Source organism: Meriones unguiculatus, chromosome 2 (genome assembly GCF_030254825.1).
Source record: "Meriones unguiculatus strain TT.TT164.6M chromosome 2, Bangor_MerUng_6.1, whole genome shotgun sequence".
Taxonomy (NCBI): Eukaryota; Metazoa; Chordata; class Mammalia; order Rodentia; family Muridae; genus Meriones; species Meriones unguiculatus.
In genome coordinates, this window is record NC_083350.1 from 101,833,566 (window position 1) to 102,410,281 (window position 576,716).

Below are 576,716 nucleotides of genomic sequence, written 5' to 3' on the forward strand. Positions count from 1 at the left end.
AAATTGGGTGTAGCCTCTTCCAAATAGGTTTTGGTAGATTTGTGACAGGGTTTAAGCAGCCAGCACTGGTGGGGTATGTGTTTTGAGCAATGTCTTTTGTGTTTATTATGTGTATTGTGTTTTTAAAGGTTGGATTCCTTGCATGAAATGGGAAATTCTGAACTTGAAGGAAGCCCTCAGTACAGCTGTGGAGAGACTGCAAATAGCCACAATGCAAATGTAGGGAGCCTTCTCGATCCTTATCACAATGTACTTGTATGAGGTATATGACACGGTCAGCAAGAGTAGGTGCAGAGCCTGTGACATTCTAGACAGGTCACCTGGTCACTGGATCCCTATCTATTATGCCTATAATGTGAAAAAAATATATATAAACACTTTCTTCTCTTCTCTCTCCTCTCTTGTCCTCCCCTTCCATTCTCACTTCCCTTCTCCTCTCTTTCCCTCCTCTCATCTCTCCTTTCCTCTTTTCCCTTCCCTTCTTTTCCCTCCTCCCCTCTTTCCCTCTCCTCCTCTTCTTTCCTCCTCTTCCCTCTCTTCCTCTCCCCTCTCCTCCCCTCCCCTCCCCTCCCCTCCCCTCTCCTCCTCTCCTCTCTTCTCTCTTCTGTTTTCCACTTCTCTTCCTGGTAATGCATGGGAAATTGATCATGAGGTGGTCAGCCTACCAGCTCTGTCAGGTGACTTACACAGGATCATGCGCCAAAATGTGGAGAAGAGAAAGGGAGGAAAAGAGGAAGTCGAGGAAATAAAAGACAGCTGAGGACATTATTTTACAATTTTTAAATGTAAAATTGGTGTTAATGGCACTTGTCCTCTACAAATGTTCAGGGTCCTGAACATTTCAGGCTGTTGATAAACAATAGAGGACAAATCAAATCTTTAGGAGGTTAGGATAATGGTAGGTGCAATCAAGGATTACTTTGTGCTAATGGCGGACCTGATGCTTTGCGTGAGCCACACACATATAAGAGGCTTATGACTGTCTCTCTCTCCCAGTGATGAGGAAGTAAATGAACATACCCTAAAGCAGCGCTTTTCAACCTATGGGTCAAAACCATTTCGATGTTGAATGACCCTTTCACAGGGGTCACCTAAGACCATGGAAAAACACAGATATTTACATTATGATTTGTAACGGTAGCAAAATTCCGGTTATGAAGTAGCAACAAAAATAATTTTGTGGCTGGGGGTCATCACAACATTAGGAGCAGTTTTAAAGGGTCACAGCCTTAGAAAGGTTGAGAACCACCACCCTAAGGTGTGGCTGTTCACAGTCTTACGCTATAAATAGGCAGAGCCAACCGTGAAATGTGGGGCCCTGGCCGACCACTTGCACTGTTTTTGTGTGTTTGTGTTCCTTGCCTGGTCTTTGTTATGAGAATGACATTGGAGGTAGATTGCAAATGTATTACAGTGTTTATTCTAGTTTTGTTTTGTTTTAAATTGAAAGTATAAGACAGGAGTTAAAAAATACAATCTTTCTACCAAGATAATACTATTTTAATGCTTTGGCATATTTCTGTGAGATCTTTTTAGCCCTATTTTACAGGTCAACAATGTAAGGCTTTGGACTGTTAGTATTTTGCCTCGTTAGGTTCAGTGCCACGTTAGGGCTCAAACTTAATTCTCATCATGCCCATCCTTCTGCCCCAGTGAGGTCTGGCGCTGTGTCGTCACCCTTCCTTTCCTCACAGCCTCTGGTATAACGCTCACTGTTTAAAAAGGGAAAGCGCTCTGGTTTGGCAGTGGTGGCTTGTGCCTTCAATTCCAGCACTGGGGAGGCAGAGGCAGGCGAATTTCTGTGAGTTCGAGGGCAGCCTGGTCTACAAAGTGAGTTCTAGGACAGCCAGGGCTACACAGTGAAACCCTGCTTCAGGGTAGGTGGGGTGTTTTGAAGGGAGCACTGAGTGAAGGCTTCTGGGCTTCCAAGTCCAGTTCTTTTGATTTAATGTAGCTAATCACCTTAGACACCAAGGGTGAGGCTACAGAGGCCTCTGAGTCATTAGACAGAGGAGACCATGAAGACAGCATGCCTTGCAATCTTTTCTTTTGCACAGAAAAACAGAGGAAGCTAAGCGGAAAAGAGAGGGCGTCAACAAGCCGCCTATCCTGCACTACTACAAAGACGAGGACGACAACGACGAGGTAGAGGAGGGGGCTGCAGAGCACCCCCAGGAACCGCAGGCTTTCTGGATGGAACTGCTAGTGGGGAAGGCTCAGATGCCAGCTATGGGAGAGGATAACCCAAAGATGAAGAAGTTCCATTACGCCCTGGTAGACGGCTCATCTCTGACCTAATATCCTCCTGAGGTTTTCCAGAGGAAAGGAGGGTGAGGGACTTGGCAGTTGCTGCTGACAGCTGGGGGTTCCCACTGAGCAGGAAAATCAGTCCAGGAAACACTGGGGGAAGAGGCCCGTGCTTTTCCCCTAGCATTTCTACAATTCTTTTCCCCCAAAACATTCACATCCTGTCACACCGGATCAGGGAAAGGAGCCCCAGAACAGAGTGGAGGTGAGCCCGCAATTTCCAAGCCTTCAGTCTTGTTCAGAGAACCATTGATATTTTTGTTGAGCACCCAAGGACCCAAGGGGTTCTGAGAAAATAATTCTGCTTGCTTCATTTTCTTTACAGAGAGGGAACCACATAGAGACTTAGCAAAGAGAGAACAGGGCTTCAAGAGAAGGACTTGGGGAATGGATTCCTACAAACCCAAAATGAGAAAAGGCTCAAGGGCCCATCATAGTCCATCTTGTAGAGGTTAGCGTAGACCAGTTTTGCAGAATGATTCATAGACCTAGTGTTAGCCGTCAGCAGCACTTAGCCTGCATCTGTCTGTAGGTGCTGATGGGGATTCCTGATCTCACTGCTCTTTGCCGGAACACATATCATCATTGGGTGATACTAGGTAACACTCAGCCACATTGGTGTCCAGAGACACTGCCACTATCAGGACCAGTCTGATCGGACTCTGTTAGAATCCACACATCGGTATAAAATGGTGGTTCTGTCTCTCAACCTGTAAGTCGTCACCCCAAAGATTGAGAAACAGATATTCCTGGGGATCAGATATGTACTTTATGATTCATAATAGTAGCAAAATTACAGTTATGAAGTCTCAACAAAAATATTTTTTTGGTTGAGATTCAGCACAACATGAGGAACTGTATTAAAGAGCCGCAGCATTTGAAAGGTTGAGAACCGCTGGGTTGAAAGAATGTGGAGCTGAATGAGAGTGCAGGAATCTGTGGGGAGAATGGAGAACATACATCTGGAAGTCAGGAAGCTTACATGTTGGTCTACCTGCTATCAACATGCTCTGTGATCATGGGAGTCACCCTGTTTAGATGCCCCTCCTCCAGCTGTCTTATTCAAAAATAGCCGATTTTTGTAAAAAATTGCAGAATGAGATATGGTGATATGTGCCTGTAATCCTGGCATTTGGGAGGCTGAGGCAAGAGGACCGTGAGTTTGAGGACAGTTTGGGCTATATAGCTAAACCTTGTCTCAGAAAATTAATAAATGAAAATTTAAAAAATAGAATGTGTCTGAGAAAGACGACATCTTGGCATGGAAGAACTCTTAGCATTCTTGTTCTTTGATCAGTGTTAGTTCCTTAACCTGGATTTCATCTATCCTTCTGGCCGCTTAGCTGTCTGCCGAAGTCCCTCTGATCTTCCTTGGGGTGGCCTGTACACCAACATATTCAGTGACCGGTCAGATCCAGCTGTCCTGGGAACCTTTACACCCTTTGGATGTGGCAGCATTTCTTTTCCTAATAGGTATGTCAGATTCCAGGTAAGCTAGAATTTGTGGGTAAGTAGAGTTGTGGAGAAGAGCTGAGGCTAACAACACCATCTTTTAGGTTGACAATCTGACTGGAAAAGAAGTTAAGGAGGATGAAATATTCGTGCATAAAATAAATATGTATACATGGGTCTATATGTTCAAAGCTTCTTTCTGCATATAGGCTTGCAAATTTACATAGGCTGAATTGCGTGGGTCTCAGTCTAGTGCCATCCATGTGGGGACGCTGTGGCTCTCGGGAGCATAGGGGCCTATGTGAGGTAAGATTCAGGATGGCACAGGCTGGTGGCTGAAGCAGGAGACTATGCTTGGGGGAGCCCTACATCATCTGGGCTTCCTTGAAAACCAGGAAACTGGCTGGAGGGATGGCTCAGTGGTTAAGAGCACTGATTGCTCTTCCAGACCTGGGTTCAATTCCCAGCACACACATGGTAGCTCACAATTGTTTGTAGCTCCTGTTCAGGGGATCCAACACCCTCACATAGACACACATGCAGTCAAACACCAATGTACATGAAATAAAAATAAATAAATTAAAAAAAAAAAAACAGAAAACACTGGCAGACTCCATCCTACTGCTGCAGAAAGTCTCATGTTTCCCTCAACCTTTCCAGTGTTCTTGGGAGTTCCTTTCTAGGCTCTGCCCACTGGCTATGTCATCTGCCATTTTGGAGTCTTATTCTCTGTTTTGTATCTAAAAGTTCTTAGTTTGAGCAAAATGAGGGATTTTCTTTCTTTCTTTCTCTCTCTCTCTCTCTCTCTCTCTCTCTCTCTCTCTCTCTCTCTCTCTCTTCTCCTCCTCCCCCTTTGAGACAGGGACTCTCTACATAGCTCTGACTGTCCTGGAACTCACTCTGTAGACCAGGCTAGCCTATGTCAGAGATCCTCCTGCCTCTGCCTCTGCCTCCTGAGTGCTGGGATTAAACTCAAGTGCCCCTATTCCCAGCACTGCTTCTTTTCTTGATTCCCCTCCCATACTTTATTTTTTATAAAAGTTGTTTTCATACAATATATTTTGATTATGGTTCTCTTCCCCCAACCTGCCCACCCTGTAGGTGTGAGGAATCTAGGTAGACACCAGTTTGACTTCTCCATGTTCAGTGAGCTGTGTAGGTGTTGTCGTCAGCAATAGAGCCTTCCCACCAGTTTGTGGAGAGGAGCAACAAACAGCCTTGGCAGCAGCCCAGGCTGTTTTTCGGGGGGTTCCCATGGGGCCCCTTTGGCCAACAGTTCGATTAGATGTAATCCATTCCTGGAACCAGAAGCTTCATTTGGTGATAAGGGACATCTAGTTGGGGTTCCATTTCCCTCGTTATTTGACTTGTGATACTACTGCATCATCTGCAAGTAAAGATACTTTGACTTCTTCCCTTCCTGTTTGTATCCTCTTGACCTCCTTCAGTTGTCTTAGTGTCTAGCTAAGACTTCAGCTACTGCATTGAGTAGGTATGGAGAGAATGGGATAAACTTGTCTTGTTCCTGGTTTTGGTGGGATTGCTTTGAGTTTCTCTCCATATCAGCTGATGTTGGATATGGGCTTGCTGTACACTGTCTTTATTATGTTGAGATGTATTATCTTAGGGTTACTTTTGCTATGATGAAACACCATGACCAAAGCAACTTTCTTTTGGAAAGAAGAGGGGTTTATTTGGCCTATCCTTTCTCAGTATGTTCTTCATCAAAGAAGTCAGGACAGAAACTCACACAGTGTGGGAACCTGGAGGCAGGGGCTGATGCAGAGCCATGAAGGGACGCTGCTTACTCATGGACTGCTCAGCCTTCTTTCTGACAGAACGCAGGGCCACCAGCTCAGGAGCGTCGCCATCTCTAATGGGCTGGACCCTCCTCCATAAATCACTGCTTAAGAAAATGTCCTACAGGCTGGCCTACAGCCTGATCTTATTCACGTTCCCAATTAATGCTCCTTCCCTTCCAATAACTGTAGCCTGTATTGAACTGACATAAAATTAGCCAGCACATATGTACACTGTATCTCTAGTCTCGCTAGCAGTTTGATCATAAAGGGGTGTAGGATTTCGTCAATGCCTTTTCTGCATCTAACAAAATTGTCATGTGGTTTTCGCCTTTCAGTTCGTTGATATGGTAGATTACATTTATTGCTTTTTGTATGCTGAATTATCCTTGCATTTCTGGCATGGTGCCTACTTGATTATGGTAGATGATCTTTTTGATATGTTCTTGGATTCAGTTTTCAAGTATTTTATTGAGAATTTTTGCATCTATGTTTATAAGAGAAATTGGTTTGTAATTCTCTTCTTTTTTGGGTATTTATGTGGTTTAGTTATCAGGGTATCTGTGGCCTTATAAAACAAATTGGGCAATGTTTCTTCTGTGTCTACTTTGTGGAATAATTTGGGGAATAATGGTGTTAATTATTTTTTGAAAGTCTGGCAGAATTCAGTGCTAAACCCACCTGGCCCTGGGCTTTTTGCTGTTGTTGTTGTTGGGAGACTTTTACAGACTGCTTCTATTTCTCTAAGGGTTATTGGTTTGTTTCAATTGCTTATCTGATCTTGATTTACTTTTATACATGGTATATATCAAGAAAAACATCCATTTCTTTTAGGTTTTTCAGTAGGTACAGTGTAGGTAGGTTTTTAAAGTATGTCCTTATGACTCTCTGATTTCTGCAGTGTCTGTTGCTATGACACCCTTCCTCATTTCTCATTTTGCTATTTTTTTCTCTCCTCCTTTTAGGTAATTTGGGTTTGTCAGTCGTACTGATTTTCTCCAGGAACCAACTGTTTGTTTCATTGATTCTTTGTTGTTATTGTTTCTATTTTATTTATTTCAGCCCTGAGCTTGATTATTTTTTGCCATCTACTCTGTGGGGGGAATTATTTCTTCTTTTTGTTCTAGAGACTTCAAGTGTGCAGTTGGGTTACTAATATCTCTCCTTCTTTCCTTCCTTTTTTCCTTCCTTTTTAATGGGCATCAGTTCACATTATAGATGGTTGTAAGCCACCATGTGGTTGCTGGGAATTAAACTCATGACCTTTGGAAGGGCAGATAGTGCTCTTAACCACTGAGCTATCTCTCCAGCCCCCTTTAATTTTCTTGTATCTGCTAAGACTTGCTTTGTGTCCATGTATGTGGCTAATTTTGAAGAAAGTTTCATGAGGTACTGAGAAGAAGGTATCAAAATTATAGAAGACAGCCAGGCGCGGTGGTGCCTGCCTGTAATCCCAGTACTCTGGGAGGCAGAGGCAGGTGGATCTCTGTGAGTTCGAGGCCAGCCTGGCCTAAAAAGTGAGTCCAGGACAGCCAAGGCTACACAGATAAACCCTGTCTTAAAAACCAAACAAAAAACAAAATCATAGAAGATAATTTCCCTAATCTAAAGAAGGAGATGCCTCTCAAGGTACAAGAAGCATACAGAACACTAAATAGACTGAACCAGAAAAGAAATTCCCCATGATACATAATAATCAGAACAGTAACTGTACAGAACAAACAAAAGAATACTAAAAACTGCGAGGGAAAAAAAAGTAACATTCAAAGGCATACCTATTAGAATAATGCCTGACTTCTTCACAGAGACTCTAAATGTCCGAAGGGCCTGGACAGATGTTCTACAAACTCCAAGAGCCCACAGATACTACCTTACACTACTATATACAGCAATACATTTTATTTCAACCACAGTAAATGAAGAAGGAAAGATGTTCAATGATAAACCCAAATTTAAGTAGCATTTATCTACAAATCCAGCTCTACAGAAGGTGCTAGAAGGAAAATTTCAACCTGAGGAGGTGAACCTTTCACTGACAAAAACACAAGGAATAAATAACCTCAGACAAGCTCCCCAAAGAGGGGAGAAAACCCACCACCTAATGGGGACCAACAATCACTGCTCGTTGGTGTCTCCCAGCTCAATAGTCTCTGTTCTCTAATAAAGGGACCAAAGCTGAGGGATTAGATTTGAAAACAGGTTCCATCCAGGAAACACACCTTAACATCAAAGATAGATATCACCTCAGCGTAAAAGGATGAAAAAAGATATTCTAATCAATGGATCCTCCTCTCTCCCAAGTAAAACAAGCCAGTGTAGCCATTTAAATACCTGACAAAATAGACTTCAAACTAAAACTAATCTGAAGAGATAAGAGAATGACACTATATACTCATCAAAGTAAAAATCCACCAAGAGAACACAATTCTAAACATTTATGAACACACAAGGACACCCAAGTTATAAAAGAAAAACTGCTATAGCTTGATACAGAAAATATGGTACTTTTACACAATGGAATACTACTCAGCAATTAAAAATGAGGAAATCATGAAATTTGCAGGCAAATGGTGGGACCTAGAAACAATCATCCTGAGTGAGGTATCCCAAAAGCAGAAAGACACACATGGTATATACTCACTTATATAGGCCTATAAGATATGATAAATATACTTAAATCTATCCACCTAAAGAAGATAAACAAGAAAGAGGACCCAGGGTACAATGATCAATCCTCACTTAGAAAGACAAATGGGATGGACATCGGATATAGGAGAAAACAAGTAACAGGACAGGAGCCTACCACAGAGGGCCTCTGAAAGACTCTACCTAGCAGTGTATTAAAGCAGACATTAAGACTCATAACCAAACCTCCGGCAGAATGCAGGGAATCAAAAAAAAGGGGGGGGGGAGTTAATATGACATGGAGAGGACAGGAGTTCCACAAGGACCAAATATGTCTAGGCACAGGGGGTTTTTATGAGACTGTTTCTCTAAACAAGGACCATGTATGGATGCAACCTAGAGCCCCTACTCAGATGTAGCCCTTGGTAGCTCAGTATCCAAGTGGGTACCCTAATAAGGGGAACAGGGACTGTTTCTGACATGAACTCTATGGCAGGCTCTTTGACCTCACTCCCCCACCCCCCCCCACCCCCACCCCCAGAGAGGAGCAGCCTTGCTAGGCCACAGAGGAGGACTTTGCAGCTAGTCCTGAAGACACCTGATAAACCAGTATCATATGTAAGGGGAGGAGGTTCTCCCTTATCAGTGGACTTGGAAAGGGGCAGGGAGGAGATGAGGGGGGAGGGTGGGATTGGGAGGGAAAGAGGGAGTGGGATACATCAGAGATACAAAGTTAACAAACTGTAACTATATTAAAAAAATAAAAATTAAAAAAAAACTGCTATAGCTTCGATCATGTATTGGCCCTCACACCCTGATAGTGGGAGACTTTAATGCCCCATTCTCCCCAATAGACAGGTCACCTAGACAAAAATTAAGCAGAGAACTATGTCACTGGAGCTCAGTGACACCATAAACCAAATTAACCTAACATATTTACAAAAGATTTCACCCAAACACAAAAGAATATACCTTCTTCCCTACAGCTCATGGAACGTTCTCTTTTCTTGATTTTCATACCTAAAAACATTCTCCTTTGGCCTTTGGGAAGGTAGTTAAGTTCTTGAAAGAAAAAGTTGCCTGTACAACTTTGTACATGTTTGTATGTATTAATTGAAATTTTTGCCAGGGCACCTACTAGCGTGGGCATGTGCAGGCACCAGGAGTACCAGTTACACTTTGGTGGAAGCACTGAAATACATACTCTAGGACAAGAGTGTTATAGAGGAAAGTGAGTCAGGACAGGGAGAAGCACAAGGTGTAAATGAAAGTTTCTGCTGTTGTGTATGAGATGTCTCTTTGGTAAGAGGCCATATGAGTGGAAACATCTAGAAGCTACTGTCTGGCCATCTACTGTTAGGGAAGTGATCCCCAGCCTGTCTGTTGTGACCCACTTTGGGTGGGGTCGCATATCAGATACCTGCCTATTAAATATTCACATTATGAGTCATAACAGTAATGACATTATAGTTATGGAGTAGCAATGGAAATAATTTTTTTTTTGGTTAGGGGTCATCACAACATGAGGAACTGAATTAAAGGGTCACATCATTGGGAAGGTTGAGAGCCACTACTGATGGCCGGTTCTAGGCAATAGGAAACCAGAATAGAGGTCTTCCGATAAGTGGATATTCCCCAAAGCCAAGCAGAGCTATGATCTGTAGGTATTTCTCTCTGCAAATGTCTCTGGTCTCTCCAGCTCCACACACTCCCTGCCTTTGGCCCTGGCATGACTATCCATGGAAATCCCTCAGAGTTGAGAAATTGCTCCTGACATGGCTTGTTATTTCACAGTTCAAACCTTTGAAGACAGTTTTATTTGTTGATCTCACGGTTTGTGAGTGATTTATAGAATAGAAATGCAAACATCTTCTATAGACAATAAAAGAGTCTGTCCTATTCTACCTCAAAAGCTAAGAATTTGTGCTCTCCAGTCTCACGATGCTTTGCCGAAGCCATAAATAATGCATAAGATCTAAGTGAGGGGGGAATAAGTCACGGGCAAAGACTAAATACAGAGATGAGAGCACGTTGAAGGCCCCCCTCACTGCTGTGTAGCATGGCCCTTCTGGGTGGTAAGAATGGGAACGATAGTACTGCTGCTTGGAACATGTGTGTGTGTAAACAGAGATAAAATACATTGCCTTATATGTGGGTTAAAGTGTAGGACCCACAGTCTACACTCAGCATTTCCAGTCGGGTGACAGAGTATGCAGGCATCAGTGACATTTTTCACCCTTGGGTTTCTATGAAACCAAATCAAGAACCTTGAGTACACTAGGCAAACACTCCATCACTGAGCCATGTCCCAACACTCTCTTTACTTTCTTGTTGTTGTTGTTATTATTATTGGTGTACAGAGGTCACGGTTCATGTGTGGAGATGAAAGGACAAGTCTGTGGAGTTTGTTCTCTCCTTCCCTCTTTACATGGGTTCTGGGGATCAAGTTCACGTTGCCAGATGGCATAGCAAGCGCCTTTATCCCTGAATCTTCCTACTGGCCCTGCTCTTTTTCCTTTTTGTTTTTGAGGTAGGTCCTCACTAAACCCACAATCTGACTTTGAGCTCACTCTGCAGCTTAAACAGGCCTTAAATTTGTGAATCCCCTGCTTCATCCTCCTGAGTAGGTGGGGATTACAGGTCTGTGCTACTAGACCTGTCTTAGTTTTTTAATAATGAGAAAAAAAAACCCTAAGTATTATTTTAAAACTCCATTGTACCAACCCAATAATATGATTCTGAGACTTAAGAAGACAGATTACAATAGAAGCTTTAGTATGTTCTAAGATAGGAAAAGACAGAACAGTAGCTCATGCGGGCGATGTGTCTAGGGCCCAGCCTATGGGCGTGGTTTTATGGGTATGAAGTGCTCTCCAAGCTCATCAAGTTGTATATAGCAATTACATACCTTTTTAAAAATGTTAGTCATACCTCAATAAAGCAGTTAATAAAAAAGACAAAAGCTGGGATTGGTGGGGCAGGCTTGTAATCCTCCAGGAGACTAAGACAAGAGACCACCAAGTTCAAAGCCAGGTTAAGCTATACAGGGAGACACTGCCTCAAAAAAAAAAGTGAGAACTAGATGGTGTATAGATAGACAGATGGATAATAGATGTTAGATAGATGATAGATAGATAGATAGATGATAGATAGATAGATAGATAGATAGATAGATAGATGGATGGATGATAGATGGTAGATAGACAATGGATGGATGGATGACAGATTATGGATGGATAGATAGATAGGTGATAGATAGGATAGATAGATGGATAGACAAATAGGATAGATAGATATCTGGGTCTGGAGCTGAGTGGGTAGGTAGAGAACACTTTGAAAGATCTCTGAAGCATTGATTCCAAGAGGCAGAGTTATGTGGAGTAGAAAGATTTGAGAATCCCCAAGCCCAGTGGAGACACCAAGGCTGCGATTGTGCATGCCTGACAATGTACAGGTTGGTACAGGACTGGCAGAAACTCTCTCACAGGGGCCATGAGAACTGGTGTTTAAAATGTGTTTACAGTTCTAGGAAAGGTGCCAAGGCCTAAAGATGTCTGTGCCAAGCTGGAGCTGGTCCAGTGCTTTAGATGGACTGTGCAGGAGGAAACCTATCCTTTCTCATTCTTGGGAGTTGCTCCTCAGCTCTGCCTGCAGATGAAGTCTGGAAAGCAGTAAGCAGCCCCCTCCACCGGGGAGATGCCAGCAGCCCCGGAGGAGAGGACAGTATATTACTTCCTTAGGACCGCTGTGACAGATTACCATGAATGTAGTGACAACACAGATCAATCCTATAGCTGTAGATATTAGAGGTCTCAAACAGGTCGAGAGTAAAAGCAAGCACAAAGTCACCTTTCTTTAGCATGCTGTAGGGAGAATCTGTCTTCTTGTCTTTCCAAGCTTCTGTGGATAACCTGCACTCCTGGGCTCATGGTCCCTTCCTTTACCTTCAAAGCTAGTATGATAATATCTTAATTCCCAGCTTGTCTTTTGACTGTTAGAATCTGGCTTCTAAACATATTACTGAGTGATGTTTGCTTAGGTTGGTTCATATAGTGCCTGGCCTTGGACCTTATCCTCATGCTATGATTATGACCCATGTTTGATCCTCCTGATTTATATCATGTCCCCCAACCTCATCCAACCCCATTTCCTCCTCATTGCCATATCTCCAAGGCTCAGAAAGAAAGCCTGGTTAACAATGGGATTAAATGTCAGTGAGAGCCGGTCGGTGGTAGCACACTTGGGAGACAGAGGCAGGTGCATCTTTGTGAGTTTGAGGCTGTCCTAATCTACAGAGAGAGAGAGTTCTAGGACAGCCAAGGCTACATGAAGAAACCCTGTCTTGGAAAAAAAAGATGTCAACGAGGGTTAGGATAAGGTAGGATGCAGGCTGGGGAGTCAAGAGGAATGTCAAAATGTGGCAGTCAACGGAAAGCAGGCAGCAGGAGCTACACGTCTCAAGGGTAGTGGTTGTGAATGTCTGCCGCCTTCATTTCCTAGATTATATTGAAAGCCACCATAAATTGGTTGTTCTAAAACAACAGGAATGTGTTGTTCCAGTGCAAGGGCCTGGAAGACAAAGACGGGAGCCCTGGGCTCCATCCCACATGGTTCTTGTTCTTTCCAGTGCCTTTGCCTTTGCTTCCCTCTTCCATTCCCCACCCCCCTTCTGTTTCTCTCTTTTTCTGTGCCCTCTCCTCTTCATCTGAGGACATTATTATTAGATTTAGCACTCACCTTAAACCCAGGATGATTTCATCTTCTCTTTCTTTCTTTCTTTCTTTCTTTCTTTCTTTCTTTCTTTCTTTCTTTCTTTTCTTTTCTTTTCTTTTCTCTCTTTCTTTCTTTCTTTTTTTTTTTTTTTTTTTTTGGTAAGGGGTTTCCAACAAAAGCCAGAACACCTGCTAGACAAACTCTAAAATTGCTGCAACACTTCTGAGATTTTGAACTAATTACATTTGCAAAGGCTCTACTTTACAAACAAGGCCCCGTTCTGAGGCTCAGGGAACTGGAGTTGGAGGGGGGTAGGGCTCAGCTCTCTCTGATCGCTTTGTTTCCCTGTGGAGTGTTATTTTTTCACATACTTCCTCCTGCTGATTTTCCACACACTTGAGGTCAGCCATTGACACAGTTAACCCACCTTCCACGGCAATGTGTAATACAGTGATGCAAATATATAAAAATGCAGCAATGTGGATTTAGGGGAGTATTTTAGGAAGAAGCCAACATCCCAGTTGACCCATAAGGTCACCTGCCAGTGAAGCAAGGCACCCTGGAAGATTGATTTCAGCTCCACATTCATTTCATATAAGCTTCAATCATAATACTTCTTCCCATCGCCTATATTTTAATTTCCTGGCTTCCAGATGATGGTAGGTTTGTCTCTTAAAAAGTCTGGAAGGATGCCGGGTGGTAGTGGTGCACATATTTAATCCCAGCACTCAGGAGGCAGAGGCAGGTGGATCTCTGAGTTTGAAGCCAGCCTGGTCTACTGATCTACGGAACAAGTTTCAGGACAGCTAAGGCTACACAGAAAAAGCCTGTCTCTAAAAACCAAAACAAAGAAGAAAAAAAGAAAAGAAAAAAGTTTGGAAGGAAAGATTAAAAAGCATAATGGGAGTTGATAATCAAGCCATGAAAGGAGCAAGAGATTTTTTTCCCCCTCTCTAGCAAGTTTGTAACTGTGCACTCCTCGGCTTCAGCTAAGTTCAGTACTTCCTGCGTGCTGACTGAGCTTCTGGTGTGGCCCCTTCACACTGCTTCCTTCCCTGCTTGTTTCTGTGAGCCAAGGCACCTGTCGAAATATGTCAGTGGCTCACCAGTGGCAGACCAGACGGGTCAGCGAAAAGCCAAAGGAAATAAAAGCCTAGTGCTTGATTCCTAAGACACCAGAGGGAGATGGATTACTGGGATTGCGGAGAGGCTCCTTGCGTCACACTGAATGCCTTCCCTCAGTGTGAAAGGAAGGGCCCGTCCCAACTTTGATGTTGAGATGAAATGAGGATGACAAGACCTGGAATCATTTCAAGGGCTGAGAAAGCACTTTCAAAAGGTCATTTAGCCTCTCAACAAGACTAGTTTAAAAGTTGGGAAGAAAAGATTGAAAAGCATGATGCAATCCTCTGGCATCTTAATTGAACATCTTATTCCAGGACACTGTAGACAGAATGGAAAAGTAATAATTGCTTCTGCATAGAGCAAGTGTATTTCGCTGTTGGTGGCGGTGGCAGTTTTTTGTTTTGTTGAGAAAGGGTCTCATTGTGTAACAGAGGCTGATCTCAAGCTCCCGGTATAGGCCACGTTGTCTCTGATCTTTGTGCTTCAACTTAAGTGCTAGAATTATTGGCTTGTACCTGGCCAGAATTTCCAAGGAGTCAGGGAGGGGAGTGTGAGGAAATTTAAGTGGAAAAAGCACTCCAGATTTTATTTGATTTTCCCAGGAACACTGGTTTTATCATAATTCTCATTAAGGAGAACTGAGGCTCATGGAAGTATCTTTTCCAAATCCATGTGGAACAGAAGAGTACTGGACGTTTTCAGCCTGTATTCCAGGACTTCCTCCGCTTTGCAACCCTTCATGGGTTGAGGGAAGGAAAGGCCAGAGCTGAGTACAGGCTAGAGGAGTAACTGTGAGTCATGGTACTGGTGATTCTGAGAGTATGAGCCTGGACTTGGAGGCCAGATGACTTAAGTATCTGGCTGTCTTCCAGAGCTGGGAGGCAACTAGGCCATGCATCTCGCAGGCCAGCTCAGGCTCCTTCATGTGGTGGCTGGGTGCAAAGCAGCAAGAATGAAGATGAAGAACCCTAGTGCATAAGTGCTTTTCAAGCTAGTTATTAAACAGGGTAAGTCATGTGGCCATAGCTAGATTTAGAGCATGGAGAAAATGACACACATTCTCTTGAAACACTGTACGACCTTGCCTTTTATTTTTTTCCCAGTCAGCTACAAAAGAAACAGCTGAATTCGAATTATTTAGTGTTTCTTTCTTTTGGGTCTTCTCACCTTTGGTTCTATTCTTATCAGTCATTTACCATTACCTTGAGATGTACAAGTACAGCTGGGCATGGTAGCACACTCCTGTAATCCCAGCACTCAGGAGGGAGAGGCAGGCGGGTCTCTGTGAGTTTGAGGCCAGCCTGGTCTACAAAGTGAATGTAGGCCAGCCAAGGCTACACAGAGAAACCCTATCTTGAAAAAAAAAAAAGAAACAGAAAAAAAAAAAGAGATCTATGAATACATAAAAGATAGATGAATAGGTGGCTATTAGTTTGTCATCTAAGGACATTAAGGAAAACTTGTAAGTATTTGTTATCTTCTCACTCCTGATTCTGGCCCAGATATTGCTATATTCTAATTTTAACTCTGTATCCTATGCTGATCCAGCCTGGGCTAGCCACCACCTCCTTTTATTTCAGATATCAGATCTACCACCTGTAACTATTTCAAAAGCTCAGATGTTTAGGTCTGTTAATGGTGCTGTTGTAATGCCAGGTTCACAGGACCCTCAGAGACCACCAGGAGACAACTCGATGCAATAGCAAGAGAGCTTAATTATGAGAGCGATTGAACTCGGGACCCAAGTCTCACTGACACAGCAGTAGAGTAGTGGGACCCCGAGCTCTGAGTGAACAGGATTTTTAAAGGGAAAGTCTGTGAGCAGAGGGTTTCCATGGCAGCAAGCAGGGGGGCACAAACCTTGGCGTTACAGAATTGGGTGAAATTTAGCAGGGCGGGGTGACTGTTTCTGAGGCATACAATCACAGTGGCTAAGGCATATAATTAATGACTATTTTTCTAAACCATATCTGAAACACTGGGGAGAATTTCCCCACCCGATTCCCATCCAGTTTCCATTGATTATTGCCAGGGAGTTTGTCTCTATTTTCTGTGAAGCATTTATTCTGTATTATTTCCTGGAGGCTGTTAACTTTGTTCTCTGCCAGGTGTACATTCTGTGATATTCCTAGTACCTGAATTCAGCTCCCAGTCAAGATGGCTCTTTATTTTAAAATGGAGTTATACTCAAGCTAACTATACTCAGGCTAACTTAAATGCTTCACGGTCTTCATGTATTTTCTGTCCTATACCAGAATAGCTGAGGCCATGGTCCTCGCTCCTTCCTATGAATCTTTAATGTTCGTTCATACTGCAAACTCTAGCTATAGAGGTTGCTACAGCTCTGAACATTTACTGTTGATCATTTCTCAGTGAAAAAAAAAACATGATGTGGGCACTGATAGTATATTGATGTTATTGATGTTTGTATATATGTATTATTATTACTATATTTAAAAGTTTTACTTATTATTTTGTGTGTGGATGATGGAGGGGTACATGCGCTGTTGTACACAGTGGTGGTCACTTGTATACTCTGTACACTTTGGTGGAGTTGGTTTTCCCTTTCCACCTTTATGTAGGTTTTGAGGATCTAATTCAGTTAATCAGGTTTATAAAACAAGTACTTTTACACTGTTTTTTTTTAAAGAAACAACATCCCAAATGTTCGATTTTTACCAATGAAGACTCAGGAGCCAGATGCTGGGGTGAAAGCCTACAAGCTCAGAGAGGCAGAAAAAGCACCTAACTGATCTTCCTACTTAGCTCATGTTAAAGAAAGAAAAAGCTTTCTCCTTCTCCACACTGTCTTAAATACTCTTCAACTCAATGTCCCTTCTTTCTGTTTATTTATGGTCACTCCTTTTCGACTTTATTTAGCTCTTGGATTAAAGGTGTGTGCTAGAGCTGAACCATACCAAAAGGACTTGTTTACAATAAACAGAAAGCTCTTGGGTTAAAGGAATTTGCTAGGGCTGAGCCACCCCACACAAGAAATAGTTTTTTTTTTTGTTTGTTTGTTTGGTTGGTTGGTTTTTTTTTTTAGTTCACAATCTCAAGGTTCACAATGGTATCAAATACCCTGCAACACTTTTATTTGCCGAGCCTTCTTATCAGACCTAGACCAATGGTTCTTAAGCTGTAGGCTGCAACTCCTTTTGTAGGAGTCACAGGGATCACCCAATACCCCCAGAAAACACAGATATTTACATTATGATTCATAACAGTAGCAAATTACAGTTATGAAGTAGCAATGATATAATTTTTATGATGGGGGGTCACCATAACATAAAAGTGTCACAGTAGTAAGAAGGTTGAGAACCACTGGTCTAGAGAGCTCTTGAATCCATGCCCATATCTCTCTTTCTCTCATTTAGGTCCTAGTCCAAGCTCTCATCTTCTCTCCTGAATCATTTAACCTTCTAAGTCTCTCTTTCAGCATAGTCTTGGTCCCTTACCCACCCATTTGATCATGTCACTTCCTCAATTTGTTGTTAAAATGCTTTGATGTCTCATTGTTCTTGAAGATAGAATTCATGACTTTTTTTAGGATTCCTGTATTTCTGGCCCAAGACTGCTAACCACTCCAGAATCCACTTTAGTTACACTAGGTTTTTTTTTTTTTTTTTTTTTTTTGTTCCCCACACCCACCCTTGAATGCACCATTCCTACATGTTTCTTTGTGGCTTTTTGTTGCATCCATTTGGATGGAGCGAATTCCTGGATCACATGTTCATGTCTGATTCAATCAACTATAGTCAAAGAAGCATGGTCATATGATATGATATCCTAGGCCAACAGAGTTAACTTTTGTTCCTTATAGGTGGGAGTGATGGATGGAAAGGGTCATCCTAAAAGGGTCATCTGGATCAGCTGATTACCCAAGAAGCATTGGGGCAGAAGTAGAGTGGCCATCCTCCAGCAATAGGATAGATGTGTTCTTTTTCTCTTTAAGGGTACAACTTGATGGATTCCATCACCTTAACTAAGTCAATACATCCATGATTTTTTTCCTTGTTTTAAATCGGCCCCATTTCTGTTTGTCATAGGAAATCCATAGCGATGATGTTTAATCAGGATGGAGGCATGTTGATCAGCAAAAATGGATGTCTCATCAGGGAATGGATGTGGCCCTCAAAGGGAAAACTTGAAGATCCAATTGAAATTGGGGTATTATTTACTCTTGTTGAACTCTTGTGTGTGTATGTGTGTTTATATGTGTGAGAGGGCACATTCATGAGTAGGTATGTGTAAATATGAATGTAGATGCCATGAGGAACACCATCCACCTCCTTTGAGATGAGATTTCTCATTGGCCTGCATCTTACAATTAGGATGGATTGGCTGGCCCGTAATGCTCATGGATCCTTCTGTATCTACCTCTCAATGCTGGGATTATAAGCATGTGCTACCATGCCTGATGTTTTCATGTGAGTTCTGTTGTGAACTGAAAGGGGGAGGGGCGGAACAAACTTGACTCCAGGCAGGAAGACTATTACCAAAGGAGAATGTGAGCCTAAAGTTACTATATTAATTTTACAATTAAAAAAGCAAGAAAGAAAAGCTGAGAAATTAAACCTTTGATGCAAATGCCGTCTATTTGAAAGTTAACAAATGATTTAAACCTTGAAAGCACTTGCCAAATGCTTCTAAGTGGCTATTCTGTGACTCTGGTACCAACTTTCTAGGTTCTTATATATGACTGTGTGGTGTTTACAAACTAGACTGGCTGCAATAAAATAGGTCCACCGTGTGTGGTTATTTAAGAGGTACCCTGAAGAGCTAACTTTTAGGGTACCACTTATAGAGAACTATGATGTCTAGGTAGCCACAAGCCACTTTTGATTATTGAACCACGGAATAGTTTGCAAGTATAAAATACACACTAAATTTCCAAGACTTTACAGAAAAAAAGGACATAAGATCGTAAGATAGCTTATTAATATTGTTTTGAGACAGGGTTTCTCAGTGTAGCCTTGGCTGTCCTGGACTTGATTTGTTGACCATGCTAGCCTTGGACTCACAGTGATCTGCCTGCCTCTGCCTTGCAGAGTGCTGGGATTACAGGTGTGTGCTGCCATGCCTGGCTGGCTTTTTAATTTTACTCACCAACCAGCGGAGTGTCTCAGTAGGTAAAGGCTCCCACTGCCTGATGACTTAGAGTTTAAAATGCAGGACCCACATGGTGGAAGGAAAAACAAACTCCTGAAAATTACCTTCTGACCACCACATATGGAGAAGTTTACTATAAAATATATGCTTAATATATGCTCTTAAAGAGATTTCTCTTGCCCTTTACTCTCTTTAACTTGTCTACTAGCAATTTAAAGAAATCACCTCATGTGGGTCAGGTCTGTGGCTTGCACCATCTCTCCTATGATAACATCATTGCCAGCGACTGCATGGAAATTAATGTTTCTGTCTTTCCACACAACTTACAAAATCACACATGCCAATCTCTCCTTCCCAGACGGTACATCTTACAGAAGTGATGTTCACTTCTGGAGGGCTAGGGAAGCAAAGAGTAGGTCAAGAAACTATCAGGCAAGATCCCATGTGTGCATTTCCCAATGTTCTGAAATCAGGATTTCCTTACCATGAAAGCAATCAGAGAGATTTTGGACAATCTCAGCTGGTAGCCTTCAGAGAGCAGAGCAGGGCTACTTGTAGCTAAGGTAAGAGTCCTTTCCAGCTTTGTTAGGATGCTCTATCCACAGGACCGTTATGTGGTTCTGAGGATTCTGCCTCCCAGCCCTTGCACATGCTGGCCAGCATGCTCTCCTGAGCTTCATCCTTAACCCTACAGGTCACCTTGTAATCTCCACCTTCCCATTGTTGTCAAAATCTCATAGTTTATAAAATCCTCTCTACTCGACCAGTCAGTCCCGTTAAGGCTTCTCAGATGTAAGTACTTGGAGTCATTATTGATGCTTCTCAGCACTGAAGGGAATTACAACGTCATGCCTATCATGCAGGAAGGGACTGGCTGTGCTCGAGCAGAAAGAGACCTCAGAAGGAGCCAACTGACTTACGATTCTCTCAACCTGAAATGGATCCGACCTTTTTTTTTTTTGTATTATTATAATTTTGTCTTAGATTTATTTTAATCATGTGAGCATTATACTGGTATGCATGTCTGTGCACTGCATGCATGTCTGGTGCCTGAGGAAGTAGACAGCCTACATGTGGGTGCTAGGACTCAATCCCAGGTCCTTTAGAAAGGACAACGAGTGCTCTTAACCACTGAGCCAACTCTCCAGCCCCCAGGATCCAACCTTCTTTGTAAGATGTGACTGCATGACTTCCAAAATAATTCCTACTTTTCTGTGAGTGAGCAGCACAAACCCCTCCAAATCTGTCTCTTAAGTTTCCCGCATCTAGGTGGCAGCTGCCTGTGAATGTGTGCTCCTCTTTTCCTCCTGCAGCATCCTTCAAACACCCATGTCCCCAAATGATCCTCCTTTCTGTTGCCTACAGATAAATAAATATACCACTGTGACTATTTCGGGGCGCTTTGCCATCACCTTGAGCTACAGATGTCTTGCCCAAAGCCTGAATCTGTCACTGGCGCCTATAAAAACTCCACAGTTACTTAATAAGGTGGGCCAGACTTTTCTTAGCCATCTTGGACCAGGGGTTCCCAACCTGTGGGTCTTGACCCGTTTGCAGGCCACCTATCAGACAGCCTGCACATCACACACTCATGTCACAACTCACAACAGCAAACTTACAGCTATGAAGTAGCAGCAAAATCATATGATGGTTGGGGTCACCACAACATGAGGTATTGTGTTAAAGGGTCACAGCATTTGGAAAGGTGAGGACCACTGTATTAGACATTTAGCCACATATTGTGGGGCATGCCTGTAAGCTTGGCACCCAGGAGGCTGAGGCAGAAAATTATGGGTTCCAGGCCAGCCTGGTCTACACAGTGAGTTCCAGACCAACCTCAGATGCATTAAACATCCCTTGTCTGAAAAAGGAAAAAGAATTTCTGTTGTCATGTAGCTAAGTAGTGAACTTGACTGATTTTTATCAAACTTCAGAAACTTGAAATGGTACAGTTATGTAAGAAAGCATATGAGCATGTATGTAAGGTAATTTTTACGTTGTAGAATTATGGCAAATATTTTGAATATCCTAAATTTGTATGAATTTCTTGACAATTATTAATGCCTTTATGCCAAGCTGTTTTGCTTTCCTGGGTTTCATTAGCCATGACTTCTGATCAGAGCATCAATCTCTTCCAGTTGTACCCTGATATCTACTTCTTTTCCCAAAACGCTAAGGAAAAGCTGGCTGCCTACAAAAAAGAGTGCAGGCTGCTGAAGTTGATGGCCCGGAACAAAAATGTAAGTGCCAAGTAGTCACTGTTTCCGTCTGGCAGCCCTTTCACTTTTCACTTTATTCTAGTTATTTTCAGTTCTAACATAGACTGGATTTGCTTGAGAGACGCGGGGAGCCTTGGTGGTCTCTGTCGCTGATGGGGAACAATCACTTCATGCTCTCTGCCTAGGTAGGCCTCCATAGCTCAGCTGCCCTCACCTACTGCTGGGTAACGTTCAACTCAAGTTGCCAAAGAAGCTTGGCACCGGTAGGCTCTATACTTCTGGCTAATATGAATCATGCCTGGGAGTGACGTTCATTTTATTTGTGAGTGAACAGAAACATGCTAATAGTTGCTTCTTTCTCATAGATGGGGCCTTCGGAGTCTAAGGCCCTTTCATGCTCATAGAATGTTGACCATGGAGGAAGCAGATGATAATGCACCACGGTCACATCCAAGAAAAGAATTCTTATGTATCTATTTTAAAGGATTGGAAGGACGCATGCCTAACATTTCATAATGAATATATTACTAACATTTCTGTAAGTGTTTTGCTTACACATGCACACACACACACACACACACACACACACACACACACACACACGCATGCACATGCACACTGCATATGCTTGGTGCCTGTGGAGGCAAGAAGAAGATACTGAATCCCTCAGAACTAGAGCTCTGAGGCTCCATGTGGGTGTGGGTGCTGGGAACAAAGCAGGTGTCCTCTGCAAGAGCAGCAAGTGTTCTTAACTGCCCAGCCACCTCGCCACCATCAAATGAATATATTACATTTATTTATTTGTTTTTGTTTATTGATGTTTTTCAAGACAGGCTTTCTCTGTGTAATGGTCCTATCTGTCCTGGAACTTGCTTTGTAGACCATGCTGCCCTCAAACTCACAGAGATCCATCTGCCTCTGCCTCCCAAGTGCTGGGATTAAAGGTGTGTGCCACCATGTCTGGCTAATATGTTACTTTTAAAATAAGAGCAAGAGCTATCTTTGTGAAGCCTGTAATGTTAGTAGAAAAAACAAATAAAAAATTAAAAATGGTATTATTAAAGGGGCTGAAGGTTTTTGGTTTTGGTTTTGCCTTTGTCTTTTGTGGGCCAGGGATTACACTCAAGGCCTAGCACAGGGTGGGCAAGGACCCCACTACTGAGCTACCTCCCAGGCAGCACTGCAGTTCTGAAGGCTTCACTGCTATTGCTTATGCTCTTTCCTGTTGTGAAGTCTGCCAGGCTCCAATAACTCCATGTAAGGATGCTCTATGCATAAAAGCCTTCCTGTGTTTTCTTAATCAAGACAAATACAAGTCATCTGACATGTTCATAAATGGTTCAAAGCAATCAGTGGCATCGCCTCTAACTTCTGACATAACTCTTGATGTCAGCAGTTTCCCAAGATGCTCCTGCCCTTAAGAAAAAAATTAAAAGTTCAAGGTTGACCCGGCAATAATAATGAATTAACTTCTCAGCTGTGACAATTCTCTTTTCATTTTTTGAGATACGACTTCTTTTAATTTTTCAAGTGTTTTACTTTGTCTTTGATGATATTTCTAAGAAAAATATTAAGACCAGACATTTTCAGAAAAGATTGGTTGATTTCTTTCCTTCCTAATAACTTGAGCTCTCAAGTGAATAGCTTATTGTATTTTGGAATGTCAGAGTCCAATGGCTATAAGAAATATGCCATTGAATTTTCTACTTCTGAAATCGTACAGATAATTCATAGCCAGGTGTCTTAAACTTAGGAAAGTATTTTTTCTGAACAGCATTTCTTGTGGTCTGCTTTCTTTAATGGCCTGACATGTAAACTATAATTCTATTCCTGGGCATTTATTTATTTATTTATTTATTTATTTATTGTTGATATCAAGCTGTGCCCTGCCCTAAGTTACTCCACATTGTGTAAAATGGTGTTTGTTTGTTTTTTTTTTAAGTCTTTCCCTGAGAGAGTCCGTTTCACAAGCAGCCCTGGATTCTATTTGAGGAAGGAGTCTGTGAGTCCACACCTTGATGGACTTACAGATACCATCATCTGTCCAGACCAATCACAAAGCACAGACTGAGAGTGCCACCCTATAAATATATCCAACTAATTGGGGGTTTAGGAGCACATGTGCATATTAAAATCCCGCTAGGGAGGGTTGAAGACTTGCTAAGATGACTAGCTGTTCATCCAGAAGACCTAGATTCTATCTCCATCCCTCATGGTGGCTCACTACAATCTGTAACTCCAGTCCCAGGGGAATCTGATGTCCCCTTCTGGCTTCTACAGCCACTGCAGGCACGTGCTACACAGACAAACATGCAGGCAAAACACCCAAACACACGAACACATTTTTAAAATTTGCATCTGGAAAGTGAGGCTCAAGAAATCCTCAGACACACTGGACTAAGGAAAGCTTCAATTCTCTGACCTGAACCCCACAAAGAGAAGGATATGTAACACTATGAGGGTTATGTCCTCACCAACTTGTCTCCTGACTAACCAATGTGTGCCTCAAAGGATCAGCAGGCCTTAGCTTGGCTCTCTCCCTGGTGTTGATTGCTCTTAGCTTGCTGTCTGTCCCTCTGCCCTGAGTCCTGCCTTTGACTGTAGGGTCTCCACAGTCCTCTACATTGCTTCTGCAGCTTCTCCCAACCCTAAAGTTTGCTCAAACCTGTGACCCTCCCTGAGCCTGACCGCATGGCAGCAGCCCCAATAGACCTCGGTGGGCTTTGCAGTCTTTTCTACCTCAGCGGAGACGCCTCTGCATCCATCTCAACTTGCTGCTTCTGCCTCAGGCTTCTCAAACTCCTTGAACTCTGTTGTGGTCTCCGTATCCCTTTGTAACCTATGTGTATACAGATATCTATGTTTCCTGTGAGACATATAGAATGTGATCTTAGCATTAATATTAGAAGTTAAGATTAGAGTAAAAGAATATGTATTTGCCTTGGCTGGCTATCAAGGAAATCATGGCTTCTCGGCAAATTGCTGCCAATATAACCAATATTTACTGTTCTTCACTCAGTGCTGATATCGTGGAAGGACACATGTGTTTCTAACTACCATGTTTGTGACACTTACTGAAGGAAAGATGTCTATTTTCACAGACTTAAATATGAATGTTTTTAACGAGTTTATTCATAATTTCTGTGCTGGAAATAACCTAAGTGTCCATTAGTTGGTGAACAGATAAAAAGACATTATCACTTACTGATGAGAAGAGATGAGCTTCTGAGGCACTAAAATGAATTCACCCAGGCATGGCGGCTTACTTCTGTAATCCCAGCGCCCGAGAGGCTAAAGCAGGAGGATGGCAAGTTTGAGGATGGGTTGGGCTGCATGGTGATAGTCACAAAAATGTCTATCCAAAAACGTTCAACTAAGCAAGAAAAGCTGGACATGAAAGAATATACAAGGTGGGACTCCAGTTGCATAGACTCTAGGAAAGACTGGAGAGCAGAATGGGAATGCTCACAAAGAGGAAGAATGAAACTTAGTGGGGTGATAGGAAGAGCCTACATCTTAGCTAGAGAGTGCTACTTATACAGGCTCAAAACCCATCAAATGATCACCTTACAGGATGCTGTGTTTTGAATAGAAATTATAACTCAAAAAAAATTGGCATGCCTAAAAGACATTCTGGTAAGAGCACAGATTCAATGAAGAGTCAAATGAGCAGAGGCGGGCTATATACATACTCGCTATATACGTCAGCACTAAAGGGAAGGATGGAAGCTTGCTGGATATGTGACAACGTGACCAAGAAACTGGGATGTGTCACCAATCAGCCAGTAGTTTCTCTCTGAAGTGATACAAGTAGAGGAATGGCAGATCTCTCTCTCTCTCTCTCTCATTCTTAAATATTTTTGAAGTGCTGCCCATCCAGAGCCTGGCACATGCTAGGCAAGTGTTCTACAACTGGATTAGATTCCCAGGCATCAAGCTACACTTTCCTGTTCAATGTGTCAACTATTCAAACTCACACAAACGGTTTCTACACAGTCTGTGCACCTGTGGAGAGACAGACAGGTGTCTGGGAATTTTTAGTGTTTATTCCTTACTTATTTCAGCTTTTTTGTCTACTAATCATTTGAAAAAAAAATAAAATGACACTTTCTCTTTTTGTCTCTCCCAAAATGTATTTCCTACAGATGGTGTTCAGCCCTGTGAGCTTCCACACATTCTCAACTCCATTTAGTGTCCTTTGCTAACAAATTGTGTTTCTAGCAAGTCTGAGAAAAATTTCATTTCGACTAACATATGCTATGGAAGTTTTGGAAGGAAGAAAGAGAAGGGAGAAATGTAACTATAATTTTAAAAAGTTTTTTAAAAAGCTTCAAAAAGAAAGAAAGGAAGGAGAGAACCAACAGAAGAATGGCTGGAGGAACAGAGAGAGAGATTTTTGAAGAAATTCATTGATATTATATTAACCTGCAGCTGACCTTTGCTACTTTGTTGGTTCTTTTTTTTTCACATCCTTTATCCCCCCCAATTAAACTTCTTATCACTAGATAGGAGTGAAAGAAGGATAGAAGGGAGACAGACAGAGAGAGACAGATAGAAAGAGAGATCTGAATCTAATTTCTTCTTTGAGCACGTCTACTGACAAACCACAACCAACCCTCCTGGATGATCAACAACCACTCACCCTTGCCTCTTGGGGGGCCCTAGCATTTAAATACCCTCTGAAAAGTTCTCAGAATTCCAAATGTCACACAGTCGCAGAAACAATCTGCAGCTGGCAAAACCCACACCTCTGCTGAAGCACGAGGCAAATCATAGTCAATTGCTGAGAAGTAGCCCCATATCCCCACGCCTGGGATTAAAACGAAAACACATTCATATAATATTTCTGTGTTTTTAAAGAAACCAAAATTATAGGATTCTCACTACATTAACCAATTCAGGACACAGTAGTGAGAAGAAGCAAGAAAAAGCTCGAAGCAGCAGGTGTGAGGTGTTTCGTTTTTTTGTGCTGTCTTTTTTTTTTTCTCTTATCCAAGAGTTTTGTGTCTAGACAAACAATCATGTAACTTGATGATAACTTGTTTAAAATTAATTTTTTTAGGGCTATCCATTAAAAAACTCAGTGTTTGCCAGGGGCTGCGGTGCATGGCTCTAAGTCTGTCACGTGAGAAGCAGAGGCTTTGTGAGTATAGGCTAGCCTCTAGCTGAGAGACGCAGTCTCAAAATGATGTCATAAAAAATTGTTGAAAATGTAAGGCCATTTAAATATACTTATTCCACCAATAATCTCAATTAAGATAACCATTGTTCTTTTTATCTCCTCATTGACTGACTCAACTGAGCTGATTATACTTGTTAATTAGACCCCTATACCATTTAAGGAACAAAATTTTGCATACTTTGAAGTATATATAATTTTAAAGTGTTTTATTCTTTAAGTACTTCAAATAACTATTTATAACCCTAACAAGCAAAATATTGTCAGGTTCTTAACTTTTACAGAGCACATAAATTAAATTAAGGGGATTTCCAAGTTCTCTTAAATATCCTGAAATTGTTTGAACTTAGTCACTTCATGAAAAACTTTTAAACCCAAGTCTATATTAATATGCTCAATGTAAATGGAAAATTCAAGCGAAACATCCCAGGTTTTCTTTGTTGTTGTTGTTGTTGTTGCATTTTTGAGACAGTCTCTTTACATAGCTGTGGCTGTTCTGGCCCCCCAAGTGCTGGGACTAAAGGTGTGCACCACCACAACTGGCTTCAGGTTTTCTTTTTTGTTTGTTTTGTTGTTGTTGCTTCTTTTTCTGAGACATGGCTTCTCTGTGTAGCCCTGGCTGTCCAAGAACTGACTCTGTAGACCAGGCTGGCCTCGAAATCAGAGATCCTCCTGCCTCTGCCTCTGCCTCTGCCTCTGCCTCTGTAGACCAGGCTGGCCTCGAAATCAGAGATCCTCCTACCTCTGCCTCTGCCTCTGCCTCTGCCTCTGCCTCTGCCTCTGCCTCTGCCTCTGCCTCTGCCTCTGCCTCTGCCTCTGCCTCTGCCTCTGCCTCTGCCTCTGCCTCTGCCTCTGCCTCTGCCTCTGCCTCTGCCTCTGCCTCTGCCTCTGCCTCTGCCTCTGCCTCTGCCTCTGCCTCTGCCTCTGCCTCTGCCTCTGCCTCTGCCTCTGCCTCTGCCTCTGCCTCTGCCTCTGCCTCTACCTCTGCCTCAAGTGCTGGGGTTAAAGGCATATGCCTTATCTGGTTTTAGGCTTTCTTAGCTTTCTTCATAGCTCCATGTTTGAGAGAGAATCAAGCTGTTAAGAGCAATCGTTGCTTTTGCAGAGAACCAGAGTTTGGTTCACAGTCTCACATGGTAGCTCTCAACCAGCCATAACTCTATTTCCAGGGGAATCAGACCCCCGTCACTTACCTCTGCAGGAACAAGGCATACATGCGGGAGACAAACACACAGCAAGACACTCTACACATAAAGTAATGAAATAAGTCTAAAAAAATCTTCAGATTTCCTGTATAAAATAATAAAAGATGATCCTATGACAGATGATATATTCATATATATTAAAGCTTCAGTATCGTGAAGTAAATTTGCTTCATCTTTATTTACCCAGTGCATTTATGAAGTTGAGATTAGGTTGTAAGACTCATCAAGGCCACTGATGTTTCTTTGAGACCTCTTAGGAATTATTATAACAAAGACGTTCCGGCCTGTGTCCTTCAGGTGGAGCTGATTTTTTGAACTGAAGTCTCAACTTTATAGCCTGATTTCCATAGAACTTCATTCTTCAGAGTACTCCCTATCTACTTCATCAGCCTTCACGTGGCTCACTGACCCCTGTGTCTCTCCATATTCCTCCTGCTTTGTGCCCATCTTGATAATGTACAAAAGCTAGAGAATACGTATATAATTATGTGTGCATTTATGTGTAAATGTATGATTACATATAGTTAACGGATATTTATAATCAAATTAACAAATTTCTTGGCCATTTAATTCATCTGACCTAAATAAGTCTACATGCACAACATGATATGAAAAGAGCTCATTTACTCATGTAACTATATATTTCAAAGGCTAATGAGGTCATCATGATATATTTCCTTGGCTTTTTCTGCCACTAAGTAGAAGCCAGTGCACTTAAACATTAAACTTTCTACTTATAACTCATGTTCTGACATGAGTCTCTGCTGTATTGTAATTATCAGCCTGTTGGGGTTTTCCACGGACCCTCTTGGAGGATAGGGAAATGGCCTTTTCTCTCTTAATTTCTTTATTATGATAGCATAACATTTGCAAGTATATATTTCAGTGGCATTAAGTATACTCACAAAGGAATATGGCTTCTGTATGTGACTTAACCCAGGTTTCTGGCACATTGCCACGTTTTAAGCAGAACTTAGTGAATACTCTGTTGGATGGTCTGATTAATGAGTGTGATTAATGTGTGCATGGGGGATGAGGGATTGTTGTTTGCTGACCGTGAAGCAAGCAGCCTCCCTTCCACACATGTATGGATACCACAGAATGTGGACATCTGTATTTATCTTCTTACTTAAAGGCTTTAAATTTACCAGACCCACTGGACACAGACAATGATGATCCCACAAAGGACATAAGCCTTTTGCATGAGCTTGTGGTATCCATCAAACTGAGAAGCGTGGAGAAGAAGGTGAAACACATAGTCCTTCACTGGCTGTATTACTACAGATGCATGTTGGGTAAGCCCTGGAGTACACTGTGCTGCTCTGTGCGACCAGCTTCCCTGTCCCAGTTTCTAGGAAACCAACATGAAGACTCCTGCTGCCATGAAGACTCCAAAGTGGCGAGTTTATAACTGTAAAGCCCCGTTATCCAACTTCTTATCATGGATGTGGGTGATGGGCTGCAGCAGGAAAGCATAACATGAGTTTTTATTTTGTTTCCTTCTTTTAGGGAGAAGAAAATCTACATGGCCATTGGGAAAGGAGTGTTAATATTTATTTATTTATTTATTATTAATCAATCAATCAATTAATTAATCACACACATAAGCCCAAGGAGGAAATCTCACACCTTCAAGCCCAATCACTTAGTCTCCGTAGTAAAACTTCAGTCTTTGTTTATATCACCATCTCACTGTGTTGAGAGGAGGTCTCATGTCCAAATGTTCTATTGGATGTGCATCAGCTAACAGCTGGTGTTAATAGCAGAGTCTATCACAATCTTAGTTCTTGGCTGCTGATGAAACATAGATTCTTCTCATTATTTGTGGAGGTTTCACAAAAACTTGGTTAGTGTGTTTGTTGCTTTTTTTTTTTAATCTCTGTGACCACATACCTAACAAATAATTACTTATTAATTGGCCTTGGCTTACATTTGAAGTCCCTGGTGGATGGGAAGGCATGGAAGAACTCATAGTGGCAAGAGGACATGGCGGGGACTCTTTATGTCTCAATGGAGAAGGAGAAAGTGGGGAATGTGAGCACTTAGCTGGCTCCCTCTGTTTTCCTTTTTATAGAATCACCTACATTCAGGACAGGCCTTCCCTCTTTAGCTAAACCTCTCTGGAAATGCCCTCAAAGACAAGTAATTTCTTAGCCCTTTGGCTAAGAGCAAGTATAAAGTCATGCCCCGGGGTGTGTTTTCTGGGGAACTCAAATCCAGTCACGTTAACAATGAAGATTAGTCATCAGAAGCCCATCCTTTGTCATCTTGACATCCAGACACATTCTGGTCCTGGCCCTCCAGGGCTCGTGGTAATTTCATAATGCAAAAGGCACTTAGTTCAATTTTAAAAGCCCCAAAGTCTTAACAATTTGAACACTGTTCTAGAAGCCAGTCTCTCTGAGATCCGAGATGATCTCTTAACTAGGAGTCCCTATAAAATTAAATACCACTTTGCACATTTCCATAAACAGCCATAGAGTATAGGTTTTCATTTCAAAAGGAAAGAATTGGAATGTGGCAAAGAAAGATCAGACTAAAGCAGTGGTTCTCAACCTTCCTGATGCTACAAATCCTTTAATCCGGCTCCTCATATTGTGGTGACCCACAACCATAAAATTATTTTTGTTGCTACCGTATAATTGTAATTTTGCTACTGTTATGAATTGTAATGTAAATATCTGTGTTTTTTGGTGGTCTTAGGTGACCCCTGTGAAAGGGTGATTCGACGCCCCCCCCCAAGAGGTGACCAGCCACAGGTTGAAAACCAGTGGACTAATAAAAACCCAACAGGACAAACACCAAATCCTGCAGCTCTGTGTACAGCATCCGAGGCTCTTGGTGGCATCATCTGGGCTTCAACAGTCTTGAGTGACTTCAAGCCTTCACTTCCCCTGCCTGAGCACACATACCCTCTGAGTGTAGATCACCAACCTTCCTTGACGACACTGGATGGTCTAGGCCCCTTCAGCCTAGAGCGGCATCCACTGAAACTTAGGCTTTCTTTTCATAGCTTCATGCCAGGCTTCGAGGGGCAGCCCCCACCACATGTTGCCAGGCCTTTGTGGATTTCTGAGACCTTAGCGCAAAGTGTAAAAGCTGTGATGTACATGCCCGTAAAGTTAGTACCATATAGATGATGATACCAGTAGATGCTGCAGTGCTATCTGGGTATCTGAGTGGATGAATCTGAGAAAACACATCCATACATAGCTATCTGTTAAGGGGACGTACCTTCAGTTTCACAATTTTCAAAGGAATTTGCATTTTGTAAGCCGAAGTCTTTGATGGGTGAAGTCAAGGCACTTTTCCTACTGTTTTGGTACAAAATCCGAATTTCTCTTTAGAGGCCCTGATTTCTTTTAAAATTATAGCTTCTTTATTTACACACATTTTGTCTGTAGCTTTAAACTTGTGTATTCCTTTCTCATCAAACCACACACTTTTGTATCTAAACCACAGGGTCAGGAACTCACAGCAATTCCTTCCCCGCTGTGGTACCAATTTTCTGTATTAACTACATTTCTTGTAACTATAACAAAATACCTGATGAAAAGAGATGTATGGGAGGAAGAATTAATTTGGGCTTGTAGTTTAAGAGAGTAGAATCCATCAAGGAGAACTCACTCGAGCTTCCTGAAATCTCTGGTCACAGTGTTATTTTCTTTCTTTCTTCTTTTTTTATTATTTTTGCATCCCAACTGCAGTTTCCCCTCTCTCCTCTCTTCCCACTTCCTCCCCTCCACCTCCTCTCTGTCTCTCACCCCTTTCCCCCATAACTCCTCCTCTGCTTCTCTTCAGAAAAGGGCAGGGCTCCCAAGGATATCAACTGAACATGGCGTATCATGCTACAGGAAGACGAGGTACCTCCCCTTGCATCAAGGCAGAATGATGCAACCCAGTAGCAGGAAAAGGGTTCCAAAAGCAGGACAGCCCCTATTCCCACTGTTAGGAGGCCCGCAAGAACACCAACCTGCACAACCAGAGCATATATGCAGAGGACATAGGTCAGATCCCTGCAGGCATGCTTCTGATTGTCACTTCAATCTCTGTGAGCCCCTGTGGGCCCAGGTTAATTGATTTGTGGGGTTTCTTATGGTGTCCTTGACCTCTCTAGCTCCTGCAGTCCTGCTGGATGAGGCCTCTCTATTGATAAGTGGGATAGGCACCAATCTAGGAGTATGGCAGAATATCATTAGGAATCATTTCATTTACATTTTTTTTTTGGTTATTCTAGGTTATTCTAGAACCTATCTATTCTAGAATCTATCTATTCTGGGTTATCTAGCCTCTGCTTCATGACCCTTTAGGTAGTGTCAGGGTGGGCTCTATCTCATGGCATAGGTCTCAAGCTGGACCACTCATTGGTTGGTCACTCCCACAATTTCTATGCCACATTTACCCCAGCACATCTTGTAGGCAGGGCAAATTGAAGGTCAAAGGTTTTGTGGCTGGGTTGGTGTTCCAGGCCCTCTACTGGAAGTCTCGCCTGGTTACAGGAGATGGCCAGTTTCAGGCTCTATAGCTCCCGTTGTCAGGACTATAACCTTATTTGATTTTTATTTCTAGCTGACAAGACCTTGTTCATTAGATGCTATTAGTCCTTTCACCATGTGCTCAAGGTCAGTAGGATGCCTGCTTGAAGCCTGCCCCACACATATGTTTTCTTTGTAATATACATCAAAGGCCAAATTATAAGGGTGCTATTTGAATAAGATTATATATTTTAAATACTTGGCACAAACTCCTATGGATTACAATTGTGGATGACCTTGGACATCTTCCTTGTTTATAACATTAGTGCCATGTTTCCTCAGAGGAGACCAAGAGGTACCCATGGCAGGAGTGGGGCTTGGGATGGGGAAGGTCAAAGAGAAGAGCATCTATATGTGGTGAAGCAGTATCCCAGCTACTGCACCCAATATAATCTATCCAGCTCAGCCTACAAATGTCTTTGTTCTATTACCAATGTTTTTATTTCAGGACTAGAGTCACAGTGTGTTTCCAAACTGCCCAGGTTTGAGGTTAGAAAACCAAATATTTCATTTGCAATACCTGCTCTGAGTCAAAATGCAAAGGAAGAAGATTGGTATAAGGAATATCTTCGATACAGAAACACCTTCCTAACACTGACGGACTTCTTCAAGCCTTTACCTTACCATTACATCCGCAGGAACTCAACCATCAAACAGTGTCCCCGGTAACCAGACTCCCTTATTTTAGCCATCTGAAATTCGACTCATGGTTGAGAGACATGACATCACTGTTCTCAACCATCCTAATACTGCAACAACTTAATACAGTTCCTCATTTTGTGGTGATCCCCAACCATAAAATTATTTCTGTTGCTATGTCACAACTGTAATTTTGCTACTGTTATGAATCGTATTGTAACTATCTGATACTCAGGATATCTGACTCCAAAGGGGTCACAACCCACAGGTTGAGAGCAGAGAGATTACATCTCCCTATCTACTGGTTTTGTTTGTTTTGTTTTGTTTTCAGTTGCACAAGGACTTACATTTAGAACTATGTCTGTCAATAGTAACAAGGAGGCTCTGGGAAGTTGGCTCAGTTGGTAAAGGGCCTTCCCCAAAAGCTTTCACACTTAAGTTTGGATTCCCAGCATCCATGTAAAAGCCAGGTACATGAATCTAGGCAGGAGCTGGAGCTCATTGGCTAGCCAGCCTAGCAGAATTCATGAGCTCCAAATTTAATGAGAGACCCTGTTTCAAATGAAATAGGGTAGACTTTAATCCCAACATGTGGGAAACAAAGACAGGCAGATCTCTGAGTCTGAGGTCAGACTGGTCAATCCTGGTCCATTCAGTGAGTCCCAGGATATCCAGGACTCTGTAGAGAGACTGTTGCAAACCTCCTTGTTACCCCCTTACCCCCCCCCACAAACACACAAAGGGGGAAAAAGGTAGAGAGCAACTGAGGAAAAAGAGCTGTGCCTCTTAAAAGAACATTAATCTTAATCAGGTCACATATGCCCCTTTATGACGTCATTTAACCTTAAGTAACTTCCAAAAAAGGACTCGTTTCCCGTGCAAGTGCATTGCTGGTTGGGACTTCAACATATGAATTTGATTGCTACTGTTTTGAGGCAGGGTCCTATGGAGCCCAGGCTGGCCTTGTATAGCTCAAGCTGGTCTCAGCCTCATTATCCTGCCTCTGCCACCTGAGTGCTAAGACTCACGGGTGTGTTCTGCCACCTTTGGTTTCTGTGGTGCTGGGGGTAGAATCAAGAAGATCACGTGTGCTAGGCAAGCACTCCACTGACTGAGCTACACCTCAGCTCCAACATACAAATTTTAAGGGAATACAAACATTGGGTCCACAACACTTGGCTTCCAAACCAAGAAACTGAAGCCAATGGTGAATACTTTAATGATAACAAATGTGCTGTCCTCATGAGTAAGAATTAGAATTGTTAATAACTAAAATACTGTGTTTTAAACAGATTGCAGCATCTCATAAAAAAAAAAAAACCTAATCCAGGTTCATGAAGGCTTTTTGATTGTTGCTCTGTTTTGTTATAAAGCTTCATTATCTCCCTTGAAATTTGGTGGAAACGTGAGTTTTCTCCATAAACATAGGAAAACCGAGGTACAAAGATGTCAGAGACTTAAGTTACATTTCAAGTGATAGATGACAGGCTGGGGTGTAGCTTTCTAACTTTCACTCTTTGAAGTTGCATGGCTTCTATAGTCTATGCCTCAGTCAGTGTTCTATGGCTATAAAGAGACACCACAACCAAGGGGACTTACAGAAGAAAGCATTTAATTGGGGGATTTCTCACAGTTCTAGAGGGTTAGCCCATGAGTGTCGTGGCAGGAAATAGACAGGCATGGCACTGGAGCAGTAGCTGAGAGCTCTTCACCCTCATCCATAGACACCACGAAGGGGCCCTGTCGTGAGCTTTCAAAACCTAGAAGCCTACCCCCATTAGCACAAGGCCACACTCCCTAATTCACTTAATTCTTCTCAAATAGTTCCACTCCCTGGTGACTGTTTATATTCAAATATGTGAGCCCCTGGGGGTCACCCTCATTCAAATCACCACAGTCTATTAATAGACAAAATAACCAACTCAGAAGATGCTATAGGAATGCCATCTTCAGGAGATGGTGGGAGTAGGCTGGGAAACAGACACATAGGTTCAGGGCAAAGTATTTACCTTTTAGGGCTTCACGTTTCCTAGTGTAAGGGTCTGCCCTCTGTGTCTAGCTGTAAGAGAATGAAAGCGTGTGTCTTGCACAGCAGCCTTAAATGCACTCTTCCTGCACATGTTACACTGCAGTCAGCACTGTCTTGCTGGCCACTACTTACAATGTTTGGCCCACAGAGCCTGACAGGCTTTTGTTTATTTGTTTGTTTGTGTAGCTTGTTGACAAACGCTGCCCTAAATTAGACTTGATGCAGATTACTAACGCACCCACCCATGGCTCAGGGGGCACCTTCTGTGCTTTTAGCACGCTAACCTGCCTCCTAACCATTCTGTTTCCAGGCTTCCTCTTCTCACTAAAAGGAAGGATGTGTGGTTTGCTTCCCAGCTGGCTTGTCCTGTGGTCCTGAGGAGGACAATGCGTGGGGAGGAAGGGGGCGAATGCAGATGCAGCAACCACATCATCCCCGAAGTGACAGACCTAGAGTATGACCACCTCATAAGGAGCCAGCTGTCCCACACAGATCAGACCATCGTGGTCTGCGTGTTCTCAGCTAAGGAAGAGGACAGCACTATAATAGAAGTGACCGACATATACAAGGAAATCAACAAATCTAGAAGCAGGCCTTGCATTCAGGTGAGTGTTAGGTGGACAGAGACAAAGTGTGGGGGTGTTTGCTCGTCTGACCCACTCTAGTATATTTCCTCAGCCACATGAAGGATCGTGGAAGGGCTTTGAGTTCCTTCTTTGCATTTTAGCATTATAATACATTCGTAGAATTGGGTCACAAATCTTAATGGCATCACTCTGGTTTTGATATGCTCTTTCCTCAAAGAGAATGCTAGAAGCTTGAAGAGAAAGGACCTGATTGGAGGCGATTGCATCCTGGGGGCACAGTCCCTAGAAAATTAGTGCTTTTCTTCTGGACTTTCTAGGGCTCACATGACCAGATTAGTTCTTGAGAAAAGAGCTGTTATGAAATTAGACCATCTCATGTGCTTGGTTCCTTCTGCATGCAGACATTTGCCTCTATGTTTTTCTACCTGGTTGTAAAGCAGCCAGGGAGAGAGCCCTCCTCAAAGAGCTCCCAAAATCAGGAACCAAATCAACAACCTTTAAAAAATAGATACGCTTTATGTAGCACCAGACATTTTGTTACACCAACACAAAATGGATGAAAACAGGTACCTGGTATGATGGATTTGGAATATGTGTAGCACTGTATATTACCACCCCGATGAAGATAGAGAATATTTCCAAGCTTGAGGAAAAAGTCTCTTCTTTTTGCTCTCTTCCCAGTAAATAATCTGTTAAATTAACAAGTCCAGGCAACCATATTCTGATTCCTTTGCGTGCATAGTTTTCTCCATTCTTGATGGTTGTTGTATACTTTAAAAAAACAAACAAACCACAAAGTATAACTTTCTCTGATATAGAATAGGGACAGTACAAACTATCTATCTGCCAATATCCTCCCATTCTGTGTCTATGGCAGACAGCACTAACTCATCTTTCTTTTCAACTGAGCCCAGTCTGGATCCTGAACTCTTTTCTGCTCTAAGCAGCCATACTAGTTGCTCTCTGGAGCCATGTGCAAAAACCTCATTAATTCTTGCTGGCCTTTTCACTCTAACTTTCACCTCTGCAAATGCCCCTTCTTTTCCATTCTACTACTTCTGCTCATTTGTCATCTGCCTTTGTCATCTTCAGTATCACCTCTAACTGGTTTTACTGCTTCTGGTCTTGGTCCCATTGATATTTCTTACTTACTACAGGCTATTCTTTAAACATATAACCATGTTGTTCTTTTGCTTATCCTCTAAGGCAGCGGTTCTTAACTTTCCTAATGCCTTGGCCCTTTAGTACAGTTCATGCTGTGGTGACTCCCAACCATAAAATTATCTTGTTGCTACTTTACAACTGTAATCTTGTTACTGTTATGAATCATAATGTAAAAAGATCTGATATACGACCCCAAAAGGGTCACAACGCACAGGTTGAGAGCCACTGCTCAAAGGCCTTCCTTTTGGGCCCAGTCCAAGTTCCTACTGCTTGGCTCCCTGTGCTAACCCCAGTACTATTCTTAGGGGGATGAATCAGCACACACAGTGCTTGCTCTTGAGTAGGCTGAGCCGGCAAAGGCCAAAGGCCTTGACTCTGTCAAAGCACTGGCTGCTTTTGGCGAGCTTTCTTTGGGGCACTGCATTCTGTGTGCCCTGAACAGCTTCTGGCGAGTGTGTCATTGTTTGCTACAGGTCTGGTGGCCCTGTCTGAAATCCAGTAGAAAAAAAAAAAAATCATCTCTCTGCTGAAACTAGAAAGCTTTACTTCCCCCGTGGATCTCCTGTTTCCCTTTCTAGTAACAGAACAGTTGGCATCTGTCTGGGCTTCTCTTTCCCTTTACTTACTCAAACAGAGCAAAGCTCAGGACCGTATGGGGAAAAATAGGCAAAAATCTTACTGAATGCTAGGTGTAGTCACATCTTCAGTCCACAGTGAGCGTCCAGCTGTCTCTGCTGGAGCTGAGCAGGAGGCTCTAGAATTTTAGGTTTGAGGACATGAATGCTGATGAGCAGAGCAAAAGCTTTTTTTTTTTTTTTTTGGGCTATGTTTCAGTATGGTGAAGTAATGCAGGCCTTTAATCCCAGAACTCAGGAGGTGGATGGAATTCCTTGAGTTGAAGGCCAGCCTGGTCTACATAGTGAGCCTGAGGATAGCTAGGGTGTTATTCTAAGACCCTGTCTAAAACAAATTAGCAAATAAAACCAAACAAACAGAAAAAGAGAAAAGCAACAAAACCCCCTGCCAAACCTCTTCTTTTTTTCTTTTTCTTTAGAGTCGTTTGGATTCCTTTCGATTGCTCAAATATGACACTGCTTCTGCAGCTAACTTTACGAAACCCGGTTGCCCACTCCTAGTCCAAAGACACAATATCACGCCAGGAATTTTCTTGGTATGTGTTTGAGTATATGTCTCTAAGACACGTGTTTGGTATGTTTATTGTCTGACTCAAAGATCATTCTGGATCAGTAGAAGGCTAAAGAGAAGGCAGGACATGTTGTCACTCGAGTCTTTGCAATGACCCTGAGTATAGTCCTTCTTGAGTACTGGATGATTCCTACTGCTACTCAAATTAAGTCAAAAATTAGGCCCTCTTGGGGCCAGAGGGAAGGCGCAGTGGTTAAGAGCACTGGTTGTTCTCCCGGAGGTCCTGAGTTCAACTCCCAGCACCCACAGGGTGGTGGCTCACCCGTCTGTAACTGTGGCCCTGTGAAATCTGATACCATCTTCTGGTGTGCAGATGTACATGCAGATGAAACACCCATATGGATGAAGTACAGAAATACATGTTAGAAAGCAATCAGGCCCTCTTAAAACTGAGGTGCAAATCATATGTGTTAACACAGAGATTACTGAAGTGACTAAAGTCAGGTCTCACCTTTAAGAAGCTTATGCACATAAGCTAGCTGAGGAGGAAATAAGGATATAAAAAATCCCAACCGAGTAGAAGAGCTCCATAGGTGAAACTGCCTATGAGGGTAAAGTATGAACTTTGAAACTAGACTGAGTTCAAACCTGGGTTCCACGTACTTGCCTGTGTGGCCTTAGGCAAATTACCCTGCTTCTCTTACTTACAAAAAAGGGAGTGACTGGTAAACATATTTTCATAGTGTTACCTAAGGTACTATTACATATTACTATTCCCATGTAATACAGGAAATGGAAACAAATATCTTGTGTTTTTTAAAAAGAGGATAATGAACTTGTAAAATTATTAGAAACCCTCAGCAAGGCAACTGAGCTTGTTTCAGCTCCTGGCACACCGAGAGCATTGAATAATCCCACAGCTGGGCTCTCTGCCACTGTGGAGGAGGTTTGCCCCCTCTACAAATCATCTAAATGAAGTGCAGTGGTACACCTTTGATCCCAGCACTCTGGAGGCAGAGGCAGGTGGAGCTCTATGAGTTTGAGCCCAGCCGGGGCTGCAGGTAAGACCCTGTCTCAAACAAATAGAAAATTTCAACCAAAAGCATTCACACAATAAGGATTTCTTTGGTCTGACTACATTAGGGAATCACAATGGAGCTTATGCACATGTGTGTGTGTGTGTGTGTGTGTGTGTATAGGTCAAAAGTCAATCTTAGGTGTCATTCCTCATGACCCCATTCCTCATTATTTTTTGACATGGTCTTTTACCGGGCCCCAGAGCTCTCTGACTAGGCTGGTTAGCCAGGGATCCCCGGGATCTATGTCCCTGTCCTTGCATCCTCAGAGCCCAGAAATTCACACAGGTCCTAGGGATTGAACTCAGAGCTTCATGCTTACACAGGAAAACACTTTACCAACAGAGGTATCTCATACATATGTATATAATATCACACACACACACACACACACACACACACACACACACACACACACACTCTTACATCCTTCTAGGCAGGCAGTGGTGGCACACACCTTTTATCCCAGCACCTAAGAGACAGAGGCAGAGGCAGAGGCAGAGGCAGAGGCAGAGGCAGGCTGATCTCTGTGAGTTCAAGGCCAGCCTGGTCTACAGAGTGAGTTCCAGGACAGCCAAGGCTACACAGAAGAACTCTGTCTTGAAAGACCAAAAAAAAAAAAAAAAAAAAAAAAAAGAAAAGAGCCTTCTAATTAAAATTAAAAAAAAAATTCTCTTGGTGATTTTAATGAGAAGCAACAGACTGAATGGTTTTTCAAGACCCTTCTAGCTTTTAACAAGCAAACAGACAAACCCATGATTTCAGTCTAGTTAGTACATGGAAACAGGGAAAACAACTTTATAAAAGTTGTGTTTTAGAACTAGTAAGGGGTCAGGCACAGTGGCGCACACCTTCAATCATAGCGCTCAGGAGACAGAAGCAGCAGGCAGGTCTCTGTGAGTTCAAGGCCAGACTGGTCTACACAGTGAGACTGTCTCAAAGAAGGAGGAGTAAGAGCAGGAGGAGAAGGAAGAGGAGGAAGTGGAAGAAGGAGAAGAAGGAAGGAGGAAAAGAAGGATGAGGATTGCCATTGTGTTGCTTATTTTTCTCCTTACTATGACAAAAGTAACTTGGGGAAGAAGGGCAACCTTGGCTCAGAGTTTGCGGGCTTACAGTCTGTCACTGTGAGGCAGTGAGAGCTTGAGCCAGCTGGTCAGTTAGGAAGCAGAGAGAGGCAAATGCTTCTACTTGGCTCCTTTCCCTGTTTTTTGTTTTGTTTTGTTTTTTGTTTTTCTTTTTATTTATAGGATGGTGTCACCCATATTCAAGGTGTTTTTTATTATCCCTCCTTCAGTTAAACCTCTTCAGAAATACCCTCACAGATGATTGTAAATACAGTTCTATAAAAAAGATGAACCATCATGGCTATCAACATTAATGAGTTTTAGTCTATATCCAGACACCGTGCTGAATAATTTCTGTGTGTTTAATTGTCTAAGTATTCAAAGTAAGCAGGGTATGGAGGTGCACACCTTTAACCCTAGCTCTCAGGAGGCTGTCTGAGGTACTGCAAGTTAAAGGTCAGTTTGTGCTATGTCAGCAAGACCCTGCCTTTCCCCTGCCAGAAGGAAGGAAGGAAAGCCTTCACAGTCACTCGGAGGATAGATGCAACCCTGAAGGTATGCCTGATGGAAAGAGGTAGGAATGGAGACTCAGATTAAGCAGTTTGTTCAAGATGGAGGAGCTAGCAAGTGACAGAATCAGAGATTCAGATCCTGTACAAAGAGCGCTTTTAATGAAAGACCCCTGCAAGAGTTCCCATAAGGTAATGTCCCAACACAAAGCAACACATGGTGTTTGTGCTCAGTGTGTGAGTGTGTGTGTGTGTGTGTGTGTGTGTGTGTGTGTGGTTGGCAGAGGAGATTGGTTGATCTGCAGCCTGAGTTTCCTGTAAATGTACTGATGAGGGAAACAGCCAAACAAACCAGCCCAGAGGAAATGCATGTCTTGGTTACTGTGCGTTCACCCATGGCATTTAGATCCAAGGCTTCCCAGCTGAAGTTGGCTTAGTTCCTGACAGAGAAAAGGAACAACTCACTCCTGATCCTCTGAAACAACCAGGTTCCCTAGCTGTCAAGTTGAAAGAAGGTTTAGGCTTCAGCCTGCTGAACTATCCATCTGTCCACTGGGTGACAGTGTTGATCCATTGGAAAGAAATGTGCCTTGTTCCTGAGCCAGAAAACTCCCAGCCCCTGAAAGGAAGGACTGCAGGCAGATTGTGTTTGTAGGGTAGCCCCACCAGCACAAGCTCTCCTTTGTTCTTAGAGTGAGGCTGAGTGGATTTACCTTTTATCCTTGAGTGGAAAATGTGTGGGAAGGAGTCCCATTGGGTTCCATTTCTTTGAGGATGGATGTGATTCCCACAGCAAATGAACCTACGTCGTTCTAAGAGTTTGATGAAGGCAGGACACTTGCAAAGAGCACTGTGGAAACTGAGCTGAAAATCCACGTTGGCTGTCAGTGTTGGTCAGTGAGGATTCGTCCTCCAGGCATGCAGGCATGCATGGTCTGCTGCGCCACTCATTACTCAGGGCTCCGAGGAGGAGTATGACTATCATTAGGGGGTGCTATTGCCAAACCACAGGTTTACATAAGTCTTGTCAGTTCTGAATTGATCCCTGTCTTCAAGGTGGAAAGACACAAAAGTGAGACAGAGGAAACTCAGTGTCACTGGTGGAAAGAATGGAAGTGTGTTGTGAATGACAACAAAGAGCTAGGCAGGTCCCATTTCAAAGGAATGAGAAAGAGACTTGGATGTTTGCTTCAGGAAACTTTTTTTCCTATAATTTATTCACTTTACATCTCCAGTGTAGCCCCCTCCCTCATCTCCTCCCAGTCCCACTTTTCCTCCGTCTTCCCCATCTTCCCCCACAATTCCTCACAAAGGGGGATTCCCTCCTACCCTACCATCTGACTCCAGACTATCAAGTCTCATCATGACTGCCTACATCCTCTTCCTCTGTAGCCTGGCAAGGCTGCCCCACCAGGGGGAAGTGATTAAAGAGCAGGTCTATGTCAGAGATAACCCCTGCTGCCCTTACTAGGGAACCCATATGGAGACTGAGCTGCATATTGGTCACATTTGAGCAGGTGCCTATGTCCTCTCCATGCATAATCCTTGTTGGTGCAAAAGTTTCTGCAGGACCCCCTGGGCCCAGATTTGTTGGCTTTCTTGGTCTTTTTATGGAGCTCCTGTCCCCTCCGGGTCCTTCTATTTCCCTCTGTTTCCTATGACTCCCTGCACTCTGTCCAAACTTTGGCTGTGAGTCTTAACATCTGCTTCCATCTCCTGCTGGGTGGAGTCTTTCAGAGGACATGTATGGTAGGCTCCCATCCTGTTCTCTCTCTTCAACTGCTTCCGGTGTCTATTCTGTTTGCCCTTCTGAATGAGAGTTAAACATCCTCTCTAAAGCTCTGTTCGTTAGTTAGCTTCTTTAGGTCTGTGGAATATAGTCTGGTTATCCTGTATTATATAGATAATATCCACTTATGAGTATATACCGCACGAGTCCTTTTGGTTCTGGGTTACCTTGCTCAGGATGATCTTTGTAGTCCTTTTGCCTGCAAATTTCATGATTTCCTAGTTTTTAATAGTTGAGTAGTATTCCATTGTGTAAATGTACTACAATTTCTGTATCTTCGGTTGAGGGACAGCTAGGTTGTGCAAACTTTTACAACCACTAGTGCACAATCTGGCACTTTCTCAGGCAATTGGGAATAGTGCAACCTCAGGATCCAGGTATACCACTCCTGGGCATGCCTGAAAGATGCTCCAACATACAACAAAGTCATTTGCTCAACCATGTTCATAGCAGCTTTATTTATAATAGCTAGAATCTGGAAACAACTTAAATGTCCTTCAGGAAGCTTTTAAAAGGAGCTAATAGGGACTGCTTTTTGTTTCTTCCACTGCTCCTTCCCGGCATGGGATGGAAAGAATAGTTCATAATACACGACTCATTGCAGTGCTTGGTGGGCTACAAAGGTTATTTCCATGCTGCAGCTTTTTCATCAGGCTGAGAGGCTAACACAGAATTCTCAATTTGAAAAAGCACATCCTCAGCTGGGCAGTAGTGGTGCACTCAGGGAGGCAGAGGCAGGTAGATCTCTGTGAGTTTGAGGATAGCCTGATCTACAAAGCGAGTCCAGGACAGTCAAGACTACACAGAGGAACCCTGTCTTGAAAAAACAAAAAACAAAAAAACAAAAAAAACAACAAAACAAAACCCAAAGCCCAAACCAGCCAACCAACCAAATAAATAAAAAGAAAGCACATCCTCAAACTATTTCATTACTGCAAAAATTCTCTTCTTTTATGTTGTTTGGTCCATCTATTTGTGCTAATTCATGTTTTATTATCATTTATTACAATTTATTCCTTTTGTATCCAGGCTGTGGACCTCTCCCTCATCTCTTCCAATCCCACCCTCCCTCTTTTCTTCTCCCTCTTTATCCCCTAGTCCACTGATAGGGAAGGTCCTCCTTCCCTTCTATTTGACCCTAGCCTATCAGGTCTCATCAGGACTGGTTGCATTTTCTTCCTCTGTGGCCTGGCAAGGCTGCATCCCCCAAGGGGAGGTGATCAAAGAGCCTGCAACTGAGTTCATGCCAGAGAAAGCCCATGCTCCCCTTAGTAGGAACTCCACTTGGAGACTGAGTCTATGGGCTACATCTGAGCTGGGGTTTTAGGTCCTCTCCATGCATTGTCCTTGGTTGGGGTATCATCCTCTTCAGGGCCCCCAGGGCTCAGGGTTTTTTGGCTCTGTTGGTCTCCTTTTGCAGCAGCTCCTGTCCACTCCTAATGTTTATATTTTAATACATTTAGTAAAGGTTTTTTTTTTAATAGCAAAAGTTTTTTTATACTGAAATTGCACTAAAGCTGCACGGCTGTTTTACACCGGGGTTCTGTTTGAGTTCTGAAGGAGAAGTAGTTTTGTGGTCAGAATCAGAGGCATGGACCAGAGCTCCAGTTCCACTCACCATTGAGTAACACTTCACACACTGAATAAACAAAACAAAGGGTCACAGAGGGCAGAAAACCATCTCTGCGGCTCAAATAACTTCCCCACCTCTGCTCCAGGGACATCTAAGGGCCTCTTCTGACGCATATGTGCTACACCCTGACACAATGAGCCTCCATAGGGCAAACTGTACCCACAAGCATTGTCTTCCCTTCGGTGTGTGGTAAGGACACTTTGCCCAGGCTTTGGTGGACTTACCCAGCAGGGACCAACTGCTCTATCTGTAGAGAGGGTGGGAGAATTTCTCAAGAATCCTCTGGTCTCAAAGGCTGAATACTTTGAAGAACTCACAAGAGCATGGTAATTTCTTCAAGGAAGCAGGCCCAACCTGACACTCAGATCTGTCTGCCCTTTCTCCCGTGAGTCACTGTGAAGCAAAACTAAGAAGACAATGAGGTAGAGATATGGACACCTTCACAAGCCGGGGACATCCTTATCTGTTTATCTTGGTTACAGACATGCCCATGATCCATTTATCTCTCCATTGTCCCTTCTTAAATTTCTAGTCATGAAGGCCTCTAGAGGCTTCTGTGATGGCTCTGTAAATCAAGCTGGGGTTGAACTACATGATCAAGGCATCCTCCAGTTCCAATAGTCAAATCTGAAAAATGCATGCTCTGAGGGCAAATATAGAGTCCTATTGAATTCCTGTTTGATGGTTGACTGCATCTACAAAAGATATATTTCAGGCAAATGTGGTGGTCGGGGAGTGACCTTTACCATATTTTTCATAATGTCAAGAGAGGGCATGATGACTCTGGCCTATGATCCATTCACTTGGGAAACTGAGGTAACAAGATTGTTCTGAGTTCCAGGCTGGTCTAGGCCAAAGAGGATGAGTTGATATTAAAAAAGGAAAAAAAAAAATGGGGAAGAATGAAAGGAAAAGAAGGAAAGAAAGAATAAAGAAAAAGGAAGTCAGTGGCTTAAGATACAGGGCTTCAGGGAGAAGTTCAAACAAAAAAAATCTGGACACGGTGACAAAAATATAATTTAGCCACCAGTTAGGATCTAGAGAAGCTACAGAATGAAACCTGAAATTTGTTTGGCATACTGGTGAATACCAGCATTCCAGCTACTCAGAGTGATGAGAAGATTGATTGAACCCAGGAGTTAAAGACCTGCTTGGGTAACACAGACAAATAAAGAAAGAGGAGGAAGAGGAAATCAGAAGGAGGAAGAAGAGGAAGAGGAGGAAGAATAAAGAATGAGAGAGAAAGGAGGAAGAAAAGGAAGAAGAGGGAGTGGCAGCTGCTGCTAAACTTATCTCAAGGTTGCTTGGTGGGGGATAAAATGAACATCATACCAATGTATTTTAACAAATACAATCTCTGGGTGATAATAGTTACAATACCAAAGATGTAAGTCAACAGCCTTTGGAACCATTTCAACAACCCTATAGCACTAGAAAGTTCCTTGCCATTTTTAGAAAACAGTCTGAAGAACTCAATACATAATGACAGTATGCCATTGTTCAGTGTTCTGCACTGATATTCTGTGAACTGTCCTTATTCTCACTCTAATGCATAGATTCTCTGGCTTCTCTTTTATATCAGTGACAGCCAACATTCTAGCTAGTCTAGACTTCTCATTTGTGATCAAGACCCATATTCCTAAGTGCCTACTGGACCTCTCCACTTGGAGGGGGATGCAAGTAAGTACTTGAGAAACAATATGTCTAAAACCTAAGTCCACCTGGATTATAAAATGTAAGGACAGGTGTAAAAGATGAGATGAAGCCAAGTTGTGCAAGGACTGTACATCAAGAGAAGGAAGAAGGGAGACATGGCGTTGAGCCGGGAGAATGGGGGAGAGGAGAAGCAATGAGGGACACTGAAGTGTTTGAAACAGAAGGTGTCCCAAGCCTAGACCTAGGGGTTATGAAGAGCACTATTGGTGCAATGCAGCTGGCTAGTGGATTAGAGAAACAGAAAACTCTGTAGGGAAAATTATCAGGCTGTGATGGGACATCATAGATAAGAAAGGATGGCTGTACATGGTATGTCGAAGGGATGGAGCTGGGGCCCGAACATTAAAGGGGAATTAAAGGGAAATGTAGGGCTTTAATGGAAGCCACTGAGATTGGCCATGGCCCTAGAAAACTTCTACAGAGCAGAGCTAAGGCTATTTTGTTACCCGCTCTACTGAAATAGTCTTTCACATTAAGCCTCCTTTATTCCTTCTCTCACAAAATACTTTTAGTGAGTGCCACTCATGGTTCATCAATACAGGGATGCTGCTAACAAGAGAGACAAAAATCCTCCTCTCTTCCTGGACCAGATATCCTCATAGCACAGAAGACAGTATGCAAGAAAATATGGCAGGTAGTGAGCAAACTCTTAATTAAAAATTGAATTAATTGAAGCAAAACCCCTTAATTAAAAAAAAAATCAAAGGAGTGATAAAGAAAGGCAGCAGGAAATGACCTGGGGTGCTGCTTGGAAGATTTTACATTTTCCTTCTTTTAGCAATGAGTTTTGGGGGGGCTGAGGAGGCACCCTGGTCAGTAAAGTGCTGTCTTTTCAGGTATGAGATCCTGAGTACAGTCCCCAGAATTTACATATAGAAAGCAGGGTGCAGGGTGCACTTGTGGGTCTAGTACTTTTAATGTCAGCCATCATTAATAAGTCTGTGCTTTCCACGAGCCCATAAGAGATAAAATTTGGTTGGCCTAGTGTAAGTATAGACCAGTGTGCAAAATGCTATAAAAAGCCAGATGTAGCCATATGTGCATATCCACATTCCATTGCAAGAAAAAGCATAGCTGCTGAATGGTCTGGAAGCTTGCTTACGTTCTACAGCAAGACAGAAATCTGGGTGACCTATAGGCCACTTACTAGGAAAGGTATTGAAAGGGAAATATGCTTCATTCTTTTAAGTAAATATTTTTCCACTGTTCCTTGAATGGTAATATTATAGGGCATGATTAAGAGAATTGAGGAAATGAGGGAAGGGATGGGAATAAACCTTGCAAATGTAATAAGCTTAAAAGCTAAACAGTAACTCTAACAGCTTATCCACTGAGAACCATGAAAGATGAATCATAGTGCTGGGGTGGGGCTCAGCAGAGAGGGCATGCTTAGCTTGCCTAAGATGCTGGGTTCAGTTGTCAGCACTACTTGAACAGAACAGGACTTAAAGCTTTTTATTTTGTCTTATTTATTATGTGCATGTGTTATACATGTGTGCAGTAGTGTGTGTGTGCACATGCATACAGAAGCCGGAAGACAGCCTACGGTGTTATCTCCTGGCCATTGTCTAGACTCTCACCATTTCAAATACAGGGTCTTCTACTGGCCTGGAACACACCAAGTAGGCTAGAATGGCTGGCCCGTGAACCTTAAGGATCTGCCCCTCGACCTCCTCAGTTCTGGGATTGTAAGTACACACCACCATGCCTGGCTTTTCAAATAGGGGCTCTGGCTTCAAACTAAGCATTAAAAACCCTAGAAGCTGCTGCCTTGACATATCTGGTTTGACCCCCAGGAATGTTGATGTGGGTTCTCCTTGATGAAGAGGCCTGTCCTACAAAGCTACCCTCAGAAATCCCTCTGACCACATGGGAAGTCAAAGTTGAACATGGCTATTATAACAAATTCAGGTGATAGTGGCCAAACTTACTGCCAAGAAATTGATCTGTGATGCTGAACTCAGAGGTCACACTGCTGAAAGGGCTGAATTGACACAGAAGGGAAATGTTAGTTTTGTCATTCCTGTGACAAAATACCTGACAGAAGCAATTTATGGGAGGCCAAATTTATTTTAATCTTGGTTTGGGTGGGTTTTGGTCCATCATGGCAGGAATGGCAGATGAGAACAGCGGTCATTAGTGGCAGGAACACGTGGTGGCGGCTTCTTTACATAGTGGTGGACTAAAAAGAAGTGGACTGGAAGTAGGGCTGGGCATAGCTTTCAAAGGCCCAACCTTAGTGACCTCTTTCCACTTCCTAAAGGCTCCAGGGCCTTCAATATAGTACCACAAGCTAGAGACACACACTTGAAGAATGAGCCAGTGGGACCATTCCAGATTCAAACCATAAGAGAGAATTTTTCTTTTTAAGTGTGTGAATAGGTATATGCACATGGGTACAGATGCCTATAGAGGACAGAAGAGGGTGCTGTATCCCCAGGAACTGGAATTACAGACAGTTGTGAGCACTGAACTGGAATTACAGACAGTTGTAAGCACTGGATTTGGGTGTTGGGAACCAAGCTCAAATCTTCTGCAAAAATAGCAAGTTGTTAAGCCATTTCTCTAGCCCAGATGCCGTGTTATATGGCTTGAAAAACTTCATACAGAAGACCTCAAGGGCCTAGGGCAAGCAATCCATGTGTATGTTTAGTGTGGTGAAGCATGGACTGCCCTATACAAGTATGAGTGGACCAAAGCCAGATCTAATGTTAAAAGACTGTGGGGATGCCAGGAGGATCTGTCCAGATTCCTTTTGGCTTGTCCTTATAGAATTCCTTTCTTCTGGCAGGAAGAAGGGTTTTATAATTAGTCAAGATAGGTCAGAGAATCTTCTTATGGACATAAATGCGAAGGAGATCAATCTTTAGGCTTTCTGGATTTCTTGGAGGGAAGTTAAGTTAAAAAAAAAAAATAGAAACCAGCAAGTGGATTACATTTCTGTGATCTGCCTTTGAGAAGGGGTATTCTTGCCTGTAAGTTTGAGAAACGGGGAGCAGGTAAGAGAACAAAATTAAGTCAGAGAGGCCTTTACTTGGAGCATTATTTTCTGTGCACCCCTCAAATAGTCAACATTTATGGAGTGTATCTCCCCCCCACATAAGTAATTTATTTTGAATATTCGATCGTTGTTTCATTAATCTGACATTCATGTAAACGCCACTGTCAAGAAAGTTGTATAGTTTCTAATGACTCCAAAGTAGTCATTAAGAGACTTACAGACTGGAGTGTGGCTCAGGCCCATCATCTCGGCACTCAAGAAGGTGATTCAATAAAACTTGTAAGTTTCAGACCTGACTGAGCCACACCATGAATTCCATGCCAGCCAGTGTGTATGCATGTATGCATATGTATATTTATGTGACATAATTATAAACGTATGTTCATAGGAGAGAACCAAAAATTTCCAGGTGTCTAGATAAAAGAACACTCCCCTTTTATTCTCCCACTGTTTTTTCTTGACAAAGCCTTACTATGTAGCCCACGTGGCTTTGAACTCATAATACTTGTGCCTAAAGCTCCCAACTCTTGGAATGCAGATGTAACATCATTCCACCTTCCTAGAAAGACTTTTTGTGAGTGAAGTATTTTGTACCTGTGAGCCAGGAATAAAATGCTTATTGACAGGCATGGGGAACAAACCTTTGATCCCAGCACTTCTGTGCTACAGACAGGCAAATCTTGGTGAGTTTGAGGCTAGCCTGGTCTACACAGAAAATTCTAGGCCAGCCAGGGCCACATAGTGAGGCCCTGTCTCAAAAGGTAGTGATGGGGGGGACCCCACAAAGATGCTTCTTTTGGGAGCTGACAAGTGAAGGTGATAAATCCTTGGTATACAAATTGGAATCTAAGTTCTTTGTTGTGCCACTTTTGGGCTAATTTAATGCAAGCGGTTGAAGAAAGGACTGAGGAGGATGAAGAAATACTTCACATGTGGTCTTGGTCTTACCCTCAAGGTTAGATATGGCTGTGGATGCAGTGAATCCTCACGTACCTCCATCCGAGCCTTGTACTGAACTGGAGGAAGAAAGGGCACTACAGGTGAAAGACCGATAAGCTGGAGTTACATGGCTTAGGGTGGAACCTGGAGCTGTCAGTTCCAGCCACAGATAATGGACACACTCCATCCTTACAGGTCAGGGTGCTGGGTGAGTCCCTTATGACTTCTGGCTAGGTAGGCTTCTGTGCTCGGATAGCTTATAGTAGAAATGACATGATCAGATCTGTTCAGAGCACAGACCTACCAGCCTGGACACTAAGAGAATGGCAGAGCACAAGGTCTTCCAAAATTTTCTTCCCTCTTTTGGGGAAGGCTGTGTCACAAATTAGATAATTTGAAAACCAGGACTGAGTTGGCTGCTACTCCGAGGTGTGATCACAGATCCCATGGCCCACATCTGATGTGCAGATCAGGCACTTCGTTACCGGAAGCCAGCTGGGAGCAGACGTTTCTTGGATACCATAATACGAGTTTCCACTGATAAGGCCTGGATTTTACCCAGCAGCTCCCTGATCTGAAGGCTACACTTGATATGTGGCAGAGTCAATGCTGAAGCCCAGGAAGCTCAGCAGTCTGTTGTTCTCCTTCTTCAGATAATGTTCTGTTTCTGGTCTGTTTCTTTCTGGAACACTAGACACAGTCTTGTCCATTAGTCTTCCGGATAGGTCAAAGCTCAGGTCTGTAAACTCCCTTTGTTTCTTCCTTGAAGTAACTTCCTTCTGCTTCATCTTTTCTACCATCTGCGGGAGTTTCTTCTGATACTCCCTCTGTTCAGTTAAACCAAGACAGAGCCAGCCTTCTCTGATTTTTTTAAAGGTGCTTCAACTGCCCTGTCTTATCTTGAACTCCCAGAACAAGCCCTTCCATTTCTTTCTCAAGTTGATAGCTGTGTCTGAAGCTGATCCGCTCTGACCCCTATCTTCTCATTTTCCAAGGGTATTGTCTGGTAGTGTTATTTCAGTTGAGGTAGCTCAGTCTCCCAGCAGTCCTTCTGCTCTTCTATCTTTTGTTCTGACTTCTATTGACGGATGCTTCACAGTTTCTAACTCCTCCTGCTTGTTTCGCAGCTCAGCCTTTGTGTTTGTGTTCTGCTCCTGGAGGCCCACATGGTTTTTTCAGTCATTTACTCAGCAAAGCTCCTCATGCTGTTGGATCTCTCCCACCTTTCCCTTACTGGCAAGAACCATTAAGCCTTTCTCATTTTCTGGACAGAACTGGAAAGGGATTCTTGCTCCCTGGACCACCATCTTGATCTACATACTCCTCATTCTTGGGCAGATAACAGGCTTTAAATTTGACTTCCTACTGCTTGGATGATTCCAGGATACTGGGCAAAGCAACCCACATGAAGGTATAATGCTCTTGGGTCATCTTTCACCACCCTAAAGATGCCAATCCCACCCTTGTGAAAGGGGATGGAATGTTTGGTGAAGTGCGATAGTGTGTGCCATCTAGTGTGGGTATAGAAGTTCTCCACACTGTTAAAAATGGCCTGAGAGAATGACTAAGATCTAGCAACCAATACAGAAAATCATTTAGTGTATTGTCCATGGTAGAGTTCAGGGACAGCACCCAGCAGCAATGCAATAGCAACAGGGCACCTCTATTGAGTGTACCTCAACTGCTGGCCAGACCTTCTCCTAATCCATTTTTATGTATTAATTTATTTAATCCCATAATAATCCTGTGATTATAAGGGGAGATTACCCATAAGATATAGGATAACCATACTAAAATCCACAGACCTAAAGAAACTAAATTACAAGGAGGACCCTTGGGAGGATGCCTAATTCTCATTCAGAAGGGCAAATAGAAGAGACACCAGAAGAGGCTGAAGAGAGGGAACAGGATGGGAACCTACCATAGATGTCCTCTGAAAGACTCCACCCAGCAGGGGATCAAAGCAGATGCAGAGAGTCACAGCCAAACTTTGGACAGAGCACAGGTAGTCTTATGGAAGAAGATGGATATAGAAGGAATTGGAGGGGACAGGAGCTCCTCAAGAGCAACAAAGCTGACATTGGTTCATTTAAAAGTGCAGGAATGAAAATTATAATTTTAAAATACAGATTTCTGTGGTAGGTAAGCCTTTCAAAAACTGGGGCCCACAGTTAAAATAGTACAAGGTGTACTTGGTTCTTAAAATGCTATTAGATCATTCCAGGTATTTTGTTTTTGTGTTGGGGACTGAACCCATGTTCAATACATGTTAAGCACATGTTCTAGTGGTAAGCTCAACCCATATTAGCTTTGTGGCTAACTGAAACTAAATCCAACATCAAAACAAAAATGTGGGGCTGAGCATGCTGGTACACAGGTGGAAGCCCAGCACTAGTGAGGTAGAGGCAGAGGCAGAGGCAGAGGCAGAGGCAGAGAGGCAGAAGGTGGAAGGCAGGAGAGGTAGGAGAGGGGCAGGAGGCAAGAGGCAGGAGGCAGGCAGAGGCTTGCCTCAAGTTCTAGGCCAGCCTGGGCCAACATAGAGACAAAAGGGGTGGGAGAGCAAGACTGAGAGCATGTGCAAGAGATTTTAAGCTTTGGTACTAGCTCTGTCAAACTCTAAAACCTTTAATTCTAGCACTTGGGAGGCAGAGGCAGGCTGATCTCTGGGAGTTTGAGACCAGCCTGGTCTGTCCAGGATAGACACGGCTACACAGGAAAACCCTGTCTCAAAAAAACAAAACCAAAAAAGGTCTCAATTCATCACTTTTTAGAAGTTACACTTTCCCTCCTTTTTGTTTGTTTGTTTTTCAGACAGGGTCTCATTATGTAGCTCTGGCTGCCCTGGAACTCTCTCTGTAGACCAGGCTGGCCTCAAACTTAACAGAGATATACTTTCCCTTCTTTATGGAAGCATTTTAGGTTCAAGGGGAGAAGTCCAGGCTAAACATCATTCTTATTTCACAACTGAGAAATAATGTTTGGTGTTTGACATCGTATATATATTCATATACATTATAACTTTGTTAATGGTTATAATAATGATATAATAATCTATTATTAGCCATCTGCCATAGTTTCACCTTCTAAGTTCAGGCAAGATAACACAGCTTCATGGTAATAGCTATGTATGAATGTTAACAAATAAGGCTAAAGATAAAGTATTTCAGGTCCAGGAACCACACAGAACTCCACTCATCCTGTACTGACCATGTAGACAGACCTAGGAAACAGATTCTTTTGTTTCAGAAATGATGAACCAGGAAATTATACTCCATAGAGGAAATCTTGTGTTAAAACACTAGATTTTATGATAAAAAAAGATCATAAAACCTACAGGGAAAGGATTAATGTGGAGCCATAGAAAACCATTGTTCCTTTTGAATTTACACATTTCTAAGAATTTCAGGTTCTCAGTGCTTGAAGATATGCAGCATACTTGGTTTTTAACACCACTCAATTCTGTGCTAGAACATGTTTTTAAGTTTTAATTACTTTCTTCTCTTGTCACCCTGAAAAGGAGCCCTTTACCCTCAATCTCTGAAAGTTGAAAAAGAACGTAAGTTGTGTGTTATGTCTTAAGACTCACATTCTCTTACACCTCAGTGCGGGATGACATGCTTGCTTGACCTCTTCATTAGTAGTTAGAGAAACAGGGCTGAAGAGATGGTGCAGTGGGCAAGAACACTTACAGCTCTTGAAGAGGACTCAGAGTCAGTTCCCAGCACATACATGGAGGCTCAAAACTGCTTGTAACTCCAGTCCCAGGGGTTAAAAATCCCAGTCTCTACCATCTCCTACACATACATGGTGTACATACATGCACTCTGGCACATTCCCATGAAAGACAAAACCAAACAACCAAACTTAACTTTGGAATAGAAGATGTTTTTAGAGGTCTATTTTAATTGATAAATAATAATTAATGAATCTTTTTCTTTTTTTGTTAAAGATTTATTTATCATTTATACAGTATTCTGCCTGTATGTGTGTCTATATACCAGAAGAGCGCACCAGATCTCATCATAGATGGTTATAAGCCACCATGTGGTTGCTGGGAATTGAATTCAGGATCCTTGGAAGAACAGCCAGTGCTCTTAACCTCTGAGCCATCTTTCCAGCCAATGAGCCTTTTTCTTAAATCCGAGTGACTCAATATGGTTACACAATTTAAGAGTTCTCATTGTTTTGTTAATAATTTGAATCTACTGGCTTCCAAATGCAAGGGCCTTGTACTGTCTTAGTGGTTAGCTGTAAAATAAAACAAGCACATTATAACGCTTAAGAACACATGGGGGCTGGAGAGATTGCTCAGCAGTTAAAGGCACTGACTGCTCTTCCAAAGGACCAGGGTTCAAATTGCAGCACCCACATGGGAGCTCACAACTGTCTGTAACTCTAAGATCGGACACCTTTACACAGATAATGCAGGCAGGCAAAACATCAATGCACATAAAATGGAAACATAAAAAGAATAAATGGTGGTATCTTTAAACTTAATTAGCATACCTTAATTAAGCATACTGATAGACTACTTTGTGTGATCGAGACTATTGGGTCTGTTTTTCTAGCTTTAAATCTCCAACTCAGACACTAGAAATATATATGCTGTTTTATATGTATAAGCACTAATACTTTTCGGTTGAAGATTTTCTTTCAAATTAATAGGACCTTCCTTAGAATTAAATTCTGAAAATGTTTTGTTAACTTTTTCCAGATGTACATTCGAGGAAAATTACTCTTTGCCAACTTTATCTTCAATGGTTATAGCACATCAGCTAATGACCTTCAAAAGCAAATCTTGAAGACAAAAAAGGATTATGACATGGGCTATTTCTTACCCAGCGACTTCCGAATCCAGTAGAGTAATTACACATATCCTATGTCATGTCACACTTTTAACCAGCAAATCTCAGACAAGGACATGTAAAACTTGCTTTTTGGGGACACTTTTTCTCCTTGACCAACTACTTTCTGGAGAAAGGTAGTTTATATTTTAAGTTCCAAGAAAGACTACTTTCTCTTTACCCAGCATTTTATTTACAGAGGCATTCTGAGACTCCCAGGGATATCCCAAGACAGAGTTTGAACCACTGGACACTAATCCCCTCTCTAATGCTGGTACGTCTTTTCTGTCAGAGGGCTAACTACAACCTGCTATGCAGAGGGAATAGTAAAAATGGACATTTTAAACTCAAGCCAGGCACTGTGGTGGTGCATACTTACAACCCTAGCAGTTAAAAGGATAAGGTAGGAGGATGGCTGGGCATTGATGCCAGAACTGGCTTACACAGTGACACAGTGTCTCAAAACAAAACAAAACCAACCAACCAAAAACACCCCAAGCAAACAAAAAACTGTAACAACAATAAAAACCTGGATAATTTAAAATTAAGCCACTATTCTCACTCTGGTAAGTTATCAAGTATTTAACAAGTTACCAGGTATTTCACAAGCAAAAGTTCTGATAATGATTCAAAGGATTGCCTAGGCAAAATATTTTTAAACCCTGCATCAAGTGCTGGGAAATAATATAAGGGAAGAGAAGTACTGACAGGAGGAAGTGAAAGGACTTCTTCCTTTTTGTCATTAGTTCATGTTGCAAACAGCACAGTAAAAAAAGGACACACAAAAATATAGAACGAAATTTCAGATTTTATTAGAGAGGCTTTAAGCTTAGGAGGAACAACTAGTTATACAGCACAAGCAAGGCTACAATTCTAAAAGCTTTTAAAATAGTTGATAACAGGTTGATGTGAGAGAACACAGAAAGTGATTAATAAAGTACCATGTTTAAAAGCAGGCACCTGCACAAATCCATAGCAGCATCATTTATAATGGCCAAGAGGGGGAGGCAGTCAGTGCCTGCCAGTGGATCAGTGATCAACAAGATGCAGTAAACATGTAGATTGTTCAGTCCTAAAAGGAAATTCCGTCACATGCTAATGAGATGAACTTGCGATCCTAACAGGAAATAGAATGGTGCCTGCCAAGGGTTATGGGAAAGGAGAGGGAAGAGGGGAACTCTTATCTCATTGATAGAAGCGTTTAAGACTTGCACAATGAAACATTCTGGGAATGCTTCATTAAAGGCATAGACATTTCCTGAATCAAACATAAAAATGGTGGCAATGGTAAATTTTTTTTATCCCAATTAAACAAAAAAGCACACCCCCTGTGGTTTTTTTAACCTCAAGTCTTCAATTAGGGTAGGGGATATAGAATTCTAACTTCTAATATCTAAAGCATAAGTAATGGTAAAAAAATGAAAAAGGACCTGAAAGACTACTTCCAAAGGCTGTGTTTTTACTGGTGGAGGGCCTCAGAGGTAGAGCTGAAGGCTGTACACATGGTGGGCCAGTGATCCTCCACTGCTCATACTTTAAAGAGGTCCTAAAGAGCCACACTTTGCTAAGGATGGCGGCGCACACTTGCCATCTCAGCACCTAGAGGTGGAGGCAGGAGGACTGCCAGAAGTTCAAGATCAGCCTGGTCTATACAGCAAGTTCTAGGCCAGTCATTGTTAGTTACATAATGCCTAAAAAATTAAAAAATAAAAAAGCAGAACCACTACCAACAAAAATCCAGAGCCAGGTGTACATAATTAAAATACCAGAACCTGGGAGGTAAAAGCAGGAAGATCAGGAGTTTAACGCCAACCTTAGCTATACAGGAAGTTTAAAGTTAGCTTAGGATATAAAATCCTACCTTAAAAAAAAAAACAAACTAATTAAACAGTTCATAATTTCCTATTTTCAGTGTCCACTGAATGATGTAAATGAGTATAACACCCTTCCTCCCACTGTGACAAAACATATTGTACATCAACCTAATATGTTTACATGCATTTTAGGCAAGGCCAAAAAATACAGCTAGTTGTGCTCTCAGATAATATCTCCATAAGGAAAACACTACAAGGAAGAAAACACCGAGAAGCACAAATCTTTGAGATAAAAACCCATGGTATAGAACTGATACCACGGTTGAGCTATTCAGATGAGCCTCAAGGTACCTGGCCCATTTTAAATTGTGACCTGGTGATCTAAATTTGCTGGTGTGATAAAGATTGGTGGAAAAGCACAATGTTGAGTTCTTTTATATAGAGTGCAATAGACTGTATGCATTTTCATTGCTTACCATAATGTCTGAGTTTTTAGCATCCAAGCCTTTTCAGAGTTCTTGTCTTCCAAATCAAAACAACATCAGTTGACCATGGCAATGCCGGCTCTGATATGAAGCCATATAATATATTTATTAGAGTAGAATGGTTTAAACATCCAGAGCAGCTAGGAAGAAAAGTGAAGTTCTTAAAATATTCTTCTGCAAAACACTGACGTAAGACCTGAAGGGGTAGCCCATCTATGTCACCCTACTTGTCAGGAGCCATGGAAAACTTTAAAGGGAGCTCTGATGTGCAGCAGACTCAATGGGAGGAAAAAGAGACTAGTTTCTGAAGCAAGAACTACTTAGCATTAGAACTAGAAGACAAGGACTGATGCCTTTGAGAAAGTGTGAATAAATCATCTACTTGAAGGAGACTGATAGGATGTCATGGGATGTAGTTAAGAAAACACAATTCATCCATTCTGGAAGAAGGCTGTTTTGAGGATGGTTTGGCTAAGTTGCTGCTTCTTAAAATAGACATTTATGTCTATTTTATCTGATGACAAAAATCACAAGACCAGTTCTCACTGGCAAATAATAACAACTCAAAGAATTTCTGTTATGAGAAGTACTGTGGTATCAGTCTGGGAGAATTTATGCGGTTACCCAAATGTTGCCACTGTGATTTCAGATAGATCAACCAGCCAATGCTTGCTAAACAACAGATACACAGATAAAAAGTGAGTCTTGGTGAGTACAGGACGTGTGGTCAGCCTCAGGTCTCTTCAGTCTTCACACTCTGGATGTTCCGGGAATGATGAGTGGGTTTAGGTTGGTTCTAGGATAGGCCCAGGGGCCTGGTTTGATCTGGGATCCCTGGGACCATACCTAGAACAAACCCAAACAAAACCAAACTCCTTGGGAGTGCTTTCAGCTTGAATGGCCTTCTGGGCTTCTCACCTGTGTGGGCCTCCAGAGCTGTATCAGGGCCACACAACAACCTTTAAGGGATAGGAGTGACATTCCTGTAGCCTTCTATACATTGTCACATGCTAGTACTATGCCTAAGCACAGTTTAAGTCACAGTATGACAGAAGGTACAGACTGGTATGAAAAAGATCAGAAAATTCTTGTACTCAGAAATGGCACCAATTTAGTCCTTTAACTTGGAAGGAAAAGAGGGCTAAGAGGTTGTGTAGATCATTACAAAAGAGTGAACTTACACATGACGTACTTTAGTTTTAGTTTTAGAAGAAATGTTAAACAATAAACTTATTTGCATGTAATCAACCATTAGGAAATGTTATAAAGCCTAAAATAATATTATCTATTTTTAAGAAATAAGTGAGAAAAATATATCTATCTAGCGTATCTACAGACAGTCCCATTTTTAGGCTTATATAATCAGAAATATACACATCCTAAAGACCATTTCCACTTCAACGAATTATAGGCTGAGTGAATCTCAGTACAGGGATAAACCAGAGTCACTGCTGATACACTGAAGTGGCTACTAACGTGCTACACTTTAAAGGGATCATGTGCATTGGAAGCTAGCACACAATTATCACTATAGAATCTTGGCTGGCCTGGAACTCACTCTGTAGACCAGGCTGGCCTTGAATCAGACATATGCCTGTTGCTGTCTCCAGAGTGCTGGGATTAAAGGTATGTACCACCACACCTGGATTTTGTCACACATTTAATGATACATGTAAAATCAGTATCTCCTGCTAAATTTCATACATGTGAACCCTGATATGAATTCTTTCTCTTTAGCTTATAGCAACTGCACTGAGTAGAATAGTATTCCTCTAACAGTGTATTCAAAGACAAGTGCCAACCATGCCTGGCACCACTCCCTCTGCTGTAGTGGTATTGACACTAGAAACTGGTTTGGACCATTCTTTTTACAATTGTTCTATCATAATTTCCTTCCTTATCATGGATAACTGCAGGCCAGCTGTAGGAAGCATGATTATGAAAGACGGATAAAGCATTCCTGCTGAATGTAATGGGAGTGAGTTCCATGGAGAATGGGCACAGCACTCAAACTGTAATGATGGAAGCATGAGTGCCATGGTTAGAGAGACACAATGATAAAGCAGATGCTAGGAGAGCTGCTTCTAGACAGACTAACATTATCTAAAAATGTTACATGTTTTCATTTGAGAGAGGAAAGCAATCTTGCTTATTTTATATATTAAAGGCTAATTTAGGCATGTCAACTACTGAATGAAATTCTGCCACTTAGTTTTAGGCCTTAGTTCTGACACTTGGGAATTTTTTTTATGGATACTTCCTTTAGTAGAATTAAGGAAAGCAAAGATACTATTTAAAAACCCAGCATATTAAAAAATAAATTATTTGTGGCCTAGAGTCTACTTCTCAGATATCTTTAATAATTACTGTTTTCTTATTTTCCAGGGCTTAATCAACTTTGTTTTGGAAATGAAGATGCATTTCTCTTAAAAAAGCCAAAGAAATTTATACCAGCATATGGTATCCAATTCAAACATGTGACATGACAATGCTAACCCCGATGAACTGGTTTTAATCACTGCAAAAGAATTACATTTTAGAACCAACTTTAAAGAAGACAAAATATTGGGAAAAATGGTTATTTTTGTATAATAGCAATTCTATTTTGAAAGCAGGCACTTAACCCCGTAATTTCACTGGATCAAAGATTGTAATCCAATAGGTCAAAAGAAATCCTACCAAAAAGTCGATAAGCGTAAGCAGCATGTCTTTTCACTCTGTATCTACTTGCTCTTCCTTTCCACACTTTAACCAGCACAGTCACCTTGTCTTCAGAGCAGATCAGAAGGCGTGTGTGAAAATGGAGAATGGCTGCTAATTCAAGCACACTTAAGTAAGCAGGAGTAACCATCACAACCAAACACATAACTAAAGCCAGTCCAATCAAATGGAACTTAATGAAGGGACAGTTTTCAGTGTTTAGTGTGTCACAGTAGAATAACCAGTGTTAACAATGATCAGTGAGCTGGGTGTGGTAGTGCATGTCTTTAATCCTAGCACTTGGCAGGCAGAGACAGGAAGATCTCAAGGCCAGCCTTGTCTACATAGTGAGTTCCGGGACAGCCAAAGTTATAGAGAGAGACTCTATCTCAAAAGCAACAACAACAATAATAATACTTTTACGCATTTGTGTATGTTTGTGTATACATATATACAAGAGGTTGTATGTATGTATGTACGTATATGTGTGTGTGTCTACATGTGCTTGCGTACATTAGGCCAGAGGTTGATCTTCAGTGTTTCCTTAGACCACTCTCACTGATTAGGTAGACTGGCAGGCCAGATGGTTTCACGGGTTTTCCTGACTCCAACCCCAATGCTGGGGTTATCAATGTAACCCATATGCCCAGCTTTTTTATGTAGGCTCTGGGAATTTGAATGAAGGTTTTCATTCTCATACTTGTGCAGTGAGCACTTTATCCACTGAGCCATCTCTCCAGCCCAGTAGTGATCGTTTTAATATAGAAAAATTAAAGTGTATTTTATATATTGTTAGAGAAGTGGGCTGTCGGAGTGATTCATTACCCTGTGAAGCTAGCCAGTTCTTACTAAATGAGGTAGGTTTAGTTTCAAACCAGTAACTCTTGGTAAGATTTGCTGTGCAGAATTCACAATGATGACATAAACTTTAAACCTGTGTACTGAATGAAGACTAATTAACAAAAGCAAATGACTAACATTTTTCTAAAATACACACAATGACATACAAAGATAACAGTCAATTTTTCTTTTACAGTTGAATTCATTAAGGAAGAGTCCTAGATATATCAGCACACAAAAACCAAATTAATATTCCATATATATATGGCATTCATGTTTTTAACCAAGTATTTTTAGCAGGTTCATAGTAAAACACACACAATGCTAAGCAGCAAAACAGGCAACACACACTTCATGCATATAACTGACAGAAAAGTGCTCAGCCTTTTCCAGTCTACTTACTCTTAGTTTAGACACAGTTTTAGCAAGCTTGGCAATCTGGTTTCTCAGTCCACTCCAGATTATAAGCAGCAAATTAGGGGCCTATTGCAGAAGCAGGCACACAACATGGCGGCAAAAGTGACAGCTGATTATGGGGGAAGTTAGTGAAACTGTGAAAAAAACAGACACAACTCAAAAAGCAAGCAATATGAAATTATGCAGCAAAGGAGTGCTTGACATTCTACATCTCAGTTGTCCCTGAGAGCAAATTTGTTTATTCTCCACTAGAGGAGAGGTTAAGCTATTTCCTGTACACGCTGGAATTAAGGGACAGAAGGAGAGAGTTTAAGCCGTATCAGTAGACTGTTAAATTCAAGGATCAAATGGGTTTGCTTTCATTCCCTGAAAGATGCAAGTCAGCCACACGCTGACGAGGATAACGGAGGTCATTGTACCACGCATTTTGCTGTCTCTAATCTCCTACAGTTCTTGCACTTTTGTTTTTCTAATCTAAACAAAAAGTACACAGACATGTTCCCATAAACAGATCTAAAAAAAGAAAAAAAAATCAACCCTAATGTTTTGCCTGTTCAAGCACTATATTTTTGGTCAACCAGGCTTAGCTGTATTGTACTTAAGTCTCCAGTATTTGGTTCTTGTATCCTTGCTCTATTTGGCTATAAAAACAATATGCTATGACTAAACCAACCAATGACAAGCCCTCTCCTCATATTATTTCTATTCATTTAGCAACATGATTCATGTTTTACTTGGGAAGAAAACAGTAGAGTGAAAATGAAATCTTGCATCATTTTTATTCAACGCTCTGTTAAGTTGTAGCTTTTTAAGTGTATCAGAGGTTGACTTTTCTTATGCTTAACATTCAAGTACCATGTCTTTTATTATATGAATCAGGATATTACTATCTATTTTAATAAGCTGAGTGATACATTTATAACCAGATCTTCCTCAGCCTTAAAGACATCATTTCTTTTTTAATTTCTAGGAAATAAAAAATACTGTTTAGCAATTTGAGTTTTCCTGAGAAAACTCTCGGAACATGACAAGGTCAGCAGTCTGAATACTTTCAGTAAAAGGCCTGGGATGCAGACTCTAGCCTCTTCATGCAGTAGAGCCTCAGACTTGCAGGGATCCTCTTGACTGTGCACCTGGGGTTTTGGCATTACAAACATGAGTCACACCATGTTCTAGAATCTATATTCTTCAACATCCTTATCAATCTGACTTAAGTGTGTCTTTTTCCTAACTCACTCATCATCAGCTCCTAATGACATAGATTCAGATGCTATGACTATAATTAGTTTTAACAAGAACTTTATAAAGTTAGATAACATTCATAGTTTAAAAAAAAAAAAAAGCAGAGGACTGCAAATGAAAGATCAGCCAAGAAAGAGTCTGGCCCTGGTCCTGCCAGAAAACAGAGGTACAGAAGCAGAGAAAGAGGCTTTGAGGCTTGATAGCTGTCTGCCCCAACTTTCTGCAGATACACAAAGAGTTAAAATTCTGTTTTCATGAATGACCCAAACAACATGCATGTTTCCTCTAAGTTCTAGATTAATCCTGGTAAAATAAACCTTGGCAATATCTCTATTAAAAGCTGCTAGAATACTATTTCCAACAAGATTAATCATACTACAAAACTTGGAAAATACAATTATAAGTTTTTTGACAAAAATGTTTCTCCCAGAAGCTCTCTTCTGGATAGGGAAGGCCAGCTATTAGATCCAGTCAGGAGGAAGTACGGTAGCCTTGGGAGAGCGAGTGTAGGACTGTCCTCTTGAATCCCATCAGCCTGTCCACATACAAATGTACTCATGGCACGAAGTACAAGATGCTCAGCAGAGGATCTGAGACTTATTGGGCACAAACAGTATGTAGGTCTTGTTCCAAAACAACTAAGAATTACAGAGAGCATGGCTTAAAGTCTGCATTTTAAAAAAAATAGGACTTCGAGTTTATTGTGAGTCAGGGATCCACTAAAACAGCCAGGGGACACCGACTTAGGATACTGTAAGAACAAATTAGTCAAGAAAATTTCACAGAGAAAATGGTGCTTTTATGTTGGAAATGTTTAAATGATGAAAGAAATATAAAAGCTGTATCTAAAAAAGAACATCACTTAAAGTCCTAGACTGCAAGATTGGGAATTCTGGATTAAACCTCGTTTTTCAGAATTTGAAAGTATCAGCTCAGAGAGTATAAAACTGATAAAATAGTATGAATAGATTTCTGTTAAAGTGATATGATCAAATCATATAGACTAAAAGAATTAAAAATGACTAGACTCTAATTTTTCCTGTGTTATAAATTAAGAGAACTCAACAAAATTTCCTTAATAACTTCTAAAGCAAGGGAGAAATGGAGTTGGCAAACAATTTAAGTCAGAATGGAAAATCGTGTCACCTAGGGTTACAGAAGTGGGTTACAACACTGCAAGTTCCCTTTCCCTCGAAATCTGGCTATTTCCATGCCCAGCTTAGGGTGCTGCTCCTGACATGTTAACACTGCTAAGCATCAGAAAAAGGCAAAATCCTAACAGTACAAAGTCTACTCACAAAAGGTAGATTTTCCTCAGGATAAAAAAGTTATTAAAATAACAAAAAAACTTGAGAATAAGTAAATTTCCTCACTAAAAGCATTAAGTTACAGAAATTCATATACTCTCCTCCTGGAACAGCAGCATAAATTGAGTTTTTTCTCACATTCCTCCCAAATAACGGGTATAAACTCTGTAAGTGCACAGTAGCAACAGGTTTTAGAAAACAACTATTCCTGAAAATATCACTGAAAACACAATTTGAGCACAGAGCAGATAAGACTGGTCTTTAGAAACTATCTTCACAACAAAATAGAAACGGACAAGGATACTTTGCAAGAAAGCTGACGTGTTTCCTGAGTCTTAGTGAGGTAGGCCAGGCTAGAAAATAGCACTGTAACCTACCTACAGCAAAGGCACAGTTGTCTTAACCTGATAGAACTTTCTGCATTGGGGATGGGGCCTTTGATGTTGTGATACTCAGACAGCATCTCTTTGTGTTACAAGAGGGGCAAACAAAAAACACAGAAGGGTGTTTCCTAGAATGATACACTATGCTCCTTTTAAAGTGTGTATGGCCCCTTAAATAAATACATGTATGAACAACGAAACATTCAAAACATGCCACAGCCCAAACACCCTTGAAACTACTTTTAAGTTCCAAACCCCAGCACACATCAATTGTAGTAATTAAATATTTTTATTTAGAACCTGTATCTCTGTCTTAAGAGTGGTATAAACAAAATAAAATACGAACAACGTATTAACATGACCGCTGCAGTTACATACTGCAAGGACACAGTAGAAAAGGCTCATTCTAAATGTTTATGCTCTGCAAGAGACTCGTCCCAGTTATCTTCCAGCAGCAAATTTTGGCAAAAAATGATAAATTCATTTCTTATTAAAAGTACTTAAAGAATTTCCAAGATTATCAGTTTTGCCACAAATGAAACAGCAGTTTATTTAAAAATGCCCTTACCTTTCTCTCCTGTTCCTAAAAGATCTACCTATACAGGTATCTAGGTTTTCAAGTCAGTATTCACCCTGTAAATTCACGTCTTAGCTTTAATAGAGTAAACACACACTCATTTCCCTTTCCAGTCTTGAAGCTAGAACACTTTTGCAAAAGGAACAATCAAAAAAGATTACTTCTTCTTGGCTTTTATTTTTCTTCTACCTCATTTTCACTCCCTTCAACTACTTGTTCTTCCTCGTCATCACCGAAAGTCTGTTCCTGCATGTTGGTGAAGGAGAGAGATCTGGCAGCCACCTCGGCAGCCAGGCCAGCGCTGAAGGTGAACTCTGGTGACAGCTGCAGTCGGGCCAGCCTCTGCTTAATGGAGAGCTGTGATGAGTCCCTAGGACTTGGAAGGGCAGGGGGCCCAGCAGCAGCAGCTTGGGGAGCCTCAGCCTCACTCTCACACTGGTAGCACATTCTTTCTTCAGCTCCTTGGAGGAAGACTTCATTTGCGGAAGTGTCTTTATGTTCACCCTCCGGAGGGCTATCACATACATACTCAGTCCTATTTCCTTCATTGTCACGTGTAGCAGTCTGACTATTTTCCTCTTCAGTATCATTACTACCGACTTTTTCTGTATCTGAATTCATGAGTGTTTCTGAATTACTTACAGATTCCACTGGGTCTACAGGAGACAAGGATTTCAACACAGCTTCAAAAAACAAAAAGAGGAAAAGAAAAGAAAAAAGAAAAAAAAATAACTAAGGACCCAATGACTTTTAAATTCCCAGTAGCTTTTCTTAAAAAGGAGCAACAAATAAATAAAAGCTCAATATAAACTTTCTAGTAAAATAAATGTAACTTTATAAATATGGGAAGTTTTAGGAGATAAAATACCTAAGAAATGAGACGGGGACTTGCTAAAGAGTATGAAGTTCAAAGGCAGTGCTTCTCAAAGCATGGGCCTTGAATCAGCAGAACCAGCTATCTGCTCCGAAGCTCCTGGAAACAGATCCTGGAGTCTGATCATAGACAGCGAACTGGACACTGGGGCTGGGGACAGCGATGTTTACAAGCTGTCCACTCATTTCTGATGATCGCTAAAGCTTGGGGACTGTTGTCATTAAAGGAATACGCTGTGGTTTTTACCACAAAGATAAAAGGCCTACTGTGAGCCAGATAATGACATCTTCATCATAATATAGATATGTATGTATATTTACAAGGTATGTAACATACAGTTCAACTTACTTGCCAATTACCTAACAGGACCTGAATGGAAGTAAAACACATGTCTACATTTTGTAGTGCTACAGATAACACAAATTAACTAAAATCTGCATTCAACTACCAAACAGTGTAACACATAAATAGAACATAGATAGATGCATACAGTAGAAGTTGTCCTTGCAAGAAAAATGCAGTTTTAGTTAGCCACTCTTGGTGTTAGTAGGCAGTGGGTTGCTTGCTAGGCAGTCTCTCCTCCCAGCATGAAGGGTTAGTATAATACAATCTATTATGAAGCATGACGGAAGGAAAAAAGTGCGTCTTGAAGGTCTGGCGTATAGTTAAAAAGCATTTTGGTAAAACGTGTCCATTTCCAAGAAACATCCCTATGCTGCAGTGACTCCACTAGGGAAGCAGCAACAACAGAAACATGGCCACAGCAGGTTCCAGTGTAGGCTTTCCCTCTCTAATTCCATTCGGACTTTACCCCTGTAGGCAGAGATGAAAACAACTCTGGAAGACGTACTGAAAAATTTCACGGGAATGCATTTTTTCTCTGGCATCAGTAGATTTTTACTTACTTACACAAACTACACAGCATTACTGCCTTTTCAAATGCAAATGGAATCAAAAGCATGTTCCTGAAAATGAGACCCATTTCTCTCATTTGCCCATAATGTCAATTGGTAATTTTACAGCTAAATAATCTGAAGAAAACACTACATAATAACAAGAGATACAAGCTTAGAGATAATGCTATTTTCAGCATTTCTGCATACTTTTGTTAGTAAATCTGGTAGGTCTTAACAAGTGTGCTATGGTACAAGTGTTCTCGATCATTGCTAATTGAATAAGGGAGTTGGAGTATTAGGAATATCAGCTGACAACAGTCTTATAATTGAACTCTGTAGGGAGTAGATTTTTTTTTGTCTGTTGATCTATGTGCTACATATAGCCGTAAATTGTGTCAGGTATCTAACAGGTATTTCATAACTACTTGTTGAGTCACAACTTGCTGAATGAATGCTGCTGGAGAATAAAAGCTAGAAAAAACAGGACAAATTTAGAGACAAAAACAAAACAAAATTACCTGCACATAGAAACTGACCCTATCTAAAAAATGACACTCCCCATCTTTAATTCATGACCAAGCTGTTTACAGAACTTCTCTGCTCTGCTGCTCAAGTCCTCCCTGACATACCGGCTACACATCTCTGTGGCAAGAGAGGTGGGACAGTCCAGGGCTCACAGGGGAGACACAGCTAGCGAGCACAGCTTGGTAGAAAAGACAGAGCTCTGGGTCAAAGACCAGCATACATTTTCTCTAAGAATATAAACAGCAAGTTTGTGGGACTAATCTAATTAGATAAATGTAAGTTGAGGAAGATATCTTTATTAGAAATACTGGAAAATACAAGTGGACATGCTGGATTCTTACACTGGAAAGGCTAATATAAAAAGAAAGATGGAACCTTTGTAGTTTTAAGACAGAAGGCCATCATTAATGAATGCACTGTTTGGGTTTGAACCAAATTTGGAATAGGTTCTAAGATAGCTTAGGGGGGAAAGGGTACTGAAATGGAAGTTAGCTAAGGGACTATTCTAGTGGACAAGCATTATCTAGTGGGGATCTGGGTTCTAAAGGTAGCCAACAGAAACAGCAGAGAAAGATGAAACCAACAAATAGATTGGAGAGAAAGGTGAGGGTTCATAAGAGAAGACAGGAGAGCCCCAAGGGGCTTTCCAGAATAGATGATCTATATACTTCTAACAAGAAAGGGAAAGGCAGGCAACTGCATTTGAGGGTCTATAAAGATACTCTAAGATGGGATGGAAGGCCCATGCTACCTTCTTATAAGTTTACACGAATTAATTCAACTGAGAATGAATTAAGTTGACATTGCCAACTACCAAGTTTCTCTTCATTCTTTCTCTTGCCTCCCATGAAGTATAACTGAAGGAAAAAAGTGAGGATAACATGGAGAAGTGTAAGGCTAGCCAATAACCCCAAACTTGACTATGGAGTCGGTGTACACAGTGAGTGTACACCTCCTCTGCTTCCATCTATTAAGTTACTTAGATGAAGTGGCCAAGTGGCCTACATCTTTATGCATTTTTCAGCATGTTTTAAACAGTTATTAATGGTAAGCTTTATTGACGTACTCTAAATAGAGAACAGAGCTTAGATTCTCAAATTTTTTTCCTTCTTGTCTGTCCTTCTACCCCAAAGGGTCATACTACGTAGCTAGGTAGCACAAACTTGCTGTGCAGCCTCAGCCTCAAACTCACTATCCTCCTTGCCTTAACCACCCTGCTGGGATTACATCGCCACCACGGCCAGCTCAATGTAATTCACTCTGAAACAATCTATCAAAGAATTAAATAACTGATGAAAAAATGAGACTTCACAGTCCCAGTGTGACTATATGGCACCGTTTCATTGATCAAATTGATTTTCCTTCTATATAAATGTACTATGCTGACTGGTGGATCCAGAGTTCTACAGTTAAAACAGCATTCATGGTTCAAAAAGAAAAGACCCCTGCCACTGAAACAACCTGGACTCTGAAGTTGGAGCTTACCATGGTCACTAAACAGGAGCTGCTTCCACTTTTGCCTTTCCGCCTCTGAAGCTTTAAATCCCAGCACAGATTTTAACTCCTGTAGCACCCTCTTGGATTCTTCCTGCTCACGCTTCTGTCTCTCTCTGTCTTCTTGAGACAAGTAATACAAATCATCTTTTCGGAACTCACTTTCTATGTCTATGTCATCCACATAAGCTTCTAATTCCTGAAAATGAGGCAAAGACAAAGAACTTCAAGCAGACAGCTCTTCAACAGTATTCACTACCTGCAGCTTCTCAAGAGGACTGTGTCTTGGCACAGTCATCATGATGGATGGGGAGGGAGGAAGGCAACAAATGTATCTGCTGACAAATGAAAATCTTCAAAAAGCTCAACAGTGGATACTAAAAAGAGTTCTAGATAAGAAAGTTTAACATCGATGGCTACATTCTACTCTGAGTCGATGAATCAAGTTCAAGACACTAAGAGCAAATACTTTGACATAGATATACATTGCATTGTAATCTTAACCTCACTAGAAGCAGAAATTAAGCAATTTGTCTGATGTGACCCATGTCCCCTAAAATAAAAGTAGACAAACTGTTTATGGACCTTTTGTTCAGGGGAAACCAGCACCTTCCACCCTTACCTGTTCCTCGGGGATGGGGTCTCTGTCCTCAATGTGTAGAGTAGGTCGCAGCAAGGGCGCTGCAATGCAGTGTGGGTTTTCACATGCTACTTCAGGCTTGCCTTTAAAAAGAGAATGGGTGGTAGGCCGGGATAAAGACAAGAAACAGGCCATCAGAGACAAAGGCGTGAACATGCATCCTTGGCACTAATGCCTTGTTAGTTTCATAGTCCAACTTTCTTTGTTTTGAGGCAGGGGTCTTTTTAGGAGCCCAGGTTAATCTTAAATAAGCTTCATGAGTGTTAGATTTTTGATGTGTACCTGGCCCCCAAAGTGTTCTGGTTAAACCTTTCTATTTGCAAAAATTAAAGACACCAAAGTTAACAGTAATAGCTGTATATTCACCACTCCTGAAGGAAGTGGTCGCAGTATCTGCCACATGATAGATGACAAATACCCCTCTCTCACAAAGTATTCTCTTCATAGCATTTGGAGGGTTTAAAAACAGATAATTATTCTATCTCCTAAAACAAACAAACATAAAAACCCAAAGATTGCTGGGCATGGTGGTGCATGCCTTTAATCTCAGCACTTGGGAGATAGAGGCAGGTGGATCTCTGAGTTTGAGGTTAGCCTAGTCTACAGAGTGAGTTCCTGGACAGCCAAGGCTATACAGAGAAACCCTGTCTCAGAAAACAAACAAAAATTAATAGAATTAAGAACAATTTTAACTATTTTTATTTTCCCATTACTTTAACTCAGAATTGAAAATGAGTTTTACATGTAAATATCTTCACATGCTCACCTGAGTTTGCCTTTTATTAACTGAATTTTCATTTCGTATTTAATCACATGATTACATATTATATCCCTTTATAATTTTCATCCTTGTCTCTACTTAAAAGAAGTGGCATATTCCTATAAAATCAGAGGTGGATGCAGAAGAATTAGAAGTTCAAGTCATCCTCAGCTACATAGTGAATTCAAGGATAGCCTGGGTTACATGATTTTGAAATAAAACAAAACACCCAAAAGATATAATACCAGCACTGAGGAGGCTGAAACAGAAGGACCACAAGTTCAAGACCACCCTGGATATATATGAAGATTCTGTCTCAAAACACCAACCAAGGCTTATCCATCCAGATTTTTACCTTTCAAAAGTAAAACTAGTCACATAATGAAAGATGCTATGAAATATTTAGGTAACGGTAACTGGAGAATTGTCTTCAAGCAAGACAGCTAATGACTAAAAGTAAGATAAATTACAGTAGTAGAGAGCACTAAAAAGAGACAGAATATCTTACTGATTAAAAACACTAGAGTTAGACATGCATAAATTATATCCCAGCTGCTTAAGCTTTCTAGCTCAAACAAATTATTGGTGAAAATAACAATACCTATCTTGTTGCAAAGATTAAGTAAGACATCAAAAGTACTTTGAGCAACGCCTACCACAGACCACACAGTCAAGTAAGTTCCATTGCTGCTATCAGAACAACAGTTTTTCCTTTATCAATGTGTAAAATTGTTTATCTTCTATAACAAAGTAAGAGCTTCGGATAAAAAAAATAAAAATTTCTGAACAAAATGATCAACAACAACAAAAAATCCAAATCCCAAGTACTGCTTGTTGCTTTTGAAGTACTGGGGATTGAACCTTGGGCCTTGGGCAGGAATAGCATGCAGATGACAACTGATGGACAGACACATCAGCCCTTGATGACAGTTCAGGAATACTGCTAAGTATAAAAGTATAAAACCACAAAAATGAAAGAATAAATCACAAACTTACAAAACACATTTGAAATATAGGTTTTCTTTATGACATAAAAATCCAGAAACCACACAAGGAAAAAATATGATTTTTTTTCTTTGCAAGAAAAAGCATGCCAAATTAATATATTCCATAAAATATTTAAAAACAAAGACATTTATTTTATGAGCATGTACATGAAATCTCTAGACTATACACAGCTAGAAAAAGGAGTTATATCCTAGGAAAGTAACCAGAGGCTGGGAGAGGGATTGATAAGGCTTTTTATCATACTCCTACTCTTTGATGGCTTTTAAATTTTTGAGCAGATGAATTCTCTAGTTCTTCATAAAATAAATATTAAAATAAAGCTTTAGAAATGAGAAGATCAACTGAAATGTCAACGAGAGGAAGAAAATTTGGGTTCCAATGGGACTTTTGCCTGGCTAGAGGCCTACTGCATAAATTACTCTGATACTGGGGTGAAACAGACAAGGGATCTTTTGGCCAGCCAGTGATGGCAAGATGCTGGGAATCATGGTTGGAGGACACTCCTGGTATGCATAGGCTTGTGTGGTCACAGCAAGATAGAGCAGGAAAGGAAAATCTCTCAGAGGATGAATCTACAGCCATCTACAGTGACAAATGATTAGTTACCTAAAAGTGACTGTGCTAAGTAAACATTTTGAAAATAGTGAGTCAAGTTTCCTATAGCCAGAGAAGGGAGGTTTGATATGGAAAGGGGGAAGGCCAATAAGTCACATGGTGTTGAAACTCTATTAGCATTATTGATATGACACAGCTTTTAACAAACATAGATAGACAGATACAAAAATGGATCTAAATATGTGTACGGCTACACAAGTACATTTTGTTGCTCTGGCTGTATAAATATGGAAGCAAGTACATCCCAGGGGTAATGAACATACAGAGTATCCATATCTTGTTTTCTAAACACTACTTTCCACAGAAAGGACTGAGTTTTTTTGCATTGTCATATTGGTATCAGGATGAAGCAAGGTGAAAAAAAGGAAGTGTTTAACAAAGATGTTGAATATGAAAACATCAAATGAAATAAATTCTTTTTTATTCTAATTAAAAAGATTAAAACAAAGAAGATGATAAGAGAAAATTAATGACCTTCATAAAAATTAGCCTGAGTGGTTCCCTCTGGCCAAATATAATTATAGTAACAATTTACAATTCCCTGAATAAGGTTATCACCCATAAAGCTTTACTGATATAAATAAGCAAATAAGTAGACAAATGGATGCTTTTACCTTAGAATAGAATGCCAAATAGTAAGTGTAAAAGAAAAAATGGGAATAGAAGATTACCAGTTGGCAATTATCATGGAAATATTTAGGGATAATGGAATTTTATGTCTGCCATTTATTCTTAAATAGTTCCAAATAGTACTACCACTAAAACCAGCTATATAAATACATATACACAAATTCAAGCAAAAACAAAACAGGTGAAAATAATTTAAGCTAATTAATTAATTTCAAAAAATCTCACACTTTGGCACTCAATTCTGTGGGGTTAGACAAAAACATAGCCATAAACTTCCACAACCAGAATATCAAACAGTTCCATCTGCCCAAATATTAATCTATGCTGCATATACTTTTTTTTTGGAGGGGGGCATGGTCTTGCTAAGCAGTCCAAGTTGACCTTGAACTTGCAGCTACCCTGTGTCAGCCTCTTAAGTTGCTGGGATGAGGTGTGAACCTCCATGCCTGGATATGCTGTTTCTTGGTAACTCATTTATCTATTTCTTCCCCTTCCACCTGACTCTAGCCTATCAGGTCTTATCAGGACTGTCTTTCATGGTCTTCCTCTTTGGCCTGGTATGGTTGCTCAGAGGGAGGTGATCAAAGAGCCAGTCACTAAGTTCATGTTAGAGACAGCTCCTGTTCCCCTTACTAGGAAGCCCATTTGGAGACTGAGCTGCCATGGGCTACATCTGTGCAGGAGTTCTAGGTTATTTCTATAAATGGTCCTTGTTTGGATTATCAGAATCAGAAAAGACCCCCAGGCCCAGATATTTTGGTTCTGTTGTTCTCCTTGTGGAGCTTTAGACCCTTCCAGGTCTTTCTATCTCCCCCTTCTTTCATATGATTCCCTGCACTCTGCCCAAAGTTTGGCTATGAGGCTCAGTATCCACTTTAAAACCCTGAAGAGTAGAGTCTTTCAGAAGCCCTCTGTAGTAGGCTCCTGTCTTGTTCCTTGTTTTCACCTTCTTCCGATATCTATCCCATTTGCCTTTCTGAATGAGGATTGAGCATCTTACCCAGGGTTCTCTTTTTTGCTTAGCTACTGAGCAACAAAAAACAAGGAAATCATGAAATTTGCAGGCAAATGGTGGGAACTAGAAAAGATCATCCTGAGTGAGGTATCCCAGAAGCAGAAAGACACACGTTATATACTCACTTATAAGTGGATATTAGAATTAATTATTTTTAACAATAAAAACTCAGTGTATAAGTCTAGTTAACCTTGTAATAAAGACCCATGGGAAGAATATGGTATTGGCTTGTAGCACAAGGTAAAAAACTTAATATACTAACCATTTCAAGTAAATTTAATGGTATAGAACCAAAAATGAGATCTGAGTTTAAAAATGGCAGGTTAGGGGGAAAAAAATCAGCATTGTATTGTAGCCTGTGAAACAAAACGATCTGATCTAAGACCATTAGACAGTGATGCTTATTATAAATTCACAGAGCCATTAACTATGTCCTTTGTATATTATGTCTTAATAACAGAAGTATTTTACCTTAAAAAGAAATCTCACTACCTATCTCATGACCATCATTTTTTTAGGGAGATCACTAGGGATTGAGCTATATTCCACTGAGCTATATTGACTATCAAACTTGTTGGGTTTTGTTACTGTTTATTTTGTCTTGAGACGAGTTTTGTTAGGTAGCCCAAGTTCTTTTCAACAAGGCAGTCCTTCTTTCTTAGCCTTCCAAATGCTAGAATTACAGGCACAAACTACTACAGATAGATACACCCATTCTTTTTATTTATTTATTTATTTATTTAGAGACAAGGTCTCCCTATTAGTCCTGGCTGTCCTGGAGCTCACTATATAGACCAGGATAGTCTCAAGCTCACAGAGCTCCTCCTGCCTCTGCTTCCCTAGATCTGCATCCCTAGTGCTGAGATTAAAGTTGTGCACCAACACATCCAACTTCAAAGAGTTCTTTTATTACTCAACCTGTGTTTCTGGAAGTTCTGGCAGTAGAAAATACTATCAACATTTCTCCCTTCATTTCAGTTTTTATAAAAGGAGAGAGGATACACATTCAAATCATTATGTATTTTATATTAAAACAGAGTCAAGATGTTGAATTCAGTGTCAATTTGTACATATATCCAACTCTTCTTTATAATAAACTAAGAACTTTTAGGAAACCAGTTCCATCCTGTCACCAGGCAGGCCACAGAACAGAATCCCAGCAGGACAGAATGAGCATATCTGATAAGTGTATGCTGAAAGTAAGCCAGAGGTACCTTTTTTATCTGTGTTCCTTCGTAGCAGTTTATCCACTTGAGAAATGGCTTCTTCCCAGCAACTGTTGCTGGCCTGAACGTGGGGCTCAATCAGTTTTAATTTCTGTTCTAGTATTGGATAAGCCTCTGATAGCTGCTCTTGTGTTTCTTTAGTACAAACGAGCTTTTCAAGTTCATCTTCAAGAATTATTACTCTGTGCAATACAGAAAATCAGAAACAGATTTTTAAAATATAAAATGGAAATTTTATTATTTAAGAGGAGTATTTTTAAGAAATTAAGCCTACAAAAATAAAACAATTCTACAGACAAGTGGTGGTAATAGCTGTTCAGCAGTGTGTATGTATTTGCTACCACTGAATTGTAGACTTAAAAATGATCAAGCAGGGCTGGAGATGGAGCTCAGTGACCGAGTACTTGCTTAAGCAACCTAATATACCCACTGAAACAAATAACAATTTATAAGGAGTATTATGTAATTTATTCAACAAGTATCAAGTATTACATACTACACAATTTCTTTCTTTTTTTTTTTTTTGGCTTTTGAAACAGATTTTCTTTCTGGCTGTCCTGGAACTTTCTCTCTGGACAAGGCTAGCTTTGCACTCAGAGATCTATCTCCCTGCCCCTGACTCCCAAGTGTTGGGATAAAAAGCATGTGCTACCACTGCCCAGCTACTAGACAATTTCTGACCTAAAAGAATAAATTAAGCCATTTCCTACTGTTAAGAAATTAACAACCAGGAAAATTATATATTTTTTCAATATTTTAAAAATATTTTAATTTTTCCCATGCATAGTCCTGTGGTGAGGCACTGAGAATGAGAACAACAAATGGCCAAGGCACAGAAACAAAAATCAAAAAGGTTTCAAAATAAGAAGCAGAACATCATAGGTAATGCTTTTAAAAGTGGAATCTTCCAATCCCAGCACTCGGGAGGCCTGAGCAACAGAGCATGAGTTCACAGATAACTTGGGATTCATAGCAGGGTCCTGCCTCAAACCAACCAACTCACCAATAACCAACCACTCCACCTACTCACACAGGAGGAAGGTGTCCTACAACAGCAGAATAGAAAAAAAAATTACACTGATTTGTACTCGTATACTTGCTAGATAAAATCCTAGAGTAAAAGAACCACATAGGGAACATTCTGTTTTAAAGGAGAACCACACGTTTCTCACGCACGATCCCCAATTGCTGCCTCTTGTGTGTAGCGATGTATCCACGCCCACTCAGCGTGGCATTCTTTCCTCCTTAATCGACCTTAATCTAAGGTATTCCAGTGTGCCTGGCATATTTCTGATTCTGGTACTCCAGATTTTTGGGAGACTTGATTTTGGCTAATATAACATTTCCACTAAAGTCTCATTTTCCTCTGTATGATAATGACTCTTGTCAACTTGATTAAAGCTAGAGTGAGTGAACTAAGAGGCAGATCCTCAGGTCTGTGAGGGCATTTACGGGAAGAATTAAATGAAGGGAGAAGCCTCGAGGAAAAGCAGTGTTTTGCTTGCTGCTTTTGCTCCTTGCTGACGATCTACCCTGTTGCTGCTGCTACTCTTTGCTGGCATGAGCCAGCTTGTGTGGCCTTGTGATGTGGACTCACAAGCAGCGGCTCTTCAGAAATAACTCAGACCTTCAGAACCAGGCTGGGACTGCTAAGACACCCAGCTTTGCAGACAGAGCAGCTACCAGGTTCTCAGCTTCCGGGACACAGACACTGCTGTCGCACCACCCAGGCCCTACTGCGTAAGCCGATCTACAAAAACTCTGCTTTTTCAAAAACAACTGTTTGTAGATTGATTGATCTTACATGTATCTTTTGCCTGCAGGTATGTCTCGGACCACATGTGCCTGGTGCCTGCAGAGGAGGGTGCTGGATCTCCTGAGCTGGAATTATTGATGAAAACTTCTCATAACTTATATTCATGGGGCTGGAGAGACGACTCGGTGGCTTCAGTATTAGTGCTCTTTTAGAGTATGGGGGCTTGGTTCTCAGTATCCATTTCTGGCAGTTCATAACCATTTGGAATTCCAGCTCTAGAGTATCCAACACCCTCTTCTGGCCTCTGTTGGCACCTGAATATAAGTGCATAGACACATACATAATTAATAAATCTTAATACATATTATGGATACCACAATATAACAAATTATATATATATATTATCCTGTCAGCCCTGTTGTTCTAGAGAACCTTCAGATAATCTAACCTTTGCTCCCCACACGCATAGACATGGCCTGTTGTCCATGTCGCTTGCCATGAATTGGTTAGTATTCATCTACTATCTTTGAATGGTACAGCAAGATCACCAGGATACCCTCACCTCAGCTTCTTCTCTTTTCCTATTCCTAGTAGATCTTGTCCTCCTTCATCTGACTTACATTAACCCTTTGACTTTACTGAGTAGTCCAGTCCTTTTGCACACTTTCTTATCTTACATCTCATTTATGAATTTCCCTTTCCACTTCTTGGCTGATACCCTGGGTTAGCTAAGTTTATCAAGTGCAATCTTATCAGTCCAGTAAATCCCAATGACCTTCTTGATTGCCAGCACAAGAACTTAGCCATTTGCTCCAGCCCTCCTACACTATGACTATTTCACATTAATTGAAAAAGAAAATTGAGTGGGAATGACTACATTCAGATGTTATACTTTGGCTCAACTCTCTCTTTCTGTCTTTTTAGAGTCAGAGTCTCTCTATGTAGCTCTGGTTGTACTGGGACTCTCTCTATAGACTAGACTGACTGTGAGCTCATAGAGAGCCACCTGCCTTTGTCTCCTCGGATCAAAGGCATCCACCACTAGGCCTGGCTTATTCAATTTTTAAATGTGAAAATTTCCATTTAGAAATAGATGAGAAAAATACAACTGATGAAAGCACAGCAAAGCAGAAGATATAAAATGTTGACACTACCTTATACTGAGGCCAAAAAGTTTATTCTGTGCTATAGAAATATTTCCAAACCTGATGTGATGTATTTAGAAAGTATCAAAGTATTGCCCTTTAGGCAGATACAGCAATGCCTCTCATAATGCTATAGAGTGTTGACAGGTATTTCTCTTAGACCGTGGCTTCCAGTTTTAACCTTAAGAGGGTTAAAAAGATGCTCATTTTTGATAACCCTCTCCATTTTATATCTCAAAGATCAGGAACATCAAGCCAGGGGGAAAAATGCAAATGATTTCCTTAAACTTACAGCGTTTACAAATTATTGTTTCTTTAATAGCTCACACCTAAAAACCATTCTTCATGCTCCATTTTGTTTCTTCTTTCTAATGAGGACACAAGAGACAGCCAAAATGGAAGGAGAATGGCGCTTGCTTGCCACTGTGCTTCCTTTCACAGTTCTACACTTACTCGTTGAGTAGCGCCTTCAGGTGGAGCTGTAAGCTGCGTACCGCCGTGTGCACGTTATTCAGCTCTCGCGACTTCTGCTGAGTTCTGGGTAAGCGCTGGGGTGCTGACTGGTGCTGAGTTTCAAAGTACCGGAAGAACTCATAGCTGCGCTTTAGCTCTTCCAAGCAGGCGGAATGAGCGTGAGGTAGACCTTGAGTCACATCGGACAGAATACGATGAGGCAAGAGTGCTGCAGTAAGCAAGGGCCCCGAGGGCGAATTGGCTGTGGAAAGCAACAGGGCCAAGCGTCTGAAGAACTCTGAACTCTGTGCCACCCAGAGTTGGAACAAAACCTGAGAGAGGGGGGAGAAGGAAGTGGGGAAGGAGAGCGGAAACATACTGATCAATTAAAATACTGTCAATGTTCAAAACAAACTACAAATTTATTTACATTCTGATTTTAACTTTTCACATTACCATAAATAATGATTAAACTGAACTTGAACTAACTCTAAAATTAGCCAAGGACACTCTACCAAATTATGCAGTCATAATCATATGATGATTTAGGATTCTAATACAGAAGCCAAACACATATATGTAATTTAGCACAGTTCTATCCTAGATAGAAATGGCCTAAGAATGGAGGAAGGGCTAAAGAGATGACCCAGTGTTCTTCCAAAGGACCTGGGTTCAATACCCACTACCCACAACTCACAACTAACTGCTTGTAACTCGAGCTCCAGAGGAACCCGATTTCAAGTGGTATACACAGACACATATAATTTAAAACAATAAAATAAAGCCAGGTATGGTGGCACATGCCTATAATCCCAATACTCAGGAGGCAGTGGCAGGCAGATCTGCTGAGTTTGAGGCCAGACTGTTTTATACACTGAGTTTCAAGACAGTCAGGGAAATACATAGAGGACGCTGTCTACAAATTTTCTTCAGGCTGATGAGATGGCTCAGCGGGTAAAGGCACTATGAATGACCGTTTGAATTTTATCTCCAATACTCAACATGGTGCAAGGAGAGAACTCCTACGAGTTGCCCTCTGACCTCCACAGAAACACTACGGGTATGTGTAGACTCATACACAAACATCAACAATTTGAGGCTGAAAGGAAATGAAGCAATAGATGCTCTAAACAAAAATTGGTGGTATATTGTGCCCATGATTACAGTGGATAGGAAGAAGGTCCCTAGAGATGCTGGACACTCCCTGTATCCCTTCACTCACACTGAAACTATATTTCTCAGCTTCCCTTTCAGCTCTCCTGCTAAGTATTGCCTGCTATATCTGAGAAAGAAGGAGCCAATAAAACTATTGGCGTGTTAAAAAAAAAAATTGAGGCTGCCAAGATGGCCCAGCAGTTACCAGCAGCTGTTGCTTGCACAGCACCCAGATTGGATTCCGCTCCCAGCACCCATATGACAGGCAGCTTACAACCATATAAAATTTCAGGTGACCCTGGAACAGAGGCACTGCACACATGTGGTACAAAGACATGCAGGCAAAACATCCACACAGATTTAAAAAAGTAAATTTGGGGTTCAAGCCTGCTGAGGTAGTTCACACCTTTAATTCCAACACACAGGAGACAGAGGCAAATGGATCTCTACAAGTTCCAGCCTAGTTAAGCCTACACATGAGACTCTATCTCAAGAAACAGAAAAGAAAAAAAAATGGGATTCAAAATGAGTCTACTACTTTGTCCTAAGAATTAGCAGGTCTGCTATGAAAATTGTAAACCTATTTTTTTTAAAAGATTAACTTAAAAAAATTATGTGTGTACATGTGCTTTTGCGTGTGGGTATTGCACATGAGAGTGTAAGTGGCTACAGAGTCCAGAAGAGGGTATCAGATCCCCTGGAGTTGGACTTGGGTCCTCAGCAAGAGCATTATGAGTTCTTAACTACTGAGCTACCTCTCCAGTCTCTGTGAACCTGAGAGACAGAACAGAGACAACTAAGAATCTCCCCAGACCCAGTCCTAATGGCAGGGGCAGCAGCCCAGAGCAAACACATAGGGAAGAACACTCCAGCACAACAAGAGCATACAGCAGACAGATCAGACTATTTCAGACAGTTTAGACTCCAATTATTTACATCCTTGAAAATGGACATTCTTGAGATTACTTTATTAAATAAATTTCAAATGATGATTTCATGTGGTGCTACACACACACACACACACACACACATAAATAAAGGGGAAAGAAAAGAAAGCAATAAAGGGGAAGGCCAGGAAGGGCTCTGAAAGTTTAATCTGGAAGTAGTGGTCCATGAAGGAAGAGGATGCTCTGAAGCAGTATTTGTAGGTACATGTAGCTACTGTGGCAGTAGCATCATGACACAAAGAACAGCAAGGGCAGTGTGGTTGGGACCAGCTTAAAAGGAGGGGGTATGTATATTATACAATTCTGGATTTTATTGAGCACAAGAGTAAAATGACTTATGCTTTATTTTAACAGGCTCCTTCCAGCTGCTGAGATTTCAAGAATGGGAGAGTAGATGTTAGACGTTAGCAAGATGACCCAAGTTCATGGTCCCTGAACCACAGAATTCAGTGGTAGTAAAGGTGGGTAGCAGCAATACTCTGAACAGATGGTTGACAGGAGAATAGTACCTATTACAATGAAATTCCCTGAAGGGTTAGTACTTGAGAGAAGGGCATTCACAGGGGTAATGTGAGTCAAGTGTTTTGAAAAAGAAGCAGCTGGCACCCAACTGATGCCTTAAGAAAGACTGACTTATGGCTGAATTTCCGTCACCTCATCTAGTTACCAAAGCTCAGAGACAGACTTTTTTCCTGTTTAATTCTTTGGAGAAGGTACACATTCTTTTCTGCTTGCTCTTTTAGATAAGCTGCTTTGGTCAACGGAATACCCAAAGTTAATGGCTGAGTAGTAAATTTTGATTTTAAATACTTCATGGCATCTGGATTAACTTCTTAAATCAGAAAATATAGCACTCTATGATAACAACAGCAATAACAATAGTTAAACACTTAAAGAATTCAGGTGTGGTGCCATATACTTGTTGTGCTGGTTACTCAGCAGACAAGAGTATTACTGAAGATCATGAGTTCAAAACTAGCAGAATATACTAAGACCCTGCCTCAAAAACAAGCAAGCAAGCAAACAAAATACCACAACAAAAACTTAAGAGGAAAAAAGGTCTTTTACTCCTTCTAGAGAGTAATACACTATACTAGGGATTATTTATGTTTGAGATATAAATCTATGTGTGTACATATACATATAGTTCAAATAAAGTCATCACCTTGGGCTGATAGTAAACTCCTTCAACCCTAGAGCCAGAGAGTTGCTGGCCAGGGAAGCTCAAGAACCTTCCAAAACAATATAGACTATTGTTGCTGCCCTTCATCACCTCCCCAAGGCTGAAGGCTAAGCACCTACAGCAGGAGGCACCATGCACTTTGAACGCAGGAACCAGAGACTCCTCACTGGATCTGACCTAAAAGCCTGCTCTCTGAAGGTCAGCTTTCATAGTAAAGGAAGATGCTATGCAAGCTTCTAAAGGAGGAAAACAACCAGTAGTCCTACTCAACTGTAATATCTGTGAACCACAACGACAGTCAGCATGGTATGGTAATCTTAAGATGCAATAATAGCACTTACATCTTGGTGGTAACCAATATCTCTCTCCTTGGAGTTAAGGTCCGCTCAAGAGGAGGGATATTATGCCTGGTACTGGAAACCTACCATCCATGCAGGGCTACTGAGGATCTGAGAGAAGGACCTACTCCTGTCACTTTACTAAACCAGCGTAATTTCTATCTTCATTCTAAATATCTACCCTTACACTCACAGCCAAGTGCAGCTCTTACCTCTCCTTGCCTCTCCTTGCCACAGAAGACCAGCACAGAAAGTTTCAGCTGGCCAAAATATAAAGAACAACTGCCCATGGGGTGCCAAGCCCCAGATGATGTATTTATAACATAACTCCTGTACCCAAAGTTCACTGAAGAGGGGACAGAAAGGTTCTAAGACTCAGAGTCCTAGAAAAGCTGCAATGAGATTATGTCTCCTAGAAATGACAGGGAAGCTTTCACCCATGTTACCTTAGCAATATGGCTGCTTAAACAAGACATGAAGAAGTATAACACTGGAAGACTTAGTAATATGAAAGGGGAAATCTCATGGGGCCCTACCCTTAGACAAAGAACTACAGGAATCTAAGAAATGCCAAGAGCAAGACCAGTAGTCTGCTCAGGGATGAGCCCCCTAGCTGGTTATATGGTACTCTGTGGTCTGCACTAAAGTCATATACATACAAGTAACACTAAATGGGCTGAGCAGGAGATAGTTATATATTTATCATTTACACACACACTACAATTAACAACTAAAGAAAAGATGCACATTACAATAACAATTAAAAAAAAGAGGCCATGATTTGGAGGTGAAGCAAGGAGGGTGTTAGGAAGGAGGAAAGGGAAGGAGAAAATTATGCAATTACATTTTAATTAAAAAAAACAGAAAACAAATAAAAAGCTACCTCAAAAAAGAAATTCAGTGAAACATCTTGATAACTAAATAAAAATATCAAAATTACTTCTCCTAGTCCTTAAAGAATAGCAATGAGGGACAAAGAAAAGGATGGCAATATGGCTCAGTGGTAGGAAACACTTGCCGTTCTTGTAGAAGACCTGGTTTTTATTTCCAGTACCACTTATAAGCCACCATGTGGTGCTGGGAATCAAAGTTAAGTCAGGTTCTGGGGGTCCTGACACCGTCTTCTGACTTCTGCGGACATAAATATGGTGTGCAGATACACATATGGACAAAAAATTCATATACATAAAGTAAAATTAAAAAGAAAGGAAGACATATAGCCTGTGAGCTTTAAATATCTACATCTAACAAACAAAAGCAATGACTGTTTTTAAGGACCCATTAAATGGCCAGCTCTGCTTTAGACATTCTGCAAGTCTTCTCATTTAATCTAACACTTTAAAGCAGTTGTGGTTTTAATAGTTTCCTTTTTTTTTTTTTTAAAAAAAAAATAAGTTTAAAGAATAGTTTATTGGAGGCCAAATTAAAGTTAGGGTTAAAATACAAATTATTCTTTCAAAAAAGACTTTTTTTTTTTTTTTTTTTTTTTTTTTTTTTTTTTAGTATAAAATAGAAGGATGATCATGAGAATTACTCTGGAAATTGGAAATTGCTTAAAGTCCCTTGAGCTCGGTGAGTACTATTAGTATTTTTTCCTATTCTTTTCCCCTTTCTATAAACAGACTGCCAGTTCTTTTTTTTGGAACCATACACCTGAGTATTGCAGAAGAAGCAGACATTGTTCCAAAGTCTTTGTAAGCAAAGTTATAGCTGCTGTACAAAGGTTTACTATGCTGGTCTACCATAACCTATGCAGCCATTCCTTTATTCCACCATAGTTCTCACCTGCAAAAAAAATCCTGTATTTGCCAGGTAGGTGCCTGGAGTAGAGCACACTTAGGCAGTGTTCACCCCTACACAAAGTCACTAAGTAACCTGGCACATAGGCTTGATAGACTTAGGATGCCTTAAGAAAGATTTGTGGAATTGGAAAAGCACAAATCACTTGTAAGCGGCTCTAAAGTATGTCAAACTGCATTGTCAAACAAATAACTTAAAAAAAAAATCAGGGAAAAATTGTTGCAATCACCCACATAAGATGCTAAGTGGGTAGAGTGGTGTGTGTCTACAATCCAGCTACTTGGAGGATGAGGAGGAACTTCCAGTTCAAGGCCAGCTTAGGCAACAGAGCTGTCAGAGAAAGAGAGAGGGTGGGGGAAAGAGGGAAAAGTGGGAATATGATGATAATGACAGTGGCTAAGGTAGGGCAAGGATAAGAGGAGGATAAGAACAGTACTCCATTTTCTAGAATCAGAAAATGTATATAGATTAGAAAATGTAAAAGTAAAAGATAAACATGCCAACACAAAATCTATCTTGGTAAGTAAGATGCCAACATCTAAACTGGTCTGCACGGTAATCAAGGGAAGTTTCAAAGAAGAGAAACAAGTATCGTCATACAGCTCGCTAAACTAAAGGGAATATAAGGCATTTGGACTGACTTCTTAAAAACCTTCTGGAACCTGACTCACGTGTGCCTTTGTTGTTGTTTAGAGTTTTTTGAAACAGAGCCACGCTATGTATGCAATCAGGCTGGCCTTCAACTGTGATCCTTCTGCATCAGCCTCTTGAGTGCTGGGCAACAGGTGGGTTGTTTATGGCTTTTATAACTTGTGTTAAATTATTTTTCACACTATTTATTTTCTTTAATATGCTTCTATGGCCACAGCCACGCTATCGTGGTGCATGTATTTAATCCTAACCCTCAGGAGGCAGAGGCGGGCATATCCCTGAGTTCGAGGCCAGCTTGCTCTACAGATCGCCAGGACAGCTAGGGCTATATAGCAGAGAAACTCAGTTTCAAAAAACCAAAACCCAAACCAACCAACCAACCAACCAACCAACCAACCAACCAACCAACCAACGAAATCCCTGCTATGGCCATCAAGAAAGAAGTTCACTAAGTGTTTTTAGTGTAAGTCACCACTGATGCTACAGTGCTAAGGTATAATTTGGTTTCAGCATACTATTGGTGTATCTAATTATATCCTCAGATTAGTAAGAGTGAGATTTCTGGGATAAAGGCTATACACCTTTGTGAAGACTTGAATTCACCAGTCAGGCTAATACTGTTATCACTTGTATATGAGCGTTCTTTGAATCTTCATTGATAATGATTACTATCAACTTTCTTTGTAAAATGTCTTAGTATTTCTATTTACTTTTCTTTCAATATTATGGTTAAAAATTCTATTGCACTGAATGAGTTTGTTCTCCTGTTCTGTGAATGACCAGTCCATGTATCTTGCCTAGCATCTGTATGTTCTTTTTGTTTGCTTGACTGTATTTGCAGTGCTGGGGATGGACCCCAGAGCCTCGTGTATACTAGGGCATGCGATCTATCACTGGCCTGAACTCCTACCCTTGCATGCTTTGGCTACCATAGTACTTTTCATTCGGAAAGAATTCAAGTTATTATAATTTTACTTTATGCTATTTAAAATATATGCTTTTTGAAGTTTGAAATCTCATTTTTATATTGGCAATTATATTCTTTCATGTGGCTGTTTCTTGTGAAGAAATTATTTCCTAAGGTATGAAGAAAAGTTGGGGGGATTCTATGAAGGAAAATGTACATATTAAGCACTTTACCCAGGTTTGTTGAGACAGACTCATGCAGGCTTCCTATCAAGCAATTCATATTTCTAAACGTACTTGATGTCATTCTTAAAGTAAGAGCACTGACACCAAAACACAGGCCCTCTTCACTTAATCTGTATGATCTCTCAGTCTGTCTCTCAAAGGCAGGGTCATAACATGTAAGGCACGGAAACAATGGCATGGAGCAACATGGAAGGCGAACAGGAGCAGTGCTGGTGCTGCACAGCCCGGGCACAGCCCGCGCGTGCTCCTCAGTCCCTCCTCTCAAATGGGCTGCATACCTTCAAGGCTGGCAGGCTGAAGCCATCTGTCAGGTTATGAGCTTCCTCTTCGGATATCTGTTCTTCACTGAGTCCAAGCCCCAGCTCCTTAAAAGGTACCACACAGATGTAGTTGGTGACATTGTCACTCTCAGAGTTCAGGGGGTAGGTTAAATTAGGTTAAGGCAATCAACAATACCTTTTCACTAACACATTTCAGATAGCCAAAAGCATCCAAAACTATGGTTGCTGACTTCATTCTGAACTTAGACTGAAGATTGTTCTAAAGCACACGAAGCAAAACTCTAGCATTTTTTTTTAGGTCAAGGATCCTGTGTCCAGCCACACTATTTGGCCTCGGCACTCTTACTGACTCTCCATTACACTGCTGGACGGTACACAGGAATGGCACACAGGGATTCCTTGAAGTGACATATTTCATACACCTGGTGGCTTTTCAGATAGGTATGCACATCCTTGATACCCTGGGCAGTTTCGTGGACATTCCTAAAGTGAACATCAAGTTCTGTACCTCTGATTTTTCTAATTTTGTGGGGTGTTCTGGGCTAAAAGGGTAGTGAACCATTTTCACAAATGCCTTACAGGAAGCTCCATACACTTAAAAAATCTTAAATAGAAGTATTTTTAGAATCACATTTATTTGGGTAGAAGCATGATATGGAGGTCAGAAGACAACTGTAGGAATTGATGATCTCCTTCTTCCATGTGGTCCCACAGAGCAAACTCAGGTCTTCAGGCTTGGTGGCAAGTGCCTGTACTCATTCAGCCATTCCACAGACCCAGCCAATTCAATTCTTGATGTGGACCCTATCTGCTCCCTTCTAGCATTTACACACTTGAACATATTTCAATAATCTTTGGACTTAGTCCTAGACTAAATTTATAACATTCTATTAAATATTTCTCTATAATATTGGCCTGTAGTTTGTTTTTTTATTCATTTTCACTTTATGTGTATTAGTGCTGTACCTACATGTATGTCTCTGCACCATGTGCCTACAAAGCCCTTGGAGGCTAGACAAGGGTGCCAGATCATCTGGACCTAGTGGCACAGATGGTTGTGGCCATGTGGGTGTTGGGAAGCAGAATGCTGGTCCTCTGGAAAAGCAGCCAGAGCTCTTAACTGCTAAGCCACCTTCCCAGGCCCTGAGCTGTAATTTTTATTCTTTGTAATATGTCATGTTTTGATGCCAAGATTATCACAAGTAAAATGATAGCAGAGGGGTTCCTACCCCTATGGTTTAGAGTTTTTACTCTTGAGACAGGATCTCATTGTGTAGCACAGGCTGGCCACAAACTCTTTATCTTCTTGTCTCTGTTTCTGGACTACATGCAATGCTGGGATTATAGTCATGACACACAAACACAATGGTCCTCCTCACTGTTGTTTTAAACTGTTGCATATTTTCCATTCTTTCTATGAAGCTAGGTATACTTTTTTTTTTTCAAATGAAATATTTTAAAATCACATTTCAATTTCTTCAAGCTTTTAATTCTTTTTTGGGGTCAGTTTTGGGGATCTGCATTTTGATAAGCAGTGAACAAATTTTTCCCTCTATTTCCAAAATTGCAATCATGGAATTGAACAAACTAGGTCTATTAAAGTTTCTTGGACACCCACGGTTACATTATGTTCTCATTAATAATATTGCATATTTTATCGCTTACTTTGGTCAGCTATACTGGGTTTTACTTGTCTGTTCTTCTCAAATAAATGAATGGTGTATTCTTTTTATTTTAACTTCCTGAAGTTTCTGGTCTAGAAAATACAATCTGGCCTCTGCCCACCTCTTACTCCAAACCCCAACATACCATTCACTAGTCTAGATGATCTTCTTTCTATACTTTAATCCCCCTCTACCACAAAGCCTTTCTACTTTCTGGTCCATCTAAATATACACTTCTCTTAGATCTTTTTCATCACTCAGGTGTTAGTTTCAGTGCCAGCTCCTCAAAGGGGTGTCCTACCACCCAGTGAATGTAATACCCAGTAACTGTTTTCTCTACCTTATATCCATGGACCTCCTCCTTTACGGTAATCATATCTGCAAATCTTAACTGTGCATTTTTATTATCTTATCTATTAGAAAGCAAGCTTCATTGGAACAAGGGTCACTTGTTTACTGCAAGGTCCTCAGTATTGAGAAAAGTTGACTGGTATGAGCAATTTGCCTCATTCTCCCTACTCTAAATTTATGCTCCATGGGGTAGAGACTGTATTTACACATAAAACAACATATAGCTAGTGACTAGCACAGTGTCTAAAATCATGTTTAAGAAATTCTCATGAATGACTAGCTACTTGGAGTTCACAAGCCACTATCAAATCTTCTTTCCATATTCTTTTGTTTGTTTTTTTCCCAGACAGAGTTCTCTGTGTAGCCCTGTCTGTCTTACTCTATAGACCAGTCTGACCCAGAACTCAGAGATCCACCTGCCTCTGCTGGGATTAAAGGCATGTGCCAGCATGCCCGACTCTTTCCCTGTACTTTTGCTTCCTGCTGTGTATAGTGCACTCATAGTCTCATGATCAACTCCTATTCATTCTTTGAGGGACAGTTCCCAGGAAAGTCTTCTTTAATCCATTAGGGCAGGTACACTGTCCTACTATGTTGGAAGATACACTGAGCATTTATATTGTATTATGAATGCTGGTTTCTTTATTGATTACACTCAAGAGCTCTCAGAAGTGGCAGCACATGTTTTTGCTCTCTTTAACACTGGAAGAGTGTTTGACACATAGCTGGCAGACATTGTAAGCAGTGAAGAAAGTAGATGGGCAAATTTTAATGAGAATTCAATTGTTTTCCCTTCATTTACAAAGAGATAATATAGTGTAGCTATATATAGTACATATTTACATATATATTACATGTTTTAAATTATAAGTTACTTAACTTTTTTTTTTGGTTTTCATAAAGTAGAGGTAAAAAGTTATCAAGGAAGGTTTGTGTAAAGCATTAAGTACTAGAACATAATACATATATAAACACAAAACATTATCTTGATCAGTATCCAGCAAACTGAAGGTAGAGAGTAGTTTTTTAGCCTTCTATTTACCCATGGTTTAATATATTTATGAATCTTAATTTATTAATCATGGAATTACTACCATTTTAAAGATGAGGAGAGTAATGCAAAGGGAAATTAAGAAACTAGTTTAAATTAACTAGAGTCACCTATTCAGTAAGAAAGTGATATAGCCAAATTTGAACTTGGGCAATCCAGCAATAGAGTCTTTTTGAAAGGGGAAGGATTCCCTGTTGCCACATTATTGACATGTCAGGACACAAATTTGTCACATTAGCTCATTTTCTTAAAGTGTCTCATGTAACAAAGTCAAGCTCTTTGACATCTTTCTTTGAATGTCAAGAGAGAGACTTTGAGAATATCCCCCCTGTAGCAATGATCCACACATAGGCAGAACTTCTTCTGTCTGTCACTGTCATCCCCCCTGCAATGCACTTCCAGATTTAAAACACAAGTGAAGAGAGAAATCAGATTTGGAATAGGCAATCTGAATTTACAGTTCACTCCCAGGATGCAAGTGTAACATATACTTTGGGCTTTGGGAACATCGTTAGCCTCACAGGAGACAAAAGGATATTTCTTCAGCATGTACAGGGTAGCTAGCCTTGTGGCTTGAACGTTGGCTCTTACAGTCCTGTAGACAGCTTTCCGCAGGCCGGTGAGATGCTGGCTGGGACACTGTGCAGCCTTATGAAATGAGCAAGCAGCACTGACCCTGTCAAGCAAACTTGAAAAGTAAAATGTGATACAACTGTACAGGTGTCCTAAAGTTTGCGTTTCCTAAAGCCACAATTCTATTAAAATTAAAAATAATTTCTTTCTTAAAATTATTATAAATATCTCAAATCAAGTGTCACCTCCTTTTTCTTGATGCATACAAAAACACTAAAATACACAAACAAAACATAAGGCAACAACTGAAAGTTTTAAAATCTCATGGAATATTTAGTCAAATATACATAAAATGAATTTTAATTGCGATAGAATAGAAATGAGGATTATTTAATTAAATTTATGGCTTTCTACATAAAGATACTCTACCTGGCAAAATATACTACAGAAGAACTACTTTACAGGTTTCAAAACCAGCATCTAGAAGGTTATTTGAAGGGTTTAATAATCCATACTTTCACATGCTTTTACATTATGTATGCATTTACATTATGTTCAGTACGCACTTATTTGGTGACATGTACAGAGCAATGAACTATGATATATAGATTTATTCTGTACGTTCATGAACGTGGGGGAACGTTACTTACCCACCTGCTGCCACTGGCACTTACCTACTCATAATGAAGTAGGGGACGCAGGAAGGTAACAGGACCAGTGGCCAGCAGGGGAATGCAAGTAGAAAGGCAAAGTAAGGATTACTGTGTGCCAGGCCAGATGCTCTCACATTTCATGGGCTTTCCTTAGGCCAATGGAAAGCGTTGGCAACAATGGCATGGAATGTGTTTCTTTATGGCTGAGGGTAAGCAGGGTTAAATGCTGCAGTTATTCTAACCAGTAACTTCCTCCAATAGCAAGACAAAAGCATTTGTAAACCTTCTTCATGAAACCACTAATCTATAAAACAGAAATTGAAATAGAATTTTCACAAAGTAAAACCAAACTAAAATATATGGATAAAAGATAGACAGACTCAGTTTTAAGTAATGGAACACACACACACACACACACACACACACACACACACACAAAACGGAAACATTGAGGCACACCATTACTGATTTCAGTGTGAAGCTGAAGGGTTTGTGCTCTGCTGAATCAACTTTACACACTGAAATATTTCTAAGATGTCATGAGGCAAGGTTTGTTATCCCTTGTGACTTTTCAGTCTACTGTCCAGTTAGATGGAGACCATGAAGTGATGTCTTCCAATACTTCTTTTTATCCACCTGCCACCTGGATGGTACAAAAGCGTAACCAGGGGGTGAATCATGCTTAATGGCCTAATTTACCTTTTCATGTTAATTCCATGGATATGGGTAAAAGTCAGAAAACTGACAAGAGTCATAGCATCTTGTATACATGTCTAAGCACTGGTTGGGCTCAGAGGCACTCATCACTCAGGCCTCTCAATAAAAGGCTGTGTAAGTCAACAATGAAAGGAGATATTACTTAATTTAAGTGTGACTTTTTAAAGTTTTAAAATTTGACAACCAACTTAAAATTTGCTAACTACTGGTAACAACTGGATCTAATTCAATGGAAGGACAAAATCATCACATACAGAATTGCTTTGCACCAAGCAGCAAATGCCATAAAATTCTTCAATATTATTGTGATGGTTTGAGTAAAAATGACTCCCATAGGCCCATAGGGAGCAGCCCTACTAGGAGGTGTGGCCTTGTTGGAATGGGTGTGGGTTTGTTGGAGGAGGTGTGTTCCTCGGGCAGACTTTCAAGTCTCAGAAGCTCAAGCTAGGCCTAGTATGGCATTCACTTCTGCTGCCTCTGGATCAACATGTAACCACGTCTGCCTGTGTGGTTCCATGTTTCCTGCCATGATGATAATGGACTAAACCTCTAGAAGTGTGAGCCAGCCCCAGTGCAATGTTTTCCTTTATAAGAGTTGCTCTGGTCATGGTGCCTCTTCACAGCAATAAAACCCTAACTAAGACAATCATCTGTACTGTCAGGATTGTTATAGGGAGCACACGGGCACGGTGACTGCTACAGATTGCTCCACTTCTCTACTCCATCATTTTCCAGACAGAGCTTTAGGGCAAGATGAAGTAGTAACCTAGAGCACAGCAAAGAGAACAGCAAAGGCTACAGGCAGGATCTCCCTCCTGATTCACTGTACTCCAGCCTCAAATAATTAAAAACAGTAATTGTTCACTGCATACTCATTTTTTGCCAATTAAAAATGCAACAGAAAAATGTTACATGGTGGAAAGGGGACAAGAGAGGTGACAAGAGGTCAATATGATTGAAATATATTATGTACATGCATGAAATTGCCAAAACAAAACTCATTATATAATTAATATGTGTTAATTAAGACATTTAAAAATTACATGAACTATTACATATAGCACAGTCTAACTGCCATCTGTGAACATTTAGTGGGTAGCTTCATGTACTGGAAATGGGCTTTGAAAGGCAGAAGCAATGGATATGAATAATTGCTCTATGAACACCTTCAGTTGTATGCAAAAATGATTAGCACAGCACACAGAACATAGCTTGTTCCTAATGAGTGCAACCCCTGCCCTCTGTGTGTGGTATGTGGTGTAAGCACACGAATATAGGTGCCATTGTATTCAGAAGACTAGGTGCCCTGCACTTTCATGAACTGCTTTATTCTCTTGAGACAGGGTTTGTCATTGAATCTAGAGCTAGGCTTGTGGCCAGTAAGGCTCAGCAATGCTCCAGTCCCTGCTCCTCTATAGCACTGGGGTTACATGTGGCCATATATGGCTTTTTACCTAGGTGCAGGGGACGTGAACAAGTCATCATGTTTGCACAAGTGTTCTTACCTGCTGCGCCACCACCCTAGTCCTGCAGCTCCCCTTCCAGTAAGTATCCAGTATATCCTGACGGCTAGACCGCTAACTATTTAGTTTCCCATGGGAATGTACAGCATTATTAGCATGATATCATGAAAGTTCTAGTGCAACAGCAGCTGCTAATAGTTACCCAGGAAGCATTATTATTATTTAGATTTTAAAGTGAACTCAGGGCAGATACATCTACCATCTAAACTGGGCAACGAGGTCTTCTGATAAGGAATAAAGGAGGCAAACATTTATTGGGCAGTTTGGCAAATGAAGTTTAGTGTTAAAACTATCATTATCTCATACAGTCACACAGTAATAGGCCAAAGCAACTATGATTTGCAAAACATTTTTTACAAAACATGAATCCAAGTAGAAAAGCAGAACCCTATTATACAGCCATCTAGCATATCCCTTCACTCATGAACTATGTGGATGTCTCCTGCCATAACTGTAACACAAAAATAAAAACAGATGACATTCTCCCTAAAGTAAACAGCAGAACAGAATCATTTAAAAAGTAAGGTGAGAAGTGAACTCACAGAGTAAATCCCCTGGAAATGACTTCAGTTTCTTGAATGAGACGTAGAGATTTTCTTACAAGGTTAGTGAAGGCTCGGCTATTTGCTGCCATATCTTCCAAACGGACCCTATATTTTTTCAGAGTCATTTGCAGTTTGGCTGTCCTCCATAATTTCAAAACTCGTATGATCAAGTAAATAAATAGAATTACTCCCCATACCAGCCAGGAAGATACAATCCACCAAGTGGGAAGCATGATGAGCAAACTAATGAAGGCAAATAGCATTGAGACATCCCTATGAACACAGAAATGAAGAAACATGGCCATCAGACAAGGAAAAAAAGAGGTCATTTACTTGAATTAATAAAGACAATGATATATTTCAGTTTATTAAAACAAAATGCTAGCTTCTTTGTGAAACAATACTTTTAAAATGTGACATGTGATAGGGTGATGTGGGATAGTTTTAAACATCTAGCATATTAGATAGTGTTGCCTAGGTTAAAATCTGAGCTGGTGAATTTAGGTAGAGGACTCTGGAAAGATATGTTTTCTACAACTGTTTGAGGAAGTATGATATCTAATTATAGATTTAAAAGTCTAACTTTATAGATTTAAAAGTAAAAATAGTATCTTAGGGGTATTTTGAGTTTGTTTTACCTAAAGTCATTTGCACAAAAACATGTTTTACATAGAAGCAATTCTATGCCTTACTTGCAGGCATGATGGTGCATACCTGCAATCCAAGCACTTAGGAGGCTGGATAGAATAAAGCCTTGTCTCAAAAAAGATCAAAGTCAAAACAACAACAATAAAACACAGTTGGTAACTGAATAGTCATCTAATTTAATAATCATCACTAACTTGAAAAAACATTCTTGCCACAGATCATGAAATAGACAAGCTTTGCACTTCTGCATTACATAAATGGAAATAAAGGTATACATGAAATTGTATTTGGGTTGATTGTAAATCTAACAGATTAAAATATTTCTCCTAAGCAGTGAAAACTTTGGCGAAATGTTTATACATAAAACAAGAAAACAGGGTAATCCATCTAAGGATATGTGAAGACAGCATCAGCTAGAATTGGGAGTAACAGTCATATCAAACAAAATCACGTGAGAGTGCTTCTTATGCATTGCATGTGGCTTTGTCCCTTCCTCACTTTATACCTTACTTTTTGAAACAGGGTCTTTTTACAGCTCATCATCTTGACTACACTGACTGGCCATCATGGCCTCAGGGTCTGCTCATCTCCTCCTACGCACTGCTAGGAGGTGCATACAACCACAGCTGGTTTTCAGACTGTCATGTGGGTGCCAGAAATCTGAGTTTAGGCACTAATGCTTGTGTGGCAAGCACTTTACCCTTTGAGCCATCTCCCAGTCTGAGGAGTACTTCTTAGTAAATGTTAGCTCTAACTTCTTTCAGAATCCACTGCTTTTAAAGACAATTAATTTACTATCCTAGTAAAATCGTAAATTAAAATCACATCATTTAGTTGCACATAGTTACAGCTGTGGTGGTTTAATGAGAATGGGCTCCATAGGCTCATATATTTGAGTGGTTAGTCAGCAGGGAGTGGAAATGTTGAGAAGAATTATTAGGAAGTGTGGCCTTGTTGAAGTGGGTGTGGCCTTGTTGAAGTAGGTGTGGCCTTGTTGAAGACTATGGCCTTGTTGAAGGAAGTATGTCACTGGGGGTGGGCTTTGAGGTTTCTCTTTTCTCTCTGCCTGTTGCCTGTGGATCAGGATGTAAAGCTCTCAGCTACTGCTCCAGCCCCATACCTGTTTCTGGCTATGATGATAATAGACTAACCCTCTAAAACTGTAAGCAAGGTCCCAACTACATGCATTCTTTTGTGAGTTGCCTTGGTCATGCTGTTTCCTCAGCAATAGAGCAGTAATTAAGACAACAGCAAACTTGAAAAGCATTTATGAAATCTCATCATTTCTCAGCCCATAACCTTTATGGATTAGACACCATTATGGCTTTTACTGAAAACCTGTGTATGCACATGTCTACGTGTATGCGTGGGATGGCAGAGGTCAACTTTAGTGTCATTCTTCAGGTGCCACCCACCTTGTTTGTTGTTGTTATTGTTTGTTTTTCAGAGACAGGGTCTCTCTATGTAGCCCTAGCTGGCATGGTACTTGCTCTATTGACCAGGCTGGCCTCAAACTCACAAAGATCCACCTGCCTCTGCCTCCTGAGTGCTTGGATTATAGGCATGCACCATCACAATCAGCCCATTTTGGTTTTTGTTTTTAATCCTTCCATATTTGTTAGGCTGGGCTATGCAGCGAGCCCCAGGGGGCTCCTGTCTTTGTCTCTCCAGCACTGGTATTATAAGCATACACTACCATAGCAACCTTTTTTAGAAAATGTGGTGGGTTCCGGAATTGAACTCAGGTCATCATGTTTGCATGGTGAACATTTAGCAAATGAGCTATCTCTCAAGCCCTATAAATGCTTAGCATTTAGAGTTCATTCTTTTCAGACTTTAAATTCATTTATTTATATAAATATTTATAAAATATGCATATTAGTATCTATTGTTGTAGGTCTTTTGGTTTTCACTGTGTTGTTCAGGACGGTCTTGAACTTTTCGGCTCAAGCAAGCATCTTAGTAGCCTAGACTATAACTACACTTGTGGGAATCCAGGTACATACCACCATGCCAGGCAAATTCTTCTACTTTGAATAGAAAAATGTTTATTTCCTTATGATGGTATTTCAGTGACTGCTGGCTTGGAAACACTTGGCTATCCAGTACAATGTAACAGGACAGATAAATTCAGATCACAGAACAGTGAATAGAGCTACTTCTGGACCTTGAACAGTTTGGGCAGTAACTACATTCTTTGATTCATTCTTCTCTGTCAAACATAATGAATGAATACAGGGCATCAACAATTCCTATACATATATGAACATTCATAAGATCTTTTAGTATTTATTATTTCTTTTTTGGAAAAAACTATTTCAAGACATATTATGACCTAGGACTTTTGCATTAGAGCTAAATATTTTCATCAGCTGAAATGTTGCAGGATTGTTCTTGTTTGACTGTTTCTTTTCTTTTGAGAAAGAGTCTTTGCTATATTGCCCAGGCTGGCCTCTAACTCCTGGGATCCTATGATCTTCCTGCCTCAGCTTTCCAAGTAAACTTTAGAATAGTTCAAGTCATTAGTTATGTTATCTGTTTTGATTTCTTCTCAGTCAATATATCAATAATTGATGCTTTATCTCCATGGTTCAACCTTTAGTATTTCTGGAACACAGCTATGATATTAACTGGCTAGAGCTGATATGTACACTGCATTGTTACACTGACATTTTGAGACATTTATCCCTGATAGTGAGCTGCTAAATAAAGAACTAATTTTACTTAGTTGGATAAATACACGATAACTTTTTTCTAGCACTGTTTAATTTTTGTTTTGTTTTTAGCTCTGGCATATCACTGTATCTGTTATAATTCTAAACATATAGGCTATTTCTAAGGCCTTTACAATAGAGAATATGATAGATTTCTTCTGCCAATACTCTATATGTATGTAGTCAAAAGAGAAAGGTTTTCTGGACAGTACCAAATATTAGGGATTGCCAGGGAGCAGAGTGTTGGAAGGTGTCCATTTTCTTGTTGAGGTTGCCCTGCAGACAGGATGCTGGGATCAAGCAGCTCAATTAGCTCCACATCCTCTTGTAGCAGGACTTCCTGTTGCAGGATGGTATACAGTGAGTCCAGTCGAAATCCGGTGTCCTTGCCATCAAAATACAGGAAGAGAGGTATTAATACATATGTAATGCTGCATTAAATCCTAAATTCAATATTAGTTCCAGTTACAGGTATTTATTTTCAAAGTAGAATCCAGGAAGAAACAACAATTCAATCTCTCCTTAGTGTGATACCTGTGGTTTTATTTTCACTGTAAATATAAAACATGAGGTGGGTAGCCAGTCATGGGGGCACATGCCTTTAATCCCAGCACTCTGGAGGCAGAGGTGGATCAGTGTGAGTTCAAGGCCAGCCTGGTCTACAAAGCAAGTCCAGGACAGCCAAGGCTACACAGAGAAACCCAGTCTCAAAAATAAATAAATAAAAAAATAAATAAGATTGAGGTGGACATTATTAAGCTACAGATGTGAAAAATAAATTTTTGGTAATGAGATGCAAAGTAATTACAGATTAATAAGCTTAGTCACTTGTGCCTTCTTAATTAAATTACTGGTATGCAATGTGAAAAATATAATACACATAGAAAATATAATACAAAAGATGCTGACTCTGGATACTGTAACAACTGAACCAGTGTGGTGATTTGAACGAGACTGGCTTCCATAAGCTCACATGTTTGAGTACGTGGTCTCTAGTTGGTGGGGTTGTTTGGGAAGGATTAAGATGTGTAACCTTGGGGGCTGGAAAGATGGCTCAGTGCCTAAGAACACTGCCTATTCTTCCAGAGGTCCTGAGTTCAATTCCCAGCAACCACATAATGACTCACAGCCATTTATTCTAGGATCTGTTGAGGCTCAAGGCTTGGAGCGACTTAGAGCTGGGACAACTTCCGCTGACATGACGGTGAAAGTAGTCAGGCAGATGGTGTGGGGGTTGCAGAGGGCGCATGGCCTGACGTTTGGGAGCCTGCCTGGAGACCAACAACCAATGGCAGGCTTGGAGATGGTGTGGAGGAACCGCACCTCTCAACCCCTCTGCCTGAACCCCTGTCCTCACCAACGGGTTAGACCCTTGGGAGGAGGACCAATAGGCCTCAGCATACCAGAATTTACTTTTAGCTAACTATAACGTAGCACTCAAGGTCATTTGTATAGCTGTGAGCTCTGTATTACTGCTGGATACTAGGTAAACTGGTCGTGTTTAATAAGCCTGAAAGCCAAGACTTAAGTACCCTGGCCTGGATCTTGGCTCTATAACTTAAGCAAGTTAGTAATATCCCAGTGCCAATTTCCTCATCTGCAAGGAGAGTAACAACAGTACATACTTTATAGGATTAAATAAGTTGACATTTGCAGGGCAATGGTGGTACACATCTTTATTCCCTGCACTCGGGAGACAGGGGCAGGTGGATCTTTGTGAATTTGAAGCCAGGCTCGTCTACAGAGTGAGTTCCTGGACAGCCATGGCTACACAGAGAAACCCTGCCCTAAAAAACCAACCAACCAACCAACCAACCAACCAACCAATCAACCAACCAAATACATGTTGACATTTGTAAAGCAAAAAGAAGAGTTTTTATAGAAAGTATAAAGTTACCACATATGAAATAATTCAAGAGCCAAAAAACCCACCCCAAACAAAAAACAACATGTTATGTTTAGGCAGCATAACATAAATTGTACCAACAAAAGCACAGATAATTGTTACTAAGCTGTTGAGTGAAATAAGATCCAATAGGCTGAAGTATTCAGCAAAGCTAGAATCACCTACTGAAAATATTGCCACAGATTGAGAGAAAATAGGAAAGAATTCCACCACAGAAGAACAGCACAAATAAAAACCCTAAGGATAAAGGATTTGAAAGGCTGGATTCATGGATAAAAATATCAATGGCAAAGCTGGCAAGGGAGGTTAGGGTTAAATTGTGCAGATTAAGTGCTGAAGTGATTGCTAAGTTGATGGGTAACAGAGTAATTTTAGTTTATAAAAAAGATCAATACTCAAGCTAGAGAAGTCATATGTTTTATTGGAAACAGGACTTTGGACCCAAAAAATCTGGGTTCAAATTCTCCCTCTATCATTTCCTTGCTGAACATTCTTTGACAATTCACTTAGTAAGTTACTAGGCCAAGCTATCTAAACCTTGGTTTTCACTTACTGGTATAATAGATCAAATCTTATATGTGTCACTTGAGTTTTTGACCTTAGCCATTCTGATGGGTGTAAGGTGAAATCTCAGGGTCATTTTGATTTGTATCTCTCTGATGGCTAAGGACATTGAGCATCTCCTTAAGTGTTTCTCTGCCATTCTATATTCCTCTACAGAGAATTCTCTGTTTAGCTCCATACCCCATTTTTTAACTGGATTGGTTGATTTATTGCTTTTTAACTTCTTTAGTTCTTTATATATTCTGGATATCAGCCCTCTGTCAGATAGAGGGTTGGTGAAGATCCTTTCCCAGTCTGTAAGCTGTTGTTTTGTTCTGATGACAGAGTCTTTTGCTTTACAGAAGCTTTTCAGTTTTATGAGGTCCCATTTATTGATTGTTGCTCTTAGAGCCCGTGCTGTTGGTGTTCTGTTAAGATAAAAAACTCAAGTGACAACACATACTAGAGAGGTTGTGGAGAAAGGGGAATCCTCCTCCATTGCTGGTGGGAATGTAAACTTATACAACCACTTTAGAAATCAATCTGGCGCTTTCTCAGACAATTAGGAATAGTGCTTCCTCAAGATCCAGCTCTACCACTCCTAGGCATATATTGAAAAGATGCTCAAGTATACAACAAGGACATTTGCTCAACTATGTTTGTAGCAGCTTTATTCGTAATAGCTAGAACCTGGAAACAACCCAGATATCCCTCTGTAAAGAAATGGATACAGAAATTGTGGTACATTTACACAATGGAATGCTACTCAGCAAGTAAAAAAAAAAAAAGGAAATCATGAAATTTGCATGCAAATGGTGAGATCTAGAAAAGATTCTGAGTGAGGTATCCCAGAAGGAGAAAGACATACATGGTATATGCTCACTTATAAGTGGGTACTAGACCTATAAGATAGGATAAACATACTGAAATCTGTACACCTAAAGAAGATAAACAAGAAAGAGGACCCTGGGTAAGATGATCAACCCTCACTTAGAAAGACAAATGGGATGGACATTGGATGTAGGAGAAAACAAGTAAGAGGACAGGAGCCTACCACAGAGGGCCTCTGAAAGACTCTACCTAGCAGTATATCAAAGTAGATACTGAGACTCATAACCAAACCTTTGGCAGAGTGCAGGAAATCATATGAAAGAAGGGGGAGTTAGTATGACCTGGAGAGGACAGGAACTCTACAAGGACCAAATACATCTGGGCACAGGGGTCTTTTATGAGACTATATCTCCAACCAAGGACCATGTATGGATATAACCTAGAAGCCCTGCTTAGCTGTAGTCAATGGTAGGTCAGTATCCAAGTAAGGGGAACAGGGACTATTTCTGACATGAACTCAATGGCTGGCTCTTTGACCATCGCAACCCCCTCCCCCCAAGGGAGAAGCAGCCCTGCTAGGCCACAGAGGAGGACTTTGCAGTCAGGCCTGTAGATACCTGATAAGCTAGGGTCAGATGAAAGGGGAGGAGGTCCTCCCCTATCAGTGGACTTGGAAAGGGACAGGAAGGAGATAAGGAAGGGTGGGTGGGAGTGGGAGGGAATGAGGGAGTGGGATACAGCTGGGATACAAGGTTAATAAACTGTAACTAATATTAAAAAATAAATAAAAAAACCCAAATCTTATATGTGATTTGGAGTATCCAGTCAAAATGTGAAAGCTTTGCAAATGACTGTTTTATAAAAGTCAATTAAAAAAAGAACAATACCTGTAAGTTAATCACATCTCCAATAACCAAGAGAACTCAGCAAGCTGAAGGTTTTGGGTATACTGCCCGGAATTTACTTTGGTTATGTTTGTAAGGCTGACTGCACCTCTTTAGGGGTTTGGCTACGCAACAGATATATTACAGCACAGACGGAGAGGGGAGGAAGGGAGTTTTACAGGAATCAGAAAAGCCATCAATACTGACTCTGGGAAAGTGTGATTTATCAGTCCCTGAGGAATGAACTGATTGTACCAAACGTTGTATTTATCCTTCCTGACAGGAATACCTCTCAATGAAGGAGATGGTAGTAAATTAGCAGTCTAACAAACAAGGCAGTAGCAGCTTCCAGAACACTCGGTACCTTTTATGAGAAACATGAACAATGCCAGCAAGCCCTGTTTAAAGGTCCCCAGTATTGTAGAATTTCTAATAGAGACAATCACATCAAAATCACCAGCAAAATGGATTTTGATCCCTCAGTTCTCTCACTATTACACAGGACCCTAGAGAGAGTAAAAAAATGGGATGAAGTGAATGAGCACTCACCAACTTGTGGAGTAAGTCATCCTTCTTATTGCACTGAGAGGAAAAAGTCCAACTCTTGATGGTTTCTGTCAGTCTCAACAGGATGCCCTGCTAAAGATTATGAATGACATTGTGTAGGATTATCAATTAAACACTCAAAAATAAAAACCACTAAACCACTTACCTCTAAGTAATTGGAATTTTTAATCAGAAAAAGAGAGGAAAAAAGATATACACTTTGTCTGTAATGTTATAGCCTCCTCACTTATTCCCACTTTTAGTTGTATAACACAAAGACCTAGAATACACAATTACATTCCTGGGTCTTTAAATGAGAGTTTAGTTGAATGTACTGAAATGAGCCCTGTAAATCTGATTTTTACGAAAGTCAGAAGCTACTATGATATAGCCCATTTATCATGGAAATACTAAAAGCTATCTGTGTCAACATGGTAATTATATTTATTTCAAAATGAAATTATAGCATAGTCCAAATTCTCAATATTAATATCGTTTTGTTATAAAATACTAAAGCAGAAAGATGTTTAACTTCTTTTTATAAAAACTGTCATGTATCAAAAGTTTTATTAATGAACTGATTAATATATTATTTACCTTAACCTGTGCATGCCAGTAAATGGAGCTTACAATCACTTAGTTATTTCTATGACCAGGTACTACAAATAGCCATGGAAACAAAGATGAATGAACAAAAACAGTAGAAACAGTTCACAGCAATGAAATGAAAAATCATTCAGTGATATTTTATAAAACTTACCAGCAACTCAATCAGCAATTTCTAAAATCAAAGATTCTGACTATATAATCCAAAGTTTTTTGCTACTTGCATACTTAAGAATGATGGTTATTTAAAAAAAAAAGACTTTATATATTTTCTTACAGTCACTCTTTGCTGTATCATTTGTTGTTGTTGTTTGGGATTAGGTTAGAATTTCTAAACTTTCTGAAATGGCCCTAACCACACGCCTGCCATTTTGTGTGTTTTTATGAAAAAAGACATTCTCAGCACTGACACTCATAGAATAAAAATATCAACAAATTCTGAAAAGGGTTGACTATGTTCTACATCCTGCACTATTAAATACTCATCGAAGATTTACTTCTTCATGTAAAAATAAACTAGCACATCAATTTCATTAGTATGTAAATTGGCTTTTCTCTTTCTCTTTCTTTCCTTTCTTCCTTTCCTTCTCTCTCTTTCCTTTCTTTCTTTCTTTCTTTCTTTCTTTCTTTCTTTCTTTCTTTCTTTCTCTTTCCTTCTCTCTCTCTCTTCTTTCTCTCTCTCTCTTTCTTTCTTTGAGACAGGGTCTTTCTATTATGTAGCCCTGACTGTCCTGGAACTCCCTATGTAGACTAGCCTGTCCTCTAATACCCACCTGCCTCTATCTCTCAAGTGCTAAAAGGTGTGTGCCCCATGTTTGGTAGCTTTTAATTTTTTTATTTTAATACATGGTAAACCATATGCATACAAACAATTATTTTAAAATAAAATTTGTTATATTTTATTATCAGAAAACATTTGATTTGTATATCTGTTTTATGCAAGCAATGGTGCACAAAAATTTTTTGGGCAAAAAAGGGGTCATGAGTAGAAAAGTTTAAGGAGCTCTGAGCTTGGGCAATTATGACTCAAGAAGAGATTTAAGGAAGCTTAGAAGATGTACTGACTCCAATAATATATTCATTTACTTCAGTGATTAAGAGTATATTTCTTGGGATTGGGGATTTAGCTCAGTAGTAGAGCGCTTGCCTAGCAAGCGCAAGGCCCTGGGTTGGGTCCCAGCTCTGCGGAAAAAAAAAAGACAAAATAACAACTAAAAAAAAAAAAAGTATATTTCTTTATACAAGGGTAGAGTCATCGTTGACAACACAAGATGTTAAATGTTCGATCCAACTTTCCTTCTTAGATTAGTCTCTCCCAATATGTTCTGAAAACACCCTATTCAATTCCAAACAACTTGTAAGAGGGAGCACTTGAGATAGGATTGGAAGTAGGGATAGATACTTGCTGATCTTGCATAGGTCTAACGAGTGGAGTCAAGACAGATGTGCCCTGGTATGCAGAGTCATTGAAGCAGGTACTTCCATTTAAGCCAGAATCTTCTGGTCAACCACATGGCTTGTGCCTTCTGAATTTCTGGAGCTTTTGTCATGTTCTCCTGGGATGAGGGTACTCGGGAGAGTGGCTAGGAACCAGGGTTTATACATCAGTAGCCACATCTTGGCACATTGCCACACAACGACACCTATCTATGTTAAATATTTACACATAACTTTACAAAAAACACCCTCCCCCAAAACTTCAGGAGAGCTGGGTATGTGTGCACAACATAGTGGCAGAGTGAATGTCCGCTGGGTATAAAGAAGTGCTATGTTTACGCCAAGCGCCAAAACGACAACAGACCCACAAAGCACGGCAGGGACTGCTGGGCAAGATGGCTCAGGCAGCAGAGCCTCTTGCTACCAAGCAGGACCGCCTAAGTTCCCAGAACCACCCCAGAACCCACAGCAGAAGGGAGAACTGACTCTTACAAGTTGCCAGTATATGTGTGTGTGTATATATATATATATATGTGTGTGTGTAATAATTAAGAAAACTATTTAATGAACATACCACTTAATAGAGAACTACCATGGGCAAAGTTCTAAATAAGGTTTTAGTACATTTCTTTGGTCCTCTTCAGATAATGTCAATATTTTAAAAAGTAATATATCTTATTTCCCAAATAATTTCATTTCTTCATTTATATAATTAGCCCCCCCACACACAAAATTCCAGAACAGCAGTAAGGACTGATGTTTATCTTTGACAGCTCTATTCTATCTGTGAAATAAAAGAGTCTCACCAGCGTGAGGAAAAAGTGAACTCAGGGCCTTGTGCATGCTAGGCAAGCACTATTACCACTGCACCACACCTCTGGCCCTAAAAGATAGTTTAAGTAATCATTAAGTTAAAGAGTAGAAGATTGAGCCATACAAGTTGAGCACGTTTCTTACTTTTGGTAGGACGCTTTTGGGAGGATTTTGAGGTCCCTCTGTTGTTAAGCATTTTTCTGTTTTTGGTGACAAAGAAGAACATATTTCAAAATCTGTGTGTCCCAAATCCTGTAAGTACTGGTAAAGTGGAGAATTCTGAAAGAAACAGGAAATGAAGCAAATTTCAAGATCACTAATGTTTCACAAGTTTTAGGATCAAGTTCAAAGTCACACCTGAGTATCAGCTTATGTCACATTTTTTATGGCTTCTCTTATGAGAACTGAAATGATCTGCTACAGTAAAATGCCAAACACCAATAAATCAACCAACATGCAACAAAAAGACCTAAAAAGGAAAAGCTCTAAACAGACATGCATTTTTGTGTGAGCACCAGCAAGAAAAATGAATTCAGAATTATAAATAGATTTAAGCAATTTTTAAATCCAATCTTTTGTTGTCTTTAAGTAGCCCATTCTAAAACACACCATGTTGGCTACTGGTAACTGCTAGGAGGATCTACAGTGAAACCGTTATTATTTAAAGCCAAGAAAAATTAAATATGTTCATTATAATTTTATGTGTAATGTTATATACAACATACATTATGTATTTAGCACTAATGTGCATATTACCCATCATGTTTGACACTACAAACAAAACTCAAGTTACTTTAAGAAAAGCTATCACTCACATATTAGGCAATGTAGATATGAAAGAGTACGTTTAATAAAAACAGCATGAAATCACATTGGTTAAAAACACAAGCATCTTAAGATCATGGTGATATAACAACCCTATACTCCCAGAATTAGGGAGGCTGGTCTCCGCTATTTGTTAAGACTCTGTCTCACAGTAGACAAATAAAAAATAAAATAAAGTAAAGTAAAACTAACTCTGGAAGCAAAGTTAAGGTTCAAATTCCAGCTCTGTTACTAGCTAAGTAATCTGGCAAATTACAAACCATGGGTACTTCTAATATCTTACCTATAAACAGGATACTTATATTTAATGCTGAGAGATCTCAACATAGTGGTGCACATCTTTAATCCCAGCGCTTGGGAGGGGCGGAGGGAGGGGCAGGGATCTCTTGAGTTTTAAGCCGGCCTGGTCTACAGAGTGAAACTATGTCTCAAAACCAAAAACCAACCAACCAACCAACCAACCAACCAACCAACCAACCAACCAACCAACCAACCAAACAACAAAAAAAAACAAACCAAAACCAAAACCAAAACCAAAACAAACAAACAAAAAAACCCAGGAAGCTCTTAGAACAGTTCCTGGCATATACCTTTTCGGAATTTATCTGAAAAGGCATCCGTTGACAGATCTGTCCCTTGACAGATCTCATCCCTGGCCCCAAGTGTTGTGTAGCAGTTTCCTCCAAGACTGGAACATTCTACCCTGTAGGGAAGCACTCTAAGCAGGGAGCTAAACTACTCAAAATATCCTAAAGACGTCTCTGAAACTTAACCAAATTCACTAGGTCCCTCCCTGCCAGAGAAAGCAATAAAAGCTAAGACTACCTCTCAGACAAACCTGGGCTGCAAAGAAGGCTCTCAGTCAAGCCAAGCTGCAAAGAACACCCTGAGACCAAACTACTGCAAGAAGCAGAAACCAGCCAACGTGTCTGGAAGAGGTTTAAGCCACCTGAGGCAGCTGGAAAGAACACTCTCCAACCTGTTGAGCTGCCTGCAGGCTGTGTAGTGTGCTCCAAGCTTCCAGCTTTGTGAGGTGTCTGCAGTGCTGTGGGTAGGCTTTGGTGAGGCGACTATCTTGGAGTCATTTCTGCTCCTCATCCATACTTCCATAAGTAACTCCAATAAAACTTGCTGCTTCACCAAGCTGGACTTTAGTGGTATCTGTACTTTGGTCTGTTGTGGATTCTCTACATGGGGTAGACACCTGTAGCTTCTCCCCAGAAAACGTTTGTCACACAACACTAAGTCACTCCAATTCCATTACACAGAAACATGCTGTTACTATTAGATGAAACTCTATTGAGAAACTTACCTTGGACCAGGAGCAAACATTAATTCTAACCTTCCAACTTTTCTAAAGAAAAGATTGGGTGACATGTTTTAAAAGAAACCTTGAGGGACTAGAGAGACGGCTCAGTGGTTAAGAGTACTACTGCTCCTGCAGAGAACCTGACTTTAATTCCTAGAATTTGGTATGGTGGCTAACAGCCATGTGGAACTCCAGTGTGAGGATTTCTACAACCTCATACATGAACGCATGCAGACATTCCTATTGAAGGGCCCAGAGAGTTTTCATGCAGTCCCCCAACCATCTGCTGGAAGCTCATGCTACCAGAAACCCTAGCAAACCGCTTCTCTTCCTGATCTCGCCCTGGCACAGCTCCCATTTCAGAGCACTCCTGAACTCACTGCTCAGTCCCTCACCTGCTGGAAGACCCCTACCCTGGGGCAAACCCCTGTTCCTGCACGCTCCACTTTGCCACTGCACGGCCTGCATGCACCTGTCTCATGCATTCCTTCTTTGTTCTCTGGAAGCTTATCCTTAGCAAGCCCAGTTCTCAAGGACATCTGCTTACAGATTTTGGCTCAGCATACTAGCACTGCAGTATCTGTTCTTCCAAAGGAACCAGGTTCAAAACCCAGCACCCATGTGGCAGTTCACCACTGTCTAATTCCAGTTCCAGGGGATCTGACACTCTCACACAGACATATGTGGAGTTAGAACACCAACATTAAAAAAAAAAAAAAGAAAGATTTTCACTTTAAAAAAAAAAAAAAAGCTGCCCCGTTTGTAAGGGCTGCATTCTGGCTGTAGTCCTAGCTGGCTAGAAGCTTCCTCCCCACAGTGAATAAAGCTGCTTTCTGGTTTATTTTGACTTTGGTGGTGTTCTATCCTCAGTGTTTGCTGCGTGACCCCCAGACCCAACAATAAAAATAAAGTAAAATAAACAAAATATTAAAAACAAACTTTGAGAGGGTAGAGAGATGGTTCAGCAGTTAAGCACACTATGAAATAGTACAGTAAATAAAACTGAGAAATACTCTCAGCTGTCTACAACAGCGGCTCTCAACCAATGGGTGGCAACCCCTTTGTGGGTTGAACGATTCTTTTACAGGGGTTGCCTGAGACTATTAAAAACAAAACAAAACAAAACACAGATATTTACATTACAATTCAGAATAATAGCAAAACTACAATCATGAAGCAGCAACAAAAATAATTTTGTATGGTTGGGGGAATACCACAACATGAGAAACTGTATTACAGAGTCTTCAGGGTTAGAAAGGTTAAGAACCACTGGTCTAAATGAAGAAGACACCAAAAAAGCTTATGTATAGCTTTATCCAGAGAAGACAGACAATTACAGAAATATATGAGGAGTTATGAAAACAGGAGAGACACCTAACAGACACAGGTTGTTTGAGTTCCGAATTTGATGGAATTCAGTGAAAAAGATCAGGAACATGAGATAAGTGGCTTCCTTTTAATTTCACTTTTAAGAAAAATATTTTAAGCAGTATAAGAAAAAAATGTTTCTTACCTCTTTATTCAATTTCTAAGTTTCTGAAATCACACATAGTTACTTTCCTCTATTATACACTAGCTGGCAGGCCCAGAACGTACAATCTTCTGCCTGGGCCTCCACAGTGCTAGGACTATGAGTGTGTACCATCACACTCTGCTTCATATTCACTGGCTTTGTAATATGTGCTTGTTTTGGAGACAGGGTCTCCTGTATCTGAGACTGGCCTGGACTTGCTATCATGGTAAGAATGACCTTGATCAAGACCGTCCTGCTCTTTCAGGTAGTTTGTGTGTGCTGCGGACTGAACCCAGGGCTTTGTTTTAGGCAAGCACTTTATCAACTAAGCTATAATCCCAACTTCCAAATGGTTCATTTTAAAACCACTACAATGTTTACTGAAATAATGCATTGGGTTACTCAGCCTGTATTTCCCAGCTGCATTGTGAGCCCCGCCCTGCTCTGCCTTTAGGGTGGGAGAAGAGCACCAGTTCATTTGTTAGGCTCAACTGTGAAAAGTTTACATACTAAAAAAACAGAAACCGAAAACAAAACCCAAAACATGTTTTTAGAACTCTTTCTTCATAGGAACTCCCTGTGGGAAGAATAATAAGTAAGAAGGATCAAAGTAAAGTAACCCTAGGTTTTCCATTTGGTCTCTGTTAGAATCAAGCACACTGCAGCAGAGTGAAAGCAGTCAGGAATGGACACGTAAACCCATGAGTGTGGTAATGACCCAATAAAACTTTAGACACACGGAAATCTGGAATTCCTATCGTTTCATGTTACAGAATGTAATCATTTTGTTACTTTCCCCAGTAATTAAAAAGGGAAACTATTGTTTGTGCAGCAGCCCTTCTAAAAATTGCGATGGGGAGAATCTGACTCCATGACCTTACTTTGCTGCCTCCTCTTCCAATTCCAGGTTCCACTGAGACTAGATACTCCTCTTCTGAAGAGAAGCCTGGGGAGGGAGGGAGACAGGGACACATCTATAAATGCAGTTTGTTAGTCTCCAGACAGGTGTGCTAGGAGTTAAACCTGGACTCTGGAAGATGAACTAGTTCTGAACCACAAAGCTATCTCTCCAGCCACGGAAGCCATATTTTTTTGGTTTGGTTTTGCATTCAATGTAGTGCAACTTGTTTTGTTGGTAGTTTGTTTTTTTTCCCCTTCTGTTTTCAATCTACTGAATGAAGTATATAAAGAAAAGTAAGCTTTAAAGCTTTAAATACATTTTAATTGAAAAGCAAAAAGTTTTAAAAATCTTTTCTACTGCTTATGACGTAGGCAAATGGTCATGACAAAAATTTGACAAGTGATAGTTTGCCTTTGAAAAGGTTAGCATTAGTGTAGAACATCAAATCTTACTAATGAGCTGAATAGGCACTAAAAGAGTGAAAACTGTCAGCACCAAAACTTACCATTCAATATAAAATGCCCTTTTTTCTTTTATGAGCAGGTGGAGGCCCCTACCCACTCTAACTGCCCTAACCACTATTATTTAGAGGTCTGAGACCATCTAATTAAATTAAATCTAATTAAATCAATTCTATTTTTCATATAATGGGCCTTATTGCACATTGATGGTACCTTTGGAAAGGAAGTGGGGAGAATAGAGAAATGGTTTCTTATGTCATAACTCTTTTTCTTGATTTAAGCAAAACAACACAAATGTTTTAGGTTTTGTTTTGTTTTGTTTTTTAAGGAGAAAGCAGTGGACTCAACAGTGGACTCATAGTTTAACTCTGAAGTCCTGGAGTGAATCACTGCTGCCAAAAGAAATATGAGAAAGCTCAGACACAGCATGTGGGAGCTCCTCCTCAGGAAATCCTTGTGGTTCACTGTTCCTGTAAATCCCTGCTGACAGAAACATACACCATAGTACCAGAAAGAATTCTGTTAAGTAAAAAATAGCCAAGAGTTTTGGGTTGTGCTAAGATTTTTCTGATGGTTGAAGCATATTTTTGTAACAAAAATAAGAACGCATAAATTGCCTTTTTTTTGTTGTTGTTGTTGAACAAAAAGTTCAAGAAAATGGCTCATTCAGGTCTTATTCTTAGGGCACTTCATGGTGTCCCTCAGCCCTGTGTCCCACATTCAGACATTAGGTCCTACCCAATGTAAAGCCTGAACCACTCATTTTATGCAGTGTTGGTTTTTTTCTTCTTTTTAAATAGTCTATAATAACATTCTGTAAAAGTGTCAATGCCATTATTTTAAAACAAAGGTCAGTTCACAAATGAACGTGATGGAGAAAATGCTTTCATTATTAAATTATCTCTTGTAAGGTGTTTCAAACATAACAGAACAAGATACAAACTTTCAGATCTAGAGCTGGGGGTGGCTTAGTCAACATGGCAGGATGTGGCAGCTCTTCCAATAATAAGTGACATAGTTATATATTACAGTTACATGGGGGCAGGAAAAACTAAGAGAAAAACTACAAATTGGTTGGAGGTTGATACAAGTGAAGAGCTGTATTACAGAAGGGCCAACCAAACTGGCTGAAAGCAACATGGCTGAGAGAAACGAAGAATGCTCTTTTGCCTGATTAGAATAACATTTCCATATCATGAGCTGTGCAGTATTGCAGACTCCATCATGCATCTAATGGCATGCCATATCTAAAAGCCCCCAAAGACAGAAATGGGGAGTAAACCCTATTCCTGGAAAACTGTCTATGTAGATGGCCTTCTGCTTGAAGTGGGACCCTATTTCAGTTCTCCAGTGCTAGGATTACAGGTGTGCACTACCACGGGCAGCAAGAAAGTGAATTTATAGAACTGTGTCATACCCTTACTTTAACTTTGAAACTTAAGGCTTGCAAGAACTCTAGCTGAACTAAAGGACTAGTAGATTATTTCTCTTTGAATTTCATACAATTTAAGTGAATTCTGATTTTCTAATAAAACTATTTTTCCTATCAGGAGATTCCTGTTGGAATATCAAGATAAGAGATGTATATGTAACTAACTGAGCTATGGATACAAACTAAATAAGCCTTGTCCTTCAGAAGTGCTCCTTTCTAGGTGGTTTCCTTCAGCTACTGACTTGAGAAACACTACCAATGTCAATGCACTCAGCTCTTTACAGCCCGAGTGTCACTCCTATGGATTTAAATAACTATCACAGAACTGGTATCTGTTTGCAAGACTGTTAAGACTTTTTTTTCTTGTCCTCATTCTGTAAATATAAAACAATACAGCATTTACATTATATTGTGTACATAAGTATCTAGACAAGGTATAAAGTACATTGGAGGATGTGTACAGGGTACATGCAAATACCATCTCATTTTGTATAAGGGACCTAAACATCTGTTGATTTTGCTATCCATGGCTGGGCAGGAGGCTTCATGGAACCAGTCCTCCATAATTATGCTGAATGGTCAGGGCCTATTAAAATTTTTTCCACTGTGTTCCACTTTCATCTGATCAAATTTATGCAATATTAGGTAGATAGGTATATAAAAGAGGTAAATAAATGAAATATTTTGCTGATAATAAATCATAAATTTATTTAAAACAAGTTTTTAGTAGACATATGATTGTACCATTTAATAAAAACTTTATACAAATCTGTATATTACTGAGATAGAAGTGCTTGCTTATCATACAGAATTAAATCATGGATGACTATTGGATACTGCAGGATACATACAACAGCTTCAACATTTTTCAGAGCTGGCTCATATTTTGATTTTACAGTCATCAATGCTGAGAATGATGTTTCCCATAAATATGTAGTGCAAAGTGGCAGAAGTATATATTGCAGGCCATTTCAGAAAAGTTGTGTAATTCTGTACTAATAGCAAGTCAAATTGATTTATCTTTTCTTAAAAACTTTTAAATTCTAATCAGCAACTCAAACAGCAATTTTTTTAAGGACACTTGTTGCAGAGGACCTGGGTTAGTTTGAAGCACCTAATGGTGGTTTGCAAGCTCCCTTCTGGTTTCTGTGGGACCACAGATGCACATGAAGCACAGACATACATTCAGGCAAAACTTTCATATATACAAAATCAAGCAAATCTAAACAATAGCAACAACAAAAATCTGGCAATATATATCACTGGCAAGGGTGTGGGAAACAGGCACAATATACATTGTAAGTATAGATAGGAAAATACAAATGTACATATCCACTGACCTAGCACTTCTAATATTAGGTATCTAGCCTTGATATCCCTGCATAATTTGAGCACAGATATAGATATAGATATTGATAGATAGATACATACATATATATGTATATCAAGAAACATTCATGTAATACTTGCTTGGAAAATGTACCCAGCAATCAGTATCCAATTCAGTATTAACTTTAGCAAATGAACAAAATCATCTTGTGCTGTTTTCATACTAAAACTAAACATTTAATTTATTACATGTTTTTATTTAAAGCATCAGTACTATATTTAAACCACACTGTTGGATCTGGCAAAATGCTTACTGTCAGATGTTAGTTAGCAGGGCGTGCCCGTCTATACTCAACTCAAAAGCAACTGGAAAGCCATCACACTGCCCCCCTCCACGGCCAAGTGAGGAACAGAGCAGTGACACAGAAACCTTCGGCTGCCATGTTTAGGAAGGAACTAGGTATTCAACTTCCCACGTTCATGAATCTGTGCTCATCTTGGTCCAGAGGCCCGGAAACGATTTCTATTCCCATTATAAAAGTCACCAAATTACTAACTTTTCTTTTCAAACATATATTAGCTTACATGTGGTACAAAGTAAGTCAGTTATATATTTTTAGAAGTTTCTACCATGCTAACAATACATATAAAAGATACTGATTTAAAAATAAAAAAATTAAGGAAAATGTACTGACAGTTAAAGGGACTTGATGGGAGAATGTTTGTCTGCAAGTCACAATTTATTTGTTGATTTAAAACATTGAAAAAAAAACCTTTTATCTTTGAACTAACTGATGAAACAGATGTAAAGTCATGGCATGGTGGTACAGGCCTACAGTTCCCAGCTAGTCAGGAGGCTGAGGTGGGAGAATCATCTGAGCTTCGGGTTCCACACCACATGAGGCAGCATTACGAGGCTCTCTCTTAAAATGTAGACCAGCCATAGGTCTAAGAGTGACTGTCACATAGAGAACGGAAACTCTTTTTTGGGAGGCTGTTAACGATGAAAACCTTTGCCTGCTCTGGCGCCCTTATTTGTGCCATGCTAACTTCAGAACGCATGAGATGAGCTCAGGGGCTGGCTGCACTACCAAACCATGCACTCATTTTCTAGATTTTTCAATGAGGACTTTACTTGAAGAGTCAAAACTTTTAAGTCAAAAATCAACACACTTACAATGGAAAAGAAATTGTTTCCTATAAAAAACAGTATCTATTCGCTCATCTTTAACCCAGTAAATGTTTGTATAGTACATAAAAGAGGTAAAATAAAATGCTCATTGCCTTTCTTTCTTAAAGCACTGAGAAATAATAGGCTAGTATCCTGCAACATTAAAATGATAAAACAGTAGGAAATATTTGTTGGAGCTTACACATTTTAGCACATCTTCTAAAATACCACTTATTCCAAAAGCCCCAAATGAGAGCATTTAATTGCTCCATAATATCACCAGAGACAAAGCCTAATGGCAGAATTTCAAAATACTAAAAGGGCCCATAAAATACAGTTCAACTAAACTACTCACAGACAGCATAGTTTTAAGTTCTCCAGTTTCCTCGGTGAAAATTTTACTGCCTGTTGTCTGTATCTTTCTGATGTAGGTTGGTTTCTGAGACGATTCCCACTTGTTTCTCCAGAGCTACAGTACAAAATGGCCACTGGACTAGAGGGCGTGTCTGTCATTACTAAGCATTTTTCTATCAGAAGCAGTGCTTTGAAAAAAAAAAACAAAAACCTGACCATCACTTAAGTGCTACTGTTACTCAGCAACAGGGGAAGGTAACGGGGAGAGTGAGGCTTGCAAATATCTTTAAAAAATGTTATTTAACAGTAGTGTACATTTAAAGTTTGTTTATAAACCAGTAGAGCACAGTAAGACACAGATTCACACATCTTCTTGGCTTCTAAACATTTTCACTGAAATGACTATCACCCAATTAATCTAATGTGAGGTGCTACGGACAAAAAGTCTGTAAAGGAATAATTTTCAGCCCTTTGTGCACAATAAAAATTCTTAAGACAATAGCATCTAAATAAAAAACAACATAAAAATCAAACAAACTCATCAAAAAGGAGAAAGCTGACTTTTGTAGCTATTAGATTGGCCAACTAAAAATAAAGATCAACAGTGAACTGTTCTTAACCAAGAAGAGAGACACTAGAGTCTTCCCTGGCCTTGATGCTGTCTAGCTTCCATAGTTTTAGAAATCTGGCTGATTAAGTGGCATATGCTTAGTGAGGCACTTCTATCATTTTTATCTGATCTTTCTTTATAAAAGGGCAGAAGGTCAAACATATTGGACATAAAGCTGTATGAGAAGAACATGCAAATATCATTAAAATGAAGTCTAGATGCTGAGATCATATCAACTTTATTTTCTCTTTCTTTGCTTACTCCAAATCTTAACACAAATACACACAACCAAAACAAACAAACAAACAAACAAACAAACAAAAAACTCACAAAGGAGATTGTGAGTTTATCTATTGTTTTGCTGAGGGTGGTGGTGACTGGTGGGTATGTGAGTGCTATGGTGTGCATGTGAGTCCAGAAGACATCCTTTGGGAGTCCATTCTTTCCTTCCATCATATAGAACCACACTCAGGTCATCAGACTTGACAGTGCCTTTACCTGATAAGTCACCTTGCCAGCCCTCTTTGAGGTTCTTACACCAACTCTGTGGTTCTTAAAGAGATAAAAGAAAACTTTCCTTCAAATGATTATTCCTTTTCTTAGAAAATCTGAGACACTGGGGATAGTGGTGCGTGCCTATAATCTCAGTACTTTTTTTCAGTGGAGGAGGCAGGAGGATCATGAGTTCTAAGTCCTTGGATATATATAGAAAGTGCTAGGATAGCCCTCATTAAACAAACAAACAAAACAATAAAGCAAAGTAAGATATGCTTATGGAGAAAGTCCATTTTCAACAAAGGTGTTAAATTACATGAAATTAAAGGTTGTAGATCAGCCAGGACGATTCCCCTAATAAAATATAGATGGCTATATTCTACCAGCTACAATGCATGGTTAAATACAGGATGTTTTCAAATATCTTATTTCAAATTAAAGGTAGTGGGTACTCTGGTTTGCTGATCTGTGGCAGGGTTAGCACATGGCGTCTCAGTGGGTACTGGAATCAACAGTCAGAAAGTACAGAGACAAGACACTTACTACACCACCTGTAGCTTAGACTTGTTTCTCCTAGATCCTTAAGGCAATATTTACTTCTGGGCATTTGGGGGAACACTTTGTACAAAACCAGAGAAAACTAGGACTAAATCAGGGGTTCCAACCTAAACACACATTGAACATGAGCAGATTCTCTAATTGATCTAAGTTTCCAAAAGTCCAATTTCTTTCCCTCAATCCACCAGATCACTTCAGATCTCTTAGAACAGAAGTAAGAAACACTCTATGCTAAAGAATCACCTGACATACAGTACGATCGTACTGTAACTGGGAGACAGGCCCTGGACAATTAAGTGATTCATTCAGACTCTCATCACTAATTAATGCAAGTCAGCCTCTTAATCCAGACTCTTCCAACAATGCTTTGTAAAGGATGACAAATTTTAAGGTAAAGAATAAAAGGTAAGGTAAAGTATGAATAATAAAAGGTAAGGTAAAGAATAAAATATTTAGTGCATAAAGCACCATGTCAGTCATTAAAATAATGTAGGCAAAGACAGAGTGGCGGCATATTCCTATAGTCTCACCAACTGAGAGAGGTGGATCTCTTGAACCCAGGAGTCTGAGCAAGCATGGGCAGCATAGCAAGAGCCGGTGTGAAAACAACCCCCAAAGTGAACACTATGCGCATCACAGCACCACACAAGGAGCTTACATATTAATAGATGCCATACAAATACAGAAGAGAGCCAGAGCGTGGCTGAGAGGGAAAGTGCTGGTGTAACTTTCATGGGGCTGTTGGTTTTCTTGGTAAGACCACAAACATAAAAAACTGCTTACTTTTTTCAAATGTCTAAAATTTAAAAATAAAGCAATAAATCTCTATTTGAGCCCAGTGGATATGTAATGAAGTAACACAATCATAGAAGCAAACAGGGTGAAGGTAGCCTTGCTCTCCAACATTAATTTTTTTATAATTCCTATCAACTATGTAATTTATTTGACATAACTGGCTGTAAGCTAAGCTGGTTTTAGTGGTCTGCCTTTTGTGACGCTGGGCTGTGACTTGAGTCCACTGATAATCTTTATTATAGTGGTAAAGGAGTAATGTTGCCATCCTTCTCAGCTACTACTTGTAACTAGATTTTTTTTAAATACTAGGGTTTTAGGACTTTGTTTTGTCTAACGTGAAACAAAAGACTCAACAAAACATTTGTTACATATAATTATTCCAGATAGCAAGCTCTATCAACAAAGCGGCAATGCCACCCATGTGTGTGTACATGAACTTCCTTCCATTAGTCATTACTCTAAGTAGGAAAGAATTCCAATAACATTTTGCACAATGCCCTTTGTTCTTTAAAGGATAAGAGTTTTTAAAAATATGAAGAAGATTTACTCACCAATTTCCAACATCAAATTCCTTTGTGTTTTTGGGATGGAGAGAAAAATAGGCTTCTGTTTTCTACACTAGGGTTTATGGCTGATGCAGATTCAAAACACACTGTTCTCATTTCAAAGGGGTTAAAAGATGATTTATTCTGGTGCTGGGGAGATGGCTCAGTGGGTAAAGCAGTATCACATAAGTCTGAGGATATGAGTTCAAATCCTGAGAATCCACATAAACCAGGCATAGCACCTCATGACTTTAATTTAAGAGATGGAGAGATGGAAGGAAGAGACAAGAGACTCCCAAAACTCACAGGCTAGCTAGCCTGGTTTCTACAGTACTGAACAAGGTAGAAGCTTAAGAAGCTATAAGCAATTTATCCTCTGTCCTGTGTTGCAGCATGATGCACACCTGCACTAATGCACATAAATGCTTGTACACCCATAAATACATACATACACATACATCCTTATAGACATGCACAGAAATACACACAAAAGAGGTAATTTATTGTGGAGCCAAATACAACTGGATGGTGGCAGAACACAGATCCAGGTTATGCCAAACACTATGTTTTAATACGGTAACAGTTTCAGGAAATTCTTATAATAACAGAATAACGGGTATTCTAAATCAAGGTACTTGTTCCAGAACTCTGCTACTGGCCTCAGATACTTTCTGATGACTTTCTCAGCCTTTGAGTTGGTGGAAGCTAGGAGTCTGTTTAAACATTCCAAACAGATCTACTTAATAATGACAAGGATGTAATGTCACACACAGAGGTGGACAATAAATGGTTACTTAAGAATGCCAAAGACAATCAATTGGTTTCCCATAGTAAGGGGAACAAGGACTATTTCTAACAGGAACTCAACGACTGGCTCTTTGACCTCCCCACCTCCCACGGGAGGCGCAGTCCTGTTAGACCACAAAGGGGGACTTTGCAGCCAGTCCTGAAAATACCTGACAAAAGGGAGTCATATGAAAGGGGAGGAGGTCCTCCCCTATCAGTGGACTTGGAAAGGGGCAGGGAGGAGATGAGGGAAGGAGGGAGGGATTGGGGAAGGAATGAGGGATTCAGCTGGGATACAGAATTAACAAAATGTAACTAATGAGAAAAATAAAATTAAAAAAAAAATGCCAAAGACAGCCCAAGGTAAATTTGGCTCCCAATCTTTAATATTATAGTTCTCTACAATCAGTCAGTTGGTCTTTTAGGATGTTTAGATTACTGTATCTTTTCTGGGGCCTCTGTTTCACACTGATACAGCAGTTAAGTTTGTATAAACACAGCTAATTAGCAAAACCTGAATACAATGGGCTGAGTGACAGTCAAATCAGAGCTGGCAAGGAAACATTGTGTCTAATAAGTGTTCTGCTCAGTAGAGTATAACTAGGGACTGTGCCGAACCTAGCTGAGCCAGACCTACCTGAGTCCCGAGTTAGCACTCCTGGTACAGTTGGGGTCTGAGGAATCCCATAAGCATGGGTAACTCACATATCCTTTGAGAGCTGCTTTCAAGTTTTTTTCCTTAGAGACCCTTCAACTATTGAACAGTTGAATATTCTGTAGAACATGGTCAGTGGTGGCTGAGTCAACACTGAACTATCTTTGTGGTGTTCTGTGAAAAGCCTTTCAACTTGTACACTATGTATTTAATATGGGTGCATAGCTAATCACTTTTGAATACATTGGTGGTGTAATGTCTTCTAGACCATCAGTGAAGCCTACAATTCAAAATTTGTATACTGTCTTTGTAAAAAAATCTTAGCTGACATTTTTATGGTATCCAAAGAGGTGACATTGTAACTGCAAAAAGCCCAAATGATCCAAAATCAAATATAAGAGTATTTATTTGGTTTGGAGGAAACAAAAGCCTACCTACTAGTCCATAAGACTTCCTTAAAAGTCATAGTTATATGCCAACAGGTGGTACTTTACAGCATCCTACAGATTCCAGATACTGTGGCCCTATAACATCTGGACTGATGAGAGATGAATCTTTGGTAAGGTTGGGCCTTTCTGCTATTTTGGATTTCTGTGTGACAGCCCAATGGCCACAGATTTTCTGAAGATTAGCAAGCATTTACTCCTTTGATTATTGTCTTCTGTTCAAATAAATTTGCTACTGCAGTTGAAACCATGAAGAAGTAACAGCTGTACCACTGAAGCTAAACTAACTGATCTTTTTTACATACAATGCTAATTTGTGCTTTTTCTATTTATATTCTAGAAATTAGTGTTTCTGCTTCTCGGAAAGATTGTTCAAAGACTTAGTTAATTGGTTTTGTTTGACAGGAAGTTATGACCTTCCACAGACCTAAAGGGCAAGGAAAAGAAGTTATTTCTAGAATCCAGCCAAAGTTCAAAGTTCAAGCAAAAAAACAAAAAAAAAAACCTATAGGAGTTGTGGATTTAGGTAGAAGAATGTAGCCAACTATTGTTTTGTAGTTTTTCTTAATAGCTGAATCCAGCTGGGATGGAGATGGTAAAGGAATAAAGGTCATATGGTCCAAAACAGTTAGGGTTAGAATTACAAGTCTGACAGACACACGGAGAAAAATAATTACCCATGATCCAAATCTTTTAAAGAAGAAATCAAGATGGTAATCACAGAACTGTGAGGCGAACTACCTTTCATAATTCATAAAATACAGCCAAAGCAGTACTCACAGGAAAATTTATAATCTTCAAGTTATTTTTAGAAGTCAAGAATTAATTATTGGTTTTCTTTGAATTTTCTCATGAATTTAACCCATGAAGCTGGGGGGGGGGGAACAAACTAAGAAAACATAAAGAATCTGTATAATTGAGTAAGGTAGTACAAGTTTTAAAAATGTGTAAAAACAAACACTAAAAAAACCCACAACTTAAAAAAAATTAAAATTGCCCGACTATGATGGCACATGACTTTAATTCCAGCACTCACTTTGGAGGCAGAGGCAGGAGGATCTCTGTGAGTTGAAGGCTAGCCTGGTCTACAGAGATCCAGGACAGCCAGGGCTCCACAGAGAAACCCTGTCAAAATAAAATAAATAAAAATTATAAACTACATGTTTAAATGATTAAACAAAACCAATAACTAAATCTTGGTTTATAATAACTAAATAACTAAATTGTCTATCTGCTAAGCTGAAACTAATCATAGACTATAAAAAGAAAAGGCATAAATAAACATTGTCTATAATAAATTCTAATTAGTTTTGTCTTATAAACGAGATTAAAAGCTAAGGAATTACTCCTAAAAAGAAAAGCTTGTTGGTCATGCAGCACTTGGGAGGGAAGCAGAGACAGGTAGATCTTTGTGAGTCTGAAGGCAGCCTGGGCTGACTGGCAAATTTTAGGCCAGCCAGAGCTTCACAGTGAGACCCTGTCTCAAAACAGACAGCTGGATGTGGTGATTGCACAAATGCAGCCTTGGCATGAGGCAGAGGCTGGATGAGTACCACCAGTCCAAAGCCAACCTGGGCTACATATTTAAACGCCATTCCAAAATAACAAAGGGGGAAATTGTATTAATCCTGATATAGGACAATTTGTTAGAAAATTCTAATAACATCTGCTGAATAAACTGCTTATAATGTGCCAGGTCCTAATCTAAGCAATTATTAGAGTCAGTCATTTAATATCCACCATTAGTCTCTGAAGTAGATTTTATTATTTCTACACACTATTGAGGAACTTGAAGCTGAGATAAGTGACTTGCTCAAAGTCACATTAACTAATGAAGAGCTGAAACAGCACCTCCTGCTTCAGAATCCACCTACTATAACATCTCTCAAAAAAAAAATTCAACATACAAACTAATAACAATAAATCAGACTAATAGAATATATTCACCCCTTCTAAGCAGATGACTATCTTTAAGGGTCAACTTAGCTATAGTTTCAAGGAAGGTTGTAAAATCAGTGTTAGAACACAACAAGAGACGGGAGGCTGACTGAGAATTGGATCAGCTGTACACAGCTGAACGTACAGATGGATATAGAGAATATGTTTAACATGTACCAAGTTCTTGGTTCCATATGAAACAACAAAAACAAAAGGTAAGAGATAAGCGCTTTGGGTTACAAGATTCTATATTACAAAGATGTCAGATTTCCCAAAACTATTCTATGGGTTTAATGTGATTTCAAACAAAATCTCACTAGGCTTGTTGAGAGCTGAAATTCACAGGCTCATCACTTTAGAAGTCATGTAGAACAGTGAGTCAGGAACAGCCAAAAGGCATAAGGAAAATCATATGACAAAAGGGGAAAGAAAGCAAAAACTTGCCCAGTGCTGAGAGCACATGATTGTAATCCACTTTGGAGACTGAGGCAGGAGGATCACCAGTTTTTGAGGAAAACCTGGCTTACACAGTGAGACTTTGCTTTCCAAAACTTAAAAAAAAAAAAAAAAAAAAGGTGGGGATGTGAAATGTGGTGGTGCCAGCATTCAGGAAACAAGGCACCACCTCTAGGAGTCTGAGGCAGACTGGTCTATATAGTGAGTTCCAGGCCAGCCAGGGCTACTCAGTCAGGCCTGTCTCAATAAAAGACAATGGCACTTTGACTTACAACAAAGACAATATATTTTATTGGGGGGAAGGATGATGCCAGGCCAACCAGATATCCATGTGGGGGGAAATGGTAGATAAATTACAGAAGGTCAAATAAAGCTTTTCGAGAAAACATCTTTTTGAGTATTTCGAGCGTTAACCATAAAAGAAGAAAAGAGTAAGTGGATTTTAATGATTTTAGGAGATTGTGTTCTTTGAAATAAACTGTTAAGAATGCAGAAGCTGTTAATGAGATGGCTCATGGGCAAAGGTACTCACTGAATTTGATTCCAAGGGACTACACAGTGGAAGTGTGTAGTCCACACTTGCAAATTGTCTTTTCACCTCCATGTGTGTACATGTACACACATAGAAATGTAATATAAATTTATTGTTACAAATGTGCAGAAGCCACATACATACACCCTAAGGGGTGCAGGGTAGATAGACAAATAAGGACTTGTAGCCTATGTATGCAGTTTCTTTAATAGTAAGAGGGAACCAATGGAAAGACTCACAGTGGTCATTAAACACGTCAGGAAACAACTTAAGTTCCAGACCAGAGATAATGAAATGCTAATCACACTGAGATATTAATATACATCTGAAAGAGTGCTGTAAGAGTCTCTAAAGCTCTTTCAAACTCCAAGAACCCACCTACCCTGATTCTCATCAGGTTGAGAATCTCATTTGCTATTCTTAATGACTCTCATCTCTGTATTTCTCTTGTGCTAAAGCTGAAGGAGCTAATGGAGAAAGACCCAAATGCTTGGTATGGTGGGTTGAAAGAAAATGGCATCCATAGGCCCAAAAGGAGTGGCATTATTATGGGGTTGTGGCCCTGGAGGAGGTGTGGCTTTGTTGGAGATGGTGAGCTACTAGTGAGTGGGCTTCAATGTCTCAGAAGCTCAAGCCTGTTCACTTCCTGCTGCCTAAGGACCAAGATGCAGAACTCTCAGCTCCTTTTCTAGCACCACGCACGTCTGCCTGAGCATCGCCATGCTTCCCACCATGAGAATCATGGACTAAAGTAAACCTCTGAAACTGTAGGCCAGCCTCAATTAAATGTTTCCTCCATAAGAAAAAAAAAAGCGCTGGTTAGGACATGGCACAACAAGACCTCTTACACACTGCTGACAGTTTTGATGGAATGATGTCTGACAATATGTATGTAAAGCAAATATATATCTTTTCTATAATCCAGTATTTTCACTTTTAAGTATACATCCAACCAAAAAAAAAATGCTTAGCAATGCTACACAATGAAAGGTTCTCAATAAATTAATTTCAAAGCAGAAACTACCTAATGTATGCCGTCAGAAGACCTGATTAAAAAAAGCCGTATAGTCACATGAAAATACTGTATCAAAATAAAATGCACAGGTAAGCATATAAATGAATCTCCAAAGCCAGAAGGAAAAAAAGAAAGAAAAAGGAAAAGAAGACAGACACAGTAAGAGCATGTAAATGAAACTTCACAGTGTGTAAACAGTAAGAGAGGATGGAACTAATATAGATTACTTATTACAGTTCTGAAGAGTGGTTTTTCCTTGGATGTGGGGACTAGTAACTGAAGAACAGCAGGAAGGAGGCATTCATGTTAGTGCTGTCCCATTTATTATTTGAACATCCATCAATGTGTATACTCTCAGTCCGTGGACATTTCTTAAAGTACACTATCTTGACTATGTGACAGTGATCAAACAGTTAGGCAGAAAGCAGGAAAAGTAAGTCTACAGATATGATAATGGCAAAGTAACAGATGAATAATTCATGCAGGGGCAGCAGAGGTGTTAAGAGCACTGATTGCTCTTCCAGAGGTCTAAGGTTCACTTACCAACACCCACATATTGGCTCACAACCGTCTGTAACTCTCATTGTAGGGAATCCCACACCCTCTTCTAGTGTCCAAGAGCTCTAAGCACACATGTAATGCATAGACACACATGCAAAGTATGCAAAAGACATACACAGGCAATATTTCCCCACACAAAGAAATGTGCTTCGGAATAAAACAAAACAAACAAACAAAAAAGAATTCATGGAAACCAACTTTTAAGAGGCTAGGCTGAGGGTGTAGCCAAGCATGCCAAAGCCCTGGGTTCAATCCCTACCACCAAATCATAAATAAATAAATGTATCTTAAATGGCTAATAAATCTATAAATGTAAATCTAATCACCATAATGTTATTATCGTGAGGCACGATGGGATATACCTCTATTCCCAGGTACTCAGGAGGCTAAGATGGGCGAGTCAGTTCAAGACCAGTTTGGATCACATACAAAGACCCTTTTTGTCTCAAGCAAACAAACAAAAACCAAAAAACAAATAAGGAGGGAGACCAGATTAATGACAAATTTAAATTCAAGTAAAAGTATGGTCAAAAACTTTGTGGTATATCTTTCATGTTAAAAAAAAATCACACAGTTATACATTTGAACAGAAAAACTTCCAAGAACATTTTTTGTTTTATTTTTTATAACAAGATATATCGTGCTAGATATGCTTTTGATACAGGGTCTCTCAGACCTCACACTAGTCTCCAACTCACTAAGTAGCTGATAACTCTGACGTTCTTGTGAGCTTCCTCCCATCCCTTTTGAGTGCTGGAGTCACAACATTTGTATACCACCCTGTCAGGTTCATCTGGTGCTGGCTACTGAACCATGGAACTTGTGCATGAAAGGCAAGCACTCTACCAACCGAACTACATTCCCAGCCCAATACAAGCCAGAAAACCAAAAAGACATTTATTATGTCCATAAATCAAAGAAAGCATGGTTAAAAAAAATTCAGTCGTCTATTTTGTCTCCCCTTTATCTAGTAGCCCTTCCCTCAATTTCTTATTAGACATGACAGTCCAAGTTATTATTTCATTTATTTCTGATTTCCAAAACGTATGCCTTTGTCCTCTCCATTGAACTCATACCTAGACCCTTCTTTACAGCAAAATAATCATATTTCCCACTTGAATGCAATAGGTACATCATGTCGTTTTACATGGTAACCCTCCCTACTCCAGCCTCTAAAACTGCTCATTAAGTACTGTCACCCGACCCCAATCCTTGGCATACACAAAATCCTTTTCCTGTCGTGCATTGTCTCTCATCCATCTTTTTAATTTCATTGATAGCTGAAGATCTATTTAGAGCATCATTTTCTGGGTGTAGTTTATAAAGTGCTAAGAACAGACAATGGTTTCCAAATTAACCTTCCATTGACTGTACATATCTCAACACTGTACATTCTGTACCGTATCTCACTCTCTCATTGTACAGCATTGGGAATTTCTTTTCTTTTTCTTGTCTTAATTTCCTAAAATCTAGTTGGCTTGAGGGGAAGTGAGGCATCCATATTCAATACATACATAAACACCTGTCTGATGGGAAAAAATGGAATTAAAAACACTAGACTTTATTTATTTTTTAAATTCAAGATGGCAGAGACATCTTAAAATAGTCCTACACAAAAGCTTTCCCATCCAGACCAGAGCTTCCATTCATAACTGGCTACACCTAGCGCAACAGCAAGGACAAAAGAATGGAACCTAGGTGCTGAGACTCCAGACCCCTCTCCATTGACCACAGGTCTCACACTCAAGAGACCTTAAACCCAGATAGAAAACTGGCACCTGCTGCCTGCATTAAAGGCCACGCCTTTATGATGATTACGATGATGATGACCCGAGACACTTCTGGATAACATACCCGCAAAAATCAAGGATAAAAGGGAGGAGGCTAAGGAGTATACAGTGTAACCAGCACGTTTCGGCCCCGCCCCAGCGAGGTGCAGTCCGGGGCGGTGCAGCCATGGGGTAAGGATTGAACAGTGCTCCCGCCCAGGGCCGGTCAACTGCGCCAGGTCTGGGAATGCTGGGCGAGCTTGGAGCAGAAGCCAGCCATACCAGGACCCCATTGGCTATACCTGTCAGTCGTCTGCAGCCAGTAGGCCCCGAAATAGCGGAGACTGGGTGACCCAGGCCCGCAGGCGCGCGTCACCCGATCGCTTCCCTCTGAATCGCTTTGCCTCCTCGCTTTTCCCTTAGCCCTTCTGGAACAAAGACGGTCCACGCTGCCCGCCATTTTCTCCTCACCTCAAAAACCACCTCTTCGTCAAACTCCGGTGTCATCCTTCTCCGCCATACCACCCGCCTCAGCACGATGGGAAATGAAGGCAGGAGGGCAGTCAGCACCCAGGCTTCAGCTCCTGCCCACCTCAGGGGGCACTGAAAACTACAACTACCGGCATGCTTCGCGACTCACACCCCTTTCCCATCTGCTCATTGGAGCAGAGGGTGAGCGTGTAGGCTGAAGGGGCGGGAGCAGGATGACGTTCCCGAGCTCCTATTGGAGAGAGCTACGGCTTTTGTCTGCCTTTTACATCCCCCGACTACCAGGGGGCGCCCGGAGCGCGGATTTTTCTCCGTGGTTGAGGAGGGGAGCGCGTCCGCGACGCCCCGGGGAGCTCCTGCCGTGCGCGCGCCTGGCGGCCGTCCCGGAGCGCGGCAGAGCGGCGCTCGTGCACGTCCTCCGGTCGCCTGCAGCGAGCGCTCGGGAGAGCCGGACGGTCGCGGGAGCCGGCGTCCGTCCTTTGTGAGGCGCTCAGGCTGTCGGGCCGAAATGTGGCCGCGGCGGGGACTTGCGTCTCCGGCTCAGACTCTGGGGAGCGTGGACTGACCTGACCGGGAGCCATGGACTGAGGACGTGAGCTGCGCGGGGCAGTCATGACTTCTGCCGCGGGTGAGTGGTCGCCCGCGCCGGGCTGGGAAGTTGCTCCCCGGGTGGCCGGCGAGGGGCCGGTCGCTCGCGCCTGAGGTGGGAGCTCCCGGGACGCCCCGGTGAAGCGGCGCCGCGGACCTGGCTCGGGTGGAGCGGCTCCGGCGCTGTCGCCTGCGCGCGGGGTGCGGAGCGTGCGGTCCGGCGCCGAGGACTCCGAGAGTCCCAGCCCGGACGGCTTTCCGGCGAGGGGACCCCTCCTCAGCCCGAGTCGCCCTGAAACCTAGAATTTACCGACTGAAACTCTTCGCACGGGAGAGGAGGCTTAAACAGAGCTGTTCTCGCCCTGGTGTTTCATTACCTGAGTGTGCGCCGCAGAGCAGAACAAGCAGCACCCCTCCCAAAGGAAACACAGCCCCCCCCTTTTGTTTGTTTTTTGTTTGGGTTTGGTTTTTTTGCTCATCTTCGTCTTTTTCTCCCCGCCCTCCTGCTCTTACCTGGATAGCCATAAATAAAGTCTCACTTTCTGTCTGCCTCCTTTCCAATCAGCCAAATGACAAAGCCTTTGCCTACCTTTGTGTGTATTTAAGCATTTCTGGTCGTTGTATTGCGAAACATCCTTAAGGAGCAGTTTTTATTTTTCCCAAACTGAAGTGTTCAAGTGACGTTAGTTGAACACTTTACAAGCAGAATTTAATAAGGTATGAAATATTTTTTAAAACATCTTTATCCACATTTGCAGAACCTTTGATGAGAGATTTTGTAGTAAAAGAGTTTAAAGCTAAACCTCAGTTACGTCTAGAATAAGCACAAGTATGAGATTAAATTCTCTTTGCTTTCTTTGGCATTTGTTTAAAATTCCTGCAACTTGAAACTGTCAAAGAGCGCACACACGAAATGTTCTGATTTATATTTCTAAAGCCTTGGAGGAGTCACACTGCTAGGCGTAATCAGATTACATGAAACAAGCAAGAAATTAGTAGCAATAAGAAAGCAAGAGGCTGATGTAGACCCTTTTCTCTTTGATGTTATGTATATTCGTTCACGTGATCATCGTGCGCTGTTAGAACCACAAACGTTTCTCTTAATTTTGGGATGCATTCCATTTACCCAACGGATTGTTTTCAGCCCAAATTTCTGTGCCTCACCATTATTCAACTTTTTAAAATTACTAAATATAACTAATTTTAAATAAAAATCTAAAAATTAATTAAAATTTCCAGGATTCACTCTGGAAGTTTATGATTGTTTCATTCTAGAACAGGGCTAGCTATTTTTATACTTATCAACTTTACAATTAAGGAAATCCACAGCATTTTTGTGGTATTTAGAAGAGACACTTCCTGTGTCTGAGTTAGTTTTTTTTTTTTTTTTTAACCATGGCTTGCTGAGAAAAATTAACCACTTTTTTGCCCACCAATCCAATAAGATTTATTGTAAATTTTTCTTATGTCTAGGGGATATGGAAGAGGACTGAGGTTTTTCTTTCCACCCCATTTTGATAAATTTATATATACATCGTTCTCTCGAGCCATGAGGGTGGGGTCATAACAATGACATTTATTAAAGCTTTGGAGAAAGTTACTCATGGAACAGAATACCATTCCAGTGTATTTGGGAAGGTTGACCTAATTAAGATTAGGGCGATGTTGTACAAGATTTAAGAAGAAGAGCTTGCTTTGTTTTTGTTTGTTTGTTTCTGCATCTGTTGAAGAGTGGGCATATAAAGAGATTTTGGAAGTATCTTGGGTAGTACATAAAAAAGAAAGATAATTAAAAGTCTGTTTATCTATCATATTGTGTATTTACATTTCACTCTTTCATTAATGCCTGTGCTCTGTGCTTTGGGGCTGGTGGGATAGCCAAGAGAGTGAGTGTATGCATGAGCCAAGGCCACCTGTGTGTAACAGATGACGTATCTGTTTATAACAGTAAAATGGTCCTGATACTTCACTTTTCTACCTTAGATTTCCCCTGGAGCCAAACAGCTGTGTAAATAAAAGATTTGCTGCATTGCTCTAAAGAAGCATTTGGGTCTGATTGTTAATGCAGTGTCAGGAGCCAGAGGTGCAGGATTCATTTCCAAACATTGTATACTGGTTTCAAGGTTTGACATTGGGATAGATCATAATGTAATGCCTTAGTATTGTTTTGAGCCATGCTTCTTTTAAACTAGAGCCATTAAAAATAATGAGGAGCAATGAGATGGCTCAGTGGGTTAGGCTCTTGCTGATGGTGGTTAGCCTGATGACCTGAGTTTGGTCACTGGGACTCACACAATGAATGGATGTGTTATCTAGCATGTGTATGATATGGAATACCCACCTACCCCTCACACAAATAACAGATAATTTAAAAATATTTATGGAGCTGATATGGTATTGCACCCCTGTAATTCCAGCATTAGAGAGGGTGAGCCAGGAAGACTGGAGTTTCAGGGATTTCCAGAGCTGCATTGCAAAGCCTGTGTCCAAAAACTGAAACTAAAGAAATAATAGTGAAGAAATATTTTGTATGTTGCTGTACCAGTGACTTGGCACACACTTGTTCCTATTAGTCATTAAGGAATTACACAATAATTCTATTGAAGTTTATTCCACTCCCTTTTCAAAACATCACTTTTCAAAAGATTTATTTTTAAAATATGTGTGTATGTTTGTGTGTGCTGGGTAGAGGCTTGTGCATGTGTGAACATGGTGCCAGCAGGGTTCAAAGAAGTTTGCTGGATCCAATAGAATTGGAATTGCAAACAGTTGTAGAACCCTCCCCAGCTCTGTCCAATCCCCAGTCCCTACCCTGGCCATGTGGGTGCTGGTACCTGAACTCAGGTCTTCTATAAGAAGAGTATGTACTTTATTCTTAAACCCCTGAGCCATCTCTGCAGCCTTCAGAACACCGTATGATGTTAAATTGGATACTGAAGTTAACAATAAAAGAACTTTTCTGTCACTGAGACATATTAATGGTGTATATGTGGCCGCTGTTTATTCTCAGGCCCATTTTTTCCAGCTCTGGGAACACAGCAGTGAATAAGGCCATGGATAAGCTGGACTTTTTGAGTATTAACTTCTTCCACTAGAACACACAGGTAACTAACAACTGATAGTAAGTCCAAGTTCACAGTTATTTAATGACTATACACGCAGTAAAGGCTTTAGAACCCTGGTTCTCAACCTGTGGGTTGTAACTCGTTTGGGTTTACATATGGTGTCCTGCATATCAGATGTTTATAACAGTAGAAAAATTATAGTTAGGAGGTAGCAACGAAATAATTCTATGGTTGGGGGTCACTACAACACGAGAAACTGGATTAAAGGGTCACAGCGTCAGGAAGACTGAGAACCCCTGCTTTAGAACACAGTGCTGTGCCGAGTTTACTGGGAGTCAGTGTTGGCTTATATGCAGTTAACTTACTCTCTGTGACGTTAAGACAGAACAGGAATTTGTCTCTTGGAATCAGACTCAAAGGAAGGGCTGGAATTGGTACTAGAGATTAATTATGGTTTAGAGAGGCTGAGGCAGTAGGGTGGTAGGAAGGGCTAAAATTGGTACCAGAGGGTAATAAAATGCTTTAGGGAGGCTGAGCTGGAAGAGTGAGAACTTGAGGTCAGCATGGGGATACTGACAAAACAATAGCAACCAAGTCAGTGGTAATAACATGTTTTCAGGGACAAGCCAAACAAATTGGTTAAATGACCTTGGACCTTCTGACCTACTCTAAGGTCAGCATGTAAAAGATTTAAGTAGATGAAATCTTCCTTCCTTCCTTCTTTTTTTTTTTTTCTGGTTTTTCAAGACAGGGATTTTCTGTGTAGCTATGACCCTGGAACTCGCTCTGTAGACCAGGTTGGCCTCAAACTCAGAGATCCACTTCTTTCTGCCTCCTGAGTGCTGGGATTAAAGGCATTTAAAGGCATTTACCATGACTGCTTGCTAAAATGTCTCTTAAAAAAAAAAACACTAAAAATTACTGTTATTATTTGTGCGTGTATTGTGTGTTATGTGTTGTATGTTGTGCTTGGGTGTATGTGTGTGGGCATATGAAGATTAGAGAATAGCTTGGTGGAGACAGTTTCATTCCACCTTTACATGTGTTCTAGGAATTGAACTCAGGTCGCCATGTTTGTGTGGCAAGTACCTTTATCTGGTGAGCTTCTAGCAGCCCTGAGGTTCTTTTTAATTGTAAAATAGAACATCCTACCCTTTTTTGTTTTTGGTTTTTTTGGGGGGAGGGGTAGGGGGAGGCAGAATCTCACTGTATAGGCCAGGCTAGCCTCAAACTCACAACAAACTCTCAGTTTCTGGAGCAGCAAGTACTGGGGTTACAGGCATGCACCACCATGCCCAGCCATCTTAACTATTTTGAGGCACACAGTTCAGAAATGTTAAGAACATTGTAGTAGCTGTTCTCCAGAACTCATTTGCTCTTGTAAAAACTCATATTTTTAATTCTTTGAAAAGTCCCAGAGGCAGGCTGTTTTAAGAGTAACAGAAATGAAATCAATGTGACAGGCTGTCAGCTTTTATTGAATAAGAGGGGAGACTGAGACAAGTCCTCAGGCACTCGTACTTTCCCTTAAGATTTGACTTGATGGATGGGGAATTTAAGTTAGCATACTATTTCTGCAAGTTTTACCAATAGGCTTTTGCCAAAAAATAGAAGAACCAAACCTCGGGCTAATACCGTGTATATTGGGCAGCTAACTGAAAACTGCTTGCTTTGAAGATTTGTATCAGTTTGGAAATTCATTGGCTTCATTTTGATAACCTTATACTTAGGAATTGAGTTTTAGACGGCATCTGCAAAAAGATCTTGCTGCATACGATCCTGGAGTTTGAGAAATTACTCTTTGCTTAGGAAAAGGAAGTAGAACACTCTGCTTTTTATATTCTTTTTACTCAGTTCCATGTAATATTTTCCTGACTGTTATATGACTAATTTCCTTTGTTGAAGAGAAAATCAACACCAAATAATCAAAGCCTCTATGTGTGCTAGCAAATGGAACAATGTCAAACAGTCCTGTGTAGCATGTATTTTGAGATTGTTTTATAAAGAAGTTTTTTTTTTTCCTTTTCTCTTTTTAAGTATTAGATCCTGTTGAAGAAGCTAATTTAAGAAGTATAAGATAAATGTGTTTGAACTCAGGTCCCCGCCAGGGGAGCATGACTGACCAATAAAAGTTTCTAAAGGAACTTAAGAGAAAATAGTCTGTGTGTTTCATTTTTAGATTTATGGGTCTTTTAAAAAATGATTTATTTCTTGTTTTGTTTGTGTTTATGTGTGTCTATTTGACTATATGTTCAGATATGAGTTCAGGTGCCTATGAAGGCTGGGAGAGGGTGTCACATCCCTTTGAGCTGGAGTTAAAAGTTGTAAACTTCTTGATGTGAGTGCTGGAACCAAATTCTGCCCCTCTTGTTTGAATTGAGACCGTTCTAAGCCACAGCGCCATCTCTCAAACTCCCTTACTAGGGTCTTTTGTGTAAAGCTGTTGTCAAGTTCATGTAGGCTAAGAGCCGGCCTGCCCAAATGCAGCATTGTATACTAGGTAATGTGTGGCGAGGAAGAATTGCTACCCCAGAACTCGTGGCCATTCTCTAATGCTGGGCTGATGATACAGCCAAAATTCCAGCACCCAGGACACGAAAGCAGAAGGATGTGAGTCTGAGGACAACCTGGTCTCATCATGATACCCTTGCTCAGAGAAACGAAACATACAAACACATAGTGCTAGCTGGTAAGGGATGATGGTACTCAGTCACCCATGGGAAATGAAATACAAATGTACAGATTGTATCTTCAGATACTCTCCATTTGCTTGATCTGGAGCCAGGCTTGGACATGTGATAAAATAAAGCTCTATGAAGAAATAGGAAATTCCAATTGATCTTTGGACAGAGAAATACCAGCCTCGTTATGAACCCCAATTAATACCAGTGAATTTACTTTCAGGTTTTTTGTTTGTTTGTTTGTTTGTTTTGTTTTGCTTTTTAGGGTAGAAAATGTCTTCTTTCCACATTCATTTTTCAGAATGTTTTGGGGGTTTTATTAGGTAGACACTCTTTATAGCAGATGTTATGTTGTATCACAGAGTAGTGCTGCTTATTTACATGAGAAACTTGGTGAGTTGCATATTGTAGGAAGCTCTTAATACCCCGTGGATGAGCTGAAGACACTGTGTAGAGCCACTAAATAAAAGTCAGTGATTTAACTGATGTCAACGATAGAGGAAAATTAGCAGTGGATTAACTAAGAAATGTGCAGTACATACAAAGCTGTGTTACACTAGGACTTGACAATTTCAGGAATTTTCAAGAGTAATAAGAATTACTGTTGACTGTATAAGATAATGTAATCTGCCTAATAAAATGAAAGGTCATATTGTTAAAAAATGTTATTCAACAAGCAAGGTGTTGCATGCTTTTAGTCTTAGAAAGGCAGGAGTACCAGCCCCAAATACCTAGTAGGTACCAAGCCAGCCAGGGCTGCATAGCAGGACCGTGTCACAGAAAATAAAAAAAAACAAACAAACAGGAAAATGTTATGTATTTTTGTAATATCCTTTTGTGCTTGTCTACTTCATCATCTAAATATTACATTTTCCTTTCTAGAGCTTAAGAAGCCACCATTGGCTCCCAAGCCAAAGTTAGTGGGGACCAATAACAAACCAACTCCTCCTCCTATTGCACCTAAACCAGACGTTGTAAACACTAGTGTTCCACGGTTAACAAAGAAAACTAAACCAGCAATTGCACCGAAACCAAAAGTTCTGACAAACTCTGTTGTTCAAGACATCAAGCAGTCACCCTCAAAGAACCCCATACTGGAGGAACGGGAACCAGAATCACCCGAAAGCACTGACAAGTTTAATTGCAAAGATGTCGGCAATCCACACAGTGATTATATTTTACCAACGTGTTCATGCAGTTCTGTGTATATTCATGAGCCTGGGAATAGAGAAAGTCTGTGTGCAAAGCAGCTTGTTTTAGAGCCCCTGGGAATGAAAGAAAACTTAGAGAATAGTAAAAATGGTGAGTCCTCCTTAACTGCAAAGAGGGGGATTAGATGGGATTCTGGTGGTGAAAAGTGCTGGAGCCAGAGTGGAGTTGTCATAAAGGCAAGCATCTTAGAGGAGAAACTCAAAGAGGTTCTCACACAGCCGCAATCACCTTGTAGCTCCCCAAGGAAGCAAAGATCCCCAAACAACCCAGAAATGAATGGTGACTATAGTTGCAGCAGACAGATCAGGATTGAATTTGCAGATCTGTCCCCTTCCCCGTCCAGCTTTGAAAAAGTTTCTGCTCACGACAGCTGCCACCCACAACTTCCTAGGGATGAAACTGAAAATTTCGAGACTAGTCAAGGTGACAGTGTGGACAGTCACAGTCACCTTCACTCGTGTGCACTGGATGACAAAAGGATATCTTCAGATGGGACCAGTAGTAAGAAGACAGAGGTCAATGATCTTGGTCCTGTTGAAATCCACTTACTACCTTATACCTCAAAGTTTCCAACTCCCAAGCCCAGAAGGACACATGCCGCTCGCCTGCGGCGCCAGAAATATGTAGAGACTCCTGGTGAAAGTACAGAAGAGCCAGAGTATTCACACAATGGCTCTTATTGTCTCCTTGAAGATAGTTTGAAAAACAATAAAGACAGTGTTCTTCATCAGAATGCTTTGTTTAGTCAGGGACAAGTGGACAAAGTGAAGCTAGCAAATAAAAGGGCATTGACCACTGATTCCAATGGCGACAGACAAAACTCAGCCAACTCTCAGAGAGCTGTGGCTCATGAAACAACTTCTTTTGAGAAAGTGGCACCTTCTTTAGACACAGACTCTGTGTTGAGTTCTGACAGCACGACGGAAGATGGTTCCAGTACGTTACCTGCTGCAGACAGCGAGCCTGCTTTTTTACAATGCAGTACTCAGTCTTTGAGCTTGCCTAAGCAAGTCAAATTAGCCTGCACTGAACATCCGCCAACTACCTGTAACACAGAATTGTCAGTTTCTCAGATACAAAAGGAGTCTTCCTCTAAAATTGTTCCCCCAAAGCCACAGAGACACAGCCTGCCTGCCGCAGGAGTGCTTAAAAAGGCTGCTTCTGAGGAACTTGTAGAAAAAAACTCGTACTCTTCAAATAAAGAGACAAATTCAGAGAAAGGTCTGCAAAAGAAACACCTTCAACACTTGGGTCCCTCAAACCATGGGTTATCACCATCCTCCTCTGATATGCTCAACCTTACTTCTGAAAAGCCAGTGTGGAAGTTACCTCATCCTATTTTGCCTTTCTCAGGGAGCCCAGAAGCCTTGAAGCTTGTCACTTTATCCTTAAATAATGAGCCTTCTATGTCCCTTACCAAGCCAAGAGCAAAATCACTGTCTGCTGTGGAGACAGACCGGTGCAATAAACCATGCAAGGAACCTCCAAAGAAAATTTCTCTTAAAAAGTTGATGAATGTGAAACTGTCCATTGGTTTCATAAAGAGTGACTTCCAGAAATTTAGGTCGAAAAGCTGCCAACATGGGGATGTCACGACAGGACATGTGCTTAATAGAGAGCTGAAAGGGCAGGAAAGTGATTGGCAAGGTTCAGTGACGGGAGACGAAAAGAAACGTAAACCCGCCAAGGCATATTCTGCAGAAAACTGCAGCCTGGTATCTCAAAAAGTGAAATCTTGGGGCCAGACCAGTGCCAGTAATGGTCAGAGAGCTGAGTCTTTGGATGACCAGATGCTCTCCAGGGATTCCTCCTGTCCTGTGTCTTACAAGTCTACTACAAGTGACTGCATGCCAGAGTATGAAAATGTCCGCCATTATGAGGAAATTCCAGAGTATGAGAATTTGCCCTTTGTCATGGCTGGAAGGAAAGCTCCAGAGGTAGGATGGCAGAACTCCAGCAGCATGGAGGACACTGATGCAAATCTGTATGAAGTACAAGAGCCTTATGATGCTCCAGATGGCCAGCTGCAACTTGATCCTAGACATCAGCCTCCCAGGTAATACGTAGGTGTCAGCTAGACCTGCACTTTTGCATGTATCATTGTAATTAGCCCTGCAGAGCTCTGTGATACAGGACTCGGGGAAAATCAACAATTGAGGAACTGATTGAGAACATGTAGATGAAAGCAGTTCTGTGTCATACAGTAGGAAGGAGTATATTGCAAGCTTGTAATACTTTAGTAGTCAAGTCAAAGACTTTAAATAGTAGCATTATAACTACTAGAAGGATGACCTAGACAAGGTCCCAGCCTCCCCCACCCCACCATGCAGCAGCATAGAACACTAGGCAGGACATTGGTTAATTCAGTGATGTTTGTGAAATTATGAAATCCATGAATTTACATACGGTGCCACTGTTGGAATACTCTAGATCTACAGAGCTTGCCACTCTGTAAGCATTATTTTACTTGCTGAGCTCTGGTAATAACAGGGAAATTCAGAATAGTGTTGTCTTCCTTCTTTTGTGTATGTAACTATCTATTCCACCTCTCTATTGAGATTTTACTCATCTTCAGTGGCTCAGCTTATCAGTCCCTGGATTCATGGAGCTTCCAAGGCTACCTAGTAGGAAGTGTTTACATCCTACTATGAACTCCCTATTATCCAGTGCTGTCCTTGCATTTTGTAGCTGAGTTTGATTAATGGCATATTGTTTATTGATGCATCTGATGTTCTGTGTTTGTTTTTCTTTTAAAGTATTTGCTAACCTTTGACAATTTCATTCAAATACATTATGTGTTTTGTCATTTTTTACTCCCGCTACTCTCCCTCATCTCTTCCCCACTTGCACTGACTCTTTTTTTCTTCCAAGTAAGTTAACTCCTCCCTTATTTTCATGTCCTTTTGGCTTGTGGGGACTTTGTGGCTACACTACTGAAGAAAATGGCATTCAGTTTTAAGTGTCTTAAAGAGTTCTGGTTCTATCTTTTTATTCTACATAAGGCCAGACAAGGAGCATAGTAGGTATGGAATGGACACAGGAGAGAAGGAATGAAAAGGAGGCAAAGGAAATAAATCCTCCTCCTTTCTCTCTCTCTGTTGTTGCAGAGGCAGCATTTGCAGTGTTTCTTTAGTGTTTTAAAGTCTTTAGGTTATCTGAATACTCAAGTCTTAAAATGTGACTTGTAGAAATACTAACATAACTAGCACATACTGGAACTTCAAGTGGGGGTTGGGGGGAGGATGGTATGAATTAGTGAGTTAAATAAATAACATTGTCAAGGAAGTTAGAATATCAAGTAAAGCAGATTGTTTTGAGTTATGTTAATTTTCAGATACTCTCATGGTGTTTTTTTTTAAATCATAATCTTTACTTTTCCTCTTTTTACTTGTGAAAGGTTCTTTTAATCCCTTTGCCTATTTTTTCTTGCAGCTGACCCCAATTTGTTTGTATGTCTTCTAAATGTTAATAGGTAGGCAAAGACCTCTTCCTTAGTGTAAATATTTTGACAGACCTGACATCTAACTATTTGAAGAATTTATCTGTTTTTATATGTGTGATACTCTACCCATGAAGCTACTTTATTGATATTTTAACATGCTTTTGTTAAATGTATTATTTATGCATGTGTGTGTACTGGCATATATGTGATGAGTTTGGTTTGTTTATTCAGATACACTGCTATCCTTAGCTATGATAATTTTTTTTTCTTGAGATAGGAGGCTTGACCTTGGGGTTTGTTTCTTTCTGGCTCCCAGATTTCAGTCCCAAGGGTTTAACCACTATCTCTGATATGGGTGGGTTCTTCACTTCTAGAACTTGTTTGTCTGATCTGCTGCTGGCTTGAGGGGAAGCAGGTTTGGAGGGGCTAATGTAGATGGCCAGCCAGTGTGGCTGGTCAGGCATTCCTAAGGAGGGCTCTCTCTGGAGACCACAGGAAGCTAACAGTGGCACATTGGACAGGCTGCGAACTGTTAAGGACAGCCAGATGAAGGATGGGCAGCTTTTGCTTTTGAAGTTTGAATTCCACACAGAGTTTTGTTTAAGTCATGAACAGGGAGTCCTCAGTGGGCGTTGAGAGACCTAAAATGTACCAGCTGATCCAGAGCTATCAGCCATAGAGTCAGCCTCAAGCCTTAAAGTTTGTTCCTCTTGTAGTTGACTAGTCAAAGAAGGCAAAATGCAAGCCTTTCATGAGGAAGACTGTGGTAAAATGAAATGAGGTAAATGAGAGGCTGAGAGCTGAGAATATTCAAGTGGAAATCCTGAAGGTAGGTCTGTTTGCTGAAAATGTAGACCTGTGCCTTAGAATAATTCATTCAAAATACGGGATCCTGGCTGGGCATGCAGTTTAGCAGTCTAGTACTTACTTGCCTAGCATGGTCAGATTTTCTTTGAGAGTCATCAAGAACGTGTTCAACAGTATCTCAGCCCTCAGGGAAGGGAATCCTGTTCTTCTCTGAGGCTCTGGGTTAGAGTGTCACTCACTAGCTTTGGAGTCTGGATATTTAAACAACCTTCTGTTTGGCTGACTCAGAGGTATCCTAATGGTCCCTTCTTTAAAACATAGATGTTTCATAAATCTGAACATTTACAAGTCTATAATCTATTTGTCATTTATCAGGAAATAGTAAATAATAAACTGTGCCAAATTCTGATTAGGGCTGTAGTCTAAAATTCACAATAATTCTAACTCATTGTTTTTCCCAAAGAATAGTGTTGGGAATGGAGGTAAAGGTTTTGTTTTGTTATTGTTGTTTGTTTTTTATTTTTCCAGGCAGGGTTTTTCTATGTAGCCCTGGCCATGCTGTAACTTACTCTAGACCATGCTGGTTTCCAACTCACAGAGATTGGCCTGCCTCTGCCTCTGCCTCCTAAGTGCTGGGACTAAAGGCGTGTGCCACTACCACCCAGCTTTTCTTTGTGGTCTTATGAGAGGCAAGCTGTGACCAGGATTGGAGCATTAGCCTGGGTGGGATTTGAGTACCTGTTATCTCAGATGAATGGTTGGCTACTCAGCAGGGGTTGTGACCATTGAGGAATGAGGAAATTAGGGGGCCTGGCTGAAATTGCTGAGAGGGATATTGTTAAAGCACTGAGTGATAAGGAGGGAGGGTAGAGTGGCTGTTTAGTAAGCAAAGGAGTTATTTACTTCCTTTTCTTTTAAAATGTCTATCCCTTCTCTTTTCCCTACCGGTCTCCTTTGTGAACTGAGCTTTTCTGAGCTCACGGAAGGAGTGAGTGGTAGCTAGGGAGAAGGGAAGAGGGGTAAAGAAAGGTACTGGGAAGCCCCAGGATGGGAAAGATGAACAAGGAGACAGATCTGGAGGTGAAGGAGAAAGGAAGAGGACTTCTGGATTCAGAAATGTAAGCCTCATGTGTCACCGTTTGCCTACTGCTTTTGTGTCTTAAAAGTAATTTCTTTGGAAGTAGGATGTGAGTCACTCTGGAATGTCCCAGTGTTTGGGACAGTTGTATTTATTTATTTATTTATTTATTTTGAGACAGGGTTTTAGTGCAGGATAGTTTAGAAGTCTGTATAGTACAGGCTGGCCCCAAACTTGCACCCTTCCCACCAAAGCATCTCTCTGGGGTACTAGGATTATAATAACTGAGTCACCATTCAGGGCCAGAGTAAAAACTCTTCCCCAAAGTTTCTAAGATATTATAACCCTGAAAGAATTAGCATTTAATATACATCTCTGTTTCACTGGGTACCAATGGTAAATTTTCAGCTATTGCTTTTATCCAGGAAGCTTGATTTCATGTGAAGGGTTATAAAATTTATGTCATTAATGTAATTTAACTGAAGAACATGCAACAAAGCAATAGCATTCAGATACTGAACTTTCTCTTTGAAATTAAAGCAGATTTTTCTGATTCTGGAAAAGAAAAAAAGAAAAGAAAACTTTACGTGGAAACTTTTCAGATTTTTCATGTGGCATTTTGGTTTGTCCTCATAGACACTTAAAACATGTTGGCAATTGGATTTTTGTAACTAATCTAGTAATTCCTCCAACTAATTTTTCCCCTATGGATATTAAGCATTTGTACATTTAAAGTTGAGTGTTTACTGGCGAGGAACCTCCCCCAAGTGAGGCAATAGGTAATTACGGCACATGATATTTTTGTTGAAAGTTGAAGACTACAGTGGGCTGGGGTGTAGCTCAGTGATGCATTGCTTGCCTGTGTGCCTGAGGTCCTAGATAGCGTCCTTCGGGCAACAAAAGCAAGCAGACAGCCTTACAGATCCTTACATGGTGACACTTGAGCCAACAGGATCAGACTTGGCTTTTGGGAGCTGATGAGTTCTGTTTTTATAGCTGTAGAAAGTGCATGTTATCAATACTGTGGAGGGAGGAGGCTAGGGGCAGCCTGAGATAGAAGTAGGATTAGGAATATGAATTGTTCTTGAAACTGCCCAGAAGTCCTAGTCTCAACCAGTTTGCATTTATCTTTTAGTCTTCCAGAAACAGAATTAAAAAGAAAGCAACTAGACTTCAGAATAATTTTTTTCATTAATGTGCATGACTGTATTCCTGATGAAGACTAAATGCTATTTTTGGTTGGTTGTTTTCTTTCCATGTTAAACATTGGACGGGGCTTAATATACTGTCCAGTAGCTTTACAGGGCTTCTGTACTGTAATTTGGCAGCCCTAGTAGACATCCGATTGTGTTTACCATCTGGTGGTATTGTTGAATTTTAATGATGTGATTAAACAATAAAAGAGCAAGCGACAAATTAATTGTATAACAGGCAGTTTCTATGTTGTCATACCACAGGTGAGCTCATACCCAACTAGAAGGTGAGGGTGGGGCACGTAATATCAGCAGTGGCCCTTTCCTGTGAGTTATTTTTAGATTCAGGAAATATAAAAATTTGTATGCCTCTCTAACTGTGCTTCATAGTCACATGGTTTTGGCAAATCTGCTTGTTTACATTCTTACCCTATATTTGACACTGTGGCTAGAAGATTTAGATTTCATTTCTTCCCGGGAAAGCTGCTCCAGGGGATTGTTTCCCCTCTCTGGATTCGGCAGCACCTACACATGTGTGGCATACAATCGTACAAACATAGAAATTAAGCGGAAACTAATCATTTAGCTCAAATTATAATGCTACCTTCATTAGTTTATTTGCCAATAATGGCACACATAGCCTTGTCTACCTTTAATGTATGGTTGGTTACCCAAGAGTGCAGGGTATGATTTCCCAGTTTACTAATGCTGCAGTCTTATTTTCTGTCACTCCCCATTGCAGTACTTTCAAATTACATAGTCATTTTCCTGTTAGGCCTTTTTTTAAAATTTAATTTTTAGATTTTAAATTTTATGTGTTTGATTGTTTTTGCCCAGATTCATGTATGCATGTATGTATGTGTAGCATGTGCATGCCTGGTACCCATGGAAGTCAGAAGAGGGCATGAGATCTGAAACTGGAGTTACAGATGGTTGTAAGCCACCATATGGGTAGTGGGAATTGAACCTGGGTCCTCTGTAAGAGTGACCAGTGCTCTTAACTCTTTCTCCACCTCTCCAAGCCACTCCTCCATCCTCTTATTTTCTAAGAAAGTAGGACAGTAACCTAACTCCTCCATTATTTTTTTTTTCTATTCTGAAAATCCATTGTTAGCTGCAAACATCTTAATAGATTTGGTACATTCATATGTTGATCAACTGTCTACTTATCTTTACTTATCAGGGCCTTAAAAGACTATCTATGCAAACTGGGCAGGTCTGTAATTCCAGTACTGGGAAGTAGAGGCAGAAGGACCTTGAGTTTTGAGTCATTCTTAGCTAAATAATCAAGCCTGGGCTGTATGAGGCCATGTCAGAGAGAGAGAGAGAGAGAGAGAGAGAGAGAGAGAGAGAGAGAGAATTACAGACTTTTGGAGGCAAAGAAATCTGGTCACTGGCACATCTGTTTTGCCCTACCAGTTCACTTTGGGGACACTTCCACAGGACTGAAGTCAGAAGCCAGAGCCCTGAAGCAGTTTCCATTTACTGAAGTGATCATTGTAACCTTGTGAAATCTACCTCATGTAGTAGGTTTGTGTGCTGAGGAGGAAATCATTACTTGGCAAGTGGGAAAGGTGAACTTGGCCTGGAGGTCCCCAGGTAGTTAAGGGGGAATTCCAGGTTCAGGGTCCTTTTTGTTCCTGTTTGTACAGAAGGGAACGAGCATTTTCCCCTTTCTGGAATTCGTAAGTAACAACTGTGTTGAGCATGACTTTTGTAAGCTTTCTGTGTACTTCCAGACAGCTCTTAACATTTATCATCTTTCTCCTGGAATCACAGAGATGCATTTGTTAGAGAAAGCCCTTTTGGATTAAACAAGTATGATGCTTATATTAGCCTATTTATTTTAATGCCTTTTTGGTGGGGAGTATCATTGAGCAGGGCCTTGCTCTGTAGCTCTGGCTGGCATGGTATGCCACTATGGTAGCCCAGACTGTTCTTAATCTTCCTGCCTCAGTTTCCCCTGTACTGGGATTACATGTGTTCACCACAGTGCCTGGATTTAAAATAATTGTAAAATAGGGCTGGAGATATAGCTCAGTTGGTAAATTGTTTGCCTAGTACAGGGCCTGGATTCAATCCCCAGCACAGCATAAAAATAGGCATGCTGGTCATGGCTGTAATTCCCACACTCCTGGGGTAGAGACAGGAATGGATGAGAAGTTCAAGGCCATTTTTGACCTTGAACTTCTCATTAACAAGTTCCAGGTTAGCTTAGGCTATATGACATCCTACTTCAAAAAAATTTTTTTTTGTTTTGTTTTTATTTTTTGAGACAGGATTTCTTTGTGTAGCCTTCACTATCCTGGACATTGTCGCTTTGTAGACTAGGCTGGCCTGGAACTCACAGAGATCTGCCTTCCTCTGCCTCCCAAATTCTGGGATTATAGAAGTGTTCTACTATACCTGGCTCAAAAAACTTTTTTTAAAGACTATTTTAAGTACAGAGAACAATTTGCATTGTAGCACATTTTGGTTTGGGGAATCTAAGAAGAATCATTGACACTTAAAGGAAATGCAGAATTTCAAAGGTTAAGTTCAAACCTGGGCATTGTGGCATATACCTGTAACACATGCCTGTGGCATATGCACCTGGCAAATGGAGGCAGGAATATCAGAGTTGAGTTCAAGCCTGGGCTATAAAAGAGACCCTGTTTCCAGAAACAGAAAGAAAGAAAGAAAGAAAGAAAGAAAGAAAGAAAGAAAGAAAGAAAGAAAGAAAGAAAGAAAGAAAGAGAGAAAAAGAGAAAGAGAGGAAGAGAGGAAGAGAGGGGAAGAAAGAAAAAAGAAAAGAAAGAAAGAAAAAGAGAGGGAGGAACGAAGGGAGGAGTACTCACTGTTTTCTTGGTGATAGGGAGAAATTGCTTTGGTGGTGTGATTTGCCTCTGGTCATTTTGTTTGTGGATCTATAGGAAAAACAATATTTATAAGTAGTTTTGACATTGTCAGAGATAATCTGTCACAGAAGTTGCAGAAAGAGGCACAACTCTGGACTGTCAGTGACATAAAAGTGCTCCTGTGTCATTTTCCAGAATAGCAGCTGTCACCTATAGTTACCTTTCCCAGTTTCTCAGAATTTTTTTGTTTTTGTAGATTCTTGTTGGTGACACTTGAGGGTGAACCGGAGTGTCATTATGCCCATTTATAAAGTAAAGAAGTTGAATCATGTTGTTCAAGTGGCTTCATGAAAATAAATGAGTGATGCTGGAAGAGCAGCTAGATTAGTGGCCAGAAGAGCCCTAGTCTTCAAGAGTCCATTTACTTGAGTGTCCCATTTATCAAGCATTTTGGTTTCTGCTACAGGATAAACTACATAATAAATATCGAACAAAGCAAGTCAGTTTCCCCTGAATGTTTGGATTAAAATAAAAAGAAAAGTGAATGTGTTTAATCTTTTTATGTTCCGAATACTGTGGCTGCTTGTTCAGCTCTTAGCGCCCGTGGACTCAGTTGAAAACTATGTTTTGCTTAGCCCATTTTCTTTTTTGCCAGAGTCAGCCTCCTGGTAATATTTATAGGTGGGTAGGCTGTGACATACCCTGGCATCATTTGAAACATAGAGAGTGGATTTACTGGGGCTTTGCAAATCTGAAAAGTCCTTCTGAATTTGTGATGGTTTGGCAGCTGTAAATCCAAGTCCAGGGACCACACAGAGAAAGAATGATTTGTGACTCCGCCCTGCCTTTTTCCTGGACTTTGGTATATCTGCACTCAGGAGCAGAGAGCTTTTGATTTTAATGAGAAGCTTTTTTTTCCTCTTAACTGCCCTCCACAAGTCTAAAGGGGAGGGTAAAGGACAGTGTGTGAAACCAGTTTAGGCCATAGGAAGAGCAGAGGGAGGGTAGATGAGCTGTTTCACAAAGCCAGGTATGGTTTACTTGTTGGCAAAGTTTTCTGCATCTTGGTCTGTCAGGAGTTTGGGGATAAGGAAACTATTAAGGAGTATTCTTTTCTCTCCCAAATAAAGTAGTTTGAAATAATTAATTATACCTTTTAGTAGTTCTAGGTTAAATATTCTTATAGACTTACTAACTAAATACAGGAGTCCTTAACAAAGCTTCTTTATCAGCCCCTTCACTCACTGATGAAATCAAAACCTTAGTAAGACACACAGACTTCCCCCTCCCAGGAAAATGAGAAAATTTAAGGCCAGGGCTCCAACCTGGGTCTCCAAAACTTCCTACTCCTTCTCATGTTGCTGGAAGGTCAGTTCTATCCCAGTGTTGGGAAAGTTTAGACTGACCTGCATCATGGCTGTGAAAGATGCTGTTACCTAGTTAAGGAGAAGGGCTCTCACACAGCTGTACCGAAACACAGACTGACATGGCCTGTGTGTTTAAAATGGGTTAGGGAGGTAACTGCTTGAATTAAGCAGACTCTTTCAACATGCAGTTTGGAGTAAGAGTTAGAGGGTATGTGCCCAGGCTGAGACTCCTAGGTGTAAGTCATCCCTCTGCCTCAGCCTCAGCATACCACCAGACCCGATTCAAAAATGTAAAATTGCCTGGTGCTACTAGTATATGTTAACAACACTTACTTTCCTTGTGCCACCAGATTCCTTCAATCCAGGGCTCACTCTGCCCTACCAAAAGTCAGAACCAGAGTCTCAAGGAATAGAAATGCTGTTCTCTTCAGATACTGTGCCTGGGTTTGGTGTGGAACCAGAGTCACTACTGTCATTTCTGATAGGCCTGGAGTTCTGCTAGGAGTGGTTGCATGCATGATTTAGACCTCATTATTCTGTAAGATGGATCTTCCCGTTTTCTTTTGTAGATGAGGAACCTAAGTTGCCCAAAGACATGCAGATAGTACGTAGATAACCAACTATTGAACTGGGAGTTTTGATCCTGTGGCATGCTGCCTCAAATCACAGCCTCTTCATGTTACTCTTCACCGTTGGCCATGGTTTTAATATTCTATTATGTTTAGTACTGGCAGACGCATGTGAACCTTTTATTCAGGGGTTATAAAGGAAAAAATATTCCTGTTCAGAATCTATTAAAAATGCCCAGACTTTTCAAACAGGAAGAACTCAGTACTTGCTCTAGGTAAGTAAGAGGTGCTAGTTAGGTAAGAGGTGCTTCAAACTTCGGAAACTGAATTATGTCACATATTTCATTTGATCTCTTTAGTGGTGGCCAGCACTCAAAGCAAGTTAACTGTGGTTTCTGTCACTTGCTAGTTGAGTGTGGTCATTCATGACATGGAAAGCATTATGCATGACTTACATTTATGACCTATTTAAAACTTGCTTTTTTAATTTGTTGTTTTATGTTCCTCATTCATGCTTTCAGGTCCTTTTTTTTTTGTTTTAACCCCTAAGGTTCTCTTATTTAATAAATCACTATTTATAAATTTCCCCAAATTAAATAATTTGGTAAAACTTAAATATCTTATATAATAACATCCTCTCCTCATTTTGAGATGAGACCTTATTTGTAGACCAGACTGGCCTCAAACTTTGACCCTCCTGCCCCAGTATCCCAGGCAGTAGCATGATAGACAAATGCTAGCACTTGCAGCTTAAATGATCTCTATTGAGCACTATCTGTCTGAAGCACTAGCATTATTATCTGTGGGGGGGAAATGGGCTTAAGTAAATGGCAGCATATTTCTCTGAGAGAGGCAAATGGTGGGTAGTAGACAATAAATCAAAGATTTTTTTTTCTTTGATACAAGTAGAGTTTCTGAAGATTTTGGGTCATCATGAGGTTAAGACCTAGACCCTGGATGCAGGTGTGTATTCAGTCAGGATAGGAGCAGAGATGTTCCTAGACAGATCTACTGGCATTATTGCTATGACAACTAAGTAGGTCAGGCACTAACCTTGTCCCACCTGAGTCTTGCTGCATTTTCCACTGACTAAGATGCTGCTTCATTACCTATACTGTTTTCCTTTATTTTTCTCCTCTTGGCATATAAGATAGAAACCGATGTGGATCTGTGTGTATGTGTGTGTGTTGACTCACTGTACCTTTTCATTTAGTATGGCTCATCCTGCTTAGGCTCCAGTGACCATAGTGTGTCTCATTTCAAGCAAACCAGTGCCATAAGTCATATTTAAATTACCTCTGTGCATACCTCTTGGGTATTTTTATACTATTTGCATACTTTAATTACTGTGCTAGTTGTAACAGGTTTCTCCAAAGTAAGCCGGGTAAGATTGTCTATAGGTAGCTACAGGTACATGAAAGCACTCAAACTGTATTTCAATTAAAATACCCTGTAATTCAGACTTTCAATGGATTTGTAATGTTTTCTCAGTTTAAATCAAATTAAAACCTTTCTAGAAATGGCCCATGTCTGTTAGCTGGGTGGTCAGGGTGTTTCCTGTCGAAGGATGTGTGAGTAGGGGCCTGTGTGTTTAGTCTGCTGGTGTAGATGCACACATTTATTGTTTCGCTGCCTTGTGTAACTCACTTCCTGCCTCTCTAGTTCTCCCACATTTCATGTGTTAAGGCAGGGTGGAAAGGGTGGATAAGAATGAGCTGCACTTCTGTCCTTTGGAAGAGCCTGATGTCCTCACTCTGCAAGTAGCTGTGAACATCTGGAGATCCCTGCCCAAAGACAGCTGATTTCAGACCTGGTTTTCATGTAACCATTGTAGCATTTTAAATGCTAATGAGGATACTTTTAGGTGATCCCATACTTAGTTAATTGGATACTTGAGAGACATTTGGAATTTTAGATTTTATTTGTTGGATTTTGAAAGTAACTTATAAATGAAATTCATAGTAAAACTCATTTTTTACTTTGTTGTTGTTTTTTGAGACGTAGTCTTGCTGTATAGCCCTGGGTGAAACTCTCTGTGTAGAATGAATCACTGCACCTGACTTTTTTTTTTTCTTTAATGGAAATTAAGCCAGCCCTTTAATTCCAGCACTTGAGAGGCCAGAGCATCTCTGTGAGTTTGAGGCCAACTTGGTCCACATATGGAGTTCTAGGCCAGCCAGGCCTAGAGAGTCAAACCCTTTCTCAATAAATAGACAGACAGAGAGCTAAAATCTGGAAAATCAGCCTCTGGAAATGGTTTATTGTTGTTCATGAAAATTTTTATTGGTAAGAATTGTAGATTCAAATGAAGCAAAGCACACCTAAGTGTGGTCCCTTTAGGGAGAGCATCACTGATAAATTCACCGAGATTCAGGTTTCCTCAGATTATGCTTTTAAAAAGAATTTTTAAAGCCACCCACCCCTCTGTCAACTCTCTCCCCAATCCCTGGCAACTACTAATCCATTGAAAACATTTCAGCTACCCCAGTAATGTTATATAAAATGCAACTATGGGGGATATAGCTTCTTGGGATTGGCTTTCTTCATTCACTATGGCTCTCTGTAGGTCCATCCAACCTGTATCTACCAGTAGTCCTCTACAAAATTATTATTCCTGAGTAGAATCTGATTTAAGTGATATGCAGGCTGGTTTTGCTTTCTGGTGCTCTTACAAATAAAGCTGTAATGAACATTTCTTTGGGTTCAGGTTTTTGTGTTGATACACATTTTCAATCCCTTGGATAAAGCCCTAACAATGCATTTATTTAATTAATATTTAGTTTTATAAGAAATTATCAAGCCATTTTTGAAATTTTATTTTTCATTATTATGTGTATAGTGTGTGTGTGTGTGTGTGTGTGTGTGTTTGTGTGTGTGTGTGAATATATGCCATGGTGAGCATATGGAGGGCAGAAGACAACTTTGTGGTTGGTTCTGTCCTTTACATGGGCTCCAGGGATTGAACTCATCAGACCAACAGCAAGTTCTTTTTTTTTCTCCCCCCCCCACACCCCTTTGAGACAGGGTGTCTCTGTATAACCTTGGCTGTCCTGGACTCACCTTGTAGACCTGGCTGGCCTTGAACTCACAGAGTCCACCTGCCTCTGCTTCCCAGAGTCCTGGGATTATAGGTGTGTGCCTCCATGCCTGGCACAAGTTCTTTACTATCTGAGCCATCGTGTCAACGCAGGAATTACTTGACTCTTCCAGAGCAAAGGTAATATGTTACTTTCCCATCAGCATTATGTAATAGAATGGGAGGAGGGCCAGGATCCGGTGTCTCAGCATCTTGGCCAATAGTAGGTAAATGTTTTTGTTTGTTTGTTTGTTTGTTTTTTAGATTGTGATATATGTATAGTGGTATCCTATCGTTCTATTAATTTGCATTTCCTTGGTGGTTAATGATGTTGAATACCTTTCACGTGCCTGTTTGTTATCTGTATATACACTTATGTGAAGTCACTATTTCTTTTTGTTCCTTTTTTTGTGATGCTGGGGTTAAAAACCCCAGGTCTTACTTATACTAGCCAGATGCTACATTAAGCTACATCTCCAGCTATCTTCCCTAACCCCACTCCCGTGTGTATGTATGTGGGCAGAGTGTTGGTGGGGAGTGTTTGTTTTTGTTTTTAATTTTTTGTTTTGTTTTGTTTTTTTGAGACAGGGTTTCTTTATGTAGCCTTGGCTATCCTGGAACTCACTCTGTAGACTAGGCTGGCCTCGAACTCAAAAAGATCCACCTGCCTCTGCCTCCCGAGCACTGAGGTTAAAGGTGTGGGCCACCATCGCCAGGCAAGTGTGTGTTTTTTAATGAGAGTTCTTGGTTCATTTTATTATTTGTATTCTTTTTTGGTGGGGGAAATAATTTGTATTAATGAATTTATAAAGCTCAGGCTGGTCTCAGGCTCATCATCTTCCTATCCTAGCCTACTGAATGTTGGGATTACATTATATATCCAGCTCAGTTTATCATTCTTTTAAGAGTTTCTTTGTTATCAAACTCATTGGTACCCCCCTCACTAGAGAATAAAATTCTCTATAGCTTAGTATTTAAAACCTTTTGTGTCTGACTACAGTCAGCCTTTCCAGGATTTTAATCTTATTACCTACCTACTAATCTGACCATGCCAGTTCCCCTTTGTTACACTTACAGCTTTGTTACACTGTCCAATAAATTCTACCTAGACATTATTTCTTACCCTTGTAGACTTAACTGAGTGTTATTCTTTAGTATATACATTGTGGCTTACTCTTTGTCTTCTTTTTTAGACAGGATATCATGTAGACTAGGTTGGCCTCGGACTTACTGTGTGCCAGAGGATGACTTCAACCTCAGATTCTCTTGCCTTCACCTCCCAAGAGCTGCAATGACAGGTCTGGGGTACCACACCCAGTTTTGTGCTGTGCTAATGTTAAACCCAGGGCTTTGCTCCTGCCAAGCAAGCACTCTATTTACTGACTCATATCCCTACCCTTCCTCTTCTGACCTAGGAAGAGGAACAGATACACTCCTACGCGTATTTTGTTGCTTTTATCTGTCTATCCAGTTTCATTTTTCTTTCTGCCATTTCCCGTTCCTAGCAACACATTATTTCTTTATGATTGTGTCTCTTCTAGAACATGGCCTTCATGACCGGGAGTTGCATTGTGTTACATTGCTCCATCACTAGTGCTTAGGGTGCTTTTTGGCATATAGTGGATACTTAGTGAATGCTTATTGAAAGAATGAATGTGACAGTACATTTTTGTACATCTGCATCTTTGCTCTCTCCCATAGCATATTACCTCGAATATAATGTGCATACTACAATAAAAATTGTTTATTGTATTTTTACTATATGCCAAGCAGTGCAAGCTACCCTGTTCTTAGGAATTTAATGGTTACACAGCACTAATGTATCATTCTTTTGGAATACTCCATTGACCTCCCTCTTACTCACAGATATGTGAGAATCAAAACCGTGAACGATTACAAGCACCTTTGTACCTTTGGCCCTACCTGTTACTGGTACAAATTAGATGACTACATCTGAGTAAATAGTATTGAGGTTAAATATTGCTTTTATTTGTGTGAGGTCAGAGTCTAGCTGCATTTTGAGTACGCTAGTGTTTCACCAACCAGGCTTCCAGAATGCACAGGAAACATCTGTTAATTTTGGAACACAGTTACATTCATTGGGAGAATTACTGCTGTTGACAAAAAGTATTCATTTGGAGAAGTGCAGTTGAGTTCAAAGATCATATGAGTGCTAAGCATCTTTATTAGTTCATAGGGAGCATCTGACTATGTTGTGGGGCCGTTAAAAAATGACTGTGTTCACCCGTCACTATTCCTCTTCCCCAGAACCCGCACCAGTAGAGCAGTTCCTGATACTGTCTTATGGAGACCTTATATTTCTTACTGTTCTGTTGTGGTAAAGCATTGTGACCAAAAGCAATGGAACGTGGAAAGGCCTTTTTATGCTATAATTCTCAGGTCCCATCCCATCACGGAGGGAGGTCAGGGCAAGATTACAGAGACAGAAACTACACAGAAGCCAAGGAAGAATGCTGCTTTCTAGCTTGCTCCCCAGGGCTACCTCAGTATGCTTTCTGATATAACTCAGAAGCACATGTCCAGGGGTGGCCCTGTTCCCAGTGAGATGAGCCCTCCATGTCAATCGCTGATCAAGAAAATGCCTCCACAGACTTGCCCAAAGGGCAATCTAATGGAACTAATTTTGCAGTTGGGATTCCTCTTCTCAGATGACTCTAACATGTGTCCAGCTGACATAAAACAAACAAACAAACAAACAAACCAAAAAAACCCAACCAGGACAAACCTCAAGATATCATGTACTGTTCAGAAAGTACAAAGATAATTGTAGCACTGAAAAAAAATTTTAAAAATCTAAAAATTGACGAAATTCGTTTTAAATAAAAGAACTATCTGTGTGTCTTAAATGTGCTAAGAGTAGGAGTGGAAGAAATTAGACAGCCCACAGATAGATAGTTTTGGAGTTAGCAGAAGTTTACCAAGATGTCTTGGTAACAGGCTTTGTGGAAAAAAAAAAAATATATATATATATATGCATATATATATATTCATGTGTAATCAGGAGCAAAGAGCAATGAATAATTCCTGCATGCTTGTGCTCAGCTTACTTTTTCTTTTTCTGCAGTCTTAAGAACCAAACCCAGGGAATGGTCCTGCCCACTTTTAGGGTGGGCTCTCTCATATCAGTTAAGGTAATCAAGACACCCCCACACATACAATATGCTCATAGGCCAGCCTGCTGCAGACATCCCTGTGATCCTGGTATTGAGTTAATTAAAAGAACTATTTTGCAATGCCTTCCCTCTTAAAGTCTTAAGTATTCTTTCTAGTTCTTGGGCTGCATAGTAAGTTCTCAGGCAGTCCTCGCTACAGAGGGACACCCTGTTTCAAAAAAGTATAAAAAGAAATTCAGTCGAGAAGTTGATCCTGGTGTGCCCTCAAGCGCCCAGGAGGCACAGGTGGGAGGGTGAAGGGGTCCAGGAAAGCTCCGGCTGTGTAAGACATCCCCACCTTCAAATAGGCAGCGTGGAAAGAAAATTGGCCCTACTGTTTAGTTAAGAGTATAAAAGAAAAATAAGAAGGGCAAAAGCTTTCTGTGCTGAAAGAAATGGATTTGAACTCATTAGCATATATAAAATCTCTTAGAAGGACAATTATTTAAAAAATAAAATAACAAAAATTTAATCATTTTAAATTACAAAAACAAGCAAATGTGTTGACTGTAGTTTTTTTGAGGGCTTTTCTAATGCTGGAATTAGTTTCGGAGCTTGGCACCATAGCGCATGCCTATAATCCCAGTGCTCTGGGAGGCGGAGGCTAGTGGATCTCTGAGTTCAAGGCCAGCCTGGTCTACAAAGCGAGTCCAGGAAAGCCAAGGCTACACAGAGAAACTCTGTCTCGAAAAACAAAAATAAAAAAATAATTAGTTTAGGTATGCTTTGCTTTGTCTGCATTTGTTCCTTGGTTAACTGTTAATTCTTTCACATGATCGATTGATCATAGTCTAAAATGAGATCTTGGGCACTTTTTTGCATGTCACTGTATTAGGTTGACAACACTGTATTAGGAACTCTGAGCCAGGTGGGTGTTGTAGCACATGCAGGAAGCTTGGGAATTCAAGGGCAAACTGCTATATAGCAAGATCCTGTAGGGAAGCAAATAAAAAAAGGTAGCAATTCTAAACACTCTTAATTAATTCTTAGTGAGAGAGCCTCACACTGTTAAAAAGCAAAAGGTGTTTTGTGAGCGAGTTTGTGCTCTCTGTGAATGTGTTCTCCGAGTGCTCACTGAAATCTTGTCCCACTAAGGATTTCTGTAGGTTGCTTTGCTGGAGCCTTCTGGGTGGACCTGTCAGTCAAACCTGTGTTTATGAATGCAGTGAAGGTGTTGGTGCATGTTTCTGCTTTACTATATCACTGGATGCTCAACTGGAAACATTTCTTCTTCCTTCTCTTTACCTTGCAAAGAACAAAGATTTGATCATTCCTCCTGGGCTGTGACTGAAGAAGAGATCTAGCATACTAGAAGAGTTCCTTTAGAGATTGTCTGCTGTCAGTGTTCTGAAAACCATTGCTATGGTACACATAGCAGCACAGTCAGGTTGGTTAGTTGTTGGGTTTTGTTTTTTAATTTTTTTTCCATTTATGAGGAAGACCAAATGGGAATACCTGTCTCCAACCTGCCCTTGCTCTTTCCTTCTCAAATATTAAAAAAGAGAACATTGTTAATGAGAAATACTTAAAATAATTGATATTAGTAAACCTGGGCAGGGAGAATGGGGTTTAAAACTATTTACCAGTTAGTTTAATTATAAAAATTATACACACCTTTTAAAAATCTATAAAATAAAAGGTAAATATTCTCTTCATTCCCCTCACCGGGGAAATTATTTGTTTTTGTTTTGACTGTTGGTTTGTTTTTCTCTTCAATATGGAAAGTTTTAGCATATGTGGAAAGTTTAGGCGGCATCAAGCTGTCTCTGGGCGTCTAATGTTTGAGAAATAGGGAAGGAAAGCCTGGCTGACTTAGCAGTGTGCTGGGGATCACAGTCCCATCTGCCTCCTCCTAGGTTTGTGCCCAGCTCAAGGCCTGACCCACTGGCTGCTTGAATGGGAAGAGCAATATGTGCCACAGGCATAGAGGGAGGGTGCTGGCTGCCTCTGCCTGCTGGTCATTTATCTTTTGCCTTCTCTGATTTTAGAAAGAACAAGGGCACTCTGTGAAATGTTCACTTTAGGAAGGCAATCAGCAACTTTGTTGCATTCATGACAGTCTTTTCCAGTGTCCTTCATAGGCCTATTTCTGCTCTTAGAATTCCTCAAAGTAATTATCACTGTACAAAGAGGGACAAAGAAATAATGGAATGCTACTAAATGAAGCAGTGTTTTAGGTTAGTGACTAAAATTCTTTAGAAGCAGGAAACAGTATGATTGAGAGCTTGAGGATTTTACTGTATGAGTAGTAAGCTCCCCAGAAACATGCAGCCCGAAGAGATGCGCTGCAAGGCTCACCCGACTTCAGTGTGGGAAGGAGTTCTTCACTCAGACACTCAAGGCCAGTGGTGAGCACTTCCTCAGGACTGATAATGCAGAGGCTCTTCTCTAGTGATTGCCTCTGCACTTCTGGATTGTAAGTGTCTGCAGCAATCATTTCTCCCTTTTGGTGCTATAGTCAGTAGCATAGAGAAGAGGATCAAAGGACAGGCAGACTAACTCTCTCTACAAAAGTATTGTTTGTAAATTGCTTCCATTGGTTCATATAGTCCTCATAAAATTCTGTTACATGGACTCATTATTGTCTTCATGTTATGAATGAAGAAAACTGAGACACAGACAGGTTAAAGACTTGCTAAATTTCAGGAAACCAGTCAATGCATCCTGAGCCCAAACACCAGTAGCACCCAGAGCTATGTAATTACACTGCAGACCAGCAAAGTTTTCCCTTAAAATGCATCTGGGAAATATACTTGACAGACCATAACTTTCCCCTTGCATATATTCAGCTCTACCTGTGCAAAATTGTACAAAAATGAGCATTTTCAGGTTCAATAAAACTTTGTTTGTGGGCACATTCCTTTGATAACATAAGCTTCATTATGCACTAGGAAGCAAAATACCCTTGCTTTATTGCTAAGTACACATTAAAATGGAAAATGCCTCAGAAACTGCATTTCAAAATTAAAAATTTGATGTTGTATAGCATTTTCACATGTCAAATAGTTCTTTTTTCACCCTTTGAAAGGGTATTTAGCTGCAAATCAAAACGACCCTGAGATATCACCTTACACCCATCAGAATGGCCAAGATGAAAAACTCAAGCGACAACACATGCTGGAGAGGTTGTGGAGAAAGGGGAACCCTCCTCCACTGCTGGTGGGAATGTAAACTGGTACAACCACTCTGGAAAGCTATCTGGCGCTTTCTAAGACAATTAGGAATAGCGCTTCCTCAAGACCCAGCTATACCACTGCTAGGTATATACCCAAAGTTTGCTCAAGTACACAAAAGGGATACTTGCTCAACCATGTTTATAGCAGCTTTATTTGTAAAAGCCAGAACCTGGAAACAACCCAGATGTCCATCAACGGAAGAATGGGTACAGAAATTGTGGTATTTCTACACAATGGAATACTATTCAGCAATCAAAAAGGAGGAAATCATGAAATTTGCAGGCAAATGGTAGGATCTAGAAAAGATCATTCTGAGTGAAATATCCCAGAAGGAGAAAGACAAACACGGTATATACTCACTTATATAGACCTCTAAGATATGATAAACATAATGAAATCTATACACCTAAAAAAGATAATCAAGAGAGCGGACATGGGGTAAGATGATCAATCCTCATTTAGAAAGACAGATGGGATGTGCATTGAACGTATGACAGGAGTCTACTGAGCGCATCTGAAAGACTCTAACTAGCAGTGTTTTCAAAGCAAAGACTCATGACCAAACCCTTGGCAGAGTACAGGGAATCATAAGAAAGAAGGGGAGTTAGTCTGATATGGAAAGGATAGGAGCTCCACAAGGACCAAATATATCTGGGCACAGGGTCTTTTCTGAGACTGACATTCAACTAAGGACCATGTATGGATATAACCTAGAACCTCAGCTCAGATGTAGCCTGTGGTAGCTCAGTAACCAATTGGTTTCCCAAAGTGAGGGGAACAAGGACTATTTCTTTTTTTTTTTTGAGTGTTAGTTATGGTTTTATTGCTAAAAACAAACACCATGATCCCAGCAACACAAGGACTATTTCTAACAGGAACTCAATGACTGGCTCTTTGGCCTCCCCACCCCCCAAGGGAGGAGCAGTCCTGTTAGGCCACAGAGGAGGGCTTTGCAGCCAGTCCTGAAGATACCTCATAAAACAGGATCAGATGAATGGGGAGCAGGTCCCCCCATCAGTGGACTTGGAAAGGGGCACGGTGGAGATGAGGGAGGGAGGGACTGGGAGGGAATGAGGGATCGGGACACGGCTGGGATACAGAGTTAATAAAATGTAACTGATAAGAAAAAAATAAAATTCAAAAAAAAAAAAAGAAAGGGTATTTAGCAAGCCAAACATGTGGTGGCACACCCCTGTAATGCCAGCAATCATGAGACCAATGTGGGACTGTAAATTTGACCTTGGCCTGGGCTATTAAGACTCTGTATTAAAAAAAAGAAAAAAATATTCTTAACTTTGTAGGCATAAAAACAAATGGTAGGGTGGCTACACCTAATTGTATTCTCCTGTACCTGTGCTCGGATATTAGGATTAGATCTAATTTATTCATGCAATAAATCAGCTCTCTGTCAAACTAGGAGTGAAGAAGAAGAAATCTAAGCTATTGCCATTTTATCTACTTGGTAAACCCTAATGTCTTTCTCTTCTCATGACTTTTGTTGTTGTTTTGCTTTGCCTTTTTAAAAATTAATTTTTATTTTATTTTTTAGAGTTACCATTTTATTTTGTGTGTTTGAGTGTTTTGCTTGCTTGTGTGTCTAGTCCATATGCATGGTCAGACTCTAAGGAAGTCCGGAAGAGACATTGTATTCCCTGGAGCTGAAATTATAAACACTGTGAGCCACCATGTAGGGGCTAGGAATTAAACCTGAGTCCTTTGCAAGAACAAGTGTTCTTATTATATAGCTCTCCGTCACCTTTTTTGTTGTTGTTGCATTTCCCTCCTCAAACCCTTCCATATGCCTCACCTTGGTCTCTTTCAAATGTATGTTATCTTTTTTCCATCAGTTGTTATTACATATGTACATGCATATATACACATACATATGTATATTCCTAAATACATAAATACAGGCTGTTCAGTCTGCATAATGTTACTCGCATGTCCGTTTTCAGAGCTGATTCTTTGGTATTGTATAACCAGTTGATGTGCTCTTTCCCTGGGGAAGACTGTTTCACGCTCAGCAATTTTTAGTTGCCTGTAGTTCTTTCCGTAGGGTCCAGGCCTCATGAGCTTCCGTCCTCCTCTCATTCTTATTCAGCTCATGTCTTGGCAGTCATGTGGTTGTAGCTCCCTGACTTTCCTAGGAGACATAATCTTACAGCAAACTTCCTATTCCTTGGGCTCTTACAATCTTTCCATTCCTTCCTCAGTGATTTCTGAACCGTAGGTATAAGAGCTGTGTTGTAGATGTTATCACTTGGGACTAGGCTCCACAACTCTGCACGTTTACTGCTTGTGGGTTTTTTTTGTAATGGTCTCCATATGCTGCAAAAAGAAGTTTCCTTGATGAGGGGTCAGAGCTTCACTTATCTGATTAGACCTTGAAGATTAGTTTAAGTTGAATTTATCTCTTATCTATTGCATATGATAGACATGTGTGCTCACATTATTTCATTGAACCTTAATAGCAGGTGATATTCAGTTTTGTGGCTGAAAGAAACATTTAATCAAAAAGCTTAAATAGCTAACCAATTACATATAGACAAATGAGAGGTGGAGCCTAGCTTCAAATACAGGTCTGTTTTGGACTAAGACAAGTGTTTTTCTTCTCTATAGAAGACAGCCTCTCCTTTGCTCCTAAACATGTTTGCTGCTGTAAAGAAATGCTTGGATACTATTCAAAGTGTATCTCTATGTCTCCCTTATTAAATGCATGTTTAATTTTACTTCCTTTACATTTTCCCTTGTTATCATAGTTTGCTAGAACTGTCAAGGGTTTTTGAGGGGGTGGTTTTGAAAGACTCTAAAAATAAACAGAATTACTCAGCCGTGTAGGTAGTAGACGGTACACTGATGTGTAGGATTAAGAGAGTGGAGAAAGGCAAGTATAGCAGCACAATGCTATAAGCCCTACACTAAGGACTATGAATATGAAATAAGAGGATCTTGAGTTTGAGAATATCCCAGGCTACAGGACTCTGGACTCTGTTTTAAAGAAACAAAAGAGTAGATGAAGAAGGTCTGACACTATATTAGTGGCAGAACACTTATCCACCATGGGTGAAGCCCTAGGTTCTTTTCCTCAATACTGAATAAAAATAAAAGAGTGGAGGAAAACATCTGCCTGATGCCCAATATATCCTCCAGTTTTGAGAAAGTAGGCCAGTGTCTCCAGGGTACTCTGAGAAAGAAGGTTCTATTTGGGTCTTTGGCATTATTGATCTTTAGCTGTTCTAGAGTAGATAGAATTCTACTATCTCATACATATATATATGGAAAAGAAATGGTGCTGGAATTGTTCATAGGTATTTGTGAATAAGGAAATGAACTAAGTTTATTCATGAGTAACAGTTTAATTCTGTCCAATATTGCCTCCTTACAGGTTCCCAAGAAGCTTACCATCCTTTCCCAGAGAGGGAACTTCTAGTTAGGGTTATAGCCTCTGTTAGTAGGAAGTGAGACATTTAAGCAGATCTGTGTAAAATCTGGGAGTGAAAGCAGATGTCCTTGGGGCTTCTATTTGTACTATTTGCCTATAATTCCCTCGTACTTTATTATAGTGAGGTCTGTGTGTGATGTAACATTTAACTTGCCGTAACATGGAACATGCCATATTTCTCAGCGTTACCTTAATGCCTTCAGCTTGAATATTGTTTGGATTTATCAAGAACCTGTTTAGGTATCTTTACAAAACATAGTTAGGCATATGCAAAGCATCGTTAGATAGCCCTCGATGTGGTTGTTCAAGGTAATTCCTTTAGAAAACACCAGTGTACCTTCTTGTGCACCTCTGGAACCTAGAGGATGTCAGTTCTCTCTACTGGTTATTTTAGGTGCCTTCTCTGTACCTTCTTAGTGAGTGATTCTTATCCTAGAGTTATGGCTTTGGCTGAATGCACAAAGTTCTACACCAACTTTAGGTCAACATACATTCACAGCTGGAGAGGGAGAATAGCAGATGCCATGCAGTACTCCATGGGAACAAAATGAACCCCCACTAACTGTGGGAGGCAGGCAGTGCATATCAAGAGGGTGCACTGATCCCTGGCTCCTACAGGAGCTTTATTATGATTGGTTTATTCGAGTAATTCCCTAAACTGATGGATAATATTGTTGTTTAGCTTTGACTGAGGACCTTCTCCAGTAAAACAAAAATTAGAGGAGAATTTGGGGCTAGCCACTCATGGTCACCTGACTTGCCCCAGATATCAAGGCAGAAATTGGGCCTTAATTTTTGTCTTTATGCTATTGCAGTGGTTTGTATACCAAGTCATAATCAAGAGTATAGCACATAGTCACAACTTCCAAATGTCTCACCACCTCCTCAGTGGCCACTGGAATCAGTTAGGGTTATGATGACATGACATTGGAGGAAGCAGTGTGGTACATACAACTGACACAGGACAAGTAGTCACCCGGAGAGAAGCTACCCACATGGTGAGCTTTCATTTTGGACCCGTTCCACCTCCTGGCCTGGCTCCCCTGTTGGCTCCTTCCTGACTGCTAGACCTTGGCCAGGCTGCAGGGAGAGTGAGGTCAGTAATCCCATCACTCTTGGGGGTGGTTGTAGATGAGTGTCTGTTCTGCCTTGGCTCCTTGCCAGGCAGCCACTGTTAGCAGCAGCCATCTCTCTCGTCTTATAGAAATGTCCACCCCATGCTTCCCCATGTCCTCTCTGTCCAGGTCACTCTCCATGTCATTACAGCCCAATTTAGGGCCTTTATTTGCACTATCCACCCAGTCTTCCTGTGCTCTGGGTGCCTTTGCTTCTCATTGGCCTGCTGCAGTCAACAGCACTTTGACGCCTCCCTGCTGGGAGTTCACAGTGTCTCCTTTCACATGTTACCTAAAGTATGCTCCTTCTTTTCCCTCCCTTTTCTTTTTCTTTATTTAAAGTTTTTTATTATTATTTATACAGTATTCTTCCTGCATGTGTGCCAGTAGTGCAGAAGAGGGCACCAGATCTCATTGTATGATTATACGATGGTTATGAGCCACCATGTGGGTTCTGGGAATTGGACTCAGGACCTCTAGGAAGAGCAGCCAGTGCTCTTAACCTCTGAGCCAACTCTCCCTCCGCATCTCTCTGGCTAGGGATAGACCCCAGGGCCTTGCACATGGTAGGTAAGAACTCTTACAAGTAAGTTGTATCCCTAGTCATTATTTTCTTTTTTAGATAAAGGTCCCTGTTACTGTACTAATTGTAAATCTTTTTTTCTCGTCTGCTTAGGAAGGCCACACTCAGTAGGAAAATAAAGAGAAAGAATAATATAATTGATAGTGATAGTTTGAGTATTTAACTAATTCTGATCAGTCATCTTTATTTAGTCCCTAGAATGATGAATAATAGACTCCATTTACATCCCTGCAGAACCCCATTTTTGACTATGGTACTGTTCAGGTCAGATAACTGCATCTAACTGTTAACTCCTGACTTTTAGGTTGCCACCTAGACACTGCACACACTGTGTTGTCTGTGGAAAACCTAAGAACATGACAGGGATATATGACTCCTAAGAGGTCTGCTGGCAGGTGAAATGACAAGTATGCCTACTTAGTAGGGTGTGCCAGGTTTTTCTAATTACTTGTTTTAGGGGAAATTCTAGGTGTACTATAAGAGTTCAAAATGGACCTAGGAAAGAATGGTGTGAGGCTAGTGTTTGTAGCTCAGTAGTAAAGCATTTGCTTATTTAGTGTTCAGGAAACTCTGCTTTGATCTCCTGTACCACAAAGAAACACAAAACAAAATGAACAAAACTAAACAAAATTATGTGAGAGCAGGTTTTCAAATCTTTGTTGCTGTTGATTTGATTCATGGTTTTCCTGTGACTCTGGACTCCACAGCTTTATACAGGAATTGAAGGGACTGCCTTCTGGTGAAATTATGAAACTGTGAGCTTTACACAATAGCTGATTAATCATTAAAAACTAAGTCTCCCACATAATGTGCATCCTTTAAGTCCCCCAGTCTCACCTTTCTGCTCATTCTGTGATAAACTTGACAGCCGAAGGAAACACACAGTCCTGCAGTCACAGCTTGGGAGCGCTTGACAACATGGTAACAGCATCCTGAGCTCCCACGTGTGTTCTGCTCAGACTAGACCAGAGTGGAGGGTGGAAGAAGAAAAGGCTGGAGCTCAGAATTACATGTTGCACCTTGTTAAGGAAACAGAAACCTCAGAAGGAGCAGGCATTATCCTGGGTTTCTTTTCTCAGACTGGAGAAGCTCAGTAGTGAGGCGGCTCATCTGCCTCCCAGACTGGTCACTGTGCTGGCCTTTCTTCCCTTGCTGAGGTGTTTATTCAGTCCTTGAGAGTAAGGGTATTTCTGTGGTGTTCTCTGGTCCAACTCTGCAGGGTCATGTCTCTAAAATCTAGAGGAAGTCAATGAAATAAAATTGGATGCATCCAGTGGAGGATGATCTGTCCACAGAGAATTTAGCATGGGAAAAATTTAACTCTTTAACCTAACTCTGTAAAGTGACCGCAGAGACCCTGGCACTTGGAATTGAAGGACAGCACTATCAATAGGAATTGATCTCTGGCTTTATTTTCTCTTGATCTTCTAGAAATCTGTCTCCTTCCAGAAGCAAGTCTGACTTGGGAAGGATGGCTCAGAGAGGTAGAGGCAAGTGTGTGTTCTGGCTGCTGCGGATGCTCACTTAACCCTTTCTTTTCCCATTACACATGGACTAACCAGGCAGGAAGACATGGAAGAAATACTGCCCTGTTTCCTTAGGCTACAAATCAGACAGTATTAGGTGTTCAAAGGAAATATGAAGCATAGAAGAGTGCCATCCATACTGCAGGGTTGGCATCAGTAAGGAACCCTGTTCATAATCAGAAGTCTAAGTTATTTAGATTGACTTGGAAGCTACAATTAATTATGTGGGTAAACAATTTAATAACTGTGGATGTTATCATACCTGATGGACCGCTAAACTCATTGTTGTTCCTTATTCCCAGACTCTGTTCTGGCTGGTCTAACTTATTTGGATCCTTCAAATCTTTCATGTGTTTTCGTTTTGTTTTGTTTCTTCCCTCTCTCATAAATCCATCCCTTTCTCTCAATCCTCATGTAGCCAACTTTATCCTTTCACCACTAAAATGGTAAAAAGTGGCCAGGTGAGGCAGTAACTAACACCTTTAATCCCAGCAGCCAGCTCTCTGAGTTTCAGGCCAGTCTGCTCTACAGAGAGAGTTCCAGAAGAGCCAATTACATGATAAAGGGCCACAGGCTAGGTAAACCAAAATAAATAAATCAATAAATATTGTGAAGTGCTTGTGGATATTCCGTGTCAGGGAGCTTGCTGGAACTCACCTGAACACACAGTTGCGCTTATGTGTTAGTGAGGAAAGCTTGGTGATTTTGTCCCCATTGGCATGAAACGGTTTAGGGCCCTGTAGACACAACTGTACTAATTTGTGATGAAAGGATAACGAGAATCTGGGAAGGTCTTAGCAGCAAGCAGTCTCCGGGAGTCAGAGTGTCCCACTGTTTTATGTCATGAAGTTTGCATTTGTGAAGTTTTGTTTTCACTCGCTTTGGTGTTAGGATTGACCCAGGATCTGGTACATGCTAGAAAAATACTCTGCCACCCATCCATACACTCAACCCTGTCCGCATATAAAGCTTCTTTCTCTTCTTAGATAGTGACTTGTGCATTTTACTTTATTTTTGGGCTTGTTTGGTGGTGGTTGTTTTCTGTTTTGATTTTAGAGCCCAGCATGGCTTCAAACTCATGATCCTGTTTGGCTCAGCCTCCTGATTGCTAGGAGTACAGGTGTGTACTATCACAGTTTCTCCTGAATTCAGGTGTTGACAATAGGGAGCTATCTTCTTTTTTTTTTTTTTTTTTTTTTTTTTGAGATAGGGTTTCTCTGTAGCCTTGGCTGTCCTAGACTTGCTTTGTAAAGCAGGCTGGCCTCAAGCTCACAGACATCCGCCTGCCTCTGCCTCCCTGAGTGTTGGGAGTTACAGGCTTTGGCTGCCTCTCCCAGCAGGAGCCATCCTGTTAACAAAAGCCTTTTAAATGTTTGACTGAAAATCACCTTTCAGCTCTAAGCAAAATCAAAACCCAGTTTCTTCACTACTCGTCAGCTGAAATCGCAGTGCCCAGAAAAATCCAGAGGGTTAATGGGAAAAGCTTTCTATGACAGAACTTCTCACATTCCTGAATCCTGATTCTGTAGGTCAGGGTAGGGACTGAGATTTTTGCATTTTGTAGGAAGTTTCCAGATGATGCTGGTAACTGCTCAGCAATTTAAAATGTGCTGAGGTAGCAAGGCTGTAACGAAGATGAAAAGAGGTAGAGAACTAAGGTGAAAATAGATGGGGCTGGCTGTGTAGCTCAGTGAGAGAGCCATTGCCTAGTATACACTGAGGCCCTTCCTTGGTTCCCAGCACAGCCAACACCCCTCCCACAAGGTAAAGGTACAATTTCTTATACATGGATGGTCCCTTTGGGTTACCTCTCATTTACTTTTATTTATTCTTGCCAATGCAAATAAAAAACCAACAACCAATTGGCTTTGATCCCCGCTCCCGGGGACAGCTAATTTTGTCAGTGATCCTACTGGAAAATCCCTGCCTCCCTCCTCCCCCAGGATGTGAGTCTCCTACTTGTCCAGACCACCTATGATAAAGGTGTGTATCCACCCTGTGAGTGATAAGAGGCCCTAGCCACTGAGTAACAGGAAACAGAGTCTTTGAGGGTAGGAGGCGTTCCTTTTGGCGGTTTGCCTAGATCCATCTCGTTTGTGTAGTACTTGAACTGCGGGATGGTTTCTGAAGCAAGTCTGTTATTCTACAGTGTAATCAGGATCTGGCAGAAAGTTTATCCTTAGCTTTTAAAATTCACATTAGAAAGTCTTATAATTTGGAGTTCTGGCAGTTGAGTGGCCTGCCTGTGACCTGAAAAAGAGCCACAACAGGAATGGAATGCAAATGTGTCTGTTCTGAGGGAGTGTTTGTCCTGATGACTTTCTTTGGAATTTTTACTGGATTCACCTATTCAGCCCTGCAGATTCTTTGGTAGACTAGTTGCTGACTAACATCAGAGAAGCAAGTAGTTTGTGAGACAGCTTCACACTGTAGCCTGAACTCACAGCCATCCATTTACTTGAAGCCCCAGATGCTGGGATTATACCCAGCCTGGTCTTGGATAGGCAAGTTTTAAAAGCGTCTTGTTTCTGAGAGTGTACATCCTATGCTAGAATGCTTCCCATCATCTGCCTGGGAAACTTTACTGTGGAATTCCCCTTACAGAATGGATTGAAAGGGTGGCTGTTAGCTTCTTGAGATCTGTCTCTGTACATGCTCAAAACATCAGTGAGGTCAGGCTGACAAGGAAGAGCAGATAAATGGGCCTGGAAGTGCTTTTCCAACTTCAGGCTGAGTCATACTCCCGGGGGGGGGGGGAAGGAGAGTTGTTTAAATGCCCTTATTAGATTGCTGGGCTCTGTCCCTCAGTTTCTGTTTCTGTAAGAGACTACCAGGTAGTTCACTGTCCTACCTACAGCTTGAACTGCAGGTACCTATCAGTGATAGCTAGAGTGTTGGGCACCTGCTTGTGGTTGCTCCTCTAGTATTGTTGGACATTTACCAGCAGTACTTCCTGAGTACTTACAGACTTGGCATTTTGTTGTTGTTTTTAAATACTGAGGGCCAGCCGGGTACAGCGGTGCACACTGAGTACGCAGCACTTGGGGAGGCAGAGGCAGGCAGATCTCTGTGAGTTCAAGGCCAGCCTGGTCTACAGAGTGAGGCCAGGACAGCCAAGGCTACACAGAGAAGCCCTATCTCAAAATAAATAAATAAATAAATAAAATTAAAAAAATAAAATAAAATAAAAATAAAAATACCGAGGCCCAGGGTCTAAACAAGTATTCTAGTATACTCCCTGTAAGTCCTCTTATTTTGTACCAGGAATCAGTGGAGACTCAGGCTTCTGAAGGAAGGACATGTGGAAACATAGAATGGAAGCAGCTGGGAAACTAGCTTCCCAGTCACCTTCCCATTGTGAGTCTGCTGTAGTATCTGTCCTAAAGCTAAATTTTAAGCGTGGAGTGAATTTGGGTTTATAACAGCTGCATCAGGGGAAGGAGAGGCGGGGCTCAGCTTATCTGGCTTTTCCCATTCCTCAGATTCCCTTAGGTGTAGTTTCTCACATGAGTAACATAAGGTAGTTGATTCTGGTTTGGTTGAGCCAGCACTTCTTTTTTATTGAAGGTATTAATGGGCATTTCTATTGATGCAGCTCTGGAGTGTCCCAGGAGGGGCAGGATTCTCTCCATCTTGCTCTTGGTGACCTGCCCTCTGATGAGGAAATCATCAATAGTTCTGATGAAGATGATGTCAGCTCCCAGTCCAGTAAAGGAGAGCCAGGCCCGCTGGAGGATAAGCAGGTAGATTTGCTAATCAGTTATTTCTGCTTTTGTTTTTCTTGGCCTGCCACTGTGTATGGGAATGCTGTTTATCATTAACAACCCTAGTGAATTAATCTGGAAATACTTTCAAGTTTAAGTTTTATTCCTGTTGTAGCACCTAAAAATGTTATATATACAACTACATATCACTTAATGGTTATTTAGTGGTTTTTGAGAAATTATTTTACTGATACTCACTGGCTTTTTATATATGCATGCATGTATGTATGTGTATATAGACGTATGTTGTTAGTCTGGATTGATAATGAATCTCTCTTATTGATTGTTCTTGCCATGCTACTAATTATTATGTTTCTCTGTTGTGTTTTTTGTTTTGTTTTATGTGTGGGGTATTTTGTCTGTCTGTACATCTCGATCTCCTGGACTTTGAATTTGAGTTGTGTGCTGAGGGTTGAATCTGGGTCCTTTGGAAGAACAGCCAGTGCTCTTAAACACTGAGCTAACTCTCCAGCAATTGGGGTTTTTGTTTGTTTGCTTGTTTGTTTGTTTTTGAGACAGTATAACGTAGTCTGGCATGGAATCATAACAATCCTCCTGCCTCAGCCTTCTGAGTCCTGAGATTATAGGTATGAGCCACCACACCCAGGGAAGTTCTTAAATTTCTTGAAAAAAGGGAATTATATGCATTGATCACATCTTTAAAATTTTTAAAAATAAACTTATTGTGTATTGGGGATTGGGAAGCCTGCTTTTGTGCCATAATACATGTGTGGAAGTGCAAGGGTTAGTTCTCTTCTTCTACTATGTGACTTCCAGGTTCAAACTCAGGTGGTCAGGCCTGGCAGCAAGTGTCTTCAACGGCTGAGCTATCTCACTGGACTCACACCTTTTACATGACAAAATAAAGATGGCTGCTTATACTAGTTGTTTCCCACATTGCTGTGGCAAAAAACCTGACAAGACACAGACTTAAGGAAAGAAGGGTTTATTTTGGCTCACAGTTCAGGGGTGCAGTCTCTCATGTCCAGAAAGTCGTAGCAGCAGGAATTGAGGCAGAGTCTAACTAATGCTAGTTTCCAGCTGCTTTCCCCTCAGATTCAGTCTAGGACTCCAACCCACAAAATGGTGCTGATGTCAGTCAACCTGATGGGGATCATCATAGGGTTATTGTATTACTGCTGTGTGAAACATGATGACCAAAAGCAACATGGGGAGGAAAGGGTTTATTTGGTTTACATATCCTGAATCACAACCCATCAAGGGAAGCGAAGGCAAGAACTCAAAGTTGGAGACAGGAATTGTTGTGGAGGCCACGGAGGAGTGCTGCTTACTGCCTGGCTGTTATTGGCCTGCTCAGCCTGCTTTCTTATCGCCCAGCAGTGGCCGCATCAAGCCCTAAGTAAGAGAGTGCCCCACAGGCTTGCCCTCACCTCAGTCCAGCCACATGGAGGCTTTTCTCCATTGAGGTTCCCACCTCAGATGACTCCAGCTTTGTCAAGTTGACATAAAACTAACCAGAACAGGGGGAGTCCTTCATCAGTGTTGCCTGAAGTCTCCTGTGTTATTCTAGTTCCTCTCAAGTTGTCAGTGAGTTTATTAACTATTTCGCTGTTACTAATATAGCCATCATTTTCTTAAAACAATCCAGTGTGTGTGTGTGTGTGTGTGTGTGTGTGTGTGTTTGGGAGACATGATTTTCCACGTTTATAAAGTTTTAGGATGTGCGATAGGGAAATTCATTGTATTGTTTTTAGTTTATTACAAACATCTATATGTTTCATTTGAAATCACATTTATTTGAATAAGGATATTAAGAAAGGGAGAAAATGAGCATAGCAACAATGTCCCCATGATACATTGGAGTATTACAGAATAGAATTTTAAAAGACCCTCGCAACATAGTAAGCCAAGGAGAAAACGCTTGTCACTTGACTCCTTGTTATAATTTACTAATTTATTTGCTTCCTGCTTAACATACTGTTGCTCTGTTTAAATTTGCTTTCATCTTTAAATGAGTAGCACAATGTGGTTATCTGAAATGGAGTCCCAAGGCTGGAGAGTTGGCTCAGCAGTTAAGAGCACTTTTATAGAGGTTCTGGATTCAATTCCCAGCACCCTCATAATGGCTCACAACTGTCGGTAACTCCAGTTCCAAGGATCTGATACCCTTTTCTGATCTTGGCATGTGGTGCACATACATACATGCAGGCAAAACACATAAACACATAAAATAATAAAATGATTAAACATAAAAATGTGGGTTACCAGCTATGATTTGGATAAGTTTGGATAAGATTGATAACTTAATCTTTTGGGTTTAAAGAATGCCACTTTGAAACTAAAAGCAAAATATTACTTATAAATGATATAATATGTGAAAAAATTTAGAATATTCTCCATTCTGGTATTTGAGCTTAGAGGTGATTTGTTTTTTGATAAGAATTTCTGAACTAGGTGTGTTAGCACACATTTGTAATTCTAGCAGTTGGGAAGCTGAAGCAAGAAGATTGCATGAGTTCAAGACTATCTGGGGTTAAATATTAAGTTCCAGATTAGCCTGGGCAATAGAGTAAGACATTGCCTCAAAAACAGACACCCCAGACATACACACACACACACACCAGGATTAAGTATCAGATAAGGTTGTTAGAAGTTGTCAATAAAGATTATTTAGGTGGGTGGGTCTGTAATGTTCCTGAGAGCTGAGTGACTATTACAGACACACATAGCAGTCTGAGGGGTTGATCCTACAGTCATGGAACTGCCCCTGTGCTGTGCTGTGTTCACACCTCTCATGTTCTGGTTTGCAAGCTTGTTTCTGTGTTGCTTCCTGGACATAGGTCCTATAGGTATGTCGCGGGTACTCCTCATGTCCTGGGTAGCATAGTGTGTGTTAGATTAGCAGTGAGCATGGCCCGGGCTTTTGTGGTGCTCACATCCCAGTGGAGGAAGAGGGATCAAAATACATAAACAGGAAGAGCCTCAGAGTGTTTCCAGGCTACAAAGGGAACAGCAGTGCTAGAAACTGTAGTGGCTACTTTGGATGAAAGCCTCTGAGAAAGTGATATTTGACTAGAATTTAAATGAGCAAAGAGCCAAAGCCTGCAGAAAGTTTGAGAAAGAGCATTCAAATAGTATTGTGTGAAAGCCGTAATTAAAATCAAGCTTTCCTTTCTTTGATGAGTGGCCTGTGCTTTTTCTTTTCCTGGCTCATACAGTTGCTTTGTCCTGTTCTTTTTCATTTGAACCTTTTCCAATTTCTCTGGAAGTGGTGTCCATTGTTATCTCCACATGGCACTGGGGACACTTACTGGTTCATGGTGGAAAGAAAGGCTCTGACCTGTTCCACGATTCTTCCCAACATCATGTTCTGTCACTGCGGGGTTGATTCCCTCATTTTGTGGTCGGTGAGACACCTAAGGTCCTTTCCTCTCTCTTTGTGCCAGCCTTTCCTTCCTTCCTATCTTTATTGCATAGTTTCATATCCTTTTGTGCCATATTGCTATATCCCTGCTAAATCTGTATCTTTTTAAAAACATTTATTTGTGTATGTATGTTGTGTGTGTGTGTGTTGTGCGTGTATACATGCACGACCACAGATTTAAAGAAGTCAGGGATGTTTGTATGAGTCATTTATCTCGTTTGCTGTGTGGATTAAAATCAGATCATTAGGTTTATGTGGCAAGTACCTTTACCCACTGAGGCATCTCACTGGCTCCCTCTATCATCTATCTGTCTGTCTGTCTGTCTGTCTGGTTTTTCAAGACAGGGTTTCTCTGTATAGCCTTGGTTGTCCTGGACTCACTTTGTAGACCAGGCTGGCCTCAAACTCACAGAGATCAACCTGCCTCTGCCTTCCTGAGTGCTAGTGTGTGCCAACATGCCTGGCCTGATTTAGCTTTTTAGTGGGACTACTTTTCAGTTAATTGTGTACACATAACATTTTCTTTCTTCTTCTTTTTCTAACCTTGTACCAGTAGCATCAGTAATGTCTTTTCTTTAGACTTCTCAGCTGCTCTGAAGAACTTAACATTGTGTCTCTTCATCTGGAACAGCAGCAGTAGTAGACTCTATTAGCACCCCCTTTTTAGACAGCTGTTAACCTGCCTAACCATAGCCTAGTGAACCATTGTGAGTATTTGCTTTCCTAGCCCCTGGAGTGAAATTGTTTGGGTTCCCACATTTCACTAGCTCTGTGATTTTGAATAAATGACTTTAAATCCTAGTTTCCTTCCCTGAAAAAACAAAGAGTATGGGATTGATCTACCCTTGTCTCAGTGATTGTTGTGAACAAATGATGACACTACTGAGAACAATGTCTGCCACAGAGTGAGTGCACAACAGATTCTTAGTTATTACTGGTTATCTATAGCAAGGGAAATCTTAAAACACTTTATAGCAAGCACTCTATGATATTGCCAGTGTTTTAAATGAGTAAGGAAGCAGTTTGCTTATATTCAGTGCCCTGTTGTGTTTCAGTGAGGAAGGCTCTGTTTCAGACCCTGCTCTGCTATACTGGATGACCTTGAACAAATAGTCACTTTTAATCAAGTTTGGCGGCCCTTTCCCAAAATCCCAGCACTTAGGAGGCAAAGGCAGCTTGGTCTACATAGTGAGTTCCAGGCCAGCTAGGACAATATACCTAGACCCCAACTCAAAATCGACAACAAAAGGATGGATAATAACAAGTATTGTTGAGAGTATGGAGGATTTAAAAGTAGAAAAAGTACTTTGAGAAACAGTTGCAGTTCTTTAAATGTAGCCCCTGTTTACTACTGTATGGGCTCCTTTTTTTCTCTTCCACCCATCTCTGCCCTTATTAGCCCCCTAACAGTATATAGGAGAGAAAGAAGGATAGAGGGGAAAGGGGATGAAGGTATCATTGACTATTTCCTGCTGATTAAGAGCATGGTGTTCCTTGGGGCAAGTTTGATCTTTGCCATTAGAATATCTAATTTCTTCTCATTCCTTTGCATATGACTACTTGAAAAACAGCATCCAACCACCACCAATAGCAGCCCTGCCTCTTAGGGCCCTAGCATTTATATGTCCTCTGAAAAGTTCCCGAAATTCCAAATGACACACACTCACAGAAACCATCTGTAGCTGCAAGACCACACCCCTGCTTGAGCATGAGGAAAATCATAATCACCTGCTGTGAAGGGGCCTCATATCTCCACACTTGGGATTAAAAGGAAAACATATTCCGATATTATTTCTGTTTTTTTTTAAAGAAGACAAAATAACACAGTTCTCACTACATGCAAAAGCTTAAGCATTGTCATCATTCAGCCCATAAATCCTACATTTAATACCTACTTTATCCAAGAGAAATGAAAATATATGTCTGCACAAAAGCTTTTACAAAAAAGTTCATACTATTATTGTTCATTATTGAAAGGTCTCAGATGGAGGCTTGGGGAGACACAAAGGAAAATTATTGGGGGTAAGAAGTTGATTAGAAGAAATACTGATGCATTGGCTAGACAGATAATAGCTTGGTGAAGGGCTCTGAGGAGAGTTTATGCCCCAACACCAGAGACAGATAGCATGCTGAGGGATCTGAATAGAGGAAATTAGGGCTCTCCTGGCTAAAGTGACCTTTCTGAGAATAGGGGTTGTTTCACAGCATAAGCCTGCAGTCAGGCTTTCAGAGTCCTGGGCAGGAGAAAGGGAAAGGAATGGAGAATGGGATTTGTGGCCACCAATACCTTTTTGATATAAACTCCCCTAGATGAGACACTCTGACAGCTGTAAGCTTGATAGCTAGAGATTCAGAGTGTTTTAGTAGGGTGTCCATCAGAATCTGAGAGGAGTGACTGCCACGGACAGTTGTCTGAGCAGCAGCTAGGTTCTAGTATCACACTGTTACAATAACGATCAAAATGAGAGAATCTAAATGATCACCAACTGAAAAGTGAAAAAAACTAAACATGATATATCTGTACAGTAGAATAGTATTTGGCCATAAAAAGGAACAGAGAGCGACCAGTAATGGGTACAGTTCCCCGCCCTCCACAGTGGTGTGAGACGATACGAAAGTATTTTCAATTTATATTGTTAAGATAGCAGGATAGTCCACTGAATTATTTAAAGAGTAAAACCACATTTTATGACATTTAATAAAAGCAGCCAGACATGCTGGTGTATACCTTTAATTCCAACACTTGGGAGGCAGAGGCAGGTAAAACCCTGTGAGTTAGAGGCCACCATGGTCTACCAAGTGAGCTCTAGTCTAGCCAGGAACGTAAAGTGAGAATCTGCCTCAAAACAATGTCAACAACCAAAATTCCCCAAACAACAACCAAAATTCCCCATAGCATATGTACTGTCTTTATTCATATGAAGTAAAAGGATCTTAGAAAGGAGATGTAACCTGCTTGAAAACCACAATTTGGAATTTGGAATTACGGTCTCTTCCTGCTAACAAATTGGCACATCGTTCACAGAAGCCAAATGATGTCCATAGAACATGTTTGGAGAACAGTAATAAGCCATGGGAATCTTTACTAATTCCCTTTGTGTATATGTATGTATATGTGTCTTTCTGTGTGCATGTTCAGACAGGGGCCAAGGGTCAATGTAAAGTGACCTTCTCTATTGCTCTCCATGTTATTTTGTTTTCAATTGGAGCCCTTCCTGAATCTGGAGCTTGCCATGTCACCAAGATTAGTGTTTGTTGTCTTGCCAGCTTTTAATACTGATACTGGGGATCTGAATTCAAGTCCTTATACCAGTGTGGCAAGCACCTTACCATCCGAGCCATCTTTCTGGATTCCTAGAAATTCTTTACACTTCAGTTTATTGCTCCTTCAGCTTTTAGTAAATGTGTGTTTTAAGGAACGGCAGCTCATCCCCATGGCCTTACCATTTGGAAGGCAGAAATGGGAGCATTCCTGTAAATTTGAAGCCATCTTGTTCTACATAGTACATTCCAAGCAGCCAAGGTAACTTAGTGAGACTTAGTCTTAAAGGAAATTAATAAATAAAATAATTCATTAATAAAAAATAAGTATATTCATTTTGTTTCTTTGTGTTTAGAATATTCACTCTGCAACTTCTCTAAATATTTGTTTCTCTGTTCCTTTTCAAATCTTTTGAAAATAGTTCGTGATGATTCCCTTGTAAAGAGAAGGGTGGAGACTGAAAAGGACATTGTCTTTAGGTATCATTGTATCAGCTCATCTTTGACGTAAAAATGATAAAGAGCTATGCCTTGAGCAGATCTTGCTGTTAACATTTATCTCTTGCAAGTAGAAATCTTAAGTATGACAGAGGCGTTGTAACAATAGTATTACATGCACTGGGGAAAATGTCATTGGACATCATTGGTACTGAGCAAGTATGAAATGAAGAGAACATAGTTAAGAACTTAAAAACCTGGGCTGTTATCAAAACATCAGAGCATATCGCTGGATTTCAGATCAAAAGTTTCGTTTTGGAAATTTTGTGACTTACTTCATGACCTTGACAATGTGTTTTCATTTGTCTATGGCTAGTGTTAAAACTTTCACAGCAGTTTGTACTTTGGGGAGATGCTGTTATTTAAAAGGCAGTCTGCTTTGAAATATGATATATTTTCATTAACAGGGAAGTTTGAGACACCAAACAGGACCTCTTGAGGTCTTACAAGGTGTGTTGCCATCATTGTTTTGCTGGGTCTGAAAGAGAGAATATAGAACTTTTAATATTTGTTGTCTTTGATTTTTCCTATTTTCAAATGACTACAATCTATTGATTGCCTTACTAATAACATGCCTTTATTTAATTATGTAATTTTCTTAGCTTAAAAGGAAAAATAAGGTGCTGAAGAAATGGCTTAGCAGTTAGGAGCCCAGTACTGCTTGCTCACAGAAAACTGGAGTTTGCTTCCTTGAAGTACCCAGGACCCATATCAGGCTTCTCACAACTGAAGCTTTGACTTCTTTGGAGCATCAGCGCTCATGTGCACACAACCACACACACACACACACACACACACACACACACAGCATTAAAATAAATCTTAGCTGGAGCACTTTGAAAGGCAGAAGCAGGTGGTAATCTGTGAGTTAGAGGTCATTCTGATGAATGTATTGAGTTCCAGGCTAACCAATGCTATCTAGTGAGACCATGGCCCTAAAAATTAAAATAAGGGGCTACAGAGATGACTCAGTGGTGAAGAGTAACCTTTGTTCTTGCAAAAGACTCAGATTCAGTTCCTAGTTCTTACATGATAGCTCACAATCATGTAACTCCAGCTTCCTCTCTCACCATAAAGTCACACATGTGGTGCATACACATGCTCACAAGAAAACTATCTAAAAAAATCTAAATAATAATAAAATAACAGAAAAAAACAAAATAGATAACTCTGTGGACTGCTACATTAGATTCCTGTATTTAGTTCAGTCCACCATACTGTATTATATGTGCCATAGATTTTAAGTTTGGCTTTGTATTTTTATGTTATGTAGCACATCAAACACTGTGCTCCAGTCTTAGCTCTAAGAAAGTGGCAGCCACTTTACACATCTGCTTGCTCATGAATTTACTTGTTCACAAACAATGGATTAGGCACTATGCTTACATTTAGAAGGATACAAAAGTACATAGGAAGACCAGAGAGAATTAGTAGATTTCAACAGACAGTAAGAATCCACTGAGTGTCTTATAAATAGTATGTGAACAAGAGAGTAATCTCGTCCTTGGAAGGTGACAGTAGAAAGCATTAAGGTAGCCCTCATGAAGAGAAAATCTGTGACTTGTCACCTTAAAGAATAAGTTGGAACATGGCAGCCAGAAATCAGTGGAAGGAAAGATGGTCTTGAGCAAAAGGAATTCCAAAACAAAGGAAAGGTGTATAGAAGGGAACAGATAGGGGCTGAGCTCACTTGGAATTCCATGGTAGTTCCTGTTTGGCTGGAGTCAAGTAAGGGGTTAGGAGTAGGAGAAAGAGCAAAAGTTAGTGGACACTGTTTTTCTCTCTGCTTCCCGCAGTTACGGAGTCAAGCAGTTCCTCTGCTAAAGGTCCTGCCCTGCTGTACTGTGCTGCCTCAGGCCCAAAGCAATACAGAGAGACCACTGGCTGACATCCCTGAACCATGATCCCAATCAGACCTCTTTTAAGTTTCTCCTGGGTATTTTGTCAAGTGACAGAACTCTAACACACATCAGTTAAGCGCTGAGGAAATAGTCATGAGGGTAAACCAACAGGCTTTGTTGACTCAGAAGGTGGCACTGAGGACAAGAAAGAGGAATTCAGGTGTCTGGCATTGATGCATGGGCAGGTACGATAAGTATAAGGAAGTTCTCACTTCCTCTACAGGCTCGCTGTCTGAGTCAGCTGAAATAAACTGAATGGGCACACCAGCTAGAGGAAAAGCAGGCACGTCTATTAGCATGCGCATGGGAGGACACAGAAATATAGAACCGGAAGAAGGGCCATCCAGTGCACAGGGATAGGGAGCAAAGGTGAGGGGAAGGCGTACTGTGAACGCTGGGTAGCACTGTATAGAGCAAGTCTCTCTTGGGTGGCAATGCTCAGGGGGGAAAAAAAGAGGGTTATATTTAGCTCAGTAGGTGGAGACCTTTTCATATTTTCTATGAGTTAGCCTCCCCTGGTTAAGGGAATTTTTAGGGGAGGAAATGCGAGGCAATTGCACTTATTTTGGATGACCTTTCTTCAGTGAGATGAGCTAACAGCGAGCCTCTATGCTGGGATCCAGGGACAGAAAGCCTTGAAGTCTAAGGGGGCTGCTCATGGTTCTGTGCGCCTGTGGTCGGCCCGTGAGAGCATCACACTTGAGTGTGTTGTTGCTTGAGCCCTGCGCTGGGTGCAAGCGTGGAATGAATGTTTACAGTGACCAAACATCATCAAATGCCAATTCTTCCTGATTCCACATTCTGCCTTAGTGGGATCTCCTTAGGTGCTCAGCAGGTTCATAGTTGTGTGTTTATGTGATTTTATTCCCTTTGTCCACTTCTTGAAGATTGGAGCTATTTCTTTTTAATCTTCTTTTTTAGTTATACAAAATAATGGGTTTTATTATATATTTTTATACACCCCCCCCACCTCTTTATACTTTGTATTTGCTTCCCTCTCCTGGGCTAGTTACTTTTTTCTTTTTTTAAATATTAATTACAATTTGTTAACTTTGTATCCCTGCTGTATCCTGCTCCCTCTTTCCCTCCCAATCCCACCCTCCCTCCCTCATCTCCTTCCTGTCCCTTTCCAAGGCCACTGATGGGGAATACCTCCTCCTCTTTCATCTGATCCTGGTTTATCAGGTATCTTCAGGACTGGCTGCAAAGTCCTCCTCTGTGGCCTAGAGGGGTGCTCCTCCTTGGGGGGGGGAGGTCATTGAGTTCATGTCAGGAATAGTCCCTGTTCCCCTTATTAAGGTACCCACTTGGATACTGAGCTACCATGGGCTACATCCAAGCAGAGGTTCTAGGTTATATCCATATATGGTCCTTGGTTGGAGAAACATCTCATAAAAGACCCCTGTGCCCAGACATATTTGGTCCTTGTGGAGCTCCTTTCCTTTCCAGGTCATATTAACTCCCCTTCTTTCTTATGATTCCCTGCACTCTGCTGAAGGTTTGGTTAGGAGTCTTAATATCTGCTTTGATACACTGCTAGGTAGAGTCTTTCAGAGGCCCTCTGAGGTAGGCTCCTGTCCTGTTACTTGTTTTCTCCTACATCCAATGTCCATCCCGTTTGCTTTTTAAGTGAGGATTGATCATCTTACCCCGGGTCCTCTTTCTTGTTTATCTTCTTTAGGTGTATAGATTTCAGTATGGTTATCCTATCTTATAGGTCTTTCTGCTTTTGGGATACCTCACTCAGGATGGTTGTTTCTAGGTCCCACCATTTGCATGAAAATTTCATGATTTCCTCATTTTTAATTGCTGAGTAGTATTCCATTGTGTAAAAGTACCACAATTTCTGTATCCATTCCTCCACTGAGGGACATCTGGGTTGTTTCTAGGTTCTGGCTATTACAAAGAAAGCTGCTACAAACATGGTTGAGCAAATGTACCTGAGCATCTTTTAGATATATGCCTAGGAGTGGTATAGCTGGATCTTGAGGAAGCACTATTCCTAATTGTCTGAGAAAGCGCCAGATTCATTTCCAAAGTGGTTGTACAAGTTTACATTCCCACCAGCAATGAAGGAGGGTTCCCCTATCTCCACAAGCTCTCCAGCATGTGTTGTCACTTGAGTTTATCTTCCTGGGCTATTTCTTAATCCCTTCTTCAATTGCTCACACTCCATCTCAGGTTGGATTTTAAAGTTTTAAAGGTAGTTACCTGGGAGTATGAACTGTAAGATGTACTTCTGCTTTTAGTGGTTAGTGATAGCAAGCCCAACTTCAAAGCAATGCATTGGCTTCCGTGGAGCTATTTCTCCTACTGACTTTGCCATCTAATGTCAGCAAGGTCAAATAGTAGTTTCACATTTTAGAAGGATGGCAAAAAGACACAACTGACTCCTTCCTCGTAGAGAGAAAAGAGCTCAGGATAATAGCGGTAAGAGATGTGGGCTGGTGAGATGGTTCAGTGGGTAGCGGTTCTTGCCACCAAGCTGCCAGGCTGCATGGCCTGAAGTTAATCCATGGGACCCACATGGTAGAAAGAGAGAGCTAGCTCCTGCAAGCTGCCCTCTGGTCTTCAAGCATGCATGTACCGTGTGTGTGGACACACACGCACACACAGTAAATTTAATTTAAAACATTGAAAAGAGAGATAGTGATATAAATTTTGTCTCCATGATATCAGGAAACTATAGAAGAAGCCAGGCGTTGGTAGTGCACCCCTGTAATCCCAACACTCAGGAAGGTAGAAGCAGGTGGATCTCTGTGAGTTCGAGGCCAGCCTGGTCTACAAAGCGAACCAGGACAGCCAGAGAAACCCTGTCTCAAAAAACAAAAAGCAAACAGAAAAGGAAACTACAGAAACCCCAATCGAAGAAGGGCTGCCATCCTTACCTGCAGTGTGTACTAGGCCCAGCAGCTCCACATCTTGCCAACATCTGCCCCTCTTTGTCTTTTAAGATGCCTCATCTTCCTGAGTTCTGACAGCACTTGGTTCTGTGTAGTTTATTTATTTGTTTGGTGACAAACATTGTGTAGCCCTGCTGACCTCCATTTCCTGATCTTTGTACTTTACAAGTTTGTGCCTCTATGTCTGATTTGATTATTTTTAGTTGTAGCTATTCTGCGGGTGTGACATTGTATCTCATTGTAGTTTTAACTTGTAACTCATCGTAGTTTTAGCAAAATCTTGTCAAAACATTCTTGTGTACTTGATTATTTTTTCATCTGCTCTGGTGAAATGTCTGCTCATATTTGTACCTATTTCTGCCTGTGTCCTTTGTGTTACCAGAGATTTTTTAATATTTATTTTTATTTTATGCATATGAGTGTTTTGCCTGCATGCATTTCTGTGTACCACATGCATTCCTGGTACCTAAATAGGTCAGGAGGGGTCATCAGATCTTTTGGAAATGGAATTATGGTTGGTTGTGATGCTGGGAACTGAACCTGGGTCTTCTGCAAGAGTAATAAGTGCTCTTTAACTGATGAGCCCCATACTTATCAGAGTGTGTGTGTGTGTGTGTGTGTGTGTGTGTGTGTGTTCTGGATACTAGTCCTTTTTCAGAGTTATGATGTATAAATGAGTTTTCTAGTCTGTACTTTTGTCATTTGCTATAGTAAAAGCATGCTGTCTGCATGGGAATAGAGTATTTTTACAATTATGGAGAGTCCCGTTGAACAGTTCTGTGTGATTTAGGCTCTAGTATATCAAGGCTCTAAGCAGAGAGTGCCAGTGCTAGGACAGTACTGAAAGATGGAAAGGAAATAAAAAGCAAATGCCAAAATGATCACACCATAAAAGAAAGATTTATTTTATATGTATGAGTGTTTTGCCTGGTGACTATGAGGCCAGCAAGGATGCTGCATACCCTGGAGCTGGTGTTACAGATGTTTGTGAGCTACCATGTGGGTGCTGAGAATTAAACCCTGATTCTCTGCAAGAACAGCAAGTGTGTCTGCCTCCCACCCCCGTGGGTCTTTCTATGTAGTCCTGGTTGGCCTGGAACTCTTTATATAGACCAGGCTAACCTTAAACTCACAGAGATCTGCCTGTCTCTACCTCATACCTACTGGGATTAAATTTTTGCTTTTAACATACTGTACCTGACAAGCAAGTGCTTTCTTTTTACTGCTGAGCTATCTCTAGCCCACACCTTCTTGATTTTGGGGTTTGTATACACGGGTTGTACACAAGTGCTGCAGTGCTAAGACTCAAATGCAGGGTCTCAAACTTCCTGTATTGTCACTGAACTATACTCCTAGCTTTTTAATGAACTTCTAATTTAAAAAATATATAGTGTGCTTCATTAGCATTAACTTATAGTTACATAAAGTGAGGAGAAATGTATAATGTTATTAGAAAAGCATGGATTTTAAGTATTCAGAGCATCAGTTCTCCAAGGGCATATTACATGTGTCTGAGCACTATCCAGTCAGTCCCAGTCGTTAGCGAGGGACTGTGCTTTCCGAGATATGTTAGCCATGTCTCTATCACTCTGCTCAAAAGATAGTAGAAGGGGAGTGGTTGGAGTTGATAGAGTAGAAGTTTTTGAGTAGAAGTTGAGTAGAACAAAACTTATGCAACCCAATAGTCTTAGTCATTCAAGAACCTACTTTAGGAAAGCAGGTGTTAATAGGGACAGAAGTGAAATTCACATGATTGTCTCTTTAGCAGTGGATTTTGGGAGCTGAGGAAAAGAAAGGTAAAACACACTAAGTTTATTAGACTCCATTTGTATGTACTCTGAACCAGTAGTCACTTGTCCTAGTTTGGTTTCTATTGTTGTGATAAAATCATAACCAAAAACAGTGTGGGAAAGGAAAGGGTTTACTTGGCTTACAGTCCACCACTGAAGGAAGCCAAAGCTCTGGTATGCCGGAGGCAGGAACTGAAGCAGAGACCACTAGGGAATGCTACTTACTGGCTTGCTTCCTTGCTCACCATCGGTGTCATTCTTTCACAGCCTAGAATTACCTGCCCAAGGGCAGTACCGCCCACAGTAGGCTGGGCTCTCCTATGTGAATCATCTGATCAAGGAAATGCTCTGATCAAGGAAATGCTCTACAGGCTTGGGGACAGTTTCTCAATTGTGGTGCCCTCTTCTCAAGTGTTCTGACAGCCAAAGTTAGTCATCACATTTGCCACTTAAAGATCCTTTTCCCGAGGGAGGAGCAGCCCTGCTAGGCCACAGAGGAGTACTTTGCAGCCAGTCCTGATGAAAGGGGAGGAAGTCCTCCCCTATCAGTGGACTTGGAAAGGGGCAGGGAGGAGATGAGGGAGGGAGAATGGGATTAGGAGGGAATGAGGGAGCGGGACACAACTTGGTTACAAAGTTAATAAACTGTAACTAATATTAAAAAGAATAAAGTACATCCATAATGTACATGTTACTTGTATATCACTGTTGAAATGATAGTCTTGGTTAGCACATTGACTATTTAGTATCACAGTGTTTATGCTTGAACAACTCGAATTTTAACTATTAGTGCCTCCCAACTTTTGTCACAATTTATTAATGCAGTTTATACATTACTAGTTATTGATATACCTTAATGTGTAAAATTCATAAAGTAATTATTACCACAGCTTTGTGTGTATGAAAAAAATAAACATGGCATGACATTTTTTATGGAATCAGAAAAAAAATAGTTGGGCTGTAGCCTCCTCTGAATATTATTGGCACAGCAGTTGATATCAGTGGAAGGGTTAGGGTTTCTTTGTATTGCATGCAAACTCCTCTGTAATAAAAGAAAACATGGAAGGGACAAATACAGGGAAAATGTAAGATTAGTGGTTACTATCACACCTGCCTGTAATCCCAGCACTTAGGAAGTAAAGGCTAGAGGATCAGGAGTTTAAGGTCAGTCTCTTCCATACCACATATTGAGTTTGCCTAAGCTGCATGAGTCTCTGATTTAAAAAAAAAAAAATGGTGAGTTCTGGAGAACGAGAGAGAATTCTAGTATTACTTTTAACAAATTGTTTCACACGAAGACTAATGTAAATATTACAGAACGTTTGGATTTTTCAAATCTTGGTAAGAAAGTAATTAATTATATTGGGTGTGTGTTTAGCAGTGAATGTTGGGAAGATATGTCAGAAGTTACTACCAGAAGTTGAAAAGTGATGCGTTTATATTTAGTTTTATCCATTTGTGTGTGTGGAGACCCAACATGTCAGCTGTCTTTCTCAATTGCTCTTCATCTGATCTGGGGGGATGGTCTTCCATCAAGCCTGCTCGGTGCTCAGTATTCTAGCTAGACATGTTCACCAGCAAACTCAGGGATACTCTTGTCTCCATGTGTGCTTGGGTCACAGGTGCACAGTGCTACCCCTGCTTCCTCCCCATCCCCTTTTCAACTGTCTTCAAGCCTGCATATATTCATAGCAAGCACTTTACTAGTTGAGCCATCTCCCAGCCCTGTGATAGAATGATACAATACTTCTTAGATTAATAACTGGAAACCTGGCTTTTCTTTTCAGTTCCCTCCCTTTTTAAGTGTATTTCTGAGGATCAAAGCCAGGACCTCAGGCATGCTAGGCAAGCGTTCTTCTGTTGAGCATAGCTCTACCCCCAACTGCTCTCATAATCAACTTTAAATCTCTACTGTCAGTAAGTCTTCTGCTATTAGTGTATATATTTTCTGTATTTGAACCTATTCATTCTTAGGACCACAACTACTATATGATCTAATAGTATCAAAAGCAAATTTTTAGATGAATCTAAAAGTAAAGATCTCCCTCATATTTCTAAGTTACATGACTAAAATTAAAATAACTTCTTTTTTCCAGGAGCTGAAGGGATGGCTCAGTGGTTAAGAGTGCTTCCTGCAGTTGTAGAGGGTGCTAGTTCATTTCCAAGCACATACTGGACAGCCTACAACTGTCTCTCACTCCAATTCCAGAGGACTTTTTCTGTCATCCAGGGCTCCTATATGTGCTCAGTTCACACATACTCACATATAAAGGTTAAAAGTAAATAAATACATGTCCAGATTCCAGGGGGCTGTGTCTATAAACTCCCTGGTAGAGCTCTTACCTAGCATGTGTAATACCTCTTAGATCAGTCCTCAGTACTGCAACAAACAAAACAAAATTCAAAATTTCAACATACTGAAGAATCTTCAGGGCAAACAAAGTGTGATTGTGCCTATAATCTGCGAACTCAGGAGGCTGCAATAGGAAGACTGAGTTGAGGTTGTTGTGGGCTACAGCAAGACCCTATCTCAAAAATGAAATGACAAATTGAAATGAAAAATGTAAGAATTATTATCCAGTTTACTCACTTGGACATCACCTGTGCTTAGCTAAGTGAATAAAAGGACTTCAAAGTATGTACAGAATATAGGCAGTCACAAGTTTTAAATATCACTAAAATGTAAACCCAGAGCATGAACTCATTTTTAAAACCGTATCTATATTATGTCTTTGTTTTGACATGGAAATTCTGGAACCATGTGAGAACCAATTCAAGAACTAAGAAAGGGCTGAGGTGCAGTTCAGTGGTCGTGCACTTGTTAAGCATGCTGAGTCCACACCCCCTCCTTTTGATACCCAGCAGCGCAAAACATTAAAGAATGACGCAAAGAATTAAGATACTGCTTTGAACTGTTACGTCGCTCCGTGGATCTGCTGGTGTGGTGCACCATTTCCAAGTAGGGAAGGCTACTTCTGAGAGCCATTGCTTTAACACAGCACCCTGCCCCACCCCCGGTGGCATTCAGTTAATGAATGACTACCGGATTGCCATGGTGACTTTTTATGCATTTCCTTGCCCTGTAGTTCTTGAAGCAGCACAAAATAACTGTCTTGGTGCTGCCAGTGCTTGAAAGAATGCAAACAACAAAGCAACAGGAATGAAAAATAAAATCTTTACAAAATGGGGTCAGAAGCATCAGAGCTTTTCCCTTTTCATAGTAGCGGAAATTGCTCTTTAATTTTAATTTGTTTGTGTGTGTGTTTGTGTGCACACCGATATGCTCTGCTGGGAATTTAAGGACCTGTATGCTGAGCAAACTTGTACTGCTAAGTTATATCCCCAGCCTGGTTCCGGTTAAAATTTTCACCTTAAATAAAAAAATAAATAAATATGTTAATTCCTTGTCCCTTATTTACTGTTCCCCTCCCCCCCCTTCACTAAGGAATTGTGTTCACAGATCTTTCAAAGATTAGAAAGGGAAAATTCTTCTGTCTGTCCCCAGCAAATAACAACAAACTCACCTAAATGTCAGAAGTGCTTTTCAAGTTACCTTCATTTTTTCCTAGACATGTACAGTTTTTGTCCTTGCTGGAATATGTAACTTTCACACTAAGAAATAATTAAAAGATGTCCTTGGGATGATGTGAGATAAATAGTGTCATGAAGAGCTCTGATTACACTATACTTTCAGAATTAGAGTGATTTGACTTTTACAACCCGTTAATAGTTCTTCATAACACTTCTTCATGTATTATCTAATGTGCTTTTATTTCTTTATTTCTACTTGGTCTTGAAGTGTTGTTGAAGTTGGCCTAGAACCCACCATCCTTTTGCCTCAAGTCTTCTGAGTGTTGGAATTATATTTCTATATAACTTCCCTGGGCTTCTTGTGATATGCTTAGATGGTTTGTTGTTGTTGTTTGTTTGTTTGTTTTTGTAGGATATGACATTTGCATGTTGAACCTTTCATACTGTTCATTTGGTTGGTTGGTTGGTTGGTTGGTTGGTTGGTTGGTTGGTTGGTTGGTTGGTTGATACAGAAGTCTCACTCACTATGTAGCCCTGGCTGGCCTAGAACTCACTGTGTATACCAGGCTGGCCTCAATCTCATAAAGATCTGTTTATCTCTACAAGTGCTAAGACTAAAGGTGTGTGTCCCCCAACCCCATTCATGATTTCTCTCAGCTACTTCTGTATTATGATTTATCATTTAATTCCCCGTGTTTGCCTCTGAGGTATTATACAGTGTGGATTGTGTGCTAATAGGAAACATAAGGACCAGGGCTGACGTGCATGTCTAGCCAGCTCATAGCTGATCCCCTATTTTGTGAATTCATGCTTTCTCAATGCACTGTTTATCCTCAGGATGAAGATACTGGAATGAAAACCAAAGTCTATCATATTGCCAAGGAGATCATGAGCTCAGAGAAAGTGTAGGTATCAACTTAACCATTCAGAAGACTGTTCTTCCCCAGTTGGCTTATTAAAAAAATGTATTGCTTTTTTTTTTTTTTTTACAGGTTTGTGGATGTGTTAAAACTTTTGCATATTGTAAGTATCTGCTAATATTTTTCTCTAATCTAAGATTATCCTTGGTCCTGTTCCTTTCCTACCCTAAAGATTCTTAGCAGAACTAACAAGTAAATTATACATATATGATCTCTAGTGCTTGGTTATATTTTTAATTTGTAATAAAATATTATATACTTCTAAATTAAATATGTATTTATAAATTATATGTATATATAATAGGCACTTTTTGAAATGTCTGTATTCTATGTACATGTAGATATACGTGGGTGATTTCTGAAAATGTCTTCAGCACCTTCCATTTCTTCATAATAAATGAGCTGTGATATCTGCTGCTATTGCTTCTTCCTTCTCATCCTCTTCCTCTTTCTCTTCCTCTTGCCCCTTTTCCTATGTTTTCCTTCTCCTTTTTTTTCTCCTCTTCTTCTTTTTCTTTTTTCAAACCAGGCAGTGTATCTTTAGTGGTATTTCTTTTCTAATCTTAATAGCTCTCAGAAATAGAGACATGAGACATTTTTATAGCTAACTTTTTTAAAAAAAATAATTGTCAACTTTAACTAACCTATTAGGAAACAACTATGTATCTGACCACATACTCATTTTTCCTCTTGTACTCATCTATCTATCTATCTACTTACCTACCTACCTACCTACCTACCTACCTACCTACGAAACAGGGTTTCTCTGTGTAGCCTTGGCTGTCCTGGACTCGTTTTGTAAACCAGGCTGGACTCTAACTTACAGAGATCTGCCAGCCTCTGCCTTCCCCTCTTGCACTTTTTTGTGCTTGCAAGTTTTTACAAGACTCGTTGTGCACTAGCAGTTAAAGTTATTTTAGTATTACTTCATTTTGATTATATGTTGGCAGAATATCCCAAATATCCCAAACATCTCTTACATGTGTGTCACTAAGTGCTCAAGTCGAATAGTTCTTTTAGCTAGTCTGTTTCTGCCTGCTTGCCTCTCTGTCTCTTTCTGTCTGTTGCTCCTCCCTTCCTCTCCTCCCCCTCTAGCCCTCTAGCACTTTCCCTCTCTCACTCTCTTATCCTCTTTCACCATCTCAGTCTTTCTCCTGCCTTCTCTTTTGAAATAGAATCTCACTTCAGCCCATCCCTGCCTCAGAGATGTAGTCATCCTCCTGCCTCAGACTTCACGGTGTCATTTACAGTTTTGTGCCACACACTGGACAGCAATCTGATAGAACATTCGACTTTTATTTTGTTGAGCTAAAACACTGTGACCAAAAGCAACATGAGGAGGAAAGGAAGGACTTACACTTCCAGTTTAAAATTCGTCATTGATGGAAGTCAGGGAAGGAGCTCCAGGCAGGACCAATGGAGGAACATTGTTTACTTGCTTGTTGTTTAGCTCATGCTCAACTGGCTTTCTTATGCAGCCCATGCCCACCTGCCAAGGGATGGTGCTGCCCCGTGGTGGGCTGTCAGTCAGTCATTAATCAAGACAGCCTCTTATGGACAGGCCACGTGATCTGGCAGCTCCCTCTTCCTCGGTGACTCTAGATTTTGTCAAGCTGACAACCAAGCTAACTGGCACACAGACTCTCAGTATACCTAGAAAGCTAAAACCAAGGTCACCTGGGCCTACAGATACCTTAATACCCAACGGAATGTGTTGTTTCTTTTTCTAAGTGCAATATAAAATGAGTAGGTTTCCCAGTTCTCATGTTTTTACTATTCTAGAAGTGTCATTCTGCCCCAAGTACACGTGTCTTGTGAGTCATGTGAACTTTTTCAATTATCATTTACATTGTCCTCTCTCTAGCTTCTGTTAACATAGATACCAGCTTCATTTTTAAGCAGTTCCGTTTATATTAAGACTTCTAGTTGATTACTAAAAGCTCATTTGTCTTGCTTCTGTCTTCCCTACCTTGGTTTGGCATCTCCTCTCTATGGCTCTGTTGCAGATCTTTGCATCTCAGCTTCCAAAGTGATGGTCATATGATTATTAAAATTTTTGAAGTCTTTTTAAATAAATGGCCTTCTAATGAGCATTCTTTATGTACCTTTTAGTATATTATATAACTGTATTATACAAATGATTTATTTTAGCCTTGTAACATCTGTAAAAAATAATATTTTCTTTTATTTTTTTCAAGTGATGATAGTAACCTGCTAATAAATGCTACTGAATGTCAGAGCTAGACTTTGAAGTCTGTTCTATTGAGTTCTTAGTGCAGAAATTTGAAATGTTTACCTGCAGTCCTAACCATTGCTATTTATAGTGCATCTGTAGGATGTAGTGTGTCCTTGGACATATTTATTGCTTACAGAATTCTTTTTAGCTCCTTGACAAACCAGGGAAACTCTAGTTTTTCATCTTCTAAAGATGAAAATGAAGCTGTACTTTGTTACTTAGATTTCTTCTGAACATTACATAGCAATGTTATTAAAGAGTTGAAAATGTTCTCTAAACAGTTGGTTTCAATATGTTTTGCATTGAATGCACTGATAATTTTGCACATCCTGCCTTGTTGCATATAGATAAGGAAGGATCATTTAACCTGCAAAAAATATTTTCATTTTAAAAATAAAGTCAGCGAAGCACAGTATCCTCGCAGCACTGGGAGGCTGAGGCGTGAAGAGTGTGAGTTAAAGGCCACCCTGAGTCATGTGACAAGACATTGCCTCAACAGACAAGTCAGAACCAAAGTCAAGTTGTTGAGATGGGAATTCCCCCTTTACTTTTACTTCACAGTCTCTCTTTATTTTTGCGTATTTGTAACAGAGCACTGCAGCTGCTCTGCTTTGCTGTAAGCCATTTTTTTCTCACTGAGAGCTCCCTGTCTGTCCATGTGGACTCTATAATTCACGGGCTCATGATCGTGGTTAAACAGTGCCCCAAGGTCAAGCAGGCTGCTTGGAACAGCTGGTAATTAAGTCACACACTGCTCTCGGGGTCTGGAGATAGAGAGCTTGACTTTATAGGCCAGGCCATCTGTTTTGCGCTTCAGTGTCTCAGATGTTCAGACTTGATCTTATTCGCATGGGTCTTTGCTTAGGTCTTCCACAAGTGATCAGAGTTGGCGGAGTGAGCACATTGATGCTGTAAAGGGCTGAAATTGTTCTGGTTCTTATTTATGGGCCATTTCAGTGGGAGGAAATGTTAAGACTAATACTGTGATGTGCTCTATTATTTAGAGGCTCCTTTCGATCTTTAAAAATCCTAACTTGAACAAGCTGTTAGTGAATGTGATCATAGGTGATTTGACTTTGCATACAGAACCTGTGTTTGGTTTTTTTAGAATTAGTGTTGTGTGTAATTGGTGTTAGTAATAGCTGCAGTGCCTAATTCTTTGTGCCATCTCCCCTCCACCTCTTTTAATTAGTGCAATGTCCTTGTCTTTCCAGTGCTGGTTTTCAAACCCAAGGGCCTCACACAACCTAAACTAGTGCTCTTCTACTGGGCCACACTGCCAAGCTTGTTGCCCAGCTTTCCTGGGGTGTAGGAGGAAGCTCTAGGTCTCATTGCTGAAGTACACATCCTGATCACCCATATCTATCTGCATTGCTGTAGTTAAGGGAGTTTTGGTGAATTTAGATGCTTCTGCCAGAAATAGTTCTGTAGCAGATTGTCATACTTTCCCAAATTATCCTGGCTCTTGGGATTTAGAAAAATAACCTGGTATATGTTGTAATCTTTTTTTATTAAAAAAATAAAAACAAAAAACAAAACAATGTTGTGACTGCCTTCCAGTGGTACCACTTTGGTAGTGGCTAAGGTTCGTGAGTAGCTGGGAAGTTTATCTGTATAGTTCATATGGAATTAGTTGTATCTGGCTCTGGGGTCAGAGTGTATTGTTTTTGGGAGAAGTGAAGGAACACAGTTGAAGTTGCCCTTCTGTGTGCAGTTTTGGAGTCTGTTAATATACATGTTAGAGCTTTGGTATTCATTGTCTTAGCCTGGAGGCCCCTGGATGCTCTTTTTGAGCTGGGGTGTTTAGGATTTAAGCTAGGATTTTGTGTGTTGAGCACATGCTCTATACTAAGCTACATTCCTGGCCAGGGACAATCTTTTTTTTTTTTTTTTTTTTAATGTCCAAAAACCAGCGGTAGCCCCTGCTGAAAATAATTATTAAGTGTCATTTAAAAAAAAAAAACTTTTGCTTTTTTAAAAATTTTGTTTTGTTTTTGTGTATGTGTGTTTTGAGACAGGGTTTTTTGTTGTTATTGGTGTTGTTTGTTTGTTTGTTTTTACTAATGTAGCTCTGGCTGTCCTGGAACTCAGTATGTAGATCAGGAAGGTCTCACTCAGAGATCCACCTGCCTCTCCCTCTCAAGTCCTGGGATCAGTATTGACCACCATACCTTTTTGTTTGTTTGTTTTGTTTTTTAATTAATTTTTTAAACGTATAATAAAATAGACTTTACTCAGCACCTGTGCTGTTGAAGGGATTTTGCAGTGACAAAGAGATTGGACTCAACTCTTAATACAGAGCAAAGTGAGTTTCAGTGAGTAAAAGATCCCCAAGGGAAGAAGGAGTAAGCCCAGGAGGGGGTGATCTGCTATTATGTGGGAGCTGGTGGAAGGTGAGGCACAAGGTCAGATACTGGAGGTGGTTCTTAGTAAAGCTAGTGTGTATACAGAAGTGCTTCAGCTGACCACTGGTACAGCAGAGAATCACTGTCAAGTGCCTGCTTAGAACATGTAAGGGGTCTTGCAGGCCCAAACTCTTTAAAATCCTATAGTTTTTATTAAGTGTTGTTCTTTTTTTGAAACAGGGTCTTGCTATGTAGCTCAGTGTAGCCTCAACATACATCAATCCTTCTGCCTTAGCCCCTCCCCAGCCCAACCTAAAAGTGCTGGGTTTAAGCAGGTGCATATGCCACTGTGCCAGTCTTTCTTTGGTTCTCTTTTAAGCACAAAATAACTTTCTATTTTGTTCTTGAGCTACTACCATAATTTTCATTCATCTAAAAGTGTCCCAAGCATACAGTACTCTTAGAAAAAAATCAAGCCTTGCTGGGTGTGTGGCAAGAGCACCCATTCAGAGGTGGCCATGTCATTGGTCAGCCCACTTTGGATTTGACTGCTCTTTGTTAAATGTGTCTTAAATAAACAAGTTTCGCTTTTAGCAGAGGTGGAAGACATGGAATGCAAAGTCTGGCCGAAGCTCTGTCAGACTGGTTCTTAAGTTTTTAAGCAGGCAGCATCCAATGTCACTGTCATGGTGAGGAAATGCCTTCCAGTTGAAAAACAAAAGCTATTCTGCTGCCAGGAACCAGCACTGTCATCATTTAATTCTTGCAAGAAGAAAGGAGCATGCTTGTTGCTCAGCCGAGCAGGGACTTCTGCATCTGAATTGTTCTAAACTAGTAGAAAAGCATGTAGCCCCTTACCTACTGAGCTTTGAAAATATTCACAGTTTGGGGTGTGATGAATAAATGTGTTTTGTAGCGTTCCTTGATAGTAGACAACGTAATGGCTGCCAGCAGAGTTACATAGCTGCATTTCCTCCTAGCCGATGCTAGGGCTAATCGTGACAAGCTGCAGGAGATGGAGTCTGGCTGCTCTCAGTGTGGCTTCTGGAGAGGCTTGTGTGGTTTTCTAAACTGGAGCTTTTGCAAGCTAAATTCTTGTTTGATATTTTGAAAATTAGTTATGTGAGTTAGTTTTTCATTTGTTATGTAGATAAGGTGTTTCTTTAGTCACATTAGTAACTAATGGGACAATAAAAATGACCCCAGGTTCTGCTTTCAGAAAATGTCTTTTATCATTTGTTAAGAAAGTGAGGTGGCTGGCCATGTAGCTCTGCTGTAGAGTTCTTGCCTACTAGCATTCAGGAAACTCTGGGTTCAATCTTTAGCACCTAATAAACCAAGTATGGTGGTATAGACCTGTTATTCCAGTGTTTGGGAGGCAGAAACGGGCAGATCAGAGGTTCAAGGCTATCCTTGACTACATAACAACATAGAGGCCAGACCAGTACATCTATAATTGCAGTATCCAGAGGCTGAGGGTTGTGAAATTCCTGAGGCTAGCCTGGTCTCATCAAGACTGTCTCAAAACAAATAAAGAGAACATTTAAGAGAGTGGAGAGTATAGTTCGGTGTATGTGTGTATGTATGTGTACACGAGTGCATACCCCCTTGGAAATCAGAAGGCTGTGATATCCTGTAGAACTGGATTTTCAGGTGGTTGTGGGCGCTAAAATGGAACCTGGGTTCCCCGAAAGAGGAGTAACACTCTTAACTGTGGAGGTATTTTCTGTAGGTCCCTAGATACTCATTTTATATGCAATTAGGGATTAGTGTTACAAATCCTGTGACACTAAAGCTATCCCACTTGATGTAAAGTTTTATTCTGGGGGAGATTCAGGCTTTAGTTTATTCAAATAAGGAATGCAATGTGCCTTTGTAGGTTATATGTCTATATCTATATACATATATACCTTTTAAAAAACTTTCTTATTTATTACTGTGTGTGTGTGTGTGTGAGAGAGAGAGAGAGAGAGAGAGAAAGAGAGAGGCTCATGAGTCCAAAGACACACAGACACACACACGTATAGCCCTGTCTGCATTAGAATTCTGGAGACTTAATTCCTATCTCTGCAAAGAAACATAACTAGACTTCTAGGTAGGAAACATTTCTGTTCTTCTAGGGTATATTTGAGGATTTTTGAATTTGGTGTTTATTTGTTTTCCTCCCCCTGCCTTTTTAATTTGTCCTGTAGAAGTAAGAAATATTCTTAATTAACTTATATTTTAGGAACAAGTGTTGAAAGGATCAACAGAGGAAAGGCTATCCCTTTCAAAGAGAAAGCCTAGTGAGCTTCTTCAGGATTTGTAATCAAACTGTTAGAAGGAGTGGGCCTTTGTTTTGGAGTCTTAGACAGCTAGGAGATTCTACTATTGTTTAACATAGATTTTGAGGCCCACCCTCAGAGGACAATGAAGCCTGGGCAAATACTTATCTCCTCCCCCACCCTTTCCTCCTCCTCTGCAGTGATAGGGTGTGGTGGTGGTGGTGACCTATATAAAAACATGGCACTAGTAGTCTTAGAAAGAGCAGACTATGAAAAATACATGATCTATTTTTAAAGTGTAAATGGTGAGTGTATTGGGAGCTTGGCTCAAGGGAGAGGAGCATTAAGACCTAGAATCAGAGTGTGGTATTGACTCTGTATTAAAAATGTTTTGCAGTAAGTTTTATGTGCAACATCCAATTAAAATTATTACTTGTACTGTATTAATTATGTAACAATTGCACCCACTTAACAAATGAAGAAACCAAGGCTAGCCTAAAGGAACACACGTCAAGATCAATGGCTTAGATCTAGAATCCTGATTACCAAGTACCTCCATCTACAAGTCTCAGCTAGAAGCTCCAGATGGGAAATGAATACTGACAGAGATGAGGGGCTCTTCAAGCCAGAATGGAATTAGTTAAGACCTCGTGGGAACTTCTTAAACGTTTCAATTTAATAGTTTTTTGAGAATTTCAGACAAAAGTACTGCATTTATATAATTTCTGCCCTTTCTTCCAACTCCTCCTACCCTTTCCAAATCCTCCTTTGCTCCACACTCCCAGATTCACTTTATGAAGTCACCCCCGACACACACACACCTCACTGAGTCTACTTAGTTTTGGCATAGGTATGTATGTTTAGGACTGACCACTTGGGATTGAATAACCTGTCATTATTATCCCCTGGGGAAAACTGATTGTCCCCCTTTTGGCAGCCATTTATTGTTCAGAGCTCCTCATCTAGGTGTGTAGCCTTGTGAGAGTTCTTCCTTTCATGTTGGCATATTGGCTGATGTCATTATACATGGGCACCATGATGTGATTTCATGGATATATATTCCCCATCATGTCTAGAAGACACCATTTCAAAGTAGGTGTTCTGGTTTTCTGGCACTTACAATTGTTTCTCCCACTCTTCCCCAGGGTTTCCTGAGTATCAAGTGTAGGGTTATGTTGTAGGTGAACCAGTTGGGGTTGGACACCCTGCAGTCACTTATCTTCTACATTTTGGCCAGGTGTGGAGGCAATCAGATCTCTGTGAGTTTGAGTCCAGCCTGGTTTACAAAGTGAGTCCAGGACAGCCATGGCTAGACAGAAAAACCCTGTCTTAAAAAATAAAAACAAAAAAAAGATTTATTAGAATGACTTAGAGACTGTAGTATAGCTAACCCAACAATGGCTGGCTATAAATGGAAGGTCCAGGAATCCAGAAGTTTCTCAGTCCATGAAGCTGGATGTCTCAGCTGATCATCAGTAGAAGTAGGCTCTAATGTCAGTGAAGGAATGGACTTGCTAGCAAGGTGAGAGCAAGCAGGCAAATAGCAAAAGCTCTCTTCTTCGGTATCCTTTTATAAGCTTGAAGCAGAAGGTGAGTCCCAGATTAAAGGTCTGTCTTCCACCTCAAGTTCTAGATTAGAGGTGAATCTTTATACTGTAAAGTAAGCAAAGGCTCTTACTGGCATGCACTCCAATTTTGGATATTAGTTAATTCCATATGTGTACAACCAAAATAGCCATCATAGTTTAGAAAAATGAAAAGTAGTAGTTTCTTCCCTATGGCCTATGGCCTCTCCAGTCACAGTAGGCTTATACACCACCAGATGTGCGTTTATTCACATTGAACAGGCCTTAGTCTAGTTAGACAGTTGTTGGTCACCTGCAAAGTAAAAATGCCAGGATCGCATTGGGGATACCTTACCTAGCCTGTCATTGTTGTAGTGTGTAGGCTTTTCATCTGTGTCAGGCAATTGTTTTTCTCTCTTGGCAGTTTGCATAGCACTTTCAGATAGGGGGAGATCTAGTCTTCAGGAAGGAGGCTTCCAGTCAATTCCATCTCCAATTTCTGTGTCCAAAGTGTGTGGCATCTTCAGTAATAGGGTCTTAACTTCAAGTTCTAGAAGGAAACTAAAGGTAATTGCAACAGTCGATCTTGTTTAGGGATCTCTTAGACTCCGCTGACCAACAGCTCAGAGGTTTCTCATATCTTATATCATATGGGGTTTTGTTAATCTATGTCTCATGAGGGAGCATTATCACGCCATGTAACAAAATAGAGGAATTGTATGATATGATGGCATTAGAGTAACTTTAATTTCTAGAGCTGCAAAACAAATTTTAGATACTTTGTATTACTTAAAGATAGATAGTTTTGTGGTTTTAGATATTCGTAGGGAAGATGATAACTAGGCAAAAAGCTTTTGATCAAGTTACATGTATGTGTAATGACTTCATCCTCCTGACTGTAATAGGATTTCCGGGGTGCAGTGGCACGTGCATCCAGGCAGCTTGGGAAGCCTGTGATTGAGGACCGCATCCTTAACCAGATCTTGTACTACCTGCCCCAGCTGTATGAGCTAAACCGGGATCTCCTGAAGGAACTGGAGGAAAGAATGCTGAGCTGGTAAAACAGGGGCCATTGCAGGCTTCCCCAGAGCATGTGGTTTTAAATGAAACTAGAGACTCTGCCAGGGAGGGGGGAGTGCTGTTCCTTACACAGAGTTGTCTCAGTATGTTGAAGGTTGGCAGTTATCTGTAGATTGAATATTTTGGATGGCCATATCTTGGCACACCGGATTTAAATACATGTCTTTTAAAAAGCTCTTTAATAATGCTTGTTCAGACCCAAACTCCGCCATTTCAGCTATTTCCTTTTTTTCTCTCTCTCTCTTTTCTTTTTCTTTTTTCTTTTTGAGGCAGGGATTTGCTTCCTGATACAGTCCAGCCTGTAATTTTTTAAAAAGTTATAGTAAAAATAAAGTACCATCACCAAAATAATTCCTGCACATATTTTATCTTTGTTCTTTACAGAATTTTTACCCTGAATTAACTTTACAATCTAACTGTAGACAAGTTTTTATAAGTAATATAAAGATGTTTAAATATTTTTGCTTATAATAAAGGCTTCCTCAAGTTTTGGATCTGTAGGTAGTGTGTGTTAGAATAGTAATCATTCCAAAGAACCAGACTAAATTAATGAAAGAGACAACTCTTTAATTATAGAAAAAGTTTCCCTTATTGCTAACAGAATAGTTCAGGAACTTGCATAAGGTATTTTCTATTAAAATACTCTTTTCACAGGGCATGGTCGAACAGGCTTGCAGACCCAGATAGTTGGGAAGCTGAGGCAAGAGAACCACAAGCTCTTTGAATCATACAGGCAGCTTAATGAGTCTTTGTCTCACAAGAAAGAGTAAAAGACAAACTGGCAAGATAGTTCAGTGGAGAAAGGTGCTGCCACCAAACGTGATGACCTGCCTGAGTTTGATCCTCAGAACCAGCATGGTAAAAGGAGAGAACCAATTCCCAAAAATTTTCCTCCAACCTCACATTCATGCCCCACTCCTCAAAATAAATAAGTAAATCAATCTGCAAATATTTTTAAAGTGAAAAGAGGGCTAGGTTTTCAGCATAATGGTTTGCCTACCATACAAGAAGTTCTGGGCTGAAATATATAAATTTGTGTAGAACAATTATAGCACCAAATACTCTGTATATACATCAAAATGTACATGTTTGTCCTAGTGAGACTAATTTAAGTGCTTACAATGTTAAGGGAATTAGGATATTTTTAATTTGTGATTTCAATTTCAGACCAGATAGAGAGGGGCCAGTCTTTATAAGATAAAAGTTTGAAATTCGAGGTTAGGACCATTTCTTGGTGGCGCTGAGATGGTTGAGCTGGTGTGCAGTATCTTTTGCCAAGGTAACTTGGAAGCAGAGCCCGCCTTGTTGGCCTGGAGAGCCTTGGCACCTTACCACTATGTGGCACTCCCACTTTGCTGGCCTGAAGGACAGATTTAGCCAGAAGTGACTCTTCACCTTGATCTCCAGGCCATAGGTCACGTTGTGCCCCATGAGAATGGGCCATGGCCTAAGGCCGCTGGTGCCCCTTGATCTAGCCACTGCCTCCTGGTAGTTCAGTTTCATTGAGGTAGAGCCATGAAAAACAAGATTCTTATAGCTGAGATCAAGGAATCCACATCCTTTCTGTTGCTACCACCTCATGTGACAGTAGCAGCATGCCTGCCTTCTTGGTTATCTGACTTTTTAAAAAATAAGTTATTACATTGGATTTTTTAAAGGTGTCTCCCTTTGTAGCTGTCATGGCTTGGGATCCATTATATAGTACAGGCTGATCATTTCTTTTTTTCTTCGCTCTCTCTCTCTCTCTCTCTCTCTCTCTCTCTCTCTCTCTCTTCTATAAAGGGTTTCTCTTTGGCTGTCCTGGACTCCCTTTGTAGACCAGGCTGGCCTCGAACTCACAGAGATCCACCTGCTCTGCCTCCTGGGATTGAAGGTGTATAGGCTGATCTTGAACTCATGGTAATCCTTCACTCTCACCCTTCAGAGTACTACAATTACAAGAGTTAACCACCATGCAGCTATTTTATTTTCCAAGGTTTGATTATCTTCTGTGCTAGTTGGTAATCTACATATGACACGTCACACAATATAAAAAGTCTTACTTTCATGAAACAGACATTTTAGTGGGGAGAAAGACAAGGTGACTAGACAAGAAAAATCAGAAAAAGATTCTGATTTGTAGAGACTGGAAAAATGCTGGGGCCCTTAATGAAGATTAGAAGGCTCTATAAGAGGGCAGAACATGGGCTAGAAATACAGTAGTAAAGTGCTTGCCTAGCACATGTTCAGTCCTCCCTGCCCCCAAACAAGTGCAACATGTAAATTGATATGGGAATGTGGGAATGGGGAAACTTGCAGTCTCCGTATTTCCAGGCATGTGGAACCATTAGTAGAAGGGTACAAAGAGAATGGACTCTAGTATCATCAAAGAACATGAAGGAGCTATACAGAGCGGGAAAATGGAGGAGAACCATGGTTTGGGTGCCTGGAATTTGTTTTTTATTCTAAGTGAAACAGAAGGTCTGGCTGTCATCTAGCACTCAGTTGTAATCAACAGAAGGAGAGAAGCTGAAGCAGGAGAATCATGAGTTCAAGACCATTTCACTACATACATACATACATACTTACATACATATATACATACATATGTATATATGTATGCATGCATACATATATATATATATATATACACGTACATACACACAAATACATAATGGGGAAAGAAGGCATCATTGAAAGTCACGTAATAGAATGTACATCTTTTTAGACTCTTGCTGTCCTGAAGAATGGAATAGAGAGGACCAGAATGGGCAGAGGGAGGCTAGTCAGAGCTGGTAGAGTCTGGGCAAGCTGTGTTTATGGGTGGGGCAATTGTGAAGAGGAACGCATCCAAGGATATCTTTTGAAGGGGGGGAGGGGTAAGCTGCTGACTGTGGCTGGACACATTAGTGGCTGCTTTTACGTTTTTGTGTATCTTTCCATAGGACTGAACAACAGAGAATTGCTGATATCTTTGTCAAGAAGGGGCCATATTTAAAAATGTATTCCACATACATCAAGGAATTTGATAAGAACATAGCTTTGCTGGATGAGCAGTGCAAGAAAAATCCAGGATTTGCTGCTGTTGTTAGAGAATTTGAGGTATTTGCTACCATGTTATACATTGAGCTTTTTTCTTGTTTTCTTGTGCCTTAATCTTTTACAGTCATTGAAAACAAAACCTTTGAGTAAAAAAATGTATTTAAATATAATCTCTTTGCCAGGCTGTGGTGGCACACACCTTTAATCCTTGCACTCAGGAGGGAGAGGCAAGTGAATCTCTGTGAGCTCAAGGCCAGCCTGGTCTACCGAGTGAGTCCAGGACAGCCAAGGCTACACAGAGAAACCATGTCTTCAAAAAAAAATATATCTGTTACTGCACATTGTACTGTTTTAATTGGGTAAAGAATATTTGGGTGAGAGTTAGTTAGCTGATTAATTTGTTTGAAACAAGGTTTCACTGTAGTCAAGCTGGCCTCAAAGGACCAGCTCTCAGGTCCCATCTCCTGGGGACAGTGGCTCATACCTGTGCTACCAGCACTTGGGAAGCTGAGGCAGAAAGATAAGGAATTCAGGGTCATTCTCAGCTACATAGTGATTTCCAGGCCAGCATGGACTACATGAATCCCTGTCTAAAACATAAAACAAGGACTGGGTGGCTCGGAGGGTAAGAGCACTTGCTCCCAATCGCTACCATCTGAGTTCAGTCTCCGGGACCCCACATGTGGATTGAGAGAATTGACTCCTGAAAGTTGTCTTCTGACTTCAACATGCAGGCTATGGCATGTGTGCACCCAATACCAAACACATATGCATACATGTGTGCATGTAAGTTTGCACAGGTGTGCACACACACTAAACTAATGAATAAACAAGTAAGTAATCTTATTTTTTAAAGCCTGTGGTAAAATGCACACAGTGTAGACTTATGAGATTAGCCATTTTAAGTGTGTAATTCTGTAATATGAAGTATGTAGACAATGTTGTGCAACCATTCTTCAAAAGTGTATTTAGTCTTACAAAATTGAGATTCCATGGCCATTAAGCATTAATTTGTCCTCCTTCCCCACCCTGGTCACTGCTATTCTGCCTTCTACCTTGATGAATTTGAATACGAAAGGGATATTTCTTGTTTTCAACCTAATATTTTCTTCCATTTGTCTGATAGCTTCACATACAGTAATGGAAAGGAATATAATTTTTGTTAGATAAGTAACAGTTTTAGCATCAAAGTTAAAAGCTTTATCTTTGCTTTATGTGTGTAAAGCTTTGTGTTTTGCCGGTAAGTTTGGAAAGTTTAGAGGTGCAAACTTGATTTGATTTGAGGTAAAATGATACTGTACATTATAAACCAGACTTGCCTCAAATTTGTTATGCTATCAGGCTTTTCTTGAACCCTGGTCCACCTGCCTCTATCTCCTGAGCACTTTATTACATACTTTTTTAACAGTCAGTTTAGTCTTACTCTGTTTTGAAACTAAAAGTGGTCAGTTAATTCTAGTCATACAAAATAAGAAATGAAAAGTTTCAAAAATATTATAGTATTGTGATCTCTAGTTTATATTGATTTGTGAGACAAATAATTGTACTTTAAAAGTAATTTGTAGTCTCTTCTGCTTTTTCTCTCCTCCACTACTATCTTTATGCTATCCAAAAAAAAGGAGGCGTTACTGGGTATCATGGCATATCCTATAATCCTAACACCCAGAAAGTTGAGACAACAGCATAGAGAACTCAGGGCCAGCCTGAGAGATCTCTCAGTTTGAGAGAGATCTCTCTCAGAAAGCAGTGCAAGGGCACAGGTACATGCTCATTTTGATTTTACCACACAGTAATCTCTTGGACTGGATGGCAATCAGGAATAGACTGAGATAACTATTTTACATGTTAAGTAAAAAGTTTTAAGGAGAATCACATAGATTTATGGCCAAGTCAGAATCTTGCAAGGCTCATGACGGGCCTCAGGCACACTACATGTGCTTGGAATTTTCAACGCCCTGGGTTCTATTCCCAGCACATCCCGTGCCCCAAAGAAATATTATACAGTTAGGTGTGTGCACTCTGATTATGGCTGTCTTTTTTAGGACTTCTCATCCAAAATAGTTTTACTTTCTTCATTCTTCTCAGAGAAGGGTCACTTAATTAGAAAGGCTACTCTTTCCTTTAATTTCTGCCACTCTCCCTAGTACCCTGTTACTCTGAGTAAGAATATTGACCACCGGGCTCTGATTTTTGTTTGATAGTCTTAGATCTGCTTCCTTATTTTAGAGGCCATGTTTTTCCTTCTGGTTTCCTTGAGGTTTGTAGTTAGGACTGTGCCCTGAGTGGAGGCTGGGACCTTCCCAGGAGGGAATGTAGCTGTGGCACCATACTCGGTGAGAGGGTTGTGAACCAGTGCTCTCAGGGCAGCTGCTCAGACACTGATTGGTGAGGTGGGCTTGATGGCTCCAGTCAGTTTCCCTTGCTGTGTAGTCACTGTGTCTCCCAGAAGGAAGCGTCTCTGAATTCTCTACCCAAGTTTACTTTCAATGCTTTTTTCCCCCTTCAGATGAGTCCTCGATGTGCCAACCTGGCCCTGAAGCACTACCTGCTAAAGCCAGTCCAGAGGATCCCTCAGTACAGACTGCTGCTGACAGGTGGGGTCTCCAAACCTTACCAGCCTCGTGACCCTAAGTGGCCTATTTAGCACTGCTTTTCCTAAGCATGTTGTCTTAGTTAGGGTTCTCGTGCTGTGAAGAGACACCATGACTAAGGCAACTCTTATGAAGGAAAACATTTAAAAGGGGCGGGCTTACAGAGGTTTAGTCCATTATCATTATGGCGGGAAACATAATGGTGTGTAGGCAGACGTGGTACTGGAGAAGGAGCTAAGAATTCCACACCGACTCCAGCCAGGCCATACCTCCTAACAGTGCCAGTCCCTATGGCCAAGCATCCAAGCACATGAGTCTTTGGGAGAAAACGTATTCAAACCACTACACATGCCCTCTCCACCTCTCTCTCCATTGACCACTGCTGAGTAGATGAATTACATCATTGGAACTGAACCACTTTTGGTTCTTTGAACAACCAGTGTCCGCTCTCACCTCAGGGCATTGATGTAAGTTGTGCCTTTTGTTCTGAACACTGTTTCCTCATATCAGTCCTCATCCTTGTGCCATTTTACCTGAATATTACTCCCAAGGAGGTAATCTCAACCACTTGGGGGTCCATATGTTCGCATAGCACTGTGTTAGTGACTCTAATTACTTTCCTCTGTTGTTAGTAGGATTGATTAATGAACTAAATTATGTGCATGATCATTAGAATAATTCTTTGGACATAGTAAGTTCTAATAATATTAGCTCTTTTTGGCAATCATAACAGTAGCCCTACTGTTATTATTTGGGTATTCTGACCATCATTTGCAAGATGCTCGACTTCTCTGGCTGGTTTACAAGAGAATGTGAGGTATGATTTGGATGGAATCACAGTTACTTGGGTACTTTTGTTCCCTAGCTCTTTGAAACTTATCATAGTAACAAGTAACATGATATTATTTTTTCCTCGATGAAATAACAGGCTTATAAAGATTAAGTGGTTTGACGTCATAACAAAAGCTAATATACATCATGTCAGTGCCAAGTGTACAATCTGATACACGCTGTAAAGTCTGCAGAGATTTGCTGAAGTGTATTTGGAGGGTGGTATGAGAGAATTATATATATAATTGCACTACACTTTGTATCAAAGTGGATAAGAACATTGAAAGGTCACCACAGCTCACTACATGCTCTGTAGTTTCATGTGGTTTGATGTGAATAGGATTTGCCAAGATTAGTAGAGGAGTGTAGGAACCCTGGAAAAGCAGCATTCGCCAGTTCCCTTGAGGCAGAAGCTTCGGGCCTTCCCGGCTTGGTAGTGACAAGAATGGATGGGAGGGCCTTTTCTTTCGCCCTGTGACCTCACAGCCAAGGTGTGCCCATAGTTAATTTGAATTTCTAACTGCGATCAGGCACTAGACTTCTCTCTGGAATGACATAAAGCCAAGCAAATAATTTGAGGATATCCTGCCCATCTGCATTTGCTTTCCTCTGCTTCTGGCTGAGATTATTAATTCACAGGATGAGAGGAAGTACTGACAGTGTTTTTGCTAGATAAGTCTAAAGCTTTGTCATAACCAGCTACCGAATGGCATCGGCTGTTTCCATAGCTGTGAAATGAGTACTCTCTTTAGTAGCCAAAGACAACTGTGGCTTCAGGCGTGAAAAAGGGAAGATCCTGCTACTGAAAATGAAATGTAAAAGATACCTCTCTCCCCTGTACTATGGCTGGTCTACATAATAAGAAGCTGCCTATGTTTAATTTAGATTACATGCTAAATTATTTTTGGTGCAGAAATAAGAAAAACAAGTTTTTAAAACCGTATGTGTATCTTCCTTTTTTTTTTTTAAGACAAAGTTTCATTGTTTCAAGTTTCACTGAAGCAACAAGGCTTGCAGCAAACTACTTATAGCCCTGCCTCAACCCCTTGAATGCTGGGATTATAGGCATGCACCAGCATACCTGGCTTTTGCATTTCTTTTCATTACATTTACTTATTTGTTTGTTATGTGAGGTGTGTGTATATGTGTGCCATAACATACATGTGAAGGTCAGAGCACAACTTGCAAGAATCCATTTTCTCCTCAGCACGTGGGTCATGTGGATTGAACTCAGGTCATCAAGCCCAGCAGCAAGTGCTTTTATCAACACAGCTTTCTCACAAGCCATTGCCTGGCTTTTGAAAACTTCTCTCTCTTTTTAAATTATTTCTTGAAATTTTGAGATAACAATTTCATCATTTCCTCCCTCTCTTTCTTTCCTCTAGACCCTTCTATATACCCCTCTTTGCTTTCTTCCAAACTCCTGGCCTCTTTCTTGTTAATTGAAGTCTGTTTTTAAGAAAACAGATTTGGGGCTGTGGGTGTGGCTGAGTTTGTAGAGGGCTTGCCTAGTGTGCCTGAAGCTATGGGTTTAATCTCCAGCAATGCATTAACTGGGCTGTGTCTGTAATCAAAGCAAACAGATTTGTTGTTATTGCTTTATAATACCAACACCATTTGAGATTGAATGTTTAAGTCTTTCCTTCCTTTTTGAGGGGTTTGTGAGTTCTTAAATTTTGATTTTTAATGTTGTTTGAGGCAGGGTCTTGCTGTGTAGTCCTGGCTAGCTTGGTACTTGCTACATAGCCCAAATTGGCTTCAGACTCAACATAATTCTCCCGCTTTGAACTAAGGAATACTAGAAAGACAGACACATTCCACTACACTAGTCTCTTGGACTTATTTTCACTTGGGTATTTATATATTTTTAATTTATAGATACAGTCCACATAAGAGTGTAGGCTGGCTAGAATTCATTCTATAGCCCAAGCTGCCTGGAACTTGCAGGAATCTTCTTGCATGTATGTATGTATGTATGTATGTATACTACATGCATGCTTGGTGCTCCCCGAGGTCAGAAAAGGGTATCAGGTGCCCTGGAACTGGAGTCAGAGTCAGTTGTGGACCAGCATTTGGGAGCTGGGAATTGAACATGGGTCCTCAATAAGAGCAACATGGCCTCTCAACTGCTAAGCCATCTCTCCAATCCAGATGTTAAGTCTTAAGTCTGCATCTGTTTAAATGATTAACCGGGATCACATGTTTAAAAAATAAGTTCAGATTACTTAATCCTCCCAACAACCTTGTAATTTCAAACGCATAATGGTACAGTAGTTAAAAGGAAGAATAAGCCTCTATTTGAATCAACTCCTGATGTTGATGATTATCTATCAAAGTACTTGGCAGAAGAGGGGAAGATTCCTGCCTGACTCAGTGTAAGTAGACTTGTGCTTGCCTCGGTTTCTTGGCAAAGTCTGAGGGAGTCTGAGAAATGCATAGATGAAGGACCGGTAGGACAGGATATTTCTTTTAGAGAAAAGTGAGTGGAAATCCCCAGAGGCAGTGGTCTTTGCTGCTGTTTAACCATCCTGTTTTTTCTTGCAATGCTTTCTCCCACAGGAGAACTTCAGTTTCTGCTGAAGTTCTTTTCTCTCTTTTCCCTGAGTAAAAAACTCCCCCAACGCCTTGGTGAGAAACCTTGTGGAACCCCCAGGTGTGAAGCACATGGCCATGACTCAGGTCCCCCAGCAGAAATAAAGTAAATGCACACATAAATTAATTAAGTCTTGGTAGCAGTTTTTTTTTTTTAAATCAACTCAAAATAAGATCTAAAAGGATGTATACACTTGTGTAGTAAAATGTTCGAGGAAACACTGAGTGATTTACCTAATGGATCCTGAATGCTTTTAAGTGTTCTTATGTGTTGGCTAGTCAAGGTTAATGCTTTAGAATTAGGACTTAGTCCTAAGTGTGTGGAGCACTCAATCCCCTGGAGTTGGAACGCATGGGAATTCCGAAGCAGTAGCCAGGGAGCAAGCAGACACTGCCCCAGAAGCAGAATCAGTCTGCTGCCTCTTTCTCAGCTCTTCAAAGAAAGAAGCTATCTAGGTCTCATAGGTCTTGACCAATATCAGACTTGACCAACTGAAAGGTCTAGGAAATGAGAAGTTGCTCCATTTTCTGATGTGCAGTAGCACCAAGAATGTGTGCCGGATGGATACATTACTACAGAGCATTTAAAACTGAAAGCAAGCTTCTATGACTCAGGCTGTTACAGAAGGATTAAACTTCCCCTCCCAGTTACTCCCAGCTAGGATCTCCAGGTTTTCCTTTCCCTCCCAATCCTGCTCCTGTGGTGATCCAGGTCAGGGCTTTCTCCACCCACTGCATGTTGCAGAAATGTCTTCAGACTGGCCAAACCACCTGTTATCCCACTGCGTGTAACCCAGCAAATCATTGCTTCATTTCTTTGCCAAAGATGTACTTTGATTCTGCTTATTAGATTTTGATGATTGGTTTATTTGTTATTTAATTTAGTTACTTATTTATGTTCATGCTGAGGATTGATCCTAGGACCTCAGGCATGCTTTGCAAGTAAGCATTCAGTCACTTAGCTATCCCCAGCCCCCACTGTGTGAGCTAGAAAAGTGGAGAGCACACTTATCTACAGGATAGAGACCTCAGTTCGTAAACTCAGCCTACTCAAATCTTCCTTTCCTTTGCTCTAGTTGTAGTAGGCTTCACTGTCTGCTGAAGCATGTCCTTCCAGGATCAGTCCACTCACACATGAATCGCTCACCCAGCAAATGCTCCTATGGACCTGTCCTGACCTGGACACCTGGGCCTGACAGGCAGAACAGAAATGGCCCTCAGCCCCCAGGCTTTACAGTCATCTCAGAGGCTATGTCCAGCAACTCAGGTTCCCACTGAACTCTTCTTCTTTCCTTACAATTTGTGTGGATCTTGCCACTTGTTATTTTTGCAATGGTCACATTTTTCCTTCAAAGGGTTCTTTTATGTATATAAAAATATGTATGTAATATAAAAAGGCAAATCCCTTTTCATCTTCTATTGTTTGGAAATGACTCAGACCTTTTCAGACTTTTATCTCTACATATATATTAGAATTTTTCTTCATAAAACTTTTTTATTTGTGGAACATTATTACATTAAAGGAAGTTGAATCAAGCAGGATCACTGAGGAGAAAGTATATTGAAAAATATAAATTCTGAAAATCTTTTGCACTTTCACAGTTATGGGGAAACAACAGTCCTTTGAACTTTGATTCATTGTACTTTCTTTGATCTTGTTCAAAATATTTATGTTATATTAAAGTTGTTTTAGAGGTATATTTTATTACTCTTTCCTGTAGTCTTTGTCTTTGACTGAGATGACAATAATTTCCTCTAGCTTTTAGAAAGCCAAGACTTTCCATGAGAATGAGATATTAAAAACACCTGCTGTAGTGTTTGAAGCTGCGAATATGAGTGATAACCAAGCTAGTCTACAGATTTAAAAAGTAAACTAATAGATTACACTTAAAAAAAATCCTTATTGAAAACTTATTCTATTTTACAAAAAATGTATATATTATATATAGCTATATGAACATATATAATACATTATATAATACTAACATTGTATATATTATATATTAATACCAATAATTAGTCATTCATTATATTCTTTGATATAATATCTTTATGTTAAATATTAATATAATAATGAGCATAGTTAATTATTAACTAATTTATAATTATATTGCAATATATAATGAATAGTAGATATATTACGGTATAATATAACATCATAGATTTATATAATATATCAATATAAATAAAATACCTCAAGTATTTTATTTTAAAACTGGAGCTAACTGTATGCATCAAAAATCATTTTACTTGGGCATAGTGGCCCATACCTTTAGTCCTAGCACTTGGGGGCACAGTTCGCCAGCTTTTCCGCATAGCAAGTTCCAGGACAGCCAGGGTTGCATAGTAAGACCCTGTCTCAGAACAAGAACAACACAATTAAACAGGTCATTTGAACACTTTCTATAGGTCAGAACTTGATTTCCAAAGGGTTGATGGTGGTCATATCTTAGACTCCAGACCAAGAATTTACTTTCTCACGAACCCAAAGACTTTGATGGGGCATTTCTATCCATGTGAGATAGGGGATAATGCCATCCTGAATTTGTGTTAATTAGACCACTGCTGTGCTGTTGCAATTCATTTTTTTAATTGTGGTTTTGAGGAAGTCATGTTAAGAGATTCTATTCAATAAATTGTATCTTAGAAATATTTAAAAGCTTTGGGAAGACCTCAGGACCTAAGAAGTAAGCACACCCTGTCTACCTATCTTCTGTTTGTTTCTTTTTGTGGTTTTGTGGCAGTCTCATGTAGCCCACACTGGTCTTCAACTTCCTGAGGAGCCAAGGATGGTAATGGAACTTCTGATCCTCCTGCCTTCACTATCCTAGGATTATAATCTTCCATCTTGATGGAGTACTGGGGATCATAGTCAGGGCTTTGTGCTTGTTAGGCAATTACTCTTGCACCCGAACTACATACTCAGACCTATTCTGGTTTTGTTGTTGTTTTGAGACAGGGTGTCAAGTAGCTCAGGTGACTTCAAATTCATTATATAGCCAAGGATGACCCTGAGCACCCCATCTTCGTGCTTCCACCTCCCAAATGCTGCTTTATAGTCTGTGCTACCTCACCTAGCCAAATGTGCTTTTTTAGTACTGAATTAAATAAGATCTGACGGGAGGATAGATAATTACTATCACTTAGAGGTAGTGCTATTAAGAGTCTACAATATTTTTCATTGTCTGCCGCAACTATAATTTGCATTAAAATGTATGTGACTTCCATGGTGATAGAGTCACAAAGGTTGTTAATACTTCCGGGTTTTGCTACCAGTATTCCTGGTAGACAGAAACTCTTATTTCATTTAAAGGTTAATGAAAATGGGGCTGGGTGTGGTGGTGCACTCATTTAATCCCAGCACTCTGGAAGCAGAAATAGGTGGATCTCTGTGAGATTGAGGCCAGCCTGGTCTACATTGCAAGTTCCAGGACAGCCACAGCTACACAATGAGATGGCGTTTTATAGAAACAAAGCAATAAGGTTAATGAAAGTCAAGTTGCAGACGCCCTGAGTCCCACCAGGGGAGACGGACACAAAGCCATTCTTTCTTCAGTTTTTAGTGCAAGTTTGACCCAGGGTCCCTGGGACTTGTCTTGGCAAAGATTTAGTGAGCAGAATTTGTTGCTAGAGTTTCTCTCACAGTTTTTCTCAGAATCACAGGCTCGTAAGAACTGTTCCAATTATAGAAAACATGGAAATTCAGCTAAACTTGAACTTGCTCCAGCAATTAGGTTTGCTTTGTTCTTCACTTACCTGTTGCATAGTGAACTACACTTGTTTTCCCTAAGCCTGACTTTGCTTTGTTGATGGAGTGGTAGGGACAAATATGGACAAGAGTTTCTTTACAGTTCAGAGTGGCTTAATGTGCTAAGGCCCTTTCTTTGTATTTGAGATCCTCACTTGATCAACTGGCAGCCTTGGTTGTCCAGCCACTAAGAAAAGGAGTCTTTGAAAATTCAGAATAATCCCTGGAGAGGCTTCCTTTGTGGTCTGCCCATTCTAAGATGCACTTCTAGAACTTGGGGTCAGGTTTGTTCATGAGTCCTTTGAAACTTCCTTTTCGAGACCAAAGTCATCAAAATCTTGGGTAGATAGACAAGATTTTTCTTGGCTCTGCTGAGCATTAACGTGCTCAGTTGATGTCCAAGTCCAGTCCCCATTAAGGGACTACATCACCTGTGAAAGGAGCGTTTTTTTACTCACAGAATGGTGTTCCTTGCATTCGAAGCAATGAGTCTGGAAAGAAAAAGAAAACCATAAAGGTCCCTTTTCTATATTATAGAAATGCCATGTTTTTAAAGGCAGGTCTAGGCCACATAGTTAAGGACTAGAATTGAACTGGTGTTCAAAAAAAATGGAAGAATTAATTAGTAATGATCTTACCGTGGCTGGTGTCTGAGACCAGTGTGTCCAGGTTCAGATTGAAACAAGTGTCCACAGATTTCAAAGTAGCAAGGAAACTTCATTCAATAGTACAGTGATAGGACTGATCAGAGTATACTATCAAGAGTGATAGTGAGCCACATGAGTGAGAGAGTACTCAAGAGCCCTGGTTATTGATTGGGACTGTTTTTTATGGGCTCAAAAGGAAATGGGTGCTGATTACTAAAGGGTATACTTTGGATGGTTCCCTATTTTAACTAACAGATTTCAGTTAAATAATTACTTTTTCTATTGTGCAAGGCCCTTCCCAAGATGCAACTGATCTTTCCATATGTACACCTAGTACTGGTATATGGGGGATTAGCCCTAAATATTCTCTCAGAGGACACAGTTTTCCTTAGTACATATTCACAAAATTAATTCAGGCTGAATGTGCCTCTAATTCATATACACAGTGTTGCCAGGAATACCTTTGAATAAAAACCATCTGTGTTTGATGGTTGTTAGTGTTGTCCTGTTCTACAGTGTGGAGTGGACTGGATATGTAGCTGATGCAAGAGGTCCTAAGCTGCTAGGTGCATTGTTAGAAAAGTGTGTATGTGCTTTCTTGTAATACCAGCACCTGGGAGGTGGTAGCAGGAAGGTTAAGAGTTCAAGGTCAGCTGAGTATGAGACCACCCTTTTGAGAATGCTTTTCAAAATCATAATTTTAAAACATTTCATAATTATTCCTCCAAAAGTAATTTGAAATATGGAAAAAAAACCAAATTATCAAGATGATGATCTATGCTACTTAAAATGATCACACCATGTATCCAAATCTGTTAATTTTCAGGAATGTGATAAGATACTATTTTTAACATCAACTGTGCCTAGACCACAGATTTAAGACAATTGTCAGGGAATAAAATAGAGAAGGAAATCCTTCGTATTGCTAAGACACATCAAGCATTTATAAAGCCAGAAGGAAATCAGATTTATACTGATACTGCTAGTGGTAACATACACCTGCAACCCCAGCACTCAGGAAGCTGAGGCAGGAGGATGGAAGGCTTTAGGACAGCCTATGCTACATAGCAAGACACTGTCTTCTTGAAGAAAAAACAACAACAACAACAACAAAATCAAGCTTTCTGGCTCATGCTATAATTATGGAGGCAGTGTTGAACAGGAATTCAGCCTAGTTTGGGCTGTATGAAGACCTGTTTCAAAGAGAAATGCTGTATAGATTATTTGTTTTTGTTTTTTGTTGTTGTTGTTGTTGTTGTTGTTCTAATTTAGTTGTTTCATGCCACAGTAGAGTCTTGCTGTTTTTCCTCAGTCTTGTAACCCTCGTGCCTCAGTCTCCTGGATATCTGGGGTTACTGGCATATGACAGCATACCTAGCCAGCCTAGTTCTTTCACATATCCAAAAGTACTGTAGGAACTGGTGGCCCATAGTGGTAGAATGCTTGCTTAACCTGAGCAAGGCCTGAGTTCGATCTCCAACACCATAAAAATGAACGGATCAAACACAAATGCAATGAAAAAAAAAGTTGCAAGATTGTTCTCTAGGTAGACATTACTAGACCATGGGAGTAAGAATTTCTTAAAAAAAAAAATTCATACAATGTATTGTGATCAGTTTTCCCCTTCATGATCTCCCAGATCCTCTCCATCTCCCCACTCATCCAACTCCATGTCAAACAGACACAAAACAAACAAACTAGAATAAAACAAAACAAGCAAACAGAGTAAATAAAGAAAAAGCATGAAAAACACACACTCAGACATATACCCTGCCTTATGAAAACTCAAAATTGGAAACCATAATATATAAGGAAAAGACCTAAAGATAAAAAAGATGCCCAAATAAGGCATTGTAAGACAAAAGAAAATCTCCAAAAATACCCTTGAGTATGTTTTGTGTTGGTTATTTACAGCTGAGCATGGAGCCTGCCCTTAATTGTGGTTTATAATTTTTTCTTTGTGAATGATTATCAATTGGAGATAGCTTCTGAATCAGGAATGGGAGCTTGTGCCCACTTCCCCTCTCAGCACTGGGACCCCATGAAAGCCTTATGTAGGCTATGTAGGCCCTGTGTATGCTTCCAGTCTCTGAGTTCATATCTGTGTCAGTCCTGTTGTGTCTAGAAGGCTGTGTTTCCCATCCCCACTGGCTCTTACAATCTTTCCCCCTCTTCAGCAGATTTCCCTGAGCCCCAAGGGGAGGGATTTGATGGAGACATCCCATTTAGGATTAAGGATCTAAAGATCTCACCCTCTCCCTCTCTGCACATTGTCCAGCTGGAGGTCGCTGTTAGTTCCCATTTCCTGCAGGAGGATGATGGCTGAACGAGACATGAATCATTTCACATAGCAGAATGTTGTTAGGAGTCATCTTATTGCAGTGTTCCTTTAGCAGAACAGTTGCATTTGTTTTTTCAGGGGAGTCAGAATTTCAGCCTCTGATGCCTTAAAAAGAGCTCTAGGAATCCCTCCCTAGCTGCCTTGAAGAAATCAGTCTTGTAGCTTGACATGTGGACATTTTTTTTTTTTCTATTTCAAATGACATGATCTTTGGAGAGGCACAGTATTGTTTCTAACTTTGGGACTTTGTAAAACAGGCTCATTGCAAGGGTTGATAACCTTTCTCAGGATCTGGTTACTCATGTGCTGCTAAACTCACCATGAATTATAGAGGAAAGAAGAAACCTGAACAAACACATCAAGCCTTGTCCTCCAATTTGGAACATTTTACTCTGGAACAATACTCCTCCCAAGTTCAGTTCCTGTGCTCTGCCACCAGCTGCTTTCAGCACAATCTGTGTTTGAAGGCACAAAGTCCTAGACTCCCACCAATGATGGAAATTTAGTGAAGGTTAGCCTCTGAGCAGTTTCTAATTTTAGTTGGTTATTGGTTGGTTATGATTAAGAGTGCAAGGCTTACTAGAAGCTCTGGTGTAGAAAATGTAGAGCTTCAAGAAGATGAAGCATGTTAGGGCCCATCCTTTCATCTTGGACCTTTTGTGAGTAGCAAGTTACCTTTCTATGAGCATCCCTTGAGGTTGCACATGGGTGTGTTTCAATTTGTTTTGCATTACTAATGTTAAGGGACAAAATGCTCCAGAGTTAATTAGCCAATGGTGCCACCTGGTGGTCCAAGAGTACATTTTGTGATGTCCGCATATCAGTAAATTAATTCTCGTTTCTCTTCCTCTTCTCCAGCCCATCTCTAACACTGTCTTTGTCTCTAAAGATTTCCACCTCCTAAATGCTGAGGTTACATGTGTGCACCACCACTCCTCTTTTTTTTCTTTACTGGTTTTGATTTAAAATAGCAACAGTAGTCTCTTTGGGGTTTGAGACACACACACATATAAAACAATTCTTTAAACTATGTTTAATTTGTTTAGGCAGGGGCAGGCAATTCATGATGTTATAGATCTAACTTGGCAACTGAAACAACTGCCTGCCCATATGATTCGTGTGAACGTTTCTGCAGGGCCAGGCCCCAAATGGGAGATGGTGACCAATACCTATGAGTATGCAGGTCATCTGTCTAGCCTTCTTTGTTGCTTTCACCGCAGCTGCAGCCAGTCCTGGGGTAGCCGGTGGTTTCAGTGCTGTCTGACTCACACTGATCAGTCATCCTCCTCATGGTGCTGCCAAGGTCTCAACTGATTCATAACTGTTGAAGGAAATCATGAATGGAAGCGTAGATTAGCTGCAAAGCTGAATTGTAGAGACCAATATCACATTTTAAAAATTAGCAGGAAGCTGACTTATCTGCATTCCTTCCTTGATTAATAGCTTGTTGTAGTGGGGCTGGAGAGATGGCTCAGGAGTTAAGAGCACTAGCTGCTTTTTCAGAGGACCTGTGTTCAATTCCCAATACCCACATGGCAGCTCACAACTGTGTATTTCCAGGGGGTCCCACACGCTTACAGACATGCGTGCAGGCAAAACACCAGTGTACGTGAAATAAAGATAAATAACTTAAAAAATAGCTTATAGTAGCAACCTCTTTAGTATATTTTCTTTATAGCGTCTGTACTCAACCCCTGTTCTTTAAAAGTTCATGTTGGGCAGGCCAGCAGCCCAATTTGAACACTAGCCCAAACCAAAACCAACTAACCAAACAAACAAACAAAATGCAATTTAGATGCTTATCTGGCTCTTGAAAATGATCCTGAGGTCAGGATTTTGTAATATGCCTGTCTTCCAGGAAGCTTTCTGGGGATAAAGAAATTATTCCATTTGTAGGAATCTACTTCTGTATAGATGAACAAGAACTGGAAAAAAAAAAAAAGAGGAACTTGCCATAAGTCTGACGTTTAAGTAAATTTGTTTCCCTGTCCAGATTCTTCAGCTAACTACAATCTTAAGAAGAAAAACCGCTTGGGTGTTAAGAATATAAGAATATCTACTAAAAAGGGAAGTCTGGGCTGGCAAGATGACTCGGGGTGAAACATGCTTACTGTCATGCCTCATGACCTGAGTTCAGTCTCAAAGCTCTTGGTAGTAGGAAAGAATGGGCTCTGGGCGTGGTAGCACACACCTTTAATTCCAGCACTTTGAGTCAGAGGAAGGTGGATCTGTGTAAGTTCAAGGCCAGCCTGGTCTACTATTGGAGTTCAGGACAGCCATGGCTACACAGAGAAACCCTGTCTTGAAAAACCAAAGGGAAGGGAGGGAAGGAACAAACTGGCCCTTAGAGTTTATCTTCTGACCTGCATATGTACATCACAGCATGCATGTGCCTCACACAAGTACAAATATAGCAAACAAACAAACAAATAAATGTTAAAAAAATACAAAGGATAAGTTTGTCAACCATAACAGTTGTTTTCTTTGCTTTTGAGACAGGATCTCACTGTGCTGGAGGGTGGCCTAGAATTCATTAGCCTCCCCTGTGCAGGAATTACAGGCATGACACTATACAGCGTCTCAATACTGACACTTTTAGCCATAAAATTGTTAAATACAAACTCATTGAACGTGGCTTGTATGTGGGATGCATTCTGAGTCAAGGTAAGAATAGCTTGTTTTGTTTTATTGAGACAGAGCTTCCCTCTGCCACCCAGGCTAGCCTGAAATTCATCATGTCATCTAGGCTAGCCTTAGATCCCTGGCAGTACTTTTACTTCAGGCTCCTGAGCTAGAGTAGTAGGCACAAGCCAACACATCTAGCTTAATAAGCATTGTCTGAGAGGAGGCTAAGCATAGTGTGTAAGCAATAGATTTCAGTCATTTTTTGTGATTTTTTTTTTTTCATATTTCATCAGAGGCATGCCATGTTCTCTGTGTTTGGGCTGCCTTTAGTTCTAAATTTCTAGTGACCTGCCCTGGCAAGATGTAGGTATTGTCATGCCTCAAGGACGCTTACTATGGTTATATACAACATCTTAGCAGGTTTATACTACCAGGCTGGGTATTTATAGTATGTATATCCAGACTCCATGGGCTCTTAGATCATTATCTCAAGATTCAGGAAGTTTCAACACTTTGAGTGTATCTGTTGTTACATTTGGAAAACCACTACTAACATCCAAGTTTTCATATTTGCTTGTGAGCACATCTTCTGCATGAATCTCCATGCTAAAATTATATCCGTTGATGATATTGTTAAACAGAGACTGGGTCTGATACGCCAGTTTTCTACCATGCTTTTCCTCCTATCGTTTTCTGCACTTCTACAGGCGTTCTAGTTCAGCCTTTATTGAGAATGTGCTGGTGTTCATGGGTAATGGGATATGAATCTTACAAATAAGAGAAGCATAGAATAACCGCCATGTCATGTTCTGTTCAAAGGAGAAAACAATGCTTTTAAATAGAAAGGTTTATAGGAGAGGGGCATCTCAGAAGAGCCTTGAAAACTATCAGTTGGAGAACAGGGATGTAGTTTAGTGATTGACCATGTCTGAGGCCCTGGAGTTCACATCACACACACATACACGCACACACAACTATCAAGACGGTGAGTCAGATTTTATTTGCCAAGATAGAAGAAGGCATTCAAAAGGAGAGCAGTTAGTGACAGAAATCATGGAGCCAGGAAATATATGGGAAGTGTTTGAATTGTTCCCAACCAAATTTGGGTTGTGAACAAGGGGTCCGGGTTAGGTAATAGCAAGAAAGTCAGTAAAGTAAGTAACAGACCGTGTGGTAAGGGATAGTAAATTCTAAAGAAAAAAGTTGGATGGATAACAAGGACATCCAATATTTCTCAACAGAGATATTAAAGAGTTACCAGATAGAGCCTTTTCCCATAAGTCACGCTATACCGTGTTGTTTATGTTGTTTATATACTATCTTCAGCTAGCCCGGGGTTTCTGGACCTCAGCCACATTGAAATTTGGATCATCTACTGTGAGGCTGTATCAAAGATGAATCCCTAACCTCCACACCAGATGCCAGTAGCGTCCCTTCTCCCTGGCTGTGACAGTGGAAATTGTCAGCAGACACTGTCTGATGTCCTCTGAGGGCAGAAGTCTGCATTTGGAAAGTACAGGTTTAGAACACGTGGGGAGTTGCTTTGGTATTCTGAGTACTGGTAGATTCTTAGGTTGAGAAATCTGTAATTTGGGCCTTCAGTGTATCAGTGCCTTGAGGTTCAGTATTAGATCTTGAGGTTAAGGTATTTCATGTTTGGTGGAGTAAACATTAGGGAACCTGGATTGAGTTCTTTGACCCGGGACAAAAAGAGTTTTATGACTTAGTCATATGATACTAAACTTTTTTTTTCATGGTTTTTGTTGTTGTTTGATTTGGCAAGCTCTCACTGTGTAGCTCAGGTTGTATTGGCCTCTCACTGTGTAGCTCAGGTTGTATTAGCATCAGACATTAGACACTCCTGCCTCCTGCTTCTGGTCAGAGGTGAAGTTATAGATGTGTTCTCCAAGCCTTGCTGATTTCTTACCTAAATGCTTATAGTTCTCAACCTGTGGGTCTCAACTCTTTCACAGAGGGACTCCTAAGACTATCAGAAAACACAGATATTCAAATCAGTGGCAAAATTACGGTTATGAAGTAGCAATGAAAACAATTTACGATTTTGGGGTCACTGCAACATGAGGCACTATAGTAAAGGGTTATACCATTAGGAAGGTTGAGAACCACTCTCTTACACAGTCTTTGCAGTTCTGGTTCTGTACACCTGATTGCAGGGTTTTGTTCTTCCACAGTTGGGCTAAAAATAAAACTGAAGTTTTAAATTAAAAAGATGAGTTAGGAATTGTCCATACTGCATTGTTCTAAATACTCTTGATTTGTTTCTTTTCTAGATTATTTAAAGAACCTTCTAGAAGACTCTGTAGATCACAGAGACACAAAAGGTAACTAACCTTTGCAGTCTTACCTTGTGTATTTTGTTTACTTAGTTAAGCTTGGAAAGGAAAGATACGCTAAGAACAAAGCCCTTATGTGAAACCTGTTTTTAAAGGTTCCCTTGGGCAGATGAAACTGGATCTAGGGGAAGTGTCGGCGGCAGGTGATGGCGGTCACAGGAGACCCACAGGCTGGCCTCCAGGAGAGTGGATGGGCCTGGCCTCGCCAGGAAGCCCCTTTCTTGTGTGTACCATCACTGCTGTGGTGTCCAGTGTTCTGTCTTTCTGAGCTAGAGACTGAACCAGATGACTCATCAGGTCATTTCAAACTTGAAAGTGAAGTGACTGCACTGCAAGACAAGGATGAAGTTTAAGGCAGGCCCAGTGACATACTCATGTAACCCCAGTACTTGGGAAGCCAGGACAGGAGGATCTCCAATAGTCTGAGGCTAGCCTGGGGTGTGATTGACACCCTGACTATAAACGAAGCAACCCACAAAAAGATAAAATCTAAACTATCTGTCGAACATTATTGCTAGAGGCTTAATACCTTCCTTCCATCTCACATCTTAACCCCTCCTCCCCAAACACACAGGTTTTGGAGACAAGATTTTACAGTGTATCAGAAGCTGACCTCATACACAAGGTCTTCCCCAGCTTGAGGATTACAGTTAGGTGCCTCCATACTTGACCTTTTCAGTAAGGAAAATAGCCTAAACGACACAAGGAAGTATCTTTTTCTCCCTGCCTTGACATCTCGGATTAACTTTGGTTAGGGTTTCTGTTTAATGCTCATATTACCTCTTCAGGTGTCATAGGCTTATCTTTGGTTCTTCAGAAATTCATTAAACAAGTCCATGTCCACTCCATTAATTTATGATTTTTGATCGTATCCTTATGTATTCTATATAGCTTCAGATTTAAAACTTGAGTGAGTATGGGGGCTCAGTGGTTAAGAATACTTATTCTTGCAGAGGACCCAGGTTCAGTTCCCAGTACCCACATTCTGGCTCATAGTCATCCATAACTCCCAATTCCAGGGGATCTGATGCCCTTGTCTGGCCTCTGCAGGCACTAGGCATGCATCCATTGTACATACATGCAGGCAGAATACTCATACACATAAAATATTTTTTTAAAAATTGAGCTTGTTTCAAAGCTATTTTTAGAGATTTATAATTATTGTCGCATAGTCATTTTATGTGTTCTCTAGCTTCTATTTGTGTTTTGTTGTTTTGTTTTTGTTGGCTTGGCTTAATTTTTTTAAACAAGTTTTAATTGTAGCATAGCTTGGCTTAAAAGTTGCTTATAGCCAAGGATGACCTTGAACTTCTAGTCCTTCTGCCTGTATGTCCTAAGTACTGTTGTTACAGATACTTGCCACCAAGTCTTGCTATTTTGTTCTGAGGAAAAATAGCCTTGAACTCATGATCCTTGCCTCAGCCTCTTGAATGTGGGATTTACAGGCCTGTGCCTCTACTCTCAACTTATGTCTTTGATGTGGTTGTTCGTGATACTATAAATTCAATTCGGGACACATGCTAAGCAAATGCTCTACCACTGAATGATACCCATAGCCCAGAGTTATTACTAGCATTTTATTTTAAAAGAAAAGTTTTGGGGCTGGAGAGATGGCTCAGTGGCTAAGAGTACTGCCTTCTGTTCTAGAATTTCCAGCATCCACACGGCAGCTCACAACTGTCTGTAACCTCAGTTCCAGGAGATCTGACACCTTCATACAGACATACTTGCAGACAAAACACCAATGTACATATAAAAATAAATAAATCTTTAAAAAAAAAAAAAGAAAGTTTGAGATTGCCTAAATGATGTTCCATGTCTTCAGTAAAAGCATTGCTCCAGTTGATGAAGAAACTTAAAATCACCATCAAATAACTAATACAGGCAATAGCTTTAAAGTAAGGATGCCCTCAGCTGTACAGAGTTATTTGGGAAGAGGAAAACATGATAGTTGTAGAGGCAGAGAAGATGGCTTAGGGAAAAGCAGGACTGTAGATGAGCTGGAATGGGCAGGAGGAAGAATAGGCATTGCTGACCTGAGGTTACGTCAGCAATACAGTGTTCACTCAACATGCACAAGGCTTTGGTTTGTTTCCCAAGACACTCCCCCCCATACCCTTTTTATAGTGACCTTGGCAAACAGAGTCCCAAGAGACTTCTGTCACATATCTCAGGACTTCTGCATTCAAGAAAGTAGTCATTGATTCCATAGGTGAAGCAAGTAAAGATTTCAAGATAAAGGATCTCCATCCATGGAGTTATCCACTTTCAAAGAGGCACAGATTAAATAAGCAGTGAACAGTGAGATGCACTGTGTGCTCAGAAGCAGAGCTGTAAATGGTGCAGAGGGCAGCTGTGGATTGGACTGTACTGGGGTGAGAGAAAATTAAGCAAATAGATCTTTCAAAGAAAGCCAATCTAAAGTGGTAGAGTCATCAGCATCTCTTAAGGAGATATTCATGTGAAGATCATGTCAGGTGCATACGTTCTAGCATGTGGTGGGGTTTGCTATGTAAGGAAAGCCTCCTTTCCTTGAATAACAGAGATAAGGTTGGGAGTGTAGCTCAGTAGTAGAGCCCTAGCCTAGCATGAATGAAGCCCCAAGTTCCACCTCTAGCCTCTCTCTCTTTATCTCTCTCTCTCTCACAGTTTTTAAATAATAGTGAAGAGAACACATGTTTAAGGAATACAGAAACCTTTAGGGTTGGTACTATATAGAGTACCCAAAACCAGGCATGGTAACAGCAACATTCAAGATAAGGCCAACCTTAGCTACATGAGAACTAGCTAGAACAAATATTTAAGGCCAGCTTTGGCTACATGAGAAATAGCTGGAACAAGGATTTAGGCCAGCCTTGGCTATATGAAAAATGGCTCCTTTGTTGCTGAACACTTACTTACATAAAGCTCTTGGAGAGCATGGTTTCCCCTTTAATGTTTCTCCTGTTTGTCTCAGAATGTCCCAGTCATATGTGCAGGGTGAGCATCTTTGTTTAGGTTAGTGACAGTTAAAGGATGTGAACTTCTCTGCCAGTGGGACCTTTCTTGTCATTTTGATAAAGTATCCTTATACTTGTTCTTTATGCAATATTCTATCTTGGATGTGACACAGCCACATCCCCAGACAAAAGTAGCTAGGTGTGGTAGTACATGCCAATAATCCCAGTATTACCCCAGCTGAGGCAGAAGGACAAGCTGAATACATACATGCTTACTTACATACATACATATATGCTTTTATAGGTAAGTATAAAGATTCTGTGGTTGGAACATTTTAAAATGCTTGTGAAAGGCAAAGGACTAGTACAAATTACAAACCAAAAATTGTCCCATGAAGCTAAATCACCCAGCATACAAACTGATGCTTGAAGATTCTATGCTAAGGTCTGTTTTATTTCTGTGTGTTTTATTCTCCCTCCTTCTCATCGCCTTCCCTCTTGTCCCTCTCTTCCTTCTTTCTCTATTGAGGATGAAACCAAGGTCTCCCATTTCTCTTATTTCTAATTCACATCTCTTTAAATCAGTTTCCTAGAGGAAGGCTGAACCCCAGCCCTCTTCTGCTTTTGTTTTGAAGACTTTGGTTTATTGGTGTTCAAATTGAACCAGGGCCTTTGGCATGTAAAGTATAAGCTATATCACTAACTTCCAACCTCTCACTCTTTGTTATTTCTCATAAGTCCTGCTTGCTTTATCAATCATTTCTCAAGACAGTTTATATTAGGGAAGACCTTAGTGACTAGGTAAAATCCTGTTCTTACCCTTGTAGCAGAGTAATCGTATCTCAGCAAAACCCAGCCAGTCCTGACACATGATCTGTGATCTCCTTAGGGTCTAGACTTTGATTTGTTCATTGTTTATTTTGCTTTGTTTTTGCCTGTTTTTCTCTGCTTATCTTCTCACTGAATCTTAATGTCTATAGTTCTGGCTACTCATGGGCAACCAAGGTTCTCCCACGTTTTAGTTTCTGTGTAGTGGGTATTTTGTCAGCCAGAACTGCGTAATGTTGGGAATGTGTTTGCTTCATTGTTAATGACCAAATGCCCTTTCTATTCGTGTACATTTTAGATGCCCTAGCAGTTGTGATAGAGGTAGCTAACCATGCCAATGACACCATGAAGCAAGGGGTAAGTATCTGGGAGTGAAGGGCTGTACACTGTGGAACCTGGAAGCCCAGCCATTACATGCTCTGCCTTGTCTTCTGTAGGACAACTTTCAGAAGCTTATGCAAATTCAATACAGCTTAAGTGGACACCATGAAATTGTGCAGCCTGGGCGGGTAAGTGTTTTCGAATGCCTTCTATAGTAATACAGTGTGTCTGGGTACTGACTACAGCTATTTTTATTTTAGTTTTGAAAATGAGTTATGCTAGTCTTCACTGACCTAATACACATTCTGTCCACTCAAAACAGTATGATGTAAGTCTCGGTGACAAGCAGTCCAATTCAATTAGGAGAGAGGCAGAGGACCCCATGGAGTTCCAATAGAGTGATTTAATGGGATCGTTTAATTGTGTAATACCAACTGAACTCACATAGCTTTGAAGGCAATGCCATCTAAAATCTTTAAGCCTAGAAGGGAACAAGATTGCTGTTTCACTGCTCCTCACAGAGCAAGGAAGTGGTCTAAGAAATGGAGTCAGGGAGATGTACAGTGTCATCAGGCTGTTACATGTGCTCAAGATCAAGAACACAAAGGCAGCTGTGTCAGTCTACTGAATGTCCCCGGGGCTAGCACGGGATTTATGAGACCGATTGTCATGCCTGAGTACTTTTCAAACTTTCTTCATCACTTTTGGCTTCTTTCCCTTTTTATCTTTTTAACAACAACAACAAAAAAATAAGTTATATTTGTGTGTGTGTGTGTGTGTGTGTGTAGGTCAAAGGACAATTGTTGGGAGGATGTTCTTTTACCATGTAGGTCTCAGGGATTAAACTCAGGTCATCAGGCTTTGAAGCTATTACTTTTACCTACTGAGCCTCCCTTTTCTAAAGTATTTTTTCATATTTTTATTTATATATTTTAATTTTATATTGATATTTTATATTTTTATGATTAAAGTATACTTATATGTTTTAGTTAGATTTTATTTATATACAATATACTTCTATATGGTACATAAAGTATAATTTTATATTTAATCCTATATAATTAAATATGCTCTAAATATACTTATTTTTACATTTTAATATATAATAAAATATTGTGTTTTATATTTTTATGTTTTCATATTTATATTTGATTTTATAAGACAGAGTCTTATATAACACAAGCTAGCCTTGAACTTACGTTCCACCTTGCAAGGGCTAGAATTACAGAATGGCACACTGCCTTATGCCTGGTTTGTTGAGGTGCTAAAAATCAAACCCAGAGCTTCAAGCATGCTATGCAAGAACCCTTCTAATTGAGAAAACTGCCACCTTTTTTCTCTTAAAAAAAACTTATTTTTTATTTCATGCATGAGTTTGATCTACCTGTATATAACATATACCATGTACCTGCAGTACCCTCAGAGGCAAGGAGAGGGTGTCAGATCTCCTGGAACTAGAGTTACAGGCAGTTTAGAGCTTTCCTCTGCAATAGCAACTAGTAATTTTGCTCAGTAAGCCATCCCTCTAGCTCCCCCGTTTTTTGTTTTTTTTTTTAAATCCCATTTCTTAGTCATTTGGAGGGTTTATAAAGGACCGTAAAAGTCACAAAGAAGCTATGTCTCCCAGGCTCCCACAGAAACAGTTCAGGGAGAAGAATATTCTATGTGTACTGTAGTCACATGGTGATGGTAGGACTAACTGAGTGTTTGCTTGGATGGATTAGGTTTTTCTCAAAGAAGGCACGCTGATGAAGCTGTCTCGGAAAGTCATGCAGCCCCGCATGTTCTTCCTGGTAAGAGGGTCTGTGTGGTTTGACATGTCCAGGTGGACATACTTAGTGGAAGGCTTATATAACCAATAAATGTAGTGTATTCAAATTGCAGCTTAGAGGCGTTTGGGGCAGCTATACTGCTTGTTTCAAACACAAGAAATGGTGAGATGTTATGATGCTGGATGAGAATTTTTTCTCTTAGGATTTAGTTTCTTTTACTCATGCAGATTGTAGTTTTTTAGTGTGATTTTGAACCCATGAAGCATTAACTTTCTAATAGAACTTGGATATAAAACACATTTCCTTAGAAACTTTCTGAGAAGTAATCTTTTCCCTTTATTTCTGTGTGATATTAATATCTTTGTTGATAAAATTAGTTCCTGTAAATGGCCTTGTGATGTGCTTCTACTTTTAGTTTAATGATGCCCTGCTATATACAACACCCATGCAATCTGGGATGTACAAATTGAACAACATGCTCTCGTTGGCTGGAATGAAGGTTGGTGTGCATTTTACAGCTTTCATTTACCCAAACACATGCAGAAGAGAATCCCCAGGTAGTCATCTTTCTCACACCCTCCCTTTTCTGTTTCTGTGTGCTTCTGCCTATGCATCTGTTCATGCCTGTCAGTGGTTTACTCCTGCATTAATTTATTCAAGGAATAGTTATTGAGAATGGCTATAAACAAAACTAATAACAGATTTGATAAAAGGAAAAACATGAGGATGAATTAAAGGATGATTCATTTTGTCTTTGCTTCTTCCCAAACCTTCCTATGTCCAGGAGACTTTGCAATAGTATACACACAATACCTTTTAATACATAGTACGAAAGATCACTATAAAGACACAGTTAACATTTTTAGGAGTTCAAGGTGAGTGTGGCAGTGTGTGCTTTCAATCTCACCCCTTGGGAGGAGGAGGCAAGTGGATCAGGAGCTCAAGGGCTTTCCCCACTACATAGTGAGTTTCAAGCTAGCTACTTGAGACTCTGCCTAAATATAATAAATAAATAAACAAATAGATAAAAACAAACGAACATATAAACAAATGGAATTTAGAGCCAAAGAGAGATTTGTGATGTTTGTCTTTAATCCCCAGTACACAGGAGGCTGAGATAGGATGATAATTTGAAATCAGGAGTTCAAGACTACCTGAGGCAGCGTAGTAGGACTGTCATCTCAAATATATATGTTTCTGTGTGTGTTTTGTGGGGTTGTCTTAGTTAGGCTTTCTATTGCTGTTAAGTGACACCATGGCCACTACAACTCTTACAAAAGAAAACATTTAATTGAGGTAGCTTACAGTTCAGATGTTTAGTCTATTATCATGGCAGGAAGCATGACAGCACACAGACAGACATAGTACTAGAGTATCTGAGAGTTCTACATCTAGATCAGCAGACAGCAGGAAGAGAGAGTGACATGGGCCTGGCTTGAGCATCTGAAAACTCAAAGCACACCTAGTGACTTGCTTTTTCCAAAGGCCACACCCCTAATAATCCTGCTCCCTGTGAGTCTGTGGGGGTCATTTTCATTCAGTCTACCACAGGAGTCTTTTTAAAAAGGCTTGGTTTGAGATTGTGCCTTTATTTTATTTCCCAGGCTGGCTTCTGTAGTCAAGGCTGGTATTGAGCTCCTTATACTCCTGCCTCAACCTCCCAAGTGCTGTAGTCATAGATGGGAGCAACCATGCCAAACCTTTTATGGTTTTATGAGATAGAATTCACTCTGTAGCACAGGCCGACTTAGCAATCAGGACATTCTTCTGTCTTACCTCCTTGAGTGCTGAGATCACTGTTGTGAGACGCCACAGCCAAGAAGAATGTGTGTCTTTAATAGGTGTGGTAAAGGGATTGGTATGCTGATTTTTATAGACAGCTGGGAAATGGCAAGTGCTACATAGCAAGACCCTTTCCCAAATAAAACACAAAGCAAAAACCACCACATGAGAGAGAATCCGAGAAGTCTTTCTGGAGAAAGACAGTGAGTCCTAATGTATTAATTGTACACCACCATGCTGGGACACTGGGAAAAGGTATTCTGTAGAGTGAATTGTGACTAAGGCTTGGAGATGGGGCAATAACTGCATGTGGGTATTTAAAGTTGTCTAGAACAGAGATGACAAAGCATGGCAGTAGATAACACTAAGTGAAGAGACTGGCTGTGGACAACAGTCTCCAGGGGACTGGGCAGCTTCAGTTACTGTTCCCATGTTGGATTTGTGGCATTAAGTTTGTCTGATATCTGTACCCTCTTCCAGGTCAGAAAACCTACGCAAGAAGCATATCAGAATGAATTAAAGATTGAAAGTGTGGAACGTTCTTTCATCCTCTCAGCTAGGTAAGTGTGTGTGTGTGTGTGTGGTCATTACATCCACACACATATATTGAAAATGACATCCTGGTTGGGCAGTGTTGGCACATGCCTTTAATCCCAATACTTGGTCTGGTCTACATAGTGAGTTCCAGGACAGCCAGGACTACACAGAGAAATCCTGTTTCGAAAAAACTAAAACCAAACAAATAAAAAGAAAAGACATTTTGCCAGAATAGCACACTCAGGCAGGGCATTGATTCCATTGGAACTGGAGGACAAGTGTTTGTGGAATTCTGAGCTTGCTAAGTGGTCCTCATGATTGCTCAGCAGGATTTGTTACTACGACTGAGCCATCTTCTTAGCCCCTCGGGATCCTTTTTTCTGACAGCATGTGCTCTCTGCCATTATTTCTGTAACCTGACAATATTTGTTTTTCATTGTTGTATGTTTTCATGATCATTGATTTAACATTTAATTGGTTTTGGGTACATGCCACACTCATCCTGAACTCCTAAAAATGTTAACTGTGTCTTTATAGTGATCTTTCTTACTATATGATGTTCAAGTTAATTGAGAAGTGTGTTTTTCTATGAACTGACTGTTTCCCTGTATTTTTTCCCTCTTCCATGTCCTCCCTCCCTATTTTCTTACACAAAATAACCCCACAATGGCCTATAAGTGTCCAACCAAAAGAAAGAATTACACATTTCTCTCTCACTCTAAATCAGAGATCAAGGTTAATAAGGAAGGTGTGTCAAAAGAAAGAATTACACATTTCTCTCTCACTCTAAATCAGAAATCAAGGTTAATAAGGAAGGTGTGTCAAAAGCCCTGACAAACTGAAAACTAGGCATTTGGGTCCAGTTGGCCACATTGTAAATAGAAAGGAAAAGTTCTTGAAGGCAATTAAATGTACACATGGAGAAAAGCAGCCTTACTATTTCATGATGGACGTTGAATAGCGTGGATAGAATACGGAACCAGTAACAGCATTCTCTTAAAACAAAGCCTAATCTAGAGCAAAGTCCTTTTCAATTGTGTGAAAATCAAGAGAGGTGGAGACAGTGCAGTAGAAAGCCTGGAGCAAGCAGGGGCTGGTGAGCTCTGTGTTGTGTCTGGGAACATGCAAGCAGGGGGTGAATGGATAAAGCAGTGGGTGCTGACATAGAAGCTGCAGTGGGTTACCCAGAAGACGTATCTGAGGGGACTGTAGAAGGCAGCCATGCCAGCCAACAGATCTACAGAGATGGGCACCTAGGACCTAATAGCTAGAGAGAAGTCAGTACCTGGCTTCCAGCCTCTGTCTCCTTGCATGGTACCCTACTCCACATCTCTCTGCCTTGCGCAAGGGTCTCCTCTACCTGGGCTTCATTACTTCAGTCAGTCAGTAAAATGGAGCTAAGCGCTGTGCTAGGCATAAGGTAGAGTGGATGATTAAAAGAGCTTTTCTTCGCTAAGCTTGTATTCAACCAATGCAGATGTGTACTTAGCAAATATTAGCCCAAGTAAAGTAAGTAGCATTGTAATCAAGTAGACTATAGGAAGAGTTCTAATTGCTTGCGGCTATTAAGCAAGCTAGGTTTAGAGGAGAAAGGACCTGGAGACTGTCCTTGAAGGCTTGTTTCGGACACTGACTTAGGAAGGGTAGATGTTGGATAACTAGGCAAAGAGAAAAGGAGGAGCCTTCTGGTACTTAGGAACAATGACAACAAAGTTTCTAAGGTGAAAAGGAGCCTGAAGTAAGAGGTAGGAAATGGTGGGGCGAGGCATCCAAGGCAAGCTTGCAGAGCCAGGTGAGTCAGTATGCAGAGACATCCAGTATGTTTGGCTCTTCAGCATAGGAGCCATACGAAAGCCACGCCACGGTTTAGATCAGAGAATAGTGTGATCAGAGAATGTTACTCCTTCGTGGACAATATTTGGGAAGAAGGTGAAAGAAAGGGTTATTCACCAGGAGTTGACAGGCTCTGTGGACTGTAGGGTGGTGATGCCACGCCATTCGCTGGGATGGGTAGCACTTGAAGTAGATCAGTTTAGGGTAAAAATGAGGGTTTGGTGAGCACTTTGAGCACGTGGGATATCAGCATGAAGCATCTGGCATGCAAGGATGCCACTGTCAGAAGGAAGACTATGTTGGGTGCATATATGTGAATGCCATCATCTCGGAAATGACCAAAGCTATGAGACTACAGGTCCCCCTGAGACTCTTGTAATTCTTTAGGCACTGTCAGCCCCTTTGCACGCTTGCCCTGCCACCTAAAGAAAAGTGTTCCCTTCTATGCTTGTGTTATCTGCTAATTACTTTCTCACTACAGTAAGGTGTGAGCTCAGATGAGGCATATTTTGTATGTCTGGTTCACAGCTTAGTCTCTAACCTGTAGTAAATTTCCCCGTAAATATAATTCAGAAGAGTCACAGTAATACTGCCTGTACACATCAGCATTGTACCCTGCAGTCAGCATAAACATGGGTGCGGCAAGGTCTGATACAACAGAAATCCCTCTCAGTAATTCATTGCAATTGAGAGGAAAATAATTTCATCTTGGCAAAAATTTACCTTCTGATGTGACACACTTCCTACAAAACACAAAGTGGTCAGCTTGTTTGTCAGTTTAAGGAAGATGTGGATTCTTCTGCTGATCATGTTACAAAAGGCCCAGGGTGTCAGCGCTGGATGCTTCAGGCAAATGTGTGTGGTCTGTAAGAAATGTGTTATCAAGAGCTGGTAAACATTGTCTTGGCAGAAGCCCACACAAGAGAGCGCCAGGAATGATTAAACAAAAGAACAGCATATGTGACATGATTTGCACAGTCAAATCACATTCCGCATGCTCCCGGGGCTCCAAAAAAATTCAACAGCAATTCTCAAATTAGCCATCTGCCTCTCTGTTTTCAGTTACTTCTAGCAAAAAGCGGGTGGTGGGAGGAGAACTGGTAATGATTCATGAATGCTCGCCTAGAAGTTCAAGTGTCTGTTCCTATGTTGTAGTTCTTCAGAGCACACACACCAGAGGGCACTGACCTGGTGGGGAAAGGCTCAGTCCTTCACTACACTGGGGTCTCATCTTGGCTCATGACACAATATCATACTCCATGGACAAAGCCAATATCTAACACTACTGTTCCACACTCCTTATCTGTACACTGTGACACTGTCTGGTAAAACAGAGGCTGGAATCAAGATCCCATGAGTATTCCAGGGGCTCTGAAGATGAGAAATGGTGGCATTTAGGAAGCGTTTAGTGCTGTTGACCTAGCATAGTAACTATTAAGTGGCGGTGAACTTTGGCAATAATGTACAAAAATAGAAGCAACAAGCTAATTTTATTTGGTTTAGAAAGAAAAGTGTATATAATGAAAAATTTGCACATGTTAATTTTTAAATATCATTTGTAAATTTTTAATCAATATAAATAAATATCACAAAGTGGCATTTATCAGGGAAGTACATTACTGAAAATATGCATTATGTGGAAGTCAAGTAATCCTAGTATCTTCTACGGTAACAAGGGAGCTAGGGCTGTAGCAGATCATTGGTTCAGTACTTGGTCTGTGGATCCCGAGGTCCTAAGATTGATCCTTCAGCCCTGCAAAGGGGAAGGAAGACAAAACAACCCAGACAGTACCCTGTGCCCATATGTCTCCCATTTATTGTGAAGTTTTGTTTGTTTTTATTTTGTTCTTAAATAGAATGGTTTGTATGTAAAATTAGAGTGAATGATACAATGAGCAAAAACCAAGACCACCACTGACTTTCTTGTTTTACAGTTTTCTAGAGTATTCTAAATACAACTATAGTTGTCAGGTAATTTTGTATATTTTAATATCACTTTTCACAAAATACAGAGATCTCTTTACATAGTTACACTCCCATTATGATGGAATCATCTTGATAGATTTTTTTAAAAATTTATTTTTAGTTACAATTTATTCGCTTAGTATACCAGCTGTAGCCTCTATCCTCATACCTCCCAATCCCACCCTTCCTCCCTTATCTCCTCCCATGCCCCTCCCCCAGTCCACTGATAGGGGAGGTCCTCCTCTCCTTCTATCTGACCCTAGCCTGTCAGGTCTCATCAGAACTGGCTGCATTGTCTTCCTTTGTGGCCTGGTAAGGCTGCCCCACCCCCCTTAAGGGGAGGTAATCAAAGAGCCAGCCACTGAGTTCATGTCAGAGACAGCCCCCTGCTCCAATTACTAGGGAACCCACATGGAGACTGAGCTGCCATGAGCTACATCTGTGCAGGGTTCTAGGTTATCTCCATGCATAGTCCTTGGTTGGAGTATCGGTCTCAGAAAAGACCCCTGGGTCCAGATATTTTTATTCTGTTGCTCTCCTTGTGGAGCTCCTGTCCTGTCCCCTTAAGTTGATTGTTAAAGTCTCTCTTCCTCCTCTTTCCTCTCCATGTCTATGTATAGACTTACATATTTATATTACCTAAAGTGTTCGTGGACATTTTTAATATGCAAAACAAACTTTAAATGACTTCATAACTGTCTTGACTCCAATAATGAATGGAAATTAATCACAGAATCTTGGGGAGAGGTGTGCTTGAACACTGCAAAATAAGAATGCCCTTTTCTAGGCAGGCCTCTTATCTGGCATTGGTTCTCCTTGGCATTGGATTAAAGGCAACCGCTGCTGGGCAAGGAACAGGAACAGAACTTGGCTGCTGAGTGGTAGGGGAAGCCTCATGACCACAGACAGGCTCCTTTATTTACTACTTCAGCTTATGGTTTATATTGCTAGAAATGGGTTCTCATCATCTCACACTGCTCTGTCTTCCTGATTCTTTCATAGTGTACCTTCACACAGTGTTTTGTATAACTCACTCAGTTTATTGCAAATAGCTAAAGCTTAACAAAGTTAGCGCAGTCCAAGCACTAGACATCTATGTTTAAGTCGGTTTCTGTTGGCCTGAATACAGCTTAGGTATTTTTATTAACCTCAGGCATCAAACATTTATTGTTAGCAAGTCTTCTTTTTCATAAATGAGTTGCATATTCAGTATGCTGTAGAAGATCCATTTTTAAACAAGAGTTGAATCCAGATTATATACAATCATGTAGCAAATTAAGATTACCTGTGTGTATGTGTATTCAAACTGTCCACCCTCTTTATTACAATTTTAAGCTAACTTTGTAATAGATTTTACTGATTGTTTTTAAACTATACCCAGTAAACTTACAAATATTGAGATACCAAAAATTTACATAATGGTCTTAAGAGATTTTTTTTTTTTTAAAGTAGAGAGCAAAGAAGCCTTCAAGATAGATTTTTAAGACTGGAGAGCAGACAAAGGAAAAAAAATCTTTATGGTGGTGGTAGCACAGGCCCTTAATCCCAGCACTTGGGAGGCAGAGACAGGTGGATCTCTGAGTTCAAGGTTCTCTGAGTTCAAGGTTCTCTACAGAGTAAGTTCCAGGATAGCTAGGGCTACACAGAGAAACCCTGCCTCATAAATAAATAAATAAATAAATAAAAACAAAAAGGTGGAGAGCAGAGAACATTTAAAGATAAAAGATTTGGGGAATCATTTGTATGTGTGTGCAATGGCAGAACTGTTTTTAAAAATCTGAGAGAATTTAGAAATTGAGTGTACCTATTTTGGGCCATTGAACTGTACTGGGGTCAAGCTATTTATAGTAAGACAGAGAGGCTTTAATGAAATCTTTAAGTCCAAGGAGGAAAGAGATTAGAGAAGGCAGATGAATGAAGCTCTAGAAGGGAACCAAAAGACTGGTGGGAAGAGAGCCAGGATCAGAGCAAAGACCGACTAGAAAGACTTAGGGAAAAGAGTCACAAACACCTATCCAGAGAATTCCAGCAGAGGGGGAAGGTTGCCTTAGGGGAGAGATACTCTGAATTACAATGAGAGACATAGCCTTTCCACGTGATGGGTACCCAGGAGGTCATAGGCAGCTCCAGGAGCAGAGAGACTCGCTACAGGAGCTGAGGACACTTGGCGAGTAGTCAGGGAGAAATACACAATTAGAGCAGGTAGAGGAGAAGCAGCTGAGGAGACAAACTCTAAGATCAGGAGTTGAGTAAGGTAGGTAGGAGATGCATTTCAGGCTTTCAGTGCCAGATATGTGCGAGGGGGCAGACTGAAGAAATTACCAACATGAGCACTCCACAATATAGGAAGGTTTCTACTGTAGATGAGGGGTGGGAGGTGGGAGGAAGCAGCCAGAGGCATCTGCAAGAGTCCAGAGCAGAGAAAGGAGTAGACTGGATATGGCCAGAGCTAAGAATATGGAGTGGGGAACTGTGAAAAAAATAGGAGAAAGAAAATAAGAGCAAGTGGGAGAAGGGAAACAATGGGAATAGTTGTGGGCAGGGGGAAATTTGCCATTACAGGCAGAACAAATGGGAGGAAGGAAGCCTGGGGAAGTAAGAAGGGCTAGGATGCTAGTGTAAACTCTGAAATGTGTAACAGGTACTTGGGACACTGAGGCAGCCTGGAGGCCAGCATGGGCTTTAGGTAACCACAGGTAGTCATATGTCCCTTCTGCAATAAGTACAAAAAAAAAAAAAAAAAAAAAAGACTCCTTTTGGCAAGTGGGAACACAGTTTTGTGAGTTCCCGAGGAATTCTGGCTTTTAACTAAGTGCCAGAAATCCTATAATGCAGTTTTTCTGGGCCTCGACTCAGCTTTGGACAGATCAGTGCATCTGCCTTTTCAGGGGAGGATGGAGTACCCTTTGGACCTGACAGGAGGGTGATAATTAGTTGTCAGGGGAGAAGGAAAAGGAGAAAGAAAAAAGACAAAAGGACCCAATGCTGATGTCTGCTTGATGGAACCTTTTGCCCCCACCAGTTCTGCCACAGAAAGAGATGACTGGCTGGAGGCCATATCCAGCTCAATAGAAGAGTATGCCAAGAAAAGAGTCACCTTCTGCCCCAGCAGGAGTCTGGATGAGGTATTGTTGCCTTCTCTCTATCTGGGCTTGCTTTCTGTTTTTGGTTTGTTTGTTTGTTTGTTTGCTTGCTTTTTATTTGACTGTGAAGAGTTCACAGGGGGTTAGAAAAAGAACCTGTCTTTCAGAGATGGATTAGAGGGATGTGTACTCTTACTTTCTACTAGTTATAAAACTTAAATGGAGGAAGTTTTACTTACGTGTGTGCGTGTTTCTGTGTGTGTCTGTGTCTATGGGCGTGTGTATGGGGGAGGGTGTGTGTGTGTGTGTGCTGTAGGGATTGAACTCAGGGCTTACTCATGCTAAGCACGTGCTGTACTGCTAGCTCCATCCCCAGCTTTCACAGTAGATCTGATGAAAAGACCTGATTCTATCACAGACAGTGTGCAAGGTCATCAGTCATTCTTCCTCCACAGGACTCAGAAAAGAAAGAGGAAGTGAGTCCTCTCGGGTCAAAGGCTCCCATCTGGATCCCTGACACCAGGGCCACCATGTGTATGATCTGCACCAGTGAATTCACCCTGACCTGGAGAAGACACCACTGCAGGGCTTGTGGAAAGGTCAGCGGGGCAGCATCTGTCCTTGCGGTGATTTTTATGTCTCCAGGCCATGGTCAGTGAGGAAATATTTCCTTCAGTCATTGTAGTATGCAAAACAACAACAAGAGAAACAGTAGTAGTGAAAACACAAATGTCGTCTTATCCACATATTTGGGGTTGGCCTAGGGAGTTTGTTAAGCTCCCCATCCTCTGCCCTCCACCCGTTATGGTCCTAGTGCAGTCATAGAGATCTTATATTCAAAAATGAAAACTAAGCCAGGCTTGGTATTGTAGCACTCAGAAGGCTGAATGAAGCAGGAGGATCTCAGTAAGTTCAAGGCCAACCTTTTGGTCTTAAACAAACAAACCAAAAAACCCAATTCCAGCTTATTTATATTACAGCTTAGGGTTTTTTTGTTTTTGTTTTGTTTTTAGCCATCTTTGTGTAGACGAGATCAGTAGGAAGGTTTCTTTGTAGCTTGGGCTGGCCTGGAGCTCACTATGTAAACTAGGTTGGCCTTGAACTCACAGACCTGCCTCTTCCTCCTGGATTCTGGGATTAAAAGTATATGCAATGACTTTTGGCCCAATAAATGAACTTAAAAAGAGAAACTATTTACTTTGGCTTATACTTTTGGACTTAAGCTCAAGATCAATTGGCCTGTAGTGTTGGGGTTAAAGCATCACGTCATGGTGGGGGCATGTCGTGGCCAAAGCCATTAACTTAATAATTAAAAATGAAAAAAGTAGAAGAAAGGACCCCACTGTCCTCTTTGAAGGTACACCTCCCTAATGACCTTTTAAAGTTTCTGCCACCTCCTACTAGTACCCAAGTGGGGACTTTACCACATGTGTCCTTGGAATATAAGCTTTCGTGAGGTGTTTAGCAGAATGAGCATAGTAGTAGTAGCCTTGCGGAGAAGTGGTGGCTGTGGCAGTGATGCTCAGGGATGTTAAGGGATGGTGCCCAGGATAAGGGGTGGTCAGGGAGGCTGAGAGAAGTTCCTGTGCGCAAGGAGTGTTCCGAAGGCTTGTGTCAGCTCTGCTGAGCACTCGACGGGGCCTAAGTGCAGCCTCTCAAGTGTGGTCGTGTGAGTTAGCTCACTGCATGCTGGAACACTAAGAGATAAGTGAGATTTAGTCATTGTCAAACTGTTTTGAAAAATGGGCAGTGCTATAAACTGCAGCCTTTTTAATGGCGTCTAGTCAAAAGTTTCCCTCAGTGAAATGCTGCAATGTGTTTTCAGATTGTGTGCCAAGCTTGCTCTTCAAATAAGTATGGCTTAGATTACCTGAAAAGGCAACTGGCAAGAGTATGTGAACACTGCTTCCAAGAACTACAGAAATTAGGTAAGGTAATGTAAACATTTAACCAAAGAGGCTCATTGCTCAGATGCTTGCAGGCTCCTAAAAGAACAGTGTTTGCCATGACAGCATGATCGCTGGACTTGTCCTAATTTCTGTTGTGCTCCATCTTTAGTATTTTGGTATTCCAAGAGAAATTGGACTGAGCTGTTTTTTTAACCATGTGAAATGGTTCTACTGAGAAAACTAATTGTTGAATTATTATTACAGAATGAAATGCTTACACAGTTAAAAGGCAACTTTAACTTGTGAACCGCTTCAAAGTTTCACTTTGTTAAATAATTTTTCATTTATATTCTTTTAGATTTATTTATTTATTTTACACACTGAGTATTCTGCCCGAATGCATATAGTGACCACAGGTGTTTGTGGCACCCTCAGAGGTCAGAAGAGGGTGTCAGATCCCCTAGAACTGGAGTTAAGAATGCTGGTGAGCCACCATGTGGGTGCTGGGAATCAAACCCGGTCCTCTGCAAGAGCAGATGGTGATCTTAACTACGGGCCATCTCTCTAGACCTTTTTTTTCTTTTTTTTTTCATTTTCATTTTTGAGATGGATTTTCATTTCTTTCTTCACCCCACCCCTGGAAGTACAAGGGGCCAAACCCAAAGCTTTGCATGTGAGAGGTAAGTGCTGCACTGTGAACTGCATTCCCAGGCCCTAAATATTTTTATCTGCAAAGTGATTCAACATGGAAACTGACTATTCGGGATTTTGTTGTTGGGTTCTAGTTCATTGGATGGTTGGTTTACTGAGGGGTTTTGTACACCTTTATTTACTTTTTTTTTAATGAGGTGATTGCTTTGTGTAGCCCACATTAACCTGGAACCTTCAGCCTTCCAAGTGTTGCTACCACTCTTGGGAGGTAGAGCTCTTTGAACAAATACACGGTATTTTGTATCTGCCTGTTCAGTGTCTGTGAGCATTATATGCCCACAGGCAAAGTAAACTCAGCTAAGAGGACTGACTGCTCAAGTCTATATTTTAAATTTTCAAAACCTTAGATCTCATGAAAAATAGCTTATTAGGAAAAAAGAGTATCTATGTGAATAAAACGAGATGCCATACTATTTTAGAATCCCCGTTTTTACAAAACAGTAGCTTTGTTTGTGTACATTTTTAAAGACACGCCATCTATTCTTTGTCAGCCTTTCTATTCCATTCTTGTTCTCTGGGTACACCAATGTGAAATGTAAACATTCACCTCTCGTCACCTATTGGTTAGTAGAGCTTGTCAATTTTATCTCAGAAAGTCTCACTTATCTTGTTTTCATCTAGTCAGCCTTAATAAGGTCTAGATTGCTGTAATAATATCATTCTGCAAATCCCTCTTCATGTCTACTGCCTACTTCATTTTTCTACACTCCGTCTAGGAGGAATATGGCTCCATGGAAAGTACCTGCCTAGTGTGCAAGGCTCTAAGCTTGATCCTTAGCACCATGTAAAGCAAAACTATGAAACAGAAAGTGGTTGATTTGGAACCAAGCAGCGTGGCTCACACTTGTAATCCCAGCACTCACCAGGCTGAAGCAAGGAGATTGCCATGAAGCCAAACTGTTCACATCCTTCCCTAGCATTCCAAATTTCTTAGAGCCACTCATACCCTGTTTTTCCTTCTAGCTTCATTATTAGATAAGCAGATGTTCTGGTTCATACATCTCTGCCTTTATCTATATCAACACTTTTAAGTCCGTGAGGAAGTTTGTGAAATTGATGGTGTCCTTGTATGTTTCAGAATGTTTCCTTGTTTGTTTATTATTTATTGAGATAGAGTCTTATGTAACTCAGGTTGAAGTTGGACTTGCTATGATAAGGAAGGATGGACCTTGAACTCCTGATCCTTCTAACCACCATCTCCCAAGTACTGGGGTGACAGACATGTGCCACCATGTCCATCACAATGAGTTTTTACTTCATGTGTTGGAACTGAGGATTGAACATAGAGCATTGTGGACACAGCGCACTCCGTCACTGAGCTGTGTCCCCAGCTGTTTCAAAACTTTGAGGACATGGAAAAAAAAAATTCTATATATAATCAACTCAATCCCTACTCAGCTCTCGCCTTCCATCTGTGCTTCTTGAGAGCCCTTTTGTGGGTATTTTATGCATCACTATGTACTGATTTTTAGTAGCAATTCCAAGTGCTTGCCCTTACTATATGAGCACACCTGCTTTGTTATAGATCACCAGATGCCCCCTAGGATTGGATCTCCTGGAAATCACAAGTCTCCTTCAAGTGCCTTATCATCAGTCTTGCATAGTATCCCATCTGGGAGAAAACAGAAGAAAATCCCAGCAGCTCTCAAAGAGGTAAGTGTTTCCATTAAACTAGATGAGTCTGAATCTCATAAAGAATGATATCACTTCCCATTACTATTAGGACATGAATTTTAATTGCCTGATGGATATGTCAGATGCCTTGCAGTTTTCCTTTGTGTTATGACCTGAGTCATTGATAAAATGGCTGCAGAACTTTTGGGCGCCTGTCAGTTTATCAGAGCACATGCTGGCCTCCGGCTCCCTCAGTGTCACAAGTACCTGTTTCATATCTCAAAGTCCATGCCAGCATCCTAGCCCTTGTCACCTCCTCTCCTTCCCTAAACTCCCTCTGGCTCTCAGCGTCTTCTAACCCGCTGTTCTCACTATGTTCTGCTCCCACTGTTCTCACTACTCTCCATCCCACGATCTTTTCCCCACTCTAACAGGTAGCCCTGGCCATTTCCAATCTGCTGGCCACGTTCAGTCTCCTTCCTTCTGTCTCTGCTCTCGACTCCTCCAGTTGCCTCTGGCTGTTCTTTCTCTCTCGTGTCTACAATAAAGCCATAACCATATCATGGAGCAGCCATGTTGGCAAATTTTTTTACTGCATCCCTCAAATCCAGGGAACAGCCACTGTTATTCTGAAATGTCATGGTTATTGCTTTCAATAGCTAGTGGTTGCAAGTAGCTCTGCTCTTTATTGCGTTGTCTGTTGTTATTGAGAGTAGTCTGTGAACCACTGAACCACATGTAGACTTCCTTCTCCAGGTGTCAGCAAACACAGAAGACTCCACCATGAGTGGCTACCTGTACAGATCCAAGGGCACCAAGAAGCCATGGAAACACTTGTGGTTTGTCATCAAAAACAAAGTACTTTATACATACGCAGCAAGCGAGGTAAGATGGACTCTTGTGAGTGACTTTGGGGGTCTTGTTTTAGTTTTGTGGGTTCTGTTTCATGCAGAGCAGAGGATGTACAGTGGGCTCTAGGCATGCCCAGCAAGTGTTGTTTTAGGCACCAGGAGGCAGAGAGCCTGGGTTTTTTGCTCTTTGGTTTTTTGAGACAGTGACTCGTAGCCCAAGTTGTTTTCTAATTCACCATTTGGCCTAGGTTGTCCTCAAACTCACAATCATCCTCCTGCCTCAACCTCTCTAGTGCTGTGATTACACGTATGAGCCACCATGCCTGGACGGTTACTAGCACTTGGAATATGAACAGTGTTATTCTTTTCCCTGTGAGTTCTTATTCAAATGTTAGGAATTTCCCAGAGTAATAAAGTGCCAGTGTTTCTGCTGTTGTGTTTCTATTGTCTTCTATTTCACACAAGACAAGAGATGGCCTTTCTTCTGGCTTTTCTTGAGTGCCCACACCTTGAACTGACCAGGCCTCAGCACAAATAAAATAAGCTTTGCCATAAACTGTGTTTAGGTGTCCTGGGGCCCAGCCTTTTAACCTCCCTGACCTGTGTCTCAGCACCCTAGGAAAACCTTTAGGGAAGTTGAATATGGTAGCACATGCCTACAGTCTGGCAGCTGGAAGGTAGAAGCAAGAGAATCAGGAATTCAAGGTCAGCCTCAGTTACAGGAACAGTTTGAGGCTACCTTGAGTTACACAAGGGCCTGGAAAGATGGTATGGAGGACCAGGTATGGTAGCGTATGTCTTTAATTTCAGCACTTCGAGGCAGAAGTAAACACATCTATGTGACTTACAAGCCAGGAAGAGTTATATGGTAAAAGGGTTGGGGTAGGGAAAAACAAAGCCTCTGGAGAATGCAGGCAGGAGAATTACTGTTAGGTTCACATCTGCTTGTGGTATAGGGTGATATCCTGTCTCAAAAAACAACTGGTAGAGTCCCAGAGTTCCTCAGTGGGATCTGCTCTAAGTTTTGTGTGTCTCCCTCCATAAAATGAAAGAACACTGCCTACTTTCCTTGGCCACAGTGAAAACAGTGTGAAATTCAGTGAATATAAGCACACTTAAAACCAGCAGGTGGCGAGTGGGTGGCTCCCTGCTCATTAAGCAAAAATAAGCTGTCAGAATTACTGTGTTGTGTATGAAATTGAACTTTCCATTCTGCATTGTATCTCCATCTAAAAGCCTGTCTTCTTTGTCTGTTTTTAAATTAGGATGTGGCAGCTCTGGAGAGTCAGCCTTTATTAGGGTTTACCGTTACTCAAGTCAAAGAAGAGAATTCAGAGTCTAGAGTGTTTCAGCTACTGCATAAAGGCATGGTGTTTTATGTGTTTAAGGCAGACGATGCCCATTCCACTCAGAAGTAAGTAATGCATATCTCCTTTTCCTGCAGAGGTTTCAAGCTGTCTTTTTAAGTGACATCTTAACAGCATAGAGAACAGCTCAGAAATTAAATCAAAGATCTGAATTAGCAGGATTTAACCTGTTATTCAGATGATTTTCAAACGGACTATGAGAGAAGATGGGTGGTCCTCTCTGCGCTTGCCCACAGCTGCCTGGGAGGAAGCACTGGGAGGTCTGAGGAGGCCAAGGGGCAGGCTGGAGCCCTCTCCTTCAGAGAACACAGGGATCTTTGCACTCTACCTTACTACTTTGCAGGGAGAGCCAGACACACTAAATACTCACGGGCTGTTTCCAGAGACTGAGTAGAAGGAAACAGGTATCATCTTTGATGGTCAAGGCTGAAGTAGTCTCTTCAGAATGCTGGCAAGAATCTTGATTTGAGGTCTGAGGAGACTGGTTAGCCTAGAGGTGTATGGGTATCTATGAAGTGAAGGTCCCCTGTATGCAAATAGCTCTGCTTACCTCCCCTCTCATTTGATTTAGTCCACATCACAAAGCACGCAGCTGTTTTCGGTGAGGGGTGTTCATGTTTGCTCAGCAGGCTTTAAAGCTAAGAGCTTGGGGCTACAAGGGAGAACTTTGAGTATAAGCATGGTGGGCAGTTTTGCAGGAAGTTCAGAGCTAAAGTGCTAGAATCAAGTATGTTCCTGAGTACCCACCAGGCTTAGGGCTACCCTCTGATAGACCGCCCCTGCCTCTGTCTATTTTAGGATATGCAGCAATGTATAGCTGTTTATATGTATGGCTGTGCACCACATGTGTGCCTAGTGCCTGGTGGAGGTCAGGCGTGCTCTTAAGTGCTGAGCCATCTCTCCAGCCCCAATGTGGTTTTTTAAAATCATCCTATTGAAGAATAACATAAACTTTTTACACCTAAAATTTGAAGTTTTGGAATTTCTGTCCTTAAAATTTGAGCTGAACGTGTTACGAGCTACTCTTAGATTTAGTGATTTCAGGTCTTCGTAGGTCGCTCCAGTCCTTTCTTCTGTAATCCACTGTTGTAAGAAGTCAGTTATCAGTAAGCATGGGTGGAGTGTGTTCAAGGGAGTCCAAAGAGCCAAGAGTGAACTGGACACAGCCCGGAGTCTTCTGAGTAACTGCAGCTATGTGCTCCAGATAAAGCTTTTGACTCAAGAATTTGTGATGACTCCTATGGTATTTGGAAAGCTTTTATATTATATAAAATAGACTATATGCCAGATCAGTTCCCTTTCACTGAGAAATTTGGAACAAGTTTGATTTAGGGGCTATATAAGGGGATTTTGGTTGGAAGAGTTAAGGAGAAAAACAAGTCCATAGCTAATTTCCAAAACTCACTTGAGTCAGGACACCAGAAAGAGAGGAAAGGAGTTGTGATAAGGGCCTTTGTTGACCTATCCCTTCCAAAGCCAAGTAAACACACACACACACACACGTGCTCGAGCATTCGTGTTTAATGTTTCTTTATTGTGTGTGTGTGCATGTGTCATTAGTATGGAGACCAGAGGATAACCTGCAGGAGCCAGTTTCCAGCTTACACCACGTGGGCCCCAGGAACTGAAGGATTGGTGGCAAACACCTTTGTCCACCATGCCTTCTCACTTACCCTAGAACATCTCAGAATGCTCACACTCGAAGTAGTGATGCCACAAACAGCAGATTACCAAACAAAGGGTAGTTCCCCGTAAGAATGCCAGTGTGCTGTAGGAAAGCTCTCAGGGTCACACTCACAGGTGTCACTCGGTTGATTTCCACAAGCCTAACGGATACCTCTCATCACCAGGTGGATAGAAGCGTTTCAGGAGGGCACTGTGTTGTAGCAGCATTGGCTTCACTTGCTCTGTGATCCCAACAAGGTGGAGGCTCAGCAGAATGGAATCAAAGCTACTCAAAAGCCACATAAAAGTGAACAAGATAAATCCACCCACAGGCGTTATGAGAGAAATTGTCTTGTTAGATATATACTGTTCCTAAAAGTGTTGTTTTCATGTATGTTATTTATTAAAATGTTGATGTTTACTTGCCAGTCAGAATGGATTCTGAGACTCATACTGAATTCTAAAGTACTGTTTAGAGATGGGAACGTACCTTAAACTGTACTCTATGTAGTACTGGTGATGTCCATCCATACTATAGTCTCTGCCTTACACCGTGACACTTTCACTGTTGGTAAATCTTTGCAAGTAAAACACACATATTAATTAGCAAATGTCCATACAATGTATGGTTTAGAAATTATAGTTAAAAAATTGCTGTTGAAAATGCAAACTTTAGAGTCACTAAACTTAATTGGAACTTTTTGTGTTGCAATAGAGATACACATAGCCAGCTTCTACCTCAGTAACTGTGAAGTGAAATCCTAGCAGAATCTGTACTGATACCTGTGTCCCCCTCCACACACCCACAGGATCTTGCTAATTGCCAGGCTGGCCTTGAGCTAGCTGGGTAGCTCAGGCACACCGTGAGCTGCAGCATGCCTGCCTAGGCCTGCAGCACCATGCCCAGTCTTTATCTCAAACTGCCAGTGCAGTGTAAATGTGATTTTTTTTTTTTTTATTTTGTTTTTTGAGACAGAAGCTCCCTCTGGAACCCAGCCTGGCCTGGATCTTGTTGTGTAACCCATGCTAGCCTAGGACTCACCTGCTTGGCTGGTCAAGTGCTGGGATTCCGTGTGTGTGCCACCTGGCTCAGTGATTAGCGTTTTAAAAAATAGACTAAGGCAGGTAACATGTTACCTAATACCCCCTACTATTCTTAAGAGTTTGAGCCCAAGTCAGTGATGGTATTTATATCTAAAAGGGTGTCATATTTTCTGTAACATGTATTTTAAGTGACCTGAAATCATTATCATTCTTTTTTAAAGGAAATATTATGCTACTTTGATTTGTTCCCCTTGACATTTAAATTTTGCCCATCCTCTCTCCCTCTGTCTCTTTTGAGACACAGTCCTTCCATGCAGCCCAGGCTGCCCTCATACTTACCATCCTGCCTCGGCTCCCAGAAACTGGGAGTGCAGATGTACGCGAACACGCTGGACTTTACCAGCCAGTGGCCCTCATTAGGAACGATTCATGTTCTTTACTCTGGCACACTTACCTTTAACATGGACACCCCATGCACATTAACTTGTTGATTAGCAGCAGGAGCATGAAGTTAACATGCTGAAAATCATTTCATTGTTTAAATATTTTGTTGACGGAGTTTAAACTATCAGTTAAAAGGCAAGGCTATCCATAGATATCTATTAAAGGATGCAAGAATTTTCTGTGTCTTTATAGATGAGGTTAAATTTACTGTGATGTCAGTAGTTGAAATTTATATCCTGAATACTGTGTTTTCATCCTGAACACCTTCATGAGGCCTTCTGGATGTTATTGGGTACAGATATTCTGGATGCTAGAGGTAGCAGATGTTGTTTTTCTTGGCTCTTTCTGGCTATGGCATAATTTGAAGCCCTGTGCAATTTCACACAACCCTTCATGCTTCCTTGCCACAGGAGTAAGCCAGTTCTTTGTAACTCATTTTAATTGGATCACATAAATATTTTTCATGTAAACATCTGTGTAATGTTTGTAGTGCCTTCCTTTTGGAAACCAGGGTTCTTTATATTTTCATATTTTGTCCTCTTTGAATTCTGGACCTCTTTAAGATTTGCTTGTAAACCTCAAAATGTCTAAAAAGTATTAACCAGAGCATTTTGTCTCCTAACACTTCACAAAATCAAGAAACTGTTTAAAGTCTAAATATGTATAAGGAAGTTAGTGCACAAAGTCACCCCTACATGATGAAATCTGTGTATGGTTGTGTTTGCTAATTGCTTAGTCCTATGCAAAATTTGGAAAAGACAGCATAGAAGCTATTAGATCACGGTTACCCCCACCCTAACGTTTTAAATGTGGAGTAAGATTGCCTTCCCCATCCCTCCATGATCTTTATAACCTACTAAATATGGTCAATAATTTATTTAACATGGCTCATTCAATGGCAAGTAAGAATGTATTCATAATTTGCTATAAAACTACTTTTAAAAATATTACTGAGCCAGGTTCTTTAGATACTTTACCCCTGAGTTACCCCCATTGCTATCTATCACTTATGGGTAAATGATACCAATGAGACCTTGATTCTGGGTCCCAGAGATGCTGCTTATCACACATGCATGTGCTACCATCACAGCTTTGCTCAGGTGCCTCCTAAGCTCAGCCAGATAGTGACCGAGACACAGTGGCAGGCTGCGCTAGGACAGCCCCTAAGCAGTGCTCCTCTGTCTTAAGCAGCTAATCACAGAAGATACCACCAAGTCTAAGAATGAAAAGGGACATTTGTTACATCCCGTGTTTCAGAACCTCTTCCCATTTTCTGATGTAACCAGTACCATTCAGTTTCCCCTGACGGCCCTCGTTTTTTTCCAGTAAGAAACTTGATCATTTGAGTATTTACTAGCATTTTTAAAAAATGAAATCACACACACACCCCTCTTTGAGTTATAATACAGTGCAATGACACTAAGGACAACAACTCGAATGTATGTTTTTGTTAGCCAGGTATATAATGGGCTATGTAGGAAATGGAGAAGGCCTCCTATTTGATGTAATTATCACAGCATGTGCTAAATGTGCTTCCAATGTGCTCATTGTGGTCAAAATGCTGGAATTTCCAGAGGTAAATCCTATCTCATTGTACCATATGATCCTTAAAAATAGATACTATATTTATTCTATCCATTTGTCTTCGATCTTTGGAGCTTTAGTTGAACACAGAGAACAAGATTTCCAAGGTGTTTTGTTTTGAGTAAGAATCCCATTGTTTTTTTTTCCAAGACAGCCCCTCCTGCCTCATCCTCAGCCTGCCTAGCTCAGTAACAAGACTCAGCTGTCACTGGTCTCCAGAGCCCTTATTCTGACCGGGATCTTATGCCCACTTCCCTCACCATCCTGCAAGCTCACATTTGTGGCAGGACTAACACTCCTGCTTTCTCATCCCAGGAGACCACAGGCGGCTCACAACCAACTCTTAAGTCTCTCTTGTGCCTTCCTTCCTCATCCCTCTGCTTATAGTTGCTATAGCTTTCCCTCTGAGCTGGGGGTGCACCACAGTGCCACAGCACTGGCCTACTATATATGAGGTGCTGAGTTCAATCCCTTATCTACACAAGCATACTTTTTTTTTTTCCTGATTTCAATGCCTCCCTTTTGTGGTCTGTTTTAAACATTGTCAAAGCAATCTGTCTGAAGCAGAATTCTAATCTAATCCCCATTCCTATGGACTTCAGTAGCTTTCCCAGTAGCTTGGCATGCAACAATTCCTCTGATCCCATACACTCCAACTGAACCTACTTCAGCTTTTCTCTGTTCATGCCATTTTGTTTGTTTGTTTGTTTGTTTGTTTGTTTGTTCTCATATCAGCTCTGCTTCCGTGTTATCTGGCATTACACATTGATGGGGTCCTCTTTGTCCTTTAGATTAAATGCACTCTCTTTCCTGTGTTCCTATAATCCTCACTTCATAATCAAACTTTCATTATTCTTACCACATTCTGTTCTTGAAAACAGCTTGCCTTGTTAACCAGAGGCTTACCACATCTGACAAGAATGTCTTACATACAGTGAATAAATGTTTGCTTGTTGACTTAAGTATCTTCTATGGGTCCCTAAAAAGTATCTTCAGTACACATAATCTGGAGCCTAGGAGACTTTTAATATTATTTTCTAAATGAAAATCAATGGCATTTTCCCTTATAAGAAAAGTTAGTTATTACAGGAAAGATTTTAAGAAAGAAAACAGGTTTATTTCGTACACTGCAAAGACAGTGGTGGTTCCCATGGTAACTTGCCTGCTAGAAAAAAGAAAATAAAGGTAGTAGAGCCTTTAAAAAAAACCAAACATCAAAATATTCTTTTTCCTTTGAGCTGGGGAGTGAAGGGAGACAACTTTCCCTTTCGTGGAGTTACTTGTTGTATGTGAAAACCAGTTTCAAAATATTTTAAATGTTTTTTTCTTAAAACACCTTTTTTACTTAAAGTGATAGTGTGGTTTGTATCTTACTGTTCATATGAAGATCATTTATAAATAAAAATAGCATTGTAAATAATGTTAATATGTATTATAATTTATACAAAATAAATTTACTATAGTATCTACTGCTGGTGTGAAGTCCTTTATTAGAGGTTTTGTTTTTTACTCATTGTTGACACTGTGTAGTCCAAGCTGGCCTTCAGTCTCCAGACTTTCCACCTCAGTCTCCTTAGCAGCTGGGATCATAGGCGTGTGACACCCAGCCCAGCTTTGATGAGGTCTTTTAAGCCATACTTGAGTAGGCATCCTTTTGTTAGAGTGTGACAAAGAGAGACATGTCACCTACAGCAGTGCTCCTGAGGCAGCTTCTGTTTCCAAGACTGTTTTATTCGTTTTGTTAGTTTTAAGACAGGGTCGCACCCTGTGGTCCAGGTTATTATAAGGGCTGCGCTATGGCCAATCCAAATGCTAAGATAGAGGTAGGCTTTGCCAACATGTATGAGACATGGTGCTAGGGAAGGTTGCAAGTCCTTTTTCTATGCCTAAATACCTAATTCCAAAGGGAAATTACATTCTTTTTTTAGATGTGCAGCCCAGGCTAGCCTCAAACCGGCTTTTAGCTCCTGTTCCTCCAGCCTTCCCTCCCAAATGCTAAGATTACAAGCCTGAGGCACCAGGAGCACAGGGGACAGTTATTCTACTTAGGGCAAAAAGAGTTTATTCTCCTCCCCCCACCCCCACCCCACATACCCCCGCTAACTTGGGTTTCTGCTCTGAGTCTGGCTGCTTTTCTACAATGCTTATTTAGACACAAAGGAAACTTCCAGATTTCCTCAAAGTCTAACCACATATTACTTAGAAGGCAACTCAGCGCCTCCTGCCACAGGTGACCACTGTCAGAAGGTGATGTTCCATTAGTGAGCTTTTGTTTTGCAAATCTTTATTGGCTAGCAGGAACTGCTAACTGTCGTCTAGCAAAATGAACCAAAAGCAGCCCTTAGGAACACAACGTACCCAGTCATCATTGTATTCCTGCTCTTTACTGAAAACAGCCAGGTAAAGTTTGCAGTGACTTTTTCCTTACCTTGTCCTATTGCTGGGAAGTTCTGTGGGATTGGGTTATACCTGGACTGTAGGCGTTCCAGCTCTGCTTAGGCAGGCGGAAAGGTTTCCCCAACAGTAGCACTACAGCTCTTCTGGGAAAGGTATCCTGGCAGGGTCTCGGGGTCAAGTCACGAGCAGGGTGTTTCCAGGTCTTTTACCTTACACAGACTTGTTGGCACTTTTCTCTGGTGAACTAATAGAGTATATGTTACAAAGTCCAGTTTTCCAGAGATGAAAGACATCTATCCCAAACCACTTAGGTTTATTATTTCTCAATCAAAACTTTATTTATGGGGCAGGAGAGATGGCTTCAGCAGTTAAGAGCCTTGGCTGCCCTTGTAGAAGACCCAGGTTCAATTCCCAGCATCCACATGGCCACTCACAACCATCTGTAACTTCACATCCAGAGGATCTGATGGCCCCCACCTGCCCCAGACACACCTGTGGTACACAGGCATGCATGCAAGTAAAACACCTATATAAATGAAAAAAAAAAGTTAATCCTACAGCACTGGAGAGGGGGCAGGAGGATCACAAGTTAGACCAGTCTAAGATCTGACAGTGCCAGTTTCAAAAGACTCCTCCTCTTCCTCCTCCTCCTTCTTCTTCCTTCTTTTCTTCTTCCTCATCTCCTTGTCCCTCCTCTTTTTTTTTTTCAACATTTTTACTTTTAGTATAAGGTATTTGGCCTGCACATATGTTTGTGCACCAGAAGAGGGCACCAAATCCAATGGAACTAAAGTTACGGGAGGTTGTGACCACCAGGCATGTGGGTGCTGGCAATCAAACCGAGTTCTCTGGAGGACCAGCAAGTACTCCTAACCATTGTTCCATCTCTCCAGCCCTCGGCTCTCGTTGATTTCTACTTACTGTGTCTTGTCTGAGCACTTGGGTGCACGTGCCCGCGGAGGCCTGGCGTCGGAGTTGCAGGTGTTTTAAGAACAGGGTGCTACCCTCTCAGGGCATCGGGTGGACAGGCAGCTGCGGCGGCCGTCTTCCTCCACACCTGCAGGGGGCAATCGACTTCCAGAGCCGCCGCTGGACTCCGGGGGCCCTCGGCTTCACCCAGGGAACGTCACCGCGGCTGGCCGCTTCTCCACCGCGCCAACGCGCAGGCGCCAAGAGCACCGCGCACAACCGAGCCGAGGGTGGGGTCACGAACTCTGACCCCCACCCCCAAACACGCAAACCCAGAAAGCTCCCCTGTACCCTAGACCTCGGCTCCCCCTCGCCTTCAGCTCTCTCCAGCCCAGCGGCCGCCGCGGAGGTAAGTCGACTGCGGGGCGGCCCAGCCGCCAAGCGTAGCGGCCCAGGCGCCCATTCCCCCGTATCCGAGCTCCGGGACCAGAGTGCCCCGCGGGAGCGCACTGCCCGAGGCCCGGGGAATCAGGGCGGGGACGGAGATCTTCCACCCGCAGGGAACGCTTCCCCCGCCCCGGGGCTTGCGCGCGTGGTGGGTGCAGCTGCGGGGCGCGGGACCGGCGGGCCATGCACCCTGGGGCTACGGGATGCTGGCGGCCGGCTTGAGTCTTCCTGCACGGAGAGGGCGAGCAGCCGCTGCGGTTGCATCTAGGAGGAAAGGTGGCCTAAGTTATTTCATGCACTAGGGCGCATCAAAGCTTCCGAGTAGCCCTTTTGTTAAGACCCTGCCTCCAGTTCCTGCAAGGTAGCATCTTGTGTGATATTGCCAGGTTGTCTGTAACGGACCCTTAGGTCAGCCTAAGGTGGAAAGGACGGGGGAAAAAAAACAAACCTTGACGTTAAATTCTTTTAGGGCTTTTCCCACCCTCTGGAAGTTGCAAGTATGCCTTAGACTTTGAGGGAGTGTCTAAACTATCTGCTTGATTTGAAAACTGTCTGCTTGATTACCCGGTTGGGTGATTGTTTTTAAACTTTATGTGTCCACTTTAGCAAATTTGGGAAGAGGTTATTGATCTGTTGTAATCAAACTGCAAAGATGAAAAGGAAATCGCTTTGGGAGGGTGTCTTAGGAACTGTAAGTTATGGGACAGCAATTCAGTTAAGTTAGGAGAGATCCAAGGAGGGTGAGAAAAGTAAGAGTGCATTGTGGACCATTCAATACTGAGAAAGAACGCGCTGTGGGAGCCAGGTTGGTGACGAATGTCTGTAACCCCAGCACTCAGGAGGCCAAGGAACCAAAGATCGCCTGAGTTCCCAGCCAAACTGGCTTAGAAACCATATATTGAAACCCAAGAAGACTTATAGAAGATAAAGGAAAGGTGGTATTTGTATCATCATGTGCAGTAACCTTTTGTTGTGCATCTTGAGCCTTTGGATACAGTGTAAGTTTTCCAGTTGCGGTCATTCCAGAGGCCTGTAGTTAAAGGGTGGCTGTAACCAGAGTTCGCATTTCCAGGTCAGAGCGTCAGTACTGTTCCCTTCATGGCGTCCGAACTCTATTTTCAAAAGCTGTTTTAAAGTTGCTTTTATTGTCATTAAAGAAGATACTTGTATCCATTACAGACAAAAACAAACAAACAAAAAAAAACATATGGTGTCAATAAATGTAACTGATTTCATCATTGTGTGTAACACACAAAGTTGAAAGGTTTTGAAGCAGAGGAATCCAAGGCAACAAACCCTAAATATCTACTGTGGGTGTGGTGAAGTGTGTAATTCCTACCCCAGTGAGACCTCAGTGTGTGCACACATGAACGTGTGCTCGAATACACATGAGCACCTGCATTCGTGTGTGCTCAACCTTTTAAAACCATCTCTAGAAAAATGGGCCTCTGTTTGAAATTTTGGGGAATTAATTGAAGTCTGTTCTTGAATCCCAGTTAACTCTTTTTATATACAGTATACACTGGACCATTCAGGAATCGTGGCTAAAATGGAATTTGAACTGTCTCAGAAGTCAGAATAAGTGAGGCAGGAGGTTGAAATGCTATATTGAGGGTGTTGTTTTCCGTTTCTGTTCAGTGTGATAAACTGCTAAAACTTTACCTCTGGGATTCTGAAGTAGGGAATTCCTTGGTCTGGCTATGTGTTTTGCAAACCTTTATAATTCATATAGCATTGGGCTGTAAAGGCATATAAACTTGTGATTTTCTGTTTCTGCGGAGAGTAATCTCCCATCAGATTTTCAGAAAAAAATAACATGTGTATGGGTGTTTTGTCTGCATATACATCTGTGTAACCGGGTGTACAATGCCTTCAGGGGCCAGACGAGGGTATCAAATCCTCTGGACTTAGGGTTATGGAAGGCTTGTTAGGGAGCCACCATATGGATAGAGGAACCAAACTTAACTATTACAAAGGACAAGTGCTCTTAACCCTTTCCTGCCTGTGAGGTTATTTTCAATTAAAAATCCCTCTACTGTAAACATTTCTAAAGAACCAGTTTACACCCTGTTTTTCCATGTTAGATGTTTTTTAGTAAAACTTTCAATTTTATCTTTTAACATAAATATATTCCAGTTACTTCCCCGAAGCAGCATGTTTAAATCATTGAAAAAAACTTTTTTAATCTGACATGTAACTGTTTTGAGATCCATAAATCGTTATGGAAAAAAAAAAAAAAAAGAACCAAATTGGTTTTCTGCTCCATCCAAGATAGAAGTTCATCCTTCAACATGAGTAGCCTCCAAACTTGACTATCTTGAGAGCCACCCTCGTGTCCTGAGAGGCTTCTGCAAGCGGAATCTGCTTGCCAGCATTGGGAAACAGAGAAGAGCACAGCTCTCTAAGGAGCAGCACTGCCTGCCGGGCACAACTGACTTGATGCTTCTCTGCTGCAGCCCCCTCTTGGTGGGTCAGTCAGTGAATGAACAGACATCTGTTTCCGCAAACTTTGACCTCTGCTCCCAGCCAACATTCTCCCGTACACTTTCTCCAACAGCATCTATGCAGAAACCTAACGAGAGCTTTTAGCCGTGAACCTTCATTTGAAAAACCCATTGGTGTGAAGATCAATGACTTCCGAGCTTGTGTGCCCTGCAGTTTTTCAAATATGCTTCCTTCCTGAACAACCGTGCCGTGTTAGAAATACTCGTGGCATGAAACTGAATTACAAACTTTGGCTTCCCTTAAACCTGGTAATAAACTCATGGAACTGGTCACATTAACTCTGGAAATTCTGTTGGAAATTCTTCAATAAAGAAGCCTTATAAATGTCACCCCTAGTTCTGTTTCCTTAGCGGACCCTGACTATGGAATCCCATCTCCCATGAGCCGTGCTAGTGTTTTAATCGTAGCACACATACCCACTGTATGTGTAACACACAGTTTTTGCAATTTAATAAGAATCTTTGTAGGATACAAATAAATGGTTTTCACTGATGGTAACTACTTTTCAGAGTTTTGTTTTTTTTTTCTCTCCCTTTATTTGGAGAGTGTTAAGAACATTCAAAATACCCTTTTGGTTTATTGCAGTGTGTTGCCTACTTATTATTACGGTGTCAGTTCAGCTTGGGCTCTCTGCAGCCAAAGCCTCATTAGAAATCAGGCTGAGGGGCTTTTATTTATTTTTCACATCATCACAATTATTAGAAATAAACCTATATTGCAAAGATGATTTGACTTATTTTTTTTTCTTCTTATCAATTTGAATGTTCTACTACCTGGCTGGGAAGAGGTAGACAATTATCCATAACTGAAAAACTGTTTTCTGCTAACATTCAAATGAATATTGTGTACAACTTTTAAAATAAATGCTAGCGTTAATTTATGAAATTAGATTTGTGGTTAATTTTTTTAATGTTGTTTATACCTGGGCAGTGGTGGTGCACACCTTTAATCTCAGCACTCGGGAGGCAGACGCAGGCAGAGCTCTGAGTTTGAAGCCAGCCTGGTCTACAGAGTGAGCTCCGGTATAGCCAGATCTCCAAAGAAACCCTGCCTCAAACAAACAAACGAGGGAGGGTGGGATGCTATTTGTTTCCACAAACACATACTCGCACACACAGACACAGTAGTGAGGGTTGAGGAATATTATTCAAGGACTTTTGTCTTGCTGCTACTGAACATTTAGTTTCTGGAAAAGGACAAGCGCAAGGCCTGCACAGATACAAGACAAACAGTTACCAGCACAGACTGGGGAGTGGGCACAGGCTCCCACCCATGAACAAGACACTATCTCCAATGGATACCCACTAGCAAAGGAGAAATAGGTTTTCTCCAGTGGAGTCTCGCTGGGTACATTAACCACACCTCGGGCAGGCCCCATGCCCACACAAAACGAACTCAGTGGTATTTTTGTAGACTTTGCCTCATTTCACTTTGGCACTTTTTATCTTAGGACCTTTTATTTGCTTATTTTGATTTCCACTTTTGTGGGGTTTTATGTGTGTGGTTTTTTCTTCGTTTTAAAAAGAGAAGAAATAATATAAAGTTGGGTGGGTAGGGAGGTGAGGAGGCATTAGAAGATGGGAAAACATGATCAAAATATATCGAGCATGCTGGTGCACACCTTTAATCCCAACACTCGGGAGGCAAAAATAGATGGATCTCTAACTTCAAAGCCAGCCTGGTCTACAGCAGGAGTTCCAGAACAGCGAGAAAAGCCCTGTCTTGAAAAACCTATACATACATACTTATTTTCAATAAAAAATTTTAATCATATCTGTATACGTTGAGGGGTATGCATGTAAGTGCAGGTCTCTGTGGAGACCAGAAGAAGGTGTCGGATCACAGGAGCTAGAGTTACAGGCAGTTGTGAGTTACCTGGTGTGGGTGCTTGGAACTGAACCCTGATCTTCTGCCAGAACAGTGAGTGCATGCTGGTAACTGAGCCATCTCTCCAGACCCGATAACAGCAGTTTTTAAAATCCTGCAATAATTTATACAACCCAGAAACATAATCATTTTATTTTCCATTGCTGTGACAACCATAATGAAGGCAGCTTATACAGAAAGCATTTAATTTGGGTGTTCACCGTTTCGGAGGCCTAAAGTCTGACCATCTGGTGGGGAGTATTGCATGGTCCTGCGTGGTGTCTAGGAGTTTAGATGTAAAGACAGCAGCCAGAAGGCAGAGAGAGTGTGAGAGCTACCTGGAGATTGCACTGGTTTCTCAGTGCACCTCTTCCAACACCACATCTGCTGCTCTTTTGAAAACAGCTCCGCCGCCTGGGAACCAGGGATTCAAACATGGGCCTATGGGGGCCATTTTTCTTCCAACTACCACAATACTAATTTGATAATTAGATGCTGAAAAGAGCTGATAGGAAAAACATTTGAAAATCTTTTTATAATAGTTACAAATAATTACATAATGGTTTTATGTAATTAAACCATTATGTTTCTAATGGGGGAAAGAAATTTCATAGCACTCAGTAGTCTGAGCTGAGGTGTTTCAGGCAGAGTTCACAGTGTCGTGTGTTATAAAAGCATGCATAGTACAAAATGCACATATTCTGAGTTTTTTATAAAAGGTCTCAGTGCATGGCTCCATACAGCACGGTGGTCCTGTGCTGCCAGCAACACGTTGGATTTACTCTATATTTGATTTTCAATTGATTTTTGGTTATTACACACTTAAAAACCTTCCAGTGTTGCCAGATTTGTGTTGAGTCCTCTGGTGACCCATGCATGACCTTTTATAGACTAGGGATCCATAGTTTAAACAACTGAGTTGTTTGTTTGTTTGTTTGTTGTTAATTCAGTCATTTCTGTGGAAAGGGTGAAGATAAGAAGTCATGGGGATTGTGTCCAAGAGAGAACAAGGTTCAGAGCTCTGAAGGAGTAAAGGGAGCAGCATCATTACGCTTTTGAAATTTAATGTTATTTAATCTGTCTGGGTATTTTGCCTGCACGTATGCCTGTGTACTGTATACATGTATCGTGCCTACAGAGACCAGAAGAGGGTGTCGGACCCCCTAGAACTGGAGTTACAGACAATTGTGAGCCACCATGTGGATGCTGGAAATCAAGCCCAGGTCCTCAGGAAGAGCAGCCATAGCTCTCAACCACTGAGCCTTCTCTCCAGCCCCCCCGTCCTCATGCTTTTTGCTTTCTACTTCAGGCTAATAAAAATACATAACCCTTCAGTGACTAATTTAGTTATTGATGAGGTTCTCGTAGGTCTTCCTCTGTTTGTGTTCGTCTGTGTCCTGTTGCTCACTTAGCGTTTTGTTCATTTTGCTAACTTCCATTAGCTACAGGTCTATTTTCACTTACAGCCACTTTTTAACTTCTCAAAGAGATGGTGTCGACTGTCTTATTTCTGAAGAAACGGCCTCAGGTTAAGTGGCTGAAGGATATTACATAATAAATTGTGCATTTAATAGCTTTTACAGTTGGGATTACAATTCTGAGTTCTGGCAGTCTGTAACAGGCTGACCATGAACTTGAAACTCTGACTCAGCCTCAAGTGCTGAGAGTGTAAGCAACTGAAATTTTTTAATCTGCAATGGCAAATTGCTGTTCCGAGGAGGTAGACTACTCTAAGCCACCACCAGTCTGTGCACTGTGTTTGAACTTGTTTGCAATCCCAATACACAGGTAGAGGCAGGAGGGATAGGGGTTCATGGTCATCCTCAGCTACATAGCAAGTTCAAAGCCAGCCAGAGCTACTTGGGACCCTGCCTTTAAAAAAAAAAAATTAAAACAGGAGTCAGGCCAGATGGCTCAACAGTTAGAGCACTGGCTGCTGTCCCAGGGCACTTACTGGAAACCCAGTGAGTTTCCAGCACTCACTCACTGCTACCTGTAACTTCATCTCCAAGGTCTCTGACACCCTTTTCTGGCTCCCTGTTACCTTCAAACCTGTGTACAAACTTACATATATACACATAAATAAAAAATTTTTTTAAAGAAAAATGCCTCTTTTGTCTCATTTTCAATGCAGTCTTGAGCACATACATTGATCAGGATTGTGTGACATGGAGGGTGATGAGAAAAGCCATCGTCAAGAATGGGGAAGCGTGATAAACAGCAGGAATTAGGAGTATGTACAGCTAGAATGTAGAGTTTAACAAATGACAGCCCAAATCCCGTAGATTAAACCAGGCTGTGAGGAATATTGAGAAGATGGCTAACAATAAATCTGTTTGATTTTTCTGAAAAGTAGTGAAGTACAGCCTGGGGACATGGCTTGTAGGCAGAGACGGGCATTACCGGGACCAGCTGCCTTCCAACCTAGCCAACAAAACGTGAGCCCCAGCTTCAGGGGGAGACCCCACTTCAAAGGAATATACAGAGTGGATAGAGGACACTACTGTCCTGGTCAGGCATCCATACATGAACATGTACACACATACACATGTGCACAAATAAATTAAAATTTAAAGATAGTGAAGTTACCGCCAGATGAGCCATGTTGGACTTGAGGTCGAGATGCTTGAAGACTATATAATCGTCGTTTGGCTGCCCCCAAGGACAGGAAAGGAAAACACTTAGTGTAAACCTTGGCAGGCGGCAGTGTTGAAACAGAAGTTGCCAAACGACAAATGACTAAAGTCATCAAAAACTGGGCTTGAAAGGGAGAGCTGCTCTTGTTTCGTGTGCCTGCTGCTTTGCTGTTCCCGAGAACTGAGCTTGGGCCTCTTCTGGCATGCTGGGCAAGCATTCTGCTGTGGAACTCTCTCCCGCTCAGTAGTGTTTACAGGAAGGTAAAGGAACGGTGGTTTAGAAAGACAGAATTCCCGGTGACACAGGAAATCAAACAGCTCTGTTCAGGGTTCTAGACCGCTGGCAGCACTTTGGTGATGTGTTACCTGCTATAGCCTGGCCCTTCCAGCCGTGGGCTTCTTACTCTGTTTACAGTGGGGACATTTTGCTTTGGGCCAGTAATGTCATATTGCTAAGTCTACAGCTTGGTAGGACTACAGGTAACACGCCCCCACAGCCTGCACACCGCCTTCCAGCACCGAGGGCTGGCCGGCAGGGAAGAACCTTCAAGCCTAGCTCCAGGCTGGTTTCTATTATGTCCTGTGACCAAAGACCGTGGCGTCTTCAGCAGCAGGATCTTCCCGTCTACTTTTCATGGGCACCTAACAGCAGTGCCAAGTGCTTGTATTGTCTGTGGACCTCAGAGACCTTCCTGAACAATAAGCTTGCAGGAAGCCTACTCCAGGTACTGGGGTGTTCCTAAGACGGCATGTGGCGTGTAGGAGCAGCCTCACTGACCCACACAGGTACAATAGCTTGTTAAAGCAGGTCCGTCAGCGTATACAGAAGCAGAATGTTCACATGAACCCCCAGCATGTCACCTTCATCAGCGGACAGGGTTCAGCGTTGCTAGCACGTGGCAAATCCTGTTTTGTCTAGTCCAGCGGATCTCAACCTGTGGATCATGACCCTGTGGGGGATCAAACAACCCTTTCACGGGGGTCACATATCAGATATCCTGCCTATCAGATATTTACGTCATGATTCCTAACAGTAGCAAAATTAGAGTTATGAAAGTAGCAACAAAAATAATTTCCTGTTTGGGGGGTCACTACAGCAGGAGTTGCTGTGTGGACAGTCGAAGTGTTAGGAAGGTGGAGAACCACTGCTCTAGTTTCTCTCACTATCTTCACTGGATTATTTTAAAGAAAATCTTAGGCAGTGGATAATTTCACTTACAAACTCTTCAGTACATATTTTATGTGCATCATTGTAAAAAGGCTCTTTTTTTTTCATCTTTGGCAGATATTTTGACAGTTAGGTCATGGCGACCATAGAAGAAATTGCACATCAAATTATTGAACAACAGATGGGTGAGGTATGTCTAGTTTACAATTCATTTGCTGACCTACCAGACTTTCATTCTTCGTGCTAAATGTTTATATTAGGTTTTGGAAGTACCAGAGTGAAAGAAAGCCAAGCTTTCAATTAGCTTTTCTATGCAGGAAGTAGTTAAATAATTGCCAGGGAATATGATAAGTACTGTGATTTTGATGTATATGGTACTGTAGAACACACATACACAAGAAATTTATAACAATAAAAAATGAATGAAAAGCTAATGAAGAGTTAGGAATAGGAGGGAATCTGATCAGAGGATGTTATTTAGGGGTGAGAAAAAGCTGGGACCAGCCTTAAATGACTATATCCTCTTTTCAGCAAAAAGTAACCATGATATGGCATATGTTTTTAGGATGTATTTAGGACATTGTTAATTTTGACTCTGGACTATTTTGACCACGTCAGGCATGTTTCTGGTTTTGGTTTCTCAATTCAGGGTTTCTCTGTATAGCCCTGGCTATCCTGGAATTCACTCTGTAGAGCAGGCCAGCCTCAGACTCATGGAAATCCCCCTGGTTTTGCCTCTGGAGTGCTAGAATTAAAGGCATGCACCACCACTGCCCGGCTGACATGGTTATTTTTCACATGATTAAAAATGTTGCGCACATCAGGCCTCAGAAGCAGGCCTCAGAAAGCACAACACCATCTCGTTAGTAACCTTCTCTGGCCTCCATATTGTAGGAAAGAGAGGAGGACCCTTCTACAAAGTAGCACCCACTAGAAGCCAGTCTCAGGGACCGGGGCAATGGCTCATCCAGATACAGGCACTTCCAATGAAGCCTGATGACCTGGGGTCAATCCCCAGAACCTATATGGTGAAGAGGAAAAAAGCCAACTCTCAAAGGTGTCCTCTCACTCCACTGTGGAGTGTAGGCACGCGCGCGCACTCATGCACGCCCACGCATGTAAATGTAACACACCTAAAAATAAAAAAACAGGCACAAAACAAATCTGTAGTATGGTACAGGGTAATCGGCTTAAGGTCTGATAGTTTCCACAGTGTGGCTAATTATGGCAAGGTGTCTATTGACTGGGATCAGACCTTTAAGATGGCTTAGCAAGCAGAGGTGCATGCTGAGCAAACCTGGTGACCTGAGCTCAAACCCCGAGGTCCACAGAAAGGTGGAATGAAAGAAACAGCTCCACAGGGGTGCTGTCAGAACCCTCAGACCTCCACATAGGTGCGGTCTCTCTCTCGCTCTCTCTCACACACACACACACAGACACACACACACCTGTCATATATACACATGCCATGCACACACACATAGTAAGAAGAAGAAGAAAAAATAACTAAGATAGTTTATGTTGAAAGCACAAAACAAATATTCTCTTAGTTCAATCAAGTTGTATCATAACCAAACTACAACATAGTTAAGATTTGACTACCTCATATAAGTAAATCTTACGTAGTAGTGCTGATAGTGAAATAAAAAAAAAAAATAGTTAAAGCTTCCCTAGGTTATTAGTACCTATAAAAAAAAATATTGACTTGCCAGGCTACTGGCTCATGCCTGTAATCCAAAACCCCATGAGGTAGAGGCAGAAGGATCTCAAATTCAAGGTCAGACTAGGTATAAATAATGGTGAACAGATAATTAATTTTAAGAAAAAGATAAAGATGTTTATGACTTTATAAGAGAAAATCTCTATTTCTTGAGAGCTCTCCCTGCCCTGCTCTGGATTCTCCCTTTGTACATAACCTAACTCCTGATTCCACGCTGCAGATAACCTTGTCTATTAAATCTCCTATTCCACACTGCGGAACACTTTGTATCAAACACAACTCCTGATTCCACACTGTAGACAGTTTTGTGCATACCATAACTCCTGTTCCCGCACTGTGATGGCTTTGTATATGACAGCTGCTTCCACAGATGAACTTTGCAAAGCTACTTGTCCTGTTTTGGTGTAGTAGTGGTTAACAGTTTCCACAATTCAAAGTGCTATTAAAATACCCCATTCCTTTCCATACTATCGATGTGAGGCTGGGTTTTCTTTTTAAATTTGAACCAAGAAGAAAATATTCTAATAGATAAATGAAGAGACAGATAGGAACTTACGACTTTATTAAGTCACACATTAAAAGAGTTCATGGAAATGTAAAATACCACTACTTTTACTCCTACGTGTTTACTGGAGAAATAAACTGAGCTTTCATAAAAAGTTATTTTCTGTTAGTATGTGAATTATTTTTTAAATGAATAAAGGGTTTTTAATTATCTTAGAAATTTTATTATACCTCCCCAAGCCCCAGTTTCTTCATTTTATTCCCACAGGACAGCCAGGGTAGAGCTAGAACGTGGCCCCCAGCGTATAACAGATCTGTCCCAGAAGCCCACTGGTTTACAAATAGGTGATCAGTCATGGACGCAAATGAAGGTTCCCCGGGCCTGGGCCTGGGCCTGGGCAGGGGTTGGGGGAACTTGGCCTGAGCACATATTTGTGGGTCTGATAAAGCAAGTCATGTCCTTCTGTCCTTCTGTCACCAGGGGCTCTTCCATAGGATTAAACAGTTTGGCCCTGCAGTCCTTCTAGCCGGTGAGAAACTTGGTAAAGTTCCACTTGAGAATGGCATTTCTTAGCTTGCCCCTCCCCTTGGGCTGGACCACCTCTGCCACCAATACAGGTGTTTCCGTTCTCATTGCTCTTGATAAGTGTTAGGGCCCTGGGGGGAAGACTTTCTCAATGCAAGTGTTACAGTTCATAAGTGAAAAGTATCCTGGCAGTCAGGAGCCCAGGCATCCCACACAGGCACACCACACCTCACCACAAACCTCACCCAAGAGATTTATTGGGAGGGAAAAACTCAGGAGGATGACTGCCTCTGCTCAGGAGAGAAGCATCAGAGAAGTGAGCAAAAGGCAGGCTTTATATGGGGTTCTTGGGAGTCAGGCCTCCCAGGGTGGCCTGGGATTGGAGGGATTATGTGGCCTGCTCTTGGGGCAAGCTCAGGGATTGATGGGATTTTGTGGTCTGATCTTAAAGGTCAGAGATTGGTGGGATTTCTTGCTTAGGGATTAGTAATCCCCCACCCCTTGGCCCTGGTCTTTGTGTTGGGGTCAAGTCAGGGTCAGGGTGATCTTACCCTTGGCCCTGTTCTCAGGGTCAAGTCAGGGTCAGGGTGTTCTTTCCTTGACCTTTTACCCTACAAATATCAAATTGGACCTGATAGCTAACTCCTAACTTTTTTAGTATAGAAAGTTCTGGAGACCTGAGAATTGCTTACCTAATTACAGTTCTCCATTGAAGACCAAGTTTATTGTTTTTCTTTTCAATTATTTTGTTACACTGCAGTAAACACTCTTTCAGTAATCTAATGTTTCTCCTTTTTTGGTTTTTTGAGATGAGGTTTCTCTGTACAGCTGTCCTGGACTCTTGTAGACCAGGCTGGCTTTGAACTCATAGAGATCTGCCTGCCTCTGCCTCTGCCTCTGCCTCTGCCTCTCAGAGTGCTGGGATTACAGGCGTGTGCCACTGTGCCAGTTTCTGATCTAATGTTTCAATACAGTGACCATTAGATCATGTACCTAATTCTCTTTTCTAAAAACTAAGTGAACATTAGACTTTTAGTCACAATAAGTATTGTTGAAACAAACAATCCGAAATAGAACATACAACAACTTAAAACATTCCGTGCTGGCTGGCTTTATGTCAACCTGATTAAGCTAGAGTCATTTTAGAAGAGAAAACCTTATTTGAGAAAATTTCCCCACCAAATTGGCCTGTGGACAAGTCTGCAGCTTCTTGATTGAAGACTGATGTGGGAAGGTGGTGTTACCCGGGCTAATGGTCCCGGATGCTATGAGATGACAGACGGCTAAGCAAGCCAGGAGGAACATACCAGTAAGTCTGGATCCTCTATGGCCTCTGCTTCGGTTCCTGCCTCCAGGTTCCTGCCCTCCAGGTTCCTGCCCTCCAGGTTCCTGCCATGCAGGTTCCTGCCTCCAGGTTCCTGCCCTCCAGGTTCCTGCCATGCTTGAGTGTCTGCCACAACTTCTTTCCATGAGACAGTGATGTGAAAATATAAACTGTAATAAACCCTTTCCTCTCTGGCTTGCTTTTCTTTTTCTTTTTTTAAGCATGTTATTAATTATTTATTTTATGTATATGAGTGCTCTAACTGCATGTACAGTAACTCTCCTCATGCCAGGAGAGCACATCAGACCCCAGTGTAGATGGTTATGAGCCACCATGTGGTTGCTGGGAACTGAACTCAGGACCTCTGGAAGAGCAGACAGTGCTCTTAAATGCTGAGCCATCTCTCCAGCCCCCTCTAGCTTGCCTTTCATCACAGCAATTGAAACCCTAAGACACATGGTAACATCTGTTACAAATGAACTGGTTCAAAGACAAATCCTGTAGGATTAGTAGCCTCTGGAATTAGTAGAAATAACCTGTGGAAAATATTATTCAGAACATGAAAAAACAAAAGCAAAACAAAACAAAAACTATGCAGAAAAAAATAGGACATGGTAGAAATAATGCTCATCAAAGCAAATGATACAATTTGCTATAGATAAAAACTTCACTGGACATTTAGAACCTATTTTCAAATTTTGCACATAAAATAATTTCAGAAAAGTAAAAGTAGAAAAAATTGAAACAAGTTTGAAAATAGGGTCAAAGATTAAATCAGCTTAATAAAGTTTATTTTAGGAAATATTTGATTTGTAACAAATATTGTCATTGTTGAGATAGCTGCTCTCTCATTCATGAATTTACTCTGCAGTAGACTATCCTGTCAGAGCAGAAGTCACTTTTGTCCTCACTGCTCAGGCCAGTTTCGTAATCACTCTTGACTAACCTCAGAACCGTCAGCACACCCTGAGAAGTGCCTACCTAATCCGATGGCATTCTTTTTCACTGTCAACATGGCCATGGCCCTGTTTCCTGCCATTGCCGCTGGCCATATATGCAGGTGTATCATCTTGATAGTTTCAACATTGTTTCCTGTCCCTTAATTTTACTTTTATACATTTCAAGTCTTCTTCATACTAAATCTAAAAGATCTTTTTTTTTCCCCAAAGTGAGATCAGCCACTGTGCTCCAAACCCTAAAGCATTGGTTCTCACCCTGTGGGTCTCGACCCCTTTATCTCCTGCATATCAGATATTTATATTACGATTCGCAACGGTAGTGAAATTGGGGCTCTGAGAGTTAGGGGTAGTAGCCACGGAGATAACTTTATGGTTGGGAGTCACTGCAATAGGAAGAACTGTACCCCAGGGCCACAGTGTGGGGCGGTTGAGAACCGCTGCTCTACGGTATACCTTTTTTACAAGGTGGGTGATTAAGATTCCGTGGGTCCTCTGAATCCCCACGTTACCTGCCCTCAGCCATTTCAGATTCCCGTCGCCCGCTATAGCCTGTGTTTCACTGTCTGTCCTCACAAGACTCTCGCTGTGATTTGTGCCTCAGATATGTAAAACATATTCCCTAATTCCCCAGAGCCACCTTGTGTGTTGTTTCCTGTGTCTGGGATGCTCTGTAGGTCTAATGCTGGCTGTGTTTTTTCATTCAGATCTCTGTGTGTGTATATTTTATATATACATTATATATATTATATTATATATTATATTATATATATTATTATATATTATATAATATATATAACTCATTAAAGAGTTTCTCGCTTCACCGTCTCTCCTTTTGCCTCTTTCACCTTCCTTTGCTTTGTTTCTTCCTCAGCACTTAGGATAGCTACAATACTGGTTAGTTATCTGTCTTTCCCCACTAAATGGAGGTTTCATAAGGGCAAAGATTTTCTGCTTTTCACTGATGTATCCAAGGACCTCAGGACATATCTTGCCTTAAGTGAGTGGTTGTCAGCCTTCCTCATGCTGCGACCGTTTAATACAGTTCCTCATGCTGTGGTGACCCCAACCATAACATTATTTTCATTACTGCTTCATAATTGTAGTTTTGTTACTGTTAAGAACTGTGATGTAAATATCTGTGCTTCCTGATGATTCTTAGGTGACCCCTGTAAAAGGGTCATTCAGTTGTGCGCCACAGGTTGAGAACTGCTGGTTCTGAAATGTCGTGAAAGAAGAAAGAAATCAAAATAGCGAGGTCAAATAATCTTGCCTTTATAAATTTCACACATGCTTACTTCTGTCAGAATTTCATTACAAGTAGAGCTGCCATCAAAAAGGTGTATGACTGGCTTTTCTAGCTTGGCTTTGAGGTTAAAATTGACTCATTTAAAGAAAAGAAAAGCACACTCAGGAAGGCTGAGGCAAGTGGATCTCCATGAGTTCAAGGCCAGCCTGGTCTACAGAGTGAGTCCAGGACAACCAAGGTTACACAGAGAAACCCTGTCTCTTAAAACCAAACCAGAAAAGAAAGAAAACAAAAGCCAGGTGTGATAGCACAGCCCTGTTCTCCAGCAGTCAGGACGCTGAGGCAGCTGGTCATGGGTTCAAGGCCAGTCCTCTACATGGCCAGACCGGTCTCATAAAGCAAACAGATATGATTGAGTTGAATCGGTTATTAATGTGTCGTGGTTGTGTTAGATTGTTACAGATCAGACTGGACAGAAAATCCAGCTCGTGACAGCACTTGACCATGGCACACAGGGCAAGCAGTTCATCCTGGCAAGTCATGAGGGCTCCACCCCAGGGAGAGTTTTCCTCACAGCTCCAGACGCAGCGGGTGTCAACCAGGTGTTTTTTACAACTCCTGATCTGTCTGCATCACACCTCCAGGTAAATAATGGTTTTAAAAAAAAAAAAGTCTTTTATATAAGGAAACAATTCACTAAGACTGATGGAAAAGTAAATCTGAAAGAAGAAACTACAGTTCTTTGTAGCATCCTAATAGCTGTACCTAGTGATGAGCTCTTGATACAAAGTAAAAGGCTTAGTAGTTACCCAATGCCACCTCACCTAGGCTCACTAATGGCCAATTATGTGGTATCTCTGTAGCAGTCATGTTTGTATAATTATAATTAATGACATCGATAACATTTATTTACAACTTTCTTTAAAAAAAAATCCACAACTATCTTTTTATGCTAGCACCTTTGGGTTTGGAGGGAAAAGGGCTCATTTGTTTGACGTAGGGTCTCACTGTGTGTCCAGGCTTCTTTGAACTCAAAGACCCTTGTACCCTAGCCTCCCAAGTGCTTGCATGGCAGGTGTACATCATCGTGTCAGCTTTATTTTATGCTCTTGCCGTATCATTCCATTTGGAAAGGTTTTGAACTGTCAAAGACAAATGTCATGGAAGGTCTTAGAACTTTTAGAATAATGAGACATATTCCGTATGAGTAATATCAGTGTGTATGAGGGGCTTATGTTTAAAAACACTAATGTATTTGTGCGTTGAGCTTTTTAAAGATTTATTTCATATGTAGTGTGTACCTGAGGATATGTGCATGTACATCATGTATGTAGGTGCGTGTGGAGGCCAGAGGAAGACCTCAGTCATTGAAACTGCACTTACAGATTGGCTGTGAACTACCTGATGTGGGTGCTGGGAATCAAACCCACGTCCTCTGTAAGAGCAGCAAGTGCTCTTAAGCCACTGGATCACACCATCAGTTGCGTTTGGGGGTTTTGAGAAAGAATCTCACTGTGTATCCCTGGCTGGACCGGAGCTCACTCAGTAGACTTGAATTCACAAAGACCCACCTGCCTGCCCCTCCCTCCTCACAGTGCTAGGATCAAAGGTTTGTGCCATCGAAGCGCACACCTTTTGGTTTCTTAAGGAGTTGTTGTCATTGCTATGGAGCAAGTAAAAAGACACTTGTAGTTTTGCCTGTGTGTGAAAGAAGGCAAGCAGTTATGCTAGCCTTAAGCTATAGCCATAGTAACAGGACTCTTAGGTGAAGAGGAATTTACGTCCACATAGGAAGTAGCTCTGACCCTGTATTCTTTCACTGTTGGACAGTATGACTTAACTAATGTTGGACAGCATCAGTTAATAATGTTTTCCTTCTTTTAAAAGCTCTTAACAGAAAATTCTCCTGACCAGGGACCAAATAAAGTTTTTGATCTTTGTGTAGTATGTGGAGACAAAGCATCAGGTATGATTAAATGTAATTCTGTATGTGTTACATTATTTAAGTAAGTGCTACTCAACTGTGTTCCTTCTAAAATTAAAAAAATAAATAGAAGAATATGTTGTCTTTATGCTTCGTATTTGTGGCCTATAAAACTTCACTTTTCTCCCTCTGTTTTTTGTTTCGCTTTATTTTCTCTTCAGTGTCATTTAATTTGATTTATAATAGTATAAGATACTTATTTTGGTTTCACTGTTTGGAAGTAAACACAAAAGAGTTTTAAATGTAAAAATTAAATTTCCCAAAGGAATCATTGGAAAGTGAGTTGTGGTCTTTAGTAATACATTATACTGTACTGTACTGTTAACCTGCTCTAGGCACGCAGAGCAGACCGGCCCGAAGCTGCTTTGCTTCTGTGAGCAGATGCGCTTTGCCAGGGAAGCAGAAGCAGGGCTCTAAGACTGGAGTGGGCTCTTCTCAGAGCTGGTTTGAAGTACTTAGAGATAAGTCGTTTTAGTTCTGACCATTGCTTACTTCCTGTCAGAAATACAGACTCATGCTGGGCACATAAAGTGCAGCTGTCAGTGGGCCCAACCTGTTTGTTACTTTTTTTTGAAATTTCATTACAAAAACCTCCATGAGAAGTTTTCCTTGAGTATGTGTAATTTGTTAATATTATACTAAATAAATGGTTGGTGAAATAACAAATTAATCAAAATGTAATCTATGTATGAGCAGCTTGCCTTGCTGTGTGTGTGTGTGTGTGTGTGTGTGTGTGTGTGTGCGCGCGCGTGCGCCTGATACCTGTGGAGGCTAGAAGAAGGTGTCAAATCCTCTAGAACTAGAGTTACAGACAGTAACTGAAGATGGGTGCGAGGAATTGATCCTGCCCCCTCTGTAAGAGCAGTGAGTGCTCTTAACCAGAGCCATCTCTCTCGCCACAGACTGTAACAGCTTGTGTAAGAAGTTTTAACAGTAGAACTCAGAAAGAAAGTTATGCTATCTCAGTACTAGATAACACTTTTCTTTTTTCTGGAGTGCACAGCCGTAATATTAAGACACCTGTTACAGCCAAGGGTGCAGGTCGGGGGTTGGGTGCTTGGCTAGTGTTTACAGGTGTTGTATTTAATCCTCAGCAGGAGGAGACTGAACAAAACACTGCTATACATGACGGAACTATAGTTTATAAGTTTTCTCAAGAGTTAAAATTTTTAATGTGCATAATAAAAATTTTGATGATGGTTTTATATTTTTTTCCTAAATTTTCTAACATTTTTAATATTATGTTATAAAATGTAAAACACTAGATCATTAACCTTACTACAGGATATGGCTGTTTAATTCTCTACGTAAATAAATCCTTAAAAAAAATTGCCAGAAGCTCAAAGTCACGATTTCATTTTATATGTTGTTGTTGTAATAAAAAAACTGATGAACTTAGTTCACTTCTAATCTACGGTATTTTTCCATTTTCTTAAATACCTCTATAGGACGTCATTATGGAGCAATAACTTGTGAAGGCTGCAAAGGTTTTTTTAAAAGAAGCATCCGAAAAAATCTAGTATATTCGTGTCGAGGATCAAAAGACTGTATTATTAATAAACACCACCGAAACCGCTGTCAGTACTGCAGGTTACAGAGATGCATTGCGTTTGGAATGAAACAAGACTGTATGTACTTGCAATAAAGGAGTAATGCTTTTAAGAAGTCAGTGAACTGGCAGTGTATACACGTTAGCGTATTTAAGCAGCTCAAGATAATGGCGTCTTAGTTACTTTTCTATCACTGGGATTAAATGTCATGACAAAAGGAAGTAAAGGAAGAAGAAGCGTATTTGGGTTTATGATCCCGGAAGGGGAGAAGGCAGAACCAGGAAGTGGGCCGATCACATCTGAGCCCAGACAGAAAGTGGAGTGAGGGCATAAGCCCTCAAAATTCACTCACGCCAGCATCCTTCCAGCAAGGCTATTCCTGTTCAAACTGTGACATGTGCCTCTTAATTCATAGTCCAACTAAAATTAAGTATATACATATGTATTTATTATTTAATAAATAAATATTTTTGATTACTCGTGTGACAAGCACATATTTCCAGTTGGCACTAAGCACCCAAATGATTTTTGTAAGTTGTCTCAGAACTTAAATGTTTTAATAGGCATAATAGAATTTTTAGTGATTTTGTTGTCTTCCCCAAATTCTCTGTAACACTCTGAATGTTAGAACTGCGTATCATTAAAGCAGCTAGTCACCTGTGTGCTTTGTGACTGAAGCCCAAAATGTGACCTTGGTAACAGCAGCTGATACTGACGGAACCCCCAGTGTTCCAAAAGCCGCTCCTGGTGTGTGCGCACAGCCGCCCATTCTCACGGCAGTTCTCTGCAGCCAGCTCTCCCGTAACCACCTTACCCGAGAAAGGCTGGCGACTCGCCAGAGGACAGGCACCTAAGATGTGGCTGAGCAAAGTGTCGAGTTCTGACAGTCTGTTCTTCCATCCACCCTAAAAGAAACTGCGCATTTAACAAACGCCTCGCTGCCCCTGTAGGTTTCACGGAATTCTTAGAGACACTGCATATTGTGCAGACGGACTGATGTCTAATACACAGCTATTTCTTAACTAGAAAGGCTCCACTGAGACTTTTTTAATGCTTACTGTTTTTAATTTTATTTATGTGCATTGGTGTGAGGGTGTCAGACCACCTGGAATTGGAGTTACAGACAGTTGTGAGCTGCCATGTGGGTGCTGGGAATTGAACTATTGAGCTCTTAACCACTGAGCCATCTCTCCAGCTCCCAACTTTGGCCTTTTTTATTAGTATTATCTTCAGTTGATTAAATTTCTTTTTCTTTAACTCTATATACATAAGGGACATCTCCCTTCAGTTCTTCCTTCTTGATAGTGAGGGTTTGTTTTTTTGTTTTTGTTTTTGTTTTTTAAGACTTCTGTTTTTTTACCATAGGAGAGCTGAAATAGGGAGAAATGAGAATAAGATATGAATTGACCAGCTTTACAAACAGGCATAGGCTTTGTAAAGATTGACGGTTGCCCTTGGAGTTCAGCTGGAAGCAGTGTTTTCAGCCATGTTGGTGACAGCTTAGATTTACAGATTTGCATAAATCTGTGTTGTAGTGTAATTGTCTAACGTGTTTTTATAGCTGTTCAGTGTGAAAGAAAACCCATTGAAATATCCCGAGAAAAATCTTCCAGCTGTGCAGCTTCAACAGAAAAAATCTACATCCGCAAAGACCTCCGAAGCCCGCTGGCTGCGACACCGACCTTTGTCACAGACAGCGAGACCGCCAGGTGCCCTACTGCTGACCTTAAGAAGTGGGTCATTTGTTTCTCCTCCCAGGTCTAGTAAGACTAAAATGCGTGCTTCGTTTGTTACAGGTCATCTGGACTGCTGGATTCAGGAATGTTCGTGAATATTCATCAGTCTGGAATAAAAACAGAATCAGCTATGCTAATGACACCAGATAAGGTGTGTAGCACAATTTAAAGACGCCTCCCCCCCCTCCCCGCCTGTCCTGCTGGAGTTTGAGCCCTAGCCCCATGCAGAGCAACAATTCCTGTTTTCTCTTTTAAAAAATTTTACTTATTTATATACTTTATGTATCTGTGTGTTCTGCTGTCTGCATGTATGCCCTTACTCGGAGTTGTCCTGCTGGCCCTAAAAAGGCGGGAGGGTGCCTGTGCTGAGACACTCTTCCACCTGCACTGGTTCTGGCCCTGCACCGCTCACAACCCCAAATTATTAGGTGTGGTCATTCAGTGGAGGAACATGCGCAGGGTACATGAGGCCCCTGGTTCAGTCCCAGCACCCAGACACGTAACACCGAGCCATTTAACCACCCACACAGTGGCCCAGCCCAAATGAATTTACTCAATTGAAGCATTACGTATGTAAAAGCCTTTGAATTGGAAATGATACTTCCAAAAGCTCACATGTCATTAGGAGAAGTTGCTCATTGCTTTGATGATTGAGAGCCAAAAGGAAGAAAAAATGAACTTCCCTGCTCTTCCTGTGCAGTGATTTTAGCTACAGCGTTGTAGAGAGGACAATTCTCACAAAGGAGGGGCAGCTGGTGTGCTTAGATTCCGTGCCAGTTTGTTACATAAGTTTTGAGGGGCTAGCAAGATGGCCCAGTTGTGAAGATCGAAAATTGCTCTTACTGTGGAGGACTGAATTCATCCCCCAGCATTTGGCTCCCAGCTGTCTGTAACTGCCCCTCCAGGGGATCTGGTGCCCTTCCTGGGCTCCAGAAGCACATGCACTCGTGAATATACCCGCACGTCGACACATATAAATACACATTATTTAAAAGACCAAGCTAAGTCTTTGGGGCTGGAGAGATGAGGTAGCTCAGAGGTTAGGAGCTGATATTGCTCTTGTGGAGGGCACATTCAATTCTCAGCACCCACATGGCAGCTCACAACCATGTGTAACTTCAGTTCCAGGGATCTGGTGCCCTCTGTTAACCAGGCTGCCTGTGGTGCACAGACTATACGCAGGCAAAACACTCATACACGTAAACACTTAAAAAAAATTAAGCTTAAAGAAATTTTAGAAATTTTAATAATATTAAATCATTGTTAATTTTTGAATTCTTATATAATTTGATATCTTTTATAGAGAAAGTAACTATGATTTGAATAGATTAGCTGGTGAATACAATTTTTATTTTAAACTTTTACAAACATCTTTTAAGAACTTACACCTCGTGCTCGCTTCAGCAGCACATATGCTAAAATTGGAATGATGCAGAGAAGATTAGCATGGCCCCTGCGCAAGGACGGCATGCAAATTCTTGAAGTGTTCCATATTTTTAAATGATATATGCAATTAAAACTTTGTTTGAAGGAGTAAAAAAAATAGAACTTACACGTATTTTAAAGCTTGTATTTTCCTCAAGAGTCTGTCTGTCTTTCTCTTTCTCTGACTTTTTCTTTTGCCGTCGACTGCCTGTTCTCTCTGTTTCTCTCTCTCTCTTGTTCTTTTTCTCTCTTCCTTTCTTTCTTGGCAAGCTCTCACTCTGTAGCCCAGGCAAGTCTGAAATTCACTACATAACTCACACTGGCCTTGAATTTTTGGAAATTCTTCTGCCTCAGCCTCTTGAGTGTTGGGATTATAGAAATGAACTACTGTATTCGTGAATTTGATTTATTAATGGTTATTAATAATTTATTAATTAGTATCCATCACCTAGAGTTTGATATGCAAGGGTTTAAAATGTATCAGTACCATTTCGCAAAATGTACGTGCTTTCTTTTCTTCCTAAAGGCTGAAGCGCGTCAGGGAGACCTAAGCACACTGGCCAGCGTCGTCACATCGTTAGCAAACCTCGGCAAAGCTAAAGACCTTTCTCACAGCAGGAGTGAGATGCCCGTAGTGGAGAGCTTACGCAACGGTGCTACGTCATTCTGTGCATTTCATCAAGACACTCAGACTAATAGTGATGTTTCAAGGTAAGGGCTGTTTGGGCTCATCATTCGAAGCTTCGTTTTAATTGGTCAAAATGTTTTGGCATTAAAGTCTATCATCTATAAAAGTCTCTGATAACAATATTTCTGTAAGACTTAGAAAATGTTAAGATTTAACTGAAAATCTGCCCTTAGTGCAATGTGCTGACCACACTCCACTCGTTTCACGAGCTAGGTGAGTGTGTATCAGAAGACCAGTGCTCAAGTCTGATAGAAGTAACTTGTGTATGTAGGAGTAGGTATGAGGACTTCTCTCATACTGAAGGAGATTATGGTAATATGCTAATATATAATACTACAAGCTACACTTACTAAGTTCAATGTATTGATTTTGTGACTTGTACAATCACAGAGGTCACTTCAACACAGCAGTCTGGCCGGCATACAAGAAAGCCCTGATTTCTGAAGCCTGCTAGTTGTCTGTTTTGTGTATGCTCGGGGTGGGGCCCAGGGCCTCCTGTGTACACCACACAAGCCTCCTACCACTGAACCATACCCTACCCTATTTGGAAAAGAATCTCCCTCCCCATAGGCCTGGGTGCTAAGCTGGGGCCTAATTGCATGCTAGGCAGGTGTTCTGCCTCTGAGCTGTTCCCACAGCCCCTTGACTTAAATCTTAATTCCAGAATTTTGTATAAGAATTTTATTTTAGTAGCCGGGCATAGTGGCGCAAGCCTTTAATCCCAGCACCACTCCAGAGGCAGAGGCGGGCAGATCTCTGTGAGTTTGAGGCCAGCCTGGTCTACAAAGCGAGTCCAGGACAGGGAAGGCTGCACAGAGAAACCCTGTCTCAAACAGGGAAAGAAATTCATTTCATTGTTGGAGATTGGCCGGGCTCACAGTGTCTGGTGTCTCCTTACAGGGCCTTTGACACTCTTGCGAAAGCTCTGACCCCTGGGGGAAGCACAGCCTGTCAGAGCTCTGTAGAGGCCATGGATGGGAGCATGCATCTAATCACCGGCGAGGCGAGCTGCATGGAGAGAGAAGGGCCGCTTCTCAGCGATTCACATGTAGTCTTCAGGGTATCTTTACTTTTTATTTAATCTCATGTTACAGCTTGATTTTGATTTTTCCAGTCGAGATTTGCCTGTTAAAGTCAGAAATAACCCTGGTAGACTTTCAGAACTGAAACACTGCCCCGCCGTAGACAGTGGATCATCTTGCTGTGGGTTGTTACAGCGCAGTCAGTTGGGTAGATTTCAGGAGCAGTTGCTTTTTCCTCCAGTAAGCCTCGGGGGTCACTGTGAACTGAGAGCACGGCTTCCGTTCAATGCGTGCCTGCTACTTTTTCCCTGTAAATTGGGATCTAAGACCCTTACGTTAAAAATGATAAAGATAAAAATGATAAATGTGTGAGTTATCTTCCTACCCTTCAGCATTATCATATGAGGGTGCACATAATGCATTTTAGCCTTAGGTTTTTAACTGTTTGTACTTTAAAAAAAAAAAAGTTTTGGGAAAGGAGCGTTTGAAATTTATTTTGCTCTCCTCAGTACATTTGATATTGGTACTAGGGATGGAACCCTACGTATGCCCTGCATATAAGGCCCTACGTATGTCAGGCAAGCACGCCACCACTGCCCCCTCCGAAGCCTCTGTCTGTATAAACAAGTAGACCGCTAGAAATAATACACAAGAAGCCTAAGAAATGGCCCTCTAACAATTGATTTGTTATTCCAATTAATACGCTGAGCAGAGCTGTAGCTGTGCCCACCACTGAGATCTCATTAACAGCACAGCTGACCCCTACCTGGATCTTTGCCCTGTGAGTTGTGAATGCTGTTAGAAAGAGATATGCAAAATCATTGAGCAGACAGAGATTATACTTAGAAATTCATAGCAGTTCTGGAACACTTGAGAATGATTTACGATAGATTATAAACTCTTCTACATCTCTTAGGAAAACATTTATAACTATGCAAATAAGTTTCTGTACTGCCAGTAAAAAGAATGGACAGAAAATAAATGTATCATAGACCAAAACACCACGTAAGATTGGTATTTCAAAACTCAGCTTAGTTGGAATAGCTACAGAAAGTGTTAACTATGGCTTAGTAATTGCTGCAGCATGATATGCCAGTTAAATACATCAGAGAAACCAGTTCTCATGTAAAAAATTTACTGAAGATAACTTAGAAAAAAATTTAAGTGTTTTTTTTTTGTTGTTGTTGTTTTGTTTTGCTTTGTTTTTGTTTTTCCGAGACTTGGTCTCTGTGTAGCCCTGGCTGTCCTGGAGCTCACTCCATAGATCAGGCTGGCCTCCCAATTGCTGGGATTAAAAAGGCGTGTGCCACCACCACCCAGCTTCAAGCAATTTATCTGCATTGCACAGAAAAAAATTCACAGACAAGATAATGAGAATAATTAATGCTATGCTTAAAAGTTGTTCTTCAAGTTGGGCACAGTGACTCACGCCTGTAATCCCAGGACTCTGGGAGACTGAGGCAGGTGGATCTCTGTGAGTTGGAGGCCAGCCTGGTTTACAAAGTTTACAGGACAACTAAGGCTACACAGAGAAACCCTGTCTCAAATAAAACAACAACAAAAACAAAACAAAACAACAAAAAAGTTATTCTTGGAGCTACAGACAAGGGTGAATGAATCAAGGCAAAATGCTCTTTCCCATTGTCCTTTCGTATTCTAAATAAAACACATTTTTTTTGTGTTCCCAGTTTCATTTCCTGCTCTGGACTTAGATTGGAGGAAGGACAACAAGAGAGATGTAGGCAGAGACCCAGTGCAAGCAGGAAATTTTAGTGAGCAGCTGTTCAACTTCCTTATATTGATTGGTTCTCATATTTTTAATTGTATGAAATAAATGCTTTGGACAGAGAATTAAACAAATTCAAACTCTGGCTGTTCTTTCTGGAGTTGGCGGGTTCTCTCTCTCAACTTTTGCTTCCAGTCCTGGGCAGAGTTTTATTTTTCAGTGATTCCACACTGCAGTCATGTCACAGTCAGTTCTTCCACTGGGGTTCTTGGGCCCGAGTCTCAGGGAGCTGACATCCTCAACCAGATCATTGGCTGTCCTCCAAATCCCCGAGCAGAGCAGCCTTTAGCTCTGTGTGTCTGATATAATTTGCATATTCTCACATCTGTTCTGTCAGCTGAGCCACGCCACCTTCCTTTGGATGAAGTTTTCTTCTCATTTTGTTGTTGAATTAAGATTTGTATATTTTAGTGTTTTTCTCAAAGCAACCAAAAATACGGTAAAGAGAAACTAGCTGATAAAATAACTGTAAGAGAAGAATCTAAGATGATAGTAATAATTAATGCTTTATTTAATGACTTTGAGATATGATTTCAAAAATCTCTTTAATGTCATTCTTATAAGAGTAATTACGGTAAATGGGACTTCCATCCTTTGAAGTAAATATATGAGCCAAGAGTGCAGTGGGTTTCCAAAACTCTTGTGACTGCTCCACTCACCACCTCATTTGTCCTGCATGGCTGTGACTAACCATCCTGTTACTTCAATTTTCCTCTTCTCGTTTGTTCCCATCATTGTATTTTAAAGCTCTTCTAAAGTTCTAGCTTAAATTGTCACAGTAATATCTTTATGTTCCTCATATCTTCTGCATCTTTTCCTGGATTCTGAAACCAGCATAAGCTTTGTTAAAAATCAACCCACTATGTCACTTGACAATTTAACATGTAATAAGACCCTGTCACAAAAAAGTCAACCAATCAGTGTATTTCATAGCTTCCGTTGCTCCTGTGGGATTCAGGCTGTGTCACATGACCTCGTAAGACCTTTCCCAAGTCAAGACTCCATCCCTTCCTACACCTGCCATTTTTAACCCTGCCCACGGGTCTCAGTGCTGAGACTTGAGTTCTGAGACAACAGTTCCTAGTTTTCCCAGCGGTTCATCAGTCACCTTAATGGCTAATCCAGAGTCACAAAACCTCCCCTAACAAGTCAAGTGAGGTGTTTATTTTCCCCCCTTTTGAAAGTTTTATTCTGATAGTTAGAATTTTATCTAGAAGCTGCACTAGTAGGCAAATAAGGAAAACACACTACTAGTATTTTATTTGTTTAAAGGTGGCTTAAAACTATTTGGCAAAGGGTTTTGAGGTTTTTTGGAAGGTGTTGTTTTCTTTGGCAGATTTCTGTTTGTTACTTTGGATTTTGAGACAGGGTCTCGCTGCATAGCACATGCTGGTTGTGAACTCCCAGTCCTCTTAATGTGCTGTGAAGACAGGCAGGTGCTACCACACCCAGCATCCCTTACCCATAGGAAATTCTGAAATGGCATACTTCCCAAAACTTTTGCATTTATTTCTATGTAAAAGTAGTTACATCCTTGTTGTAAAGCACTTAAGAATTCTTTTAAGAATTGCCTTGTGGAGCGGGGAGGGGGCTTGGCCCAGTCAGTAAGTTCTCCACATGGCATGAGGGCCCAAGTTCAGATCAACAACATCAAAATAAAGCGTAAAGCATGGTGTGTGCGCTTGTGATCCTAGCTCTGAGGAGACCTGCAGGAGGCTCCCTGAGCTCACTGGCCAGCCAGTCTTGCTGTATCAGGGAGAGACCCTGTCCCAGAAGCAAGGGGAGGAGCCAGCAGGGAAGTGACCAGGTAGAGTTGGACCCCTGAAGTGCACAGTGGAGAGAACTGGTCTCTGAACGGCACATTAATTTAATGGTATGGCCTAATGATGTTTATTATTAGTCCTATGATTATTATGGAAGTATTATCTAACCCACTATTATTTTCAATACGGGACACAGACTCCTTGTATTTATTATAATTGCCTTATAACACCTTGGGTGGACAGGTAATTCCACCTATGCTACCTCATATCTCCCAGCTCCCATCCTAGTCTGTCTGCTTTACCCATTCGTATCTGGGCTTCCTTCCATCCATAATCCCATGATACTTGCTTGTACTCTTCATCTGGACCATTCCTTTCCAAGACATTCTTGGAGTCCTTCCTCCGGGCCCACATGGTTCCTTTTCCTGCTGACCCATTGTGGTGGTGTCCTCCTTTCTTTCTTTCCTTCTCTCTTTTTCCCAAGATCCTCTCTTCTTCAAGCCCACCAACCTTAGCCACGCCTACCCCATTTGCCCTGCCTACGTGTGTCAGCTTTTTTTTATTGGCCAAACAGGAATAAGTTCCTAGGCAAGGTTACAAACATCATTTGGGGTACATGAGTTTCTTAACATCTGGGCAGCAACCAGACCTTGGGGGTCCAATAATTAGCATCAGAATATATAGCACTAGACCAACACCCAACATTGTTTTTTTGTTTTGTTTTGTTTTTGTTTTCATATGAAGTTGAGGCTTGCTATTTCAAGGCCTGTAAAAAATTGTGTTGGAATTTTGATGGGGTTTGCATTGAATTTGTAGATTGCTTTTGGTAGGATGGACATTTTTACTTTGTTAATCCTACTGATTCATGAGCGTGGGAAATCTTTATTTTCCCCCCTTTTGAAAGTTTTATTCTGATAGTTAGAATTTTATCTAGAAGCTGCACTAGTAGGCAAATAAGGAAAACACACTACTAGTATTTTATTTGTTTAAAGGTGGCTTAAAACTGTTTGGCAAAGGGTTTTGAGGTTTTTTGGAAGGTGTTGTTTTCTTCGGCAGATTTCTGTTTGTTACTTTGGGTTTTGGGAAATCTTTCCATCTTCTTATATCTTCTTCAAATTCTTTCTTCAAAGACTTGAAGAGTTTTTTTAATTTTTATTTTATTTTTATTAATTACAGTTTATTCACTTTGTATCCCAGCTGTAGCCCCCTCTCCCATCCCCTCCCAATTCCACCCTCCCTCCCTTTTCTTCTTCTATGCCCCTCCCCCAGTCCAATGATAGGGGAGGTCCTCCTCCCCTTCTATCTGACCCTAGTCTATCAGATCTCATCAGGACTGGCTTCTTTGTCTTCCTCTGTGGACTGTCTTCCCCCTCAGGTGGAGGTAATCAAAGAGCCACCCATGAGTTCATGTCAGAGACAGTCCCTGTTCCTATTACTGGGGAACCCTCTTGGACACTGAGCTGCCATGGGCTACTTCTGTGCAGGATTCTAAGTTATCTCCATGCATGGTCCTTGTTTGGAGTATCAGTCTCATACTTGAAGTTTTTAACATACAGGCTTTTCACTTGCTTGGTTAGAGTTAACTCCTAGATGTTTTATATTACTTGAGGCATTTTGAAGGGTGTTGTTTCCCAGATTTCTTTTCCAGTCCATTTGTTTATAGGAAAACTACTGTTTTGTTTTGTTTTGTGGGGTTTTTTGTTTGTTTGTTTTAGTTAATTTTGTATCTAGCCATTTTTCTGAAAGTGTTTATCATCTTTAGGGGCTCCCTGGTAGAAGTTTTAGGGTCACTTATACATATTATTATCATCCGTAAATAGTGATACTTTGACTTCTTCCTTTACAATTTGTATTCCCTTGATCTCCTTCAGTTGTTTTATTGCTGTAGCTAAAACCTCATGTACTATATTGATTAGATACAGAGACAGTGGACAACCTCTTCATGTTCCTGATTTTAGTGGAATTGCTTTGAGTTTCTCTCCATTTAATTTAATGTTGGCTATAGGCTTGCTGTAAACTACCTTTACTGTGTTTAGGTAGGTCCCTTGTATCCTTAATCTTTCCAGAACTTTTAATCATGAAGGGTGTTGGGTTTTGTCAAAGGCATTTTGAACATCTAATGAGATGATCATGTGTGGTTTTTTTTTCTTTCAGTTTATTTATATGGTAGATTGCATTTACTGATTTGCATATGTTGAATCATCCCTGCATTTCTGGAATGAAACCTATTTGATCTTGGTGGATTATCTTTTTGATGTGTTCTTGGATTCAGTTTGCAAGTGTTATAGATATGTTCATAAAGGAAATTTGTCTGTAATTCTGTTTCTTTCTTGAGTCTTTATGTGATTTAGGTATCATAGTGACTGTGGCCTCATAAAATGGATTGGGAATGTTCATTCTTCTTCTGTTTTGTGAACTAATTTGAGGAGTATTGGCATTAAGTCTTAACTTGGAAGTCTGGTAAAATTCTGTGCTGAAACTGTCTGGCCCTGGGTTTTTCTTGGTTGGGAGGCTTTTAATATCTGCTTCTATTTCCTTAGGGGTTATAGGGCTTTTTAAATTGTTTATATGATCTTGATTTAACTTTAACTTTTGTTTTTTACTTTAAAAAGAAGAAGTTTTAACATTTATGTATCTGGGTATTTTGCCTTCATGGATGCCAGTGCTGCCCATGTGTGCAGTGACCCAGGAGGCCAGAAGAGGGTGTCAGAGCCCTTGCGACTACAGTTACAGAGGTTGTTAGCCACCTTATGGATACTGGGTATCAGACCTCTGTCCTCGGGATGAGCCACCACTGTTCTTAACCAGCCAGGAATCTTTCCAGCTCTTGTTTTTAGCATTTTATCTGACATTCCTAGAAAACTTTTATATTTTATTGATGAAAACTCTTTGATCTTTTGGTATCATAGATACCTTTGAGGATGTGATCGAAGCTGTATATTAATCCCCTAGGAAAATAATATTGAGAGCTGGAAAGATGGCTCAATCAGTAAATCCTTGTAAGCATGAGGACCTGAAATTGAATCCCAAACCTCACTTTAAGTAAACAAACAACAGTGTTGCTCTCCAGTTCTAATCGCAGCTTTGTAGACACAGAGATGGGCTTCCCTGGGACTTCCCTGGGGCTCCGGAGCCAGCGAGAGGCTCTTTTGCAACAGCATGATATGTTAGGAATAAGGTCGTCCTCCATCCTGCACTTGCAGTCCCATAAGTGCACTTGCACACACAGGAATGCATACAAGGAAAGACCATACGGCACAGTTCCGCCCCACCCCCACCCCACCTAACAGGCAGCTGCTGTTCACTGTCCAGAGTCTCCCTGCCCTTTCCACTCCAGCAGAAAGTCAGTCAGCTACATTTTATTTTGCTATTTTGTCTACTTGGGTGTTGGTGGGGCTTTTGTTTTGTTTTGTTTTAGTGCAGATCTTGCCCGGGAGCCCAGACTGCTTAGAACTTGCTGCACAGACCAGCCTGGCCTCAATTTCACTGCTGTCCTCCTGCCTCATCCGTCCCAAAGCTGGGTAACTGGGCACCACCACGCCTGGCATATTTTTGCCTTTACTGTCATCTCAACTTTTCTTGCTAATTTTGATACTTGTAACCTATTCTGTGGTGGACATTATTCTTTTTGCTAGTGAAGGAAATTCGGGTTGTCCCACCATTTAACATCACTGTTAGAAGCAGAGCTACAATGGACATCCTTACCTGTGATTTTCTGTGTGTATGTGTGTTTTTCTAGAATAGATTTGGAAATGGTGCCTGGGACCAGAAATGTGTAAGATTTTGCAGTTTCTCAGATTTGGGGGTAGATATTCCGAGTTTTTTATAGTTGAACACTGCTGATCCAAAAATCCAAGAAGGGCTGATCTCTGAAACTGTACGCATTGGTCCCCAAAATCGTTGAGTGTAGATTTTTAGATTAGGTTGTTCAGCAATGTTTAAGGTTACAAGATCTGACTCAGTTTTCCAATGCTGGTAGATTAACAGCCAGATTTCCTCTGGTCGCTGAGGGTGCTTACTTCCCTGGTTCTCACTGAGGTCAGTACTAATGCTTCAATACAGAAAAAGTGCTCCTCACATGAGCCACATCAGCTTTCCTTAAGATTTTCAGGGTTCTTTCAGAAGTATTTTGATAGAGGATTTATTTTCACTGTGGTCTGACACTTAAAATAGCTATCTAAAGTCAAACTTAATATTACTTACTTATTTGTTTAGCACAGTACAAACTAACAGCCTTTGACTTGCTTTCCTATGAACACAGTTTTCCCATAGATTTTTTTTTTTTTTAACATACTCTTGTATCCAAAACAATATTCTAGGATAGGGCCGCGCTGCACAGACCTGCTTTTTGAAGAACTGAAGGAGTGTCAGTGTTGAGCCCTGGCTCCCATGTTTTGTTTTGCTTCATTCAGGCTGTAGCTGTGCCACGTGTCTGCAAGCATGCTCTCCTCGGTAGGCACTAGCCAGCCTGCTTCACGCTCACTCCTCTGCCATCCCTGCCAGCATAACTAGCCTAAATGAAGGCGCCTTCCGCAGACAGGCTTCTGGTACAGAGAAGGGAGAGGGGAGGAAAATGCACCGATGTGCCCAGATAGTAACTTCATAAATAAACAGATCGTGTCTGATAGCCATCAGCTGAGGTCTGCTTGCCTGGATAGCTATTGCACCGAATTTACGATCTGCTCCTTTCTTCTAAGCACTATTATAATATCCAGAGACTTGAATTATTTCAGTATTAGGTTTTGCAGGTGAGGATACAGGATTCCTACAGGATGTGTTATATATTCAAGTTTTTCAGAGAACTGATAATTTGAGAACTATGAGTCATGAGATGATTTACCTAAATCCCTGTTCACGCTAGCTCACCATGCCTTCTCCTGTGCCCGAGTACCTGAATGTGCACTACATTGGGGAGTCGGCCTCCAGACTGCTGTTCTTATCGATGCATTGGGCACTTTCCATCCCTTCTTTCCAGGCACTAGGGTGAGTGTTTTGAAGTCCTTGAATATAAATGTGATTTTTGTGGCACACATGTATCTAAACAAGAACTTTATTTGGGGAGGATTTGTGTTACAGTAGAAAAATGGTCTACCATTCTATTTATATGATAGTTCATGATAGCTAACTACTGTTTTCTCTATTACTTTTTGTGTGGAAGAGCAGCCATGTTTTATAGTTTGAACAAATGAATAATCTAGGTAAATGGAGAGGACAAATTGTGGTCAGCATTGGCAATGGCCATCTTTTATTAATTCAGTAGTAGTAGTGTCTGGGGTTCCGGGAGAGGCCCAGTGGTTAAGAGCACTGTCTGCTCTTGCAGAAGACCCAGGTTCTGTTTCCAGGACCGTCCTGGTGGCTCACAGCCTTCTTAACTCCAGTCTCAGAGGATCCAGTGCCCTCTTTCTGACTCTGTTGCTGGCACCAGGCATGTACATCGCACAGGGAGACAGGCTGGCAAACTACACATACACACACATTTTCTTTTTTTAAAGATAGGAATGTATCAGAACTCAGGCATATCTAGCCTCCTGGCCAGGGGCCACAGACAGCCAAAGATAGCTATAAACACAGCCTAATATAAAATCATACAGCAGTGTAGGTTGTGACATGTATTAATTGTATTTATGTATTGTAATTTGATGCTGTGATCTGTGAGTGAGCCTTGTAGGTGGCCATGCCTTGTGCAGTGTTAAAAGGCTAGATACTCCTGTTGGGCAGTTGTTGCCTCCCCCACCCCACCCCAACAACAACCTTGTTTCAATATTCATCAAAGACATGGCAGTAGCAAGCAGTATTTGCCTTACATGGTTATGTTTTAAATTGGAGGTCATTTCCAATCATCTACTTTCCACTTCAAAGATAAAACAAACAAACAAACAAAAAAACCACGCCAACCTCCATTGACCATTTTAAAAATGTGCTCTAACCATATCTATATTTCTGTTCTGAAGCAATCAGACGAAATGGAAAGTGATCTACTCTAAGAAAGCAGAGTTTCACAAAAGTTTGCCAGATATTGTTTAAAGTAACTGTCACATGACAATGGACAGGCCAAGCAGATAGTCAGCAAGCTTTAGCTTACTCACAGGACCTCGTTTTCAACCTGATTTTGAAACCATTCACTTTCCTGGCCTGTTCATTTGTTTTCCCACTTGGCACATGGAAATAACTACCCCTTCCTAATATGATAAAATACTTTGACTGTATAACTAAGGGACACATGAGCCCTGATTTCAAAGGACATAGCTGATACCACAATTTGGTTACTAGGTGATCAGCGATCTGATTTAGAGGGTGTGACCCTTGAATGAATCTTCCCTTCTTGTCTCAGTAATATTCAGCTTTTAGTATTATTTCAATAAATATTTTAAAGGAAAAATGAAATTGTGGTATTAAAACATTACCATGCTGATGTCTTACTATTTGTTAGGCATTAAGTGCCATCGCCAAACTCATAATTAGGCCAGAAAAGCAACCTAGAGGTTTTTTTTTTTTCAACCCAGAATAAACTACCCATTATTTTAGTTTTAAAAAAGGAGGGGGAGGTGTGGAATCATAATCTGAGCTCTCTCAATTAGTCACAGCACTATTGTTTTTAAGTACTTCTGTGGAATGTGCCATAGTGTTGAAGAAACTAAGACTAGAGCCCGAGGTCTCTGCTTACAGAATAATTAATTTTACAGTGGCAGCCACTCTTCTCTGCGATCTGTACTGGAAATCAGTTTCTGTGCAGCAGCCACTGGGTTCTTAATTAGAATAGCTGTTGAGCTAACAATCCAGGCCATTAGCTGCTACATAAACTCCTACTTCTTATCTCTGCCTGATAATCTCTAAATCCTTTTTATGTGTTGACTTAACCAGATAAGAGCTGGGTGCTAATGGTGGGAAATTCTGTTGTGCGGAGATAAAAGGCTGTTCTGAGTCTGACTGACAAAGGGGCCGAATTTTCCTGGCTGGATACAGAAATTGTCCACAGAGAGACGCAGACAACCGTAGTCAGGCACATTTTTTTCCAGTGACTTGGGTGGGAATTTGGTTAGTGACATTTTATTATGGACTCTGTATTGAATAGGAATGTTGATTTTTTTTTTTCCCTTTAAGATCTGTAGTTTATTGTGTGAGGAATTCATTCTGCATGATTTTAGGTAAATGACTCCACATTTTCAATAGATTAAGAAGCTGGGACCTATTTAATGTGCCCAGAGTGTGGACACCAGCAGGGCTGTTAGGGTGTATGTATTCGTGTGTATGTGTGTGCGCGCATGCGTGTGTGTATATATCTGGAGGGGCATGTGCATTAGCATTACAGGGTACACATGGAAGCCAGTTCTCTCCTAGTTTCAGGAATTGAGCTCACGCTATCAGGTCAGCGGTGAGTACTTTAGCCACCCAGTTACCTCCCCAGCCTCTTCTGCTGGATTCGTTGTTGTTGTTGTTGTTGTTGTTTTCAACAACGTCCAACTGTGTAGCCTCGGCTGACTCAGTTTGAGCCTCATGTTAATCCTCTTGTCTTCAGTCTTTGAGGTGCTGGGATTGCAGGCATGTGCTACCATGCCCAACTCTGCCTGGACTCTTAAAACCAAAAGTTCTAGGGCACGTCATTTGCCACAGCAGACATTATAATTTACATAAGCTTTCGTTAACACTTCACCTCAAAGTCAGGCTGCTGTACTTCCATTAACAGTGCATGTCTTCTGCAACCTGGTGGTTTGAAACCTGCCATTCAGTGGATTTGTTGCATAGTGTTGATTATTTTTCTCTAAGGGCCAAAGATTCAGTTCAAACAAATGTGTGTGGTGGGGGCAGGGCTGGTTAATGCATTGCTGTACTTACGTGGATGCTAAAAGGTTGGGTTGGCCTCGGGCATAGGGGGCTTGGTCAATGTAATGCTTTTGTTGTTGTTAATACTTTTGGGGCTGTTTGAAAATAAGTACTACATGGTGACTGTAATAGTTATTTCCTAACAGAACAATTCTGACAGCAAGCATGCCCATGATTCAGGGTCTTGCCATGATTCCAGGATAGTCTGAGACTCGCTTTGTGGCTCAGGTTGGCCTTGAACTCTTATTCCTCTTGTGTCAGCTTCCCAGGTGCTGAGACTCCAGTCGAAAACCCTGTCCCTAGTTGGAGTTTTGTTTTAAATAAACTTGGGTGGATATCCTTCTGTAACTGATTTCTACAGTTAACCCTTTGATGCTCTTTCTGGCAATAAACTAATCTAGCAATTTACTCTCAGCTGCCCTGTCAGCTACTTTTCCAACATTTCTCATCCTCTGCACTGAGTGTAAGCTGTTCTCTGTGCCTTCTCCATGAGGTCAAGGCATTTCTAGTAGCAAAGACCAGCTCTGTTTTGTTTTTTTTTTCCACCTTTTACTTTCCTGTATTTGCTTTTTGTCCCAGTGACTTTTCTATTGCTGTGATAAAAACGCCATGATCAAGTCAATTTGTTGAGGAAAAAGTTTTGTGTGTGTATGGCGGGGGCGGGGGAGGGGTGTCTTATGTCTCAGGGGGTTTAGAGTCCGTGACCATCATGTCGGGAAGCGTGTCAGTAGATAGTCAGCTATGTATCTAAGAGCTTATATCTTGAGCCTCAAGCAAGAGGCAGAGAGAAATACTGGGAATGGCTTGGGTCTTTTCAATTTCAATTCCTTGTCCCGTGACACAACTCCTCCAACAAGGCCACCACTTCTAATCCTTCCCAAACAGTTCGACCATGTGGGGACTAAGTGTTGAAACCAGAACACCACTTAACTACTGTGGTCAGCTGTTTTCTTTTTGAAACTTCAGAATCAGATGTTAAGATGAAAGCTGGTTTGTTTTTCCCTTTTTCTTCATGCCTAAAGTAACCCTGAAGTATAAAACTATAAAGTAAAACCTCTCCAGAAAAAAACTAATCCCATTGCTGAGCGTTCAGTGCCCTACCAGCTCTTTCCAGGCCATAGTCATTAAACATCCAAACACCCGACATATTGGCACATTGTGTTCTTTTCCTTGATTGTCATCTTACACTGTTAAGTTTCCTGTGTCACATGTATAAATTCCCATTTTTTTTTCCAACGTCTGCCTGTCCATGATAACTTACATACTCATCTCTATCGTAGACATTTGGGCTGTTGCTGGCCTTCTTATTCTCCGTAGTGCCACCAAGCGCAGTGTGTCAGATGTGTTAGTATTTCCATAAAGTAGGTTCTCCCCAGGGGAACTGCGTGTCGTATAAGGTATACGTGTGTGCTCTGATAGTGTCAGGGGTTGTTCCCGGAAGCACTGGCTGGCTACGCTCACCTCAGCAATGGACGAATGGTGCTTCTTCCACCACTATTCCTGATTCTGCATCTTCTCATTTCTGACAGCTGAACACATTGCCCTCTTATTTTCCTTGATTTTAACCGGGATGGATCTCTCTTCATCATTTTATGCGTGAAAGTTTAAAAGTACTGGTCTTCTTTGCATGTGAGCGTTGCTCTCAAGTTCATTCCATCACTAGTTTCTTCTGGTAGCAGGCCGTTCTTCCCAAATACTGAATTCCTCACCCGAGTAATTCCCAGGAGGAGCAACTTCTCTGTAAACTCCGGGCTGCTGGGAAGGGGGTGGTAAGAGCATGGCACACTCCAGCCAGGCCAGCTGGGAACCTACTATGCAGCCCGGGCTGACCGCTTACTCACACGGTCCTCCTGCCTCAGCCTCCCAAGTGTGTTGTGTGCACACGTGCTCCGCCGTGTCACACCCTGTACACTCTTAGGTGGCAGCGTCAGGCTCTGTCTTTTTGTTACTTGTCTTGATTTATGTGTACGTACTGAGCGCACTTATGCACAGCGAAAGCACAAACTTCCAGGTTCCTTTTTAAATTGTGTTTTAATTTATCCTGTGCTTGGGAGGTGGGACGAGGACGGTACAGCACACATGTGGAGGCCGGAGGGCAACTGCCGTAGTGAGTTCTCTCCTTGTACCACGTGGGGCCTGGGGATCGGCAGGTGGCCCGGCCTGAGGACAAGCACTTTTACCTTCCACCCATCCCGCTGACACCTTGTGGCATTTTTCAAGAAGGAAATAATTTATGTGCAGTCATCAGCATGAGCATGATTCTTAGAGGCACGTTTTTACTAACCTGAATCCCTTTGGAGAAAGGAAAGAAATCAACAATTTGTCTGATAATAAAATGTAAGTTTCCCTTGAAGATTTTCTTCCTTGTAGAAATACCTGCACCTATAGCTTCTCTCTCTTTTTAAAGTCCTCACTTTTGCCTGATCAATATCCTCAAAGATAAAAAAAAAAACAAAACAAAGAAACAAAAAGTGGATTTTTCTTTCTATATGCCATGTAATTTGAGCTGTTCACTACCATGCAGAAATACACAAGAGAATCTCCACCTTTGAGTAGTGTGGCAAACAGACCCCTAGCACAACAGTCTAGGAAACTATGAAATCTGCATAACCTCTGGCTAGATGGATAGGTAAGCACCAAAGGGGACTCGAGGGAGAGAGCCATGAGAGGGCATTTCTTCAAAGACACGCGCTCTGAAGCCGGATATCATGTCACACGCCTGAAATCCTAGCAATAGGGAGGCAGGAGCAAGAGGACCATGAATTCCAAACCACCGAGGGCTCCATGGCGAAACTCTGCCTCCAACTAAAACCAATCAATAAACACATAGCTACAACTCCTGGCCTGGAGCTGTGGCTCATGGCCCTGGGTCAGTGTCCAGTCCTCAGCAGCACAACAGAAAAGGCTCCCTTCTGGCCCTCAGAGAACGAGTGGATTTCTTAACTGGGAAGTCAGGTAGAGAAAGAACATCTCAGAGAAGATGGGGCATTTAGAAATGCATCTAATCCTCCACTGAACACCAAATATTGCCCTTCTCATCTTGTCACTTGTCTCGCTGCCCAGGCAAAGGCAGCTTGAGGAAGAAGGTTTTATTTTGACATGTCAGTTTAAGGAATCATGTTGTCCATCATAGCAGGGGAGTCACAGTGGTACTGACAGCAGCATTAGCCATCGCGCTGCTGTTCCCCCTTATTGCTGCAAGACTTCTCTGTAGTCACTGGATTCTTAGGGTAGTATTTTCTGTAGCCTAGGCTTGCCTCAGCCACTGCAGTGAACCCCCAACCCTTACGCCTCCACCTCTTGACCGCTGGGATTGCAAGCTTATCCCAACATTTTTGTGTTTTAGAATTTATCTCCCGGAGCTGGAGAGATGTCTCAGGGCTTAAGAGCACTTGCAGAAGACTTGAGTTCAAGTCCTAAGGTCCACAACAGGCTCTCAGTAGTTTGTAATGCTCCAGAGCATCCAGTGTGTTCTCTGGCCTCGGAGGACACACACATGTGCTTGCACACCCCATCCCCCCCACCACAGACTCACTCACTACACACATACACCACACAGACATACACACACACTTTCCACACACACGCACACACACGCACACACCATATGTAGCCAGACAGTCACATGCACGTGCATATAATTTTTTTAAAGTATCTCCCATCTTTCTTCTAATTATTGAATGACATTGCCTCAGAGTACTCTCCCCTGACTCTCTCTCTCTCTCTCTCTCTCTCTTTCTTGCATGTCTCCTTCATAGCAAGGAGAATTTAATTGCCTGAAGTTAACTGTATACATAGTATGTATATGTTTCCATAACACTTACATAAAATATCTAAAGTCGCACATTTATGTAACCTTCTCTTTCATAGGCAGACATAATCCTCCATGTCAACTCCCATTTCACCAGTGCTTGGCATGTCATGACCGTTCATTTAACTTTTTTGCAATTTTTTCTTACTGGCATGGATGCATAGAAAGTGTGCATGCCCATGGAGAGCACCAGGTCATTTCCACACTCACACAATGTGTAATGATCACCTCAGGGTAATTGATATGTATATTACATCAGGCACATATCCTGTTGGTTTTTTGTTTGTTTTTGACTGGGAAAGTTCAGAATCCTCTCTACTTGGCTTACTGTAAATCTTAGTGTAGCTGTTCTTACGAACTGGCTGATTGATGGTGAGCTAGCTGAGAATCAGATTTCTAGGCGCTCTTCATGGACTTCTGTCGAGTGTACAGAACACAAAATTCTCAGGTTATGCCCGTGAGTCTGCCGGACTAGCTGAATCTGGTGTTTTCTTAAGTGCATCGATCGATGTGAAGTTCATGTCTGATGTGTGCTTTTGTTTCTGTTTTTACTAGGCAAGAAAACAGCATATCATTGGTCAAAGCGTACTGGAATGAGCTCTTCACCCTTGGTCTTGCCCAGTGCTGGCAAGTGATGAATGTAGCAACCATATTAGCAACGTTTGTCAATTGTCTTCACAGTAGCCTCCAGCAAGGTAAAAACGCCTTTATTCATCATGTTCTCAGGGAGTCATCCGCTTTACCAAAGCTGTGGCCAAAGTTAGATACCTTGATGACTGTATTAGTGTTTTACCTCTTTTCTCTGGGTAATTGTAACATTGTGATAAACTCATAATCATTCAAAAACTTTTTTCTTTTTGGTTTTTCGAGACAGGGTTTCTCTGTATCAAGAGCCCTGGCTGTCCTGGACTCACTTTGTAGACCAGGCTGCCTCTGCCTTCCGAGTGCTGGGATCAAAGGCATGCTCCACCATGCCCAGCCCATTCAAAATATTTTTAAATGAGAAAAATGACATGAAGCCTAGTGTATTGGAGTCTGAAAGGCTCTGTAGTCATATTTTTGTCACTAAAATACAATACCTGAGAGCGGGTTACCAAGCAGTGTCTCTAGAAGAGAGTGAATACATATGAGTGCATCAAGGAATCCAAACTGCCTTGTAATTCAAGAATGGTCTGCCCTTGTGAGGAAGACATTAATTCCTCTTACAAGGCTTGCCCCAACACCACTGCTGCAGGAACCAAACTCCAACACGGATTTGGGCAGGGACAAACCACACCCACATCACCATATCACACAGGCCTGTCAAAGTCCACATAGATGTGCATGTAGGTAGAGAAAGCGTGACCGAGTCTCCCAGTGCTAAAGCTGCATTTTTTCCTAATAACCTCAGAGTCACAGGATGAGCTGGTTTTGAATTGGTCCCCCAGGATCTACTGTTTCACCTAAAGAGAATGGGAACATGTCGGTCACAGTGGTGTCGGGAAGCCTGGTCTAGGAAGGCAGAAGTTCAAGGCCAGCACGGGCCACATAGCCAGACCTTTATCCAGACATAGTCCCACTGTACACACAGGCTGTCCTGGAGTGTGATAGAGGTCACCCACCTCTGCCTCCTGAGCTCTGGGATTTAAGGCATGTAGGCATGTGCCACCATGCCCAGCCTCAAAAGGCTTCTTTAAAAGAAGAGAGAACTTGAAAGTCATGGACTCCATACTTTCTTTTTTAGATGTTTCATCTGAGAAAGCAGCAATAAGTAACTTAAAAACACTTTGAAAATGGGTAACTAATTAAAATGCTGCTGCCTTTAAGCTCGGGAATAATGTGTACATTAGTCACTGCTGTTTAGGTCCTTAGCACAATCTACTTTTCACTGGTTTTGTTTTGTATTTTTGGCTGGTATTTGTTTTTTTCAAGACACAACATATCAGTGTCTTCTTCTGCCTTCTACACCCCACCCTCCACCCCACATGCTGGCCAGCAGGCATGTGCTAGGTACTCACTAGTCTATACATTTTCACCCCTCCCTCCCTCCCTCCCTTCCTTCCTTCCTAACTCCTTTCCCTCTTTTTTCATTGTTGAGATAAGGGACAGAGCCTCACTTTATGGTCCATGGCTCATTCAGAACTCACTGCGTAGCTTAGGCTTATACTAAACCATCTTCCACCACACCTGATCTTTTTTTTTTTTTTTTTTTTAGTTTACATTATTTTAAAATCATCTGTTTCCTCATCAAAGGCTGAGAACTCACTTTTAATCCCATCTACAAGAAAGCTCCCAGAGGCAGCATCACAGTCTTATCCCTGGTCCTGAGTCATTGCTGTCTACTAAACACGTGGAATAGCTTTTACACATATCGCTTTCAGACAAGTTAAAATGTTATAAAACTTTATTTTTCTAAATTCTTCTTTGGTCTTTATGTGTTTTGGTCTCAATGTTTGTTTTTTTTTTTTTCTAAACCAGAGTTTCTGATTTTTAAAACTGAAAATAGTTTTCATTATTTTTCCAAATGGTGTAAGATTAAATAACATCCTGTTATAAGCATTTGAGTCTTCCATACTTTGATTTTTTTTTTGTTCTGTTTTGTTTTTACTTCGTTTTATTGTTGTTTCTTTTGAGACAGGGTCTCTTCTGGCCATGAACTCCTTAAGTATCAAAGGATGACTTTGAACTGATTGTCTGCCTCTACTTCCCAAGTTTGGGGACTACAGGTGCACACCCCCACACTAGGCTTTTTGCAGTGCTGGGCATCAAATTAGGGCTTCCGAGATGCTAAAAAAGCACTGTTCCAGTTGAGCAACATCCCTGGCCCTCTTTGTACTTGGGGCTTTTTTTCCCTCTCTCTCCGAGGGATGCCTCTGCTCCTAAGGGGCATCTGAAAAGGCAGCACTGAGTTTGGGGTTTCTATTTCCTCCTTCTTGAATGAGCGCTGTCTGAAGGTGATCTGTTAGCTTCGGCCTTAATTGCAGAGATTCTGAATTGGAAGCATCAGCCTCTAAAGAGATTGATCACATTCCATATTGAGGACAAACAAGAGGGAAAAATGCATGAAAATGGTCCAACATTTAGCTGACAGTTAGAAGTGTGTGTGTTTGTGTTTGTGTTTTAAAGATAAAATGTCATCGGAGAGGAGAAAGTCGCTGATGGAGCACATTTTCAAGTTGCAGGAGTTTTGTAACAGCATGGTTAAGCTCTGCATCGATGGATATGAGTACGCCTACCTGAAGGCGATAGTACTCTTCAGTCCAGGTACAGAAACACCTTTTATGTTTTCTTTATCATCTATTTAGTCATGTTTGTACTTTTAAGATAGTGCCTCAGCCATGTACCCCTGGCAAGGCTAATACTGCCTGTGTAGCCCAGGCTTGACCTGAACTCATGGCAGTCCTTCTATCTCAGATTCCCAAGTTAAGGATGACAGATGTATCCCACCATGCCGAGGACATTAGTGTCTTATTTCATGATATGGAGAAATTAGAGCAGTCCTCCGCTGCAGGTAGGAATGTGAAATGGTGCCGTAGCTTAGGACGAGACTTCAGCAGTTCTTCAAACGTTAAACATAAGGAGGCTGGGAAAGTAGTTCAGTAGGTAAAGTACAAGCCACGCAAGCACGAGGGCCTGAGATTGAATCTCCAGAATCAATATAAGAAGCCAGGCACAGCAGCATGTACCTGCAGTCCCAGCGTGGGGTTGTGGTAGGCGGATCTCTGAGGCTCACTGGGCACCTCGCCTAGCCAAACGTAAAGGCAGAGTAGAGAGACACCTGACAAGCCCCCTCTGGCCTACACACACACGTGAAGCATATTTTAAATTCCAATGGCCCTAACATACAAAAGTGTATATGTAAACATAAATGTTTGTGTTGGCTCTAGTGACAGTAGCCTGAAAGGGGACACTGTAATTGTCCATCGAAAAATAATTGAAGCCTGGCTTGGTGGGAGATGGGTTTAAGAACATGGTAGGGAAAAGCAAGATGATCAGGACTCAGGGATAACCTTTTCTACAGAGCAAACCTGAGGCCAGCTGCGGTCAAATGAGACCCTGGCTCAAAAACAACACTTAAAAAAGAAAAGAAAATGAGCCTGGTGAAAGGGCTCAGCCAGTGAAGGTGCTGACTGCCAAGCCTGAGGACCTGAGTTCAATCTCTGGAACCCACATGATAGAAGGAAAGAACTGACTCTTGCAAGACTCTGGCTTCCAGAAATGAACTATGAACATGCATCCCTGAGTACTTACACAGACACACACACACACACACACACACAAATACACAAGTGTGATAAGAAATTTTAGAAGACAGATGGGTGTATATGAATGTATGCATTCAGTGGAATAGCATTAACACAAAAGGTTTTGATATATGCTATGACATGGTGCATCCTGAAAACAGTATGCTTAGTGAAAGATGCCACTCATACAGGTACACATCATTGTTGGACTCCATTGATATGAAATAATCCCATACTGGTCATTTGTAGAGCCAAAGAATGGGGAGACGGGCAGGATTGCTTCCGTTGGAGGGTCACTTTGGAATCGTAGGAATGTCCCACAGTTACAGTGTGGGGATGAGTGGGAAACTCTGAATATACTAAGATATACTTAATATACTTCCGTGCTGTGCTTCATGGCTGTCACCGTTTCCAGTGTCTGTGGCTGTGCCAGCTTTAAATCTGATGTTAAGATATCAGACATCTGCACAGAAAATCAGCGGAGCACACGGCCCTGAACCATTTGAGTTCTTAGGTATATCTTGTCAGGCATTAGTAAAGCCAGGATGCAAGACAATTATTGCTGTGTTCGGGGCCTGTTACCTTCTCAGGATCTTATGAAAGCTGCAAGCATTGGCAGATGGCCTCCTGCTTTGCTGCCAGTGTCTGGCTTTCTTTCAGACAGTAAAGAGCCATCAAACCCCAGTGTGTGAGTAGGAGAACTCCGCAGTCCTCCGAAGGTCTGTGCCTTCATTCTGATAGGTATTCTGTTCCTTTCAGTTCTAATAAAGTTGTCTGAAGGAACCTGTTTGTTTTTCTCAGTGATATAAGATAATTAAAACCTTTTGCACAGTCTAGTGTTTCACATGAAGTGTGGGTGAGTGCAGGCCATGTTCGCCACAGGAGCTAATAACTTGTCCTTACAGTTTTACCCATTTTGTTCTTCCTGTTTGTGGCACTGGGATACAGCATAGGACCTTGTATAGGACAGACAACAGCTCTACCCCTGAGACACACTTTGAGGCCACGCGTGTCTCCACTTAGCACAGCCAGTCTGCCAATTTTATTTTTCTTTAGGTAAAATTGAAAAGTTAGATGACATAAATTGATGCAGTTCTTTAAATACTTCTATTGTGTGAATATGACTATCAAATGTTTGATGGATTATTTCATGTTCTTTTATGCATTATGATTTTTGTAATAGAGATAAAAGTGTTTGTGATTCATAATTCATAAGTACATTTATTTTTTTTCTTTTTTTTATTTTTTATTTTTTTTTTATCAGTTACATTTTATTAACTCTGTATCCCAGCCGTGTCCAGATCCCTCATTCCCTCCCAGTCCCTCCCTCCCTCCCTTCATAAGTACATTTAAATTTGGCCATATCTGTGTCAGCTCCTGGACAAATGCAACCTGCAAATATTTCATGGATTTTGGGTGTTTTTAAATTTGGTCCTTTAATTTTAGTCTTTTTGGTCATTTTCTGTTGTTAAAAGCAAAATGGGGCCAGGTGGCAGTGATGTCTCAAAAAACAAAACAAAAAGCAAAATGGTAAAAAACAAAGCAAAATCCATTCCACCACTTTTAAGGAAAAAAAATTATATTGGTAACACAGTGGTCTGGACTTTAATATTAGACATAATAATAGTTACCAGTGGCTACTACAGGGTGTTGGCAGTAAATGCTTACAGAATGAAATAGCAAAACATTCAAGTGGACTTCTGTGTCAAAGGAACCGCTTATTCCTCCACCGTCTGTCTCCGTGTTCCATGAGTTATTAAATGAGCATTCAGAACTAGAGAAACTATATTCTTTTATGTCTTAGATCACCCAGGCCTGGAGAACATGGAGCTGATTGAGAAATTTCAGGAAAAGGCTTATGTGGAATTCCAGGATTATATTACCAGGACATATCCAGATGACACCTACAGGTACCGCTAAACTAGAACTATTTACTGTGATTTGTTTAAAGAATTTGTGTTTTTTTCTGAGACAGGATAGCCTTCAACCCTGATTCCCCACCTCTGCGATTGACAGCCGTAATGTGACTGTCGATCACATTAGTTTAATGCTTAGTGTTAGAGCTCATGCTTAGTATGGGAAGGTCCTTGTCTCTACCAATGAAGAAGGGAGAGAGAGGCTAGGTTAGTGGTAACCCACACCGTTACTCTGGGCTTTGTCCCCAGCACACGGACACAAACCAGCTGTTAACAGGTGTCACATGCAATAGCTGATGAGTTCTTACTTTAAATCAGTAGTTCTCAGCCTCTGGGTCGTGACCCCCTTAGGTGTCCTCCATTGACCTTTTCACAGAGGTTACCTAAGACCATTAGAAAACACAGATACTTACTTTACAATTCATAACAGTAGCAAAATTACAGTTATAAAGTAGCAATGAAAATAATTTTATGGTTGGGGTCAAAGGGTCACAGCTTTAGGAAGTTTTGAGAACTTTAAACAGAGAGGGTGAGGAAGTGGCTTAAAGACACAGGATTGTCAGAGGCCAGCTTTGCTCTGGGATTGAGCTGGAGAGTCCAACTTTTCAGATACAATCACTGTATTAGTAAAAAAGGAATTGATAAGTTAAAACACCTTTAAACTCATATATAATTAATTTTAAAACATAGCTTATTATAAACCTTCCAAGTTATTTCTTGCCAGTGGTTTTTGGGGTGGAAGGAAATTTTCCTTTCTTACTTTTATAAAAACAGCCACCCATCTCTGCAGGGAGGACAATAGCTGGAAATGATTAGGAATACAATCTTTAATTATAAGCGTATGATGCCATGCTTGCTGGGTTTAATGTCTTTGTTTCACTTTCCTTATGATAATACTGTCCACTTCTGAGAATTCTAGGAGGCGTCTTTATGCATAGCTTCAGTTACCTGTGGTCAGTCTCCAGCCAAAAATATTAAATGGGGAATTCCAGAAACTATTCATGCATCTAAATTGTTACGAGTAGAAATGCCATATTCTCTGTTTTGCACCACCTTTGATTGCATCTCCTATCTGCCCGGCACGGTCATGATGTACAGACCACTCTGTTTTTCATTTGGTACCTACCTGTTGTCAGCTGTTTCATTCAGTGTTTGTTTGTAAGTAACTCTTATTTTACTCCCTGATGACCCAAAGCACAAGAGCAAGGAGGCTTTCTCAGTTTTTCCTACTTTCTTAAAAGTTGTTACCCTCCAACAACAGTTTTCAATTTCAGACACACTGTCACACAAGCTGATGGTCCCATCTCTATGGACCTACACCCAAACAGGGTTAGACGGGAAGCAGTCACTCCTGTTCACAGCAGCTCTGTGGACAGCCTGGAGGAAGTGACACTTCCGTGACTGTTTGAGCCCATGACTGTTTTCCACATCCATGCTTTTTATAATAGCATCAGTTGCCTGTTACATCATTTCTAGGCTAGTGTGTGTATCTGTGTGCCTAGTGTGTCTGTATGTGTGTCTGCGCGTTTGTGCGTCTATATTTCTGTGTCTGTGTGTCTGTGTGTATCTATGTGAGTCTATGTGTGTGTGTCTATGTGTCTGTGTGTTTATGTCTGTGTCTATAGATATCTGTGTCTCCTGTGTATGTGTTTTCCAAAGAAAAGAGCTTTTGAATCTCCTGTGTTCTGATAACATAAAACATTGTTCTTATCATCTGAAATGAGTTAGGGAGCTGTTATTGAATGGACCTAATGCGTGGTTTAATAGTTCAGATCCAGCATTCTTGCAGCCAAGTTGGGACAGCAAGGCTTTTCCTGTGCAGGCTGTTTGTCATGCCTAAGCCTTGACAATCTAAGATTCTGTCTTTAGGTTTTGAAATCTCGATCTTCGCTGTTCACATGGATGCTTTCCTCCTCGGTCTCTCTTGACTTTGTGCCTGTTTCTCCTTCCTCTCCCAGGCTGTCTAGATTACTTCTCAGACTGCCGGCCTTGAGACTGATGAGCGCCACCATCACTGAAGAATTGTTTTTCAAAGGACTCATCGGAAACGTACGAATCGACAGCGTCATCCCACACATTTTAAAAATGGAGCCTGCAGATTACAACTCTCAAATAATTGGTCACAGCCTTTGAAAGCTGGGGTCACATTGCTATGAACCAAGTTTACTGTTCCTTCTTGGGACACAAGAAACCAAATTGAACTGTTGCTTCCAGGGCCTCTGCAAATAGTAAACTGCAAAGAGTAACCAAAACGGAAAGTATTTTTTTCTTTTGGATTCCTTTAGAAGGAATTTGAGTGGCCAGTCAGGGGTCAGGAATTAGACCGTCTGTCCTATGGGAATAAATAAGAAACGGTGAGGGTCTACTCTTGGTGAAGATGACGCCTGAGATGGTCTCCTCCTGGCCATCTACACTAAGCTTTCTCCTTCTGTTTTATAAAACAAATAAACTAGTCTTTTTCCCCGCTGAATTGTGTTCTCTTCCTGTTTAATTCCCATTGAGCCAGCATACCATCATGATGAGATTCCTAAGAAGGAGCCCCTTGCATCTTATTCCTCCATAACGTAATCACTTTAGTTACCAGGTCCAAAGATTAGTTTATGCTCAATTAGATAATGATAATATTAGAACTATGGGAACTAAGAAATGAATATATATTTTTGGCTTTTATAAATATCATGGTGCCCTTTAGCATATAACACTCTCATTGCTGGCAATGAGACATAAGCCATTGGTAATTTTCTTAGTGTTGTATATTATTACTTATGAGCACTTTTACTCATTGTGGTAGAAAATTAGTCTTGAAAATAAGATGGGGAGCTTGTTTTAAATTTTTAGGTTTTCTGTGTTTTAAACACAATAGAGACTGAACCTGGAATGTGTTAGTATTTTAGAATGGTTATTAACATAGTTGTTTTTCCATTCCACAGAAAGCACCTGACTTCTAGTCAGATTGGGGGTGCAGCTTCTTCACCCTACCCTGAACTTTAGCCATTCTTATTAGGTCACTTAAAAAGACTCACCCAGTTTGTTAAGTAATGCAGTTATCAAAGCCAGTATGGTTCCCAGGTGAGTTAAATGATTAACACAATTGATAATTTGTAAAAGTAAAAGGATATGCGCTAATTTTTTTCACTGGAATGTAGAAGAAGGCTGCTACAACAACCTGAGGTTTCATTATTTGCTACAACAAAAGCATTTAGACTCCTCTGTCTTCCACATCAATATGACAGGCAATCAGTATTTCTTTGCTCTGTTTTCATAATGAATACTTTTGGTAAATCTGTTCATCTCTTTGTTGATATTCTCTCTCCTTTCCCCACTCTCTGTCTATCTCACTATCTCTCCTCTCCCCCTCTTCCCTTCCTCTTGACCTCCCTCCTTCCCTTCTTCCCTCCCTTTCCCATCTCTGTTTCAGTTTTTTAAGACAGGATTTTGCTACCTAGCCCAGACTGGACTCAAATTTGTAATAATCTTTCTGTCTCCAGCTCCCCATTGCTGGGATTATAGACGTATACCATATACTGATATTTGTTTATTTTTTAAAACACAAATGTAGAGATTTTATCGCAGTCAGAGTACATTCTTTTAATAAAGATATTTGCTGAATTTTTCTATGGTGATGGATTTTACTACTAATAATAGTAGCAAAAAGTTTAAAAGTATAATCTTGCAAATTTTGCCAACTTAATACAAGGGCTTTATTTATACCCTGTTCAATTTTGTCAACAGCTTTATTTATAATAAGCTGCCGGGGGAAACTACATAGAGCATAAAATGCTCAAATGGAATATTTCAGTAGGGCATCTGTAACCTGTAGATGACAATGTCATATCACAATGTCAAAATATTGGTCCCCTCTGATACTTTTATCTTTTCATGGTAATAAGCCAAGGATTCAGAAACATAATCCTTTAAAGTGGTGTACTAATGGTTAAGATATTTCTTTGGAATATTTTTTTCTGGTTAAATTTGTAGTTATATTGGGAAATGTTTTTGAAACTGTATTAAAATGTGACTTGCATTATAATTTTCTATATCCTGTCAATGTATTTTATTTCAGTGACCTTTTTATTTGGTGTTTGGATGTCTTCCATGTCATAGGGCAAGGAAAGTGTACCAGTGGGAGAGTTTATGCCTAGATTAGCATTTACAAGACCTTAGGTTCAGTCTCCAGAACTAAAAAAGAAAAAAAAATCATATAAACATTTTAAGAGCAAAAATAACAGCTCAGCAAGATGGCTTAGTGGGTCAAAGGACTTTCTGTGAAATCCTAGCTTTCAGTTCTCTTCCCTCTGAGCTCCACACACGCACCAAGGCACATACATAGCCCCCTTAAACATACACATACACATATAAATGCATGTGAGCACACATGCAATAAGATTATATAAACAAAGATAGCCTGCATTGACAGGGGAATAAGTATATAAAGCATGCTGAATATAATTTAACCAGCTTCTTGTTACATATGTGTAACAATGCTTTTATATGTGCATACACATATAAAAACTAATGATCAAAAAGCATGAGAATTAAGTATAGGTAATAGTTGGGGAGATAGGAAGGGGCTTATATAGAAGGATATAGAAGGGGCTTCAGAACTATTGATAGTATGTCAAGCATCATTTGCTTTGCAGTGAGCCATCTCAGACCTACCAGTTGAAGCATTCATTTTCTCATGAATCTATAATTTGGACAGAGGTTGTCAGGGACAACCTGTCTGTATTCAGTCAGAACAGGGTTCATGCAGAAGTCATGGATTTAAAGCTTTGTAGTCACTCATATGTCTGGAAGTTGCTAGTGGGCGGTTAGCAGTAGGACAGAAGATGGGATATATCTGGAGTCCTCTGCTCATCTCTTCACAGCCTCATGGCTGGGTTCAGAGTGTATGAGTTGACAGCCAAATGGAAGCCAATTTGCCTTCTCTTCCCTGCCATCAGAAGTCTGTGACTCTTCTGCCTTCTAGTCAGAAGAGAAAATAAGTATTGGTGAGGAACATGCAAAGAACACCCAAAACTTGGGAACAAAATACAAATAACTGAAAATTTTCATTTAGGACATGAACAGTGTCTACACTATAGTCCATGATCCTCTCTCTCTTTTAATCTCTGTGTGTGGAGGGTGGGTATTAGAATCCTGTGCGCTCTTAGCGGGACAGTTAAATGGTGTAACTACAGTGAAGAGCAACATAATCATTCTTTAAAACTTAAAATTACTGTATGATCCAGAAGTCCCATTTCTGGGCATATGTCCAAATGTTTAGGAAACAGGACCTCAGTATTTGCACACGTATGTTCATTGGCACATTGTTCACAATGGCCAAGAGATGAAAACAACGTAAATTACCATGATAAATAAGTAGATACAGGATATTAAATACGTACATGAAATTGAATTTATTTATTTTTTATTCAGCCTTAAAAATAAATAATGTCTGTAGGGCTTTGGAGATGGCTCCTTGGGTAAAGTGCTTCCTGCTCAAACATGATCTGAGTTTGGATTTACAGAACCCGTACAAGCCAAGAATAGTGGTGTGTATCTGTGTTTAGGGCAGAAGGTGGGATGGACACACAGACAAGTGGATCCTGAGGACTCCAAGTCAGCCAATCTAGACAAATTTCAGGTTCAGTCAAACACCTCATCTCCAAAAATAAGGTGGTAGAGCTGGGGAGATGGTTCAACAGTTAAGAACACTGGCTGCTACTGCCGAAGACCTAGTGGCTCAGGACAGCCTGTAACTCCAGTCTAGGAATCTGAGTTCCTCTTCTGTCCTCTGAGGACACTGCATACATGTGTTGTATGTACATACACTCAGGTACTCATATAAGTACAAAAATTTAAAACATTTTTAAAATAAGGGTAAGAGTATTGGCTGCTTTTGCTGAAGACCTGGGTTTGATTCCCAGCACTCACATGGATGCTCACAACAGTCTGTAACTTTATTTTCAAAGGATCTGATACCCTCCTCTGGCATCTGTGGGCACCTGGCATGCACATACATGTAAACAAAACCCCTGTACACATTAAAGAATAATAAGGTGGACGTTGATAGAGGAAGACACCAAAATTGACCTCTGCCTTCACACCTCCATGAATTCACAGGCATTGCTCTTCCATATACACATGGGGTGCTGATTGTATTGCTGCTATAATGTGAACATTCTTGATGCTTTGCCAAAAGTGATCCAGCTATAAAATGGCAAATTTTTCTGAGAAGAACGAAGTTATGTCAGTGACTTGCTTGAAAATGGACATAACTGGAGTTAACCGGAGTAAAGGAATTAAGCTAGTCTTGGAAAGGGAGCTGTTTCATGCTTTCTTCCATCGCTGGGCCTTACGTTCTGTAGACACAGAAAATCATATATGTACAGGCAACACGAAAGCAGAAGTGAACTCTGTGAAGACCAAAGGGAACTCATGGGAGGAGGAGGATGGAGAAGGGGAAGACAGTGAGATGTGGAGGAGAATATACTTGTCAAGTTATATCTTGCATAAAAATGGCTTTAGATAAACCTGTATAATGAGTCTTTAAGAAACCATTAAAGAAGCTGCAGTGGTAAATTGGAACGTTGCACACATATCTCGATGTTGTATGTTGGAAATCTGAGCAGGCTGGGGAGACGGCTCAGTCTCTGAGTGCTTTCCTTGCAAGCGTGAGAACCCGAGTTGTAGCTCGGATCCCAAGGAGGAAATGTGGCCCTAGTGGCACCTTCGTAGTCTCAGTCCTGGGGAAGTGGAGGCGCGTGGATCGTTGAGGCTTGCAGTCTGGCCAGCCTGGTCTACTTGGCAAGTTCCTGTTTTTAATCTTCAGTTTCATCTTTCTCTGAGTGCTCTCTCTCTCTCTCGTTATTATGTTTAAGAGTTTGCCTGTATTGTTTATTAATATTTTGTAAAGCACTAACTGTGTGAGTCTATGTAGTGTCTGTGCTTACATTTTGAATATTAACCTAGCAACTAAAATAGCAAACCCTTGAGGTATTTGACTTAATCTTATACTTTTCAATTCCTCATCACTCCTCTACCAACACCGCCAACGTATGTATTCAAAATCTCATGCACTCTGTATCAAATGTACAATACTGATCGAAAAGAGGTCCTAGTGCATTCTTTAGCCTCACGTGCTATAAGGAATTTTTTGGAATGGGCTCCATAGTATTTTGGAGGAAGAAACTGATGTTTCTACAAGAGGAAGCTTTGCTTGTACTGCCCCACACATACAGGGTCGCTTTCTGGGTATAGCCTCTGAAAACATAAGAATTTATCTCAGGAATACACCAACCTGCGCCTGCAAGTAAAATCCAGTTCTGCGCGTGCGCAGAGTGACCTCCTCGCCTTCCTCTGGCTTGGGAACCTTCAGCCGGCGGCTCCTTGCGCGTGAGCAGCCGCTTCCGCCCGGTGGGTTTTAGCCGGAGCACCGCGAAGGCGGGCGGTACAGGCAGCCATGGGCGAGCTGCTGGAGGTCCTGAAGCGGGGGCTGCAGCAGATCACCGGCCACGGCGGCCTGCGTGGCCTTCTGCGGGTTTTCTTCAGGTAGGAGGCCAGAGCTAGACCCCGGGTCTCTGGGGACGGACCCGCGCTGCCTGTTTTCCCGGAAAAGGGGACTAGGTTAGCTCACCTTGGAGGTCCGCGATTCCCGTCAAGGACAACGGGTGCAGTCCCAGTGTGAGGTCTTTGGACAGAAGTCTCTGGGCCGGGCTCAGCCCCTGGTGATGGGGCTGTGACCCACCAGCTAGGGCGGCAGGGCCGCACCGGCCCGAGTTCTGGGTTGTAATGAGGCGTTCCAGACGACCCCTTGGTGACCTTGGAGCGGGAGGTGGGGTTGCGCTCCACGGTCAACGGTAAGAAGTTGAAGGAGGCGGGCCTACCTCTCCGTGCAAGGCCTGGTAGCCCCACGAGCAGCAGCAGCTACGGGAACCACCTGGAGAACCGTAGTGGACTGAAAACTTAAGGGGACGTTCCTAATACGAAGATGAAGTACTTTGACTCCCCGAAGATTTTGCTATCTAGTGTCTCTGGGTGCAGGGATAGTAGATATACATGAACCGTGGCTTGAAAGTAGCGTTTTAAATTGTAATTTAGGCACATTAGGTGCCTTGGTTTGTTCCGCCCTCCCCCAACACACACCTGTCTTCATGCTGCTGGGACAACACAGGAGACTTTAGAGCTCTCAGCCAGAAAGTTGATTCCTGAGCGCTGAGAGACTTCTGCTGAAGGCTACAGGTGTACAGCCAGCGCCCAGCCCCTGTATCTCTTTCTTGAAGTCGATGCTGCAGTAAATGGTACTCTCACTACTCTCACTTTATTTTTGTTTGCGTCTTGAACAGTGAATCGTTCTGAGATGCTCTCCCCCGCCCCCGTGTATTTACAGGGCAAATGATATAAAGATTGGTAGATTGGTGGGAGAAGACAAATATGGAAACAAATACTATGAGGACAACAAGCAATTTTTTGGTGAGTGCGGGTTTTTCTTTTCTTTTTTTTCTTTTTTTTCTTTTTTTTTTTTTTTTTTTGGTTTGGGGTTTTGTTTTGTTTTCTGAGACAGGGTTTCTCTGTGTAGCGCCGCCGCACCCGGCTTGAGTGCAGTGTTTTTTAAACAATTGGATTGGGGTTGTTGTTTTGAGTCTGTTTTTCACACCGTGCATGAGTTGATACAAAGTACTTGGAAAGGAAAACTCAATAGAAAATTAAAAGATGTACAGAAGATGGCTCAGCCAGTTTGGGCACCTGCCACCAAGCCTAGTGAGCTTATTCTTGAAATACGCTCTTTATACGACTCTATGCTTCATCTTTCAGGTGAAGAAACCAAGACCTCTTTTAGCTAAAACTATTTCATAGTAGTATGTAAGCCATATTCCCATGGCTGAAAGTAGTCAGAAGTTTACATCTTATTCTATAACCATAACATTTTAAGCGCCAGCCACAGAACTTTAGACGTGGGTCAGATTTTAAGAAATTATCTGATTTGGGCATTGTGGCTTCTGTGACCTCAGCACTCTGGAGGCAGTGGCAAGAGAATTGCCAAAGGTTTGAGGCTAGCCAGGGCAACCAGGGCTACAGAGTGAATTGAAACCCTATCTCAAAAAGAAAGAAAGAGAAAACCAAGCAAGAAAAACAAAAACCAAAAAGAAATCATCTGAAAACTGGTTTTTATAGATGAAGCAGCCAAAGCTCAAGTCTCCATGAAATGTTGACAGAGCCTCAGGGAGGTCGTCTCTCTAATTGTCATTTCCTCCATGGGAATGAAACTAACCTTTCTTTTGCTTTCTTCTGTCTCACACTAAAATATAAGTATCTTCATTTTTGCTGATTATTAATTAATTAAGCCCCATAATTTTGCTTCTGTTTTAATACTTTACCTTATGTATATTTCAAGGTCTTTTTAATGGGGGCTAGAGAGATAGCTCTGTGATTAAGTGCGCTTGCTGCTCTGGCCGAGGACTTGAGTGTAGTTCACAGTACCTTGTGGGATCTGATAGCTTGCCTGGAACTCCAGTTCCAGGGGAATCTGCTGCCCTCCTCCAGCCTTCAGGGGCACCAGGCACACATGTGGTGTACATACATACATACATACATACATACATGCAAAACACTCATACACATAAAATTGAAAAAAACTGCTATTTAAGTAAATACATAAATGTTCTAAAAACAAATTTCTGCAAGTGGAGCTACTAAGTGTGAACATGAACTTTCAACATAAAAATAATGTGGTTTTAGATTTATTTTATTTTGTGGGTGTGAATATTTGCCTGCATGTATGTTTATATGCTACTTGCATGCCTGATGTCCATGGAGGCATCAGATCCCCCTGAATTGGAGTTACAGGTGACTGTGAGCTGTTTTGTGTGGGTGTTAGAAACTGAACCCAAGTCTTCTGAAGAGCAGCAAGTGCTCTTAACTGTTGAACCATTTCTCCAGTCCTGACTTTTAACATTCTATATACTTGAGATTGCTAAGGGTCATATGACATTGCTCTGTCATAGTATAAATCTGTTGCCAAGGCCTAATTTATGAAACTTTTCCCATGGCTCATTCCATCAACCTTGACAGTCCCTGCCTTGTTGGATTATCATTCAGGTTTAGTTGTCCGTTCTTCTCTTTTTTTGTGATGTGTATTTTATGTGTCCCTCAGTCTGATCTTGAATTCACCTGTCCTGCCAATGGACCTAATGGAAACTTTGAGCACTTTTGGTGTGTGTGTGTGTGTGTGTGTGTGTGTGTGTATAGTATGTAGTGTATATGTGTGCTGTGTTAGGTGTATGTTTGTGTGTAGTATGTGATGTGTGTATACTATATTGGGTGTGTGGTATGTGGTATGTATAGTATGTATGTACTGTGTTGGTATATGTGTGTAATGTCTGCATGTGTATGTGGTATGTGTCGTGTTTGTGTGTGTATGATGTTGGGTGTATGTTTGTGTGTAATACGTGGTGTGTGTGGTGTATGTATATGTGTATGCTGGGGGTTGATCTCACAACCTTTTCACAGTGCAGACTCCTTGCATCTTCCCAGCACCCTGACAGAATGAACAGAGAGGGTAGCTACCAGTGTGTACACTATGTTGGGTGCATGTTGTAGTATGTGAGGTGTGTGTAGTGTGCGTGTGTCTGTATACTGTGTCGGTGTGTATACATTGTGTTGGGTGTGTATGGAATATGTGGAGTGTGGGTGTATCGGCCAGAGGACAACTTGTGGATCATTCCTCAGGCACCATTCACCTTCACTTTTTTCCTTTCACTGGCCTAGAACTCATCAAGTAGGCTAGAGTGGCCAGCCAGTTTGCCCTCGGGAGCCACCTGTCGCTGGGTTGGTATAATGTGTACCAAGCACCGTGCCTGCATGTAGATATTTATTTTCACTCTGGTATTTATTTGCGCTCTGGAGATGATGCTCAGGCCCTTGTGTTTACAAGGTGGGCACATTCCTGATGGCTTTTCTCCCCATCCTGGAAATAGTTTTGCAAACAGTAGCTAGACCGCCCAACTCATTTCACAGGTATTTGTTAAGTAAAACAACACAGCCATACTATTTTGGTGCCATGAACTGTCCTCTTACCTAAACACCATTTATAATACTTGCCTGTTATGTAAAATCCACACATTTCCAAAGGATCAAAGTGTTCCTTTTATAATTTTATTTAGAAACCTAGAATTAAAGTGTGGTGTTGTGAATGCATTCTTGCTCTGACCACTAAAGAACTTCTTTCCTGGGAATACCCTGGGCAGACAGACCACACATGCCCTCTGCTTATTCTGTGTCAGGATGTTGGGGAGAGGCAAGGATTCTCCACTGTGAAAAGGTTGTGAACCCAGCTCCCAGCTCAGTCCCCAGTCTGTGATGAAGCCTGCTTCATGGTACAGCATGATGCTGTGCCCCAAGCATCACTGCTGTGTCACAACAAAGTGATACTGTCTTCTTGGTATTATGTGCATGTGCTTAAAAAAAAAAAAAGTCTTCATTTTCATGTGGGGGTTGACCTAGAGCCACCATGTATTCAAATGTTAATTGCTTGCCTCTCCCCCCAAAATTCTTTCTGTAACCCAAATGACATTTGTGTAACCTTGTCCACAAAATTATCCTGACTGGCCAATAAAGTGCTGACACTGGGCTGAGTGAGAGAAAAGGGCAGAGTGAAGGTTCATGGGCTGGGAAGAGAGAAGGATCAGGAGGAGTTAGGAGAGAGGTGCAGGAGAGGAGGAGAACGGACAGATTCCAGAGAAGATAGTGCAAGTAGGAGACTTTGGGTGGGAGGAAGAAAAATGGATAGTGGGTAGTAGATCAATTATTATGCTCAGCTCTGTGCTTAGCTTTGAGTAAGTCATAGTCTCAATGTGTGGCTATTCAGGAAAATTGCTGGTTGAGGAGTAACTAAGGCTTTAGTAAAAATACGAGTGAATATTAGTTATTAATATTCATCAACATTTTCACTCACTTCTTCCACCCAGGCCGTCACCGATGGGTCATGTATACCACTGAAATGAATGGCAAAAACACATTCTGGGATTTGGAAGGAAGCATGGTGCCTCCTGAATGGTAAGCTAAGTCCACATGGTCTTTATTTGAGGAGCAGTATTTATTTCACAGTAGACGTATATATTGCCTAATTACTTATAAGACATTTATTAGTGATCAGAGCCTGCCTCGGGCACAGTGATCATACAAGTTACTCCACAGCTGAGTGGCTTAAAGTAGCAGCCACCAGCTGTGAGAAGCTGAGAACACTGGCACCGTTTCAGGAAGTTACTGGGTCACAGTGTAAGTGCTGAAGCAGCAGGGGCTGGGAGATGGGATGTAGCTGGGTTTTGCGACTTTGTGGGTTTTTATTTTCTCACCTTTTATCCTCCCGGTTTTACCCCCTAACACTAGATAAGTGAGAAAGAAGAGTAGAGGGGAGCAAGAAAGAGAGATCCCTGAATCTGACTAACCCCTCTGAATGACGCCTGCAGGACAGGGGGGACAATTAGCATTTATGTACCCTCTGAAAAGTTGCCAGATTTCCAGATGTTGCACAATCACAGAAACTATCTGCAGCTGGCAAACCATGTTTCAGTAGAGCACGAGGCAAATCATGGTCAGCTGCTGCAGGCAGTCTGAAGCAGCCCCATATCCCCACACCTAGGATGAGAATGAGTATTTTTCTGATATTTCTGTGTGTGTGTGTGTGTGTGTGTGTGTGTGTGTGTGTGTGTTTTAAGAAACCAAAACTCTGAAATTGTCTCTACAGTGATATAGTCAGGCTTGGTGTTGTGATGTGCAGGTCTAAAGCTACCGTCTCTAGGTAAAGAAGTTTGTTGTAGTGAAGGACTCTGAGCCCACAGCCTCAAGGTCAGGCATAGGGCTTACTAGCTGAGGGACCACCTTGCTTTTGTTTGACTGATTGTTCTGTCCTTGGAGTTGATTCTGGATGGTCACGGGAGACATGTATGCTGTTGTGCTGAGGTTGACATCTGTCTCCTTGAGATACTAACATTTATGCTTGGGGTCAGCATCTTGAGAGCAGGGAAATGGGGGGTGCCGGTTTAAATTATGTAAAATGAAGCCCATTTAAAACTGGAGTTAAAATTCTAGAAAGATAAAGTACTGATCAGCCAAGCTAGTCCTTTTATATGATCACGTGTTAAGATCACATGCACCGGAAACCAGAACTGGAGGAGATAGAGTTCTAGCCAGTGCCTGAGGGCCACTGAGGACAGAGGCTGAGTGTCTTTGTAGAGAGGGGTCTCCTAGGGGTAGAGTACTTTGTGTGGGGGGAATCAGTGTTGGGCAGGCTCAGCTGTGCTTGTTTCTTAGTCCTCACTTTGCTAAATGCAGTCTGTTGTGGAATTCTCAGTCCCTTTCACGTGTAAATCTGAAGGTGGGACCTGAATGGAATGATTTCTGCCTGTAATCTCAGCACTCCAGAGGCTGAGGCTGGATGGCCATGAGTTCAAGACCAACCTGGGGTACAGAGTGAAATTCTGCCTAATAAAACAAAAGTGAAGGTGAGTTAATCTTGAATTAGAGAGCCAGATGCCATTATGCACACAACATATAAATAGCGGGTGCAACTTAATCATCTTTCTGTGATCAACTGTTTATTGAGTATCCAATACTTTAACTATTGCAGGTACTATAGATAGAACATTGAATAAAACAAATACATGTTCTTATGACAGAAAAACATGTGTTGGGTATATTTGAAGTAACAATGAAAGCAAAACCGATAAAAGAGGCTGGGATTTGTAAGGAGATAGAGAACAGTGAGGGAATCCAGGAGAGATAAATATATATTTATATAGATATATATAAAGATATATCTATATCTATCTATATATATATTTATATATCTATATATATATTAAATAGATATATATATATATATCTATTTAAGATTTATTTATTTCATGTATATGAGTGCTATATCTGCCTGCACACCTGCATGCCAGAAGAGGGCATCAGATCTCAGTATAGGTGGATGTGAACCACCATGTGGTTGCTGGGAATTGAACTCGGGACCTCTGGAAGAGCAGGCATTGCTCTTAACCTCGGAGCCACCTCTCCAGCCCTATATATGGTTTTGGTTTTGGTTTTGGTTTTGGTTTGGTTTGGTTTTTTTTGTTTGTTTGTTTGTTTGTTTGTTTGTTTTTTTGAGGCAGAGTGTTACTGTATAGCCTAGGACAGCCTGAAACTCATGTATTCTGGGATAGAATTATAGGCATAACCCACCATGCCTGCTTAGGAGGTTATTTTAATTCAGGGGGTGGGGACATCTTTGAGGAAGTGACATTTTAGGAGCCTTAGAAGGGGGTGGGAGTTCTAGGCAGAGCTCTGCTGTAGACGCTTAGCTGTAGAAGCTCTCCTGTTCCTCACACACTGCTTGGTGTCTTACAATCACAGCAGCAGTCCAGTTTGGCGGGAGGATGGAGTGAGGGGAAGGTGAGAAGAAATGGGATGGGAGGAATAACTGTGTCCCAGAACACTGTAAGCAATTCACTTTTTATCTAAAATACTTTGGAAGTCACTGGAAGGTAAGTTAGGCTGTGATCCAATTTACAAATTCCTTTAAACAGTTCTTTGGAAACAATCTTAGCTTTTCAGAGCTATTACCAGAGTTTGATCATTTCAAAGTCAAGTGTCCAAATGCTGCCCCGTCACTCCTCAGCACCACAGTGTATAATTACTACAAGTAGGAGATCTCCTGTTTCACCACAATTCAAACATCAACTTAGAGACGTTGTCAGTGATAGACCACAGGGTTTTGGCTGAACTTGAGAACTAAATCGATGAAAGACAAATCAATAGGATTAAAAATATATAAATTGGTTTAAGTTTTATATGACACAAAGTCATTCATAAGAAACAATTACTCAAAAACAGTTACTATTGAAAATGTTAGTTCTCTGTCATTACGGCAGAATGCCTGCAATAATTACAAAGAAAGAGAAAACAGTAGATGCCAGAGCCACACTTGCCCCAGAGAGCTTTTGGTTTTGTTGCCAGGTGGGACTAGAGCTCAGTAGCAGGACCCTTGCCTAGGATGGGCCAGGCCCCGTCTTCAGTCCACAGGGACACTAACTAAATGAATGAATAAGTAGAGTCTGTTAAAACAGCAGAGGGGACACACATGGGAGTTGTGTTGGAGGGCGACAGTTTCCGCACAAGTACAATTAAACTCCATGTTGGGCAGGGTGTCAAAGAAATACGACCATGCTTTTCTTGTTGCACTCTGCCAAGTGGCCTCCAGTTTGGATTTACCACACTGTGAATTATAACTTCTATCAGATATTCAAGATATCTGCTAGGTTTCTCCTAAAAAAAGAAGTTACTCATTTTCCCCTTTGTAATTAGTTAGCATTTTGTGATGCAATGTGTTGAAGTTTCTTATTCCATTCATATTTTTAATCTATTTATGTTAGTATCAGTTCCTGTTTGAATCAGTTTATAATCAGTTTCTATAATTAGTTCTTTTATTGCTTAAATTGGGCTTGATTTGATTACTGGGAATGCCTATGCGATGCTTTTGAAATGACCCATCCTTTCTTAGAGTGTTGCCTTGCTTTCTGACACCAGGTGATCCTATTTCACCTCATGGTTTCTGCCTCAGCTTTGCAGTGATTTCACAGTAAAATCACAGTGGTTTCTGTGCAGGGTGATGGATTGAGACATGCCAGTAAGTCTGATATCCTGTCAGGGTCATGAAATTAAGTCCAGTATGAAGGAAACTAAAGAGAGCCATGAGAGCTGGTCTTTTTGCTGTAATAGTTTTGCTAGATGATAAAACTTGAATGGGACCTGAAGACCACAGGATAGTGGTTGAAAAGCCATTGAAAATCATTCTAAAAGGTTGGTGATGAATGTAATGCGAAGGGCATATTCCTGAGACTGGCTGAAAACTAGGCTGTTTGAGCCAGTGAGCTAAGACGTGAACTCAAGGGAAAAATCTTGAAGGAAATTGGAATTGGTCCTTAGCTGTGAACTTGAGGAAAGCAGAACTGACTTACTGCTGACCCAGAGAAAGTTTTAGTGGTCTCAGAGTCTCAATATTATATCATACCAGCCATGGCAGTCCTTTAAGACAAAGCCTAATCCAGAACAAGTCCATAGCTCTTGTAAAGGCTGAGAGAGATGAAGACGCCACAGGAAGAATCCTTGAAGCTGGCAGCGGTTGGTTCATAAAGTCTAAGGAAAGAAGGCATTTCCATGATGTAACAGTCACATGTTAAGCAGCAGGGACCAGGACAGGAGTTGCAGCAAAGTATCCAGAAGATGCAGCTGAGTTAATTGATGGAGGTGGCTGTGCTAAATGACAGTTTCAGTGTAGATGAAACAGCCTGATATTGGGAAAAGACTCTTCTACATAGTAGCTTCATAGCTAGAGTTGAGTTGAGACTCCAGTGCCTGCCTCAGGGTTCAAAGGGTGACTCTCCTTTTCAAGGCTAATGTAGCTGATGGCTTCAGGTTAAAGTCAGCACTGTTTGCTGTTCCAAAAAGCCTGTGCTCTGAGGAATTGTGCTCAAACCTGTGATCTGTGAATGGAATGGCAAAGCCTAGACAACAGCATTTCTGTTTACAACCTGATTTACAGATGACACTATGGAGACATACTGCTCAGAAATAAAGATTCCTCTCCAGTACTCACACCCTTACTGAGTACCTTGAGAAAGATGGACAAGGAGATTAATGCCTACAAGACTGATAACACACATCCCTTCTGTAAACCCTGGGTCAAGGAGTAATTCTGACTTTCAATACATAATTTACAAAATACATTCAGTACTTATAGCTACTACAGACAAGATTCCTCTGATAGATGCGAACAGTTAGTTGAAAACATAGAAAGGAGTTACCATCCTGGATACCATGAAAACATTAATAACTTGTAGGAGGATGTAAAAATATCAGCATAGAAAAAGAGTTGGGAAGAAGTTGACTCCAGCCCCTGTGAATTACTTTGAGGGGTTCAGGACACCAGTGGAAGCAGTAACTAAAGATGTGGTAAAATAAGCAAGAAAGCTAGAATTAGAAGTAGAGCCTGAGATGCTGCTGTGACTCCACACTAAAACGTTACTGGATACAGAGATGCTTATGGATAGAGAAAGAAAGAAATCTTTTGAGATAGTGTTTCCTGGTGACGATGCTATGAACATTGCTGAGCTAATAACAAAAGATGTAGGGTATTACATTAACTTGGGATAAAACAGTAGCATGGATTGATAGGGATGACTCTCTCTGACTAAAATGCTATGGAGCAGCAACAATTTGTTACAAGCAAATTTCTTATGGAAGACTCAATGATGTGGCAAACTTTGGTGTTATTTTTAAGTGTCCTTTTAAGAAAATGCCAGGAGCTAGAGAGATAGCTCAGTGGAGAGTGTGCCTCTCGGGCAACCATTGAGGATTTGAGTTTGGATCCCCAGCACATAGATAAAAAGCCCAATGTGGTGGTCTACAGCCATCCCAGCACTGGGAGATAGAGTCAAGAAGGTCCCAGAGACTTGCTGGCCGGCCAGCCTATCCAGTCAGCAAGCTTCAGGTTCAGTGAGGCCTTGTCTCAAAAATTAAGGTAGTAAGATAAAGGCCTGTATCAGCTCCTGGTCTCCACACATATTGCCCCACAGGCACATGCACCGACATACATGTTCATACATGCATGCACATAGACACACAAAAGGAAGAGAAATTGCCAGGGTACGGTGTAGCCCAGTGGTAGAGTGACTACAGAAGAGACAGAAATGATGTCTAGCAACTTTTAGCAATAAAGTTTTATAAATTAGGGTATATATAGTTCAGGGACATACTGCTGCATACATACTAGATGCCAGCATTGTGTAAGCGTAATTTTCTTATGTATAGTCCACCAAAAGGCTTCTTGTGACTCACTGGTACTTTTCTGAATGTGCTGCTGAGCCCACAATATGGCACAGCATTCCTGTAGTGGCTTTATATCCCCCATCTCGCCTCCTGCCTGAACCATACGTTCTACTCTCATCTCCCTCAGTCGACACTGCTATTTTTCCATTGCTGTATGCAGTATTTCTTTCTTTGTAACTGAGTTAGTGCTTCCATGCTAATCCCCCCAGTAGATTGCCACCTCCCATTGCAAACTTCCTCCTTTGTTTCCAAATACACATATGGCTGCTGTATTCCTAAGGTACCCCTGTTAGTATGAATTTTCTGACTCACCTTGCTGAACTAGGTGCCAGCTTAAGCCCGCCCTTTATTAATTAATTTTTAAAAGTTAGCTTACAGAATAATGACAGTGATATTTTCATACATATCTATAATAACTGTTTGGTCTATTTCCTCCTACCACATCTTGGCCCCACTTCATGGCCTTTGTATTCTGGTTGCTGTGCAGATTCAAGGGAGAGGCTCACGCTTTAGGCTAATTCCCCAGGAAGCTGTTGTGCACTTAGTTGTTAGGAGGTGCTGGACTAGCATGCTAGTTATACAGCTGCAATTTAGGGTACCATTAATTATCAGTCACGGGCCACTAGCTATCAAGCAGCCTAACAGCAAACAGTGGCTCTCACTCTCTTGTTAGTGATTGGTGTTTGCTCTGAGTGCCTGTGCTCCAGGCCTTCACAGAGGTACAGCGGAGGTGCATCTGCAGCTGTAGTCTTGTCTTCACTTGGGAAGGCTACACTGCCACACTCACAGGCTCCTTTTGCACAGGGATGCCAACAATTGGAGAGAAAGCAAGAGTCCTCTCCAGGTGGAAGCCAGGCTTGTTAGGATGAGCCAGTGAGTCCTACCCCTACTCTAAAAATGGCCATTGCACGAAGGTGTAGATCCAGAAAAGGTGGTCATTGGAGGCCTTCTCGAGAGGCCTGGAGTAGTGAGCCGAACAAACCCTTTCTCCTCTAAGGTGATTTCGTTGTGTTTTATCACAGCGACAGGAAACAAAGCTAAGACATATGTATACTTAAAAAAAAAAAAAAAAGAAAATGTTCATTAAGGAGCTGGGCTTTAATGAGCCCTGTGTGTGACAGATACCTGCAGTTTCAGTGCTTCGCGGGCTGAGAGGAGCGTGGAGAGTTAAGGCCAGCCTGTACTATGTAGCAAGACTTTGTCTCCAACAACAACCAAAGCCTGTGCACATCATTTGCTCATTTTAAAGTTCAAATTACTTGCTTTTTTTGTTGTGTCTTTTAGTTCAAGTTCTTTGATCTGGGTTGCTGAGTTGCCAAGGTGGGGAAGTAGGCTTGGTAGTCAGGAGTTCTCTTTTGTAGGCACCGTTGGGGCTGGAGAGTAGCAGTTGAAAACACTCATTGGAAGTAGGATAGATTGATGCTGTAGACAGGAATTGCCTGTGATTTAACTAGTGTATGATGTAATTTAAAAGAAGACAGCCTTTGGTGACATGCCTTGCTCACGTTCTGGACACCAAGTAAGAACAAACCGTCTCTACTGCTAGGAACTGAGCTCTGATTGGGAAGTTGCATATGGCTTGAGTGTGTTTGGGCTTGCCTCAGTGCTGGCTTGGAACTGGCATGCTCCTTGTGGGAATGGAAATTCTGTGCCTTTGTGTGTAGAAATGTTACCTGTTGGGGAGCATGAAGCTTTTAATCACAGGCCAGCTCCTGCACCTGCTGGAAGCAATTCTCATCTCCCTTGAGTGCATGCTATGTCATCTGGGGCGTAAAAGAACACAGCTCCTGGATGGCTGGGTGAGCTGTCGCCTGCTTGAGCGGCTGCAGAGCTCTCAGTGAGAGGGGCATCTGATGCCGCCCAGCTGCCAGGCTCTGGCTCCTGTCCTCGAGCTGAGTCATCAGGTGCCAGTGAGGCCTTTGATAGTCTTGAGCGGTACAGCAGCTGCACAGTCTCACCTGGGGACCGTCTCTTCCGAGGCACTGGTGGGCTTTGTTAGAATCGGAGATCTTTAGTCGTCTTGTCAGTTTCGCTTTATGGATCTTGTCTTGCTTTTCGTCTTTCAGCCCGCCAGTAGCCAGCACAGCACTGGGTCCACCCGTGGATAAGCAGAAGGTGTGTTGGGGGGGGTGCGCGCGCATGTGTGCACTGTGTGTAGCTATCTTGGAGGAACACTGGGCTGCATGTTATGTCTCTAGCTTTGCACAGCACTGTGCTCACAGACTTATTCGAGTGCTCTTTAATTGAGGGCCTTACTACATGTCAGGTACTGGTGATGCAGTCACGTGAGAAGGAGGAGTTGATAGTCACTCAGTGAATACGATCTGGCAGAATAATAGTGTTCTAGAATTTAGTGTTTTCATTTTCCGGTCAACTTTTTTCCTCGTATGGATCAGCAGTAAGATTTTAACTTCTTCAGAAATTTATATTAGTTTAATTGCTTTTATAGAATAATCTCAACGTATTTACTTAAATAAATAATACATAGTGTACCACTTAATTTTTCCTCAGTTTTATCTTTAACTTAGCTATCATTCTCTATGTAGATAGTAACCAAAATTTATTTTCATTGGGTATGGTAGTTAGCCTGTGCATGGAACTACAGCCATAAAAACAAGGTAAATAATGGGTAGCTACATAAAACTTGACACAGTCAAAATGTTACTGAGTGTGGAGAAGTAGAACATTGGATTATTTCATGCATATAGAATAAAATTATTGTTTTCACTTATCGATAGAAATAGATTTACTGTTGTAATTTGCTGTGTTGGAACTCTGAGTTGATTAAAATGGCTTGCTTCGATATTTCTCTGCAGCATGTATGCTGTGTCCCCACTTGGTGGCACCTTCTGTTCATTTTTAGCTAATGTGCCTTTTTCCTCAGTGTAGAGCACTTATATCTCTTTGTATAGTAAGATCTCTTCCCCCCCCATCCTGTTGGCCTCTGTTCTAGATTTTTTTTTTTTTTTTTTTTTTGTAAAGAACAAGGTCACAGATGGGATTTTGTGGGGTACGTGGGGTAGACAGAGAAGAGTCAAGAGTGACTTGTTGGGTTGGGCTTGACTGCTCAGTACCGAAGTAGTGAGTGAGGCTGTTCACAAAAATAAAAAGATGGAGTGGGTTGTGTTGGTCCATGCCTCTACTCTCAGTAGTAGGGAGGTGGGGGAAGAAGAATCAGAAGTTGAAGGCCAGCCTGGGATGCATGATACTTTGTACCTCAGAGACAGGGAAAGAGGGGCTCTAGAGGAAATAAAGGTGGTCAGGCAGGCAGGAGAGTGGGCAGGCCAGCGGGCTGAAGGAAAGAATTAGGCAGGGGTGGGTGGGCAGTGTAGAGCACGGAGTTCAGTCTGGAGCTCTGCAAAGACGCAAAACAAAGCAAAGCCTAGTTATAAGGAGGTGCACCTGCTAGGGAAACCTTGGGAGCTCAGAGGGACGGGATGCAACCAGCAATCACCTCTGCATTCCTTGGCTTTTGAATAGCCACCCTTACAGTCCACTCCCCTGGTCCACAGATACAAGGTCAGCTTTTGTAGGAATGGGAATGTGTTCTTTTTGAGAGATGGGGTCTTGCCTAGCTTGGTTCTGAACTCCTGGGCTCCAGTGATCCTCCTGCCTCAGCCTCCTGGGAAGCTGCTACCTCTATCCCATGAGAATCACAGTGGGGAGAAGAGATGATAGCTCACTGGTCACATCCTCTTTACAAGAAAGTTTGTGACTATAAATGATAAACATTTGAATTTCTTACATATACACAAGATGTGTGGTTTCCTTCCCCTATTCACAGACATTTCCTGCATCTCAGCTAACATACTGCCTGTCAGTAGAGTGTTCCAGTAATGGGGTCTTTTGTACAATGACAATTTGTATTTAAAATTAACATCCCATTTATTGCAGCTGTAAGTCTTAAACTGTAGTTTTTCTTAAGCCTCGAGGCTTAGCTCATAAACAGAATAACAAGATTAGTAAATTGAATACTTTCTGCGTAAATATAAAGAATAATCATTTTCTCTTGTTCCTTGATGAATGTTTGATAAACTCTAATGGAAAGGATTAAATTCTCCTAAACAGTTATATCTATTTACAGATTTAGTTCATTACATTATTTTAAGCATTTTAGTTAGGTTACATTTAATATATTTGATTTTTCCCAATTCTTCAAATGCACAGTGAAAAGGCTGTCGAGTTAGTGTTCTGAGCACATAAGCAATTCTTTTTACTCAAGCCAGAAACTGAAGGGTCATTTCAACTCATCTTTCTCTAACATCTGTCAGCTACTTTTTCCTGCCTTGCTTCCTTTTAAATTATTGTTACTGTGGCATCATTAGCCTTAACTGTACAGTTCTTTCCATACTTGCATCTTAATATCGTATCCATCCACCCTTTTGTACCTCTTCCCATGCTCTATCTTTAAAATTCCGTTGTTAATATTTATGTATAGTGGGTGATGTGAGGGAGGGAAGTGGATGCATGTTACAGAATGTATATTAGTCTCAGAGAACAAATCTGTGAAGCTGGTTCTCTCCTGTGTGGATTCTAGAATCTCACTCAGGCCTCTAGGCCTTGCGGAAAATACCTTTACCAGCTGAGCCATCTCTCCAGCCCCACTGCTTCTCTCTGAATGAATCAAGCATCTGTTTGCTATGCAGAGACTGTTCCTCTAGCCCAACCCACAGTCATCTCTTGCTTGGCTTCTGCAACAACAGCCCAGAAGCCCATGATCTGATTACATTCTTGCAGCCCACTGCTGTTGTCTGCTTTGGGAGGAATTAGTGATTTTTTGTTTGTTTGTTTGTTTGTTTCCTGTGCTGAGGATTGAATTTAGGGCCTGTATATGCTAGGCTAGGACTGTACCATGAAGCTACACCCCAAGCCCATAATAAAGTCTGATTTGCAGAATCAAATCACTGGACTCTCCCCTAGCTCCCTCTTCTTTTTCTGCTACCTCATGCAGGGCCTACTGTGTTTTCATCACAGTGAGAACACAGTTCCCATGTCCTCCACACAGCTTGCATGATCTCAGTGCTTTCCAGCTCTGAGCACGGTCCTACATCTGTGTTTGGCCTCATTGACTCTGGCTCACTCACTCGTTCTTTCGCTTGCTCTTCTTTCTTTCTTTCTTTCTTTCTTTCTTTCTTTCTTTCTTTCTTTCTTTCTTTCTTTCTTTCTTTTCCTTTCTCCCTCCCTCCCTCTTTCCTCTTTCTCTTTTTCTCTTTTTCTCTTTCTTTCTCTCTCTCTCTCTCTCTCTCTCTCTCTCTCTCTTCCATGGTTTTTTGAGACAGGATTTCTCTGTATAGTCTTGGCTGTCCTGGACTTGCTTTGTAGACCAGGCTGGCCTCACTCACAGTAATCTGCCTGCCTCTGCCTACCCCAGTACTGGTATTGCAGGCGTGTGCCCCCACATCCCCATGACTAGCTGCTTGCTCTTGGTTTTCTGAGACTGTGAGCACACTCCTGCTACAAGACCTTAATGCAGGCTGTTTCTCTAGGCCTCCTGGCTCACATGTTTACTTTAAGTGTGGCTTCCCAAACTGCTCCAAAGAGCAGAGCCTTGCACTCCCTCACACTGTCATTCTTGCCCTATTGTCCGCCTCTGCCTAGCATTTTATTTTTTTAATTTTCCCTTTTATTGAAAATAGATTTCTTTTTCTTATATAATGTATCCTGATTACAGTTTCCCCTCCTCTAATCCCAGCTCCTCTCTATCTCGCCTCCCATCTGGACCTTTTTGTCTCTCATTAGAAAATAAACAGGCTTCTAAGGAATTACAATAAAATATTACAAGATAAAACAGAAACTAACACGTCAGAATAGGACAAAACACACAAAAGGAAAAGAGCCCAAGAAACAGGTATAGACACCAAGACCCACTTGCTTGCTCCTTGGAGACCCATAAAACACCAAACTGGAATCCACAATATATATGCAAAGGACCATATTTGTATTTCTGGGTTTAGGTTACCTCACTCAGGATGACTCTTTTCTAATTAAAAAAATGAAATTCTCAGGTGTTGAATGAAGATAGTTATATATTTTTTCTTTGAAGCAACCATTACTTCTGGATACAATGATCAAGTTATTTTAAATACTTAATACAAAATGACACTCCTTTGCAGTTTTTAAAAAAAGATTTATTTTGTTTCATCTGTATGACTGATTTGCCTGCCTGTAGGTAAGTGCACCTTCTGAGTCAGAGGCTAGAAGAAGGTGCTTCATCCTCTGGAACTGGAGTTACAGGCAGCTGTGAGCGTCCATGTGGGTGCTGAGAACAAGGCAGGGTCCTCTGTAGGAGCAGGAAATGCACTTACCTGCTGAGACCCCCCTCCCCTGTACTGTACTTCTCTACCTCTACCCCCACTCTTATTTGAGACAGAGCCTCCCTGTGAAGCTCTATGTACTAACTATGTAGACCAGGTTGGCCAGGATCTCAGAGAGATCCTCCTGCCTCTGCCTTTCCTGTGCTGGGATTAAAGGCATGCAACACTACACCTTCTTTAAAATAGGCCCCTCTTTTTTTTTTGTTTTTTTTTTTTAGTAAGAATATATATATATTTTTTATTTTATTGATTACACTTTATTCATTTTGTATCCCCCCATAAGCCCCTCCCTCCTCCCCTCCTGACCCCACCCACCCTCCCCTTTCTGCATGCATGCCACTCCCCAAGTCCACTGATATGGGTGGTTCTCCTCTCCTTTCTGATCTTAGTCTATCAGTTCACATCAAAAGTGGCTGCATTGTCCTCTACTGTGGCCTGGTAAGGCTGCTCCCCCCTCAGGGGGAGGTGATCAAAGAGCAGGCCAATCAGCCTATGTCAGAAAAATAGGCCCCTCTTAATGTTCGTTTTCTGACCATAAAATCAGAATACTAAAAGATTATGTTCTAGGAAAACTATAGACCGAATGATTAGATTTTTCTCCTACCAGTTTTTAAAGGTACAGGGACTGGTTATGTAGCCCAGGTTGGCCACAAACTCACCATCCTCCTGCTTCAGGCCCCTAAATGCTGGGATGACAGGTGTGTACCACCACACCCAGCTCTGTTTTTATTTTGTTTTTGAGACAAGATTTCTTATAGCCCAGTCTGGCCTGAAGATTGCTATGCAGTCTAAGGCTGGCATTGGTCTAGTAACCCTTCTGCCTGTATGTCCCATGCTGGAGTTTCAGGAATCTCAAAAGGATTCTTAAATATTACAAAGGAAGGGTACGGGGATTTCTTATACCTGGGGTGTAGGAATAAGCTGGAGTTATTCTTTTAAAACAAGGACCTATTCTTGTTGCCAGTGTCCACAATTAAAAAAAAAAATCCTTATGGTATTCATAGGTTATCATGACTGCAATACATTCTGGATATATTACAAATAGGAAATTAGATAAATAGATATTTTCAACATCTCTGTTTGACCGTTAGTGAAAGACATTCCATTGCAGAAATAACCCAGGAAAACATTCGTTAAGGTAGACTGAAAGAAACAGTCTATCACTAAAACGTTCATGTAATTCAGAAGAAGTAAATTAGTTTTAAATGGCACCTTAACTGGGATGAAGTGAGACTGGAAGTCATTAGAATCTTCTTATAATTTTATAATAATGACAGAAGACTTGGGTAGGACTTATAAACCATTTCCTGAATTGTTTTGATAAAGGGTATTTCTTTTTAATATACTTGATTTCTTATTAAATATTTGCTACAGAAAATTCAAAAAATAACAGTAAATAAAGTCTATTATCCCACCAGATGGAAACAATAACCATTAACATTTTGATACATATAATTCTGATCTCCATATATATGTGTGTGTGTATATATATATATATATCCTTTTAGTTTCATTCTTTAACATTTAAATGTTTAATTTTAGTCATTTTTGTGTGCATGTGTACTTACGTGAGTTTATGTGCACAAGATTCATGCAGGGGTCTGCTGAGACCAAAAGAGAGCATCAGATGACCTGGAACTGGAGTTAAACCCACCACATGGGCTCTACTCTTGTAGTAAGTGCTCTTAACCACTGAGCCATAAATCCAAGTCCAAATTTTTATTTTTAGATGTCTGTCTCTCTCTGTGTGTCTGTCTGCCATGTATGGGGGTGCCTACAGAAGCCAGCAGATGGTGTCAGATAGCACCTGGATACTAGGAACTGAACTGAGGTCTTCAGCCATAGCTGTAAGCACCCCAGGCCACTGAGCTGTCTGTCCAGCCACTGTTTTGATGATTAGTGTCATTGTTCTGACACCTTGGACAAGCCATTTAAAGTCTTGTGCACACGGTCTCTTGCTTGTTAAGTTGGAGCTATAATCTCCACTCCTCATATTGCAAGAATAAATTAAGTAATGTTTTTTAAATGTTTAGAACAATGCCGATGATTTACTTATGTTATCTAAATGTTGTTTAAAAAATTAACCAAACAACCTGCTTTTAGACCTTAAAATGTGGTAAATTATATATATATATAATTTGTGTGATATAATACTCTATACTGTTACTTATAGTGAGAGTTTTGTACATGACACAGTGACTGTGCCATGCATCATTTAAGTATTCCCTTTTATTCTTGGCTTTGTTCTTCTCATTTTCTTACTATTATAAATAAAGCTGTGATAAACATCTGCCTTGCACATAAGCATTTGGCCCAGGTATCCTCTTTTCTTTAAGGCAGATGTCTACAGGGAAGAGTATTAAATACAGTGTTCATGGCCTATAAAGTTTAGAAGGGATTTTTTTTTATTTTTATCAAAGTGTAATTTACACATCTTATGATACGAGTGAATGTTTTAAATAACTTGTATATTTACTAAGGCATTTTAGATGCTTATTGTCTCACTACAGTACTTGTTTTAGAAGACTAGTTACCTCTTGGTATTTCTAAGCACTTTGACTCTATCTGGAATTTTTTAATGTGTAATGGAAAATCTAACTTAATTTTCTTTTTTAAATCAAGTTCATCATAGCAGTGTGTCAAGAAATTTTTGCTGTCCCCAATGATGTGACAAGCCAGCCCTTTCTCTGGTTAACTTGCACCTGTGGGGTTAGAGGTCTTCTTGTTTGTTGTGCTCTGTGCCAGTTTTTATACGTTCTATGTGTAACTTAACATTTGATGTGTGCTAGTGACAGTATTCTGGCTCTTGCCAGCATCCTGGTTGTCTTGAGTGGACTTCCAGTTGGTTTTAGAATGATGTCATTAAACTCTGAAGGAGAGCCTACTGAGGACTTGATTCAGATTGCATTTAATAAATAGTAATCACTCTTGGTTTTTTGAAACAGGGTTTCTCTGTGTAGCCTTGGCTGTCCCAGACTCGCTTTGTAGACCAGGCTGGCCTCAAACTCACAGAGCTGGAATTACAGGCTTGCACCACTATGCCCGGATCCAGTAATCATCACTATGTTAACAAGATTTGAGTTGGCCATCTTATAAAACCATGTTTGATTTTTTTTTTTTAAGTTTATATAAGCTTGTGTTGGGTAGATGGCATGGGCAGGATTCGAGTAATTATGATTTAGTATCTTTGTTTCCAATTATGTTAATACACCAGTATATTTGAGTATTGATTTTTCCGTAATGTTACATCATTTCATTATAAAGTCTCTTTATCTTCGTAACTTTTCTTCTTTTTGCCTGTGTCCTTACTTGTGGTCTTAGGGACTCTGCCAAGATGTTTGATTTGTCTCTATAGAACACCAGTCGCCAGTCTTATGGACAGTGCTCTTAGAACGCTGGCATCTTTAAGTCTCTTAAATAAGTATGACCCTTAGTTGAAAACACTTTGCAAATAAAATACTTTGGTGTGGAAATCTAAAGGATACTATTTTCCCCTTTTATTTAATAATCGTAACAAAAACAGAAGGTTGCATGATTAGCCTGGCAGACTGTAAATATTTTATTTCTTTGTATCCTAACGATTATAGTATGTGTGTGTGTATGCGTGCATGTGTATGTTTTGGCTTTTGTGACAGGGTCTCACTATGTAATTCAGGCTGGCATCAAATTCATAGAGATCCAGCTGCTTCTGCCTTGCTAGTGCTTGGGACTAAGGCATGCACTGCACACCCGGCTGGTGGTTGCTTACTTGTTTCCTGACGCTCGCCTGTTATCAGCTCAAGGATTTCAAATTTTATAAATTACAATAATTTTTTTTTTTTTTTTTTTTTTTTACATTTTTTGTAAGCTCTTCAATTTCTCGCTTAAGTAACCAAACAGGCATTTGCAAGTTTTGGAGTCTGGTTTCTTAAACATCATTTATTACTTAAACGGAATCAGTGAGGTAAAAGTCAACTCTCTTCACTATGCCTTAAATTCACATAAAAACCCTTTGGGATGTGACAAGCTTGCTTTGACAGCTAATCCTTCTTCTTAGTAATTGATGGAGCTTGTCTCACAACCAGCAGCCACAAGGGTTTCCATATTTAGTTACTGGTTTGTTGATCCTGTCACTTGAGTAATCCTGTTTCCTTTAGAGCAGTGGTTCTCACTCGAGGTCGAGTAGAACCAGTCGAGGTAGAGCACTCCTGTAATCCCACACTCAGGAAGGCGGAGGCAGACGGTCTCTGTGAGTTCAAGGCCAGCCTGGCCTACAAAGTAAGTCCAGGACAGCCAAGACTACACAGAGAAACCCTGTCTTGAAAAACAATAACAACAATAGTAATAATAATCATTTTTTAAAAATAGAGTAGTGGTTCTCAACCTGTGGATTATGACCCCTTTGGGGGTCAAATGACCCTTTCACAAGGGTCGCCTAAGACTGTCTGAAAATACAGCTATTTACATTATGATTCGTAAAAGTAGCAAAATTACAGTTCTGAAGTGGCAATGAAAATATTTTATGATTGGAGATCACCACAACATAAGGAACTGTGTTAAAAGAGCTGCAGCGTTAGGAAGGCTGAGAACCACTGCTTTAGAGGATGTATGGTAAACACCAATCCAGCCTGCACAGACTTCTTCATTCTTGGTTGTTCACTGATCGTGATACAGTGATACATGATTAGATTCAAATAGGAATGTAATATATACCTCTGTTCTTACTGCCATTACTGCTGGCAGCTGGTCCCAGCCAACAGAGTGCTCAGCTTCTCAGTTACTCGTTGGAGTAAAGCCTTTTCCTCTTACCCTCTTCTCTGTGAATAAGTAATCAATCTCCCTTGGAGCTACAGTTCAAGTTTTGCAGCTCTTTCTCCTCTTAGAAGCTCCAGGGTCTTGAGGGATCTGGTTTGACAGCCTCTCTCTCGCTTCTTCCTTTCCCCACATAAGTTTTCTGCTGCTTTTTTTTTTTTGGTCTCCTGAACTTGGAATCCTTTCTCATTACTGGGCTCTTCGATTTCTACTCTGTATTGAGCCAGGTTCTTAAAGTCTTCCTCCAAATAGCATTTAGAATGTATACTTATTTGTTTGTGTGTGTGTGTGTGTGTGTGTGTGTATGTGTGCTTACATGTGTTTGTGTATGTATGCTATGCTTGCTGAGGCTGTTCATGGTCTGAGGAGTCAGTCTCTCCTTCCACCATGGTGGGTTCCAGGGATTGAACTCAGGTTGTTGGCCTTGGTGGTAAGTACCTTTACCTGCTGAGCCATCTCTCTGCCCCTCTTTAAACTTAGATATCCTTTGAGGCCAAAATACTTAGGAATTTTAAGCTACAGTTTTATATTTCTGTCTGTCTGTCTGTTTGTCTGTCTGTTCACTTGCTTGCTTGCTCGAGACAGGGTCTTGCTATTGTAGCCCAGTCTAGAATGTCACCATTCCAATCCTGCTTCATACTGTTGGGGTAATGTAGCACCATGTCAGTGTTAATTTTTAACCTCCTGAGGAACTGGGAAGTTTTGTTTCATTTTGTCTTACAGTGTTGTTCTAACCCAGGCCTCATCCACGCCTGACCCTCTCTCTATTTCTAAGATACACCCTCAGCTCTGGAAATTGTATTCTTGTTCCATTAGTGTGTGAACACTTTCAGAAACCCCTTGTTTTTGCGCTGCATTCTGAGTCTCAGTACCTTCAGTCATGACAGAATATGTCTCTTGTCTCTTGAGTATTGTTTAAGAAAATAAAGACAATGTTGTAAAGCAATAAGGTGACTATACTCATTTTTTTTTAATGTAACAACTACTTGTTGCTATTCAGTATTGACTGATTTTCTTGTGTGCCTGGTCAATTCATTCTAAAGGAAGAATGTGGTGTATTTTGAGCAACATTGTAGAACTTACATAGTTATGTTGCTATAACGATGTTTTTTGGTTTTTTTGTTGTTTTTTTTTAATCAAAATCTTGTTTGAATCTTAACTGTGCAGTTTGCTTATTATAAGAGACAGGGTCTCATGTTGCTTGAGCTGGCCAGGACTCCTGAGCTCAAACATTCCTCCCACTTCGGCCTGTGGAGCATCTAGGATTGCAGGTGTGCACCACCTTACCCAGCATGGCACTATTATTCTATCCCCTCAACCTCCCTACCCCCGCACACACATACACACAGAGCTAGAGAGTGAGGCAAGTGTTCTTGCACCAAGCTAGTCCCCAGTCCCAAGATTTAGTATTTTTAATACAAGCTGTTTATTCTGTAGAGTTCAGACTCCAGCTTGAATTGACGACACATGCAGAAATCATTTTTTCTAGAAGGCCCTCATGAATTTGAGCCTGAGGGACCTGAGCATATTAAATATCCAGAGTGAAACCTTAAGCTCTCATACTGCTTATAATCAACCCTAGAGTTAACATTTTTCACATCCACAGTCATGATCCGTGTTACAAGCAACACTGTGTAAAATAGTGGTGTAACTGAAAGGGGTGATGCCTTAAATCGGGGAGGTTTGATGATGATGATGATTGATGGTGATGGCAAGAGCTAGCATATGCTCAGTGCCATCCAGGCAGGGTTCTAGGTACTCTGCTGCAGTCTAACCTTAGACCATAACTTGGATTTCTCCTGTTTAAGGCACCGCTGGCTTCACTGCATGACTGACGACCCTCCAACAACAAAACCACTGACTGCTCGGAAATTCATCTGGAAAAACCATAAATTCAACTTGACTGGCACTCCAGAGCAATATGTTCCTTATTCCACCACGCGAAAGAAGATTCAGGAATGGGTCCCACCTTCAACACCTTACAAGTGACAACAGTGGAGCCCGCTTCCGGCATGTACAGGATGGTGCAGTACTTCCTTTGGAATCACATCTCTACAGCTGACCATGAACGTGATTAAAGTTGCTTGACCAAGCAGTGTCTGGTGCATTTTTGCCATCTGTCATTCATCGCCTGCAAAATAGAAGCTCATGCATGAGGGAGGGTAATTAAGACAGGTTTCACTGAGGTTGGCCATCTGGTAGAAGGTATCCCACGACATAGTCCCAGTGGTCATGTTTATGCCTCATGACTGTCTTCCAGAGCTGGTTGATACGGGCAGGCCTAATTCTAACCTGAGCCAGCGAGAAATGGAGAGGCACAAACTCTGAGTGGCATCATGGCTCAGCACGTCTAATGTGGGTTTCTATGGGGGAGGTTATTCTAGATGTCCGTTTGTTTGTTTGTTTGTTTGTTTGTTTGTTTGTTTGTTTTTTCAAGACAGGATTTCTCTGTGTCACAGCCCTGGCTGTTCTGGAACTTGTTTTGTAGACCAGTCTGGCCCAGAACTCAAGAGATCCACCTGCCTCTGCCTCCCAAGCGCTAGAATTCAAGATGTCCACTACTCCACTACCACCACCTGGCATTTCGTCCTATTTCCTGGGTAATAGTTTGTTTTAATTCTTCACATTTCAGTCTAGTTCTTTTTTTTTTTTTTTTTAAGACAGGAACTCATGTAGCCCAGGCTAGCCTCAGACTTACTGTACTAGAGCTGAGGGTGACCTGGACCTCCTGATTTTCCTGGAATTCCAGGCACGAAACATCACATCTGGCTTTGGATCACTTTTTAAAATCCAGAAAGCCAGGCAACAGAGCTAGCATCTCCAAGATGCTGATACATTTTGACCATCTACCCTGTGGTTCCATTTGAAGCCAAGGTTGTGAGCTTCGGAGACAAAGAAATCAACTCGGCAGAACCAGTTCTAAAACTTCCTCAGTTGGTAAAACAAACTGTTTGCTTCAAGCCTTCCTTCCCCTTGAGTATCCCTTATTTAGCTGGATCAGGCTGAATCCAGAGCCCTTGGGAGACAGCTGTTCAGCAGGTTCTTTAGGGCAGCTTTCTGCATTTTGCTGATTGATGATGGAGCACAGGGCCGAAGAATAAAAGGTGGCCTGTGCTGGGTTGAGGTTATTGCATGCTGTGTTCATCTTCCACTGACTCCTCTGTCAACAGCATTGGTTTTTACGACCCTAGAAGTTGATTGGTAAGAGGAACCAAGCAGTTCTTAGCCCCTGACTCAGACTGTATTGTAACAGAAGGTATGTAGAGAAGGCTTGCCTAGGTAACCATTGTCATAAGTGATGTATACTTAGGAAGGAATTAGCCCCAGATTCCAAGGATCTGTGAATATATACTCAAAGCTAACTCTAGTTTTGGTAATTGCTATTATTGCCCACTGGTAAGAATAAAGGATTATAGAGATTATGTGAACCCCAGGACACTGGCCTGTGCGTGCACACCCCAGTTGCATGGTGTATGTCCTCATTTATTGACTGTAGATGGGGTAGACAACATTTGTAGTGTGGGACTATTGGCTGCCTGTCCTGGGGTCTGAGTGTCCCTGTGGTGCAAAGGCCAGTCTGAGTCATTCCAAACTTCTGTGTTTTAAGTGTGTCCCTAAGGGTTGATATGTTGAAATCTTTTTTTGAACTCAGAGAGATCCACCTGTCTCTAGCTCCCCAAATGCTGGGATTACAAGCATGTGCCACCACACCTGGCTATGTGTTGAAATCTGAATTCCCAATGTGAGCTATGAAGAGGGTAGAAATTTAGTCTGGCCATGGTGCGGAGAGGTGGGATTTGGGGGGAGTGACCGGAGTTAGATGGGGATGTCGGTGCAGAACCCTGTGATCCAGTGCTGGTGACTTTATAAGATGGAAGGAGATCTGAGTGCAGGCATGATCTGTTGTCTTCCTTGCACCGTCTTGAAACTACTAGAAAGAAAGTCATCACCAGAAAACTTTTCCTTGACCTTGCATCAAAACTGTGAGCCAAAATAAGCATCTGGGAGTGGCGGGGAGACAGGGTCTCACTGTGGCCCCCTAGCTGACCTGGAACTCAGTAGGTCAGGCTGGCCTTGAACTCACAGAGATCTACCTGTTCCACATCCCAAGTGCTGGGATTAAAGGCATGCACAAGTATGTTCTGTTAAACATCTTTCCTTTCTAAGGCTATACGCATCAAGCATTTCATTATAGTAATAGAATGGACTACTCCTTTCTATCAAAATGCTAAATGAAAAGGGAATCTATCTTTGGGATAATTATAGAGATTGGCTCAACCATCAGAGGCTATAAAGATACAAATGTAATTCCTGTTGTATCTCCAAATACTTCTTGTTCTTCAATGAGAACGATTGGCAGGTTGTAGAGCATGACACTGGATCTGTCGTGAAACTAGGTCTTGCAGTGACTAGCACTGCAGTTGCGATTTTGGAAATGTTCTCTTTGTTGGAGCAAGCGTGGAAAGTAACTTCTAGTCTAATGACTTCACTTTGATCCATTTTGACCTGCAGAGTCTATCAGCAGGGACAGAAATACCTTTACAGGTCTGCCCCAAGATTCATCCATGAGGACAAGTGACTCACGGAATCATGAGATGGACATTAGCTCACTACAGTAATGCAAAGCAGGAAGCACCACACCTTAGATGCTCTGGTAAGATATGAGTGCGCCAGAGACTGGGATCTGAGTCTCAGAAACAAAGGGACACTGTTATCAATAAATAGTGTATACTGACAAAAACTTTAAGTAAAAGCAATATAGAGACTGGTAAACAAAACAAAGACCACCCAGGAGTGCAAGGGAGCCAGCACCGTTAGTGTGAAGGACAAATCTCTATACCTCAGCTCTTCTACAACTAAGAAGCGTGGCGCTGCTGCGTGTGGTGGTGCATGCCTGTGATTGACGTACTTGGGCTGAGGCAGAAGGATTGAGCTTCAAGCTAGCCTGAGCTACGTAGTTTCAGGCTAGGCCAGTTTGGGTTCATCTGAGATAAGATCCTTTTCCAAAAAGGAAGGTAAAGAGAAAAGAGGGAGGAAGAGAGTGCCCTGTGTTGTCCAGTTTCTGAGATGGCATACAATACACAGACATTTTTATTTATCAGTTGACCTGAAAAGCTAGCAAACCAAAGTCAGCCTCTAGGACAGTGGTTCTCAACCTTCTGGTGCTGTGACCCTTTAATACCTCATGTGGTGGGCCCAGCCATAAGATTATTTTCTTTAGGATCACAAAGATGTGTGTTTTTAATTGATAACTCAACCTCGAAATACAATATTGCACAAATTAAGGATGTCTCAACAATTCTGTTTATGCTACAAATGCATCAACATTCATATAAAACTAGGAGTTGACACATTTTGGTGGTAGTTTAGCTAATAGCGCAGACATTCCAGAAAAAACAGCCTTCCATAAAAGAACTCAAGGGTTACTTAAGATGCCAACGCAAGTCAATCATGTGTGGCAGCACACGGCCCAGCAAGTTGAAGCAAGAGGGTTGTGAGTTCAAGGCTGACTTGCACTATAAGATTATTTTCATTGCTACTTCACAACTGTCATTTTGCTACTGTTATGATTGTAATGTAAATATGTGTTTTCTGATTGTGAGCCACGTGAAAGGGTTGTTCAGTCCCCACCCCACCCCCAGAGGGGTCACGACTCCCAGGTTGAGAACCACTGCTTTACATGATCCATTCTCCCTAGGTCCAGCTGCAGCCTAGGCAGTTTTGCTGCCCACCCCTCTCAGTGTCTGGTACTTTCTGGAACTTAGAAGAAATACAATGGAAGCCAAGAGCCTAGGAGCAAGACTGTATCTCTTCAGGAAGGCGATTGTTTTCCTTTAAAGAAACCACTCTTATTTACTACTGGCAGTGTTGGAGACTATGGGTTACCAGTGCTCTGATCCAACTTTATAAAATGCTTGTTTGTAGTAATTTTCCATCACCTCATAGCTGGGACCAGAGGAGGCTGTGAAGGCACATAGAATTAGTGTGAGCAGGTCCCCTACTCTGGACCTTAAAATGCCCTGTTTCTATATAATATTCCTGCCAGTCTGTCCCTTCTCCACTGTGGAGCGTAATTGTTCAATGATCCAACAATGAAAAGGCCCGCCTGAACCAAGCCTTGATTGTGCACATCTTTAATCCCAGCACTTAGGAGAAGGCAGGTAGATCTCTGATTTCGAGGCCAGCCTGGTCTGTAGAGTGAGTTCTGGAACAGCCAGGGATATAAAGAGAAACCCTATCTTGAAAAACCAAGAGAGAGAGGCCTGGTTTGTAGATACTGAGTGATGTGCACTGCCAGCCGGAAGGGCACTGTGGTTTATCATAGTCCCTGCCCAGGGATGTCTAGGACAGAGAAGGGAAGATCTCAGTGGGTGGGATTGTAAACAGTGCTCTTTATCAGTGCTTTGACTTGAAGGATACATGAGCAGAGATCAAGATGTATAATCAGTCACTGACTAGATGGTCAGAGATTCAAAAAGAGCAAGTCCAAGACTGGTGTGGAAGTTTTGGAAGAGCTTTGAAAAATGAACCTTGAAGATTAGACCTAAGACCCCTAAAGCTACAGAATAAAGCATCCAGGTGCTTGCTGAGGTCCCATCTCAGACTCGATCCTCATCTTGGCTGTATTGTCCTGATTGTGGACCCAGCATAAATGTACTATTAAGCCCAGCATTGTCAGGGCAGTGGGCTCATGTCACCGGACTTCTTTCATTCTGTTGGAATAGACAGTTAGTCTGTAATTATTCTGCCTTAACCTAATGTGCCTTAACCAACACTGAGGTTTAAAAGCTAAGAACATGCTATTAGGGTTCTCTAGAAGAACAGAACTGATAGGGTGAATACATATTATAAAAGGATTTATTAGAGTGGCTTACATCAGAGAGGCTGGATAGTCTAACAATGATTGCCTGTACATTGGATGCCTATGAACCTGGCTCAGTCCACAGGCCAGATGCATCCTTTGTCCCAGTCTGTTGCTGAAGGCCTGGAGAACTGGAAGTCACTGGCCTTCAGTCACAGTAGAAGGCTGTGTTAAGAGGATGGTAACAGGAACAATGAACAAGCACAGCAGCGACATGGGAAGGCAGACAGGCAAGGAGGACAGCTTTACCTCAAAGCTCTGTGTGTGCAGCTCACTGTCAGAGGCTGCCACCCACTCAGGGGGTGGGGGTGGGGTTTCTCTCCATGAATCCTTTCTAGAAATGCTCTCACAGACCTGCGGAGTGGCTTGTCTCAGGTAATTCCAGGTCTAACCAAGTCAACAGTCAAGGTTAGCCATCACAACAAAGGACAGTGCCTTGGCCAAGAAGTCACAGAGAAGAGGCACCAGACTACGTCTGTTGGGATCCACACTTAGATTCACAAGATCCCCTGGTGGCTTTTCAGACATCTTGTTTCTCCCGCTATTACTTGCTATGGGCCAGTCTTTCCATTCTTCCAAGAGCCGACTGAGTCTTGTCCCTGGCCTTTGCCCTTACTATTCCTCCTACAACCTGAATAGCATAGCAGCATGTTTGCATCACTTTCTGTTTCCTCTTATTGGTGACCTTCTTTGCAAGCATCACCTTCTTAGCAGAATGTCCTGTGTCTGTTTAATCTAGCTTCCTCAGGAACTTTCCATTTTAATGGATTTAACTGCAAAAACTTTCTTGTATTTTCATCATAGAACTATTCTTTTTAGGGTGTTCATCTGTGTGCTGAACACCCACTCTCATTGTTATGTTGTCAGGAAAGGGTTTATTTCATCTTACAGCTTATATATAGTTAGTTCATCTGAAGGGAAGTCAGGCCATGGAACTCAAGGTAGGAACCTGGAGGCAGGAACTGAAGCAGAGGCAATGGAGGATCCACGCGTACTGGCTTGTTCCTCATGGCTGGCTCAGCCTGCTTTCTTATAGCACTCAAGACTACCAGTCTAAGAATGTCATCACCTTCATTGAGCTGGGACCCTCCCACGTCAATCATTCATCATGATAACGCGCCACAGGCTTGCCCAAGGCTGATGTGGTGGGACATTTTCTCAACCGAGAGTCCTCCTCCCAGATAGCTCTAGCTTGTGTGAAGTTGATAAAACAAACTGCAAACAACCAGGACACTCATTGTCTACCTAAGACACTAAATGTGTAGCCATATTAAAATGAAACAACTCGATCAGATTCCAGAATTTGAATGGTGGTGAGATAATCACCAAAATGAAATGAAATAACAATCCTGAACAGAAAATGCTGAAACTTCTGAAAATAAAAGCATATCTAGGGAAAATACTATAAAGCATGCAAATAGTTCTAAGTAGAAAACTAAAAAGGTTCTTTGAGCAATTTTTTAGGAGGAAAAAAAGGCACTATATTTCTGAAAGGATTGGTGGTTGTTTCAGGGGTTTGTAATTGCTGGCATGATTAACATTCGAAGACTTCTAGGCCTTTCCCTGCACTGTCATGTTCTTAGATACAGAGAAACCCTATTTGTAATATTGGCCTCCAGAATACTTTCAGAGCACAGTTTGTATGAATAAAGTTGTACCCTAAGTGTGCAGTGACCTGGCTACATTCAGCAGCTCTGGCCCCGGGGCAGTAATGTCCATGAACGTACCCAGGATCTGTGGACATAAATCAGCACTTGGCCCACGCACAAGAGAGAGAGAGAGAGAGAATCTGTGGGAATAACCTCTTGTCCCAGAGAGAGGGATACACTTGGGCCACTCTTGTACAATTCACACAGCTATGCTCCAAATGGCCTCCTGAAGTTGTGTGGCATGTTGGTTTGGAGTCATCCACCTAAGAGATGTGTCGGGTCAGGACTATAGCTCCTGGATGTGGGTTGTCATGGCTGCCCTTGCATCGATCTATCCTACGACCATGACTTCTCTTTGGGACCACACTTCCCCTACTTTCAGCCCCTGTGGGTTAGTGGATTTGCTGTACCTGCTTTCTAATTTGAGACCTTTATACCTCATGTCCTATTAGCTTCAATGCTGGGTCCAGGACACCCCAGTGAAACCAAGTGTAAGACAGAAACTGGAAATATAGAAACCAGACATGTCACTCACGAGACTTAAACCTAGAAAGTATATACCTGGTGTAACCAGCATGCAGGCCGGGGAAGAGGAGAATGCAAAGCAAGATGGAGCTTAGAGAAGGAACAAGGGGGCCTCCTGAGTTTCGTGGCTAGGCCTGTAGTCTCATGGGCGCCTGAGGAAGTGTGCTTCATTTAGACTTGCCATATGTGAGCCTGTGCATTTCTGTCATTTCTTTTTCTTTTGAATCAAGATTATCTTAGGTTTCCCTCATTTACAACTGAATGTCCTTGCTGGTATAAAGTCCTCACAGCTGTCTCGGTTCTCCTCTAGTAGTCAAATTTGATATTGGCATTTTCTATCCTTACTGGATAATAGCCCTGATTGTGCAATTTCAGATTAAAAAGCGTGTTATTATGAATCAGAAGTGTTTTCGGGATTTATTACTAAAAACTGATAAAGAGCTCTGCCTTGATGGCTGAGTTCAAGTTGAAGGAGATGCACGTGCTCCATGAAGCCTCTGCATGTGCACTTTGAAGATGTAGTCTGGGCTTCAGCTCTTCTGTGTGTGGTGTCTGTGTTCAGGAGTGACAGTTGCATGGTGTTCCAGAGATGGGGGGATTTGCTTGCTTAGAGACCCTGGGCTTCTGACTTTGAGTTGCAATAAAATTGGAGAAATAAAAAGAACAAAAGAAGAAAAAATAGGATTTGGATGTCACTAATTAAAGCAAAGCACCAACTCCACAGTTTGGGGTGATTAATGACACTCTTATCAAAGCAATAGAAAGAAAATGGGGAAAGCTGTGTCCACTTAAACTGGAAACTTAAATATTAGGTTACCATGGAAAGCTGTTGTCTCACTTAGAAAAGTTCTCTTTGCATGAAGTTAGGATTAATACATTTATAGTACTAAGAATTTCATCAAAGGAGGCACATACTAGTTCTATGTGCTAGGTAGGAAAATAAGACAACAACAACAAAAAACCCATGGAACTGAAATAACACTTAGTAGCAAAATCACAATTATGAAGTAGCAATAAAAATAAATGTATTGTTTGGAGCTCCAAGACCATCAGAAATGTGTGTTTTCTGATGGTCCTGACCTACAGGTTGATAAGTTCTCTTCTAAGCAATTCTAAATCCCATCAAGTTGACAGTCAAGATAAACTACCAGAATATTTATAGATGGCAAAGTAATGTCACATTAAACACATGATTTTGCATTGGAAAAATAAATAAAACAACCCACTCTGTTATGTTTGTAATCAAGCTGCAGGAAAGAAAACTCAGTAAAATTGTCAGCTTTTAGGATATGTGAGTTGAAGAAGGATTGGGAGTAGAATTAACTACAAACAGGTTTGGCACAAATGTTTTGCAGTTAGTCATGATGGCTGTACAGCATTGAAAACACACCAAAGACTGCTGAATTGAATACTTTAAGGTAAGTAGGTGCTACCTGACTTTTTATCTGAAATTCAGTTTCTAATGGGTTGTTGACAAGAATGTTTGCTCAACATTAAAAAAAAAGTGACAGTTACTCCATTACAGATGTCCTAAGAACAGTTCTAGTGGTTTTTCTATCTTTCTGCTCTCTATAGATTCAATGAGGCCCTTTTTCTACAAATTCCATTGCCTTAAAGTAAGCTTGGTGTAGCTTGTGAGACACCAAGTAAGAGTGGAGATGGGAAGAAAAGAAGATGAAGGAGGAGGAGGAAGAGGAGGAGGGGGAAGGGGAAGAGGAAGATAGGGCCCACGAAGGCTCATATGTCATAAAACCACTGAAAAGTTGAAGGGCTGGATCCAACCAGGATGAGCTGAGGTCGGACCTGGAATCTCTTGTTTGGGAGGTTGCCAGGAAGCCTTGGCTTTAAAGAAACCCATCTAGCCTGGTATGGTGGTATAATCCTAGCACTGAGGCAGGAAGATCACATGTTCAAGGCTAGCTTGGGCTGCATTTTGAGGCTGCCTCAAAACCAACAACAACAACAAACCCAGAGAAATATAACCCTAAAGGTTAAATCTTAATCTGGTTTAAATATTTAATACAATATGTAACAGAGTCTACATTAGATTAGTAACTTAGTTTCTAAATTTGAGAGCTTAATAACATTGTCAAGAATGTTTTCTCTGCCTTTCCCTTCTGCCATGCTCACAAACCTAAAAAATGGTGACTGGTTTTTGCAGGCATCACATTCAGCTAACCTCTTCAATCAGAAAAGGGTGCTGGGTATTGAGGGGTGGGGCCCTTGTTTCCTTTTTAGAAACTTCCAACAGACTTTTCCTCCAGTCTCATTGACCAGAATTGTATCTCTTGCCTGTGTCTAAACCCATCACATGGCAAGGATCATGAGACAAATATGTTTGACTTATTTATCAAGTCATCCCTAGAGGCTAGCAACGAAATCATCCTTGTCAAAAGATATAAAGAGTAAAAAAAAAAAAAAATTAAGGTTCTGTTAGCGAAAGCTTGAGGGGGTGCTCTGGGCAGGTTGACAATGCCTGCCATGCAGAACCCTAATCTGGCCAGCCAGCTGTAGTGTGGCCAGATTAATGTCCCTCAGGAGGTAAGCATGGCTTTGTCCATTGGAAAAATTGCCATCATACTGAGGCTTCATCTGAATGTGTAGAACTCTTTTAGCAAGTTTTCCCCCTTATTTCAAGTCACATACTTCACTGTGACTTCAGATGACCTCTCTTACCCAGGTGGACCTTACTTTGAAAGACTGTGGGAAGCATTTTACCCACTCTACAGGCTGACCTAATTTTTTTAGTTGAGAATTGAACTCGTCATTAGTATTTGTGGCACAGCTCTGCCTGCCCCAGTTCCTGACTCTCTCCACACCCTGCCCCCACAACCTTAAATTAAAATCCTTAGTGAATTTTCCACTGCTGAAGAGGAGCCATGGCTCTGCGCTCTGGCCCCTGGTTTACCTGGAGCTCAGTTGCTCTGTAACTTTTGCTGGATAATGGCTGCCTTGCCCTCACTTTTTGTTTGTCTGTGTTTTCTGGTTGAGTTTTATATTATTGATCATTCTAGAGTTGGTATTCATCTCATTTTATGCATTGCCAGTGTAGACACTCTTGGACACCTGTTTTATTCTTTTTTTTTTAATTTAATTCATCATGAGGGTGATCAAACCCACTTCTGTACCAGGCAAGAACACTACTGGAGAACTTTGCCAGCCCTGGAGAACATTTGGGGGGAGGGGGGCGCAGAGAGGGAAGTTCAAGACAGGGCTTCTCTGTGTAGCTATGGCTGCCCTGGAACTCCATCTGTAGACCAGGCTGGCCTTGAACTCACAGAGATCCACCTGCCACTGCCTCCTGAGTGCTGGGGTAAAAGGCGTGTGCCACCCCCTGGAGAACATTTTAAAATTAAGAGAAGTTGGCTTGTGCTAGGCATGGTAGTGCACACCATTAATTCCAGCAATCAGGAGGTAGAGGCCAGGGGGTCTCTGTGAGTTCAAGCCCAGCCGAGTCTACATTTTGAATTCCAGAACAGCCAGGGCTACATAGTAAGACCCTGTCTCACAAAAACAAAACAAAAAGAAGTTGGTTTGTTGTTTGGACCTAGTGGCATACTCTTACAAAAGAGGAGAGAGACAGAGACAGAGAGAAAGAGAGAAAGAGAGATCCTGCCTTCCTTCCCCACCCCCATTTGCTCAATTCAACCTGGATTTCTTTCATTGGCAGTGAAAAAAGTGACTGGTGCCGTGGGCATTAGCATTCTGCACTGGCTATTTGGCTAACAGTCAAAGCTGTCCACATTTATGAGGAGGGTAATGGAAGTCATTTTCATTCTTGTGAGGTCTCATTATTAGCATCTCATTGAGCATTGTGTGGTTCTATAGAAGTAAATGTCATTTGTCATCAGATTAGAGGGATTTATTTGAAAGCGGTCTATGACCTTTAGTTCTTTACAGATGAAGTGGTTTTGTCTGGCTCCTGCTCCAGCTCCCAGCCTGGACTTTCAGCATTTTGATTTAGGGCCATATTTATGAGGCAGCCTTTGGCCCTGCTCACACTCTTGCTCTCACTGTCTCTCCAGCATCCTGACGGCAGGGGCAGCTCACACTTGTGGGTTTCAGTCTCTGGGTTGCTGCCTAGGCCATGGGAGGTCTCGCTGCCTCTCAGTGGCCATTGTGCATCTGCTCCCGGAGCGTCATCACTTGGTGTGGGCTTCTTTTCAGTGGTTGCTAGGATACATCATCAGAATTCATTCACCCTTGAGAATCACAGCCAACTTGAGTTCTTCCTGACTTCTCAGTATTGCAAAAGCAGGGGCAATGTGATCATCCTGTTCAGTTTGCTGAGCGTCACTGGACTGTGGATAGAGACCAGGGGAGGTGGTGGGGGCTGTGCAGCTCAAATGTCTTCTGGAGTCTTCCTGCTACTTCAGATCTGGATAAAAATGAGTCAGACTGCCTTGCTCGTCTTCACTGTTGAAGGAAGTCCAACAAAGCATGTACTCTTTCAGATTAACCTTGATCTAAGCATTCTTTTTACTCCCTCTCTTCCATTTTCTTTCTTTCCTTCCTCCCCACCCTTCTCTGTTTTGCTTGGACTAGAACCTAGAACCTTGCGCTACACCGACGAGCTCCATGCCAGCCCGCAGAGCCCCACTTCTGCTGAATTCCATCTAACAGGCTGTGTAGTCACGCTGTACTATTTCCACTCTACATCAGTCCACATGTGTACCTCAGCCCCTCTCATGATCTCCACGAGATAGTCTTCACAGTTCCTTAATGTCACAGCCCATGCCTATAAGCCTAGCACCTGGAGGCGGAGGCTGGAGAATCAGGAGTTCAAAGTCATCCTCAGCAACATATCCAGTTGGAGGCCAACCTGGGCCACATAATATCCTATCCCAAAAAACAGAAGCAAGTTAGCCACAGTAGATATTTATGTACATGGCACACTTCAAAATGAAAACACAGAGGATCCTACATATCAAATAAGTAAACATATAAGTAAATAAATAACCTTAATGTCAGCTGATGGAACATGGTCCAAGAATGGAGTCAAGTGAAGAAAATGTTGAGTACTTGTCGGAAAACTCCAAGAAACCAAGAGTCTTGTGACCTCAGTTTCTTCAAAAACAGGTAACTTTCCTTGGAATGTGCTTTTGTGCCCCTCCCAGGTGTATAGGAGAGTAGTGAATTCACTTCAGATTATTCATTACAGCTGGCTGTTGCTATTTGTTTATGGGCCTCTGTGGGAAAACGTGTGTCTTCTTTATGTGTAGCCTGCCCTCGTGGTTGTACACATCACTCACATGCCTCCTTTTAACCCCCAGAGTAAAACTGTCTGATGGTCCAAATAAAGATGGCTATTGCCCCTCATTTACTGGCTCCACCTTCCAAGGTCCCACCGCCTTTAGAGCAGTAAACAATTAGTATTTATTACTGTTGTTTTGGTGATCAAACCCAAGGACTGTTGCATTGTAGGCAAGATCTGTGCAAACCAGCTACAGCCCAGCCCCAGTATTTACTCTTAACTGTCCTTCTACACGTCGCTCTTATTGTTTAAGTCCCTCTTCCTTTTTTTTTTTCTCTCGATTATTTCCTTCTCTAAGAAGAGAAACAGATATAGGAAAAACAATATTTGTTTTGTTTTAAATTGTACGGGTGGGGCTTGGGGGGTGTGGCACATGTGCCACAGTGAACATGTGGCAGCCAGAAGACAACTTTGTTGGTTAGTTCTCGTCTTTTACGGGCTGCAGGGATTGGAATTAGACCCTTGGGCTTGCTCAGAGTGCCTACTGTGCCATCTAGACAGCCTTCATGATTGTTTTCTCACTATCGAGTCCAGGCTGACTGACCTCCAATTCGAGATTCCCCTGCATCAGCTTTCTGAGATCTAGGCCTGCAGGTATGCACCACCATGCCAACTAAGCCTCCTTTTTTAAATGCAGACCAACTCAGCACGCCTCCATGTAGTGAGAATTCTGGGATTTTGGTTTCTTAAAAAAAAACACAGAAATATTATTCAGAAATTGTTTTCATTTTAATGCCAGGTGTGGGGTGTGGAGCTGCCTTGCAGCGGCTGACTGTGATTTGCCTCGAGCTGTAGCAGAGGCGTGGTTCTGCCAGCTGCAGTTACTGCAATTATGACAACTTCTCAGAGGGTATATAAATGCTAGGGCCCTGACAGGCAAAGGTGGGCGGTTGTTGACCATTAGGGGTTAGTGGGGTGGTGGTTGTGGTTTGTCAGTAGTCGTACTCAAAGAAGAAACAAGAAGAAAGAAATTAGATTCAGATCTGTGTGTGTGTGTGTGTGTGTGTGTGTGTGTGTGTGTCTCCCTCTACCCTTTTTCCTCTCCTATCTAGTGGTGGAGGGTAAAACTGGGGGGATAAAGGGTGGGAAAAAGAAGAACCCACAAAGTAGCTAAGGAAAGCTACACATCAGCCTCTGAGTATGTAAATTCTCCATTCTTGCTTTCCTGGTAAATAAGAACTTTGTCATTTCTGTGCATAAGCCCAGGTTAGTAAAGAGAGGGGACTATAGCTCATTTTGTCTCACAACATTTTTAAAAAGAGTTATTTAAAAGTATTTATTATTTAACTTTTAAATTGTATATATGTGCCTGAGTGTATGTGCGTGCACCATGTACATGAAGGAGTTATAGGCAGTTGTGAACTGCCATGTGGGAGCTAGGATTCGAACCCCAGGCTCCTTCAAGAGCAGTAAGCACTCTAACCACTGAGCCATCTCTCCAGCCCTTACAGCAGCATTTATGAGGTTCACTGTGTTCCAGACTGTGCTGAATGCTCATGTACTACTTAATTCCCACAGTCACTCCTTGAGCAGGTGCTTCGCTGTCCGTTCTTCAAGTGTTGAAACAGAAGACATGGAAAATAAATGGCCATGACCAGGGACACTCGGCTGGTTGGTCTAGAACTGGTTTCAAGAGTATTATAAAAAAAGAGTATAACCAGCTGGCTCAAACATGAAGACCTACAGCCTGCCTGGTCTGCCTAGGCTTCCTTCAGATTCTCTGTCTCTGTAGATATCTGAGATTATGTATGTATTATAAGCCATATTATTTTTCATCCGTTACTGGCAGCTGAATACAACACTTAACTGGAATCTACAGCATAACGGGCTGTGAGCCACAGCAGACCCTGGGGTGGAATGAGGAGATGTGGGGGGTGCTATACCTTTCTTTAGGGAAAAAGGGGCTATCTCCATTGACAACAATCCACCAGAGCTTGGAGAGCACTGGGTAGCTCTTTTGAGCTATTTGAAGGAATCTTAGTTTGTTTCACCTACTTTTTTTTTTTCACTTTGTACCTCTTCGTAGCAGGCTGGAGAACAGAAAGAAGAGCGCCCTGGGACTTCGTTCCTGCAAAGGCAGGTTGACAAGCTGCCTTCCTCCCTCTCTGGAAGAGAATCCCTGCCCCAGGAACTTTTGATTCTAGACCCACAAGCCTCAGGGGGAGGGTGTTTTCTGACTCAGTGGAGCAGCGGCAGCAGCAAAAGTGCCTCCGCTTTGCCCGGGTCTCATGAGTGGCTCAGAGGTCAGGGGTGACATTCCTCTGAGACAAGCTGGGTGTCACGTGGGGAAGTTGGAGGGCTCCCCGGTGAGTCCAGAGCTTTTGGTGGGGGTGCTGCCATGACCCACCCCTCTAAAGATGCCCCTCCTGGGAGCAAGAAAACTCCTCCTAACCTCAAAGCACCAGAACACCTCAGGTGGGTGGGGTTGGCCACGCTGGCCTCGGAAGAGGCCACCACCAAAGCAGTAGTAGCTGGGTGGGAAGAAGGAAGAGAAGCTGGCCAACCTCCCTGGAGCCCCTTTCCTGCTCTGAATGTGCTATGTTCATTTGCACTCTCATTGTCCAGGTGCACACAAACTCACCAAGGACATGCATCTGCCTAGGGGAACAATTCCTACATTGCTAGAGTTTAATAGATGTATAATTAAAAAATTAGCAGCAGCTATAATTTTTAAGGAAAAACCCTCAACTTTACCAACTTTACATTTTTTTTTTTACTGCAAAACCAATAAAAGTATATGGTAAAAATTTAGGAAATATAAAAAGAAGAATATGATTCTGCCACCCAAGTAGTATTTTGAACACCTCTAAATACATCTTTTTTTTCTATGCAAAATGTAAATATTTATTGTCTTTATAAAAGGGTGAGTCTCTAACTCATTTTCTAACTTGTTTTTCTACTTACTGAAAAATTTGTGACTATCATGCCATTTTCATTTTCATGTATGAGATCATTAACTGGATAATATTTCATATCATAAACATATAATTTATTTTAACACTTACCTCACTATTAGACTAGACTTTAAAATCTGTTGTTATATTCTGACCTATGAGGTGAAGAATTCTACTTAAATTCCTGGTCTGGATTAAAGACCAATAACCCAGGAAAAATCTACTGAACAGTTTTCATTGCGAGAATCTTACAGTTCTTTCCCACACAAAAGGAGGCTGTTATGTTCTGTGTTCTGTGTTCCATGGTATATAACTTGTTAGTGTTCCTAGCCAGGCTACTCTAACATTGTTAATTCTTCCTCATCCTTAACTTGGGAGATGTTCCTGTGAGTGAACACGATCTGTCTTCCCAAGGCTCACTTGCAACAAAGTGACATATTGAATGTTAACTTACTGCTAGAGTTTAGGAGAAAACCAGCCTAAAATTGAATAAGGCAAAACTGTAACAGACCATTAACTCACTGCTTGGGGTGTGTATATGTCCTTCTAAGAGCATTAGATAGAGTGTAAAAGTCAAGATCCACCTCCAGAGAACATTTGTGTGGGTTGGTTGGCCCTCACTGTGTCTCATTCACACCTTCTCTTCCTCTTCTACACCCCATCCCCATAAGTCAGTTTCAAGAGACACTTTCACTTTTTGTCTTTTCCTTTAACTGGTTTGAAGCATATATTGCATCAACTTTTCTTTCCTTTGGCACATACCATTGGCTGTCCAGACTGCATTCATCTTCCCTCATCATATTGCTGTCCCGTTTTCCTTGAGGGGGCCCTCATCCCCCATTTCCAACCATGTAGATCTTATGACAGACTTCACAGCCATCTCATAGTTTGGACCTGAATCTCCTCTCCCAGACACAGTGTTTGATTGAAAGATAGGCACAAGAGTTGAGCTAGTCCAATTGGAATCCTTCAATAAGAATTCTGGGACATGGCTCCTTTCTTTTCTCTCTGACACTGGTGGTGAGTGCCTTCCCATCCTTAGACCTACTGGTTGGCATCTTTAACAAAAGGAGAGCCAGGCTCTGGGTGCAGAAACTACAGATGATGAGACCCTGTGATCTTTAAGACTCTGGGTTGAGTTTAGCCTAAATGAGTAAACGTTTGGGGAAAAAAAAATCCACCCCCTTAATCAGCAGAGAAATCAAAACTCCACTGGTATACCGTCTCTCCCCAGCCAGAAGGTTTTCTTTAAAAAAACAGAGGGCAGTGAGTCCTGGCCAGGCTGTGCTGGGAAAAGAGAACACTCATCCTCTGGCTGGGATGTAAGTTAGCATAGCCCCTGTGACAGTGAGTATGGAAGCTCTTCAGAAAGCTAAAAATAGAGCAGTTGTGACTGAGTTACACCAGTCCTGGTGCATATTCAAAGGAACCAAAGTCAGCGCTCAAGAGGGACATGTGCGTATTTGGGTATTTGTCCATCAAGGCCCCTGTTCACAGCAACCGGACAGTGGCAGGTGCCCATCAGTGGAAGGAAATGTAGGTAAAGGTAAATCAAATGTAGCATATACTCACAATGGAGTTTACCTCAGCCACAAATAACAAAATGGTGTTAATGTAGGAAAAGTTACATGCCAGACTCAGAAAGTCAAGATCACGTCATCTCTCATAATTGGAATCCAGATTTTAGGCAGACATGGACAAATGGCAGGGGATCAAAGTACACTGGGTATATGAATAAGATTGTCAAAATGAAACTCACTACTTATTTATTTATTTTGGTTTTTGGAGACAGGGTTTTTCTATGTAGCCTTGACTGTCCAGGAGCTTGATCTATAGACCAGGCTGGCCTCAAACTCACAGCAATCTGCCTGCCTCTGCCTCCCTGAGTGTTGGGATTAAAGGCGTGTGCCACCACAACAGGCTGAAACTCACTGCTTTTAAAAGGTTTTTACATTCCTTTAGTTTTAAGTTATTTTACTGTTTTTATGTGTATGATGCATGTAAGTCTGTGCATCACCTATGTGCAGTGTCTAAGAAAGCCAGAAGAAGGTATCAGATCTCCTGGGAAAGGAATTGCAGACAGTTGTGAGCTGTCACGTGGGTGCTGGGAATTGAACCTGGGTCCTCTGAAAGACCAGCCAATGCACTTTTCCACTAAGCCATCTCTCCAGCCCAACACTTATTTACTTAGTATGTGAATGCACGTGGCTATGTGTACATGTGTAAGTCGGAGGATAAGTTTTGGTTCCACCATGTGAGTCCCAGTGATTGAACTCAAGTTGTCCTTATCCACTGAGCCGTCTTGCTGGCCCCCAAAGTCATTACTTTATTTGATTAATATTCATTAATTTATAAAAGAAGCAAACAAATGAAAAAATCCTTCCTGAAGTCAATTGTCCATCTGTCCTTTAAAATATGGAAACAAGTAATTTTTCTAAGTCAGCTTGGGAAAAGTTTTCTAATGTTTGTGGCTGACTGAAATGCTCTCATCCGTGAGAAACTATAGACTGGCATTCATGCAGAACTCATGTCAACATAGGTTTGACTCTTTTATTCCTTGATCCACTCCAGGGATAGAAAATAGTTCTTACCTTGGGAGACGCCTCTAGTCAATAGATAATAAGTCTCTGCAATCTGTGCTCCAGGAACTGAGTCTCTTCTCAGCAGAAGTGTGTGCAGGGATTGCTTAGTCATGTCTGCGCAGACTGTGGGATGGTGAGCGCCTAGGTGTCTCATGATTTTGATGCCATTGGTCTAGCTGAAGGTTGTTAGGCTTAGTGGTAAGTGTTTTTCCCTCTGGGCCATTTCACTGGCCGGGCTGTCCTCTTCTTTTTGGAGGCAAGGTCTCAAGTGGTCCAGGCTGGCCTTGAGCTCACTATGTAACCTTGAGTTCCCAACCCTCCAATCTTTCTGCCTGCACCCATCAGTGCTAGGATTACAGGCATGTGCCTCCACCCTCGGCTCAGCCAGCCTCTTCTCTCTCCTGTCGGTCGGTTCATGTGGACACATTCCTATTTTCTACCTGCTTTACTCCTTTACAGTCATGCAATTGAGATTTCAGAAGGGAGAAGGGATAAAAGCTTGTGTTCAATCTCCTTTACTTATCCATCAGGAATCAAAGAAGCTTTGGTTAAAAAAAAAAAAAAGGAAGAGCCAGCATTGCCCCAGGTACCCTATCTTTTACAAGTTCCTGAAACACAGCAACTTAAGCAGAAATTAAATCTGCAAATCTCAGTGCCTATTTTTAAGGAACCATGAGCACTCAGAAACCTAATACGCTCCAGGGCAAAATGTCTTTGCTCCAAAAGAAACAATAAATTTCACCAGAAGAAAGAATTGCTGTTCTTTGTTCTGCTGGAGCAGTCATGGTCCTGCCCTTTCACAAGTGAACCTGCATCCCTGCTTTATCTATTCAGGGGTTTGTCCTTGCCCCCACCCCTCCCTAAAAGATCCCAGCTCAGAGTCAGAGGGTGCATTCTGAGGGTTGCTGGAAGCCCCACCCCTGCTGTCATTTATCTTGGCTGTGTTGTAGGAGGTGTGGTCACAGCTACAGTCATCGGCTGCTCTTGCAGTTATCTCTCCTGTTATCCGCTGCCACTATGACTACAGAGCAAAAACAAGGAGGAACGAGGACGTCATTCATTCATCTGAAAATAGCACGCAGGAAATGCCAGTCATGGACTTGTTTACCTTGACATGATACATCTTGACATTTCTGGAGTCAGGACAAGCTGCTCTTTCAGATAATTTTCTTTAAATTTCCCCAGACGTAGGCTCCCAAAACCTCCTCCCATCACCTCTCCACACCCAGATAAGCTCAGAAAGTAAATGATGATGGCCAGGGAGGATCCAGGTTCCATGGAAAGTGAGGCTTATGAATAGGAGAATGTCAGTTCCTTCCACAGGAAAAAGAACACAAAATTGTGGATATGAAATTGAAAATGGGAAAAGAAATTACAGCAAATTATAGATATTTAAAATCTGACAAATGCTACAAAAACTAGAAAAAAATGTCTTTAAAACTATTTGTGTGTGTGTGTGTGTGTGTGTGTGTGTGCGCGCGCGCACACACACACACATGCACACGTGTAAATGAATGCCACAGTGCACATGCGGAGGTCAGAGGAGAACTTTCGGGAGCTGGTTCTCTGCTCTATCAAGCAGGCCCCAGGAACTGGACTCAGTGGTCAGGCTTGGGGGCACTTCGCCCTCTTAGTCATCTCTCCCATCCACCAAACTAATACTAAACATATTTTTCTTATCAACTTCTTAAAAATTAAAAAAAAAAACAAACAAGCTTTTTAGGCTGGGACTGGTGGTGCACCACTTTAATCCCTAGTCCAGAGAGTCCAGGCCAGCCAAGGATACACAGAGAAACCCTATCTCAGAAAACCAAACAAAGCCAACCAACCAACCAACCAAACAAAACCCTTTTTATTGATTCTTTGTGAATTTCACATCATGCACCCCAATCCCACTCATATCCCCATCTCTCCATATCCATCCTCTCCCCTTGCAACCTCTCCCCAAAAGAAAACAACAAAAGGAAGTAAATCTTGCCACAGAAGCTGTATTGTGCCACACAGTATGCCCATTTGTCCACAGAGCTGCACTTGCAAATGTTCGTTGCAATGAGTTGTTGGTCTGTTTGGAGGCTTCTGGCTTCTGCTACTCTGTCAATATTGGATCCTCACCAGGACTCCTCTCAGTTATTCTGTTGTTGCCCTGTGTTGTGGAGATCCTATAGCTCTGAATCTGCAGGACCAGCCCCTTGAAGCACTCCAGAGGCTCACAGATGGAGTAGATGTTGGGGTGGACGAACTCAGAGCCCTAGATCTGGGCCTGGGTGGTGGGTCAGCTTAAAAGCTCTCCTACACTCATGCCATCGGGCCGACTCTCTCAAGTTGCCCAGGTAAGTGCAGGACCAGGTCTCCCATGGTCATGCCCACTGGGCTGGCTCACTCATGCCCCATTACCAGGGCCAGCTCTACCATGAAGCCCAGTCTAGGACTGGGGCCTACCTTTAGGTGGCAAGGGGCAGAAGGTTGGGGGCAGTGGGCATCTCTCCTGTGCCCACAGCTACCACAGAGGAGAACTTTCGGGAGCTGGTTCTCTGCTCTATCAAGCAGGCCCCAGGAACTGGACTCAGTGGTCAGGTAATGAGGGGTACAGCTACAGTCATCCGCTGCTCTTGCAGTTATCTCCCCTGTTATCGGCTGCCACTATGACTACAGAGCAAAAACAAGGAGGAACGAGGACGTCATTCATTCATCTGAAAATAGCACACAGGAAATGCCAGTCTGAGGGGTAAATGAGGGGTGGGGCCAGCTCTCCTGTATCCATGCCCTCAGGGCCTGCTCACCCAAAACACTGCCACCCACAAACCTGGGCCAGCTCTACTGTGCTTCCCAAGCAAGGTACGGGTGGCTCCACCACCTGTAATCCTAGGCTGAAAGTCTTACAGACTTTTCCCATGCTTAAGAAAGAATGAATTATCCCTCTGTAGGAAATGACATTATAGCACACATGGCAGAACACGCCTGTCATTTCAGCACTTGGCGGGGGGCATTGCCAGCTAGTCAGCCAAGAGTGGGGCCAGCTCTGCACAGCCCTCAGACATCAGCCTGGCCCCAGCTGGCAGCCCAGACCAGGGATATCTGAATGGCCTTCAGTGGTAACAAAGGCCACTCCCTCCCACGCTTGCTGCTGCAGGGCCTCGGACCAGACATGGCCTTCAGCAGCAGCATGGACCAAAACCTCATCATGACCTCCCGTGGCATCACAGGCTACTCACATCAGGCTGTTCCTCACTACCCTTCTTTCTCCAGCTCTGCCTCTCTTCATTGCACTCACACCATTCTGCTTCTCTTTCTCTTCCATCTCTCTACCACTTCCTTGCTCGTCTTAGGGCACCCAGGGCCTTTGGGTTTCTTCTGTGTGGTGCTGGCTGGTGGTCATCTCAGGTGTGCTCTGCCCTCCCATGCTGCATGTGCCAATTAATTGGCTTCTTAATATACCTCTTTAATATTTTACCCTTTTTCCCCCCTGAGACAGTCACCTGCCTCAACCCCCACAGGTGCCGAAATGACAGGCATGTTCTGCCATGCCTGCTATAGTGTCATTTCCTACAGAGGGATAATTCATTCTTTCTACAGCATGGGAGAAGTCTGTAAGACTTTCAGCCTAGGATTACGTCTGGGCAAACTGTGGACATTTTCTAAACTGTCAACTCGGAGACCTTTTATTAAGTTGGATTTCATAAACTCTAAGAGTTCATACGTATTTCAAGTTTACTTGTGTGGGAAGTAATTTTAAATTTCTTTAGCTTGATGGCCTTCATATTTTCTCCAGTTTGTTTTCCATAGCCTCACTGTAATGGTAGATGATAACATCAGTGTTTCATTTCAGACCAACAGGAAGTAGATTAGGAAGCAGAGCGAAAGCCCACTGCCTTTCTCTTAAGGAATTACTGCTTTGGGTGTAATCTTTAAACAAACACACCTGCTTGGGAAAGGGCTAGAATTTGCTTCCCAATGTCGGAATAATTTCTATGGATTCTGTTGCATATGTCTTTTTTTCGTCCCAGCCCCAGCCCCACCCACACTGCGACACCTCTCACACATGTGGACACTGGTCTACGCCTCAAGCTGTACGCACAGCCTCTGACACACAGGCGTGGCCACCTCCTGGGGTTGCAGTGGGCTATCCTGCTGCTCCTGGACCCCATGGCAGTGGCCACGCAGAACTCTGCAAGTGGGCTCCAGCTCACATCAATAGGGAGTTCTAGTTCTCAAAACAGGCAAGAACTGGAAGGTCCACATTCCAGATGGTTCTTTTCCTTGACGCTGTGGACTTCTCATCCTGATGGAGAGTCCCTCAGAAGAAACGTCAGAGCGCACTCCTCCTAAATTCCAGACTGGAGTTTCTACTACTCAGTCCGGGCTTGGTTCATTTTCTTTTATTCTGATATTTAAAATATTCCACCCAGTGTGAGTGAGGGTAGATGTCAGGTAAATTTCATTGAAACGTGGAGCTGTGTTGAAAACATTCACGGGGTCCTCCCAGGACTTTGGAAAAGGTTTGAAGTTTAACCATCTTTGTTTTTCTAGTCGGTCTGCCTTTGTAGGAAGGAGCAAACCTCTGGTGATCTGGAAGACTGAGTTTCCACCAGTCTAGAGACAGCCCTCAGATCTGTTTATTAGTTTATTCATTTTTGAAACAGGATCTTACTATGTGGATAAGAGCAGCTTTAAACTCACAATCCCTGTGCCTCTCCCTGCTATGTACTAGGATCTCATCAGATTTAAGCTTTTGTCTTTAGAGGCCAGGCGTTGAGGCTAGCCTTGTGTGATGTGCTCAGACCAGCTGTCTTTTTTCCCCTTTGTTCATATTGCAGGAAGCCACCACCTGCAGCGGGACCTGGAGGCCAGGGGCAGCCAGTTCTGTTTTGTTTTTTTTTCTCTCTGCTTGAAGCCTCTTCTCTGAGACTCTTTCTTTGGACAGAATTTTGTGCTTTATGGTTCGAGCATCTCATTAGGGGACCTTGGTCCTGAGCTCTTATAGTCACTGGCAGCTCCTACCTTGGTCCTTGCAGCTCACTGGAAGGTATGTCTGCCTCCTCTCCCCTCCAATACACATATACACTCAAAGGCTATTTAGCAGTCTCTGAAGGAAAGTCTGGTTGCTACAGCTTGGGTAAGTGGTGAATACAGTAAGCATCTAGTAGATAACGGGGAGACATACTGTGACATATGGGACAATCCTGTGGCCCCTCCCCCAGCGAAGAATCATCCCACCCAAAAAACCGAGAGTGCTCACTCTAAGAACCCTGCTTTAGTGTGAAGATAGCAGCAAGGCCTGAAACTGTCAGTGTCCTATTTGCCTCATTGACCCTCCCAGTGCTTAGCTGTATAAACAGGTACCCAAAGTAAAACCTCTTTGTTTAAACACTTCAAAGTATGTATCCTGATTTCAGCATGAAACAATGTATACACACATGGATACATCACTGGTACTCTAGAAACAATTCTTATAGACAGTCAAATTTTAAAAGAAGCATTTTAAGCTGGGGTTATCGCTCAGTGTTAGCGCAGTTGCCTAGCATGGGTGAGGGCCTAGGTTCAATCCCCAGTACTGTCATTTTTTTTTTTTTTGCATAAAAATAAAATTGAGAAAAAATTCTGGGGTACTAAAAAGCAAAAATCAAAGAAGGTATATATTTATATAAATGTATATATATATATATATATATAAATGTTATGGGGTATACCAATTTCTTGAATCTGCCCAATGAAAAGCTGAATGGATTAAAGCAACAATTTATTGTTTCCTTGCTGGGGTCTAAGAGTCCAAACCAAGGTGTTTAGACTGTGTTCCCTCTGAAGGGACCAGGTAATATAACTGTTCTAGTAGCCTCAGGCATTCCTTGGTTTGCAAATCTGTCAGACCAACCCGATCTTCTTGGTGGTTCCCTGAGTCTAATCATCTTCCTTTGGCATGTCTGTCTCTGTCCATCCATATTAGATTAGGGCTACTAACCTTTGGATTTAGGAGAGGAAAAAAAATCCACCCTTCTTACCCTACTCATCCCCCCCACTTTTTTTTAAAGGTAACTTTTTAGTATGACCTCAGGCTCACAGAGATCCAGTTGCCTCTGCCTTCCAGGTAGCGTGTGCCCAGACTGACCTCACTTTTACTTATTTCAAGGGGATAAGTGGAAGTGGCTGGGTCGGGATGGGCAAAGATGAGCCAAGCACAATAATATGTGTATGGAAATATTATAATGAAACCAACTATTTTGTATCCTAACTAAAAAAGTCAATGAAAAAAAAAAAAAGACTATTTTCTCCTAAAATTCAGGAGGCCAAAACAGGGAGATCCCAAGTTTAAGGTCAGCCTAAGCTACTTAGTGAGACCCAGTTTCAATAATAATAATAATAATAATAGTGATGGTTATGATGATGATGATAACCTAAAGACCAAATAAACAACAATATTAGAAACCTTACTTTCAAATGAGGTCACAATGTGAAGAAATGAGAGTTAGGACTTCACTACTGTAATAGAGATACAGTTAAACTTTTAACAAAGGGGGGTAGTGGCGCAAGCCTGTAATCCTTGCACTTGGGAGACAGAAGCAGGCAGATCTCTGTGAGTTCGAGGCCAGCCTGCTCTAGAGAGTGAGTTCCAGGACAGCCAGAGCTACATAGTCAGGCTCTGTCTTGTAAATAAACAACAGCAAAAATAAAAGTCTTTGAAAACTAAAAAAACAAAACAAAACAAAAAACCAAAACTTAAAAAAAAAACTACAAAAGCTACTAATATTTTGTACCCTTCAAGGTACATTTTTGAATGATGGGGATCTATATATACATTCAAATTCAGTAGATATGTTTTAACATTGCTTTTCCCTTGAGAGCTATATGTTATATGAGCATCCCATTACTGTAGCAAAATACTTTCATAAGAAGAAAAAGATTGATTTGAGCTTAGAATTTTAACAAGCACATTGCTGCTCTTAGGCTTGTGTTGAGGGGGCATATTATGAGTAAAATGTCTGGATAAGCAAAGTTGGTCAACCATGAGCCATTAAGCAAAAGAAAATGATAAAAGTGGGTGAAGAAATTACAATCCTTTGCAGATAAGCCTGCACAGCCTGAAGCATTTCAGTATCCCCTTTCAAAGGTTCCCGCCTCCAGATGTTTCACTTTGGGACTAAGCCTTTAGCACAGTGGCTGTTGGAGAGCATTCTTTCAGGATCCAGACTGTAGCAAACAGCTAAAGTCTGCAGTGAATGTATTCAGTCAGCTTCTATCTAGTATCCAGAATAGGCGAGATATTACCCTGGGACCTGAAGACGAGCACACAGCCTCGGCTGCCGACAGGCTCATTGTCTAATCATGGGCAAAACAAATCGAAGAGCAACATTAATGAACCTGAAATGTGCTACTCCAGGGAGGAGGTTCGAGAACCTAGTTGGTCAAAACATGGCTGGCTTTCCCTAGAGAGTTCCGGCTCAGTTGCATCTGCCCCTTGAATGCTCTCGGGCAGGTGAGGTCAGAACGGGTCCCAGACACTGTGGCTGGAATGCAAGGATGAGGCACAGAATTCTAATCACCACTCTCAGGGAGCAGACAGCAGAATGAGGGCAGCTAGAGGCCAATGGCCAATTGCAGATCAATACACCCACTAAGGAGCTGCTGATGAGCCATGAGCTTTCAAAGAAGTAACATTTCCAGTCTGAGAGCGTCTCTGCAAAGGGTGGTTTTTCTCCCTTACATTCAAAGTTCCTTTCCCTACCCTCCCCTTACTGCCTCTCAACAGATTGGCCTCTCATCAGAGTTGGCCACTCCCCTTTTATTGAAATAACTTTCCCCAGCTCTAGAGGCCCATGCAAGAAACCAACATGGCTGAGACCCACCCCCCTTCACATCCTGTCCCTGAGATATTATCCAGACCCAAATTGGTTCCTTATCTTTAGCTTCTCTCTTGAGCCCCAAATTGGCCCATTTAATTGATTATTTGGTTCAAGTTCCCATAACACCTCAGATTCAACTCCTTTTTTGTTTGTTTTTCAGATTCAATTTCTTAACTCTGTTTCTTTCTAGCTTTTCAACATTAATAAATGCCTCCATATTCAGTCAGAACCAAAGGTTTAATTTAACTCTTCCCCTTTCCCCCTCTTCCACAGACAACTCCATCTTCCTGCTCTTACTACCAAAACAAATCCCCAATTCATCTACTTCTGGAACCCCAGGCTGGCCTTGAACCCACTATGTAGCAGAGGACGACCTTGAACTCTTGCCTCCACCCGCAGGGGACTGTGATTGCAGGTGCTTGCCACCCACCCAGGAAGAATTTTAACCAGTTATATCATTCTTTATAGATTTCAAATTTCTTACTACACTTTGCAAGGTTTTTGATGACGGTTTGCTACCCCTGTGCTCTTCTTACACTGATCTACCTTTGTTCCTTGAAGAGATCCATCCCTTTGCTGCCTCATGGCCTTTGCTCTTCTCATTCTTTTCTCCCCCTACTATTAATACGGAGACATCTTTCTCATCCTTCAGGACTCAGGCCAGACCTTCGCAGACATACCATCCTGATGCGTCCTGTAGAAAGGAGGCCTCCATCTTCTTTACTCTGTATCTTATCACTATGTTTACTTCTACCAGGGAACCAATCAGCACGAAGAAGGTATGCATAGCAGCGTGGTGCTTCCGGGAGATTTCTCCGTACCCATAACCCATCTGTCTTCAAAGCTCTCAGCACTGTGTCTCCTCATCTGTATCATTTAATTTTCCCAATTCCCCTCTATGGTTCTTGGAAAGGAAACTGCTTTCGAGGTTAAGATAACCTACCCACCTACCCAAGGCCACATGGACACTGGGGAGTGATGACGGAAGAACCTTTACCAGGATGGTTGATCTTGTTTTTCACTTTGGTGACAAGGCTCAGGGGTGCCTAAGGGATGAGTGGTGTATACCTCTGGGTGTGTCTGTGAGAGTGAGTCCTGAGAGAGTTAGCTACGGGAGAAGAACTGCCCTCTGGGATAAAGGAAGAAAGCCAGGCGTGTGGGCATCCTCCTTCTCAACACTCTGGCCACCATGGTCGGAACTTCTGCACTCTGCTTCCTGTCTGCCGTCGTCATGTTCAGCCTCAAATCAGATCCAAAGCAGGCCACAGATGAGCCTTGGAACCCGTCAGCCCAAACCCACCTTTCTCCCGTATGCTACCTCAGTCAGGTGTTCGTCGCAGCCGCAGTCACCATAAGTAAGCTTGGCAGTGTGGGAGATCGGAGCTCGTGAGTGGGCTCTGCACCATGCTTCCGTCTCAAGCCCGCGCTCTTAGAGGAGCAGAAGGGAAAGGATGAACAAGCTAAGGTGCAATCTCATCTCTTCTTTTACTTGACCTACTTTGAAGAGCAAGTCTCTGATCTGTGCCAAACAAGCACACCAGCCTACCATGCTTTAGAAATGGCTTTACGTTTTATTGGTTTAGGTTGCCCCCCCCCGCCCCCAGTTTTGAGGATCAAGCCCAGGGCTTTCTGAATGCTAGGCAAGTATACTACCATCGAACTGTGTTGCAGCGAGATTTTTGAAATTTTGTTTTTTTTCTTTTTAAATACAGAAATAATATAAGAGTATGTTTTCCTTTTTTTTTCTTTTTTATTTAATCACTTTACAGCCTGATCCCAGTCCCCTTCCATATGTTTTCATTTTAATACCAGGTGTGGGGATTTAGGGCTGCTTTTCGGAAGCTGACTATGACTTGCCTTCTGCTCCAGCAGGAGTGTGATTTTGCCAGATGCAGATCGTTTCTGTGATTGTGTGATGTTTGAAATTCTGGGGACTTTTCAAGGGTATATAAATATTAAGGCCCCCTGAGAGGTGTGGTGGGTTTTGGTTGCTGTTGGTTGAGATTTGTTGAGTAGTCGTGTACAAAGGAGAAACAACAACAAGAAGAAATTAGGTATCTTGACAGCAAAGATTAAACATGTCCCAAAGAACTCAACTCCTCCAATCATCAGGAAGTAGTGTAATGATGTCCCCACCACATCTTTTCTCTCCCTTTTCCTCTCTTATCTAGTGTTAGGGTGTGGAAGAGAGAAGAACCCACAACGTGACAAAAGACTGGCTAGGCTATGTCTCCAGTCTTACCACTTTTATTTGAGGAAAACACCTCCCCATTGTATTGGAAGTTTTAGTTTCTTTAAAACTCTGTTATGTTATGTAAATATGTTTTTGTTTTAATCCCAAGTGTGATATTTTAGTTGGGCCTTAGTTTGTCCATGGCTGATAATTGCCACATGTGGGGTGTGGTCTTTGCCTGCCAGGTACAGAGAGGGGCGTGGTCTAGGGCTCTGAGGATATAAACATGAGAGCCCAGACAGAGAAAGGGTGGTGTGTGGTGTGTGGAGAGTGGCAGTTTGGAGAGACCGAAGACAAATGGTGTGTTGGTTTGGAGCAGACAGCTGGAGAGAAACGCTTTGGGGCTCAGCAGCTTGGAGGAGACTGCTGGCTGCATTTGCTGTTGACAGAGACTGGTATAGCCCTAAAAGAACTCATTGATCCTAAACAGCCCAGAGAAGTAAAGGGGGTCTGCGGCCCCTCTTCCCAGTAATGGGTTGGAGGGTTGGAAGGGAGGTAGAGGCCTAAACAACCTAAATAAAACAGAGTTTATAAACAAGTGCAACACCCCTTGCTGTAAGAATTCAGTGTAGCTATTTGGTACCACGGAATCATCTCCCCTTTTCATCTTAAAAGTGATATGTGACCTGAGCTAGCCAATCAGATGACTACTTCCCCAGTCTTCCAGCTTGGTGTAGAAGGGTATGAGGTCCAAGTCAGGCCAGGCAGCATCTCTCCCCGAACATCGTGTGAGCTCTGGAGAATTCCTCTGGGATTGTCATTCATTAGGAGCATCATAGCCAGGAGCTGCAAGTGGCCATCTGAGTCACACAGAATCTTCTGGAAAGAGGAGCCAGACTGATGACATCATAAGCTCAGAGATGGACGGGGAGAGACGGAAATGATCTGAAAACAGTTTCAACCTCAGACACTAGCCACTTATTCATTCTGTCATTTGGTTAACATTTGCCTCTTCACAAAATGGTTCCACAAGCATGAGACAGACTCCTGCCTTTGCTCCTCACGGCTCCCTGATCTTACGGCAGCACCTGTCACGGTGTGGGTGTCCGGATGCTTGTGAACAGGGTTCCTACTTCTAAGAGGATAGCAGCTCCTGGCATAATGATAATATTCAAGAGAAATAATTTCTAGTTATGGCTTTTGGAAGGAGCTGCCTGGACATGTGGGATTTGATTAAAATTGAAGGAAACTCAATCTCGCTAGAGTCTTACTCAACTTGATAATACATAATGAGTCCTTAAAAAAACCCGGCTCCAATGAGTACAGACTGAAGCAAGGCAGGTCTAATACATTCTGGCTCCCTTTTCAAAAATGTGGGTCACGTCTGAGGCACTATAATTTAATTTGATTCTAATATGTCTCTGAGTACCCTGTCAGATTATAACCTGATTCATCACTCACTTGGAGGCTAAAAATAGAGGGGATACAAGAATTTCACATCACTGAGCAAAGAGCGTTTTTCTCAAAGAACCGGACATAAATCACAGGCAATGCGTCACTCACTCCCATCCTGAGCCACAGGCTGGGGACTCACAGTGCTGGCAATTGCTCCAGAAAGGAATGACTGCTGCACTCAAATCATTGTCATTCGGGAAACTGTCACACGTGATTGCTGGACCCAGTCAGCCCCTGCTAATCAGCCCTGGCTGAAGAGGCGTGGGTGCCTGATCACTGGCAGTTTCCTCTGGTTTCCAGGGGAGGAGTTGAAATCATGTCATGGACTAAGAGGAAGGAAGAAAATGTGAGGTCTCTCTTGAATAGTTGTGGGGAAAAATAAAATCTCTCTTACATGGTGTTCTCACTTCCCCCTGGAATAAACCGCACCTGTGCCCACACGTGCACGAATTCCCCAGTGACCTCAAAGGAGGGACAGTGGAAAAATTAAGGCTACTATCTTACAGTGCTGGCTCAGAAGTAGAAGATGACCCTTAATGTTTCAAAGTCAGGAAGAAGAATGAATGACTGAAACAGTGTTTGTGGCCTACTTGAGGGCAGGCAGAGCACGGGGCCGGGATTATGGATGGGGACAGAAAGGAACATGGATGGAACAGGTGACTACGCACTGGGCCGTGTGGTGCTGCCCACAGCATTGGTCAGATCAGGCAAGCTCTGTGGACCAGGTGGCTTCGAAGCAAGACCCCGATTTCTCTTAGTTGAGATGGAAATTCAAGATGGGGGTTCTGGCATGATATAGTTTTTTAAGCTGAGTTTTTGTAACCTCCAGGAAGTCAGCAAGGGAGCTTCGAAGATACTTAGAAGCAGCCAGTTTGTCTCCATCATATTAAAGAAAGCAGGATGTCCCATGAATGCCCAGGGACCCCTTGGCAACTGCATGACCCAAATCCAAGAGCTCCCGCTCTGCCAAGGATGGTTCCTGCAGAAACATGATAGGACCAGGCAGAGCACAGTGCCCTGACCCTGTCACCAGTACTTAGGCTCTATCACACCTAACTACCTTTTCTTTTTCTGAATACTAATTTTCTATTTTGTACTAATATTGCTGGCAAAAGAAAAAAAGAAGAAAAAGAAAAAGGTGGTAGCTGCTACTGTCTGTCCTCAGGTTACAAAGCAGAAGCTGAGAACGATGAAGTAGCTGATCTGCTCACTGGCGCCACTTGCCAAGCATAGCACTAAAATGGTGCATTTGTTTTGCTGCAGAATCCGGCCAGGGAATGTGATCTGAAAACGCCACCCCTGCCCTGCTACCTGGGTCTGTTGACAATCTTTTTTAAAAAACGCTTCCTCTCCGTGTGTTGCCTGCTTACAGATGTGTGCAGGTGTGTGCGGCGGTGCCTGTGGAGGCCAGAGGAGGATGTTCCGTGCCCCACTCCACCACTCCGCCTTATTCCTCTGCTCTCACTGAAACTGGAGATAAGCTGGTGGCCAGCAAACCCCACTCATCCCCGTCTCTGCCCCCACCAGACCCAGTGCTAGCGTTACAGCTGTCTTCACACCTGGCCTTTTACGTGGGTGTAGGATTAGAAACCAGGTCAAGCTCGTACAGCAAACGCAGTTACTCACTGAGCCGCTGCTCCAGCCTCCATTGAGGAAATCTTGTCTCCCCATCAGCAGGAGGAGTCTTTCCTAACTCTTGGTTACCTTTTTAACACTGTCTATGCAACGCTGGCTTTCCTTCTCGCTGGGTGACTAGACGTTCTTATACTGTATGCAACAATTCCTAGTGCTCTTTTCTATTGTTTCCCCGTATTTACTTCCAGGATTAAACGAATAATCCTTCTTTGATGATAAATCACTGGATGTAGTTCAATGCAGTTTCTTTTCTTCCAGCGTTTTAATATTTTTCAGACTTAATTTTTTTTATTAGTGGTGTGAATATGCCCACACCCACTATCATGCAAGTGGAAGTCAGAAGACAATTCTCTAAAGCGGCTCTTTTCCTGTCGGCCTTGCGTGGGTTCTGGGCATCAGCTCCTCAGGCTTGGGCAGCAAGAGCCCTCACCTGCTGAGCCACACAGCCCTCCTGCCTCTCTGTCTGAGACAGGGTCTCTCCATGTAGCCCAGGTTGGCCCCTCCTGCCTTGGCCTCCCAGGTGCTGATGTGACAGGTCTTGCTACCAGGCAACATGGACGCATATCTTAGCTGTTGTCCACAAGCTATGGAAACATATTACAGATATCCATTCAAATCTGTGAGGGACGGGTTTAAAGAGAGACAGCTAATCCTGGTGGGTGGCCATGACACCCACAAAGCTTGTAGGAGGATTTGTCTCATGTGTTAGGATGTTACCTGACAGAAGCGGAAGGTACGTACTGTCTCAAATCGTGTTCCCCAGAGGCCAGACCTGAGGCAGTGATCCAGTGACTGAACACCGAAGACACTCAGCTCTTTGCTTGTGGAGGTGAGAGCTGGTGATGCCAGGCCACTGAGACTTTGGATGCTGGCCCAGGCCAGGTGGGCCTACTCCACAGCTCTGATTTGTCACTGAAGGCTGCTGGGGAAGGCCCAGATGCTTGTTGTCTGGCAGCTGCACCCATCCCCCAGGTGTGGCTGGTTTGAGATTTGCTCCAGGTCACTAGACACACCCGCCCAGGAACGGCCCCCTCCTCCAGCCATGGCCAGCAGCCAGCGACTGAGGCTGGCCACTGAGGCCCTCTTTCTGTTCCAGGGCTCCAGCAGAAACTCACTGAGCCCGAGGCCCTGCCCTAGCTGAGCTTCCTCTCCCTCCCCCTTCTCCCTCTCCTCTGTTTCCAGAGGTGAAGCTCATGTGCTCTCACCATCTTGGGATTACCAGGCCAGACTTCTAGTGAACCTCATTTCTTGCCCCCACCATTCTAACATAACAAGCACATCCAGGGACTTCGTAGACAGCATGAATGCAAGGCCAACAGCTTTATTTCTGAGGGTTTAGTTAAGCAAACGGGTAAGTGTAGATTGCCAACCACTTCTGGAGCTTTTTACCTTTAAATGTTGAAAGTACAGTAACCAGAATTGGAAGAGAAATAAGAATAAGGTCAAGCACAAAGCGTTGAGCGCATCTGCATAACAGCCCTTCCGTTTTGTTTTCCAAGGGTCCTGTGCATTCTCTAATCCTTTGTCTCATCTTACTGAGAAGGGAAACAGTATCCCTGGCTTTTGAATTTGTCTACATACCTTTTGCTAAAGAGATAATCCTCCCCGAAGTCTCACCATTAAATACCATCTGGCGGGTTACTGAGAGACTTCTTTAGTCTCAGAGCTGAATCACATCTTTCCACAGTGACGTCAGCGTGTCAGCCGGCACCCAGCGCCAGCTGTGAGATAACTCCCTTCCGCCCAAGATACTCTCCCGAGGCACTGCTGGCTGCGTGGATGCTGCTCCTCGTTTCCCTTCCCGTGCTTGAACTCTTAGGATCCTGTGTGTTCTCTGGCTCATCTAAAGAAACCCATTCCCTTGAAGGGTGGGGGCCAGGTTTCACGGTCCCAGCCTCAAAGCTGATCTGCTTGACGTGGTGTTCATGGCTGTAAGCACAAATGCATGGGCTCGGCAGTTTGCATTTGCTTCATTGATCGGCCCAGCAGTCACCCTTTCTCGGACTCCGAGTTCTGCCAAGCTCCATCGGCTTATCGTGACTGAACACACCAAGCACAGGGCCCTGTGTTTGAAAATGAACCAGAGCCACCGCTGGGCCTCGCTTGGGGCTCCTCTGCATGTTCAGAGCATCTCTGGGAGGCGGGTCGGTGGCGATTGGCTTGCCTGCTTGATTTAGCTTCCTAAGAGCTCAAGAGGATGTTTGGAAGGCTTTAGAGCCATGGGGTGGGAGGCCGGTAGGGGGTCCTTTTGGAGGAAGGCTGCTGATGCTGTTGGGCTTTCTGCTCATTGTCCACCCTAGTACCCAAGTGAGCAGGGGAACGTGTGACCCTGGGCTACCAGGCGAGATGTGGTATTGACCCATCACACTTCTGCTGACCTTGGTACGGTTTCTCCGTGGTCTATATGTTAAGAATGGCACAGCCTATCATGGGGTGGCTGTTTCACGTAGATTCAGATTAGGTGGCCTCCCCCAAAACTGGTTAGACTCAGATAAGGAGCCATCACCAACTTGAGTTTCCCTGACAACATGGCTACTTTGGTTTATGAGGCCAGAGATCAAAGACTGTCGCACCAGGCGTGGGCTCCCTGGACCGCTGACCCTAACCATAAATCCCCCTCATGGGTGCCTGCCCTGGTGCTGGCCTCCAGGCTTGCTGTTTGGGTTGGAGGGGGCACTGGGAGCTGCGGCACTGCTATGGTTGATGATGTTATAGATGTGTAAACTGATGCCCTGGAAAGTGAGACAACTCGCCCGAGACCACACAGCCAAGAATGGACGTAGCTTGGATTCAAACCCATACACCTCTCACAGGAGATAAAACTTAACAGCAAGTGCTAAAAGGGTATTAAGAGAATGCAGCTATGTTATTTTACATCTAAGGTATGTCATTTACATTATCTAGCTAATTCTCTTCAGAGGAATTAATTTTTCTGGGTAATTTTTTTATATCTTCCAAGAGAAATATCTTATCAGCTTTCATACTCAAATAATCCAGCAGAATTGAAACAGGGATCACGTTAGCAGAATTACTTGAGGACATCATCAGTTTTCTCAAAAGTGTCTCCCATGCTTTGTTATACAAACAATTTTCTCTTGAAGTGTCTATACAATTAGTTTAATTGTATTTACATTGTAGACTCACAAGATTAGCACACATTTGCTCCGACAAAATGAGGCCCACACTAGCATCAAGAGGAGAAACGTTTGTTGGAGCCGGCCCTGATTTGATATGAGTGATATTTTCATCTTCAGCTGACCTTTGCTTCCCTGAGCAACCTAGCAACAGCAAGGACCTGGATGATGAAGGCTGAGCTAATGGGGAATTCGCAGACACGAGCCGTCCTGCCCCCCTCGGGTACCATTCAGCTTAGCTGATTCCAAGAGGTTATTGGATTAATTATGGAGGCAGACAGATGCCAAGATGGCTCTCCACAACCCCTCCTTTTGGTATTGATGTCCTGTGCCACACTCGCTTTAGTGTGGTGGGACCTGTGACTTGCTTCTAACGTGGTAACTTGCACACTGGGTGCTACGGGAGATTAGAATGTGCTTCCAACCTTAGCCTCTCCCGGGCTTGCCTGAAGCCAATTGTCATGTCACGTGTGCTGTGGTGAGTGGAGAGGCCCCTGCCATAGGAGCAGAAGATGACAGCAAACAATGAGGCCCTTAATCTCTCAGCCCACAGAGCTGAATCCTGCCAAAGTCTGTGAGAATAATTGGATCCTTCTTGAAATGACACTACAGCCCTGACCCAGGGCTCTCAGATGCCATCTAGAATAGAGGATCTGTGTGCCTGTACGTGATAATTTGGCACTTTTTGCCACTGGCCACCAAAGATTGATGTCAGCACGTTTTATACTGAACCGAAAAATTCAATTTGATTTGTGTGACTACCAACTTTTTTTGACTACTAACTCTTGAGGGTTCATTCAGGGGCTAGAGAAAGTTAATCTTCTTCCCTCCCTGGATGAAGCAAGCAACAGGTTCTAGGCTTCTCTTTCCTCCTGCTTGGTTTTGCCTCTACCTGGTAGATACCATTTTTCTTCTCCATTGCTGGGCAAAAACAGGGTAGAGATTGAGAGGAAAGAGGGTAGGTGAGTTATGAGTTGCTCTGTTAGCTTCATGATCTTCACTCCTCACACGTGATTAAGACTAGCAATTCCTGGAGTCTGCAGGGGGCACAAGCTAATTCTCTGTCTTGTACCTATGGAAGAGAATTCCATGGGTTCATGTCTTGCAGTTCCTTTAATTCATTCCTCAGGTTCTTTCAGCTCTGTCCTCAGCCTTGGGAGATCCGGCTGTGTGTGCTCTGCCTTGACCTTGGCTTTCTTCTTATTGATCTCTTTTGTCCCTTGCCTCAGCAAGCCCTGAGAGTGGCCACTGGTCCTAGGACAGCATCCTGCTTGCCCCTTCATCTCCAAAGCTCGAAGCCAGCTCTTCTTGATTTTCTACATTTTCTCAGCAGAACTGACTTCAGCCCACAGGTGGCTCCTCCCCTTCTGCTCCCTAGTTAATGCTCTCCCACCTTCAGCTCCCAGTGGAAGGGACTCATCTCACAGCTCTGCAGAGGGTCTGCTGAGAACCTCACCAGGCTTAGGATAAGGAGGGAGCATCCCCATCCCTCATCCAGAGCAGCAAGGACTTGCCTCAGAGAAAACATATCCTCAAAACACTCAGCAGCCCTCAGTTCCAAAATCTGCTCCCTTCATCCCATGATCTCACAGAAAGTTCCAGAAAGTATGCATGGGGTTCTTTTCCATCCATGTAAGGTAGAATGGGAGGGAAAAGTCTCTTTGAACTGAGGCAAAACAAGGTCTTAGCAGCTTCTATATAGCAGTAGTTTTAGTGACTAATTCACTCGTGGCTCACTGTTATAGTCTACCTGTTTACAGCATGCTTAAATCCAAACACTGGGCTATGCCCTGAGTCTCAGTGTCTTGGGATCTCTTTAGGAGAAACTACTATAGGCCATTTCAGTAGTACTTTATTATATGATATTAATTGGGATTGCTGGAAGGAAAGGCCAAGCAAGGGATGCCAAAATCGAGACAGTTCATAGCCCAAAGCTGAGCATGCAGGAATGTCTTCCCAGCGCACTGATGTCTCAAACTCCCTAAGGCTGTACTAGCACAGTCCAGTTGTGGCCGCCCGATGATAGTCTAAAGCCACAGGCCCAGAAATGGCTGCCAGCCTGACCCCAAGGAAAACAAGTGTCTTTGTGCCCAGGCTTGCCAGGAGAACAGAGTCTGCAGCCCTTCACAGCTTGCTTAGGTTTGGAATCTGTTGGTAAACAGTCAAATGTCTATATGTTAGCAGCAAAGACTCTTGAGAAATATACCTTGTTTCTACTTATGGAGAGAATGCACTGTATAGAACTCAAAAAAAATTTTTTTGAGGCAGACACACAGAAAATATCCATTCTAAAATGTGAATGAAAAAGCTTACATCTTAATAAACTATGTTGACTATAAGGTGTTATAGAAAGTAAAAAAATAAACCCCTAAAAATGTTTATTATTAAATGCGTATAATTATTTTGATGGTATTATCTAACATGCTATCTCAACCAGTAAAAGACAGTGACACCTGCTAGATTTTAGATGAGCCTTTTCTCACTGGGGCAGGGCAGCCACTAACCCCCTAGACTTCCCTTTCTCCCCCAGTCCCACACAGCCTTTGGCAATTTCTCTGATCATTCCTATCTGGGTTATTTTCCATCCATAATCCATAAATACTTGCACATGTTTCTCATCTGGGCTGCTTCTTCTATTCACGCTGATCCAAACATGGTGGCTCTGCTTCCTCTCTCCCCTGCTACCTGTCTCCTTCTTCCCATAATCCTTCTGCTCATGCACTTTGGCCACGCCCACCTCACTCTGCCCTGCCCAGGTATGTAGGCATTTATTCAGCCAATCAGGGATAACTTGGAGGCAAGGCTTAAGAACGTCATTTTGGGGTACCTGGTGTCTGCCCATAAAAGATAGCAAGCAGATCTCAGAGGCAAAATTAACAATCAAATACAACGTACCGGACCATGCCTTTACAATAAAGTAAACGCCGCCCCACCCCGTTTTTGTCCCCAGGAGGGGACACCAGTCTGTGAGGACATCTCACATATATGACAGTTGTTTGGGCTTTTATTTTAAAGACCTCAGTGCGCGATAGCGTCTCTGAGAGGACTTCCGGTTAGACGTTCTTCCTGGGGAAGGGGTTAAGTACTTGCCAAGATTACAAACAAGAGGAGGGAGAGTCCTCCCCAAAGAGCTCACAGATGCACGAACTAGGTGCAGAGAGGAGGCCGCGGGAACTGGGAAGTGTGTCGTGTCTAATCTTCAACTGTAGGCTCTGTGATCATGCTCCCCCAAGGCCCTACTCCTTACTGCGAGCCCATACCTCTCCAAGCTGCACTCTTCAAGTATGACATGATGGCTGTGACAGTATCTGGCTCATAGGCTTTGGGACATGCGTCTTACTGTATAGCAGGTTTGATCTCTGGATTTAGTTTACTCAAAAGTTTATGTTAGAACAAGCTTTTAATTCCCTAAATCTTCTCCCAGGGAACTGGTGGTCTTGTATGTCCTGTCTCCAGACTGCTGTCAGTCTAAACATAGTATAGATGTTTCCAAGGAAGATGCTAATAAACTCGTCAGCCTCAATTCAAAACTCACTATCCTGTTTGTAATCAGAATGGAAAGGAGCTTGAGAAGCCTGGTGGGCTGAATCTGCTTCCAAGTTTTCTTTAAAGAGGAAGCTTGCCTTCGGCCATGGCTGGCATTGGCTGGTATCGGCTCCATGGGCGACTGACTTGTGGTATATTCAGTTGGCTTAATCCTGACCAGGCCATGGGAAAGGTGTCCTTTCACAATTGGGCTAAGCAATCTGTGTAAAAATGAAGGACTGAAATGAGCTTATGGAAAAGTCCATCTCCTCTTTCAAAGCACCCGACAGGAAATGTGTAAGAGCTCTCAGGTTAACTACCCAGAGACCCCTATGTTGGTTAGGTGATTTTCAGATGTGTGGCCCTGGCACACTGGATTTCTCTTTTCTCATTCTATTTCTGGATTAAAATAACAAGTCTTAAATACTGAATTATAAATTGTTTCATATGTGTGTGTCTATCTGTTGGTCTGTGGTGTCTGTCTGTCTTTGGTGTGTGTGTGTGTATGTGTGTGTAGTATGTATGTGCTGTATGTATATGTGTGGTGTATGTATATGGTGTATATATGTGTATGTGGTGTGTGTGTGTGTGTCTGTGATATGTGTGGTGTGTTTATGATGTGGGGGGTATCTGTCTGTGGTGTGTGGTGTGTGTGTGTGTCTGTATGTGCACATATAGGTCAGATGACAACCTCTGGCATCGTTGCTCGGGTCCATTTCACCATTAGTTTGAGGCAGGGTCTCTCACTGACCTGGAACTTTCGTCAGGTAGGCTGGCTGGCCAGAAGGTGCTTTACAATTGGACCAGGCCCTATGGACTGTTTCTTCTAGCAGACAACATTTCATAACTATCTTGTGAGCTGCAGAGAAGATTTTGAAGAATAAAATTTTCACATGTAAATGATTTTTTTTTATTTTCTAGGTTATTTTACTATTTCACTTTTTCAAGTAAATGCAGCACTACAAAGCTGATTTTTCTCAGGTTTCCCTGGTCCCTGTATTGCAATGGACACACTCCTGGGGATACCCACATCTTGTTGCAGCTCTCTTGCACCGTCAAGTTTCAGAGCCTTGACCATTCCATCCAAGACATGGCTGTTATTGCGAATCCTCAGAGGGCACACTGCGAGCAGGTCTGTCCACTCCAGTTACTAGAGAATGGGATTTCTCCCAGTGCTCTGGGTACATTGATCAATAAGCCATTGGAGGAGTGTGTGTATGTGTGTCTGTCTCTCTGTGGTGTGTATGTGAGCATGTGTGTATGTACATTTTCACTACCCAAGCTGCCCATGCCCTGAGCACCATCCTGAGGACTCTGAGTGGACCCCAGCCAACCTGCCCTTGACACCAGACTGCTTTTGTGCTCCCTTGAACCAAAACGGAGGCAAAGCTGGGCCACATCCTCACAGGAGGGAGAGAAGGCTCTGCTGTGTGGCACTCTGTCACATGTGCACACACAGGCTCAGCATCTCCAAGAAGAAGCCCACAGTGAACAGGCTCCCGCTCCACAGCGGCCCCTGTCACAGACCTGAGGTGCAAATGCTTGGGCTGTGTGAGGACCTCTCTAGTCCTGCCTCCCTCCTCCAGGGCAGAAGTGCCTCTGTCCTGTCATGCAAATCACGTATGCCTTTTCTTTCAGCTCAGTGCATTTGTTGAAACCCCTTTGGTTACAAATAACACACAACAGCTTGAGCCAACAGAAGCAAGGAGAGCACTAAATTGTGAAATGTTCCGAGTCTCTGGTGCAATAAAACAGCAGGGCTGCAGCTGGGCCTCATGGCGAACCTAACAGAGGTGACTCAAAAGCTGTAGCGATGTCTCCTCTCGGGTACTGATGGGTTTTCTTTGATCTCTGCTCCACCTGGCCTACAGATGGGGAGGGGAATGCATTCAACTGGCTACTTCTGAGTCATAAGGAAATGTCAGAGTGGGGTGGGGAGAGCTGTATGCTGAGATTGATGGGGGCCAGATCACGATGCTGTTTTATAGATCAGAACTTTATCCTGAGAGTGCTGGGTGGCAGAGTCACTGGTAGATAGAAAATAGAGTGAACACATTGACACAGAGCGAATGTTTCTTACTGAAATACTTGGGACCAGCCATGTTTTGGATTTCTGAAGCCTCAGTTGGCCTAGCACTCACTATGTAGACCAGGCTTGCCTCTGTCTGACAGAGATCTGCCTGCCTCTGCCTTCTGAGTATTGGGGTTAAGGGCATGTGCCACCACTCCTGGTGGCTTTCTGATGTTTTAAAGATTTTTAAGTATTTGCATACATATAACGAGTTATCTTGGACAACTTGAACAAGAAATATGGACTTCATATGGAATATGAAATTCACTTATGTACACTTCATACATCCATGTGTAGATAACCTTATATAATTAAAAATTCGATCACACTGATTAATTAATTAATATGTGTGTATAGGTGGTTGGATGGGTGCACCCGTGCCATGGCAGGCAGGTAGGGATCAGAGGACAACTCGAAGGGTGTGGCTCTCCCTTCCGTCATGAAGGCCTCGGGAATGAGGTAATCAGGCTTGGTGGCAGCGTAGGTGAAGACTTCACTCCCACTGGTCCATCTTATATGATGCTTGGTGCACTTATTTTTTGATTACAACTTGTCACATGAGGTCAAAGCGAAACTTCCCGCTCTCGGTGTCATGTTGGCATTTGACGAGCTTAGTTTTAGAGCGTTTTGGATTGTGGGTATTTGAATTTGAGATGTTCACCAAATGTGGTTGTGGTTGTGCTATCCTTGCTGGTAGCTTTCTGAGAACAGATATGAGGGAGCAGGACCAGAGTCGGGTAGAGAAGCTGGAATGTTGACAAGAGCATTTGGCAGTACCACAAGGTTTCTGGCTGAACAACCATCAGAAATGAACTTGAAACTCACTGTTTAATGAAGCTGAGCTGTTTCCGGGAGTGCTCACCTGCGGTGCATTGCATGGCTCTACTTCGGGCTGGCTCTGGATGCAGCCTGCACACTTTGCACTGTGAGGTCACAGCACACATGATGTCACTCCACATGGGACGTGGTGCCTGCCACACAGGGCCATCGAACATTGACTGGAACACCTCGGAGTCAAAGCTGTACTGCAATGTGACTTACAGTGTTTTATTACAGACACAAAGTTTTCTGCCCCTACAGAAATACGGTAGCTTAATTACAGGAAACAAAGACTTAATATGTCCCTACCGTCCTTCCTCAGCATGTATAAAACTAGTATATACTTGGGCTTACTCTATTAGGATATTTAATTTAAAAAAATTGCTGTTAGAGTTGCTAACATGAGTTTCATAAAAACTTTAAGTGAGCTGGGTGTGCTGGCTCGCGCCTTTAATCCCAGCATTCTGGGAGGCAGAGGCAGGTGGATCACTGTGAGTTCGAGGCCAGCGTAGTGTACAAAGCAAGTCCAGGACAGCCAAGGCTACACAGAGAAACCTTGTCTTGAAAAAACAACAAACAAACAAACAGAACACCCAAAAACAAACAAACAAAAAAACCCCCAACCAAACAAAAAATTTGAAGTGACTGTTGGCTTGAGTTTAAGATAACATTTTTAACAATTCTATTTAAGTGGCCTAAGAGTGCTTTTGCCAGTGTGCTATATATCTATATGGTGCTACAGTCTCAACACTGACAGTCATACATTCGAACAGTTACTGAATTGTGAAAGAAGCCGAAGACTTTTTATGTCCTGAAGTATCAACTGTTCATCCAAGATTCTCTCTCTCTCTCTCTTTTTTTCTAGACAGGGTTTCTCTGTGTAGCCTTGGCTATCCTGGACTCGCTTTGTAGACCAGGTTGGACTTAATTCTTTATGTGAAGGTGAAAAAGGACATTGTGGTAGTTTTAGTTGTCAGCTTGATACAATCTAGGATCTGGCAGACAGGTTTCTGGCCATATCTGTTGGGGGGGTGTTCTTAATTTTATTAATTGAAGTGGGAAGATCTGCCCACTGGGGGTGGCATCATTCCCTAGGCAGGAACTTGCAGACCATGTAAGAGTGAGGGAACCAAGCTGAGCACTAGCATGCACGAACCCACTGCCTTTCTGACTGCAGATGCGTGACAAGCTGATGCAAGCTCCTGCTGCTGTGATTTTCCTTCCATGATGGACCATATAGAACATGGATCTGTGAGCCAAAGAAATTCTTTACTTTTTAAGGTGCTTACAAATTACACTTAATTAATTCACTTGTTCTGTGTGTTTGTATATGTGAGTGTGCATGTAACACAGTGCACACATAGAGATCTGAGGACAGCTTGTAGGGTGAGGGTGTCCTTCTACAAAGTGGGTCCCAGATCAGCTGGCTTAGCAGCGCCCTGCCTCCTAACGGTGCTTCTATCCGAGTATTTTATCACAGAACAGGAAGTGGAAACAAGACACACTTCTATCTCATTAGTATGCAAATTTACCTTAAGCGTTAACGATTTGCCAAATCATAGATGTGCTAAGATTTTTTTTTTTTCTGCAATGAATTGATTTATTTCAAGTAAATGTTTTGTTTGCATACTGTTGCATACTATATACTCAGGGGTCTGCAGAAATTTCTCAGGCAAAAAGAGGCCACAAGTTCAAAAAGTTTAAGAAGGACTGATCTATAGATTCTGAAAACGACTCAACAGCCCTGCTGATAGAGGAAAAGGCATGGAAGGACTGAAGAACTACTTGAGAGACAGAATCCATGGTTCGTCGTCACTGATTGGGTACAAGGAGAAGAATAAGAACTCAAATTGACTACTAGGCTATTGGCCTTAAGATCTAGGTAAGTGTCATCCTGGGAGAAGCAACGATCCCCGAGAAGGTACGGATCTCTCTGTGTCAGGAAGAAGACATGGCACCCTTGCCAGCATGGTACCCACCTGATCACACACAGTGACCTAAGCCAGCTCTGTGCTGTTGGTTTGGGGATGCTTTCAAGATCCTCAAGTTGGATATCAGGAAGGCAAGAATACCTAGTTCTGTCTCCCGGGAAAGCTAAGGATTGAATTTCATGGTAGACTTGGATTATCTTACTGATTTGGTTCAATGGTAACACTGTACAATACCACCCAAGAACAGCTTGGAGTAAAAGCAGTGGACACAGGGTGGAAGCCTGGAGAGTAAGGTGCCAGCAGAATTGGGGAGGAGGACAGGAGAGTGCATGGGAGAGACAGAAAGTGCCTGCATCTTCAATTATCCACAGACATTTCTTTGAGCAGTTATTATGATCAGCATACTGTAGCTATTAAGAATGTAGGGTGTGAGGCTGGGGACTATAGCTCAGAGGCAGAGGACTAGCACACACACACACACACACACACACACACACACACACACAAACAACAGCAGCAACTCAGCCTTTGCAGTTGGGCTGCCTTAGGTTTTGAATCACAGCTCCAGAATTAATTTGTTGAGTATCGTAGGACCAGTCATAGGACCAGCCATTAGATTCTCCGGGCTTCTAGTTTCTCCTTGTAAACGGGCAATGTTAACAGCAGTCATGTTGTGAGAATGGTATAAAAGTTAGACAGTAACGGACATGGAGTGATCACATAATAAATGCCATCATATATCAGCCACTCATCTTCAGGATTATAGCTGCGAGTAAGACAAACCAAGTCCTGCTCTTGAGGGAATTTGTGTTCTGTCTGGGAGGAGCATGCAAACCATAAGCAAAATTAGGAGATAGCAGATGAATGCTAAAGAGAACATGCACAGGCTGATGTCCTGGGGCATCTTCTCTGGGAGACGGTGACCAGGGAAGGCCTCTGACTTTTACTCTGGAACTTGAGTGATGAGTAAAGACATTGGGGCAGAATGTTCCAAGCAAGAGGTGAACAAACTCAGTGACCCGAAGCTAGGAAAAGCAGCAGCACACCTGCCTAATTCAGGAGCACACTCTTGTTGCCCCCTGGTCTTTGTTGCACAAATCATGCAATAAACCCACAGAGAAAGAGAAAGCCCTGCCGTTCTTGAGGCTGATGTATTTGCTGTACTGTAAATGTGAAAAGTGGCCCCCATGTTCACAAATTTAAACTTAAGGCCCCCTAGCTAAGGGTGCCGGTTTTGAATTTGGTGGAGCCTGTAGGGCGCGGGGCCTAACTAAACAGAATGCGTTGCTCAGGGGAGAGCCTTTAGCCTGGCCCTCCCTCTGACCCAGCCAATATCTGCTTCTACATCAGTCCCGAGTAACAACCAGCTGCTGCAAACTGCCCCTGCCTCAAGACTACTACCTGCTGCCTTGACGGGCCGATTCCCCAAAACTGTGAGTCACTTCTGGTCTCTTGGGTCACTTTCCACACAGCGGTTTACTTAATCCTTGAAGGCATTATGGCCACCTGACAGACCCAGATGCTACAAATGAGTGGCAAGGGCTCTTTTGTCTGTTGCTGACTTAGTGAGATGTCCCCTATGGACCCTGCAACTCACCTTCAAAGTATGAAACTCAGTGCTTTTGTCTTTTTGTTTGTTTGGGTGTAACTGGCATTACAACAAATTGATAACCTTTGATGACCTCCGATAGATTCCCAAAATACTTTGGTAGTTACTCTGTTCTCTGTTCTTCCAGCCCCTGGCATCACTGCGCTATTTTCTGTCTCTGTAGAGCTGCCCATTCAGGACTCGCCCAGACTGTCCCTCCTGCCTGTCCATTCACCACATCTGGGTTGGCCTGTCCAGAGAACAATGGCAATCACCACAGCTCCACATAGGAGTAAATGCTCCCCAAGCAGTGGTTCAAAGTCAAAGTGGATTTACTGTCAATCAAAGTGTTAAGACAGAAATTTCATAGAAACCATTCTCATTCTGGTTCTTAGAGTCTGCAAATGAGAAATTAGTGATGTATCAAAAAAAATTACTACTGGCAAGGGAGGCCCGCAGGGAATGATGGGAGAGCAAGAGGACTCAGGAGTGAATGAGCGACCTTAGCATGACAGCCACTTAGCCACAGTACTCAGTCACTTGTCCTCCACTGAGGCCATGGACCGTGGCTTGGCCCTTTCAGGGACGGCCAGGGGCTGGAGCAATTACAGAGTTGGTTTCCATGCTGCAGGCAGCTGTGTATGCTCACTAGAGGAGAAATACAAATAATCCCATACAGCTGAAAAATTTAAAAATTCAATTAAAATCCTCTCAGTAGATTTAAAAATAATATAACAGTCTTACAAGTCTTAGAAATAATGAAAGTATTAAATATTAAAACTTCTCTAAACCATACTCTTGTTTTTAATTTTCTTTCTTCCTGTGTGTACATGCACACACATATGCAACGGTAATTCTAAGGTACATAATGTTTTGTTTGTTTTCACAACTTAAATTTATGTCCTGGACATGTCTTCTGATCACTGACCTGTTCTAATTAGAGTTGGGACTAGGAGATGGCTCAGTGGATAAAAGCACTTGCTGTGCCAGCATGAAGACCTGAGTTTGAATATAATATCTAGCACCCCATAAAAGTTCTTGTGGTTTTAGCATTGGAGGACAGAGACAAGCAGATCCAGGGATCTGGTGAGCCAGCCTAGCCAAAATGGTGAGCTTCAGGGGAGTGAGAGACCCTGCCTCAAAGGAACAGAGGCAGTAGAAAAAAAAAAAAAAAAAACAACACTCAGTATTTTTCCCTATCCTCCACATGTATGTGTGTGGGCACACACACACATAAACATGCACATGTACACATGTGTACACACACATATACACACGTGAACACGCACACACACACATGCACTATGTACCATACTACACGTACACAACAGTTATTTTGGTTGCACATGAAAGAGTCGTATGAAATGGATGACAAATAAAAGGGAGCGCACATCTGCAAATACCCACTTAAAAGATGAAGTAGAAGCTTGTGCTGGCTGAGTGTTCCAGAATACTGACGCTATCGTTGCTGATCTGAGTCAGAAGGGAGAGCTGGATACTTCCACTGAGGAACTGGTCCTGTGTATGGACACCACATACATCCTGGAATTTGTACTTCATGGAGGGAGTCTGGCCTGGCTTATCTAATAGTAATGCTAGAGAAAAGCCCTAGTTCATCATTTGATACACTGCATTCTTTGTCTGTATCTTTCTGGTTTGTATCCTTGCATCCTCTGTTTGTATGTACCTGAATCCTCTGGATATACTTAAATCCTTTCAGCGATGATGTATCATATGTCCTGGTTTCTGATGCTTGGGATGAATGTTCAGTGTTCATTCCAGGGACCTAGAAGCTCCACTTTGATTTTAGGAGTTGCTGTAGTAACCAGAGGATTGGACAGTGCCTCCCAACTGAATCACCAAGACTTGATCTTAATAGGCTTATTAATTAATGGAGAAGGGAAATCTCCAGCCAAAAGGTGAGCACAGTTGTCCCTCAGTATTTGGGTGGGAGGTCAATCTAGGACCTTGCTGTGGGTATTTTGATGGTATCACAATCAGCTTGATTAGATCCAGACTCACCTGGAAGATGGGCCTCTGGTTATCCCTGTAGGCAGGTATCCTGACTTGGTTAAACAAGGCGGGAAAACCCGCCCCTGCAGGCAGCACCACTCCCTAGGCTGGGCTCTTATACAGCATGAGAAGGAGAGAGTGAGGAGCATAAGCACTCAGTGATAGGTGTGATGGGAACAGCTGCTTCCAACTCCTGTGGCCTTGGTGGACTGTCCCTTTCAACTGTGGGCCAAAACAAACCTCTCCCCAAATTGCTTTTGTCAGGGTATGTCATCACAGTAGCAGGAAAGAAACCAAAACACCAAAATCCATAAGTGTGCAGAACTTTCAATGTAAAGTACTGTAGTATTTGCAATCATATTTATTTAATATTCGTTGGTGCTTGGGATCAAAACCAGGGCCTGTGTCTGCTAGGCAGACTTGCTATCACTTAGTTAAATCCCCGGTCTTTTTTTGGTTTTTTTTTTTTGTTTTTTTTTCGGGAAAAAAAATGGTTTCACTGTGTAGCCCATGCTGGCCTTGAACTTACATTCCTTCTATCTCTGCTTTAAGAAAGTTGTGATTCATTCATATGTCACCACAGCCAGCCTCTTAGATACTTTAAATCACTCTAGATTACTTATAATGGAATGGCAAGTACATGACAAACGCTGTGCAAACAGTTATTGGATAAGGGCATCGTTTGTATGCATGTGTGGTTAGGTGTGAGATAGATAGATAGTTAGATGGATAGATAGATAGATAGATAGATAGATAGATAGATAGATAGATAGATAGATAGAGCAGGTGCGCTTACACGTGCCTGTGTATGGAATGAAGGTAGGTAAACCTATGGCATTATTCCTTAGGAAACATCAACCTGGTGTTTTGAGTGAAGGTCCTCTCACTGGCTGATTAGATTAGAGTGGCAGCCAGTGAGCGTGAGGGACATTCTTCTCTCTCTACCTCCTCGGTGTCGGGATTGCAAGCCTGTGCTACCATGCCGCACTTTTTTATGTGAGTGCTGGGAATCAAGCTCCTCTTCTTACGATTACACAGCAAGCTCTTTATCAACTAACTGAGCTCTCTCCAATCCCCATTTAGGGAATACTTTTGAAAAGTCATTATGCATTTTGCAGCAACACAATTTTTGTTTTCCAAACTGTACCTCGTTAAATTTGCAGTGGGTTGAAACTAATGCAGAGGGCTGACTGGCCTTGGTGTAGTCTGAAGGTCCATAATGGATGTTCTAAAGGAACTGACCCTAACTGCCTCCCCTCACGATAATTGTTTACAGGCATTTGAAGCTGGTCATCTGGCTTCTGAAAACTTCATTCTAAGTGTATCCAATTTGAAGGTCTCTTCTTTTCAGCATGAGGCTGCAAGCACTACCTCTGAAGTGACAGGAGAGGACAATAAATGCCGGAAGGATTGCAGCTGGTCTTTTGAACTCATTTGACGTAGGCATCGGGATGAAGAGATTTGTATCTTCTCCACTTGAACCACAAGAGTTTCATCTCTTGCTGGCTGGTTTGGAGGCTTAGAAACAATGTCCCCAGACACATTTCTATCAAAATTTCACCCTGAGCCATGACACATGGGGAGATTTACGTGTGACTTTACCAAATCAAATGCCAGCCAGCCAGGAAAGATGTGCTTAGGGTCATCGGAGATGTCACATCCGGGACAGTGAAGAGTGTCCAGCAGCCTGGGTTTATGCTAGGGAAGCAGAAGCAGCCAACAGCACAGGCTGTCTCTGCAGCCAGCACAAGGATGTCTAGCATGTCCTTTTCACACACTCAGTCACCCCCACCCCACACTAGGCTTCCAAGTCTTTGTTGAGCATTTATTATGCATCTACTGTGTATGTCTATTTTAGGTACAGAGAACGTGGCAGGCAATAAAACAGCCCAAATCACTGTCCATATCGCCCTCCCTACCTGGAGACTGTAAGCAAACAAATAAATAGACCACATCAGGTTCTGATAAATGGTAAGTGCTGAGAATAAAAAAAAAAATCAGGCAGGTTTGGGAGAGGGAGCGCCCAGCTGAGGATGGATGGCAGGGTGCTGGTTTACACAGGTGGTTGGGAATGAGCTATGAGCTGAGGCTAAGGACGTGGGGGTGTGAGTCATGAGGCCACCACAGTGATTGCAGTAGAGAGAAGAGCAAGGCAAGAGTCTTTGACATGGGCACATGCCTATGAGAGTATGGAGGTCAGAGGCTGACACAAGTGTGGCTAGAGGTAAGGAGAGCTCAGGCCAGACTGGAGGAGGGGGTGGGCATTCAAGGACACTGCGAGATCAGAGTCCTCTCTGAGATGAAAGGCTTTAGGGAAGTGCAAACAGAAGATTAAGTCATTTTCATACGAGTTCTCTGATGGCTGTGTGAAGAGTAGGCTATGGGGGGGGGGCAGATTGGTAGTGTGGAAACACCAGGAATCTACTGCAATGTTCCAGACGAGAGAAGGAGGCCATGGGAGGTATCAGTTGTCAGAATGTATTTGGGAGACAGAACCGATATGATGGGCAGACAGGCTGCCTATCAGAAGGGGCCCCGGAAAGAGGAATGAAGGGCGACTCTATGACTTTGGATTGGTCCACCCAAAGGAATAGATTGTCACATGTTGAACTAGGGGTCCTAGAGATGGAGCAGGTTCTTTGGACAAAGTCCCATTTGGGATTTGGTAAGTGTGAGGGTGCTGGGTGGGGAGTTTTGGGTCTCAAGGGAAGGGTGCTGTCTTAAGGCATAAGTTGAGAATCATTTATTGGTAAGTGGTCTTAAAGAGACTTAATGGTCAGTAATGAGCACGTAAACATATAGAGAGAAAACGAAGAAAAAAGTCCTGAGACTGGAGAGCCAGGAAGACCACAACTGGGGCTCTACATCTCCTGGGGGATTTTTTTGGAAAGAACACACACACACACACACACACACACACACACACACACACACAGATACTCAGCTATCTGCCGGATGCTGGTAGCTGGTATTAACTCAGCAATGGCCCCATCTTTACCATCAGTGATTCAGTATAAACCTGTCTTGATGCTGTCCCCACTCCTGTCCACTGGCATCAAATCAGTGGTTACAGAGGGATCGCCACCCTGTGTGCTTATCATTTTTTTTTCATCTTAACCTTGAGAAACTGAGGGAATCATAGTTTTATCCTGAGAATGACATTTGAATCTCAGTTCTGCTGTATCCCAGACATGGCTTTGGGCAGGTCTCCCAAAGTGTCTACACCTCTGTTGCCTCGTGTCCACATATGTCCCAGGCTTGTTTTCATGACTGAATAGCATATGCATGGAGAGACTGCCCTGAGCCTGGGAAGTGAAACATAACGATGGTTTACACTGTCTGCCCAACGTAGTCACTTGAGCCTCTTATGCATTTGCATATTTATCCCTGCAACCCTCTGAAGCTGTTATTGCTTCTTTCCACTTTACAGATGAGCTTAGGTAATTTGGCTGGTAGCTCAAATAGCCAGGCTATGGGAATCATTTAACCACTGTGCAAGACCAATGCTTCAGAGTGCTTAAAATGTTTCTTCCCCCCCCCTGCTCCTATTTGCAAGTCATTTAATTAGATGGCTCCAGTTTGGGATTCACAATTTTTCACTTTCCCTTGTCATTGAATTGCGTTCATATTTGACCCCAAGACAACTTTTGTTCTCTTTATATCCAGATGGGCCTTTTTGTGTAGGGGCAAATAAAGAAAATTTCAAATGCACTGGAAGATAAGCAGTAAAGGCTTATTGGCAGGCTTCTCTGACAGAAGCCTGCTCACACAGCTCACACAAGCCATGACGTGGTTAGAGGGTTCCTCTGGAGGGGCTGGGAACTGACCAGAAGGAAAAGCATGGTTTGGGAAAGCCACAAAAATCAGAACAGAATGAGGAATTGTGTTTTGGATGTTAAAAGTCCCTTCATTCTCTGCGTGTGTGTGTGTGTGTTTGTGTGTGTGATTGGAGGTGCGGTGTGGGTGCACACACACAGGATATGTGTGCTCCTGTGCACTGGAATAAATAACGTGGCCTTGAGGGTGTTTGGCTCAAGGGGATGGGCTGGTGATACAGAGAGGAAAGGCACTCTCCAAGGAGAGAATAAACCACATTCCTCATGAAACAGACCCGCCATGTTTAGCCAATAAAAACACAGGACACCTAGCTAAATCTGAATTTCAGATAGAGAGCAAATAATTGTTTAGTATGCATAGGTTCCATGCGGCATTTAGTAAATCCTTTACACCCCACCACCCATCATTGTTATCTGTGATTCAGACTTTACTGACCATGCTGTGTTTAACTGACAAACTCACCATGAAAAGAATGGATTTACCTGCTGGTTTTAAAGCATTCTAAAACCTATAAATCACATTTGGACTAAAAAAGACTTTATTTCCCTGTGGGGCTTCTGTTTTTTTTCCCCTGGGAAGCCCCATAGTCACTAGGCCTTGTCCTCTGTGAAATGGGGGAAGTAGTCATAAGAAGCTCTCTGCTGTCTCCTGCAGACTTCGTATCTGTGTAGCCGTGTACAATAGCACAGGCCCCTTCAGCACACTGTACTCCTCAGTAGGAAAAACAATTCAGAAGGCTTTCCAAGGCCTGCTCATAGCAGGCTTCAGTAGCCAGCAGGCACCGTGGAGCGTTCAAGTTCTTCTTCCCTCTCTACCTTGTACACTGATAGAATCCTTCCTAACACATGGGTAGCGAGAAGCCCCTGGAAGGAACAAAAGGCTGAGGGGAAAGCACAGGAGAAAATGTCCCACAGGCCCTGGTGGGAGGTGACCCACCTGCTGGAGGAAATGCCATCCTCATCCTTGTCACCAGAACAACTAAACGGGGGAGATGCCTGGGCTTTCAAGTGACATTCTTCATGTTCATCATGTCTCACTCTAGTTGTCGGTTAGACCACTGGCCTTGTTGGTCCGCGACAAGGCTATGCGCCGATGCCTGTGTCACCGAGCCACTGTTAGGACATCATCAGGAAAAGCAGGTTCTCAGGAAGCCCTTGATCAATGTTAGTCATAATTGTTGTCGTTGCCCAGGACTCCTCCTCCTCACAAGCCCACATAGTTTTTATAAATAACCTTTTCCGATGGTGGCTGTAGTGCGTATTCACGGAACAGCGCGGAAACAAAATCGGATTTAAAAAAAAAAAAAAAGTAAACAGAAATCCTCCATCTTTTCTTACCTGTTAGTCTGTGTCCAGAAGGACTATCTGGAAGACTTTTAGAAACACAGCTTGCTGGCCCCAATCACATCTATTTCAGAACCTCCAGGAGTAGACCCAATATACCTGTATTAAAAAAAAAAAAGAAGCATTTATCTTAGGCACCGTTTGCTGGGACAAGACAGCACGATCAAGGCAACTATGAAGAAATAGAGCAGTTAACTGGAGGCTGGCTCACAGTGTCAGAGGTTCCGTTCGTCATCATCCCGGCAGGGGGCGTGGCAGGCTGCAGGCAGGCCTGGTGCTGGAGAAGGAGCTGAAGGCTACCTCCTGATCCACTGGCTGCAGGAAGAGGCAGTGCCTGTCAGGACGCAGGGCTTGTCCCGGCCTTCAGAAGCCCTGTGACGCACTTCCTCCAACAAGGCCACCCCTGCAAATGGTTATAATCTTTTTGGATAGTTCCACTCCCTGGTGACTAAACATTCAAATGTATGAGCCTATGGGAGCCATTCTTGTTCAAACCAGCACAGCATTCCAGAACATTCTGTGGCAGAGCTACGTTTAAGGTCCTTGACGCTCCTTCACAGGCCCTGTTGCTCAGATACTTTAAAACGTTGAACACTACTGTACCTTCTGTTTGTTGCCTCCTTTGGCTTGGCTGCAGGGTCGTGGTCGTCATTCTCTTCTTTCTTTCTTTCTTTTTGGCTTTTCTGAGACAGGGTTTCTCTGTGCAGCCTTGGCCGTCCTCAGACTCGCTCTGTAGACCAGGCTGGCCTCGGACTCAAAGAGATCCACCTGCCTCTGCCCCCAGAGTGCTGGGATGACAGGTGTGTGCCACTGTCAGGCTGTCACTCTCCTCCAACTTAGCTTTTCTTAAAAGGCTTCGGCTACGGCTTCTTCTCACCCAGCGCCCCCTCACAAAGCAAATACAGCGAGCAGGTGTCAGCACACGCATGCCCTCTTGTGCCTCTCCAGTCTGCCCCCCTGACAGAAAGAAGCCCCTGTCGCCACGTGGGATTCTCTTCTCCCCTCTGACCTCAGGGCTCCATTTGAGGGCCACACACGGCTCTAGCCCACTAGCTGTCATTCTCTGGTTTCTTGCTCATGTTAGAAATTCCCCCGCACCCTGCCCTGCAGTGGACGTGCCAGTGGGGGTTTGTACATTTTCTTTCCTGAAATATTAATTTGACATATAACACTATTTTTCATTTAGTGCTCGGCTGACTGTGATGGTTATTTCAGCTCAAAACAATCTCCAAGGACTCTAGGGGGAAATGTCCTTGGCTCTCCAACTGACATTTTAGGAAAATAAAATGGAAGTGAAACGCTATAAAACCCCTCAGAGGTGGCTGTCTCCAGTTACTGAGTAATGAGAATGGATATGGAGTGAGCAAGGACCTTAAACCAATTAGGGAACCAATACACAAGGCTATGTGAGTGCGTTGGGGTGGGGGTGGAGGGGGAGCACAGTTGCACGAAGCCTTGTGCTCAATGCCCATAAACAAGGTATATTGCCTATAATTCTACCACATAGGAGGTAGAGGCAGGAGGATCAGAAGTTCAAGATGAGTTCAAGACAGCCTGGGTCATATGAAACCCTGTGTAAAGGCGGTGGGGGGGAGGGACCAAAAACTAAAAACCTTACGGTCAAGTGAACTTGTTGAGTAAATCCAGCAGGAACAGGCTTTCATGTGTCTCCACCACTGTAGCCCGCTGGGTTGACACTCCATCTGCAGACTGGAAGCCCAAGGGACCGTTATTGGAAAACTTGTCAGAGCCCAATGGATCAGGCATTTCTCAATTTACTCCTCGGGAAATGTGCTTTTGGGACTGGCAAGCAGAAGCGGGGAATGTCAGGATGCCGCCCATCTTTGAGGAAGCCAGAGGGGCAGGTCTGTACCCTTAGAAATAGCTGTGTAGGTGCCCAAGCCAGGCTGACCAGAGGGATGGTAACGAAGCCTGCTGACTGCTTGGCATCTGCTGCTCCCTGAGGATAGAGGAGCGCTGCCAAGGAAGCCCGAGCTGTTCCGTGAATGAACAGATGATTCACTGAGCAGATTTTAATGAAGGTAGCTTCTAATTACTGAGGAATGGCACGCCAGGCACTCCAAGGTTGATTGAGGAAGCATGGGAGGACAGCCCCTCCGCTCCTGGGAGAGTAAATATTTGGAATGGTGCTGGCAGAATAGCTTTCTGTTGAGGAGTGAAAGGGATGGGAATAATTAGCTAGACAAAGCCAATGGAATTATGATGTGCTGGTCTGAGTTCCCTTTGCCACAGGCCTTAGGAATAGGAGTCTTAAATATGTGGACGCTTTACTGCGGTAGGGTTAATACGAATGTTGTCCCGTCATTCCTCAGTACATGTGGAACTGGTTCCAGATGCCTCGTGAAAGCTCAAATCCCTATGTAAGTGGTGTATTTACCTAGAATCTCTGCATATGCCTCTAGAGTTTATTATTATCATTGTGTGTGTGTGTGTGTGTGTGTGTGTGTGTGTGTGTGTGTGTGTGTGTATGATCACGTGTGTATATGTACGCTTATGTTCAAGTGTGTGGAGGACAGCTCTGGGTATCGTATCTCTGTGGCTCTTCCCATTTAACGTCATTTGACAGGGTCTTCCACTGGCTTGGGACAGGGCCACCCCAGGCTTTGCCTGTCTCCAGCTCGTGGGAGTCTGAGCGCTTGCCACTACTTCAAGCTTTCTCTTCTTCTTCCATGAAGAAGAAGAGGATCAAACCCGGGTCCCTGTGCTTACACCGGAAGTGCTTTGCCAGCTGAGCTGTCTCTGACCCCTAAAACTAGCACCATTTGTAAGAAAAGTTTTGGTTTCTTTAAAAACTCAGTTATGTTATGTGAACGTGTTTTTGTTTTAATCCCAACCATGGGACTTTTGCTTGCCCTTTAGTTTCTCCACGGTGGATAATTGCCTCATGTGGGGGATGTGGTCTTTGCCAGCTGGAATTAGCTTAATTCTGAGGACTCTGAAGGGTGTAAATATGAAAGCCCAGAGAGAAAACTTGCGGCAGCTTGGAGGAAATGAAGGAAGGCTTCGAGCAGCAGTGTGGAGAGGAAGGCGGGACAGAGGAAGAGGTTGCTGGAGCAACTGCTGCTGATGCTGTTGATATTCTTGCTACCGAGATTGGTATTGCCCCCAAAGAACCCGGCAACCCTAAACAGGTGGAGAAGTAAAGAGAAGTGTGCTCCCTCTGCCCACTAACCTTCTTTCTCTCTTCTCTAGGGTTGAGGGGTTGATGAAAGGGTGGTAGTGGCTTAAGATACCCCAATCAGATAGCCTTAAAAACGAACATCTACAACATTATTATTACCATTTGAAACAGAGTCCCTCCATATAGCCTTGTCTGGCCTGTAACTCTCTGCATGGACCGGACTGGCCTGGAACGTGGGGCAATCCTCCTGTGTCAGCTCCTGTGGAATTACAGGCGTGAATCATCATGTCAGCCCTCTCCTGTACTCTCCATTGATCAGCACACCCAATGGCAATGTAGAAGCCGTGTGAGTAGCAGGCATATTGTATTGTTTAAGAGCTAACAGCAAGAAAACGATCTTTCCATCCTCACTCCACACACCTCGCTCCCCCGCCCCCACCCTGAGTGTTTTCAATCCAAAGTCGGTTGACTCTTGATTGTAGAAACTGAGCATGTGGGCGTCAGCTCTGCTCGCACCTATGTTTAAGTTTCCCCACTCAGCTAATTGTTTGCCGTCTAGAAATCCTAAGTCTATTTTGTCTTTGCGTAGTGGGGCACGGTGTCCACTCCACGGCTGGGGAATTAAACACACGGTCATGTGCACGACCCGCGAGTACAGTGCTGGCCTGGCTAGGAGGGAGCAACGGCTGCAGCTGGATGACACGTCCAGAGCCCCTGGCCAGAATAAAGCTTTCTTCTTTATTGAGATAGGTCCACGCGCGTGTTTATTATTGCACTATCCACGATAGTTAAGGGATGGACCTGTAGGAGATTTTAAAAGAATATTTTATTAACATGTATTAATGATATATAATAATGTGTTTCTTTATGGTGTTTTCAGACATGTACATAATGTATCTTCATCATATTTATGCCTCATTGCCCCTCTCTTGTCTGTCTTTCATACCTGTTAGTTCCCTTCCTTTTCCTAAGCCTTCTCCCTTCTGCTGTCACACCATCTATCTATCTAACTATTTATCGATCTATCTATCTATCTATCTATCTATCTATCTATCTATCTATCTATCTATCCATCCATCTATCCATCTATCTATCTATTTTGGTGACCTCTGAGTTTCATTAGGATTGCTTGTGATAACATGGGTAAGAGGTTATTTACAAGAGCCTGGGTGCCCTAAGTGGCTACACTACTGAAGAAAATGTCTCTTAGTTTCCCGGGCAAGCATTAGCATCCTCTCGATCCTCAGGGAGAAGTGGGGCCTCTTGAGTCTCTCCCTGTTCCATGGCAGGCCCATCACAGGCAGCTATTCACAGCTTCTGTTCATTTGAATGCCACTGCCACCTCAGCCTGAGGACAGCTTTCCCCAGCATTCCACCGCATTCTCTGTTTCTGCAGTGTTCTTTCAGCCTTGGAGAAGTTGATATAGACTCCCTGCTTAGAGCTGAACACTCAAGTGTCACTTCTTCACAGCACTTGGACGGTCCTAAGTCTGAACTCCCCACTCCCCACTGCAAGCAAAAGCTGGCCTGACCAATGAAAACAGCTGTGCTGAGAAACAGAGGCTTTAAATTTTTTATCTTTCGAGATTACTATAGAATTACATCATTCCCTTTTTCCTTTCTTCCGTTCAAATCCTTCCTTTTTTTTTAGTTGATGTCATGCATGTGCGTGTGTGTGTGTGTGTGTGTGTGTGTGTGTGTATGTGTGTGGCTGCATTCGTGTGTGTGTGTTCCTAAGTACATACATACGACCTGCTCAGTCTGTGTAATGTTATTTGTGTGGTGTTTTCAGGGCTGACCAGTTGGTATTGGATGACCAGTCGGTGCATGCTTCCCTGGGGTGGGCATTTCCACAGCTTCCAGCATTTCTTGGTTGTAGTTCTTTGTCTAGGATTGAGGCCTCATGTGCTCCCTATCCACATGAGCATGTCTACTGCTGTGAGCCTTGTTCAGGCCATGTTTAGGCAGCCATGCTGGTGAGACTTCCTGGGCGTAACGCCTAACGTTTTCTCACTTCTCATCAGGGAGATGTGTCTTTGCAGCAGAGGCCGTTGCAGAAAACCACAGCTGATCAACATGCAGAATGCTGTTTATGCAGAGGATTTGTGTGGCTACGTCCTCCTCGTTTCAGACAGCTGCCCCTCTCTTTGGGATAGGCCCTTAGATCTTGGTACGTCTTTTGATAATAAATGTTGGCTTTGGTCTGTTCATTCCTTCTGTTTTTCATTAGGTTATCTTTTTGCGGATGACCTTTTTTTTATCTGGCTGTTTTTAATATCTTTTTGTTTTGTGCTGTGTGATATTTTCAATACAATGCCTGTAATGTGAATATATTTCTTCCACATTTTGCACAGAATTTTCTGTGTTACCTGTATGTGAAGATTCATATCCTTCATCCTTCCAGGACATTCCCAGCTTGCTGGTTTTTCCCTGTTTGACTTGCTTATTGCTTACATACAGCGTTCTTCTGTCCCTTCTGGTTCCTGTAATTTGTTCATTTGATCTAGAGGCGTACTCAGACTCAGTTTAATTTTTTCAACAAGGAGACTTTACAGGAGGTATTATGGGCTTCGGCCAGAAAGTACATGGCATCTCTCTCCCGGTGATGGTGCTAGCTTCCGGTCACTCACTGCTGAGATCCCCATCTCACTGGGGTTTGCCAAAGGGTAATACTTAATGGTTTGTATTCTTTCTCTTTTTAGTTGGAAACCTTCACCATGGGTTTACGGGGTCAAAGGGTAAAGGTATATACAATTTGCCTCCAAGGAAGTCGTATCACTGTGTGTTCCTATTTGCAACACGTGGGAAGACCGACTAATCCCCAAATGGCCCCCAGAGTATGTTATCTAGAACTATCCCTGGCTCCCTAGCCAGACGTGCAGCCTTAGGGCACCATTCCTCTGCATTTCTTTTGTAATCGAGTTTCTGTGTATCTCCTTCATAGCTTTGCTCCCCATCCCCGCAGCACACTCTTAAGAAGCAACCAAGGACAGAGCATAAGGCTGAAGGAGTGTCCAAGGAAACGGGCAGAGGGGTGCGGTGGTGTGACGTCTTAGGTCGCAAAGGCCTTACTACCACAGTTGGGAACAAAAGGCAAGTCTCCAACTGCCAACACAGCCAGGCGTGCTCACACCCAGCTGTCATTTATGCCCAACATTGCATCACCCGTCCTTTTCCTCGCCCTTTAAATGTCACCTTAAATAAACTATCATGCTGTGCTGTGCTATGCAGGGTTCCCGGAAAGGTACGGAGAGGCCGCTTCTCAGGCTGGAGCAGCTGCCTTAGGATCTGGTCACTAGCACTGTCCTTCCCCCATCAAGGGGCAGGAATTTAAGGGAGAGAGAGTTGGGGACAAAAATGTGAGTTCTTTATTATCCTCCTCAAACCATACCACTTTACCTTCTCTTTATTGGGCCTTTGCTTATGATTCCTCATGCTGTACTCATAGATCAGTGCCTAGTCCTATCCTCATCAGAGCGGCTTCCTCCGACAGCTGATGGGAACAGATGAAGAGAGCCACAGCCAAACGTTGGGCAGCGCTTGGGGAGCCCTGTGAAAGAGAGGGAGGAAGGATTGTAGGAGGCAGAGGGTTGAGGACACCAGGAGAACATGGCCCACAGAATCAACTAAGCAGGGCTCATGGGGGTTGGAGAGCAGTGGAGTTCACAGAGACTAAAGTGACAATCATGGAGCCTGCATTGGGCTTCACTTGTTTAGCTTGGGGTTTTGTGGGACTCCTCACCGTGGTGGTGGGGGTATCCTTGACTCTTTTGCCTGCTCTTGAGACCCTTTTCCTCCTACTGAGTTGCCTCATTCAGCCTTGATATGGTGGGTTGTGTCCAGTCTTACTGCCTCTGTTCTGTCATGTTCAATGGACATCCCCGGGAGGCCGGCTCTTTTCTGAAGGGGAGCAGAGGAGCGGTGGATCTGGGGAGGAGGGAAGATGTGTTTGTGGTGGTGGGAGAACTGTGAGAAGAGGAGAGGGGGCAGGCTGTGGTTGGGATGTAGCATATGAAAGATAAAAAGAAAAAAAAAGCCTAAATGTTGGCCATCTGAAGAACACACATAAATGTTTGGTGATTAAAAAATAATAAGTCTCATCAATGTCCTATGGCATGGGCCTGGAAGACCTGTAAAGACTGAAGAGTCTCCAACAAAGAAACTCATATCCTCACCTTTGAAACCAACACCACAGAGTTCAACCTGCAGAAAGTCACCTACTCAAAATCCAGTATCATTGGTGTACTGGCTGATTTTGTGTATCAGTCTGACATCAGCTCCAGTCATCAGAGAGGAAGTAGCCTCAATGGAGGAAATGACTCCTTTAGATCCAGCTGTAAGGCGGGCCACAAAGGCCCAGGATCCCCTCATTTTCACTTCCCCAGTGCTGAGATTTCGGGTGTGCCAGCACACCTGGCTTTTTCTGTGGGTGCTGGGGAGCTGAACTCGGGTCCCTATGCTTGCCAGGCAAGCATTTCACTGACTGAGCTATCTCATGTATCACAAAAAAAAAAAAAAAAGTAATGGAGAGAAGCTAAGGGAGACACGTATATGAAGCCACACATTCATTTCTTCAGTCTGCCAACATTTATTGAGCACCTACTGTATGCCGTGACTTGGAAACAAGCTTGTAATCTAGGGGAGGAGAGTGTACATGGGCACAGATAACACTGGCAGAGCATCGGTGGAGCACGATGGGACACGTTCAGAGTTGTGCCCTCCTTCAGCAGGGTGGCCTGGGAGGGAGGGAAGTTGGAAGGACTGCTTTCTGGACGGAGATATGGGCCTGCGTCCTGAACATGGCTGGGTGACAAGAACCCCTATTGCACTCTACAAGGCTCCATCCAGCCTTAGCTCTTTCCTGTGTTATCAGTTGCTTGGACGCATATCTCAAAGTACACTTCTCATTGGTAGAGGGTACAAAGAGACGCAGGGATTACTTTGGACAGTGGCAGAATGAGGGCTCTGGAAGATCTTCACAAAAGGCTGGGGAGATGGCTCAGTGGGTAAGGGTATTGGCTACACGTGTTTGGATCCCCAGTGCCCACATACAAGCTGGGTCTAGCTGTATCTGCTTCTAATCCCAGTAAAGAAGGTGGAGACAGCATATCCTGGGAGGTGGATGGCCAGCCAGCCTAGGACTGATGGGAGCTTGTAGGCTTGGTGAGAGGCCCTGTCTCAAGAGAATGAAGTAGAGGGAGCATGGTAGGGAACACACCTGGTATCTTCCTTGCCACCTGAACACCCACACAATATACATACATACACACACACACACACAGAGGGATGTACAAATACGGATCCACAAAGACCTCATGTTTATATTTTAAAAATAAAGAAACACAACAAAACCCTGATCATCTCCCTAAAGCCAGACAGGGAATGAGAGATGAGTGATTTTTTAACATGTCTTAGCTCAGAAGTTAGTGAACTATGGTTCATGAAGCAAATCCAGCCAGTTGCCTGCTCTTTGTACACAAAGCCTTCCATCTTGTCCAAGGCTACCTTCATGCTTTGTCAACGGAGGCTAGCAGTCAAAGCAGAGACCATCTGCACTGTGGAGCCTAAAGGCCTTTCCTGGCAGTATTCCCCACCCCCCCATTTCAGTCCATTGCGATTCCAGTGTGAGTCAAGAGCTGTGATCCGCTCACTATAAAGGCCAGCTCTCTCTTAGGCTACCTTAACACAAACACAAATGCTGAAAATCACTTGTGAGTGAGTCAGTGAGTGAATGGAGAACTAGAAGAAGGAAAGAAGGCTTGCCCCATCCTGGCCTCTATCGACCAAAGCTCTCAGGTGGGAATCCTGGCCACTGGTCTGTGTGGTGGAGAGGTGTAGGGTGTCCCAGAATAAGAACAGAAATAAAGATGTTCAGTCCGATGGAGCAGACTCCCGGGCAGCACAGCACGCGCGCCAGCGTCACAGTACCGACTGCCGAGTCATAGGCAGCAGGCTCCTTTTCATACCCTCAGTCCCCCATAATAGGCAGTGCTACGGGGCCTGGTTTGAAAGTGAGGAATCTGGAGTAGAGAAAGGTTCAGCTGACCGCAATCACACAACCAGAGAATGCAAAGCGGAGACTCAATGCATGCAGCCCGCCCCTAGAGCCCACATGCTTCAGTGTCGGTCGTTTATTGTTGACCAGCATTTGATGGAATGTAAGTCACCCTGGTCCCTCTGGTTCTAACAGAGGGAGCAGCAGCTGAAGGAAACAGAGAAACAGACTCTGGCTCCATTCCAGAGAGACCTTTCCAACACCAGAGATGGAGTGGGCGGTTTGGGATGGGGCTTAGAGACCTTAACTAGTATGTGTTCAAATAGTAGCCAGTATGCTTGGCCAAGGTGTGTGTGTGTGTGTGTGTGTGTGTGTGTGTGTGTGTGTGTGAGAGAGAGAGAGAGAGAGAGAGAGGCTTCTAGAATGGGCAAGAACAGATAGTCTCCAAGATGACTTTCACCTCTTGATTCTGTCATGGTCTGAGACTTGTTTGGGTCGGGGAGGGTGCTTCCTAGGGCGGCCTCATGGCCATTAGGCAGGAGAAGGGAGGGAGAATATATAGTCCCTCTGGATATCGCAGTGATGTATTTCTTCCATTAGCCGTCCTGCAGAAAGTTTTCATTACTTTACAGTTATATAGTCAAATATGAATCCACCTGTGGATTTACCCATTGGTGAAGGCAGAGCCCACAGCATCTAATCACCTCTTAGCGACTGCAGGAGCCAACTAGGGACCAAGTCTTTTAACACATAAGTCTTTCTGTGAACACTTATACCCAAACCATAACTGAGTGCAGGCGAATCTGAAAAGTCTCTTTTTATTTTTCCCCCACATTTCCCCCATGATTTTTGATGTATCCTCCTTGCTGTGCTGGAAATCACTTTATTGCTAGAAGTTTAACGGCAGCGGTTGTCGATATAATATTCTCATTTTGTCAGAGGACAATTTATGGGGCCTCATTCTCCTGCTTCAAAGAAACGGGTTCTGAGGTAAGAGGTTCCCTGACGTCCCATAAACTCCTACAGACTAATCAAGCTGCTATGCCTGTGTTCCTCCACTCAGCCCCACCTGAGGGGATAGACAATAATGTCCCACTCAAAATATATGGCTGCTTCATGTTTAGGCATTAAACAGTGAGAAGCTCTACTTTCCAAAGAATCGAGGTTGTGCTGTAGAGCAATGGTTTCTGTTTGTTTGTTTGTTTGTTTGTTTCCTTGCTGAGGACTGAATCCAGGGTCTTGCACATGCCAGGCCAGAGCTCTGCCACTCACCTGTAACCCCAGCTGTTCTGCTTAGGTCTTGGGGTGCTGAAGATCCAAGCCAGAGCCTTCCGCATGGTAGACGAGCACTCTACCAACTGAGCTGCGTCCCCAGGTATATCAGCCACTTCTGCATGTGAATTTCCTGGGTAGGTAAGGTGTTATTTGATAATAGGAAGGACTAAAGCCAGCACACAGTAGGTTATTAATTCATAGTTGCTCCATATGTAGGATCAAGTAAGATTTATTGACTTTGAGGGAAGGTGGTGTCAAGACGCTTTTTTCTTTTCTCTTTTTTGTTCTAATAGTAGCTTGTCCTGCTTGATATTTTTCTTGTCAGTAACCAAACAGAACTCTGAGCATCTCTTTAAATGCATTACTCTCCTGAGGGGGAAAAATTCTTCCTAAGAAAAAACTTTCTATTTAGCCAAACATTATGTTCCCAGCTTGTTTTAATCCTGGATCTCTCCTTTCTCCATGGTCAAACAAAGAACTGCCAATTCAATGAAAGCATGAATTGTTAAATGGTCGTTTCACTCCCTAGATGAGGGTGCAGGCTTTTGTGTCTAAGGAGACCACTTGATTCATTGTGTCCAAGGACAGAGTGTTCCCTGTCTGGCTTGTTTACTGTGCGTTTTAATGAGCTGCCAGGTCTCTCACGGCAGCTGCTGCTCCAAAGGTGGAGACAGATACTGGAGTTGGTCTCGGTGGCTCAGGAGCTGTTTCTACTTCTATACTTTCCCTCCACCCATTTCTACTCAAGGATTTTGTGTTTTTAATGCAAAAATGATAAAACTCTCAGAGGGTAACTGGCCCCAGGACAGGGTCGGTGATGTTGACCTCCACAAGGACAAGCCTTTCAGATGCGTGTTTCTGGCACTAAATGATGAGTGGGTCCGTTCATTCCTTAAACACATGCCCTTGACACCATGTCTCTGTATCCCATACAGTTTCAAGCCTTGTGGGTGGTCTGTCCTGAGGTAATATTTAAAAGAATGGCCTAAAACACTAGTAGGGGTACTATCCATTCAACAAGTCAGCCTTTGAGTTGAGTAGTGTGGACTCTGAGGAATGCCTATGTGGTGGGTGTTAACACTTTAATTCCATTTTCACGGGATGAGCAGGGGGATAGGGAAAGGAGTTTTTGGGGGGTGGGAGAGAGACGGGGGGCTTTGAACAGGCATGGCTTACTAGCTGGAACAGAAGTGTGTAAATAATTTAGCAATGGTGCCGCTGTGCTGCTTCTGCCAGCTGAGAGTGTCAGTGCAATTATCAAAGCCATCAGACCCTGTGCAGCCAGATGCAGCCAGCTTTCATCCACCCCTGACAAGTAGAAATACCATTGCTTCTCCCCCCTCACAGATAAATATGATCAGTGAGACAACATAGAGTAAACTGGGAAGATGGTTCCTGCAATATAGTTTAAAAAAAAGTCTCTGAACCCACAAATAAAAATGGTAGAGAAACCAGACGCTAACCCAGAACCCGTGAGCACATTACCACAGAGCAGGGGACAAGGTATCCCACAAGGTCCCAGTGTGTGGAGACCTGTGGAGTATCAGCGACTGTAGGAGGATGCAGAGGGAGGCAGCTAGGCTTGTGACTACCTGAGAACACAGGAGTCCTCAGCAGTTGGAGGGACTCACCAGGAAACTCTGAGCCAGTCTGGGTGCAGGAGATAGCGCTAAACGCATGTGAATGGACGGGGTTTGTAGGGAAAGAGAAAGAAAACAAGTTAAAGAAACTGCAGCAGTCAAGGCCTGTCATTATCAGCCAGCTGCCTAGGGCCCTTCTGCTCTGTCTGGTGTAGAAGTTTGATAGGTAACGACTGGGTCTTCTAGGCTGGCAGTGCCAGGCTCAAGTGCCAAAGGCTTATGGACGAGGTTGACAGACTCAGAGCTTACAGCTCCAAGCCCTGAGAACTGAAGGCTTACGGCTAAGTCTTTAGAAGCTACAGATTTATAGCTCTGGGCACTTAGGGCAGAGGCTTATTTCTCTGGCTCTGATTCCCAGCTGCCTGACACTTGGCAGCTTGTGTAATCCTTGGCCCTTAGCAGCAACTTGCAGTAGCATCAGTCGGTGCCATAGAATATTACAGACCTCAAACTTTGGATGTCAGGACGAGTGGTCCCTAACAGCAGCTAGTATGCCAGGTCTTGGGGTTTAGGAGTCAGGCCTCCTTGGACCTCAAGGCTTGGCAGCTCCATGGAGCTTTCCCGGGGACTAGAAACCAGCCTCTCAAGTTTGGTTCTTCACAGATTTCTCCTTCCTTCAGTTCTGGATCTCCATCCTCTCTTGCCTTTGCCTTCCACCCTTTGCCATCCCAGCTGCCTCTGTTTCTCCCTGTTACTGCCACTGCTGCAGCCATGGCCATCTCCTTATTGTGTTTCAAGCTCAGCCTACGCCACCCATGATAAAGATCACAATACACTAGGGGGATGCTTTCTATTGAGCCGAAGGTTGCAGTACCAGCTGGCAGCACACACAGAAGGAGCTCTTGACTGACTCGAAAACTCCAGAGAACATGCCCAAAGGGAAGTGGCATGCAAATGTGGGGTTGTAATTTCCACCAATCACAGATAAGCTGTTTTCACAAAAACCAATCACAAGCCTCCAACAAGAACCAATTATAAACCTGGTTTAGAAGCAGCACCCTATCGGTCAGTTGCAGGCCCTTCACTGGGCCACTAGGGCGCACCCTTCCTCTTTTGGCCGTTGTAGAAAATTAACTGCTGGGTCAGGAGAGCTCTCTGAAGCAGATTCTGGCAGGGTCATCGCGAGGTCGCCAAGACTTGTTTGTCAGAGCTTTGGTTTCCAGTGCAGACCAGAACAGTCGCTACTGGAATGTCTCCTGAAGTTGAAGCTTTGGCTTCTGCAGTCAGCCTTGGTGGCCAAGGTCACTGCTTCTGTTGTAGATCTTCCTCAAGGCATGCAAGAAGTTTTCAAAGGAGCTGAGCTTTCATAATGACAGGCTAGCCAGTGACAGGCTGCGTAGTGATGGGCAGTAGGGAAGGAAGAGAAGGCCAGGCAACCTCAGAAAGCCAGCTGCTGCCTTACTCTAAAAGCCACGCGAATATCCGAAGGAGAAGTTTCCGTGAAGGTCGGAAAGCCAGCGTAGGCAGTGCTTTTTGAAATTTCAGAAAGGTGAATTTTACACAAACTAATCAATAACTGTAGGAGAAAGCCCTACCGTTATTGTAAGGGAAAAATAGAACAGAATGGCATCTGTTGGGACAATGAAATCACACCAAAAATATGCCTGCAGAACAGATCCTCTCGCTTTACTCTACGTGTGTATAATTATGGTCATCGCCCATCATTGTTCCTTAGTACCCCAATGCCTTCCCCTCTCACAGATGGCCTTCCCACAGCTTTCAAGTGTGACTCCATCAGAGAAAACACGCAACGTTTATTTGATTTCCTCTTCATGCTATTTTTTTAAGAAATGTGTTTTTATTTTATGTGTAGTGTTCATGAGCGTAGATTTGTTTACCACCATGGAGGACAGAAGAGGGCATCGGACCCCCCAGAACTGGAGTTACGGACCCTTGAGCTGCCCGGTGGGGGTGCCGGGAACTGAACCCAGGTTCTCTGAGGGGCCGGCAAGTGTTCTCAACCACCATAGAGCCATCTCTCCAGTTCTGCATTATGCTCTTTGAAGTTGTTGAAAAGTTATATTTATGTGTGTGTGTTCACATACGACAGAGAGGCCACTCCTCCACAACAGCGGTCCCACTGCTGGGAATATCCAATATTTTCTTTATCTGTTCTCTGTCAGTGCACATGCATGATGCTTCTGAAACCTGGCAATTGTGAGTAGCACTACAACAAAGAGTGGTTGGACAAGGATCTTAAAGGGTCACTGTTGGCACAATGTTCTTGTGGAATGCATACAAATGCTGTTATCTCTACCCCACTATCTGGTTTCAATCCTAAGATTGCATTAAACATCACCTGTCTCAAGTTTGTGGAAACATGCCACCATTTGTTCTCTGTATTGTCAGTAAAACAACCAGCCACAATGCTGAGCAATGCAGAGCATAGGTTGGGACATCCTGGTCTGGAGGGGAGGAGAAGGAAGCAAGTGGAGGGTCTGAGAGCAGAGATCAACAGGAGAGGACTTGGAACCAGAAGGAAAGTTGAACTGGACCTCAGATATGACTAAAAGCAAGTATAATGGTGGAAATTCTGAATGGGAGGAAGCTATGCGGGCTTGGAGGTTTAGGATGGAGTAACTATTGCCCAGCATTGTGCTCTAGGTTAATTAAATTTATCCTAGTCTCTGTGTGGTGATTTGAGTGTACAGCTGGTTTAGGAATATCCGCTGCTTAACTAAATGATAAATCAATAATAAATATTAATAATCCACAACAGTTCACTGACAGGTCTTTTTGAGTACTACATACCCAGAAGTTAACCTCTTTAAAAGCAGATAAAACATAAGGTAGATGAAAGATGAAGAATTCATTTTGCTCAAAATGGGGAACAGTTAAATGAGGTACTAGAATTTAGGGAAGAATTAGGAATTAAAAACAAAGACTAAATTTTACAGATGAATGCTAAAAATAAACCTAGCAGGTAAGCCAATTAAAAATGCAAAATGTTGAAGACGAGTTTTTTTCCTATGTCAAGAACATATTAAGAAAGAAATACAGCCTGGTGTGGTGGTGCACACCTGTAATCCCAGCACCCAGGGAGGCAGAGGCAGGTGGATCTCTGTGAGTTAGAGGCCAGCCTGGTCTACAAAGCAAGTCCAGGACAGCCAAGGTTGCACAGAGAAACTGTGTCTTAGAACAACAACAACAAAAGGGAATAAATACAATATTCAGAAGAAAATGGGAAAAGAAGATAATGATATTAGAGCAATAGAGATTTCTGGTGGTCAGAAACCAAATGAATGGAACAGAGCATACAATTCAAGAAAATTTTTCTGAAGCAAGTAACAAAGGTTAGAAAATACATATGAGAAGGCCATAACATAGTATGCAGTTTAGAATGTTTGTCAGAACTGCCAACAATTAGAATCATTCCCATAAATGTAAATTTTAAAAGAAAATAATACATTTTGAGTATCTAAAGAAGAAAAGCAAAAAATTTTAAATTATATTAACCAGATTTTTGAAAGCAATGATTCACCCTAGAAGAAAACAAAGTAACATTTAACATATTTAAGATTCTCAAGGAAGGAAAATAAAAACCAAGAATTTTATATTTGCTTAAAACAGACCTCTGAGAATTTTAAGTATTTTATTTGGTAACTGTTGTCAATAGACAAACTATTGTCTATTAATGTTCAAGAATTTGGGTTGTGCTGGCTAGCCTTATAGTCATCGGAGAGGAGGAAACGCTTCTGTAAGATCATGCTTTAGGTAAATCTGTAGGCATTTTCTTAGTGATCACCCATGGTGGGTGGTGCCATCCCTGGGCTGGTGGTCCTGGGTTCTATGAGAAAGCAGGCTGAGCAAGCCATGAGGAGCAAGCCAGGTAGCAGCACCCCTCCATGGCCTCTGCTTCAGTTCCTGCCCCCAGGTTCCTGTTCTGCTCGAGTTCCTGTCCTGACTCCCTCCAAGGATAGAACAATGCGGACATGTGGACGTGTAAGCCAAATAACCCTTTTCCTCCCCCAACTTGCTTTTGGTCATGGTGGTCCATTGCAGCAATAGAAACCCAGGAAGACCTGACTTCCTTGTACAAACATCAGAATAATGAATTTTCCATCCAAAGTGTGAACAAAGTCAGGGAACATCTTAATAACTAAATGATAAATAACTAAACAATAAACTGAGAATAAATATTAATAAACCACAAGGGTGTGGTTCTCAGGAACCATTCCAGAAGGTCCTACTTGAGTAGACAAGAGGAACTGAAGATGGGGATTAAAAATATGGGTTCTGGGGCTGGAGAGATGATGACTCAGCAGCTAAGAACACTTGCTGTTCTTGCAGAGGACCCAGGTTTGGTTCCCAGCGCCCCACATCAGGCGTCTCACAGTTGCCTGTAACTCCAGCTCCAGGGGGATACAACACCTTTGGCCTCCATGCACACTGCACGCAAGTGTATATAGCCATATGCAGACGTCCACATACACATAATTATGCAAAATTGTACAACTAAATCTCTTACAATACAGGCATCTTTGAAGACCAAATGAGTTAAAAAGAAAAGTATCCTATGTGATGGCTAAATAATCCATGAGTTACTTACAAAGCCGGTAAAAGTGGGAGACAAAAATGGGAAAGCTATATACGAAAATGTTCTTAAATATTCTCAGATATGATATGTGGAGGTGCTGTTATTGTTCTTTTGAGGCAGTTGTGAGATAAAGCAAGTGAATAGTTGTAGGTTATTCTAATTCTGTCAACACAATAACTTGTGTTATTAAGAATGAAGATTTTCATTTGTTAGGAAGAAGACGTAGCTATAATCCAGGAAAGGTAAAATAAAGCAAATATACATTGGCGTTAGAATCATTAATGTAATGAATATCACACAAGAGTACTTATATATCATATGTACATCATGATACAACATGAATGGAAACACACATTGAATTTCTATATTAATATATAGGTGGTAGTTAATAGATCACAGTCTTTTTCATAACTCACACATTTTCACAACAGCGAAAGATGCCCTAAGTCCAATTCTCATAACCATTGTTATAGTTTGAATTTCCACACAGTACAAATAGGTCAGTTGCTGGAATTGAGAGATCTGTGTGAGCTAGTGGCTGTAGGTCCAACAGGGGTGAGAGGCTGTTCACGGTAGTTAGCTGTGGTCTCATTACCATGGAAAGGTTAGCAAAGTGTGTGCCTTAACTGTGCAGTGTGTGGCTGCCATCCTGATTTCCAAGCGCTGGCTGTCGAGTTCACGGCTGGGGCTTGCTTTGAAATGCCATGCATGCTGCTGTTTTTGTCTTACTACTTCAAAACTGGACTCCCTAATGAAAAAGATATGTAATCTGAGAGGCCAGAGAGTTGGCTCAGTTGTTAAAGCACCCCCCACGAAAGCCTGAGGGCCAGGTTTGAATCCCCACCATCAGAGCAAAAGCTTGGCTCGGCAGCATCTGTAACCCCAGAGCTGACATCAGAGGGTAGAGAGCAGAGACAAGCTGTGGGTTCAGTGGCAGCCCCTTTTGAGAAAAATAAGGTGGAGAGAAACTGAGGCAGACGCCTGACCTCAACCTCTGGCCTCCACATTGGAGGCACACACACATGCATGCACACACACACATGCACACACGCATGCACATACCCTCGCATGTATGTAATCAGTAAATATTTCTTTCTCACTAGGGGATTTTGAAAATATTCTTCCTTGAATTAAAAAAAAATGCGTCACCCCTTAGAAGAATTCTGGGAAGCCTTCTCAAGGCCCCTCTTAAACAGAAGGCACACACCACTGGACCATGACTCTGACTCACCTTCGGAACAGTACCGACTGGCCACGCTCAGGGGCCAACCTGGAGACAGTTTGGAAGAAGCTCTTGTGTAGCTGTTGTCTGGTTCACCAGCATCTCCAGTACTTTCTTACTCAGTGGCTTCCTGCGATAGCTTGGATCTGAGTAGTCCTCAAGGGCCCGCATGCTGAACGAAGGCTTGTTCCCTGCCCTGTGGTGCTATTGGGAGATGGTGGTAGACTCTTAGAGGGGGGATCTAGTGGAAAAAAACATCACTGGGAATGTGCCCTGGATAGAGACACTGGGACCCCAGCTCCTTCCCGTTTTATCTCCCAGCAGTCATGAATGAAAAGACCTGTCGTTCAGTTATCCATCACTATGAAGAACATTACCAAGACAAAACAACTTAAAGGGACGAATTATCTTGTCTCAGCGTCTGCCCACAGCCCTTGGACTCATTGCTCCTAGGCAGGCTCAGAGGTAAGACATTACAGGAGTGGGAACGCGTGGCAAAGGATGCTCAGCTCACAGTGACCAGAAAGCAGGGACCAGACAGGGGAAAGAAAGGAGACAAGATGTGTGCATCAAAGGCGCCTGCTCTCCCAAGTCAGGCCCCATCTCTCGGCATCTGCATCACCTCCCAATAATGCTGCCATATTAAGAACTATCAACGGGCTAAACTGTTCGTGAAGCCGAGTCCTCATGGTCAGTCACCTCACAGAGGCTCATCAGCTGGCAAACAAGACCCCAGAACACAGTGTGCAGAGATAGATCATAGTCAGGCCGTAATAACACTTCCTGTACCATGTGCTCCTGCACGACGTATGTCAAGTGGTTCTCAGCCTTCCTAAGGCTGTGACCCTTTGATACAGTTCTTCATACTGTGGTGAACCCCAAACATAAAATTATGTCACTGTTACACCGTAACCGTAATTTTTTACTATTATGAATCATAATGTAAATGTCTGATATGTAGGATATCTGATAATCAGCCCTGGAAGGGGGCACAACCCACAGGCTGAGAACCACTGATGTTTTGGCTACCATAGGCCCTAAATAATGAGATCAAGAACCATGGAGCAAACGCTTCGCAACCATTAGCCAAAGTAAACATTATCTCATAAGTTGATTACCTCAGGCCTTCTGCCAGAGGTAAGGGAAAATTATTAACTTACCTTTATGATTTTTTTAAAATTTCATCACAATTCTGATTGCCTGGATATTAGTTTTCAAGAAGGATATGTGGTTGTCTTACTTCCTCAATTCTTTCCCTGCCTACGGCTCGCTGTAATCATTGTGGGTCCTTCCTTCTTCTCTAAGCTCTGGAGACATTGTGTCGTCATCCTCTGGCGCTGAGGTGCGTGTTTGTAGTAAGCTTGATTGGATCCCCACCCACCCTACCCCAGGAAGACCTGACTTCCTTGTACAGACATCAGAATAATGAATTTTCCATCAGAACTAGGAACAAGGTCAGGCAATGTCTTAATGTTTATTCAAGTCCATGTGATGGATTATTATCTTCATTGTCAACTGGACCAGAACGTAGAGTCAGGTAGGAGTCACGCCCCTGGGTGTGTCTGTGAGGACTTTTCTAGAGAGGTTTAACTGGTGAGTGTCCCATGGGGTGTGGGTGGCACCGCCTTATCGGATGGGGCCCCAGACTGTATGAAGAGGAGAACACAAGCAGAGTACCAGCTCCCCCTGCCTCCTGACTACAGGCTCAGGTTGACCCACGGCCACTGCAGCTGTAGGTGCTCCTACCCCCATTTCTAACATGACAGGCTGCATCTTTTTATTAGACTGTGAACCAAAATAAATGCTTCTTCCCTTAATTTGCTTCTGTCAGGAATTTTGTCACAACAAGAAAAGTAACTATCCAGCCTGTTTCTCTTGGTGTATAGATAAATCTCCTCTGCAGGGCTACTTCTTTCATTTTAAGAAAATGTGTCATGTGCCTGAATACATATTTTATTACATTTATTGGATCTTCTACACCAATTAAGGATACCAATTATCTGTGCGTTTGATTATCTCATGCTCCTCTTATTACATCTTATTATCTTCCCCCTAATTACTTTACTCCTTCTGTGTCTTCCCTTTGTATGTGCCATAATTACCCCAAAGCCTTTTATCCGTGCCATTAATTCAATTTCAGTCATGTCTTTCCTGTCATTTGGCATTTTTAATTCAAGAATTAGGTCTATTAGTGTTGTTTCAGTTTTTGATTCATGTCCTTAGCTGCAAATTCTTCTTTTTGCTTCTGCCGTTTTATCTCTGCACTCCGGACATCTTTACCCAGCAAAGGACTTCCTGTTTCTTAGGGTCATGGTTCCTTGCAGACCAGCTTCTTCACAGGTCCCATGACATTTTCCTTCCTCCCTAGCCCATCCTTTTTACCATTCTGTGTCTGCATGTTCACTGTGTAAGTCCTTTTCATGGGTCAGCCCCAACTGGAGCGTTTACACAGTTAATGCTGTTTGGAGAAGTCACCTTACCTTCTTCCTACTTTAGTTAGAATGAGTTTATTGTCCTTTCAGCTATGGTTATGGTTCAATTAATCATAGATTGTTTGATTCTGCCATCTTTACCCTGAAACTTTAGGAGGATAAAAATGTGTGTTTTATCCTACCACATTCTGCTTTTTGATGTTTTTTAAAAAATCATTTTTAGAAAATAGGTCTAAGATTCTTTTTTAAAAGTCTTACCTTATGTCCAGGATCCTTCATTATTTGACCCATATCCTCTCTAAGTTTCAGGTCTCTCATTATTCTCTACTTTATTTACTAAGTGGTCACAGGAGGTTATGCTGAATGTAGATCTGACCTCAGGGCCCTTCCTTCCAGAGGCCAGAATTAAATTCAATTCCAGCACTTTCCTCTCTGGAAAGCTTTGCTGAAGTGCTCCTCCCTCCTTCTCTCATGCACTTCATCTTTGCCTCCTGTGCTTTTCTGGAACAGCATTTATCAGACTGAGCTGTAATTGCCTTTTATGGTGTGGGGTAATGCATTTCGGAGCCAGTCTACCTGGGTTCAGAACTTATCTCTCCCATTGCTGTCTGTATGACTTTGGATGACATCATGCAACTTTTCTGTCCCCTGATGGGAATTCACAGTTAATGTATTCAAAGCTCATACTTTACATGCTCGGTAAAGGTGATTTATTGTTTATTAAAAGGCACTATAAGTGACAGCAATAATGGCTCCATAGACTACAGCCACAAATTGACATCCCGGGAGCTATCCATGGTGCTAAACCCTGCTTCCCACCACTGGACAACGTTTCCACATCTGCTTACATGCTTAGTTTCATGTAGACCAAATCCATGATTGTAACTTTCCATATGTAATAATGAACATGCAAACTATTTCTCCCTGTCATAACCTCCATTTTGATTTTGTCTTGGATACCTCATGAATGAATTCTGTGTGACTAGATTTAGCCTACTGATTTGTCTGCCCATCTCTGGATCATTTAATCTTCCATTATTGTATTACTGTCCTACAGGTCTTTATATCAGGCCAAGTCTCTACTTACAGCTCATGAGAGAACTTCATAAAGGGGAGAAATTACTCAAATGGCCACATGAGGGGTTAGTTAAATAATAGCTGTCAGTTTGGTATGCATGGTGAGCACCCAACAACGGTAGCAGAGAAATCTATTGAGAGACTATAGTAAGGTTTGAATATCTTTGATTCATTTCTTGAACAAGAATGGAGGATACCTCTTTTGTAATATTTCCTGGAGGAACTGTTATATCATTAGTATATTACTATATAGAATTATGTTAGCATAATTCTTCCTTGAAGGATGCTTTGAGCCAGCAGGACAGATAGCCATGCAACAGATTGCAAAAGCTATGCTTTTGGAAGACTGGGATGAAGTATGTGTTGGTTACTTTAATTTTACTGCAATAAAGCACCCTGGCTCACAGCTTGAGGGTACAGTCCATCATGTGGTGAAGTCGTGACGGCAGGGACTTGAGATGGTTGGTTACAATGGCTCTGTGGACAGCCAGGAAGCAGAGTAACGAATGCTAGTGCTCCGCTTGCTTTCTCCTCTTTATTTAACCCAGGACCCCAGACCCTGGAATGGTGTCACCCACATTTAGGGTGAGGCTTTCTAGCCCAATTCACCTAATCCAGATACTCCCTCACAAGCACGGCTAGGCTTGGATCCTAGGTAGTTCTAGATCCTATGACGTTAACAATCAAAATTAGCTATCACACAGTGTGATAAAAAACAAACTATAAATAGCATTTGGGACGCATGCACATGGATTTGGTCTTTTAAGATATCTGCTAAGGGATGAACACTGGCACAGAACCTTAATGGAGAGTCAGACTTCCCTGAGTACCCCACCAGATCCAAGCTCCCTCTTTACCACACCACCATTGCTTTTCAACCCCCTCTTCCCAAAGAGGCTAGCCCCAGACTGTGGCTCACAAAAGTTGAATAAACACTTTGAAAGGGCAAGAGGAATAGAAATGGCATAGCAACCATGCAGAACTTAAATGGCAGCAAAATAAATGGCCCAGAGTGTCTTTGAGTGGCTGTGATATTATAGGAAAGAAAACAGAGGGACTCTGCAATGGGCCCCTGCTGAATATCCCTAAGCCCCCATAAGCCAGATTCTTCCTTCTGTCATCTGTCTCAGCGTCTGAGATATCTGTTCTCCACATCACCCCTCTGGGCTGCCCCTCAGTCCACAGACTATTCTTCACTCTTCCAATTCTAACGGAGTATTCTCCTCCAGCTAAGCACTTACGTTTCTTAAGAAGCCTGTTTTTTAGATAACCCCATACTACGTTAGTATATTTACTTGACAGTCAGCTTTACTGACTCAACTTTCAACGCTCTGAAGAAATTACACAGAGATAACATAAGTCTGAGCTACATTGATGTCCATCTCTCACTGGTTAATCTTTGGGGCTCTGGAGTCAGATTTGGGTTCAGATATGTCCCAAATACGTGTGGCTGCGTGTGACTGAGAATGGCTATGACTGTTTCCCAACAAAGTATCGTAAGCTTGCTCAAAGCCTGGGCTTTCTGCAGCTGCTTTGTACAGCTCTTGAGTGTGAACCTCGTGGATGACAGTGCCGCGCCAGTGCCAGGAAGTTGGACACACCTGGCAGATCCCCGCCAGTTATTAGCCACCACACATTGTTGCTCGGTAGCCACGCCAGCTCTTTGGTAAAGCTTGCTGGCCTAATCCACCATGTCCTGTAAGGAGGAGACAGTGCAAACTCTCTTGTAGGGTTTGGGGAAGATGGTGACACACATAAAACAGCTCATCGATGAGTAGGACATAGGAAAATTCTTTGTGTTAAATATTTACTGGAAAATTTTTATTTAGCTTGAGAAAATATGAATTGGTTCAACCAATGTGCTTCCTTCATAGCATTAAAAATACATCTCATGCAAACTTATCACCCTGCACAAAACTAAAGTCCAAGTGGATCAAAGACCTTAATATAAAACCAGACACACTAAACCGCTTAGAAGAAAAAGTGGGGAAGAGCCATGAACTCATTGGCACAGGAAACAACTTCCTGAACAGAACACCAACAGCACAGGCTATAAGATCAACAATCAATAAATGGGACCTCATGAAACTGAAAAGTTTCTGTAAAGCAAAGGACACTGTCGTCAGAACAAAATGACAGCCTACAGACTAGGAAAGGATCTTCACCAACCCTATATCTGACAGAGGACTAATATACAGTATATATAAAGAACTCAAGAAGTTAAACAGCAACAAATCAAGTAATCCAATTAAAAAATGAAGTACAGAGCTAAACAGAGAATTCTCAATAGAGGAATATCAAATGGCCGAAAAACACTTAAGAAATGCTCAACGTCTATAGTCATAAGGGAAATGCAAATCAAAACGACCCTAAGATTCCACCTTACACCCATCAGAATGGCTAAGATCAAAAACTCAAGTGACAACACATGCTGGAGAGGTTGTGGAGCCTTCTCCACTGCTGGTGGGAATGTAAACTTGTACAACCACTCTGGAAAGCAATCTGGCGCTTCCTCACACAACTAGGAATAGCACTTCCTCAAGATCCAGCTATACCACTCCTAGGCATATACCCAAAAGAGGCTCAAGTACACAATAAGGACATTTGCTCAACCATGTTTGTGGCAGCCTTATTTTTAATAGCCAGAAGCTGGAAACAGCCCAGATGCCCCTCAGTGGAGGAATGGATACAAAAATTGTGGTACATCTACACAATAGAATATTACTCAGCAATAAAAAACAAGGAAATTGTGAAATTTACAGAGAAATGGTGGGATCTGGAAAAGATCATCCTGAGTGAGCTATCCCAGAAGCAGAAAGACACACATGGTATATACTCACTCATATAGACATATAATATAGGATAAACCTATTAAAATCTGTACACCTAAAGAAACTAATCAAGAGGGAGGACTCTTGCTAAAATGCTCAATTCCTATCCAGAAAGGCAAAGAGGCTGGACATCAGAAGAAGGAGAAACGAGGGAACAAGTCAGGAGCCTGACACAGAGAACCTCTGAAAGGCTCTGCCCTGCAGACTATCAATGCAGATGCTGAGACTTGTGGGCAACTTTTGGGCAGAATGCAGGGAATCTTATGAAAGAAGTGAGAAACAGTATGATCTGGAGAGGACAGAAACTCCACAAGGAGAGCAATAGAACCAAAAAATCTGAGCACAGGGGTCTTTCCTGAGACTGATACTCCAACCAAGGACTATGCATGGAGATAACCTAAGACCCCTGCACAGATGTAGCCCATGGCAGTTCAGTGTCCAAGTGGGTTCCATTGTAATAGGAACAGGGACTGTCTCTGACATGAACTGATTGGCCTACTCTTTAATTAACCTCTCCCTGAGGGGGAAGCAGCATTATCAGGCCACAGAATAACACACTGCAGCCACTCCTGATGAGACCTAATTGACTAGGATCAGAAGGAAGGAAAAGAAGACCTTCCCTATCAGTGGACTTGGGGAGGGGCATGCATGCAGAGGGTGGAGGAAGGGAGGGATTGGGACAGGAGGAGGGAGGTAACCACAGGAGGAATACAAAGTGAATAATGTGTAATTAATAAAGAATTAAAAAAATACATCTCAATGGCCGGGTGCAGTGGCACATACCTGTACTCCTAGCACTTGGGAGGCAGAGGCAGGTGGATCTCTGTAAGTTCAAGGCCAGCCTGATCTACAAAGTCCACAACAGCCAAGGCTACACAGAGAAACACTATCTCAACAAAACAAAACAAAACAAAGATGAGAAGGGTTGGAAGAGATTTTATTTTGTAGCTCAGGATAGTCTAAAACTCAGTCCTCCTGCTTCAGTCTCCTAAATGCTAAGGTTGTACTTTTTTACCCCAATGTCCTTATCAACAACTCAAGTTGTTGAAAAGCACGGTAGAAAGAATCAATATTTCATTACTAACGGGCTTCTAAATGAAGGAGGGTAGCTGGAATGAAATTATGCTCATATTGACTAATTTCTTTAAGATTTTGAGGTTTAATGGTGTGTATGCATGTGTGTCTGTGTGGATATGGGCATGTGCATGCATGTTGACGGTGGAGGCCAGTAAAGAGCACAGGATTGCTGATCTAGAGTCTCAGGAGGTTGTAAGCTTCCTAGGGTGGTGCTGAAAATGAACTCCAGTTCTTTGCAAGAGCAGCAAGTGCTCTGAACGGCTGAGCCAACCAACCCTCCAGTCTCACACACTAGCTAATTCCTTATGCATAAACAGCAGAACAACTCTTTGTCTTTTACTCCTCATGTGAGAGTGTAAACCGGTTGTGGTTTGCTCAGTTTTAGGTCAGATCCCTTTCCACATAAATAACTAATGAAAGAAGTTAGGCTGACCTCTCACAGCTAGTACACTTCTTATGGTGTTGAAGACGGGGGTTCGTGGCTTCAGTGAAGACAGTGAGAAATGTCTGCTACTGTTTGTGTCCGGTGTTATACGATTAAGAGAAGTGAGCAAAAGGTAAAACATACTGTTCTCTAGTGTTAGATGGTTTTCAGGGCAGCAGGGAAGTGGCAGTCTGACACAGAGCTGACTCTGTCAGGGAAACACCCAGGACTCTGGGAACACAGGACTCAGAGGCCTCTGCTCCACAGTGTTTCAGCGAAGGAAATGCTAAAGGACTCAATGTAGTTTCATCACTTCACTAATTATTTTTTTTCTAGTTGGTTGTACAGAATAATTGACTCCATTATGACATTTTTGCACACACACAATCATGGCAATTTGCTCATATTTACTTTTCAGAAAAGTAGACTGTTTTCTCCCCAAAATAGTCTCAAACTATACTGCAGAGCCATAGTAGCAAAAACCATGGTGCTGATACAGAAAGCCGTGGACACTAATGGGATAGAGGACCTAGAAACAAATACACAGAGGCTCGGTCACCTGTTTACAAATGTGTCAAAAATAAACACTGCACCATCGATGGCCTCTAACAACAGTGCTAGGAAAACTAGATGTTTACCCTACAAAGAATCATTTCCAATGGGCCAGAGACCTTGCAATTGCTTCAAAGAGTTGTCTCGCTTGAAAGAGTTGTCTCGCTTGAACACTCATTCTCAGTTGGTGATTTAGGAGGTGTGGTGGAGGAAATGTCATTGACAGCAGAACTTAAAGATTCGGCCACTTCCAGTTCTCTCTGATTTGTGAGCCCTCAGCTTCTGCTGCAGCCACCATGCCTGCCTCCTGCTGCCTCTGCCCCACCATCGTGGACTCCAGCCATCTGGAACCATACTCTAAACTAAAGTTCCTTTCCTACGAGTCGTCTTGGCTACAGCATTTTATTACAGCAGTAGAAAAAGAACTAATAAAGATCTTAATGTGACACTTGAGACCTGGAAACTGCCAGAGAGGAACATAAGGAAACATCTGAAGATACAGATAGAGGCAAGAACATTCTAAAGAGGGCCCTGATAGCTCCAGAAACCATCTCAAAAATTCACAAATAAGATTATAGGAAACTAACAATTTTTCAGCATAACAAAGGAAACAATCACCAGAGTGAAGTGACAGCCTATAGAATGGGGGAAGCAATCTTTGTCAGCTGTACATCAGATTTGAGGTTAATACTTAGAATACATAAAGAACTTCAAAAATTAAACATCAGAAATCATCCAGTCAGCAATTAGATTAACAAACCCAGCAGACATTTCTCCAAGGAAGAAACTTACAATAAAAATTTGAGAAAACATTCAAAATCACCAGCCATCAGGGAAACGCTTGCTTAAATTGCTTTGAGATTCTGTCTCACCCCCATCAGAATGGTCAGCACTGGAAAACAAATGGCAAGTGTTGGAGAAGACATCAGGAAGAGGAACTCTTCTTCACTGATGGCCGGAATATGAACAGCCACCATGGAAGCCAGTGGGGAGGTGCCTCTAAATTTAGGGCAGAGCTAACGGAGTATATTCCCACTCTTGGGAATACAGTGTCAGGACTCTGTGTCAACATCCTACAGAGACTTTTGTACATTCATGTTTATTGCTACATGATTCACAATAGAGAAGAAATGGAATAAGCCTAGATGCCCATCAACACACAAAAGGACAAAGGAAATGAAGTACGGATGCCACATGGAATTTTATTTAGCCATAAAGAAAAATGAGCTGAGAGTGGTGCCACCCTTCTTTAACCCCAGCACCAGGAGGCAGAGGGAGGTGGATATTTATCTGGGAGTGCAAAGCCAGCCTGGTCTACATAATGAGTCTCAGGCCAGCCTGTGCTACAGTGGAAGCCTGTCTCAAAGTAAAATAAGCAAAATGGATGTAAGTGGAATCATGATGTCAAACTAAATAGAATATTCATAAAGATAAATAATCACATTTTTCTCTCCTATGTGGACTTGGGTAAATAAAGCGTGTATGAGTGTGTGTGTGTGTGTGTGTGTGTGTAAAAGGAGAAAAGAGACTGTGAGGGAGGAAACCAGACTTCCAGAAGGGAGGGGGAGGAAGGGTTGTGGATTACATGTAGTGGGAAAGCAGAAGGGGGAACTATTTGACCTGAAAGAAGAGAACCAGCAAAATGAGAGAAGAGGACACTGGAGGAGGAAGGCGAATAAAAACAAAGTGCGCTGATGTTCATGTAGAAAAATGCCATAATGAGACCTATACCTTGTATGCAAACTTAAAACTTAAAAAAATTATTACCATAACGAATGGTTGAAGATTGCCAAAACAATTGTTTAGCTGTCCCCCCATCAGTGGACTTGGAAAGGGGCACGGTGGAGATGAGGGAGGGAGGGAGGGACTGGGAGGGAATGAGGGATCGGGACACGGCTGGGATACAGAGTTAATAAAATGTAACTGATAAAAAAAAAAAAAAAACAATTGTTTAGCTAAAAATGATTAGCTCCTGCACACTAGGGGTCTTATTTGTTGTGCCAAAAATATTATGAATTGGATTAAGGATCAAATTCACAAAGTGGTGAACTCTGTTTAGGAAGAGAAGGGAACCAGTGCTGTAGAAAGCAGTGAAAGCATTTCAAGCAAGAGGCTCACTGCTGTAATTCCAGAGGACCAGTTCGGTTTCCAGCAGCCGCATTGGGTGGCTCACACTGCCTGAGCCGCAGGACTGCACAGACAAGTGTAGCTTAAAAAAAGAGGCTGTAGAATGACATGCAAACCAATGACATCACTATTTTATCTCCAGGTTACAACTGTGGAATGCTAATCAGGAAGCCGTGAACTTTTTTTTTTTTTTGGACATCTGTTTGGGCCAAATTTTTATTTAATAGATGCAGAAACCAAGCTACGGAGATGCAAGTGGCCAAACAGACCAAGACAAGAGCTCACATCTATTGTCACTTACCGCTTCCCACCCAGGCACCCTTAGCATGAGGCAGAGCACAGAAGGGAGGGGTACTGCCTGGGAGTGAGTGAGCAGGCTCAGTTAAAATCCTGGCCGTGCCATCAACCATGCTGCGTGACTTGGGGTAAATTATCTACCTTCTCTGAGTATAAAGCCATAAAATCATAGCTAAGAGGGCTGTGGATTGCAAACGATAAAAGATAAAGCACATAGTTTATAAAGTAAGCACACTTACTAAAATTGTTATTATTTCCCCAAAGGCAAAAACATCAAAGAACACTGTGATGAAATTCAGATCAAGGGGGAAAAACACCCACTGTAGGCAGATCATAAAATAAAGTAAAAAGGGAAGTAGCAGGCTTCATTAATTTCCTTTCTTCATCCTCTCACCAGACATCCGTCAGTCCTCCCTTATCTTTGCTGATAAATACCAGAGAGAGAACCAGACAAAATGGTTTTATTCATTAGATTACCAGGGTACTTAGTCTGTGTGATATTATGGTCTCTTTGCAGCTGACAGTCTATCGACGCTGGAAAATTATAGCGGCACTTCTTTGACAGCAGTGATGAGTGGTGATCTGCCAGAATACGCGGCATCCAGGCAGCGTGAAGGCGGCAACATTCATCAGGGATGTTTACCCGCCGCGAGCCTTCGCGCCCCTGCCTCTGCCCCCCTGTTTACCTGCTTCGGCAGGCTCTGCCAACACGTGCCGTGCGTGCGTTTCTTTGCAAGCTTTTCAAAGGGTCGTTCAGCAAACAAGGCGTATTTGTTCGCTGCGGAATTCGCGCGGCCTTGGATTCTGCACTGTTTGCTTTACTTTGCCAGCAGTCAAAGCCGAGGAAAGGCCGGGGCCCATCCTGCCCTCCGTCCGGCACAGTTGCATCCTGGGTCTCTTTAGGGTCGGGGAACTGTGCGCTCTCCCCCTCGCACCCCAAATTAGCATTTGAGGATGACCTTCCAGAGCGGGTTAGAGGAGTGGGGGAGGGGTGGAGAAGCACGCGGCGGTGGTGCTTTGGGAGACAGCTTGGCGGGCAGGTAGACCTGTGGCTTTTGCAGGCCGGGGGGTAGGGGCTTCCCTCTGCTGAGCAGCTTTGCCAGGAGGGGACCAGGACGACTAAGCTGCAGGCGGTGGCCGCCTCCCCCAGCCCTGACGTGACCCCGCGTTTCCTATTCAGCTTTTACCCCTCCGCGAAAACTACCCCCCCCCAACTATAGGCCGGTGAACGCCCAGGACTCCCCAAACACGGAACCTCTAGAGTAGGAACTGATAAGCGCGTGGCTTTGGCGTGGGATGGGCAAACCAAAGTCCTCCGGGGGTGGCGCATCGCCGCCCCCGTTCCCCGTTTGTCACTCCCTCTCCCTCTCGGCTCCCGCACCCGCCCCGCGCGCGGCTGGAACTTTCTCCCGCTGGGCGTCCGGGTCCTCGCGGCCCTAGGAGCCGGCTCCCGCCCGGATCGAAGCACAACTCCAGGCCGAGGCGAGGGCTAGAGCGAGGAGAAGCGGGTGCGCGCCGCTTGAGACGCGGTCCCGGCCAGCGCCAGCCCCGTCGCCGGTCGCCGCGCCGCCCGGCGAGCCCCGCCCGGCCCGCGAGGCCAGCAGCATGCGGAGGGTGAGTGTGCCCGCTTGGGGCGAGCGCGGGAAGGGTGGGGATGGCCGCAGCGAGGTGGCCCCGTGGCCCGTGACCCCGCCGGCCGCGTCCCCACCTCGGGGCCTGGGCCCGCGGGCCAAGGAAACTTTGCCGGCGTCGGCTGGGCTCCCGCGGCGCCCGCCCAGAGGAGGCGGATGGGAACAGCGCGCCCGGAGTCCGGGTGGGGGACCAGCCGCGGGGAAGGCGCGGTGCGTGCGGGGCGGTGGTCCCCTCCCGTCAGTCCCCCCGCCCTATGCGGGACAGGGGGCTTAGCCCATCCCTGCGAAGTTCCCGAGGCGGCCCCGCGCCGCAGCCTCCTAGGCAGCAGGTGTGAGGGGCTCTGAGCTCACCCTGCCCATCTCCAGCAGGGGCTCTCGCCCTGCGAAGATGAAAATGAAAAGGGAAAGCCTCAGCTGCAGGGGGCATCCCCTTGGCAGCCCCCAGAGAGCGGACGGGTCCCAGGACAACCACAGCTAACCTGTCTGGGGGTGCCAAACTACATACGGGTGTGGGTTAACAGCCCCGGTGTGCTCTTGGTTCTGACTTTGCGGTGGAGGTTGCTTCAACCAAATGTGGGAATCTCAGCATTTCTAGAAATGTAGAAATGTAGGGGGTGGGGGAAACCTAAAGAAATCTTGCTGGGTACTCTCCAAAGCTCTCCTGGAGAGCCTAACCTTGGTGATGGGTTAGGTACTAAGAAAGGAACTAGTGAGCTTTTTTTTTTTTTTTTTTCCTGAAGATGCAAGGCTGAGAAATTACAAAAGCAGAGTGAGCCCCTTTGCCGCCAGAACCCATGTTTTCTTTGGGTTGGAGTTTTGGGGTTAATTTATATGTATGTAAGGTATGTATTCATCTGTCGGTTTGGTCGGCAGTTTCCATTTCTGCCTCTAAGCTGATGGGATGTCTTAAAGAGAACTCTGGTCTGTTTTTTGTTGTTATTGTTTATTCTACTGTTTAGTAATTTTGTTTTGTTTGTTTTTTTTTTTAGTGGTGCTGGAATTAAGTAGTGTGTGTGTGTGTCTCAGTCTGTCTGTCATCAGGGAGTAGAATATTTGGAGGACATACAACCAGTCCCAGTGCCTCTGAAAATATGTGGGTAGCTGACATGGAAATTTACCTGTCTTTACCTTTGGATCACATCCAAACCCTCTCAGGTGTTTCTGGGGCAAACAAGATTCCAGCCAGCCTGGCTTACCTGGCGCTGGTGTAGAGCAAGTGGCCTTAGTGGCGTTAGGTATTTGAACTCCAAATTCAGAGATCACCAGAGTAACTAAGGCACCCCACATCTGGGACAAGATACAGTTTAGCTTAAATTGGGTCTTTTAGAGGGGACATTGACAGCTGGAGGTGGAGGGTGTTGGCCAGTGCATATTAAAATGTGAATTGCGTACTCTCTATGTTGGGATAAAATGGATGTTCGCTGGAAATGCAAATCCCTGGGCTCTCCTTCCCTTTAAATCAACCTCTAGGGCTGGAACTCAGTCGTCAGTCTTTTAACCCTTCTCCCATGGTAAGAGACATGTTACACACCTATGTACAGGCATAGTTCTAAGCTCTGAGAGCCCTTGAGAAACATGATGACTAAAGGCTTTGTCTCTGGAGAGAGAGAGAGAGAGAGAGAGAGAGAGAGAGAGAGAGAGAGAGAGAGAGAGAGAGAAAGGCAGGCTACCTTACTAAATAGAAGGTGAAGGTGAAGAGGGAATGTACAAAGTTGCCCAGTAACTGAGTTTCTCAAGCTGAAAGTCTGGCCTGAACTGTTATGTCGCATCACTTAAACAAAGGCTGACATTCTAATCCTCAGGCTGTTAGTATTAAGGGGTAAGACCTTGAAAAGTGCTTGATCTTGAAGACAGAACCCTTACAAATGGCGTCTGCACTCCGAAGTCCGGAGACAATATCCCCGCCCCCCAGTGATGTGTGAGGATATGGAGGATGAGGGGAGAAGGAGCCTGTGAACCAGAGCCCAGGCCTTTGTCAGACTGCATCTGCCAGGGAACTTGATCTTGCAATTTGCCAGCTTTCATCAGAACTGTGAGAAATAAATTTCTGTTGTTTATGAGCTGGCCAGGCTGTGGTATTTTGTTGTAGCAACCTGAGAGGATCAGGACCTGAGGCTGGTATGTGCAGGTCACAAAACTGCAATGCCAAGTCTTCACTAGCCTCTTCTCCATAGCCAATGTTTTTGTTTATGTTTGCATCCAAAGTCTTTGTTTTGATTTTCTTCCTTTCTTTCTTTTACTTTTATTTTTATTTTTATTTTTTGCAAACCCAGGAGTTTGAAAGCGAAGGCTGCTTTAATTTTGTATTTGTTAGGAGTTAAAACTCAGATGTAGAAAAGGAATTATAATGATAGCTGCTATTGAGTGAATGCTTTCTTTGTCCTACGCTTCTGCTGTCTCCATTTTCATAACAACCTTTTAAGTTAAAATTTGCTAGCCAGTACATTTCCATGGTATAAATGCAAATAATAGAAAAAGGTTTACAATGAAAATTGTCCCTCATATTATAATGCCCCAATGGGTTCCATCTTACTGTAACTCATGTAAAACCCACTACTGTGTCCTTTCAGAAATAAACTATGTTGTAGCCAATAGACTCAGTTTCCAAATGGGCTCCCCAGTAAGGGGAGCAGGGGCTGTCTTTGACATGAATTCAGTGGTAGGCTCTCTGATCATCCCCCCCCGGGGGTGCAGCCTCACCAGACCACAGAGGAAGACAATGCTGATGAGATCTGATAGGCTAGAGTCAGATGGAAATGGAGGAGGGCCTCCCCTATCAGTGGATTAGGGGAGGGACGTAGGGGATTGGGAGGAGATGAGAGAGGGGGCCACAGTGAATAAATTTTGTAATTAATAATAATAATAATAATAATAGAAATTAAAAATAATCTGCACATAGTTATATATTTTTCTTTTTTTATACACAAATGGAAGCATGTAAGTATACTCTTTTTGCATCTTGCTTTTTCCTATTGTCTTGTCTACAGGTTCAGTATTTCTAGCTCTCTTTTTTATAGTTGCATAAATGATTTCTTTGCATGGCCACACAGCATTGGAATTGTTCCTGATAGTTTTAATGTCACAATGAATAGTCTTATACACAGTTCTTTTTGCATGCAAGTAAAGGACTTTTATGTATGATTAATTTCTGGTCAAATGACACAAACACTTGTATTTTTATAGGTTAAAAAGAGCAGGAGAGACATTACTGGCACCGGTTACATGGGGTTGAACTGTCACACTTTTCACAAGCTGTGCAAGGGCCCCTCTTCTTTGCCTCAGTTGCCTTCTTTGCAAAACATAGAGAATAATAAGACCTGCCTAGGAGGGTTATATGAGTAAGTTTAGCTTATTCTGCATAGCAAGTCACCCCCAAAACTTAGTGGCTTCAAGTAATAACCATTCTGCTTAGCTCACGTCTGGGGGTTTGCTCAACTCCATGCCTCTCCTCATCAGGCCCGCCCAATGATCTTGTTGGATTTTGTCATGCTCTGTAGTGAGTCTGTTGGTCAGCTGAAAGGTGGATAGTCTAGGATGGCCCTTTGTGTCTGGTGATTAACAGATGAGTTGGTTGTTGGGAATCTCATCTGGGGGCAGGTGACCTCTCCAGCTTCAGGAGATGAGCTCAGACAAGGTGCTGTCGAGGGGCTGTGGCCTGGCGTGTGGGGCTCCCACACTGGACAGCACGACACTTCTCAAACCTCTGCTTGTGCCCACTTGCTATCGAATGAAGCAAGTCACAGGCTGCGCTCGGAGTCAGTGACGGGAACTTTTCCAAGATAAGGACAGTGAGAGTCTCATCAGCAATAGTTTTAATGTAATTTGTTTCATAAAATCTATTTTGATTTTATCCTTTCCCCTCCCCCAACTTCTCTTAGATCCTTCCTACCTCCATACCCATCCAACTTCATGTTCTCTCTCTCTCCCTCTCCCCACATCTTTGAATCCAAGACAAAAGCAAAAAAAAAAACAAAAATCAAAACAAACAAACAAGCAAAAATACCCAAATGAAACCAATGAAACAAAAATCCTACCAAAACAAACACCCCAATGAGTCCATTCTGGGTTGGTCATCACTGTTTTTATGAACAACCTGCCACAGAGTTGGTAAGCGAATATTTGTATAGTATCTGGTACAATACTTGGTGCACTTTCAGTGCTCTGTTCAAGCCTTTTTAATTAAACGACAGCACAGACTAAACCCGCTCTGTAGAGGCTGCACCAGTTTACTGTTCACCAAGGCCAGTGTGTATGTCTCCGTTTCCTCTTAAGGGCTGCATCTAAGTCTTTTATCCATGTAGAGACAGAAGTTCTTATTCCCATTTTATAGATTACAAAATTTGGGGCTTGGGTGGTTTGCGTTCTGACAGTACAGAGCCAAGCAAGGAAGGCCTCGAATCTCGAGCTGTCTGATTTCATAGCACGGTGCGTTAGACAGCTTCCTCCTATGTGTCCATCATTTCTGCTTCATATCAGGATCTGAGCGGGGGCTGTCAGACTTTTGAAGCCTTTAGCAGTGATTTTGATTTCTATCTGGCCTACTGAATTCAAAGCAAAGGGCCCACAAAGACAGTGGGTTCTTTCATGGCTGACAGGTACTGCTAAAGGGACACCTTCTCTTTCCATCTTTTAAGTTGAGAAGCGTGGAGCCTGACCTTGTTTTGTTTTCACTTTCTTCCTTTGTGTTTGCCACATCCTTTTGTTTCAGTTTTTCCCTTCACAGGAATTCCATTTCCCCAAAAGGAGGGAAGTGAAGATGGGATATTTCTCAGTGGCTCAGACCTGGATCTTAGGCACTAACTGCCTGGGTTCAAATCCAGTGTGCTAGCTCTTACTGAAGTGTTAATTCGTGGCTAAGGGTTTTCTGATGTGAGTGGTAAGTTGTGGCAAATACTTAGCTTTTAACGCTGCTTGATTCTGTCATCTCTGTTGTATTTCATATCCCTTTCTCCCCGAACCTGTTTCCACATCCCTACACGCATCGAGTAATATGAATAGCTAGTGTTTATAGCAGGACTTTTACACCAAAGCACCCGACAGGTAATTAGTTACTTAATTCTCAAAACTATGAACCAGGTGCTAGTCTCATATTCAGGCAAGGAGGCTAGTTACGGAATGGCTCAGGAGTTTACCCAGTGCACTACAGCTGACAGATGATGCAACAGTGATTGTAAAGAGAGTGTTTGGCGCCAGAGTCTGTGCTCCTGATGTTTCTGCTACAGGAAAAACCTGTGCTGGGTTCTCGGTGACTGAAATTGAGTCTCGTGCTCGGGGGAACCTGCCTCTGTCCTTGGCAGCGGCTGAGTACAGGCAGCCGTGATTCAGACCAAAAGTGACGGCACACGGAAAATATAGAATTTCAGCCTCTTTGCCAAAAACCTTTCCATTTCAATCATCACAGTCCTTGCACGATTTCAGCCATTGTGCCTCCCATGCAACTGAGCTGAGACACTGTTGAAAAATGTACAGGGTGGGTTGTTGTTGTTGTTGTTATTATTATTATTATTATTTTTAATTTTGAAAAAGCAATCTGGCCATCTCCAAGTCTTGTCACCTCTTCTTTCAACAAACTACCCTGGTGGCTGTGACACTATTTGCCAAAGCAGCAGGTGTATAAACTACAAATACTGATAAACAGGACTTTCTGAATTTAGAGTTGTGTGTGTGTTTGAGTTGAAGGGAGGTGAAGAGGCCATTTCCTAGGTATTGTTTCACACAGTCAGATTTAATGCCCTCATCACACATCCAGACTTTAGACTTGTTCTCCTGTGAAGTCCCAGCTCCGCAGGGCCCCGTCTTCTCTCCCCTACACTCAAAGAGTATTGCCTGTGCTGTGTCCTGTTGTGAAGAGAGTGTACAGTGCTGGGGCCCTGTCGTGGGAGTCCTTTGCTCAGTCAGGTTAGTTCATGAAGTCCCTTCAGAATTAGGTTGGCAGCTAACTGAGGCTTGAAGGATAAAATGGAGAAGAAGAAGGAAGTGTGTGTGCAGGCAGCGTGCACAGCCTGTGCAAGTGGGGGAGAAAGGCAGCACATTAAAAAAAAAAAAGAACGAGCAGTATGCAGAGTGGACAGATAGGTAGGTCAAGTCTGTGGAGGTAAAGACAAGACTTGAGGTTGGAAAAGCAGGGAGAGGCCGGGTGAGGAGATGTGGTGTGAGGCATGCTGGAAAACAGCCCGAGGGCAACGGAAAGCCATTGAGAGGGTCTCGGCAGAATTTTGTAAATTAAATCCTTGTATTGAAAAGGCCCTCTGGCTGCTGGGTGTCGAATGGACTTGGGGTTGGGGCCAGAGTAGAGGTGTGATGACTGGTTAGGAGATGCTGTGGTCGGTTGTGTCTCCTGCACAAGAGAGGTAGTTAAGATTTCGGCAGTGGAGTCAGGAGCCTGGGTGACTGATAGGACATAGAGCCAGCGGAGGGATGTGGACTAACTGGATGAACTGGCTATGTGATGGTGTTGGGAACAGAGGCAAAGTCCTTGTTGAAAATCCAGATTTCTAGGCAACGCCTCCTGAAGTACTGATTCACGATTGCCATAGCCAGGGATGGGGAGCTACAGTATTTAGCAGAGATAGCACTTTGTGTAATCCACAGCCCAGTCCTTAGCTTTGGAACCTAAAACATCTCTGGCAGGCTGTAGCCTCCACTTAAAAAGAGACGGGGCCAGGCATGGTGGCACACGCCTTTAAGTCCAGCATTTGGGAGGCAGAGGCAGGCAGATCTCTGTGAATTTGAGACCAGCCTGCACTACAGAGTGAGTCCAGGACAACCAGGGCTGCACAGAGAAACCAATAAAATAAACCAAAAAGAGGTGGGGACGAAACAGAGTTTTAATACCTGACAAAGGAACAGTGATAATAATATATTGACATCTGAATACTTAATTTTAAAAACAAACATCCTGGAGGAGATGTGGGAGGGAGGGTTTGGGAGGGAATGAGGGAGCTATACAGCTGGGATACAGAGTTAATAAAATGTAACAGAAAGAAGGAAAGGAAGGAAGGAAGGAAGGAAGGAAGGAAGGAAGGAAGGAGGAAAGAAAGAAAGAAAGAAGGAAAGAAAGAAAGAAAAACAAAAAACAAAACAAGACAAACCCAAACATACTAAAATCAGACCTGGGCGTGTCAAGATTGCACCCAAATGCAGTGGGTGCTCCAACAGAGTCCAGCAGGCCCCGCTGCTGACTGCAAACCAGGCTAACGCATTTCTGCCAGGAACTCTAGAAAAGCTGGGATTTCTCCATGGGGCCGTGAGCACCTCCCACTGGGACCACCATCAGTGAGGGGCTGGGTGTGCGTGGGAATTAGGTGTGACTTCACACAGCGCAGCAAATCGCGCATCTGCGGCTGGTGTTTCAGGATCACAGCCACAGCCAGGCAGGCATTGCCTCGCTCCATCATCCAGAGTTGGACCACGCTGAGCTCAGGGGAGAAAAACAAACGGCTGAACAAGAGAACCGCGCAAGATCAGAGCGGAGAGCGCGCAAGGGGTGACAGCACTGGTAAAGGTCAAGGAGTACAGCCTAGCGTGGGACCAGGAAGGCCGCGTAGAGGCTGGTGACCAGAGGTGAAAATCGTCATCCAGGTCGCTATTCTGTGTCTATCTCTGTCCAGCTTTGGTTCCCCGCAGGTAGTCCCTGCCTGTAGCGGACCCCAGGCTGAGGCAGCAGGCGAGTACCTGCTTCTATCGCCCTCGCCTTTTATCGTTTTACATCCTTTCCCTCTCTCCCTTTCTCTTTTCCAGTCCTCTCCCCTCTTGCTGGTACTTCTCCTGAAGTTCAGAGGCTGACATGGTTTGTGATATTGGATTACGTGTGTCCTTATCATCTCTTTTCAGTCTACTGTTGGCCAAAACTTAAACCACCCACCATTTTTCCTTTGCCTCAGTCATTACCGCTCCTGTATATGTCTCCCTTCCTCATTTCCATCTAGCAACCAAATGCAAAATTCTAGTCTCGCCATGAGCGTTCGCTTCTTTTCCCCCTTCCCACTCATACCCACAATAATGAACGTATTTGAACAAACAGTACCATGAGGATCCTTACTCCCTGAAATAATTGATGCCAAGGGTCTGCTCTGTCGTCATCAGCAGCTGCGTGGCCATAGTGGGTTAACTGCTGACTTGAGACTGCTGACAGAACACAAGACAAGGAGTAGGCTGGAGACAGAGCCTGGTGCCCAGATACCTGCCCAACAGAAGAGCTCACCACGCTATACCACAGCCTCTCCTGAACACTGCGCACGCCTCCCCTGAAGGAAGAGCAACGGCCTCACAAGAGCAGCTTCACCACCAAGAACCGCAACAAAAATCCTTAAGGAACAATGCAACTCCAGACGGGCAGCCTCCAGCACAAAAACACAGATCGCATCACAACCCGAGAAAGGCAACATGTCTTCTCCAGAAATGACCAGTCCTGTCATGGTGTCACCCAGTGAAACTGGCTTACATGAAACCCACAGGCAGAATTCAAAAGAAGGAAGGAAAATATGTTCAAACAACTCAAACAGGATGTAAGTAGTTTCCAAAGAATACAAACCACTGTATGAATAAAGAAGATAATTCATAATATGAAATGTGAATATAATTTAATACAGATGTAGAATTACTTAAGGAAACCCAAGCCAAGATGGTGATGAAAATGTAAAACACAGTAAGGCAAAAAAAAAAAAAAAAAAAAAAAAAAAAAAAATCTCTGGTGTAAAGTCTCACCAATAGTGAGAAGACAGAACATGAGGATTTGAAGACAGAATTAGAGAAACTGGATCAGTCAAGGTCAATGACAATTTTATTTTTAAATGTAGCAATGAGACATACAAGAACTCTGGGATATCATAAAATGGTAAAATTTACTAATGGAGGGCATAGAGAAGGAGAGGCATAGAAAATAATTTTAATAGAAAAAAAATTCAACATAAGCAAGAGAAATGTACACAGACATAAGAAGCACCCAGAGCATCAGAAAGAGCCAGGGGAGAGATTTCCTGAATCACATTACAGCTAATGCATGGTACAGTAAAGCAGAGCAGAGAAAGTGTGTTGAAAGCTGCAAAAGAGAAGCTTTAGGTCACACACACAGGCACGCGCGCGCGCGCGCGCGCGCGCACACACACACACACAGATACACACATACACACACACAGAGGCATGTTCATCAGAACAACTGCTGGCCTTTTCAATCAAAGTCTTAGAAGCAAGAACAGTTTAGAATGATGTATTTCCAATTCTGAAAGATCACAACTGTCAACCCAGACTCATATAACTGCAAAATTTGTCTGTCATAACTGAAGGTGAAAGAAAAACTTCCAAGCTAAAGGAGTACATGGCTACCAAACCAGCCCTGTGGGCATTACTGGAGGGAATACCCTGGGCTGAAGAGAAAGATAAATACACCCAAAAGACCACAAGAGTTACATGAGGCTAAAGCATTCATTAAGCAAAAGAAGAATGAGAAATGAACAAAATTATAGGAATCAAAGCACAGTTTTTAATGGTCTCACTTCACCCAAAAGACATAGACTAGCAGTAGATTTGGTTGGAAAACAAAATCCTTTTTGTTGCCTCCAAGAAACACATCTTACCATCCAGGATAAACATTATGTTATGGTGAAAGGATGGAAAAGGTATTTCAAGCAAATGGAACCATAAAACAAGCAGGTGACAAAATAGATATCAAACCCAATCTAACCAGAAGAGTTAGGAGGGTAACGTCAAATTGAAGACAATCCATCAAGAGGAAATTACAATTCCAAATACATATGCAGCAAACCCAGGCTCATTTAATTTCATTTAAAATTGTACCAGGGTTAGCCAGGCATAGTGGCACACACTTTTAATCCCAGCCCATGGAAGACAGAGGCAGGAGGATCTCCATGAGTTCACGGCCAGTTTGGTCTACAAGGAGTTCCAGGACAGCTAGGGTTACATAATGAGATTCTATCTTAAGAAAACTGAGAACCAAACCAAAACAAAAATAAACGGTAGTAGATTTAAAGTCACAGATTAAACTCAACACAGTCGAGGTTTCAGTACTCAGGTCTCACCAGGAGACAGGTCAACTGGACAAAAAAAGAAGTACTAGAACTAGGTGCTTGGAAAATGGCTCAGCAATTAAGACCACTTGCTGCTCTTCCAAGGACTCATATTTGATCCCTTGTACACACATGATGGCTCATAACCACCCCTAACTCCAGCTTCAGGGATCTGATTCCCTCTTCTGACTTCTGTGGGGACCAGGCATGCGAATGATACACACACACACACATGCAGGACAAGCATTCATACAGGTAAAGGAAAGTAAATAAATCTAAAAGTTTCATTTTAAACAAAGAGTATTAGAATTAATCGACATGATGGAGCAAATGGATCTAACAAACATCTGTAGAAAGATAAAGCACAAAAGATTGCTTGTTCTTCTAAGTAGCCCATGAAACCTTCAGGTCACATATTAGGACTCAAGGCATGTCTCGACAGACAGAAACAAATCCGAGAAATGATTGCTCTCACATTAGCTTAAAACAGAACACCTTGGAAGAAGCTAAACAAGGAAGTGAAAGACAGAAAGTGGAAATGTCAGGAGAGTCTTTGGCAAAAGAGAGGGAACATTTAAAAGACTTCCCACGCTCCTGGATTACTAGGCTTGACCTTGTGAAAATGGTCATCCTAGCGAGATCCTTATAAAAATCCTAGCACAGTTTCTCATGTAAAGTGAAAAAAGTCAAAAGCAATTCTGAATGATAAACATACTATGAGATATAGTATCCTACCCGATTATTTCAGATTATATTACCGACCCAAAGCAGTAAAAACAGTGTGACACTGCTACAAAATGAGACACATGGAGCAGAGGAATAGAATTGAAGGTCTATGTGGAAGTCCATTTTTGACAGAGATAACACAAATAGACAATGGAGAGAAGAGAACATCTTCCGCAGGTGGTGCTGGGAAAACTGGGTACCAAATGAATCAAAGACTCCAGTGCTAGACCTGAGACTTTAGAGGAAAGAATAGGGAGTGTGCTTGAGGACACAGGCTCAGGAAAGGGGTCCTGAACAGACACCAGTCACACAGGAAATAAGATCAACAGTCAACAGTGGGACATCGTGACATGAAAAAGCTTCTGGAGGACAGAAGAAGCTGTTAGCTGACTGAGGACATAGTCTATGGAGTGGGAGAAAATCTTTATCAGTGATTCATCTGACAGAGAACCAGTGCCCAGAGCACACAAAAATCTTATTAAAAACTAAACTTTAGGAACGCAAACAACCCAGTTAGAAACTGATTGAAAGGACCGAGAGTTTTCAAAAGAAGAAACACAAGTGGCTGTGAGCTGTTTTTAGATGTGCTCCTGTCTTTCATCAGGAAAATGCAGATTAAAACTCTTTAGCGATTTCCTTTACCCCTAGTCGGAATGGCTAAGACCAAGAGAACATGCGACAGCAAAAGCAAGGATGGGAGGGAAGAAGTACACTTACTTGCTGCTCTTGCTGCTTGTGGGGATGCAAACTAGTGTAGCCACTAAGGAAAACAGTTTGGAATTTCTCAGTAAGCTAACAACAGAATCACCGTATCATTCCCCCTCCCCCCGCCCCAATATACTCAAAGAACTGCAGTTCATACTATGGAGATAGCCATGTTCTTTGCTGCCTTAGTCACAATAGTTGGGAAATGGAAGCAGCCCAGATTACCCGTTAACCAATGGATGGATAGAGAAAATGTGATATCAATACATAATGGAATAATATTCAACCTAAAGAAAGAGGAAATTTGCAGAGAAATGGAAGGAGCTGGGAAACTTTTTGCGAAGAGAATTTACACAGACCCAGAAAGACAAAAAAAGCTCATGTTCCTCTCACTTGCGGTCCTAGCGTGGAAGCTCCTGATTTGTCTGTTTGCTGAGAGCACCTGTAAAAGTCAGGAAGCTAGAAAGAGACCATGGGAGGAGAGCTTAACAAAAGGGAGGGGGAAACAGCAAAACATCAGTGGTCTGAGGGGGAAAGGGGAAATGATGGGGGGCAGGCTTAAGTAGGGAGGGCAATGAGAGGGTAGGGCAGAGGAGGGGTGTGGATGGAATAATTAGCACTAAGGATGGTTGGAAAAAACCATATGGAAGCCTACTAATTAATCAGAATACTACAGGACATAATAACAGGAGTTTGAATGGAGGTAGCCTTCCCAGAAGCCCTTGCTAGTTAGCCAAACAAACAGACAAACAAACGAATAGATAAATAAATTCCAGTACTCGATGTGGAATGCCTCCCTTCTAATTTTCCCCCTGGCAGTGGGGTGTGTGTGTGTGTGTGTGTGTGTGTGTGTGTGTCGAATCCCGGAAGCCTGCACCCCCAAACAGTACAGTCTATTCCTATTGTTCTTGGTTGCCACCAGAACTTTATGGTAAAGCTCAACTACCAAAAACACCTCAGCTTTGGCCATAGGATGTGGAGAGATCAAGGTGGCATTGACCGAGCAGCTTCCTCGCCACTGCTTGGTTTTCTTCGTCCTAGGAAGTGCTGAGCAGGCTGCTGGGGGAGAGACCTCCTCAGCAGTCTTACCCAGCAGGCCACAGTAACAAAGACACATCATTAGTGCAGCAGGGGTGTGGACATTGTTTCGGGTGAACGACTACTTTCTAGTTAGAGCTTAAGAGCCACAGGTGTGACTCCTGCCTGGTTCTGCCAACCCTCACAGAACTTGTAACCATGGAGATCACAGGCCGGGAGGAGAACATGCCACGCCATTTGCTAAATCTTTGTTTACAGCCATAGATTAGCTCAGCTCTGATCCCTCGTCAGAGAAGCTGCTTTTTGTATGGACTGTGGTGAAGGCGGAGACCCACAACAAGTCCAAGTCCATTGAGTAAGTGGCTGGGAGGGCTGAGCCTTAAGTGGAGTGTCTGTCACTTGCGTGCACATGTGCACACACACACACACACACACACACACACACACACCCCTGTGGTTAGATGCACAGGACCTGCACAGAATGAAACCCCACTCTTAGGAGCTATTGGCAGCTGCTGCTGCTGGGGCATAGACTGATTTTTCTTCAGGGCTGTGGTTCCTGATAGGTTGTCCATGCCCCAGTGGATGGCCCTATACCCGTGCACGTGAGGGCAGGACTGATAGGGTTTAGTGGGCTAAAGAAACAGAAGATACGGAGTTGGGAGAGGTATGTATTGGCTGTAAGTTTCAGGAGTTGGAGTGGGGAGTGGATATGATCAAAATACCCCGTGTGTATGAAACAAACTGAGGTATTTTTATAAAATGTGATATACTCCACCATAAAAAGGAGAGAGTGTGTGTGCTTGAACATGGATAGATCTCAAGTGAGGCACAAAGCATACAGACTATAATTCTGTTTATGCCAAGTTCCAAGACAGGGAGCACAGCTACAGAAATAAAACCATGGCTGTGGGGACTAGGAAGAGGAATGAGGGAACTCTGAAGGATGGTGGTGAAGGTTCTTGCTTGGTAAGGTGGCTTCTGTGTATGTGATGGTCGACATTGAACCATGGAGTTGCGATCTGTTGATGTTACTGTGTAAATGATGTTTCAGTCAGAGGTTCTAAAATAACTAGCACCCATGGAGCTCTCTGAGTACCTTCTACCAGAGGTAGCCCAAACCCTGAGTTTAGCATATCTGTATACTCAAGTCCATACATACACACACACACTCACACACACACACACACATCATGCATATGTTCTTGTCTCTCCCACAGTAGCTTCCTGAGTACCTGGGATTGTAACTGTGTATAACTATGCCTGCCTAGCTACAATCTTTTTAATTAAAATATTTAAACACTTTTACTGAAGAAGTAATTATATATTGTGATATTGACTCACTTTAAGTATATAGTTCACTGACTCCAAACCAGATTCGCACACCATTATTTTGCATGTCTTTAATATGTATCACAACATATACATCACATACACAAGATATGCATGTGTATGTATCCTTTTGTAATTTGAATATTTTGTTCAGCATCATTTATGGAAGAGTCATCCTGCTGATGCCAGTAGCTGGTTTTCTAGAGCAAAGCCTGTTAGCGAACGCTGTGTACTTAGGGAATTTCAAACAGTGCTGCTCTGTGTCTGTATGTCTGCCTGTGTGTTAATGCAAGGCATTCGGCATGGAGGCGTAAGGATATTCACCTGGCCAGTGCTACAAAATGCCGGGAGACTTGCCGGAAGCATCAGTGGCCTGCACTTTACTAGCACGTTAGACTGTCGGACTTGCATGGCTTGGCAAGTGGGAGGGCTCTGAAATGTTACCGTATCAGGATGAATTTGTGACTCTCTGATTACTCGTGTGGTGGGTCATATTTGAATGTACTTCTTGGCCATTTGAAGTTTTTTTTTTAATTTTTATTTTATTATTATTATTTTTTGGCCAATTTCTCTTTTTCTCTTTGTGGGTCGTCTTCCTTTTTTTTCTTGCTAAGCTGCAGTGGTTGCCACCCTCAGGGGGTTGGACGACCCTTTCACAGGGGCCACATTTCAGATGCCCCACATATCAAATATTTACATTACAATTCATAACAGTAGCGAAGTAGCAAAGAAAGTAATTTTATGGTTGAGGGGGTCACCACAATCTGAGGAGCCGTATTAAAGGGCCTCAGCATTAAAAGTTGGCAGGCATGGCCCTGAGGTATTTGAGGCCACCAGTGCATTAGTCTGGCTTCTGCTTTCTCTCTTTCTCTCATAAGTAGTATTCTCATGCCCTAAGATTGAAGAGACTCACCAAATACGTATCCCAATAAAAGTTTAAATTTCCAACATTATTTATTACCATTAGTATTATTGTGTGTGTGCATGCGTGAGCAATGTGTTTGAGTGTGGGCGTTCACATGCCATGGTGTGCCTGTAGCAGTCAGAGGTCAACTTCCGGGAGTCAGGTCTCTTTCCCCTGTGGGTTCTGGAGATCAAACTTAGGTCAGCATGCTCGTGTGTCAGGTGCTTTCATATGCTAAGCTCTTTTGCTGACTCTAAAAGCTTAACTTTTGTCTTCAATCTTCACCTCATTAATCCTCTAGGAATTAAAGTTGACATATTAAATGAAGTAGTTATAACCAGGTGTTCAAGAACACTCGAGCCAGAGTGCAATTCCACCCTTCTTACAGAGTCTGTTTCTCTCCATGACAGATCAGTGGGCTCTTCATGCAGATCTTGATGGTAACCCTACCGTCAGTCTTGGTATTGGACTGGCAAGTCTGCTCTGCCCATCTGTATCTGGTTCTTAGGCCAATGGAAAGTAGGCCCTTGGTAGGAGCTCAGCAACTATCCCCTGAAGAAATCCCACCTAGGGCCAGCTGCGTAGACAGGCAGGCTGGTACTCTACTGGGTGAGAGGAGCGTTTGGAAGAATTCTCTCTTGCTTCTGCTTTTCAGTAGTCTGCTACTTCTTGTCCCTTCTTGGCCAGAACAGAATCCTGAATGAATCCCTAGCAAGCCTCGCAGCTGCTAGTGCAATGCGGACACAAGCCGGCAAGCAAAGTTAAGAGAAATGGGTGGTTGCTAACTGTGGTTGTTCAGAAGGCAACCGCAGGCTCTGGATAGCTCTGTGCAGTCTTTTGGAATTTGCCCAGCATCTGGCCAGGCCCTTGAGCCTTGGTGATAGGCAGGGGCTAGTCTAAATTTAGCTTTATTTATTTTCCATGCTTTTGAACATCTTTATTTTGTAAACTAGTGTTGCATTCAAATAGATTTCCTTCTGTAGCTCAGTTCTTGTATCTTTTGTTACTATTGACAAAGGAACTTCCATTGATTTAATGTTTGAAATGTGCACTGCTTAGTGGTAACACACATACATGTGCTTCTGCATATACCTGTAAGTATTTAATTGACTTTTCAAAGCCAGCTTACTTCCTTGTTTTGGAAGAAGGAATCTATTCAAATTCATTCACCTAACATTCCTGAAGGGTTAGGTTGAGGCAAGGCTGTGGCTATAGCTATGGCTATAAACAGCTCCGAGAATTCAGAGTTCAGTAGAGAATAGACAGTTGGTGAGTTGGTGTTCCTCTCCCTTCACTAGGAGTCTTGTCTCCTTAGAGGGGTCCTCTCCAGTCTCCATGATGTCTCATCTAGAGCCACCCCCGTATCTTCCGGGAAACTTCCTGTTTTAGGTCTCCAGCTTGTCACAGAGAGGCCCCTGCCCACGGTTTCTCTTCTCTCTGCAGGCCCTCTATTCTCCTGCGCCTGCTCGTCCCAGGTCTGGTTTTCACCCTCATTTCTCTCTGTACTCCCTCTCCTACCTTGTTCCCTCTCTTCAACCATTTCCACTGTCTATTCTATTTCCCCTCTCAGAGAGACTTAAGCATCCTCCCTTGGGTCCTCGTTGTTACTTATGTTCTTTGGGTCTATGAATTGTAGTGTAATTTATCCTGTACTATATGGCTAAAATCCACTTATAACTGAGTACATACAATGTGTGTTTTTCTGGTCTGGGTTACCTCACTAAGGATAATGTTTTCTAGTTCCATTCATTTGCCTGTAAATTTCATGATTTCCTTGTTTTTAGTAGCTGAGAAGTATTTCATTGTGTAAATAAAACACAATTTTATTATCCAGTCTTTGGTTGAGGGACATCTAGGTTGTTTCCAGATTCTGGCTATTAGGAATAAAGCTGCTGTAAACATAGTTGAGCAAGTGTTCATGTCATGTGGTAGAGCATCTTTTTGGGTATATGCCCAGGAGTGGTATAGCTGGGTTTTGAGGTAGAACTATTCCCAATTTCCTGAGAAAGTTCCAGATTGATTTCCAGAGTGGTTGTATAAGTTTACATTCCCACCAGCAATGGAGGAGGGTTTCCCTTTCCCTACCTCCTCCAGCTTGTGCTGTCACTTAAGTTTTTTTGTTTGTTTTTTGTTTTTTTATCTTAGCCATTCTGACAGGTGTAAGATGTGCAGGGATAAAGATAGAGCAGAGGTTGAGGGAAAGTCCAACCAATGCCTGGCCCAACCTGAGACACAACCCATGAGAGAGAGCCAACCCTGACACTATTAACAATATTCTGCTATGCTCACAGACAGGAGCCTAGCATTGCTGTCCTTTGAGAGGCTTCACTCAGCAGTGGATTGAAACAGGTGCTGAGACTCACAGTCAAACATTGGGCAAAGTGTAGGGAGTCTTGTGGAAAAATGGGAGGAAGGATAGAAGGACCTGGAGGTGACAGGAGCTCCACAAGAAAACCAACAGAGCCAACTAACCTGGGCCCAGGGGGGCTTGTAGAGACTGAAGTATCAACCAAGGACCATACATAGAGCTAGAGTAGGGCTCCTACACAGACATAGCTGATGGGCAGCTCAGGCGTCGTATGGGTTCCCTAGTAGGGACTGTTTCTGACGACCCTGTTGCCTGCTTTTCCATCACTTCCCCCTGGGAGTGCTGACTTGTGAGGCCATAGGGGAAGAGGATGTACTCAGTCCTGATTCAACTTGATGAGCTAGGGTGGTAGGGTCGGGGGCTCCCCTTTTCTGAGGAATAGGGGAGGAGGAGGGGGAAGAGGAATGGAGAATGGGACCTGGAGGAAAGGAGGGAGGAGGCTACGATCAGGATGTAAAAAAGAACAGGCAGTTGCCAATGTAATAAATAGTGTGGTGACTATTTGGGCAGAAGCACCCCCAGAAGATGGCTTAGATACGGGGCAGGAAGAAGAATCAGGAAACTGACTGTTCTTTTCAGTGTTGGAAAAAAACCCAGAGCTTCACACGTGCTAAGCAAGTACTTCACCACCAAGCTACGTCCCCAGCCTGAGGAAGAGGATTTTAAATAGAAAGCAACCCCTTGGAGTCCCATTTCTTCTCTCAAGCCTAATCTAGCCTCCTTATCTCCCCCTGTCCTTATCAAACTGCACATCTTCTTGCTTCTTATAATTGAGACTCATGAATCACTATTCATTCTGTACAGCCCCATTCTTCTCTATTTGCTGTTGGTTTCCTGTCCACAGCTTCTTCCCGGAGATTGAATCCAGGGGCTTATGCACCGAACTATAACAGAAGCCCTCTTTATTTTACTTTTTATTTTGTGACAGGTTTTCACTGAGCTTTTTGAATTCACTGCCTTGAACATTTTTTTAAGATTTGTTTTTATTTATGTGCACATGTCTTTGATTGATTTTGCATGTATGTAATGAGTATAAATGACACATTTGCAGGGACCCTCGGAAGCCGGAATCTGGAGTTTGAGGCAGTTGCTAGCCGCTCAGTGTGGGTGCTGGGAACCGAACTCAGGTCTTTTGGAAGCTCAGCAAGCACAAGTTTTCTCTCTCAGGAATCTTTCCAGCCCCACTTTGAACTTTTGAATTCTTGGCCATAGCCTCCTGAGTAACTGGGACTGTGGTCATGTTATCACCATTCCAGGCTAAAAACAATTTCTTGTTTGAAAACAAAAATTAAACACTTTAAATTGAGGAATGATCTTGTGTTGTTGATTCATTTTAAGTATACAGTTCACTGAATCCAGATGAAATTCGAAGTAGTGGCGTACATCCCATTTTCCCCAGGTTGAGCCCAAGCTTAGGAAAATGAGGTTAATCCAAATCCACAAAGACGCCACTGGCCCTTAGCTGGAACGCAGGCTGTGTGGTGTAAGGGCCTGATGAAGTGTATTTGAGTTTCAGTGGGGAAAATAAGCCCACAGTGTTCTTCCTTTTGGGGGTGCTTTGTTTATTCCCTTGAGATCTAAAGCCTGGTTCTGCAACTAGAAAGTGCTGTTCAAGAGGGGTCAAGTCAAAGCACTAGGAAAGAGGGCTGGGCACAGCTTGAACCCTAAGTAAACTGTGTTGAGCCAATTAGTCAATGCAGATGACCCAGCCACAGATTAGCAGGGGCCTCTGCAGTTAGTAATAAGCCACAGTGGCTACTTTCATCAAAACTGTGTGCTGCTTGTTTACATTTCAAGGGTGTTTACAAACATGAGTTTCCCACAGGAGAAGATAGTATTTCCATCCCCAAGCAAGCTGTGACGTGGAACAGTCCAGCAGTGAGTTTAGAAGAAGAAGGCTCCCCCTCTTTCCCATCCGAATTACAGGGCTAGAAATGTCCTCACGATTGAATTAGCTGACTGGCACAACAGTAGAAAATTCTTTATAATTTGTGTTGCCTTCAGAGATGGCAGAAATTAGGCTTCTGGTAATGGCCTGGAACTGCCTGGACACGGACGGGCTGCCCTCCAAACACTGGGCTGTGAATTATGCTTTATTCATGGCTTTTGTGGTTTTCGAATATTGATGTTGGGGAAACAGCAACAGAGCTAGTGATATTTGTTGACAGCGTAAAACTATCCATTTCTTAATGAAAGGGAGGCTTAGACAGGGCTGTGCCGAGGGCCCTGCTGGATTAGTATGCTTGACTGTCTCTCTTTATGAAACCATCATTCTAATAATGAAACTGGATATGCAGAAGCCCTTTCCTACACCCCCTCTCAGGGTAAGAAAAGCCCGGAACAGTCCCAATTCCCTGGGACACTCAGGCAGAGGCTAACAGCTAACTGTATAGCTATCTAAGACAATGCAGTTGAGATGATTCTAAGCTGTTTTTTGTTTTTGTTTTTGTTTTTAATTATTATTTCACAGTCAACAAATGAAAGCTAGAGTGGGGTTGGTTTCCAGGAAGTCATTTAACAGCTTCATCTCCACTTTTTGCCTTAAACTAGGAGTCGGGGATTTATTTTTATTTCATGTGTGAGCATTTTGCCTGCATTTGTGACTGTGCCCCACATCCCTTGCAGTCCTCACAGAGGACAGGAGAGGGCAGTGCATCCCCGGGAATTAGAGTTACTGATGGTTACGAGCTGCCGTGTGGGTTCTGGGAACTGTATCCAGGCACTCTGGAAGAGCAGCAACCACTCTTAGTTGCTGAGCTATCTCTCCAGCCCCTAAACTTTCTCTTTCTAGGAACGCATAATAAAAAATTCGGATCTTAAAGGCTGTACAGTTTCTTGTTGGAACTATGTAACTGTGCTCATATAATACAAAAAAGCTGCCATGGGCTATACAGCAATGAATGAATCCATGACTTGTTTCCATAAAACTTAACCTATGCAAGGCAAAATGTGGGTGTCATATTCAAGTGTCATAAGCATTATTCTGATGTTTCATTTAGAAATGTAAATAACATTCTTAGGTTTCGGGCCAGACTAAAATGGGTCATGGGGTGTATTTGGTTTGTGGGCCATAATTCGCTGTCCCTGCATTAAAGCATTAGAAAGCCTCCTGCTTCAGGCAGACCTGTGATTTGTTTTCTAATAGGCAAGTTATCCCTTCTCTGCCACTGCACTTTCTCATATTCAGTGAGCTATGCACGGCCACATGGGACAAACCCACCCAAACGAAAAGATATTTCAACCTACTGCCTGCCTCTCCTGCTGTGCATAGCACAGGCATACACACATACACACACTGATTACAAAGGATGGCATTCTTGTTCTCTGGGATTCTAGCCGTTATGTTAATCATAAATGTAGACTTACACAATGAAATAAAGGAATTAAGACCTGCAGAACATAATAGAGATTAGTAGCACAGGCAGGAACATTGCCTCCTTTGTGGGAGTGTGCTGGGTACCTTCATTTCTTCATCTTTAAATAATTTATTATGTGCTCTAAAACGAGATTTGAGTATAAAAGCTGATGTACTACAAACTTATTAAAGTTACATTTGGATGGTTTTTTATTGCTAAGTGCGCATACAGTGAACAGGCTAGCTGGCATATAGGATCATATGCAGCAATAATTCAGGCACACCGTGGTTTATGTGTGCTCTGTGATATGAGTACTGGTACCATGTCAGAGTTAACCAGTGCTTGGAAATTTGGCGTTTGAATAGTGGTGACGGCAGAAGAACCGTACTTCATTATTGGAACTGAGTTCCAACTTGGCTTCGCCTCGTTCTTCTTCCTGTGAATGTGGTGACTGACAACAGTTGGCTTGTTTGTCAGCATCAAAAGAAGTAGCTTGTGTGAAGGGTGTCTCTGAAGCCCCTAAAAGCCTGCTGTTGTTTGCAAAGTCTGAACTCAGTCTTTTGTTCATGGTTTCACAGACCTGGCTGGGTGTTAGACTCTGCTGGGGGAGGAGGGAGAGCTTTGGGCAGACAGACGCAAGCCTACCCTGCCCCACGGAATCAAGAGGGCTCCGAGGGAGTTCTCTGAAGGTCTGTCCCTTAAATTTCAGCCATTGGTCTTCATCAACAAGGAGGGCATTGGGAGACAGAGGGTCAGGAAGAGCCTGGGCATAGGGAGAGATGTGCTCCACATGCCTGCAGTTTGCAGAGCTGTTCGCATTTTCCCGTTATTATCAAAGCGTGTTTGTGAAGGGAGCCTGGGCGACTGTACATCGTGAACGAGCAACAGATTGACAGCCTCCTTTTCAGTTTGGCTACTCCAAACTCATCATTGAAAGTATCTTTTCAAGTTATTTCTGGGGCTCCCACAATCACAGTGTTGGCACATGCAGATCAGAAACACAGACTCTCAGTACCGCTAAAAAGATAATCGGTTCTGAGTTCCTCGCTTTTTTTTTTTTTTTTTTTTGGCATTGACGTTCATTTACATTTACAAGAGGGTAATTGTAGATTTCACATGGGCGCCTCCGCCTCCATGTGGGCAGCCCAGATTGTTTTTGACAGTAGAGTTCAGTAGTGTGTACACAGGCACGAATGTGCTCCTCCTGATGCGTGAGAGCCACAACAAAGCATTCCTCCCTGTGTGGACTCGCACCACGAAGACTGTCTTCGCTGTTTCCCAGGGGCCTGGTTAGAATTTTAAATAACCCGTAATCCTTCGGTCCCTATCTCAGAAGTTCACGGGCCTTAGGAGGACAGTTAGGAAATAATTATTGGAAATGTTTATTGGAATGAATCTCGATTTATTTTAATTGAATCGTATTTCCAAATTACATCTATGGTAAGAGCAGAGACGGCCCCCTCCCCAGCCCGGCCCCATGGATAAGCTGAGATCGGTGTCTGTCTGAGCCTTTACGTTGCTGCTTTTATTACTCTCGTGGAGTGCTCCTCTGAAGGAAGCGTGGCTCAGCTTCCGCTGTGAGCGTGTCTCTCTGGAAGCTGACGACTCTCTAGAGATAAATTTCCAGCCAAGCCCTGCAGATCTCCGCCGTTCTGCTCCCCATTCTTCTCCCCGTTGTTCCTCAAAGGCAGCTGGTGGGAAAGAGAACTTGGTGTTTGTTGGCTGCTTTTTTGCTCTTATTCAGGTACTGGCCAGGTCTTAGTCTGCTTGGTTTCCGAGATCAGCCCTGGTTGAGTGTGTTGGGAATTACGGCAAAAAGTGACTTCTATCCCCATCTTACGTCTGGGTTTCTGTTGACCTTCTCCCAAAGATGAAGGCTTTGGACTTCATAGTCACGTCTGCCTCCTCTTCTGTCTTTAGAAATGCTTGGCATGCCTCTATCATCTCTGCCTTCTACTGCCAGCTTCCTACTTTTGGATTTTGTGTGTGTGCGCATATGTTTTTTAACTTTTTAAAAGATTTATTTACTTATATGTATGAGCACTCTATCTGTAGAGATACCTGCATGACACAAGAGAGCATCAAATTCCATTTTAGATGGTTGTGAGCCACCATGTGGTTGCCGGGAATTGAACTCAGGACCTCTGGAAGAGCAGCCAGTACTCTTAACCACTGAGTTATCTCTCCAGCTCCAGATTTTCTTTGTTTTAAACCAGAATCTATGGGATCTTTTTTTAATTAATTAATTAATTAGTTAATTAATTAATTTGATCTATGGGATCTTAAGAAACTCTCCGTGAATGTTCTTAGAGATTGGTGTGTTCATTGTAAATCTTTGCAATTTCGTATTTCATGTTCAGGATAATTTAATAAAATGCATTAGTGTGTGTTTGGGCCTTAAAGATTTAGAAACAGCTGAATTCAGTAGTGTGTAGCCAAAGCCCATCTACTCCAGAGGCTGAGATGTAAGGATTGCAAGTTCAAAGCCAGCATGGGCAACCCAGCAAAACTCTTTCTCAAAAATAAAATAAAATAAATGAGATGCAGGTTTGGAACTAATGCTGCATATTTTAGCACCCATGTGTGGGTCATGTGTCTTTGTTAGCTCTGAGTAGGGTGAATTCACTTCAGGGATCTTATAATATCACTGGAAAGTTCAGGGAGTCCCTAAGTTACGAGCTACGGGGGGGGTTTTGGTCTTATTAATAAAAGAATTTAAAAACAGACTTATCAGAATTTGAGAGAAAACCACTGGGTCAGGCAGGCTGAACATTGACATCTCGGCAGTTGCCAGTGGGAAGGAGATGGAGGAGAGATGGACAGAAGCCATGCCTTTGAGGAAGCAGTCAGGCTTCGCCGTGGTGGAGGTCAGAAAGCTGGGGCACAGCAGGCCAGCAGTTGCATAACGTTAGGGAGGAGGATTTCAGAGGAAGGCTGAGAAAGCCCAGTGTTCAGGACAACACACCAAGACTGTGGGGAAAGAGATAGAAAAGTGGAAAAGGAAAAGTTGTGCGTTTCAGAGAAACTCCAGCAGAGGCTTTCAGAGCTGCATTCAGGTGCCTTCATGAGCATAAGAGAGTAGTTTCTGGAAAGGGTAAGTATGTCATAGCGTTAGGGGACAATTACTCCTCCCCTCTCCTTAGAACGTGTTTAGGTGACTCAGATTTCCTGAGTGGAGAGGTTAGACTCCTGGACAGGTGATTTATAGGCCCAGCCAGATTAACTCTTTAAGCAAAGAGACACTCATGTATAATGTTCTCGTCTTTGGAGTAGATTAGAATGTAATGTCTCTACCCAGGGCTGGAGGTAGATTCCCTTAGGGAGGAGTCCTGAGGGAACTCAGTTTCCTCTAGGGCTGTTTATCTCCTGGCTAGCTGTCTAACAATAGCTTTGCCAAGCTTTAGTCTAGTACCTCTTGTATGCATTGTACTTCTTTGAGCCCAGCTTTCTCAGCGTTGACTAGCATTGACTTCATATATATGTATATATACATATGTACTAGCATTGACTATATGTGTGTGTATTGCTATATGCAGATACTCATGGTTGTAGTCATCATGTACTGAGGCTGAGCACCCTAACTGAAAATCCTAAACTTAAAATGCTCCCAAATCTGAAACTTTTTGAACAATAGCATGATGGCAGAAAACACTACCGAGGCTGGTGGGTCTAGCTCAGGTTCAGACATGGTATCCGTGAAGGAACAACACCTAAACTGAAGAAGAGGGTAGCTGTTACAGCATCCATCTTGAGGATTTCTTCTTTATTTTATTTTATTATATTGGTTTTCTGCCTTCATGTGTGTCTGGGTGAGGGATCTCCTGCAACTGTAATTATAGACAGTAGTGAGCTGCCTTGTGGGTGCTGGGAATTGAACTCGGGTCCTTTGAAAAAACAGTCAGTGCTCTTAACCGCTGAGCCATCCCTCCAGCCCCCATCTTGAGGATTTCAATCTGTCATAAAATAAATGTTCTGGTTTCAAAAACAAACAACAACAACAACAACAAGAAGAAAGGCAGGGTGGGAGGAGAAGGAAACCAGCGAAGGAACCACACCTAAACATTTTTTGTTTGTGGCCTCAGGCCAGAACAGACCTGCTGGTGGAACCTGGATGTTTTCGGCTTCTGGTGAAGAGGGAATTGGTTGTCAACGTCAAAAAGCAAGTCTGATCTTCCAAAGTCTCCACTCTAAACTTGCCTGGCCATTTTTTTTTTCCCCTGCTCTCATTACTTAATCTTGGGTCCCATCTCTGGTCGTTCTCTTTATGTGTGTGTGTGTATATCTATTCCCAAACAAACAGAATAGCCCTGAAATATGAAACACTTCTGGTCCCAAGCATTTGGGATAAGGGATATTTACCCCTATCATGGCTTTGTTCCTCATTCTCAGGAATGGCTGTAGGTATTTGGATGATTATGTACTAGTTAGTTATGTTGATAGATGACATTTGTCTCACTCATCCCTTTTTATAGATGTTTGGGTCATTGCCATTTGTTGAGTATCTTGAGTAGTATAGTATGAAATATCTTTGAACAAAAAAATAGTTTCATCTAGGTTTTTCTCTGAATTCTTTAATAAAATTAGTAGGTTAAATAGTTCTGTTCTTACAGTGGTAGGCCTTTGTTTTAATGAATGGATCGGATAGTGAGATTATACGAATCCTTTTTAGACATGCTTTTCCCTCTTCAATTAAACTATCTTTGATTTGGTAGCAAGAACAAGCAATGATTACTGTCCTCCTGCATCCACACCATCCCTGCTTACCTGGACCATTTTACATCATCACCCATCTAATCAGCAACGCTTAAAGTACTTATTACTTCAGCTGAGGTGATGCTTTGAGCCTACAGATCTAATCTTGTTGCTGCTCAAAACACAGCAGGGAGCTTCCTGTTGCCTTCCAGAAGTCCAGTCACACTGTCAGGGCATACAGAGCCCTTCAGGGTGTGCCTTCTGTTCTGCTGGGCTGTGGCTGCTGCCTGTTGCTCTCAGTGCTCGCCCTGAGGTGTTATTCTCAGCTGGGAATGTATATATTGTTCCCTCAAGCCGACATGGACTCCTTCACCCTGCCTGCCATTTTAGACTTCCGGACTCAGGCTTGCAGGCTCCCCGTCTTCCGCCCTCATTCCCTGCTCTCCCCCCCTCACCGCGTTCTCTCAGTGTCTTCTCCAGTTGTCACCAGAGTCTTTTGCCAGGTGGAAGCTCTTGGTCACCTCCACGTCCTCTTTTAGATTGCAAGCCCATTAAGAACGGAGGCTCTCAGGTTGTCTGAATGGATAGGATTCTTTGGGTGTACTCCTCTACACGCAGACAACTTAGAGCTACCTCCACTTCCTGCAAATAGAGCCTACACGTGATGTTTATAATGATTCCCAGTTGTCCAGCCTCTCAGTCTGTTAAGCTTCTTTTTTCCCCCAGTCATTTCCTACTGGGCAGCAGGCGGAAAAACTAAGATTGGGAGTTGTTTGGTTCATTCATATTCCCAGTGCTGAACACTAATACTTGAGACCCACTAAGCACCCACTAACTACTTGTTGAACGAATGAAGCATCAAGAAAAGGCACTCAGCACGTGCCTATCACAAGTCGACATCATGCTTTTCTTAACTGCGGATCAGTGTAAATCATGCTATGTCCTGCTCACCTGTTTAGTCGCAATCCCTTGGAAATACCAACTGTAGTCTAGGAGGCTAATTCTATGGTAGAGTGGTGTGACAGTCTTTCTGTCCCACCACCAGGAGGCCAGTGTCCCCAGGAAGCCGGAGTCCTTCCATTCGTCTACAGCATCAACTCTAAGTCAGCATCTTGTTGTTGGGTGTGTGTTAGCTACTTCCTGTATTGCTGGAGCAATGTGCCTGACGGGAGCACCTGCAGAAGTAAAGGGTTTATTTTGTATTCCATATTACAGTTCGTCCTGGTAGGGGTGGGATTGATGGAGCTAAGAGCTCAAGGCAGAAGGCCACGTGGTCTTAAGAGAGCAATAAATGCTCACATATAGAGTCTTTATCATGCTGTCCAGGACCCCAGCTCATGGAGTGTGCCGTCCGTGGTTAAGGTAGGGTCCTACCCTCATCTTAATCTAGGCAATCCCTCATAGGCATGTCCCGAGGCTTGACTTCTAGATGATCCCGTCGAGACGTATTTGAAGGGCTGCATTGCATCTGCACAGCCAGCTTGATTTAGAGAGATGAAATACAGTGTAGGTATTGCTGCCAAAGGCCCCTGTGAGGGAAGTGTGATGTGGGGATAGTGATCAAATCTCCCTTCGTCCATGATGAATTTTCTTGGAATACATGTTACTTTTCCATTTTTTGGTATCCTGGTGAAAACTTTTGACTATAGCCTACTATGAGGAACAAAAAATGGCTATGTATGGATGAGTTTTTCTCTTAGATTACTGGCTTAAAAGTCTAGAAATGGACTAAAGAGCTGCGTTAGTAATTAATGGAGTAATTAACAGGAGGGACACTGAGTTGAAAGTGGAATGATGGGAAACAGAAGTAGGCTTAAAAGCAACAGCCTGGTGTGGTGGCTCAAGTTCCTCTATTTTGTTCATTAAAAAAGGTGTTCCAAATTCTCAGGCTTAGGACTGCTATTAAAGCCCTGCTGTGTGGAGCTACAGTCTTAATTGAAAATAGAGTGGCTGAGCCACTTCTGTATTTATTAAAGCTATTATCAATGCTCCACTCTCTGGTGCATTCTTTTTAGGAGACTGGAGGGAATGCAGTAAGCCCGTAGCCCAGGGCATCATTTAGTCTTCTCGAGGGTCTGATTGGAAAAAGCAGTGTCCCTCAGGCCCACACTAGGGCCTGGGCAGCTGAGTGGAGAAGCTGAGGAGCCTGTGCCTGCGTAAGTCATACCCAGGTAGCGTGTGGAACACAATGAAGTTGGCTGCCACAACCAGGACATGGGTGAGCCCCAGGGCAAGGGAACTGTGAGCTGCCATGAGGGTGCTGGGAATTGAACAGTGGTCCTTTGGAAGAGCAGACAGCACTCCTAACCACTGACTCATTTCTCTAGGCCCCGCACTGTGAGGTATACAGAAAAGAGCTGAAAGGACAAAGGCTGTCATGTCCGTTTAGCTCCAATGGCTATTGAGGCTTTTTTGGCTCTGAAATTCAGGGGACACTGATTAATTCTTAAGTGTGTGTGGTGATTTTAATGAGAAATGTCTCCCATAGGCTCATGTGTTTGAACACTGGATCCCCAGTTGGTGATGCTGTTTGGGGAGGTTGTGGAACTTTAAGAAGGGGGAGCCCTGCCCGAGGAAATATGTCCGTGGAGGCGGGCTGTGAGGTTTTATAGCCTGGCTCTACTTCCTGCTCTCTTACTCTGCTTCCTGTGTGGGATGAAACTGTGACCAGCCAGCTTTCTGCTCCTGCTGCTGTGCTTTCTCTGCCTGCTACTTTGCCATCCCTGCTCTGTTGGACCCTGTTCCTCTAGAAGCCTGAGCCAATGTGAACCCTTTGTACCTGAGTTGCTTATGTCAGGGTATTTCTGTCACAGTAACAGAAAAGTAACTAAGACAGTTCCAGGCTTCCTGTGAGTTCCGGGAACCAAACCGGCTCCTTACGAATGTGTTGCAAAAGCTTTACCCGCCAAGCTGTCATCTGAGTTTGTTTTGGTTTTGTCGCTGACTCCCAAGTGAAGAAGACACATGTTTCTGGATGAGAAGCAAACAAAAGAGAATAAGACCCAGGAACAGTGAGGTAGAAAGCGGGGGAAGGGAGGAAGAGAATGGGCCTGAGACTATTTATTTGTTTTGGGAATGCAGAGAAGTGAAACCAATTCGGGTAAGGCCCTAAGGCTGGGAAACATTGGTGGAGTTTGGGGCCTGTCATCAGAACTGAATCTTGATGGTGTTATTTGGATATAGGATTTAAGTTGTTTAGAAAATAGTGAGGTTGTCTCCCAACACAGCATTGATGCGAACCTTTTTTCTCAATCTGAAGCAAAATTGGCAGAAGGCAATGACTGTGGTTAACTTTACATGGTTCTGAATATCTTCAATTTAACAGACTCTCCTGGTTTTTAGTATTGGAGTCTCTCTGCTTTTTATATTGCATTCTTTCATTAAATGATAATGAGAAGATAGTGGTTGTATTGCTTTTATTTTTTAATGACTTTACTTGGTAAAATAAAAAGGTGGGGATATTGTTGCAATATTTTAAATTCTTTTTGAAATTTTAATGGTAGAGTTAAAAAAAATTGTTCACAGCTCTCAGGCCAGATAACCTTTAAAATTTCATCCAGTTCCAACAGTTGGGGATTGTAGCCTTTTCTTCCCACTTGTGACTGTGAGGTGAGAAATTCAAGTGTCAGTTTATATTTGTGTCATGGAACAAGCTGTATTTTTACTCAGAGAAATCATGACGTGTCTGCATAGCATTATGGATACCTCATTTCCTTCAGTTTGAACGAAACCTGAAGCATTACTTTAAATCTCCAATTAGACAAAGATGAGAAGGAGACAGAAGTAGGGGATGAGCATTCATGGTCATGCATCAGTGATGGCTTAGTGTAACCATCATCAAACCTTTTCTCTCTTTCTGTTACCTAATCTGATGAGGACGCACTGTGAATCCAGAGCCTGGAAGCACCGGGCAAGTGCTCTGCTACTGATCTCCTCCCCAGGCCCAGCCTCTTTTATTTTTTAAACAGCTCCCTAGAAACACAGAAAACACCATGGGCTAAGTTTAGCCCGTGGATTATAATGATTAATAGTTGAGCATGGTCCAGGTGTCTGGAAGGTGGTTTGGACTGAATCAGTTGATGACACAAATGCCAGTCTGACCAGTTCTGCTTTTGGGACTTTATCCTGCAGATATGATTATAGTTTGATTGGAATCGCAACGTACTGAAAGCTATCTGCCCTGCAGGAGCTGATCGAAGAATAGATTATCCATAAACAGCCTTTAAAGTTCCAGGCAGCTGCCTGCACTGAACATCCAGAGGTGGTAAAACAGGAGGGGGTTGCGGGATGGGTGCTAGAGTATTGCATGTATGAAGCCCTTGGCTTTGATCCCAGGCTCTCCAAAAAACTGTGAGTGTAAGGAGGTGCAAAGAAAAAGACTTTAGCATAGTAATACTTACTAGCTTTAACAGACTAGCGTGTTTGTGTGTGTGCACGCACCCACACCTGCATACTGTGCCCTGTAGGGGATGCACTTGTGGCCTGCGTAAGTGTAGGATGTCCGACAATGGTGTCACCGAGGAGTCTGGCTGAGGAGGCTAGGGGTGATGGGACATTTCCTTTTAGTTTGTATTATTTTAGATTATGAAGCTTGTGCCACCTGCATGGATCACCTATTCAGAAATAAATTGAAAAAAAATTTTAAAAAAGAGCTAAAATGGGTAGATAATGGCAGTCCCTAGGGCGAGAAAATTGACTCAATTGCTTGAAATAGACCTGGATCATTTTTCAATCTCAGGTGAGGCTGCCCTGCCCTAGGAAATGTAAGGAGTTGTTTCCCCTCATGGTTTTTTTTTTTTTTTTTTTTTTTTACAGAATAGCAGTTCTCTGTCAGCCTTTGATCATCCACAGTGGCAGAACACCCCCTCTCTGGGGGCTGAGTTTCAAGTGTTAGGCTGCTGCCGCTGCTGCCGCCGTTCCTTCCGATTCTCAGGCAGCCCCACTGCAAGTTGACCTGAGCAGCGAACATACATGGAAGGGTTCCGCGAGGAGCCTGTGTTGCTAGCGGTCGTTGCTCTGTGCAGTCCCAGCCTTTATTTTTCTGTTTCTTACCCACCAAATGCAGAGACATGAGGCGTGTTCTCCAGTGGTCACTCACGCCTGATCACACCCCACCATGTCACTGTGGTCTGCTCTGTGTTCCCACGAGGGCAGTTCTCGACGGCTTGCTTAGGAGTTCTTGGTCCCTACCCTGACCAGAATGTCCAGCCACTTCCTTCCGTCACTGAAGACAACGGAAGTGTTGGGCTTAGAAAAGGCGCTGCCTCTTGTCATGGAAGGGAAGGATGGGGGGTCCTGAGGGTGGACAGGACTGGCCAAAGGTGAAGAGATGGGTGCAGCATGGTGGCTCGTGTGGATCTCCAGTCGCCCTTCTCTCTGCTATGCGGCTTCACCCTCACCCATTGTGACTTAGTATTTGGCCCAGAGAATGTTGGCTGGGCCAGGTTGAGGCCTCAGGAGGCCCCGCATGCTTCCACCTGTCCTTTTGCATGCCCATCATTGCCTTGAAAACAATCTCACTGGAAAGCTGAAATGACCCTTGATTTCCTGACAAGACCTTAATCCATCAACGCGATCAGCCGGCTCTAGACTGATGGTCACACCAGGCTGTGAGCAACCCGGTTAAGGGCGGCAGAGCTCCCTGACTGGCCACCAAGACCCTTGAGCATTTGCAGTTGGGCTAGTGATGTTCTGTGCTTGCTTTTTCCTACAGCACTATTGTGAAAAACAGGGAACAGATACAAGTCTTCACACGACCCTTCCCTCCCTCCCAGGATAAACCACATCCCAGCCATAGCAAGAGGAAAGCTGGGAACACAAAATGGAGCAGCTGGAACTAAAGACAGGCAAGGAAGATTTGCAGAGAAAGATAGCAGCTTGATGCCGTCTTCTGAGACCCAGTGGGGGCTTCAGTCTCCACTCCGGCTTGGGTCCTGTCAGTGAGTCCAGAATCAGCAACTCTGTTTCTACCTTCTAGATGCCAAAAGTAGGAAGTGAGGGCCCTAGCTGGGTCAGAGAATAGTCTCACACTCTGAAGTGGAGCACCAAACCCCAGTGGGGCTTCTCTGACCTTTGCCCTCTGTGGGTACCTCAGTTCCCTTTCATCCCTTTTCATCTTTTGCCTTCCATTTTAAAAGAACAGCTCCTTTCATCAAAGCCAGCGGGAGAGAGTAAGCTGCTGACAAGCTTTCTCCAGGATTCTGCACTTCTTCTTTCCAGGCATGTGATTTCTCTTATTTAAACTGGGGACTGCTGAAGCCATCACTAGCTTTCTTGACTTTTTGAAACGCATTCTTATGCTACAGAGGTCCTTCCTGGCATCTTCTTTCACACTTTGCTTGAAGCTCCTCCCAACTAACTGTGGCACTTGCTTCCTCCCACACAAGATGGCTCCCCTGTGGCTGGCTGCCTGGACGCAGGTCCTGCTTCAGGGGCCCGCTCTCTTCCCCAGTGCAACCACTCAGTAGTATTCCTCTAGCTGTTTGAGACCAGTCTGATGTCAGATTTCTCCTCTGCAAACACACCTCATAACTTTAATTACACTTGCCCATGTGAAATTTGGGGAACACGGAAAAATAGTAGCCAATCAGTTATAAATCCACTGTCTAGAAAACTATTTAATATTTCAGGCATTTTCTTCCATGTTCTCCCTGAGGTGTGCAGTATATTTGGGCAGGGACATTTGATGCAGGTAGATGTTTAATATTTATGATGTGTTCCCGCTTTGATTTTTTTCCCCCTTCTCTAACATTGTTAATTTACCCTTGACAGGCCTATCAATTCCAGGGAGTTAAATAATGCTCCACTATTTAATGGACAACCCTCTGGCCTAATTAGGTTTCTCTGCTATTGTAGTTAAAAAACCCAGCCAAAACCAACCTAGCTCACGGTCCATTATCAAGAAAGTCAAGATGGGAACCTGGAGTCAGAGACCATGGAGGAACACTGCTTACTGGCTTGCACTCCATGGCGTGCTCAGCTTGCTCACACATCCAGGACCACCCGTCCAGAGGGAGCATCTCCTACAATGGGCTGGGCCTCCCACATCCATCAGCCATCAAGAAAAATACTCCACAGACTTGCCTACTTGGCCAATCGGTGGAGGCCTTTTTAAAACCAAGGGTCCCTCTTCCCAGATGATGCTAGCCTGTCAGCACACCCGCCTCTCTCCTTGCGTGTCACAAAATCCCCAACATTTCACTGCTGTTCCTTTTCTGTTTCACGTTGGTGATGGGTTGTACAGGAGCCCGCTTCACGGGTGCTGTTCATCCTGAGAACACGGTGAACAGGACTGGTGATACTATCAATGCCCTCTTACAGATGAGAAAACCGAGGTTGGGGACCCTTTCCTGATGACAGCCTGGTACAAGGCAGAGCTTTGGGTTTGGACCTCGGTGTCAGCTCAGAACCCAGATGATCTCTTCATGGTGCACCCTGCTGACCCTTTCTTGCTGGGTGAGGGATGCTCTCTTTCACAGACAAGATGGCCTGGAAAACAATGGTGTTTTCCAGTTCTTGTGATAACGCTGGGTGTGTCAGTCCTGTGTGTGTCCATTTTTCCTATTGGTGACCTTCAGTGAGTAATGTCACCACTGGGGCTGTGTGGGATTCCAGGGGTATTGGCACTTGGCCCAACAGAACGCTTCTGTCTGGAAGTTGCTTTTCCCCCTGGGCTGTTAATGGAGGAGTAGAGGTGCTCAGGAAAATCCCCTACAGCTGCTGTATGGTCTTCTTAAATGTTAAAGTAGAGCTTTCCTCAAAACAGGTAAGTCCCTTGAATTCCCTTGAACTTTGAGGCTCACCAGCAAGTATGGGAACTGTGTGGTGTGTGTCCCTCTCTCCCTGGTGCAGGCTTTTGGGCCCCCTGCTAAGCATGATGGGGTGGGGGAGAGGGTTTGCTAGAGTTATGCGCTGGGGCAGAGGGTCCACAGCTGCAGTGCGGGTGGGTAGGCTACTGGTGGGCCAACCACATCAAAGGTGACCGTGTTCTTCCTGACAGCACTGACTAAATGTGGCCTGCCTGGCATCACGGTTGCCTTTTCCAGGGCCGTGTCCCTGAAACCGCCGCCCAGCAAAAAGGAAAAGAGAACAAGAAGACACACGCCTTTCAGAATAGATTCGACCCTGTGCAGTTTCTCTTCCATTTTCACATGAAAGAAGAGGGTATTTTGAACTTGGTTGGGTTTCAGCTGTTCCCAGGAAGCAGCCGAGGCCTTCTGAAGGCCTTTATTTGGCTCTGTAGGCCCTGCTCAGCAGCAGGGCCTGGTAGCTGTGGTCCTGTGCCAGCTCCTCCTGCAGATGCCCTTATTTTTCTCCTGTTTCCCTGTTTGCCAGGCCCCTCTGAGATGCTGGCGGGTGTGTTTATCTTTGTCTGGTCCTCTTAGAAACAAACAACAATGTACCACTTTAAAACTTGCTACTGCTGATTTGGAAAGTATCTTGAGTCAGCCAGAGTGTAGCACAGCTTTCTTTCCATCTAGACAAAAGATTCGAGGACCTAATTTCAAAGTATAAGTCCCCCAAACGATGTGAAACAGAGGTAGAAAGACGTTTGGCTGAGTGGATAATGAGTGAGTTGAATGGGGTGTGCTACCAATGAAACAGTGACTGGCTACAGAGAATGTCCAGTGTCAATCCTTCCAGGGACCTGGGATCCTACTGATGGTGATGTGTTGGCACTAAAAATAACGCCATCAGCATTTGTCGAGTATTTACCACCTGCTAGACGTGCGCAAGCTTAAACAGCTCTGCTGTGTACAGTAACTCATTTTCAGTAGCATGTTCAAGGCCAGCTAGTCAGCAGAGAGCTCGGTGTTAGACAAGTTAACAGTCTCCAAGAGCTTTGGAGAAATGGACCACTCATAGCTTTAAACTGGAAAAAACAGAAGTGGATTTATTTATGTACTTATTTACTTACTTACTTATTTTGGTGTGTGTTTCTTTGACAACATTGTCTCTGTGGCTCGGGTTGGCCTGTAACCTAGGCTGATCTCAAAGTCATGATCCTCCTGCCTCAGCAAGTGAATGCTGGGATGGTAGGCACTGTCACGATATCCAGCTCTGAAGATACTGTTTTTGATAAGTAAAACAGAAGGGAAAATGCACTCTTCTCTCCATTATGTTTCTGTGTTCTCACTGGATAATTTACATGAGTGACACCACTGCCCAGGGAACTAGCCCCACTGGTTTCATTCTAAACAAAGAGAACTTTATTGATGTGTAATTTACCCATCAAAAATCATGTTCCAAAGTCAGTGATTTTTTTTTAGTGACTTTTTAGGTGGTGTATCTGTGTATTCCACGTTTAGACGTAGCTGACACCGCAGTGAATGCCCTCGTGCCCATCGTCAGGCCGACAGCTCCCGCCCTGGCCTGGGGTCTACCAAGAAGGTTCTGAAGGGCTCGCCACTCACCATGCAGCAATGTGCTGTGAAAGGCTACAAGCCCAGGGCTTCTTCCCGCCAGCCTGATGACCCATGGTCATGCCCCGAATTAGAAACGCACACGCAGGTGCAGGCAGAAGGAGTCTAAACCAGGAGGAGTGTGTCTACACCTTCTATAGGCTCCCAGGAGTGTCTGGCTAAGGAGCTGGTTAGCAGTCAAGTCCGCCAGCCAGTTTTTGAGAAGTTTTAAGATTTAGAGTTTATTTCTCATAAGTATTTTATTTGTGGCTCCAGATTTTCTCCTTTTGTGACAGCACGTGGCCGGGGTGCCTTAGCTCCTTTCTTCTACACACACCTCCTGTTCCGTCCACGGTTTCATATTTAACTTGGATTCTGGGTGTAGAGCTAGTCTGGACATTTCTTCAGATGGCGTTATTCAGGCTCATCTCCTGTCTACATGTCAGATACGGTCTGGTGGGGAGAGTAGCCAAGTCTGCTACATTCTTTGATGTGGACAAGAGCTATCTGGCTGTTTTAATTACTTGACTCCTGAGTTGTGCTGTTGATACTTGCTGCGTTTTCAGTTGACCAAAATCCCATTTTTCTTTTCCTCCCGTCGACTTTGGTCAAGTGATTCCTCTATTATCTATCCTACAGGATTGCTGTTTTGAAGGACCAGGATTTATATTCAATATGACAATTAATGGTAATATTAATGACTTGCATCTTATGAAAGTTTGCTGTTTTTATCTTACTGTGTTTTCCCCAAGATTTGTCTTTGGGATCATTTTGAATCTTGTTTCTTTGCTCTTTCTACCTATTAAGAAAGAAATCTGCATATTTAGTTCTTAACCAAGCTACGCCCAGGTCTCTGTACCTGACTGCATTTTGATTTTGGGTAGTCTGTAGTGACATAGGTGTGGAGGAGGCAGGCCCAGCGGGGATGGGTGGTATTAAAACAACCCAGATTTCTTTCTTTTTAAAGCAGTGTGTGTGTGTGTGTATGTGTGTGTGTGTGTGTGAGTGATTCATGCACATATATGGTCATGTGTGTGTGCATATATGTGTGCATGTATGTGGTAAAGTGTATATGTGTGCATAGATGTGGTCATTTGGATGGTTTGTGGGTCATTTCAGGTGTTCCAGGTCATTGCTCAATGTGCTTCTATACTGTTGATGACAGAAGTATATCACAGATTCATTAGGGGAGAAGTGACAAGGATTTAAAATGGATGAAAAAAAATGGAGATAATTTTTTTCATTAAAAAAATCTGTATAGCTTGCCGTGAGAATATGAACCTTTAGTCCCAGCACTTGGGAGGCAAAGGCAGGCATATCTCTGTAAGTTTGAAGCCAGACTGTTCTCCATAGTAAGTTCCAGAACAGCCAGGGTAACATATGAAGACCCTGTTAAAAAATATCTGCATCTAATTACCTTAGTCCTAACATTTCTTTCCTAGTCTGCATGAGCATTTTCATGAGCATTAGTGTCTTTTACACTTTATAGACAGGTCTGTCAATCCTCCACACAAAAAAGGGAGGGTTTTTATTGTTTTCTTTCTTTCTTTCTTTCTTTCTTTCTTTCTTTCTTTCTTTCTTTCTTTCTTCTCCTTCTCCTCCTCCTTCTTTTCTTCTTCTTCTTGACAGTGTTGGGCTTTGTTGTCCTGAGCAGTGAAAGGATTATTTTCTGGAGAAACTGACTTGACTCAGAGATCAGGGTCAAGATAGAAGAAATCATTATGTACTGATGTAGGCCACAAAGAACTTCTATCAGGAAGGTATGAATGACTACTATAACCTAAGAGAAGCAACCATTTAGAACTGAGTAGGCATTTCTCCAAAGACAAGTAGTAGGTGAATAAGCACATGGAAATGAGATGGGCCTTACTAGAGATTAGAGAAACGCAAACTGAACCACATGAGCAGATAAAATAAAAATAGATGAGAACAAGTGCCGACAGGGACGGGAAGAGATCAGAACCCCAGTGCACTGCAACTGGGGATGCAAATTAGTGCACGCACTGTGGAAAGAGCTCGGTACTTCCTTGAAATGCTAAGCCTAAAATTGCCACATGTCTCTGCATTCTACCGTTAGGTACAGAACCACGGGAAATGAACATAGAACCATATGAACACATGTGCAGTTAGTAATCTTTTCATCGTCGAAGCTAGAGGAGTTTTTAAATACAGAGGCGAGTCTTTTGTTAGCTGTGTTATTTGTGATGGTTTCCCTTTGTTAATGATATCTTTATTAGTGACCTTTCTTGTTGCTATGACCGAGTATCTTTCCGGAAGCTACCTAGGTCAGTGTGTGTGTGTGTGTTTGTGTGTGTGTGTGTGTGTGTGTGTGTGTGTGTGTTTCCACTTGTGGACTGAGGGCAACATCATGGCTAGGAAGGTGTGTTGCTGAGGAAGGCTGCCTGATCTTATCCCCACAGATAAGAAAGGGGGGGACCTGTGTGCTGTCTGGCTGGCTTTCTATTTCCACTTTGTATTCAGCCCAGGAACTCAGCCCATAGGATGGTGTTGTTTGTATTCATGGTGGGTCTTATCCTCCTCAGTTAATTCCCTGTGGAGACACCCTCATTGGCACACCCAAGTGGTGCCTCAACTAATTAATGCCTTAGGTGTTCCATAGTCCAAAGAGGCTAACCATTGAAACCAACCATTATAATATCCTTTGCACCAAAGTTATTAATTTTGTTGAAATCTAATTCATCTGATTTTTTTCTCATTGTATTTCTCATTTTCTCATTGGTTCTATGTTTGTGCAAAAATTATTAGCTCTTTTTTTCTAAGCTAGTTAGTTACTGTAATATACAAGAAGAGCTAGCTGTGAGTAATTGAGTAATTAAAACCTTTGTTATTGAAGAGTCATAAGCTCACACAATTCTGAGGTTCAGTGTATTGATGACTTCCCTTATTTACCTTTGAATTACCTCCTCCATCTGCACTAGCCCATGTGCATATGATAGATGCTAAAACAGGCCTGTTGCCTGAACCTGGGAGGGAACTTTCCTTTTTTTTTTTTTTTGCCTCTAAAATCTAACCTGGTTTTTTGTTTAGTCTTTGAAGACAGAGCTGAGTTCCACTTACATTTTAGGTCTGCTTACTCTGTAAACTTTTAAAGCTCTGGAAACTCAGCTAACACTGTGAAAAACAAATGGTAACAACCTCCTGGAAGACCATCACTGAGAAACTGTGCCCAAGCAGCAGTTACTCTGTTTCTCAGTTTCTCCCCTGGGTGACTGGAGTGACGCTCATGTTTACCTTCCTGACTGAGCAAGAAGAGTTTCCATTCAGATGGTTGGGGGCCCTTTGATCTTTCTGGGTAGATGGTCTAAGAGAGAGAGAGAGAGAGAGAGAGAGAGAGAGAGAGAGAGAGCGCTCCCATGGTGTTGGCGGTCTCGGAACCCTGGCGATGCATAGGATAGACCAGGTGCTCAGCTAGGGGTCTACGGCCCCAGGGTTTAGAAGCGCTTGGTACTGGTGATGGAAAGTCCTTGCCTCGCCGGGCACCAGCCTTCTCAGCTATTATAATGGTCAGCACGAATCAGCCCGGAGGGGCGTCTGCACACAGTGCTTGCTGCTGTTACAGCTCCTGGGTAGACCCCAAGTTGGAATCCCTAGCTCCTGTAGCTGCTGCTGTTACTCCAGAGTGTCAGTTCCCTTGGTCCTCAACGCTTGGCAGCTCCAGGGCACATTCAGTTCTTCACAGACTCACAAAACTACCTCTCTCCTGCAGTTCTTCAGCTGTCTTCTCACTGTCGCTGGGCCTGCAGGCGGTGGCTTTGCTGCTGCTGCCCCCACCAGCTCTTCGGGGTAGCAGTCTAGAGAAGTCTTTTATGGGGGTCTTAATCCTGTTACACCGCAGGACAGCATGGGTGGAGAACAGCCATCTCTGACCATGGTTTCCGGGGGCTCCTAGGCCCTCCTCTTGCCTCTGCAAGCATGCATTCACATGGCACACAGGGATACAGGGAAACGAAATGCTCATACACATTAAACAAATCTTCAAAAAACAAATAAAAGGTTTGTATTTGTACCAGTCTTGTAAGGTTTTGTCTGCGCCAATCACAGGCCTTATGCAGGGCTTGAGAGGAAGTGCCTTTTCCTCTGGCCAGGGGAATGAAAGGCCACTGGGTCACAGAGAGTTCACCCAGGCTTGCCTTCCTCTGAGTGAGGCTTTATAAGGCCAACAAACATGTCTGGAGTGGTCAGGACTGGAGTAGGTGTTCAGCTCCGGGTAGAGGTGCTCCACAGTTGCTGGGGTTTCTTCATTGGGATTATAAAGTGGAGCGCCTGCCAAACGGCTCACCCTTGCCTGTTTTACTCACTCACAGAACATGATAAAAGTGTGTTTAAAGTCAGCACTTGGGAAAAACTCAAAACGCAACTAACGATTATTTTTGTTGCTTGTTCGAGGCTGGCTTAGAACTCACTGTGGAGCTCAGGCCCCTGTCACACTCACAGTTCTGCCTCTGCCTCTCCCAAGAGGGCTGAGGTGGAAGGCAGAACCCAGCAGAGTTAACACTTCAGGAGTGCTTGACAGTGCTTAACATTAATTATCAGTGAGTAACAGCGTCCTGCCCCAAGGGGAAGTCCCTGTGATCTGTTTGTAAGCCATATTTTTATCTTATAAGAATTGACTCCACCCAGGCTGACCGTTCATCTTCCTATCCCCTCCCAGTTTGTGCCTTTTTTTTTTTTTAAATCACCCACAGAGTCAGTTTGAGCTGCACACATACTTTGGGGTACAGGGTCATCTACTCAAGTGCAGTTGGCCTACCAGGGGCCACCCCGCACCTTCCTCAGGAATCATCGCTGTCAGAAACCACTCTTTAGTTAGGGGTTGGGGCTCATGCTGGAATGTTGCTTGACTGGTCTCTGATCTGTTTTCGCAGACTTGATTCCTCCCTGCTTCCTTTGGTAAAGAAAACAGTTATTTTTCAGAACACTGGGAAAAACCTTTCTTAGTCTCTGACCAGCTCTTGTTTTTGTGGAATTCACGTAGAAAAGGTGGAGTATCTGGGCAAATAAGCCTAACAGAGTGTACTACAGGTGTGTGGTTGTGTGGTCTTGCAAACATGGAGTCAGCACAACCAGATGAGTTTCTAAGGAGAGCCTGGAAAGGGCCCAGGTGTTTTCACGGGTGAGTAGATGCTGTGTCTTTTCCTGCAGGGAGCGCAGTGTATTTTCCCACAGTCACTTGACTAGAGCACATGGCATTGCCGGGGATCTTGGGGCCCAGCGGTGGTCAGGGCACCCGCTGGGGAATTGCCGAGTGGCAACTTTCGTGATCTGAGAGAGAGGAAAACGACGGTGGTGGGGTGGCGTGAACACAGCAAGTTTGTAACTACTTCTGCTTTCTGTTTCCCAGTGGTTATTTTTAGCTGAAGCAGTAGTCATCTGAAGCTCCCGCACTCAGTATACGAAAGTAGCCCAGAGCCACTTAGAGCCACCATCTGGCCCAAAGAGAAGGTAAAAATTGGTCTCTGGTTTTTGTTCGTTTTTAAGGAAGATGTTAGCAAGGCTCTGGGCTTACAGTTCTTTCTGGCACACATTTAGGTTTTGGTAGATATCTATGTTTTGCTTTGAAGGGACATTCCAGTACATAACTTGCAGGCAGTCCTGTTACACTGTGAATTTATCCATGGTTTTTAGAGCACATCTCAAGCTCCAAGGGGGAGTTTCGCTGCTCAGGAGGTGGATTATGTGTGCATCTAACTTCTATTAATACTTACCTGGGTAGATTAACCAAGTGGGCTTTTATTTACTTTGGTACACTGGAGTGTTAGCTAGGACAGGGCCTGATAATAGAAAGTGCTGACAGTTAACATTTCTTAAGAGGCCTCTGTGAGCCAGCCATCGCTGTAAATGTGGTCCACGCTAACCATTTAACCCTCTCAAAAGTGCATTGAGTTTAGTTAGCTGTGCTTTCCCTCCTATTTTTTAAGTGGGGAAACAGTCTTTCCATCATCATGAGGGCAAGCATCAGTGTTCTTAGCAGGGCACAACAAAGGAAGCTTTATTTGCATCACGTTTGCATTATATTTACATTACATTTACGATTGGGCTAAGTTTCATAAACCTCCTCAGTGGTGTTGAAAGGGTTAGACTAACTTTGTAACCTATATGTCTTCTAAAGCCTATAGTTTTGAGTTTTAGGTCCAGGTTAAGCTAAAGCCTCTTAGTATCTTTCCAGAGAGTGAAAGAATGTGACCCTATCTGTGAGGACAGATATAAAAAAAGGGGGCAAGCAAGCAATGACCTTCACTCAGCAAAAGAAGGACCAGACCCTTGTCCTTGAGATAGCGTTTCTTAGCAACGAACCTAGACTTCTTCTGAGTAGCTTTTGACCTCCAGCCAAAAGTCTGTAGCCCCTAATCTTCAAGGATGAGCTAACCACCCCCACCTTCAATTGCAGCTGCATCCACACTTGGCAGGACTGGCCAAGCTTGAGCACCTAAGACTAACCAATTATCTTACTTTATAACTTCCTCATCCAATCCTAAATTGCCAAAACTGCAACTTCAAATTTCCCGCAATTTTTCTTTTAAAAACCTAAAGGCCTTTGTCTCCCGGTGCCACTCTTTGCTGACCGGCAGGGGTGACCCCGTTGTACAATGGTTAATAAACCTCTTGCTTTTGCAATGAGTCTTGGTCTGGGGGAGTTTCTGGGAAGGGCGCGATTGAACTCCTGAGCTGTGAGACCCCAGGTCTTACAGTGTGTGATATATAGTTGGTTTTCAGTCATTCTCCTTCCTGTCTATCATAGGATTTCTTAAATATTCAACTTAAAAAAGGGCCAGAAAAGGTCTAATTTTATAGACCAGGCTGGCCTCAGCCTCTTGAGTACCAAGAAGCCTATTCCTAGTTTGGAAATTTTAGACATCCATAGATACTATAAAAAAGTGGAATCCACTTATGTATCTAATGGACAACTGTTTCTTAGGCAGTTTGTGGGCTTGGTGCTTGGGATGCAAAGGCAGTGAAGCCCTGGTCCCTGTTGTCATCAAGCTATCATCAAAGAAGAAGGGGAAAGTTGTTCGACAGTTACCATTCCTGAAGTCATGACATGAAAATAGTTTCTTGCATCCGATTTTTCAAAGTCTGACGGGTGCAACAGGAGAAGCCTGCTTTGCAGATGACCGAGTTTTTGTTCAGTCTGGACTGATTCACCCAGCTCTGAGCTGTAGGCTGTGGGGGCCTGCTGTTGCTCCAGGATTCGGGCTTCTCACTGCTGGGCAGAGGTGACTTCAGTGAGAGGAGTGCCACCGTCTCCTTTGATCACCTGAAATGCCTCTCCAGGCCAGTCTCAGGAGGACATCTTGTAATACAAGTAAAGAAGGGCAAGCCCGCACCACAGGGAGAATCCTTTTGTGATAAAATAGGAGACAGTCTGGGAACGTGTCCTGATATGACTCCTGATATGGTCCTAACAGGACTCCATCAGCATGGTGGATGGTAAGAACCTGGTGCATGGTAAGAACCCAGCCAGAGACAATCCTAAGCTTCTTTGGATGGGTCAGCTTTAGAGGCAAACAGGGAGACAGCAGCCACAAAGGAGGAAATTCTATGTAGGCTCATCTTAAATTGGTGGGCAGAGCTCTGGAACCTAGAGAACCTGGATCTAGCCCCTCATCTGGGCCGTGGAGTTGCTTTTGCGTGTGTGTTTCTGAGGGTCCTGTGGCCTTTTTTCTTTACTGGTATAGTCCCATAGGTTTTGTCTTTCTGTTTCCAAGTCTACCGGCTCTGTTTCCTGCTGTACAGATTCACTTTTCATTTTAGTTGTTGTACTTGGCTAGAATTTCTGTTTGACCCACTGAGACTCTTTCTATGTTTACACGCTGTCTTCCAGGTGCCCTTCAGTTCTCTATGGTTTCCTTTAGCTCCCCAGTCTCCTCAGTTTGTGACACTGCATTCCGAGACCCCCGACGGTGCCTGAAAACACAGATCCTCCTGAGCTGCATGGTCTACTATCCCTCTACCTCAGCAATTGACACAGACACTGCAACCCCGAGAGTCAGACTGATGACTGAGCTAACTGAAGAGCTAGTGGAAGGGCAGTGCGTACAGCGCGGATACAGCCGACAAAGGGATGGATGGCGCCTGTCGAAGGCGGGCTGGAGCAGGCGAGGAAAGACTCCACTCATCTATGCAACATTTTTATTTAGATGCTCTATCCACAATCGCAAACTGACTATTTATTTTTGGAACTCTAAGTTTAATATTTCCAGACTGCAATTAACTACAGGCAACTGAAATTGCATTTAAGAGAAACCACCGGTAAGGGGGCTAAGGGGGCCACTGTGTTGATTCAACATCTAGGTAATGGTTACACTTTCTGATCTGCTTCAGAGAGAAATGATTTATGGAAAATTTCTTTTTTAAACCAATGAATGATCATGTCTCCCTCTAGCACAAGCCAGCATTTTTTATTTTATTTTATTATTGGAAACCCAACATTCTGAATACTCTTATGTGGTGACCCTGAAAATCTCACTCCCCTACTCTTTGGAGATTTGTTGATTTTTGTTGTTGTTGTTGTTGAGGGCTGATGTTTATTGTGACCTTTCTAATTGATGTCTGCCACCGTGTGTTCTTGTTTTCTGTTCTGTTATTTCTGCAGTTAGCAGGTGACCTTCTTAAATGTCTGTCTCCAAAGAGGGAAAACATGGGGGAATTTTTTTTTTAATTTCCCTGTGGGTGCTGTCAGGGGAACTGTTGGTGGCTAAGGGGACAAAACCAAAGTAGGCATCCATGTCAGTAGTCAGGGGGCACTGAGAAAATGCACAACAAAACTCTGGAGGACAGGGTTCATTGCTCACACAGGCACCAGCCAGCACTCTAGGCACATGGGTGGTTTCACTTCCCGGGCAGATCTCTGAGAATTTAAGAGCAGCCTAGTCTCCGTGTGAGTTCAGTGTCAAGTTTGTTTTGTTTGCTTGTTTTGTTTTGTGTTGTTTTGTTTTTCATGTGAACATCCAGATTTCCCACACCCATTTATGATTGAGATATCCTTCTCCTGTTTTCTATTTTGGACACCTTTATTCAAGACGATCTGCCTGTCTAGGTAGGCATGATTTTATGGTTCTCTATTCTCTGTGTTGTACCTTTATTACACTAGTATTTCTTTTCTTTATTGTTTGTTGGATCTTATAATTTCTGTTTGTTTGGTTTGAGATAAGGTCCATGTAGCCCAGGCTGGTTTTGAACTCATGTTCACCACGCCTCAGCTTCCTGAGTTCTCGGACTGCACTTGGTTCCACCACGTGGGGTGCCATTTCAGCTTCTATACCTTTGGAGCACCATGTGAAAGCATCAAGTGTGGTTTCTCCAGTCTATTCCTGTTCACGACTACTATATTAGCAACTTCTCCTGTTGCAGTGATACAGGACGTGATGAAAGCACCTTAAGAGAGGGTAATTTTGGTCCATAATTCATGGGTGCAGTCTGTAACGGTGAGGACACCATGGTGGCAAGAGCTTGAGCTGTCTGGTCCTGTAGCACCTGTAGCCAGTAGAGAGCAACGGATGCTGTGCTCGCTTCCCTGTCTTCTCTCTGTTGTGTCTAAGGTCTGCGCCCATGGAGTGGTACCACCTTTCTTCACAGCGACCTTTCCACCTCAGCTAACCCCATAATCTGCAAAACCCCTCACAAACGTCCTCAGAGGCTTGTCTTCTAGGAGGTTCCAGAGCCTGTCAAGTCAGCCATATTAGCCACCACAACTGCTTTAGGGGTTTGTGTGTGTGGGGGGGTGACTTCTGTGGTTCTATGTGTTTTTAAGCAGTGTTTGTTCTGTTTGCATCACTGGCATTTTGATATGCATTATATTGACCCTGTGGATATCTTTGGGTAGTGTGAACATTTGACAATATGGATTCTTCCAGTTCATGAACAGAATATCTACTTACTAGCGTCTTCTTTAATTCCCTTCACGAATGCCTAATTGTTTTCCTTTACATATTTAAAACATCTGTTTTTAAAGGAGTAGAGTTTGCTTTTCCTAGCAGAAAGGCCAGCAATGGGAGAAACAGCAGGCAATGTTCTCTTTCTTTTTGAAGTCCCCTTCTTCAAGGCCCTCAGAGGAGCAAGAGCTGCAAAAATGGAATGCTAAACGCACTGCAACAGAACCAGAACAAAAGGCCCAGAGAAGGGAGGTCAGGGCGCCTTAGTGCTGTCGTAGCAATCTGGGATTATGAGAAACTTTGTTTCACTAGGTGCGGTTAAGTCTTAGCCAAGGGCTAGGATCCAAAGAAAAGGCCAGGAGGCAGACACTCCACTTTTGGCTTCCCTTTGGCATGTCTGCTCGCTGTTTCTACTTCCTCACCTCCTTTTGTGCCTGAGATCCTCTCCTGAACATGGCCTCACCACTGTGGGTCATCCTATTACTGTCTCCTCGGAAACCTTCCCTGGCCACCTTCCTCCAAACAGCCCACATTTTTGTAGCCTCTTACCTGGCTTGATTCTCACCCACATCCACTCCTTGTTGATGCATTGGGTCAGTGACATTCACTTAACACATGTATTGAGTTGTACTCAGCTTGTTAGGAATCACCATGGGCCAGACACTGTTCTTGGCTTTGGAGACGAATGGACAAGATAAAGTTTGAGGTTCTATGATGGGCTTGCATTCTAGTTTATAGAGACAGACCAAAGTAGGTAGATAAGGCAACTTCAGGTAGTGGTAAGTGTGTGAAGAAAATGAAATGGGACAGTAAGTGCATTGGTTATTGTCAATTTGACACAACGAAGAGCCATTGGGAAGAAGGAGTCTCATGACTCTGAGGAGCTGTCTCCCTTCATGGTTTCTGCTTGAGTTCTGACTCTGGCTTCCCTCAAGGATGGACTGTGACCTGGAAGTGTCAGATAAAACAAACCGTTTCTTTCCAAGGTGCTTTACATGGATGTGTTTATCATAGCAACAGAAAAGCAAACTATGCCAGTAAGTTGGTGACTGAGGGACACCTTTGGGTTAATGCTCAAGGAAGGCCTTTCTGTGAAGGTAACTTTGATCTAAGACTTGGACAGTGTGGAATATGCCAAGTGCTGCCTCCTAAAAGGATGGATGCTAAAGCTCCAGGCCCAAATACCTCAGAGTGTGTGTGTGTGTGTGTGTGTGTGTGTGTATGAGCTTGTGTGTACCATGCATATCCGGGTGCCTGCCCAGGCCTGGGGGGTGTCCAATTCCCTGGAACTGGGGCCCCAGATCACTGTGGGCCACACAATGTGGGAGCTGGGCCTGAAGCTGGGTCCTCTTCAAGATGCCAACCACTCTTAACTGCAGAGTCACCTCACCAGCCCTGTCCTGATTTCTTGCTGATGACTCTCTTACCCACTTGTGAGTAAGTTGGCAGATGTACACAGAGTGGAGGCCTGTGACTTAGGCCCAGCTCATGAAAGCTAATACCTCACAACCTTAGTTGTTCATGGCCCAGTCTGAGAAATCTCACAGAAATTCACATTTACAGGCTTCTTGGTACTTGGCTTGATGCTGTAGAGAGCAGCTAGAGACTTGAAGGGCGGGACTTTCTAAGGGACCTTGCAGCCACTGTGGAAAAAGGTGGCGGAACCCTCCATCTTTGACTTCTTTTCTCTTTGGTTTCCTGACCATTGTGAGGTGTGCAGCTTTGTTCCATGTGTGCTCTTTGCCATCAAAGTCCTCCTTCCACCCAGCCCCCGAAGCAGCAGGGCCAATGGCCCATAACCTGAAACCACAGAAATTCCCAATCAAAACAACCTTTTCTTTGTGTAAGTTGACTGCCTCAGCTAATTTGTTATACTGGCGTACTTGCTTACTTACCATCTTTTGCTGAGGCAGGATTAGAGCAGGTAAAAGAAAGACTGCAATGTTGAAAAACCAAAACAAAATAAAGAGAAAAGCTGGATAGTACAGCCTGCCATGGAAAAACAAATAGCACAAATTACTGACATGTAAAGACAGTGTCCTATTATCATAGAAATTCTGACAGTAAATTAGTTTCCCAACTTGAAAAGTGTAGCCACTTTTGTGTATTATATACAATGTATATAATCCACATGTTAAAAAGATTCTCCATATTAAAATAACACACTAGTCTAGTTTGTAAGTTATTTTGAGAGATATCAAGTATCTTCTTTGCTCTGTGGCAGTAGGAAGTCTAAATGTAATACAGCTTTCACTTAAGTCAAAAACGATCACTGTTTTGAGGATGAGAGGAAAAGAAACTGGTGTGTGAGTTGGACCGTGCATCGTTTTCTTTTTTTATGGAGAGATAGCTGCTGACAGTGTATGCTGTGGGTGCTCAGCCATGTGTGTGTGCTTGTAGATCAAAACATTTTCTCTCAAAGAGATGCCTGCTCTGTTCTAGACGCATCACTCTATGTTGTAGATGCATCAGTGAACATGACTGAGAACCCCCCTCTGGACCTTTTTGGAGTTTACGTTCTAACTTGGGAACACGAGCAATAAGGAAACATATGAATCTCGTAGACAGTGAAATTTTTGAGGAGTGAAATAAAGCAGGGGGAGAGAAAGTGTTTTGTGGGGCAGCCTGCAATGTAAAAGCATGATCAGGCAGAGTCTCACTGGAAAGGTGGTGTTCAGACAAGCGTTAAGAGAGGAGAGCGAGTGTGCCCAGGGGTAGGTACCTGGGGCGTACACACCAGGCACCAGGAACAGGTGTGTGGAAGTGAAACCGGCTGCAGGCAAGTGGGTAGGAGAGAGTGTCTGGAAAGAGATCAGAGACACAATTGGGGGTGACAGAAAAGGACTTGTCCCTTGTTCTAGTGGGAATTAAAAACCCTCTCGGCCTCAAACATCTAAGGAAGACCAAGTGCCCACTAACCTCGGTGAAGGCATGGCTGGTGTTGGTCATGTTGGTGGGTGTGTGGAAGCTCACTGTAGGCCACAGGTTGTCCATCGGCCATCCCAGCAGCAACACCGAGCAGAGGCCGAGTGCCTGGTTGTGGCTTGGAGACAAGCATTATAATCTAAGAGAGTCGGTGTAGGTAGGAGTCCCTAGCTTCCATGCTTGGCACTCTAGAAGCTGGGGAGATAGGATGATGGAGCAAAGGAGCCCGGGAAGGAACAGTCTGAGAGGTGGAGGTGGGGAGTGCTGTCTCAGGACGCAGGTGAAGAGTAGTGTCGAGAAGAGAGTGCAAACAGTGCATTTCTACTAACCTGGCAACAGAGATGACAAAAAATTGACCCTGGATTTAGCAGTGGCCACTGGAGATAATAAGCACAAACACGTATACCAGTTAATACCGTCTGCAGGGTTTTTTGTTCTGTTTTGTTTTCTGCAAAGTGCACATCATGTCCTCATGGTGCACCCTGGGGCTCAGATTCACCTTTCATCTGATTTCCCTGTTCCAGTGAGTGTCTCCGCGCATCATCTTTAGAGTCGTGACTGGCGCTGTGCGGCAACTCCTAGGTGTGCAGAAACAGATCTTGGCCAGGTGAAATGAAATAAACAGGTTTGTTCACAAAAGCTCCAGGGGAGCAGTGCCAGGATTGCCAGGCCTGTGCTGTTGGCACGTGTGGCCTGTGTACTGCACGTCATAAAATTTCTGGGTGTAGACTGTTCCTCCCTCATCCTCTCCCTCATATATTTGCAAAGCGCGCTGTGACGTTCTTTAGAGCTAGGTTTGCGTCTCAGTTCTGCCTTCCTAGCTCTCTGACTCTGAGCAGGGTAATCTGTCTCAGCAAACCTCTGTTCATTTGCAAAACAGGGACAGTAATGGCCCCAGGGAGCTGTGACAAGCTGCTGCTTGCCTGTAAAACCCTTTGCATCCCGGGCATAAAGAGTACTTCATACCCAGGGCCTCTTATGGTTATTACAGCACGGGGACTGCAGGTTCGAGGGTGTCACCTTGGTAGAGCCGTGTTTAAAGAGATTTTTTTAAATTGATGCCATTGCTTGGAGTTTATCTATGTAACAGATTGAATAGAGTTATACCCACAAATCTGTTAGGATTTTCCCTAAAGAAGTTACCAAGTATCTCTTTTCCCCCTCCTGGTTGCTGCTACAGGGAGAAAAAAAATAGCAACAAAACAACTTAAAACAGTGCACTGCACACTCAGGGCAAATTCGAAATTTGTTCCCCTTTATCAGCACTGAGAAAACAAAGCTGTCAGTTTCCAATTCCCCAGCTTGCCATTACTCATGCGAGGCGAGAGCAGCCAGGAGAAGCCGGAGCATGTGCTTTGTATGCGGAAGAAATCCAAGAACCTTCTACCTGGGAGTGCAGCGTAGAGGCCATTAAGATGCCGAAGGGTGACTCTGGGTAATTACAGCATATTTATAGTTAGTGTTAAGAACGATCCGGTTATTTCCAGTGGGCTAGAGAGATAAAATGCTGGCTGCACAATCACAAGGACTTCAAGTCTGGCTCCCAGCACTCCAGCTGGGTGCTGCAGAGCCTGTCCAAAACCCCAGTGCCAGGACAAGGGCATGTTGGGGGAGGGGACAGCAGAGTTCTACCCATCCCAGGAGTTTGAAGCCCAACCAATCCAGCCAAAGCCAAGCTTCAGTCTTGGTGAGGAACCTTGTCTCAAAAAATAAGGTGGAATGCTTAGAGAGACGGCTAGGAGTCAAGAGTGCTTGTTGCTCTTCCAGGGGACCTAAATTTGGTTCCCAGCATCCATAGTGTACTTCACAACCATCTGTAACTTCAGCTCCAGGGAATCTGATGCCCTCTTCTGGCCTTCACAGGTGTCATACCCTCATACAGTTCTATACACATAAAAATGAAAATGACTCTTTAAGAATACAAAGTAAGAGAAACGATTGAAGAAAACAACTTGACATCAAAATCTGGCCTGCATGTGCCTGCACATGGGCAAGTGTACCCTCGTATGTGTAATACACACACATAGCAGATTCTTTCAAATGAATCGACACTTTCAGAATATACATGGAAAGGTAAGCAGCAGTGCTAATTAAGTGCCTTATGCTGAGGGTGGAGGCGACTGACCAGTCTGAGCCTGCAGCAGCAAGGGCAGCAAAGTGATTTTTGGAACTAAAACTGTCTGGGAAGAGCACTGATCCCCCCTCCCTTTCTCCATACCTCCCCTCTCCTCCTGTTCCCTCCCTCTTCTCCCTTCCCTCTCCTGTACTCCCCCATCCTCTTCCTCTCCCTCCCTCTCTTCCCCATCTCTCCAGCTCCCTCCCTTTCTCCATACCTCCCCTCTCCTCCTGTTCCCTCCCTCTTCTCCCTTCCCTCTCCTGTACTCCCCCATCCTCTTCCTCTCCCTCCCTCTCTTCCCCATCTCTCCAGCTCCCTCCCTTTCTCCATACCTCCCCTTTCCTGTCTCCTCGGTTCCCCTCCCTTCCCTCTCCTGTACTTCCTCCCCTCCTCTCCCTTCTTCTTCTGTTCTCCTCCCTGCCTCCCTTTATACTCTCCTCTCCTCCTGTTCTGTACTCTCCCATACCTCCCCATTCCCCTCCCCTCTCCTCCTTCACAATGTGAGTGTATATGTGTCTGTGCTGAACAGAGCTTGAGAAAGGAGGGGACAGGGAGCACATAGGAAAAGTGAGCTACAGACACGTTTTCACAACTGTTACAGTTGTTCTTCTTTAAACATACACAAATTTGAAACTCACCCCACAGTGCCTTAGCATGTGGTGTTGAGGTGGAACCGGATGTGGAGGAGAGAAAAGATGAGCGTGTTTAAATAGTAGTGAGTGGCTATCGAGTCACATCTGTGCAGTGAACACGGGAGTTCCATGCATGCTCCAAACTCTGCGACAACCAGGTGCCAGTAAATGTTAAGAAATATTATTTTTAAAGTTGGGTGTAATATTATGAAAAAATATAAAAACAGTAAAGAATTTTACTTTACAAAATTGTAGTGAAAATTAAGTTTCCTTCTTATTCCAGACTGCCAGGTTTTTTTTTTTTGTTGTTGTTGTTGTTTTTTTTTTTCCTCCTGAGCTTTTGCCTGCATATCCACTGGTATGTATATGTGTCGCCATCATCTTCCTTGTTTTTAATACAAATGGTGTACATCAAAAAGGGTTCCAAGCCTTTTCTGTTTTCACTCTGGGCTCATTTTTGTTAACGCGCTAGCGCCAACTGATCTACCCCAGTGGTTTTATGATCATCTCAGAGCATTCCATTGTACGGATGTACATATTTTAATTTTCCAGACTTCTAACTTGTTTTAACAAGGTGACATTACATTCCTGCACAACAGAGTTCTTTTAATGAGAACTACACAAAATCATATCTGTGGCTACCCTCCTAACCCTGGCACATAATAGATTTCCAGTAAATATTAGCAGAATGTGTGAATTCATCTTTTGTGCTGTGTGTTGGTCATTTATTTTGCATGTTGTTTTCTTTTATAGATATTAGAAAAATAAAATCCAGCACTGAGGATGGTCACATATTCTAACTTTAATGGATTCATGTTAATGAGGTTCATGTCATATCATCTGTATCCCTAGCACCTAATTTGCATAGTAAGGTATTTAGCCTCCCCAGTGAGGGGAACACAAACTGCTATGTTTTGGAAGGTGGCTATCCATCAGCACCAAGGGGATGGTAGTTCTGTGTAGATCAGAAGACTCGCACATTTCATTCAGTCTGGTGGGTATTTAGTTTGAGTGGATGGCAGAGGCCTTAGCTTAGATAGTTCAGAATCTGGAAGCATGTGAGCATGGGGCAAAGCTGGCCTCAGAGCGAAGTCTTTGCAGCTCCAACTCACAGGGCCTGAGAACTGTTCTTTGGATGGTATCTTCTTGGTCCTTGGCAGGAACCCGCCATGTTTTGCTTCAGGCACACCTTGGTTCAGCAGGTAAACAGTCCTCTTTATGGTCCTTGACTATTTAGATGTCATGGGAAATGACTCCTTTCTTGTGAATTATCACAGCTTCTCGGAGGGTCCCTGGTTTGCAGGTATTCCGGTGCGCTGCCAGCAAGACACTTACTTATCGGGCTGATGTGTGAAGAGTGGAATGTCTTGTTCCTTAGAAGAAACCCAGGACCATGCCTTGAAATAGGCTGACCTGGCCTAAATAACAAAGAGAGTCTTTCTTGGGAAGCCCTTCAGTGGGAAATGGCGTATCAGGTGTTTCCCTGAGCGTGGGAAGTTTTGAATCAGGCCATCCACACCTAGTTATGGAGCACAAATAAGCTCCTAAGGGCTGCCATCTCCGTTAGCTCTTTTTCTCCGTGAACCCTCAGGTGCCCCCACTTTCACAGACTCCTGTCCAGGTTAGGCAGCGGGGAGGAGAATGACGTAATCTCATGCTTCAGTGAGAGTCACCCACAGGTTTGCTTATGTCCTCTCGGCTACCTGATTGTAACGATAAGACAAGTGTAATGTTTTAAAGGACATTAATATTCCTGGGGAAAGCCAGTTTCTGTGAGCAGCAAAGGAGGAGGAGAATGAGCAGAGAGCATCCCAGTTACCCTATTCTCCTTTAGGGAAAGCTTTGCCATTCACGGAGACCTCTAATGTACCCAAAGTCCCCAAGGACAAAGTCAGGGATGGGGACAGAGAGTCCTCTCTCAAAGGCCTTCCTTACCTGGCTTCTACTCTGAATCCAGGGCACTGGCCTTGAAACCGTAAGTCTTTCTTGTGAAGCACTTTCTTCAAATTAGCAGGAACTCTTTATGCCTTTGGGAAAGCTGACTGTGGGAGATTTATTTTTTACTTATTAGTCTTGTGTCCGCCGGCATTTTCTTGATTTATTTCTTTCTTTATATCCTGCCACTTTATGAATTCGGTATTACACATCTTTTTCAGTCTATTTAGTGTAGTGTATCGATCTTTTTGTGAGCAGACTGAAGATTGCTCCTGGGCATTCAGATGTTGGTAAAGAATAATTATTGAGCTGGCTGGTAAGAATAAAAGTGACAGTGCATGAGCCTGGGACAGAGGAATTGGGTGAAGTCTAGATTTGCTTCTAGAAAATGCTACTCATTAGAATATTTCCCACAGAGATCTATTATTTGTGTAAATATGAAAGTGATCAAGAATGCAGGCAGGTGCGTGTGGAAAATGGAGTGTGTGACAGTTTTGAGCAGTAAAGCGATATCCCCACCTTCGTATTCTTTACCAAGTAGCAGGAGCTATGACTGGAGGCAAAGAGTGTGGCCGGGGCCAAGACTCAGCAGATAAAGCTGAGCAAGCTGTGGACCTGAGTGAGGAATGTTCGGAAAAGCCGGGTGGGTGTGGCAGCCTGTTTGCAATCCCAGCACCTGGGAGGCAGAGATGCAGACTCCCTGGAACAAGCCGGCCATGCAGACTAATCAAATCGGCTAGCCAGAGACAGACCTTGACTGAAGCAAAAGGGGAGAGCAATCACAGAAGGCGCTTGGCTTCAATCTCAGGCGTGCACATGTCTACCTACACACGCGTGAGCATGCACACCCACATGCATGCCATACGCATGCTCAGATTTGAAACAGAACCCTGATGGGGTATGTTAGCAGCATAGATGCGAGAGGCGCCTAACCTAGTGTTTGGGAGTAAGGGGAGGCCTCTGGGGACAGGCTGATCTCTGACGACCTAGGACTTAGCCCCAAGATGGTTGTCCCAGGCAGAGGAATCAGCGGTCGGAAAGAACGAGGATGCTGGCGCAGATGCAGGGGTCTCCGGTAGCCTGCTGAGTTAGGGCCTAGGGGCAGTGGGTGCTGACTGGCCATTGGTGGGTAAGTCACAAGGAATCCTATCAGCCACACAGAGGCCCCTTGGGGCATTGGAGCAGCTCCATGGGACTAAAACCCGAGGGTGATACCTGTTATGTGAGTTGTGGAGGGATCAGGAAACATGGGGCTGTGTTTCAGCATGTGCAAATACCTGAAGGCCATAGAAGGGATCTTGTGTGTGGAGACAAGCAGGTGACCAGTCCGGCTGAAACACGCCAAACAAGAGTGAAAGGATGGCTAAAGTAGGGTGGAGGCCCAGTCTCTACTTTGGGATCTGAAGACCTAGGTGAAATCATTACTTTAGCTTCTATGTCTATGGACAGACAGACACAAGGGCAGCCAGAGCGGAAGTGCGAAGCCAGTTACCAAGCCTTAGGGCATCAGTCCTTCTGACGTGGACCTGAGCTGTGGTGTACCCTCCACCCCTCTCCTGGGATTTGCTCGTCTTGGGTCTGACTTCTGGAGCCTCCGGAGGGCAAGAAGAGTCCCTTTCACATGTCAGATACTCCAAGGCAGCTGATCGGTCAATAGTCTTCCTCCAGTTCCTCACATGCCTGTTCCCTTGGCCTCTCCCCATGGGGCTTATTTTTTGAAGCCCTTTGCCAATCTGTCAGTCACCTCCCTTCAGACGCACTGCATTGTGTGGTGTCCTTTTGAAAATGGGCCGGATTGCAGCTGGCTGTCACCTTGACAACAGGGATGAAGGCCTCGGGAGAAAAGAAAATCTGTCTTTCATGTTTAGAGTAACCATTAGAAAAGTAGTATATACCCGTGGAAGAACATTAAAAATACAAAGTATTAGAAATCTAAATTGCTGGGATATTGCTGTTTTAAATTTTGATCAAGTTTTTATTAACCTTTCCTGGGTTTCTGATTAAGCTTCTGTTAATCTTTTTTTTGGGTATGTTATCCAGTAAATGGATACAGCGAGGGCTGTTGTTCTGATGTTTGACTTTTCCAGATCAATGAAAGTTCCCGTCTCCGTTGTTTTTCTGATATAATATGCTGGTTTGGCTTGTAGCTTTCATAAAGAATGTACGCCTGCGCACGTTTACCGTCACACCAGTCTTTCGTTGTTGTTGTCGTCGTCTCTAAAGCGTAGATTCCCAGGGTGGAATTCCTGGGTACAGACGTTTTTTTTTTTCTGGGCTTTGGACTTACACTGATGAGTGTCCTCCCCTCTCTCCCTAACACGGATCAGTGGCCTTGGCCGCTTCAATCTTCCCTTTCCCAGCCCACAGGACACGACGCCGGGACAAGACCCCGATACCAGGTGTAGAAGGAGGCCACCCATTGAATCAGCTCGTGGTTTTGAGTGCCAGCCTGGGTGCCACGCGCTGGCCCAGCTGTTTCCTGTATTCCTGTCTAGCGGGTCACACACCAGCCCTGCATCTCAGTGCCGGGGCAGAAAACGATGCAGGCATGTGGTGGAGTGGCTTGCCTGGGACCACACAGTCGCAGTGAAGATCAGTTTGGTATAAGCCACAGGAGGGCTGACTGAAGGGTCAAGCTCTTTTCCTTCAGGTAGAATGTACCTGCTGGACTTTGCGCACATCCCTGGGGGGGGGGGTCACCCGATCAACTGTGCCACCTCCACAGGCACCGTCAGCTCGAGGAAGGGACTGTTGTCAGTCTGCCAAGCGAAGCGGCAGGCCTCTGGCGATTCGTGCCCCACCTCCTCCTCAGGAGTGACGCTGCTCAGACCTAATGCCTGTCGCCCTCCTTGCCTGGGTTTGAGCCTCACTAACGAAGGGGTAGTGTGCGTGTTCGCTTACTAGTTTTTCCTTTCCCGAGACATTTGGAGTCCGAGACGTACGGTGTGTCCTAGTGATGGGTACATTGTCCCCACTGTAGACCTGTTGCAGGACTAGACCTCAGCCGTCATCTGCTGTCGAGAGGCATTTCTGTCATTTCTGCTTCGGGTTTATATGAATAGTGGGGCTGGGAACAGTTCTGCATGACAAAAATAGACACACACACGCTTCAGGGTCAGGGAGAGTGTTACGTAACTGTTTCCCCACGTCTGGGGCACTTCCTTAGAAACAAAAGCTGTTCAGTGTGTGAGACGGCACGCGAGCACGCACGCACGTCTACATACCTGTGTGAGTGCGCTCTCCTGGAGGGACGGGCTGTTGACACTCTACGGAGGGAATGCGTGGCTGCGGCCTCTTGGAGGCATGCTTGCTCCAGCAAATGGGACGGTGACTGCTGCTGGCAGCGGAACTCGGGAGTGGCTGCGGGAGGAAGCCTGTTTCTGTGATTTAATTATGAATCTCAGGGAAGCATGTTATGATCCTCTCCAACCTGCTGCGCTGGGTGGCAGGGTGCCACGGGCAAGTCTATCAGGTGTTTCCAATGTGCCAAGAAGAAAAGGTTGAGGGACTCTGTGACACCCTCTGTAGATCTCACACAGAGCATCCTCACCGGAGGTCGGGGTCCTGAATCTGATCAGTCCCCTAAGCCATTAACAGCGACGGGGCTTAAGACAAAGCTGGGGTGAGGGAGTCACGTGTCCTGCCTGGACCGGCGTCGCTCATACCTGGTCTGGTGTCATTGTCAATAGCATCCCCTTTACCCGTAGAGATGTTCCGGTTCATTAATGATTCTTACGATCATCATCGACACAGAGATTAGGGCTCTGTTCTAATGTGAATCGTGACCTTGGATGAGTCAGTCCCCCCTTTGAGCCTGAGACTGCAGCATGGGATTGTAAAGAGGAAATGAGGCGGTGGGTGGTAGACCCTCAGCCCTGTCGCACGAAAAGGACCCAACCGGTTATGTCTCATCATTGTTGCTTGTAGCTAGATTTTCCATAAGGTGTGATTGCCAGGAACTGCAGCGGTTGGAGCTGTGCTGTCTCCCCATCCTCCTGATGGAAGTTTGCTTTCCTTTGTTCCAGGGTAAGCTAGTAGCATTGGGATGCGCCTCCACCATCAGCCTGCACTCCAGTAGGGGGTGGTTAGGAAATCCCGAGATAATCCTCTCTTATGTGGTCCTGTGTGATAATCAGTAGTATTCCCTTTTACTCTCGTGGTTGTCTCAGTTTGGCCGTAAATAAGATCTGTGTCTACCCTTCCTCAGGTAAGGGAACAAGGCAAAGATCCAGAGAACAAGCCAAAGACAAACCGAGTAGCTTTCTAAATGGAAGACCGCTAGGCAGCCAGCGGTGAAGATGCTTAAAAACTTCGGTGTGTAAATATGGATACAAATCTAGGAAAACGTTAAGTGGAAAGGCAAGTTGCAGGAGAGCATCTATTGTATACTTCACTTATAAAGAGCTGAAATTTTTATTATTTTCAAGTTGGTGTGTGTCCACCCCCGAAGAGGGCAGAAGAGGGGGTCAGACACTCTGGAACTGGAGGTACAGGCAGCTGTGAGCTGGTGTTGGGAACTGACCTGCGGTCCTCTGGAGGGCAGGAAGTACCCTTAACTGCTGAACCTTCTATCTATCTCCATAAATACCTTTTTATTTTTAATGTTTTGTATGTGTATGTGTGGGTTTATATGTAAGTGTATGTGGACACCCATCGTGGCTATGGGCTATGGGTGTATGATCCCCAGGAACTGGAATTACAGGCAATCATGTAATTACAGAATTACAGGTCCTCTGCAAAAGCAATACCATCTCTCCACATTTACATAGACTTGAGTAAAGCCAACCTAAATGATACACACACAAATGGGATAAAGGTGTAAAGAAATAGAAAGAAGTGGCTAATTTAGAATTCCTGGGAGAGGCTGGAGGCATGGAAAAAAGCCTGTCCCCAGAGATGGATTCTATTCTCTCTCTCAAACTCTGGGATGGGGGGGTGGGGGTGGGGGAAGCTGTTTCTTTTTTTTTTTTTTTTTTTCTTTTACAGAAGAGATGAGTATATGCTTTGGACATCTTTTGGATTCTTTGGGATATTTGACATGGAAGACATACAGAAAAGAAGATAAAATGAGATATTATGTTGCATCAAACTTTATACTTCTTATGCATGTGTGCTTTGGGGTGACTCATTGTTGACCAAGTTGAAGGCCTCCAGCCTTGGAGGGAGGTGCCAGGGAAGTGACCATCTGTTGGCAGCTCTAACTCTTCAACATGCCGGTTGTCACAGTGGTTGTCTAGTTCTGTAGCTGCTGTTAGAATGGACACTGCTCTGGCAAGCATGCCAGCGTCCACTGAGCAAACATTTTTGTAAGACCTGAGCATACAGTCTGTCTTATGCCTCAGATGCTGGGAGGGATGTTCCAGCGTCACTGCATTTCACAGCTAAGGAAATCAGAGAGCTGCTGTTAAGACAACCAGGTTAACAGATCCTCACATCCCAGGCTGGGTCCCAGTGCCTTCTTCGGGGACCAGATCCCTCAAATGCTGCCTTAGCCCTCCCTTGCCCTGGTAGAGGCAAAGGCTTGGCCCTGCCAGTCTTACAGAAGGCAACTTCCCTGTTGTCAGGCTCCACGTTTTTCAGTTGCTCCTGTGGTATAGTTACCATGACACTTGCTCCCCACTAGCAACCCTGCGAGGACCCTTCAGGCTCTGCACACAGTTGCTCAGGGACTGTCTGTTTTCTGCAAGGCAGTCTTGTGCCTCACCCTCAGCATATCCTTGACCAGACTGGTGGGTGTGTGGGAGCAGAGCTGAACAGTCCCTGGTGATGTATGGATGCGGCTTGGCCTTAGTGCACGAATCAGAAGGAAAAAGTACATGCACACGTTTAGAGCAGAAGAGAGAAGGGGGAGCATCGTAGATGGTGTCGATGTGTCCCAGCAGGAAGGCCTGTCCCAGCAAGAGGCACAGCTTTGCTGATTGTGACCTCCCTGACGTCTGGTCTCCTTATTGTCTCTGGAGATGGGCCTTCCAAGGTACACGGTCATTTTACTGACTGACACATTCCATCCTCCATAAAGAAGCCTGGAAGCCATCTCTTAAACTCCTGAAGAATAAGCCTTGCTCTAGCCCTGGGGGCAGACATCTGAGTGCCTTCATGATCCTAGAACGAATGGGGAGTGGACTGAGGGCTGCTGGGAGATTTTTCATCCGTGTGTGAGAGGAAAGGAGAGGGAGAGACACTCTGTCTATGCTGCTTCCTGCTTTGAATGCAGTGAGGTTCAAATGCACTGCTTGGGGCTGTGGCCGCCGCCATTCCATAAGGGTGAGGCACAGGACAAATAGAAGTGGTGATGCTGGCCTGTGTCCTACCGTCACTGACACCCTGCCCCAGCAACTCTGGAACAGTCCATTTGAGATTTCACGTTCTGCAAAGGAAAGAGACTCCTATGTACAGGCTCCTCTGTGTGCCGTATACCGTTAGCCGCACGTTTTGTTATTAGCAACAATAACAGGACACGACTAGCAGAATCTAACGCCCTCGTGTGGCCCCTACAGGTAGCTACACTTAGATGCAGACATCCCCAGACACATACACACGGAAAAGGAAAAAAAAGAAAAAACTTTAAAACCCCACAACTAAGTAGATGTGGTGTGGCCATTGTCTGTGGTTCAGCATTAACCCCTGGGATTTCCTGTGGCAGCTCAGATGTGTGGGTGACGAGAGAGGAGGCTGAGGCCTGGCTCATCCTGTCTCCTCCTTCAGGACACTGTTCCTCTTCAGAAGGCCACACAAGGAATGGTGGGGGCCTGAGATAGGGAGTCGGGGTGGAAAGAAGTCGGCAGAGTTGCCTTATGGTTTGAATTTATTCTGTTTACGACTCACTTTATAGCAGTGGGCTTGGTTATTCTGGGTTCTGTATATTGAATGGATTCAACATTCATGGCTTAAAAACACTATTAGTACTTACACCTTTGAAGCCTTTGATGGCCATCCCTTTGAACTGGAGTTCAGGAAGTAGCGCTCTTAGATACACAAACATTTCCATAGAGAATTATTGTAATGAGGCCAATGTAATCTCTATTCTCAGCTCCCAATTACCTCTCAGTCCAGTCACCACCATTAAGCTATGCCTGTGCTGGAAGTTGGAGAAATTCATACATTACCATCAAAGCACGTGAGGCCAGTGCTTTGCATAATCACATCTGGGACAGCTCCTCAGGCTTGGCATCTGCCCCCTCAGCCTCCGGGGGCCTTGCTTTGGAATCTGCTCAGGCAGAGTCCCAGTTACTGGTTTTAATGGTTTCCAAGCCCTGGTGAGGGTTGGCTACTCACTCCCTGTTTTCTTCATGGCAGTTTTTGTGATAAGCAAGCACCCTGAGGGTGCTTCTACGTGTTCCAGAATAACAAGGGGAAGGACATGGTTCCTGGTTGGTGCCTCTGACCAGCAGCCATTCTGCCTGTCCTCTTGTGTGGGTGACTGATGCAGCTGCTCTCCTTCAGTCTGAGTGCTCTGGAGCAGAGCAGAGAGGTGGAGGGGAGGTGCCTTTGGTGCCCGCTGAGATTCTGGTCAGGCATGTGAAGAGCTGGAGTGAGAGCATGGTATAGAGCAGTGGACACATAAGAGTCCTGTGATGAGTGTGTGGACCGCTGCGGAGGAGCAGAGCCACCAGAGACAAAGCTATGAATGTTGAGCTATAGCTGTAGGGCAGCCATGCCCGGCAGAGCTGATGTGGGGTCACAGGACTGGCAGGCCCAGAGTCTTGGCTGGGCCGTCTAGGAATCCACGGTAGGGACATGGGTCTGGAGAGGCGAGCAGCTGGCAGGGGCATACTCTACCGAAAGGGGAGGGGGCACGGTTGAACATGAAGCCTGCTGAAGAAGAGCCACTCGGTACAAATCCTTCTGCGCAGCCCGAGATGGCATCAAGCAGGAAGACTGTGCCAGGAACAGCGCAGGAGCCTGATGACTATTCACCGGGAGAAATTGTGTGAGCGCACCGCCATGTGCAGAAGTCCTCCCCATGTGCTAAAGGAAGGAGTAATTTCCCCTAAGAACCTTCGGGTGTTTTTCAGGGTTTGGAGTTCTTTGTATGCTACCTAGTTTTCAAAACATGAAACCATGGTATGAAAGGAAACCGTGTCCTTCTCAGGAGAAGAAGACAATTTAAACGTCCTTTCAATACAACTGGAGAGGGTACTGAACCCTTGGTACTTTCTCCTCCATTCTCTCCCTTGTTATATCCTCATTGCAGGAGAACCATCTTTACAGGGGCAGCTGCTTTTCTGAGGCATGCGTCCTATGGCTGCAGGTTTCTGCAGTAGAGAATCATGAGAGTGTCCTGTTATTCCTGATGAAAACACTAAGCGGCTCTTTTCAGCCACAGGCTCTGCATCTTGCCTCGAGGCAAGGTGTCTCCCTGAGGCAGCATGGCAGTTTGGGGGCTGCACAGCTCAGTCAGACCGTGTTTTTTCCACAGTGACCGTGATTTTTCTCTGCGGCCTTGAAAGACACACGGGCCGCAGAGCTTTGAGCAGGGCCTGGTTCTGATGAGCTTGCTTTGGGGGAGCTGGAGCAGGTGTAGTTTAGCACACTGGCAAGCCTGGGAGTGTGGGAACTAACCTCCCCGCTCCTCCCCCAAAAGAATTCCAAGTGGCTTTTAGAATGTAAAACGCCAGGGCTGTCGGACAGGTTTATACAATGGCACTGTGCTCTAAGAATTAAATATCTGGACCAAGGAAAGGAGAAAAATAAAAAAGATACAAACTACTACCCAGAGTGCCAATTAAGGCTTCAGAATGACTTTATCTGAAACCTTCTGGAAGCCATAATGAAAAGGGAAAGGTGAGAAGCACGTGAGTTGCTCAGAGAAAGGAACACATCTGAAAGATGGCTCTCTTCATTCCTTGTTGTTCTGGAGCTGGTTGTTCAGCCTGAGTCCTTTGTTCTGCTGATTTGTTCTATTATTTCCTTACCTATTATAGTCACCCATTCCCTCCTAGCCCCACACTGTCAGTGAGCTCCTTGTTCATACCATTAGGAAGAATGGAGAAGGGGAAGGAAGTCATCTCAGTCCTGGGTAAGGCCATTCATGGCATGTCACTGTGACTAAGTTCTTGCTTTTTGACGTTTAAAACAAAATCTATATTCCCTGAGACCACAGAAGGGAGACTTATTCCGGGTTTTAAGTTCCCAGGGCTGTGTAAATCCTATGTAGCCATCAATGCCCTTGGAACTGGAGCCTGAGTCAGGAGATCAATGTTAGAACATGACTTGCCTTTACAAAGCTTGTCACCCCCATACCTGGAGCAGCTTCAGAATCCTCCAGGGAGCCTTGCAAAATCCCATACTGCCAGGCTGGCCTGTCCCTGTCTGCTAGGTGCCGCCCCACACTGGCAGGCCCTGAACCACACTGGCTGCATTAGAGCCTCAGATGGTGGCAATCACTCATGTGGTGTGTAGTGGCTGATGCATGGAGATCCAGCCCCTGCGGGCATCCTGGTAACCAGTGAGGCCCTAGACCTGCTTGTCCATCCACCTGCAGCGAGAGCCCATAGCCCTGGTCAGTGCTGACACTCACGATCAGCTGTCCTTGTGTAGTCAGCCCTCAGCTTACGGTTAGTCTCCCAAATAGGACGGGTTATAGACTGTGCAGTCCAGGCCTGGTGGACAGCCAAATGTCACCTCAGGAGAGAGGTAGCTGACCTCTAAGAAGCAGAGAGAGAAGCAGCAGAGAGAGAGGGGAGTCACTTAGCCTGTGCAGTCAGAGAGAAATCCTCCCTCCAGGCCTGCTTGGCTTTGGCCTGTCCTGCCTGCCAGTTGCCACTTGTAACAGCAAGAGCGCAATGATGGTGGTGCAAGCAACTTTTGTGGTTGTGTGAAAAGCTGTAGCAGTTTTCATTGGTGTGAATGAAACAGGCTAAGCGACACAGACACGCAGCCTGGCAAGTGGCAGATCAGGTGTGACAGCCTCAGAATTCAGCCTGAACAGAATAAAACATTACTTCTGAATACCTCCTTTCTCATGAAGTACCGTGTCATTCTTAAAAGCCTCAGTTCTCACGTGTATTTGATCAACTTCTGCTTGGTGCTGGCTTGATGGAAGAACAGCCACCTATGTGTCCTTCCTGGCAGCAGAGGTTGCACAGTGCAAGGTGTCTGCAGAGGGCAAATGACCCTTGGGGGACCTAGCGGTCCCTTGGGATCTGAGCAACCCATTATGGAGTGGCTGATTGGTTAGACTTGTGACATGATGGGATCTATGGATGTCAGGGTCCATGACTGAAGGAGGACTGGTGAGCTGCAAGCCTCCTGGTCCCGGGAGGGCTTCCAGAACCAGCCCTGGACTGCTCGGCCCTCTGTGGGCTGCTTGTTGACTTTCATAGATGAAAGAAATGCATTTTATTATGTTTAATTTATTATTCTGGTTCTCTGTTACGGCCAAATCTAATCCTTGTATGTTTGCATCAGAGAGACTACATCAACAATTTATATACCTAAAACATTATCATTTTATTGAACATGAATATTTCATAGTTAGGCTGAAGGCTGACCAAAGTCGAAGCTTTCCTGGGTGCTTGTCTTACTGTGTCTCTCGGTTTTCGTAACAGCTGCTGAAGAGTCTATCAAGCTCTTTTCATACATTTATCCCATTTGATCCCTTCTGAGGAGTTGGAGCTGCTATCCCCATCTCACAGATGGAAAAACTGAGTCTGAAAAGTTAGGGCCCTGGCTGTTTCTTCCAAGCTTGTGCAGTCAGGCTGTCCCCTGTATTTGCTGTTCTTCTCAGGAGCACCAGCCCACAACCCTGCTGCTTTAACAGTACCTTGTGCATCTTCTGTGATAGAACCGTCATATCTTTTCCACAGCCCTCCCTCCCTGTGGGAGACCAGGGTCCTTGGAAGAGAAGGTCTTATTCTTGTATTTTACCTCTAGAGATAGAGGTAGCACATGTTTAGAGTGTTGTATCCCAGAGTCTGGATGGGGCCTGGCTCATAGTAGGTGCTTAGTAGCTCTTTTGAGCTACTGACTGAACCATAAACTACCCTGTTATTGAAGCAAAGTTATTAAAGTATAATAACAAACACATCCAAGACGTGGGTGTAGGCTTCTTGAGAGTGGTGCTTAGGTGTATTCAAAACAGGTGGCTCTCTCTCTCCCTCTCTCTCTCACTCTGTGTGTGTGTGTGTGTGTGTCTCCCTCTCCCACTCTCTCTCTGTCTCTGTGTGTGTTCTTTCACAATTTTATGCATCATGTGTCTAACATATTTTGATCCCACCCCCTTCTTCAGTTAGCGGTCTCCCATTCCTGTTGAACCCTTTCTTCTTCCCAGTAGGCCCTGCCCCCCTTCTACTCTCATGTCCTTCCATGCATGTGTGACCCACTGTGTTTAATTAGGGTCGTTTGCATGACCAGAGTGTAGGGTGACTTACTTGAGTAAAAACAACTTTCCAGTGAAACACCACTGAGGATTCTGACTCCTCCTCCCCAGCAGCCATTAACTGCCAATAGCTGTGTTGATTGTCCCTACTTTGCACGGGTCTTCTGCAGGGAGCCACTGCTGCCGTCAGTTCACAGATGCACAGGCCGTGTTCTGTCTAGAAGACGGTGTTTCACAGTTCCCCCCATCCTCCCGATCTTGCATTCTTTCTCTCCCTCTTCCATGATGATCCTTGATCCTTGAAGAAGGTGATGGGGATGTCCCTTTCAGGGACAAGAACATTCTTCTCACCACTTTGATGTTTTGTGAATTTCTGCCTTCGCCACTGCCCACTTCTACTTTCTTGAGGTTCCTTCTGGCCTCGTTCATTCTAGCCAACCCCACTGCTAGCATTCATTCCTGCTTTGGCACCTCATGTGCCAGATCTGTACATAATTCCCAGAGCCTTGGTTTGGTAGATAACTTTTTCTCGGGACATACATGGTATTTCTTCTTGGTGCTCAGCAGGGTGGCTTAGCTGCTAATGATTTCACAGCGTGAATAGACTTGCAAACTGTTTAGCCACAGCATCCTTTGCATGCAGCCCCGGGGAGAAAAATGAGATAGCTGTAAATGAACACATACATGAATTCATTGAGAAAAGCAATGGCCTAAACCCAAAGTGCGTAATCACTTCCTCTGTGTTTAACAGGGTTATGAGTTTTCAGAGTTGAGAGACGGGCTGCTATGTTGAGGAGTGAAGGGCGTGGGCCTGGAGCTTCTTCGGATAAGGTTAGAATAACTGCATTGCTCTTGCAGAGTCCCATTCAAAAGGGGCACAGCCGGGTTGGGTTGGTTCCTCCTGGGATTGACATGTTCACTTCCCGAAATTTCTCCAGGGTGCAGGGTCCCTAAGACAGGCCCCGTCAAGTCCCCGGCACCCAGCAGGGCACCTTGCAAAGGCAGGCCCTCTACACTGGTATTGTTCCGGAAGGAATCTGTGCACGCACATGGCCGCTTCTTTGCCACAGCTGCTTATTTTCCGATTGTTCAAACATTTTACTTTTTTTTAGTACTCGGCTCATTGTATTTATTTGCGTAGAAGTTGATGGAAAGCGGCAAACTGATAAACCAGAGCCCAAGGACAGGCTCTAACAGGCCTTTGTCTTTTTATTTTTGCTTAGATTTTTATCATTTTTAACTGTTTTGAGGGTATGGTTCTGGGACCATGCCCTTACAATCCATCTACTTTCACCTGAAACTGAAACTCTAAACCTGCTGCACAGTAACTCCCGTTCCTCTCCCCTGGCTCCCAGTAACCTACTGCTGCTCTCTGCCTGAGTCTGAATGGGTTAGGTACCTGACTGTAACTGGGCTGCTTTTTGTCTTGTTTCACTTAGCGCAATGTCTTCAGGATTCATCTATGTTGAAGTTATACATGCCTTTAGTTATACATCCTTCCCCCCCCTTTTGGTTTTTCAAGACAGGGCTTTTCTCTGTAGTCTTGGCTGTCCTGGACAGGCTGGCCTTGAACTCAGAGAGATGCGCCTGCCTCTGCCTCCCCTAGTGTTGGGATCACAGGCATGTGCCACCACATCCAGCATTATCCATCCTTTATAAGGCTAATTATGCTGTGTATATACTCACCACCTTCTGTCTTGGACACTTGAGTTGAGGCTTTGGTAGCAAATGCAACATCTTCTGAGTTTTTCCTCCCTGTGGGAAAGGGCCAAACAGTGTTCTTAAGATAATTAACATCCTCAGATTTTAAAATTTGTGTCTTAGGGCAAGAAAGTGAAATATCAACTCTTAAACAGGAGCAAATATTGGGAAAAAATATATGACCTATATTCAAAAGCTCATCTAGTTTAAAAAGGGCAAAGGGTCTTAGACTAAGACATACAGAGAACCAATAGAAAAATTTTCACCATTCATAGTCTTCTTGAGTATGCAAATCGGATCCACACTTCACAGGCAAGAGGATGGGTAGTTGAGTTGTCCGAGTAACAAGTGGTGAGGAGAGTGATGAGGAAAGAGGCCTTCACACAGCACAGAGTGGAGGAGAGGTGGAGTGTGACTTTAGAAAACAGCTTAGCTCTCCCCTCAAAATACTAACCATGAGGTTCCCAGAGGATCTAGCAGTTCTACCCTTATTCTGTGTCGGAAAGCAAAAGAAGACAAAAAACAGTGCACTAGTGTCCATAGCAACAATACTAATGGCCAGAAAAAGTGGGAGCAACTGAAATTTCCTTTGACTAGTTACAAAAGCCACAAAATATGTTCTTTTGTATAATGAAAATATATCTAGTAATAAAACAAAATGGCTTATTTACTGATACCTCTTATGTGTTATAACATGATCCCAATGTCATGCTCAGTGAAAGCCAATATTGCATGATTCTGTTTCTACAGAATGCCCAGAATGGGTCCTTCCAGGGACAGAAGGTGGACCAGTGACACGGGAGGCAGGTCATATGACAAAGCTAGGAGTGGCCACTAATGTGTGGATTTGTTTGGGATGATGAAAATGTTCTAAAATTAGACTACATGAAAAAACCCATGAGTTACATATTTAAGTAAATGAGCTTGATGGCATGTAAATTATAGCCCAGTAAAGCTGTTTGAAGAAACACCTGGAAGCATCTCCCAGCATTCCACAGGGTGAGGAAGTCATGGAGGCAGACCTTTTATCCAGTGTCAAGTAGAATTTTGAAAAGAGGTTATGGAATTTGACATAGAAACTACAGGAGGAAAAGAAAAATTAGAATGTGTTGCTTCCCTTGTGTAAGAATTGAAACTTGGAAATATCTACCAATTTTCTGAAAGTTTAGCATGTTTTTTTTTTCAGGAGTGACAAACTGGTGGGACTGAGAGAGTTAATAGAATTGAACCCAACCATAGAGAACTTCAACAGCCTTAAGGATGCTATTGGTTTGTTTCCTCCTTGGGCTCTTTTTCCCTGTGTGTGGCTGAGCACCAGACACTACCTAGAGTACCTATCCAGAATCACCATCTCTTTCTTGTAGGACTTCCTTCTTCCTTAATTGGTGGTAGGTCTCTGCTGCTCACCTGACCTTGGAAAACCAATAGTCCATCTTCTCAATGCCCAGTAAGTCCATCCTAGGCTTAGTAGGTATGTGCTTACGGCTAACTGAGGTCTGTGATGTAGCTTGATGTTAGAGAAATTGCCTTTTATGTGTAAGAGAGACCCTGGGAGTCAGCCTCCAGCAAACACACAAACACACACACACACACACATACACACACACCACATGAACACATTTGCTTGAGAGAGATTTGCTTATCAATTTCTCAAAAAAGTTTTGCCTATCAACTTAATTTAAACCTGTAGTCACTTGCTGGTCTGTTGAACATGGTCATACCTGGACTGGATTCTTCCTCTGTGGCTCTATCCATCGCTTTTATGGCTCCTACCACATCTTGAGGCTGGTTACTTGTCCTCCTGTCCTTACTAGACTGTAGACTCCTGCAGGACCAAAGCCAGCTTTCTATCCCACAATAACTAGGCCAAGTATGTGCACAAGCTATTCCCTGGGTTCTGGGTAGATGGCATGCCACACAGGAGCCAGAAAGAAGTGGCTTCTATAAGGTGATAGTTTTCCCCCACTAATGTCTGCTAAAGGAACATTCCACAGCCAGCATCCTGCTGTCCTGCTGGGGAATACACATGGCCTCCTGTTTGATTGAGCATGACCTGGACTTACAAGCATGCAAACACAGCATTAAATCACATGGATAAAGTTCAAGTATGAATGTAATGTTTGGCTTTTCTTCCTTCAGAGTCTGTGAATAATATTTGTGGTTCCAAAACCTTTTGAAAGTGCCCCTGGAATGTGAGCCCTAGGTGTCTTGGTTTTTGTTGGCAGGGCTTACCAAGGCCATCAGTCATGTTGTGGGGCCGCCAAAAAGACAGACCCTTTCCACTGCCACGCACAGACTTGGATCAGTTGATTTTAAAACGTATTTTAATAGGAATTGTGCCTATTTAAGAAGCTCCGAGTGACATTTCAATAGGTCTATACAGTGTGTGGCGGTGGGATGGGGCAATTTGCTTAGCCGTCACACAAGACCTCTATAGCTTCTTCCTGTTGGAAGCATTCAAAATCTCCTTTACTAGCTTTGATGACATAGACAATTAATTACTGACAACCATAGTTATTTTTCTGCTTTGTAAAACACTATAAATTATTGATCCTGCCCAGCTATTCTCCTGAACCCATTAACTATCCCCTCTCTATGCCCCTCTACCCCACACTCTTCCTAGGTTTCTTTAATCACTATTCTTTTCTTTAAAAAACAGAAAAGAAACATTTTTTTCCACTTCTAGATTTAAATGAGGACACACTTGTTTGTCTTTCTGTGCCCAACTTATTCCTCTAACACACTAGCCTCCAGTTGTGTGTTCCTGAGGTTGACTGACGAGGTTTTTATTCCTAATGGCTGGGTAGTATTCCACTCTGTGCATATCCCACAGGTTTTCTTTGTCCACTTCTCTGCTGATGGACCCCTGGGGTTGATTTCAGGCCTTGGTGGTCGTGGCTAGCACTGCAGGAAACATGGCGTCGCACCCAGACTTTCCAAACAACAGCCTCACTTGTTCCCCTCTCATCTTGCACTGTAATCTGCTGTCCCTCCACCATGAAGAACGTTAAACGTGTCTTCAATTTCATGACCGAAGTGTAATCACCGTTTCAGCAAGCCAAGTTCCAGAACGGTGTTCGAGGCTGCGTTGTGAATGTTGTTTTCTCAACACTGTGGTCAACATCCTGGGGGCAAGAAGCCCAAGGCTTTGCCTTGTGACCTTCAGCTGCTCAGGCACAGCTCTGGGGGTCCTTGACCTCTGCTCCCGTGTTTCCCGCCTCTTCACGGAGAAGGACCTGGAAGGCAGGAAGGAGACAGGCTTTGAGGACTAGGCCAGCTCTGACTCAGGATGAGCCTTAGCTGGAAACTTCCTGTCCTAAGGGACATTTGGCTACATGGGAGAAGGGACTGTTGTCATCAGAATTATGGGCGTTTCATTATTTCTGAAATTTTTTTTCCAGAATGACAAAACTCAGACTATCTCACTTATAAAAATATCAGGGAGTCTAACAAAGAGAAGCACCTAAATGGCCATTGGGTGCTTGGGACCTTAGGTGACGCTCTTATTAAGTAGTGATTGTGCCTGCCTGACTCTTGGAATTACTCTTGAGGCTCAAATGTGGACATAGCGCAAGTCCATAAATCTGTGTTTCCTCCCCTGCACACAGATGACACTGGCTCAGCACAGGGCTGAGCATCAAGTAGGTTCACACATGCAAAGCTCTTGGTAAAGATTGGGGCAAAGTCCAACATCATGTACCTGACTCCGACCTTCACATGCATGCATGTGTGTGTGTGTGTGTGTGTGTGTGTGTGTATGCGCGCACACACCCACCAAGCCACTGCCCCCTTACAGCTGACTGCACACACTGTGGTTCATTCCCCTGTCATGTCTGTGACCTCTCTGGCCCCTCTGGTGTTGCAGTCTCCTCCACTGCCCCCATTTGAGACTGTCCTCCATCTTCTCTGTCCAGGATCATCTGTCTTATTTCTGTCTCCCCCAACTTCAGCCTTGACTTGGTGGCAAGTGTCTTCTTCTAGAGCTTCCTACCTGGTCACTGCCCTCCTGGAACTCATGCTTATCCCCATGCAGCTCCTGGTCCCCCAGGTTTAGCATGGGTCACATGACTGGTATGTTCAATGGTGACTGACATTCACTCCTAGCTGTAGAGTGTGCAAGCCAGTAAACCCATGCCTTCTCTTCCCTACACGTGGATAAGCTCCCGGCAGGAAAGCTGATACAGGCGTTTACAACAGGAAAGAGCCGAGGAGAGTTTCAGTCTGCTGCTTATAGCAGGTCCTCTCTGTATTTCATATCTTCTCTTTAGCATAATATCCAAAGGATACTAAATATGGCCTTTCACTTATAATAGGGATGGTTTCTAAGACAGATGATAGACCACTTGCCCAAGGTCACTCACCTTGAGGTCAAAGCAGGCTGTTCTTTGCTGAACCCTTGTTCTACAGTTTTATCCTGCTTGTTGAGGGAAGTGGAGGAATGAAAGGGAAGCCTGAAGACCAGCCAAAAACGCCATTCAAGATGAGAGGCCTGAAAGGGTCAATGATAAGTTACCAAGATGTATTGTGAAGCAGCAGTTTTTTTCCAGTCTGGAAATGGTCAGGGCAAGCAGCCCACGTAATGACTGCCTCTGATGACAGGCCAGCTCTGCTAGCATGCTAAAGAAGGGAGAGGAGCCTCATCCTCAGCTTCACTGGAAAAGCAAAGCAAAACAAAACCTTCCAAACGACACAGAATGTATTGAGCAGTTTGAGCAACACAGAGGCGATGGTCAGAACTGAATCTCAGCTTTGCCCCTTCTTCAGCTCTGGAGCCTGAGCAGCTTTCCTGTCCCATGCCTCAGTTTCTCCGTTTATTATCCATGATGCTGGAGTGGAACCACCCCTTGGGGAAGCTGTGAACTTGAAATGTAGTATGGATAGAAGCTGTGCCTGTAGCGTGCTCAGGGCTCTGTGGGTAGCAGGCTCTTGTTACAGAGGCTGAGGAGAGAGACTGTCTCTCAGAGACTCAGAAACCCCCACTGCTTGGCAGGAGCCAGAAGTCAGTGGCCCAAGATCAACTTCAGCAGCCTGATGAGCTTGTGATAGTTTCCTAACTCCGCAGAGGGTCCGGGATGGGCTGTCGCTCACAAGTGGAGCACCTTCCTAGCATGGCCACTAGACCCTTACACACATAAGCGTTTGTCTTCAGAGTCCATCTAAGGTTTCCATGTGTGGTGCTCCTGATGGAGACAGGTCTTAGGGCGAGGCCTTATCAGACAAGAATAGAAACATTTCCTTCTAGAAAAATCTTCTGTGCACATGCATGCCACGGGGCATGTGGAGGTCAGAAGAAAAGCTTGTGGAGTCAGTTCTTTCCTTTCACTTGTACCTGAATTCTGGGATTGAACTGAGGTCCCCAGCTTGCATGGCAAACACCTTCACCTGCTGATCTCACCAGCCCAGAGCCATTTTCTTTGGATACCAGATGGGCTGCCAACATTGAGAGGGCTTGTTATTTAGAGTAAATAGCAAGGTACTCTGTTCTTCCTGCAAGGATACAGAATAAATTGATTTCCAGGGCAGGTTTTCAAATAAGCGCTGAGCCCTTCATGCGGCTCTGTTATGTCTCAGTGAGATCTGAATAGCTCATGAGAGTTTTATGTTGTCCTACTGCCAGCTTAATAAAGTTAGGCTTGGCAGTTTTTAGAAGAGTGTGCAAGTGATTAACTGAGTAAGTGGTGAATCTAATGGTGGCTGCTTGGACGGCAAAACATTTGGGAACATCAGCAAAGACGTCCCGATGGGATGTAGAGGATGCCCGAGGAGAGATAGGAAAAGACATTCAGCCCACTTCTGACCGTAGCATTCTGACCACTTCAGGCAGTAGCTTGCTTTCTTCCTTGCTGGAAATGGGATGAGAGAGAAGGTGGCTGTCCATGCTTACTGCCATCTGGCCGGGGAATATGGGAAGCAAGAGCTACTCCTTCATCAGGCTTGCGCTCTTCTCCCACTTTTCTTTTCTTGTTTTGTTTGATACGGGGTTTTGCTATGGAGCTCTGGATGACCTGGAACTCACTATGTCATCTAGACTGGCTTTAAACTCACAGACATCCTCCCGCCTCAGCATCCTGAGTGGTAAAATTACAGTGTGCCCCCCCCACCTTCAGCTACCATAGCTCCTCTTTATTTCCTTCTTATACAAACCTATCTTCTTCCTAAAGGTTGTGGAATCATGACCTTCTGGACATGAGCTCATTTTTTTTCTGTGGCTTGGGACATGAGACTGAGGAGAAGACCCCCCCCCCCCACACACACACACAGGGGAGTGCTCCCATGCGTACCCCAGCGCAGCAGCTCTCAGCCTTCCTAATGCTGTGGCCCTTTAATACTGTTATCACGTTGTGGTGACCCCAACAGTAAAATTATTTTCATTGCTATTCCATAACTGTATTGTTGCTACTGTTATGAACCATAATATAAATGTCAGTGTTTTTCGGTGGTCTTAGGTGACTCCTGTGAAAGGGTTGTTCAAGCCCCAAAGGGGCCATGTGTAACCCCCGGGTTGGGAACCACTACTAGAGAGGGTCCTCACTAGCCTTTGGTAATTTCCTTGCAATTCTTGTCCTTAGAATTCCAGGGAGGTCTCTAGTGGTGCCCACAAGCTCATTTATAGGGTTTGGAGGCATATTTGAGGATATTTTATAGTTGGAGGTCACCACAACATGATACATTTTTATGCCTTTTATCACTGTGATAAGAGGCGCAGTCCTGGAAACGTGGGACTGTGGGACCAGGGAAGTCGTCACTATAGCTCTTTCCCAAAAGAAATTCCTCAGTTCCCACATCCAGAAACGCTGGTGGGGCCTCGGCAGGAGGGACTCCTTTGCTTCTGGACAGCACAGGGTGGCTGGAGTGCCCAGCAGTGTGGGCTCTTGATGTGGCTGCACTGAAACTGTGGAGCCTCAGTTTCCACTTTTAGAGAGTGCTCTGTGCTTGGGGCACTCTGATTAATATGGGGTTACGGAAGCGATGGGGCTACACTTGGGAGATCAGCTCTCAGAAGGAGCCGTGGCTTCATTTTCGCTCTCTTCCTGCGGGAAGCCAACTTTCATGTCATGAGGACACCCACCCCTGTGGAGAGTACCAGGCAAGGAAACTGAGGCTGTTTGCCAACAGCTCTGGAAACCAGGAATCTAGCAGGCAGAGCTTGCAGCCACAGCCAAACCTTTAGGCGAACTCAGCCCAAGTCCATACCTAGATCCCCTAAGCCAGAGTAGCAAGGTAAGTGGCTCTGGATTCTTGAGCCTCCGAGACTTTGAGATAGTAAATGTTTCTTGTTTCCAATCAGTGTTTGTGAAATGACTTGTTAGGTAGCAGCTGGAGATCATTATAAACATGGAGCTCATTTTCAAGTGACATCTTCAGCAGTGGTTATATGCTAATTTCATCATATGATAGTATATGTTAGTTTGAACCCCATCCCCACAGACTGCTCTCTGTGCATTTAGGAGGTTACTGGCTTCCGAAATTACTTGAAATGCAGTGAGCCTTAGTTTCTTCCTCTGTAAAATGGGTATAACAACAGATCACTGGGTTCAGATCACGTGGCACCTTGTCCATGGCAGGGTGCTCCATAAACGAGTAACCTAAGATCATGAATATATACCTAGCCAGGCATAGTGGCACACGGCTTTAATCCCAGCACTTGGGAGGCAGGTCTCCTTGAGTTCAAGGACAGCCAGGCCTACATCGTGAGATCCTGTCTTGGGGGAAGAAAGTACATTACATATATTCAGCCTTCTTGGTTCTTGGTTCCTCTCCCAATGTTCCAGCCCTTTCTTTTCTTGCCTCCTTAGATACCTGTAACATACAGGCTTAGGGCTTTTCTGACTCTCACTGTACTGCACAGAGATGGATTGCCTCAAGATCTTCTGCGCTGATAATAAGCACCAAAGAAGAAAGAGGAACTTCCAGTCTTTGTTTCCATAGCACCTGACACCAAATAAATAAGAAAACGAGCTGCTTCTGGGGTATTTGCACATAAGCCATCATCAGCGTGCAGTGTCACCTAATGATTCACTCTCGTCTCCCGCCGCACAGGGTGACATTCAAAAGCAAAAGATTATGGCAGAATTTGCTTACTCCAGCTCTGCCTGCCTGCCACAGGAAGCCGGTGGCTTTGCTGTCGACTTGCTGTGGTAGAGAACAGTCCTCACTTGCATGTTTTTCTCATACGTACAAACCACCTAACAGTCAGAATCTCTTCCAATAGTTGGAATGTAGGTGACAATCTGAGATTCATTAACTTGAATTTATGATTCACATTATTTCCCAGGACATGAATCCTCAGAAATCATTAAACATTTTTCTGTAGTGTTGCAAGCACAGCAGAAAGACAGGGAATGAGATTGTCTGACTTATGTCCAAATCTAAATTTCAGGATTTATGAGCTGTGGATCTGCCCAGCTGTGGCCCCAGCTGTTTCGTCCCTATGTGTTCATTTATCCCCCCACCCCCCGCATCGGGTGACAATGAAGACTAGCAGAGAAAACCCACCCCCGACCAGCTTCCAGGAATCTCGGCCTCCATTCTGTTTTTGGTGTCTGCCTATTTTCCAGATGGATAATAGCTGCCCATCATCTGTCAGGCGAGATGCTCAGCAGGGCTAAATCCACAAACAAGGCGTTGTCTCCTCCCCGAGGGATCCCTGAGGGCTGACGGTGGAGGTCTGTGCACTGGTGACTGGAGAATACGCATCTCTCAGACATGACGTCACTGGGTTAAGTTCTGAGCACTGATTCTAGGCCAGCTCCCTCTGGTGATTGCATCTTTCCAGCTGGCAGGTTTGGAGGCCACAGACCGGTCCAGTGTGCTGTTTGCTCTCTGTTTTGCTTTGCCAAGGGAAATCTGAGGGCTTGTTATTCTGCTGTTAAAACATTAATTAGTTATTCTTGCAGCAAACATCATGTAAGCCCAAGCTAGTCATTTTAATTCCCCCTCTGCAGAGGCTGAGGGGAAGAGAAGCCAAGTCGAGCATGAGCTTAGTGGTCCCCACCAAAAAGCAAGTGGAGCTCACCAGCATCTCACTCCGCAGAAGGCCCCACCCCCACGGCAGGAGCATCAGCTGGACAGGAGAGCCCTAGAAACCGGAAGAACGCAGCTTGCCCTTGTGACTCAGCGCCTTTACTTGTACCTCTTGATGAAATCTCTCCAGTCCTTCCACCCCACCCCACAGGAAGCCCCATCACACTGCCTGTCCATTACACCGCAAAGGTGAAAGACGGTCTTTAGAAATGTGTGACTCAACAGAAGTGAGGCACAGCTAAGAGAAAGTTACAACACAAAATTACGGATCTCTGGAAAATACAAGCATCCAATACTTGTAAAGAAAGAACGGCATATGCATTCTTAAACAGTCGCGTGCCCAAGAATCGATCAACATGTGGAGCATTTTGCAGTAGCTACGAGAACTCCAATTTGTTCACATTTGTAGAACAATGCCACTTATAGGACTCCATCTGGATGATATAATAATGACAATATGTGCAAGGGTGTGGGTTGTTATTTTTTCATAATAGCCGAGAGAGAGAGAGAGAGAGAGAGAGAGAGAGAGAGAGAGAGAGAGGACAATTGACGTATCTTTGAACAAGAGAACAGTTAGTGACAGCCTTGTTTGGCTATGCAGTGACATCCCGTCCAGCCTTGAAATGATGCGTTTTGGAAGAGAGTTATGATGCCTATAAGATGTTCATGCCCCCTGGTTAGATGAAAAGAACAGAATACAAATCAATCAAAATAGAATGCTTCCAATTTTGTGTGATAAATATTTACATAAAAGCAATTTGGCAGCTGCTGTCTCTAGATTATTTTCATCTTTAGTTTGTATTACTTGTGGACTTCCAACTTTTCCACAAAGAAGATATCCTACCTTTGTAGTTCTTAAAGCCATGAAAAAGCAAGCTCAGGCTGACTTGTCTGAGGCTGTGAAGAGATTCCCTCAGGCTTCGGTTTCCAGGATTCGGGTAGCAGGGAGGTCAACAGGAGGCAACAGAGTAGGTGTCCTGATGTTGACAGTTTCTTAGCCTCTTGTGCCAGAGCAGCACTGGCTCTCGATTCCCCTGATTGGAGCTCTCTAAAGCAGCAGCCTTCTTTCTGGGTCAGATGACTAGCTCTGCCTTGGTGTTGGAGTATTATTTGAGTCCTGAGGTTCTGTGCCTCTCCAGAGGTGTCCCTGCACACCATGCGCTTTCTAAGTAAACCATTATTAATCTCACTTCAGATTTGCAATTGGGGTTTACCATTCATTTCAATCAGGAGCTCTGTCTGAAAATTGGCCTTCTTCTTGGTGGGTTGGGATTTCTACCCACTGAACAGTAGATGGGGGCTGGTCCTCCAGGAGCTGGTATGCCAGAGTCCACAGGTCCAAGTGGTGTCCATAAGGGTTGTGTGTAGAAGGCTTGTTTGGTGGCTCCAAACAAGGTCTGGGAAATCTGCATTTGAAGACACTGACGTAGGTGTTCTTGGGCTCTGGGCATACACTGGAGACCCCCACAGACCTTGAAAGATATCTACTCGCACTAGATCATAACTAGAGGAGATACACCTTTTATGTATGCTTTGGAACCAGGGAACATACTAGCCAACAGTAGAACAGTTACAGTGCAGCTTTGGGAGCTTGGTCTACAGGGGTGAGGAGTTCTAGGTTCAAATCCTAATTCAACCGCCATGCTAGCTGATTTTATGTCAACTTGACACAAGACAGAGTCATTGGAGAGGAGCGAGCCTTGGTTGAGAAAATGCCTCTATAAGATTGGGCTGTGCGTAAGCCTTTGGCGAATTTTCTTAATTGATAATTGATGTGGCAGGGCCCAGCCCATTGTGGGTGGGGCCACCCCTGGGCCGGTGGTTTGGGTTCTAGGAGCAAGCCACTGAGCAGCACCCTTCCATGGCCTCTGCATCAGCTCCTGTCTCCAAATTCCTGTCTTGTTTGAGTTCCTGTCCTGACATCCTTTATAATGGATAATGATGCTAAAGTATAAACCAAATAAACCTTTTCCTCCCCCAGTTGCCTCAGTCATGGCGTTTCATCCCCAATTAGGACCCACCTTCATCAAGCTACTTCCCAACCTGGTGCCTCAGGTCTCTAATAAATTGATACTGTGTAATATCATCTCTCTTCTAGTGTATTATAAACTGATATAATGTATGGTGTCTGAAACAGTGTGAGACAGTTATTGATACTGGAACACAGAAAGGATTAGTGGCTACAATAAGGATTTGTCATCAAAATTTTAAGTATGATAATAGTTCTGTGATTATGTTTCTAAAAATGAGTCCCTATCTCTTCGCCATACATTCTTATCGTCCTGTGGAGTTGCTACAGAATTCCCTGTGGGGAGGGAGGTAATGTCTAGGAATATAGTCATGAGTCAGTAATTATTAAAGCTGGATAATAGTTACATGGGGATTTGTTTTCAAAATTCTCTTTGTTAGGTTTGAAGTTTTCACAAAACAGAGTTTGAAGTTCCCACACTGAGAAATGTTTGGTGGGAGCTGAGGCCACACCTCACCATTAGCTTCTTGAGAAGCTAATGGGCTCCTACACCTTCCCTGTGTGATGGTCACTGTGCCACCTTGATGCATGGGAAGCCCTCCCCCTTTCCTGGTGGCCAGTTTACAGAGCCACCTGCTGTCAGGAGCAGTGGGTGTTGTGCTGTCATGGCAACGGAGTGCTGGACTTGGTGGCTTTGAGCCTAACAGGACTTTCTCAGATCAGGTCTCTTATGGAGATAAATTCACTGGACAACATGGCTTGCTTATAGGCTAGGCTTGGGGCCTTTAATGGCATTTGTGTCTTTGGGGGGGGGTCAAGGGTAGAGTGGAAGAAAGAGTTATTTGGTGGGAAAACAGAGGTGGCCACTGATTGCTTCCTTGAAAGCCAAGTGTCTGTGACACTATCGGAAAGCTTCTGCATGTATGTAGCAGGAGGATTGGGCAAATCTCTGTGATTTTTTTCTAAACCCAGCATGGAGTTTTAATAACTTTCTGAGTCAGTAAACTCGTCTTTACTAGAGAAAGCCAGGAATGTGTAGAAAAAGCAGAGACGATGTAAAAATCGCCCTGGTTCTGTCCCCACCAAGTTCACTTCTTTAAACATCTAACTGTTGTTTTCAAGCACAAACTCCATGCGTATTTTGTGGAACACTTAGTTCATCGGTTACATCAGCCAGTGAAGGTATGGCAGGTGAAGGCCTGGCCCCTGACCTCCATAGCTGTCCTCCTAGCAGCACAGATAATGCCCTACAGGTTTATGTGGCACATTCCTTGGGAGGCTGATGCCTTCTACCTATTGGTAAAATCTGCTGTGTTTTGGTGCCATTTGGGGGTTGGATTTGAATGTTATTTCTTAAGTACAAAGACGCTTCGGGAAGCTGTATTAGTTACTCTTCTGTCGATGTGCTAGATTAGCATGACAAGGGCAACTTGCAGAAGAAAACAATTACTTGGGCTTAACGTTTCCAGAGTGTTCAAGTCCATCATGGTGGGGACAGCATGGCTGTGGGCAGCCATGATGGCTGTGGGCAGCCATGATGGCTGGAGCAGCTAACTGAGAGCTCCCAACTTGAACCACAACTATGAAGCAGAGAGAGCAAATTCTCAAAGCCCACCCTCAGTGAGATACTTGCCCTCCTAAACAGTCCCAAACAGTGCGACCAGCTGGGGACCAAGTGTTCAAATGCCCTAGACTATGGGAGACATTTCTCACTCAAACTACCACAGAAGCTAGGAAGGAAACGAGGAAAATCAGTGTAAAGCCTTCAGACCAGATGTCTCCACCATGTTCAGTTTCTTTGACTATCTCAGACACATCAGCAGTGACATCAGCAGTGACTGCACGGAGCAACCTCTCTGCTCTTTGACCTGCTTTCTTCAGGTCACCGCCGCCAGAACCATAATAAACAATATGGCAGCTACAGAGAAGGAAGGCTGGTATGGGAGAAAACATTATCAGGGAATTGGGGAGCAGCCCTCTTTCCCAATACCTCCTCAACAGGAGCTGTGCGAAATGCTAGAAGTACTCTATAAACTTCTGACAAAAGGGCTCTGAGGAGAGATCAGGGAGGGAGAGACAGAGACACCCGGTCCCGAAGGCCACTTCCTTTTCTTTCGGCATATAGAGGGACGCCTACTTTACTCATAGAACTCCCCATCCTTTGAGGCCTTCTCCACTCACACCACGTCTAATAAGGGGAGTCTCAGCCTGCCTGACAGAGTGCCCTGCCTCCCGGCACAGGGCACCATCCTGCAACCTCGCCTCCAGCAGGGGAATCTGAGTCTGTAGCTGAAAGACTCCTGAGCAGGACTCCTGCACGTGACATGGAGAGGGCGTCCCCACCTCTCTTCCAAATGAACGCAAGGTTGGTTTCAGTAGCAACCACTCGAGTCTCAGGCTTCACAGAGGGTCAGCCCGATGGTGCTAGCTGCACACAGGCCTTTCCTGACCCCCTTTTCTAAGGAAGGTCCTACTTATACTGGGCAGCTGTGGTGTAGGCGTACTTTTTAAATTGTATTTTTCCTACCTGTATGAACCGGAATTTCTTTGCCGTCCTTGTAACTGAATCTTTTGAAAAAGGCCCTGAGCCTACTCTTGCAAGGAGAATTTGTTTCTTGTCCAAGTACAAGAAACAGACACGGAAGAAGAAATAAATATTATTGGTGGCATGGATTTGCAGTTTCCTAGCTCTCAGGGAACTCGGGCCTGAACAAACATAGCTTTACCTGGGTGTTGTCCAGAGAGACGGTTGGAAGTGGAGAATCGAAACAAGAGGAAACTAACAAATAAATAAGTAACCAATGCTCAAAGTTTGGATTAGACAAAGAGAAAGAAATTTTAATTTCCTAATAGGAATGGGCTCCAGAGGAGCTGCCAAGAGGGGCGCACACAGGGCTCCAGGCTCGGTGGGTTGGAAGGAAGGTGCAGGAATGCCACCCCAGGTCTCTGCAGTTCTTTAAGGGCTGTGGGTGCTGGAGGTATGGAATTATCTTTCTGCATCATAGAAAGGGATTGAACTGATACTGTGTGTGAAAATAAACAAAAGATGTGTTTTTCTTTAAGGAAACACTTTCAGAAACCAACGCAAAGGATTATCTGCTGAGAGAGGTGGTTAGGTCTCTTTCTCTGCTCTGATTCGGTTGCCAGGTATCTATCCTTAAAGTCCTTGAAGGGGTCAAGCCTTTCTACACACACTGTGGCTAACTCTGGTTGGAGTGCTCCATGTAACCTTGCCTGAGTCCCGATTCCACCTTGGCCTTTGAACCAGCTGAGTCTCAAGCTTCACTGAGGGTCAGTCCGATTGTGATAGCTGCAAACAGGTCATTCCTCATCCCCTTCTCTAAGGAAGGTCCTGCTTGTAAGGGGCAGCTGCGGTCATTTTTAAAATCCCTACTCCACCCCAATCCCTTCCAACACCTCAACACCGGGTAGGAGAGAGAAAGGGTTAGTGGGAGAGGGGGCACAGTTCTTTCTTAGCTGCTTCCTGCTGGTTAGGGTCGTCGGGTTCTATGGATCCGGTGCAATCCTGATTTCCGGAGATCGCCAACTTCTTGTCTCACAACAGCAACCAGGAGCAGCAAGGTGGAAGTAGGAGCAGCCTTGCTCTTTCTCCTCCTCCACACTCTCTGGGCTCTGGCATTTATTCTCTTTCTAGCGTCCTCAGATTTAAACTATCTGCAGCTGGCAAAGAGCTCCTCTCAGAACCCGCACAAAGCAAATAGTCTGCTGCTGTGGACCATCTGACTCAGTCCCACGTCCCACACATGGGACCAAAACAAAAACTTGTTTATATTCACAACACTGTGGCAAATGCCAGCCATCAGGGAGGGGGAGGGGGCTGTGTGACTCAGATGCGTTCCTGTCTATTCATATATGAGGTTCTTCCGTGCCACGTACGTTAACATGGAAGAAGCAGTTAAAGAAAGAGTGTAACATCCTTGCAGACCAAAGAGAACAACGTGTGTAACTGTGGGTAGAGAGATGAAGGAAAGCCTCACCGAAGCAGCCTTTGACCAAGACCCAAGAAGGTGACACACACTGTGGGGAAGATGGTGATCGTTGTCAGGCTAAAGAAACCAGGTGAGTGGCTGGCTGGTGAGTGGCTGGCTGGTGAGTGGCTGGCTGGTGAGTGGCTGGCTGGATGACTGAGCAGTTAAGATTCACTCTGCTCTTGTGGATGGCTGGAGTTCAGCTCGCCATGCTCAGGTCAGGGTGCACACAGCTGCCCATGACTCTAGCTCCAGGGGATCCGGCTCCTCTGGCCTCTGTGTCCCCTCACAGACACATGATTAAAATAAAATAAGAATTGGGGGGGGGTGCTGGAGAGATGACCCCAGGGGGTGTGTTCTCCTCCAGAGAACCTGGGCTCACCTCCCAGCCCCCACATGACGGCTCACAGCCATCTATACACCAATCTCAGGAGATCCAACGTCCATTTCTGGCCTCTGTGAGCACCAGGCATGTGGTCACATATCTGCATGCAGGTAAAACAGCTATACTTATAAAATAAAATTGAAATTAAAAACCCACAAAACTTTTAAAGAAAGTGTGAATAAAAAAATGGCGGGGAACTATTTGGTCAATGCTGGTTCCTAAGAGGGACTCCCATGACTACCATAAAGTAGTTGGCGACACACTGGTAAGGGATTTCTCTACATTGTGTACCGTAGTGGCAATAGATGTTACTGAAGGCAGCATGGGATCGCCACAGGTGACAGCAGAGCCACAGGTGGGCAATGCTAAAACACTGGACTCTACGAGGAGTCATAGCTTAATATATGTAAAATTGTTCGTGTGTGTGTGTGTCTGTCTGTCTGTCTGTCTGTCTATCTGTCTGAGGACAAGTTTCAGAAGTTGATTGTCTCCTTCCAGCTTGTAGGTCCAGGGGAGCAAAGTCAGCTCCTCAACCCTGGTGGCATCTCAGCAGCTCTCAATAAATGGTTTTTGTGAAAGGGGATTGAGGAGATACAGTCCTTAAAATGTTCGACAAACATCCAGGAGACTAACGTTACATATGGCAGGGAATGCAATTTCCCCTAGCATTTAGATAACCACAGCAAACTTTATTTTGCTCCTGGAAGGTGGAACTCTTTCAAAGAAACATTGTAAAGGAAGCCTTCTACCGTTAATATTGTTTTCCCTTGCAAACAGCTGGAGAACCAAGAGCAGAGCTCGGGTCACGCTCAGCCCGCCCCCATCACCACCTGCTGTGCCTCCTTACATCTCCACGGCCGCTCTCTGTGTTTGCCAGCAGGTGGCAGCAGCGCTGTCCGTGCCACAGTTGTTTCCGGTTAGACATTTACTCTTGAAACCCCACACAGCACTGTATTCATTATAGGATCATTACAGGCAAAGCTAGGGAACAGAGGTGAGGGGAAGAGAGCCGAGGGAAGGCCACCATCTGTGGATAACCGCTACTGTGCGAGGCCTGCCTTCGCCTGAGCTAGTTCCACGGTTCACAATTAACACGTCATTTTCAGCAGCTGTCAGCGACTTCGATGATCCCAGAGCATCAGAGATGAGGACCAGCGATAAAGCAGGTCTCACTAAAGTGGTGGCTCTCAACCTTCCCTGCTGCAACCCTTTAATACACTCCTCATATGTGGGGACCCCCAACCGTAAAATCAATTTAGTTGCTACTTCGTAATGGAAATTTTGCTGTTGTTTTGAATGGTAATGTAAATCTCTGTGTTTTCCGATTGTCTTAGGCGACACCTGTCTTCGCCACCACCCCAAGGGTTGCAACCTGCAGGCTGAGAACAGTGCACGTCAGGCACAAACACACACAAATGAGCAGGTGCTTGCCCTGGGTTGCAAAGGGTAGCTGGAAGGCCCAGCTATTACTTCTTGGTGCTCAAACAGCCATCCACCAGAAGGCTGTCCCCGAGCTGGCATTTTTAATTCATATTCATTATGTATGCATATCGCTCATTGGAAGTAGAATCACTTGATTCATTGATAGATACAAATTTCATAACCTTTCCTCATTAATAACATGTTACAAATATGTCGGAATCAGTGTGCCTCTACGTTTCAGTGGTTACTTAGTGTTCCATTGTAGCATATAACGACCATGTGGTTTTTACAACTTCCAGCTCCAATAAGCATCATTACAGAGCTTATCTTTGCACATGCGTCTGTGTATACGTGTTTTGTTAGGGTGCATTCCTGGACGCGGGGCTGGGGAATCGAGTATGCTCATTTTTAAAGGCATCTTAAAGGTGATTTCTGATTACTTTCAGAAAGAATGTAGCAATCTCCACTCCCACCGGCATCTGCTCCCTAACACGCTCTCCCACACTGGAAAGAATTTAGTAAGTGTTGCCTCTCCAGCTGGTTACAAGAAAGTTTTCGTTGGTCTTGCTGATGAAGTTAGTGGGGTTGTTGTTGTTGTTAATATGTTCCTGCTTTGCATTCATCCTTTAATTACTACTTCCAGTGTGGCAGTGTAGGCAAATTAATTTGTCATATGCCTATCCTATTGGTTGCCAGGTGCCCTCACATTCCTGTTTGTTTGTTTGGAAAGTGCAAACCCCAGTCAGAGCAGTTCAGATCATGACATTTCCGACTGAAGCCCCAGCCCAAAGGTGAGGGCAATGGTTGAGGCCTGTCACTTCTGGTGTCCCTCTAAGGGCCGGGGACACTGTGTGTAAGGGGTGAGGGGACACTCTGGCTGCCCGGCTGTTGAGGTAGGGTGGTGGGGGTCTTGAGTCCTCGGCATTTAAACCTGCCACAGTAATATTAATATAAAACAATATGAAATGAGACTTTAGAATCTTGAATTAATTTGATGGATGTAGACAGCCAAAGAGGTAATTGAAGCACCAGAGGGGCACTTTCTCAGCAGAATCTTCTAGTTTTCTTGTCTAGAACTGATTAGATTAGCAAGGAAATCGCTCTCTCTCTCCGGTGCCCTGCTGATGTGTTTGAGAAAGTCACACAGGGGGCTGTATCTCCTCCCTCCACCTCATCCACCGGATCCATCTTTACAGATTTGGATCCTGGCCAGGACAGCTGTTCCCAGAGAACTTTCCTGAGTTTCTCCGATATCTAAAAAGAGGACAAACTTCAGTGAGGGTGACCCCCAGGCCCACAGACCTGTTGCCTGATGTTTCTAAAAAAAAAAAAAAAAAAAAAAAAAAGGCAAAACCTCCAAGTGAGACCTGTGTTTGGAGCTGGGGCCTGGAACAGAAATACATGAAAGGATAAAAATCTTCATAAACTGGCACAGAAGTACCAATGACTATCACTGGACGTTTCCTACAGGAGTGGCCTTCAAAGAGCCACTGAAGAGAAAAGCTGGTACAGGAGGTGCTGGGGCGAGGAGGCATGCTTTGGTCTGAAATTGGCCCTGGGAGAGGATGGCTTCTCCGGGGCTCTTTCCACGGTGCCATTAGCCTTGGTAATTGAGTAATTTGTAGAAATGGGAGTTTTCATGACTTCCTCTGGAGTATGTATCCAGGTGTTCTGCTTGGTGTGGGGAGAATGTTGCTCTCCCTCTACTTTCTGGCCACTCTGGCAGGGTGAGGGAGAGGTTTAAGGGAAGGATGGCTCTTCTGGGCCACCTTCCTCTCTCGCTCCACCCACTCCAAGAGCCTTTGCCTTTCAGTCCCCAGCTCTTCTGCATCCATGTTGCCCGTGGCACTCCCACATTCTCTCCCCCTCAGATTGACAACACTGTCTCCTAGAAGCCTTCCTGGGTGCATGCCTTCAAACGGGAACTGCCCCACTCTCCCTGGAACCTGAGAGTCAGTAACCATCTTTGAATATCGGTATATATCACCAGGCGGCTCTCTACTAACTTACACCCCCACCGTTAAGCCACCATGCTGGAGGTACCCAGCCCCATCCAAAGTGTCACTTTCCCAGAAAGGCCCGTCCTACCTAACACCTGAACTGCTGGCAGTTGGGGGTGGGGGCGGCACTCAAAGGTTTGTCTGAATAATTATTAAACCATCTGTCTACCACTGGGACTTGAGAATTGTTTTTCTTCTCCCTTTATGTTTTTTTTTTTCTTTCTTTTTCTGATTTCAGAAGGCCCAGGTGTGTACTATGTAAAATTCCACTCCGTAGGAATGCTGGGCATGAAGGAAGTACGTGATGTCGCACGGCCCTCTCTGGGACTCTGGGCCTCTGGGCAGACCTCCTGTGAGCATGCAGAGTGGATACCATCATAGCACCACCTGCATCCCTGTCTTCTCTTTTGAGTTTTGTGTCCTAGCACCTGACATGTGTCATGTCCTTAAGTCAGGATTTTTCACTTGAATTAAGGGGAAGTTAGGTCCTCAGAAAACAGGTCAGGTTACCCACACACCTGTAACAGATCCTGCGGTGGCCTGGGGATGTCTTCTGTGCTTCAACTCTTTCCAGAGGGGTGGCTTGCGTGGCCGCTGTCCCAGTGCCAGGCCCTCACCCGCGCTCCTGTGGCGGAGACCCCCTTTCATCTAAATGGCTTGTCTTCACAGCTCTTAGGATCTCCGTGGCTCCTGTGGGAAAGCAGGAGTGGGGAAGCTGTTAGTTGAGGCAACCTGGCCTGCCTGCGTGATCTGTTACCCTGTGTGTCCGTCATCCACCGCTCCGCACTCCCGAAGTCAGTATCCCAGCCAGGCACTGTGAAATGAAAAGAGGAGCCAGGCCCTCCTCACAGCCCATCAACAGAAATAGCTGCCATCTATTGAGTGCCCAGGGCATAGTGGAGGTTTTAGTGCCATTTGATCCTCCTCCAAACCCTGTGAGGAGAATACTGAGCCTCTCCCAGGTGACTCCCCAGGGAGACCAGCTACAAAACGGTGGTGCCTGACTTTGGATCCAGGTCTTTCTGGTTATAAATTGTCCAGGTTCCTTTCTCCCTGTTCCACTTTGGAACAGAGACATTAGATCTTGCTGAAAAGTTTGGACTCTTTTCTTGTTCACTCAAAGGCACCTGGAACCCTCAAGAAGCCACCTCATCTTTGTGAATTCATCTCCATGTCTAGAATCAGAGCTGCTTGGAGAAGAGAGGGGCAGGGTTCACATGCTCCTGGGAGCTGCTGCCAGAGCCCATGGCTGTGTTCTCACCACTGCAGTGAGACACGTCCGCATTTCGATGTATGAGTGAAAGGCCTGCTGCTTTGGGTTTAGATGCATGTACAGTGAGACTCAAACAGGATTCACTGTCTAAGTGAGTTATAAACCGGATCCACATCATGAAGGTAGGCTGGTCTGTGGGCCCTTTGAGTACATACAGAGCCAGCTTTCTCTCTGAAGACCTAGGCTGTCTCGGAGAGCCCTTCTTGATGGTATCCACCCTATTCATACAACCAAACATTTCTCTAATTACTACTGACCTACAGAAGAAAGGAGATAGGTGTCCAAAGTTACTCAGAAATTTTGAGGACATACTTGTGACATCATATCTTGCCTAAAATTTCCAGTGAAGACTGGGAATGCAAGAAGACATATTACTGTGCCTTTGGTAAGGTGTGCTAATGCCTATTAGGTGTCTGTGTGTGTGTGTGTGTGTGTGTGTGTGTGTGTGACGTTTACCTTGTGGATCACCCAAAAGGTGTTTGAAAGAGAATCAGTGAATCAGTCCTCTTGTTCCTCTTTTAAAGCAAAAGAAACTTTGTTTCCCTGAGTGTCCTGCCCCGCAAACATTTAGGTGGAGGTTGGCACCATTCCTTAGACCCTTGGTAGCTTTGTTTCAAGTTGGATGCTGTCAGAGGTGGGGAGTTGTCTTAGCTCTCCTGAAACCTTATCTCCACCAGTTTCTGCAGCCATGTTGTCTTCCTCCTGTCCTAGGGGGCTCTGGAGGGCAGCTCATTTCAGTCACTGTGTAGAGACTGTCACAGCTCAACCTACTCTGCAGGCCTCCTTTCTGGACATACAGTACTTTGTTTCTTCATTTTTGGAGCATTCAGGGTGGAAACTGCTTTGGTAGTCTCCTCCACTCCCAGGTGGTCCCAGGCTTTGCCCACACAGTGCAACACTGAGCATGCTGGCTGGCTCTCAGGTTTGCTGTGCACATCTTCATTGCTTATTTGGTTCGTGGCCTGATCCCAAGATTTGTTTCTGCAGAGGGGTGTTTTTCCCCATGTGTGTCATCTCTCAGGGTCTCAGTGTGAAACATCCTGGCTTCTCAACTCCACAGTCATGCCTTGCTGTTTCCACAACCATCCTGAGATCAGGCTGAAGCCACGGTTTTTCCCTACCCTTTCCTCTCACTTGGGTTGCTTTGGGCTTCTGATCAGCTGTTTGTCCCTGGCTTGGCGTGTAACTCGGGCAGCACCGTCACAGAGCACCACAGTGTCTGCACATCGTTGTCGGTGGCTGAGGTTTGGCAGTCACCCCCAGCCTCTCTGCGCTCCGGATTTATCAGAGTGCAGTATTTATGCCATGCGACTCTCACTTGGGCCAAGAGTCTTCAATCAGCCTTGTGACTTCGGTTGCCAAGGAAACAATGCCTGGTGGGACCTGAAGATTTACAACCTGTTCCCAGGCTGCAAGGATTCCTCCAGAATTCTTGCTGACACAGTTTACTCCCGTAAACTCTCAGCCCTGTGGGGGATATAAATCTCTGCTCGTCTCTGCACAATTCATTTCTCCTGGATCCAAGGTCTAGAACAGGTGTTCAGAGAAGGTGGGCTGCGGGGGTTCATGAGCTCCTGGAGATGAAAAGCTCTGCCTAGAGATTTACAGCCATCTTCTCACAGGAAGGTCTCAAAGCGGGATCGCCTCGGGCAGACTGTGTCAGTGCTCCGAGGCTGTAGAAAGCAAGAAGGGTACAGCATCTTTCCACATTGAAATGAGAGGAAGCGCATAAGCTGCTTACCGGAGGGGACACAGGCGTGTGCACATTAGCCACCACCGTATTGTCCAAACCTCTGCTGATGTGTGTCACCCTTTGCTACTTAGACTTAGGAGACCTGTAATAGTTTCCAACATCTTATAGCCTTTTTGCTGCACCGGGAGTCTTCGTTAGGCTAATGGGTTGGTCAGGTTTTCATTGCTGCGATAAAACAACTGAGCGTGGTGCTGGGGAGAAGGCTCCCTCCGTAAAGCATGCCGTTCAGCCACGGAGACCAGAGTTCAGATCCCCAGACACCACATAAAATGTCAGGCGCGGCTGCATGTACGCCTAACTCCAATTTGGGAGGGTTGGGACAAGTGGATCCCTGAAGCATGACGGACAGCCAGCTTAGCCAAACTGACGAGCTCTGGGGTCATCAAGAGATCCTGTCAATCAATCAGTCAATCAATCAATCAATCAATCGGTGGAGAGCAGTTAAAGAAAGATACTCTCTGTCCATCTCCAGCCTCCATGGGCACATGTGAACTCACATGTACACACCTGCACCCACTCACAAGTGCATGTGACACACACACACACACACACACACACACTGCACATGCACCTGTGCACATCATTTTAAGAGAGGAAAGGTTTATTTTGCCTTATGGTTTCTGAGGCCTCTGTGCATCACGGGCAGGAAGGTGTTAGCACGTCAGAGGAGAGAGGAAGCAGAAAGGGAGAAAGGGCCTCCGCCACCAGCCTTGCTCTTCTTGGCTCTCCTCGTCACCCACAGGCCCCCTGCCTACAGCATTGTGTCACCTATATCCTGAGTGTGTCTCCCCACCTTAGGCAATGCTCTCTGGAAACACACCCACAGGCACACCAGAGGAACACTCTGCTATTGTGGGCACTGCTCAGTCCAATCAGATTGACAGGATTACAGGTCACAGCTACTTCAAGTGGCGTTCAGTCACAGGTGGCTGGCATCACTGCTCTCCCTTCTTACAGGTGCAGAAACCAGTGCTCAGCAGAGACCAAGCTAATCCAAGTCATCAGACGCAGAAATATGGACCCAGCCCTCAGTGGGATGGACAGCAGATCCCAAGGAAAGCAAACAGTGCAGACTGAGATGCAGGTGTCTGGGAACAAGTGACACCTCCATGTTCACCACAGGCAGGGGTCGGTCAAGTGGGAGGGCAGGCTCCCAGAGCATTGCAGGCAGAGGCAGGAGGACAGACTGCTGCCTAGAGGCAGAGGGAGTCTGGGAATCGGGTACCTCCTGGCAAAAGAGGTTGAGAGATAAGCATGAACCCGAGACAGGAGGGATGGCCCCCTTTAGCCCCTTAGAAAGGAAGACGAATATATGAAGGAAGTGGGAAGAAACAGAGAGAAAAGTGACTTGGGACCCATTGGGCCACTTTGCAATTCATGCAGGCACTTAAAATCATGTTGAGGGAGACTCCCAGTGTGGGGTGAATTCTGCTGCTAGTGGTGACACAATTGTATAAACCTGCCATCCAGCAAGACTGCAGCTGGGTAAACTACTAACTCACAAAAGACAAGACTTAGAAGAGGAGAAGCCACAGTGACAGATCTCAAAGCTTGTTTCCATGTGTTCTGTGGAGAGTTTTGCTTCAGTCGATAGTTGTTGATGATATGTTGCCTGAGTACTCAACCTCACAGCATCCTGGAAGCTTCCGGCCCCTTTACTTCCAACTCATCTATTAACATGTTAGTTATTAACACAGTGCCTCTTCCAGGCACTGTGCTTTATCAAGTACCAATTGTGTGTTTGTGTGTGTGGGGGGGGCTCTCAAGGCCCCAGACACCGCCAACCTTACCCCAGCTCCCCAGACAGCACCAGCTGTCCACAGCTGTATCAAATGTACCTCCTTCTTTGTTAAATGTGAGGTGAAAGAAGAGGCAGGGCCAACTAGAACACAAGGCTCTGCCCAGGGCCTAGAAAGAATGGAGCAAGGGAATTACATAACCGGCAATGGAGGTGTCACCTGACCTGACTTATTACTCTTTGAAGTCTGTGCTTCTTCACAGTTGCCTGGCTTCTCAGACCCCCACGGGGATGGAAGGCTTTGCTCTCTGTGTGTTCTCAAGAAGCTAACTGGAAAGCCGCCTGCTCCCTCAGCTCAGCAAAGAAAAACTGGCATCTGACATTAGCCTGAGCACGCCAGGAGCAGCCTGTGCCCATCCATGTTTTGTTTTGTTGTACGTGTTCTGTACATTTCCGTTGGATGCTCTTCCTGAGGACCTGAGTTCCATCCCCAGCACCCGGATGGTAGCTCAGAGAAGCCTGTAACTCCAGTACCAGAGGATACAACACCCTCTTTGGGCTTCTGTGGCTACCAGGCACACGTGCACAGATACACTTGCAGGCAAAAGTCTTGTACACGTAAAAAGAGGAGAGAAGATATCTGAGATTTGAAGTATATTAATATACATATAGAGAGTATGGATATGAAATAAGAATGAAGGGCACAGAATTCCATTCCCTTTGCTGTGTTTAAAACTATTTATACATAATATATGTGTGTGTGTGTATATATATATATATATATATATACATATATAATTTTATTGTTGTTGTTTGTTGATACAAAGTATCATGTAGTCCAGGCTAGACTCTCACTCAGTGTGTAGCTAAAGCTACTCCTGAACTCAATAATCAAAACCATTGCAGATGTTGGTAAGTACCCTGGGGAAAGTTGCAGGGAACCATGGTGGTCAGGGAAGCATGTGAACTATTTTAAATTGATGACTGGAGAAGACCGTTCTGAGGAGGCCCTGTTGGAACAGCTGTGAAGGACCAGTGAGAGCCCTTACACTCATTGGGGAGATGGCTTTTCAGGCAGTGACCTTTGTAGGGCCAGGGTACACTTGGTTGGACGGAAGCCCGAATGTCCAGTACCTAGAGGGTGGTCGTGGGGTTCTGCCTTTGGTGTCTTTCTTCATGTTTTCTGTTCTTTGTCTCCATTCCTTTAGAATGTTTTTCTTCTCGGAGATCAGCTTATCTCTCTGGCCTCTGTTTTCCACTCATTTGTCTTCTAGCTGTCCTCCAAGCTCTCACTGATGCCCTGTTTAAATTCTTGTCTGAGAAGCTTTTTTGCTGAGACAGACTAGGCTACAGCACTGCAAAGATCTGTGTGGGTTAAAGAGTAGTGTCCCGCCAAGTGACGCTCCACTGCTTTGGAAAGAAACTAGAGTACTGAAATCAGCTGTCCAGCCTGCATCCTCCCAGCCTGCATCCTCCCAGCCTGCATCCTTCCAGCCTGCATCCTTCCAGCCTGCATCCTTCCAGCCTGCATCCTCCCAGCCTGCATCCTCCCAGCCTGCATCCTCCCAGCCTGCATCCTCCCAGCCTGCATCCTCCCAGCCTGCATCCTTCCATCCTGCAGTCCTTCCAGCCTGCATCCTTCCAGCCTGCATCCTCCCAGCCTGCATCCTCCCAGCCTGCATCCTCCCAGCCTGCATCCTCCCAGCCTGCATCCTCCCAGCCTGCATCCTCCCAGCCTGCATCCTTCCATCCTGCAGTCCTTCCAGCCTGCATCCTTCCAGCCTGCATCCTCCCAGCCTGCATCCTCCCAGCCTGCATCCTCCCAGCCTGCATCCTCCCAGCCTGCATCCTCCCAGCCTGCATCCTCCCAGCCTGCATCCTTCCAGCCTGCATCCTTCCAGCCTGCATCCTCCCAGCCTGCATCCTTCCAGCCTGCATCCTCCCAGCCTGCATCCTCCCAGCCTGCATCCTTCCAGCCTGCATCCTTCCATCCTGCAGTCCTTCCAGCCTGCATCCTCCCAGCCTGCATCCTTCCAGCCTGCATCCTTCCAGCCTGCATCCTTCCAGCCTGCATCCTTCCAGCCTGCATCCTTCCAGCCTGCATCCTTCCAGCCTGCATCCTTCCAGCCTGCATCCTTCCATCCTGCAGTCCTTCCAGCCTGCATCCTCCCAGCCTGCATCCTTCCAGCCTGCATCCTTCCAGCCTGCATCCTTCCAGCCTGCATCCTCCCAGCCTGCATCCTTCCATCCTGCAGTCCTTCCAGCCTGCATCCTCCCAGCCTGCATCCTTCCAGCCTGCATCCTCCCAGCCTGCATCCTCCCAGCCTGCATCCTTCCAGCCTGCATCCTTCCATCCTGCAGTCCTTCCAGCCTGCATCCTTCCAGCCTGCATCCTTCCAGCCTGCATCCTTCCAGCCTGCATCCTTCCAGCCTGCATCCTTCCAGCCTGCATCCTTCCAGCCTGCATCCTTCCAGCCTGCATCCTTCCAGCCTGCATCCTTCCAGCCTGCATCCTTCCAGCCTGCATCCTTCCAGCCTGCAGTCCACACCTTCAGTTATTTGTCACAAGGTGAACCAGATGCTAGTTATAAAAGGAACCTAAGAAACTGAAACAAGAAGTAAGTAGTAATGAGGTTTTGGTTTTAGCCTTTTTTTTTTAAATTAAAAAAAAAAAAAGTCATTCCCTGTATGAGGATATTGCCAAGTTCTTAACAGTTTTAAGCCCTTTGCTGAGAAATTCTATCTGTAGTAGTTTATGCCAAGAAACTAATTACATATATATACGAAATTTTTGTGTATAAAAATTTCCACGCATTGTTAAAAGAATTAAGTGGAAAAGTCATGTAAACAACAAAAATACGGTGGCAAGGGCTGCTGATGCTTCCCTTCCATCCTGTTGGCCAAAAGAATGTCATGTACAACCTCTGTTTGCAAAGGATACTAATAAAGTGTTAAGCTTTGCAAATGGACAGAGGAGATAAGGATTGGATGTGAGTGTTGGATTGAGGCAGGGGTGAGATCTTGAGAACAGAAGGAGGGGAAGGGCCCCCAAACAAGAATCCAGTTGAAGCATCTGCCAGCAAAGGCCCAAGAATTCAGCACAACTAACAACTGCTCAAGGTCCCTCCCTTTCCGAGTAGAGGCCGGCGGCTGCCTAGGGATTTCATCTGGAACCCCATGTTCAGGGAAAGGGTGTGGCCACTTAAACTCCTGTGGCGCTGGTGGTTCCTGGTTTTAGCCTGTCGGATTTTAATCCATCCAAAGCCTCCTCCTTCTTCCACTGCATGCTCTGGGTTCCCTGACAGGTGCTACATGTTGTCCCCATTTAAACTACTGACATAGAAGGGTGTATGTATTCGTGGAAGACTCAGTCAGTCGTTTATTAATCAGTTATTGATCTCCAGAGCCACCTCATTTATCAAAAGAGGAAAAAGGACCAGAAGGATTGCTTAGCGACCCTTTGAGATGTAACTTGAGAATCCCCAGAATGTTCTGTCTGGCCAGTGCTGAACAGTTAATTCCGACTCTCTTGAAGAGCCTGTACCTGTGCTCGAGTATGTCCTATTCTCTACGACTTTCTCTTGGGTGTGTATTACGTCCTTCTCAACAACGATGGTCCCCCTTAATCCTCTCACCACAGCCTTCCTCCTTAATGTAAAATCTCCCGATGCTGCTTCAGACTGGCTAGGCCTAAAATCCTTTCATATATTGAAGCCATGACTCCTGGTTTGGCCTGAGTTGAGGTTCCCAAAAAAAGTAGGTGGAACTCTTATATTTATGGTTGTGAGCCTAGCCTCTAACAGCTGAGCCATCTCTCTAGCCCAAAAGCAGTTCTACATGAACCTCCGTGCTTAAAGTCTTGTGCTTTACCAGCTGAGGCCAGATGTCCTCTGGAAGACTTCACCCAGCAGTGGATCTAAGCAGACGCTGAGACGCACAGCCAAACTTTGGGCAGAGCATTGGGAGTCCTATGGAAGAGTGAGGAGATAGAAGGACCCGGAGGGGACAGAGGCTCCACAAGGAGACCAACAAAGCCAACAAATCTGGGCCCAGCGGGGCCTGCAGAGACTGATGCACCAACCAAAGACCATTCATAGAGAGAACCTAGGCCCCCTGCTCAGATGTAGCCGATAGGCAGCTCTGTCTCCATACGGGTTCCCTACTAGGGGAGCAAGGGCTGTCTCTGACATGGAGTCTGTTGCCCACTCTTTGATCACTTCCTCTGGCAGGTGGCCCTAGCCAGGACACAGAGGAAGAGGATGCAGGCAGGCCTACTGAGACTTGATAGGCTGGGGTCAGATGGGAGAGGAGGAGGGCTTCCCCTCTCTGAGGACTAGGGGAAGGGAACAGGGAGAAAAAAGGGAAGGAGGGTGTGACCAGGAGGAGAAGAGGAAGGGGCTTACAAATGGAATGTAAAGGGAATAAATTATTTTAAAAAAAATTAGGTGGAACTCCTCAAGATGCTGTGGGTGACAAGGTGGAGCTATGTCCAGTTCCCTCACTGCTGATAGGATCAGCAAACCTCAGGGTCTGTCACCCTCTGTTGGCTTGCGTGGCATGGCTAGGTTAAGATGTAGAAAACAAAACATTTAGCCCCTGCCAGGGACAACCGCAGGCCTCGGAAGAAGTCAGGACACGACAGCCAGAGAATCTAAAGGTCCATGTTTAACTTGACGCGGTCCCCACAGAAATCAGTGCTATTTTTAAAAGGTGATTCATTTTAAATTAGAAAGGAGTTTCATTTTTTTTAAAAATATTAGTGTTTTATATAGTACAAATGCAAATGATCCTCAACTCTCTACCAGCCCCTTTTAAAGTCCTGAAGCACTGGGTAATGGGGTTATAAATGAGATTATTTCTCCTTTTTGTGTTTAAAAGAAGACATTTTCTGTAATGAGCAGATATCAGATTTACATAAAACCCCTAGAGCTCATTAACGTTTACATCAAGGCAAACAGAAAATTGTTTAGAGGTTTTACATTTGTGCTCACCTCCTCATTATGGACTCATTCCAAGCCCCTCCTCTCTAGAGGCACAGCTTGCCAGGCTCTGGTGACCCCGCTCCAGCACTGTGGTATCCACCACACTTAAAAATGACAGTGTTCTCTGTGGGGACCCCTTCAAGTCCGGCTGTCACATCCTGACTTCCTCCTCCTCCTTCCACATCATTTTGTCTCTGACAGGTGGTAATTGCTGTGTCTCCGTTTAAATTATTAGTACTTGAGGTTATACATTTATGGAAGGGTCGTTCATTCATTCACTCATTAATCAATTACTGAACAAATATTCACTGCCAGCACTGCATTAGGGGTGCAAAGATGAAAATATGGCCCTTATAAGGCTCAAGTTGGCACGGGCTCGGGAAGGAGCCCAATGCATAAGCAGTGACAGCACAGAGATCCTTGGCACCATGAGGGGTAGGCTTAGAACATAAGGCTCACTAACCTGGCTTTATAGGGTGTGGGGGGGAGGGGTGGGGGGTACCTCTACGGCGAGTTCAACAAAGAAGTCACTCCAGGGAGACATCTGCAAAGGAAACAGTACCAAGTTAGAAAGAGGGGGTGAAGGAAATAGACGGAGGATTCCAGGTGAGGGAAGGCAATTTCAAGCCTTCTCCAAGCAAGGCCGAGAGCTGCATTTTAGTGTTCTTTTTCCTGATAAAGAGATGTCATTACATAAGATTAGGAGCACTTAATAGGTTCATAGATTCTCCAAAACAGTTTGTTTTCCTTGCACTATGTTGCCAAACCATTTTTTTTTCCTCTTGAGCCTTGGACCTTAGGTTAATCTCCTGACACTGAATTATGTGACAGAGGTGAATTCATACTTTTTAAATAGTTTTTAATTTCATTTTTCATATGTGGTCTGTGAAGAGACGGCACAGTGTTTGAGAGCACTTTCTGCTTTTGTAGAGGACCTGGGTTCCCAGCACCTACATGGCAGCTCACAACTACCTATAACTTTAGCTCCAGAAGATGCAATGCCCTGTGGCCTCTGTGGGCACCTGCACAGATGTGGTACAAATAAAAAGTCATGGAGATGCACATACATGCATACAAATAAAATGAGTAAATTTTAAAAAATTATCATACTACCTTTTAGAGCAGATTTAAAATTCAGAATGGAATTTAACCTTGGAGTGTTTTCCTTGGTTCATTCCAGATGGCATGATGTAAGGAAAGGAGACATGAAGGCTGGGTCTGAGGTGTTTTACCTGCATGGATGTCTTTGTACCTCATACCTGTAGTGCTCATGTAGGTCAGAAGAAAGTATTGGGACTAGAGTCACAGATGGTTGTGAGCTGCTGCGTGGGTGCAGGGAATAGAATCTGGGCCCTCTAGAGGAGGAGCCAGCGTTCTCAAAGCTGAGCCGTCTCCTCAGAGCCCTAACCTTGATGTTGGAGGAAGCCGCACAGGTGCATGGAGTGGTTAGTGTCTTTAACACTCGTGCATTTTGTTGCACAGTAGTAGTGCCTTTTTAAAAAGCCCCGGGCATCAATTTCTCCTGCTTGGGCTGGATTTCAGCTGCTCTCAACATGTGTCTCTGCCCTTGCACTTAGTATACCATGTCACTGATGGCTTGCCTTTTGTGGAATTTGTGTCCCTGAGTCTCTGTAAGGGACCAATGACCCACTGTCTGTGTGACTGGAGGAAGGCAGGACAGCAGAAAAAAATTTTTTTTTTCCAAGGTGATAATCCTGTCTCATCCAGCACCTGATAATAAGCGCATTATACACACATACAGGCTTTGTTCCTATCAGCACCCACTGAAATAATTTAGTAGCATACTGATTAGTCTAAAGTGCATTAAAGTGTGTATCATTCTCAAGAGAATAAATGTTGTATGACCTCACTATATAAAGTACCTGGAGTAACGACACTGGGAGAAACAGAAGTTTCTGCTATGGTTGCCGTCACCTGGGCAGGGAAAAGGGGTATTGTTTGATAGCTGTGGAGCTTCTGATTGGGTTGAAGAATAAATTCTGGAGTTGGATGCTGTTGGTCATAGGGCAGCGTCTGAGTATTCTCAGTGCCACAGAGGTGTATGCTTAAAAATGGCTAAAATACTGGACTTTATTTTTAAATTTAATGTATGTGTATGGGTATTTTGCTTGCACATATTTTTGTGTACCAGGTGTGTGCCCTGTATGTAAGGAGGCCAGGAGAGGGTGTCAGATCCCCTGGAGCTGGAGTTACAGGCTGCTGGGAGCTGCCATGTTGGTCCTGGGAACCAGACAGGGGTCCGTGGAAGGACATGCCTGTTCTTAACTGCTGAGCCATCTCTCTAGCCCCTAAAGTGTTAAAGTTTAGATTGTGCATATTTCACTATAACTTCAAAAACGTTCTAATATTCTCATGCTTGTGAGTCATCGCGAAGGTAACTATCAGCGAATCTCGCCAGCTCCTGCTCTGTAAAGGAACTGAAGCCTCCCTCCTGGGTTTCCTGGGTCTCCTGGGTCTCCTGGGCTCCTCCTCCCTTAGACACTGCCAGAGCAGCCTGCTGTGAGCCAGGGAGACAGCATTGAGCTCTTGGCTGGCCCAGGCTTTGTGCCAGGCTCCGGAAGCACAAAGAAACACAGTTGCAAATGTCTGGTGAGAGATGCAGACCAATCAACACAGCATTTCCACACAGAGTAGGAGGGGCCGGGCTGGGGTGGCTGGGGTGGCTGGGGCAGGCAGCTGGGCAGGAAGGCTTCTGTGGAGAGATGAGGGACACACGAGGGTTAACCTGCCGGGTGGGGGCAGAAGCCAGACAGCACCCCCTCTTCCCTAGCGCTCCCTTTACTTCTCTGTTTGCTGGCTCTCTTCCTTCAGCTAGAGTGCACTCTTTCCCTCCCTATGAAAGCCTCCCTGTATTTCAAGTGCCAGCTGAGATGCCACCTGCCTTCTGGAAAGAGGTGCTTCAACCCAGCCAAAATTAATCTCGCCTTCTCCTGAGCTCCCCCAGCCACCTCTTATATCTCCATTTAGCACATATTTCATCCTGTCAGGTAATACAGCCTTTTGTAGTCCTCGCCCCCTGGTTGGATATATTTTGGGAATTTATATTTCTAAGTGAGACATGCCGACTAGAGCCAGCCATAGCAGAAAAGAATCACTCACCAGTGCAGACGCTTCCCCGTCTCTGCTCCACTTCTCTCTCCTCTTCCTGCTTCCCAATCCTCCCGGAAGGGCGTGTTACTCTGCTTCCTGACCTGTCAACAGAATGACTGAGAGAATCAACTGAGGAAAAGTTTAGACTGAGAGGTTTCCCTGCATGCTCATTTGGTCCTGTGAACCAAATGGGTTCATTTGGGTGCCTCTAGAAGGGTAGGAGAGCGCGTTGGCAGTATGGTGGTGCGAAGATGCCCACCACTTGGTGGCCAGGAGCAACAAGAGAGGAAAGATTGGGGTCCAAACATTTCCTGGTAGGCCCCGCCTCTTACAGGTTCCACCACAGACTGGAGGTGAAGACTGTTGCCTGAGATCTAAACTGGAATTTGGGGACAGATGGACACACCATGGCTCACAGTCTGGCTCATCCATGCCTTTTAGGGGCTCAGGCCCGAGGTGAGCTCTATCCTCTTAAGGTCCTAACCACTGCTTGGCCAGTGATGCCCACAGGCACATGAGCAGAGCAGAACCACCAAGGGTGTAAGCCTTCCGTCCATATCCTGTTCCTGGCTCGGCCTCCCACCCTGCTCTCCCGCCCATCTTGTGTTACTTACTGTTATGTAGTTATCACCACATCCCTGAAATAAGCAGCCCAAAGATTTGTTTTGGCTCATGGTGGCAGAGATTGCGGGCCTTAGACCTTGGATATGTTGATTTGGGGCTAATGGTGCTGTGGGGATGAGGGCAGAGAAGGCTTTGAAACTTTTAGGCAGGAAGCAGAACACGAGGAAGAGACTAGGGGGTGAGATGTATTTCTTCAAAAGTGACCTCCGTGCTCCAGCTAGGTCCTACCTGCTTCGAGTCTCCAGAACCTCCTCCAGGAGAGCGGCACTTGCTGAGGGAACAGTGTTTAGTAGACATCAACTCATGGAGGCATTTCATCCTACAACTGTGATAGTGCCTTCTTTGTGGCTGGCTTCCTGCTCCTCTGGCCACTTCATTTGCTCCTTCATGGATGTGGCTGTTTTTACCATTCCTGATTCTGAGCTTCCCTGAGGTTCGGCTCATGCATCTTTTGACCTTGTGCGTGTTCCCTGGATGATCTCAGCAAAGGCGGTGATTCCAGTTGCTGCATTCATAATCGTTGCTGCTCAGATCCGATGCCTGACCCATTGTCTGGTGGTCACCTCCAGGGACGTCTCAAAGCGTGCAAGGTCATGCGCCTCTCAGCCCTCCCCAGAACCTTCATTCCCCTGCCCCTCTTGCATTTTCTGCTTCCATGGGCAGTGCTATGAGCCACCTATGAGATCTGGGAGTCACTTTAACTCCTTGCTCAGCACAATTTAGATCTGACCTGTCACTAAACCCTTTCGCTAAAGCCTCCTACGGACTCTCTAATCTACCTTCTGCCGTGGCTTTACTTCGGGCCTGTATCATTTCTAACCAGCGGTACTGGCCTTGTGCCACCATTGCAGTGTGCTTTCCCATAGTGCCCTCTGATCTCTCTAAATAAAAGATCTGGCCTATGGCAGCCTCGTGTTTGTACTCCCTCGGGGGCCCCTCATTGCCGTTGGAAAGAAAGTTGTATGCACTTTGATATGTGATCTACAAAATGCTCCCTGGCCACCTGTCTATGTAATTTTCTATTAGACCTTCACAAACCATTTCTAGTTTCTAAATGTGCTCTGTTCTCAACGAGATCTAAACTGTAATATGCAGACTCTTATTCATTTAGGCTTCTTGAAAAAATAATAATAGCCTGCAACCCCAGAGCTGGAAACAGGCAGATCCCGAAGCTCATTAGCCAGGCAGCCTAGCCAAACTCATGAGCTTCAGGTCCGGTGAGAAATCCTGTCTCAAAAACTAAAGGTGGAGAGCTGGAGAGAGCTCAGAGGTTAGGAGAGCCTGCTCTTACAGAGGACCCGGGTTCATTTCCCATCACCACATCAGAGTTCTCATAACCACCTGTAGCTAACTCCTGGCACCTTCATACTGTCTTCATTAGAGCACCTGCACACACACAAACACACACACACAGAGGAGGGGGGAGTTTTTTTTTTTAATGAGTAAAGATGGAGAGTGATTGGAGAAAATATGTAACATTGACCTCTGACCTCTACAAACACACACACACACACACACACACACACACGTACACCCATGCAGCCACACATACATTTATATACCCATGTGCTGGTTACTCTTATGTCAACTTAACACAAACTGTAGACATCTGAGAGGAGGAACCTCAATTAAAAAACAGACAAAAACAAAAGCAAAAATGACTGCCTCCCTAAGATTGGGCTGTAGGCAAACTGCAGGACCCTGCTCATGGGAGGGGCCACCCCTGAGCTGGTGTCCCAGGTTCTACAGGGAAGCAGGCTGAGCAAGCCGTGACAAGCAAGCAACAAGCAACAAGCAACCGTTCTTCGTGACCTCTGTAACAGCTGCTGCCTCCAGGTTTCTGTCCAGTTTGAGTTCCTGCCTTGGTTTCCCTCAATGGACTGCGACACATAAGACAAATAAACCCTTTTCTCCCCAAATTGCTTTTGATCATACATAGCATACACAGCAATAGTAACCGTACCTGTGACAACTCATGTGGACATGTACACCCACCACATAACACAATACACAGTAAATGTCTATGTATGTATACACATATGTATGCATGTATATATGTGAGCATGTATGTATGCGTCCATGTGTATAATAAGGTTTTACTGTTTATAATGCTGATAATGTAATTGAGCATGCTTTGAAGTCAGACAGCGACATGCCAATCTGTGTTCAGTATGGAAATCTCTTGCCTCTTGGTAGAGATGGAAACAGCTTTGCTCTCTACCCAGTGGCAGGGCCTAAATCCGCTGGTCTTTGCCCAGGTGTCTGAAATGCTGTAAGGCTGGAAAGGACATGCGGGTACCATGTGGGAAGAAATTCAGGTTTCAGCTGCTGAAAAAGACGATGCAGAAACTCTGATGAGATCTGATAGACTAAGATCAGAAGGAAGGAGAGGGGGACCTCCCCTATCAGTGGACTTGGGGAGGGGCATTCGTGAAGAAGGGGGAGGGAAGGTGGGATTAAGAGGGGAGGAGGGAAGGGTTTAAGGGGGGATACAAAGTGAATAAAGTGTAATTAATAAAAGTTAAAAAAAAAAAAAATAAATTTTAATGTGATTTCATAGAAGTTGAAAATGTTCATGTAACTTGTGGGATTTAAGAATCAAATGTAGAAAATAAAATTTATGGAATTAAAAAAAAAAGATGATGAAGAGCGTGAGCTGGAATACCCAGCAGCCTCTGCGGTCGTCCTGGCTTGGCATCCCAAGATGCTCCATATTTCATGGCACTGTCTGACAGACTGGTTGCTCCCTGGTACCCACACACATCACTAATTTTGGAGGATCCTCAATCTCTATGGTGACGTCGCCTAATGTGCAGACTTTCAAGCACAACCTTCTGTCCTGGACACTCTGTTAGGAATGTTTGGTTGCAAATAACAGAAAAGCCCGAGAACAGTTGCTGAAGCAAGCAGGGATGTGTCCGTCTGGCAGGATGCTAAATGCAGAGGCAGGCTCGTTCAGGTCCCATCACAGCCACTCAGCACTGGCTTGCACTGTCATGGTGAGACCAGGTGGCTTAAGTCCCAGCCATCAGGTCTGGGTTGAACGGTGTGGGAAGGGTTTTCCTACCAATTGTACCTTCTTTTATTAAGAAATAACAAAACAGATGTTTACCTGGGTTTTTTTTCTTTTCACCAGAACCATCGTACGTGGCCATCTGTGACTTCAAGGGAGCTGGGAAGAGTATATTGAACAAGACGTATCAGTGTCCTGAATAAAATCGAGACGATGTTAATGAGAAAAGAGGGAATAAAGGTTAGTGAGCCTCCTCTCCTGGGTCGCCCACACTCCCGCCAGACGACCACTGAGTGCCCGTCCCTTTACTGCTGCGAAAATCCCCTTAGCACCGCTCTTTTCATGCCTGACATTCAAGTGCGCTGATCTTTTGCAGAGCACTTTCTGCCAAAGGCAGCCTTCAGTGGATAACCTTGACTTTGAGCAGGAGGGCAAGATATTGATGGGATCATATTCTGAAAAAACACCCTCTTCTATTAACTTTTCCACTCTTGAGCAGTTTAAGCAGACACTTACAATATATGTGTGCTGATCGTGTCTCTCTTCTGTTAGTCACAATCATGAGCCTGGGTGGCCATGTTCACATGGGTGAACGTGTGTAAGAATGACTTTATTATTATTAGTCTTTATTATTATTATTTTATTTTTTAATTAAATTTTTATTTTTGAATATTAGTTACAGTTTATTAACTTTGTATCCCAGCTGTAGCCCGCTCCCTCATTCCCTTCCAGTCCCACCCTCCTTCCCTCATCTCCTCCCTGACCCTTTCCAAGTCCACTGATCAGGGAGGTCCCCCTCCCCTTCCATCTGACCCTAGCTTATCAAGTTTCTTCAGGACTGGCTGCAATATCCTCCTCTGTGGCCTAGCAAGGCTGTTCCTCATTCCGGGAGAAGGGGAAGGTCAAAAAACCAGCATTGAGTTCATGTCAGAAATAGTCCCTGTTCACCTTACTAGGGCACTCACTTGGATACTGAGCTACCATGTGTTACATCCGAGCAGGGGTTCTAGGTTATATCCATACATGGTCCTTGGTTGGAGAAACATCTCATAAAAGACCAGATATATTTGGTCCTTCTGGAGTTCCTTTCCTCTTCAGGTCATATTAACTTCCCCTTCTTTCATAAGATTGCCTGCACTCTGCCCAAGGTTTGGTTATGAGTTTCAGCATCTGCTTTGATACATTGCTAGGTAGAGTCTTTCAGAGGCCCTCTGTAGTAGGCTCCTGTCCTGTTACTTGTTTTCTCCTATATCCAATGTCCATCCCTTTTGTCTTTCTAAGTGGGGATTGATCATCTTACCCTGGGTCCTTTTTCTTGTTTATCTTCTTTAGGTGTACAGATTTTAGTGTGTTTATCCTATCTTATAGGTCTAGTACCCATTTATGAGTGAGTATATACCATGTGTGTCTTTCTGCTTCTGGGATATCTCACTCAGGATAATCTTTTCTAGATCCCACCATTTGCATGCAAATTTCATGATTTCCTTGTTTTTAATTGCTTAGTAGTATTCCATTGTGTAAAAGTACCACAATTTCTGTATTCATTCCTCAACTGAGGGACATCTGGGTTGTTTCCAGGTTCTGGCTATTTTACGAATAAAGCTGCTCCAAACATGGTTGAGCAAATGTCCTTGTGTACTTGAGCATCTTTTGGATATATGCCTAGGAGTGCTATAGCTGGATCTTGAGGAAATCCTAGTTGTCTGAGAAAGTACCAGATTGATTTCCAAAGTGGAAACCCCATTCTTATCTTTAATGCTTATATTGGGGCTCTTCACAGCATTTCAGTATTTTTTGATACAAACTCGTTGGACTTAAACTCAAGCAGCTCACGTAAAATTAATTTTCGTTCCACTTCAGTCCCGGTCACTGATGGGCTGAGGCCCGGTGTACCGTACTTTGTCTCTGCCGCCCTCCTGTTCCTTGGATGGCGGCACTCACTGTTTCGAGTCTGCACCTTACTGTGGCTGTGGGCTGGAAGGAGGTGACTGGTGTCTGCCTGGACTGGTATCCGTTTACTGGAGTGCCCAGCCAACAGCAGGTACACAGTGGCCACCGGTTACATTGTAATTACCAAATGTCTCATGCTGCGGCTCTGCATTGTGTGTTAGCTGCAGGATGTTCCGGCAGGTGTCACGTATGATAGCATGTGTTAAAGAGAAAACTCAGACATCAGGCTACCTGGCTGTGTCTCAACACATAGGCTCCGCGTGGCTGTCCTGTGATCTCCCCTGGACCACGTTCACAGTCCAGGCACCCCGGAATGACTGCAGTTCCTGGTCCCAGCTCCCCAGAGGTTGTGGCCGTGATCTTGGTCTGAACCTGGCCCTCTCCTGGCTCCCTGTGACGGGGAAGGAAGTCCACACCTTAGCATGCAGTCAGCACTGAGGCTGTGCACGCACAGTGCTGGGAAGGGGGCACCGAGACAGGCAGTTCCACAGGAGTCGAGCAGGCCGCCTCAGCAGGCACGTGTGTCCAGCTGCACCTACCGTCCCGTCTCCGGGTAGCATGCGCGTTCATACCTCATCTACTCAGGAACTGGTTTTAAGCTCTGTGTCTCCTTTCCGTGTGGTCATTGAACACGCTGTGCCTCGTTTCCTTACAGAGAGACCACAGTGAGGCCTTGTGGAGTTGTTTTGAGGATTGGGATATCTCACGTTAACTATGTCACAGGAGCGTGTTTGAGCGTGGCAGACCCAGGGTATGCACTGCGCTCTGTGTGGCGGACTGTGACCGTGGAGCCGTGCCTGGAACATCGTGCTTATGAAATGTCCACTGTTATAAATCGACGGAAGTTCACTTTTCTGCAATTTTAAAATCCAGAGGCTCTCTAAAGCCCAAGTTTCTTCTTCACGCTGGTAGATTTTTCACCTGATTTGAGGTAAAGGTCTTGGAGAGCCTGACCCAGAGGGATGTGGGATGCTTTCAAGCTTTATTTAATCCCTAGGTGTGAGCATTCACACATTCTTGCTGAAGAAATGTCAGTGTGTTATGCCAGCCTGGCCCTGGGTCAGAGAAAGAATTCTGAAATCTGCTGTATCTGAGCTTGAGGTTTCTGAGGAGGGTTTGGGGCCTGGTCCTTGTGTGAGCGTGTATTGTATATCCAGTACCCTCCTCACTCGAGGCGCTGTCCCTGTGTGCCTTACCTGGATAAATGCATTACAGACAGCACTCTCTGAGCACTGAGAGAACTAACATTAGCCCCGTGGGGCAGACCTAGGTCAGAGGCCTCCTGGGTCCTGGGGCGCACTCAGGATGGAGGGTTTGCTCACTGCAGCATCAGAGAGGCAGAAAGAAGCCTTCGGGAGACAATGAGACACTGCAGGTGTGATGAGCACTCTGTGGAGGCTGGAGAGTCAGGAGACTATCCGCAGAATGAACGTGGGGCTAGAGGAGAGGGCCAGGAAAGCATGGCACGAGGCGTAGGGGTCTCAGCCTAAGCTGGCCCTCAGGGAGCAGCCTGCAGCCTGGTCTTTCCAGAGCTCTGGCTTATGGATGTTGTCATGGCATAATTTGTAGCACCATCTTTCTTCTCAAACATGTACTTGTTTGGGCTATTAAAGTATATGGTCCATCCTGTTCATAGGCCAGCTTAGGGAACCTGGAGGATTTATGCTTAGGGAACTGCAAAGGTGTTAAAATTTTTTTAAAGGATGCACATTAAGAAAAGGTGATTGGAGGTGATTTGGGCCAGTTGGCACCGTCCAATAAAAAGTCTTCTGTTTTATCGTGCCAGTTATTCTGTTTTTCTCCAGGGTGACTGGAAAAGCAATCAGACCTGGGAAAATAAACTGGAGGGCTGGTCAGCTGAGCAAACGGTTCTTCCACAGGTCAGCAGGATTATTTGTAGCTCTCCGTATATACACACGTGCCTAGAAGTAGAGCCAGGGTTAGATGACCCCAGGGAAATAAAATTGTTCTCTCATTAGCTGAACTTCCAGGAATTCCTGTGTTGTCTAGAACTGGACCCCAAAACAACCATGTGTCTGTTTTAGAAGACTCAGGAAGGGTGGCAACCTGTTTTTTCCTCTCCCCCGCCCATGTAGGTGAGTGTGTGCATGCGTGTTTTAATGTGTGCATGTACATCTGTGTGCATGCATGAGTGCGCACGTGCGTGTGTGTGTGTGTGTGTGTGTGTGTGTGTGTGTGTGTGTGTGTGTGTTTCTCCTGTGGCTGTATTTCATGATTAGGTTTTTGTTTTCTTTTCCCATTCGATTTTCTCCAATGGTCAGACCTGGCAGTTAGCAGATACTTTATCTATCATTTTCATATTTTCAGCCAGGAAAAAGAAGGAGAAATTTTAGGGAAGCCAGAGATTTGTGTTTGCATTTTGCGTGGGATGTTCTTACTGCTTGGAGACAGGGACTCACCCCTTGGGGACCCTTTCCTCTTAGTTCGTGATTCTGTCACATTTTGAGCTCTCCTCTCTGTATCTGGGAAGGTGGGAAGATAAAAGCTCTCTGACAGCTAGTAATCCCCGCTAGGCCCCCACAGTGAGATGCAGTTTACCGAAGCTTAGCGATAAGAAGCAGATCAGTCCTTGGAGATAAGAAGGGATCAGAACGTTCCAAAACTGCTGGAATGGCTTCCGTGGGGACAACTGGCTTCACCATGACCGTGGTCCTGCAAATGAGATGGTTAGTGAGGTTGACTGATCTTCTTCTTTAGGCAGGTTGCCCAGAGACATCCAGGTAGGCTATTATCTGGGTGAAATCATTGCCAGCAGGTAAGCCAAGACATGGAAGATGCAAACAGTGCACATGCTTCATCTCTCGGGGGAAGACCCACATAACCAGACAACACACGCACACACACACACACACACACACACACACACACACACACACGCGCACACACACACAGGCACACACACACACGCATACAGTATTGCAATACCAACTTATTGGTATCCTCTCAAATATTTACATTCTTTCTCTGGGACAATCTAAATTATAATTTTAAAACTTGGTCAACTATTCATATGCCACAGAGGGAGGGTAGGCCTCACTGGTCAGCCAACTGTGAGCATACTGGTGAAACCGGAAGAAGGAAAAAATAAACTATTTGTGTGCTCCTGCCCCATTTTAGAGCCTCTTCACTGTTGACCCATACACCAGGAATGTTTCTTTCTTTGGGATCCCTGGCCTTGCACTAGGGGCCCAGGAGACCCATTTCTTGGGTTTTACACATGTATGTTGCTGGAAAAAGGATCCAGGTCAGTCATGAGGGGCCCACGCACACACCAATGACAGGAACAACAACTCCTCGAGACGTGGACAGCTGCCTAATGACTCGGTGCTCTTTGAAGTGATGGCTGGCCTGTGGAGAACAGGGCCCCTGAGTTTTCTATGGTGACCCTGAAGAAGCTCAGCCTTGGCTGTTGTTTGTCAGTCTCTACAAGCCCTGCGGATTCTCAGCTCTGTTGCCCTCCAACCTCAGTCGTTCTGGTGTGCTTTTAATTAGAGAAGAAATCAGCCTGTGCAAAGGGGATTTCCGTTAAGGCAGGCAGAGCTGGCTGGGCTGCACTCACAGAAACAGGCTCAGAATTGGGTTTAGTGAAAGAAAGTTGTTTTTTTCTTTCAAGGTTGTCTCCAAATGACATTATTACTAAAACATAGTATAAACGCTACCAGTGGCCTCCAACAGCATGGCGCTTTACTGACCAACAAGCAGGGCATACTTTGCCTTCTAAAATGAGACCCAACTGTCATGGCGCTATTTTTACCTCCACCTGGCAAGCTGAAAGAGCATGGGGTAGTGGCACCACCTGGTCGTACCCAGGGGAATGTCACTTTCTTCCAGGGATGCCTGATGTGCCCCTTGGAGACTTGAATTGGCCTGTGAATGCCATGACCATTGGAAGCCCTGACTGCCTGCATTTCACAGGTGGGTTGCTCTCATTCTCCCGGCCCTTTCCTCCTTACCCAAGCCCTTATTCTTAAATTCTTATTTCCTCCTTACCCAAGCCCTTATTCCATTTCTACTCACAGCTTGATAGTTCTGTTCGGTGATGACAGTTCTTAGTGACGCTAGCTTCATGAAAATGGCACGATAGCCATGAATGTGAATAGTAACTTACCTTTAATTTTCTTATGTTTGTTGTTTTTGACTGTTAGCTTTCTAGTGTTGTGTTTTTCCTGAGAGGGTGTGAGGGGCTCTTGCTTTCTACTCCCATGTATTTGACAAGATTTTAGCTTTCTGTGGTTCTGATGAATGATGTGAATGACTCACAGAAATGTGGTCAGAATAGACTCCGTTTCCCAGTCTTGACGCCAGCACTTTGTAACTGTATGATGGGTACAGAGGCCGGTTTCTTTGTCAAGGCTCAGTGAAATTTTCCTAGAACAGTTGTGTTGATTTCCCACTAGAGTAACACCTGAAGTACTCAACGTAAAAACAGGAAAGGCTTCTACAACTGACGGCTTTATGCGTTTCAGCCCGAGGAGGGTTAGGCTTGCTGGATTTGGTAAGACAAAAAGAACTTCAGGGCAGGAATACCTGGGCAACCAGCTGCTCCCTTCAAGGGATATAGAGAGCCAAGAGAAAGAGGTGGGGCAGGGTATTCCTCTCAAGGGCATGCCTTATATGACCCCAAACATTTCCAACTTGGATTCTACCTCTTAAAGGAGTCACTACTTTTCAATAGTGCCAGTGGCTGGGGCCAAAGCTTCAACACACAAGCCTTGAGGATACGCTTATCCAAACCATAGCAATTGGCAAGACATACGTGCTTTAGACTTTGTGGACATGTAGTCTCAGGCATGGCTATTCATCCCAGCAGCTGCAGGGTGAAAGTGGCCATACACAATATGTAAATAAGTGGGGGAAACTCTGTGCCAATAAAACTCCATGGTAGGCACTGAAATTTGAATTTCGTGTAATTTTCATATGTTGTAGAATGTTACTCTTCTTCTTTCAATCATTTAATAATTTGAAAAAAATCATTCTTGGATCATAGATCATATGAAAACAGGCAGTTGGCTGGATTTGGCCAATTCCTGGTAGTCTACAACCTCGAAACATATGTTGTGGAGCCTAAGCTGCCAGGAGACCCGTCCATCAGCATTTGCTTCTGGGAAAATGGTAGGGATGGAATTAGAAGGGCCAGCAGGTGACTTCTTGTGTCTTACTTGAGGCATTGGTCAACATATATAGCCATGTGTCAGACTGATAGAGATTTATTAGATATTCAAACTCTTTGTTGAATACTTGAGCATAAATTATAGGATCACATGCTACATGACAGTTCCAGGCCTCAGTGGCACCCAGTGGACAACAAGCCTTTGTTTCTCTCTTGTGTGTCTATGAGTCAGTTAGGACTGCTGTGTGCCCCTCCATGTTTCCCTTGAGGTCCAAGGCTGGGTGGACCAGCTCCCTCTCCGGCAGATGCACAAGTCTGCAAAGCGAAGAGCATATGCTCATTTGAGTCCTCTGCTTGCTAGGCTGCTCAGACACAGCCTGTCTGCAAGTGGCTGCATACCCCAATTTAAGAAAATGTGTCGACAGTGATGGGGGAAAAAAACAAAACCCTGGGCCCTTATATATAAAACCTGCCAGATCTCAATCTTTAGATGGATGGCAGATGCCACCAGGTAGCAGGACGCACACCTATGAGATATTAGAATAAGGTGACAGGAGTGAGGTGACCAAGGACGATAGGATTTACATCTCCAGATTAAAACAGGTTTCTGGCATGTCAGAAAGGAATGTCCTCTGCTGTCCATGCAGGAGTGCTGTCACCAGTGACGGGGCTTCCTCTGCCCATCCCCTAAGACAGGCCGGTGCTCTGCCCTCTGCCTCACAGCTGGGTCTCCTTGGGTGACCTCATCCTGTCTGTGGCTTCAGCAGCCTCTGTTGCTGTGGCTTTGCCCTGTTACATCCTCCCACAAATATTCCCTAAGTTCTTTCAGTTGCCACGAAATACTTCTGGGATCCAATTAGGATTTTTGAGAAACCTTGTAAAAAGCCTTCATATTCCTCTATCTGAAATAACAGCTGGCCTCACCATTCCCTTTCCTCTGGTGCGTGTAGCTATGTGTGTGGACATGTGGCTGTGTGTGCATGTGTGTTTCTATGTATGTGTGTGTATGTATGCCAATATGTATGTGCCCGTGTGTGCTTGGTAACTTGTTTGTGATAAAATACACCTAGAATGGGATGGGAAGGAGACCTTTTTATTAGATGCCCTTACAGTATTGGAGCGGCTTACCATGAGTGTGTATCTGTGTTTTTGAAATAAAATAATTATGAAAAGAGATAGCAGAGGAACTTTGGCAAGGCTCTGTAACTCCCTGGACGTGAAGTAGAGGAAGAGTTAGATGCCTAAAGACGAAGCCCGTGTTGAAGGGACATGGTCACAGTTCGGAAACTGAGCCTCATTTCTGGCCCTGAGTTTTGTGTGTCCCCTGGAGCACGGGATCCTTCAGCGTGTTAACCCCTCTAAAGAACAGAGGAAACTTTCTTAGGAACTCTTGGTTGTATCCAGAGCATTGAGTTAACACTGGTAGAGTGGATTCTTCAGTAGGTCTAACACTGAGGCTCTGAAATCATGAATCCTCGTGGTTACTCTTGGTTATTCTATAGACGTAAGAAGTTAAGCTATTTCAACTGCAGTTCTCTGTGGAACAGTGCCTGCCCCATAGCAGGACCTTGAAGGCCAAAGGGAGAGTGTTACATCAAGTGCTCACTACAGAGTCGAGCTCATAGGCTGCCCTGGGTAGCACAGGATGTTTTTGTTAATCACATAGATTCAAGAAAATTGGAGGACATTATGTTAAGCAAAATGAACCAAACACAGAATAACACATCTTTTTCTGGTGTGCGAACACTGAAAAGTGTCACACAGATTAGGAGAGGTACAGGAGACTACATGGAGATGGGTTCGATGTTGGTGCCAAAATCCAGATAGGCAGAGTAAGCCCAGTGTTCTATAGCATCGTGCCGAGAGCTGTCAGTCGGCCTCTACATATTCCATAAAGAGCACACAGGGAGGAGTTGAAAGGCTGCTGCATATTCAAAGTAAAACAAATATCTGAGAAGGAAATGTTAATTACTCTGAATTGATATTATACTTTGTGTATAGATATTGAATAAATTATCCAGAAATATGTACAATAACTATGTGTCTGTTTTTTAGAGTGTACCCAAGGGCTGGAGAGATGGCTCTGTGCGCAAAGTGCCTGCTGTGCAGTGTGAGCCAAAGGGAGAGTGTTACATCAAGTGCTCGCTACAGAGTCGAGCTCATAGGCTGCCCTGGGTAGCACAGGATGTTTTTGTTAATCACATAGATCCAAGAAAATTGGAGGACACTTCAATTTTTGGATCCTAGCACTTACATAGAAAGCCAAGAATAAGCACACATACCCTTAGCCTCAGCCCTGGGATGGGGGTGGGGCTGGATTGGATACGGACAGATCCCTGAGATCACTGGCCAGCCTGCCCAGCCCATTGGTGAGCTCTTGGTTTGGTCTATCAACAACTACGGTGGACAGTGGTAGAGGAAGATGTCTAATGCCAGCCTTTGACACCCACACAGATGTACACTAACACATACACTGTCTTAGGGGTTTATTGCTGTGAAGAGATGTCATGACCACAAAAAGTCTTATAAAGGAAAACATTTAATTGGGGCTGGCTTACAGTTCAGAGGTTTAGTCCATTGTCATCATGGCAGGAAGCATGGTGGAACTAAGGCAGACATGGTGCTGGAGAAGGAGCTGAGAGTTCTACATCTGGATCCCAGGCAGCAGGAAGAGACAGTGCCACAGTGGGCCTGGTTTGGGCATCTGAGACCTCAAAGCCTGTCTCCAGTGACATACTTCCTCCAACAAAGCCACATCTACTCCAACAAGGCCACACCTTCTAATAGTGACACTCCTTATGGGCTTATGGGGACCATTTTTATTCCAACCATCACATAAACCCTCCTATGTGTATATGCACAGGCACCTGCGCACACACACAGTCAGTCAGTCAGTCAGTCAGTCAGTCAGACAGACACAGAGAGAAAAAGAGAATCCAAGAAACAGTTTTTCTCTTTGCTTAAAAACGTCCCACATAAAGGTCTGCTCATTGGAAGCCTTATCCCACTGAAAGTCACACTGAGTTTAGAATCAACTGTAATTAATGCCTGTAAGTCTTCATACATAGTAATTATGTGATCCATAATTTTCTCAGCTCTATCCTCTTATTCCACCTCCTTCCTTCCCCTTAATATTTTGTAGGCTTTATAGTTGTTTTTATTGAATTTCATCTTGCTTAATGTTATCCTGAGAACTGATGTGGGATGAAAATATTGATGAGCTTTAAAGAGTATTTACATAAATATAAGGATTATAAAAGCAAATGGGTTGTGAGGGTGTGCTTTGGGAAAATCAGAAGCATTTGTTAGACAGTTGATTCCTCCAACAAATACTAAATAGCCATAGCTGGTCATTGTTCCAGGAAGGCAGGAGCAGAACAGATTGGACTCTGCCCCCGAGTCCACTTACTGATGGAGTATGACCTCAGATGACAGCAAGAATCGGAGCTTGGTACTCACTCCTGGACCAGGAATGTAAGCTACTCAAGTTCTAAGAACCACAGATGAAGGCTGTGAGGTGCAACTAGTTGGGGCCTGTGGAAACAGATAGAGACTATAGCACAGTGGTCCCCAACCTTCTTTTTTTTAACTTTTATTAATTACACTTTATTCACTTTGTATCCCCCCATAAGCCCCTCCTTCCTCCCCTCCTGATCTCACCCTCGCTCCCCGTTCTTCACGAATGCCCCTCCCCAAGTCCACTGATAGGGGAGGTCCTCCTCTCCTTCCTTCTCATCTTAGTCTATCAGATCACATCAGGAGTGGCTGCATTGTCATCTTCTGTGGCCTGGTAAGGCTGCTCCCACCTCAGGGGGAGGTGATCAAAGAGCAGGCCAATCAGTTCATGTCAGAGGCAGTCCCTCTTCCCATTGCTATGTAACCCACTTGGACACTAAACTTTCATGGGCTACAACTGTGCAGGGGTTCTAGGTTATCTTCATGCATGGTACTTGGTTGGAGTATGAGTCTCTGGGAAGACCCCTGAGTTCAAATTTTCTGGTTTGTTGCTCTCCTTGTGGAGTTCCAGTCCCCAACCTTCTTAATGCTGTGACTCTTTAATGCCATTCCTCATGTTGTGGGGACCCCCAACCATAAAATTATTTGCATTGCTACTTCATAACTCTAATTTTGTTACTGTTATGAATCAAAATGTAAATATCTGTGTTTTCTGGTGTTTTTAGGTGACTCTGATGAAAGGGTCATCTGACTCCCACAGGGGTCTTGACCCACAGGTTGAGAAACACTGCTATAGCAGTAGGGGACCATTGAAAGGAGAGATGGGGAAATCTGCCAGGCTGAGCTAAGTCACAGTAAGGAAGTGTTTGGGGTTTTGTGGGGGTTGGTTTGGTTGTGTGAGTCCCTGGCTATCCCACCCCACTCCAGGTCCCTAGGACCTGTGAGACTGTTCCCTCACTCAGCGAAAGGAGCCTCACTGCTGTGATGAGGTGAGATGCAGAAGTGATGTGTGCGACCCCTGTCATCCCAAGTGGCCTATAAGAGGCTCAGAGTCAGAGGAGGGGAGGAGTTGCCACGAGTCCAAAGATGCACACAGCCTCCAGAAGCCAGGAGGCTTAGGCAATGTTTTCTCCCTGGAAGCCTCCAGAGCAGAGGTTCTCAACATGTGGGTCGTGACCCCTTTGGGGGTTGAACAACCCTTTCACAGGAGTTGCCTAACACCACCAGAAAGCATAGATATTTACATTACAATTCATAACAGTAGCGTATTGCCAGTTATGAGGTAGCAATGAAAATAATCTTTGAACATCTTTTTCTAATTTATTTAGTTTAACTTTGTTTTATGTGCATTGGTGTGAGGGTGTCAGAGCCATTGGAACTAGAGTTACAGACAGTTGTGAGCTGCCATGAGGGTGCTGGGAATTGAACCCAGGTCCTCTGAAAGAGCAGGCAGTGCTTTTAGCCACTGAGCCACCTCTTCAGTCCCGAAAATAATCTTATAGTTGGGTATCACCACGCACGAGGAGCTGGATTAAAGGGTGGCAGCATTAGGAAGTTTGAGAACCGCTGATGTGGAAGGAGCTAGCCCTGAGAACACTTTGATTTCAGATTTCTGATCCCAAGAAATGTAAAAGATAAATTTATGATGTTTTCAGCTGCTAACTTGTGGTAATTTTTTTTTTTTTACAGTAGGAAACAGAGTCTTTTTAATTCTAAAATACAGTGGGGGTGGGGGTGAGGGTGAGAGATGGCTCGGCCAATAAAGTACTGAGCTTCCTAGCGTGAGGACCCGAATTCAGATCCCCAGTTCCCACATAAAGAGCTGAGTGAGGTGGTGTGTATCTGTAACCCCAGTGCTGAAGGGGAAGACTGGCAGGTGCCTGGAGCTTCTGGCAAGGCAGTGTAGCCAAAGGGGCGAGTTTTAGATGCAGGGAAAGACCTTGCCTCAAATGAGAGGGCGGAGGAGCAAGTAAGGAAGATGCCCAACACCGGCCTCTGGCCACCACAGACACTTACACAGAAACAATAGTTTTTAAAATGCAGTGGGAAGCCAGTGGAAGATTTTAATCAGGGGAACAAGAAGACTATACTTAGCTTGTAAAAGAATGGGCTTCTGGTAGTGGATTGGTGTGAAGATACAGGAAAAACAAACAAACAATAAAACCAGGGAGATGCTGTAGAGATGCTGAGGATGCGTGGAAGTAGAAGACTGGGAAAGAAAAAGAGCTGGGAATAAAATTACGTTCCCTGGAGTGTATTGTCGCCATTTGAACTGCCTTTGGAAACTTGAGGCAGATGAGCGCAGCAGCATAGGCCTCGGAAAAGAGACGATCCACGTGTCTCCCCTCTCTGTACTCGCTAGCCTTCCACAGTCATGACCAAACACTGAGAACAGCTTACATAGAGGGATTATTTATTCTGGCTCGGGCTTTCAGAGTTCTTGGCCTGTGGACGGCTGGCTTCATTATCCAGGGTCTGAGGTGAGGCTGAACATCATGGAGATGGCAGAGTGTGGAGACAGGAAACGGGAGAGGAAGGAAAAGACCAGGACCAGGCATTCAGAGACCTACTCCTTTCACGGAGGCTCCACCTCTTCAAGGTCCTAGAACCCCATAAAGTACCACTGCCAGCTGAAGAACAAGGCGTAAACCTGTGGTGCACATTTGATACTCAAACTATGGCAATCAGAGCGCTCTGGTGCCCCCACCACTGACAGACCTCCTGGCCAGCTACCCTCGTGGCCCTGCCGCGTTCTTTCCGTCATCCCGAGCTTATTTTTTGTCACCTCCTCAGCAGGGACTGGATGAATTAAAAGTCTAAACCAGGCCTACTAATGTTTGATGACTAAAGGGTGCTAGAAAAAACGATGGAGATTAATTTGCGCCCCAAATGTGTTGAGTTATTTAGTGCTTTTTCAGAAAGCTAAATGGCTTCCGTGAATTTTAATTGATGTTTAACTTTTAATTGTGTTCATGTGGGGTGGCCAGTTGGAACTGCGCCTAATAAGACTGATGAGTCTACACGCATTTGCATGCAGCATGCGTTCCCAGGGCAGCCAGGGAGAGGCTCCAAGCAAGAGGAGGAAAACTGCAGGGAGTGGAGCAGACAAAACACATTAATTTAGGGGAAAATGAAAAATTATCAATCTTGCTTTCCATTCACATTAAATAAGTATAGGTTTGCTGTTATTTTTTCTCCCCCTGGTATTTCTTATTTAATATTTTTTGAGGGAGAAAAAAGTGGGGGAGGGATATTTTAAGAGGCACTGGGAGAAGAATTATAATTTGAGGGAGTTTGCAGCCAGGTTGCTGGCCAGCCATGCAAATGCTGTTTGCGAGATATCTATTCTCTGTGAAGAGCATTGGTATGTGTTGAAACAGGGACAGTGGTGCAGTAATTAAGGTGCCTTTTGGCTAAATCCTTGCCAAAAGGAACCTATTAAGGAACCTATTTTGTTTGTTTTGCCTAAGTAGTGTAATAGGCTCCAGTAGAGAAGCTTCTGCAGTCTTGGTTCCTGCGGCTCTGCCCTCCTGTGCTTGGGGGATCCACCTGTAGGTCAAAGCAAAATGGCCACAGCAATTCCAGCTACCACATCCAGAGGGATGCCTTAGGGAGATTGTGTTTCTGGCAAGCCCTCCCAGAGATTTGGCTCACAGACCATACACCAGGATGGGTATCCTGGTCATATCCACTGGGACTGGGTCACTGGCCATCCATTGGGACTGGGCCACATGACACCCACTGGGACTGGGCCACATGACATCCAGTGAGATTGGCTCATATGCCATCCACTGAGACGGTATCTCACACCCATTTGCCAACCATTTGAGGAACTGGACTTGCCATGATTGGCTCAGACCCAGATTTTGCAGACTATATCTAAATGCCCGTTTGAATAAAGTCCTCTGACACAATCCACTCCATCATTAAGTTGTGGCAATGCTGAAAAGCTGTGGCAGAGATACAGGTTGATCGACAAGGGCTGCACTCGCTGTCTGCCCTCTAACAAAGTCAGTCCTTGACTTGGAGCAGTCACGAGCAATGTGTGGCTATTAGAAGGGCAAGCAAGGAGCCACTTCAGCCCCTGAAGCAGTATAGAATGTCATCTCGTTCAACTAGTCTAGTCTACTCCAAGGAATAGTGTTTTAATACAGTCAAGTAGGTACAAATGCTGTGGTAGTTAATACTCATGTCTTGTGAACTAGAACTATGTCCTATAAATACATGTAATTAAGAGAAAACTATCTCTGCTATAAATTTGGAAGAAAAAAAAACCTCTCCACCCTTTTATGAAGCTATGATCCAAAGAGATAGTAGATGGGAATATAAAAATAGAGAAATCTAATGACAAGGAAGCTCTTTTTAGTCTAGGGGGAAAATAATAGTGTTTGAAACATAGTGCATGTAGTTTAAGGAATTGCTTGAAAAGCCAACAAATAGTCCAGGGGTGGTGTAGCCTCTCAGCCCCTAGTTTCCTGCCTCTTTGGTTTATGGCAATTGATGTCAAAGCCAAAACAGCAGAACAAACCGTCTCCATTCCTTTGCTTTTTGGTTTTCTGTTGATCTGTTATGTCCTGTTCCATTTTGTTCTGTTTTGTTAAGACAGGGTCCTGCTTTGTAGCTCCGGATGGTCTTATCCACCTGCCTCTGCCTCTTGGATTACCAGTCTATACCGCTGTGCCCAGCTAATATTAAAGAGATTAATGAAGAGGCAACCAGAGTGGTCCTTGTGGAGTCAGGCTTCTGTGTCTTGACTGGGGGCACAATTCTACAGTGTGATAAGGCCCGGCCTGGCATGGTGGTGCACGTCCTTAATCCAAGCATGCAGGAGGTAAAGGCAGGCAGGTCTCTGTGAGTGTGAGACTAGCCTGGTCTACATGGTGAGTTCCAGGACAGCCAGGGTTATATAACAAAACCCTATCTATATTATATACATACATACATGTATCTCTGTATGTATGTGTGTGTATGTATATGTATGTTAATATACATATGTAAACACACACATAGATTATACATATGTATATGTCTGCCTGTCTGTGTATGTCAGTGTTTATGTGTAGTTACTCATATCAGTGTAAGGAAAACAGGAAACTGAGCACGACGGGTGTACCAGTGTCAGCATCCAGATACAGTTCTGAAACCACTGGAGGAAAATGGGTAAAGAGCCCAAGAAATAGTTCTGCATCACTTCTCATAACTGATTATAAAGCTGCAATTATCTCAATAAAAATTTCAAGGAAAAAAAAATTACACCAAAGCCCTGACTAGGTAGGAAACCTCAGTCTGCTCACATCCCAGATGACTATTCTAGCAACTATTACAAGATCAGAGATGCTGAGGAGACTAGAAATTGTGCTAAAAAGGGGGAATGCTTTTACAGTTTGTCTTTGACATTTCCTTTATAGTTTATAATGGATTCTCAGTTGAGTGTGGCAATTAGAAAAGAATGAAGCAATTGGTAGGAGCTGGTCAGCATTCCCGGAGAATGTTCATATGGCAGCCTAGCTCAGGAAACAACTTAGCTACTGAATCTTAAGTTCAACCAAAAACTCATAAAATGCCTTATTTACAATATTATTGAAAATAATGTTGGGCAGTGAGTGGGAGACAGCCCAACGAATGGCCTCTGCTAGAGAATGTCAATGCTGTTGGCTTGAGGCCAAACCGAACAAAAGCTACAGTGGAAAATATCATTAGTGACTTGGATGAAAACATTTTAATAGATGTTCAGATATTGTAGAAGTCTCGGAAAAGATACCTGATTAAGACAAATGACAAGGGGTGGTGGCTCGTGCCTATGATCCCAATACCCATAAGGCTGAGGCAGGGGAATTGCTGTTAGTTCAAGGTCACCCGGGGCTACATAGTGAGTTCCAGGCTGTCCTGGGGTATAGAGTAAGAACCAGTCTCAGGTTCTGTGGGAGTCCCCGGATGGTGGACCAAACTAACAAAGCTAGGCTTAGCGGCAGCAATGGCACACTCCAGCATGCAGGTTCAAAAGAACAGTCAGAGCCCTAACGAGGCAGGCTTCGAGACAAACAGCTTTGTACAAGTTCGTATGGAGAAAACTACTTCATTGACTCAGTGGCAGGTTCACGGACAGCCGGGAGTAACCACTGGACAGTCTGTGGCTAGCTGGAGAAGAGCAGCAGGGCCACGGGGGTAGGAGGTCAGTGGGCAGAGGGGATGCCCACTAGGGAATGACTTGTGGCTAGCTTTTGAGCAGCCGGGCCTTCTTCACAGAGACACTTTAAGATAAGAAATCACCAGAAGCAATAGCCAGGGGCTGCTGGGAACCAGTCAACGGGGCCAGGCTGGACTCAGTGCCTCCCGAGGAGTGAGGAGCAAGGCGAGCCTAAACAGGGGTCTCCAAGACTGTCTCAACACGATCACCAGGGCAACAAACGGTTACGTGGTGAAATGTTTTCTAGGGCCAAGGGTGCTTCTTTGAGTTCTGCCAGGACCCCCCCCCCCTTCTTGGGTTTGCCTAGATGGGTTACCGAACATTTTTGAGATTCAGCTTTTGCATCTCTCCAGTGAGGGTAATAAATATACCGCCTTCACGGGGTTGTCGAGAGGATGGAGTGTGGCATGCTGTGTGCTGAGCACGTCCCCTGGACTGTGGGGTAGGTCCTGTGCTGCAGGTGACGAATTGGCCGTTGACAGCCACAGAGGAGTTGCAGAATGTGCTTCGCCTTTAGAAGGAACATCCTGTGCTGCACTCTCTTGGAACCTCGACCTCGTGACGCTAAATGAATCACTTAATAAAACTTCAAAGAAATTAAGAGTATTTAAAAATGTACCCACAGAACCTCCACAGCTCTTAGAGCCTCCCAGATGACTCCGGCCTGCTGCAAGCCTCAGGCACTGTCTGACTGCATCATCAGTCCTGGAGTCATCGTCCCGAAGCCTGACGAAATCCGCAGGTGTCCACTCGCCTGGAGACAGGTGAGGGCAGCTGTGGACAGCGGAGATGGATAGCCACCTATGTGCCTGGGCTAAGCCAACCGAGGGGACAGCTATGAATGCCCACAAACACCACCACTAACCCTGTGCTTTTGCTTCAGAAGAGCCACGTACTGTGAGGAAGGGGCAGCCGTGCTGAGCTCACTGCCAGTCCTGGCTCGCTGACAGCGTTGCCCTCTGTGCACGAGGAGACATCTTCCCAAGACTTTGGACCAGAATGGAAGTTTTAAAACTAACCAACAACTTCCAAAATTTTCTGTGTGCTGGAGAAGATTACAGGACCGAGGCAGCTGCCATGAATGATCACTCTGTAAGAAGGGAACAACCCAAGACAATTGAAGCTCATGCAGTAGAACAAAGCAGCAAAAGATGTGTTCTTCCAGACATGGTGGCTCATACCTGTAATCCCAGCACTTGGGGAGTCAGAGGCAGGTGCATCTCTGTGACTTTGAGGCCAGCCTAGGCTAAAAAGTGAATCCAGGACAGCCAAGGCTATACATGCGTGCCTAGTGCATGCGGAGGTCGGAAGAGGGAATCAGATTCCCAGGTCCTGGAGTTCCAGGTAGTTATGATCCCCCATGTGGGATTGGGAATTGAAGCCAGGTCCTCTGAAAGAGCAGTGAGTGCTCTTCACCACGGAGCCACCTCTCCAGTCCTAGAGATGAGTCTTGATAAACATTCTTTCCGTTTTAAGCTGAAAGGTCGAAACACATTCAGCAGCTTCTGAACTACTGGCAGACATCCCTAGGTCAGGGGCATGTTTTTGTTTTGTTTTGTTTTGGTTTGGTTTTTTGCTCTGTTATGGTTTGGTTTGGGGACAGGTTCTTGGTCTTGCTCCAGACCCTCCTGCCTGTTTCCCCAGTGCCGGTGTGTGCTATCACGTGAGGCTTTGCCTGTTTCCACAGTGCGCTATCACGTGAGGATTTGGTCCCCAAAGCGCTCTCAGTGACAGCTGAACAGGACAGAAGGAACAAAACCCGTGTTCTTCATGCAGCAGGACCGGGGCTACCGCGCCCAGAGCAAGCTGGATTGCTGCAGAAGCCATCTTAACATGTGTGGAACATCCACCTGCACAACCAACTCAGGGCCTCGTGCGAAATCAAATCAGCGGTGGTATGGAGCCCAACCAGCTTAAAGGGGATTAAAGTACTGTGAACTGTAGGGTTTTTGAATAAATGTTAAGAAACTAGCGTTGCTAGGATTCCTTTTCTAACATTTGAATTGATAGTTAATAATTGTGTATATTAATTGGATAGGGCGTTTTGATTGTATGGCCGCCTGGTGAAATGATTACATCAGGGTAAGTAATGTGCCCATTAACTCACCTTTTGTGAGGGAATATTTAAAATATCTTTTCTGGGGAATATTTAAAAGCTATTCTTTTAAAATTGTCTTCATGTTTGTGGGTGTTTTGCCTGCGTGTAAATCTGTGCAGTGTGTGAGCCTGATGCCCACAGAGAAGAGGGTGTTGGACATCCCGGAACTGGAGTTACAGATGGTTCTGAGCCACCCTGTTGGTGCTAGGAATCAAACTCAGGTCTCTGGAAGAGCAACAAGCACTCTTTTGTTGTTATTGGTTTGTTTTGTTTTTGTTTTAGGATACAAATTTCCCACTATGTGGCTATGGCTATCCTGGAACTTACCCTGTAAACTGTGTTGGCCTTAGACTCAAAGAGATCTGCCTCCCAGGTGCTGGGATTAAAGGCATGCACCACCAGGCCCAGATCAAAAAGCACCCTTATCTGCTGAGCCATCCCTCCAGCTCCAAGCAGTTTTAAAATATATGCTATTAATTACAGGCACAGTTCTAGGTAACTCCTCATTAAAGTCTATTCCTCTCATCTCACTGAGACTTTGCACCCTTTGACTGGCATGTCTTTATTTCTAGATACTTAACCCCAGTCCCAAGCCTTGGTAACCACCATTCTACTCTCTATTTCTAGAAGTTTGACATACAGTGGTGCGGTTCTCTGCTTAAGCAGGGGCGGGGGAAACATGGCAAATATTTGAACAACTGAGTGCTACTTGTTTGCATAACAAACCAAAAGAGCCAAATGTTTGTACCAATGCAGCGGATAGTTTCTAGTGCAGGTAGACTGACTGACTGGTCGTTATGTTTGGGTTTCCTTCCTTTAAGATCTCTGACATCATTTTATATATGACTGGGCAGACATTTGCTGAGCCTGAGGCACCAGCCTGTACGTGGGCAGTCGAGAACATTTTCTCCCTCAAATTTATACAAATTAGAAAGGAAGGGCAGTGTCTTATCAGAGCAGGGCAAACAGAAAGGACGGCCATGGGCTGTCACTGGTTGCCTCCCTAGCCCGACTCCTTGAACCTCCCTAACTGATGCACTGTTGTTGAGCCCTGTGTTTGGGAGACACTGGCTGCGGTGACTAGAAGACGGGCTGAGCTCATTCATACAGTGTGTCCCTCCTACCACTCTGTAGCCAGATAACTTGAACTGGACCAACCAGGAAGAGCTGGGGTCTAGGTGTAGCTCCCTTCTTTGGTGTGAGGAAGGCACTCGTGATCCTGGCCTGTAGGGAATGGCTGTTACACACCCACGATAAGGCTTGATACTGAGAAAGTCTAGCCAGAGAAATGGAGAAAGGCCTTTTGGTGACATCTCTCATTTCCTGTGATAAGCCTTGCCTGAAGCCCACACCACCTATAAGTTTTCTAAATATCTAGCTTTCCTTGCTACTCAAGATAGTTTGATTTAGAACTTCTTTGACTCAGAACTAGATTCCTTCCTATTCAGAATGGTGCCTACTTCTGGGTGGTGAGTTTATGTGATTCAGTTGATCCTTATTTAATAATATTTGCTAAGTAATACGTAGTTTGGGTTGTATTTGCAGTGGAAAGTAACAGGACAGTCTGTAGACATGTCAGCACAGTGTCGATTAGTCTAGGAAGGCAGATGTTTGTAACCAGGGCTGGACCAGGCAAGATGCACACCCAGGTGACATAGCCTCAGGTGGGGTTGTGAAGTGTCCCTGATGCCACTTGGCACTGGCATCAGCGTTATTGTCCTGCGGCTCCTTCTCCACTTCTGTAAGCTTACTTCTTAAACAGTCTTGTGCACTGACGCACTTTTGTCCAGCTGCTGTGCATCTACACCTTGTGGCGGCTACACCTTTTACCGCCGCTACTTTGCTGATCCTGAGCAGTGAAGGACTCAATGTTCTGCTCTCAGCTCTGGGACTTTGCCTTCCTGTGTCTTATTAAATAAAAAACATACATCTGCAGTCGATGTTAAATTAACAAATCTGCAACGTTTTAAGTGTAACAAACAAATTATAAGAACATAATAAGAAAGAAGGACCTATCAGCTAGTAGTTAATAAACCTTGCCTGAATCACGATTCAACAACCTGTAAAACAGAACCACTAAACGAACCTGACCCTGGACTGGGTTAGTTTCTATAAGCGGAACCCCTGCTTACAGGGCAACAGCCCAGCTTAGCAGGTAAACAGCTGGAAGGTCAAATGTTGGAGTATATTTAGTAACAAATAGATTGGCCTCAGCCGACCACACCAGCGAAGCCTCAGCCAGTCACAGGCTATCGGCTGATCAGGCCATGCCCACACAGCAGTGCCAGGCTCCAGGCAGTGGAGAATTTCTGGACTTCTTTCTACTCTCTGTCTGTAATTGTTTTCCGCCCTGTCCTGTGGGGCAGAGTTCCCTGGACCGTTTTGGTTCTGGGTGCTGCCCAATTTACAAATTGTTCTTTACTCATGCAAACTCATCCAAATTCAGTTTGGACAGAGAGAGAGAGAGAGAGAGAGAGAGAGAGAGAGAGAGAGAGAGAGAGAGAGTAAAGCCGAGCCACTTGGAAATTTAAGCTATCTTAGAAATATTAAAGCCCAGTTTTTTTTTTTTTTTAAATAATGGTATTTTCATGTTTTAAAACTGTCCTAATCCTTTTGTTGTTTTATTTTGTTTTGTTGTTTGTTTTGTTTTTGAAGACAGGGTTTCTCTGTGTAGCCCTGACTGTCCTGGAACTCACTCTGTAGACCAGGCTGGCCTTGAACTCACAGAGATCCTCCTGCCCCTGCCACCCGAGTGCTCGGGTATAGGTGTCCACCACCACCTGGCTGTCCTAATCTTTTAGCAAGACATACTTGTATTGACTATTGTTACTCTTTACTGTCGACCCGGCAGGCTCTAGAACCACTGGGCATTCCTGTCAGGGAGCTTCTAGATTAAGTCAGTGAGCTGTCACCCTCAGTGTGGGTGACACCATCCCATAGCCTGGCTTTGTGGACTGAATGAAAAGGAGAAACGGGGCAGAGCAGCAGCCTGACTGTGTCAGTGGAATGTAAGCAGTTCCCTCCAGCTCCTACTGTAACCCGCCCCACTACGAGAGACCATACCTTGGAACTGTCAGCCAAAAGCAAACTTCCCTTCTTCAAGTTGCCTTCGTCAGGCATTTTGTTGCAGCAATGAAAGAAGTAGCTAATAGGGAAAATGGGCATCAGGTTGTACCGTCTCTGATTCGGTGCAGGGAGAAAGGGAGTGTTTGTGAAGATGAAATAAAATCGGTTCTGACTGATAACTGCTGAACATAAGCAACCACTGTGGGCTATTCAACTCCCAGAACTATAGAAAACACTATTGTAAATATAAATGTAAATGTGAATTAGAGGCTACCGCTTACCTTCCCTATGGAGCTGTGGTGAAAAATTTGATAAACGCTTCTAGAAAAAAGAATCTGTGTGGATTACAGAGAGCATCCGGGCAGTGAGAAGGCTTGGATTAGCTAAATGGATGCACTGTTGGCATTGCCTGTAGTTTTCTTTACGGGCGTAGGGTGCTTTTAAACCGTAGACGTTTTTCCGTTGAATTGGATTTTGGAACAATTGGTAGATTTTTTTTTTTTCCTCCACAAAGAACAGAGCCTCTTGCTCTTGCTCCTGTAATAGTATAGCTTCTGTGCTGCTTGGGCTCTTGTGCCAAATGCCTGCACTGGAAACCTGGTCCTTCTGGTCTTCAGCCAGATCGTTAGTTCTGAGTCAGGCTTGTGTTTCCTGCTCCTCTGAGGACAGTTCTTCCTCGGCCTATGAAGATCCGCCTGTCTGAAGCATCTACTCTTGGTCCTTTGTCTGTGTGTATGTGTGTGTGTGTGTGTGTGTGTGTGTGTGTGTGTGCACATACGCACTCACATATGAGTGTGGTACATGTGCGGAAACTAGAGATCAGTGTCCGCATCTAACCCTATCACTCGCTGTCTCGGTTTGTTTTTTTACTTTTTCTGAAGACTTATTTATTTTTACATACAGGAGTGCTCTATCTGCATATACACCTACACCCCAAAAGAGAGCATGAGATCCTGGTATAGATGGTTGGAAGCCACCATGCAGTTGCTGGGAACTGAACTCAGGACCTCTGGAAGAACCAGTAGTGAGAGCTCTTAACCACAGAGCCGTCTCTCCAGCCCCCTCTGTCTTAACTTTGAGACCAGGTTTTCTCACTGAACCTGGAGCTATTGGCTAAAGTGGCTGGCTAGCAAGACCCCTGGGACCCTCCTATCTCCACCTCCCAGCATTGGAATGTAGGAGTGTGCCTCACGCCTAGGGTTGTATGTATGTGCTGGGGATTGATTTGTGGTCTTTGTGCTTTTGTGTCACATACTTTATTGACTGAGCCATCTTAGTGGTCCCTCTTGATCCGTTTCGTTTTGTTTTGTTTCTGCTATAACTGATGATCACAGACTGGGTGATTTATTATTTTTTAATTGTGTCTTATGGTTCTGAAGGTTGAAGTATCCACAGTCAGGGGGTCACATATGGTGAGAGATTTCTTGTTTGATGGGGACTGTGCAAAGCCCTGAGGCTATGTTGATCCTGAGTAACAACTCTCAATAACCCACAGATATACCTACAGGTTTATCTACTCAGGAGGCCAGGGCCCTCGTGGCCCAGTCTCTTCTTGGCGGCCCTACCTCCTAACACTTCAAATTGGGATTAAATTTCGACATGATGTTTTTGGAGGGACATGCAGACCGCATGACAGATGGTGACCTCTTCCTTAGGACCTTCCCCTCAGTGAGCAATCGTTCAACCTGCTGGAAACTCAGCATCCTCTCTTGCATGCTGTGTAGGAGCTGAACATTTGTAAGAATGGAAAGGGCATTGAATTCCTATTGCTTTTTGCAATCTTTATATAAAGCCAACCCTCGGTGATGTAAGCATGTTAGCAAGAGAAGATCTGGGTGAGGGAGTTTTGCTTTGTTTTAGGTGGGATGAACGAGTATGACCAGCCTTCTCTCCAAGGTGGCGCCTTCTCTTTTCATGATGGGAAACTGACATGATTTAATTTCCATGGATCTTTCAATGTCTATTCCTGGTCATTTCCTTTTTATCCCCATGGGAAAAAAGAAAAGCAATCTAAGTTTAGAATCCCCTTTTAACCCTTAAGGAGCACAATAAATACCAAACATTCCGTGACTTATCTTCTAAGCGGTTTAAAGCATTGCCATTATTACTTCACCCTCTTACCTAATACTTTTGCTGCATCTGTCCCATGCTTGGCTTTTTATCAGGGTGTGTGGGATCCAAGAATGCAAGGAGATCAGTTTTTACAGTGTTGTGCTGGTGGAAATGGAGGCTGGGAGTTGAAGAAGGATGGATTTATGTTCAGCTTAGTAAGCATTTGTTAACTGGGCATGCTTTGTGTATAGATCCGTGATGATGGGAACCACATCATTAATTGCCATGACTCTGAAAGCTTTTATATATTACTCCATTTATTATTCTCAATGAGCTTATTGGATGTATGTTCGTTTTCTTTTCTAGATGGAAATCAAAACACAGAGAGGTTAAATTATTGGCTCAAAATTGTAGAGCTAGACAGTGGACTTAAACATAGGTAGTCACTCTAAAGTCTGTGTTCATTATGGAATTATTACTAAGAAATCTGTTGGCTCTTTCAAATCGTGCCAGTGGCTTCCAATTTAAAGAGAACCATGGAGGGTTAGTTACTGTTCACTGTCCACTTCTCTGGCTGTGACTCACGTTGACATTTCTAACAGATGCATTATGACATTGTGGCCCATTACCTTGCTCCATGTAGGCTGCTGTGGCCAGCACTTTAGCTGAGCTAGTTCGTAAGTAGTAGAGACATGTCTCTTATTGTTCTGGAGACTGGACATCTAAGATCAAGTTATTGGCTGATGGATGTCTAGCCCTTTCTTACAGCATCTTCACATGGCAGAGGTGGCGGGGGAGCACTATGAACTTAGATCATAGAAAGGCCAAAAAAGGAGCAGGGAGCTTTCTGATGCCTGATGTATAGGGTGTTGATCCCCTTCACAGGAGAGAGTCCTTGTGTGTAAGTCATTCCCTCAAGAAATTGTCCTGTTTAGGATTAAATTTCAACATGAATTTTGGACTGACACGGGCATTTAAGCCATAACAGAGTCAAAACTGCTTGTTTGTTTGTTTGTTTTGTTTTCCTTTTTTGTTGTTGTTGTTGTTTTTGTTTTTTGAGACAGGGTTTGTCAGTGTAGCCTTGGCTGTCCTGGACTCATTTCTGTAGACCAGGCTGGCCTCGAACTCACGGCGATCTGACTGCCTCTGCCTCCCTGGGATGAAGTTTACCAGTGTGAATCTCATTCTGTCACTTGCGGTGATAATTTGTGGTGACAATCAAGCCACTGAGCTCTTGGGTTAATTTTATCCTTCTGCTGTGCAGTGTAGTGTTTATCCTTCCGCTGTGCAGTGTAGTGTGGAGAGTTTATTTTCTTAGTGTGCATCTGTGAAGCACATACATGTCGGTACATGCGTACACACGCTGCCTAAAAAGACAAACTGCAACTCGTTGCGAGTTTTATATAACCTGCATTCACACCGGTTCTCAATTCTGTCAGCTGGGAGCCAAGTCTGAAGCTAGGAGTTACATGTCACTACAAGCTCAGCTCATACAGTCATTGCCCTTTCTCCCTGTCCTTCCTCACACCAGTACTGAAAGCTGCCATGGATGTCAACTAGGTCAAGCTTTGTATTACCCCACCTCCAACGGGGCCCAACACACCATCGCAAACTGCCTTAGTTAGGGTTTCTATTTCTGGGATGAGACATAATGACCTTGGCAAACATTTCATTGGGGCTGGCTTTCAGTTCAGAGGTTTAGCCCATTATCATCATGGCAGGAAGCATGGCAGCACACAGGCAGACATGGTGCTGGAGAGGTAGCTGAGAGTTCTCCATCCAGATCAGCAGGCAGCAGGAAGAGATGGTGAGCCACTATACCTGGCTTAAGAATATGAGACCTCAAACCCCACCCCCTAAGGACACACTTCCTCCAACAAGGTCACACTTCCTCCAACAAGACCACACCTACTCCAACAAGGCCAAGGCTCCTAATAATGCCACTCTCTATGAACCTATCGGGGCCATTTTTATTCAAACCACTACACAAGCCATCCCCTTCAAGGTATTTTTATTTTCTTTTTAGAGATGAAGAAAGGAGGGTCTAGAGAACTTAAGTTTGGCCAGGGTCACATAGACTTGAACCTGGGTCTGTCTTCCTCAGCACAGACAGAACAGTAGTGAAGACTGCAGAGTAGCCACATGAGAAAAGATGTTTAGATTTTACAAGTAAATAGTCTAGGTGTTGCTCAGAGGGTGAGTGCTTTTTAGCATGTGAGGTGAGTTGGGTTTGTGCTCCAGCACTGCATCATCACCATCATTATCATCATCATTGTGATGAGCAGTAACTATTGCTTTCTGTGTACTGTTGAAGTCAAAAGAGTCTTAGCTCTGTTTAATGTGAAGATATTAAACAAATAACAACCTCTAAGTCTTAGCTTGTCTCTAAAATAAGAATAATAATATCTACTTAAACATGCATCCAATGTGACGTTAAGTTTAAATGGGATAATGGAAATGAAAGTGTTGCCTATGGAGTTATCAGCTGTATTCCCATTTGACATCTACCTTCCATACCCATGGACTTTTAAATTTCACCTTAGGATAAATATGCTGGCATAACTTTGGCCTGGCATGTTTCTTTAAAATGTTATGGTTCTGAGCTGCAGAGATGACTCAGTTGGCAAAGCGCTTGCCACACCAACACGATAACCTGAGTTTCCATCACCAACATCCATGTGAAAACCCAAGGCAGTACGTGTGCATCTGTGATCCCAGCGCTGGGAGACGGAGACAGAGGGATCCCAGAATTCACAGGGCAGCCAGCCTCGCTGAGCCAGCAAGCTTAAGGTTCAGTGAGAGACCATGCCTCAAAAATTAAGGTGATGAATGACTGAGGAAGACACCCAATGTCAGCTTCCGCCTTACACACACACACACACACACACACACACACACACACACACAAATGAGCCAGTCCCACTTTTTCGTTGATTTAACCAACTGAGTGCCTACCTTATGGCAAGCACCAACACCGCAGCTGGAAGTACGGCTCCTGGCACTGATTCAGCCATGGCCACAGACTGTCCAGGGCAGTTCCTGCTGGGACTGCTCTCATGATGCACTCAGACCCGAGTAAAGTAAATAAGGTCCAGCTGTCTGTGTGGCTGCCCAGACTGACTTGCTTAAAGGAGTCTCTGCACAGACCCGTGCTAGTACCGGTGGTGGCTTTCCGACACGTTCTCTGGGATAACGGACAAATCAGGGAGGCTTAGCATGAAGCAGGGCAAAGTCAATAAGACACAGTGGATCACTCTCTGGGGGCTTGTTTCCCAGTCTGCCCAGACTTAGAGCGCCTTAGCAAGGTTGTTTAAACTGGAACCACCATGTAATTTGTTTGTTTGCTTGCTTTGAGACAAGGTCTCACTGTGTAGCTCTGGCTATCCTAGAACTCACTATGAAGACCAGGCTGACCCTGAATTCACAGATGCCCATCTGCCACTGCCTCCCACAGCCAGCCACCATCCATATACATTTTCAAACCCTTCAAATGACAAGAACCACACTTTTCTATGAACTGTAAGGATAATGAAGTCTAGTTCATTTTGAATGCATTTAAATTGGAGAGCCCGCAAATTTTGGTATTGAAGTCTTCTGAATATTTAAGTTAATAACCTCCATCCTTTGGGCACCTGCGGTGAAGACGGCGTCACTCATTTCAGCCAGTGCTGGTTGAGCATTGGTAAGATAGGCCTTGGGGGAGATGAGACCACTCAGAGAGCCTCAGCGTTCATCAGAACAGTGTAACTGGGAGATCTCTCGGGTGCCACTCTTCAGCTCAACTGCTACCAAAGTACCAGGGCTTACTAACCCCATACTATCTATCCTGTTTGCTGGGGTGGCTGGGCCAGCGAGAGGCCTGGAAAGATACAACATAGAGCTCGGGGTGTTCCTTAGGGAGTGCATCCAAAATCAGACCTGTGTGCTCTGGTGGAAAACAAGTGACAACTCACGCCTCCCAGCCCATACTTACAGGGAAACTTCAGAAGGCCACCTTATGATTACTCATGACCTATAGGAGAGTGAATCGGGTGTGTGTGGGGAGGTGAGTATCTAAGGTCGGGATCAAACGTCTCCTGAAGGACCACAGGTTAATCTGGTGAGCTGTAGCTCGATGGAAACACCAGCGCTGTCACGCTTAGGCTGCACATTTTAAAGCGGTGAAATGATAGTGGATTCAAATAGCAGTCCACACGCCTCCCCCGGCAGCAGCTGTCGCTGTGTGGGTGGTCTTGGCTATGACTGCTTTAGGTCCCCCTGCGTTTGCTATTTTGCCGTCAGAGTACACGGAGTGCATGCCCCCTGCATCCATGGCAGAGGCCATCGGACTGTCGGAGATGAAGGACCGTCTCGGCCTCATTTATACTCCAACTGAACTGCGATCGCAGCACTGAATGCCTCCGGCCATACGTGTATGTTGGGGGAAGGGAGGGTGAGAAGGGATCTCCTGGAACTGAAGTTTGTTTTGAAGCAGGGTTCTGTAATTGAAAAACCCAACCGATCAGGCCAGAGGCCCTGAAGATCTAGGCTACAGGAGAAGAACTCATAGGACTGTGAGATTGCCCTACAGCGTGGAAACGGCAGGTCACCTCTGTCTACCCCTGGGGAGAATAATCCCCAGGCTTACTGCAGCTCACACAGATGCTCCATTCTTACAGGGATTTTTTAAGAGTTGTGTGTGCTTCTGATGTGCTCGGTCCCTAGCTGAATTGGAGAAGAGGGGGTGATGGTTGCTTCATCTCTGGACCTCTTCCCTGAAACATGCAGTCTCATTTTCCATGGGCGTAGTTCTAAGAGGAAGGGAAAGGAAGATCTCCTAACCTGCCAAGGCATTAATCATGTCATAGATATGTACGATAAGTACATTTGAAAGACATGAAGTGGGTCTCTTGTTTAATCTTAGCCTCTTCCCAGAAACAGCCACTATGAAGGTCTATGTACCTCTATGATCTATTGCTATGCGCATGTATGAATCCAGACATGACCTATGTGATTATCTTTATATTGGCATACAGAGCTAGAGCCCACTTACCTCTAGAAGAGGGCATGCTGCTCAGGCTTGGCTTATCAGTGCCCGGCTACCAATGGCCACGGCTGATTTGGTGTATCACCACTCCCAACCCCTCCCCTCCACTGACCTCGCATAAGCTATGTGGTGCTTCTCACGCTCAGGATATACCGTCTTGGAAAAAATCACTGGAGCCACAGAGGAGAGCAGATTCTGATTTACCAGATCTGAGGAGAAGGCTGGAAGTTTTCTTTTGTTTATTTGTTTTAAATATTTTAAATAATAGAAATAATAAAAATTATATTATAATAGTATAATATATAATATACTAATATAATTATTATATTCTACATTATTCTATATTCTATTATATTATTATAATGTTATTACAATATTATATATTCTATATTATATTTAATGTAATGATATGATTATTATAATATATAATAATATAATAAATATTGTATTATTATTATGGTTTTCCGAGGCAGGGTTTTTTTGTGTAGCCTTGGCTGTCCTGGACTCACTTTGTAGACTGGACAGGCCATGAACTCACAGAGATCCGCCTGGCTGTGCCTTCCTGAGTGCTGGGATTACAAGCATACACCAGTGCACCCAGCTCCTGAAATTTTTCATTTCCAAGAAATTCTCAGAGGATGGTCCAGGGGCTTCACTTTGGAACAACGAGATAGCGTGTTAGACTAGGCTCCCTCTAGTCTAATCATTTTGAGCTCATAGCAAACACTGAAGGCCATGCTGGCAGTTCTAGCTTGTCTCCTCTGCACATAGCAAAGAGAAGCAATGTTTTTAGGAACACATTTATTAGAGAAAAAGTATAAAACATCCATTTATTTTAGACACATGGTTCTGTTTGCTCCCTGGATAGGTCAGGAGAAGAAAGCTATGCTGAATTGTTTCAGAAGAATGCATGCTAGGCTGCGAACATGAGTGCTGGCCTAGTGTGAGTGAAGCCCTGAGCTAAGTCCCCATTACCCATAACCCAAGCGTGGAGGCCCACCCTGCATTCCCGGCACTCAAAGTGCAGAAGCAGGAAGCCCAGGAGTTCACGTTTATCCTCAGCTATATAGCCAGCTCGGACTACAAAACACCCTGTCTTGGAAAAAAAGAAAAGATTTAAAAATCAAAAATGAAAAGTAAACTCGTTCAATGACCAGTGTTGGCAAGAAAGTCATTTTTCTTTGGGTGGACTCTCAGCTTTCTGCTGTCTTTGTGAAAAAGCAACACCAGCCTGTTTCTATCCAGCTTTGGTTGAGGAACAAGTTTGCCCTTTGGCAGACAATAGTTATCCCGTCATAGCCGAGTGGCTTGGTGGCCAAACCTGGGGATAGTATGCTATTTGGGGGGGGGGAGGAATAATAATACAAAGAAGTTAGTCTTCTGTGATCCGCTACTCTTTTTGGTTTTCTTTTTAAGTGAATTCTTTTCTTATCCTCTCCCAGAACTCGGACCTCAGTCTGGGACTAGTTCAAATAACATTAAAGATTTTCTTTGCTCTCTCTCATTCAGATCAGGCGTTGAGTGGGCTTCTTCCAACTCCAGGATCATTTATCGAATCAGAAAAACGATTTCTTTTGTGAAGCAATTTCATGGCTTGTTATCTCCAATATGTCTGTAAAATTGAAGGTTGCACGGCCTTACCTGAAAGTCTCTATTGTTGTAAAGATGGAAAAATGAAATTTTGATAACAGACTCACTAAAGCCCATGCCATGGTACTTTTGGAGTTCTCGTGCCTTGAAGAGCGTTGGGCATAATCAAGCCATTTGTTTTAAAGCCGCGCAAGGAGACTTGTGGTCTCACAGGACAGTTGTTTCAATATGCCAATAGGTGTTAATGAATCATAAGTAATTCAAAGTTTCATTACATTTAGGGGAAACAAAACAAGACAGCTAGCTGTCTTCTGGCATTCTTGTGCACCGTCGCACACTATTTCATACACACGGCGTCTAACAGAAGGCTGGTCTAAGAAATCCTGCACAAGTCTCACCTGTCGCTTCATCACCTTGTTGCTAAGCCGTTAAGCCGGTGTATGGCTAAGCTCAGAATGCAGACTTAGGCTTGATATTGTAAGAGGCAGTGTCTCCTCGGGGCTGTAGAGAGGGATCCATGCCTGGGAACACACACTGCTCTTCCAGAGAGCCTGGGTTCACTTCCCAGCATTCACAGGGCAGTTTGAAACAATTGCTAAGTCCAGTCCTGGGGATCAATGACCTACCTCTTCTGGCTGTGTGGGCACTGCATGCATGCGGTGCTCAGATACACCTGCAGACAAAATACCCATGCACATAGACAAATCTAAAAGTAAATAAGTAAAACATTTAAATAACATCTTTATAAGGGTGGGTCCATATTTGCCTTTTAAGATTTGCATAACACAACCCACTGGAATCAGCTTAAAGTGCTTGAGAAAGGGGATGCGGAGACCCTCTCCTGGCTCTTTCTGTGACAGAGCTGCCCTTGGACGACACCCAAGCTAGCAAGTCACAGACAGACAAATTGCATCTTGAAGTCAGACTAGCAGAGAGATGGACATCTGTTGTAGCATGGGCCTTTCTCATCCATTAGCAATGGAAATAGCTGCAGGCAGCAGGTTTGAAGGTTGCCATTAGGCCAAATGATATTTCCCCAACAATTCGTTATTGAATGGCTGTCGTGTTCCAGGGCATGATGGTAAGTTTTGAGTGTGTAATGAATCCAGCGTACTGAGTTCTGGCTTCACGGAGGTAACTTAAGTGAGCCATTTAATTTATTTGGACTTTATTGGAAAAAGGGAAGCTAATTCTTAATTTCCTAGGGTTGCTGTTATAATCAGACATATTGAAAAAGTCTAAGATGTTAAACCCCGAGTTCTTGAGGTCAGCGTGGTCACACAGCCTTGACTTTTCTAAAACCAGCCCCTTTGCTTATGATCTGCCTTCGTACACTTAACCTCAAGTGACCCTCTCTTCGCCTCTGTCTTACTGTGACAGTTGCATTGTCCTCTCCAAAGAACATCCCATTCTCCTGACTGCTCAACAATGCCTGCTTCTCTCCCACTTTACAAAGTACTCTTTAGGGGAGAGGCTGAAGGAGAAATGACAGAGATATTTGATTGGAACTTGGACGGAGAAGAATGGCGATTGATAAAAGATACTGGTGTGGGGAAGCAAAAGCAATTGTCTGTATTAAATACACAAAACCAATCAGAGCCTTAAAATAACAACCCAGAACACAGTTATCATGGGACATCTCTGTCATTTCCTAGAGTCAGAAATAAACAGAGACCAGTTTTGGAGCTGGGCACGTGGCCAGCCTTGTCCTTGGTGGCTAGGAATGGCGAAGGGTCACGCTCTGGTTGGGAGGCCGCTGGAAGCAGCCTTCTTTACTCCATGGGAGCAGCTGAGACTTGCCAACGCTCAGGCCAAGCCTCCGCAAGCATCTGGGCTGTGGAAGAGAGGCTTCAACACGCTTTAAAGGCTCCTGACCCTTCACATTCTCCAGGAGCCTCTTCTGGTTTTGTTTTATAGCTCATTGTATAAATCTTCTGTCTGATTCTGTTCTCTGAGGAGGCACCTCTACCACCATTCCCCACTCCACTCCTTTTAATGTCCAGGGAAACCTGTTTCTTTGACTCGGTTCTGTGTCTCTGTCTCTTCATTTCCCTGTCTCCCAGCTCCAACCCCTCCATCGCACACCTGTGTCTACCTCACGCAGAGGGTGAAGAAGCTCCTCAAGGGTTGCCCCTTACGTGTATTAGAGGCTCTTGTCTCATGCTTTCTGAATTGTGCAGTATTAACAGAGAGTCAACAACTGTGGGCTGCCTCTTTTCTCTGTCTTGTAAGGAAAAAAGAGGTTGCACAGTTAGCGACAGCCACAGCGCAGTCTGTGAAGGGAAATACAGTACTGGAAGTGTCGAGGGCCATGTGGTCCCTCACAGCCACTTCACTTGACAGGGGTTTCACGGAAGCAACCACAGGTCAGAAGTGAGCACAGTTTGTAGCAGCTTCACGGACACTGAAATGTCAGCTTCATCAGATTTTACAACTCTCGAACGATTTCTTTTTCTCCTTCAACTGTCTAAAAATACGAAAAACGTAGTGCCCAGCTTCCAACTTTCATAAAACAGGTGTGGTGGGGCCCTAAAGAGACAGCTCCACAGGTGAGAGCAAGCGCTTCTAGAGGATCTGAGTTTGGTTCCCAGCACTCACATCAGAGGGTTCACAGTTCCCCGTCAGAGGCTGTATTCTGGCCTCTGAGGGCACCTGTACCACCTCCTGCTCCACCCCTCCCACACACACTCACACAGACACACACACACATAGAGACACATATGTACACAAGCTCACACGCGCGTGCGCGTGCGCGCGCACACACACACACACACACACACACACACGTAAATAATAAAATCTACAAAACAAAGCAGCTGGTGGTCTGGACCTCTTCTGGGGGCTATCGTAGTTCTGAGTCCTGGAAGAGAAGAAACTCCGAAGCAGAAGTGAGAAGCCTTTTGTTCTAGTTTGAACTTGACTGCTTTTTAACCTTGGCATCGTCTTTAATTTCAAACCTCACTTTCCCTGTCTGAAAATGAGTCCGGAGGGAGCAGGGTGTAAGGTGAGAGTGGAGAGAGCTGGGAAAACAAGTTGGTAGTCAAGGTTCATGTCTGCTGAATTGTTGTGGTAGGAAAGGAAACACCTAGCAGGGCTTTGTTCTGGGTCCCTGAAAACCCTGTCTCCTGAGTGATAGGGAGGCAGGAGCATGTGTGTTACCCAAAATAAGCCCCTGTCAGCCCGAGTTTATGCTAATGAGGTGACTCTGGACCCCTGCAGAGCTTCAGGATGGGCTCTGTTTTCGGAGGAATGTGGGGAGTGTTGGGAGAGGCCCAAGGTAAAGGTAATCGCCAATAGCCAAGGATGCAATCAAACCTATCTGTGTCATGCGCCTAATTCTTTAACCTGAGGGGTCTGTATTGAATGAGTAGTTAGGATGAGAAGGGGATAGGCTCTGGTGGTAGAACGCTTGCCTATCATGCAGGAAGTCTGGCTCAGTCCCCAGCAGCGCATAAATCAGTCATGGTGTCACAGACCACTTGAGAGGTAGAAGCAGAGACAGGAGGATCAGAAGTTCATGGTCATTCTCAGCTACGTAGGGATTTTTTTTTTTTTTTTTAAGACAGCCTGAGCTGGAGACCTTAATTAAAAAAAAAAAAAAAGGCTTTGTGTGTCAGGGGGTGGGTTGGTGTGGGGAGAAGCCCCACACATTTAGAAGTATCAATAAAGTTCCAAGTCATGTTAATATGGTTTACATCTGTGTGTGTGTGAGGCTTCACATCTGTAGGGTTGTCCTCCCCAAACAACATAATGTCAGTGGACATAGGAGGAAGGCATCAGTCTACGAAACACCTGAGCAGTGTTCCCCCAAACCGTCAAGACCATCAATAACAAGGAAAGCCTTAAAACCAGCCACAGCAGCAGCAGACCAAGGGGAATGAATATGGCAGTTCACGTAACGAGGTGTCCTAGAGATGGGAGCTGAGTCGGGGAGCAGATGTGAGTGCGGAATCCTGGCGTCTGGACCAAGTGTGGAGTTTAGCTCCTGGTGATACCTCAGTGTTGGCGCCTCACTAGGGACAGACAGGCCATGGTGTTAACACTGGCATGGAGTCTTAAGTCGAGTGCTGATTCTATGTTGTAAACCTACGACTATTGTATGATTTAAACTTTATATTTCAAAAACTAAAACCTCTAGACCTTGGCAACTGATCAAGTATGGTGAACGAGGGAGAAGGAGGCTATGGCAGTCTTTAGCCTGAGTACCTGGGATGGTAAGCAAACCAGTGGATAGAAGTAACGGCTGCAACAGGCTTGAAATGGGAATAACACTGGAGTGCCAGGGAAACATTTATAAATAAGGGGTTGTCGTTCAACAACTAAGGTCATAAAAGTCCAGAAAGGATTTGGGGATTTCAGATGCTTTGTTTAAAATGTTCACCCAGGGGATAGAGAGATGGCTCAGCAATTATGAGCACTTGCTGCTCTTCCAGAATACCTGAGTTCAGTTCCCAGCACCTGGGAATGTAACAACCTCTTCTGGCCTCTGCTACCCAACGCACATCACACACACACACACACACACACACACACACCACAGACACGGACAGAGACCCAGACACACAGGCATATACATAAATTTTAAAAATAAATAAAAATAAACCTTTAAAAAATAAATATAAGTAAAATGTTCCTAGGATTTGCAGTATTTGGCTCTTAAATCCTAGTTTAATAACAAAAGACTATCTGGCTCAAATAGTCAAAATGGTTATTGAATTTAGTGTGACTATCTATACTCCTGCTCATGTACATGCATCTCTTCGGGGTGCACTTGCCGTGTTGTCACCGGTACATCACTCCCAGGGCTATCAGCCCTCTTCATTTGCAGAAAGATTTAGAGTTGCGGCTGCCAAGTGGGACACAATTTATTTGACCGCAGCCACGGCCAATCCTTTTTCTTCAGCCAGAAGCCGTAACTGTGTTGACCCAAATCACACTGGAGAGCTGGTTTTATTTGCTTCAGTCAAGAGCAAGAGCTTTGTTTGAGTTTTCCTTTTCTCCTGCTCATGTTTCACACCCAGAATTGCTTCAGCAGAGCCCAGTCTTTCATCAGAACCATGGGGTGTCTGCTGCGCCATCTAACAACCGACATATCGGGGCATGTCTGGAGTGGGTAGCTTGCAAAACAAGAAGTCCAAGTGATGAAAAATATCAGCTTCCCCAATAATCTAGGCTAGATGACTAAACCAATGGCAATGGGATGACGGTGGTGATGGTAAAGAAATGTAGGATGCTGTGCTGTGCTAGCAGGTCAGGAGACCAAGACTGTGAGTCAGAGGGTGGCTCTAACTGCTGTTCCAAGCTTTAGGTTGCATTTCTCTTTTGCTCCAGTCAGCTCACTTCTAGGACTGTTTAAAATAGTGAACTATCCAGCAAAATGGAATGCAAAGATGGTACAGCTTGGATGCAGAGAACCCTTCATCCCGAGAAACACAGGGTAGCAGGCAGGTGGGCCCGCCTCTCACCTGTCACTCAGTAGATGTGAGGAGGCTGAGGGGACAGTGTTATAGTGCTCATGGGCCTTCTCATCCCATCCGAGTCATCAGCAGTATCTCAGCTCCCTCCCTGCGATCCACTGATCCTGGGAGGTGACTGTCCAGAGAAGGAGTTCTGGGAAAAAAAAAATAAGAAAAAGTAGAACCATTGGCTAGCTTCAGTATTGATGTCACTATTGTGATAGATTTGTGACATTCACTTTCTGGAAAAAACTCTATCAAGGTAAATTTATATACTCCAATTATGTAAATTGTGTGTTTGCATCTACACTTCCAGAGCATGTACTGGCATTTAAACACCTTTGAGCTCTAAACACAAAAGAAAATATTCTATGTAGACACTCAAGGCTTCCTTCAGGATGCTGTGAAATGCCCGGGCCTCGGAATTGCTGGTGTTTGTCAACTCTAAAGCTCATCTCCATCACCCCCCTCAGGCCCTTTCTCCACAGCAATCCCGATGGCTGTTTTGTTTTCCATTGTTGCTGTTTGAGATAAAGCTATGTTGCCCAGAAATATCTCAAAGTCTTAGACTCAAACAGTCATTCTGCTTCCCCCTCCCAAGTAGCTGCCATACGCCTCCATGCCCAGATAATCCCAGCCTTCTTAAGCAACACTCTAAAGTATTATGAAGTTTCATTCTTTCATTGAGGAAAATCTAGTGGTCTTAAGAAGAACAAATGTTTTTTTTTTCTTTTTTTTCTTCATTCTGTTTTATGCTATAATAGTTAAAATATCCATGGTTATGCTTAGGGGGTAAAACAACTTTATTTAACAAGGCAGGATAAAAAACAAGATTTCATGGGGAAAATATTCACCTTTTCCTTCAGTAACTTACACCTCGCCTGAACGTTCCATACACATTTGAAGGTACAAAGCTCTTGCAAGAGAATTGTGCTTTGCATAAGAAAGGATTAATTCACACACACATAAGCCAACTTAACCCCCCACATGCACCAAGGAAATGGTGATGTTAAAGACAATATATTTGTGGAGAACTCTAAGATCTCTAAACTACATATTTGACCTTCAATGCATGGAAAAAAAAAATCTTTCCCTCAAGGTGAACAGAAAACCACTGAGAAAATGCCTCCATAAGATTGGGCTGAGGGCGTTGTCTTAAGTAGTGATTGATGAGGGAGGTCTCAATACGTTATGGTTGGGCCACCCTTAGGCTGGTGGTCCTGAGGTCAGTAAGAAAGCAGGCTGAGCAAGGCAGTAAGCAGCACCCCTCCTTGGCCTCTGCATCAGCTCCTGCCTCTGGGATCCTGCCATCTTTGAGTTCCTGTCCCGACTTCCTTCAGTGATGAATGGCGGCATGAAAACATAAGCCAAATAAGCCTTTTCCTTCCCGACTTGGGTTGGCCGTGGTGTTGCATTGCAGCAATAGTGAGCCTGAGTAGGACAGAATTCAACCCACACATCAACCTTATGACCACAAGGCAGTTACCAGCAAAAACACAAAGCCTGTTGTCTTCTGTTTGCCCACATGCCGGCGCACCCTGCTGGCACCCAGACCCATGGATGTGCTATTTCATGGTCTGGATATTGGTGATCAAATGAATCCCTCCAGTGTAAAACGCTCAGAGTGGTAATTGTTATTTTGCAGGTTTTTTTTTCTCTGCATATGTTATATACATTTTGAATGGTTTTAAAAATTAATTTATATATAATTAATTTATATGTAATTAATTAATTAATTTAAATTTATTGAAATTTTATGTTCATTGGCATTTTGCCTGCTTGTATGTCTGTGTGAGAGTGTCAGGAGCCCTGGAACTGGAGTTCCAGGCAGGTATGAGCTGCCATGTCTGTGCTAGGAATTGAACCCAGGTCCTCTAAAAATAATCAGTGCTCTTAACCCCGGAGCCATCTCTCCAGCCCCTTGAAACATTTTTAAAAATTACTTTAAAGCCACACTCTTGACTTTCCCAGGAAACCCTTTGCCATGGGTGTTTCCTCCATTCTGTAGATGAACACATGGGGCTATCTGTCGACCAACAAGGGGGAGTGTAGATTGTCCACAGTGGCGCAGCTGGTCCGGGGCAGAGCTGGGAACCCCCACACGTGGTATGTGCATTCCAGCACTCTTTTGCTTCTCTAAGGAAAGAGGGTGTAGACTCGAGTGCTCTGGTTCTCTTCCTAGATTCCCTTTGTTCTCTCTGTGATAGCCACACGGTGATTGTCAAAGACCCATGTGCCACGGCAGCTAAAAGACAGACATAAATTCCCTGCCAGCAGTTCCACTGAGCGGTGAGGTCTGATTCCCCTCCCCTTGAATGTGGAAAGGCCTTAACGATTCGCGTAACTAGTAGCACACAGAAGGACCCTTGACCTTGAGGTCAAACAATCTGGAGGCATGTAGCTCCCACCTCCACTCTTGTTTTAGTGGCCTTTTGGCAGTGGAAGGGATTAAACCCAGCACTTACGAATTCTAGGCAAGTGCTCTACCACTGAGACACACCCCAGCCCAACTTCTTCTTTTTTTTTTTAACACTGACTTTTAGAATTCAGTTGCTGTTGCTATGAGGAAGCCCCAAGGAGCTGCACAGACAGCCTCAAGTGCTTGAGAGATACGAACATTAGTTCCTGAGTGTGAGTCCTCCAGCTCAAACAGGTGACTCCATTTCACACCACACAGAGCGCTGCCCTCTCTGCAGCTTTTATGAGAGAAATAAATGACGTACGATAAGCACATTTGAGGATGGCGTGTTAACGGGGCACCCGCCAGCTTTGCTCAGCCGATATAAGTTACATTCATATTTGAGGTCTAAATACTAGTATATTCTTCAAGGTCTGTGCTAGCACACAACATCGTCTCCTTTTGGAGATAAATATTAAATCATCCTGTAATCAGCCCATGAATTTTTTTGCCTGGCCAAAGTATTTTTTTTCTCTTTTTACTAGTGCAAATTCCAAAGGCTGCCCACATCAGTAACAAATTTATTGACAATTGAAGTCTAAGCAAATGGTATTTGCTAGCAAAATATTAACAGTGTGCTATCAAAATAAGTATAGGAACTAAAATCAATATAAAATCAGTTCTTTAAGAATATATAAATCACGGGGCTGGAGAGATGGCTCAGGGGTTAAGAGCACTGGCTGTTCTTCCAGAGGTCCTGAGTTCAATTCCCAGCAACCACATGGTGGCTCACAACCACCTGTAATAAGATCTGGTACCCTCCTCTGCCCTACAGGCAGAACACTGTATACATATCAATAAATAAATCTTTAAAAAAATCTATAAATCAAAAAAATTAGAATCTGTAAACTGGGGCTGAAGAGATGGCTTAGCCCTTACTTCTCTATTTTTATATTAAAAGTATTTAAACTGTTTTTGATACAATATATTTTGATCATGTTTTTACTTACCCACCTTTATGTTGTCTTTCTCAAAAAATGAAACCCCAAAATCAAAACAAACAAACCAACCCAATGAGACCCGGTTCCCCTACAATGCCAAAATGAAACGAAAGGCCACAGGGAAACATGGATCTTGTTTGTATCAATCCTGGGCATGAGGCCTACCCCAGAATGTGTTTGGTGTACCCAGTAACACTCCACTGGAGAAAACTGATTATTGCCTTCCCTGTGGGCGGCAGTTGTAGATAGCTTCTTGGCTAGAGGCAGGACCCCGTGCCTGCTTCCTCCTCTCAAAGCTGGGCCCCTGGCTGGCTTGAATCTGTGCAAGTCTTCAAATGAAAAACCCTATCTATCTGTTTGTGATGCACAAACAGAAAAGAAAACACACACACACAAGCTCATGTGTGAAAATGTTTTTAATTTAAAAAAATAAATAAACTCTATGTCCTAAAACTAGGTTTGAGAACTGTAGTCTGAAGTTCGTTCCTCCTGTTAGCTAAAAGAGCATGGGACGTCACCCTTGCTGCTGGGGGTTCTCACTTACATGGTTGCTTAGCGAATGTTTCCCAGTACAGACACACAGGGCGTGTTCCACCCAGGCTGGAGATCACTGGCTGATTTGCTTACCGCCTAAAGATGTACAGGGCTCATATTTCCTGTGAGCCCTTCCCGATACACAGCCCCCATGCGCAGTCTCCTCATCAGCACATGTGAAGAGAGGAAATGGGGCTTTGAGTCGAGGGCTGGGATGAAATGCCTGTGAGGAACTTCACAGGGCAATGGCTGGCCATGCAGTTCTTCCCGGAAGGCTGCGAGGTCTGTGCAGACTTAGTGGAAGATGGACACCGTGGCCACAGCTATGGGGCTCTCTACCATTTCTCCCCAACCGGATGCCGGAACTTACTCCTCCTCAGTGTGAGGACCTTAGGAGGTGGGGCCTTTGACAGGTGAATAGGTCATGTGGGCTCCGGCCTCAGGAACGAGTTAATGTCCTCGAAGAAGATACCTGGTCGAGCTTGCTGGCTGCTCCCAGCAGGTGGCAATGCGCCAAGAAGGTACCATCAGCCAGAACGCAGGTTCTCGTCAGCCACTGACTCTGCCGGTGCCTTGGTCTTGGACATCTACAGACTGAGAGACAAATGTTATAGCTGAGCAATGTGGAGACTCTTACATTGGAGTCCCTAGGGAACCTAGATAACAGTAATGTATAGCTGAATTAAAAAAAAAAAAGGTTGACAAGCAGGAAAGAAACGCTGAGGGTCTCTGTGAGATCCAGGGGTCCTGCTCAGCTCTATAGCTCTGGCCTGGAAGCAGCCACAGATGAAATGGACTCAGCATGGTTATGTGCTAAGTTTTTACTTCTGGACCCTGAAAACTCAATTTTACATAATTTCTTTCTTCATTTTCCTCTTCCTCCGTCTTTTCTTCTTTCTCCTTCCTTGCCTTTTTCTTCTTCCTGAGGTAGGTAGCCTGTAGCCCAGGCTGGCCTCAAACTGTAGTCCTCAGCCTCTCAAATGCTGGAAATACCGACGTGAGCCACCACACCTGTTGGCCAGTCATATAATTTTCACCTCACAAAAATACTTTCTTCAACCATTTCAAACTCTAAAACCATTTATCCAAAGCAGGTGCCTGGTGGGTTTGGCCCTGAGGCTTGCTGGGAGGAGCAGAAGTTGGGTTGGAATGCGGAACACTGTCCTCCAGGCTTGACAAGGCCACGGCCCTCCCAGCAGCTGTGTCTACTTCCTGGAGACCTGCAGAAGATCAGGCCCATGTGTGTTCTGTCCTAGTTGGTGTGGAGGCTGGAGGGTGGTGGCTCTCACAAAGCCCCACCTCTTCCTGGGTACTTAACTATTACTGGGAGGAAAACATTGTCTTCAGTGATGTAGCCACTAAGTTGTCAATACTATGAATAACCCCTCACCTATGCTTCTATAAGTAACCCCAACTCTAGCTCATTAGTTCACGAAATTGGACAGGGGCTGGGGGTTGGGGAACATTTCTTCAGTCTGCCATTGGTGCCCTGAGATGAACAGACTTTGCTCATCTTTCCAGCCCACACAGTGCTTGAGAAGACAGGGGAGATGGCTTGCCTTGGCTTTTTACTTTCTTAACTTCTGTGCTTTGGGAACTTTTTAGAACAAGCATATATAGCTCTTACAATAAAAATAACTAAAGGTATTTCCTATTTCAAGTCAAAGGCTTCAGCAGAGAGGGATGAAAACTGAACCCTGGGGATCCTGTTCAAATCATTCAGAACTCATTTGGACTTACTGACTCAATTCAGGATGAAGCCCCATTTGCTCTTATAAAGCAGAGATTTATCGACCTACATTATAAACAGCTAAAGGCAAATGGTGTTCGTAATTTTAAGTCATTTCCTTCTGTGTATTAAAGTGGGTAATTTGGAATATCAGCCCAAGAAGGCAATGTGCTTAGATGAAGACACTTGCAAGCCTTATTGTATTTCTTCTTGACTGCCGAGTTACCCAGTGACTTCTGACTGCTCTCTTCTCACTCCGCGATGGTACACTTTTATGGTATCTATCTCAAGGTGAGCTGTGTTAGTTATGTCCTTCTTGTCGTCCATCTTCATCCTCTGTGAATCTCTGAAGGCCTACACACAGCAGCTCACATTGGTTCTACAAAGACTAAGGAAGTGTTCCCTACTTAGCAGGCCTTGCTTTGGGCTCTGAGACACTGGAGTGAAAAGAGCCAAATTCCTGATAGATGGATCATCTGCATTCTTTGTTGAATCTGACTTTGTCCTGTCCTCTGGATTAATGTTTTCTCTCAGGAATAGAAAGTTGGCTTTCCCTGACCAGTGCGTGCTTGGGTAAGTGAGTCCAATCAACTCTGATTGACTGGGTGTGTGCCTGAAGTCCTGGGAAAAAGCGTGACAGCACATGGGTTACATCCATGTCATCTGGGCAGACTCTAAGTGGGGAAACCTGGGACAAGGCTGAGAGCGAATGTGACGTAATGGTGGTAGAATACAGACAGGTTCCGAATGCCAGGGCCTAGGGGTGAGGCCCAGATGGTAAAGTGCTTGCCTGGCAGGCCTACAGCTGGGACTGGAACCGCAGCTCCCTGTACACCGTAAACTGAGTGTGGTGGTGGATGCCCACATTCCTGGCGCTCGGGAGGCGGAGAGAGGAGGCTCCGAAGTCCAAGGTCGCCTTCAGCTATGTGTTGAACTCAAGACAGCCTGGGATGTATGAGACCCTTTCTTGGGGAGAAGGAAGAACGAGAAGAAGGAAGAAACTCATTGTGTGCGTTAGTCAGGGTTCAAGTTAACTTCCCCTCTGCCTTCTCTTTCTGTCCCATAGCTCATCGGTTGCCTCAGTTTCATCATCATTTAAAATCTGCCTACTGCAGAGAATTGTGGAAGGGCTGCTTATTCTCACCATGACCATTGTCATCACTGTCATGAATAAGAACTGATCTTTCTTGACACATGTTATAATCTGTCTTTACAGAATCAATTCACTTAATTTTCTTAATGATTACTTCTCAGCTTTTTGGCTGAAATCAGGGTGTAATCACATCAAAATTACTGTTAGCCAGAGATGCTTCATTTTTACTATGAGCATCCAGAGGCCTAGTCAAAGCTGCTCACAATGGGGTGGTGGTGTTTGGTGTGACAGCGGCATGATTGTGGTTAGAAAAAAGCATCCGAGTCCTTTTAACCTGACCACAGTTGGAGTGGCTGTGGTTACTGTACCTCAAATGTCCACTGCCCATACAGAGCTTTGAGAAGCCATTTCTTAAAATATTGTTAATTTGAACTTTGATCATACTTTTCCATTGGGTGTTGAAGACGATGCAAGTGGCTAAAACAAATCACTTTGTTTATACTCTAAAGGCCAGCTGAGTGTCCGGTCCTCGGGGACGCCTTGGGCTTGGAAGGAGCCCCTCATTCCATTAGTCTTTTTTTCTTTTACCAGCTTTTCCAGCATTTGTTTTTTAATTATGTGTGTTGGGGTGGGGGGAGTAGGGTATGTGCATCTGAGTACAGATGGTCTTGGCGGTGAGAGGCGTTGGATCCCCTGGAACTAGAGTTACAGCTGCTGGTGAGCCACCTGATTCAGAGGCCGGGAACTGAACCCAAGTCCTCTGCAAGAGCAGTATGCCCCTTAACCGCTAAGCCATCTCTCTGTCCCATACTGTTCCATCTTGAGAATGACTTGTTTTGTTTGATAGTGTGTACCCAGGGCCTTGCTTGGCTGTGGCTTCCCTGGAAAGCATAGGTAACATACCTCTCTTTGTTGAGTCTCCTCTTTAATATAATTTTTATTAACTTGGCAGTTTTAATTGATAAGACTAAAGACTTATAAGCTAATTTGATGCCGGAGGGTAGGTCCCAGGATTAGTTGATTAGTACCATTTTACAGACAAAACAAAACAACAAAACCCCAAGCTTTTCAAGGGAGCACTGCATATCACAATATGCTAGACGCGACAGTGCCTGCTCTAGGCCTGGCACACAGCGTCCCTTTGCCTCTGTCCCGCCTCCCACCCACCCACCTCGCCCTTTGCTATGTTACAGCAACACTGAGGAGACTGTCAGCTCTCTGAGCGGTTTGTTTATAGAGCAGTACATAGAAGCCCATTCTTTCCTTTCTCTTCATTCAGGCCTCCTCAGATGAGATGTGAGCCTCCCTGTGCTTCTGACAATGCCCTTCTTTGCATGAATTGTGAGCAATTCAGCTTGGGTCCTTGATGGGACTACATAGCAACAGCAAATAGATGATGCGCCCAAACCAGAAGAGAGAATCGATAACGGAACTTCTTACGAGGTGGAGAGGAAATGCAAAAGACTAGGAATTGAAGGGTTGATGCCAGCCCAAAACCTGGAGTGCACACCCAGACCTGGGAACCAAAAGGCTGTGTGGGTGGGAGTGCCTTGACCGTGAGTCAAAGATTGCAGCCAGCTGACGGTCAGCCAGAGCACAGGCGAAGCAAATCACCCCCGCCTCACTCTTCTCTCCCCTCATGCCTCCTGCTGTTCCCAGAAGTGAGTCCAGCGGATGACCCGAGGCTCCAGAGACAGCACAGCAGATCTAGAAGAGCAGATAGGATGCACCCAGCACAGCTTCCCAGTGCATGCCAGGGGAACCGCGAGGTGACTGCAAGTTCAGTTCCTCAGACTTCTTCATGTTTGTGCAGATTCAGACATGGTTGGCTCCAGCTGTTTAACAGATGGTCGCTTCTACCAGGTAGACAGTTACAGATTACTTTTTGTAATGTGCGTTTGGAAAAAGTTTCTGGCAGCAGTAGAGTTGGATGACAAAGAATTAGAGTTGGTACACCTCAATTTTATATAGACTTTGCAATCCCTTATTTTAAAAGCCCAGCTTGCTTTTTTTTTTTTTTTTTTAATGAAACGAACATGCTGAAACATCCTCCCCAGGACGAATGAAGTTTCAACTGTTAAAGTTCATACGTTTGTTTGTTTTTGTTTTGTTTTTTTGTGGCTTCTGATGGAGATGACAAGTCTTAGTCTGTTGAGCATCAGAAGCATTCATGATGAGTGATAGTCTTTTAACTTAGATCTGAGGTACGAGTGTCCAGATCTGTATGTTTGGGGGTGTCTTCATAGTGTCACTTTTGCTACTCAGCAAACAGTTCTTAGCCTTAACCTGCCCGCACCCCCCATTGCTTATTAGGTAGTCCCAGAAATGGCCCGCCTGCCTCAGAGGGCACAGCTATTCTCTTAGAAGCTTCCTGGTCTTCCATGTGAGGAAGTCCTCTACCTCCCTAGCCTTGCTGGCCTTCCAGACAGGTCAGCAGTTACACAGTCCACAGGAACTGCAATCTTCTTTCCAGGAATCTCATTAAAAAGGACTTATTGTTGCACAGAATCTTGGCTGGGAGACTTGTGGGAAAGGCCTCATAAACAAATGCCAGGTTATCTGGGGTTTGTCGGTGTGATTTACCAGCAACTTTTCACGCGATAAGGACATGTGACAAAGACCAGGGAAGTGCGTCGGCCACTCTTGGCATGAGCAGAAGTCATTTGCAGGGAGCATGAGGGATTCTAGCCCTTTCTAGAATCTAATCTTTTCATATTCTTGAAACAGCAAAGACTACATGAAGATAAAACACAACTGTGAATGGAGAATGAACACACAAAGGAGAATTCTTCCTTGTGTTAAAAACAAAAATGCCATCAGTCTAGCACAGTAAATGAACTAGGAGGCGGCCCCTTGGCCCTTGTTTTCTTATGAAAGGAAAAGTTATAAAATGGAAATGAAGACAGGAAAGCTCAGGGACTGATGTAGCAAACACCGGATCCCCTGGACAATGAGGGCCCAGTCTCAAATAGGGTGATGTTTTGGGGTAAATTAAACAGGAGTTAAGGATGGTAGAGCAATGTGAGGAAAAGCTAGCAAATTCTGCATTCCTGTATGAAAGTGGAGGCATCTTGACCTTCTACCTTATTCACTCATCAAAGAAGCAATTGCTGGGCACATGCGTCTTGCATGGTGCCAGGCCCTGGGCATTGAAGAGAGCTTGGAGTCGGGGAAGGAGTCACCGTGGAGTCCACTGTTTAAAATCATCTCTGGGCAGGAAGCCACAGGGAGGGAGGTTCCCCTGGTTCTAGAGTTCACTGCCTCCTGTTGTTTTGGAATTCCCATCCTGCTGTGCCTTTGTTTTGTTTTCACTTTGTATCTTAGCTAACATCTTGATCCTCTCACGGAATGGAATGCCCCTTCTCCTTTGATGCTGAGAGCCTGCTTTGGGCCTGAATCTTCCTTCTGGTCTGAAAAGCAGTATTCTCACCTAGATGCCTATGTCAACTCTTCCCTTTCTCCCTTAGTCCGTGTGGGCTCCTTTTCAGACTGATTCATTCTCTCTGGTGCCAAGTCCTCATTCTGAAACCTCCCCTGATGATCTCCCTGCGGCAGACAGGCAGCCTTCTTCCAAACCAAACGTAGCATAAGCCAGAGCAAAAGGCAGGAAGGAGACTTGCTAACGTCGTCCAAGTTCTTGACTTCCTTATTCTGAAGTCAAACTATTCTTGAAAGGCAAAAGGCATTATTTACAACAGAATGTGGTAAAATGAAGGCCCCTGTGTTTGATTCAGAGAATGCACTGCAGAGGTTGTAGGAAAATCAGAAACATGCATGCCTCTGCAAAGTCCAGGTGGCACAGTATCATTCACTCAGCTGACATTTATCAAGCACCTACTATGTGCAGCTCACTACAGTGCTGGAAATGAGGTTCTTTCAACGGAGCATGGTGACAAAACAGCTGTAATCCCAGCACCTTTGTGTTCAAGGCCATCTTTGGCTACATAGGGAATTCAAAGCTAGGCTTGACTGTGTACATCCTCTCTTGAAAAACAAACAAACAATATAACTAACAAAATAAAAACTCCTGTTCTGCTAAAGTGCTATCCTAATGAGAAAGTAGCCAATGAACCCACAAGTAGTACAATATAATCTAGTTAGGCCGTGGTAAGTGGTAAGAAGAAAAGGTAGTTAAGGGACTTAAGAGGGCATTGGGTGGATTTTCAGCCTTACCTAAGGAGGTTAAAAAGCCCCCAACAAAAGGTCAGTGATAGATTAAATAAAACAGAATGAGCAAATGGAAATTTGTTGGGAGCTGCCCAGGAGGGAGGGGAGGGACACAAGCAGAAAGAAAAAGGGGAGGAGAGACACAGAAAGAGAGAGAGAGCAGAGGAGGAGGGAGGTGGGGAAAGAAAAAGGGGGAGAAAGAGAGGAAAGGGCAAGGCTAAAGGGCAAAAGGGGCCAAAGGGGCAGAGGAACCAAAATGTCTGGATTATATCGTGGATGAGCTCTGGGAGACGGAAGCCCCGCCCCTAGCTGGAGGGCAGGGCATGCCAGCCAGGCACGCCCTGCAGCAGGTAAGGTCCTAACGGTGAGGTGTGACTTAAGGAGGTGCGGCAGGAGATGAAAATCCAGATGGTTCCAGAGAACAGCATGCGCAAAGGCCTCGAGCCGGGAGAAGGAGCGCCTAACCCGTGTTCCAGGAAGAGCAAGCACCAGTGTGGCTAGAGCCCGGAAGGTCTCATAGGAGGTGTGATCTGACTTGTAGGCCTTTGGCTATTTCCAGTCGGGGCGGGAGCTACTCAGAGGGCTGAGGAGGGGGCAAGGAGGTTTGTCTTAGTTGTTCAGGCCCTGCTAGGAAGGACTTTATCTTATTTAATTTTTGGTTTTTCAAGACAGGGTTTCAGCCTGTGTAACAGCCCAGGCTGTCCTAGAACTAACTTTGTAGACCAGGCCGGCCTCGAGTTCACAGAGATCTGCCTGCCCCTGACTTCTGAGTGCTGGGACTAAAGGGGTGCACCAGTACCCTGCGGTAGAAATTTTAAAGAATGGTGTATTAGCTACTTTTTCATTGCTGTGATAAAATAACCCGACAGCAACTTAGGGGAGAAAGGGTTTATTTTGGCTTACGGTTTCATCAGAGTGGGGTTAGTGTGGCAGTAGGAACAGGCTGATCCCATTGTCATCCACATACACAGAGGCTATACACCTCAGTGACGTATTTCCTCCAGCAAGGCTCTGTCTCCTAAAGCTTCCATAATGTCCTAAGAGGAATCCACCAACCTGTTATCAAATGTTCAGTTCATGAGCCTAGGGGGCACATGTCTCAGTCACCACAAATGAGGAAAATAACAGCATGCTTGTATGTTATTGGAAATGGATCACAGACAGAATAAAAATGCCATGGTGCAGAAAAGAGGGGGAAGAATTGATGGTGTGACGTCCTTTGGGCAATAAAGAGGGTCTTGATTGTGGGCTATGAGAAGGTCAGTGTCTCATTGCATCCATGGACCAGGAGGGAAGACAGAGACACAGCAGGTAGGTGTATGTGGTGATACTCACCAAATGTCTCTTCTAAGTGTTTCAATTTGTTTTGTTTTGTTTTGTTTTTCAAAAAAGTAGGGAGAAAATCATGAGCCAAGAGTAAAGGTAGATAGAAAAAAAGTATTGGATATATGAGGAGAAAGTATTTCACCTACAGTCTGGACCTTAAATATTTCCCAAAGGCCCGTGTATTGGAGGCTTGGTCCCCATGAAAGAATCAGACTAACTTTGTAACCTATGTTTCTTTTAATTGCCTTATAACTTATATTTGCAAGTTTTAGGCCCATGTTAATTAAAGCCTCTTAGTGCTTCTCCAGAGAACCGAGGAATGTAAAAGTTCCTGACATTAGCCATCTGTGAGGGCAGAGATAAGGAAGAAAACAAGCAGAGATCTCTACTAAATGGAGAAAAAAATCACCGGCTGGTGCCGGTGAGATGGGCTTTGTTTGGAAACTGGGCCAAATGGCCCCAATCCTTCTCCTGACCTTTGATCCAAAGCCTGTAACCCCCACTCCTCAAAATAGACATGGGATGAGTTAATCACCCCCCACATTTAACTGTGGATGGCAGGAAATTCCAAACTGACTTGAAGATCAGATATTTACAACAGGGCTGACTGGACCTAAGGGTGACCAGAACTGACCAATTATTTTAAAAGTTAGACACTTCATCCAATCCTATCTTGCCAAGAAGTCAACCCCAGGAGATTCCCGCCTTGTGTCTTTTAAAAACCTAAGTTCTTTGTCTCCCGGTGCCACTCCTAGCTGACCAGCAGGGGTGACCCCATTGTACAATGGTTAAAAAGAGTCTCTTGCGTTTTTGCATCGATGGATGATTAGTTTCCTGAGTTCTCTTCATACCTTCTTATATTTAGGCTCTTGCTGGGCCAAACACCCAGACCATGGTACCAATGAGAGGTGGTTGAACCTTTCTAGACCGAGACTTTGTGGGAGGAAGTCAGGTCACTGGAGGTGTGCCCTCAAAGGGGCTTGTGGAATCCTGGTCTCTTTCTCTTTCTTTTATATGGTTAGCCTTGACGTGAGTGGACCCCTCTGCCACGTGTTCCTGCCATGATGCCCTGTGCTGCCACAGGTACATAGCCTCAGACTCATTTGGTTATGAACTGAAACGCTTTCTTCTTTATGGACTCATGATCTCAGCATTTGCTAGGGTAACACAAGCTGACTAGCATAGATAAGAACTAACCACGGGGGAGGATGGGAGCTGAGCAACCCCGCGATGTGGCATGATGGCGGCTAGCACTCCCGGCTTCTGGTCCTGAACTTAGAAAGAGCCCCATAGGTACTGTGCTTTTCCCTAGTGCGCTGAGCTTTGTGGATGCAACACAGAATAAGAGGAGAGTTGGCTAATCAAGCTTCGTTTATAAGGTTTTACTTGGTTTGCATTGTGAAAGGAAGGGAAGGCAGGGAGTTGAAGGGCCGAGTGAATGAATGATGATAAACTGCAGAAGAAGCAGAGGTGTAATGGAAGTTCTGGTTTCTTTGTAAACGCAGTTATATTATGCAGACAGAGTTTTGTTTTAATCCCATGTGTGGCTTTTAGTTTGTCCACAGCTGGTAATTATCTCAGGCAGGGTGGGGCCTTTGCCAGCTGGTAACGCCCTGCCTTGAGGAGCATAGAGAGGGTCTGGCCTAGGGCTCTGAGAGATATAAATAAGAGAGCCCAAAAAGAGAGAAGGTGTGCCATGCCGTGATGGCACATGGCATGTATCAGTTTGGAGAGACCAGAGGCAGAAAGAGAGAAACCTTTCCACGCAGAGGCGAGGAGGAGCCTGCTTGCCGTGCTTGCTGTTGACGAGATTGGTGTAGCCCCAGGGGAACCCAAGGACCCTAAACAGCCGGAGAAGTAAAGGGGTCTGTGCCGCCTCTCCTCACTAACCTTTTCTCTCCTGCCTAGAGTTGCAGGGTTGGAAAGGAGAGGCTTTAAGGAACCTCAAATAAAATAGAGTTTAAAAAGTGAACGCTACGCCGGGGATATTGCTAATCACACAGAGACTATGAGATTAGTGCGTTCCAGGCTTGCCTGGTATACTGGCTGGTTTTTTGTGTCAACTTGAGACGAGCTGGAGTCATCAGAGAGGAAGGAGCCTCAGCTGAGGAAATGCCTCCATGAGATCCAGCTGTAGGGCGTTTTCTCAGTTAGTGATAAGTGGGGAGGACACAGCCCATAATGGGTGGTATCATCCTAGGCTGGTGGTCCTGGGTTCTAAAAGGAAGCAGGCTGAGCAACCAGGGGAAGCAAGCCAGTAAGCAGCACCCCTCCGTGGCCTCTGCATCAGCTCCTGCCTCCAGGTTTTAGCCCTGCTTAGTTCCTGCCCTGACTTCCTTCATAAGCTGAATAAACGCTTTCCTCTCCAACTTGCTGTTTTAGTCATCATGTTTTTGTCACAGTAATAGAAACCCCAAGACACCCTGATTAGGCAGGAACTAAGGACAGTTAGAAATCTGGAAAGCAATTATCAGGAGGCTTGAAATTTATGATGGATACAGTAGAGTTTGGGATAATTACTTGCATAATGGTGGAGGAAGCTGAGATAGGATGAAAACAAAACAAGAATAAGGATAGTCAAGGAATGTAGGTTATTGGGAGGCCCCTCTGTGGGATTTTACTCACCAAGTGTTTTAAGATATGAGGAATGTTATCAAAGGTGACAGGGAGTCATGTTCTAAAATTATCAAAGGATAACGCTAAAGTGATAGGTGTGTAGGTGAGTGTGTGTGGCGGGTGGGGGGAGGTTTCTCTTGAAAAGGCAGCAAGGAGGACTAAGCAACCAGTGGTCTTATTTGATGGCCACAGTGCTTCAAAACCAGTGCACATAGACCTCAGGAAGGCCACTGACAACAAAGAGCCCAGGGCTAGCTCAGACCAAGGCAGAAAAGGAACAGAGGAAGTGGTAGCTACAGATAAGGCTTGGCTTCAGTTAGTATAAGAAGATAAAGAAAATGCCGTAAGTTTGAGAATAGAGAGGATTTTGTGGGACCTGGTGGCAGATTGGATGGGTCTGGGACCCTGTATGGAAATGGGACCTAGTGGTGATGTCTGTTTGCTTGCATCCCTGGAGGGGATTCCAGCAATGACCAACCTTAACAGCAGCCAAGATCATGATGGGATATGGTCTTGGCTTTGGAAGCTAATGTATGTGCTTTGTGAGAAAATAGCAACAGGATGAGGTCTTTCAAGGACTTCTTAGAACTTTGCCTCTTTATAATCACAATTATATACAGTAAAAACTCTGGCAAATAGTAAAGAAAGAAGCATCGAAGCATCAGTGTCCTCAGTCTTTCTGTCGGGGTGTTAGGTTAAGTACAGTTTGTCTTCTCCTTACAATAGATCTAATGACCTCAGCTTAAAAATTATAGCAGTCCTTGCCATTCGAATTAGGCACTGAGTACATTTTGTATAGTGTTTGAATTACTTGAGTTTGCTAAGGAAAAAAAAAACACACATTAAAAACAATGACTACAAATAACTTTTTGGCTAATGACTTTTCCTGGAGGGTTTTTTAATGTGTTTTCACAGGATATCCTGCATTAAAGCTAATGATTTTCTGGCCTTGAAGGCATCTTATTCCCCTGTATCCGCTGCAGACTGGATGATGGTTTTCTGGCCAGATCCAAGTTTCTCAGGCTCTTCCAGGATATAGCTTTTCAAAACAATTTTCCAGAGCCTTTGCAGAAAGCTCTTCTTTGACTTCATGCACAGCTCACTGGCTGCCCTGTATGTGCCTGCCATGGCTGCTGATGGCCAGTGGCTACTAGAGGCCAAGTTATCCTATGTTTCCCTTTTGGTTTTTAAATCTATTTTCACTAGTTAAAAACAAGCTTATTTTCATCCCCATCATCTACCTTATTCCCAGCAGAACATCATAATTCAGCCTCCTGATCCTATAAACTAAGAGTTTCTCTCAAATGGTTTTAAAAATTCATCAGTTTGGCTGGGGCAAGATGGCACACACCCATAATCCCAGTACCCCAGAGGGTGAGGTAGGAAAATTTTGAGTTTAAAGTCGGTCTGGTCAATAAAGCAAGATCATACCTTAACATCAAAAAGGAAACTCACTAGTCTGTTATTGACTAAGCCAACTAAAGAACATGTAGTCTGGTCTTTGGTGAGGGTGGTTTTTTCTTTTTAATTCACTGTTATGCCTTGCTTTAAGAAAGGTATGTCGATGTCCTTCTAGGTTATAGGTCAGCACTTATCTAAACAGAAAAATCACTAGTTTGAGCATATGTGTAGGCTCCTTACATGTTATCAGTTCTTAAATGGGTGGATGTGGATTAGCATTTCAAAGAGCCTCATGCCTGCCCCCCCCCACGCACCCCAAGCATTTTAAGATACTGATGTGGATTTTTAGTATGGAATTGTGTGGGAAACAGTAGCCGCTCAGAGCAAACAGCACAGAGACTGGGTTAAATCCTTGAGTGTGTCTAAAGGTGAACACCTCCGTGCTCTGGTCACCTCAGCCTCATAGGCCTTCCATTTTGTCATTGGAAATAGGAGAGAACTGCACTGAAACCAAAGGCCCTCATGACCAGGCCATAAGGCTTTAAGCATTGGTTCATTTCCTCTTCCATTGCACCATGCTGAGCTGGAAGCCTCTTACAAATTAGGCTGCAACTTTAAATGTCCTTTTAAATTAGCAGGGACTTAGGAAGCGGATCAGTTATGCCACCCACCTTACCCTCTCCTGGGCCTCTTGAGCCTCTCTGAGGACTTCTGAATCAAAACCCACCCCCACTGCACTGCCTATGAAATGCTAAGAGCTGCTGGCATGCTCACTCTCGCTGCACATTCACAAAGTGAAGAAAGTGTTCTTTTGTTCGTAGAAGATACAGCCAGATCAGGCAAGAGAGGAAAGTTAGTAGCCGGCATCACCACAAACTTCCACCCAGACAACCAGGGTAGGGTCTCCCACAATGACGCTAAGCCCACATGTGTGGTCTCCTCAGCTCCTGCCGTACGTGATGGCTTCTGCCTAGGAACGCTCGATCCTCAGGTGGCCTCTGGTGGTGTCCAGTCTGCCTATCTACCAGGTTATCCGCACACACAGAAGCAGCTGGAGCCTACAACTGTTACCCAGTGGCTCAGTCAGTCGCCAGGCTAACAATAGTCACAAATACTTATGTAATGCTTCCTGTGTGTGTCTCTATGCTTAAACACCAGGCTGATGAGATTCTGGGTAAACTGCTTCTAACACATGACACCGTCACTTATTTGTTTGTTTGTTTGTTTTACTTTACAGCCTGAGTTGTAGCCCCCTCCCTCTTCTCCTCCCAGTCCCACTCTCCCTCTTTCTTCCCTCTATCTCTTCTCCCCTACTCCTCAGAAAAGAGGAGCCCCCCCCCAACCTACCTGAGCACATCAAGTTCCATCAGGACTGAGCACATCCTCTTCCCCTGTGGTCTGGTGAAGCAGCCCTGCCAGGAGGGAGTGATCAAAAAGCAGGCAACAGAGTCCATATCAGAGACTGCCCCTGTTCCCCTTACTAGGAAACCCATCGGAAGACCGAGCTGCCCATCGGCTACATCTGTGTGCAGGGCCTAGGTCCAGTCCAGGCATGGTCCTTGGTTGGTGCTTCAGTCTCCATAAGCCCCCTCTGTTAGTTTTTTTATGGAGTTCCTGTCACCTCCAGGTCCTTTTATCCTTCCCGAAACTCTTTTACAAGTCTCCCTGAGATCTGCCCAGTGTTTAGCTGTGAGTCTCAGCATCTGTCTTGATAGCAGAGTATCATTAATAGTGTCAAGGGTTGGCTCTCTCCCATGAGGTGGGTCTCAGGTTGGGTCGGGTATTGGTTGAACATTCCCTCAGTCTCTGCTCTATCTTTATCCCTATATATCTTTTAGGCAGGGTAAATTTGGGGTTGAAGTTTTTGTGGGTGGGTTGGTGTTACCCTCTTTCCACTAGGAATCCTATCTAGTTAGAGGGTGGCATCTTCAGTCTCCCTGACCCCTGCTATTCAGGATTCTCAGGTAGAGTCTCCCCCATATCTTCACATTTGCTTAACTATGTTCATAGCAGCTTTATTTGTAATAGCCAGAAACTGGAAACAACCAAAATGTCCCTCAACCAAAGAACAGATAAAGAAACTGTGGTATGTTTACACAATGGAATACCACTCAGCAATTAAAAACAAAGACATCTTGAAATTTGCAGGTAAATGGGTGGAACTAGAAAAGATCATTCTAAGTGAGGTAACCCAAACCCAAAAAGACATTTACTCACTTACAAGTGAATCTTAGCCATATAGGACGGGATAACTGTACTACAATGCACAGACCCAAAGAAGATAAGTAGCCAGGAAGTCCCAAGGGAGGATGGTTAAATCTCATTCAGAAGGGGAAATGGAATAAACAGAGGAAGCGGTTGAAGAGAAGGAACAAGGTAGGAGAGAGAGCGCAGAGAGAAATGAGGGTGATGATCAGACCTGGGGAGAGTGGGGGGGAGGGGCAGGGAGCTTGCATTGGGTTGAGAAACCGTGGGCAGGGGCTTCTCTCACGAGCTGGAGACCTACAGCAGCAGAGTAGATGCCCTGTATATTTTAAGCTGAAATAACCCGAGGAACTAGAACGAGAAGCAACGAGAATTTCAGAATGACCTTTCCCCCACTCTTCTTCCTTGAACCGTCCTAAGTGGAACATCTTAATTGCAAAAGATGACATTAGACCTGGAAGAATCCAGACAGACAGGCCTTGTGGCATTCCCCTGGGGTTATCTCAGACCCCTTGCCTTTTGTCTTATTTCCACACAACTACCCACATTTCAACAAGCTACTTTTATAAAGCCACTAAGGTCTGGATGTGTTTGTTTGTTTTTTTTTACCCTTAGGGAGGCTCTTGTGTTCTATGCAACTCTTATTTGATATTATATACTTTTATTAATGTGCACTGGAGCCAATGCACCCAAAATGGGTACGAAAAAAAAGAAGTTGTTTTCTACCAACACCATTTAGAGAAACTGAGAAGAAACTGGGGCATCCAAAAGTTGGCTAACTTGCTCGGGGGCTACCCAGCAGTAGCAGAGCTGGGATTTAAACTTCGAGGAGTTTCCTTAGTTCATGGTGTTGGCCTTAGGTGCTATGCTGCCATTTCTGGAACTTCAGGAAGGAAGGACTGCTCTGATTAGCTGTTTCTAGAGCAGGTTCAGTATCTGCAGCTTTATCTTTCCCGAATTCTATGTTCCGGACCCCTGGGGACAGACTTTATATTGGGGGAAAGGTGACACACATTTATGCACCACTAATATTGCTGTTAAGGGTGTGTGGCAGATTTGTGCACATCGCCTCCTAGAAGCAGGTTTGTGGCCACCCTCAGCTTCAGACACTGCAGTATATTCTCCCCGACAGCACATGGCCCTGGCCACAGTCATTTGGAAAAGATGCCTCAGAGTTTGCCAGGAATACCTAGGAGTCCGCTGAGGACCCAGGAATGCCTCTGGGTCCTAGAGTGGACAGCACCACATTACGATACTGGCCTGTCTTAAAGAAAAGCTTTCCAAGCCAACTACAAGAAGGGACACCACTACAACTATTCCGTGTTTCATCAACAACTGAAAGAGTAGAGGGAGGCTTCAAAATTATCCCTAGAATAAGTCATAACAAATAAATATACTATGCCCATTGCTGTGGGATTCAAGGACTGAGCTTAGCATGTACATGGATTTTTAAAGAGAGAAGAGGAGAGAAGAGGGTGGTTTTTTGATGTTGGGAACAAGCCAACACGGATAAAGATTTCTAAGCTGACAGCTACTGGTCACTTTCTTTCTTTCAAAATGTGATCACAGAGCCTAACATCAGGATCACCTAATTACCCATGATGCTCTTAGATTTTTTGTTCCTCCCCCGCCCCCCCCCCCTTGGCTTTTTGAGACAGGGTCTCACTATGTACCTCCGGCTGTCCTGGAACTGACAATGTAGACAAGGAGTCTACCTTTGAACTCTCAGAGATCCACCTGCCTCTGCCTGTCTGGTGTTGGGACTAAAGGTGCACACTCCCATCCCCTCCCCACCCCTCCCTTACCCTCCCCACCCCTCCCTTAATCTCAGGTGACCAGCCCAACCATCTGTGTCTGCTAACGCACGAGTTGTTCCTTCTTTTCACTAAAGTTTGAAAATCATCACTAGAAATTGGCGAGGATCACAAATGACAGAGGAGCTATGAGCCAAAGGCAGCGCCCGTGAAGACAGCTTCTGTTCTGAGATGCTTGGAAACCTCAGAAGCCGCAGTGGCTTTCAGGCTGTGGTCTCCCCTCTTGTGTTTGCATCTGCTCCTTCTCCTGGCAGAGGTCTTAGTGCCTGCTCCAGTTTGCCTCTCTGTTGCTGTGATTAAAAAAGAAAACAACAGCAAAACCAAACCACCGACCACAACCAGTGGGAAGAAAGGGTTTGTTTAGTTTATACTTCCCAATCGGGAAGAGAAGTCAGGGCAGGAACTCAAGGCACCAACCAGGAGACAGGAGTAGAGCAGCAACTGTGGAAGAGTGCTGTTTACTTGTTCTCCCTGGATCACTTAACTTGCTTTTCTATAGAACCCAGAACCACCTGCCCAGGGCTCACACCTCCCACAATGGGCTGAGCCTTCCCACATCAAACATTAATCAAGCAAACACCCCCAAAGACCTGTGCGTCGCCCCATATGATGGAGGCATTTTCTTCTTTGAGGTTCCACTTTCCCAGATGACTTTAACTGGTATCAAGTTGACAGGAAAAACAAAACAAAACAACCCTAACCCCACAGTGCCTATGTTCTCTGTTAGCTCTAAAGAGCAGAATGAAAGCGCTAACTCCTAGGCTTCCCTAGGGAGGTGTGCACTGGAAAGCTTGCTCCCAGGAGCTCTGAGCCATGACTAACCGACAATAGCAGTCATGCTAACAGAATCACTGAGCAGCAAGAGGTAACTTTCACCCAGTGCTCTTTCTAGTGCTGTCTGCTGGCATTGTCCCATTCTGTTCTCCTGGTCACCCTAGGATGCCTGAGTGCTGATAGGATCTCCATTTCACACAGGGAGGCTGAGATACACTGTTACACAACTTGTCCTGGGTCACAGAAGTGGAGTTGAGTTGAAGCTCAGGCCGACCAAGTCAGTCTAGCTCACATTATGGCCTCTCTGTCTCAGGCTCTCAGTGAGAATTCCTCCTCCACCAGACTGAAATCAGAAAGTCCCAAAATCATTGGCTGAAGCAAGCCTAAGTTCACCGTGGACCTGGGAAGAGCCCCCAGCGCTTGCCAGCCCCATGAGATCTAGCAGCTATCTGGAGTCAGGCTTTGCTAGCTCAGGTACCGGCCGCCTAAATTCAGAAACAGAGCTGTCCATATTTTACAGTTCGTTTCATGGGGTTACAGGCCTGGCTTTGTTCTTAGGTCCATGATGCTCTAAGGGCGAGCTCTAATTACAGCTCTTGGCCTGACTTGAAAGCCCTTTTGCTGGCTTAAGCGGAGAGAAAGAACATGCCTGGAAGAATGAGCCAGCGCGCCTGTCCGTAAGTGCACGGAACCACACCAGTGCACTTTTTGCTCAGATTTGGGCAGCTGAATTGGCCAGTCTGCGAACTAATTTAATAGAACATTAAAGGATATGTGGGCTCACAGAGCAGATGGTATATATACATGCATAACCCTGGTCAGCGTTAAGGCAACGCTGCCTGAACCAAACCCATTTCCTATACTCTTCCTGGCCTCAGTTTTCCTAGCATGGAGGTGTCATGGGGAAGGAGCCAGCTGAGGCTTGCCACAGTAATCCAGTACTCATGCTCAGGTTCTGGCACTGAAGCTCACTGAAGCCACCTGGCAGTGTCCTCCCCAACACACACACAATCTCATTTGTGATTCTTCTTTTCCCAGCCCGGGTGACCTGGTGACAAAAATGCACTGGAGTCTCATAGGCCTTACAGTGCTGGGTTGGGGTGACTGGGAAGCCCAGGATCCTAAATCCAGGATAAGGTAGGAGGCAGGAGAAGGAAGAGAGCCAGTCTCCTATAGAGAGCTACAAGAGGGTGCCCAAAGACATATGCCCCCGTTACCCGCTTGGAAATAGGTTTGAACTCTGAGAACTCAGAGGTTCTCAGAGCCCAGGACATTGTGTGGGTGAACCAGCCACTTGATGCATTTTGTCCCCGAGACACTTAATTCATCACCTCCACCTCCACTTGACTTTTCCCATATTTATAACGAACAGCCATTTGCTAAAGGACAAGAACAGGCTGTTTTAAAATTAAAAGGGGTTAAAAAGCCAAGACATAATAGTTCACTCCTGACTTTGTCTCTCTAGCTAGGAAAGAGAGAGAGGGGCATGGGTCTCCATGCCAAGTGGGAGTTTAGGGAACCAGCGCTGGGTGCATCCATGTGTGTTCTTACCTCAGTGAGGCCCGACATGGAAAGTGTGTAAAGGAGTCTTGAAGCTTGGCTGGCTGTGGGATTAGACTGGTAATGGTGATGTTGCTTTGGCTAGTGAATGCATAGATGAGAAACTCTTCAGTCAGTCAGGACGAGGGTGTAGAATTAGTTTGATGCCAGATCCAGTGCAAACTGAAAGTGTATCACAATTTGAGTATTTTTCAGAGGGCAGATGTGGCCCCGAGCTTAGGCCTGGATTAACCTGATTCCCAGTAAATCTGCTTCAATTGCGCCAGTTGTAATAATGAAAATTAAATATGTAGGTCTTGTAAGCATATGAGTTCTTTTAAACAAAATCTCACTGTATAATCAAGGCTGTCTGTGAATGCCTGGTCCTGCTTTAAACCATTTCGTGCTGGAATTACAGCTGTATACATATACGAGGCTTTGCATCGTTACGCTAGGGTTGAACTCTTCTTATAATCTCGCATCAATCCTGGAGTGTTTGTGTGGCTGTCCAAGTCCTTCCAGGCTACTTATTATATCACAAATGCCCTCTAAAGCCGCCTTCTGTCCCAGAAAATACTTGTGCCTTGCGTTCGTATAAGCCACTCCACTTGTTCAGTGTCATCTGAACCTTTCCAGAACCAAGACAGACAAGATGACTGTTACCCATAGGAATCCTGACACAAAGATAGGTTAGCCATTCAAGCCAACAAAACCAAGCAGCAGCTAAGCCTGTGAGCAGTGGGCTAGGCCACAGGCTCCTGGGAGTGGGCCTCGTTACTACACCACTGTCTGGCTGTTTTGATTTGAAACACACTTTATAGCCCAGACTGACCTGAAATTCTTAATCCTCCTGCCTCAGCCTCCCCAGTGCTGGAGTCACATCTGCCTATAAATTCCTTTTCTAAAGCCTGGATTTCTTGGTTTCACATAAATAGGCCACCTTTTCTTTCTGTCAGGTTGACCCAGTTACACTCCTTTCTGTAGATTTAGCCATCTTCCAGGATGTACAAAGCAAATTTTGTACACAGCTGAGGTCTTAAAAACAAAAGTTCTAGGCAAAAATCCTCATTTCCTTGAAGCGGGGAAACAAAGTGAATGCCTTCTCGATGCCAAATGTTCACCTGAGGCAAACACACTGAAGGGGTTGGTGTTCGAAATTCAGACTGTTTCTGTCATCACATAAATAAGACCTTTCTTAGGCCCCTCTCCTCTCCCCTATTTAGGCCAGCTCTCCCCAGCTTCTTTCCCTCCCACTTTCTGTTGCCCAAGCAGCTGTGGAGAGATTTTACATTTCCTCATTCCCACCCCCACCCCCTTGTTTTTTCAGTCTTCTCCAATCTGTGAGTTTGGAGTATGGTCACCCAGGGTCCCCATGAGAATACCAAGTAGGTAAACAGTTTTAAAAGATTGTTTCCATTTCTTAAAATTACGTGTATGTGTGATGTGGCTATGTGTGGGGGCTATGCGCGCGTGAGTGTAGGTGCCCATGGGAGCCACCACTGTCACATCTTCTGTTGCTGCAGTTACAGGTGACCATGAGCTTTATGGCATGGGTGCTGGGAATCAGATTCAGGTCCTGTGCAGAAGCCATATGCACACCTCGCCACGGAGCCACCTCTCCAGCCCCATCAACAGTGTTCGGACACACTTCACTCTTTCTCTCGTTAGAAAGATTTATTATGATTGGCAGCTCAGGCTCCATGTGGATCTCTGAGTGAGGGGAGCAGGGTCTGCCTCTATCATGAACTCAGTTGACTGCTCTCTGATCACTGGCTCCTGATGATGCAGCCTTGCCAGGCCACAGAGGAAGATGAGACTTATGCTATTGGCAGATGTCAATAGTGGAGAACTCCCCCTTTCAGTGTACCAGGGGAAGGGGATAGGGTGAAGAGGGAGGGAGGGTGGGACTGGGGGGAGTTGAGGGAGGGGGCTTCAATCGGGTATATAATGAATAAATTGTGAAGAGAAAAATAAAAATTTAAAATTTAAAAAGATTTAGTACATACCAAGGCCTTGAAAGGTTTCCCTAAATGACTTACAAAGTGGGATTAGCTCCTTCCTCCTGTGATGGTAGGGAGGTCTCAAGGAGACGGTTTGCAAGAGGCAGTGAGCACAGCGCTGGCTATGGTGGTGTGTAGGGGGAAAGCTGGCCCCACTTTTACAAGCACACTATGCTTTTGGTTCCAGAACACACTTTTTTTCTCTTATGCTTTATTTCTCCATTTGCTTTCCTATATTGCTATCATGAAATATTTAAATGCAGAGGAGGACGGTGGGAGAGGGGGCTAAAGCAGAACAAAGTCTAATGATGTGTATAGATGAAGAAGTCACATGAGATCCATTACCTTGTATGTTGACCAAGAAGAATTAATTTTAAAACTGAGTTTAAAAAAAAAAAGGAGAAATATTTAAGAAAACATTCATCCTTACAGGTATACTAGCATACTGGTATATTAGTATATTCATGCCAGAAAATGTTCTTGGCTCTTAGAATATAGAAATAAGCACAGTTAGGATTAGTATGTGGCTTCATTTGTGGGTGTAAAGTTTTAATAATTACTGTATAGACATGTCAGGTGATGAATGCACAGCAGGCCCCTTCCCTGGAGGGGACTTCTTCCAGCACGCTTAATGGATGCCGGACACCACAAACAGTGCTGGTTTCTATGTATGCTCTGGCTTTGCCTATACATACGAACCTATGGGAGTTTATAAATTTGGGGCAGTAAGAGATTAATAATAATTATAGTAATCCAATCATAACAAAACACTGTGATAAAATTACCAGCATAATTGCTCTTTTACTTTGGGAGCATTATTAAATAAACTAAGGATTATTTGATAAAAACATAGTCTATGGTTGAGACGACTACTGAGTGACTAGCAGGCAAGTTTATAGAGGGAGTGGATGCAACGAACAGGGACACGGTTTGTGTATTTGGCGGACAGGGCGGAACAGTGATCAGATTTTAATCACATTAAGAGTGGCACAGCACAGAGACTGAACCAGCAACTGAAGAGCATGCATGGGCTGGACCTGCACTCCCTGCACATACATAGCAGCTTGGTCTTGATGTGGACCCCCAACAGCTGGAGCGGGGGTGAAGAGGGAATGCTCTCTGACTCTGATGCCTCCCTTTTGATCTTGTTTCTGCTAACTGGGCTGCCTTGTCTGGCCTTGGTGGGACAGGATGCATGTAGTTTTACAGCTACTTAATGTGCCAGGGTGGATTGGTACCCATAGGGGACCTCCCTGAGGACCACCTCTGAGAAGAAGGAAAGGGGAGAAGGGGAGGGGAGGGATGTGCAAAGGAGGTGCTGGGAGGAAGGGAGCTATAATCAGGATGTAAAGTGAATAAATAAATAAATTTTTAAAAGTTAGTCTACAAAGCAAAAAATAAAATAAAATAAAATAAAATACAATAAAAGAGCGGCACATAATTTAAAGCCTACAAATTATCCATCCTGGAATCTTTCATTAAATATATTTGGCTATGATTAACCGTGGGTAACTGGGACTGCTGAAAGTGAAACGATTAGCAAGTGGTGTCTGCCATAGATGGTATAACATACACCATGACACTTTAATGTGTATTTCCATAATTAGTGTATTTATATTATATATTCTATAGAGACATTTGTAATCATATAAACCCTGTGACAAAATACATACCATTCAAGGTGTTACTAGATTTTAGAAAGCGGGAGTAAGAGGGATAGATGAGGGCTGCAGAAGATGACCAGAGAAAGCCTCACCAGTTGGCTGTGACATTTAGAGAGCAGAGGAACGGAGGTAGTAACACATGTGGTCACCTAGAAGCTGACCATTCCAGACAAGGACCTTAAGGAATGGGAGCCCTGACCCCTTCTCCGCATGTGTCTCACTTCTTCTCTTGTTCCTTGTCACAGTGGTGTCTTGGAATAGCCTCTGTGTTTCTGCGGCTCCCCGAATAATCCCCCTGTCGTTGCATCTCTCCTGACCACCAGCCTTACTTCTCTGTCTACTTCCCACCGCATCTGCATGCATATTGACGTGGTCACACATACCCAAGCTTCTCCACACCCCTGTGGACCCTCTGTGCTCCCCTTTCAGTAGACAGCACCAAACCAGTCTCTTTTAATACCTCCTATCCATGGGGTCCCCAATTGTCCCTGTGTTCAGCATGTCGTAGGTGCCTCCTGCAACCCTCTGCCTGAGCCGGTATCACTTCCTCCCTAGCACAGAGCTAGTTCCTGCCTGTGCAGCACGCACTCTGCCCTCTCTGACCTCCCTGCTGCAGCTTGATTTTCCAATTGTCTTCCGCACAAAGGATAGCTGTGTCGGACTAGAGGAAAGAAGGTCTAAAGATGTGCTTTGCTCACCGCCAGGAAGCCTTGTCTGTTGGCAAGGGGGGGCACTTGAGAGCATCTAAATCGTGTGCTTTTGGATTACAGAACTGGAGTGTAGAAATACCCAAAGACAGCTGGCATCCTGCCAGCATTTACAGCCAGCACTAGTTCCCAGAATAAAGAATACCCCTCCCTCCCACAAGGCAAATCCCAGCATCCCTCAGTCACAGAAAGCCTGCTTCTGTCTGGTTCGGGGATAGTAGTTTTTTGTGGACATCCTGCTATTCTGAGCACCACCGATTACTATACGTAAACCACAGATTACTCTACATAAAGGAGCTTCATCAGTTGGAAGGGAAGAGTAGTGGGTGTAGAACACAGGTAAGCCCGATCCTTTATTTCTTTCTATTAGAGAGAAAACTAACAGATTATCTAATTCCACCCTGTGTGCAGCCAGAGTGATCTAAGACAACTATAATTAATGATGTCATTCTGACATAGGAGCCTTTGCTTAGAGACTCTCAATGCCTTCTGGTGGCCTTGGTGATTTCACACTCTTACAGGTACCCTCACTTGACCTGGCTGCTGTGTTCTCTGGCATGCTCTTTCTCTTAGCCTCATCCCTCACCCTTTCCAGCTACACTAGGCTTATTTAGACTTCTCAAACATGTGCCCCTCATACCTTGTATGCTTCTCTGACTCTTCCACACTTACTTATAAACTATGTCTCATTATTACATGGCTCGGTGTGTTTTGCTGCTATAACAAAATGCCTGATGCTAAGTATATAACAAAAAGAACATTGGGTCTGGAGAGTTGGCTAAGCAGTTGAAAGCCCTTGCTGCTCTTGCAGAGAACCACATACCTGCATGGAAGCTTGCAACTGCCTGTAATGCCAGTCCCAGGGTATCTGATGCCCCATTATGGCCCTCATGGGTACCAGTACACATGTGGTGCACACATGTATGTTTAGGCAAAACATACATTCAAAATAAAATTTTATAAGCTAAGAAAACTTTTAAAGGGAAAGAAACTTATGGGCGTTGTGAGATTGGTGGGTGGCTAGCTGGAAAGTCTAAACCACATAGCACCTTCATCTGGCAGGGGCGGCTGGGTGATGTCAAAACCTGGCAGGTGGTGTCACACGGGGAGAAAAGAATTGGCTCTTCTGTTTATAAACAACCTGATCTCACAGGAATTACCCTCGACCTAGAGGCCAATAGTGATCGCTTTACAGGAGCGGTCACTCCTTAGTCACCTCCTCCTAGGCTTGTCCCATCATCATAACCTTGTGATACTCCCAGCCTGGAGGCCAAGCTTCCAGCACGTGAGCCCTCAGGAGACTGCTCATACCTAGACCACAGCACTGGGGAGTCCCTAAACCTGGTTAGCTCTCCCTCTCTCATGCCCAGCTCACGCTCCTTACTTCCTCCCCCAGCTCAATGCACACCGTGCTTGTTTGGTGGGTGGCACCGGCCAGCGCTGGTCAGCCAGCTTCGACGATGGTCTCATTCAGCTGCTGTCTGACTTCAGCCAGACGCGGGAAGCCCTCGCTCAGCGGCATTTGACTACGTAGCTTGGGTTTTGATGTAAATATGCAGGGGTTTCATAAATGCTTACCACATGAAGGTTGAAACTGCGGTCCTCATTGGTTGGGTTTTATGATAGGCAGGGAAACACAGAGCAGTTGTCTGACCTGGACCACTGGAAAAATATGAGGCTTCTAAAAAGAGTGGTGAGAAAACAGCATGGGAGAGAGTACATGATCTTGTGACCATATGTTGACCTTGGCTGTGGCCTTCATCTTTCCTGGTTGTGTTCGGTAACATAAGCCATTAGGAATATCGCTAAGAGTTTCTTATAGCACAGCCATGTATACTGAGCTCCTTCTGAATCAGGGCCATGAAGATGGTATGGTTGGAAACCTGCAAATCTAAAATTCATCCCCCCCCACCTGAGTTGTCACCTGAAGCTGCAGAGATATTCTGTGGAGTTGGTTGAGGTGATTCCAGGATATGTTGTGCCTTGTGTAATAATGTCTACGAAATGAGGGACAGGTTTGCAGTTTCCACTGGGGTAGCGTATGCTCAGCCTTGCCAAGTATTTTTTCTTTGGAATGTGTGGCTCCTTTGCTTCAGGAATGTGTGTGTCTACCTGGATATAGCAGGGATCGTCTATGATGCTAAAGGAAGTGGGTTTGACTGACTGAGTATACCCTTGGCACCTGAGAGAGGTTGTCTGAGATCACAGAAGAATAATAAGAGGCTCTGCCAGCTTCTAGATTGCCAGTCTATAGCAAGGTTTTTGTGCCTGACTTTTGTGTTCTCTTAAAAGAAGAAAAAGGAAAAAAAAAAAAAAAAAAGCAATACCACTGCCTAATTATGGACATAATGACATAAAAACAAAAGAAGCTTTTTGCTTTTCCAATTTCCATTCTGGTGGGGTGACCCAAGGCTGACTTAGATTTTCTCATGTGATTCAAAAGAAAATTGAGTATTATTAAGGGAAAACAGCCTTAATCTTAGACTCTGAAATTGTTCATTAAATGTGAGCAAAGCACAGAGACTCCTGATGAGTGTTGCCTACTGCCTTTTGAAAACTATTTTTGTGCATTCCGCTGGCTGCTTGAACTAGCAGTGATACTGGCCCTTTAAGATACTTTTATGTCAGTGGTAGTAGGTCAGATTCTTGCCCAATACCCCATGCAATTCAGACTTACCAGATGGGGGCTTGAGGATGACCTTTGTGTCCACATCACTTTGAGTCAGTGTATTTGAACTATTAGGTCTCATCAGCTCTGTGGTCCACTATCTTTAATAGTTGTAGATAAGTAAGTTTCCCAACCGTTGCAGACAAACTGTATCCTCTGCCTGCCAGGAAAAACAGTTTCTAATTAGTAGGGCCACAGAAATCAGGAACCAGTGCTCAGTTTGATGAAATGCTTCTCAACCAAGTTGCCAAGATCCAGGAAAGGGCGACAAGATTCTAAGAAACTTGGTGTGCTTGACGTGTTTTTAACGTGTATCCTGTACTTTTTATATGCATTCCTGCTTTTGCCCGGGGAGTGTTACACAATAAAATGGCTTGCTTTTTTAATGTCAGATGGTCTTGACTTTGAATCCATTACTAGTTCTTCCACCTTTTTGTGTCTCCATGAGCATTAGAGTGGGAGTTATGTAAGCTGTACTCAGGACATTTTGTTGTTGTTGTTCAGGTAAGGTAGATGTTATGTTTTCACTTAAATAATTTCATTCAAGATGAAAAAGCCAGAAGTTCATGGAATTCTCATCACCTATCAGGTTAGGCAGCCAGGATTTCATTTGATCACACCCAATTACATATTCATTCATACTTTCTTAATTAAACGTCAGTCTTGCCACCAAAACAAACCAGAAACAGCTCAGTTTAAATAGTAACAAATAAAAGCAAGGGTTTTCAGGAAGCCACAGAATCCAGCGTTGTGTAATGTTATTATAAACATCACGTTTGAACGTAATAATATAAATTGGTTCTATTTACTTTCTTAGAAAGCACAGGGGAATGGAAAGGGCTGACTGTGGTATCCAGTAGATTCTAGTCTAAACCAGCTGCTGAGTGAAAAGGGGCAGGTTCTGGCGGTGGACTGATGGTTCAGCAGCTAAGAGCACTTGTTGGTCTTGGTTCATTTCCCACCACTCATATGGTGAGTCAAAGCCATCCATAGCTCCAGTTCTAGGGGATTCCATGCCTTTTTATGAACTTCATGGGCACCAAGCATTCACAGGGTACACATACATACATGTAGGCAAAACATTCACACATACAATAAAATGAACAAATCTAATTTAAAAAAAAAATGTTTAGGAGGGAAAGGCAGAGGCAGGCAGATCTCTGTGAACTTGAGGCCAGTGTGGTCTACAAAGAGAGTTCTAGGACAGCCAGAGCTGTACACAGAGCAACCCCATCTCAGGGGGAAAAAAAAAGTTTAAATGGGCAAGATTGATGACCTTGCCCAGTCTCCACTCAGGGGAAACAAGAAGGCTTGGCGCAAGGTTGTGTTTGTGACAGCACACAGTCTAGCCTGTCTACCTAGTAACATCCACAAAACCAGCATTGTCTCCTCTTTCTTATCCTCCCTCCTCCCCCAAGTTCTGCCACTTGGTAGCATATCATTTTGCATATCTGGCCCTCAGCTTCTCCATGTTGAAAAAAAAAAAGTCATACTGTCCACATCATTCATTCTAGAAAGTTCTATGATTCTAGGCTTCAAAGAAGTATAAGTAAGGAAATAAGGGAGTGGAAAGCCGTTAAGACAGCTTCCTGCTCTTCCAGAGGACCCCAGTTTGGTTGCTAGCATCCACAGGAGGTGGCTCACAGCTGTCTGTAACTCCAGGCAGGATCTCTGGGAGATTCAACACATTGTTCTGGCCTCCTCAGGCCCTGGCACACACACACACACACACACACACACACACACACACACAAATAAAATAAATAAAAGTAAATATTAGAAAAAATATATATAAGTAGATAAATTATTCCAACTTGGATAAGGCTATTAGCAGCAAAGTTATAATTGTATTTGGTGTGTAAATTTACAACATGCACCAACCATAAGCTGGGCCTGTTCTTCATGCTCTCAATAAATTATTCCGAGAACAAGTTAATTAGAAAATCCAGAAAGCATTACAATTTCTTGCATTTGTCTTAAAAGAGCAATAAAATCCCGTATCCTGCGGTTTTGAAGTGAGTACATGGAAGGATGTAAATATTTATCGGGATAAGAGTGGAGCAGAGAGACACTCTGCTTTGTCTGTTCGTGGGCGGTCACGTATCTATGGATCATGGTTTGCATGAAGCCTATAATAATCCCATCTGTTGGAAATGCATTTTTGGAGGTGCTTTGAAACTGCTATAAACTACCTACAAATTGGCAGGAAAGCAATCCTGGAGAGAGACAGGACTCTGAGGCAGGCCGAGAAATTCAATATAAATCAATATGTAATTATAAAATTCTATCTCTGGCCACAGCTTCTTAAATATATTTATGTAGGCACGATACAGACGCATAACACCAGAGTCTCGGATTGTTGAGTCCTTTGCTAACCTGCGATTTGAATCTTGGGAGAGGAGTGGGGGGTAGGGATGGCGCCATTTTCAGGACAGCTTGAACATTCTATGAGGAGTGTGAGAGTGTTGCTGGCCTGGCAGTTGCTGCACAGTTTCCTGTGGTTCTGCACTGTGATGATCGCCCAAACCCCATCAGGGTGATTATTTTTCTCTTACAAAAAAAAAACCCAAAAGTCTGATAAAAATTTGCTATTTCATTTTCTTCCCTCTCTGAAGCCAGCATGCTGTTCTGCCTCTCCTCCACAGCAGTGTTCATTTTCTTCTCAGTTGAGAGGAGAGGGATCTTCCCTGACCACACTTCATCCTTTAGCAATCCCCTATGCCTCATACTCTCTCTTCCCATCCACTCTTCGAGAGTGTTTAATGCAGAGGGAGGGCGCAGTGAGAACTGTGGCTCATAACCAGGGCTTCAGTCGGAGCTGTCAGAGATAGTTAATGGATCATTACCTCTCCAGCTATCTCTTTTGGGTGAGATTCTTTATGTAACTGTCTTTATGTAAAATTAGATGAAGAGGTTGGGGGGAGGCCTAATCAAAACCAGCCATTTTCAACTTAAGAAATCAGGGCTTTATTTCCCTGGGCTGTGGAGTGTCTTGTAGGTTTGGGGCCCCTTCCCTTCACCTCCCGGCTGGCACCGCTCCTTATCTCAGTGTGGCTAGTTACATATACCCCAAATGAGTCATCACAAAAGCGCTGTCACTCACTGAGTTGTGTCACCCTAATATTCCCACACAGAAAGCCTAGCCCCCATACCTTAAACATGACTGCGTTTGGGGCTAGGGTCCCCGCAGGGGTAATTCGGTGAAAATAAGTCAGTTAATCTAATCATGTCTGAGTCTTCTATGACTGCTGCTCGTCTAAAGAGCGGGAATCAGACAGTGAGATTCACCATGGTGGTTGCTCATGTGGAGGGAGAGCCATGTAAGGACAAGACAGCTCCTGCTGGGCTGGGCCCATGCTGATAGCTATCCACAGCAGTGTGGTGGAGGTCTGTGTCATGAGACCACCACAGGACCAGCCAGGAGATCATGGGGAAGGATCTCTAAGAAAACAGGGCGAAGCCACACCCACACAGAAAGGGAATTAACAGAGGTGTGACCTGAAGCATGTGTGATTACATGTTTCTGATTATTGCCTAACAAAAGGAGAAATGTCACCATAGGCGTGGTGTGCAGAAAAGTATCACCCCGGAAGACATCCAGAGGCCACTGTCGCCATGCTGGGGGTGCTCAATGCCCTGAGTGGCTGGCATTGAGTTATGCTAAAGGTTGGGGTGAGTGGAGATAGTGCTGAGCTCAGCTTGCTGAACCCAGATGCCTGCCTGGAGAGGGGCTTTGCAAAGCGCTCGGACCCAGACAAGGAACTGTTTCAGCTTCTTGCACAAGCTATGTGTTTTTCAGAACTTATTCAAATGATGCCTATACACTTGGGTCCATAAACCATGAGTTTCTGTTTCGTTTTATTTCTGTTGACTTAGTCCTATTTACATCTATTATGGGGTAGGAGTAAAGGCTATTAATATAACAGCCACTCGTTATATAATCCAGTTGGAATTACAGTGGATTCCCAATAATAGAAAGCTGGGTGTGGACCGCTCAGAGACGAAAAAGTTGTACCTTAGATTTTGATTTTATCTTCCGTGATCTGCTGGTTTATAGTTTTCCTCATGAATTACCAGATGTTCCCTCCCCCACTGCTTGTCCTGTGCTTCCAGATTGGCCTGGGGGAGGGGGCCCTCTGAGCTCACTCTTCATTGGTCGGCATCCCTGTTACCAGTCACGTGAACATCATTCCTGTCTCTGATGGTGCCTCCAGCCATCTAATAAGGACTATGCCAGCTACTAGCCATCCTGCTTTCCCCCCTGGCTTGTCTTTTTCTTCCACTGAAGTTTCAAATGAGCTTGTCAGCTTTTCAAGAAAGCCTTTTTGACAGAGTTCTGTTTTATCTATTGACCGATTTAGGGAAAACTGTCATCTGTTTTATGATGCTTCTTTCCTTCCCTGGGCACAGATTACCTCAATATTAGTTTTAGGCTTTCTTTTATATATATAAAAAAATAAATGTTTAAAACACATCAGTATACACAGTATTCAAATCCTCAAACATTTAGAGAAGGATTTCCATGGAAAAATGTGTGCTGGCAATGAAGGGATTTTTAAAATCTGTGAGTCCTCTACCTTAAAAAGAAAAAAAAAGGTAATCTAGCAGAAGGAAATGTGGTAGATATGTACACTGTTTAATATTAACTAGGCCACAGCAAATAGTTTTATATGTACTGTGCTTGCTGGGAAGTGTTTCTGCTGCTGTAATAAAATACCCAACAGAAGGAACTCAAGGGAAGAAAGGTTTTGTTGAACTTACAGTTCTAGCTTATAGTCCATGGTAACAGGAAGGTGAGAGGGACAGGAGCTCCCACCCACAGTCAAGCAATGAATGCGTGCAAACCAGTGCTCCGCCCACTCTCTCTACACCTGCATAGTCTGTGGTCCCTGAACAGGGCATAGTGCCACCCACAGAGGGCGGAGCTTCTCACCTCCTTTATTGTAATCAAATGATCCCCCAGATAATCCCTGTCTCCCAGGTGATTATCACTAACCATCACAAGAAGGGATATTCATTTCGGCATGAATCACTTGATTTATACTAGCTTTTAATATGCTTATGACACTGCTGTGTTTCTTTCATATTTTATATGAGGTGTAAAGAATACTGGTCAGTTGTGTTTTCATATTTAGATAGGTAAATGAGAGTGGAGTTTGCTGTTTATATTGTTATGTAGCCCTATAAAAATGACATTATCCCAGATGAAAAATCCAAAATGTTCCAAAATCTATAACTTCTTGAATGCTATATGACACTTTAAGTAGAGAATTCTACACCTGACCTTACATGCTTGAGCTCAGTCCAACTGTAGATGTATTAAAAACATTGTTCAAAAGCAACCTTCAAGCTATGTAGTGAATTTCACAGTTAGACTTGAAAGGTATCTCATTATGCTTGTGCAAACATTAAAAAAAGAAAAGAAAAAGCCCACGGTGTAAAATCTTCTAGTTGTGTGCATTTTGGATAAAGAATATTTAACCCATGTTTAATGATATTTTACATTCTTTTTTGGTGCTGCAGACCTTCAGGATATACACTAATTAAAGTTTAACCTCAGCCCTCATTCACAGCAGGCACATCTCACATACTCTATGGCTTCACGGGCCTCATAGATCCTACTGGGCATCGAAGCTTTGGACAATAATCAGTTATGTAATTAATTTTGAATTTTACATGACAGAAGTATTTAAACACAGTACTTTGAGTAAGTGTTCCTGAACTTAGATTTCATGAATTACATGAATTCTGCTTGGTAATCTGTATTTTAAGCAGCTGTGTCTAGAACAGTCTGATTTTTTCAGATTGCACAGAGTGTGATGCCATTTACAAACAGACCAAATGGGAGTAGTGAGGAATGGGAAAGCCATACCTTGCCAGAGCATATCTGGAAAGTAGTTCTGTAATCTCTAGTGTTAACAGGCTTCGGGGGAATTCGTTTATGTCTGCCTCTTTGTGGGACGCAGACATTCAAAGTTGAGCTGTATAAACTGAGCAGCAACTTCTTGGATCTTTCATTTATGTTTTTCCTTTTATTACCTCCAAGGGTCATTTTTGGGAATTCAAAGGAATATGGTTGTTGCTTTGAACATTAGCTACATTTCTCATCTCTGACCATTTCTAACAATTCCTTCCTTAGGTGTGCTGTGTGCACACGTATGATCCAGTGTGTTTGCCTACAAAGTGCCCCAGACCTTGTGTGTGACTTAGCACTTCTCTCCATTTGTGAAAGACATTGGTGTTACTGGGGTAGAGGGGAGGACAGTGGGCTGTCAGAAATATTAACTGGAAGGGCATGAGCCACAGCTGATCCATGAAGAAGCAACAAGAAATAACAGAGCAGCTGAATACCCTTCAAAACTGGCAGAGAGGCAGTTTGAAAGGCTAAACCAAAAATCTAAAAGTGCTTAGAAACAGTAGAAAAGACATAAAGGAAGCCTACAGATGAAAGTCAAAATGATGTCATGTTGACTGACTTAAAGCCATATTCAGATCCCTCCCCGCCCCCCCCAAGAAAAGCAAAAAAGGCAAAAGTTTACCATATTGAAATATCCCTCATGGGGTTTTATGATTAGTGTGTATTCATTAAACACCTCGGGAGAAACATGGAAAAGTGGGAAGGGGCAGAGACAAGTGCCGATCAAGCAGATTTAATGACCCCTGGGGTGGCCTGTCACAGTGTTGTTTCCAGATTCCTCGAGCTCTTTCTTTCACTCTAGCATAGTCTTGATCTCCTATGGGAAATCTGAGGCTTGTAAAGGTGAAATAGGTCATCTAAGATAAATACCTTATCCCTAGATAAGTGAGTGTTGGAGTCATTACTGACTTGGAATTTGCATACTGCTTTCGTTGTCCTCAGCTGGACACCTTCGGTCAAATCTGCTCAGAGACCCTGGGAAAATAATAGCTTCTACCTATGTCACCGGCTGTGGCCGCTGTGAACATTCCTGGGTATGCTTCCTATTTTGGTGTATGCCCTAGGATGACACCAGGGAGTGAAGCTGCCCCGTGTGAGAATCCATAGTGCTCTGGTTGTCACCAGCGCTAACGGCCCTGATACTGTTCAGGTTTTATCAGTCTGGCAGGGCTATCCTGACTTGTCATTACAGAGTCGATAATATCACATCCTTCCTAAGTATAATCTGTACTGACATTATATAAGCATTCCTTATTTCTCCATAAATGAGAAATTTTGGAATCACCCTAACCTTTCAGAATGATAAAAATCAATGGATGAAGTTGGGTGTATTTTTTTCTGTGTTGTCTTACCCTGGGACATATTCCCAGGGTTGGAATCAATTGATAGAAGTGTACAGGGAAAAGAAACCTTTTATACGTGGGAGCTGCGGCTTGTGATGGGAGGGGACAGAAGAGTGTGGGAAAGAGGAAGTTTGCCTTCTTTGCTTCTGTCGGTCTGTAGGCTCAGCGTGGGCAGAGGTGAAGGGTCAGACAGAGGCCAGGGTCCAGATCCAGGAGCTCCTGTTTTCAGGAGGTGAAGTACAGCGTTGGCATGAACCCTCCTCCATTAGGAGACGTGCCGTGGCTGCAGCATAAATCCTTGAGCTCTCACAGGAAGGAGTGAATGATGCCGCATGAAGATAGCTCTGGGTTTGGTTTTGTCTCCCATGGGCGTTGCCGAGCCCTTATTTTCCTAAGTGATTTGCGTGTATCATTCCATCTTCCCCAGCAGCCTGAGAAGGGAGGGTTGTCACCTTCAGCTTACAAGCACCTGGACCAAAGCTTTATAGTTACTAAATAGCAACAGCAAGATTGTGATCCTGACTGTTTATTTCCAGTAGCCAACTTCGCCTCCTGGAAAGATCAGTCTATCCAGATGCTTAAGTTCTATAAGGAACAGATACTGTTCAGGGAGCTCAGGGAAGTCAGAAATGAGCAGGGATGGAGGTGGATGGGCTCCACAGGCTTAGGCCGTTCCAAACATCTTTTCACATGTCTTTAGTGGTTTATTTCCTGCCATCCTATTTTACAGTGCGAGATCACAAAGCACAAAGTGAGATCCCTGGCTCTGTGTTTCTGGCACAGTTAGTGTGTCCTTCAGATTCCGTTTAGGATTTATAAAAAGGCTTCTCCTAGGTAGAGAATGTAGTTAGGCAGCTAGCACCTGAGAGCTGCTTTCTAAACTGTGGCTGTGTGGGAAGCCAGCATCAGGGCCACAGATACACACTGAACTGAATGGAACATTCTGTGCCTGGTGCAAAGAAAAGCATTTTTAATATGTTTTTGTAACATTGTCATGAACTTCTAGGAAAGTGCAACAGGAGATAGCCAAGAGCCAGACACTATAACCAGACAGCTGAACTCTGTGCTTCTAAATGTCAGGGTCAAGAGGTAAGGGGTAGGAGTACTCACTTTGTAACCTGTGTGTGTGTGTGTGTGTGTGTGTGTGTGTGTGTGTGTGTGTGTGTGATCTAAAACAAAAGTTCAGACCAAGGTCAGAGCCCCAAAGCAGTGATGTACCAAGAGATTATGGAATTGTCTCTTCAGCCTTGTAATGTAAAATCTCACTAAACTATATTATTTGTAAGGTCCTTGAATCAAATCTATGAAGTTTAATATATGCTCACATCCAAATCAGGTCTTTCAATTGTTAATATGACTAAAACCGTATAGGTTTTTACATGAAGAGGGCAAAGCATGAAGAGCATGTACATGTAGACACCAACTCCAGAAAAGCCCCGTATATCAGAGGCTCCTCCTGGCTATGTTGTTCTCCTTCCCCACATCTGGAGTTTTTCCAGGGCTAGAGGGACATCAGGTGCAGATGCAGCTGTAAGGAATATATTGAAAAGATCACAGGTACCCTTGACCTACCTTGCCCCCCCCATATAATATCTTGTAAAACTTTAATATGAATAAAACACCATGTAACATTCAGTGTAATCCTCTATTTATTCAGGTTTTCCTTATTTTACTTGCACAGTAATACTATCCTTACAATGGAATTGTATCCTCCTCAACCTAATGGCAAGTAGAAAATATTGTGGAGTCAGAACTGTGCTTACTCTGAAACACTGCAGTGTATTGTAAAGTGTGGTTATGATATGATGGTGCGGCTGGCATGGCAGGGTGGCTCTCTGCCTCTGCCCGGCGTAGCAAGAGAGTGCTGAGCTGCAGGTTGCTGGCCCAGGAAAAGATTAGAGACCCAGGGCACCCAGCGTCCCACAAGATGGCTCAGTGGATAACAGCACTCGCTGCCAAGCTTGGTGACCCGTGTTTGATCCCCAGAACCCACATGGCCTCCACACACACATTTACGGCACAGGCTTCCTCCACCCAGAGTGAATAAGTGGGTATTTCTACTGAAGGCACTTGCTTTCGTGTCTTCGTAGTGGAAAAGGCGTAAGTTGAGCCATCGTAAACTGACACCATCTGCACACAACACTACATGTGCAACTTAGGTCTCAGTTGTTTAATTACCTGCATCGGTCTATGCCCCACACTCCTAAGATTCAGAATGGCTCCATCACTACGGGAGCCCTGGTGCGGCTCTGCAGTAACTATGCCCATCACCCGCCCACAACCACCCTCTCAGGTCTCAGCCACTGGAAACTGCTCATCATCATACCCATAATTTTACCACTTCAAAGATGTTGCATAAAAGAACCCATGGTGTACAGAACCTTTGGGGATTGGCATTTTTCACGGCACATTTTCTTAGAGACTCATCCATGCTGTTGTATAGGAGTAATTTGCTCTCCCCTGTGTTGTTGCATGTGTTCCATGACATGGATGTTCCATGTTGTGTATTCCATGACATGGCTGCTTTATTCACCTCCTCGGACACCTGGGCTTGCTTCTGGTTTCTGTTATCAGCAAACCTGCCGTGAACATTTGTGGATCGGTATCTGTATAAGCATGTTTTCTTTTCTCTGGGAGAAATGCCCAGGAGTGCAATTTCTGGGTCAGATGGTTTTGCATATTTTAGTTTAATAAAACCTGTCAAACTGCTGGGGCTGGTGGGATAAACCTGTAAGGATTCCTAAGGATTCCTGTGATCCTACTAATGATTCTGAGGAAAGGAGGCTTGTAAGTGGAGGATCGTAAGTTCAAGGTCAGCCTGGGTGATTTGATAAGAGCTTGTTTCAAAAACCAGTTTAGAAAGAGGGCTGGAGACATACCTCAATGATAGAGCAGTTTCCTAGCAAGTGTGAGACCCTTGGTTTAACTTTCAGTACCACAAACAGGCAAGCAAGCAAAACAACTGGCAGGCTGCTGTTCAAAGAGGCTGTGTTGCCCTCCATTTCTATCAGTGATGTTTGAATTACCTGGTTTCTCCACATCTGTGCCAACATTTCCTGTTAATGGTTCTTATTTTAGCCATTTGGTCAGTGTGTGGTGACATCTCCTTGTGGTTTTCATTTGAATTGTCCTTAGAGCTGATGATGTCAAACTTAATGTCATGTGATCATATTCTCTTCATGTAGCCTCTTCAATGAAATGTCTTTTGTATCTCTTACCTATCTTAATCATATTGTTAATTTCTTATGGTGTAGTTTTGATAATTCTTTTTTAATTACCAACTCTTCTTAGATCCAACTTTATTGTACATACCATCATTTTGAGATGTCTTGCATACCATTCTTATATGTATCAAAATGAATAATGAACACTGAGTTTTGAGTTGCAAAAGTATTTATTTTTGTACCTGTATTTTATGTATTTGCCTACCAGTTACACACACACACACACATGCACACATACAGACACACACATCCATATACACACACACAAATATGCACACACACTGCTGCTGTGGAGAATTCTCTGTCTTTTAACTCTTTTAGATATTTATTTTATTTTATATTTTGGAGTATTTTGCCTGCATGTTTGAATGTGCCTCAGAAGGTGTCAGATCCCCTGGAACAGATGGTTGTGAGCCACCAGGTGGGTGCTGGGACTTAAACTCAGGTTCTCTGGAAGAGCAAAAAATTCTCTTAGCCACTGAGCCATCTCCAGCCCCTTTTTAAAACAAACAAACAAAACAAAACTCACTTCTCTTTTGTTTTGTTTTTGAGACAGGTTCTCACTCACAGAGATCCTCCTGTCTCTGCCTTCCAAGTGCTGGGATTAAAGATGTGCATCACTGTGCCCAGCTCTCTGGGAAATTCTTAATCCATTCTAGATACTGATTCTTGTTAGACACATGGTTGTGCTAATATTTTCTCCATCTTCTCATCTTAAGAAGGTCTTTCACAAAAGCAATAGTTTTAAACTTTGATGAGGTAAAATACATTTCTGTTCTTGTTAACAGGGCCTCAGGTCTACAACAGAGGCAAAAGTTGGAGCAGAGCTCCGGAGCCTCTGAAAGCTGCCTGTAGAGTCTTCTTTGATAGTCATTTCTCTTGGGAATCTGTAACATGAAATCATTGAATTTGCTTTAAAAGGCACCGGGAATATTGGAAGGCGAGTCGCCCAGCCTGCTGAGTCAATTTGAGTCTTCCCACTTTGTTGAGTGTTTCCCTTTGTTTAACAAGATATTGCCAAGTGGAAGTTTTGGGCTTCTGTGCCAGATCCTTGCCGATTATAAATAAATGAGGGAAATTGTTTCCTTATAGTCATATGGATTATGCTATATCAGAAAATAACTGTAAGGCTTGGTCATTTGCAGTTGGCAATAAACTAAGCAGTTAAAATTGGAGCTTCCTGCCTGCAATAGGCCAGGCAGTTTTTGAGCCCTGTCTTAATTAGGGTTTCTATTGCTGTGAAGAGACACCATGACCACAGCAGCTCTTACAAAAGAAAGCATTTAATTGGCGCTGGCTTCCAGTTTCAGAGGCTTAATCCATTATCATCATGGTGGGAAGTATGTTGCCATGCAGGCAGACATGGTACTGGAGAAAGAGCTGAGAGCTCTACATCTTGATCCACAGGCAAGAGAGGGACTGTGAGCCACTCTGGGTATAGCTTGAGTATATGAGACCTCAAAGCCTGCCCTCACAGTGACACACTTCCTCCAAGGCCACACCTACTCTAACAAGGCCACACTTCCTAATAGTGCCACTCCCTATGGGCCATTTTCTTTGAAACCACCACAGTCCCCAATCTAAATCTGATTATAATGTATTTACTTTGAGCTATTTGAGTAAATTTTAAAATATGAATTATTCTTTCTTTTGCTCTCTCTCTCTAAACTTTAATATAGAAAAGCTCTGATTTTAGTTTTATAAGTCTTTTCCCCAAAGGGAATACTTTCTGTATAATTTAATTAAAATGGGAGATTAAAGGGAAGAGCCTTTTCCTCCCTAAGAGGCATGGTTTTCCTCTAACAAATCAGACTTTGGGTGCCGAAAGACTGGGACACCCTGTAAAGTAGAAGTCATGAGGGGACTGTGTCCTCCCTTGAACCTACTTCTGTGTCCTCAACATGAAAACCTTGGCAGCTGTAGTGAGGTGTATTTTGGGGGCAGTTTCAGATTAGACAAAATGCCCCCTTAATTTAATCTTTCTATTTTATATTCCAAGGATCAATAACAGCCTGTCTCAACAAAAGTGCTCAATAAAATAATTGGAAATTCAAAAACTTCAGTAACTACATGGTATCTCAAAATTAATAACACTCACTGTTCAGGAAATTTTTCTCTTTCCATTCCTCTGAGGGCAAATACTATCTACTGTCTTATGCTGTACCTTGGGTATTTCTTAACACTGCACCATCTATAAAATAAGTAGATACTGAAGAAATGTTTAATTCATCCATCTGTCAACCATCCATCTGTCATCTATCCATCTGTAATCTATCCATCCATTCATCTATCTGTCATTCATCCATCCATCTATCCATCCATCCATCCATCCATCCATCCATCCAGCATGTCTTGAAGACTATGTTAAGAACTGGCAGGAATACTAATCTAGAAGAAGGCCTAGCCCTTTCCTTCTGGTAAACTAGAACTTGAAGAAGGGAACAGAAATCCTCTCCGGAAATATTTAAACAATAGAGGACACTGTGGCTCTCTCCCTTGTTCTGGGGGTTGTTGGCCCAGGAACAAGCGAGCAGAAGCAATGAACTGGGGATTCAGTGGCCCATGAGCACAAATGGAAAGGATGAGTTCCAGGGAGGCAGGTCAATTTTATCTGGGGTGAACAAGGGTTATATAGAACTTTGGAGAGGGGGTAGGGATTTCTAGGGTGGGTAACGATTATTGGCTGCAGGGCTAAGGTACTGACGTGTCTCATTTACATGGACAGGCATTCCAGGAATCCCAGGTGCTTGCTGAATGGGTTCTTTCAGGGTAAAGGGAGCTGGATCTTTGGAGCTGTAATTTCCCTGAGGTAGAGGCTGTGAGGATTCTGGTTCTAAGCAAAGAAGAGGAAGCCCTGCTGACAAGGGAGTCCTCCATTTTGCACCTGAGAGCTTTCCGGGCATGGTGGATGGACTGCAGCCTTAGCAACAGGATTTCCCT

General features: G+C 43.2%; 5 protein-coding genes, 1 long non-coding RNA gene, 3 other non-coding genes and 1 pseudogene across 17 annotated transcripts in view; 5 read left to right on the forward strand and 5 right to left on the reverse strand.

The window, feature by feature from the left end:
- Window positions 1–13,057: 13,057 nt before the first annotated feature.
- LOC132652568 (U7 small nuclear RNA) lies at window positions 13,058–13,118 on the reverse strand. Its single transcript, XR_009590169.1, has one exon. It is a non-coding gene; the product is annotated as a U7 small nuclear RNA (small nuclear RNA).
- A 36,864-nt stretch (window positions 13,119–49,982) lies between these two features.
- LOC110554931 (calcium-binding and coiled-coil domain-containing protein 2-like) lies at window positions 49,983–51,115 on the reverse strand (annotated as a pseudogene).
- A 4,080-nt stretch (window positions 51,116–55,195) lies between these two features.
- On the reverse strand, window positions 55,196–124,791 carry Vezt (vezatin, adherens junctions transmembrane protein). 7 transcript variants are annotated; one of them, XM_060377934.1, is made up of 12 exons: window positions 124,768–124,791; window positions 102,866–103,000; window positions 99,869–99,958; window positions 95,368–95,540; window positions 91,791–92,066; window positions 88,321–88,470; window positions 84,714–84,861; window positions 77,210–77,541; window positions 73,844–74,037; window positions 68,584–68,684; window positions 67,953–68,160; window positions 55,196–64,855 (listed from the first exon to the last, which is right to left on the reverse strand). In XM_060377934.1, exons 1-12 carry the CDS (start codon window positions 124,777–124,779, stop codon window positions 64,347–64,349), a joined length of 2,328 nt encoding a protein of 775 aa, XP_060233917.1. In that variant the 5' UTR covers window positions 124,780–124,791; the 3' UTR covers window positions 55,196–64,346. The 7 variants fall into 7 exon arrangements, with proteins under 7 accessions (XP_060233917.1, XP_021503511.1, XP_021503512.1 ...); XM_021647836.2 differs by lacking the exon at window positions 124,768–124,791 and adding an exon at window positions 123,649–123,798 and having other exon boundaries at window positions 99,869–99,955; XM_021647837.2 differs by lacking the exon at window positions 124,768–124,791 and adding an exon at window positions 123,649–123,798 and having other exon boundaries at window positions 88,321–88,458.
- Fgd6 (FYVE, RhoGEF and PH domain containing 6) lies at window positions 124,060–238,487 on the forward strand. Its single transcript, XM_021647833.2, has 21 exons — window positions 124,060–124,294; window positions 130,883–133,268; window positions 162,192–162,339; window positions 180,467–180,534; window positions 180,622–180,652; window positions 189,865–190,016; window positions 192,964–193,120; window positions 195,567–195,654; window positions 210,727–210,777; window positions 214,855–214,913; window positions 214,994–215,065; window positions 216,602–216,670; window positions 217,065–217,148; window positions 218,912–218,991; window positions 225,789–225,891; window positions 226,305–226,448; window positions 227,675–227,777; window positions 229,975–230,102; window positions 230,820–230,948; window positions 232,180–232,328; window positions 234,132–238,487. Exons 1-21 carry the CDS (start codon window positions 124,279–124,281, stop codon window positions 234,166–234,168), a joined length of 4,254 nt encoding a protein of 1,417 aa, XP_021503508.1. The 5' UTR covers window positions 124,060–124,278; the 3' UTR covers window positions 234,169–238,487.
- Window positions 238,488–240,596: 2,109 nt separating this feature from the next.
- Nr2c1 (nuclear receptor subfamily 2 group C member 1) lies at window positions 240,597–288,987 on the forward strand. Of its 2 annotated transcripts, XM_021647843.2 has the most exons (14): window positions 240,597–240,733; window positions 249,064–249,136; window positions 255,678–255,869; window positions 257,113–257,191; window positions 258,658–258,837; window positions 260,321–260,468; window positions 260,556–260,646; window positions 262,447–262,631; window positions 263,509–263,668; window positions 272,041–272,162; window positions 279,367–279,506; window positions 281,917–282,054; window positions 284,839–284,944; window positions 286,909–288,987. In XM_021647843.2, the coding sequence occupies exons 2-14, from the start codon at window positions 249,083–249,085 to the stop codon at window positions 287,081–287,083; spliced, it is 1,770 nt and encodes a 589-aa protein (XP_021503518.1). In that variant the 5' UTR covers window positions 240,597–240,733; window positions 249,064–249,082; the 3' UTR covers window positions 287,084–288,987. The 2 variants fall into 2 exon arrangements, with proteins under 2 accessions (XP_021503518.1, XP_060233918.1); XM_060377935.1 differs by lacking the exons at window positions 263,509–263,668; window positions 272,041–272,162.
- LOC132652688 (U6 spliceosomal RNA) lies at window positions 261,887–261,993 on the forward strand. The gene has a single exon (XR_009590265.1). It is a non-coding gene; the product is annotated as a U6 spliceosomal RNA (small nuclear RNA).
- Window positions 288,988–292,288: 3,301 nt separating the features above from the next.
- On the forward strand, window positions 292,289–316,003 carry Ndufa12 (NADH:ubiquinone oxidoreductase subunit A12). 2 transcript variants are annotated; one of them, XR_009589986.1, is made up of 5 exons: window positions 292,289–292,483; window positions 293,322–293,404; window positions 296,899–296,986; window positions 298,308–298,434; window positions 315,717–315,765. XR_009589986.1 is itself a non-coding variant. In XM_021647828.2 (4 exons), exons 1-4 carry the CDS (start codon window positions 292,395–292,397, stop codon window positions 315,895–315,897), a joined length of 441 nt encoding a protein of 146 aa, XP_021503503.1. In that variant the 5' UTR covers window positions 292,308–292,394; the 3' UTR covers window positions 315,898–316,003. The 2 variants fall into 2 exon arrangements, 1 of the variants encoding a protein (XP_021503503.1); XM_021647828.2 differs by lacking the exon at window positions 298,308–298,434 and having other exon boundaries at window positions 292,308–292,483; window positions 315,717–316,003.
- Window positions 316,004–396,617: 80,614 nt separating this feature from the next.
- Tmcc3 (transmembrane and coiled-coil domain family 3) overlaps window positions 396,618–576,716 on the forward strand; it is a 252,993-nt gene continuing 72,894 nt past the window's right edge. The window contains exons 1-2 of the mRNA XM_060377936.1: window positions 396,618–397,275; window positions 497,768–497,884. Coding sequence (XP_060233919.1) covers window positions 497,858–497,884 — 27 coding nt within the window. The 5' untranslated portion in view covers window positions 396,618–397,275; window positions 497,768–497,857. The remainder of the gene's footprint in view (window positions 397,276–497,767; window positions 497,885–576,716) is intronic.
- Window positions 466,723–494,071, reverse strand: LOC132652168 (uncharacterized). The gene is made up of 3 exons (XR_009589645.1): window positions 494,017–494,071; window positions 481,669–481,840; window positions 466,723–466,850 (listed from the first exon to the last, which is right to left on the reverse strand). It is a non-coding gene; the product is annotated as an uncharacterized LOC132652168 (long non-coding RNA).
- Window positions 573,885–574,009, reverse strand: LOC132652661 (small nucleolar RNA SNORA40). Its single transcript, XR_009590239.1, has one exon. It is a non-coding gene; the product is annotated as a small nucleolar RNA SNORA40 (small nucleolar RNA).

Coding starts and splice junctions, on each gene's coding strand:
- Ndufa12 (XM_021647828.2), top strand. CDS start 292,395: ATGGGCGAGCTGCTGGAGGTCCTGAAGCGGGGGCTGCAGCAGATCACC. Junction 292,484..293,321: donor CTTCTGCGGGTTTTCTTCAG/GTAGGAGGCCAG, acceptor GTGTATTTACAG/GGCAAATGATATAAAGATTG. Junction 293,405..296,898: donor GGACAACAAGCAATTTTTTG/GTGAGTGCGGGT, acceptor TCTTCCACCCAG/GCCGTCACCGATGGGTCATG.
- Fgd6 (XM_021647833.2), top strand. Junction 180,653..189,864: donor TGTTAAAACTTTTGCATATT/GTAAGTATCTGC, acceptor TGACTGTAATAG/GATTTCCGGGGTGCAGTGGC. Junction 190,017..192,963: donor GAGGAAAGAATGCTGAGCTG/GTAAAACAGGGG, acceptor ATCTTTCCATAG/GACTGAACAACAGAGAATTG.
- Vezt (XM_021647835.2), bottom strand. CDS start 123,684: ATGACACCGGAGTTTGACGAAGAGGTGGTTTTTGAG. Junction 95,541..99,868: donor ATGACTTACTCCACAAGTTG/GTGAGTGCTCAT, acceptor TTTGATGGCAAG/GACACCGGATTTCGACTGGA. Junction 74,038..77,209: donor CTGAAGGCGCTACTCAACGA/GTAAGTGTAGAA, acceptor TGTATTGCACAG/AGTAATAATTCTTGAAGATG.
- Nr2c1 (XM_021647843.2), top strand. CDS start 249,083: ATGGCGACCATAGAAGAAATTGCACATCAAATTATTGAACAACAGATG. Junction 257,192..258,657: donor ATGTGGAGACAAAGCATCAG/GTATGATTAAAT, acceptor ATACCTCTATAG/GACGTCATTATGGAGCAATA. Junction 263,669..272,040: donor ATTCACATGTAGTCTTCAGG/GTATCTTTACTT, acceptor TGTTCACGCTAG/CTCACCATGCCTTCTCCTGT.